At 35.4% G+C, this 576,716-nt stretch overlaps 3 protein-coding genes and 1 pseudogene across 10 annotated transcripts; 2 read left to right on the top strand and 2 right to left on the bottom strand.

The window, feature by feature from the left end:
• Positions 1 to 68,245: 68,245 nt before the first annotated feature.
• On the top strand, positions 68,246 to 70,177 carry LOC100914509 (annotated as a pseudogene).
• Positions 70,178 to 161,160: 90,983 nt separating this feature from the next.
• On the bottom strand, positions 161,161 to 272,412 carry SETD3 (SET domain containing 3, actin histidine methyltransferase). 3 transcript variants are annotated; one of them, XM_031953283.1, is made up of 14 exons: positions 272,119 to 272,412; positions 237,875 to 237,901; positions 237,626 to 237,735; positions 236,807 to 236,899; positions 235,790 to 235,938; positions 233,824 to 233,896; positions 233,001 to 233,257; positions 181,421 to 181,479; positions 180,452 to 180,566; positions 173,972 to 174,046; positions 170,197 to 170,363; positions 169,233 to 169,318; positions 164,276 to 164,436; positions 161,161 to 163,083 (listed from the first exon to the last, which is right to left on the bottom strand). In XM_031953283.1, the coding sequence occupies exons 2-14, from the start codon at positions 237,886 to 237,888 to the stop codon at positions 162,634 to 162,636; spliced, it is 1,809 nt and encodes a 602-aa protein (XP_031809143.1). In that variant the 5' UTR covers positions 237,889 to 237,901; positions 272,119 to 272,412; the 3' UTR covers positions 161,161 to 162,633. The 3 variants fall into 3 exon arrangements, with proteins under 3 accessions (XP_031809143.1, XP_031809144.1, XP_012405900.1); XM_031953284.1 differs by lacking the exon at positions 237,875 to 237,901; XM_012550446.3 differs by lacking the exons at positions 237,875 to 237,901; positions 272,119 to 272,412 and adding an exon at positions 240,325 to 240,438.
• A 99-nt stretch (positions 272,413 to 272,511) lies between these two features.
• Positions 272,512 to 308,408, top strand: CCNK (cyclin K). 5 transcript variants are annotated; one of them, XM_012550468.3, is made up of 11 exons: positions 272,514 to 273,090; positions 280,425 to 280,674; positions 281,172 to 281,253; positions 282,347 to 282,478; positions 288,258 to 288,363; positions 291,051 to 291,108; positions 291,885 to 292,054; positions 292,462 to 292,736; positions 297,002 to 297,035; positions 298,604 to 298,675; positions 306,993 to 308,408. In XM_012550468.3, exons 2-11 carry the CDS (start codon positions 280,478 to 280,480, stop codon positions 307,610 to 307,612), a joined length of 1,746 nt encoding a protein of 581 aa, XP_012405922.1. In that variant the 5' UTR covers positions 272,514 to 273,090; positions 280,425 to 280,477; the 3' UTR covers positions 307,613 to 308,408. The 5 variants fall into 5 exon arrangements, with proteins under 5 accessions (XP_023360216.1, XP_012405922.1, XP_012405933.1 ...); XM_012550479.3 differs by lacking the exon at positions 272,514 to 273,090 and adding an exon at positions 273,149 to 273,249; XM_012550475.3 differs by lacking the exon at positions 272,514 to 273,090 and adding an exon at positions 273,272 to 273,605.
• A 458-nt stretch (positions 308,409 to 308,866) lies between these two features.
• On the bottom strand, positions 308,867 to 490,774 carry CCDC85C (coiled-coil domain containing 85C). Of its 2 annotated transcripts, XM_031953286.1 has the most exons (6): positions 489,250 to 490,772; positions 365,563 to 365,639; positions 326,420 to 326,524; positions 318,201 to 318,296; positions 316,541 to 316,639; positions 308,867 to 312,497 (listed from the first exon to the last, which is right to left on the bottom strand). In XM_031953286.1, exons 1-6 carry the CDS (start codon positions 490,034 to 490,036, stop codon positions 312,408 to 312,410), a joined length of 1,254 nt encoding a protein of 417 aa, XP_031809146.1. In that variant the 5' UTR covers positions 490,037 to 490,772; the 3' UTR covers positions 308,867 to 312,407. The 2 variants fall into 2 exon arrangements, with proteins under 2 accessions (XP_031809146.1, XP_031809147.1); XM_031953287.1 differs by lacking the exon at positions 318,201 to 318,296 and having other exon boundaries at positions 489,250 to 490,774.
• Between the last annotated feature and the right edge of the window lie 85,942 nt (positions 490,775 to 576,716).

Below are 576,716 nucleotides of genomic sequence, written 5' to 3'. Positions count from 1 at the left end.
TTTGTTATTGTTCGGTCATTTCAGTCATGTCCAACTTTTTGTGACCCCATTTAGTTTCTTGGATACTGGAATGGTTTTTCATTTCTTTTTCCATCTCATTTTACAGATGAGGAAACTGAGGCAAACAGGCTTAAGTGACTTGTCCAGGCTCATGCAATTAGTAATTATCTGTGGCCAAATAGACTTACTGACTTTAGGCCTGACGTTATTCCCTGCTACCTAGCTATTTGCCATTGACTAAGTTAGGCACTAGGAAAAAGCAGCCTCTATTTACCAGAAGTTCTTATTTCAATTGGGAAGATAGCAAATATATATGAAAGTATAAACATAATAGTAAATATGATGCAGTTAAATTCAAGGTAGATTTGAAAGAAGGAAGAAAAAAGCATTTATTAAACACTTGCCATACACCAGGCCCTATACTAAGCACTTTACATTTGGACCTCACAACAATTCTGGTAGGTAGATGCTATTATGATTTCCAATTTCCAACTGACAAAACTGAGGGAGACAGAGATTAAGTAACTCTCCAAAGATCATAAAACTGATAAGTGTCTGATATGCTGGTAATATTTACTGAAAATGGAAAGGTAGACTAGGTTTATATTATGAAGGGCTTTAAAAAGCTACATAGAAGGGGACAGCTACATGGTACAGCAGATACAGCACCAGCTCTAGATTTTGAACCTGAGTTCAAATCTGGTCTCAGACACTTACTAGCTATGAGTCACTTAATTGCCTCCTTCTCTATTTCATCTCAAAAAGACAAAAAAAAAAAAAAAAAAAAAAAAAAAAAAAGCAAAAGAAAAGAAAAAACTCCCCCTCCTCTAAGAACAAGAGCCACTAGGCTTGTAAGCTTGGTTAAGCAGGAAAGGGACATGGCAAGATCTAGGTTCAGGAAAATCACTTTGGAATCAGAGATCAATCAGGAAATTGTTGTAACAATCTATGGGGAAAGTGCTAGAAGCCTGACTAAGTGGTAGCCATGTGAGTGGAGAGAAGAAATTAGATGTGAGAGATGTTGTGAAAGTAGAAATGGCAAGTTTTAGAATTCATCAAATATGGGATAAAGAAGAATAAGAAATTGAGTATAAAATTCAGCTATGAATGTGGAAGACAGGAAAGATTTCAACAGAAATAGAAAAGTCCAGAACAAGAAAAGGTTTAGTTTAAAGTGAGTATCTATGTATCCTGGCATTTTCCCAAGGATTTTATGAAAAGGATTTTAAGGACATCTAGTCCAACTTTCATTGTTGTTCAGTTATATCTGACTTTTTGTGACACATTTGGGGCTTTCTTGGCAAAGATTGGACTAGTGTCATTTCCTTCTCATTTTACAGATGAGGAAACTGAGGCAAAGAGTTAACTGGATTAGTTCCCCGGGTGATACAATTAGTAAGTGACTGAGGCCAGAGTTGGACTCAGGAAAATAAACCTTTCTACTTCCCAGCCCAGTGCTTTATCCACTGCACTACCCTTGCCACAGAGTCAGTAAGGTGAAAACTAAAACTCAAGTCTTCTTATGCCAAAAACCAGTTTCACACTGCCTCTTTATCAAAGAACCAATAAAGCATCTATAATGTGAGTATTGCATGCCCATGGAATTCTTTGTACCCTGAAAGGGATACAAAAGGAGTATAAAATATTCCTTTAATGAACTTACAATTTGCTTGCAGAAATAAAACTTGCAAATATGCAAGAATTAAAGAATTACAGTTGATATAGGCTCACAGGCTAAATTGTATGATGCCAGAGCTGGTAGTTACAGGGAATATGTTGCGTTCAGTTCAACATAAGGAAGACTTTACTAAGGATTACTGCTGCCTAATAATGATCTGAAATGTAATAAAATACTGAGTTCCTTTTCTCTTAAAGTGATAGAATTGTCAGATTTAGAGCTATGAGGGGACCATAAATATCAATGAATTGGTAGATTTAGAGTTGGAAGTGATTTTACAAGTCATCAGATTTAATCCCTTCTTTTTGTATATGACAAAACTGAAGTGGAGATGATTTGCTTGTGCTCACATAGCAATTTAGAGATTGAGACAGGATTTGAATTCAGGTCTCTCGACTCAAGATCCAGAATTCTGTCCACTATCTACCAACCACATTGCCTCTTATTTTGCAGATGAATCTTATAGAAGAATGATTTGACCAAGATCACATAGGCATTAAGTAGCAGAGTCATGATATGGATGTAGGTTACCTGTTTTGAGATCTAAAGCTCTTTCCATGCTACCACTTACATTTTCTCTTTAAGCAATTTGTCAGTTAATATTTATTAAGTACTGTAATAAGTACTGAAGATTTAAAAAAAAAAAAAGGTCAAAAGGTAGTCTAAACAAAGACTGGATGACCACCCATTAAGGATGGTGCAGAGGGAACCCAGTAGTTAACCCCTTATCTTTTCCTACTCTTGAGATTTTGTCCTTTTGGAACTATCCTAACTATAGATAAGAGAGAAAGGCGATCAAAAAGGGCTGGAATGGTCAGAGAAGGTCTCCCATAGGAGTTGGAACTTCGGCAGGACTTTGAAGAATGGTGAATTTTTGGGTAGGTTCAAGGAAGTGGAAAAGGCACTTCAGGAAGGAAATAGAAAAGGCTCATGTGCAAGGATGAACTGATTTTTTTCATTTAATGGTGAAGTACCACAGCCTCAGGGTAAGTACTAGATGAGGAGAAGGAAATAAGTTCATCAAGGTGCATAAGTAGGTCTATAAAGGTCCAGGATCTTCAATCCAAATAAAGATTCCTATACACATAGGGAAAAGCCCAATCAAAAGGAAAGAAGGAGCTATGAAGCCAAAGAGTGGAGAAAGTGAATGGCACATACACTGCACTCTAAGAGAGACTTGAAGGAGGCATGTATTCATGAACAGACTAGAGTTTGGACATAACACCTTTATTGAGGTTGATACTAGGGAACTGTCTAAACCTCTGTCAATTGGATCTAGGGCATATCTACCTTATAACAAATTCTGCTTTGCAGTTAATGGTACGACAAGACTAAGACCTAGGCTACCATGTTTGTACCAGCTAAGGCTCATCACTAGAGTGGGAAGGTTGATTAGAAAATCAGACAGCTTCTAGAAATAGCAAGCACTTTTCCCTACCACTTCTGCTTTCCAGATTGCTCTCCCAATCTTAGTTTTAACTCCTTTAATTCTTGACTCCAACCTGGCAAATTGGTTGATGGTTCAGATTTAATTGTCTCAATATGGCATACCCACATTCCCTCTTCTATACTGTACTGACTGAATCTTAGCCAGAGAACCTGAAGAATATGCTAATCTACTCCCACCTGGAAACATTTTACTTGAATTTCTCTCTCCATCACCACTATAAGTGAATTACTTACTCTAGGGGTACCCTGACTTCAGATATCCCAATAGCTGTTGATAACTATGGTAGAAAAAAAGGAAGGTAACTCGTTCAAGGAAATCTGAGGAAATAGTAGATGGCTAGTACTACATACCTGGATTGTATGAATAACCTCCCTCACCCCCACATGCCGCCAGATCAACTTTCCTAAAACAGCCTTGACTGATTCATTCAAAATGTTCAACAGAACTTCATTCAATTATCAACAACTATTTATTCAATACCTATGCTAGGCACTAGGGATTCAAAGATATAATGTAGACAACTTCGAGAAGTTTATGATTTAATTATAATAAATAATTTATAATTTATAAATACATAAATAAGCATAATACAGAGGAAAGTGAAGTAAATGTAAAAGGGAAGTCTAGTCAAAATATTAGGTGAAATTTTGGGAGGAAGTGAATATTCTCACTATTTGGGACATTAATTCAGAAAAGGTTATGAGGTAAAGTATAAGTTAGGGTGAAAGGAAAGATATGTGTGCATAATTTATTATAAGCATAGTAAAGACAAATCATGGAGATGAACAAGGCAAGAGAAGAGTGGTGGAGTTTTTGGGGGGTTTTTTTGGCAGGAATGTAGAGAACATGAAAGGTAGCAGTGTGAAAAAAAATAAGAAAGAATAGTTATACTCAAAATTTGGAAATTTGAGTAGAGGAGTGACATCAGGAGGGCATGCATAATGAAGATTACATTAGCAGTGATATAAAAGAGATTAGAGAGAGAAAAGAAATGATTGGATAGGAGGCCATTATAATTATCTGGACAATAAGAGGTGAGCACTAGAACTAGAGTATTTGTTGTGGCAGCTAGTACATCAAGGAAAAAGATCAGAACAGAGTAATGAAATTTATTGGCAGGAAGGTCATGAAAGTGACTGGAGGGAATTGTTCCAGTCATGAGGAAGGAATATAGATTTCATCAAATTGAGGAGTGAGTGGGTAGCAGGTAGAGGTAGTGACTGTACAATCTATTCTAAAAGATGGATACTAGAGGGAAAGAAACAGAGAAAAATTTTGGTTTTAAGAAGAGGAGACCTTTATGTGTTGGTGGGATAAAGGAAGAAGCTGGCAGAGTGAGATATTCAAGATCTATGAGGGATGGGGTAAGACTCAGGAAGTACTAAGGGAAGATGAAGTACTCCCTCATCCTCTGAGACTAGAAAGGAGGGAAGATGGGTGAGGATATTGAGAAGTTAAAAGAAGTAGAGGAAGACAATGAATAAATGAATGAAAAAGCACTTTTTAAGCGCTTTGTTCCAAGGCCTATACTAAGTTCTGGAGACTCAAAACAAAATGTCCAGTCTCAAAGAAATCACATTCTAATGGGGGAGACAACAGTTAGAGAAAGTTTCAACTACAAGTCATATGAAAAGGTCTAATGAACTTTGACTTGCAGCAGCCAATCATATAGTGATACCACTTCTCTTATGTTGTCTCCATTGCCAAAAGTAATATCTGATGTTGAGTAATTTGAGAAGTGCCAAAGACTTTGGGGATAAAATTTTATTTTCTAGGTCTTTACTAGCTATGACTATTGAGAAGACAGGAGGCTGCAGCATCCACAGAGGTGGTTGCCAGGACAAATCTCCAAGATGTCTGGTGGATCCTGCTGTTCCAAAGCTCTTGGGCTCTGGGACTTGGGCTGCCTCTCCCAAGGTCTGAGGGGAGACAGTGGTCAAGATGGGAGAAGTGGTTTGACCCATTTGACACTTCCTGTCTTTCCTTCAGGACGGTTTTGCTGCTTCAGCTAGGTTGGCTTGCCTGCTCATTGGCGGCAGTTGGTTGTGATGGTGGTGACAAGCCTAGCAAGCCTCTTATCTACAAGATTTGCTCCCCAGGATGGCTGCTGCAGGGGCCAAACTGGAAGCAGAGCTGGTGGTAGTTCAAATCTTTTCAATAAAATAGGAGATAAGGTTGCCTGCTGACAGTGAAAGGGGGAGGTGGAGTTTGAGGCTTGTGGAGAGAGAAGGTTTGGAACAGCTGTTGTGGGGAATGTGATAGAGACTCAATAAGAGAGGAATAAAAATACTTCATACAGCAGAAAAAGTCCAATTGAGGTCAGCAAGAATCTGTCATGGACCCAGTGAGCACAAGTTGGATTTGCTCTATCAGGATTCATCAAGGAGTATGAATGAGAGGGGGAATGAGCCTTATCCAGGGTCAGAAATTAGCAAGGAAGAACACCAGAGGGTGGAGGGAGCATAGAGCAAGATTTTGAGGATGACAAGGATAATTTCCAAAGGGTCAAATGTGAAGTAAGACTGGGAAAAGATGAAAATAAATCCAGAATAGGATTAGCAGACTGAGAGAGCAGTTGGATCAGAGCAAGGAATGCATATGGGAAGAGTAAGAGAAGTAGAAGACAGAGATTGTAGTCAGAGAGAATTCCAAATTTCCAAATACAGAAAATATGCAGTTTTTTTAAAAGAAGTTTTTATTGATACCCTTTGATTTTGACATCACAGTCATTTCCAAAAATATCCCTCTCTGTCCCAAAGATGTGTATGGAACTAAACGATCCTTTATAATAAAAGAAGAGTTCAGCAAAAAAAGCTGATACAGTTCCTTGGCTCTAAAAATACATTCATTCATGTATACATATTTAACTTATACTTTAACATATTTAACATGTATTGGTCAACCTACCATCTGGGGGAAGGGATGGAGGGAAGGAGGGAAAAAGTTGGAACAAAAGGATTTGCAATTGTCAATGCTGAAAAATTACCTATGCATATATCTTGTAAATAAAAAGCTATAATAAAAAAAAACATTCGATATTCTTTATCTCTCTACCAAGAAGAGAGAGACATATTTCATTATATCTTCTCTAAGACCAATATTGGTTTTTTATTTATTCAATTTTTGGCTTCTTTTTGGGGTTTGTTTTCTAATGTACATTATTTTGGTCGTATATATTATTCTGTTTCTGCTTATATTACTCTGCATCAGTTCATTGTTTCTTTGAATCCTCCAAAACAATATACATTGTTTCTTTTGGTGTAATGATATTATATTCATGGACCAATTTGTTCACCCACTTACTAGTCAATATGCACCCATTTTGTTTTCAATTTTCTGATGCCACAAAAAGTTCAATAAATATTTTGGGATATATTGGAACTTTCTTGGTCTTTTTAAATAATTGGATGAAAAAAAGAAATGAAATAAACAGGTATGATGCTAAGTGCTTTGTATTTATCTCAGTCCTCACAGCAACTTTGAGAGAGTTAGGTACTACTGCAATACCCGTTTTGCAGACAGAAGTTGAATGACTTGCCCAGGATCACATAGTAAGATTCTGAAATCAAATTTCAACTTCAATCTTCCTGATTCTAGGTCTAGAGCTCTATTCACTGTGCTACCTAACTGTTCTCTATATAAAACCAGTAATGAGATCATTGGAACAAATGTATGAATATTTTGGTCTTGCATAAATCCAAATTGCTTTCCAGAATTAATGAAAGAAAAACATTTATTAATCACTTCCTCTATGTGAAACACTATGCTTAAATCTGAAGACAAAAAAGAAGCTTCTGGGTTATGCAATAGGGTCTAGCAATAGTGCTAGACCCAGAATTAGGAAAACTAAATTCAGATTTGACTTAAAATACTTAGTAGCTACGGGATTCTAGCAAGTCATTGTATCTTGACCTGCCTCCATTTCCTTATCTGTAAAATGCAAATGTAACTATTGTTACAATGATAAAATAAGATGATATTTATAAAACACTTAGCAAATCTTAAAGTGTAATTATTATTATTATTTTTAGACAGAGGATAATGCCTCTTTTCAAGGGACTCACATTCTAATTGAGGAAGACAACATCTATAAAAGAGTTAAGTTTTAGGGGGACTGAAAAAACTGAGATCCTTAGAGTATAGGGTCAATGTCACAATACCTTAGGGAGAGTAGAATGGGTCTTAATGGCCAAGCAGTGAAGAGATTCTTGTTCCTTTTGCAAGGGGGAATGAAAATTCATTTTCTAGCCAGGAGGAGAAAAAGGAAAGGTTGTGGCTAGGCTTTAGAGGGAAGGGAAAAGTGAGACACTCCCCTTCCCCCACCCACCCCTAAGCTAATTCTGCCTGAAGCCAAACCAGACTAGATGGACCAGTTAATTAACAGCCCATCAATATTTCTTGTGTCTTTTCTGTCAGTCCCTCCAACAGCATGTTCAACAACAAGTATTTATATATTAAGCAATTGCTAGGTGCCAGATTCTCTGCTAAGTTCTGGGAACACAAATACAAACAAAAAGATAGTCCCAATTGGGACTTGTATTGTAATGGAGGAAGATAAAAAGAAACTGAAAGGCAAAAAAATGGGCCATAGTGGAGAGTCAGGAATGAAGTTTAGGGAGAAATGAAGATGTGTCTGGCCTGGACACTTTCCTTTACTTGGAGATTCTGAAAGAAACCTGCCAATCGGAAGGAAGGGACTTTATGTTCAGAGGGTACTTCCAGTGTGAGAAAGTCAGCGCCTGAGTGAACTTCCGTTTTTAAAAAATCATCTTGACCAATTTACAGTGTATGAGGTAAAAATCTCAGAATTGTTTTAATTTTCCGGCACTATACTGGATATATATAGATGAGCAAAAGTGTCGCTTCCTCCAAGAAGCTTCCAGTCTGATACGAAAGAAAAAATGCACACAGGATAATGGTGGGGAAGGAGTTGGAAAAGAAGATAGAGAAGGAAAGGGGTGAGGAAGTTGTCAGATAACAGCCACAAGGGTAACTGGCAGATGGTTAAGGGCAGTCAGGTGGCATGAACTTCAGTTAAGCCCCAAATCTTGTTTGTGCTCTTCAGTCACTCCACATTCTGACCATAATCTCCCTGTCCAGCCTTATTTTTTTCCTTTTGATGTAATCTATGCTATAGCCTGACTGTCCTATCACTATCTCCCCTGCACACTTTGCTCATATCACTGTTCCATTCTGAAATGCCCTCCATTGCCCAGTGCCCACTACTACCTAACTTCTACCCAAATCAAAGCCAGTACTGATTCCCACCTCTTTCTTCTACACTTAATGTCCATCCAATTCATTTAGTACTTGTACATACCGACTAGACTATAATCTTTTCAAGGGCAGGAATTGTGTTATATTCATAGTTACATACCATGCAGCACCAAGCAAGTGCTGCTACAGGGAGTGGGTGATAGTAATTATTTATCTGATGGATGAATGGATGAGTGATAAAGACTATGGAACCCCACAGCTGTCCTTCCCTATTGGAAAACTAGAGAAGCCCAATGCTCCCCCCCCCTTCTCCCCTTCCCCCACCCTCATTCCCTTTTTTCCCTTCTGTGGTGCCAGATGCCAATGAAAATTTCCTTGTAGCTGAAGCTTGGATTTTGGCTGACTTCTTAAATGCCCCGTCTTCAAGCCCTTGGGGGCTGTGCCTCCTAGGCTTAGCCTGTGAAGGGCACACTTAGGCCTCTCTCCTGGAATGCCCTAATACTTGCCCTGGTTTTTTAATTGTAAAGAATTTACCATTTGCTGTTCATTAAGGATGTGGTCTTGTAAATTTTCCCCAGATTGTGCATCATACCCACATCCCGTCAGTGTAGGGCAGGGTGCCATGATGCATCACCCACATGCATCATCGGTCAGCTGTCACTCTAATGAAGCGTTAGTGCAATATGCCTTCTGAATATAAGATTTTCATGATATGTTTCCAGAAATATAGACTCATGGGAAAGGATGGAGGCAGTTTAATCTGAAAGAAGGTGGGCAGAAAAAAGTGACAAGAAATTTATCTAAGGGTCTAAGACAAATAGACTGTGAGGGAGGATCCTTCCTGAGGCTTAATCTAGGTCTTAATTCTCCAGCTTTTGACTAATGATCCAGATCCTACCATTTTACTCTTCCCATCTCTTTTTACTACCACTGGGACCACCTCCATTAAAACATGTATAATGACAGAAACACAGCATTTAGAGTTGGAAGGAATGTCAACAACACCTAATCCAGCCAATAACAGAGAGGATTCCCTACTATCAAATTTATTGCTTTGTTCCCCAAGATTAACATTTACCAAGTCCCCTTGGCTAATAGAAGATTAGTCTGCTAATCTTCACAGCAGCCTGGGATTGAGGTTTTAGCAAAACATTTTTGTGTATGTTCAGAGATGGGAGGTTGGGAAGAATGAAGAGATGAAGAAGAAGAAGGTAACTGGTACAGAAAAAACAACGCTGACTCAGAAGTCAGAAGAACTAGGTTCTAATATTCCCTGGTATTTTACTAACTGTATGATCTTGGGCAATTTGTTTAACCACTCCAGACTCCAGATTCTGGATTCATAAATTGAAGGGGATGGTGGTCTCTGAGGTCCTATGATTTCTTTCATAGTATGTGTGTGTGTGTGTGTGTGTGTGTGTGTGTGTGTGGTGGCTGTGTGTATGTGTGTGTCGTGTGTGTGAGAGAGACAAAGAAAGACAGAGACAGAGATAGACAGACAGACAGAAACAGAGAGATAGAGACAGAGACAAAGACAAAAACAGAGACAGAGAGCCAGAGGGTGAAAAAAAGAGAGAGAGGGAGGGAAAAAGAAGGGAAGGAGAAAAGCAGAAAGAGAGAAAGGAACAGAGACAGAAAGACAAAAAGAAAAATAATGAAATAGATATAGTGATACAGAGAGACACATACACACATGGATACAGAGACAGAGAAAGATAGAGATACAATCATACACACACAGAGGGACAGAGACAGAGAGGGAAAGAGAAAGACACACACAGAGATACAGAAAGGGGCAGGGGGCAGTAAATGGGAAGGGAGATAGGAAGAATCCTAAATTCCTTCAGCATGATAGTAAATAAAAGCTAATATTTACATAGAACTTTATAACTGAAGTGATTCCCCTCCTAAGACCCTGTGAGGTAGATAGTACTAATAACATTATCCCTATTTTGCAAGTGAAAAAACTGAATATAGGAGAGAAGGATTAAGTAACTTCAGCAAAGTCTTATAGCCATCATGGGACAGAGCTGGAATTTGAACCCAAGTCTCCATGCTCTAATATGAGTGCCCTTTCTACTACATTAGGTTTCCTTTGCAGATTGCTATAAAGCTTAATATTATTGCATAGAACTTTGTGTCTTTCCATGAAAACAGGAAGTCTAAAATATTGAAGTGACCCACAGCCTAGAGGCCACCTAAGAATGACATTGAAATGTCCCACAGTGCCCAAATCATGAAACCACAAAATCAAATGAAAGGGAATTTCATATGCTGGAAATGCATTTCAACATTCTGCAAAGAGAACTGGGAGTCTGGGGTTCTGGGTTGGAATCTTGGTTCTAAATCTTATTAGCTGGCTGTCCCAGGGCAATTCCCTTGCCTCAGTTTCTTTATCTGTGATAAACATGATAATATTTGCCCTACTTTTCTCATAGAAGTATTGATTTGATAATTATAAAACTAAAAAAATGTAAGATATTGTTAGAGCTGATAGTCTGATATAATAGCAGTAATAGTAATAATAATAAGCATGTAATGCTTTACATAGCATTTTACATACTACTTTTGATTTTTACAACAATTCTATGAAATAGATGCTATGATTATACTCCCTTTATAATTCATTAAATTGAGGCTGACGGAAGATAAGTGATTTACCCAGCAACACAAAGATAGGAAGCATCTGAGGTAGGATATGAATTCAAGTTTCTCTGCCTTCAAGTGCAATGCTTAATTTTTATGCCAACTGTCTAGTTGTGAATAAGTAGCTGGTTCTTAACATTAGGAAGACAGGCTTTAAGTCCTGACTTTGATACTTAATGATTGTATAACCCTGGGCAGGTCACTTATCCCCTTATTCTTCAGGTAAATTTCTAAGATGATAGGTTATAAAGCAAAGGCTGACCCATATTGGTAGGAAGTTTCCTCACTATGAAATAATAGATCCAGTCCCACTCCATAACCCATCTCCCCAAATTTTATTTATTTCAAATTCTTCATTTTTATAGAGAAGTAAACTAACACTTGCTCAAGGACTTTTAGTTAGTGGCACAGTTGGACTTAGGACCTGTATCTTTTGAATTAAAATAGGAGCCTTTCTAAGCCCCACTGTCACCTCACATTTTTCCCTGAATGAGAGGACCTAGCCTTCTCTTGGGAATTCTCAGAGACACCACTTTCTGGAAAGTAAGAAATTAAATACTCAAGACCAAGAGGGGAAAACCCCCCACTAATCTTCATTATACAAAGAGCTTTTTTGCCACTCTCTAGGACATTTAAAATGGTATTTTAATGTCTAGGGGGAAAGGGGGATGTAGGGGGCATGCATACCAGCAATTATTACTTTTGTAGCCCCTAAAACCCAGCCGTCACTTTCAAAGAGTGTTTCTCTCCAGTTTTTAGACATAGACAATTGAGTGATGGAAAGATCTTATGCAGGGACTAGACATAAATAAAGTGGGCTTCAGTCTTGTCTGGAATCCAGGCTATATGTGGAACTCGGCTAATGCCTTCAATCAGGTACTAACATGTTGGTAGCTTCTATCTGGGGTGCCTGAGTTTTAATGAAGGTGCAACTTGAGGAGACAGAGGAGATGAATTCATGGAATTTAATCTGTCAACACATTTCTGTATGTATGTGTGTGCACATCTATATGTGTGTGTATAATGTATATGTATTACAAATAAAATATATGTAATGTATCTCTAATGTTTCATGAGAAGGTGCTATTAAAATCCCCCATGCCAGATCATCAGCTCGGTAGTTTGAGGTGCCAGGTTCAATTCCTGGCTCTGATGTGACCTCAGAATGTCACTGAATATCCCTGGCCCTTAGTTTTCTCAATTGTAAAATGAGATTAGACTACAGATTCTAATATGTGTGGTCTAATATGACTACATTATGGAACCACGGATTCTGAAAGTTTCTAATTATTGTTTGAATTTATTTAATTCATATCTTCTGTTTTCCCGTCACTCTTATTTTTAATATATTTCTCCCATTCCACCACCTGGATAGCTATCTCTTATAACAAAGAATTAAAAAAAGAAAGAGAAAAGAAGCAATTCAGCAAAACCATCCATCAGCACATCAGACAAGTATTAGAGTATATGCAATGTTCCATTCTCACACCTCCCCTTCAAGAAGATTCAGTCACTCTCCAATTAATGTCCATTCTCCCTCTAAAAATAACAACAACAAACAAAACAACAACAACAACAATGTTAATATAAATATTTTGGGGCAGCTAGAAGACAAAGTGGCTAGACTGTAGGATTTGGAGTCAGGCAGACTCCTTTTCCTGAGTTCAGATCCAGACTCGGACACTTACTAACTGTAATCCTGAGCAAATCACTTAAATCTGTTTGCTTCAGTATAGTTTACAGTCTTATCTGTAAAAATGAACTGCAAAAGGAAATGACAAACCACTCCAGAACTCTGTCAAGAAAACCCCAAATGGGATCATAAGAGTCAGATACAACTGAAAAATGACAGGAAAATAAATATTTTCATATCTTTGAGACTTTTTCCATCCTTCACTGACCTCCTTATTTAAAATGATATTGCTGGGTCAAAGAATATTTACATTTTAGTGAGAATATGGAAGAGATAAATCTAGTAATGAAGATAGAATTAAATAATAGATCTTGTAGTGAAGACAAAATTCCACAACAGATTACAAAGTTCTTTAAATACTTTATATGCAGTAGGGATGGGGGGGGGGGGAGGAGGAAATAAGCATTTATTAAGCATCTACTAAGTGTCAGGCACTGTGCAAAGCACAATATGATCTCATTTTATCCTCATAATGATCTTGGAAGATAGACACTATTTGGATCCCCATTTCACATTTAAGGAAACTGAGGCAGACAGTATTAAGTGACTTCCTATTGCTTCTGAGAACAAATAGAAAATGCTCTGTCTGGCATTCAGAGCCCTTTATAACCTAGTCCCCTCCTACCTTTCCAGTGTTTTTAATACCTTATTCCTAGATGCATACTCTTCAGTCTACTGGTCTCTTGTTTATTCCGTGAATAAAACACTCCATTTCTCTGACCTAGTCATTTTCTTAGGCTGTACTTTATTCCTGGAATGTTTTCTCCTCTATTCTGCCTATTGACCTCTTTTAAGTCCCAAATAAAATCTTTTTACAGGAAGTCTTCGCCAACCCCACTTAATTCCAGTGCCTCCCCTCTATTAATTATTTACTATTAGGTATATTTGTGTAAGTTGGTTGCCCATTAGGTTGTAAGCTTCTAAAGGGCAGGGGCTGTCTTTTTTTTTTTTTTTTTTTTTTTTTTGTATAGCTAGGGCTTAGCACACTACCCAGAACAAAATAAGTGTTTAATAAACATTTGATTGATTGAATGTCACAGGGATCAAGCAGCTGGGTCCGAGGCCACATTTAAATTTGGATCTTTCTGACCATAAGCCCGGTGCTACACCCACTGTACCACAATGAAAGAGATTTTAGGATTTAGATCTGTAAGAGACCTTAGAGATGATTTATTAAAGATATATGTGCATAACTATACCATAAAATTTATGGGCAGCTGATGTCACAATAGAATCACAGTAGATAAGAGTGTTGGAATCAGAAAAACTTCAGTTCAAAGTCAGCCCGAGACATTGGTTATATGACCTTGGACATCTGTTTCCTGTTTCTTCATTTGTAAAATGGAAATATTAATAGTATTTACAGATTTGTTGTGAGGATCAAATGAAAAAAATATTTATAAAGTGCTTAGCCTAATGCTTGGCACATAGTGGTATGATAAAAAAGTTGGCTAGTACTATTGTTATTGTTGTGTTATTATTGTTATCATCATAGTACCTCCATAGGCTGGGAATTCACTAAATACAAATGCAGTTTCTCAGGCTAGACTATTTTCACAATTCATGTTATAGTACAAAACTAATCCTACTAATCCAAAATTTCATAAATCCAATCATCTTTTAAATGCTTTTCAAAGGTGGATCTTCTAAGATAAAAAAACATCCCAGAAAAATATTTGATATCCAGCTGTTCTGGTAGATTCATAAGGCTTCTTTCCCTACATTCAGATCTGGGTTAGGGGTACTGCATTCACACATATGTAAACACATTCAAGAGCACTAGACACTTAAACACAGCAACCCACCCACATGCATGTACATACAGAAACAAAATACATGTACCCATAAATATACTGAGACATGTAAAGACACACATAAGTAATATATGGACACAGACAAGCAAACATAGATACACAGAGACATGCATGCAAACATAGATATATAATCATTTCTTGTTGTTCAGTGATTTATTGTTGTGTCCAACTCTTTGTGATCTCATTTGGGATTGTCTTGGCAAAGGTACTGGAGTGGTTTACCATTTCCTTCGCTAACTCATTTTACAGATGAAGAAACTGAGGCAAACAAGATTAAATGACTTCTGTAAGGTCACACAGCTAGTAGATGTCCGAGGTTGGATTTGAACTCAGGAAGATGAGTTTCCCTGATTTCAGGCTGGGTACTCTACCTCTATACCACCAGCATTGACAGTCATATAAACATATATAGACACTTTAGTGTCTGAGAAACTGTGTTTAATTCACAGGTTAATATGCTTCCTCTAAACAAATTGCTTATTTCTTTGTGGCCTAATTCTTTGTCAGGAGTGAACTCAATGAATTCTAGTTCTAAATCTATGATTGTATGAGGCTCACCAGGACAAAGACCTCTCTGAAAGAAGTTTCTTTCTTAAAGTAGCAGAAATTTGCAGAGTAAGTTTCTGCCAGAATGTTTAGGGCTTGTAGATCAATCTGGAAATTCTCTCCTAGACCCTACTCTGAGTCAGGCTTTACATTTGCTTCTTTTGCATTAGGGAGAGGAGATGATGATAAAACAGTTTCTCCTCTAAAGCACTTTACATTCTAACAAGAAGAAAGAATGTATTTGGAATAAGAAATCAAACCTATTTATAGTTATAGAAGAAAAAAAATGCTCTAAATCACTACTGATCAGAGAAAGGCAAATTAAAACAGCTCTAAGGTATCACCTCCCATCTAATTAGGTTGGCTAACATGACAGAAAGGAAAATGACAAAAACTGGAGAGGATATGAAAAAATAGAGGTATTAATATATTATTGGCAGAATTCTGGGGAACAATTTGGAACTGTTCTAAAAAGGCTATAAAACTGCACACTCTGACTCAGCAATATTCCTACCAGGTCTATATCCAAAAGATATCAAAGAAAAAGGACCTATGTATATATAAAAAATATTTATAGCAACTCTTTTTATGATAGCAAAAAAATGGAAATTGAAGGGATGTCCATCAATTGGGAAATGACTGAATATATTATGGCATATATTTGATAGAATATTATTGTTATAAGAAATGGCAAGAATGGCTTCAGAAAAACCTGGGAAGACTTAAATGAACCAATGCAAAGTGAAATGAACAGAACCAGAAGAGCATTGTACAGAGTAACAGCAATACTGTAAGGATGATCAAGGGTGGAAGTTACCTATGCTATCAAGACAATGCTCCAAAACAATTCTGAAGGACTTATGATGAAAAAAATGCTTTCTGCTTCCAGAGAAAGAACTGATAAACTCTGAATGAAAATTGAAGTGTAAGGTTTTTTTTTGGGGGGGGGGGGTTGTTATTGTTGCTGCTGGATTTTCATTCTTGTTTTTGCCTTTTTTTTTTTTGCAACATGACTAATATGGAAATATGTCTGTATGATTTCACAGGTATGATTGGTATCATATTGCTTGCTTTCTCAGGCAAGAGGCTGAAGGAAGAGAGAAAATTTGGAAGTCAAATTTTTAAAAAATGAATGATAAAAATAAATAATAAAAGTTATGAAAAAATCTACATTGAGTACAACAACAACAACAACAACAAGATACCATGTAAAGCTTACATACCTGGCAATCTTCTAAAGGTTTGATAAATGTCATAGACAGTATTGTTGAGGAATAGTGGAAAGAAAACACTGTGGGCTGGAATGGTTAAGGAAAACTTCCTACATGAGGGAAGATTTGAACCTTAAAGATTTGGTTAGGTGGTACTGGGCAGGAAGATGGAATGAGGAAATGACAAAGAGGAGGAGAAATACAAGGTGTGTCTGGGGACAGTAAAAAAAGTGAACAAGGAGTACTAAAATGGGTGTTATGAGAGATAAGAAACATGCGATGGAGCCAAGTTTGGGAGAAATTTAAATAAGCAAAATTAGAACACTTGCTCACACTTCCTGACTCTCTACCATTCTAGACCCAGGACAATGTTACATTATAAGTATGTTTGAAGAATGCACAATAAAGCACAATTCAGTTAGTCAGTATATATTTATTGATCATTTATGACATTCCAGGTACTGTACTAAGCTTTGGAGATACCCCCCCCCCAAAAAATGGCACATGATAGTCCATGCTCTGAAGGGGCTCACAGTCTAATGATGGAGACAACAAGCAAATGAACAAATATGTACACATAAAATATTACATAGGATAAATAGGAAATAATTAAGCTCCTAGGATTAGGAGCGATTGGGGAAAAATTCCTGTGAAAGGCAAGATTTTAGTTGGGATGTAAAGGAAGCCAGGGAAACCAATAAGTGGAGATGAAAAGGGAGAGCATTCCTGGCCTGAGGAACAGTCAGAGAAAATGCCCAGAGATGGAACAGCTAGAAAGCCTATGTCACTAGGAGAGGAGAGGACAGGACAAGAGAGGAAAGGAAATGAGAATGCATGTCAGGCAGTAAAGTGTAAGAAGACTGGAAAGCCAGCAGGAGATTGGGTTATGGAAGGCTTTGAACACCAAGTGGAAAAATTTTATATTTGATCCTGGAGGCAATAGGAAGCCACTGGAGTTTATTGAGTGGGGGAGAGGGAGTGATTTGGTCAGATCTGTACTTAAGGAAAATCACTTTGATGGCTGAATGAAGAATAGACTGGAGTGGACTGAGATTTGAGACAAGGGAATCTGCCATAGTAGGAATGAGGTAATGAGAGCCTGCCTTAGAGTGATGGCAGGATCAGAGAGAAATGTTGCAAAAGTAAAATTGATAGGTGTTGGGAAAAGATTGGATACAGAGAACAAGAGATAGCAAGGTATAGATGACTGCACTTGGGTTGTAAGCCCAAGACAAGAGTGTTGTTTTCTATGGTAATAAGACAGTTAGAAGAGGGGAAGATTTAGGGGGATAAATAATGAGTTCAGTTTTGGACATATTGAATTTAAAATGTCTATTGGACATTCAAGATATCTGAAAGGCAATTGAAATGGAAAAATTCTAAGTCCTTAGAGAGGTAATCATCAGCATAGAAATGATCACTAAATCCTTGGGAACTGATGAGATCACCAAGTGAAGTAACAGAAGAATAAGAGTAGAGGGCCAGGACAAAACCCTGAGGGACGCTTACAATTAGATGACATGATCTGGATGAAGATCCAGAAGAGGTACCTGAGAAAGAACAATTTGACAGGTAGGAGAAGAACCAGGAAAGAATGTTGTCCTAAAATCCTAAAGAGAAGAGATTTGGCATTGATTTGGTAATTAAGAAATCTTTGATTACTTTGAAAAAATCAGTTTGGTAAATGATGAAGTTGGAAGCTGGATTTTAAAGGGTTAAGAAAAGAGAGAGAGGAGAGGTAGCCTTCTCTGGGAATTTTATCATGAAAGGCAAAAGAAATAAAGGATGGTAGCAGGAATGAGAGGGTTTTTCAAGGATCAGGGAGACATAGACATGCTTGTAGGTATAAGAAGGGATGGGGGAGAATGAAAATAAGTAATAGAGTGGAGATAACAGAGGGGGAAATCTGTTGGAAGAGAAGGATGGTAGGAGATTGTTTGCATAGATATGTGAGTTAGTCTTAGTAAGGAAGAAGGCCACTTCTTCATATAATATGGGGAGAAAGAAATGCTAGCAGACATCTGAGGTGTTATGAGTTGAAGAAAAGGGGAGAAGAGGGAGCCAGTATTTTTTCTGTGAAATATGAGGTAAGTTTCTACAGCTGAGAAGCTGTAGAAGGGGGGAACCAAAAGGAGGCTTAAGTAGAGATTTTTAAAAAGGTTTGGAAGAGCCACTGTGGGGAGTGGAATAGTAAGTTGATAAGGGAGGCAATAGTAAATTGCCTAGCAGTAGTGAGGGCTCAGTTGAGGTAACATGAGTGTAACATAAATTTGTAGTGGACCCAAACAGAAGAGTTGCATGATTTTCTTACTTTTATTTAGCTTCATGTGCAGAGAAATAAAGATGGCAGAAAGTAGAAGTGATTCAAGGCTGAAGTTTGTCAGGGTGCAATTGTTGGTATAATTGGGGGTCTAGGAACAGTGGAGAATTGAACTGGTTCCCCAAGAGATCAAAATGGAGAAAAGAGGATATAGTGGGATGTATAAGAGAAATGTCTGGGAGAAAAAGTGAGAGTTAAAAGGATTGGAGCTCATAGTGTGGACAAAGAGCAGGGTTTTTAAAGGAAGACAGAAGGAGAAGTGGAAGGCCAATAGATATGGTCAGATAAGGGGATTTCAAAATTCTTGAATGTGCATTTGTGGGTGATGACAAGATCAAGGGAATGACCTTTATGTGTGATTAAGATGGGTATAGGAATAGATCATAGAAAATAAGTTGAAGAACTAAATAGCTAGGGTGTTGGAAGGCAAGTTAATCTAGTATATATTGAAACCTTTAAATATGAAGGCAGGAATTGGATATTCAAGATTCAAAGGAAAAAGGTATTGCCCACTAGATCAGAAAAGGTTACATGTGAAATGGGTTTTAAGGGAAGAATGAGGATTCAAAAAACTAAGGGGGAGAGTGAGCATTAGGAACAGTGTGAGCAAAGGCATGGATGTAGGAGCATGAAGGCTATCATTAGAGGATAGAAAATGGTCCCGTTTGTTTAGTGTGTAGAGTATATGATGTGGAATAACATGAGTAAATCTAGGAAGGCAAGGGAGCCTGAGAACAGGTAATAGAGCAGTGGATAGAGCACTGGGATTGGAACCAGGAAGATTCATCTTCTTGAATTTGAATCTGGCCTCAGACACTTACTGTGACTTTGAGCAAGTCACTTAACCCTGTTAACCTTAGTTTCATCATCTGAAAATAAGTTGGAGAAGGAAATGGCAAACTACTCCAGTATCTCTGCCAAGAAAACTCCTAATAGGACCACAAAGACTGAAATGATTGAACAACAAAGGTAGCCTGTGGAAAGGTTTTTGAACTTTTCTCATTGAGCAATAGGGAGCCACAAACAATTCCTGAGCAAAAAGTTCTGTGACCACACACAAGACAGAACCTTTTGACATTGTGTGATGAATGCCTTGGAGGGAGGAGAGAGCAGAGATGAGAAGAATGTGATAATGTTACTCCATTCATTGATATGGGTGGGAACCAGTGCCTAGGGTGGTGACTATGAGAATAGAGGGGATGGGATGGATGTGACAGATGTGGAGCTGAAATTCAAAAGACCTGGTAATTAATGGGTTATGAGAGGTGAAGGAGAGGGAAGAGTCAAAAATAACCTGAAGGCTATGAACATGGGAGAACAGGTGATCAGTGGTGCCACAGACATAAATAATGAAGACAGAAGGAGGACCTTATTTAGAAGAAAAGATAATGAGCTCTGTTTTGGACATATTGAATTTGATGTTTTTGTAGGCTAGACAGGTGGAAATGTTCTGTATGCTAGTTGGAAATGAATATCTGGAGAGAGGAAGATAGGTCAGGAATTAGAGAGATATTTCTGAGAGTCAAGTCAAAAAGTATTTACTAAGTATCTAAGTTTATTAAGTAACTACTATGCACTGGGAATACAAAGAAATGGGAGAGAAAACCCGCTCTCTGCTGTCCAAGAGCACACACAAATAGCTATGTACAGATTAAATAAATAGAGGATAACTGAACACAATCTCAAAGGGAAGATACTCACATAGTAATTGAAGTTGTGAGAGTGAATGAGGTTGCAAAGAGATAAGAAAAGTCCACGGAATGACCACAGAATTGCCTATATTAAAGAATCAGAAAGATGAAGAGCTAGGAGGAGAACTAACAGATTGGAAACAATATCTAGTGCTTATTCTTCAGTCATTTCAGATGCTTTGTGACACCATTTGGGAACTTCTCAGCAGAGAAAATGTAGTGGATTGCCATTTCTTTCTCCAATTCATTTTACAGGTAAGGAAACTGAGACAAACAAGGTTAAGTGATTTGCTCAGTCACACAGCTAATAAGTGACTAAAGCTAGATGTGAACTCATAAAAATTAGTGTTTCTAATTGCCAACCCAGTGCTCTATCTACTAAGCCACCAAGCTGTTCCTAATGGAATAGATGGTCAATCATACTAAAATCTGCATAAAGGTTTGGGGGAAGAGGGAGAAGATTAAAATTTTTCAAAGTCCATTGGATTTGGTAATTTGTGAGTCACTCAGTGGTCACATTGGATAAAGCTATATCAGTAGAGTGATGAAAACAGAAGCCTAATTGCAAAGGGCTTGAGGAGACTGTGGAAAGAAGTTTGGCAGTAAAGGGGAAGAGAGAAATGGAATGGTGGCTAGAAAGGCTAAACACATCAGTGAAAGCCTTTTCTAAAAGAAATTGGGGGGATATAATCATTAGATAGAGAGGAGAAACTAATGAGAGAGAGTTTGATGAGTATTGTAACAAGATCTGAAAATACAGAGGAAATATGACAGAGCACAGGTAAGAGCATAAACTTTAGTAAAGAAAAAAGGTAAAAGGTGTTATCTTTTCTTTTATGATCTAGAGAAGGAGGAGAGAGAGTTGAACAATGCTGAATATGTTTAAGGAATCTAGATAGGGAACTGAGGAAAGTCCATTCCAGATGTCTTCAATTTTCTCAGTGAAATAAATCACCTGCTGTCAATGTGACTGGTGAGGGACTGGTTGATAGCAAGGGGAGAGAAGAGAAGAACAGTCATTGTGATGGATTTGATCAGTAGATAAGAATTTCCATAGAAAAGATGAATTGTTGAACAGCTATCAGGACTGTGGTTATATACCATGAATAGGTAAAATCATATCAACTGCATTACTTTTCCAGTGATATTAAGTTTTGTGAAATTAAATTTTTGGAGCAGAAAAAATGAAATCAAGTAGTAGGAATTATTCAAAGGTCTCAAATGACAGAAGGTCAAGAGGGCAAGGGATATTAGGATAAAAGGCTATTTCTATATTATGGCAGATTGCTACTTAATATTCAAATTGCATAAGGAAAAATTCCTCAACAATTAGGACTATCCAGAAGAAAAATGAGCTGCTTTAGAAAATAGAGGATTCCTTGTCCAGTTCAAGTGATGACTGGTAAACTAACCAATGGTTAGAAGTTCCATAAAGGGAATTCCAGTCAGGTATGAGTTCATCTAAATGACTTCCAAAGTCTTCTGTAACTAAATTTCTATAATCTAAAGATGAGAAAAGGGAAGCTCAAAGAGGAGTGATGACATTTCTTAAAATCCATTGAGTCCTTAACTCAACAAACATTTACTAAACCCCAACTGTGAAAATACCTCTGTATTAGATCTGTGAGAGTGGGGAGGGGTGTGGGTTACAAAGACAAAAATAAAAAGGAAAAAAAAAGAACCCCTGCTCTCAAGGAACTTACTTAAGAGAAATAACATATCCTTAGGTAAGTCACTACAAAATATAATACAGTCAAAAAAAAAAAAAAGTGAGTGGAAGCAAGACACCAACAATTTTTAGGAAATAGGCTTTGTATAGAAGGTGACCTTTGCTGAAGTCCAAAGATTCCAACAGGTTTAGATGAAGAAAAAGCACAAGGCTAGGAGTAGCAAATAGGCTCTCCAAAGTCCCCGAGGTAAGCAATGGAAGGCCATCTTCAGGGAAGAACAAATTGGGCAGTTTAGCTGAAATAAAGTAGATATGAGGGGGAGTATTGCAAAATCAGTCTGGAAAAGTAGATTGAAGCCAGAAAGTGAAGGGCTTTAAATGTCAAACAGAGAAGTGTGTGTATATATCCTATGAGGTAAGAAAGACAGGTATTTTTATCCCCATTTTAGAAATGAGGAAACTGAGTCTCAGAGAGTTTGAATGAGTTCCTGAAAGTCACACAAGTTGGAATGGAGAGCTGGTTTTGGAATGTAAGCCTCCTATCTCTAAGACTAAGACTAATGTTCTTTCCCCTCTAACAGGCTGCCTCTCTAGAACTGTTGGCTTCCTGTCCATAGAGGAGGAACCTCCCTTAATTCCTAGCCAATAGTTCTGGGCAACCTTTATTGGCACCAAATTCTCTACATGGATGGGATTGCAGGGTGTTACAATGACATTTCAACTCATCCAAGCTGCTTGTCACCTCCATGTTTTATTCCTATAAAAGTTGTAAGAGCATGGCTCATTGCTGTAGAGAGAGCCCAATTTGTAGATATGGCCTTTTCCTGAAGAATTTTTGAAAGGTTACTGACATGGCATTGGACCTTCATGGGGGAGCTGTGGGCACTACTCACTGCCATCCCAGAACTTCACTGTAACTTTACAAATTCTTTCCTGTTAATAGGCAGTACAATTATAGCAGAATATGGCCTGGGAATAAAGAAATAAAGAATTCTAAATCATAAACTTAGACTGAGAATAGACCTCAGAGACCATGTAGTTTACATCTTCATATTATATGTGAAGCCCAGAGAAATTAAATCATTAGACCAAAGTCATATAGGGTACAAGCATTTGTTAAATGATTCCTATGTACCAGGCACTGTGCTAAACTCTGGGATATAAATTCAAACAATGAAAATATTCCTTTTCCCAGGAGTTTATATTCTAATGGTGAAGATAACAATTACACATAAAAAATAAATAGCATAAATATGAACAAATACAAATTCATGTAATATAAATGTATTTTATGTGTAAATATATTTGCAATATATTTATATTGTACACACACAAATATACATGAAGTTGTTAAATACAAAGTATTTTGGGATGCAGGACACTAACAGTTGGGGTATCAGGAAAGTCAAATGCTTTATAAGATGCATTCTGAAAGGAAGAGATGGACCTATGACATGGAGGTGAGAGAGTTTATCACAGACATGGAGATGGCCAGTACAAAGGTACAGACACTAAAGATGGAATGTTATATGTGAGAAACAGAGAGAAGACTATTTTGGCTGGGTTTCAGAATGTGGAGAGGAAAGTAATGTTGAGACCAGGGATTTTAAAAGTTGATAGGGAGGAAGGCATCTAGATGATGCAGTGGATAGAATACTGGTCCTAAAGTAAGAAGGATCTGACTTCAAATCAGACCTCAGACACTTAAACTTATTTAACTAAATGACCCCAAACAAATCACTTAATCTCAGTTGTCTTGCCAAAAAAAAAAAAAAAAAAAAAGTCATGTAAAAAAATTAATGAGAAGTTGTGTTTCATCCTAGAAGAAATAGGGAACTACTGGTGAAAGTTGAATAAAGAATCATATGGTCAGTTCTGCAATTAAAGACAAAAACCTTGGCAGCTTTTGTGGAGGGTCGTTTCAGGTAAAGAGACCAATTAGAACAACTAGGAGGATGTTGCAATAATCTAGGCAAGAGACACTAAAAGTCTGAACTAAAACGATAAATACATGAGTGGAGAGAAGGACTGAGCTGTAAGAGATGTTGTGAAGGTAGAAAAGGCACGATTTGGCAGCTCGTTGGATACATGGGGTGAGGAAGAATAAGGAGCGAGTGAAGGAAGGAAGAAGTTAAAACTGAAGCCAACATTACCAGACTGAGAGTCTAGGAAAATAATGGTAGTTGCGACAGAAATCGTGAAGGGATGAGGATTTAGGAAGAAAGATAATGAGTTCAATCATGTTGAGTTTAAGATGACTCTAGATAGGCCAGTTTAAAATATCCTATAGACAATTACAGGTGCAAAACTGAAGCTCTTGGGGGAGACCAAGGCTGGATATGTAGTTCTGAGGGTCATTTGCATAGAGGATTCAAAGCAAAGTCTCCTGACTTCATATCCCAGACCCCTTCAATTCCCACAACACTGACTTCTTGGTTTGAAACCTGGATTTGACCCTGAACAATTTTGTGTCTTTAGGCAAATGGACCATCTCTCTGAAACTCAATTTTGTCAGTTCTAAGTTGGAACTCATAATATCTGTTTTACTTATCCATAGTATGAATATGAACTCCTCTTTTTGGAATTTAAGACCTTTTTCATATTAGTTCCAACTTATCTTCCTGGATTAATGTCATGGTACTCACACACTTTCTTTTCTTTCTTTTTTTTTTATTTATACAAAAATATTTATTTTTTTAATTAAAGCTTTTTATTTTCAAAATATATACATGGTTAATTTTTGACATTCACTTTTATAAAACCCTGTGTTCTAATTTTTTTCCTTTCCTTCTCTCATCCCTTCCACCAGTCGGCAAGTAATCGGATATATGCCAAGCATGTCATACTCACACTCTTTATGTCACAACTAAAATGACCTACTGGCCATGACCAGTGCTAATGCACAAAATGTCTTTTATGCTTGGAAAGCACTTCCTCCCTCTCTCTGTCTCTCTCTGTCTCTCTGTCTCTGTCTCTCTCTGTCTCTCTGTCTCTCTCTCTCTCTCTCTTTGTCTCTCTCTCTGTCTCTCTCTCTCTCTCTCTCTCTCTCTCTCTCTCTCTCTCTCTCTTTCTCTATCTGTCTGTCTCTCTCTCTCTCCTCAGTCTCCCTATCTGTAAGATGAGGCATCATATAATCTCTAAAGTTCCTTCCAGAGCTAAGATTTTGTGATCTCATCAGCGCCAGTCTGCTTATCTCACAATGCTGTAGTGAGTCTTAAATTCAATAATGAGATAACCTTTTGTACATTGTAAAGCCCCATATGCATCTAAGGGGTTATTACACACAGAAAATCCTCTCATTTTACCATGGTGTTTCCAGGAATTGCATTTATAAAGGACATCACTACAAATCATATCGATATTATTTTATGAAAGGAAATATGGCATAGTGGATAGAGAGAGGGTCAAGGAGACCTCTGACATAGTCTGACTTTGTGACCTCAGTCAAGTTATTTAACCTCTCAAATGCCCCAACCAATTAAGTCTCTAAGGGTATAAACTACAGAACTATTATTCATCTTCATTGGTGGAAGGAGTTTACTTACATCAGTAAAATTACATGTCCAGACCCAAAATATATTATAGTAGTTATGTTATGCTGTGTTATATTATGTCATGTCAATATAATTGAGGGTTCTATTCTGACTGACCAAGCAATCAGAATCAAATAAGTCATAATGCCTTTGCCATGGTAGGCATTTTATCAGTATTTGTTTAATAGAATGTATTTGTTAACAATATTACATCATAAGAAATACAGAAAAACTATAAATTTTTATTACCATTTGAAATGTAAAATGATGTACTAAGTATGGAAACATTCACTATATTAAACAGCTTCTTCCCCTCTGTTTTTCCTTCATATCCTTAACCCTCTTTTGGACTACACACTATTGTTGTTGCTCTGTCAGTCTGTCTGACTCTTCATGACCCCATTAGTTTTCATGGCAAAGATATTGAAGTGGTTTGCCATTTTCTTCTTCAGCTCATTTTAAAGAAGAAACCAAGACAAATAAGGTTAAATGACTTGCCCAGGATCACACAGCTACTAAGTGTCTGAGATCAGATTTAAATTCAAATCTCCCTAATTTGAAGCCCAGTATTCTATCCACTGTACCACCCAGCTACCTGGCTACATATTATGGAATAATATTAGGACAATTTTCAGTCTGAAGTCTTTCTTTCCATCTAAATGAGACACTTTGTCAGTTTCTTTTTCAATTCTTTATCAATTCCCAAACAATGTCCTATACTGAAAATCCTTTATATTCTTTACATTCCAAGTGGTTCTATAGGTAAGAGTCCTAACTAGAGTCAGAAGGATCTAAGTTCAAATCCAGTCCTGTGGCCCCTGGGTAAATTGATTAATCTCTAGTTCTCTCTTCTGTAAAATGATGATAATAGTTACTTAGCAGGAAGGATGGACCATATTGAGATATCTGTAAATCACCTTGCAAATCTTAAAGCAATATATAAATGGTAGTTGTTATTATTTATATCACTCTTATTGAGTGCAAAACCATTTCTAACCCACCTTCCAGATTCATCACTACTCCTGATCAGTCCTGAAAGGAATCCTCCCATAAAAGATCAGACGAGAAAAGATCTCAGAATAAGAGAGAGAAGAAGCTTTGGATTAATTCAAAGAATTATGCCTCTCCTTGGAGCAGGAAATAGTATAAAGAAGATTAAATGGTTTAAGAAAAATAAGTCTTAAGGGTACAGTGACATTCTAAGGTATTACTATTCTAAGACTGATGCAAATATCTGAATTATAATTAATAATTATATTTAATAACACTATTTATAACAATGTTGTTTAGGGAGTATATAATGAAAATGCCTGCCTCAGGGGGCTATACAAATTATAATAATAGTGATAATTTGTATTTAATAATATTAGTTAATTAAATACTAATAACATAGTTTTACTATGTGTCCTCTTTTTGTATATAAGGAAACTGAAGATCACAGGGATGAGGTCCCCTGTTCAGTCACACATTTAGTAAGTGACACAGACACAACTCCAACTTAAACTTTTAATTAAGTCCGTCATTTTTTTCATAAAATCAGAATCTCTGAATTGGCTGGGGATAGCACAGTTATTCCTCCTTTTCTTGTACCTACCCAGAGAGTTTTACTGGATTCAATATTGGTTGAGCTGGGCTTCTAATGAGAAGGAGCTCCCTTATCTCATAATAACTGGCTCACTGAGTCCTCTACCCTGGCTCCCTGGGAAAAAAATTTTACTTGTAGTTTAGATCATGGTTCATGCCCAGACCCTTTCAAAGTGGGAGTGAAAGAGAAGGATACTAAATGTGCAATACAAATCAGGGTATGGAGCTGGTAATATAGCTCTGTACACAAAAAAATCATAGCACACATCAACAGAATGATTGAAACAGAATTTGGTAAGGTTGATATTTGAGAGGTTGATATTTGAACCTTATCACAACAATTTCAGGTGTGCTGATTAATCATTTTGTATTTCAAATTGTAAATAGTAAAATGTCCAAATTTGAGACAATCTTTTTTGCTGTGGTCACCCTCTCCAATGTACAAGCTTGTTAGAATACCAGTTTATTCTTGCTGCTGCCACAATTGACCACTCTTCTCATTGGTCTCAGTATATTTGTAATGTTTTAAACTCAACCTGTTCCCCTCAAAGTTGTGTTCAGAAATCTACTCAGGAAAGGATCATAAAAGAGGTCACCCAAATCTACATTCAGGTTTCTTAAGCAGTATATGTACTCAATCCCATGGAAGTCTGTGGAGAGAAAGTGATAATTACCCCACCTTGCTCTGAGGACATATCTAGAAAAGAAGAGGGAAGGGGTAATTTTGTACATCCAATAACTCATCAGTTCCCCTGGCTTTGATACTAATTAGGGGACTCTATCTCTCACGGTGCAAATTCTTCAATACATGGGCTGGAAGCTTGCCCAAAAGGTTCCTTGGTCAACCAGAACCACAGAAGGAATGTGCCTATGTGCTCTTTACAGCCCATGTTACAGTCAGTCACAGTCCAGTTCTAGTCAGAAGTATGTACATCCAATAACTCATTAATTCCCCTGGATTTGAAACTAATTAGGGGGCTCTATCTCTCATGGTGCAAGTTCCTCAAGACATGGGCTGGAAGCTTGCCCCAAAGGTTCCTTGGTCAACCAGAACCACAGAAGGAATGTGCGTATGTGCTCTCTACAACCCACGTTACAGTCACTTACAGTCCAGTTCTAGTCAGAAGTAGAAAGAATCTTAAAGATAAGCTTAACTCTTTTGACCAATGAGATAACTGAAGTTTTAAGAGGAATGCCGATGAAGGATAGGAAAGACTTAGAAAAAGATTAGAAACTCATTTGTGAAGTTATCAAACTGTGTATACCCTTTGATCCAGCAATGTTTCTGCTGGGCTTATATCTCAAAAAGAAAAATGTTTGTGGCAGCTCTTTCCATAGTGGCGAGAAACTGGAAACTGATTGGGTGCCCATCAATTGGAGAATGGTTGAATAAATTGTGGTTTATGAATGTTATGGAATATTATTGCTCTGTAAGAAATGACCAGCAGGATGATTTCAGAGAGGCCTGGGGAGACTTCCCTGAACTGATACTAAGTGAAGTGAGCAGAATCAGGCGATCATTGTACACAGCAACAGCAAGATTATACAGTGATCAGTTCTGATGGACATGGCTCTCTTCAACAATGAGATGATTCAGATCAGTTCCAATAATCTTGTGATGAAGAGAGTCATCTACACATCCAAAGAGAGAATTGTGGGAATTGAGTGTGGATGACAAAATTGTATTTTCTCTCTTTTTGTTGTTTGCTTGCATTTTACTTTGCTTTTTTTTTTACTGGTTTAATTTGATTTTTCTTGTGTTGCACAATAATTGTATAAATACGTATGCATATATTGGATTTAACATATATTTCTACCATGTTTAACATATATTGGACTACTTGCTATGTAGGGGAGAGCATGGGGAAGGGAGGGAAAATTGGAAAACAAGGTTTTGCAAGGGCTAATGTTAAAGAATTGTCCACACATATGTTTTGAAAAATAAAAAGCTTTAATAATAAAAAAGAAACTCATTTGTGCAAAAGACCTTGCATAAGAGCTGATAAACACACACACACTAGGTGTAACAAGTGGGAGGTTTAGCTTGATAGCTAGCCATATAAATTAGCCACAAGAGATGTGACAAGAAGCAAAAAACTAAGTACCTTGTTTCCAGCAAAAATGGATCGAGCGGAAAGCAATATTTTACAGGGATATGAAGAGAGAATACTGGAGTTGCTAATGCCAAGTAACTATTATATAAAGAAAAAGTAGCAAATCTTTCTACAGTAGGAAATGATGGAAAAGCTAGAAGAGCTTCCCCCTACTCTTCAGGGCACAACGATAATAAATTTCTAGGAATATCTGAGGAAAGCAACTAAAACATATTTTCTCTTTTCTCCAAATTTCCTTCAAAAGGCATGGATTTCAAATACTATGATTCATCAGCATTACTGTCAGTCCCAATAAAACTTCAGAATATATTAAGGATGGCTTGAAATCTACATTATCAAAAAGGGTATTTCCATGGATATTTCTATGGATAATAGCATTTATATAGTCCTTTAAAGTTTACAAAACATTTTATATATGCTAACTGGATCATAGATTGATTTATGAACTAGAGCAAGGGAAACTACAATCACTATAAACCAATATCAGTTCAACAAGAACAGGTTAGTCCCACGAACTAAGGGATCACTTTTCAGTGATCTATGAAAAATGTGTTATGTTTGTGTTTCTGCCTTTATCACATAACAGAAATGTATGCATAAACTATGTTTGGGGTTTTTTTCTTATTTTAGTTGATGAGTGGGTTAGAGCAAAACCTTTTTATTATCCAGAGTATAGAATAGGGTGCATAAAACTTCCCTGACTTCCCATGGGAAAATAAGGTAGAAAAAGATCAGAAGTCCCCTCTGCCCCTTCAAATTCTACTTCAAGAAGCTGGAGGATGAAAGATAGAAAAAGAAGATAAGAAAAAGGATGAAGCAACTTTTGGAATTCCTTTAACAAGGATAAGACATTTACATAGAAAGCAGACTTAGACCAGCTGAAGAATAAGCAGTTACTTGTGCTTCAAGGAATGTAATATGAATCTACAAGTAGTATCTGGAGAGAAGTCACCTGGAACTAGTCAGAGAAAGGGGGATCTCCTGAGGAGAGATCCTGAGATAGCCATCTATTGAACTACTAGAAGGCATACTGTCTACCTGGGAGTGTAAAAGAAAATCTATTGAGCCTTCTCAAGTCTGACATGCAGTCCTTCAGACAGTTGCTAAATCTTACAAAATCTAGTCAAGTAACACTCAGGCATCAAAGCCAAGCCAGTTAAAATTGAGTCATAATGAGAAGTTGCCCACAGCCAACTCAGAAAAGTTATATTTCACAGTCACTTTGCTAGGTATGATAAAGAGGCTGTTAAGGAAATGTCTGATTTTAGTGCATTAAATTGTGAATACTGTAAACAATGTGGTAGCAAGAGTTGCAAGGAAATACAGCAAAGAACAATAAACTGTTAAGGACCATCAGTGAACAGAAGATGGGCACTCTCCCAAACTGATATCCACATATCTTTCTAACTTTATCTCCCGCTCTTCTCTCCTCAACAGAGTTTTTGTTGTACAAAAGTAGCATTAATGCCTCCAAACTAGCTATTTGCCAGTTGATAAGCATGTACTTTATGGGCAGGTATGTGACATAATGGATGGAGTTAAAAACTAGTCTCAGACACTTAGTTGTGGGCAAGTCACTTGATCCTGTTTGCCTCATTTTCCTCTTCTGTAAAATGAACTGGAGAAGAAAATGACAAACCACTCCAATATCTTTGCCAAAAAACCTCAAATGGGGTCATGAAGAGTTAGACACAATTAATTCACTAAACAACAGTAATAAAGGCACACACTTTAATTCTACTTTTGATTAGAACAAAATGTTGCTATAAATAATTTTTGAACATATAAGTCCTTTCAGCCTACCTTGGTTATGTGCCTAATAATAGTATACTGATTCAAAGAGGATACATCATTTTGCATATTTTGGTTATTCTCTTAAATTAGTTTCCATAATGATTGAACTATCTATACTTTCACCCAGTGCCTTTATTTGCCACCATCCCTCCAAGTACTACCATTTTCCTTTTGTGCCATTTTTGGGAGCCAATTTGATGGATATGAAGTAAAATCTTATAATTGTTATAATCTGCATTTCTCAGAGTTTCGTAGCATCTTTCCATATAATCATTAATAGCTCTTATATTATTAAAACAGCCTTTCATATTCTTTGACTCTTTGTTGACTCTGGGAAATGACTTTTGTTCTCATATTTTTGTATTATTTCCCTGTATATCTTAGATAACAAGCCTTTATTAGAGAAATTTTGTGTAAAGAGTTTTTACAGTTAATTCTTTTTCTTTTAATTTCATCTGCATTGAGTTTGCTCGTACAAAAACTGTTTAACTTTACGCAGCTGAAATTGTTTCTTTGATCATTTGTAATTATTTTTTAATCCCTGTTTGTTTAAGAACATACTCTCTAGCTATAGTTATGAAAGATTTCTATTTCTTTTCTTCTCAAATTAAATTAATAAATGATCAACATTCAAGTCATATATCCAATCAAAGATTATTATGCTATAAACATATAAGATGATGTTCTAAATCCAATTTTTTGCCAGACTACTTTCCAATACTTTTAATTGAATTAGATCCTTAACTCCATTATTGGCATCCTTAAAGATTGCCTTAAATTGCTACTATGTTCAATTACCTTTGGATCTTGTGTAACTAATTTGTTTCATTGATACATTTTCTCTTAACCAATACCAGTTAGTTTTAATGATTACTATTTTGTAGTGAGATCTATACTGGTAGGTCCCCTTCACATCTACTTTTTTTGTTTCCATTTGATATTGATATTCTTGAACTTTTGTTCCTCCAAAATAAATTTTGTTTTCATTTTCTCTAATTTTATAAAGTAATCACTTCTTAGTTTGAATAATAGAGCTATAAACCTGTAAATTTGTTTTTATTAATAATGTCATTTTTATTATATTGGCATGGGCCCATAAGCTCCTTGTTCATTCTTACATTTTGTGACTCCATATGGGATTTTCTGGGCAAAGACATTGGAATGGTTTGCCATTTCCTTCTTTAGTGGATTAAGACAAAGTTAGGCTAAATGATCACACAGCTAGTGTCTGAGAGCAGATTTGAACTTCAGTCCCAATGCTACCTAATTATGTGAGTTACATAATATTTATTTCTATAAAAAGTGTTTTTTAGTTATCTTTATGTAATTCATAAGTGAGATGAATTCTTAGTAGATGAAATCCCAGATATTTTATATATTTGGTAGTTATTTTAAATGAAATATTTCTATCTTTTCTTAATGGGTTTTTCTGGCAAATACAGAAAATCTGATTGCTTTTTAGTTTATTTTATATTCTGCTATTTTATTTACAGGGGAAGCTAAGTGCTGCAGTGGATAGAGTAACAGCTCTGGAGTCAGGAAGGCTCATGTCTTTGAGTTCAACTCTGGCCTCAGATATTATCCAGCTGTATGACCCTGGGTAAGTCACTGTTTACCTCAGTTTCCTCATCTATAAAATGAATTGGAGAAGGAAGTGCTAAACCATTTCAGTGTCTCTGCCAAGAAAATCCTAAATGGGTTCACAAAAAGTTAGATATGATTGAAATTCCTGAGCAATAATAAATTTTACTGAAATCAATTGTTTCAATTGATTTTAAGTTGAATCTTTAGGGATTTTTAAAGTACATTATCATATCATCTGCAAAAGGTAATAACTTTATTTCTTGCCTATGATTTTTCTCAATTGCTTTATTTATATTATAATAATTAGCATTTCTAAAACTATATCAAATAATAATAGTGGCAAAGGACATCCTCATTTTAATCTTATTGGAAAGATGCCTAGCTTTTCTGAATTGTAGATTATAATAGCTCTTGGTTTTATATATTAAGGAAAAGTCTATTTATTACTACTTTTTAGTGTTTTTTTAATGTATTGATAAGATATGTATTGTATTTTGCCAAAGCTTTTTTTGTATAAATTGACATTATCATATAATTTTTTATTGTTTCATTAATATGACCTATTATGTCTATAGTTTTCCTAATATTGAAACAACCCCAAATTCCTTACCTGATCATAGTAAATAATCTTTTGAATAGATTGCTATGACTTTGCTAATATATTACCCAGTCTTTTACATCAATATTCATTAGAAGTAGCAGCTCATAGTTTTTTCCTGCTTCTGTATCTCTCCTCAATCTGGTTATCAGGGCCATCTTTATTTCATAAGAGTTCAGTAAGTTACTTTTCTTTTTATTCTTTCAAACCATTTATGCAATATTGAGATTAATTGTTTTTCAATGTTTGTTCAAATTTACTTGTAAATCTTTTTTTTTTTACAGAAGTTCATTTATGTTTTGTTCACTTTCTTTTTCTGAGATTGGATCATTTAAATTCTATGTGGAACAGGACTGGACTGGTCAGGACTTGAGTAGAAAAGTAAATAGGAGACTTTCAAACTCTCCCCCCTGCTTTTGAGATTATGAAAGAATAAGGAGAGAAAACTAGGTGGGAGGGGGAGAGGAAGCAAATGAGAAAGAAAATATCAGAAATTGGATCCAATCAGCGGAAAGGTAATAATATATAATATATATAATATATTATAATATATAATATATATAATAATAATAATAATAATATATAATACATTGTATTATATATAATATATTATATTATATATATTAATATAACATATTAATATATATAATATAATATATAATATATACACTATATACATGACCCCGCAAAAGAAGGAAAAAGAAAGACAAGAACCTTGTAATAAACTCTATTGGGTATTTTGGGGGTTTGAAACCTCAGATCCATTTTTTAAAAGATGGGACTGTATATTTCAGTACTAACTCCAACTGAGAAAAGGAATTGATTGGGTATTCAGGAAGGTACAACTCAAATCAGATTTAGTAGGCATCCACAGATTCATGACATAAAAAGAGATAAGCAATGCAGTAAAATCAAGAATAAGTTCAGATCCTTCCAAACCCCCAAATTTGAGTTAGAAAATATTTCCCATCTACTCCACTGCCTTTATAGAGAATCAGCTTTGCTATAAGCAGACTAAAACATACTAGAAATAAAAAGAAGGAACCTAAAAAGAAAAAGAATTTTTTTTGGAAAGAGATGTTAGAAATTAACATTACTGAAATTAAGGAATGAATGGGGAGGGCAAGGAGGGTTGGGTGTTAGGGTTAGAGTATCACTTTTAGCTGAAGTGGGAAAGGTAGAGATTAAAACAAACAAAAATGAAATAATAATAATAACAATATCAGTAAAAGTCATCTCCAGAAGTTTCAGATTGGGGAGGATCATGGAAAGGAGTGTTTATTGAGGAAAGGAGATTAGGTAAGTGTAAGCAACATAAGTAACAGAAGTTAAGTACTTTATTGTGTATGCACATATATATGTAAGGCTCGACAAACTTAATCATTATAACTATGAATTGTATAATGTATAAAATTCCTCAAAAAAACAAAACAAAAAGAATAGAGGAATGACTAAACATCTAATGATAACAGTAAAACAACATGCTCAAATTTGGAGGTTACAACTCCACTAGTCCTCAGAAGAAAAAAAGTTGTTTTTTTTTTTTTTCTGAAGCTTATGTTAGCAAAATAGGAAAGAAAGGATCAATGAACTGAATATGCAATTTAAAAGACTAGAAAATAAATATATTGGCAACCCTAAAAAAATTTTAAAAGGAAAAATCTTGAAAATCAAAGAATAGGAAAACTACAGAATAAAACTATAGAATTGATCAGCAAAATTAAAAGTCTTTTTAAAAAAGGGTTAATAAAATAGATTAATGAAATCATAGAATAATATCTAAAGAGTTGATCTTGGAGTCATAAAAATTCTGCCTTTGATACATTCTGAGTGGGTAAGAGCAGTAAGTCATTTAGCTTCTCTGTGTGCCCACACAACTAGCTAATACTAGAGGAAGTTTTCTTACTTGAAATTCCCAGCACCAATGAATTCTCAGGGTGAAACTATGAAAAGACCCTAATCATTAAGCCAAGAATATTCTTGGATCAAGAAAAAAAGAGATTAAAATCAAATTACCAAAATAAAAAAGAATGAATAAAATAAACATTTAACAGAGAAAATGAAAAGAATGAGCAGAAATTACTATACACAATTTTATGCCAACAAATCTGAGAATTAAAAAAAATTAATGAATACCTACAAAAAATAAAATATCCAAAATAACAAAGCAAGAAATAGAGCTTTTAAACAGCTCAGTCTCAGCAAAAGAAATTGAGCAAACTATAAATGAATTGCCAAAGAAAAAAACCAAGAGCCAGATGGATTTATAAGTGAATTCTATCAGACATTTAAAGAGCAATTAATACCTATGCTATAAAAATTATTCTCAAAAATAGAGACAGACGGCTCTCTATCAAACTCTTTTTATGAGTCAAATATGGTCTCTATACCCAAACAAGAGAGAAAGAAAGCAGAGAACAAGAACTACAAAAAAATCTTAATAATGAATGTTGAGGCAAAAAATTGAAATAAAATCATCACTAGTGATCTATAGAAATATATCCCCAAAAATGACTCACTATTACCAAGTTGGATTTCTACAAGGAATTCAAGGATGATTCAGCATTAAAATAATAATAATAATAATTCAACAAGTAATCATATAAATGCCAAAGATGAAAATCATATGATTATTTCAATCGATTCAAAAAAGGCCTTTGACAAAACAAAAAAAGCAAAGGCAGGAAAGGACTTTTCTTTCCTTTGATCAAAACCATATGTTTAATATCAAGAGCTATTATTATTTGTAATGTAAAAAAAAAACACTGAAAACTTTCTTAGTCCAAATAGGAGTAGGAAGGAAAGAAGGAAGGAAGGAAGGAAGGACTAAAGAGAGAGAAAGAGAGAGAGAGAGAAGAAGAAGAAGAAGAAGAAGAAGAAGAAGAAGAAGAAGAAGAAGAAGAAGAAGAAGAAGAAGAAGAAGAAGAAGAAGAAGAAGAAGAAGAAGAAGAAGAAAGGAAAGGAGGGAAAAAGAAAGAAAAAAGGAAGTTAAGAAGGAAGGAAGGAAAGAAAAAGAGAAGAAGAAAAAGAAAGGAAGAGAGAAAGAAAGAAAAAAGGATGTCTTCTCTCTCTAATATTATTTGACATAATCCTAGAAATTTTAACTACAGCAATAAAACAAGAGAACAAAGTTAAAGATATATTAACACCAAGAGACAAAGCTATCTCTATTTGCAAAGAACATGTTAGTCTGTTAAGAAAATCCTACAGAATTAGTGAAGAAATCAATTGAGAAAACAGCTCTATTAAATAGCAGAATATATAATAAATCAACAAAAAAATCAGAATTTCTATATGATATTAACAAAATGAAAATGGTAATGAAATTGCATTCAAAATAATTATAAAATGCACATTTTGACATTGGACCATGTCAATATAATAAAAATGATACTATGGCTTAAATTAGTTTACAGATACTGTGCTATATCTTATATATCAACTTCTAAGGTTATACTTTTTTAGAGTTAAAGAAAATAAAAGCAAAATAAAAAATTTTGAACAACAAAAGATATAATGTCTCAATGAAAATGAGAAAAGGCATAAATGAAAGGGGAATAATATTATTGTTGTTTTGTGGTTGTTGTATCTAATTCTTTATGATATCATATGAGATTTCCTTGGGCTGAGATACTGCCATTAAAAAACTACAAGGAGATCAGGTTCCTCTTATAATTAAGACTAAGGGGAGAGTTTTTCACTGAATAAGAGATAAAAGGAATAGTAAAAGACATAATATGCTTTTTGATTACATAAAATTTTAAGGCTTTCACATAGTGCAAGATTCAGAATTCATCATATAGGTTGTCAGATACAGTCTCTGTATCAAATGATTTTTGTTTAATTATTTTTCTTTGTCACAAGGGAGGATTCAGTCTAGAAGAGAAGTTAGAAGTGACAGTGCTGTTAAGACAAAAGTCATCAATAAGTAGAAATGTGATCTGAATATTAAAGATGAAATAGTAAAAAATTAGAAGAAAACAAGATCAATATTCTTATAGTATTTTTTAAATAACAAGGGATAAACAAGATCATAAAAAATTAAACAGATAACTTTACATAAAACTCAATAGCTTTTGTATGAATAAAATCAATAAAGATAGAATTATAAGAGAAACAATAAAGTGGATAATATTTGCATCAAATGTCACTGGTAAAAGGCTGTTATCCAAAATATACAATGAATTGACATAAGCATGAAACACCAAGGGGCATTCTCCAATAAACAGTCAAAAGATATGAATTGTTTAAAAAAAAAAAAAAAAGAATTGCAAACAATAAGTTACCATATGAAAATGTTCCAAATTACAAGCAGAAATAGAAAAGAAAAATTTTTAAAACTCTGAGATTTCACTTCATATTCATGATATTGGTAAAAATGTTACAAGATGGGAAAAGCCAATATTGAAGGACCTGGAGAGAGAAAAGATGAACTCTTATGGAGATGTGAAATAATCCAACCATTCTGAATCCCAATTTGGAAGGATGCAAAAAAAAAGATGTCTATATCTTCTGACTCAGAAATCCCACCACTGGGCTTATATAGCCCACAAAAGACAAAAACAGAATAAAAAACCCAATATATACTAAAATATTCACAGACATGCCCTTTGTGACATTAAGAACTAGAAATAAATTGGATGTCTATTGGAAAATGACTGAAAAGCCTGGAATCTAATAATGTAAAGGACTATTTTTGCATATTATAAAATGATGAATATGATTAATTCAGAAAAGTATGGGAAGGTTTGTATGAACTGGTGATGTACTATCAAGTAGAGAAGGTTAGTAATAACTAGGTGATCAAAAAAAAAAAAAAACTTCTTGAAGGAAATTTTAGTCTATTAAAAGTTGGCTTTTTTATTTTAAGGGCCGCTAGGTGGCACCATAGTGCATAGAGTGCTGAGCCTGGAGTCAGGAAGATTTCATCTTCCCAAGTTCAAATCTGACTTCAAACACTTATTAGCTGTGTGACCCTGGACAAGTCACTGAACTCTATTTGCCTTAGTTTCCTCATCTGTAAAATAAGTTGAATGAGGAAATGGTAAACCACTCTAGTACCTTTGCCAAGAAAACCCAAAATGGAGTCAAGAAAAATTAGACACAAATGAAAAATAACTGAAAAAAAGGATTTCAAAAGGAAAAAATTAAGTGGAAACCCCATAATTAATACAAGAAAAAATAGTAGTATAAATGAAGGTTCAAAACTTTGATACTCTGATATTTTAAAGCTTAAATAATTAAAAACAGCAGCAGGACTTTTGGGATACCTTGTGTATATTTCAAGAAAACAAAGTAGTCCAATAGAGCTATAGAACAGTTTATGAAGAAGGAAATATTATGACAATAAGGCTTGAAAGATCGGTAGATACCAGATTGTGGAGGAGCCTGTGTGCCAGGGAACTAATTTTGAACTTTATTGAACTTTACTCAACAAAAGTTTTTAGAACAAAAAAGTGACATTATCCTAATCTGTGAATAAAACAGATTATTCTTATCTTAGGAAATGGAAACAAAGTTTATGTTCTGGGACATGCCTAGTTCAAGCTAGTCTAGTGTTTCAAGTTCAGCATTAGAACACAATGAGACACTCCATAAAATTTAATAAAAATAAATTTACTAATAATTAAAAAATTAAAATAATACCATTTTCTAATTCAAATGGATAGCTTTTTCCTTCTTATTCTTCATTCACTAAAGCAATATTTCTGGGTCAGAAAGATGTCCCTCAGAGCAACAGGAATTCTAGTAAACCTTTGTCAAACCAGCTCCCCATAGGATGAGCTTTTTATACCTTAAAGAATAAGGAAGCAAACAACCAAATCCTGTGGATAGTCTCCTTAAAAGAAGACTTTTTTTAAAAAAAAAGAAAAGAAATACATACCAGTCTATATAAAAATTACTATTCCTACCATATCCTACTCCTTGCTGACAAGGTCCTCAAATTCATCCAGGGGAATCTTTTATCACTTAAATGGTTAAACATTATTTAAAAAAAATTCTGACCCAGTGAAGAAGCTTTGTATAGGCAAAAAAGAAGAAGGCGTTTAATACAAATAATTTATATGAAAGCTCTCTTTAAAAAGTATGATCTATACAATGGACATGAGAGGTTGTTTATAATAGGCCTCCAAATACCAAATATCAACAATATATAGGAACAGAGTCAATAATATCAGGGCCATAGCACCTATGATGACATCTTCAGCTTGATCAGCAATCACCATCATAGGTCAGTATAATCTATAAGAAAATAGCTAAGAGATTACCAAAATACTTCAGAAACTTCATAAGGAGATGATAAATTTTTTTCCCTTTAGAGCCTTCTGTTTAGAGCTAACTGTTCTCTTCTGCAAAGAATGAAGATTTTCACCTTTATCAAAAGATTCAGTCTTTCCATCATGTCAACCAAAGGTCCCCTTTTTTCCTGTGAATTCACTTTCCCCATAATTATGCAGATAGTTTTACTTCACCCTTATAGTTAAAAAGCTAAGACTCTCCCAAAAATTCCATCCCTTATTCCCCTTTCTAGGAGGGTATTGTCTGATACCCTGTCCAAGGGGAAAAAAAAGAGATTTATTAATTTAAAGGGACCTGAACTATTAATCCAGAATATATAGAATCTTTCTTGAGGGCAAACACATAAGATCTGAGAGCTACTGCAGAGGATGTAATAAGAAATGGCTTTAAGAAATGAGGAGAAGGGGTAGATTTCAATCCCCTATGTCTAAATGTAGTCTGTCCTCACCAAGTAAGTATTCCTGGAGGATCAATCCAAAAAGATTATGGGCTGGAGAGTAGTTCTTCCTCTTTCTAGGTATAGCACATAACTTCTGGGAGACAAAAAACCAAAACCAAAACCAAAGACAAAAAAAAACTTCTGGGAGACAAAATATTCAACATAAATAATGAGGGGTAAATTATAGGAGTTATTGTTTCTGGAGTCCACTAAAATATTTAACAATACCAGGCTGCCTGAGAATTCATTAAAAGATGGAAAACCCAGCAATTTGGAGTGACAAGCCCATCCTTGGACCTGCTTGGCAGTAAAGTGGGAGAGACCTGATCAGAGGCATTGGGATGAAGCCAGAGGAGATATAAAAAAGAAGAATATGTTCTTTATGAGCTTTCCTAGTGACTACTAGGGTGGTAGATTTGATTGGAATTGCAAATGTCATATCTTGGATAAGTATCAACACTAGTAAAGATAAACCTCTTTTCCTAAGGTAGGGACAACACAGTCAATTTGCCAGTTGGATGCCAGCTGAAAACCAGACAAAATCCTGCCAGTCTTTCAAAGATGGATGCTCAGATTGGCACAGGGAACATTATAAAACAGAAATAATTGCCTCATCCTTAGTTGAGAAAATCAAATGGTTCCACACCCACTGCAACATGGCAATACATCCCCCATGTCCAGATTGATGATGGACCTCGTCCCCAGTCATTGCTATTCTCATGAAAGCACCAACCTGATTATTCCAATTTGGCAAAGGAAATATGATATTATTGATGGGCACTAATAGGCCTCCCAAGCAGATGTATATGTTGGGAAGCATTGCCAAAATTCCCCCATTGGTCCTGATTCCAAATGGGAGAACATTTTAATTGTCTACTCCTTTTCTCTTCAGCCCCCATACTACTTAAACCTATGTCCACCATCAAGGAATTAGTATAGAGGAAGACTTTATCTGCTCCATTTGCTGAAGCTCTCTCACATGCCAGTCATATAACTCAGCCTACTGGAATGACTTGTCAGGAAAGACTTCCTCTTTAACCTGTGGGAGAGTCAATATTAATCACTCATTATGAAATAGACCCATATCAGCCACCATCCAATTTAGAGCCTCTGAAACTATGATCTTCAGACCACTTGATATTAGAGCATCAATATAAATAGTTAGACCTTTTTTTCCCCCTGAGGCAATTGGAGTTAATTGACTTCACCAGGGTCACACAGCTAGGAAGTATTAAGTGTCTGAGACCAGATTTGAACTCAGGTCCTCCTGACTTCAGGGCTGATGCTCTATCCACTGCTCCACCCAGCTGTCCCAATGGTTAGACTTGAATGCCTTCAGAAAATGGACCTTCTTTTAAATTTTCTCTATTTCTTCTCTTTCACCCCCCCACCCCCCAATCTTGCCCCAATAAACTATGACAATAGGAAGGAGAATTCTAGTTAACTCTCAAGAGCAAAGGAGATACTCCTGCCTAGATAAAAGCAAACTGTTCTTGACATGTCTTAGTTACAGGAACAGAGAAAAATTGGCTAGATCAGTAATCCTATCCTTGGAGGTTACCCAGTCCACCATGTTTATAGGTTTAGGATTAGCCACAGTGAACAGCATGCCAACTTTATCGAGTATCTTAAAATTCACTATGTGCCTCTAGGTACCATTTGTCTTCTTCTGTAGTCACACAGGGTAATTACAAATGTAGTTTGTATAGCAAAAATACTATAGCATCTTTCAAGTGAAAGTATCCTAAGAACAAAAGATGCTGTTCTTGCCACAACCTGATAGAAGGCTATTTCAGTAATGTATGTTGATGGTCATGAGGACCTGAATTAAGGTGATGGTAGTGGAAACAGAGAGGTGGAGACAAATACAGATATGGTGCAGAAATGGAATTAGTAGGTTTTGAAAACTGATTGGATATGAGGAATAAGAAATTGGAAAGAGTCAAGATAATGGTAACATCATAAACATGGAAAACAAGGTGAATAGTGAGTACATGGTTAGAATAAGCAAAGAAGAAGCAGATTTAGTGGAAAAAAACAAATTCAGTTGAGGACATGAAGATTTTTAGGTACAGGTAGGACATTCAAATGAAGATGTCTTAGAAGCAAATTTAGAAGTGGAAGAGACATTAGGTCAAAATCATAGGTTCAAATGGAAATGGTAATTAAAACCATGGGAATGAATGAGATTGCTAAGGGATAGATTGTAGTGATGGAAGAAAATGCCCCAAACCTAAGGAAAACCCACATCAAAGGATTGAGAAGAGAACAAGAAAACAAAGACAAAGAAGATACAATAGAAGAATCAGGAAGAGAAGTTCTTTACTCCTGGAACTATCCAGGGAATGCTTTAGGTGAGTCTAGACAGGACAAGCTTATATCTCAATATTATTATTCAACTCCAAATAATATTTTATTCACCTGTGCAATAACCCATACAACATTAAATATGAAAGATTAATGGAATAACAATTTGTTCCAGGACCATTTCTATGTAAATATCAATGAAAAGACGAGAATAACATGGTGATTAATAATACTAATAATAATGAGCATGGTAATAACACTTCAAATTATAATAATGCTTTAAGGTTTCCAAATCACTTTATATGTATTAATCTTCACAATACCTCTGTGTGATAAATACTCCAGCAGTCCCAAATTTTCTACTAATTCACCATGTGATTATGAACAAGTCACTCAGGTCACTGTATGAAATCTGAATATATAAAATGAGGGGATTGGCTAGAAGATAATCTTTGGGATTAACCAAAAATGATACAGCTTTTTGATGGTACATACTCTTATCCCTTCTAACTCTGACATTCTATATAGTTCTATGAATACTAGAGCTAGTTTCAAACACAAGCAATGAATTCAATTGTTGATTACAAGCAGCTCCAACATTAAAAGAAAAAGAATTCTTCAGAACTAGTGTCTATAGCAATTACTTTTTGACCTCTTAACTCAACTTCCCTATCTACCTTGCTGTGCTAACACCCAGGGCATTCTAGTTAGTAGGTTCTGCATAGTATGGCATAGGGTAATTGTACCAATTTGCAGTGCCCTACAGCAGCCTGAATCTATTATCTAGACATTTCCTAGTTCCACACCCTTTTTTTAAATTTTTGGTTGGGGGTAAAAGGAAAAAAAAAAAATAAAAGTACAGGTGGGATAATGAAGGTTATATCTTGAAGTTAAGCTTAAGGTTCCAGTTAGGATAGACTGTGGAAGAACCCATTCAAATTCTGTTTCTGCTGCCCTAGAGTTTTCTCTGCCTCCATATGCTAAAAAGAAAGAAAACAATTTTTTTTAAGAAAAAAAAAAAAGGGGGGGGGACTTAAATCATTAAAAAAAATACAAAAAGTCTGACTTATGTGAAATTTAATTTAATTTATTTTTATACCGGCAGCTGTCGGTTCAAAGAACAACAACAAAGTATCCCATCTGTGCTTAATTTCATCAATCTACTGTAGATAGTCATGTGACAGCGGACTTGGACTGAGACATAACACGTGGCCTGCTCACCACGCTCTCAAGCCATGCTTTCCTATAAAGTCAGATGGAGCTGCTTCCTAAAGGCAGGGAGCCAGGCTCAGCCGAAGAGGGGAGGGGTCTTTCACTGAGGGTTGAGGGATGGTTTTCCAGGACTGAAGCCTTTCAAAAGAGAGTCTGAGTTGAATATATTTTTTTCCCTTTCACTGGAGGTGGGCTAAAAGTGGTATCACGGGCAAATGAATAAAAAAAATAAGATTGTACAGGGCCTTCAAATCACATAGAGGAAATTATATGAACAAAGAATGCTAGTATTAGAAAGGGCCTTAAAATATAGATTATCAAAGATGGAAAGGTGTTAGAATCATAGCATACAGAAGGAAAGAAGTAAGCATACCTTACAATCATAGAGCAGCGAATGTCAGAGTTGAAAGGAAAAAAGTGAATACCTAAGACAACCTGCTCATTTTACAAAAGAGTAAACTGAGACCCAGAGAAATGAAGCAAATTGTTCTACATAACCTGTTTTTTAGCGGCAATACCAAGTTTAAAAACCAGTCTCCTGGCTTCTGGCCCCATGCTTTTTCCATCACATCACACTGTGTCCTTCTGAATTTTTTCCTCAACTCAGTTCCAATATATATCTGCTTTTATGCCAAAGATGGGGTCAGCTTATCCTTCCTGGGGCACAGACCTCAAAAGGACTTGAACTGAGAGCAAATACAGCATCTATCAAGTCCCTGCCTTTGGAAATCCCAGGCAAAGTGAAACATAGTCTCAGTCCTTTCCTTACCCTCCATCATGACCAGTAGAGAATCCAGGGTTAGCCAAGGCTTTATTTATCCTCCAATTAGAAAAAAATGCAAGAGGGAGAGTCAGAGGGCCTGTAATTAAAATACAGATCAAGAGATTCACATTTTTCAATTTGCCATGTTAAAAAGTGAAAAAAAAAAACCCAATCAGCTTGTCATCTTTCTCATTAAATAACAGATGGTCCAGTGTGAGTCATAGATCCCCGACTGTCAGAAATGTGCAAACTCTTCTCCTTGCTGAGTTTTTTAACTGGGATGATAACAGCGACATCGACTTACAGGATCATAGGATCATCAGATTTTAGATTTGAAGGGTACTTGGAGATTATCTAGTCTGATCCCCTCATTTTACAGATTAGGAAACTGAGATCTAAAGAAGGAAAGTGTCTGGGTTAAAGTCACAAAGATAGCAAATAATTTAACTTTAGGTCTTCTGACTCCAAAACCAGTCTTCTTTCTACTTCACTAGCATGTGAAAAAACTAGTCTACTGTCAAGCCACCTATATTGGAACAAGTGTTGTGGGAAACCAGGTGCTAGGCAACACTTTCCCATCCCCTGGCTTCCCTCTTATACCCACCTCCAAATGAGGATGTGCACATTGACAGTCCCAGTGCCAGATTCAAGAATCTACCACCTTACCCATCCCAACCCTGTTAAACAGAATTAATCATGACTACTATGCCTCTCTTACTAGTGCTAGGAAGAAAGCTATAATTAAGTTGTAAGAGCAAGATATTAAAACTGCATTATGGTAGGAAGACTTTTGAACTGGTTTGGAAATACTGATGCTACTATAGATTGGATGGATGACATTGGGCCACTTATTTCCCCTCCTATTCATCTTAGGTTCCTGGTCTCCAAATTAGTGAACTGGATGAGATTACCTCTCAGGATCCCATTCGATTCTGACATCAGATATATAACCAGTGCCTAGGGCAAAGTCATTTGGGGAGCTGCATTTGGTTAAGGATGGGTGAATGGAGGAACAGAGATCCAAATGTTACTGAAAGGGAGTCCAAAACAAAACCTCCCATGCTAATTTTGTTATTGATCCCAGACATCCAGAGGGATATGAATCCTAGGTCTGGTGACATGACACTGGAAATCCACTGTGGTTGGGTACAGTTATACTTGGATGGGGGTGAAAGCTGGAAAAAACTTGGAGAACAGTGTGATGGTGGTAATAGGAACAAAAGGCCTAGGGTCACCAAAGGAGAAGAGACAATCAGGGCAAACAGTCCACAGGATAAAGAGGGCAATAAAGTGCAAAATACTGTGGAAGGGAGGATGTATTCCATCCCTCTCTCCCTCCATGTTATTCCCCTGGAGCAAAATTCCAACCACCCATGATAGTTATGGCTTTGATTGACTTCCTCTGGTTCAGTGCTTCTAAGGTCCCATCTTGTTTTGACAGTCCATGACTCATGACAATCTAATTTCATGTCCTTTCTAACCAAGCTTACCAGACTAATAGATCAGGGAAATGCCATAGACACAGCATACTTGGATTTCAGCAAGACATTTGACAAAAGCTCTCACAATAACTCATAGACAAGATGGAGAGCAATGGGCTCTATATGGTAGAACCATTAGGTGGAGTCATGACAGCTTGAACGACTCTACCCAAATTGGGGTCATTGGAATAAATGTCATATGGCAGGTGGTGATGGTGAGGGGATTCTAGTTGAACTTGTAAGAATAAACACTTTTACCAGTGACTTGAATGGTTGTTCATATCCAAATATCAAATGTATGCCTAACACAAAGCTAGGAAAAATAACAAACATATTAAACTACAGTCAGATTTCAAAAGGATCACTAGAAGCTAGAATAATGGACTAAATCTAATAAGATAAAATTTGATAGAGATAAATGTTAGGCTTTACACTCAAGTTAAAAAATCAATCATACCAGTACAAAATGAGAAAGTAATTTTACTTGTTTGTAACTGAATCAACATTGTGACCTGCCAGAGGAAGAAAGAAAGATAGAGACAGAGACAAAGTCAGAGACAGAGACAGAGGGAGGGAGGGAGGGATGGAGGGAGGGAGGAAGGAAGGAAGGAAGGAAGGAAGGAAGGAAGGAAGGAAGGAAGGAAGGAAGGAAGGAATGGAGGGAAGGAAAATAAGAAAGGAAGGGAGGAAGGAAAAAGAGAGAGAGGAGAGGAGAGGAGAGGAGAGGAGAGGAGAGGAGAGAGAGAGGAGAGGGAAGAGGAGAGGAGAGGGAAGAGAAGAGGAGAGGAGAGGAGAGGAGAGGAGAGGAGAGGAGAGGAGGAGAGGAGAGGAGAGGAGAGGAGAGAAGAAAGGGGAGAGGAGAAAGGAAAGCAAATGAAAGGAAAATGCACTATCAGGCTATATGACCAGAACCACAATGTCTGAGCAGGAATGGCAGGGAAGGGAGGGCAGAGATTTTAAATACAGTTGAACCTCTTCTACAGGATTCTCATTAGTTTTAGGCATCATGTTTTAAGAACAATCACAAGCCAATCCAAAGTAAAGTGATGATGAAGGTGAAGATTCTGGAAAATGTGTCCCAGAAGAAATGGTTGAAACAACTGGGTATATTTATATTGAAGAAACATTCAGTGAGTATTTATTAAGTGTTTATGTTTTGTCAAGAATTCAGCTAAGTTCAGGGGATGCAAAGACAAAAAAAAAAATGGTATGGGAAAGGAGACAAGTAACATACATACATATAAGGAAATACAAAATATATAAAGTTAATACAAGGTAATGGGAAGTAGCACTAGCAGCGGGGGAAATGCATAAAATGCATTTGTCAAGTATGTTGTAAATCTAAACCAAAAAGCTTTAAAATAAAAAGGATGGGAGATCTGGAAAACTGCTGATGTGCATCCCTCAAACTAGATTTTATAGAAAATAGCTATAATAAAAGGAAGACAATAGTTCAAAAGTGGAGACAACCAGAAGTTGAGACAAAATTCAAGAAAAGAAGACAATAGAAAATTTGTGGCTTCAAATGTTTATATACAAATGCCCAAAGTTTAAAAAACAGACACGAAGTAAAATGGTAAATTTGAGCTCACACAAACTGAGACTGGGTGGGATGAAACTCATGACTGGACTATGTCTCTGTATAGGTAAGAAATTTAAAAAAATAGAAGATGGTGAGAATGTAGCTTTGTATATAAAGAAAAGTACTCTCCACTGTTTCAAAATCCGATTCTTCTTGTGCAGCAAAATAACTGTATGGACATGTATACATATATTGTATTTAACATATACTTTAACATATTTAACATATATTGGTGAACCTGCCATCTGGAAGAAGAGATGGGGGGAAGGAGCAGAAAAATTGGAACAAAAGGTTTTGCAATTGTCAATGCTGAAAAATGACCCATGCATATATAGCTTGTAAATAAAAAGCTATAATAAAAAGAAAAGAAAAGAAAAGTACTCTCAGGTAATGAACTCCAAAAACCAGAAGGGAAAAGTCCAGCAAAGATTATTTGGGGCAACAAAAGTGATTTTTGCCATTGAGATATACTACAGACGATCTGAACAGAAAGAAGAAGTAGATGAGGAGTTTGGGAAACAAATCACAAGTTGGATTCAGAGATATACTTTACAATAGAAATGGTGGGTGACTTCAATGATCCAGATATCCATCTGGCACTTACTCTCTTTCAGCAAATAATTTCTTAATTTTTATCCCTCAGAAGATAGTGGAAACAGGGCAGCTAGCTAGGTGATGCATTGGATAGAGCATCAGCCCTGAAGTCAGGAGGACTTGAGTTCAAATCTGATCTCAGACACTTAGTAGGCCTAGCTGTGTGACCCTGGACAAGTCATTTAACCCCAATTGCCTCAACAACAACAAAAAAAAGATAGTGGGAACAAGAGGAGATTCTACTCAGGATCTGATTTTAATAGGAAGGAACAAGGAAGTATGGAAATGATAGAAACCCAAAGGAATATAAACTTTTTACTAAAGTTTGTAATAGAATATAGGAAATCGAGGCATGGTCTGACATGGTCCTTAGATTTTTGAGAAAGCCTCTTTCAAAGGACTTAAAGGAAAGATAGGTATTATCTTATGGAATAAAATATTTAAGGAGAAGGAAGTCAGCCCAGGGGGTCTGGGAAATGCCCAAGAATGAAATTCTGAAGATACAAAAGAAAACAATTCCTGTGGAAAAGAAAAATGTAATTTTTCTTAAGGTACTGTTGTGGCTGCACCAACCAACTTAGATTTTCAAAACAAAGAAATATACAGAAGTTGAAAGCAAGATGAAGTTAAGGGGGAGGGAGGAATTAGTCCTGTAGAAATAATGGGAATGTATGTATTGTTATATATGTGTGTACATATATGTATTATACACACACACACATACACACACACACACAAACATACACAGAGACATATAGAGACAAATATAGATATTGATATAGTTATATAGATAGGGACAAGAGAGATACAGATATAGTTGGGAGAAAAGGAAGCCCAAAGAAAATCTAGGATCTAAGCTTGGGGTGGAAGGATAATAATAACTAATAACAAAGAAAAGATAGAGGTATTTAATTCTTACTTACTTTGTTTCTCTTTGCTTTGCCAAAAAGAGAGACTTTTACTATGAAATAACTGAAAAAAATCAGCCAAAAGGGAGTTGAAACCACAGATAAGTTAGGAGATGGTGAGAAGAAAATCTAGTCTTTTGATGAATTCACATCACCTGGTCCAAATAAACTTACAACCTTTAATCCTGAAAGAATTGACTGATATGATAATTAGCCATTCTCAGTGATACGAGAAAGATTATGGGAAATGGGAGACGGATCACAAGAATGGAGAAAAGCAAATGTCATCCTAATTTTATTTTTAAATGGAAGAGCCAACATTTATAAACTTTGGCCAATGAGATTGATTTATTTCCTGAGAAAGTTCTAGAAAGGATCATTAAAGAGATGATAGGCAATCATCTACCTGGGGAAGTAGTGATTATAAAGAGCTAGCAGTACTTTATCAAGATTATGTTATGTCAGACTTAACTCATTTCTTTTATTGATGGATCTAGTCAATAGACAATATAAATTTATGAAGTATCTACTTACTATGTAGCAGGCATTGTGCTAAACTCTAAGGCATGAGAGTCCCTAATCTCAAGGAGCTCACAATCTAAAAGGGGGTGACAACATATAAAAATAAGTTGAAAGGTGGAGGATGGTTACTTAGTGGGGGGCATGATGAAGTCCTGCAGGTGGGGTGAGGAATTATCTTAAAAAATGAGTTTCCAAGTTGATTTCATCATGTAGAATAATGAGTTTCTTGAGATTATGAAATCCAAGGGGTCAACAGAATGGGAAATTATGAGGTGAATTCCTTGGTAATCATCCCAAAACAGAGAGTCTGGGAAGAGATCCCAGACTTCCATACTTCACTTACTAAATTATGAGATGAAAAGAATTTCTAAATTCTAGAAAAGCTTTTGTTAAAGAATATTATTTTTATAGAAAAGATGGAAAGATGTACACTGGAAGATAAAAAATTAAGTCAGTTGGTTCAAAATGTAATTAGTTATTAATGGTTCCATACCAATGGATCAGGAAATCCCCAGATCTTCTCCCTGTGTTGTTTAACATTTTTATAAATTCCTTGGATAAAGGCAGATTTTTATCACATGTTCATCAAATTTGCAGAGGACTCAAAGCTAAGAAGAACAGCTGATAACCTGACAGAGACAGGATCCAAAAAAAGATCATACAGGTTAGAGATTAGAAAATGAATTCCAAAACAAATAAATGTAAGGTCTTGGTTTGGGATATCAAAAAAAAAAAAAAAAATCAACTTCACAAGAATAAGTTGAAGGAGGCATAAACAATAGCTATCTGAAAAAGATCTAGGGAACTTAATGGATAGCAGGCTCAACATAAATGTTTTGTAGTGGTCAAAAAAAGCTAATGATATCTTGAGCTGCATTGAAGGACTCTGGCTTCTGGGAATAAGTAAATGATATCCCAATGTACTCTACCATTCTAAAACTTATCTAGAATATAGCTTCCCCAGGCCCCACCCCCAGATATTATGATTTGATCAGGACAATGATAAATAAGAGAGTGTCCAGAAAAATGCAAGTAGAATTGTGAAGGATCTTCAGTCCATGGTATATGAATATCAGAGAAGAATTGGGGCAGGGGAAGAGGGGAGTTATATTTGAAGAGTTGCCCGTGAAGAAGGGATTAGATTCATTCCATTTTGTCCCAGGGGCAAGGCTATTGGATACAAGTAAAATAGTCAATTTAGGCTTGATGTCAAGAAAATTTCCTAAGAATTAGAACTATCCACAAAAGAAATGAATTATACCAAGAGGGGTGGGTTCCTATTCCTTGAAGGTCTTCAAGCTGAGGCTGGTTGATCACTTGTAGTGAGAATTCTTTTTATGTACAAGTTTAGACTAGATGGCTACTGAAATCCCTTTCAGCTCTCAAATGGTATGATTCTAGGAGATGGTACTTGAAGTGAGCTATGAAGCTTTTTTTTTCTTTTACTTTTACTGATATCTTGTTTAAGTATCTCATCTTCCTTCTCCCCTGACCAATGAACCATTCCTTGCAAAAAAGACCAAAAAAAGAAATAAAGGAAAAAAGCAGTTCAACAAAATTAACACATAACCACATTTGAGAGTATATATAAGGTTCCACACCCACAATCCTCCACCTAAAAAAAGAAGGAAGGGAAGCATCTTTTCTCAAGGGCCAAGTTTTCTGATCATATTCAGTATTTATTACTTAGTATTCAGTTTCAATTTTTTGTTCTTTCCATTTTCATTGTTGTACCTTTTTGTATTGTTTTCTTGATTTTGCTTATTGTTTCTATAAACATTTCCATGCTTCTCTAAATTTTTCATATTCATCTTTTCCAATAGCATGATAATACTCTGTCTTTCACATACCATGATTTGTTTAGGCATTTACTTTGTTCCTAAATCTATGCTTACAACAAAGTACTGATAGGGATATTTTGGTATATCGAGGACTTTTCTTTTTGTCTTTTATATCCTGGAGGCACATATAAAGAACTATGCCAAAGTTGACATTTTAGTCACTTTTGGAGAGAGCTTATGTTGAATTGTTTTCCAGAATCATGAGTCCAAAGCCAGCTCCATCAGCAGTGTATTATTATTATAAATTATTTTCACCTTTTGTCATCTTTGCCAATTTGCTGAGTATGATGAAGTATATCCTCAGAGTTGTTTTGATTTGTATTCCTCATATTTTTAATGATTTAGTTGTTAATAGTTTTAACTGGAATTTGGGGATTCTAAAATGTAAATGAGAGATGATAGCATTTTTTGAATAAGAGACCTTTTAGACAAAAGCACAGACTTAGGTGATGGAATATGTGTAAGGAACAATCATTAAGCCAATTTGTTTGGGCAGTGAAATGTGTGAAGGGGAGTAATATGTAATGACTCTGAAAAAGAAGTCTGAACTCAGATTATGAAGGGCTTTGAATGCCAAAAATAAATTATAGTCCATAGGGAGCTTCTTGAACTCTTTGAACAAGGAGTAACTTGTGCAAAACACCTATACATTAGGAATATAACTCCATGGATGACAGATTAAAAAGGAGAGACACTTGGGACAGAGTGACTATTGTAATAGTCCAACTGAGAGATGGAAAGGGCCTGAACTAGTCTGATGTGCACCTAAGTGGAGAGAATGGTATGGATATGAGAGATGCTGTATCATAATAAAACTTGAAAACATTGTGAGTGAGGGTAGAGGAAGGGAAACATGAGGAACATTGAAAATTCAAGGAAGAAAACAACTGGAGAATTATCTTTTTACTCCAAATATTTGAAAAGCTGGTTTAGACTTTTTTTTTCTTCTGACTTCAGAAAATAGAATTAGGAATAATGGAAAGAAGTTTAGAAAAGAGCAAAATCCCTTCTGAATAGAGCTGCCTAAAAGTAGAATGTTTTGTCTCAGGATTTAAAGACTTCTCTTCAAATGGAAGTTGGATGGCCACTTGTCAGATATGCTGCAAGGAGTATTCTTGCTTTTTGTTACCTGGTCATATCCAGCCTCATTTGGGGTTTCCTCGGCAATGATACTGAAGTGGCTTTCCATTTCCTACTTTGTTCAATTTAAAGATAAGGAAATTAAGGAAATCAGGTTAAATGACTTGTCCAGGATCACATAGAGAGTAAGTATCTGAGGCTAGATTTGAATTCAAAAAGATAAATCTATAGGGGAGGCACTCAGAGCTCAAAGAGACTTCAGGAGCCATTTAGTACCACCTGGACAAGAATCCACTCTACAACTTGTCCAACAAGGAGATATCCATCTCTTCCTTGAAGTCTTCCAGTAAGAGAGGATTCATTATGTGCTGAGGCAACCAAGGACACTTTTGGATAGCTTACAAGGAACTTTAATCTATCTTATATAAAACTTAAATACTTTTTTGTAACTTCTACCCAATAATTCTGACATCTGAGGCCAAGCAGAATAAGCTTTAATCCTTTTTCCATGTGATATTCTTTGAAAGAGCTATCATATCTATACTAACAGACCCATTTCCTTCAATCAGTTCTCATGTGGCCAAAATATTGTGGATTTATACCATTTCTCCTCTGGATGCTCCTTGGCTTATCTATTTCCTTCCTAAAATGTGGCATCCAGAAATAAACACATTAATCTATATGTAGTCTCACAATGACAGAATACAGTGAAACTGCCATTTATCTCTTTCTGGACATTCAGTTAAATATACATTAGGATTTTTTTTAAGGGGAGGAACTATATCATGTGATTATGGATTCATATTAATATCAAGACCACTAAAACCCTCAGATCTTTTTCAGAAGAAAAGCTAGCAAACCATCCTCACTTTATATTGTATTTGTGGAGTTGATTTTTGAACAAATGTAAAAGTTTCTTTAAATTTTCATTTCATTTTATATTACTAGAATCAGCCCCATGTCTTAACTGTCAAAATCTTGAATCTTGATTCTGTCATCAAACGTATTAGCTATCTCTCCTACTTTTGGGCCATCTGCAAATCTGATAAGTATATCCCTGCTTTTACCCAGCTCGTTGCTGGATAATAAGTACAGATAATAAGCTAAGCACAGATCCCCAGAGTACTTCATTGAAGACCCTAATCTTTGAGTCTGGCCATTCCACTAGTTATTATCCTAATAACTCTTCTATTTGGAGGCTATTCTCTTTGACAGAGAAAACATTAAACAAAATAATGGTTGTGCAAGGCTCTACACTGTTATCATAGTCTCTCCCTCTTGCAAAAAGATGGGGTCCTATTCCTTCTATGATCTCTTTGTTATATCACATTTTTTGAAGCCTTTAGCTGGGGTCTTCAGGAAGAAATAGAAAATTGGAGAGATGATTCTCGTTTTGTATGAACATTAGGCTAGATGATTTATGATGTCTCCACAAATTTATAATTGCATAATATATATTGCTTTTTCATTGTCTTTCTTTTAAAAGGCAAATACCTCAGGAGTGATCCAGTAATCTCAGTATAATTAAGAGACCAGGTAGAATATTCTTTTTTTGTATACTGTCAGAGCCCAGGACAGCCTAAAGTTATTGAACATCTGGATCAAGAACAGTTTACCCAAAAAGTAGGAGCATATAAGAAAAAGTAAGTGAATAAATTTCACATTTTTTACTACCTACTATGCCACTCAACCCCAAGTAAACTTCTACGAGGATCCTCACTTCCTCCCCCTTAGAGAATAATGCCTCAGAAGTTCTAGCCTGCATCCAGGTTTCATCAGCCATAACTTTCCCTGCTTCCACCCACCTCCCATCCCTTCACTCCCTTACACACATATATCCATCTCCAAAAGAAGTTTCTTGTTCTTTTCCTTGCAACTTAATGTCCAAGACCTAAAGCTGTGCTTGGCAATAGTATCCACCATGCCCGTGCTTCAATGTTTAACAACCAGATTTCTAAGAAAAAAAAGTTATGCAAGACCTTTTTTTTCAATTTAATTTGTTTCATTAACATCTTACTTTGCTTTCTTAAGTCCAGATAATTAATGAAATAATAAATCAAACTCCAGTGTTTAGTGTTTGCCGATTTATGGGGTATAAATGCTCACATTCAAAATTTAATGATAGGTTCTTACAGAGCTGGTTAGCAAGCTCCCACACACTTCTGCCTGCCTCCACACCAACACTGAAGTCCTTCCTTTACCACCACGCATACAGGCAGTCAGGATCTACATTAGTAAGAAAATTACTTTCTTCAAGATTATCAAATATCTTTTTTTTAATAGCTTTTTATTTACAAGTTATATTCATGGGTAATTTTACCAAATATCTTTTTTAAAGAAGATTTTATTTGTAGCTTTTGTTTTTATATGGTCTAAATTTCCCATTATCTTTTTTCCATTTCTCCTTTCTACACAGCCATCTAAATAACTGAAAAATAAAAGGGGTGGGGTGGGGAGAAAAATAGAAAAATCCAAGAAAATCTATCAGTTCACAAGGGAAAAACATCTACCATTATATGTGATGTAAACATAGTATGAAAAGGCTCTGGAATCAGGAAGATATGAGTTCCAATCTAATCTCAGACACAGTAGATATGTGACCCTGGGCAAGTCTTAGTGTAAAATTGGATAATGATAGCATCTCCCTCCCTTTGTAGTTGTTAGATCAAATGAGATAATTGTGAAAGTGCTTGGAATGGTGTCTGGCACATAGCAAGTGCTATCTAAACCCTAATAGCTATCATTATTATTATACATCTTCAATGGAGCCAAGCTTGCTCTTGGTAATTTTGCAACATTCATTTTCAATTGTTTAGTGATTGTTGTTCTTTCCATTTCCATTGTGGTCACAGTATATATTGTTTTCTTGGCTCTGTTTACTTCACTTTGTATCAATTCATGGGAGCCTCTCTTTGCTTATCTCTCTCTACTTATCATATTTGTTGCTTCTTACAGCACAGTAATATTTATGTACCACCATTTATTTAGCCATTCTCCAATCAATGGGCATTTAGATTGTTTCCATTTCTTTGCTAACAAACCTTCCTCTCCCTCCCTCCGAAACCCCACTGTTATGAGTGTGTTGAGCAGTTAGGTGGTACAAGGGATAAGGTGCCAACCTAAAGTCAGGCAGACTCATCTTTCTGAATTTAAATCTGACCTCTGACACCTATTAGCTGTGGGAACCTGGGCAAGTCATTTAACACTGTTTTCCTCAGTTTCCTCATCTGTAAAATGAGCTAGAGAAGGAAATGGCAAACTACTCCAGTAGACTTGCCAAGAAAATCCCAAATGTGTCATGAAGAGTTGGACACAATTGAAATGACTGAGCATTATCACAAACCTGAATGTATCTGTGTTTAAGTGTATAATGGATATAGTACATATGGAACCTTTAAAAAAATAATAAATGGTCTCCTAGAATCAGATACTTAGCAAGGATATCTCTGGGTCAAAAGGTATAGATATTCTAACCATTTTATTTGTATAATTCCAAATTGCTTTCTGCCCCTTGGGGCTTTTCCTTCTGATTGGATGGCTCCTCCCAGAACCTCCATTTAAGAAAGAAGCCCACACTATTCATTTCTCCCTTGACTGCAATCTAGACTTCTCCATTATATCTCCAGACTAAGTACTTCCCCCCAACTCCTCCACCTTCCACTTTCTTTCATTTGTTGTCTTCCTCTATCCATCAAAATGTAAGCTTCTTTAGAATGCTTAGTACAATGTTGAAAATATAATAAGGGCCAAATAATTGCTTGTTGTTGAGTGGCTGACTAACAGAATTGATTGTACCCACTTGCAGTTTCATCAACAATGCATTAATTACTCACCTGCCTTTCAAAAACCCCTTCAACATTGACAACTCTGATCTTTAATTATTTTTGCAATTTTCTAAGTGTGAGTGAAACTTCAGAGGTTTTTTTTTTTTTAACTTGAATTTCTCTTATTATTAGTGACTTGGCACATTCTTTCACATACTTATTAATAGTCTGTAACTCTTTAAAGAACTGTTTGTTCATATCCTTTGACCACTTGTGTGCTGGGGAATCGCTTATCAACAATGTGTTAATTGCTAAATCTGACTTTCTCTTTAGGCCTCAATTTTCTTGACCTCCTGGTGCTTTTGAGACTTTTGATCATTACCCCTTCCTCTGGTCCACTCTCTTTTCCTTAAGCTCATGTGACATTATTATTTCCTGGTCTTTTCTTATCCTACCATCTCTTCTTACTTTTTTTTGCTAAATTGTTATCTATGTTCCACTCACATACTCCCTAAGATTGTCCTGATATCCCTGCATCCTCTTTCAATGATCTTTTCAGTTTTCATGGATACAGTACAGATAACTTCCAAATCTATTTATACAGCCTTAATTTCTCTCCTAAGACTCCTTCCTGCATCATCAGTTGCTTGTTGGATATTCCACCTCCTATAAGCATCTTAAATTCAATATATTCAGAACAGAAATCATCATATTTTCCCATAAGCCATCTTCCTCTAAACTTTCCTTTTTTTTTTTTTTGATGGTACCACTATGCCTTCAATCACACAGGTCTGCAACTTTAATATCTTCTTTGACTCATTCCTTTTCCTCCTTGCCCTTAAACCAATCAGTCACCAAATTTTATCAGTTCTGCTTCCACAACACCTCCCATATTTCTCTTTGTTTCTTCTTCCATATGGTTATAACAATCCTAGTTCAGGCTCCCGTTACATCGCTATTGCAATAGTCTCCAAATTGTTCTTCCTGGTTCCCATCAACAACCATTCTCTCCAATAGTGACAAAATATTTTCCCCAAAGCTGGTTTAACTATTTCATTTTCTTACTCTAAAATATTCAGTGTCTCCATATTGTATCTCAGATAAAGATAGCTCCTCAGCTTGCCATTTATTTACAGGCATCCACACATTAACTCCATCCTATCTTTACAGATTTATTTTACATTTCTGCCTCACACATATGCTATATTCCACCCAAAAGGGTCTATTAGAATTTTTTCCAAACTCATCAGAATCACCAAGTGGAAAGACCTCAAAAAACCATTTAATTAGTCTAACTCTTACCCAAAAGGGATCTTCTCTATTATGTACCTAAGAGTTAATGACCAATCTACTATTTGAATGCAAAGATCCCACCAACTCCCTAGGCCACTTTGAGACATCTCTGATTGTGAGGAAATTTTTATTTAAATTCAACCCAAACTTACTTTTTGTATCTTGTACCTAGGGCAGCTTAGGTGGTACCATAGTGAATAGGCTGCTGGTCCTGGAGTAGGGAAAATTCTTCTTTCTGAGTTCAAATCTAACCTCTGACATTTACTAGCTGTGTGACCCTGGGCAAATCATTGAACCATGTTTTCCTGTTTCCCCATCTATAAAAAGAGCTGGAGAAGGAAATGGCAAATCACTCCAATATCTTTATCAAGAAAAACCCAAAAGGAATTACAACTGAACAACAACAGAAACACCTTCTACCTCTTATTCCTTGGGGTCCAATAGAACAAATATAATCCCTCTTCCATGTGATACCCCTTCAAATACTTAAAAGTAGCTATATTTGTCCCCACTGAGCTTCCTCTTTTCCAGGTCTAAACATTCTCAGTTCTTTCAACCATTCTTCATAAGACCCTGTGGACTCAAGGTCTTCTACTGTCTTGGTTACCCTCATACCTTTACTTCCTCATTTATTAATGTCTTTTCTAAACTATAGAGACCACAAATAAGGCAAAATTCTAGATGTGGTCTGACCAGGCCAAAATATAGCAAGGACTATTTTTTTTCTTTGAACTCTGCCTCTCAAGTAACCCAAAATCTCATCAGCTTTTTTTGTCCACCACATCATACTACTAACACATAGTAACCTTGTAATCCAGTAAAATGACCAATATCTTTTCAAATTGCTGCCTAATCATGCCTCTAATCTTGGATTTGTGAAATTGACTTTTTGAACCCACACATAAGACTTTGCATTTATACTTGTCTATGATCCTGATTCAATTTCATCTTATTAAACTAATCTAAAAAGATCCTTTTCAGATTTTTTTACTCTATTGTCCACTGTGTTGACTAACCCCTTCTGTGGTGTTCTTTTTCCAAAACACAGCCAGATCTTTTACAAGTTCAGATCTTTTATTGTTTTCTTCAATATAGCCCGGTTAGCTCAGAGGCCTATCTCTCTGCTTGGTTCCAAGAGATCTTGCAGCTTTATCCTTTATCGCCTCCAGCTCAACTCCGACTTGTGGCTTCTCAATCTCCAACTGAGGCGAGTAGGCTTCTGTATCTCCCAGAGTGCTCTGTCTCCGACCCCAGTTGATGTTCCCCAAAAAACTCAAGTAGCTCACTGAAACTGTATTTATGCTACTTCTCTGAGAGTGGGATTGTGGGATATCTCCCAGCATGCTCTCTGAAATCTCCCAAATGTGTGAACTCCATTGAGTACTTAGATACTTATGAGCTCTCTAAAGGTGTGAACACAAGCATTGTTTCCATCAGTTGTGCTTAGTACCTTGTTTCAAGTTCTGGCCCAAAATATCTTCTTCTAAGATCAAATCAATCATATTGAACCATGCTAAATTAGATAATTATTGTTTCTATCAACTCTAATGGCTTAACACTTTGTAAATGGCTTAACACTTTGTAAAGATTCCAACACCCTTCAACTTGATATTATTTGCAAATGTGGCAATTGAGTCACCTATGCATTTATCCAGTCACAGTTAAAAATGTTAAACAGCACAGAACCAAAACAGAGATTCCCATTTCACTGGACACTTTCCCTAAATTGACATTGAATCATTTATATCTATCTTTTGAGTCTGATCCTTTAACCAATTCAATTAGCTATATTATTACCTACCCCCTATCTCTGAGTTTTTCACAAGAATAGCATGGTGCATATGTGCCATCAATTCTTTCTTATAGTCTAAGTAAACTACATAATAGAAGTATTTAGGAATGCTATCAAAAAGGAAATAAGGTTAGTTTGTCATTATATCTTTTTATTTTCTGAATTTAATACATTTCAACAAATAAAAATCATTCACTGGACTGGTCTTAATGAAACTATATTAGCTCTTAGTAATCACTATTTTCTTTTCTAGTTCTCAATCAAGCAAAACATTTTTAACCACCTACTATACAGTCCCTGCCCTGCAGAAGCTTAAGTCTAGTGGGGGAGACTACATACAAGCAAACATATACAAAATAAAAATAAATAGGAAATAAGCAACAAAAGGAAGGCACTGGAATTGAGAAGGATTGGGAAATGCTTCCTGTAGAAAGTATAGAAAATGTTAGCATTTAAAGAGAGGTAAGGAAATCATAGTCAGAAGAGAGGAAGGAGAGTATTCCAAGCATGGAGATGACCACAGAAAATTCCCAGAGCTGTGAGATGAAGCATTTTGCATGGAACAAGCAGAAGGCCAGTGGCCCTGGATAGAAAGTTGCCTGGCAAGGAGTAAGGTATAAGAAGACTGAAAAGGAAGGAGGCAGATTATGAAAGTCTTTAAATGCCAAACAAATAGTTTTCAATTGTCTCTCTAAATATTCATCCCTGGGGATGGAGATAAGCCAGGAAGTTACCTGAGCTCTCCCCAGTTTCTCTGAAAATCAGCATTAAAGCAAGTCTCTAAAAGAATTCTGAAATGGCAAAATCCATAAAAATATGGAATTTTCCAGCACAATATAACTTGGAGTGATTTCAGTTAAGGTCTGTTTCACTTGGGTAAAAGAGAAGCACAGTCCAGGCAAGGTGGTATATGGCAAGGCAAGTAGCTAGCTCCAGACACCCTGGTGCAAAAAGCCAGGGACCAGGTCCTTACATTCCTATGCAAGAAGTTTGGGACATTGTGTCCCCCACTCTCCATCCTGGGAGTAGAGCTTAACTTAAAAAAAAATGAATAAAAATTTAAAAAGAGCCCTGACCATGGAACAGGAAAGATCAAAACACAAACTCAGAATAGAGCAAGAATGTCAAAATGCCCACATGAGAAACCCCAAAGGAGAATATGAAACTCTCAACTCCAACAACTCTTGGAAGAGTTCAAAAAGAATTTTTAAAAATCAAGTAAGAGATAGAAGAAAAATTGTTATATAAGAGTCATACAAAAGAATTATGGGTTAGGTGGAGGGGAAGAGTCCACAGTTTGGACACAAAAGCACAAAAACTGACTGAAGAAAAACAACTCCTTAAAAAATAGAATTGGCCAAATACAAAATAATCCACTAAAGGAAAAATTAAAAACTCTTTTAAAAATAAAATTGGTCAAATAGAAAATGAGGTACAAAAGGTAAATGAAGAAAATAATTCCATTAAAATAAGAATTGGGCAAGTGGAAGCTTATGCCTCTATGGACATCAAACAAAATCCAAAAAATGAAAAAAAGAAGAAAATATAAAATACCTCATTGAAAATAAAACTGGACTGGAAAACAGTGCTAGGAGAGATTATATAAGAATAAACTACCTGACAGTCATAATAAAAAAAATTAAGAGCCTGGAAAGTATCTTTCAAGAAATTATCAAGGAAAATTACTTTGATACCCTAGAACCAGAGGGTAAAATAGCCATTGAAAAAATCCATCAATAACTACCTGAAAGAGATCCCAAAACAAAAACTCCCAGGAATATTATAACCAAATACCAGAACTATCAGGTCAAGGAGAAAATACTACAAGCATCCAGAAAGAAACAATTCAAATATCAAGAAGCCACAGTCAGGATTACACAGAATTTATCAAATTCTACCTGAAAGGATCAGAGAATTTGGGAAATATGATTTTTCAGAAGAACTTGGATTACAACCAAAAATCAGATAACCAGCAAAAATGAGCATTCTCTTTCAGAGGAAAATATGGATATTCCTTGTAAGACAGAACTTTCAAACTTTGCTGATTAAAAAAATAGAGCTGAATAGAAAATTTGATCTTCAAATATAAGACTCAAGAGAAGTATAAAAAAGGTAAACAGGAAAGAAAAAAACCATGGGATTCAATAAGGTTAAACTGGTTACATCCATACATGAAAGATATATTTGTAACTTAATAACTGTATTTCTATTAGGATAGTTAGTAGGACTATAATTTAAAGAGAAGGTGTGGGTATAAGTTGACTTTGATATGATAATAAAAAAATTAAGGTGAAAAAAAGAATTGTGCTGGAAGAAGAGAAAAGGGGGAGGAAGAAGAGTGTAAATATATCACATGAAGAGGCATGAAAGACCAGTAGATGGAAAGAAGAGAGGGAGTTTAAGTCTTACTCTCATTGGATTTGACTCAAAGTGAGAATAACACACACACTCAGTGGGTAGAGAAATCTTTTTTGCCATATAGGAAAGTAGGAAAGAGGAAAGAAAGGTGGGAGGAAGGGGAGCTAATAGAAGGGAAAACAGCAGTAGGAGAGGAAAGGGGGGAAAAATGGGAAGGGAAGATTAGGGGAGGTAGTGGTAAGAAAGAAAACACTGGTTAGGAGGGAAAGAATGAAAGGAGAGAGAGAAAAGCACAAAAAGGAAGAAAAACAAGATGGAGAAAAATGCACAGTTGATTATCATAATTGTAAATATGAATGGGATGAATTCTCCCATACAATGAAAGTGAGTAAAAGAGTAGATTAAAAAACAGAATCTTTCAATATATTATTTACAAGAAACATATTTGAAGCAGAGAGCTGGCTTCAACTGAAGTTAAAATAATAAAAATAAACAAAATTAAACAACAGGTGAAATAATCCTGACCTCAGAAAAAACAAATCAAAGATAGATCTAATTAAGAGAGATAAGGAAGGCAACTATATCTTGGTAAAAGGCACCACAGACAATGGACTAATAGCAATACTAAACATATGTACAAAGTGGTGTAGCATCCAAATTCTTAGAGGAGAAGGTAAGTGAGTTACAGGAAGAAATAGGCAGCAAAACTAAAGCAGTGAGGGAATCTTAACCTCCCCCTCTCAAAACTAGATAAATCTAAACACAAAATAAACATGAAAGAAATTAAGAAGGTGAATAGAATTTTAGAAAAGTTGGATACTATAGAGCTCTAGGGAAAACTAAATGGGAATTGAAACTGAATTCTCACCAATACATGTGATCTACACACACACACACACACAAACGTAACAGGGAATAAAAACCTAACAATAAAGTATAGAAAGGCAGAAATAATAAAATGCATTCCTTTCAAATCATGATGCAATAAAAACTATATATAATGAAGAGCCATGGAAAGATTGATTAAAAAATTAATTGGAAACTAATCTCATTCTAAAGAAAGAGTGGGTTAAGCATCAAATCATTGAAACAATGAGTTCATCGAAGTGAATGACAATAATGAGACAAAATACTACAATTTATGGATGCAACTAAAGCATTATTCCCCTTAATACTTAGGGGAAATTTTTTATCTCTAAAATGCTTATATGAATAAAACAAAGAAAAAGATCAATGAATTGGGTATGTAACTAAAACATTAGGGGGGAAATTGAAAATTCCCAATTAAATACCAAATTAGAAATTCTAAAAATCAAAAGAAATATTACTAAAATAGAAAGTAAGAAAACTATTGAAGTAATAAATAAAAGTAAAAAGTAGTTTTATGGAGAAAAAACAATAAAATAGATAAACTTTTAGTTAATTTTATTTTGGTTGAAAAAAGAAGAAAATCAAATTGCCAGATGAAATCACCACCAATGAAGAGGAAATTAAAGCAAAAATTAGTAGCTATTTTACCTATTTATTAATCTGTCAATCTAATTAAAATGGCTGAATGTTTATAAAAATATAAATTATCTAAATTAACAGAAGAGGAAATAAAATATTTAAATGACCTCATTTTAGAAAAAGAAATTGTACAAGCTATAAATGAACTCCCTAAGAAAAAATCTTCAGGGCCAAATTGATTTACAAATTAATTCTATCACACATTTAAAGAGTCATTCCAAAATTATGTAAATTATGTGGAAAAACAGGCATATTCCTTTTATGACACAGATATGGTGCTGATACCTACACCAAGGAAAGGAAATTACAGACCAATTTCTCTAATGAACATTGATGCAAAATTTTTAAATAAAATATTAGCAAAGAGATTACAGCAATTTATCATCAGGATAATACACTATGACCAGGTGAATTTATATCAGAAATACAGAGCTGGTTCAATATTAAGAAAATTATCAACATAATTGACTATATCAATAAGAAAACCAATAGCAATAATATACTTATTTTAACAGATGCAGAAAAAAGCTTTTGACAAAATACAGTACTCATTCCTATTAAAAACACTAGGGAATATGGTAATAAATTGAGCTTTTATTAAAATGCTAAGTAGTATCTATCTAAAAACATCAGCAAGAATTATCTATAATGGGGATAAGCTAGAAGCTTTCCCAGTAAGGACATGGGTGAAACAAGGATGCCATTATCACCTAATTTAGTACTAGAAATGTTAGCTTTTACCATAAGAGAAGAAAAATAAATTGGAGTAATTAGGGTAGGCAATGAGGAAACAAAACTATCACTTTGCAGATGATGAGATAGTATACTTAGAGAATCCTAAACAATCAACTAATAAACTCTTGAAATAATTAACAACTGTTGGGAAAACTGAAAAATAGTATGGCAGAAGTTAGACATAGACCAACATCTCATACCATATACCAAGATCAGGTCAAAATGGCTACATGATTTAGAGCAGAAAGGTTGATATCATTAGCAAATTAGAAAACCAAGGGATAGTTTACCTGTTAGATCTATGGAAAAGAGAAAGAATTTATGAATAGAGACAAGCCAGAGAATATTATGAAATGCAAAATGGATCATTTTGATTACACTAAATTTAAAAGGATTGTGCACACAAAATCAACACAACTAAGATTAGAAGGAAAGCAGAAATAGAGGAAATAATTTTTATAGTAAATGTTTCTGATAAAGGCCTCGTTTCTCAAATATACAGAGAACTGAGTCAAATTTATAAGAATACAAGTCATTCCCCAGTTGATAAATAATCAAAGAATATGAACAGATAGTTTTCAGAGAAAGAAATTAAAGCTATATGTAGTAATATGAAAGAATGCTCTAAATCACTATTGATTAAAGAAATGCAAATTAAAACAACTCTGAGGTACCATCTCATACCTATCAGATTGACTAATATTGGAGAAAAAGTGATAAAGTTTAGAGAAGATGTAGGAAAATTGGAACACTAATGCTTTATTGGTGGAACTGTGAAATGATCAACCGTTCAGAAGAGCAATTTAAAACTATGCCCACAAGGTAATAAAATTGTGCATATCCTTTGATCTAGCATTACTCCAATTAGATCTGTATTCCAAAGAGATCATTAGAAAAAGGAAAAGGACCTACATGTATAAAAATATTTATAGCAGCTCTTTTTGTGGTGACAGAGAACTGGAAATTAAGGGAATGGTCATCAATTGGGAACTGACTGAACAAGTTATGGTATATGAATGTAATGTAATACTGTCGTGCTATAGGAAATGATGAGCAGGCAGATTTCAGAAAAACCTGGACTCATAAGAACTGATATTGAGTGAAGTGAACAGAACCAAGAGAACATTGTAGATAGTAACAGTAACATTGATGATGATCAGCTACAATTCACTTGTCAGCAAAACTCATAATGGAAAATGAAGAAATGAGAAAGAACTATGGAGTTTAAATGAGAGTTTGAATGCAGCTTGAAGCATACTAATTTTTCCCTTTTTAAGTTAGCTTTTCCCTTTTGTTCTGTTTCTTTTACAACATGACTAATGTGGATAAATGTTTACATGATTGTACATGTATAACCCATATCAGATTGCTTGCAGTCTTGAGGAGGGGGTGGTAGTGAGAGAGAGGGAGAGAGAAAAAGAATTTGAAATTCAAAATCTTGTTAAAAAATTGAATGTTGCAAACTATCTTTACATATAACTGGAAAAAAAATACTTTCCCTCCCACCCTCTGCCCAGAAAAAGAAGATCCGTTCTTGATTTTTCTAGGGAATTAGAAATCAAGCTCAATAAGCTATAGCTTACAGACTTTATCTTTTTCTCATTTTTCAAAACTGGGACATGTTCCTTTGCTCAGTTCTTCAGTCCTCCCATTCTCCACAATCTGAAATATCACTGATGGGCAGGGAAGAGGTGGGTTTGGGGGTTTGAGGGCTGTAGCTCAGCAATCATATCTGTCAATTACTTTAGTTTGTTGTTTTTGTGGTTCAGTCATTTCAATCCTGTTCAACATTTTGTGATCCCAATTGAAGTTTTCTTGGCAAAGATATCGAATTCATTTGCCTTCTCCAGCTCATTTTACAGATGAGAAAATTGGGGCAAAGAGAGTTAAGTGATTGTTCAGGGTCACACAGCTAGTAAGTGAACTCAGGTCTTCCTGATTCCAGGCACAGAGTTCTATCTACTGTACCCCTCACCTCCAGCTACCCCAATTACTTTAATACCTAAGGCTATGTGGTTCATCTGGACTAAATGACTTGAATTCATCCCAGGCAGCTAAGTGCTTGCTTTCTATCTCCTTATCTTGAATATCAACTTAACCTTAGTCATTTTTGTCATCCCACTCTCACTGCAAAAATCTTTCTCCTCCCAGATAAAACAAAAGAAATATGAGGATGGAGCAGCTCTGTCTTCTCTTGTGGCATCCTTCTTCTTAAGCAGTGACCCTTTTCCTTCTGATCCTCATCTTTTGAACTAATACAGCTTACACATTAAGTTGCATCCACATTAGTGATTTCAGACGATTTCCCTACTTTGTATGGCAGATGCAAGTTCCTTAGGCCTGGAATACACTTCTTAGAATCTTTGCCTTTCTTCATTTCTCAGCTCCAGTACCACCCTCTACAAAGCCTTTCCCAAGCCCCCTAGTATTTCCTTATCTTCCTACATGTTGTTTCATTAGAATGTAAACTCCTTGAGGATAAGAACTTTAAAAAAAAAGTCTTTGTATCCCCAGCATCTAATCTAGTGTCTTTAAAATAGGTGCATCGAATTAAAGTGAGTTGAATTAAAATCTAACTAGCTCAGATTTGCTTCCTCATAGACTTACAGATCCCCGTCCAGTGGATTTCCATTTTTCCAAGAATGAAGTCTTTTCTTTTTTTTTTTTTTTCATGGAGACATAGATTAAAACTTAATGGAAACTAAAAAGTCAAATCCTAAAGACTAAGTCAAAGAACAAGTCATAGAAACAATAATTTTCTTTTCTTTTTTTTTTAAATAATAGTTCTTTATTTTCAAAATATATGCAAAGATGGTTTTCAACATTCACCCTTGCAAAACCTTGGGTTCCAAATTTTTCTCCTTCCTTTCCCCTCATCCCTTCCCTAAATGGCAAGTGATCCAATATATGTTAAACATGTGCAATTCTTCTATATATACTTCCACAATTATCATGCTGCACAAGAAAAATCAAATCAAAAAGCAAGGGGAAAATGAGAAAGAAAGCAAAAAGCAAGTAAACAACAACAAAAAAAGTGAAAATATTTTGTTGTGATCCATATTCAGTGCCCACAATCCTCTGAAACTGGCCTGAATCATCTCATTGTTGAAAAGAGCCATATTCATCAGTGTTGATCATCCCATAATCTTGTTGTTGCTGTTTACAATCATCTCTTGGTACTGCTCACTTCACTAAGCATCAGTTCATGTAAGTCTCTCCAGGCCTTTCTGAAATCATCCTGCTGATCATTTCTTATAGAACAATAATATTCCATAACATTCATACACCATACCTTATTTATCCATTCTCCAGCTGATGGACATCCACTCAGGTTCCAGTTCCTTTGCCACTACAAAAAAGGCTACTACAAACATTTTTGCATATGTGGGGTCCTTTCCTCTTTTTAATGATCTCTTTGGTCCCAGTTTTCCCACATACCCTCCAATATTTATCATTATCTTTTCCTGTCTTCTTAGCCAGTTTGAAAGATGTGTAGTGGTACCTCAGAGTTCTCTTAATTTGCATTTCCTTGATCAATAGTGATTTTGAGCATTTTTTTCATATGACTATAAATGGTTTTAATTTCTTCAACTGAAAATTGTCTGTTCATAGTCTTTGACCATTTGTCAATTAAAGAATGGTGTGTATTCTTATATATTTTAGAAATGAGGCTTTATCAGAACCCTTGGATGTAAAAATTTCCCCCAGTTTTCTGCTTCACTTCTAATTTTCTCTGCATTGGTTTTGTTTGTATAATTCATATATATGTAATCAAAATTAGGAATGAACAGTCTTGACAAAGTTTTCTGCACTCAAATGCTAACAGTCAGATTCAAAGGAGGAAAATACCAAACTCACATAAGTGGACAACTAGGACCAAATCTCAATATGGTACATGGAGAGCTCCTTAGGTTATATGAAATCACAAGCAACTTGAATATAAAACAGTGATGAGGTCCTGGTTAATAAAATGGGGTTACTTAAGCTCTTCATAGGGCTGTAAGGTTAAGCTGATCTCCATCATTGACCTTCCCTGTTTGCCTCATGAAGTAACCTTATTAGTACTTCAGGCTTTTTCTCCCAACCCCACCTTTAAAATAGGTGCATCGAATTAAATCTCATCAACCTCATCAACAGTACATTTCAATTAATGATAACCTGCCAAAGTGAGACAAGCAGTCAGATCAGTTCCTAGCACATTGGCTTGGCAGCCATAGTATAACTATTATCACAGGGAGAGGAGCATTGGCTGCTAAGTCATTTGTTCCAACTTTGTGACAACTCTTTCTCTTTTTCTGATGTCCAATTGAATATTTTTTTTTCAATCCCTTCACACATTCAATTGAATATTTTTTTACCTTTTCACTCAGACTTTAAAAAAAAAATAACACATCTTATGTCTTCTTTGGCTTCTTACAACTAACATTCCATAATTTAATGAATCACTTTTTTTAATAATTACCTCCTCCTTATTGATATACCTTTCCCACAATACCTGGGAGATGGGGAAGGGGTCTTGTTTTTTATCTATCATACCTCTAGAGGCAGCACACAGTAGGGTCTACTCTACAGCAATTTGTTCTCCACAGCAATCAGCTATGACCCCCCCACTCCCCAGCAACCATGTTGAAGGGACCCACAGTTAGCATTGAGAATGGCACCACTCATTCCTGTGTGAGAGTCTTCCAAAATGGGAAAGTAGAGATCATTGCTAATGACCAAGGAAACAGGACCACCCCAAGCTATGTTGCCTTCATCAAGACAGAATGATTAATTGATAATGCTGCAAAGAATCAAATTGCAATGAATCCTACCAATAGCTTTTTATGCCAAATATCTGATTGAAGATTTGATGATGCAGTTGTACAGTCAGATATGAAGCATCAGTTTTTTATGGTAGTGGATGACCCAGGCAGGTCTAAGGTCTACATGAAGTATAAAGGGGAGACCAAAAGTTGCTATTCTAAAGAAGTATCTTTTGGTCTAGACTAAGATGGAAGAAATTGCTGGAGTTTATCTTGGGAAGACTGTCACAAATGCTGTGGCCACAGAACCAGCCTACTTCAACAATTCCCAACATCAGGCCACAAAAGATGCTGGAACCATGGCTGGTCTCCATGTGTTCTGAATTATCAGTGAGCCAACTTCTGCTATTATTGCTTATGGCTTAGACAAAAAGATTGGTGCCGAGAGAAATGTGTTGATCTTTGATCTTGGAAATGGTACTTTTGATGTTTCCATTCTTATCGTTGAAGATGGTATTTTTTGATCCACAGCTGGAGGCACCCAGCTGTTGGGTTGGGGAAGACTTTGACAACCTCATGGTCAAACATTTCATTGCCAAGTTCAAGTGAAAGAACAAATAGATCATTAGTGAGAACAAAAGGGCTGTTGTTTCCCATCTGGGCACTACTTGTGAACATGCAAAGCATATTTTCTCTTCCATGACCCAGGCCAGTATTGAAATTGAAGAAATCTATGAAGGTCTTGATTTGTATACATCAATCACAAAGGTATTGGCTTCTATACATCTATACATCAACACATTTCAAAGAGCTGGAAGCTGATCTCTTTTGTGGCACACTGGACCCTGTAGAAAAGGTTTTAAGAGATTTATCTAGCTAATCTAGATAAATCACAGATTCATGACATTGTCCTGGTGATGATTCCACTTGCATTCCCCAAATCCAGAAACTTCTACAAGATTTCTTCAGTCGCAAGGAGCTTAACAAAAGCGTCAATCCCGATAAGGCAGGATTATAATGCACCTGTCCAGGCTGCTATTTTGTCTAGAGATAAATCTGAAAATGTCCAGTATTTGCTGCTGTTGGATGTGACTCCTTTTCCCGTTGGAATTGAAACTGCTAGAAAAGTTATGACAGTTCTGATCAGACGTAATACCACCATTCCCACCAAGCAGACAAAACCTTTACCACCTATTCTAACAGCCTGGTGTGCTTTTTCGGGTTTATGAAGGTGAAAGAGCGATGACAAAGGACAACAACCTGCTTAGCAAGTTTGGGCTCACAGGAATGCCCTCAGCACCCAGAGGTGTTCCTCAGATTGAAGTAGAATTTGATCTTGATGCAGAGGGCATTCTCAATGTTTCTGTTGTGCATAAGAGCACAGGCAAGGAGAACAAGATCCCATCATAAATGACAAGGTTATCTGAGCAAAGAAGACATTGAATGCATGGTCTAAGAAGCTGAGAAATACAAGGCTGAGGATGAAAAGCAGAGAGACAAGGTGCCTCCCTAGAATTCTCTTGAATTTTATGCTTTCAACATGAAGGCTACCATGAAGGACGAAAAACTTTACTAGTGATAAGGACAAATAAAAGATCCTTGACAAATGCAATGAAATAATCAACTAGCTGAATAAGAACTAGACTGCTGAGAAAGAAGAGTTTGGGCATCAGCAGAAAGAATTGGAGGTCTGCAACCCCAAACTCACTTAGACTGTACACTAGGAGGCATGTTTGGTGAGTTCCCAGGGGGTGGAGCAGCCCCATCTGGAGCTGCTTCTTCTGGATCCACCATCAAAGAAGTTGACTAAATGCACAGAAAAAAGAGCATTCCACACAGCTTTCCAAAAATTGAAGGACTCAAATTTGTAGCCCAGGCAGTAACAGTTTAAAAGTAACATTTAAACTACTATGTAAATCTGGGCATTCTGAATATTTGAATGTGTATAGGGGGAGAGAAGTAAGCAACATTGTACTTTATCAGTATTGGAATAAACAAATGGAAATACAATTCTTGTCTTAGAGAATAAAATTTATTTAAAAAAAAAAAAAAAAGTCTGGGGCAGTTATCTGCCACTGGTTCAGTAGATAAAGCACCAGCCCTAAAGTCAGGAGGACCTGAGTTCAAATCTGTTCTCAAACACTTAACACTTCCTAGCTATGTAACCCCGGTCAAATTTCTTAAGTCCAACTGCCTCATGAAAAAAAAAAAAATTCTGATGACTTTGTTTTAGACTCCATCCTACCACAAGGTTCAGTTCCTAGCTTGGCTATTTACCACTTGTATGATCATAGGCAAATCACAAAATTTATCTGGGTCTTATTTTTCTCATCTACAAAATTAGAAGGTTGGAATCACTCACCTTTAAGACCCCTCCCAATTAGGATTCTATGAGCCTATCACCATGGGCAAATTTCTTTCCCATTCTGAGCCTTCATCTTCTCATATGTTAAAAACAAAAAGCCAGGAATTGATAGTCAATAAATATTTATTAAGTGGTCTACTGTATACTAGACTATAGTGCTAAGCAGGGAGAATAAAAAGAAAAATTTAAAAGACAGTCCCTCTTCTGAAAAAGCTCACAGAAATCAATTACGTACAAACAAGCAACATATAGGAAAAATAGGAAATCATCTAAGAAGGACTGAGCTAGCATTAAGAAAATCAGAAAAGGCTTCTTATAGAAAATGATATTTTACTGGGATCTGAAGAAGGAAATCAGGGAAGCCAGGAGTCAGAGATGAGAAGATAGAGCATAAGGAAAGCCAGTGAAAATACTTTGGTAGAGGGACGGGGGAGAGGGAGTATCTTGTTTAAGAAATAGCAAGGAAGATAATGGTCAATAGCCAATGTTGCTGAATAACAGGGCATGTGGAATGAGAAAGTGGTCAATAGGTGCTCATGTTATTGTTGTTGCTGTTTATCTTTTGTTCAGAGGATCAAGACATCAGAGAGAAGATGCTGTGACATGCAAGTGAATTGGATTTAAGTGAGGGAGGTTGTGCAAGGTCACCTGTTCCACTTGTCCTTCCAGAACTATCTGGGTCCAATGGACAGATATAGATCAGGGTCACTGGAGATGACCTATGTACAGTGGGACTCCTTGGCCTTTTTAAGATAAGGTCTTCCTACTTTGAGGTACCACTATATACCTCTCAGATTGGCTAAGATGACAGGAAAAGATAATGACAAATTTTGGGAAAACTAGGAGACTAATCCATTATTGGTGGAGTTGTGAACAGATCCAATCATTCTGTAGAGCAATTTGGAACTATGCCCAAAGAGCTATCAAAATGTGCAAACCCTTTGATCCAGCAGTGTTTCTAGTGGGCTTATATCCCAAAGATATCTTAAAGGATGCAAAAATATGCAAGAAACTGGAAACCGAGTGTATGTCCATCAGTTGGACAATGGCTGAATAAGTTTTGGTATATGGATTTATGGAATACTATTGTTCTATGAGAAACAATCAGCAGGATGATTTCAGAGAGGCCTGGAGAGATTTATATGAACTGATGCTATGTGAAGTCAACAGAACCAGAAGATCATTGTATACAGCAACAATAAATTTATACAAAGATCAATTCTGATGGACATGGCTCTCTTCAACAGTGACATAATTCAGGCCTGTTTCAGTGATCTTACAATGAAAAAAGCAATTTCTACACAGATAGAGCACTGTGGAAAATGAGGGTGGATTACAACATAGCATTTTCACTTTTTTGTTGTGGTTTGCTTGAATTTTATTTTCTTTCTCATTTCTTGTTCTTGTTCAGTAAGATAATTGTATAAATATGTATATTTTGGATTTAACATTTTTTTTACCATGTTTAACATATATTGGATTACATGGAATCTAGGGGAAGGAGTGGGAGAAAGGGGGTAAAATTGGAAGAGAAGATTTTGTAAGGGTTAATGTTGAAAAAATATCCTTGCATATGTTTGAAAATAAAAAAAACTTCAATAAAAAAAGATAAGGTCTTCAATAGAACTCAGTTTTACTGACTTAACACCTATCTAGCGATTAAGGCTATGTAGCAATTGAAGGAAAGAATCTCCCTTTTCACCTAATCTAAAAAAATCTGGGGCAGACACTTAATGCTTCCTAGCTATGTGACCCTAGACAAGTCACTTAAACCCAACTGCCACAGCATTAAAAAAAAAAGAAAGAAAGAAAGAAAAGAAAAGAAAAGAAAAGAAAAGAAAAGAAAAGAAAAGAAAAGAAAAGAAAAGAAAAGAAAAGAAAAGAAAAGAAAAGAAAAGAAAAGAAAAAGAAAAAAATCTGAATGAATCCATCTGGGAGGGGTTTCTGGACAAAGCAGAAATGATTGCTATTTACATTCAATATAAGTCAATCAGGTCATCAGATGTAAGAAGACTAGAAAGGTAGGGAGCTAAGTAAGGAAGAATTTTGAATGCAAAACAGGATTTTTGATTTGATTCTGTAGAATTCAGGAATTCTCAAAACTATGCCTGCGAGCCAGATGCAGCAGCTGAGGACGTTTATCCTCCTCATCCAGGGCTATGAAGTTTCTTTATTTAAAGGCCCACAAAACAAAGTTTTTGTTTTTACTATAGTCCAGTTCTCCAGCAGTCTGAGGGACAGTGAACTGGCCCCCTATTTCAAAAGTTTGAGGACCCCTGCATGGATGATAGGGAACCACTAGAGTTGGGGAGAAGGGAAATAACAGGGTCAAATCTGTCATTAAAAAATGAATGATTATACTATGGTGCCATTTTATCTCTTCAGAAACTCAAGACACATTTTGAAAGAGATACTAGCCAGAGAAAGATCCACAGATAGCAAGCAAGGGTATATGATCAGAAAAGGTATAAAAAGAAAAGGGTGCAAGCTCTGTGGGGAGGTTAAAGGAATCATGAGCATTATATATCTTGAATAAAAATCTATAACTTCATAGATTTACAGCTTAGAAGGAAGCTTAAAGTCCATTGAGTCGAATCTTCTTATTTTACAGATGAGTAAACTGAGGGACAGCAAAAGTGTCTGAGGAAGGATTTGAACTCAGATCTTCCTGACTCCAAATTTAGTCCCTCAGTAATCCAGTCCCTCAAACTGCTCTAGTGTAAAAAACAGACAATGGCAGTCACAAAATCTCAAGGACCTAAGAGATCACAGAGTCCAAGCCTCCACCAGAAATAGAGCTTCCCTCTATATTAGTAAGAAGGTCATGCTTTTTTCTAATTCTTTGTCGATCAAATAGCAATCTCTGTGTTTGTGCTGCCCCACATTCAGCTATTTTCAGTCAAAGGATGTGAGTCCTGTGCACCTCTGTCTGTAGCAAGTTCCCTCTGCTGATTAATAATAGATTGATCCATCCATTAGAAGGGTTCTATGTGCCTAAACTTGGAACATGAAGGCTGCTGGGCTGGAGCAAGAACTCTGCCTTGGGAGGTCTGCTCACTGCTTTCAAATGGACACTCAGCTAAGATTTTCAGCACCTTTAAAGAGGGACAGGGGCCAAAGCTCTGATCAGGAGAATGAACAATAAATAATTCATAAAGAACCACACCATGCATCCTTGCTGGCTTCTTTCCCAGGAATATCTGACAGCACAGTGCAGTTGTCTTTTTATTTTTGTTTTCTGGAAAGAGTGTGTGTGTGTGTGTGTGTGTGTGTGTGTGTGCGTGCGCGCTCGTGCATGTGTGTGTGTGTGTGTTTAAATTAGCTCACAATTTTATCACTAAAAAGGATAGTGTGATGTCATGAAAAGGGGAACTGGACCAGGACAGAAAAATGGGCTCCATCCAGGCTTGGCTTTGCCATTAATTAATTAAAGATCACCTTGTGATCTTTTAGAGAAGGGACTAGAATTTGGTTTTGGTTCCTGGCTCTGCTTCTCACTAGCTGTTTATCCTTGAAAAAAAAACAATTTTTCTTTGCTCAGTTTCCTCATTTACAAAACAGGGGATTGGGGATTAATGAGATAAACTCTGAGCTTCAGAGATGGTTAGGAAGCACCAAGTGTAGGATGCTGGGCTTGGGGTCAGGAAGTCCTGAGCTCAAATATGAACTCAGACACCTTGGGCAACTCACTAAACAAGAGAATCTGCCTCAGCTTCCTTTGCTGTAAAATAATGGTAGTACCTACTTCACAGGATTGTTGTGAGGATCAAATGAAATATGAAATGCTTAGCATAAGTGTCTAGCACACAGCAGGCATTTAATAAATGCTTGTTTCTTTCCTTCTTCTAAAGTGTCTTCCAACTCCAGGACTATGACTTAGGTTTAGATCTCAGCTCTGCTTCTTATCACCTCTTATGATGTTGGATAAATCATTTCATCCCTAGAAGCATCAGAATCCTCATTTTCAAAAGGAAGTAATTGTATCAAATTTATATCTAAAGTCTCTTCCAATTCAGCTGTTCTGTGGTTCTAAAGCTCCTTCCAACTCTGAAATTTAACATTTTTTTATTTTATCTCAGAAATTCTTAACCTTTTTTGTCTCATGAATCCCTTTGGCAGACTGGTAAAATCTGTGGACCTCCTTTTCAGAATAATATCTTGTCACCTCTACCCATAATTGAAGGAAATGCTAAAGTTCAGTTAGAGATTGGTGGAAGAAATACACACATACATGCAAACATACATACATACACACATACGTGCATGTATATGTAGGTTTATTTTTCACATCCGAATTCATGGATTTTTCAGAACCTCTCAGGAGTCTTTGAATTCCAGTTTAAGAATCTGCATTTTACATAAACTGCAGAACCTTTGGAGATGAGTTTGGAGCCATGAAGAATTTTGTCCCAGGCCTCCTTATTCTAGAGCCACTTTTTTTATTATTATTATTCCAGTATGGTCTTTGAAAATGGAAGCATCAGGATCAAAAGGTTTGCTTTCTTACTCTTAAGCCTGGACCGTTGGAAGACAAGTTCTTCTGCCAGCTTGGGTGCCACTAAGCACAAAGCAAGCTGCCTTTGCGAGCGTCTTGCAAATGAGATGAGGTACAAAAACATCCCCTCCAAATGAAGCCTCCAAGGCTGATCTCCCAAGCTGCTCGATGAGAAGAGGAGAGAGAGGCCGCCAACATTCCAAGTAGTACAAACTCATTTCATAAAATCAAATGATTGCAAGTAAAATAAAAAACAAACATGTGTGTTTCTCCTCGTCCCATCTGTGGTGATTTCTTGAAGCAAAAGATCTTCAGTAAGGGGAGAAAAAAATGCAAGTGGAATTACTCTGCAAATAATATGGAAAATAAGCAATTAGGAGGAAAAATAATAAGGAGAAAATGAACATTAATAAGACAAACACAATACTCCACTGTTGGGGTATTTTTTTTCCTTGTTCTGCAAACAAGTGGTGACTAAATGTCTGGGTTTCTCAGTTCCACAGCTCAGAGTCTAGTTGGACAGGGAAGGTTGAGGAATTTTAAAGATGAGTCCTTAGCATTACTGGGCATCAGCTTCTAGTTGGTCAGTAGAAATTAGGTTGGGGAGGGTGTCAATTAATTATTCTCACACCACTCTACTCTACTGTACCTTCTTTGACTCCCTTTTGCTTACTGAATAAAATTTAAGATCTTAAGCTTTAGAGCTGAAAAGAATCTTAGAAACCAAGGAATCCAATTGTTTAGTTTTATAGATCAAGAAACTGAGGCACAGAAATTTTAAGTGACTTGTCCAACATCATATAAAAAATAAGTAGTTGATCCAAGGTCTCCTCAGTTTAGTCTTTCTCCAATTCTTGAATTATCTGTTAGACATTTTGGAATGACCCATAATCGCCTCAAACTCAACATGTTAAAACTAATGATTTTTTTCTCCCAAGTCCACCTTTCCTCTTAACTTCCTGTCAGTGATAGAAGTAGCACCTTCCTTTCAACTTCCCAGGCTTCCAACCTGTCATCCCTCATTCTTTCCTTTGCCTCAACCAACATTTCAAACTAATTGTCTAGTTTAATTGATTTTTCCTCCACAACATCTCTCTATTCACACCACAATCACTCCTGTTTGAGCCCTCATAGTAGCTCATCTAGAAAGCTCTTAGCTTTCCTGACTCTCTGATCTATCCTCCACTTAGCAACCAAAGTAGCATTCCTAAAGCACAGACCCTATCATGACACTCCCTGACTCAAACCCAGGTTTTTTTCCCCTATAGCCTTATGTCCTCTAGAATCAAATATAAACTTGAAAATGAGATGATGTAAACTCTTCACAACCTAGCTCCAACCCACTTTTCCATACCTTTTTCTCCCCTTCATGCATACTTTTGTTCAGTTAAACTAGCCTTCATGCTGTTCCTCACATAAAACACTTTTATCTCCTTACACTAGAACTCATGTCCTTTTCACCTCTATTTCATTCTCCACTCAGATGTCAAAGTCTTCCTAAAGCACAAGTCTGACTATATCCCTCCCCTATTCAATAAACTTCAGTGACTCCATATGAACTCTAAGATCAAATAAAACTTTCTGTTTGACATTGGAAGTCCCGCCCCCCCCCCACATATACACCCCTTTCCGTCCTTATTTCATCTTACACTGCCCTCCTCCATACTCTTGATCCAGAGACAATCACCTCCTTGCTGTTACTTAAACAATATACTTCATCTCCTGATTCTGGGCATTTTTTCTGGCAGTGCCCATGCCTGAAATGTTCCTTCTTCTCAAATCTTTGCCCCCTGGTTCCTCCAGTTTTCTTTGAGTCTCATATAAAATCCTACCTCCTACAGGACTTCTCTCAATGCTAGTGCCTTCCTTATTTTCCTTTTATTCTGTATCTAGCTTGTTTGCATGTTGATTTTCCCATTAGACTGGGAACTTCTCGAGAAGAGGGACTGTCTTTTAGTTTTCTTTGTATTTTTAGTACTTATATGCCTTGCACATAGTAGGCACTTAATAAATGTTTGTCAACTGCCCCTTCCAGATGCAATTTCCACTGTGCCTCTTTATGAACTCTATATCCCAGTCCAAATGGACTATTTTCTGTTTCCAGATCATGCCCTGAAATTTATCAGGTGCTGCTGCTTTCCTCTATTGAGAATATCCCTTTCTCCCCAGCTCTACGTATCCATTCCTACTGGTTTTAAAGCTCAACAGACTTCCAGTCCCTCTATGAAGTTTTCTTCAGTCTCCTCAGTGAAAGTTATGTACTTATTTGACCTTTCCTAGCATTTTGATTGTTTATCTTGAAATAAATAAGCATTTATTAAATTTCTACTATGTGCCAGACATTGGACTGGGTTCTCCAAAAACAAAGAAAAAAATATGTAATTCCTGCACTCAGAGAACTTGTGTTTTACAAGAGAAAAATCATATAATTTCCTCATTATAAAATGAAAGAGTTGAACTAGAATAGGGGGGTTCTTTACCTAGGATCTGTGTTCTTTGTTTGCATGGTTTAAAAAATTTTTAATGACTATTTCAATAGTTTCTTTTAGTCAGGGCAACTGGTGATATCTTGTGATGCACTGAATGACTTTGTTGTCTTTAACATCTAACCAAGGTCTGAGTGCTCCATAGTACCTGTTTTGGTCACCTGCATGGCTGTTAGAACAAATTATTGTCATCCACCCAATCCAGTGAGGGAAGTCTTCACATGCTTGAGGTAGATATTCTCCTAGCTCACTGATATGAGACTGTAAATCACCCTCAACCTGGTTTAGCCCATCTGTTGATATGGTTTTACTAGAATATGGGCACTGTGTGTGCTACTTCTTGGAGCCACAAGTGAGACCTGGGTAAAGGTGGACACTAAAGGTAGCCTTGAAAAGGACTCTCATACAAGAGGACTAGTTTTCTGTCCATACCCCAAACACATTTAGTTGTATAATCAAGGATGATTTCTTTTAGGACAGCAAGCTCCTTTGCATTTCCTTTTGTGATAGAAAATGCATTTAGATTTGGAGTCAGAGCCAAAGGACCTGTATTCAAGTCGTGATTCTGCTCTTTGCTAGCTCTGGACTTCAGTTTCTGAAAGTACAAAATGAAAAGACCAGAAGTCCTTTCTAGATCCAGCATTTCTTGGTAAGACATGAGGCTTCTTTTTTTCCTCAGGTTTGGTTGCCAGCTGAAAGCCCCGGTGTTTGGAATCTTATGTAGAATTTCTACACAGAAATTTCATGCATCTCTAGGTAACAGATCTTCAGGAGCACATACTGCCCCAGGGGGTCTGGGGTAAGATGTCTTTCACCATGCAGACCAAGAGGACATGGCTTCTACAGGAGCACCAACATTCATACAGCAAGTAACAGATGGTTTGCTCACCTTCCTCCTCTGAATGTAAAAACATCCTCCGGTCACGACCTCCTTCTTTTCCACTTATGAATAATTAGAAATTTGTGAAAACAAAGGAGAAACCTTGGATGTTTTTTTAGCAAGGCTTCTAAGGTAGCAGCCAAAAAAGGAGATGAGTGGTGAGGAAACATGACTTTCAGACCTCCCTGGATCAGAAATAAGATTTCAGACCAACAGGAGAGATTCCTGGCTTTTCTTCCTGCCATTTGATAAACATTTATTAGGTGACTTCCATGTGCCAGACACTGTTCTAAGTGCTGAGGGTACAAAAAAAAGGCAAAAGATAGACAAGGAACTTACAATCTAATGGGAGAAACACCATGCCAACAAATATAATCAAAGCAAACTATATGCAGGATAAATAGGAAATAATTAAAGGAAGGAAAGCTTCTTTTAAAAGGGGTTAGGTAAACCTTCCTGTAGAAGGTACGATTTAAGTTAGAACTTAAGGAAGCCAGGGAGATCAATAGTTGGAGCATTTCAGGCGTGGGAGACAGCTAGAGAAAATGCCTAGAATTAAGAGATGGGGTTGTCTTATTCAAGGAAGGTCCAGGAGGACAGTGTCACTGATGGGAAGATGTGAGCAAACTGGAATAGGTAAGAAGGGGTTAAGATATAAAGGGGTTTTAAAGTCAATCAGAAAAAAACTGGAAAGGACTCTACATCTCCCCAATGTCTTTCATTTGCTTACCAGTTCACTAAGAACCCGACAGCATACTTAACCTGAGTTTCAGTTTAACTAAGACACAAGGAAATAAAAGCAAGTAGATGGTGTATTGACTGAGTGTGACTCCTACCTCTGACATTTTTATTAGCTATGTGACCCTGGGAAGGTCATTTAATGTCTGTCAGTCCTAATTTCCTTATCTGTAAAATGGGAAAAATAATAACACCTACCATTTTATTATTCCAAAAGCATATATTAAAACTGATATTGCATGTCTGTAAATTGTTTTAAATATGTTTTCTCCCATTGGACTTTTTAGTACATTGTTAATATTATATTATAAGGATGGTAATTAGTGATAGTGATCAAATAGTGATATTCATAGAAAAGCATCCTCATAGTCAAAAGGTCTATATTTAAATTCTGTTTCTATGTAACCCTAACCAAGTCAATCAATCAGGAAGTCTTTATTAAGCACCCACTATATACCAGCACATCTAAGGTGACACAGTGAAAACAAGTTTTGGGTCTAAAATCAGGAAGACTTATCTACTTGAATTCAAATCTTGCCTCAGATACTAACTAGCTGTGTGACCCTGGGCAAGTCACTTAATGCTGTTTGCCTCAGTTTTCCCATCTGTAAAATGATCCAGAGAAGGAAATGACAAGCCACTCTAATATCTTTGCCAAGAAAACTCTAAATAGGTTTGATGAAACATGAGTATCATCAAAAATGATTAAACAACAACAAGATACCAGCCAACTTAAAATGTCCTTGCACCTGGGCAACTCTATAAATCACAGTACAGGTGCTGCTCTTCCTCCCCATTTTAAAATTTATTTATTTGTTTGTCTACTCATTTATTTTAGCCTGAATCTCTCTATATCTCTGAACTGGAAATGCTGCAGCCTCTCACAAGTCCTATCTGACTACTGATCATCTGAGAAGCTTTTGATCTGCTTTGCTTCTGATCTTGGCTGTTTTTCCTGGGCAGTTCAGTCCCCACCTCTGCCCTGAAGACTCACCATTTTGGTGCCAAACTTAGTAACAACACTTTTAATACTATTATAGCTCAGACCTCTCAAGTTCAACCTATCCACCCACTTCAGCCTACAAGCATCAGGGATTCTAGCAAACCCACTCACTCTCCTCCAATTTTTTTTACACCATAAGTTTCTGAAAAGTTTGCTCACATATATTACTTCATTCATAAAATTAATGAATTTATATTTAGAAAGAATCTTAGACCTATAGAACATAAGATGTCAGAATTTAGATGTCAGATTTCAGTTTAGGATCATAGGATCATAGAAACCACAGAAAATGTCAAAGCTGCAAGAGAATATTTAGGGCTCAAAGATGGTTTTGTTGTCCAACTCTTCATGACCCCATTTGGTTTTCTTGGCAAAGATGCTAGAGTGGTTTGCTATTTCTTTCTCTGGCTCATTTCACAGATAAGGAACTGAGGCAACCAGGGTGAAGTGACTTGCCCAGGGTCACACAATAGTAAGTGTCTGAAGCCAGACTCGAACTCAGAAAGATGTCTCTTTTTGATTCCAAACTAAGCACTCTATATTCACTAGGTGCCCTGAAAGGGAGCTTAAGCATCAACAAATCATTTTACAGAGGGGGAAACTGAGCTTTAGGGAGAATGACCAGGACCATTGACAGAGTTAGTGGTAGAATAAGAATGAGAATATAGAGCTCAGGAATCTCTAGCCAATGGTTTCCCCATATTTATAATCATTGACTTAGAAGGAATGTCAGAGGTCATCTAGAAGAAAGCATTATAACTGTCTCAATAATATCAGAAAGACCATGTTTCTTAAAAATTAACTAAGGTGGGAGGGCAACTAGATGACTCAGTAGATAGAGCACTAGCCCTGGAATCAGGAGACTCCGAGTTCAAATTCAGCCTCAGACACTTAATATTTCCTATCTGTGTGATAATTGCTTTGAAAAAAAAAGATGAAAGTTGACTAAAGAAAAATTAAAATATTGAAGCCATTTACTAAACATAAAATATGAATATCTTCAAAAAGTACCTGTGAACTCCTCCCCCATTCCCTCTCAAAAAAAGGAAAACATTTCCCCTTGTAATACAATAATATTTCTCCTTATTATTTTAGCTGATGTCTTCTGTTGAGACCTAGCCTGAATCACTGAATGGGTGTTGCCTCAATCAAATTGAGACTTGTTAAACACATTAGCTTAGAAAGGCCAAGGTTTCCCCCTGCATCCAGGGTCATTTCCAGCCTTCCTGATCTATAGATCTATAGATATATCTGGCTCTTTTCACTTCACTATTCTGTTCCTAAAAGAGCAGTTCTTTCTAGGTGGAAATGACAGTTTGCTTAGGATAGTACTCCCTCAGGGGGGTAAAAACTATTAACTTCCATTAATATGAAAAAAAAAGAATAAAATACAAAAGTATGACATAATCATATAAATCAAAGACCATCTGAAGGGAGCTGTACAACACTCACTTAGGACCACCTTGGAGACAAAAAATACAGCCAGGAGAAAAGACCAGGGACACACTCTCAGTGATAAACATACCACCTTCTCTTTATTTTCTGCCATTTCAACAATTCACTAACGATTGATCATCTACTGTGTGATCAACATTTGGAGGGCACAGAGGTAAAAAGATGATCTTTACTGGGAAACAACTTTGCTCAATTTAATTTGTTCCTCTGAGATGACAAAAGGATGGCTTTTTCATTAAAAGAGCTATTCTTAAGTACAGTCAATTGCCATCTCATGTCTATTCATTTTTCTTACCCATTTCTAAGTCTCAATTTCTTTCTTTTATTTTTTGCCACAAGATATTTTTTCTTAATAGTTTTTTTCATTTATCTAAATACATGCTGGAATAGGTTTTTTTAAACATTCTTTTTTTTATAAACTTTGTGTTCCAAATTTTTCTTCCTCCCTCACCTCTCCCCTATCCAAGACAGCCAGCAATCTGATATAGGTTAAGTATGTGTTATCCTTTTAAACATATTTCCATATTTGTCATGTTGTGCAAAAAAAAAAAAAAAAAATCAGACCAAGGGGGAAAAAAAACACGAGAAAGAAAAAACAAACAAACAAAGAAAAAGATGAAAATACTTTGCTTTGGTTCCTATTCAGTCTCCATTATTCTCTCTCTAAATGCAGATGGCATTTTCTATCCCAAGGCTGTTGGAATTTTCTTAAATCATCAGAGTCTCAATTTCTTTCTTTGTAAAATGAAGAAAGTGGATTGAAAGACTACTTAAGTCTCTTTCAAATCTGCTCTTAGATTTATTAGCCTGATACCATGAGTGCAAAATATTGAAAATACTGCTATAACCTAAAGTAAAGGTGGATAAGACACTAAGCCTCCCTATGTCTTAGTTTCCACATTTATAAGTTAGAGATACTAAAAAAAATTATATTATTATAAATTTTACCTACCTCACAGATTTGTTATGAAAAGAATATTTTCTAAGTTCAAAGACTATTAAAAAAATCCAATTTATCATTCATTTCAGTCTTATTTAACTCTTCATGACTCCATTTGGGGCTTTTTTGGCAAAGATACTAGAGTCGTTTCCATTTCCCTCTCCAACTCCTTTATAGATAAGAAAATGGAGACGAACAGGGTTAACTGAGTTGCCTGGGGTCACACAACCATCTGGGGCCAGATTTGAACTCAGGAAGATGAGTTGTCTTATTCTTAACCCAGCACACTATATACTTAATCCAGCACTGCTCATATAATCACTACATAAAGGCAGAAAATGTGATACAACAGAAAGAATGCTTGGTTTTAGATTAGAGGATCTGGATTTGAATCCTGTCCTATGACTTAACATCTAAGTGATCAAATGTTAAGTGACAGAATTGACTTGTCACCTATGATAATGAGTTAGGCAAGTTGTGACCTTTAGGGCCTCAGTTTCCCTTTTATGTCAAACGAGGGAGTTGAATTAGATGACCTTTAGGATCCTTTTCAAAATTCTAAGCTTATGATATCCTTATTGCTTATGTGACCAAACATAGTGGTCATTTTTCTGAGTCTGTTTCTTTATTTATACAATGGGGAAAAATAAAACTTACATTAATCACCTCAAAGTTAGTTGTGGGAAAAGTACTTTACAAACCTTACTAAATTATAATGTGTGAATTTTTATTATGTCTTATGATTCAAAACCTCTTTCAAATTCACAGTATGCTGTCGTTCTTCGAATCTGAGGCCCAGTTTCCATTCTGATGTTGCCATAGACTTTAGGATTCTAAAGCCCTTTCTAATTCCATTGGGTTTTTAGTAAGGCCTTTCAGGCTCTGACAGGCTGCGTTCAATGATTCCTTATAAGGCCCCTTCTAATTCAAACAGTTTATAGTTAGGGGTTTTCAAACTCTGACACTGTGTTATTCCATTATTTGAAGGACCCTTCTGGGTCTTATATTCCATTAGTCTATGGTCCATTTATGTATCAAATATGAAAAATCAGAATAATTTAAGATAACTATTTGTTCTTGGCTAAAGAAAATTTTAAAACAAAACATTTCTTTAAAGAGGAAAAAAAAAAGGAGTTAAATTGTTAAAGATCCTAAATATCGCTTTATTTTCTTATTTCATAAACTCACCAAATCTGAAGGGAAGTAATACAATATATTAAATGAGAAGATTGGACTAGTGAACTCTAAGATTCTTTCCAGCTCTGGTTTTTAATGATTATATGAATTTAACCCTTTTTAACTTGTGAAGCTGGAGCTTCCTCATTAACTAATCAGGTTGTTCCTCTGGCCTTTCTCATTTTATAAATATTTATACTGATTTATACTACATGGTCTTGCAATATATATTTAATTTAAATAGACTGTCAAGATCCAAGTTGTAATTCATGAAGGGTGACATTACTAAAAGCCTGTGATTCAAGGCTAAAATGTCCAGGCCTACAAACAGCTGAGAGAGCCTGGAGTAAGACCATATATTTCACATGTCAAGAGGACAGAATACACACCTCATGAACACTAGAAAAGATCTAAGAATCCTATTAGGCTGAGAAGCCTCTCAACCTAGTGTTTCAAATGTCCATTCACTGGAGCTAAGTACCATGAAACAGCCAGGGGAAGCAAGGTGGAATCATTACTGAAAAGAACACTGGACTGGAAATTTAAAGATCTGTGTTGGAGTTTAGGCTGTTTCACCAGTTATGTTACCTTTGGGAAGTCACTCCTGGACCTCAGTTTGCCTACTTGTAAATAAAAGAGGTAGTACTACATGATCTCTAAGGTCTTAAGTAGCTTGAACATTCTATGTTCTATGATTTTCAGGCTTATTCCAGTGCTAAATTTCTGTAAAGGTATTTGATTAAATGATCTTGAAGGTCCCTTCCAGTTTTGATATCCTTTGATTCTATGATTGTAATGTCCCTTTCAGTTCAGTTTTTTATTCTAAGATCTCTTCCAACTCTAAAAACCCTATGATTCAATTCAATTCTAAAGGCCCTTTTATCTCTTTTAGTCTATGTTCTGTGCTCTAAAGGATATTTCAAACCCTGACATTCTTTCTTACATAATTTTAAGTCCCACTCAGTTGAGACATACTAGGATTCTATCACTTATGGCCAAGCATCCCAAGTTCTGGGGTAAACACATTTTGGCTCTGTCCGGTTTCCTCTGAAAACCTCAGAGATAACTCTAAAATAATTTATCATTCCCCCTCCACATCCCTTCTCTGTCTCTCTGTCTTTCTCTCTGCCTCTCTCTTCCTTCCTGCCTCCCTATCTCTGTCTCTTTCTCCTTCCCTTCTCCTCTTTCTTTCTCCTCCTCCTCTTCCTCTTCCTCCATCTCTTCTTCTTCTTCCTCTTCCTCCTTTTCCTCCTCCTTCTCTTCCTCTTCCTCCTTTTCCTCCTCCTCCTCCTCCTCATCTTCCTCCTCCTCTCTCTCTTTCTCCTCCTTCTCTTTCTCTTTCTCCTTCTCTTCCTCCTCCTTCTCCTTCTCTTCTTCCTCCTCCTTCTCTTCCTTTTCCTCTTTTTCCTCCTCCTCTTTTGTTGTCTTCTTCTTCTTCCTCTCTCTCTCTCTTTCTCTCTTTCTCTCTCTTTCTCTTTCTCTCTTTCTCTCTCTCTCCCCTTCCCTACCTCCTGCTCTTTCTCTTTCTCCTTCCCTTCTTCTCTCTCTCTGTCTCTCTGTCTTTCTCCCTCCCTCTCTTCTTCTTTCCCTGTCGCTCTCTTTCTCTCTGTCTGTCTGTCTGTCTGTCTCTCACTCACTTTCTCTGTCAGAGTGGAACCCTAAACTCTGAAGGAATTTAACAATATTCAAGAAATTCTGCTTCCTTTCTCCAGGAAGTTGGGCTTTAAACTGTCCAAGAATTCAATATTCAAGAAAATTTTCCTTCTTTCTTGAGGAAGGGAGATTTCACAAAACTTCTACCACTTAGCCATATGCTTTCCTTTTCTTAGAGGTTACATGACAAAAAGAAAGCATGATTGTAATAGGCTTCTGAATTACTTCTCCATGATGGCCAACTCTGGGGATAGGGAAAGGAACTCAATCAAAATTCAAAGGTTCCCCCTTTAAATCTCTCAAGTGTGCTCCCAGGTCCCAGTTCTCTCTTAGGATCTCTTCAGAAAGGTAAAAGGGCTGACTTCAGATCAAATACCCTTCCTCCCTTTATAATTTCAGCCCAAAGGGATAGCCCCAAGCCAATTGTTTTATTATCAATTATTGGGACTTAAGATGTCTTCATTCTCAATGTGGTATTACTCAGAGTAACTCAGAGGTTGTTCCTTTATCTTTTAAGATTGTCAATAGGCAGGTCCACAATCTCCATAGGAAGACACAAAGTCCCAAACAAGAGTTGACCCAACCCATAAGTTCATCAAGTTGATGATGGTAATGGTGATGGTGATGATATAGCATTCATGTAGTGCTTCTTAAGATTTACTAAAATTTCCCCCCCACAACAATCTTAGTGGGGGGTGTGCTATTATTAAATCCATTTTAAAGGTGAAGAAATTAGGGCAAGAGCCAGTTAAAGAAATGCTCAGGGTCATCCAATTAATGCCTGAAGCAGAATACAAACTCAAGTCTTCCTGACCCAAAGTCCAGCATCACCTTGCTGCCTAGGAATTCCTCTCATCACTTGTGTTTTATGAGTCCAAGGTCCCTTCCAAATATGAAATTCCATGTTCTGAGATTCTAAGACCCCTTCTAGCTCTGATATTTTCTTTTCTAAAATTCAAAGGTCCCTTCCAATTTTCATATTCTGTGGCTCTGTGAACATATAGGGAAATTCTTATAGGGAAATCTCTTTTCTAGAGATGAGAATCATGATATTTTATCTATATATGGAATGTACATCAGTGTATGAGGAGAGAGGTTGAAATTATGGTGTATAAAGTTCTTTGCTCACAACCACCCTGTTAGAAGTAATCAAGACAAAGCTGATTTCTCTCTGAGAGGTTGTATTTTTTCCATGGTCACTCACTTAAGAGTCAAGTTCAAGACTAAATTCAGGTCTTTGGATTATATGTCCAGCTTTCTGTTATACCAGATGCTTCTCTAAAATAAGTTTCCCCCCTTCTAAAAGTTTTTGTTGATGCTCTTTCCTTTTTTTTTACATTTTACCATAATTTTCCAATGACTTTTTCCCCATAGAATCAATTAATCAAAAAATATTTATTAAGCACCTACTATGTGCCAGTCACTGTGCTAAATGCTGGGGATATATAAAGAGGCAAAAGACTTTTCCTGTCCTCACAGAGCTAAGTGGGAGAGAAACAAATATATATATGAAGCAAGCTCTGTGCCGGATAAATAGGAAATAATTGACAAAGAGAAAGCACTGAAATTAAGAGGTTGAAGACTTTCCCTAGATAGTGGACTTTCGGTTGGGCTTAAAGAAAGCAAATTTGATCAGTAGTTGGAACAGGGGAGAGAGAGTGTTCCAGGAATGAGTGGCAGATGGAGAAAATGCAGAAAAATGGAATGCCTTGTGTGTACCATCCAGTATCACTGGATGCAAGAGTTTGTGTTGGGGAGTAAGATGTAATAAGAGTTTAAAGATAGGAAGGGTCTAGGTAATGAAGGGCTTTGAATGATAAACAGAGCATTCTGTGTTTGATTTTGGAAGCATTAGGAAGTCACTAGAGTTTATTGATTAAGAGGAATGACTTGATCAAACCTGTGACTTAGGAACATTGTGTTAGTGCTTCAACAGAGAATGGATTGGAGTGGGTAGAGACCTGAAGCAGACAGATCTACCAGGAAGCTATTGCAAAAATTAAAATGAGAAGCAGTGAGGACCTGTAGTAGAGTGGAGGCTATGTCATTCTCAATTGCATTAAATAACTCAGGGCTGAGGGCAGGATATGAGAACTGTTGTGTCTCCAAATGCTGGTCCAGCTCTCCAGTCACAGGTATTTGGGATGGATTATTTCTCTCTAAAAAAAAAGACTCGCCTATTCTTTAAATCATTCACTGAAGAGTCAAGCATGTCCACATCAGCCAAGGCCAGCCCTTTCCCTTGCAACCCAGGAAAAAAAAAAAGCCTACTAATATTAGAGGCTAGAGACCAGAGACAACAGATAAGGGGTGTGTGTGCTGTATAAGTTAATTTTTATTATAATTTTTTCAGTGCCTTTGTATAGAAATGGAAGCAATGTGCATAATTTATGGAGGCCTAGATATGCACATGCCAACCTCTAGCACTTCTTGCACACGCTCACTCAAGCATGAGATGTATAATGCTAACACATTCAGACGCCTGTGGAGGACCTGGTAAAAAAAATTCTACTCCATTTCAGTACATTAAAATGATCAAGGCAGGAATCAGAGGTTTACCTCATTGTAAATAAACTTTGCATTTACAATTTAAAATTAAAACTGAATTAAGTGATTAAAGGCACACTATTTCTTCATAAATGTGTCTCAAGAGGGACTGGCAGAGAGGAGAGATATGGAGTCTTTCTGCTTCATCTTTCAGGAAAAGGCTGCTTTGACTTATATCTTCCCCTGCCAGCTAGATAACAATAGATTTAATAAATAATAATAATAATAATAGAAATCAAATTAATGTGGGCATAGAATGAGGAATATAACTTCTCCATCATCCTGCTCCTGCAGATGTACCAAAGATGGAGCAAATATCCTAATACTTTTATTTAACAACAAAAAGCAGTTATTTTATCCATTTCTACAACAGTCCAAAGGACATGAAGTATGAAAGAATAATAGCAGGCTAGCAACTTTTCCCAGGTGACTTTTGCCATTTCTATTTTAATTCCATCAAATAAAATGAAGAAAATGATTTTTCTATACTTATAATCATAAACAGCAATCCCTCAAAGCCCAATCCATGTCCATATTGGAAGGAGTGGGGAGAGGTAGAATGCTAGCCATCTAGCAGATGATTCCTTGTGGGCTCTGAGATCACTAAGGCAGCTGTGAAGACCTGACAGAAATTCACGCTGGTGCTACATCATAAAAAATTAGAAATAGATCTTACCAGGTATATTCAAGGACCTGTATTATTTGCCAGCTCCAAGTCAGTCAAGGATACACTACAGATTAATGCAGGCCAATCAGAAGAACAGAAATTTAAGTTACTCAAATGTGAAGAAGGAAAAACTGAAAGATATGAATGCATTGAAAATATATACTTAGGGGGCAGCTAAGTGGCTCAATGGATAGAACACTAGCCCTGAAGTCAGGAGGACCTGAGTTCAAATATGCCCTCAGACACTTAACACTTCTTAGCTGTGTGACCCTGGGCAAGTCACTTAACCCCAATTGCCTCAGCAATATATATATACTTAATCTTGACCAAATGGATACCTGAAATTCTGTGAGTAGCAAACCACTCAACTCCTACATTCCGACTCCAGCAAAGTCCTGAAATTTGTATCAGCCCTCATAATTACCAAGAAATCCAATGAGAAACTACAGAAAGTAACATTGATCATCTCAGATAGAACTACAGAAAAAGTTAGCCAGAAGTCAATAGACAACAGAAAAGAGAATGTAACCCTCTTTACCCCATAATAAAGCCATAGTAAAGACTTAAAATGGTATCAGTTATGCTAACTTGACAAATGTATCACCACTATCTTCCCAGTATGTAGTGAAACAGGTAACCTGCACAACTCTGTGTTCAGAGACTGAATAGATCGAGATCCCTGAGGTCCCTTCTGAGAGCTCCAGAGTGGGCAGAAACTTCCAATGTGAGGAATATGAAAGCCCCAGGGAAGTAAGGGAGTAACTAGCAAATAGTTACCACTGACCAGTGAGCAGTATAAAGACATAACAGTGATCAGACCAGTTCAGCTCAGGTCCAGGACTCTGATATCCTTAATATTCTGTCCCAAGAGTCCATACAAAGCCCCATAGTTCCAACACTCTTAACTCAAGTATCCAGGGGAAACCTAACCCTAGGAGGTAGAAATCAGAGTATGAACCTGGGGATCCCAGGGAACCAAGGACAAGACAAATCCTGGCTGTGACCCCACCCAAAAGCAAGCAGAGCGAAAAGCTTGGCCTTGCCTCAAAGCCCCAATTCAGAAAATAAATCTAAAGGGATGAGTAAGTTAAAAAATATATATATATATATATATTTTTTTTTTAACTTACTAGATATATATATCAACCAATGTAAAAAAAAATTGCAAATCTAGAGATCCTCCAAAAAAAAAAAAAAAGGGTAATGCCATAACAACTACAATAAAGATAGATTCAAAGGAAAAAATTGATTTTCCATAATATGAATAATAAATTAACCAAGAGATAAAAGCCAATGTATTAGAGTAATAAGTCAAAAACACTGTGAAAATTTTTAAAAAATTAACATTGATCAAGAACTATACTACTGAGAGACAAAAAGCAAATTAGAGGAGATAAGCTCCAGTGAAGAAGGCTATAGAAAATGTCTAGTTATATATATATATATATATATATATATATATATATGCATATATATATATATTCAAAAGACAACCAATACAATGAAAGCACAAGTTGAATCAAATGTGAAATAGCAAGCTTGTATGCATGCTGTTATTATAATCAGTGATAGAATAGTTTTACCTCAAGGGAGATTATTGAAACTTTAACTATTGTGCAAAATTAGAAAATGTCCAGTCCAGATAAGACATATAATTATTGGCTAAAATCCTGAAGAGTATTTTATAAATTACTACCCAAGCAATCAGGGTGTACAGGAGTCAGCTCAAACTGGTTCTTGTTAAGTTGTTAAATTGAGGCAAATTGTTAAATTTTCAAGGTGAACATTTACCCCTTAGGATTCAGCAAATGCTACAAAACAAGGTTTGATTTAATGTCTTATTGATTGTATAGACTTTAGAAAGTGATGGAGAATATGTTAATAATGCACCTTCATTTTTAAAAAAAATTTTTAATATAGCTTTTTATTTACAAGATATATGCATGGGTAATTTTTCATCACTGACTCTTGCAAAACCTCTGTTTCAACTTTTCCCTTCCTTCCTCCCACCCCCTCCCCTAGATGGCACGTAGATCAATACATGTTAAATATGTTAAACTATATGTTAAACACTATATATATATATATATATATATAGTAAAATAACTGTACAGTTATTTTACTGCACAAGAAAAATCAGACTTAAAAATATGGTAAAAATAACCTGAGAAGGAAATCAAAAATGCAAGTGGACAAAAACAGAAGGAGTGGAAATGCTATGAGTTCTTTCACAGGGTGTAGCTGATTCTCTTCATTACTGAACAAATGGAACTGATTTGGTTAATCTCATTGTTGAAGAGGTCTATGTCCATCAGAATTGACTGTTGTATGGTTTTATTGTTGCTGTATATAATGATCTCCTGGTTCTGCTCATTTCACTCAGCATCAGTTAATGTAAGTCTCTCTGAGCCTCTCTGTATTCATCCTGCTGGTCATTTCTTACAGAACAATAATATCCCATAACATTCATATACCACAACTTATTCAGCCATTCTCCAGTTGATGGGCATCCATTCAGTTTCTAGTTTCTTGCCACTACAAAAAGGGCTGCCACAAATATTCATGCACATACAGGTCCCTTTCCCTTCTTTAATATCTCTTTGGGATATAAGCCCAGTAGTAACACTGCTGCATCAAAGGGTATGCACAGTTTGATAACTTTTTGAGCATAGTTCCAAATTGCTCTCCAGAATGGTTGGATGCATTCACAATTCCACCAACAATGTATCAGTGTCCCAGTTTTCCCACATCCCTTCTAACATTCAGCATTATCTTTTCCTGTCATCCTAGGCAATCTGAGAGGTGTGTAGTGGTATTTCAGAGTTGTCTTAATTTGAATTTCTCTGATTAATAATGATTTGGAGCATCTTTTCATATGGCTAGAAATAGTTTCCATTTCTTCCAAAAATTGTCTGTTCATATCCTTTTACCATTTATCAATTGGAGAATGGCTTAATTTCTTATAAATTAGAGTCAATTCTCTATATATTTTGGAAATGAGGTCTTTTTTTTTGACTATAAAAATGTTTTCCCAGTTCATTGCTTCCCTTCTAATCTTGTCTGCAATAATGCACCTTAAACTTTAAAAATCTATCCTGCATATATTTTCCCCAGAAAGCCAATTATTAAACATTTGCCAGGCCATTCCTGAAAGCACTTTATCAATTTTCTCTCTGGAGCAAGCTTGATCCCATATTTCTTAACAGAAGAATTCACATTTCTATTACCAAAAATGAGAATACCAGTGACCCTTCTAAATATATACTAAATACCTGTTTATATATCATATTAAAAGTATCATAGTGGTATGTTGAACTGTCATCATTATTCTATTGTACCTTTCAAAAAATGTACAAAGATATATAGAAAAGCAATATATTTATTACTTGAGGAACAAAAATGTGTGCTAAAAAACTATCAGAAATGTAAAGAACAATTGATTGTCAACCAATGATTATTGAGCAAAACATCCCAAATAACTAACATTTTTATCAGCTTTGTAAATTATTTCAAATCCTTTAACTCAGTTCTACATTCATAATGACTCATATACTGAAATGTATAAAATAGATGTGAGCATAATGACAGTGCCAGAATATTTGATGTACACATGGAAACCTCCTTTTTGTTTAAAACATGCCACCAAAACAATAATATAAAGAATAATTGATGTAAAATGTGCTATCTTTCAAGGAGATCTGCTATAGAACTGGCTTGCCTTAAATCTGTTATCCTCTCTAAGTAGATATGGCCTTCACATTAAAGAAATCCTTTCAAGGGAAAATGAAAATTAAATTTAAACTTATTTAATTATTATTAAATATAAATATAAAAATATTCATAGCAGCTCTTTTTGTGATGGTAAAAAAAAATTGGAAATTGAGGGGATGCCCATAAATTGGAGAATAACTGAATAAGTTGTGGCATATGATTAAGATGGAATATTATTGTGCTATAAGAAATAATGAGCAGGATAGTTGGCCCCAAAAAACCTGGAAAGACTGATATGCAAAGTGAAGTGAGTAAAGGAAGGAAAACATTATACATAGTAACAGCAATATTGTAGGGATGATCAAATATGAAAGATTTAGCTACTCTGAAAAAGACAGGGATCCAAGACAATTCAAAAGGATTCATGATGAAAAATGCTACCCATTTCCAGAGAGTGAGCTGATAAATACTGAGTGCAGACTGAAACATACTTTTCTTACTTTATTTTCCTTGTTTATGTGTGTGTTTGTTTTCTTTTATATAATGGCTAATAAGAAAATGTTTTGCATGATTTCAGGTGTATAATTAATATCATATTGCTTGCTTTCTTAAGGAGTGAAAATGGAGAAGGGGAAGGGAGAGAATTTGAAATTTAAAATTTTTAAATGGATGTCAAAAGTTTTTTAATAACTGAAAAATATTTAATGAAATAAATAAAAATATATTTAAAAAAAAAAGAAATCTTACTAAAACATCTTATTTATCTCTTGAAACATGAGTGTCATCAAGTAATAGAGCTCCATAAAAAACATTTAATATATTTTCTATCTAGTGGAATTTTTTTTATTGATATCAAAATGTCATTAGGACTCAAACAATTAAGATTCTTAATGCACACCAAAGAAAGATAAAAATAAATAAGTTTCAAAGTTAAGTACAGACGTCACACAGATCCAAAACATGAAGGTGATACTTACAAATACCCTGGTCTCCCCCATGCTAATAAGGCACATTGAGCATAACATTTATAATTCTGAAATCCTGGAGAAAAATGTATTTAAAGCAATTAATACCTATATAAACCAGTTTTTACCTACACTTTCAGAACTGGAAAATGGACTATAACTGGTTTGAAAAGTATTTTAACAAACAAAATTAGCCAAACACAGAGCCCACCACTCTAAGGCAGGTTGGTAAAGATCAACGCAATAATCAAAAAGGAAGATTAATAACCATTCTCAGAGCACATGATGAACTAGTTAAACACTTACATAAAATCCTTTGAAAGAAGCAAATATCACATTGCAGAGAATAATAAAGACTGATAATAGGTGTTTGACATTGGATTTATTGGATTTAACTGGAGTTGGTTTATCTCCAGATGGAGATACAGGAATAGAAGGCCTTCCATGAGTGACATTGATGATAATTCAATCAATAGCATCAAACAAATGACTGAGTCATGAGATTTTGTTCATAGAAATAAAGAGGTTTATGATGGTAGTTTAAGACCAGGTCATCCACCAGCAAAAGTTTCAAATAGGTTATCTTTAAGGAGTTCAGTCTTACTGATCAAAGTAGATTATAGAAATTGCCATTCATCACTGCAGCCTGCTAGAATTTAGCTCCTATCAAGACATACTGCAAAATACAGACCTCATATGCTACAAATAAAGACCTCAAAATATGTGTTAGAATTTAATAAATAAATCTTATAGGAATTAGACCATTATCACAGACAGAGTTATTAATCAAAATTACCTAAACATAATATTTATTCATAAAAATTTAAGCATATTTTAATAGATATCACCATACCATGTACTCATGATTTCTAAACTATGCAGAACAAAAACTTTCAAAATATAAAGACCCGGGAGATGAAATCAAAATCATATGAGAACAGGAAGAGAAACATCTCATCTCCATCATCCTATTTATTACTAGAATTGTCTCAAGAATGTTTGGGGTACTTTTAAAAAACCTTAGTTTACAAACCAATTACTTTAAATTGAGTTTATATACCAATTACTTTTATGATGTTTTTATATTGTTACAAAAATCACTTAATTTACCCATCTGGGTAATAAACTGCAAGATTTTAAATATAAAAAAATAATAGGCTAGCAACTTGTTTCAGTACCATTTCTGTCTGAAATCCATTTTTAAAACGAGAAGAACAAAATTAGCATTAATAACATCAATAATAAATAGGTCACTCCTTCATTTGAAAATAAATCAATCAACAAAGGGAGGAATCAGAGAATCTATCGGAGACTCAGTTCTTTCTTCACCCTCTGATCAGTTTTTAAAGTAACTAAAGATCTCGGAAACAATAAATATTTCTTCCAGACGCATCCATCTACCTATTCCCATTATCCCAGGACCAAGGATTCTATATTCTATTTATGTTTTTCTAGGTTATTTGATGATTATCTCAAACTCTATTTCAATTTATGAAAATGTAACCCAAGAAATTAAGTGTTTAGGAAAGAGAAATAAGTACAAAATTAGGATTCAGAAAAGCTGATTTCAGCTCTGCCATAGCTATTTATTGTGTTGACCTTGGACAAATCTACTATCAACCTCAGTTTTCTCAACTGCCAAATGGGGATAATAATAAAAAAAATGGAGAGGCAGCATAGCACAAAGTCATGGTGGGATCAGGTAGAGCTGCATTCAAATTCTGTTTTTAAGAAATATTGTCTATATTATTCTGGGCAAGTCCCTTTATTTAAGTGTCCCAAGCAATTCTCTTAGATCAAAAGCTTCAGAACAAGTGCTAATCTGCATTATTTCTCATTGAGAATTATGTGATGATCAACTAAACTTTTCAACAATGAGGTGATTCAGTCCAATAGACTGAGAGATACAATAGACACAAGTCAATAGACTTGTGATGGAGAGAACCATCTGTAAGCAGAGAGAGTTCTATGGGGATTGAATGTGGATCACAGCATAGTATTTGTTGTTATTGTTTGCTTGCTTGTTTTTTTCTTTCTCATTTTTTTCCTCTTTTAATCTGATTTTTCTTGTTCATCATGATAAATGTGTAAATATGTTTAGAAGAATTGCACATGTTTAATCTATATTGATTAAAAAGGGTGAATGTTGAAAACTGTTTTTACATGTATTTTGAAAAATAAGAAGCTATTATTATTAAAAAGTGACAAAAAAAGAGTGTCTTCTATACCAAAAAAATCATGGGTCTGGTCCAAAATAAGCAAATGGCTAAATAATAGAATTCAGAGCTAAAGAAAGCATAGAGATCATCTAATAATGCTCACCTTATAGTTTAAAAAAAAAATAACAGGGCCCAGAAAACTAAAATGAACTTCCTTGAGGTAATTTTTGTTTGGTTGCCATTTTGTGAGCTTAATCTATAAATTTTATTAACAGTTTTCAGAAAAGGTAAGGGTTCTAAAAATCAATAGAACATCTCTTTTTTTTTTTTTGAAGCATATAAAAATACTGATTTAACTGTTTGGACTTTTTATGTTATATGGACTTGTTAGCCTTTTAAAATTTCTTTTATTGGAATAGGCAAGTTGAATGCTTCTTCAATAGCATAGCAAGCCTATATGTTCCCCCAGCTTATGTTCCCTGTAGTATTGGATCCCTTGGGTCTACTGTCTCAAATGTGAGGTGTTTTATGGGGCTGCACTCCTAAAAATATTGCCCATAAGCCCCCAGCAGAGTGTTTATTTTGTCTCTAGTCAGCTAAGGGACACAATTAGATGGAAGGGAATGGTAAGACAAGTAGCAACAAAGTATCTCTACTCATAAATCTGAGTCACATTTTCCCACAAATGCCCATAACTTTGGTGGAAACTGAACACACAGAGTTCACAGGTGGGGAAGCATACAGATAGTCAAGGGATATAAGGGTAGTTTACTTTTCAAAGTCTACAGGATTGCAGATGTCTTTCTGCTACTTCTTCTCACCTTCGTTTTATAGTCTCCCCTGAACTCTCCTCAATTCTGTTTCACTGTACAGTATAAGATGTAGCTTACCTTTATATACTGATCCATGGTCCACTGGTGGCTGCAAAGGGCTGCATAGTTTTTGACTTTATCACCTGAAGCATCTGGCTTTACTGAAATCCTGGACTAGATTACTGCTCTGCATTTTCAGAAGGAATCAGAATCCAAACCTAGAGCCAACAGAAATTGTGTCTCTAAGGCTTACTTGAGGATGCTCAGCTTCAGGCTGAGACTTTCTCTCCTTCTGTTGACTTCTCTTAAATAAACTGACTGGCCAGACTCTACTGAATATTTCCATGTGCTCCTACTATTAGAATATATAACAAAAAGCACAAGCACTACAGTGTTAATGGTGGAGAAGTAAAGGAGAAACTCCCTTCTTTCTCCCTTGCTGCAGTTTCCAAAAGCTGAAAGGGGAAATCTAAAATTTTACCTTAGAACACACTTTAGAGACAGACGAGTTTTCTTTTTCATCTAAATCAGAAGAGGAATAGCTAATCTTCTCAGTTAAAGCTATAATTCCATCAATGTATTAAAGAATTCCACACTGTTTTTGAGTTATTTAGTTAGCTCTTTTATAATCTTTAGTAAAACTCATAATCCTTTATAGGAAGATTTATTAGAATGACTCTCTGTTACTGAGAATTCGTCTTTTAAAAATTTATAAGTAAGCTAAATTCTATAGGATATAATAGTGAAAATTTATTTCTTATGAAAATTTTTCTTATTTCGTATTACAATTTTTTAGTTTAATGTGTGTGTGTGTGTGTGTGTGTGTGTGTGTGTGTGTGTGAGAGAGAGAGTAAATAAATATCTGGCACATAATAAGTATTTAAGAAATTCTTGTTTAAAGTAGTTTTCAGCTGCAGAAATTAAAGCCATCTACAGTCATCTGAAAAAATGCTCTAAATCACAATTGCAAATTAAAACAACTCTGAGATACCACTAACACCTATCAGACAGAAAAGGAAAATGATAAAGGTTAGAGAATATGTGGGAAAATTGGGATACTAATGATTTGTTGGTGGAATTGTGAACTGATCCAAACATTCTGGAGAGCAATTTGAAGTTATGTCCAAAGGGCACTCAAACTGTATGTGTACCCTTTAATACTACTATTAGATGTATATCCCAAAAAAATCATAAAAAGTGAAAAAAGACCCACATGTACAAAAATGTTTATAGTAGCTTTTTTTGAGGTAGCAAAGAATTGGAAGTTAAATGGATATCCATCAATTGGGGAGTGGCTGTACAAATTATGGCATACGAATGAAATGGAATGCTATTGTTCTGTGAGAAATGATGAGGATCCAGATTTTAGATAAACCTGGATTTACATGAACTGATGCTGAGTGAAGTGAGCAGTATCAGGAAAACATTGTACACAACAACAGCAACATTGTGTGCATGATCAACTTTGATATGTTGCTCTTCTTAGCAATACAACGGTCCAAGGCAATTTCAAAAGATTCATGATGGAAAATTCTATCCACATCCAGAGAAAAAAACTATAGTCTGAATGCAGTTCAAAGAATACTATTTTCACTTTTGGGTTGTTGTTTTTTTTTTCTTTCTCATGTTTTTTCCTTTTGGTTCTGATTCTTTCACAACATGACTATTATGAAAATATGTTCAATAGGATTGTACATGTATAATAAATAACCTTTATTAGATTGCTTTCTGTCTTGGGTGGGGGAGACAAAAGGGAGGGAGAGGAGATAAAAATGGAATCAAAATTTTAAAAAATAAATATTGAAAACAAATAAATACATTTGTCTTTTTTTTATTAAAAGGTTGGAAGTCTAGTATAGAGGTATGATAGAGGAGTTATGAAAGACTTCAGTTATCCAGAAATCTATTATAAATTTCTTTGCCAGAAGCAGAGTGGCTAATAGTTCACTGGCTTTACTAATAATTTAATAAAGAAGAAATCAAAGATATCTATAGTCATATAAAATGCTCTAAATAATTATTGATTAGAGAAATTAAGATCAAAACAATCCTGAGGTACCAATTAGAAATGACAAATGCTGGAGAAGATGAGGGAAAATAGGTACAGATATGCTGTTGGTACACTGATTCAATCACTCTAGAGGACAATTTGGAGGTATGTCCAAAGGACTAAAAAACTGTGCATATCTCTTCACCCAACTATGACACGACTAGGTTTGTATCCTAAAGAGAGCAAAGACAAATGACCTATGTGTACACAAATATTTATAGTAGTTCTTTTTGAGGTAACTAATAATTGGAAATTGAAGGGATGCCTATCAAGTAAACAAGCTGTGTTTTATGTGTGGTTATGATTTTGATGGAATATTACTCTTCTATAAGAAATAACAAGCAGAGGAATACTTCAGAAAAAAATTGGAAAGAACTGATACAAAATGAAGTGAACAGTTAAAAGACATTGTACACAGTAACAGCAAAGAATGGTGAAGAGTTACCTATTTTCAGCAGTACAATGATCCAAAACAATCTCCAAGGACTAATGATGAAGCATCCTATCTATCTGCAGAGAAATAATTGATAATTTCTGAATACAGACTGAAGCATGCTATTTTTCACTTTCTTTTTAATTTTTAAAATTTGAGTCTGCTTGAACAGAAAAAACTAATTTGGAAATGTTTCACATGATTGTACATGTATAATCTAAATTATATTGTTTACTGTCAATTAGAATTTGGAACTCAAACTTTAAAAAAATTTAAAAATTGTTTTAACATGTAATTGAGAATTTTAAAAAAGAGAGAGAGAAAGCAAGTCACTTAACCCCAATTGCCTGAGGGAAAAAATTTTAAAAATAAAAGAATCAACCTTTCCCATCAATTAGGAAATGGCTAAACAAATGGTGGTATATGAATGTAATGAAATATTATTGTCCTATAAGAAATGATGAGAAACCTGATTTTAGAAAACCTGGAAAGACTTACATGAACTGATGCTGAATGAAATGAACAGAACCAGGAGAACATTGTGTACAATAACAGCAACATTATGTGATGATCAACTTTGCTCTTTCTTAACAATACCAATCCAAGATAATTCCAAAAGGCTCATGTCATCCACATGTGGAGAAAGAACTATTGAGTCTGTAGATCGAATCATACTATTTTCACTCTTTTGCTCTTCTTTTGCAATATGACTAATGTGGAAATATGTTTAAAATTATTGTACATGTATAGTCTATATCAGATTTCTTGCTGTCTTGGAAAAGAGTGAAAGAGGGAGAAAATGGAAATCAAAATCTTATAAAAATAAATATTGAAAAATATTTTTAAAAAACTAAAATAATTTTTTAAAAGAATCAACTTTTTTCTCTGTCATTAGTTCTAAAGTATCTCTTTTCTTGTCTGGCCCTTTGAATATTTCCTTGAGAGACCTGTTTCTTCTTTAATTTTAAAAATCAATTTTCCAAAATTCTGGATGTTCTTGTAGTCAATCAGTTCATTGCATTTTGGAGGATCTTGTGGTTGTGAGAAACACTCTCTCTCCTCTGGGATGCTTACATTACTTTTATCTCAAAAAGCAATGTGGGTGTCAAACTAAAATAGAAATGAGAGCCACAAAACCATTTCTACAAGACACATGTTGATTTAGGAAACCACATATTAACATATTCTATGCTCTATTATATTTTTATTTATTTATTTTAAAAAATATTTCTCGATTACATTTTAATCTTTTTCAGGCTTCAATCCAGAGTGTTTGGAGTTACAATGTGACCTGTGGGCTATTTGTCTCACTCTCAAGCTCTCGCTGAAGAACTCTGGAATCCATTGTAAGATGTGGGAGATACTAACACAGGACGCCAACATGGTGTGCCTGAATCAAAGAAAGTTCTGGGTTCTATGAGTAAAGCAGAATTACACTTGCTCAAAAGAAATATGAGATACACAATTTAGAGACATCTCCACTTCAAACATTTATATAGACTATTTGTGTCAACTTGTGGTAGAGCTCATTCTGGTCTGATCACCACAATTGGACCCACTGTACTTTGGTCCCAAAATAGTGATGTCATTTTCAATCTCTTCAAGAATGAAGGACAACCCCTAACCAGCCTCTTATATAGTATTAGAGCTGTCCTATAATCAGGAAGACATGAATTCAAGTCATGACTCAGATATATATACTGGCTTGGGATCCTGAAAAAGTCATTTAACTTTAACCTTTTAAGTTATGGAAAAGATATCACCTATTTTTGTTAAAGGAGTTTCAAATTTCCAGTGTCCAATTATCTAAGAGTCCCTTTATTTTACCTCATAGTATATATTCATTTTATTGAAGTATCTTTTGGATTGCTTATTCATTTCATTCATTATCTATACTGGGTTTTCTGTGAGATTTTCCTTCTGATAAATATGATAAATTCCTTCTTATCACTTCTTTGTTATCTATTGTTGTTTGTTACTTTATCTGACTGATTATTTACCATTTTGAGAAGATGAATGGGAGACAATAATTCACTCAGTCATCTTGCTGGAATTCCCTGAAGTGATTTTCCTCAGGCTGCATGTAACCCAATGGCAGAGAAAAAAATTTAAGCTAGGGTGTGCTGACCCTGAAGCACCAGACTAAGATCTCTCCAATTCCCCTGAGGGCCTAGTGCCTTCACCCCTATCATTCAAGTGACTGCTAAAATATATAAAGGAATTTATATCTGGCCTGGAAGAAGAAGCATCCAGGCTGCTGCTTTTCTGTTAACTATAAAGGTATTTAATGTGTGCTTACTGGATAATTAGGCCTTATTGCCCTGACTACTCACAGAGCTGATAATGTAGATAAGATGGATATGAGGGGACTTTGTAAATTGAAGAGTATTATATAAATGTAAGGTGTTGTTATTATTGATAAATCCCTCATCTTCTTTGAGGATCTTTGGGGGAAAAGCTAAGTATATGTAACCTTTCCTTTCAAAGGATCAAGGCTCTTTGAGGAAACAGCAATTAAGCCCAGACTTTCTTTGAAAATGGATGAAAACCTATTATCGGTGCTTCCCTAGCAGTCCCTTCACAGACTGTGCTGAGCAGCTTGCTGGTTAGGCTGTACTGCCTGTGAGCTGGGCACATGAGAACAGTATTTGCACGCCCACATGGCAGCAGACTCTATAGACCACTATACGGCCCAGCAGGAAGTGTTCATTCCCTGCTGGTCTTTTTCTTCAAAATTTCTGGCCATCAGAGGATAAGTTATGTAAGAATCATAGAAAGTATGATATACTAGAAAGAGAAGGAAGGAATCTTGGAAGTTAGAAGTCCTCAATTCAGTCCTACAGTTACTTATTTCACTTCTCAATCTGTCTCCAAGCCCTGCCAGTTCTTTCCTTATTTCTCCTATATTTGCCCACTTTTCTCCTGACACTGATACCACCCTGATACTGGCCCCCATCACCTTATACCTCAATTATTGCCTTCTGCCTTAAGTAACTTTTCATTCTAATCCATCCTCCATTCTACATTTTTCCTAAAGTACTTTACTAAAGTCCCAAATCACCACACTGCTCAATAAATGCTAGTGATTCCCTATTGCCTCCAGGATCGAATATAAAATCCTCTGTCATTTCAAGCCCTTCATGACCTAATCTCCTGCTTTTTAATGCTTTATTCCCCACTCTTTGATCCAATGCCGGCCCCCTTCCTGTTCCAGGAACAAAAGTGCTCAGTAAAAACGTCAAAACCAAAGATACAGATGTGAAAGTGGTCTGTATAAGGATACTAGATTGCCAAGAGAGACAGAGTAGAAATAAATCAACAAATATTCATTAAGCAGTTATTATGTGCCAAGCACTGTGCTGAATTCTAGAAAGAGAGCAGAAATCTACAGAGTTCCTTGGAGAACACATATATTAATTGTGTAAGAAAAAGGTGATAATGCAATATATGAGGCAGTAAAGGACCAGTTAGAGTTGAAAGAAGAAAACCAGAAGAAGACAAGGGAAGAGATAAATAGTGTACGAGAAATACTCTGTGTGTTCCTGGAGAGTCGGAGCTTGAACTCAGAAAAGCCTTTAAGGCTAGAAATGTACACTGGGAATTTTCGAGCTCTGCCATCTTCTATAATTTCTAAGGGGATGACACACTATATCATGTGATAGTCCCTGAATGCCCAGTTTTGGATATTAATCTGCAAGTTCCATAAACTTTTCTATTCTTGTGTTAGGTAACTCAGCTAATTAGAGTTATCTCAAACTCAATTCCATTTAGAGATGATACAACACACTTCTAACACATAGAAGTCATTTAACCTTATTCAGCCTTAATTTCCCATCTGTAAAATGGGAATAACCAATAGCACCTACCTCCCAGGGTGATAATATAATATATAATGATATAATATTTATAAAAAATAAAAACAACCCTTTATGATCCTTTAAAAAGTGCTAAATGCTAGTGTTATTATTACTATTTCCAAAATCCCTTGATACTAAGAGGGCTATTTAAGAAAGAGTAGAATCTGAGAATCCTGTGTCTTTCAAATTAATTTTCTTTCTCTCCACCGTGTTGAAGAAAACTCCCAGAAGGTGGGATGGAGTAGATAAAGCTTATTTTAGAGCAACTTTCTCCACATAAATCAGCTCAAAGGCAGCTGATTTAAGCGGCAGGAAAGCAAGAGTAGCCCAAGCTCTAATTGAGGGCTGTGGAGATATGTCACAGTTCAAAGAGCCTGCCAGTATTTCTTTTTTAATTGAACCTTTAACTACAATGCATGGGCCCTTGCCTTCACTCTAGGCATCTGGTCCATAAACCATGTTTTCCCTAACTCCCTCAGTGCAAATAGGATAAGAAGGTAGTTGGCGACTTCTACATACAACTGGGAAACTGAAACTCTAGAACCTGAGAATGATTCATTCTGGAGTTCCAGCACTCTTTTATAAAGTAACAACTACAGGTTTCAAGGTTCTTGAACCTTGTTCTTTGGTTTTCTAAATCCATAGGCCCTTAGATCTAGAACAAAGGGGTTCCAGAATTCTAGAATGATGAACTCTAGGATACCAAAACCATGTGTTCTAGGGTTCTTGAAATAACCAGGGCTTTTTATGACCAATCAATTAATCAGTAAACATTTATTAAGTACGTGCCATGTACCAGGCACTGTGCTAGGCATGAAGGACAGTCTAATCAAGGATACCAGATGCCTAAAAAGGTATTAAAGCCACTGGCCTTTTATACAGGAACAGTATAATACCTTAAACATAAGTATTGTGGTGTTATCCTCTGGTAGTCCTGACATATCTCAGTTAAACTGCTGGCATAGTATTCAAGTCCAAAGCTGATAATTTCCCTGATAGAGACTGACAGGCAGCAGGATTTAGCTGTCAGAACAGCTAAACCAAATTCTTTAATTCAGCAAAATGTTTTCTTTCTCTGAGCCTCAGTTTCTCAAGATGCAAAATGGAAAAAGAAGGAAGAAAAAGAACCTTCTTTGTGTTAGATATTGTGCTAAGTACTTTACACATATTAACTCATTAGATCCTCCTGTCTCCCCATTGTTGTTCAGTCATTTTCAGTCATGCTCAACTCTTTCTGACCCCATTTGATGTTTTCTTGGCAAAAATACTGAAATGGTTTGTCATTTTCTTTTCTAACTCATTTTAGAGATGAGGCAAATAGGGTTAACTGGTTAAGCCAGGATCACATAGCTAGTAAGTATCTGAGATCAAATTTGAACTCATCTTTCTGACCTGGCAGGTCTGGCAATCTACTCACTGAGCCACTCAGCTGTCCATCTCTAATTTAGAGATGAGAAAATTGAGGGAAACATAGATTAAGTGATATGCACAGGATCACACAGCTAGTAAGGGTCAAATGCAGTCTAAGATTAATTTTGAACTCAGATCTTCCTGACTATAGACCCAGAGTTCTAGCTATTATACCACCTCATTGCCTCCATGAACTAATCATACACTAATAGGATCATGGGTTTCATAGCTGGAAGGAAGTTTATAGGCCATCCTTCAACTTCAATCATCTTATTTTATAGATGAGGAAACTGAAGCTCATAGAAGTTGTGACAAGTTAGATTTGAACTCACATCTTCAGCTACAAAACTAATGTTTTTTCTCCTTTACCATGCTGCCTCCCTGTACCACTTGCTCCCAAAAGATACCATTAATATAACAAACTACAGAACCTTTCTCAGCAAACTGGTCTGTCTAGGGGCTTGGGAACCCCTTTAGTGAGTAAGCAGCAGAATGATTTGGTGTATAGACCCAGTCACTCAGGCAAATAAATTTCCATCAAATTTGGACTATCATCAGATCATTCTTCCTGGTAGGACAAATTCTGAAGCCCATGAACCAAATCAACATTTATCTAACGCCAGGGAAGTCGGAAAGTCTCCCAGAGCCTCCCAGGGAAGCTTTCTTTGTTCTTTTAGGGACAATTAGCAAATGTACTTTACAAATAGGTCCAACAGATTTTGGACTCTTGTTTTCAAGACTTAAACATTCCATTCTCATAAATGAGACATAATTCCCACCTCCCAGGAAAGTGTCTTTAGTTTAAAAAACATAGCTCTTAGAAGTGGGGCTCCTGATATTTTCCCCCAGGGCAGTCCATTCTATCTTCAGACAAGTGTAATTATTAAATTCTTTAACAAATTGACTCAAAATCTGCCCTATTAATTTCCATTTCTTAATTTCAGCCCTAGAGCCTAGCAAAAAACAAAACAAAACAAAACAAAACCCAAAAAACAAAAACAAACAAACAAAAAAACCTAAACCTTATTTGAAGACAGATAGGCAGCACAATGTGCTAGACCTGGGGGCAGGAAGAACTGAGTTAAAAATCTATATTCATACACTTAATTTATGACACTAGGCAAATCACTTATCTGTCTTAGTTTTCTCATTTGTAAAATGGGGGTAATATTAGTACCTACCTTCTATGATATAGTGAGGATCAGATATTTGTAACATACTTTATAATTAGCATAATTAACACAATTGATAATTAGCTTTTATTCATATCATTATTATAAATCCAAAAGGGCAGCTAGGCAGCATAGAGGATTGACTGCCAAACTTGGAGTCAAAAAAATTTAAGTTCATAGAAGACTGAATGTGGATCAAAGCATCATATTTTCACCTTTTTAGGTGTTTGTTTGCTTAGTTTTTTTTTCCTCATTTTTTCCTTTTGATCTAATCTTTCTTGCATAGAATGATGAGTATGGAAATGTCTTTAGAAGAATTGTACATATTTAAGCTATATTGGATTGCTTGCTCTCTAGAGAGGAGAAGAGGAGGGAGGGAGAAAATTTGGAGCACAAGGTTTTGCAAAGGAGAATACTGAAAATTATCTTTGCATGTATTTGGAAAAATAAAAAAAAACTTGAAAAAAAAAAAACCCTAAAGTTCAAATCCTAATTTATACATTTACTCTTTTATGGTTCCAGCTAAACTACTTAACCTTTCAACCTCGGTTTTCTAATTTATAATGTAGGATAAATTTTCTGTAAAATAGAATTAATAATATTATAATTTATATTACAGAGATTTTATAAGGATCAAATAAGATAATATAATATGTAAAATCTTTTGTGAAGCTTAAAGTACTATATGAATGTTAGTCTATTATCATTTGGAGGAAGAACAAATATATATATGATTAGTGCAAGGAGACATCCACAGAAGATGCTATGAAAAATTGAGATGATTTAACTGCTTGTGTGGTGAGAGGTAAAGGGGAGTTTACATGTTAAAAATGGTACCTGAAAAAAGGCAAGGAAAGAATTTCCACAGTTGGAGATGGTAGTTATCTTTGACAAAAGAAGTCTATTATAGGAATCAGAGATATCATGAGTGCAGTTCTCAGAAACAAGAGAAATATGAGATATTGTCTCTGTCTTCTTCTCTTCCCCATTCTAGATACCATAATATTCACAGATGCCTAGAACATCTCTCTTTGGATTTTGTGTAGAATAAATCCAAATGCTTAGGTCTGATCAGGCAGAAAGTGAGGCAGAATAGAAAGAGTTTTGGGAACCCATCAAAAAAAAGTAACATTAATAAAATCAGGAATCCATTATAGTATATCTTGTACAGTGATTTTTTTTTTTCAGAGTAAACTTATCTTTTATCCTTGAAAGGCATTTTCATTTTAAGAGAGCAACCTAACAGCTTCTAGTCAAATCAAACTTTATTGGATGGTAACAATAAATGTTTGAAATCCAGTGTTAGGTTGTTTCTGACCCAAAAGATAGATAGGTGACAAAAAGCAGAAGACAATGAATGAGAAATAATTTGTGATTTCTGCCCTTCTTTCCAATGTATAATCTTATTCCTAAATGTTATACTGATACATAAGATGAGGAAAGACAAATTTAAATTCCATAAAATCAGCTTCAAATGTTAGGGGTAATACCCATAAAAAGGGGTAAAGAAGAAGTAAGTTTTGAGGGAAACTATGACATGAATTGCTTAAATCAAAGAGAATATACTCATCAGAGAAAATGGGCAATGTGGGGTTATAATGATTACAACTTGCCTGGGGTTGAAAAGATCCAGGCTATTATCTTGATTCCATCCTGTATTAGTTGTGTAAATGAAGGCAACCAGTCTGAAGCTTGGTCTCTTCCCTTGCAAAGTAAAAATACTTTTATTACCAACCAACTTCACACACTGCACAGCATTTGGCAAAGTGAAGAAGGTCTGAATCTCTTAACCTGGCATTCAATTTTCTCCACAATCTGCCTCCACACTATTCCTCATAAAATTTATCTCATGATACTCTTTCTATATTCTATGCTCTTGCTTCTGTATTCTATGCTCTGTGCTCTCTGAATGCAACCTGTACTTTCCTGCCTCCTTCAACCTTTTGGTCCTGCTGTTCTCCAAGTATGGAATGCCCCTACTTTCCTCCCCACTTATTGAATTCCTACCCCTGCTGAGTGAGTAGGAAGTTTAGTCAAAAGAAAGGATCAAGCCTAAGGGGCTTTAGCATGTGGAAGGTCTGGCTTTTTGTTCTGAAGAATTTGGTGCCTGAAGCTGAGAATTCTTTGTGGGAGATGAGAAGTGTGGACAATCCATCAATCAATGTTTATTAAACTCCTACTTTGTGCTGGGGTTTTGTGCTAAATTCTGAGGATATGATGGGGTGGGAGGAGAGAGAGAGAGAGAGAGAGAGAGAGAGAGAGAGAGAGAGAGAAAGAAGGAGGGAGAAAGGGAAGGGGAAAGAGAGAGAGGTGAAGTGAAGGGATATGGCCTCTAAAACATGGCATCAGTGACCAAAAAGTAAAGTGAAGCTGTTCTGAACCCTTCCTCAAAATGTAGGCTCTGGGAGAAAGTCTCCAATGGGATAAGGGTGAAGAAGGGACCCTGAAACTCTAAAAATCCTTGAAGGAGAAAATTTCCTTCAACTCTTCCTTAGTGAGGGACCTCGCCGGAGGGAAAGCAAACAAGAGAGTTTCATTCTGTTATCTAGCAAAAGGAATTCCAGTCCTACTGAAATGAAGAAACTCATTGAATTCCAGCTCAAGCTGAAACCCAGTGAGTAGATGAGCCAACTTGGGACTCCACCCATGAGTTCCCTTCACCTTGTAGCCAAAGCTCCTATTATACAAGAGCCAATCTAAAATCCTCCCTTTGCAGAGGTTCCAAACATGCCAGCTATGCCAAGGAGCCTCTGCCCACTGGAATATTCCTTTCCAGTGCCACACTCTCTTCACCCACACCTATTTCCCTAACCAGACTTCATGCCTCTCTGTCAGGATTTCTAACCCTACTTCCCAAATCCCTATAATTTAACCTTTTTTATCATTCTAGGTTTTTGGGTCTGTAAATTCCTTTACAGAGAATCTCTGCGCAGCCAGAAGGGAATCCCCAAAGCTCCCTACCTTTGCACCGAATCCCAAAGGGGTACAAGGGGGGCCAAACCTCTCCATTTGGTTCCCTGAACCCAAACCTGCCACTAGACCTCATCATTTAACTCCCTGACCACCACAAATCCTAATCCATTTTGGTTTCCTACTAAAGGGAACCCCCAAACCTAAACCTCATCAAGGGAGCTGCCAGGGGCCAAGGGAGAAGGCAGCCGAATCATGGAGTTAATGTCATGTATATGTAATAAAAGGGCCAATTTGGTTTGATTGCAGTCAGGGAAGGTCAATCATGTTCAAAAATGATGGAGATGGCCAAGAATGAATACCAATTACTACTGTGTGGTAAGGCAAATCCAATTTACAAATACTCAGAGATATCTCAAGTGAAGAATAGAAGTGTTTATTTTAGAATCTTGCAAGAAGTAAACATCTTTCCACTGGAGTTCCACCAGTGGAGAGAGGTTAATTTCCACAGAGATTGAAGTGAGTTATATAGTTGTGACCACAAGAATCCATGGCACCCCTCCTTCCCCTTATCCAGTCCATTCTCACTATCTCGCTTAATGCTTGGAAATAACATGAACTTGTTAAATTTTGACCTGAATTTTACAACGGTCAGTTTCACAAGGTTTACAACTGTTTGCAGGTATGTTTTATGGTGGTCAGTTTTGCAACTGCTTGCAAGTGTGTTTTATGTATTTATGTGGTCAGTTTTGCAACTTTTACAACTGTTTACTTTAGCCAGTATGAGCACCCTATTTCATTTTCCCAAATTCCCCAGATAAACTGAATCTAAGTTATAAATTCAATCTACCTTAGTTAATGATTTTGTAAGAAACCATATAATCCCCCACAAATTGGAGATTTATTTAGAGGTAAGTAATCCATTAAACTAGAATAACCAAGGAGAACTTAGTTTACCTCAGGCTTCCTCAATCAACAAATAGAGATTAGCCAGTTTAATAGACCTCTTAGAATATCTCCACACCATTAAATAGTTAGATTCTTCTCTCAGAAGTTAAGTAAAGGTCCAGGAGATCACTTCAGATATTTCTACTAGAAGAGCAAGCCTTTTGTTCTCCTTCCCAGATCCCTAATGATTAACAGACCATTGATATTGGGTCTGGAATTATCAAGTGACTTCTCTGAGAAGTCCTCAGTTTCCCGGTAAACTCAATACCAAGGAATAAAAGTCAAAACAGGTGTTTTTTTATTTCTTTTCATTCCTAAAAAAAGGAATTTTTGTTTGTCCACAAGAAAGCTTACTACTTTTCTAAAAGATCTATAGGAAGGTTTCCATTTTACCTGAAAGAATATTCTTCTTATAAAGAAGAGATAGTCAACAATGTCATCAAACCTGAGGACTGGAAGATATCTCAAAGACTATCTAATCTAAACCACCCCTGAAAAAGAACTACCTTCATGATGGACCAAACAAATATCTACACTAAAACTTTTATGGACCTCAAGTTTCTTGACCTCTAAAATAATAGAACAATATCTGCTTGCACAGGATTGCCATGGTGAAAAAATATTTAATGTTTTTTTATAAAATGTAAGCTGCTGTAATCATTAATTGGTAGTTTGAGTTGAAAGTGATTTAGACATTTACAAAAGAAAAAAGGGGGCAAAACTATGTAATTATTATTGACTTTACTTTTCTTTCCTTATTCTGTACTTCATTTCAGTTGTCAAATCTTGTCAATTCTGTTTTTACCTCTATAATACTCCTTACATCTGTTCCCTTCTTTCCACGTCTGTACTACCCACTCTACTTCCAGACCTTGTCATTTCTTTTTAGTCCAATTATTATAGACTCCTAACTGGTTTCTCAATCTCTGATCTTCTCACTTTAATTTATTTGCTAAACGGTTGCCAAATTGATATTTATAAATATATAAATAATGTATATAATAAATAAACAAATATATATGTACATATACATATATATATTTGACCATGCCACCTTCCAGAACCAGAAGCTAAAGGCAGAGAGAAGATCCATGGCCAAATGTCCAATGAGTCTGTGCCTGGTCATATGCAATCTGGCAGAGACTAAATATCCTGTGGAATGACTTTCAGTAGAACAGTCTTTTGCTGAGAACTGTCCAGCAGGACAGCCTCTGGAGGAGACAAATCTCTGAACAGAAACTAGCAGGGAAAATCTCATGACATCACCAAAAAAACCCCCTGCAACTTCAGAAGTGAGTTGTTCTCCATACTTATTTCTGGGTGACAGATTCCCTATGTGTATTCCTGTTCTCTGCACATGTCCAGTTGATGATATACATATTTGTGGTAGAGCACAGAACAGGTTTAGGTTTGTGGAGGAACTGTTTTATTCATATTTTTCTCACTCTGCTATTTTATTCAATGTCTTTGTTTTGAAATGATGTAGTTATCTGGCTGAATATTATGAGCAAACACATTGGTGAGGGATCTCAAACTGTGGACATGGACCTATACCTTAAATGTGAAGTAGCTAGCTGCTCCAGTAGACTCAAGCTCTGAAGCTCCCAGCAACTATATTAGTATTATTAATTATCACTCAGGCACAATAAGAATTACATTACATACATGTGACATGCAAAACCATAGCCTCACACCCTATTCTAGATTGTTAAAAGGTAAGGTCTAATTAGTAGGAACCTACCTTCCCCCCCCCCAAAAAAAAATTTGGTTATCATTTCCTGAGTAATCTATCCCAGTGTTCTTTTCTTCTCGGGGGATCATATGTTATCATAGCTGGAAGGGACCTTTATAATCATTGAACACAATGTCAGAGTTGGAAGGTAGAGCAAAAATTGAATCTGGCTAGGGGACCATCTCACAGAGCATGCTCAAATTTGTCCTCCCTGATTCTAGTGGACCAGTTTTGGAGACTGCTTTCGGCTGTGTGATGGCTCAGTGCCAAAAGAACTTTGCATTTTGGTATGAGATAGTAAACTCTGAATGGTTCTTCCCTTCTTCCCCTTCCCCACCCCCATCTATGTCTAGAGATCCTAATCAATTAGCAGGGTCTTTCTTCTAACAGATGCAATATTTCATTAGGAAGGTGAGGTTAAATCGACTCTGTCTCTTAACATTGTCTGTAACCTAGAGGATGAATTAGTTCCCTGCTGCTTGTTCCTCAGTTTCTCCTCAAGTTTCTCCTCACTGGCCTAATTTCTACTTTTTCACCATTTTCCCATTCCCTTTCAGAAATGGAGGTAAAGGGTATTTATCCTCCTGCCCTTTTACTGAAGGATTGTAGGTGGAGGGATAGGGATGAGAAAACAGTAGCAACTTCAGAGGATGAAAACCAAATCAGAATTAAAAGAAAAAATATAGAGCAAGTCAAAGTACTATGTCCCCCAATTTCTGTCTGTTCAGCTCCAGCCCCACTGGCACCCTTGGTCACATGATCCTTTGATATTCATACAGAGGCCAGATGCATTGCCACAGGTGTTCCACAGCAATTTAGAATTAGCTAATGAACACCCATATCGTAGTGTTAGCCAAATATGATTTACATTTTTTCATTAAAAATGTCACAGGAAGTCCAGTCTCCCAGCGTTAGAGCATTTGAAGCCACTGCCAACAGAGTACACTTTTGATATTAATTAAAGTGAAAGATGACAGCCCTAGGAAAAGGAACAATTTTTCCTCCGCTCAGATAAATGACCTTTCAGGAGCTCTTGTTCGTCATTTAGAGTTGGTCATTACCAGAAATTACGGAATATTTTCAATGAGGCTAAGATAGCTGCCTCCATTTTTTCTGATATCTAACTTGGCCCTGGGGTGAGGTGGAGTTGTTTCACTCTGGGCCCTGCAAAATGCAATTGTCCTTGTCCTAATTTTGCTTATCAGAGAGCTAAGACTCCTGCATCCTCCCCACCTTTCTCCCCTTGCATTTAAGCAAACCCTCCTTTCTCAAGTTCAGCACCAGACTCCCAGTTTCACCAACCAAATCTGCCCTGATACTTGGAAACATTAACTTAAACATTGCTGTCCCCTGGAACATCTTTCCTTCCTAATTAATCACCCCTCCCAAATGAGATCAGGAGAACACCCCAGTGGGATTAAGCAGTTATTGTTGCTTGATTGTGCCTGATTCTCTAAGACCCCATGCCCCATTTTCTTGGCAAAAATAGTGAAGTGGTTTGCCATTTCCTTCCCCATGTCATTTTACAGATTAAGGTAAACAGGGTATAGTGATTTGCCCATAGTTACACAGGTAGTAAATACCTAAAACCAGGTTTGAACTCGGGAAGATGAGTTTTTCTGCCTCCAGACTTGTTGCTCTATTTGCTGTATCACTTAGCTGACCCAGACTAAAAAGACCTACATTTAAATCCTTCTATTGGGTTGTTATAGGGACTCCATTTTTTTTCCCCATGTATTTTGCTGTTAACGGTACTCAACACTTAAGATACAAGAAGGGTGACCTTCCTGACTTCCAGAGAACCTAGGGGAGGGGGGGTGTGATGTGGTGGGATTAATACATCCAGTTTGGGACTCACCCTGAGACTGAGATTCATCACATCTAAGCATTCCTGCCAGCCCACCAGAGCCTCACCCTTGTCCCCTCAGACTTCTACCTCCTGTTCGGGGCATAATAATTAAATCAACCTTACAATTGCTCCTGGAAAAGGTATGGCAATGTAATATTATGTGGCTCTTCTCCTAATCCCTGTGATTCTGGGTCATAGACTGCCTCAATTTGAGCTTCCTCCTATTGCCCCACTTCCTCATCTCCATCTATGTCGGTCCTATCCAACTCTACTTTCCCCTTACATTATGCTCTACGGGACCTCTATTCTATTTTAAACAAACTACCCTTCAAATTAGACCTTTTCCTCTCCTGCTCTTGCCATCTCTTTATAGTCATAGAAACCTGCTTCTCCCTTAATGCCATTGGAAAGCCAGTTACCCACTCTCTAGTCCTGGATGGTTTTACTGGTATTCTCCCAGGCACACTGGGAGTTAGTTCCCTTTTGCTTATTCCTCAGTTTCTCCTCAAGAGAAGAGAGGGGCTGAAGAAGGGAAAGGCTGCTTATCATTCCTTTACTTCCAGGAAAGTTTATTTCTTTTCCTCCTTTATTCAGTGATGTCTTTTCCTTTGAACTTCAGTCAATCTGCAAATTGCCTTATCTTGATTCTGGTTCCAGTTCTCTACCTTGGATTATTATCCCTCCTTTCTCAAGGAATCTGTTTCTCCAAATCTAATCTTGTTCTTATTCTTGTACAGTATATATTTACTTGTATATCACTGACCCCTCAAATATGTTTCTTTTCCAATTAATCAGTTTCCACAACTCTTGTGATCTATACCTTCACTCCATCTCAGCCACTAACAAGGATGAAATACACTCCCACCCCCCCATAGTATTTTTTTTCAATTGCATATAAATATAGTTTTCACCTTTCACTTTTGTAAGATTTTGAGTTCTATTTTTTTTCTTTCTCTCTTCCCCAAGATAGCAAGCAATCTGATATAATCATTTTAAATATATTTCCATATTATTCATCTTGTGAAAGAAAAAACCAAAACAAAAGGGAAAAACCATGAGAAAGAAAAAAACAAAGACAAGGTGAAAATAGTATGTTTTGATCTGCATTCAGTCTCCTTAGTTCTTTCTCAGACTGCAATTGGCATTTTTTGATCTCGATTCAAAAGCATTCTACTTCCACCATCTAGAGCCCTGAAATTCTGTTCTTCTGCCTCACCTTTGGATCCATTCTCCATTTTCACTACCAACTTTAAACTCCTTCATTCCTCCCTGACTTTCTAGGCTTTTATTTCAACTTTAGTCTCACTTTTTCCCCCCTACTTCAAAATACTGAACTTTTAGTTAACCAATTCAACTTTTCATTATCCTCTATTCTGGAGCTCTTTGTCCTCTTGTCCTTTCCCTATATTCATTACTTTAGCCATCTGTCTTCCCTGTCCTTGGTCTCAAGCTGCTGGAAGTTACCACCAACTAAATTGACTGGATCATCAACAAATCCATGCTATATAATTTCAACTAGGTCCTCATCACTGCATGCCTTAATCAACTCTTCATTATATACCTCTATTATACAATTGTTCCTAATTTTTCCTTGCCTTTGTAAACTCTTTCTTCTCCTCACAAAACACTTCATCTTACATTTCACTGAAAAAAAATGAGACCCTCCATTGTCAGCACCCCCTCTCCACCAGTCTATTCTTCAAATAAGTTCAGTATCACTACTTCTATCCTTTTTTTCCCCTTTGCTTCTATTTTGTGGAATGGGTGTCCTTCTCTTTGCCAACTCCAACTCCCCTATTGGTATTCTTTCTCCCATCCTCTTTTTCTTCCAGAAGTTGTCCCTTTGATTATTTTCTTTCTCCCTAATTTTTAATTTCACATTGATTCTTTCTTTCCCTACAAACATGCCCAGAGCTCTCCCATTCTTTAAAAAAAAAAAAAAAAAAACTTTTTATTTTTAAAACATATGCATAGATAATTTTTCAACACTGACCCCTACAAAACCTTGTGTTCCAAAATTTTCTCCCCTTCACCCCACCTCCTCCCCTAGATGGCAAGTAATTTTATATATGTTAAACATGTTAAAATATATGTTAAATTCAATATAGATCTTTCCCATTAAAAAAAAATTAAAGCTTCATTAGACCTTAGTATTTCTTAAGTTATCTTTTCATATTTCTTTTCCTATTCCAGCTAGTGGATAAAGCTCAGATCCAGGAGCCAAGAAGTCCTGTGTTCAAATCTTACTTCTGACAATTCCTGACTGTGTGTTCTTGGACAAATAATTAAACTTCTGTTTGCTTCAGTTTTTTTCAAATACAAAATGGGAACTATGATAGCACTCCCCATCTAGGGTTATTGGGAAAATTAAGTGAGATATTTATAAAGTGCTTACCATGGTACTTGGCACATTTTGTTGTTATTTTAGTCATACCCAACTCTTCCTGACCTGTGTGTAGACCATGCAGTCCTTGGGCTTTCTTGGCAAAAAATACTGGTATGTGTTGCTATTTCTTCTCCAGTAGATTAAGGCAAACAGAAGTTAAACAAAATGTCTAGGATCACATAGCTAGTAAGTATCTGAAGCTGGATTTGAATTCAGTTCTTCCTGACTAGATTCAACTCTCTATCCACCAAGCCACCTAGCTTCCTTCTTACTATAGTAGGTACTTAATAAATGCTTGTTCCCTTTTTATTCTCTGCCCATCCCCTCTGTGTTCACAAACTTCTAAAAAAAAAAAAAATCTATCCACTCTTTTCCTCCACTTTTTTATCCCGTACAGTGCTTGATTCTTCAAACTGATCTCCTACCATTCAATTGAAGTTACTTTCTCCAAGATCATCAATGATTTCTATGTGGCTAAATCTAATATGCATCTGAAAGAATAATAGAGTATCACAAAGAACTTTTCTCTCCAAAACCTCTTGCAAATTCCCCATTTCCCCTTTACCCCTTCTAGTTAGTCACAGACTCTCTCATTCCCCTTCTTTCAAGAGAGAACACAGAATCCCATTTTTCTCCTTGAAGGAAAACACTGATTCACTTTTGTCTTTGTATATGCTATACCTGTCATGGTGTCTATATCAATTGATATCTCTCTGTGGCCACATTTCCACAGAGTTAAACCTTAAGGTTTTTCCTGGCTTTTTAAAATCTTTCATCACGATCACTGCCATTTCCCAAGAGAACCCAGATCTTGAGGCTTCACTGGAGCAGAAACATCTTGTCCATGGGAAGTTGAGGCGTCAAGGGCTCTATATGGCCTGACTGGGATCAAAATCCAGGAAAGATGTCCCATTACCAATATTGGAACGGCTGATTACCAGCCACGACTACAGGAAAAGGTCGAACTCTTCTTGATAAATTAGAGGCAGCAGGTTGTTTCCAGAGTGTTGCCCTTGGAGACAAGAGACTTGAGTTCAAAAGCTAGCCTCAGCATTTAATAACAGTCCTGTTGACATCTCAAACTGCAAGTATATGTCATTTCATCTCTCTGAAACTGCTTTCTCATCTGTAAAATGGAGATAATAATACTTGCACTTATCTACCTCACAAAGTTATTGAGAAGAAAATGATTTATAAACATTGAATGCTTTGGAACTGTAAACTCTTGGTAATCAAGGAGCTCAAGCTGTGAAAAAAAAAGGTACAGATCAGAGGAGATCAAGGATGAACAAAGTAATAAGTTCAGAAAGTTTATTTTAGCAGGTCAGAGAAAATAAATTATAGAAAAGAATTTGTTCTGTCTCTTAATTGGGGATAGGTCATAGATTCTGATCTCATAAAAACTTGGTGTTTATTTGTGTTTTTTGCCACTTGGAGTGGAAAGACAAAATATTCTTTTATAGAGAAACCATATCTCATATCTTCCAGGACTGCCAGATCCAATTACTTGGTCTGTAGCTTATTCCCATAAGGTACTGGCACAGAACATGCAAATTAAGCACACAAAGATCCACTCCCTACAACTAGTATGGGTTTTGGAAGCAATTGAGATGGATGGGTCATCGTCTGCCACCAAGGAATTTTGTGAAGGTCCCAGACTGTTCCTGCAATCTTACTCTCTCTGGACCCTCACTTAATCCCTCTACACAGTTGGACAGGAACCTCTGCAAAGGTTCCTCTCATAAGAATTTGTATTTTTATCTGTAATGGTGTCTCAAGGGGAAAAAACTACATTATCATTTCGATCAAGATCTTTGATAGTTAAAGATTCAAGAATATATGTACATACTTGTGCACATGGATATTTACCAGGCATAAAAGTGAGAAATAAACATTTATTAAATATCTACTAAATTGTGCTAAATGCTTTATAAATGTTGTCTCATTTGATCTTTTCAATAATCTGGTGTTATTATTCTCTTTTTCCTCAGTTGAGAAGATAAATTATCAGGTCTGGAGTCAAGAAGATCTGAGTTCAAAACTAGCCTTAGTCCCTTACTACATGTGCGATCTGAACAAATCATTTAATTTCTATCTGCCTCATTCCTCAGTTGAGGAAACTAAAGCAGGCAGCAGTTATGTGATTTGCTCAGGATCACAGTTCTAGTGTCCTAAGCCTGATCTGAGCTTCCTGACTCCAGGTATGGTGATCTAGCCACGCTGCTGCCCAGCTGCCCAGAATAGAAAGGACTTCACTTAGTTTAAGCCCTCAATTTACAGATGAGGAAATTGAGGTCTAAAGAGTTTAAATGACTTGCTTCAGGTCACAAAGGGAGTAAGCTTTTGAAACAGGATCTGACTCCTCTTACTTTATTTTCTTTAATCACCTGGGGTCAAAAATTGGAGTAGGCAGGGAGGAGGTACTTTGAGGAGAGAAGCTTTTAATTCTAGGATGGAAGGGACCTTAGATCAAGTTTGATTCCATGATTCAATAATCAATTATTAAGCTCTTTCTACCTGCAATAGCTGCTCTTGGTTCAGGGCCAAACGGAACGGGAGACAGTGAGAGTCTTTCCCCTTGCCACCTGTGTTCCCTTTGCCTTTCTTACCTGGTCCTTCCCAAGTGCAGGCCTGTTGGATCACATGCCAGTGGGCAGCAAGCACATTAGGGCTCAGCAGCAACACATGCTAGCCCAGCACGAGAAAGCACAAGACATGATGGTACATCAGCTAATTGGAATGTACCCCAGATGGATCAGTAGCTCAAGTCACACACAGCAAACACTCATGCTTTAGATTTCATCTATAGCTTAATCCAGATTTCGACATTTGGGTCCCTGGGGAGTTTTTCTTATCACAGAGAACTAGTGATCGGCCCCTCTTCCGCCCCCTCCCCTGTCGCTTTTCACTCCCTGTTCTCACTCCTCCACTAAAGCATTCAGAAGGCAAATCTGGCTGAATAACCCATCTCTGAGGGGGAGGGCAAAGTAGAGCAGGCCAGTCCCTAGGCTAGAGTGGAAAGAGCAGAGGAGATAGTCAGGATACCTGGGTTCTGGTCCTGCTTCAGCTGCTAATTATCTAGGATTTTGTTAGTGTTGTTCAGTTGTTTCAATCCAATTTAACTCTCTGTGACCCCATGTAGCGTTTTCTTGGCAAAGTTACTGGAGCAGTTTGCCATTTTCTTTTCCAGCCAACTTAATAGATGAGGAAACTGAGGCAAATAGTTAAATGACTTGCCCAGGATAACGCAACTAGTTAATCTTCCCGAGTTTGAGTGTGCAGGGTAGCGAAAAGATTGGCCTTCCATGGAGACTTCCAAGGCACTGACATAATTAGTGGGGAGAGTTAGAGCTACAAGCTGGGACTCTTACCTCCCAGCCTCAGCCTATCTCTAGTCTGTTCCATGGCAATCTCAGTTTGCTACCAAAGAAGTGTCCACTTATCTGGACCTCTTCAGCAATGAGATGAACCAAATTAGTTACAATGGAGCAATAACTGAACCAGCTATGACCAGGGAAAGAACTCTGGGAGATGACTAAGAACCATTACATAGAATTCCCAATTCCTCTATTTTTGCCAGCCTGCATTTTGGATTTCCTTCACAGGCTAATTGTACAATATTTCAGAGTCCAATTCTTTTTGTACAGCAAAAGAACAGTTTGGACATGTATACTTATTTTGTATTTAATTTATACTTTAACATATTTAATACGTATTGGTCATCCTGCCATCTAGGGGAGGGGGGAGGGGGAAGGAGGGGAAAAATTGGAACAAAAGGTTTGGCAATTGTCAATGCTGTAAAATTACACATGGGTATAATTTGTAAATAAAAAAGCTATTAATTTTTTTAAAACATGTCCACTTAGTTCAACTCCATTTCCACCTATCCAAGTCATAGCTGAAAAGTATTTATTTCATCAACCAATTGAAGGACAAATTCAATTCAATTGAACAAGCATTTATAACTTAAGCATCTACCATGTACCATATGTTAAATGCTAAGGATATAAAGACAAAAATGCAATACTTAACCTTGAGGGAAAATTACATGTACACAGAAAAATAAATAGAAAACATATTAATACATGTTATTTCTTAGTTTAATTAATTCACTTAAATAAATAAAAACAAATTAATTTCAGGAGATGAAGGAAAGGACTAATAAATGGGAGATTGTGAAAAGTTTCTTGAAGAAAATTTTATTTGAGATGAATTTATAAGGGATCAAGAGATTCCCAGCGATAAAGGATGAGGAAGAAGAACATTCCAATCATGGGAGACAACTAGTGCAAAGTCCCAGAAGCTAGCCAGTTTAGCAGGAATGTGGAATATGTGAGAAGAAAGAATGTGAAATTGAGAAAGATAGGTTGGAGCCAGATTGTGAACCACTTTTTTTTAAAAAAAAGCAAAGTTAGGAAGAGGGGTGAATTTCTTCTTTTCTTCCTTTTAAATAGTATTTTATTTTTCCAATTACATGTAAAGGCAATTTTTAGCATTCATTAAAATTTTTTTTGATTCCACATTTTTTCCCTTCCTATCTTTTCTTCCCCTTCACTAAAATAGTAAGCAGTTAAAAAGGTTATATATGTGCAATCATGTAAAACATATTTTCATACTAGTCATATTGTGAAAGAAGAAACAGCAAACTCCCCCCCCTAAAAAAAAAAGTTAAAATAATATGTTTCAATCTGCATTTAGAATTCACCAGTTCTTCTCTGCATGTAGATTTCCATCATGAGTCAAGAAGGATGAGTTTCAAGGGAAAGATAGCAAGTTTCATCCCTAGCTTGAAGTGTTAGAGAGCTATGGAATACCAAGTTGAAGTGTCTAGCCATCAGCTGGTGATGCGAGATTGAAACTCAAGAGAGATGAACGTTGGAAATTCAGATCATCTGCCTAGTCATCTGTCTAGAGAATTGAAGTAAGGAGCTGATGAGATTAACAAAAAAGGAAGTATAGCGAAGACAATTGGACCAAAGATAACTACATCTCTTGCTGATACTTTTCTTATGTGCATCTGCACATAACTAGAGAAGTTAATAGAACAGCATAGCAAATAAAGTGACAATAAAAGGTTTTCTCATGCACATAGAGAGATTATTCTTCCAAAAGTTGTACTACCACTGGGTACCACTATGTATCACTTGTACACAGAAAACATGTGTGATCAAGGAACACACATGGAGGGCACACAAAAGACTACTTGTAGTCAGGGAATGTGAATGAAATTATTAAGGTATTAAGGACAACCTCATGTATTAAGGACAACCTGATTTTGTCTTGTGGACCCTTTATGGGCCTACATTTGAGGACACAAATTAGTGCCAGTTGAGACAAGCTTTATTTGTTGTTCATTTCTCTCCATCTTGAGTCCCTTAACAGACTACATTGTAGGATCATAGATTTTAATTTGAAAGAGACCTTAGAGGTTATTTATTCCCATCCTCTCATTTTATAGGAAAAAAGCCAACCATGAGTATTCAGGAAACTGCTTTCTGCTCAAACATTGACAGGTAGTTCCACGTGTGTGGGCCCTTTGTTAATCTACTGCTCCCTTGAGCCTGTACAATAATTGTCCATCTTCTCATCTATGACTTCTTTGGCCACCAGTTTTTAGTAGCTTTTTCACATCTAGACAAATTTGAAAGTGTATCCTCTTGAGGCAAAGTAGTGGTCAACTGAACATAAGCATCCTACACAAACTCTACATCATCAAATTTCCTATTTAGTTGTTTCAACTATGACAACATTAAGACCTCTGGATTTTCAGGAACATATAAGGTTAAGATCAGGTCCTCTTATGTCTTCCATTCATCTTATCTGTTTCTCCACTTGAGTTTCCTATTTCTGTCTTATTTCACTAGCATGACCTAATTAATAGTGAAAAGGATTCTCATGGGTCAAGTAGGGATATCACCATGAGAAGCATTAGATTTTCCTATATTGGGCCCTGAGCAGTAAGATAGTTAGGGTGATAAGCTACCCTTCATGAATAATTAATCACAGAATTATAGGTTCCTAAGCATGGGTTAAGTATCATATTATGAGATAACACAAATGGATATTCATTATTTCTTTAATATGGTGGTCTTTTAGAATCAGGATCTACTGAGAATGGTATTGAATTGTCAACAGGCCTCTTACATACTCTACAGTTGATCCTTCTCTAACAATGAAGTATTTTTTTTTTAAATTTCATTGTACACGGTGGAGGATTTACTAACTAGTTGCCAATTAGGATTATGTAGAGTTATCACTTCAGAAAGGCTAGAATGTACCAAACTCTCAGACTATTTATATAATCAAAATAAAGAGGGACCCTATATGCTATATTAATATGGAAGCTATTCTAATGAGCTAGGCAGGAGTTGATGAAGGCCTAAACTCAAGTGGTATCAGGAGGAATGGAAAAGAGGGCACAAAGAAACTATGATGACATATTAAGATTGTACACTGTGGCCAAGTTGAATTTATATTATTAGAGAAGTCTGAGACTAAGCGCCAGGGCAGGAAGTACCAGAAAAGAATGAGATTTCTGGAATATCCCTAAGCAAGCATTGGTTGGTTCCATTTGTCAGCTCTGTCACCCACTACCTAGTTCTGAACCACAAATCCAGGGAAGAGAGGACCAGTTGTAAGCAATTCCCTAAGCTGTGTCCTGTACATGAAATAAACTCTGGTAAACAAATATTACCCTTGTGATTTTGATCCCAAGAGCAGAGCTACATGTTCTAAACCAAGGGAAGCTGGCAATTCAAACACTTTCAAACATAAAGAATCTCCTAATGGGTCAATAGTGGCTGAGTTAACTAGAAACCTGCTGAAATTTCCAATTGAAAACAAAACCAATTTACATAAAGCTTGGTCAGAAACTTGCAGTAATCAATCAGACCAGGAGATCAACAAAAAACCTTCCCTCCAGATTGGGCCACTTTAGAGAGACTAAAAACTTGCAGGATCCTAGGTGGAGCTGTGAAAGGATATAAGAAGATGAAATTCCCACCATAAGTATGAAGAATCCAGCACCAATATAAAGTCCATAGTCAAGAGTGATTGGAGGAATATGAAAACAACAACAGCAAAAAGAATCCAATTATAAAGAGCTATTATAGTGATAAGGTAGCTCAAGACAAAAACACAGAAGAGAAGGACTCCAAAATACAAGCAAAGCTTCAAAGGAAAAAAAAGTAACATAAACACAAGTTCAACAAGAATTTCTAAGAGTCAAAGCAAGAGGAATGTGTTAGAATAAGAAGTTTAAAAAAGACTTTTAAAAATTCAAATGAGACTAGAGTTAGAAAAAAATATGAAAAGAGAATTATCAGCTTAAAATGGAAAAAATACTAATAGAGCAGAAGAGAACTAATCAAAAATACTAAGAGAGAAAGAGAGAGAGAGAGAATGAAACTATTAAAGAAAATTTCTTAAAAGTTATAATTGGACAAATGGAAATCAATATCTCTATGAGATATCAAGAAATAATAATAAAAAGTTAAAAAAAAACTTAAAAAGGCAGAACAAAATGTTAAATATAAGAAAATCAATTGATCTATAAGACAGATCAAGAAGAAACAATTTAAGAATCATTGAATTACCTAAATACATGGATGAAAAAGAACCTAGATATCATATTTGAAGAAATAATAAAACTGTCCAGATATATTACAACCAGATGACAAAGCAGAAATTGAGATAATCCACAAGTTACTGAAAAAAGCCCCAAAGTAAAATTTCTTAGTAATATTATAGTCAAAATTCAGAGCTCCCAATAGTGCAAAAAATATTGCAATCAGCCAGAAAAAAAAAAAAAGAATTCATTAAAGAATCACATTAGAATTGCACAAGATTTAACAGCAATGACTAAAGAAGTAGAGAGTTTGGAAAATGATAATACAGAAAACAAATGATCTAAGCTTACAATCAAAAGTAATTTATGCAGCAAAACTAAATATAATCTTTAAGGGTAAAAAAACGTATCTTTAATGAAATAGAAGATTTCTGGTTGAAAAGACCAGAGCTGAGTAGAAAATTTGGCATACCTATAGTCAAGAGAAGCATAAAAAAATAAATAAATAAACATGTGGGGAAAAATCATTAGGGAATAAACAAGGTTAAACTCTTTACATTCTTTTATGGGGAAGATGATACAATGTCTTATATGGGGAGATGATGCTTTTTTTTTTTTTTTTTTTTCATCATTAGGAGTATAGAAAGAATTTAATTAGACAGAGAACTTAGGTGCGATTTTATTGTGTTGGATGCTCTCAAAAGAAAAATACAATGAGGAAGAAAGATAAATGCATTAGTTGAGGGAAGGGAGGAAGAGCAAAAGAGGAAAAATTATCTCACATAAATATGCACAGAGCAGAGTTTACACAATAAGAAGGGAGTAGTGGGCGGGGGGAGTTTATGGCACTTGAATTCACACACACACACACACACACACACATCTACAGACACACATACACACACGGAGTTGAATATAAGAAATATATCTTACCCATGTGGGAAATATGAAGGAACAGGGTTGAGGAAACAAGAGACAATAAGGAAGCCAAATGAGGGAGGCATTAATCAGAGTCAAAACAAACTCCTAAAGAAAAGGCAGAGGGGGAAAAAGAAAGCTAAATATAAGAAGATAGGATGGAGAAAAATATAGTTAGTAATGATTAAGAATTTGAATATGATGAATTCACTCATAAAACAAGATAAGAGAATGTATTAGAAATCAAAATGCAGAAATATGTTTTTACAAGAAATACATTTGAAACAGAAAGATACACACAGAATCAAAATAAGGGATAGAGTAGGATCTACTATATTTCACCTGAAATTTTTAAAAGGCAGAAGTAGCAATCATAATCTTAGATTTTGTAAAAATACATGTGGACCTAATTAAAAGAGATAACCAGAGAAAATTTTGCTGATATTCAGTAATTTCAATTGTATCTAAATCTTTGTGACTCCATTTGAACCAAAGAAATTTTATTTTGCTAAAGGGTACCATAGACAATGAATTAATATCCATACCAAACATATAATGGTAGGAAATATGTAAACATAATAGATCATACTGATAAAAAAAATTATTTCAATGGATGTAGAAAAAGCTTTTGACAAAATTAAATATCCATTCCTGTCTTAAAAACAATTAGAAAGCATAGGAATAAATGGAACTTTCTTTAAAAATGATATGTAACATCTAAAACCAAAAGTAAGCATTATCTATAATGGATATAAGCTAGAAGCCTTCCTAATAAGATCAGTATTAAAGTAAGAATGTTGATTTATCACCATTATTATTCAATATTGCACTAGAAATTCTAACTGTAGTAGTTAGATGAGAAAAAGAAATTGAAAGAATAAGCATAGCCAAAGAGGAAACAAAATTATCACTTACTGGAAAATATATAATGGTTTACTTAAAGATCCTTAAGGAATTAACTAAAATACTAGTTAAAACAATCAACATCAGCAAGTTGCAGAAAATAAGTCCACACAAATCAGCAACATTTCTATATATTATTAACAAAAGTTATCAGGAAGAAAAAGGAAAAGTTCCAGTTAAGATAACTGTGGACAATATAAAATTAAAGAGGATATGGAATGTTTATTCTATCATTTACAACCAATCAATTAACATTATTAACATTAACCTATTAACAGATATCTATTATAGCTCTTCCAAGTATGGTGCTAAGCACAGAGGATACAGAACAACCACCACAACAGAATTTAAAAACACGAAAACTGTCCCTGCCCTCAAGGAGCTTACATATTAATGAAAGACCTTACAAACACATGGCATAGTGGTTAGAAACCAGGAAGATTTGATCAAATCCTGACTTCAACATATATTGGCTATGTTATCCTAAACAATTCACTTAAGCATTTAGTGCTCTACATAACTCACCAAGTTAAAATGGCAAAAAGATCATGGTGCGATCCATTTCCAAAGTTGAAGAAAATGACTCCAAACTGAACATTTAGGTTCCCTGAGTTCTAAACTCAATTGAAAACAAATTTTTAAGTCAAATCAGAAGGTAAAGACACATAAAAGGAAATAAATGAGGCAAATTATAATTACACACATTCCCAGACACTCAGTCCTACTGGCACTTGTGACATAGACAGAGGTAGTTGCTCAGATACAGTAAATATGATTTACTTAACCTTGCTGGAGACAACTGGATGGTGGTTTTATCATTAGGAACACTTATTTGGGTGGATATTTTCATTGTCTCTGAAACACAACTATGAAGTGCTTATTCCTAATAGGAAAAGGATGTCATCTCTTCTCTATACTTTTTTTCTTCTTCAAGCTTCGGTTCTGAGAATCTTTTTTTTTTTTTTTTTTTTTTTTACTCATTATCATTCAGTTCATTTGTTGCTGCCCTGAAACCATACTCAATGAAGGCCTTTAATATCAGCTTCTCTACTTTTTCTCACTTGAAGGAAATGGGTAGATAGAAATTTCCATCACTTGGAGTAGTGAACAGATTGTGATGCTGCTAGAAGAATCATAAACAGTTCCTAGCTGTCAACTCTTACTCCACTCTTCACATTGAGTCCCCAATGATTCTTTCTCTTTCTTGAAAATCTTTCTATTTCTCCTTCACCTCAGAGGAAGCTTTCTTTTCTATGAAATTTTACAAATAATTCATTTCTATAGCTGATGAAAATTCAATTTCCACATTGCAGAGGCAATAGCAAGCTTGGACATTTGGAAAGAATTCAAGGAAAGCAATAAAAAGTAAGAACATTAGATAAAGACAGACTGGGGTAACTACTTGGCAGTTAATATAATTGTTACTAACTCATCTTCCTCAAGGAAGATCAACAAATATTCAAACAAATGAAATTGGCATTCAATTTTGATCTATTGATCTACAAGTTCAAATTATGCATTTAATGTGCGCCTAGCACTAGGATGAATGCTGTGGATAACAAAAAGAATTTTCAGACAAAATGTTTGCCCTCAGTAATAATAAGAGCTGATATCTACATGGTGATGAAAAATTACAAAATGATTTACATTCATTATTTCTCTTAAACTTCCTATAAAGTAATAATAATAACTCATATTCTTATAGAACTTTAAAGTTTACAAAATCCTTTCCTCTCACCACCCTGAACTATAACCATGTATCAGTTCCCTTGGATTTCTTGAATTAGATGGCCCATCAACATTTCGAACTTAATGTCCAAAATAGAATTCTTCATTTCCCCCCCAAACCTTCCCATCTTCTTTATTTTCATATTATTGTTGAAGGGAACATTATCCCCAGGCTTCCAACTTTGGTGTCATCCTCAATTTTTCTTTTTCACTAACTCTTCATGTCCAATTAGTTGACAAATCCTATAGTTTCTGCCATCATGTTTCTCATGGAAGTATATTTCATCATGCTTCTTCCTTCTTTCCAATCACACAGGAACCAACCAAGTTCAGATCCTGATCATCCCTTACTTGGACTGTTGCCATAACCCTTTAATTGGTCTTCAATTGTCTCAATCTGTCTTCCACTTCATTGCCAAGATGATTTTTCTAAAGTTCAGGTCTGATCATGTTGCTTCCTTGCTCAACAATCTCCAGTGCTCCCTATTTCTTCTCAGATCTAATATAAATTCTGACATTTAAAGCTCTTCACAGTCTAGCCCCTTTCTACCTTTCCATTATATAAAATATATATATTTTATCCCCCTCCTAGCATTCTACAAGCCAGACATCCTGAACAACTTTCTGTTGCTCTCAAAAACTATATCACTATAGCTTTGTAGTTGTCTGTTCTGTATTCCTGAAAGTCCCTGTCCCTTCACATTTACTTTTAAGTTTCCTTTGCTTCCTTCAAGATGCCTTCAAATTCCACCATCAACAGGAGACTTTTGTCAGTTCCTCCAGTTATGAGAGACTTCTCTCAGATTTCCTTCCATCTGAATAGGGACCATCTTTTGCCTTTTTTTTATATGTCCAGAGCTTAGTACACTGCCTGGCACATAATAGTGTCTAATAAATGCTTATTAGTTATTATTATCCTTATTTTCTAAATGAGAAAGAATACTGAGATTTAGTTCAAATGATGTGCCTCAGGTCACCTAGCTCACATGGGTGTCATGTAAAGTTAATTTAAGATCCAGCAGGCAAAGTTTGTATCTATTCAATTTTCATACCAAGTTTGTTCTCCTAAGTTGATTATGAAAAGATCTTGTGTTTGAATTTTCTCCATTTTTCTTTTTTTCTTCCTAAAACTGCTTGTCAAGGTTCCTAAAGTCTTCATCACATACTATAAATTTCTACCACATGAACTCAGTTTTATTAATAAACTCTGAGACTCTTCATGTAATGATGAATAAACTTTTTTTTTAGACTCTTTCCTTTTTTAAGATAAAAAGATGGAGGTAAAGTAATGGTATATAATAGAATATAATGTGTGTGTGTTAAAGGAGTGGCATTTTTAATATAGTTGGATGTGGAATGTGAGCAGTGAAAAATAGTTTTGAAGAGAGAGGTAAACAATTTAACTTGGCTTGGGATTTCTGATGTTAATATGGCAAGCATATAGCACTGTAGGAAGTCCTGAATAAATGTAGTCTCCAAATTGTTTATGAGATGCAGCTGCTGTGGAAAGAGCATAGACCGAGAAGATCTTTATTAGAGCTACAACTTCATCCTACAGTAGCTGTGGGAATTTGGTCAAGTCATTTCATCAGTTTCTTCACCTAGAAAATGGTGATAATAATACCTATGGTACCTAAATCACAGGGTTATTGTGAGGAGCAAATAAAATTGTGGATATAAAAGTGCTTTGTAAACTGTAGAGCAATATACATATCTAGGGAAATATTATATTATTATTATTCCCACAAACTTTAAAACTTTAGATTAAAGCTTTTAGATTAGTTTAGAGACATTCATGTCTTTAATCAAGAACTCACAATTGGGAGCTTTTTCCTAAGAATTTGTTCAAATATGGGAAGGGAGTGTGAGGAAAATCTGATCACACATCAAAATGTGGTTCAAAAAGGGAGGATTATTTTAATAAACAATTAACATTTTAGTATTATTATGAAAGTGATTTTGACCTCATAGACCCCCTGAAAGAGACTGTGGGCCACATTTTGAGAACAGTTGGCCTGGATGATCATTTAGGTCCCTTTCAGGTCGATTCAATTTAGTGCACATTCTGTGATTTCAGATGTGATCTGTTCAATGCAAAATCTGTCATTTTTCTTGTTTGGGACAATAAACCTTTCTTGCCATATTCTAAGATCCCATTAGTTTTTTATCTTCTAGGTCACACTGGTGATTTGTGTTGGATCAAAGTATCTGGGTGTGAATACTGTTCACACCATTTAATACCTGTAGGACCACTCCCCTGCAAAATGGAAGGTTTGAGCTAAAATGATTTCTAAGCTCCTTTTCAATTCTAAATCCATGAATGATTCTTTGATATTTTTTCTGGGCCTCTTTCCCACAGAAAGGGATTGGATTAGTTGATCTCCGAGACTGCTTATAGTTCTGGAATTCTGAGTCTTTGTTTTTATGAATATTAACTTTCATCATGATCAGACGCAGTAGTTGCTACAGTAAGCCTGTCAGGAAGTCATGAGTTCAAATCAATCCAGATACTTACAAATCACTTAACTTCTATGTGCCTCAGTTTCCTCAACTGTAAAAATGGAAATAAGAATTAAGCCTACTCCCCAGGGTTCTCATAAGGATCAAATGAGATAATATTTGTCAAGGGCTTAGAATAGTGTAAGCACTGATGATATCCAGAAAGTACTCACACAATCCTTCTTTCTTATAGAGCTGGGAAAGATCTCAGAGGCAATTTAGTGTTGTCTCAATGTTGAATTCAAAGGATTGGATTGATTTACTAGGTAAAACAATTGACATTGTTTTAGTTTCTTAATTGGTAAAATCAAAGATCTGGATTATGTGATTTTTCATGTCCCATCTTGTGTTGACATTCCATATTCTAAGATCCTAAGGCCTCTTCTAGCTCTGACATCCTATTTTCTATGATTCTAAGACCTCTTCCAGTTCTGATATTCTATGCACTTTCATTTTACAGTTCAAAATCAGTCTTATTATCCAGCTATCACTAGATGATCTGTCCCTCCAGGGGAAAATCCCTTCCTCTTCCAAAAAGAAAAGTAACAGAATCATTACGGAATCAATAAATGGAGTACAATAACAGAATTTATATCAAAGGAAAAATACTATCATGTAGCATAATAGCAACTCCCTACCTCCCATAAAACATTCTAGTGTAGAGGGCCACAGACAGTAGGGGAACTCTCGGTGAGATATAAGACTCTTTAGCCCAGAGGGAACCTGCTGATGATGTCTGGCTTGGCTCTCATCTCCCATTGGGGGCTTCTCAGTCTTCCTGAAAAATCAGGGATGTGTGACAAATTGTGTTCTACCTGAAGCAGAGACACTTGCAGTAAAGAGGCATTTACATGATAAAAGCAAGGTGCTTATAGTTAGCACATGCTCAGTGTGCTGTGGTGATGTAATTGTACTAACGTATTTAAGGCTGAGAGAACCCGAAATAAACGAACTCCATATTTGACTATCCACATAGGTCCCTGACTCATCACTCCTCCTCTAAGACCAAAGACTTGGGCTGGTCCCAATATCCTCCAGAGAGCAAGTTTGGACGGTACATTTTGGCACCTCAATGTGGGGCTCTAGAAAGCACAGTACATTCCAGGATAAGAAATATAAGAAATTCTGTACTTTTGTCCTTGAGGGAACTGTCACTACTAATAGGTATCACTGTAGTTTGATAGAAGGAATACATCATCAGGAGTTCACTATATTAATTAAATCACAAATCTGGTGAATAAACAAATAAAAAATCAAGCAAACAAAAAACCCTTTCTTAGTCAACCTTCTAAAAATGAAATCTCAAACATATATATTTGGTAGGCTATAAAAGTCTTTAAATTCTGATAGAACAACAGAGCAAGGGGTAAGAGTAGGAGAAGAGGATAAAGGAGGAATTTTTGAAGAGGGGAGAAGGTTAAGTAATAAGAGGACAAGATATCAGATAGAAGTAAAGCAAAGAAGTCAGGGGAATAAAAAATAAGAAATAAAATAAAGATCAAGAATAGAATTTATTATGTAAAAAAATAGGGGTAGTAATCTACAGAGAAAGAGGGAAACTATATGTCTGTCATATTAATCAGTATTGTTTTAGACTATTTAAAATAACTAGACAGAGAGATTGGAAGATGGCTGTGGCATAGGAAACTATGAATTAGTGGAGTTAGAAAAATATGGAAAGATTTGCACTTAAAAAGAAAGATATTATCCACTTTCAGAGAAATAGGACAAACAAGCACAGTATGTATGGTCTTACATAGATACATATGAATGTATGTGTATATGTACATATGTGTATGATTATAGATATCTATACAAACGCATGTGTATATAGGCTTGTATATATGGATGTAAAGTATATTTATGCTTAATTGTAGACTCCTTAGGGTAGAGAAAAAAAGAATAAAGTAAAAAATGCACAGCAGAGAACAAAGGAAAACCTACAAGGAAGCAAAGGAAAGATGGACAGCTCTGAACATAACATGTATTTATTATGGCTTTCTTGAAGTGGAAATTTATTGTTTTATATTTTGGATACTCTTTTATGTTCTGATATGCCCATAATCATGTATTTTTTCAATTCCTTATTTCGTATTTGAGTTTTAATTTTTTTTTAAACTGAAATCTTTTGAGAGCAAGGTTTACATTTTTCATCTTTATGTGCCTCACACCACACGTGTCCTACATGTAGTGGCCCCTTAATGTTTGTTGAATTGAATTTTCTACATTATCCTAGTATTACTTATGCTTCTGGGGAAAAGTGACCAGCAAGACAAGAGACAAAATGTGCTCCAACCATGTCACATCCTGGCTTGGAGGCAATGCAATTGTTATCTCCCAAAAGCTTTCCAGAGATGAAGCTGCCCAACTAAATCGATCATATATCAATTAGATAGATAGCATGATCTCATCATTGTCAATTTCTTATTTCCAAAATTTTTCATCAAAATGAAAGTTTCAATAAACAAAAAACAGATAAGCAGATTGTATGTGAAAATATAAAATAAAAAATAAAAATATAAAAAAAACTTAGGTATAGTTTTTTGCATTTTTAGTGGATATTAAACTTAACATAGTTGCAACAAATTTGTACTGTGTCTATCTCTTTTTCTCCTGAATATTCTTTTATGGTTTAATTCATGTTCTTTTCTTTATTTGAATCACTCCCCTTACATACAAACATCTGCATCTTCCCTTGTAACCAATTAGTCAAGCAAACCAAACACTCTAGGGCATCCACATTTAACCCTAACCCACAATATTTAAGTCTTAAAATAAGAGTCAGAAGATCCGATTTCTAAGTTCTATTTTTTACCTGCTGTGCATCTATAAGTACTTCCATTCACTTCTTTTGACAAACATATGGAGGAGGAAACTGAGGCCTAGAGAGATTAAGTAACTCACCCAAGACAACACAGCTATTGAATATTTAGTGATAAGATGGGACAACACCTTTTTTCAGAAGTGCAGTAAAGCACTAATAATAATAATAATTAGTACTTTAAAGTTTGCAAAGTACTTTACAAATATTATCCCATTTTATCCACAAAATAAGCCTGGCAAGTAGTTGTTATTATTATCCCCATTTTACAGATAAGGAAACTGAGGCAAACAGAGACTAAATAGCTTGACCAGGATCACACAGCTAGTAAATGTCTGAAGCTGGATTTGAATTCAGGTCCAGAAATCACTTCAAAATACATTTTTAGTTAGAGAAACTAGGTTAAAAATGCACCTGTTAGGCTACTTGCCAGTTGTGTACTCTTACGCAAGTCACTTAAGCTACTTTTCTGTAACCCTTGAGGAAGACTGGGAAAGACTTCTTGTAGAAGGTGGAGTTTTGGCTGAAGCCTCTCCAGGGTGAGCACACATGATCCTAACTGGGGTTTGGTTCTTGAAAAGAATCAATGACTTCAGGAGGGTGATGTCTTTACTTGCAAGTGAATTGGATTTAGATGAGAAAGAGCTGGGCAAAGTTATCAGCCTTTCTCTTTCCTCCAGAGTCTTCAGAGGCCAATGGAAAGGTAGAGGTCAATAAAACAGACAATGGCCTCCCAGTGTAATGGGACACCTTGATCTTTTAAAGCTAAGGTCTCAGTTTGTCTGAGTTTGTCTCTTTTCTCATATTCTCCTATTTAGTCCTTTTACCATGTTAAAAATGGCTAAAGCTCAAATTATTGGTCTTCCCCCCAAAAAGGACTAAAACGATATTCAATAAACAATACAAATTGGGTAGGGAATAAGCAGGTCTTTTCTACTCACAAACAAAACACAAAATACAAAAACATTTTACTATCCCATGTTAGTATAACTTAAAATAGGATCCGGTAATTGAACTACTGTTTTCTACTTCATACCCAAATGCCAGATCTTTTCAGTAATGGTTTATTATATGACATGAAGAAACCATAAGGTACATCACCTTGGTCATACTGAAATGCTAAGCATTCTGTGTGATTAGCAGGAAGCAGGCAGGGAGTAGATCTGAAGGCTTTCCACAATCCATGTTATAACTATGTGCAACTACTTCTCTGCTTATAAATATACAATTAGGCATAAGGAGGCAAATATTTACAGTATTAATGTTAGTGGATGAGTTACATATATTTTAAAAAGGTTAAGTCCAAATAATACCATCTAATCTAATAATAAAATAATAAAAATCATTAATAGTAATAACATATTTTCAAATAATATCTTAGTGAATTTGATCCAATTTAATAAGCTCCTATTAACTTCCTGCAATGTGCAAGGCACTGGGGACAAAGTTAGAAGAAAAATTAGTCTTTTACTTCAAGGAACTTCCATTTCATCTACTAGGAAGAGAACACAAAGCTATATTTTTATAATCTCAAATACATAAATTTAAGATGAAGGGGTTTGAACTTTCTTTGGTTTTCTTTTAAAAGTTCAATGCATCCAGTTTATGAATGTTTAAGACAGTGTTGTATCTTCCAGTGTTATTTCTGGAAAAGCAGATGCTGTTGTTCTCCTGTCTTATTTTTTTTTTTTTAAGGTAGTGTCTTTATATCAGTAGCTGTCACTTTGCACAATGTGGATTCCTGAAAAGTTGAGGGCATATTAAATTTTTTTGTGAACAGACTTACATTTTAATTTCCTTAGAGAAAGACTCAAAAGTTAAAAATATCTTATTGTAAATCCTTAGTAAAGTGAATAATCTTTCTTTATAATTTAATTTAATTTCTTTGAATTCTTTGAATTAATAAGCATTTATTTGCCTTTCTGTTCACTTTCTCTCCTTATCACTCTTTGTCCCACTGAAAAAAGAAAAAGAAGAACAGAACACTTGTAACAAATATACATGGTCATATATGTACATATATACATATATATACAATAAATATATAAATAACAAAATTACTTTTTATACCATACAAAAATATGTCTCATTCACTATATTAAATTTATTACCTGTCTACCAAGAAGTGAATAGTATGTCCATAAGGTTTCTGAAATCGTAGTTGGTTATTTCTTTGATCAGAGTTCTTTTTAAAACTTATTTTTTATTTTATTTCCAATTTCAGTTAAGATAACTTTTAACATTCATTAAAAAATATTTTTGAGTTACAAATTTTCTCTCTTCCTCCTTTATCTCCCCCCTCACTGAAATGGAAAGTAATTTCTTGATAAGAGTTCTTGTTTCAAAGTTGTTTGCTTTTACAATGTTATTATACAAATCATTCTCCTGGTTTTATTCACTTCCCTATGCATCAGGAGAAATGTTTTCCCAGATTTATATAAAATCATCCTTTTTGTTTTGTCTTATGGCACAATAGCATTCCATCATAATCATATAATCGTATTTTACAGTTAATGGGTCCTTGATTTCTAGTTCTTTGCCATCAACAAAAGAACTGCTATAAATACATTTTTACATATGGATCTTTTCCCTTTTCTTTGATCTCTTTCAGGTTAGTCATGGTAGAACTGCATCAAAAAGTGTGTTCAATTTAGTGACTTTAGAGGCATAGTTCCAAACTGCTTTCTAGAATGACTGGACCAATTAGCAGTTCCACCAGCAATGTATTAGTGACTGTTTTTTTTACAGTTCCTTCCACCATTGTCCTTTTCCTTTTTTGTCATCCTTGCCAAGTTGATGGGGATGAGATAGAAATCCAAAGGTATTTCCACTTGAATTTCTCTAAAAGTCTTTCCATAAAAGAAATCATCACCTCTTAATTTCTATTTTTAAATACATATTTTTAAAATTTTATTAAATGAAAAGCATGCTCAGTAAACACAATCCCCAAGTATAATGCACATCAATGGGAATTCAAGACAATTTAAAAAAAGTTTACACCAGTGACATATGAATTTCCCAAATCACCAATGAAACAGAAGTCTCTGTTAACTTCTAATAATCCAAAAGCTGATTACCCAAAATGTATGCCCCTCATCTTTCCAGCTTCCTCCTTTCAATTGCTCAATTCCTACTCCTTCACGGCTTATAAGCACTTCACCAGGGTGAGAGGAAAATTGAATGATTCTTAGTAGCTGACAATCCTGAAAAACTTTATAGAGTGTGAATGATTTCACCTTAAGCTTCAGTTTCTCTGAAATTAATTCCTTCTCTAAACCTGCGCCCAAGAAACACTCCCATCCCTCTCTTCTTACTTCTTCCATCTCTTTGTTTAGTTTTAAACACTGGGAAGTTGGGACAAAATGTGATATTTGCAGAGATCAACCAAATCAATGGGGTAAAGATTTCATTTGGCTGTCTTTTTAAATATTCTTAAATGATCTGGAAGCTGTATCACTGAAGTCAGGGCCAATCAGATCCCAGGGACAGTTTTTTCCTAGGCCTACCTCAGATTGGCTGGCTGTGGATGAGGACTGATGAGAGGAAGAAGGAAACTGCACCAGAGAAGCTAGGATCAATTCCTAAAAATCAGTCAGGTCCTAGGGAGCTTTGTCTTTTTTTAAGTCAAGCATACCCCATGTTATGAGAGAAAGAGCAAAAGATGTGTCATAAAAATCCTGATCCTATCACACCATCTCACTCAATTTAGCTGAGACAACACAAGGGACTTAAAATTCTGTGGTTTAAATGATTTAAAAAGCATGTTCTTAAAAATAACCCTGATGTAGGTTATTATTATTGGGTGAGGAGCCGACTCTTTGGAACTCTTATTTGGGGTTTACTTTGCAAAGATTCTAGAGGAGTTTACCATTTTCTCCTCCAGCTCATTTTACAGATAAGGAAACTGAGACAAACAGGGTTTGGTTTTAGTTTAGTGATTTGCCCAGGGTCACATAGTTGGTAAGTGTCTGAGGTGGGACTTAAAGTTGGGGAAATGAGCCTTGCTAAGACCAATATATTTGGGGTTCAGTAATCTGCATCCCTGTATATTGGGGTTCCAGGACTCACTATATAAACTACCAAATGTTGAAATGCAGAAATTGAACAAAAAAAAAAATTGAATTTTCAGCCGAGTGTTGTAAAGAATTATAGGCTTAGACCATCTCCAAATCAAGAGGTAAGGATTTAATTATGCTGCTGGCAATAGCTGATTTCCAAAAGGAAGTTCAGTCATTAACAAGGGGAAAGACATCATAACAAGGGGAAAGACGTCATAACAAGGGGCAAGTTCCTAACGAACTAGCTATAATAAGGGGACAGAGGCCATAAGGCAGGCAAAGTTCCTAGAGAACTTGCTTTTATAAGGCAAGCCACAACTCTGTAAGATGAGTTAAATTCCTAAAGAAATTAGTGAAGAATTACACCATTAACTGGTGAGCTAAATTCCCAAAAAGGAGTTAGACATTATGACACTTAGTAAGTGGGCTAACCCTAAAAGGAGTTAGTGAAGAAGAGGGCTCTTTTATAGGAGAAAAATAACCTTGGGGGTTGACATCATTACTTGGCCTTCTGATTGAATACTGTAATTGCAGGGTCTTGGGCTCACGATAAAGGAATTCAATAAGGATCTATTACAACAAAAGTCTACTTAAGTATAACAAAAGGCCCACCTAAGAACAAAAAGCTTATTTAAGGATGACATGACAAACCTGTCCATGTTCCTTCCTCCCTGCTTGCCTCAGGAAGTGGCTCGATTTGCTGATTTTTTTTACAGTAATTCAGACCCTCTCCTGTTAATACCCTTCTCTATGATCCCCCAGTTAGTAAGGACCAAGAACTCCATCATCACCTAGCTGCTTCAGTTCTGAGGTAGATAATTAAAATCATTTTGTTTAGGTTGTATAGAATAGACAAGTGAAGGTCAGAGGGTAATGTCATATGTCTAGAATCTCAGTTTCTAGACTCTAAACTATTTTCATTGTATTTCTTTGACAAATAAAACTCACATTTTTTCTCCTACTCTGATCATCTCTTTGAATGACTCCTAAGATCCCTGTTATCATCTCTCTATGCACCCTGATTCAGATAACTAATCCCTTTGCCATATACTCAGAAATATAAGTATGCTTTTCCTAGGCTGTTTATTTATCATGGAAAAGTAGATTTATAGAAATTACAGATTTTACAAAACTAAGGTTCAGGTGTCCAAAAGGGCAACTTAAATCTGACCCTGCAAAACTTGGGGTATTCACCAGCTTCCTAGAGAATAATAAATAATATTTCCCTTGATTAATTGTGGTCATCTCCTCTCAGGTCACAGAATCTCCGGCTTTACCTATGACCCAGAGGCCTTTTCTCCTGTAATTATCCTCATGCTAGCCATCTGGGAAGCAAGACCAAGTTTACTCTTAAATACTTAGAAATAGTCTTTTGATCCTTCTACCATATCCTTTCTAATTAAACAGAAGTATTTGTCATGTCACCGGATCAATAGGTCATAGATTTAGAGATGGAATGATATCTTATCAAATCTTCTTGTTTTATATGAGAATTCAGGTCAGGGATGTTGTGACTTGCCCAAAATCTGGTAGGATTTCATGGTAGGAGGTGATGGGGAGATGAGTAGCAGGAGAAGGACAAGTAATACAATTCTAGGTTTTCTTATTCTAGAGTCACTGTTCTTTTCTCTACACTGTGTTTCCCTTCCCCAAGGGAAAGAAATCTGCTTCTGGGATTCAAGATTTCAGTGACCTACGGTGTAATGGAAGGACTACTCAGAATCAGTAAGACTCATCTTCCTGAGGTCATATCCAGCCTCAGACACTTAGCAACTGCTCCCAGAAAATTACTGGCAAACCACTCTGCTATCTCTGCTAAGAAAACTTCAAATGGGGTCAGTCATGAGTGAAACAGCCCCACAACAACACATCTATAAAGAGGAGATAATTTTGACTCTTCTTTGCCATGTTAGCACTTTCTTGTCACTTAGCTAGTTGTCTTTCTAGAACTATGGTAAATAATAGTGGTGAAAGTGACTGCTTTGCTTTACCCCTGTTATTATTGGGAAAACTTCCAGTGTTTTACTGTTGTACATAGTAAATGCTTACTATGTGCCAGTCACTTTGCTGATGCTAACCTTTGCTTTTAGAACTATAATTTTGACTATATTAAGGATTCTTTTTGTGTTTATAATCTTTAGAGTGTTCTTAAAAACAAAAATAATTGCTGTGTTTTGTCAAAGGTTTTTTTTTAAACATCTAATCAATTATGCAGTTTTGTTGTTTATGTGATTTAAATGATTTCTAATTTTTAGAAAATATTAATAATTACTCATTATTTGTCCACCTGCTTCCAGAATATTTTTTAGTATGCTTCAGTTGATTTTTTTAATCTGGCTGCCTTTTCAGTGGTACATATTGAAAAGTCATCCAAGCCTCCTCATCCTCATCTTTTTGTTAAGCATTTTTTTTGTTTTGGTTTGTTTGTTTGCTGAGGCAAGGGTCACACATTCAGGAAGTATTAAGTATCTGAGATCAGATTTGAACTCAGGTCTTCCTGACTTCAGGGCTGGTGCTCTATCCACTGTGCCACCTACTTGCCCCATCACCCTCATCTTTTGTGATTGTTATTCCCGTCTTTCCATAAATCCCTCAAAGCAAATCTATTGAACATACTAGAGTTTTTGCTTATTATCAGAGGTTTTTAAACTGAAATTCATGGATAGATTTCAAGGGATCCATGAACTTGGTTGGGAAAAAGTTACAGCTTAAATTTTACTAACATCTAAACAAAAATTAGTATCTTCTTCAATTTATGAATTTTGGCTAAAATAAATTATCCTAAGAAGGGGTTCATTCATAGGCTTCATGAGCCAGCCAGCCAGAAGGGTTCATGACACAATTAAAGGTTAAGAACTCTTACTACAGACATTTTAAATTTCCTATATATTAGTACAGCACTTGAATCATCCATCTATTGTTCGTTTCTTTTTTTTTTTTTTTCCCTCTTATTTCATTACTAGTCCATCTCTTTTTTTCTAGTTGTAGATTAAGGCATTTTGTGTCAAAAAAAAAAAAAGTTCTGATAATAATGATGCTTTCAAGGAAAAGTAGCTATTTTGTGTGGCTCCAAGATTTCTGAAAACAAAATATTTTTGGCATTTGTATTAATCCTAAAATAAGTGGCTTCTCTAGGGGCAAAGGAGAAGCAACAAGTTTATCACAATAAGAAAGTTAGCAGGTGAAAAAGTGGAAAGTGTCCAAGAAAGTCATTATATTTGATACTATTTTGATATATCCATCCTTTCTTAAAAAGATAAAATCAATTCCATGAAAATGGCATGTAAGGCAGAAATTCATTTAAGGAAAAACAAATTTCATTTATTTTAATGGGAAATATTGTGAAATGAGTCTGTCCTCCTCATCATCCCTTTTCACTCAACTATGCCTAAATAATAAGCAACTAAAGACCTTAAGTAATATTTACAGAAAGGAGAAAAAAGTGATACATGGATGGTGAGGATTAATCAATCTGCCACCATACAGCAGGGAAAATAGAAGGATGAACACAGCAAAGAAGGTTAGAACACAACAAAGGCAAAATCTTCACAGATAATAAGGGGGCCCAACAGAAGCTCCTTGTTGCTCACATGGTGTCAGATAAATTCGCTGGCAATCAAGTAGGCAGTAGCGTCTCTTGATCACTATATTCAAATACTATTTGTGTATTGCATGTTTACTACACTAATAAATTTTTCCATAATTGCACAATGTAGTTAAGATAGTGAAAAATAAATATAAATTACAATTGTCCACTAAAATGAAAATATTTTGTTAATATCTTTATAGCAAGGAATAAATGTATTGTGTTTATACTTTGTGTAAGATATATTTTTATTTCATTACCACTAATACTATGTTAACCACAAAGCAACTTGACCTGCAAAATTTTGCAACTAAATTCAAGACTATATTTTATTTAATTAAGGCTTTATTTTACTTTGTGCCTCCCCCAGGGACTTTGTCATTTGTTTTTATTATGGTTTATTAATATTATTATTATCATTTCTAAAGAAAATGTTTGTCTACCAACTCAATCCTTGATGAGATTGAATAAGAATGTCCACAAAGTACTCTGCTAACCTTAAGAATTTATGTAAACATGGCTATTATTATTACTTCTATGTATTATGGTTTGTAAACCACAGAATGTAAGAGGCTGCAAACAAGGGAAATATGTTCAAATAAAGATCACTTATTTTTAAATGTGTATGTTAAATCTTGGGAGACAGAAGTCGTAATTGAAGATTTACAAAAGATTCTAGCTATATTACACTACTAATTTACACACATTATTTGGGCTTAATTTTTCTATTTCTTTTCTCTATAATCCACTTTCTTTCCCATCAGATACATAGCAATTCTATTCTTTCATTATCAGCTGTTTAATAATCATCATTCTGACAGTAGAATTACATCCTTGTACTTGCTTAATAACTATCATTCTATATCTTCCCATTTTCAAAAGGGAAGAAGTTAATGCTGTAGAAATTGGGGGAAAAATTGAAATTTGACCTTTATTAACTGGGTTAATTGTCAAAATCCCTGCTTGTAAAAAAATTTTTAATGATTCAAAAGAGTAACTTTTAGAGTTTTAAAGATTAGGTTAATGTCCAAAGAAGTATGAACTCTGACCTTTGGGACATATGTCACAAGTAACAGCTATCCTAGAAAATTGCTACTTATGTGCAATTAAAAATTCTTTCCAGTATCCAATCAGATTCTTTAATTGCTGGTTGACATTCTGATTTTCTTATAGCAATCCTCATGAACTATATGATGCCTATGGGAAGCCATTTACTTTTTCTTTAAGAATGATATACTTGGTTCTATGAAGACTGACTGATTTAGATTTACAGAAATGGATATGTTTATGGACAAAGATACTTGTCTTAGTTACGTAGTTTAGGGTAGTAAACAAAGCAAAAATCTCACAGGAAATATGTGGAAATAAATTACTAGATTCTACAATGAATTGTGCTGATCTTTGGACAGACCAAATCTGGATTATTTTTCTGTGTATCTACTTTAAGCTGTGCTCATTTTAATTATTTTCCTTTTATGAGTTAGCATTTTAAACAGATATTTGCAACCTGAGGGGGGAAATATAGTACAGATTTGAGGTTCTGTCATTTAGGCATGAGGTATCAAAAGAGTTGGACTTGGAAAACCAAGTTCTTTAACTTTCATTCACTATCTTAACCATTAACTCATAAATTTCAACAGAGAAATTAAGTATTACATTAGCATTTATTTACTTTGTAGACTTTCCTTCACTCCCTTCCTATGATTAATCATGCATCAGGATTAAAATGTTTAAGCTGGGATTCATTGCTTTTAATCATTGAAGTCATCTTAATAGTCAATGAGATTTTAATAAATCTAGAAACTTGAATTTTAAAAAAGATTTTGATTATGTGCCCAAAATCAAAACTTAAAACAGAATGACAAAGAACTGGAAATTGAGTGGATGTCCATCAGCTGGGGAATGGCTGAATAAGTTATGGCATATGAATATAATAGAGTATTATTCTTTTATAAGAAATGATGGCAGGCTGATTTCAGAAAAATCTGGAAAGATTCACATGAACTGATATGAAGTCAGCAGAACTAAGAGAACATTGTATACAGTAACAAGAAGATTATGTGATGATCAATTATGATGAATTTGGCTCTTTTCAACAATGAGGTGATTCAAGGCAATTTCAATAGACTTGAGATGAAAAGTTCCATCCACATTCAAAGAAAGAACTATAGAGACTGAATATGGATCAAAACATTTTGTTGTTGTAATTGTTTGCTTGCATTTTTTCCTTTCTTGTGTTTTTTTCCCTTTTGATATAATTTTTGTTGTGCAGCATGATGAATATGATAATTTATTTAGGAAAACTGCACATGTTTAACCTATATCAGACTGCTTGCTATCTTGGAGAGAGAGAAGGTAGGATGGCGTAGAAGAGAGGGAGAAAAATTTGGAACATAAGGCTTTGCAAAGGTGAGTGTAATAAAGTATCTTTGTATGTATTTAGATAAATAAAATACTATTAAAATTTTTTAAAAGAGAGAAATGGGCAAAAAAAAGAAAACTCAAATGCCTAAAACTTCATAGAAGTCTGATGTGGTGGAAGTGATACTTGAAACAGTGATTTTGATACTAGGCTTCTTAGATTCAAATGATCATAAGACAGAGCTTAGAATGGACCTTAGAATTTAAGTTAATATAAGAAATATTTATTAAGCACCTACTATGTGTAAGGAGGCAGCTGGATGGCTATGGATAGAGAGCTGGAGCAGGAATCAAGAAGACAAATTCAAATCTGGCCTCATGCACATATCGATGTGTGACTTTAGGCAAGACACTTAACTTCTCCTAGCAAGTCACTTTCCCTCTGTTAGCCTTAGTCCACTGGAGAAGAAAATGGCTCTCCATTATCTTTGTCAAGAAAACTCCATGGACAGCATTGGTGTGCGATAGTCCATGACATCACAAAGTGTCACACAGAATTAAACGACTGAACAACAATAACAACAAATATGACAGAGTCTGTACCAAGTGCTGAGGATATAAAGAAAAACAAAAATAGTCTGAAGAAGTTTATAGCCTGATGGGGCACAAAGAGAGAAGAAAACCTGCCAACGATTTTAAAAAGCCATGTCCCACTTAGTGAACTCATTGGTTATTTTCTTGGCAAAGATACAGGAGTAAATTTGCTATTTCCTTATTCAGCTCATTTTCTAGATGAGCAAACTGAGGTGAGCAAAGTTAATTGACTTAATTTAGGATCACACAAACTATTAAATATATGAGGTCAGATTTGAACTCAATTCCTTCTGACTCCAGAGACACTTCTGTATTTCACCTCCTAGCTGCCCTGTCCAACAATTATGTGCAGACTATATATATATATATATCTATATATATATATATATATATATATATAGGAAAAATTGAAGCTAAGCTCAGAAGAAAGACAGTAGCCTTAAGGGAAATATGGAAAGATTTCCTTCGAAAAATGATATCTTCACTGAGACTTGAAGCCAGGAGGTGGAAATAGGAAAGAAAGACTTCCAGGAAAGGACAGGATGTTTAAATGGAGAGTTGGAAGCTGGAATGCTATACTCAAGGAAAAATAAGAAGCCCACTGTTGGTAGATACCAGAGCATGTGGAGAGCAATGAGGGCTAAAGAACCTGGAAAGAAAGGAAGAGACCAGACTATAAAAGGCTTTAAAAGCCCCCAAAAGGACCTTCTATTTGATTATTAGTTATTGAATAGTGGGGAATATGGTCAGACCTACACTTTAGGAAGACCACTTTGCTGAGTGAAGGATGGATGGCACTAGAAAAGACTGGACCAAGGAGATCAATCCAGAGAATGAAACTTAGGCTGTGAGCCTAGGCGAGTGGCTGTGCTCTGAATAGCAATAGGACAGTTAGGAAGAGGAGAGGGGTTTTTGGGAGAAAGATAATAAATTCAGCTTTGGACATATTGAGTTTAAGGTTTCTATGGGTTATGTTAGGTTGAGATGTCTAAGAGATGTGAGACTGGAAGTCAAGAGTGAGGTCATGGTTGGATACATAGATCAGAAATAATCATTTTAGCTAAGGTCTCGTCTAGTTCTAAAAATCTTTCCTTTCTCACCATAATCTCTCCTGCCCCCAATTTAAGGGACATAATGGAGCAAACTCCCAGTTTTTTCATTTTGGCTTCAGTAACTTTTATTATTCTACTTTTGTGCTCAGTTGAGTAGGAAACCCTTAAGTAGCACTCAATAAAGAATTTAAGTACAATGAAAGGAAGAACAATAGAAAGAAACTCAAAAAATTGAAATTCTATTTCATCTTCCCAAGGAAAAGTGATTTGGACTCAAAGAAGCAGAATGTATTTAAATTGTTTGGGAAAGTATCTCATCATCTATCTCTCACCTTAGGATTTTACACCTTTTAGGTGTTTCTCAACCTGAGAATTCAAAAGAACTTATCCACAGCATTCAAAACTTCAGTTTACTTTTCATTTTATATATATATTCATATATATATATCATTTATAGATTCATTTTATAGAAGGCTTATCTTAATTACCTTTACAATAATTGTACATAGTAGATAGTTCAAATACTATTATCAATCCTATTTTACAGATGAATTAACTGAGGTAGAGTTTGAGTAATTTGGCTAAAGTCAAATAGCTAGTAAATGGGAGTCAGACTCCAAAGTCAGATTTTCTGTCTCTTAGTCCAATGTTCTATACCATTCTTCCTTTCTATGACATCTCATATCTGAAAAAAATACTCCATATGGATGAGGGAAGAAGATAAGAGAGGGATACATGGGTGAGGGGAGGTTAAGTATTAGTAAAGCAGTTAAGGAGTAAAATTAAAGTAAAAGAGTTACCCCAATAGGAAATAAAATATATACACAAACAACAAAGATCATCACTAGAATTTATTAGAAAAAAAAAGTAGGGCTAGAAATCATTGATCTTAAACAAAGTCAAACTTAAAGATTCAACAAGAGAGAAATCTATATTATATGTTAGCCACATTAAAATTGTTTTAAATTCATGTTTATATGTGTGTAAATGCAAATCTATGTGTATGTATATATGTAGATATATGAATTGTGTGGGTGAATATATATATATATATATATATATATATATATATATATATATATATACATGTCTGTATATGTCTGTATTTATAAATATATCTGCGCTTAACTGTATGGAGGAAATTGGGGGAATAAAAGGAGAAAAAAAGAATAAAGTAAAAAGTGCACATCAGAGAATAAAAGAATCACCTATAAGAAAGCAAAGAAAAGATGAACAGTCATAAATGTAATATCTTCCATTATTATATGTGCTTTCTTGAAATGGAAATTTTATTATTTTATATTTTGTTTTGTTTTCCTTTTCTGTCTTTTTGTTTTGTTTTTTTTCTTATTTTGTAATTTTAAATAAATAATTTTAAAAAATACTCTCACAAAATTTGGGTTACTATCTTATTTATTACTGAATAACCTTACTTATTAGAAAGTTCCTCCTACTATATCCAAATTAGATTTTATTTATTTTCTCCAGGACAAAAGAGTAGAAATCAATCCCTCTTCTATTTCACAACCCTCTGGCTATTTGAAGATAAGACTCAGTTTTCCTTCCTGGATCATGGATACCCTGTTGAGGTATGGGAGATCCCTTCAGTTTCTCAGCATGAGGTTATCTTGCCTACATTCTATTCCTAACCTTTTTAGGAGAAAAATATGTTTTTCTTGACTACCATTTGCAAATATCTCCTCCTCCAACTCCTAATTCATTTTGGCTAACTGCTTATGTCAAGTGGTGAATTTCTAAAGAAGTTTTTTCTCCTAGGTTACCCTCAAGTAAAAAGCTCAAAGTCCAGTGTTACTTGGCTTGTGGTCCTTTAAGTACAGAATGTAGTTAGCTTATGCAAAACACCCAATTCAGTTAAACACTTTGCACCAAGTTGGTGGCTTTTGTTCAGTTGTCTGCTTGAGTGAGTCATGCTGTTCCCACGGGATCTCAACATGTGGCAAAAATGCACAAAACCGGGTAGATCTTGATGCTCACCCTCCACTCAGATTCTAATTCTTGCAAAAATAATATTATTGAGACTTTTATGCAAAACCCCACCTTTGTGAAAGTGGGGCTGATATAGTTACAGTTGTGTCACAGGCCCCATGATAGCAGCTGCTTTTTAAGAAAGGAGGAGGAAATGATATGAAAGGAGGGAAGTTTTTAACTTGCCCTTAATTTGCTCTCTGCTTATTTTCAAGAAGCAAGACACAAAAAAGGATTCATTTTCTTTCTGCCTGAAATCTACCCCCTGCTCCAAATTTCCCTATTAATGCTGAAGGCACCAGGATTGCAATCTCACTTGCAACACATCCTTGACTCCTCATTCTCTCATCCGACCTAGCAAATCAGTTGCCTTATCTTGTCATTTTTTTTTTCTCTCCAACATCTTTTGCCTATGCAATTTTCCCACTCACACATTCACTATCTTATTTTAGGCTTTTGCTGTCCTTGACTATTGTCACTGGCTTCTAATTGAAATCCCTCCTTCAAGTCTCCCTTCACTCCAATCCATCCTCCATCCATTTAACAAAATGGTTTTCCTAAAATGAAGGTATAATTGTCACCTCTCTGTGAGACAAACTTCAGTGATATCCCATTATATCAAGGATCAGACAAAAACTCCTTTGTTTGACATTTAAAGCTTTTAACAACTAAATTCCTTCTTATCTTTTCTATCTTTTAACACATTCTCCTCCATGAACTTTATATTCCAGCTAGACTGACATGTTTGCTTCACAGATAGCTAAATGGTACCAAGGATAAAGTGCTGGTATTGGACTCAAGATAACTGGAGTTCAAATCTGACCCAGAGAGATTAAATGACTTTGCTGGTAATTAGGTACAAAAATTAGGCCAAAAATCCAGTTTTCCTAAATTTCTAATCAAGAGTCCACCAATTTTTGTAGTTGTGAAGTCATTTTTCAGTTGTGTCTGACTTTTCATGACTCCATTTGGGGTTTTCTTGACAAAGATACTGGAGTAGTTTCCCAATTTTTTAAATCCAGCCCATTTTGCAGATGAAGAAACTGAAGCAAAGAGGGGTAAGTGACTTGTCCAGCAATCATATAGCTAGCAAGTGTGTAAAGCTAATTTGAATTCATGAAGATGAGTCATGCTGATTGCAAGTTTGGTACTCTGTCCACTGCTCCACATAGCTGTCCCTCAAACACTTAAATGGTTCCGTGTCCTCATTTATTTGGATATTCTTTTCAGTGATTTGCAATCCATCCCTTTATACCCAACCATTATGACTCTTGTTTAAATATTTCCATGAGTTCACCAGAGAAGATCCTTTTTGCATCTTTTTCTTGAGACTACAAGGAGCTTTTAAATTGCTCTTATTCCCACTGAGTGAATAATCCATCCTATTTGTACATTTCCCCAATAACATTCTTTCCTTTACCATCTCTTTGAAGTTCTCTATTAGATGATGCAGCTTGCTCATATCTAATGTATATATTTCCATTGCCTTCTTGAATACACATTTTTAATTCTTTGGAGACTATGGTGTTCCATGATTTGTAGGCTCACAACTTCATTAGGCAATGGGAGAAGTTTGGGGCCTTTTTAGCAGCTTTGTAATTTTCCAAAGTCAATTCAGCCCACTTGTTGCCCATTGAAGCAATAACAAATATTAATATACATGTTGAATACATGTCCATAAACATATGCATTAATACAGCTATGTGCACATATAAATTTGTGTTACATAATAAATGTAGATATACATACACGGATTCTTGTCTGTATTCATATATAGGTTATGCATATGTGTCTATGTAAATATATGTTTATACATCTCTGTTTATACATATGTATACACACACACACACACACACACACACACACACATATATATATATATATATATATATATATATACACACACACTGATAGATGAGCTCTACCATACACCACATTAGCAATAAATTTTCATGGAGCATGCAATGCTAAATCAGGCAATTATTTTCTTCTCAATTAAGTCTTAAGGAACATACCAAAAGAAATAATTTTTTTTTTTAAAAAAGCAAACCTATCTATGTCATGTATGAATCTTTGCAAAAAAATAAAATTTTCCATCTCAAAAACAATTTTTCTCTTTTATCTAGATAATATTGGTATCAAGTTGGCATCAAACTATTAAGAATGGTATTCTATACTTATACCCATCTCTCATTCTTTTAACTGTTCTGATATGAAAGGTGATAGATCAAGTCATCTAAAGAATGCAGAATTTCCATTCTCTTTGTCTGCAACTAAAGAACATGAATTTTGAGAAAGCTTAACAATTACCTATGTCAAAACAAGGGGATATGCATCTGCTTATGGAGGGAATAAAGCAAGCAACTGGCCTGAAATATTAAACATTTACTTAAGGCTGTCAGATAAGGAATAGAAAGTTGGAGCTAGTCTGACTTCATCTGCTCAACTCTTAATTGTGGTTCAGAACCTTGTGACTATGAAAGTCCAGGCATGTTTTGCTTTCTCTTTGAAGGAATTATCATTTTAAAAGAATTTAAATGCAAGCAGTTATTAAAAGAAACAATCTTCATTTCATGCAAGGCAATTTTGCCTTTTCTAGTTTTTAAATATATTCCTATTAGTATATAGAAAGAAAGCTTTTAAAGAATCTGTGCCTTAAGCAAACTTTTTACATTAGATGGTGGGGAAAGTACAGGATTTAAGATCAGAGTAATTCGGTTCAAATCCTAATTCAGTCACTTACTACACATATGACCTCTAAGATTGCTTCTAGCTCTGAAGCTATAAATTAACTATAATTAATAATATATCTTAATATCTACATTAATATTTTCATAAACATTAATAAATAATATGACATAATTAATAATAAAATAACAATCTTATGAACTTAAATCTGGGAAATTATTCTGAGAAATAGGCTGAAACACTCCCAAGAAAAATCTGTATCATCATTTATCCAGGCTTAAACTTTAGTCATTTTTTATTCTTCTCTCTCCCTTCACATACAAGCAGTTGCCAAGCCCTGTGGATTTTACCTCTATAATATTTTTCACATCTGTTCTCTTCTTTCTACTCCCACAGTAACTCTACTTCAGGTCCCTATTGCCTCCTACTTGAATTATTCTAAAAGTGTCCTAACTGGTCTGTCTTCAATAAGTCTATTCTTCAAAATGCTGCAAGAAAACTCTTCCTAATGTCACTTGCCAACTCAGAAAGCTTCAGAATGGCTTCTCATTACCTTCTGATTATAGTATAAATGTTTGATCATAGCATTCAGAGTCCTCTGTGGTCTGATGTCACTCTACCTTCCCATTTCTTTCTTACATTCATTATCTTTATGCTTTGTTCATGTTATTAGACATTTTTTTGGAAGCAACTCCCATCTTAACCAGGTGAAAAATCTTTATCTTCCTTCAAAAGCCCAACTTAGGTAGTATAACTCCTTCATGAAAACTTTCTTGTTCCTCCAGCTGAAAATTATGTCTTTTTCCATTACATTTTCCATTGGCACATTCACTAGAAATCTTTGCACTTTCCATATTTTGCCTTATATTATATTTGTGCTTAGTCTTTATCCCTCCTGTTAGATTGTAAGGTTTTTAAAGGAAGAAACTATGTCTGAGAATGCACAAAGCAGTTCTTCCTGAATCCAGACATAATGCCATGCAATGTTTGAGGAAAAAAAATCTTTGGCTGCTTCTAACAGATCTTATATGTGACTAAACACTAAAGGACTCTTGGAAGTTTGAGCTCATGAAGTAATCCCCTACTTGGCCACTGTGCAAAAACTGATGACTCAGTGACCTTCAAAAAGGGATTGAGTATGCCTTCTCTTCCTTATTTCATTGGTACATGGTTCCTAGAGATAAAGCAAGTTTGCACCTGAGCCCTTAACTAATTTTTCCATTTTATATTTCTTTTCCAGAGTAGGTGACCAAATACTGATCTTGAAAAGGATGCAATCCAGTCTTGAAAGAGCTTTCCTTAATAAGACTTGATGAAATAACCCTTTATATCTAAATCATATATCCAATAGAAGATTAACAATGTATAGTCTGAGATGTTAATCTGTACTTGATTTTTCCCAGCCTGTTTTCTGGTTTTGCAGGAATTTTTATTTTACAACCTAACAGCTGACGTCTTTGGGTTATGTTCCTTGTTGTATACTTAGTCTGTTCCACTAATTGACCTGTCTATTTCTTAATAGTGCCAATTAAAAAACTTATTGGTTTGTCTTCCCCCACCCCCCCACCCCCAATTGTTTCCTTGGAAATTTCTGGCCAACCTTTAGATAAATCTTGTTCTCAGTTTTGTTTTTTTTTTCCTAGCTCTATAAAATAATCTTAGTTGTTTAGTCACTGTAACAGAATAAGTAAATGACATTTTTTTATATTGATTCAACATATAGATGAACAATTAATATTTCTCTAGTCATCCATAAGTATGCTTTATTCTGTAAAAAGTTTTTAATAATTATATACATGTAGTTTGTATATGAGAAGTTGGTAGATTCTTATAGCTATTTTCAATGGATTTTATTTCTTTCTACTGGCTTTTGTTGGTAACATATAAAAATATTGATGATTATTTTATGAATCCTGCAATTTTGATGACTATTGTTTCAAGTTATTTTAGTTGATTGTATGAGATTCTCTAGGTACACTATCATATCATCTATAAAAAGTGATAATTTTATTTTTTTGCACATACTTATTTCCTTGTTTTTTTCCTTTTCTTATTACTATAGCTACCATTTCTAGTTCTGTGTCATATAACATTGTTGATAAATGTCATTTTTGTTTTACCTTGATCTTATCGGAAAAGCCTCTATAAGTGCATTCCTAGATTTTATTTTTAGGTAGTTGTTGTTAACCATATTAAGGAAAGTTTCATTTATTCCTATGCTCCTTCATTTTTAAAAAATAAAAGTGGGTGTTATATTTTGTCAAAATCTTTTTCTGTACTGTTATAAAATTATATGATTTATTTCTTCTTATTTATATAGCTTATTATGTTTATAATTTGCTAATATTAGATCAATTCAAAATTACTAGTATAAATCCAATCTGCTTGTAGTGCACAGTATTTCTGATGTATTGTTTTAATTCCTTACTAATATTTTGACATTCTTAAATATATTCATTATGAATATTGGTTTATAATTTTCTTTTTTCTGCTGTGGCTTTCTGCAGGTTAGGTATCAAAACCATATTTGTATTGTAGAAAAGAATTTGGTAGGATTTTTCTTTTACTATTTTAGAAACAGTTTATTTAATATTAGAAATAATTAGTCTTTTAATGTCTGATAGAATTCCTCCTCCCCACACCACTTGTTCAATTTCTTTTTCTGAAATTTACATTTGTTTTTTCTAGTATCAATATGGTAATTTTAGATTTTTGTTACCATTCACCCATTTCATTACATTAGTTTTATTGACATATAGTTCGACAATAGTTTCCAATATTTTTATCTTTTCATTTTTTGTATTGTAATTTTTATTTTCAATATTGATTCTATGGATTTCCTTTCTTTTTAAAGTGGAATTAGTTAATGGTTTGCTTATTTTATTTTTTAAAAAATAGCTTCTAATTTTATTTTAATGGGTTTTAAATAATTTTTAATAATTTAATGAGTTTTTAATAATTTTTAATAATTTAATGGGTTTTTAGTAATTTTTAATCATTTATAATTTTGTTAATCTCTTTCTCTTTGATTTACAAAATATCTATTTTGGTGTGGAATTTAGATTTCTTAATCTGTGGATTCTTTTTAGTTCTTTTTTAAAGTTGCATTCTTAATTCTTTGATCTGTTTTCCACTTTGTTGATGAAAGTATTTAGACACATGCTCTTTTTCTTAAGTACTGCTTTGTCTGTGTTCCACAAATTTAAGTATGTCATTGTTATCATCTTTAATGAAATTATTTACTGTTCATTGAAGTTCATTGGAGAAAAGTAAATTTTGCTCTATCCCCTTATTTTAATTCTTTATGAATTTACATATTTTAAGTGTGCTTCTTGTAATTAGTATATTATTGGATTATGTTTTTTAATCTGTTCCATTCTTTGCCATTAGGGGGGTAATTTCACCTTACTCATATTTAGTTATTATTGTTAATTGTGTATTTTCCTCCATTCTATTTTTGTATAAAATTTCCTCTTTGCCTAGCCCACTCCTCTCTTTACAAAGAAGAGTGGAGAGAGAAGTGCTATGTTATTGTAATCTATCAAATCATGTGTATTACCCTCTTTCCTTGTTAAATTACTTTTCATAATCCACTCTCCAAAATTTGATCTGTTTTACTTATGAATAATCCCTCCAACAATTATTTTCATTCTGTCCTATTTCTCTACTGAATTGAACATTTTTCTACACCAAATCCTTTGTGTGTCTTAAGTGCTTTATCCTTTGACCAGTTCAAATGAGAAATTTTTCAAATTATCAAATGAGATAATCTCATTATTAAATATATTTGTCAAGCACTTGACAGTACCTGGCACATAGAAGGCACCAAATAAATGTTTATTCCCTTCCCCTAGTTCAGATATAAGTGAGGATCAAGTGATGTCTACCTTTTTCCTCTTTGTACCCCAGTTATATGATATTGCAAGTCTCTCCATTTCTTCCCTGAGATATTCCTATTTTCCCTACTTTTTTCCTATTTTAAGATCACTGAAAAAAAAAAAAAAAACACTCCCAATTGATCCAGCAATGTTTCTATTGGACTTATACTCCAAAGATATTTTAAAGGAGAGAAAGGGACCCACATGTGAAAAAATGTTTGTGGTAGCCCTTGTTGTAGTGGCAAGAAACTGGAAACTGAGTGGATGCTCCTCAGTTGGAGAATGGCTGAATTAAGTTATGTATATGTATGTTATGGAGTATTATTGTTTTCTAAGAAGTGACCAGCAAGATGATTTCAGAAATGCCTGGAGAGATTTATATGAACTGATGCCAAGTGAAATGAGCAAAACCAGGAGATCATTGTACATGGCAACAAGAAGATTATATGATGATCAATTCTGATGAACATAACTCTTTTCAACAATAAAATGATTCAGGTCCTGTTCCACTGATTTTGTGATGAGAGCCATCTACACCCAGGGAGAAGACTGTGGGAACTGAGGATGGATCACAACATAGCACTTTCACTTTTTTGTTGTTTGCTTGAATTTTATTTTTTTTTATCTGATATTTCTTGTGTAAGAAGATAATTGTATAAATGTGTATGCCTATTTTGGATTTAACATATAGTTTTACCATGTTTAACATATATTGGATTACATGCCATCTAGGGAAGGGAGTGGGGGGAAAAGGAGGAAATTGGAACACAAGATTTATCAAGGATCAATGTTGAAAAAATTATCCTTGCATATGTTTTGAAAATAAGAAACTTCACTAAAAACAACAACAACAACAACAACAACAACAAAAAAAAAAAAAAAAACAAAAAAAAAAAACAAAACTTCCAAGACCTCTATCTTAATCCCTCTCTGCCCTCTAATAGCAGTAAGGCTTAGAAGTGACATGTTTCAATTACACACTTCTGTTTATCTAAATCTTGAAAGTATATTATGATCCTGATATATCACTCTCTGGTTTCCTTTTGCTCTTATGTTTACTTTCTTTTGACTCCTGTGTCTGTTTCTGCTTGATTTTGGTCTTTTCATCAGGAATGCCAATTAGTCCTCTAATTCATTAAAAATCCATTCTTCCTCTGTAAGATCATTTTTGCTCAGTAAATTATTCTTGTTTGTAAACTAATATAATTTTCCTTTTGGCAAAAATTCTCAGTACCTTTATAGTAGTGGATGCCAAATTTTTTGTTTATCCTATGGTTCCTTGGTATTTGAACTTTTTTTTTGATGACTGCTAGCAGTATTTTTTCTTTGACCTGTAAACTCTGAAATTTGAGCTATGATGTTCTTGGGTTTCATTTTGGACTTTCAGGAAATTACAGGTAAATTAATTTTATTTTCACTTTACCTTCTGGTTCTAGATGATCTGAGTTTTCATTTGTTTTCTTGAAGCATGATAGGCAGACTTTTTTGTAATGGTTTTCAGGTAACCCACTGGATTTTAAATTGTCTCTTTGAATTGTTTTCCAGGTCATTTAAAAATGTTTTTCCCTACTTCTTTAGACTTTAGAGGAGAAAGAAAGGAAAGAGAAAAGGGAGGGAACAAATAAAAAAAAATGTTTTAATGGGGAAAGAAAACACACAAAAGGGAGATGAAAAAGAGGGAATGGAGTGGTGTAGGAGGAGCTAGAGATGGGGAGATCCCATGAAAAGTTTCAGGATGAGTTAGCAACTGAAGCATTGTTTTGAGTCCTGGAAGTCAAGAATGGGATGGAAAAATAATGTTTTTAAGAGTCACTCTCTCTGGGTTTTATTTTGAGCATCCTTGGCACTGTAATTATGATACAATCCTTTGTGTTTCCATTTTTGAATTGAGACTTTGTGTCAGGGCTAGGCTCTGCATACTTTGCAAAGAAATGTTCAAAGTATATGTGGTCCTGATCTATCACTCTCTGATGTCCTATTACTCTTATGTCTAGGTACCGAAATGCTATGTTCTTCAAGTATCTAAGGAGAATCTTAAGCCAATCAATAAGCTGCAAACTTTTCAGTGTTCCTTAACTGGTCTGATGTAAGGGAAATCTGAGCTCTGCAGCTATTTGGAAGATTATGTAATTCAAAGTAACAGAACTATGCGTCTGCTCTTAAGTCTAAGGAGCTTGGACTATATTATTTAACTATAAACCCTAGCCAGAATGTATGAGCTCAGTGTAAGAACGGATCCTGCTCTGGGAGTCAGAAGGACTTAGCTGCAGGCTTGCTTTTGTTTCACACTGGAATTGTGACTACCTTATCCTAGTACAAAGTTGTGGGTGACCTCCTTTCTCCACAATGGAACCATCACTGTTTCTTGCCTTGGTATAAAATAGCAGGCCCCTGGTCTAGTCTCTGTACAAGGCTCTACATGAGCCTTATCCCTATTCCAGTGTCCTTGGCTCTGTAAATCTTCTTATACTGATCTGGGCTGAAAAAAAAAATTCACTGTTTCATTAGGTTTCCCAGTACCTACTAGGTCTTTTGCTCTACCTCAAAATTTATTGTAGTAGTTGTGGGACACCTAGGTTTTACTGTTCCCCCTCTTCTGCCATTCCTTTCATGTTGTTCTTCACACATGACACATTCTCCTTTCTCTGTACCTTTGCATAGCTGTCTCTAAAACCTGGAATACATTCTTTCCTAACCTTAACCTTCTTAGAATTCCCAATTTTCTTTATGTGTATATGTCCCTTCCCTTGGATAGAATTTAAGGACTGTTGCATTTTTGTCTTTGTATACTGAGTATCTAGCATAGTGCTTGGCCTATGGTAAGTACTTAGTAAAAGTTCTTTTGATTGAAAATAGAGTTCTTCCAACTATTCAGGAAAGCTATTTGGAATTATGGGAAAAAAAGTGGAAAAATGCCTATATCTTTTGATCAAGATTCTACTGCTAGACATATATCACAAGGAGGGCAATGAAAAAGTGAAAAGATGTACACACACATACATGTATATGTGTACATATATGTATGCATGTAAAAATATATACAGCAGTATTTTTTGTAACCACAAAAGAACTAGAAACAAGGAGTCCATAAATTGAAAAAAAGTTAGTATGTGGTATAAAACAGCAGATAGGATGAATACAAAGAAACATTAATGATTAATTAATAATTACATGAATTAATCAAAATGAGGTTAAAAGAAACAGAAAAACAATACATGCAATGACTACAATGTAAATGGAAAGGACAATTAAAGTAAATGCTGTTAAAAATATAATGATCAAACAATCTCAGAGAAGAAATATATGAAGAGGTTGGATATGAAAAGTAATCTCCTTTCTAGAGGCAGAGTACTATGTAGGTGTGAAACAATGGAACATTGAACATAGTATCAGACTTTTTTCATGTATTAAGTAGTATTGCTTTTTTCATCACTTTAAAAATGATTTCCTGGGAGGGGCGTACAAATGTGGTTAATGTAAAAATAAAAGATAACATTAAAGAAAAAACTTTCTTAAGTTGATTTAAAATGATTTTATTTACATACATCTTTTAGGGATTGTACCTTTTGTCTAACATGAGGGATACCTTTATTTTCATACAAAAGTATTCATAGAAGCAGAGAATCTGAGCTGATAGGGGGCCTTAGAGGTTAAAGACCAATCTTTCACCCACTGTGGGAAGCCCCTATAAAACAAACCTGATGAATAGCCATCCTGTAGCCTTTGCTTGATCCTAGTGGACATGGCATTGCATAGCTAGTCAGCTTTCATTATAAAACAGGCCTTCTATGATAACGCGCCGAAATAGGCCTTTTTAAATTCCTACCTAGCTGGGTTAGTTTGGCACTCAGTAATTAAACAAAGCAAGTCTATCCCCTTTCGATGCCAGTCTTTCATACATCTGAAGATATTATTATGCTTAACTATGTTACAAGGAAAATATGCCTATGTGCATATGTCTGTGCACACTCACATATGATAATGGCCAAGAAAGGAGAAAGTGGTAAAGACTGATGTAAAAAACAAATGATATCCAGGTTCTTTTTGTGTAGTATTCCTTTAGGACAGCAAAGTGGTGCTAAGAGCTGGGTATGTAGTCAGAAAGACTTGAGTTCAAATCCAGCCTCAAACACTTCCTAGATGTGTGGCCCTGAGTAAATCACTTAACCTGTTTGCCTTTATTTCCTTAGCTATGAAATAGTGTCTATCTTGGAGGGTTGTGGTGAGAATAAAATGAGACAATATTTGTAAAGCACTTAGCCTAAAGTCTAGTACATAGATTTTAATAAATGCCCATTTCCTTTCTTCCTACATAAATGATCAATTAATTTTGCATTTAAAATATGATTTATCAAAATTTTACTCACATTTTTTCAGGAAAAAATAAAGTTCCTATGAACCAATTTTTATTCAGCTGATTAACATAATCATGTGGCCCTTTAATTGGGTAAATTACTAAACACCAATATTTACTTACCTGAAATTTGCATTAAATAACAAAGGTAAAAATCTGAAAAATCCATGATCCAATGAGCTTGGCTATATACCACTGTAACATACTCATTTTGTTAGATCAATAAGAATCTGAGATAAATATAACACTATATATCACCTAAAAGTTTTCTTTTTGAAGCTATCATTCCTCTATAAGCCTGTTGACAGACTATACATCTATCATCAGAAGAAAAGCACAGCTTAAGTTAATCAGAAATTGAGGACTGCTTATCAACTGGGGAATTACTGAACAAGTTATGTTACGGGAAATGTAAGAGGATACTATTGTGATGTAAGAAACATTGAAAGGGATGGTTTCAGAGAAACCTGGAAAGACTTGCATGAACTGATACAAAGTGAAGTGAGCAGAATTAGGAGAATAATATATATATATATATATATATATATACACACACACACACACACACACACTCTGATTAACACAATGACCAACCACAATTCCAGAGGACTCATAACACAACATGCTTTCTCCAGATAGAGAGGTGACAAACTTGTAATGCAGATTGATAAATATTATGTGTATGAATATATATCTATCCATACACCTGCATTTTTGGAGGTAGTCAATGCAGGAAATGTCTTGCTCAACTTTTATGTATGTATATTTGTGTGTACATATGTATATAACACATGTCCTACATATATGCAATTTCTGACATGATCAATATGGAAATTTGTTTTACTTGATTATATATGATTGTTATGGATTTTATTTTTCTTATTTTCTCAGTGTGAGAGAAGGGGAAAGTGAGAAATTTAGACATAAAAATAAGTTTAAATTGAATTTAATCATAAAAAATAAGTATAGCTAAGTGTTGGAGAGGTTCATAATCATGTTGGCTAAAAGTTGATAGAATTTTGTTCACTGCAACTCTCAAAGACAGTCATGGAGCGATTGCCATCTGTGTTGGTAAAGGGGATACCTACAATGATAAATTCACAGATCTTTGAAGAACCAAAGTAACCAGTGACTCATCAATCAGTGAAGCATTTGGGCTGTGAACATCTCCCCCATGCCCTACTTAACATGTATATCTTAACTAGAAAATGTCACATGCAATGGTTTACAGAAATCAGATTTTTAAATAGGTTTAATTTCATAATTAATAAATATAGTGTAATTGTACACTTGAGAACCTATCAAATTTAATGCACCACCTTTCTCTCCACCTCCAATTCTTCAGTAAATACACCTTTCAATGATCTTTTAGGGGAAATCACCTATCAATTGTCGAGCAGTATGAAGAACTTTTGGTGCTTTTTCTTGTCTGGTGAAATCCAATTACCAACTGTTTACACGAATACTACACATGGCTAACTAAACAGAAGCAAAATCTGGCATTTTCCCAATGAGTAGCCCAAATAGCCTCTTATCCAAAGCATTAAGAAAAGTAAACTTTAAAATCATTTCTGAAAAAGGACTATTTCATGACAGATGGCGAAGAGGCTCTTCAATGCCAATTTAATCACTTTCCCTCAATTTTCAAATCCTTAAGCTGTAGCTTAAAGTGTTTGTGCAAGTGATGTTATATCTACTGAAATGTAATAGGGTAGGGAGGATGACTAATATGTGCTATGACTTCACTAACTTTAAAGAGTCATTTTAGGGCAATTCCACAATTCCAAGTTAGGATTCTTTATTCTGATTTGTACAAATACACTCTATTTGATTAATTGAAAACATGATCATTTTTTGCTCTTAAGACTGCAATAAAAATGTCCTGCAAAACTGGGATAAACATTTAAACAATGCAAAATATATATATAGATAGATAGATATAGGTATGAATATATATCTATATCTATATATACAATTACAAAATTTTCCAGTGTCAGAACTAGAGGAGGACATGAGATCCCTGATTTTATAGATAGCTGAAGGCCAAAGATGCTCAGCATTTAAAGTATTACGAGCTGGTGGCAGTAAGGACTACAACCAAATCTCCTACACGTCCTTTTCCCACCATCTATTGACTTCATTCTATTGAGAGAATATCATTTGCTGTTAGTTATGGGGAAATTTTTTTTTCTTTGTAAATTTTAACAATGGACCTTTGACTTGACTGATGTAAGGTACATCTGGCAACTCAGCAATTATTCTGCAATTTCCTGTCTTAGGGAACTATCTAGAGCATTGAAAGTCACCAGCCCAAGTCACTAAGAGCAGCCTCTTGGCACAGAAGATAAGAGTGCTCACCTTCCTGAACTAAAATCTAGGCTCAGACACTTCCTAGCTGTGTGACCCCGATCATGTCATTAACCCTGGTTGCCTCAGTTTCCTCCTCTGTAAAATGAGCTGGAGGAGGAAATGACAAACCACAGTGTCTTTGCCAAGAAAACCCCAAATAGAGTAACAGAGGATTGGGCATCAATCAACCAAGTCACACAAATACTAAATCTAGGTTCTCCCTTCCTAAGGGCCAGCTCTGAGTCCACCAAAATACTCAGCCTTAATAGACATCATAAACTGAAAAACCCTCTGCTAATAATGGTATTTGATATCTGAGTCAAAGGTTTTCAATTTCTGGTTATAACCACAGAATAAAAAATTCATTTAGAAGTCAACCCAAACCTGAAAAATAATGCATTCAATAATGCTGACGAGATCATCCAAACTTCTGCTTAAAAATCTCCAGGGAGAGAGAATCTCCTTCCCTTGAAGCGGTCCATTCCCATCCATTTAAGTTATTTCTATTAGTAATTTTTTTTTCTTACATCAAGATTTAATCTGTGCCTAGGCAACTTCCACTGGTTAATCCTAATTTTGCCCTCTGGGGCCAAATAGAACAAGTCTAATCCTTCCACATAATAAAATTTCAAATACTCGAACAAAGTTTCCAAGTCCCCTTCCTAAAGTTTTCCCCTTCTTCAGGCTATTACAATCAATACTGAGGCAGTCTTTTGCCTGGTCAAATTTAAAATGTAAAATTTGAAACCTTAAACTACAGAAAGATGTACCTATGAGAAAATTAGTCACAAATAAATTGCTTCTTAGTGCTAATGAGCCAAAGAAGAAAGAGCAAAACTAGCATGACTCTTGGGAGAGCACACAGGCTTTAAAAACTAAATAAAACAAACAAAAGAATACTTTTGGTAAAGTATCCTAACTACCGTGGTTACCGTAAAAGTCAACAATGATGTTTGGCCCTGGCTTTTTAAGCTATATTATAGTTGCCCAATCTTCTAAATTTCAAAAAGCAAAGCCATCAATCAGGAAAACCCTAAAATTTCAGTAGAGGATTTTGCATATTTACAGAATGTAGCCATTGCTTCTCCTCCATTTAGAGAACTCTTGGAATCCTTCTGGTGTTACATGGTACAGGGGAAAGATTGACTATAAAGTCAAGAGACTCAATGACAAATTCAAGAAATTTGAGTTTTAGAAAGAACTTGTCCAAAGCCAACAGTCTGCCCCTTACTGTTGGCTTTGGACAAGTTCTTTCTAAAACTCAAATTTCTTTCTCTATGTTTCCCGATGCCCTATCTCTCCTTTATTTCAAGTTCAATCCTGGGACACCTTGATCTAAACAGAGTCTAGAAGATCATAGATATAGAGCTGGATGGGACCTTAGAGGCCATCATATCTTATCATTTTACAGAGAAGGAAACCAAGGCTTAGATAGGTTAGGTTCAGTCTCTGACTGCAAATCTAGTGTTCTAACCACTACTCCACATTGCTTCTTTTTCTTCTTGGCTGGATGTTTCAACCACAATGTTTTAACTTCAGGAAAATCTCCTTATCAAAGTTTGAGAATAATTACCAAAATTTCACCAAAATTTCTCTTGCAAGTATTTTTCCAATTCTTCTGTGAACACTCATGGTACAATACGTGTACCAGCCATGTAATAACCTTTGTTTCACAAGCTACAGAAAATATAAGACAAAAAGAGAATCCTAGGCACATGTCTATCACACCTCCCCAAGTAAATAAATGAATAAATAAGCAAATAAATAAATGGATGAATGAATTAATGAAAAGCACTCAAATTGCCTGTTGGACTTTCCCTTGAAGATAAAGCCACTTGACAGACTGCTAAACAAACATTATCCATTCACAGAAGAGCGCTGGTGCAAATGACTCACAACAACATTGGGACTGTTAAGATTCATCCAGATTTCCCCTCCTCCCATACTGAGCTCTACTCTTCCCATAGCAGGGGGATATTTAGATATTCCTGTTTCTTCTCTGAGAAGCATTTTGAGGAAATGTTCCACCAGCTTATCCAATGCTCTAAAGTCAGGATCTCTTAAATTTGAACTTGCATACAAGATAATCCCCAAAGTGGAGAAAGTCCACTCTTAGGCTATGTGTGGGCACACACTCACCTGCTGGGACTCAACACCCTTCTGTATTCCTACATCTTACCTATGGAAACTCCATTTTCAGGAATCCTAGAATACGGCCCATATTCAGAAAAGGAAACAGAAAAGCAGACAGGAGCTGGAAGTCTAGGAACTCCCTTTATGTACTTCTCCTACAAATCATCATTATTATTGGAGTGGTTGGGGAGAAACTTCTCTTCAGTCTCCAGGAAGCAGGTTTACTCTGCTATATTCTGGTGTCAAAATCAAAGGAAAACTGGCCTGGGAAAGGGTTGGGAAGATGGCTCATTTTTATTCATCACAAAGGAGACTGACTCTTTTGATAAAAGTCAACTAGGGAAGCTAGGGGGCGCAGTGGATAGAGCTGGGCCTGGAGTCAGGAAGACTCATCTTCCTGAGTTCAAATCAGGCCTCAGACACTTACTGGCTGTGTGACCCTGAGCAAGTCACTTAACCTTGGATGCCTCATTTTTCTCATCTGTAAAATGAGCTAGAGAAGGAAATGCAAACTCCAGTGTCTGCCACTACTGAAAATGACTGAACCTCAAATTATCAAGGAAGCAGTTACAAAACTCAATTAAGGACCTTTTTTTTTTTTTAACATATAAAACTGGAATATAATAGTTGTATTATCTACTTCATATGTCAGTTACAGGGCAAATGTTTTGTTCTCATCATACTAATGCTCATTCTATATATTTCAAGACACTTTTTAGATAGGGTGACCAAAAACTACCAAGTACATTAATATGGAAATTGTACAGGGAAAGGGACATTTTATAGTCAAGTGATGCTCAGATCACCCCAATTTGAAATTTTGTCACTTTGCCTGTGTAGGGAAGGGAAGGTTACTTTAGGATGCTTTCTCAGATTTTTAAAATTGTTTAAAGATTCACCATTAGGTGAGGATAATTTGCATAAAACCTCCAAATTATTTCTCCCCAATCCCCAAAGAAGGAAGAGACAAAAATATTAATCACATTTTCCTTTTAATAATGGTTTGTAGTCAAAAGTGTAGCTTTGAAAACCTCTAGCTTGTTTGTGAAAACCTGAATAAGCTGAGGGGTAGAGGGGCAGGGGAGTGCATCCTCACTTGGAACAAGTTCTGTAAAACTGTGCATTGGACTATGTTTTTGAAGTTGCCATTACCAACACTATAAATCAAATGTACCACTTTAAAAAGTCAGCTTTTAAAATTAGGTGAATGGTATAGTATAGTACCCTACTCTGATTCAAGGAGGAAGGACACACTTAGTATAGTAAACAAAACACAAAAAGTAAACAAATCTTAAGAAATCACTAAGAATATATAATTCAGATTATCATTAATATTTAAAACTATTAAAAATAAGTTTGCCACCTTACCATATGTGTATGTGTGTGTGTGTATATATACACACACATATATATGCACACACACACATACACATATATGTATATATATTTAACTTTCCTATTCAAGTACTTTTCCCCCTGTATTACTTTCTCTATTTAAAAGAAAAAAAATTGCCCAATTTCTAAAGTTTCTGATCTTTGAACACAGATTTTCACTGTGCTGCACTTCTATTTTCATATAGAACATTTTGTTCATCATATTTTCTTGGCAGAAGGCAAAGCAGACTTTTAATTTTGGTTGTCAGAAAGATGGACCAATAAAAAAGTACAACTAATACTTGGGAAGAAAATACATTTGTCCTACAATGGATTTGTAAAATCTTCCAAAGGTACCGCCCCTACCACTATTATCCCATTCCAGTCTTCTGTTTCTTTTGCCTGAAAGCAAGATGGCAATCTTATTTGAAAAGGAAAGCCAGATTTCTTTAAAATAACTTAAAAAAAAAAGAAAATCATTTTATATAAAGCAGCAAAAACATACTTTCTTCTCTGCAGAAAGAAAAATGTTAACAAGAAAACACACCAATGTAAATGTATTGTTCATAAATTTTTGCTAAATTTAATTTCACAATAAAGTCAAGATTTATTTCATGACTATTGCTTAACCTCATTGGTACTGTCAAGAGAAGATTCTTTGGCATCTTCAGTCTCTCTTATATTTTCTTCTTGATTTAGATTTTCAATCTCAGATTTGGTCCCATTAGGAATAGAGTTTTCACTATTTACAAATCCATTTTCTGTGACTTCTCTATCAGTGATAGCTTCTTCAATCTTTAAGTCTTCCTGCACTTCAGCCTCATCCTCCAGGTTTCTGAGGACAATTGGAAGTCTAGAGTCTGCCACGGTGTTCTCTAACAAGGCAATATTGCTCTCTTCATATTTGGGAAGTGGGGTACCTTCCTCCATTTGTTTGCAATAGTACTCTTGGTTGGCAGCTGCACTCTTTACAGCTTTTTCCAAAATCTCTTTTTCTCCTAAGCGTAGTTTGATGGCCATTGTTGCATGAAAGGTAAGGTCATGAGTTGCCAAGAAGGATTTATCTTCCTGAATGGGAGGAAGAAATGATAATCAAATTCATTAAAATTAGTCTAAATGAAATGGTGTACTAGTACATCCAACAGAGAACTTATATGGTTTTAAACAATTATTGTAACAAAAAAGGATGTATTAATTTATGATTGTATGAGCAGAGAGAGGATGATAATAAATGACATTTCTCTATTTTGTTTTACATAGATATGTCATTTGATGATTGCAATAATTCTATGACATAGCTATAGCAGTTTATAGGACAGAAAAGTAAGGCTCAAAGAAGTTAAGGGACTTGTCCAAGACCATATGTGCTCAATAAGTTAAGCTCAATATGGTCAAGTTGGGAAATGAATCCTGGCCTCTGACTCCACCTCCAGCAATCTTGGCATTGCCTCTCAAATTTTAAGCTAGTAAGCAAACAATTAAAGCATAAAGAAAAACTTCTATTGAGAGTGACATTTCAATAAGAAATGAGGATTAATAAAAATAATGTCTACCTTTGTTTTTTAGTCAATGATGTCGATACAATTTTTGCATCAAAACTTTAAACAGAAATAAAATGGATAGTGCTCAATTATGATTCAGGTAAAGAATTATAGTAATGTGCATGAGTATAATGATGACATAAGAAATAATAATGACATAAGAAATAGTCCTGATCCTCAAGATGCTTACACTCTAGTAGAACTGATGAGATACCACAGAATGTATTCAGTATAAAGGAAATATCTAATACACTGGTGTGAAACTCAAATAGAAATGGCAGTCACCAAACTACACATAAGGATCCTTATGGAATGCATATGGACTTAGAAAACCACATATAAATATTATCTATTTTTACTTTTTAAAAATTCATTTTGTTAAATATTTCTTAATTGCACTTTAATCTGGTCCAGATTGCATTCACGAGTGTTGTGGAGCCCATGGGCTGTGTGTTTGACATCTCTAGTCCTAAAGCATTATAAGAAACGTGAGAAGGGAGAAATAACTTCCAATTATTGTTAATCAAGCTTCAAAAACCACCACCACAGGGGTAGCTACTTGGTATAGTGGACAAAGCACCAGCCCTGAAGTCAGCATTAATAGGCAGTGGGAATATGCAGAGAAAAATTAAGACATAGATCCTTGTTCTCGAGGATCTTACAATCTAGTAGTAAGATGGCAAAGTACAAATTAAAGCATAATTACCAATCAGAATTACCTCAATGGTCGTTTTATATGTTTTTAAAAGAAGGGATGCTCTGGCTTCAAGAAATGTCCAGAGTTTAACTTCGTTGTCCCAGCTGACAGGAAATTCGGAGTTACCCAAAGTGAAGATTCGGTCAATAGCATGTTCTCCTATCAAATGTTCTTTCAGCTCTTCTATAAGAAATAGAAAGGAGAAAAGAATAGCTCAAATATTAATTTCAGTCACTAACGTTCCTTAGAAAATGTCTTTTCCAATCATCCTTGGTTTTCTCACTAGGCATACTCATCTGACCATGATATTTCTATATGCTCCATAGTGGCACTGGCAGTTAAAACTTTTAGGTAGGAAAATGAGGTGTAAACCTTCATTTTCATTTCTATTTAAAAACAATGTCATTATTATCATTGTATATAATGCTCCCCACATTCCTCATTCTTAATGAAGAAACTGTGATCAATGAGATCGTTTCATAAGCCATCTTTTAGAGCTGTATGTGCATATATATCTCATTTTGACAATGCCCTCGTCTTACTTAATTACTTAGGGCAAAAGGTACTGAAGTTGCAATGACTTCAAAGGTGCAAATGACTCCAAAGCTAACAGCAACACATCCTAAAATTTTAATGCAAAAAGTTCCAATTTAAAATTGGCATGAAACAAATTCTGATGGGTTGACTTAACAAACCAGCTCCTTTACCCTCAAAATAAAGTAATTCCCCAAACAAAAACAATCAAGAAAATATCCCATGAAAACCTTAGTCAATGAAAATTTGATATGTCTCATTCATAAGAAATTTAAATACAAATCACAAGTAAATGAGTGAATGTCTAAATTACACCTAAATATATTTCACAGGACGATTTAACACAACTGCTGTAGGCATATTATTTCCTAAAGACCCAAATGTGCTTAGCCTATTCATAACAAGAAATATACTCAAGCTTCATTTGTAATTATGAGGACAGTATCTCTATCAAAGCAAAATGCCCCACAGCTGTCCTTATATAGAAATTGAAATGAAGAACTTTTGTTCTCAACAACATACTTTTATTAGTATCAGATAGATCTCAAAGACTAGAGTATGCGAATAAAGTCCTCATCCTACATATGAAATGCAGACAAATTCTACTGAGCTAGAGAAGTGTTCTAAATAATTATTTTTTTGTGGTGAGGGGGAATAAGATAATCTGCTGATAATCTGAGAAATTTCATTGGTGTATATTTTTACCAAGCATCATTAGAAATTCAAGTTAAGATTTTTCTCATATTCTAAACAGACCTCTCATGCCACTTTGTTTACACCTGTCTTAGCATACTTATCTTTTGAAGTATGAAAGAAATGAAATTAAAGAATCAAAATTCATCAAGAGAAATCTGAATCTATTCTAGTCACTTGTACATGTCATCTTAAGCTTCCCTTCTCTGTATTAAAATTCATGTTCCTTGAAAGAAGTATATTTTATTAATCTTTCTGTTTCCTTCTACTTCCATTTACCTCCAATTCTACCCAAACCCTAGAAATTCGTGCCCTTATATAATGAGCATTTTATAAATGTTTCCTGAAGTGAAATGAATCTCATAAACATCCAGAATTGATACATTCTACTTTTGACAAGCAATAAGACAAGCAAAGGCACTACCTAAAGTTTTACAGAAAATTGCCACTTCACAGGGAAAATAAACAGAAATTAGTAGAACGTTTTGCTAAGAAAATGAAAAATGAACTTTAATAATAGAAATATGTAGAAATCAAACTGGATGATATAATTTCACATTCTTCCCTGATTTTAATACTCTAAAAGCTTAATCATATAGTAATGGAGAGCCAAGAGCTAGCTACTGGTATAACAAGAGCTTAACTCAATTTATACCAATTATCAATCTCTGTTCAGTACAAGATTCACACTGAAGGGGAAGAAAACAAGGTAATACCAAGACTTACTAAGAACATTACCAAAATGAATAACAGTCTTTTTCAGGTTAAGTAATCTTTGTCATATTTGTAAATGAACAACAGATCACTTCATTTTAACTAGAAAATCTTTTGTCAACTACATTAAAAAAGTATTATGAAATATTTACTTCTACCTACTCTGTATGTTCTGCATTGCTATAAATATGTTATTGAGCTATTTACACACAGGCCTTCATCTCCATAGAGATCAGTTACCTTCATTCAAAAAGACTAAACTCTTAATTTCTGTCAGATATTTTTCAAATGTGTCCAGAAGAGAGAAGAAAACTGTGGAATAAACTGCTATGTGATTATTACTAGTACTTGTCCAATTACTTGAAATACATGCAGAAAAACTATTGAATCAAAGAGCTGTCGACTTCCGTTAAAGTTCTAGTACAACCCTTAACTTCGCTGAAACTTCAACGATAAAGATAAAATCTGTATGACCTACTTCACAAGGCTGTGGTAAGATAAGTATTTTGAAAGCTATTAAGTGCGAAATAAATGAATCACATATAAAATGCTAGTTTTATGATACTGTAATTTATATATATTTATATAGTACTCTATATAAGTTTGCAAAATGGAAAATGCAAAATGCATTACATGATTTCATTTGAGCCTCACCACAAGTCTATAAAGTGGGCCTTAGAAATATTACTATCTTCAATTTACAAATGAGGAAACAGAGATAAGTAAACTTATCCATGATCTCAAAGGTAGTAATTATCAGGATTTTGAATCCATGTCTCCAAGTTCAATAGTCTATTCACTATGCCATGCTCAATCAGCACTTTTTTCCCCTGAAGAAACATGTTTGTCAATACTCTAAAAATAAAAAAAAAATCAGCAGATAGTCTTGAAAACTTTGAAGTAATTTATTTTTAATTACCTTGGGAGCAAATGAATATGAGAAAAATGTGTTAGTTTAAAGTTCATAATGGTTAATTACAGAGACCACTATGGATTTATAGTTAGATGACCTTTGCAGCGCTTAATGCAACCTCAGACAGTTGTTGTCTATGAGTCTGTTGCAACAGCTATAAAATGAAGCACCAAGACCAGATGATATCAATTGTCCTTCTTAGCTCTAAATACTATGACTCCATACTAAGTAAAATGCAAAATGGAACCAAACTTCAAATACATGATACAGTGTCATTCCACTTAACTTGAACCTATTTTAATAGACTACTGATTTCTGCCTGTTCACAAAAGAAAGGAAATGGTCATTTTTAGGCAAGAAAGGCACAACCTGGAAATTCCATACTATGCTGAGTTTTAGAACTAGTCAAAACACAAAAGTCACTGGCAAATGAGTGCCTTCTGATGATTTTACAGGTTCTTATCAACTGTCTGTCAATACATATACAAGCTTTATAAGCATTTATATTATCATAATATTTCTTGTTAGGCTAGACAATTTGGGAATGAAAAAAACCCAAGCATAATTATTATATACTACGATGAATTTCCTAGGTTTATTTAAATTCTTTGGTTTCAGACTTAAATTATGTTGGCTATAAGCTAAAGCCTTGATCATAGTTGATTCAGAAAAAAAAGTTAAACTGAATCTAAGAAATCTTTTTGTTCTAGAACAGGAGTTTTCAACCTTTTGGGGGGGAAACTGGAGTCCTTTGCCTAATTGGTAAAATCTAGGAACACTTTCTCAAAATATTATGTCTTAATGGTAATGTAAAATACATAGGAAAATAAAGTTACCATAAATTCACAGATGCAAAGTTTAGAACCTTTGTTTTGGAGAAACTTCTGTGGCAAAACTAGTTGTTGCAATAAGGTTTGTCCCAAGTGAATATTCAGTAAGCTACTGTCTGACATTATGTGCTTAAGAAAAAACTCAGATTAAAAGTGTACAATTATGACATGAAATTGCATAATTTGTTTCCAGTTATTACTTAGTAAAAATAAAGATGTTCTAAAGTCACCTGATTATTAAATTTCTTTTATTTACTAAACTTAAACTAATGTTCATTTTTTAAAAGCATAGATTATTTGATTCTAATGAGATTTTAAAGTACAATAAAGATATGTTACTATGTAACCTATGAAAGTGGATTTGGGAGACACCTGAAAATGATAATTATTGTAATAAAAATATTCACATTTATAAAGCTTTAAGGTTTACAAAGTACTTTCTTCATACTTTGAGGTAAGTAACGATAAAAGTGACAAAAAATAGGCAGCATTTAGCAACGCACTGCACACTTGTTATCTTATCTGATCTTCACAACAACCTTGGGAGGTAATAGCTACTACTATCTCCATTTTACAGAAGAAGAAACTAAGATACAGAAAGGCTAGTGTCACTCAGCTATTAAGTGTCTGAAATGGGATTTGAATTCAGGTCATTCTGATTTTGATTGTAGTACTTTTATTATACACTGTGTTGTTTAGCTACCTAGGGGGTACAAATGCTATTATTATTCCCATGACAAATAATAATAATAGCTAACACATGTTTGTTCCAAATTTTGTAAAGTACTTTTACATATATTATTTTCATTCAAATTTTGCAACCCTGTGGCTATTATTATTCCAATTTCATATCAGGATAACAATAAAATTTATGCTAAGAAAGATTAAGGGATTTATCTCAGATCACAAGGCCTGAATTCAGGCCTTCCTAAGGCCAGGTGCAGGACAAGTGCCTCTTCTCAGGTCAGTGAGTTGCTGAGTGGTCAATGTGGGAATGAACCAAATCTTGGATTTGGAAAACCTACAATTTTAAATCCTGGATTTTTTCTGATATTCTCAGCTGCATCATTTATAGTGATACAAAAAAAAAAAAAAAATGTTTGCAATACATTCAGTCAATGAAATATTTTCATCATAAAATAGCCAGATTTCTTTTGTCTCTAAGGTTGCTACCTCTTTCTCTATAAACCATCTTCATTTTAAAGCATTTCTAACTTTAATTAGAAAATTTATTTTCTTTACACTTCCTGAAAAATTCTTTTTAAGACAAAAGGAATTTTTCTGAAATGATTTACCTTCAGTCATACAGAATACTCGAAGGAAGGCCAGAAGTTGGGCAGAGATGGGAGGCTCAGTAAAGTGCAAGGCAAAGACACTGGAACTAACAGAAACAGTAAGCAGAGATCAGTCACAGCAAGTGTAGTTATCGACTCTCTCCAAAGCAAAATCTTTTTAATTTATGATATATATGTTTTTTTCTCTAGGAGAACTAACAGGATGGATGAATTATACAAGTCTCAAGTATGAATTATACAAGAACAAATTTCAAAACTTTCAAGCAGAAGCAAAGGTATTAAAAACAGAAAGAACTTTTGCAAAAACCTTTGTGAATTTTTGCTATGTGCTAGTATATTTTTAATTTAAATTTGCATCTAGATTATAGGAACAAATATAATGCAATAATTCAAAATCTGATTTTAGATATATTAACAATTTATAATTATTATTTTCATCATTAATCAAATATTGATAAGTTTAAACAATAAAAAGGTTCATATAATAAATTTCCACTAAGGATGATTCTTCTACTATACAACAATAAATCATAATTCTTATCTTCTTCATCATTCCATGCTGGAGAAAAAGCAAAAAAAGTTTAACTAGAAATTCTTGATACTAACAGTCATTCATTATGGCCTATTCAGCATGGTAGATAAAGAAGAAAAAGAATTAAATTGATCTACAACATTAACCTTTTCAAGGTAAAAGGCATTAATGATACTTAAGTACATATTTAAACTTAATGAAGATTTCAGTAATATAATCCTTGAAACTGATTGTGAATGTTCCAAACAATTATATTTATCTAAAACATTTGTAAATTACCATGCATCTAAATGTTCTGGATTTGCTAGGTAGCAGGCATAAAAGGATTAAGACAAACTACTTAGCAGTTTTATTAGCACTTCAATTAAACACTATGAAACTACAGATATTTCAAGTTATCAGAGGGAAAGGATAATCAGCCTTTTTACTTACGTAGGAATGCCAGCTCGAGCCAAGACTTCGGCTTTCATTGCATATAACCTGTCACTTTTGCTCACTCCGAGCTTTATTTTCACTCTGTCATGTGAATTATTGTCAAAGAAAAAACCACTGTGGATCACAAACTCTGCATTTGATCGGGTGCCATAAAAAATATATATCTAAAAGGATGTAAAAAAAAAAAAAATGAAGGCACATAAAAAAGCTGAACACCTGTTTAGTATAGTCTTGAAGTGTAGTATTACTTCTTGTAAATTTAGCTCCACTTTACATTAATGAGACAAACTGTCTATAAAGTTCTAATCTAGGAGCCAGGGAATGGGAAGAGAACACTATCTTACTCTCTTCTTATTTTTTAATTTTATTTTTTATAAAGCTTTTTATATTCAAAACATATGCATAGTTTTCAACATTCACCCTTGCAAAACCTTGAGGAGAATACTATTTCTCAATTGGTGAAGGTAAGGGCCCCAATCCTTCTCAAGGACAGATTTAAAGCCCTATGCAACCTGGAACCTGCTTCCCCAGGACCCAGTGACATGGAAGAACCTCCTTCTTTGACAGGTATTAACAGATCCATTGGAGGAAAAACATACCCAAGAATACCCTATATACACTCTCTCAAAGTACCTACTCTGCCCTGTGTCTCTATTCATCTGAGAAAATTATAACACTCCAATCTTCTATTACCCAAATGCCATGGTAGATGAACATATTATCTATTCTACCCTATGCCTCCTTTCACTGTCTGAGAAAAATTTATAATCACTGAACACCCAGGTATGTGGTAGCCAGTTAACAGTCCCAACTTCTACAATTTCCTTTAGTAACTATAGCTAAGAACATGGAGTTCTACCTAAGATTCGCAGAGAATTCATCAGGAGATCCACTTGTCTAGGAATCTCCTGCTTTTTATGGAAGCATTACCTGCTCTGTTCTGTTAATCTAAGAAAAGTGGTTCAGCCCCCATAACCCATAATCTATGTTTATCCAGACATCAGGCTTTTTACTATGAGTACCCCATAGTGGACTATGACCTCTGCCAGCAGGCACAACTGGGTAACAAGTACATAATCCATGTATATATAATCCATGTATGTGCTGTCTTTTGGATGTATGTCACTCTTTCATCATAATTAAATGAGAAAAGAAATAATGCCAAGTGTAAATTCAGATTTCAGTCAGATAGACCTAATCAGAAGTACTGAATGAGCTAGATGCACTAAATAAATAATCTTTGTGTTTATATTCCTCCCTAGTTTTGGGAGATAGACAAGACTGACAACCATTTTCCATATCCTGCAGAGTGTTAGCCCTATTCATCTAGTAACTCTTCTATACTAGCCTTTTAAATTTCCTTCTTCCCTTGGATATGTGTTATTCAGTCTAATCTATTTTGGTCCTCTGTTACTATTTCCTTCTCTCTCATCTCCATCCAGCTCTTCTTTTACTTTTTACTATGCTCAATTCCCCTATTCTATTTATTTGGTTTTTTGGAACCTCTATTTCAATCCTAAAAAACTTCATTTTGTCTTAACTTCTTACTCCCACATTCCTTTCATGGTCTTGTACCATGTGTTCACAGAACACATCCTATGTATCCCCCCCTCTAGAGCTGAGTGCATCTGATAGACTAGTCCTAATCAATCTCCTTTGCTGGATTATTATCCTTTTCCTATCCCACAAAGTGTGGATGACCCATAAGGCTGTACTGGGTTTTCCTTTCTCTTTTCAATATACTGTTATTATATTTGATGATCTCACCAGCTATCAAGAGCTCAGTTAATATTTCCAAAGAAATGACTCCTAAATCTGCCCAATTAATACAATTCCTCTCTAGTCCCATACTGTCTGCCATCTATTGGATTTCACTACTTCAATTTTCCTTCTTATATTTCAAACTCAACCAGAAGTACATCACCTTCTCATCTAAATCCACTCCTTGAAAACCTCCCAATTTCTGTTGAGGGCACCATTCACCTAGGAATCATCCTTAACTTTTCTTCTCATTCAGTTGCTAAATCAAGCAAATTCTATTTTCACCATATCTCTTGCATCAGTTGTCTCCTCTCCACTCACACCGTCATTATATTAGTTCAAAACCATTTATCTAGACTATTCCAACAATCCTGGTTGGTTTCCCTTCTTCCAGTATCTCCATGTTGCAATTAAAATAATCTTCCCTCACATCAGAAAGGAATGACGTCATTCACCCACTCTTTTGTAGCTCTCTATTGACCTCAAAGTTAAATACAAATGCTCAGTCTGTCATTTAATACTCTTCAATCTGTCTTCCATTTACCTTTTTACACTTAATACCTTCACATATTTTTTCAAGCTTTTTTCTCCATCACTAGTATAGATAATCTCCTCATCACCTTCTCTTGGAATTCTTAGTCTCCTTCTAGGTACAACCAATGTGCCATTTTCTTTCGGAAGTCTTTTCTGATTGTCCTACCTGTTAATGTACTTCATACCAATTTTTTTGTATTTACTTAAAATACTTACATACTTATTATGTGTGTATGTATACATATATGTATATTCACTTTATCCATCCTTCAGTAGAAAGTAAATTCTTTCAAGATAGGGACTGAATATAATCAGTATTGTCCTTTTAGGCCCAATGTTTAACATATTGTAATCAATAAATATAAGTTGATTAGTCTTGAATCTATCTATTTAAACACATTTTCACTTGGTATTTTTAAAAATTTATTGCTATGGTAAAATATAAACAAGTTGTACAATTTTTTCAACATCCTCTTGACTGAAATGAGCTAAGGAAAAACCATCATTTTCAATAACCATTATGTGAAGGGCAGCAAACAATTCTGAAGTAGAATTAAGGGTACTATCATTATACAAAGGATCCTTGTTCCCTGAATTCATCTGACCTTTCATTTTATCCTCTTCTCCTTTCAATATACAGCAAGTCTACTATTTTTAAGACTACATTTTGAAATTTATTGTGTTCTTCCTCTCCTTTTTATACAGGAGATTCTATTCTGGAAAGCAATGAGTATCAAAAATTTATTACTAGATCACATGGCAATTTTCTATCAAGTAGTAGGTTCTATACATTCCTTAGGAAATGGAAGATCAATATATTGCTAGACAAAAACTTTTCTATAGTTTCAGCTGGGGTTCTAGCAAGAGTGTTGTTAGTTTTATTGTTCATAAAATGTGTATTATTATAACATGAAAATAAAGTAAGTTTGGAACTTATACAGAAGCATATGCAATAATTTACTGAAAAAGATTACTTACTGAAATTCCCAATTATTAAAGGGAGAATTTTTATAGACTTAAATTCAGGAACAAAACAGGAATAGATCTCAAGCCTCCTGTCACTGTGCTGTATTTTTACCATCACACCAAATAGTTTCTTCACAAATTAAAAGACATTCATTTATATTGCTAATAGGAAAGGGAATAGAATAAAACAGTAAGATCTTATTTTCTTAGAAAACTCCAACATTTATTTGGAATTACACTGGAACAAAATTTATTCTTAGCTTAAATTGTTACAAATGTTCACTTTAGTCATATTTTGCTACTTGTTTTAATGAGTACAGACCAAGATCCAACTCAAATCACAACATGTTTATTCTATATTTCAAAGAATGTTGGGTGTTGCAGTTAACACATGGTCTATAATGCAAGGATATTTTCAAGCAATTTTACACAAGTGAATGAATAACTGCAAGGAATTTACCTGATAAGAATCTTTCAGTCTACATAATAGATGACACTGTATGAAACATACCTGCTCTCCAACATTAAAATCTTGTAGCGCAACACATTCACAACGATCATCTTCTAGGTTGTAACCAGTAGTAATCTAGTCAAGAGGGAAGGGAATAAAAGCAGATTGATGAAGATATCTATAATTCTCTTTAATTCATCAGTTTTGCATTTTTTTTTTTTTTTGAAGAACAGAAGTTTGAACAGTATTCTTCAATATCTACATACCTGGAGATCATTCCTGAATATTTTCTAAAATTTACCACAACTGCTGCATAAAAGCTCAGATTAGTTATATTTATTCTAGAAAGTCTCATAGAAAAAAAAAATTAAGCTTACTTGAATAAAAAGAACTTCTCTAAGGAAAGTACATTCTGCAGATTTTAAGGGGATTGAAAACAAAAGTTTATTACAAAGTAGTTGCATTCATAGTCCATCTCATGTGACACAATCATACAGACTAAGAATTCTATGTCACATTCATCAACTACCAGTGCTTTCTTTTCTCTCCATAAAGGAATGGATAACTCTGGCTCTTTGGGGAATACTATTTTTGGAGAACTCCAATTTACTTGCAAACAATCCCTTTATCAAAAATTAGGTAATTATTCTGAGAGACTTAAGAGGGTTTTTCTAAGGCAGTATACAGGTCGAGAACTAGGAAAAGATTTGTTCTATAACAGATACATATTTTATTCTAAAATCATGACAATAGGCCCCTTAGGTAAGTAAAAGAAAATGAAAAATAAAATTAAAATGATTTCATTTTTATCATTATTGCAATTCTTTTTGCCTATAATATGAAGATTTCTGAGCACTTCACAGAGTAGCTCAACCTCTGAAATGCCCTTATATGAGATAGAACAATAGTTTTCATCTAGACTATAGACTCTGAGGTCTTTGAGGGCTGGGTTGACTAGGTCTGAAACTCATGTATCTCCCAAGCAATTAATATGTTGTTAGGCAACCATCAGAGGGTCATTAGAAAAGCAGAACATCAGAGTTAGAAAGAATGATAAGGAGCATCTAGTCTGTTTATATGACAGATGAAAAAACTGGAACTTAGAGAAGCAAAGTCACTCGCATAGTCCCACAGAACAGGAAGAGCTGGGATTTTAACTGACGTTTCCTAACCCCTTATCTTTCTACAAACTTCTGACAAACTCACTTCATAAATGGATAATAAAAGGTTTAAAAAAAAAAAAGCCTAAAACACATAGATTTTTTATTTAACACACATTTGGACTATAGCTCCTGATCTCTGAAAGGCAGTTAGAAATGTGACAGTGGAGGTCAGCAGAGAGATTGGGGCAGGAAAGATAAATTTGAGAATTGTCAGAATAAAAATGGTAATTATATTGATAGGAGCTGATGAGATCATGAAATGAAGTAGTATAGAGGGTGAAGAGAAGAGGATCCAGGACAGAATCCTGTAGAACATATATATTTAGAGGAGCTGATCTAGAAGAAGGTTCATTAGAGAATAGAAGGAGCAGCGAAATAGGTAGGAGAAAAACCAAGAGTGAGTAATGACCTGAAAACCTAGACTGAAAAGAGTATCAAGAACAAGAGTACTCAACACCGTCAAAAGCTGCAGAGAAGTCAAGGAGAAAGAGAACTGAAAAAAAAAAGCCACTGGATTTGGCAACTGAGAGAGCATTAGTAACTTTGAAGAAGGGAATGATGGAGTGATAAGGTCAGAAGCCAAATTATAAGGAGTTAAGAGAATGAGAGGAGAGAAAGTATAGGCATCTAAGATGTTTCCCAGGAGTTTAGCTACAAAGGAGAGAAGAGATAGAAAATAGGGATGAAAAAATCAAGTGACAGTTTTTTTTTAGGAAAGGGGAGATATGGGAATGTCTGTAAGCAATAAGGAATAAGTCAGTAGAGAAGGAAAGACTAAAAATAAGTGAAAGAGTAGTGGTAATAGAGGTATGATAGATGAGCCAGGATTCTAGCCTTGGTAAGGAAACTTAGAAGAGGAGAAAAGTAGTAGAAGGCACAGATAAAGAAAGAGGAGGAAAAAAGGAAATGCATGATAAATGGGATCAATTTTTTTCAGTAAAATATAAAGCAAGGTTCTCAGTTGAGAGCAGGTCTGCATCTAGTAATAGGGTGACCAAGGAGACTGTGTCATCAAAGGGAAACTAAGGGAGTGAAAAAGGAAGAAATTTAAGAGAAGGAGAAATTTCTTGCTTGTGAAACAGGTATTCCAGATGATATAGTAGAAGGATTAGGTAAAATTAGAATGAAACTTTAGGCTAGGAAGGTTAAAGGTGGAGGGGAATGAGGAATTGGATGATAGGATAACAAAATGAGAAGTAGATGAACCTCATTTAGAGGTTCAGAGGCATTGGAATGTGAAGGTATGAGAATGGTCAACAATGAGTGAAGGGTGTCACTCCTCTACCCTTAAAGGACAGGCACAGTAGGAGGTAGGAGGCCTGAAGTCAAAGGGAAGTTGGCTGTTTTATGCATTGGAAGTTCTCCATAACAGAGTTGAGGGACCAGGCTAGCAGCAGGATGTGGAAGATCCCCTTGTACTGATACAGATGGAAATAGCTCCTTTGGGATAGATGAAAGATGTCCTATCTGGCCCCCAGCAGCCTTTCTTCAAGGGAGAAACAGTACCTAGCAATGAGGAATAATGCTTTTTCAGTTCTCAGAATAGCCAATCAACATTCAACCTTTGTTGTAATTATTTATGTTAAGATCATAAGTATGGAGCAATTAAAAGAGGGGGGAAAAAGAACTTGTTGAAGAGATGACTTCCTCTGACTAATAACTTTAGTTGCTAAGGGGCAATTGGAATATTATAATGACAAAGGGCATATTTTCACACATAACATTTTTATAGTAACACACAAAGTTTGATCTATGTCCCAAGTTTTGAGATAAAGGTTAAAAAAAAATTGTATCCAATTTATCTGTATATATCATTATGAAAATTTTCAAAGAATGAGTTTTAATCCAAAGAAGTAGGGGACAATTGGAGTCTATCATTATTAATTTTTTCCCTGCCTAAGGCCAGACTTAAAAGAGACTTCCAAATGAAGCAATATAATATGGACTGTACTCTCAAGTACCAAGGGAATTCCCATTTCTCATTAAGAAGCCCTGAAAGCTAGGTGATACAGAGTGGATCACTTTCAAATTAGCTATTAATAGACAAATGCTGACCTTTTTCCATTTAGGAATACCACTATTGGCAAAGTTAACTTTGAATGAAAAATTTTTTCTCATCAATTTTATATTTCAGCTTTTTAGTCATGTTAAGGAAGGGAAATGGGATAGTGTCAAGTCTAGATCCAGCACAGTCTGGTTATGATTTGAGGAAGTCACCATATTCCTCTGAACTGCAACTTCCTTATCTGCAAAAATGAGGATGATCATATTTTTCACTCTCTACTTTAGAACTGTAGTGAGGGAAGTGTTTTTTTAATTTATAAAGTACCAAAGAAATGTAGATTTTATTATTTTTGAACTATTCAAATTCTCCATTCCTTTTTTAAAAGTGTGAACTTCCCAATTTAGCACTATAATTTAATATAGACCTGGACCCTGAAGATTTCAGATAATCACTGACCTCAAGGTTGAAAATATGTCAGGAGCTATTTAATAGAATCCCATGTTACTGAAAATTTCCTCCACAAACTTCCCAGATGTTTTAAAATCATTTTGACTCTTGGCAAAACCATTCCAAGTTATGCTCATGCTACTGATTCTACTGATTGTTTTTATCTCTGCATCACCAGGACACAGAATTTAGAGCTGTAATGGGCTTTTGAGATAATATAATTATATAACTTCATTTAACAGAGGAAGAAACTGAGGTCCAGAGTTACACAGTAAAATAAAAGACATGGGATCTATTACATGAAGTTACAGAAAATTGATACCAATTTCTGAGCTTTACTTCGCTTTCTCATAGTTTTAACAATGTAGGAGAGTAAGGTTAAACCAAACAGAAAAAAAGGCAATAGAAAGGAAAAGACAAAAGAAAAAGGGAGAAAAACAGCAGAGAATACTATCACCAACACTGAAAAGCAAACATTGAATAGCTAGCAGTATTCAATTATAGGGAAGTTCTTTAAGATCGGGTAACCTCCATTGATAAGTCTAAGATGTTTTAAGTTACTTTTTAAGGGTTTCATTTGCTCTTACTCTTTGACCTGCCAGCTCTGTTCTAGTTCAATACTTGTACTAACCTATTTCTTTACCTTTCCTTCTGCATTCCTAAGACTTGGAAAACCACACTAAAAGTGAAAATTATTCTGCCTTGACTAATGGATTTTCTTATTATCATTTTCAATATGCAAACAGAAAAGCCTTGAAAAGAAAAAAACACCTCTGTTAATTCGGCTCTTCTTTTCAGATGGCCTTTCATCCTAGTTGGCTGAAATTGCACATACTCAAATAAAAGAATTGATTATTCATACATCACATTTGTGTACTTGGGCTACCATTGTGGCTGAAAGCACATGCAGAATCTTTCTTCTTTGCTTAAGCTGGACAATCCTTAGAAAGGCAGCTTCTTTTCATATAAGTTTAAGAGCAAATGAAGAATTAAAAAAAAATGAGTTCCTGTAGTTCATAAATAAATTAAAAGTTGTCTAAATTTCTTTATTCAAATCTTGAATAACCCAGAAAAATGGTTTACACTACCCAACATTTCAAAGGGCTGGCATTTTTGAATGCTATTTTTGTTGGCTATATATTAGTTTCATTTTGATGAAAGAGACTAAATTCTTCCCTTTCTGTTTCCATAACCAGGTTTTTGGTACATTGCTAGAAGCAGATAGCGTTGCTGGGTTACAAATTTCTACCCACTCCCTAAGTGATAAAGTCAGGATAGATAGAAAATTAAAATAAAATAATCAGGACAGGACTGATAGAAAAAGAAAATTCTGGTCAACCAAGCTAATTTTGCCTTTTAGGACTATTATTTTCTTAGGAAATCATTCCTAACATGTGTAATCTACAATGTCAGAAGATTACATTGAGATTTATCAAAGTAAAGCCAGGAAAATTCCACTTAAATATTTGGAATAATGGAAAAGGTTCTTAAAAGTGGGAAGGGCTTTATTTTACTTTTTGAGAAAAAATATGTAGAAAAAACAACCAGGAGGAGGATATCAAATGACATACTTTTTACATATTGATAATGTCCTTCGCAAGGACTGAAAGCAAATGATGGACTAGCTTAGTTCAGGTCTGATTTAGCAAATATTTTGATATTGTAGTTTTGTTCCAGTTCAGAAATTTAAAAAAATTTACAATCTTTGTTACTGGCCCAACCAAACTGGATCATTACTTTTATTTATGAATTTTTTTTTAATTTAGGAAAAATGTGATACTCTTTGAAAAATTTAACAATATAAATTGGACAAACATAATGGATTTCAAATGTCTCAATGAAAAATCAATTAACAACAGAATAGAGAAAATTATTTGATAACTCCAACAAATAATAAAAATGTCAGTTCTTTGTACGGTTAATTATGTGAGCACATTTCAAAATTAATGCAGATGCATAATTTGGGGAAAGTAGGAACCTTTGTTTTCCCATCTAACTACTTTGATTCTTCAAGACACCTGTTGATATGCCTTTTATAATTTGCCCTGAGATTTCCTTATCATGTATTTGTTATACACTTTAAAACTATGAGTACTTTTCTAATTTTGCTTTGCTCTCTATAAAAGATTTTAAATTTTATTCATGTTGTTTCTAAATGAGCAAATGACATAACAAAAAATTAAAATAAACTATACATGACACAAAAATGCTTTTTCTGAAATGTCAGAAAATTTTCTGTTATGTTACCATTTTATTCACATGGAATTATAGTTATTAATTTTATTATTAACCTAGGCACAAAGAACTATTAATTATCATGCTATTTTGTTGTGGTCTTAATGAAACAAAATGAAATGAACCCCTTCCTCCCAATTTAGCATTCCTAAAAATTCATGAAGTCTGTCCTATATCACAAATGTCCTCTGAATTGTCAAATGATGCCAAATGGAATCAGGAATAAGGGATCAAGAGGAAGTTCACTTCCCCATCCTAAATATTAGTCACAATATAAATAACTCTTTGAACAGAGAAATATTTAATAATGTTATATATGAAGAAATGGGGGGCAGGCATGAAAGCATGTACATGAAGATCACTTTCTATCTAAAGTGAAGAAGAAAGAACAGTGGAGGAAAAAGAAAGAAAAAGGACAAAAAAGAAAAATTTCAAACTATATTCAATCACCTTTGCAAAAAAAAAAAAAGTTGGTTCATAGTAAAAAGTTTAATATTAATGCTCAGTGGTCCGTGATCAATACATAAAGAGGTATGCATATTTGTGTGCATGTTTTTGAGTGTGTGTTTGTAAGAAGGGCAGGTGGAATGAAAATTTTAAGAATGTGATGACAAAAGGCCATTTAACAATAATTCAGCATTGCTTCTAAATTCAACCAACACTTATAAATGACATATATGAAATTTTTACCAGTCCATTAGTGTGATTGCACATATCCCATAAAGGAATCAGAGCCAGTGTCACCCGGGAACCATCTTCAGTCGGAATCTGATTTTGTCGTGTCATAACAGAAGATACTGCCCACCTACAAGAGTGAGAAATTCACTTTATCTGGAATCTAAATGCACATCAAAACGTAACAATAAGAAACTCAAGTTTATGTTCTCACAAATTTTCAAAACCTTGTCCTTAAGCAAGGAAGGTAATGCTTAGGCTTTTTTAACTCCATTTTAATATAGATTTAAGGAGGGGTAAAAAAGGAAGAAAAGTAAAAGAAAATTTAAATTTCAAGGGAAATCAGTAAATGATAAGTTGAGAAAGGATACAGTTTGTTTCCACAAAAAGGAGAGCTAAAGATGGGATAGGATATTATAAAGTTGGCATTAATGGGTCAAATAAGATTTGCTGTGGATCTTTATTACAAATAACATGTCATTCCTTACAAAAAGAAACACTGTAACTTCCTTTTTAATCAAATGCTGACTTTGCATCTTATTTCAATTTCAGTCTCAATGAAAAGTAGTCTATTACTATTTTATGATCAGAAATCCTCTAAGAATTGTATCATGTGGTGTATATTATTTTCTGATTACTTTGCATAATAATTTGTCTTTTTGTTAAAAAAGATGACCCTATTTTACACTAAAATAGTCTACTTAAAATGAAAAAACCTCCAGACCACCATACTAATCTTAATCTCAAGTGCCATTCGGTTATCTAACTAATCCTCCTCCACTCCAGTTTAATGGCAATTTCTACATGGCTATTAAAATACTGATACTTATCCACTCTATTCATTATAACTTCTGAAAGAGTATCACTGTTATGATGTTTTAAATGGTCACAGCAGGCTTACTTCTTATTGAAGCATTTCCCTCATTTTCTAAGACCCCAAATTTCATGTGAAAAACCCCACCTTAGAAAATACAGTATACCAACCTGTAGTCCTCGTAAGTGAAAGAATCCTTCAAGGGCAGTTTGTTGGCATTAGGATGGGTCTGAGAATTAGAAGTTTTAAGAAAGGAGAGAAAAGAGAAAAAAAGGGGAAAACAGAAATCAGTCAGCAGAATTTCATTATTTAGCTGCCTAACAGATCCTAACAAGAGCCAAATGAAGCAGGAGGCGTCCAGCCGTGCTACAGAGGGATCATCATGCTATTATGCTCTCATACATCACTGTCAACTTAATTTGTTGTGCCCAGCAGCCGCCATAAATCTGCTTCTTCATATTTCGAGACTGGAACCCACAGACACCACACAAAAATAAAATTTAAGGTGGACTGACTCTCCAAAAGGTAGAGAATAATTGTGCTATAAATGTCTGATATAGTAAAAACACGAAGCTTCAAAAATAATGTGACTGTCCTATTCCTCTTTTGCATCTTTATTCATTAATGCTTAAGTATGCATTATGAATTTATTTCAAATCTTTTCTCATGCCAATAAAAGAAATATTTAAAGACACTCTAATAAATTGAAAGTTCCTTCATTTACCCCTGATTTACATCAATTGTAGGAAAATACATTTCTGTACTGTTCAAATACATTTTACATGCACGTTTCCAAAATCAAGAAAAATACATCAAGAAATAATTAAATGTGAGATAATAAATTATATCAAAAATGACTAAAGGTACTGTAGTTAAAATAAAAGCTTTAAGTCTTTCAAAAATGTTTGTTATACTTTCTGGACAAAAGAATAGTTTATAAAATATATAAAATCTAGCACTTATAAGAGTATGTTGTATATTTAATATCTACTCTGCCCACCCTGCCACCCACTTCACTCTAGACCTTTCAAGCACTTTAAAACTTTGCCTCGATTAAGAAATTAAAAGCTGTAACAGTATAATTTCAATCTTCAAGTTCAATTATAGTCTGATAGACAGATTGCAGTAAGTGATCAAATGAACAAATGGTTATTTCTGAGCTACAAATGAAATTTTGCTTGGCTGTATCTTTGCACCACTGTTAATGCATGAAGCTCTATGTAGTATGCAGTTTTTACTCTTGACGCATTAGCATCACAAGTGCATGGTAATTTATCATCTCTCACTGTAATGTACTCGCTGGCACCGTGTGCAGGACAGTAGGGGATGAGGTAAAAGTGGCTCAAACCGTAAATCAATTAGAAAACAAAAGCTTGTGCTCAGTGCGCAATTTTAGGCAAATTATATATTACAAAAGACTGCCAATTGGGTGTTAGCTCCCAGGTGCCTGCTTTCCCCCACCCCCTCCAGTCTTCAGCCCTGTTTTAACCCTTTGGAAGAAAAAGAACCAAATTACAGTCACATATTCATATAAAATTAAAATTGCTATAAAAATGAAAATAAAGCAAACAAATCTCAAGTCAATATGCAAAATAACATACTGATTTCAACTTTTAAATCAAGGATTGAAAGATTTGCTAAATAAGGAAAATTCATAATCTAGCATAATATTTTGCACATAGTAGGCACTTAAATATGTTCTTGAAATAAAATTAAATTAAATCACTATTGATTTACATATATAGCTGAGGCAAGCATAGGTCACTTACAGAGTTACTTCATGACATTTACATTAAAGTTGTTCTCACTGTCTGACAAGATGAAAAAATATGCGTGGCCTAGGAATAAAACTGAAGCTTTTTAATTGTATTTTATATTCAACTATGGATGATATCTGAGGTTAAATTTCAGAGCATAGCATTCTTTTATTTCTAAAAACATTTTTACATACTTAACAGTTAAACCATAACTTTGACATTTTATTTACGATACTAAAAAAGGGGAAAGAGTAGGGTTTAGAATCTATAATCAGTGACAAGTAATTTTTTAAAAATGTAATTTTAAGGTTAAAAATTTGATTCTAAAAATTTTCTCATATTCTTAATGCACAAAAATTAAGAATTTTAAGGACCTTTTAAAAATGTTGCAAATCTTTTTAAACTGTATTTTTAAATGAAAATCATGAGAAAGCTCAATTCTTGCTACTTGAAAGCATTACAATATGCTTTTTAAAAAGTATATTGTATATTATGCCATATGTCACAATTACTGCAAATTTTAAAAAATAATTTTACTTATTAAGCATGACATGTTGTGGCAAGTTTCAAAATTGGACCCTGAAGGGCTGTTCATGACTGATGTGGAAATCTCCTTGTTCTTACTGTTGTTGTTAATTTAAACATAATCTAGTACTGTCCTGTCATATAGCAAAAGTACTTCAGGAACTACCATAATAAATAGAACAAACTCTATAAGATCAAGCAAAAATGGGGAACCAGATCTGATACAAATTCAGAACCTATATCTCTACGTTTGTTAGTCATAGCTATTTATTTGAAAAGATTTAGTAAATCTGTTTCTGAAGAAAAAAAATTGAGTTTTTATGAACTGATCTTTTTGGTAGAACATTATGGCTATAAAAATATAATATTTGCATTAATATTTAGAAACAGTCTTCTATAAAACTATATACTTATATTTAAATTTCATTTTTTAAAAGCTATTTTGCCATAGAACATGAACTTAACAGTTATGTTGAGGCAAAATTTGACACCATGGATGTTGGCAAATACTTCCATTTAGAAAAGGATCTCATTATTGTGGCACTAATGCCACCTACTGGAGTTATGCTAAAGTAGAAATATGTTTCTAAAAGATACAATAATCATAGAGTTGTCAGATTTTTCTTACAAAATGATTCATCGATGATAGAGCAAGACCTTTGCATCATATTTGAATAAGAGTTGGATTATAAAGGCAATCAAAAGGGCTACCTGTTTTTTTACCTTTTGAGGAAAAAATAATTTAGCTACCTTAAGAAAATGTAATTAAGATTAAGGTGATTTTTTTTTTTAACTTCAAAGATTGGGAAAAGATTGTTCATGAAAATGATGCATTTTAATGCGTGATGGAAGACATGGGTAATCAATAATTTTCATTTATCTACATCATTTTCATGAACAATCTTATATCTTGTATACCCACCCTCAAAAATAAAAATATTTTTAGTCAAAATAGCTTTTATTTAGAAGTTTTGACAGAATACATATTTTAACATATGACTTTTACTACTAGATATTAGTGAAATATAGGAAAATTTCTTCAAAAACCCCTAATAACTCATTTACAGTGACCTTGATTTTTCCAGAAATTTATCTAGCTCAATCCTTTGGATACAATTTTACAAAAAAGGCATTACCTAAATATTTCTCAGTATCAAGGATAAACTCTATCCAGGCTTTCCTTTTTTCTCTCTAATGTGCATTTCCATTTGATAGCTATTCTTTAAACAATTATGAACACAGAAATTTATTCCCTCTAAAAATTAGTTTGGCTACAATTAACTATATAATATAAAGAGTTACATACTACTGGACACCTAAAGGAATTCATTAAATAGTTTTCCATCAAAGGGTCCATTATAGGTAGACATCAAAGGCATTCCATATGTAAATACTAATATATGTCCAAATTTGAAAACAGAATAAATTCTCAAATATAATATCTTCAAGAACAATTTTAAAAGTCTAATCTAATATATTACATGGATTATTTTTACTTATTTATTTGTTTAGTGAGATAAAAATCTAAAGTTGGAGAAAAAAGATATAGCTATTTTCTTACAAGAGAGCTTATTGTATATTTAAAAAGGTTCTTTCCCCCATTGTTTTTGGGGTATTATTCTTTATGACATCCAGAGACCTAGCACATTTAATATAATCTAATTAACATTTTTGTGATAATTATATCTAAAATTATTATATTTCAATGAAGAAGATGAAAACTAACTAAAAACTACCAAATAGATATATTTTTAAAACCTACCATATTGGATTCTTTTAGCTATGCTTAAAGAAACTGAGACAAAATAAAATAGGTATATTTAGTCATACTTAAGTTCTATACTGTACCATAAAAATATAAATAAATTTGCATGAAGATCTATGGTTTACAAACATTTGAAGATTCAAAAAAAAAGAACAATATTCGGATTTTTAAAATTGATTTAGCATGCAGTTTCTCTTTATAGTCCCCTGATAAAAATAAAATCTTTCTAACAAACACTTAATAAAACCTGTCAATATATCTGGAAAGAAAAATGACACAAATGCATTAAGTATTAAATACCCTTGGAAAAAGTCACATATTCCATGAATTTTTGATGCACTATCTTGACATTAATGTAAAACCTTGATATTTATAATTGACAGATATTTAATAAAGTATAGGAGAAGATGGCTGTTGCACAGCGTGCAAATTTTTCAGGTTGATCAGAAATGAGAGATACAGAAATGTACTAAAACTAAACAAACAGTTAATATATGTTGCACAAATCAGCTGCAGTTTTATTTTAAGCTCAAACAACAAAACCTCTGTGGAGAACCAAAATAAACAGAATTCATTATTATTTGAATTCCTAATTCAGAAACATCAAGGATATGTGGAATAGCTTTGAAAAGCTTTGTAGAAAGGAAAAAATATTTGAAATAGAAAAATTTCCTTTCTAAATAAATACAATGATGAGTATTTCATTATGATAATTTTCAAAAGAAGGCTGCTTGAATTAAAGAGATGATTAATTGGGGGAAAAGGAATTTGGGCTTTTTCAATTTTAAATTATCCAAGGCATGGCATGAGTCTCAAAATTATGTATACAGTTACATGATATTCATCTCTTCCTACATTGATTTTCCAAGGATCCCAAAGTTTTATCTTTGCACAAACAATTGACATAAAGTATTTAAGAATACCAAAAAGAAAATTATTTCCTTAGTGTAGGAAAAAACAATTTTGACTTTAGTTGAATTCTAATTTATTTTTGAAGAATTTTGTGAATAACCCTCATAGTATCCACACAATATGGGTATTTCAAAAAATGCCAGTCTAGTAACCGTTACCATCCAAACAACAATCATTTATTACATACTCACTGTATGCCAGGCCAAGTGCTAAGTACTGGGTTTACATAATACAATGAATAAAACAAATGAAATAAAACATCCTTACTAAAGTGTAAGGATGTCCAAAAGTAGTTTTAGAATGAATATATTAGCTCTAGTTTAATTTATAAAACATATTGTATAGATAAATTTTTTAAGTGAAAGTGACATTTGTCATATTATACCACACGAATTAAGTCTAGTTTTCATTATGTTAACAAGATCATAGATAAGAGAGCTAGAAGGAGTCTAGTTATCTAGTTTATCTAGGTTATCTAGTTTACTTCATAATGTTATAGGTGAAGGAATTTAAGTGAGTTGTTTATTCATGACCATTAAAAAAGAAGGTAAAGATGAACTACAGAGCTTATTAAATGGATAAGTGGATCTAATTTTAAGGAAAAATTAAAGGAGTCAGAAATATGGTCATTGAACTTTGAATCTTGTCCCTATTTGATGTATGTAAGTTAAAAAAAGTTCAGAAACCTTGATCCCATCTAGAACAGACAAAGTTATATGGTATTTCTTTGCTATCCTGAGAAACAAGGTCTTAAAGATAGCAACTGTATGACACTGTCTCTGCTGAATCTTACAGTTTCCTGGCTCAAATGATCTTTGAGCACAACTCAGACTCTGCAGAGAGTGGGCGTAGGAGAAGGCAGCATGAACTGACTCAGAGTGTCGTCCACCCACCCAGCAAGATGAAAAGAGCCTCCTCCAAGCCAATATATAATAATGTTCCAATCACATGGTGAAAAAGATGGGAAAAATAATGAGATTTAAAAAATAGGGACACTGAAAGAGAAAAGAGTGGGATAGAGAACACATAGAAAGAAAATTGATGATTGAAAGGACAGCAAATTATAGAAGGTAGAGGAATTAAGAATGAAGTTAAGGGGAGAAACTGATTAGGCTAAGAGGGAAATGTGTAAATATAAAGTTAAGAGGTTGTTGTTTTTTAACTTCTAGATGAAGGACAGTTACAAGAAGAAAAGGAAATAGAGAAGTGAAAGAGATTACTACTAGAGTAGTTTTATTACTTAAGAAGATTTGTCATGGCTAGATATAATGGCCAACAAAAACTGTATTTCAATTCTATAAATTTAATTCAATAAAATATTAATTAGGTATCTACTATGTATAAACATTGTATAAGGTACAGAGGAGCTCAAATTTTTATAAGTACCATAGAATTTACCAATTTTTTTTCACTATAATCTGATGATGTATGTAGTCAATACAAATAATATTTGCCAAGAAAGTTTTACACTACTTGACCATAAGGTGACTTAAATTAGTCCATTTTGTGACTTCCATTATGTGCCGAGGTAGTTCATTCCAGCTCTAGAAAGCTCTAATTTGGGAGGAGTTTTTTTTCCCAAGCCTAAATTTGCTTCCTGAAACTTTTAGTCATTGTTCCAACTTCTGTCCTCTGTGGTCAAGTAAAGTCTAATTATAGCCCTTCAGAACAATAGCTGAAGACAGTTACTATTTTCTTCCCCACACCTACAAAAGTTTTCTCTCCAGGTTAATCATCCTTAATTTCTTTAACAGAGTCTCATATACTATGATCTTGGTCACCATCCTGGTCATCCTCTGAGATAAGTTTATTCTAAAATATGATGCCCAGCGGCCAACATAATATTCCTGTTGTGATCTGACAGTGTCGGAATACAATGAGACTATCATTAATCTAGTCCTAAGCATTGTGCTAAAGGAAATTCTATAAGCTCAATTGGCTACCATATCTCACTGATGACTCAAACAGAACTTGTCCTGATTCTTTTTGAGACAAAATGTTTAGCCATGCTTCCCTCAACTTCTAATTGTGAAGCTGATCTTTGGGAACCAAATATAAAATTTTATATCTATGCCTATTTAATTTCAACTGATCTGATTTGGCCTAAGTGTCTAGTGTGTAATCTTTTTGGAACTCTCACCCAATGTTATCAATCCTTTTTAGCACATATAATACATATAAAATACAAATATATAATACACATATGCTATACATGTATATATGCATGTTTATCCAACCGAATATAAGCTTCTTGAGAGCAGAAACTATTTATGTTTTTACACACTGCCTAGGCAACTAGCATGTGCTTTGCTCACTTGAATTAAATTTCCAATTCATCTTTGGGCTTAACTAATCAGTCCTGTGCTCACATTCTACCTACCTGCATTACTGTCTAGTCCATACATTTTATCCATAAAAAGATATGAGAGACTTTTCAAACTTGGCTAAATCTAAATAAGATACATTTATAGTGTGAGATTTTCACAAGATGTTGCAAGTTTCAATGTAATGTAGGATAACAAGCACTACTGACCAATCAGCTTTCAGAAGAAAGAACTAGCTTACCGCAAAGAAAAGACTTTAATAAATGGGGTTAGAACTACACACCTCTCAAATCAGCTAAGATGACAGAAAAAGATAATGATGAATGTTGGAGGGGATGTGGGAAAACTGGGACACTGATACATTGTTGATGGAACTGTGAATGAATCCAACCATTCTGGAGAGAAATTTGGAACTATGCTCAAAAAGTTATCAAACTGTGCATATCCTTTGACCCAGTAATGTTACTACTAGTGGACTTATATCCATCCCCAAGAGATCTTAAAGGAGGTAAAGGGACCCACATGTGCAAAAATGTTTGTGGCAGCCCTCTTTGTAGTGGCTAGAAATTGGAAATTGAATGGATACCCATCAATTGGAAAATGGTGAATAAATTATGGTATATGAATGTTATGGAATATTATTGTTCTGCAAGAAATGACCAGCAGGATGAATCAGAGAAACCTGGAGATTAATGCTCAGTGAAATGAGCAGAACTAGGAGATCATTATACACAGCAACAAGACTATACAACTATCAATTCTGATGGACGTTGCTCTCTTCAACAATGAGATGATTCAAACCAGTTACAACTATTCAATGATGAAGAGAACCATCTACACCCAGAGAAGAACTGTAGGAACTGAATGTGGACTACAACATAGCACTCTCACTCTTTCTGTTGTTGTTTGCTTGCATTTTTACTTTCCTTCTCAGGTTTTTTTCTTTCTTTCTAGATCCAATTTTTCTTGTGCAGCAAGATAACTGTATAAATATGTATACATATATTAGATTTAACATATTTAACATGTATTGGATTACCTGCCATCTAGGGAAGGGGGTGAGGGGAAAGAGGGGAAAATTTGGAACAGAAGATTTTGCAGGGGTCAATGTTGAAAAATTACCCATGCATATGTTTTGTAAATAAAAAGCTATAATAATAATAATATAAAAACCCCACAAATAAATGGATGAATGAATGAATAAATGACCAAATAAATAAATAGATGGGGCTAGACTAGAAACTGACTTAAACCAGCCAGAGTAAATGACCAGGAGAAGACTTTTCTTCATTGTGCTTGCTTAATAAGCTCATTGCATATTATCTGACACCCCCAAGGGGAGAGATCTCAACCATCATTTTTGAATGTGGGATGTATTTCCAGGGACTGGGGGGGTGAACATGTCTAGAGGAACAACATGCAAGGGGTGAAATGAGGAAAACTGTAAACCAGAAGGGCTCTGGACAACCAGAACATTGAAGGGAGGAACAGGACTAACCTTAAAAGAGTTCTCCTTTCTCTATCAAGTATATGAACTCAAATGGAGTCGCTTCAGCAGGAGTGGATAAAAAGTTTAAATTGCTTCATTCATTTTGAAGTTGTTAATTTACTGTACCCTTTTGGGGGTTCAGAATCTTATTAAAAACAATAGTGCTTCCTTGATAAATAACCCTATCAAAAAAGGAAATAAGGTTAATTTTACATTACTGATATGCTCTTTGTGATTACTACTTCTTTTTTGTAGATGTTCAGTAATCACTCCCTTAAAAATGTCCTAGAATTTTGTTTCTTTATATGTGCACAATATCTATCCATTTCAGACAACAAGAAACATGCTTCTCATATTTCATTTTCATCTTTAAGCAAACATGTTTTGGGATATTTTTATATGTAAGAAATATTTTTATTTTATTGTTAATTGTTAGAACATGAGCAGTTAACAGGCTTTCTATGTACTTTCTATGTACTAGGCAATGTGCTAACTGTAGAGGTTACAAATAAATGCAAAAATATGGTCCTTGATCTTAAGGAACTCCCATTCTAATGCAAAAAAAAAATTATACATAAAATATATATGTTAGTGATCTCACCTAGTATGCTAAGGGCATGAGACAATAAGGAAGAAGGCAATGAGGAAAGGCATCTTCATAGGGTGGGATTTGAGCTGAGTATTAAAAGAAGGTACAGGAGGTAGAAGCCTTGTCTAGGAGGACAGGCAGCGGAAAATCAGTTAGGAGATAGACTGAAGTATTAGATGAACAGCAAGTAAGCCATTGTTTGATGGATTAGAGCATACAGGAAGAAGGTGGGAAAGTAGGAAGGGGTCAAGTTTTGAAGGCCTTTAAAAGACAAAATCCTACATTTGAATCAGGAGGCAATAGGATGCTTCTGGAATTTAAAATGGAGGTAGGAGAAAAGAAGAATTGACATGGTCAGACCTGTACTTGAGAAAGATCAATTTGCCAACTGAGTATAAAATGGATTGGAGTGAAGAAATCCTTGAGATAGAGAGAACAAACAGAAGACTTGGCCATGAAGTGATGAGGATCTGCACTAGGATAATTGATTTTGGGTGAAAAAAAGAGAAAGACTAGTAATGTTGTCAAGACTCAGCAACAGACTGGATATATATACAGCCTATATTGAGTTGACGATGGCACCACTTGAGAATTTGAGTATTAGTCAAGTCATATATGCTTGTTTACTTCAAGAATTTCAAAAAGATTTAAGAAATTGAATGCTTTTTGATTTTGTCAAATAAGCTAAAAAGTTTTGATGATGATTCTGTATTCATCTTTTACAAAAAAGTTCTGTTGTCTTATTTTTATGCTACTTTTCCCTTATTATACATAGAACCCTTCCTTGGTATTAAGAAAAAAGTATATAAAACAGACCAGCACATTGATATGCTAGTGTATATTTGATCCACAGTCCCTTTCTCCACTGAAAAGAGGGAAGTGAATTTCACTCTAATTTTTTCAAGATACAGGTTAAAATTTATCACATGGCTGAAGCATACATTTTAGAAATGTACATCTAAATCTTGATCACCTGTCTAAAGAAAAGCAGAATGAAGCACAAACACCAGAACCTTTGGACTTTACTGTTAAACATATTTCCCAAAGCAGTTACGACTTTTTAAAAAAAATCTGTGTGGTGATTCTGAGTGCATCTTGTCAAACCTGTGGGCAGAGAGTAATCCTCTTCACAAAATCACCTAATAGTAACTATCAAGTTTCTATCTTAAGGCCTCTGCTGAGAAAGAACTCATGATCTTCTGAGGCAGACTATTCTCTTTCCATCTTCCATATCTGTGCTTTTGCAGAGATTGTACCACAAGCTTGCAAAGTCTTCCCTTCCCTTCCCTTCTTAGAATCCCTAACTCTCTTTAAGGTTCAACTTCAGTGTCACATCCTATTGGTAGTCTTTCTCGATGTCTACAGTTAGTGGTTTCCCTTTTCCCAAGATATTACAAAAAGAAAAAGGAAGGAAGGAGGGAGAGAAGGGAGGAAGATGTTTTATATTTATTTGCCAGTATATACATTTTGTTTTTCTCCAGTAAAATATAAGTTCCTTGGGGGCAGGGGCTGTTTCATTTTTAACTCCAGTGTTAGCATATAGTAGACACTAAATAAACATACACTGAATTAAAATGGATTGAATGGCTGACAGCTCTAATTGTTAGTTTTTTCTTAAACTGAACTGAAATCTAACACTCAGTAACTTAAAATCCTCAATCCCCTCCCTGCCCATTTCACCTACTTTCAGGAATCATGCTGAATAAAATATATTCCTTTCATCACACATTGGTGCTTAGTCATTTTCTGTTACATGTGACTCTTTATGACCATTTTTGAAAATTTTTTTTGCTATAATGGTTTGCCAGTTCCTTCTCCGACTCATTTTACAGATAAGGAAACAGAGGCAAATAGGGTTAAGTGATGGTCATTAATAAGTAAGCCACTAAGTGTCTGAGGCTGAATTTGAACTTAAGCTTTCTTGACTCTAGGCCAAGTACTCAATCCACTATGCCATGCTGCCCTTCTTCACATGACAGTCCTTAAAAAGACAGCTTTTATGCATTGTCACCCCCTTCCTCTGACCTTTTCTTCTCCAAGATAAATATTCCTTGTTCCTTCAACAATTCTAGTTTCCAGCTTTCTCACCATTCCTGGTTGCCCTCTGTTAATTCATTTCTAACATGCAGAACCTAGATGTAGTCTGTTTAGGATGGCATACAGTACATCACTTTATTCATTTAGGATGTTATTTTGCCTGACCTATAGATTGCTTATCTAAACACTGAACTTGAATTCCACTAAGATATCAAGTTTTTTTTTTTTCCCCCCTGCTAAAAAGGCTCTTGGTCAATTTCTGCCAGTAAAAACTCTCTCTATAAAAATATAACTAAATCAATCTTTCTCTGTCTCTGTCTCTGAATAAACAGTAAAATCTCTCTAGGCTTCAACTTGTTCATCTGAAAAAAAAAAATAGATTAGATCAAAGGTTAAGAATTTCTATATAGTATCTTGTGACCCTGACAGAAGCCAAAAATGTTCTTATCTCAGCAGACACAAATTAGAATACCATTTTGATAACAGTAAATACAGGCTCACAGATGTGTAAAATAGTTCTGACAGTCAAGGACTTTGTGTGCAATCTTTTCTTTATCAACACAGTAGTGGATGTAAGCAGTTACATAAGACTTAACAAAACTGCTTTACTATTTAAAGTAGGTCTTATGCAATGTAATAGTCCCATTTGTAATTCATCCATTTTAGATAAATTTAAATGAAAATGTGCCTGCTATCATATTTGACAAATGTTCATTTGAAAGACCAATTCAGGCTTAGGACAATAATAGAACAAATTATCATTCTGATATAGATGAGTTTCAAACCTTCTCCTGTACTATATACTCACATCTGTATGTTATACTGGTGTTTCAGACAACCCACATCCCAAAACTGAGGTTTATAATTTCCCTTTTAAAAAATCTTTAAACACCTCTGACAATGGTACTATCATTCATTCAGTTTCTCATGTTCAAACTTTAATGTTATCTTTGATTTTTCTCTTCTTTCATCTCCCTAACCAATTATTTACCAATTCCTGACAGTTCTAATGCAAAAATCTCTCCTCCATTCAGTTCACCATGGACACTGCCCTTTTCATATCGCTATTCTAGGCTACTACAATAGCCCACTAACATATCCTATCACTTCCTATTTCCTCCAGTCCTTTTCCATAATACTGACAGAATAAAATTCAAGGCACCTCACAATTTAGCATCATTATATTCAACCAACAATTATCACATACTATTCCCTCCTTTGTGAACTCTATACTTTGGTCAAAAAAGGATTACTTATTGTTCCTTCTCCCTATCTCTAACCATGATGTTCTCTGTACTTAGCTCATTACTGTTGGACTATCTTGCCTTTAAAACCCCTTTCCACCAGTGAAATCTCCTCATCTGCATCTTGAATTCCTTCTCCTATTTTAAAGTCCAACCTAATGTCACCTTTTCTATAAAGCCTTCCCTGATTCTCCTAGTAGTAATAATCTTTCCTCCTCTTAATTGTTAACTGAACAGATTGTATTTAGCATCATAGTTACTTCTGTATATATTCCCCTAAAAGACTAAGTCCACAAAGACACAAGTAGCAGCTTATTTAAACCCTCAGCATCCAGGACATCATCCTATACACAGCAGTAACTTAAATCAATGCTTGTTGATTGAATTCTTAATTACAAATTGATACAAAAAAAGTCAACAAATTGAACTTGCTTCTTTGTAATTGTATTTTTATGCTTTACATTTAATTTTTTGGTCAGGATGGTAGGTTCTGATGCCAATAATAAACTTCTTGGAGAGACTACTGGCTAACAATAACAAGAGAAGTTTGCCATGTCTGGAAAACATGCTCTCTTAGGTCATTCCCAGTTCTAAAATTCCTTTGACTCCTGACATTTCTCTCCACAAGTCCTAATAAGATGTTAACCTTAAAACCTCTTAGATTATGGTACACTTAAAATTCTAACGAGTACAGCATATATTATTCAATGACTATTAATAACAAAAACTACTAGAATGCATATTTTCACATTTCTTTCTTAAAAGCATTTTTTTTGTTGTTTTTTTACAATAAAGTCATAGTAAAGTCATGCTAAAGAGAATGGTAGACAATCATTGTCAGTTTTTATAAGAATACAAGTATAAAAATTAGCCTGGGAAAAATAATCTACAGTAATGTGGCATTTTTGTTGTTGTTGCCACAGTATATTAAGTTTCAACAGCTCCTGACAAAGCCTTTGGAACTAGGTTGAATTATTCTAGTTAGTATGGGAAGTCCAAAGATCAGACTTAAAAGTTATAGATCTTATCACCTATCATCAAAAAAACTGTTGATTTTTGAAAAATTTCTTCTGCAGGATAACAGAAAACTGTTATGGAAATATATGTACAAATGTTTACATGAACATAATATCTTGTGAATAGTATTATTCAGTCTCCCCTTAGAGAAAGGCTCTAAGTATCTTCCTTTCTTTAGTCATTTGTTTCCTGGAATGAGCAACAGGTTAAGGGTTGCTCAATGCCACCTTTAACTATATTACTCAACAATACAGTTAATTGTATTAACTGTGTGCAACTAATTTTGTAAGTAAATTTTTTTCACTGCTGACAACTCAGTTTTCTTCTTTATAAAAACCTTGGCTATAAACTTGATAATAATTAAAATCCTTGGTTCATGTTAATGATTAAAAAATGCAGCAAGGATATGTCAAAAAAATTAATGGGAAAGCCAGTGTTCATCCTCATTTAACTCTGAAAAGAAGCAATTTTTATAAACTTTAATTTTTGAAACCATTAGAAAATGAGTTAGTGTAATGTAATTCAGAGCTTGAGATCTAGGTAAATTTTTTCATTTTATAGATGAGGAAACATATGGTCAAAGAAGTTATGAATTCCTCAAGATCATACCGATTATATCAGAGCCAAAATATGAAAACAGATACTTTTATATTTATTTACAATACCTATCTGGGATCAGAATAAAACTAACAGATCCAAAAGGACAATAAATCCAATAGCTGCAATGCTACTGGGGGAAAACAACTAAAAGTTAAACTCTGATTATCCAAACTCTGATTAATTACACTATTTTGGTTCTAGAGAATGTTAACAAATAGCATATCCTCCTGCCTTTGCACAGGTTGTTTCCCCATGCATGGAAATGATTCTCCCTTTCATTTTTATTTCTGACTCTTATTTCCCTTAAAAGCTCAGTTCACGTGTCCTTTCTTTGAAAAGGTCTTTCCTGATTCCCCCAGTCTTAGTGCTTTTTCCATCTCCAATCATTTTTTTCTAAAGGTTGTATATACTTAGCTATGATTGTCTTCTCACACTAAAAAGACTAGTTCCTTGGGAGAAGGAAGGGACTGTTTCACTTTGCCTTTGTATCCAGAGCATCTAGTACAGTTTCTAGCAAATAACAGCTTAGTAAGTATTTGTTTGCTTGCTAACATCATGAATCATGCTTCTCTTCTCTTAATAAAGAAGTGAGAGACTAGGGGGAGAATACCGATACATTGTAAGATGCATTCATTGTATTGATTTTTTATTCTTGACTTTTTCTTGTCTCCAGAAAGTTCGAGGAATCTAAAAACTTGTAAAATTCCTTTTCTCTTTTTTTAATGGAGTATAATAGAATAGGATAGATTAGAAATATTTTTTTAAAAGAAATATACTTTTCTACAAAAATAACACAGATGTATAGTTTCTTAATTTAACGTTTTCCCAGTTAATACTCTTTAAAAAATGGAATTTACTTATAATTGCCCAGAATTTTTCTCCCCAAGTCTAATCAATTTGAGGATAAATTATCAATTCAAAGAGATCTCTCTAAGCATTCCCATAGGGACAGTTACTATATTGATAATGATTTCAAACATCCTGGCCTCCCAATTCCTAAACTTCATTCTAATTCAGTCACTGAGTTAGGATCTTGCAAGGAATGAGTTACAAAAATCAAGGAGGCAAAGGACTTGAGATCTCACCACTAACCACAGTCCTATATTTATGATACAGAACACTGAAATTTCTTTGATAACAACCACCTATCCTTCCTCCCCTTCCTTAATATACCTGATACTCACTAGATCACATTTTTTGTCCTCATCAGAACTTCTAATTATCTCATGTCTCCTTGTTTTTTTGGTCCATCAATCCTGCTGAAATTTCACTTTTCTAACTTTGTTGCCTTTTACCCTATCAATGGCCAACAACTATATATTGTTGCCCTTAAATCCTTTGTTCCCAAGTCCTAATAATGCTCATGCCTTGTAAGACCCCAGTCCTGTTATCTCCACTATTTATATTCTCTATTTTTTATTCAAGTGTTGCTGAGGGCCACATAAAGTCGACTAAAGATTAATTTGATCTAACTGTAAACTGGGACCTTGCTGATGAAAATCAATCCTTTCATTCTATATAAGTGTATTATCTATTGCATTACTCACAATGGTTATTTCAAAGCTTCTCTTTTTAGGTTCCCTAACTTAAAGAATGACAGAAATAGAATCCAAAAGGACCATGACAAGATATAGAGGACTGGGCTGAATCTAATTAAGATGAAATTCTATAAAAATAAATGTCACGCCTTGAACTTGGATATAAAAAAGTAATTTCACAATGTTTAGCTGAATTGGATATATAGAATGATAATGTATTTCACAAGTTTTCTTGAATTCAAGTCATCCTGACTCTAGGGCTGACATGCTATTCACTTAGTTAGCAGCCTTCCCAACCACCAGAACTATGTAAAAGTGGCATGCACTTCCTTAAAATGCAATGAGTATCTTGAAATTTTTGAGTAGAACTCAATAACTACTAGTCATATATATTTTGATAGGGATTCACCCTTCTGATATCCTTTTCACCTCTCAAATTCTGAGATTTTGAAGACATGCCACCTATATCAGTCTATCTTCCCTCTTAGTAGAAAACCTGATCTCTGGCTTTCAAGAGCAAAGAGGCTGTCTATGGTAAACATCCTAATCGCCTTTATTTTATTTCTTATTAACCATCTATACCATCTTTTGACTTTTTTGCTCCTTTGTTACACTTTCTGATAAAGGTCCCTTCTTGCTAAGGCTATCTCCTCTATTTGTGCCCTTGATGCCCTTTTTTATATTCTACTGTAAGACTTCAATCATCTTTTTTTCTCATCCTAAATTTTGCCTTTTCTACTGGCTTCTTTTCTGCTGCCTACAAACATTTCCAAATTTCCAGTATCATTAAAAAAAAAAAACCTTCAAATTATCATCATAGCTTTTCTTCTTTTTACAACAAAACTCCTAGCCTATTCCTGTCTTGCCCATCTTCTTATATCATGCTAAGCAATACATGCTCTTTGATCCAGTGATACTGGTTTCTACCCTTTTCACTAAGGAGCTACTCCCCCATCTTTCAGTTCTAGGCATTTTCTGTGGCTGTTCTCCACATCTTGACTATCCTCCTTCCTTAACGACTAAATTCCTTGCCTTTAAATTCCAATTAAAATCCAATCTTTTACAAAGAGCTTTTCCTAACTTCTTAATCCCAGTACCTTCCCTCTGTTAATCACTTCCTATTTATAATTCATTTCATTATATTTTGTTTATATACTGTTTCCCCTGTAATATTGCGAACTCCTTGGGGGAGTGTCTTTTGTCTTTTTTTTAACATCTCCAGTCCTTGACATCATGTCTGGAACATAATGGTCTTTTTTTTTTAATTAAAGCTTTTTATTTACAAAATATATGCATGGATAATTTTTCAACACTGACCCTTGCAAAACTTTCTGTTCCAGATTTTTCCCTCCTTACTTCCCCTAGATGGCAGGTAGTCCAATACATGTTAAAAATATTAAAATATATGTTAAATCTAATACAGAATGTCATAGGTCTTAATAAATTTTTATTTATGATTAGGTTTGGTTCTATGCAACAATAGACTGTGTACAGCTAAGATGCTAGGAAGTTCTGCTGGTTCAGACTGACAGAACTGAAGATTCCCCTTTTATCTGGAATGATTCCTTTGTGCTACTGCTGCTTCACAATATGTTCCTTTCTTGGCATACCAACTAAAGTCTCTCTATGTGAGGAAGCCATTTTCAGTTGTCACCCATGAAATGTCAACTATTCATCCTAAATCTATCACCTAGAATTGGGTAGTAAACAACAAAGTTTCCAGTTAACTTCTATTCCTATTAAAATGCCTCAGTATATGAAGCAATTAGGTAGCAAAGTGAATTCAGAGCTGAGCCTGGAATTAGGAAAACTTAAATTCAAATCTAGCCTTAGATACTTACTAGTTGTATGACCTTGAGGCAAGTTAGTTTACTTCTGTTTGCCTCATTTTCCTCAACTGTAAAATGGGAATAAGAATAGTTTCTGCCCCCCAAGGTTATGGTATGGATCAAATGAAATAACTGCAACACACTTAGCTTGGGCCTGGCACATGGTAATGTGCTTTAAAAATGTTAGCTATTCTTATGATGGGTCTGAAGATTCTTGGTAAGAGTCTAAGACCTCTGCATGTTCTGATGAATAGCATCTCCCTGCACTAGAATGCTCCTACATGACACTACTGGACAGATGCTATTTATAATAGAGTTCTTCCTCAGAATCATTCTTGATTTTTCACTTCTCTCCACCCTGATTATCTGATCCATTGTAAAATCTATCAAATCAGCCTCTACAATATCACACCAGTTCCTTCTCTTTATTTGCTTGGTCAATGATCAAGTTCAAGCTTTCTTCTTCCCTCACCAAGAATACTACTACACCTTCTAAATGATCTTCCTGTTTCCAGTTTTTCCTATCTTTAGTTTTCTATACTAAGATGCCATGAAGGTCCTAAAGAACTGACTTCACTATATTATATCTCTCTTCAACAATCTTTAATAGTTTTTTAAAAACAAAGTCCTTGAGTATTTTAAGATTTTCACAGCCTACCTTTCCATACTTATTTCACATTATTTCTTTTCCCATACTTTGTACTCTAGTTGAACTGGGCCACTTATTTTTCCCCAACCCAGCCTCCATCTCCTGCATTCATGCTTATGCAAAGGCTTTCCTCCTTACCTGGAGTACTTTCCTTTGCTTTAAAGGAAAAAGGATCCACATGGTGGCAAAGAAATGGAAATTGAGGGGATGCCCATAAATTGGGGAATGGCTGAACAAGTTATAGCATATGAATGTAAAACCTATATGACTAGGTTATAAAATGATGATAAAGAGGAAGATTTAGAAAACCTAGAAAGACTTACATGGACTGCTGAAGTGAGCAGAACCAAAAGAACATGTTATCATCCATGATAGAAATAGCTCTTCTAAACAATATAGTGAAAATTTAAGACAATTCCAATAGACTTGTGATGGAAAATGTTATCCATATCCAGAGGAAGAATTATAGAGACTAAATACAGATCATAGCATACCTTTTTCATTTTGGGTTTTGTTTTTCTTTCTTAGTTCTGATTTTTGTTTCACAACATGACTAACACGGAAGTATATCTTAAAAGATTATACACATATAACCTTATACCATATTGTTCTCTTGGGGAGAGGGGAAGAAAGGGTAAAAGGGAGAAAAAAAAAAAACTGGAAGTCAGAATCTTACAAAAATGAATGCTGAAAACTATTTTTATATGTAATTAGAAAAAATAAAATACTATTAAGTGGAGAAAAATATATCAGACAGAATAATAATAATAGTAAAAAGAATCCTTTGCCTTCACTGAAATTCAAGTATCTTTTATGATACTGTTAAGTGGAAAAAATGTATCAAACAGAATAATAATAGTAAAAAGAATCCTTTTGCTTTCACTGAGGCTCAAATACCACTATCTTTTACTTTTGTACAAGTTCCCTCATCCTCTTACGTTGGTTTCTTTCTCTCTTCAAATGACTTTGCATTTATTCATCCACATACATATTCTATTTCTTCTGTAGAATGTAAGATCCTTGAGGGTAGGTATTGAAGATGAAGGAACAAGCATGAGCAAAGACATACATGAAGGAAGGTAAGAGAGGGGCATCTGGGAAAGAACAAATAATCTAGCAAAGCTAAAGCATGGAACAGCCAATGAAGAAGTAGATGAAACTAGAAGTCAACTGCAGTAACTCTGATTCAGGTCCTTTTTATTTGGTCTAATGTAAAAAGCTCCTTAATGTTCTCCTTGCTTCTGCTCTTTCCCCATAAAATGCACTTTAAACACAGTTGCCAGATTAAAGCAGAGCTTGTGATATATAGCTCAAAGACAGTCAGTGGTTCTCTATCATTCATCATACTGTTTCCCAAACTGTTTTTTTTTTTTTGATGTGAAAGAAGTATCATGAGAAAATATAGATGATAATTATATTTTCCCATTTAAAGTACTTAATAAGAAGTTATGTAGCAGGAAAATAAGCTGAAGTTCTATTTTCTCTTGTCATTTTATCCTGGGGCCATCATACCCAAACAGACACTGATGTCAATTTATTTTAACAAGCACACTGGTGCATACCACTGTAAGAAAGTCCTAGAGCAACAGATTGAGGACATCAGATAGAGCTCTATGTAAGAATTTATAAGCCATGGATAAAACTTGTTTAGAATAGAAAACATAGACAGGTTATGACTTCTTTTGTCATTGTATCTCTACTGCTTTACATAAGTAGAAGATTAATGATAACATCTTGACTAAGACATTACTAAGTACAAGGCACTTATTCTACACTCTGAGAATAAAAATATAAAAATAAGACAATTATTAGCCTTACAAGTCATTTCCAATTTATTTTTAAAATAACAATGTTTTCTAGTCTAATTATCCAGGATAAACTACTTCATATGGTTTTAAAAGACCTTCATGAATGTTATCATTCCAGATTTATTTTACATTCTTCTTTTTTAAAGTTCCCTAAGAAAACACAATATACTTTCTTATCATCATCCCTTTGTTCACCCTATTCCTATCTCCCTCTTAATCTTTTTCTCTAAAATGAAAGATCCAATTTATGTAACATCTTCTTCATAAAGTTTTCCTTGATTCTCCAAGCCAGAAATAATCACTTTTTTCTTGAAGAATAAAAAAATACTTTTCTTACTTTATCTCCACAACACATTCTGAAGTGTATTTGTATTCAATGAATCACTGTCTCATTGAAGGATAGACTTAAAAGGAACTCTAGATATGATCTAACTCAACCCTCTAGTTTTAGAGATGGGGAGACAGTGCAAGAAATGTAGTGTCTTTCACAAGTTTACACACCTGATCCTCAAGGGGTAAGTACATCTAATTCTATTTTAAATTACCTAGTTTTTAGCACTGATCTTGTCTAAGTAGGCACTCAAACATTTTTTTTTTTTGAGTGAGAACAGAATGAGTTATATACTCATTTCATTTTATATACTTTCATGATAATTCTCTTTACATTGGTTGTTCATGCTTATAAATATGGGATGAGAATGGAGAACTTATTCTAACTACGATGTATGCTGATAAACTAGCTTGTGGCAGAGAGATGACCTTTGAACCAACTTTTATAAAATAGCTATGATTCCACTTCTGTGGTGACAAAATATACTGCAAAGTTTAAGATAAACCAAGATTACTTATGATATTGAAGCTATTGCAGAAGGAAATCTATATCTAAGTACTGAGTCTCCTGAAAATTGAAAAAAAAATCTGCTTCACCACCTGGAATGTCAAACACCTATGAAAAAGTAACATTTCTTTCCAGTATCAATTTTTCTAGATCATTGATTTTGTCAGTTAAGAAACTCTGTCAAATGAACATTATTTTCCTATTTAGCATATTTAATGTCTTAAGCAAATGGACAAATGAGCTAACCCTTCAATTTATTTATCCCCTCCCACCTAAAAATTAAGTTGGAATACATTCATATTCTCTGTTCATATCAGAACAGTGCCAAATATGTTAATCATTCAAATAAATGAGTAAATGAGACTATGACCCCAAGAGGACTTTCTCTCCACTCCTCATCCTTCATCTAAACCCTATCTTATCCTCCATAAAACTTTCACCTGAAACTTTTCCCAGCAACTTCTACCCCAGTGATCCTTTCCATCTCAGTTCTATAGACATATAAACTGCAACATACCACTAAGCATTTTTATCATTTAATTTATTTTTAATTGTTTTTTCTTATATATTAATTCTGTTATTTTAGCCAGATTATGAGGTCCTTCAGGGCAAGAGCCATTCCTTACATTTTTCTTATGTCCCTCAGAAATTAGCACCAGGATTCAGCATAAACTACTGTTTATGATTAGCAGATCATATGTATTGAGTTATTAACACACATTCAAGGGGCAGCTAGGTGGCGCAGTAGATAGAGCACCAGCCCTGAAGTCAGAAGGACCTGAGTTCAATCTGGCCTCAGACACTTAACACTTCCTAGCTGTGTGATCATGGGCAAAGTCACTTAACCCCATTGCCTCAGGAAAAAAAAAAAAAAAAAAAAAAAAAGACGTTCAAAATGACTGGAGGATGTTCCAGTCTCTGAACCTTCCCTGATTTACAAATTTATTTGTAGAATAAAATGAAGGCTATCTTATATTTGCATAAGATTAACTTAGATATTTATACTTTATAAATAAACTTGTTTTGAAAATAACTAAGATAGAATTAACCAGAAGGAAAGTTTCAACTATACTATACAAATCATAACTAGAAGTTTACAGCTACTATTAAGTCTCTTCCATCTCCACTCCCCACACCCACCTCTCATTTTTCTGTAACCATTCATCCATCCTATGTGATTTCATTGGGAATCCTTGAGAATAAGGTCAAGGTCTTAAATTTCTTTGCATTTTCCACATGCCATTTAAATACATGCATTAGGAACTTAATAAATGTGACCAACTGATATGATGGATTTTTTGTTGGATATAGGAAGAGGATGGAGGGATGAGTCAAAAGTAAGTAAGTTTTCCCCATTCTTTTGACAAGAATGCAGAAAGATCCAGTTTTACTTTTTCTGACTATGCCTCTGCTATTACTACATTAAATTTAAACCTCAACAAAAGATGACTGGTATAAACTAATCTTTCAAGATTTGAAAAATATGGCAGAAAATTTGAAAGCTGCTGATTACCAGTGGTGTAGTGGAAAATGTACTGGATTTAGAGTCAGAAGACCTGGGTTCTGGTCCAAGTTCTGCCACTTAGCTGTGGAACTGTAGGCAAGCCACGCCATCTCTCTGAGCCTCAGTTTTCTCATCTGTAAAATGGGGATAATAATACTTGCATTACCCACCTCACAGGGTTGCTGTGAGGAAAGTGAATTGCAAGCCTTAAAACGATCTAGAAATTTAAGATATTATTGTTATTGACCTAAAATCATGCATACACACATACACACATACCCCTCACATTTTTAGATTTATCAGGGCAAATCAACAATAAAAGACAAAGCAAGTAGAATTTTTTATAATTAGTAGCCATAGTATTCAATTTTACTCAGATGTTCATTGTATTTTGAGTGAAAAACTTTCACTGTTCAAACAAAACTAAGTTCAATTCTAAAATGCCCTGATAAAGGTATAGCATTCTTTATGACAACAAGAATAATCTGTGTCTTCTGGTTTTCTCATCCCACTAAAGCATATATCTAGAAAGAAACAAGTATACACAATAAATAATGATGTTAACAGGAGCTCACTGTCTACTTCTCACCACTTAAGCTTTTAAGTAAACATGGGATGTAAATATATCTGAAAAACAGAGAGAAGGGGAGCAGGTGAAAAGAACTATAAAAATAATAGTGAACATTCTATCAGAAATATTCACCAAATAAGATGGTTATTTATTTATAAGAAATTTAAAAGCAATTGTTTATAGAATATTTCAGTATATAATCTCTACTACCATTCTAAATACAATTAGTACCCAGTAAGTCCATTAATTCTAATGTTATTTTATTTTCACACACATTTAATTCAACAAACATCCTAGGCTTTATATGTTTAAGACATTGTACTAGTTCTAGGAATATAAAGATACATATAGTCTATTAACTAAAATCTGTTAATTAAAGTCTATTAACTGACGTATCATACTAGGGAATAAACCTTGTGTGAAGGGGCAATAGAAAGATCAAGATAAATTGCTCTAAGACATTTGAGGAAATTCAAGAGAACATTTAGCTAGGAGGACCAAGGAGAATGTAGTCCCTGAGCTATGATTTGAAGTAAAAGATAAGGAGGAAATCTATTCCAGTAATGGGAGGCAATCTGCTCAAGGGTAGAGAGGGGAGATAGCTTATAGCCTAGATTGTATGAAAAGAGGTAATGTGAAATGAGATTGACAAAGCAGATTTGGAGCAGATTGTAGAAAGCTTTAAATGCCAAGCTAAGAATTAAATCTTGTCCTACTGGCAACCAGAAGCAACTGAAGGTTTCTAAATAAGATTATTTTAATAGTTATATGAAGAACAGATTGTAGTTGGGGATGCCTAGTTGCAGGGAAACCATTTTGAAGACTATACTAATGGTCCAAGTGAGAAGTGATGAGGACCTAAATTAGCATGGAATGGCAATTTCAATGAAAAGAAATATACATAATATCTGGAAATCCAAAATAAGGATGCATGCCATTGTTACTAACAGGGTATTCGATTTAGTTGATGTAGGTGAATATAAAAACACAGAATGGATATCAGGGCTAACAGAATGAGCCAAACAGAGTCAAAAATGAAAATCAAATGATATAATGAAAACATATCACAGAATTTTAGACTTGGAAAACAATGTAATAAATAGCCATGTACATCAGGGCAAATCCTCTACTTTACAAATCTTTGCTTGAAGACCTCCAAAGAGAAAACCCCCCACCACTTCCTGGGGAAATCATTTCATTTTTGCATAGCTCTAATAATAATGATTTTTTTTCCTTGACATCAACTATCAACTTGCCTCTCTGTAATCTCTACCCATTGTTTGTAGTTTGGCCCTCTTATGCCCAGAGCAAATCAAATGCCTTTTCCATGTGACAACTCTTTGTTTACTTGAAGATAGCTTTTATGTCCCTCCTATTCTTCTGCCATTCAATTGATCCTTGTAAAACACGGACTCAGTAGCCTTGTCACTCAATTTGCTCTCATTTGTACAGTGTCTTACTTGCTGATGTCCTTGGCTAAAACATGGGACCTAGAAACAAACAAATTGTTTCAGATGTGCTTGACTAGGGTAGAGTACTAAGGAACCATCATCTCCTTCTTTAAGGGATGCATTGATTCAGCCCAAGAGTCAATTAGATTTTTCAGCTGCTAAGCATACCATATTGCTTATTCATAGTGCAGATCATGAAAACCTCTAGATCTTTTTCAAACAAGCTGATATTTAACTATAATATCTCCTTCATCTAGTCCTCATGAAATTGATTTAAAAAAAAACTAATCTAATATATAACTTCACATTTACTTTTAAGTAAGTCTAATGCTTTTAACATTTTTTTGAGGGGAGGGGATCATGGAACCCATTTGACAATCTGTTTAAGCCTATGGACCTTTTCTTAAAATGTTTTTAAAAGCATAAAACAAAATACATAGGTTAACAAAGGAAAATAAACATATCAAAATAGTATTGGGGAAAAAAAAGCCCACAAACAAACCATAATACTCAATGACTCCAGTTTTAAGAAGGGAAGTGAAAAGGAAGGGAATAATCATTTATAAATTATCTACTAGGTGCCTTTTTACAAATATTACCTCATTTGATCCTCACAACAATTCTGTATACAAGGTAATTGTTATAATGATTATCTACATTTTATAATTTAAGAAACTAAGGCAAACAAAAGTTAAGTAACTTGTCTGGAATCACATAGGAACTAAGCTGAATTTGAACTCAGATTTTCTCAAATCTAGCTCCATTTATTATTTGAAAACGATAAACCTTGTTTAAAAAAATGGGTCTACGTTTGCCCTTCTCCAAGCACACAGTTCTTCTACTATTCTCCATATTTCAAAAATCAGTAACAGTTGTTCAGCTTTCATATCAGCCAATTATTTGGATACTTACTTATCAAAGGCAACCACTTGCTTATCTTGGATATCAATTCCCTGTTAGCATTTTTCTTTATTATTTCCAATGGAAGGTCATTCTCCTTGGTAGAGAACATATAAGCAAAATAAGAAATGATTGGATTTGTCTCCTTCCTGTTACTAATTTTATCAGGGTTCCACACACTCTTTATAGCATTATCTTCTCTTTGATCTTCCTTTTTAACCCAAGCAGATTTTAAAAAATACAAACAACTTTTTTGATAGCTTTTCTTTATCCTGATAGACTAAGTTCCCTCTATTGGTCTACTTAATACTATCTTTAAAAATAGGACTCTGACATCCTCTTGTATCTATCCTCTGCTGCTATCTCTTGAATTCTGTCAAGGGACTGAATATTCTGAAAAATTTTAAGTTAATTGGTAGAATAACCCCTGTATCTTCAAGTCAAGACAATTCTTGTTACTACTTTCCATCAAAATCATTTCTTTTTGTGTCTTCAGAATTTCATTCTTAGGAATCTTCCATCCCACTTAGGCTAAATTTCCATTTAGAATTTGAATTTATGGTATCTTACCTATCTTTGTTCTGAACCTTTTCATATCTAATCTCTCCAGGTTCAGAGTACATATGAGACTGGTTTCCTTCTTCTCTGCCATAAATTGTAGAATGGAAGAGTGGACAGGCCAGAGAAGTAGAAGCCAGTAGTAGAAGACAAGAAAAACAGAGATAGGAAAAATAGGACCAGACTGTCCCAACCAAAAGTATGAAGGGAAAGAAACCTGGTCGGGGCACAAGAACTCAAACCCAGAATTCAGGTTGAAAGTATAAGGAACAAAAGAAATTGTTAAATATAGTAAAACACACACACACACACACACACACACACACACACACACACACACATCTATACTCTTTGTTAAAAGATACCAGTAAGTAAGTACAAAAGAGAAACTATCAAAAAATACTAGTAGAACCTCAGGGGAAGAAATGATTTGACTTCAAGAAATCTATGAGTAGTTGGAAGAAATTCAGCAAGGATTAAAAAAAGAAAAAAAGGAAATTGTATTGACATAAAGAGCTCTGGAAGAAAAAAAAAGTACTAGAAAAAACTTAGACCAGAAAGTTATTACTGATATAATTGATGGATTCCCTGAAAAATAAAATGAAGCAAACTAAACGGATCTGAAAAATACGTAAAGGAGCAATAAGAACACTGGACTCAGTGAAAATAAGGACCAAAAAAACCTTGACACAAAACTTTTTAAGAAATCATAAAAGAAAACTAGCCAGGGTTATAAGAACCAGAAGTCAAAGTGAAAATACAAAAAATCCACTGATCACATCCTAAAAGAAACTTCCAAATGGAAACATAAACACTAGATATATATATATATATAATTGAAAGCAGAAAAAAAAAAAAAGAAAGAAAGAATTCAAGAACCAAAGAATTACAGTCAGGATCTCAGAAAACTATGGTACAAATACTATATGAGAGAAAATCCTGGAACAGAAAATTTGCAAAGATAAAGGATATCAATTTGTAACAAAAAATAACTTACCCTAAAAGACTAAGTATAATCCTGTAAAAGAAAAAAAAAAATGGATCTTGAATAGAAGAGAGAATTTTCAAGCATTCCTCATGAAAAGACCAGCCTTTTTTCATTCCTATCTATTGCTTGGTTGTTTGTTTGTTTTTTTAAATGTTGTATAAATTCAAATTTAACATGGTAGTTTCATAGGAGGGCCCTACGTGTTGCCCCTTTCAGAATTATCTTCTATTCTATTTGCTTTTAAAGTGATCCACTGAAGCTCACACAATCACCATGTCTGAAAATTTTCCTTTGGAGAAAGGAAGTACGGTTAATTAGTTTTTCAGATTTATGTTTATTGATCAAAGTCTTTAAATCTTTCAGTTTATTTTCTTTATGATTATACAATCCTTTCACAAGTTGTTCTCCTGGCTCTATTCAACCAATTCTTTATAAGGTCATAAAAATTCTCCCAGGTTTCTATGCATCTACTCCTTTCATCATTTATGAAAGCATAATAATATCCTATTATATTCATATTCCATAATTTGTCCAGCCACTTTTAATTAATTTTAATTAATGAGCATCCATACTTCTTATAGTTGTTACAATAAAAAGTGCTGTTGCAAGTATTTTTGATGGTTTTTCTAATTCTTTAAAGTATGAGAACAGTAGAAGGACAAATGGTATGCATAAGCTAAGTGACTTTTTGAATACAATATAAATTATCTTCAAGAATAGCTAGACCAATAGCTTATGTGTCTCCCACACCACCACCAATAACTATCATTTTTCTTTTACCAATCTGATAAGTGTGAAGTGAAACTTAACAGAGTTGTTTTATTTTACATTTCCCTTAATATTAGGTATTTGATATGGTTTTTTCCATTAAAAAAATAGTCATTGATAATTTGCTTTTTTGTTCTCTGAACTACACTTGTTCATATTCTTTGATCTATCTACTGGGAAATAGCTCTAGTTCTTATATTTTGTATCAATTCCTTATATATCCTGGATACAAGACTATCAGAGATATTTGCTACAGAGATCCATTCTACAGTTAACTGTTTGCCTTCTGATACAAAATGCACTAATTTTGATTGTTCAGAAACAGTCGCCATCCTCATTTAAGAAATCATCACTTCTTGTTTGGATTATTAAAATAGTTTGTTAATTGGTCTATTAGCCTGAAGATTGTCGCTATTTCAATCCACCCCTCAATGAACTGCCAAAATAATTTTTTTAAAGCACTGATCTATCCATGTCACATTCCTACTCAATAAATGTTAGTTACTTTCAAGATTAATGATGGAGTCCTTTGTCAGGTATTTAAAGACCTTTCATATATTTGCAATCTTCTTATATTTTATTTCCCTTTACTCACTCTAGGTTCTATAATACAAAACTTGCTGGGTTTTCCGTATATAACTAGGATTTATAAAACATTTTAAAGTTTGCAAAATGCTTTAAAAATGCTTCATTTTTTTCCTGAAAAAAAAAAAATCCTCAGAAATAGGAGCCAATATTATCCTCACTAAACTGATAAGAAAACAGATGCTGATAAAGGTTAAGTGACTAGTTCAGGGTCACACAACTAGTAAGTACCTGAGGCAGACTTTGTAATTGTCTTTCTAACTTTAATATTATACCACTCTAACCATTCCATCATCCAGCTGCACTGACTCTTTCTCTTATAATCCTTGCTGTTCCCTTTAAGACCCAGAAAAAAACTTAAATTACATAGGAGCCCCTTTTTTGTCCCCTTATTCTCATTCTTTCCTGGTACTAAAGTCTTCCCCTCTAAGGATCTCTTCCAAAAATTCTATGAAAGTCTTATACTAATCTACTTACATGAATATTATCTCCCCTTAGAATGTAAACTCCTGTATGACAAATTCTTATTCTTTTTTTTTTTTTTTTTTTTTTTTTACGATCTCTGATTACCCATACTTTAGCAAAAGTTCCTGGCATACAGTTAGCATTTAATGTGTGTTAATGACTAATTTTTGTTTTAATAAGGTATATTAGTTTATGCTTTTCAAATTTTGCGTTCTTACTATTAAGTCAGGTTTCATTATAATGTGTAATCTTTTAATCTTTTAAACATATTTTTATGATGTCCAAACATTTATTTCAATATTTCTGTACCAATATTCCTTAGGCATAGTGACTAAAGTTTTCTTTCTCTACTTATTTATCATTGTTGACTCATTAAAGTTTGATAGACCACTTTCCTTTCCTCTTTTTCTATTTTCCTAATTTTTAAAATATTTTCAAATTTGTGTAATCTTGCAAATAATTGGATTCTTAACATGAATTAATTTTATATCTATTTTATATCTATATATTTACACATATATGTCTTTCCTCTCCCTTCCCCAAAAAATATCCATTTGGCAATGTTTTCCCTTCATTTAGAACTTTTTTTTATGACTTATTCAATTTCTTTTTTCTGAGATTGCTTTACTTAAATTCTCTATTCCAAATTTAGTTAATTTGAGAATTTTGTATTGTTGCAAATATTCATCTGCTTTATTTTATTTAATTTGGGTATTAGTTTTTTGGACAAAAAAATTGGTAAAACTTTATATATAACCTTATTTACATTTTATTTATTGCTACTTATACTTTTGTAGTTTTGACACTGGAAATTTTATTTTCCGCATTAAAAAAATAGAATAGTCAACAATTTATAAATGTGATTAGATTTCTTAAGCAGCTTTTAAACTTATCTATACTATATTTTTTCCATTGTCAATGTAATCTATTCAATTTTCAGAATTTCTATTTTTGTATTTGGTAGAATTCTGATTTATTTAATAGTTTTCTTGGGTACTGTATTTGTTCAGCTCTTTGACTTATCTCTCTTGATGAAAATGTTAACAAAATAAATTTCTCTTTATGATTACACGCCAAACTTGGTGTAATTAAACTTAATATTGTCATTCTCTTCAATAAATTATCTACTATTTCTATAACTCATACTTGACCCAACAAATCTTAAAGATCATTCAGTCTTCATTTAAGCTTACAACCTTTTTGCCAAAGGTCTTTTATAGATTATAATTTTTATTGCAATGTGGTCAGTAAAGGATATGTTTAATAATTATTTTTCTTCACCAGTTTATGAGGCTTTTATGCACTAGCATAAGTCAATTTTTTATAAAGATGTTATATAGAACTGAGGAATTTATGTGTGTGTGTGTGTGTGTGTGTGTGTGTATGCATTATCTTAATACATTACCTCCTATTCCCATGAAATCAATCATATGTACGATATCTAAAATTCAATTACAGTTTTTAATTACTAGATATTGATATTATTAGACATCTAGGTAAGGAACTGCATAGCATCTTGGAGTCTTGGAGTCAGGAAAACTCACATTCACATCCTATTTCAAACATTTACTGGACAACTCACTTTTTATTTCAATTTTCTTATTTATACAATGGTGTTAACAAGAGGACCTAACTCACAGAATTATGAGGATCGAATAAAATAACACTTATGACAGTGTACTCAAGCATTGGATTTGGAAGTCATTAAAACCTAAATTTGAATCATGCCTTAAAACACTTTCTGTGTGTTTTGGGCATATAATTTAATCTCTTTGTGCCTCAGATTCCTCATTTAAAAATGGAGACAATAATAGCATCTACCTCAGAGAATTGTTGTGAAGATTAATGAGATGGGGGCAGCTAGTTGGTGTAGTGGATAGAGCACCAGCCCTGAAGTCAGGAGGACCTGAGTTCAAATCTGGCCTCAGTCACTTAATACTTCCTGGCTGTGTGACCCTGGGCAAGTCACTTAACCCAATTACCTTAGCAAAAAAAAAATACTGTGAAAACATTGACGTGTTACATAAACACTAGATATATTATCTAAGGTGATTTTAGGTATTATGTTGTTTTCCTACTTACCTCTACTAAACATGCCTATTTTTACAGTTGAATTTTTGGAGATCTATGATATTATCTACTATTATACCTAGTTTTTTTTGTGAATATTTTAAGTATATTTTTAATATACTGTTGGATTATTCTATGTAGTTGATTTTGTTACTGTCCTCATATTATGGATGAGTTCATTCCAGTCACATTCACTGATAAAATTATTAATTCTGAATTTCATTCTATAATAGCCTCTTCTTTTTCTCCTATTACCTTCTTACAAAGAAGAAGGATGGAGAAAAAGAATAGATCTGATCAAGAACAGCCTTCTATAACTTAAGTACTAACTATGTCCCTCCTCCTCTGGTCCTTCTCTCTTCACCATGTCAAGATTACAATCTGAATGGTTTTGTTGTTAGTTTTTTTTTTTAAACTTCTAATTATTCACCTCTTAAAATAAATCCTCAAAAACTAAAATTTGTTTTGCTTGAGATTATTCTCTTCAATACTCTCCCCTCTTGCACTTTCCTCCCTTTTTCTTATTCTTATCAGAATCCCTATTGAGTTTAATGTATGACTACAACAATTTGGATTTTTTTCTATTTTCACTTCTCATTTTAATAGTTATATATTTTCTTCCATAATTTCTTGAAATATTGAGGTTTTTCTCTTGATTGTTACTTTATTTTTTCCAAAATCTATTTTTCATATAAGTTGGATTTAAAAGTAGACAATTACCATTTTCTTTTATTTTTTTTCAGTCATTTCATTTTGTTATCTTATTTCCTGATGTTGTTTCCTTTGTTCCATTCTAATTTTCACAGATTCTACTTCCATTACCACCAGTTATTCTAAACTATGTATTTTGCTTCTTATTCTTTTGGCCAGAGTTCTTAATTCGTATACAGTATTATTTTTGATACTTTGCTTCATTTCCCCTCCAGTGCTGAAGGTCCAAGACTTTTTTATTTTTTGGAAGATGTGAGGTGTGAGGGTCAATGATTTAAATTCTGCATACTGCTGACCATCTCTTCTTTAGTTTTTATTTCTTGGATATCTCATGACCCATAGTATTTATTCACTGTTTAATACTTTCTTCTGTTTACTTATATCCCTAGTCTCAGTTCCTGATTTTGGACTTTATGCCAGGTACCTCTCCTCCAGCATTCCTGGATATGGTTGTCAAGCTTTATCTAATCCTATCCCTACTTCCTAAGTTTCTCTTACTCTCTGAATTGCTTATCTTCTTTGTCTACTCTAGACTCTCATTCTGTAATTCATGACGTCTATAATTATTTGGTCTCTTTTCTCTGTATTCCTCATGTAATAAAAGCTTTCAAGATTATCTATTCTAGGTTCTCCTCTCTAGGTAGTTTCTAATACTGCCCTGAAAAGTTTACTTCAGGAGTCCCCTTTTACATTGTATCTTACTCCCAGAACAATACCAATTATTGCAAATGTCAGAAAAGGACACTTCCCCATGGTAGAGCCTGGCCCCATCCACATCCCTGATAATGTAGCATACCACTGGATCTATATGTTTCCCTGGTTTACTTTCCCCACAATATTTGCCTCAAAATGTACTGTCTAGGTCCATGTTCTCCTACAGATGCCAACTGCTTCCAGAAGTTTCAAATCCCTCCATTCTTGATTCAGGATGAGCACACTTTTCAAGTACCAAATCTCCCAAGCTACACCCAATAGAAGGTTCATGTCTCCCTTCACAGACCATCTCTCTTCATTCTCTAAGAATGAGGTCATCAGGTCCATAATGCCTCATGTTGTTTGGGATATTCCAAAGGTTCAAAAGAGAAAGGAGAATTAAGAAAATAAATTTGGGGGTGGGTAGGAAATAAAATGAGCAGAACGGAAAAACTAGAATCTACAATGGCAAGCATCACCAAAGAAATAAAAAAGAAAACAATGGCTATGAAAGGCAGATATAAAGAAATGAAGGACAATCTAAAAAAGAGAAACAAAAACCAATAACATTCAAAGAACAACTGTTCACCATGCAACCAAAACATATCTATCTTGAAGACAAGACACATAAGGACAATCCTAAAGACAACAATTTCTGAAGAACACAACAGAACCAAAAAACCTTAACACCACAATGCAGGAAATAATAGAGAAGAACTCTGAAGAACTTTTGAACACACAAAATTAAATACCAATAGCAAGAATTCACAAAGCATCTCTAGGAAGGAAACAACCCAAAACTGAAAACTCCAAAACAAAATTTATTAATTCAAGATGGCAGAATGAAGAAGGAATCCTCTGAAGCCCTCCCAAATTCCCTTCCAAACAACTAGAAAACTGCCTCAGAATTGATTTAAGAGCAAGCCAGCAGCTTATCAGCCCAGCAGGAAAGATGTCTCACTAGAGAAGGAGGGGAGGCAAGGTCTATCACAGCAGCAGTAGTTAGCCTCATAACAAAGGGACTGCAGCAAAGATCCAAGCCTGGAACAAGCTATTAAAAAGGCACACCCTGCTACAAAAAAAAGTTCCCTAAACAAGTGAGAAGTGATGCAAGCTCCAGCACAAAACACTAGCAAGGCCTGGACTCCATTGCTAACTAGTATTGAAGCTCTCTTTCAAGTCTGGGCAAGGGAAAATCCCACCTCTGGGACCAACTAGCAGAAAGACACTGATAATATAATGTAACAGCAAGGCTCCACCCTGTGGGCAGATCAGCAACAAAATTATTTCTCCAGGGTTTATTACAGAGAGACCCTGTTTCCATAGCAATCCAGCAGCAGGGCCCCACCCTGGGTCAGACAAAGCAACAAGATCCCTCCTCCACAGCCAGCCACCAGAAATATTTCTTTATCATAGCAATTCAACAGCAAGGTGTCACCCTTGGAGTAGGCTAACAGCTAAGCTCCACAAATAGGAGAGGCCCATGGGGAGGTTCCTATTCTCCACTCCCAATACAAGCCAGAAGGGAAACCTATCTGCGAGAGAAAACAAAATGCAAAATATTTAATTCTGATTATATAAAATTCCAAAATAATTTGCATACACAAAATCAAAGCAACCAAAATTGAAACGAAAGCAGTAAAATGGAGGAAAAATTTGCAACAAGTATCTCTCTTTCCAACAGATAAATGGTCCCAAGGATATGAACAGGTAGTTTGAAGATGAAGAAATAAAAGCTATTTGTGGTCATATGAAAAATTCTCTAAATCACTCGATTAGAAAAATGCAAATTAAAACAACTCTGAGTTACTACCTTATACCTCTCAGACTGGCTAATATGACAGAAAAGGAAAATGATTTGTAAACTTTGGAGAAAATGTGGTAAAACTGGAACACGAATGCGTTGTTGGTGGAGTTGTGAACTGATCCAACCACTCTGGAAAGCAATTTGAAACTATGCCCGAAAAGCTATAAAACTGTGCATACCCTTTCATCCAGCAATACCATTAGTAGGGGACATTGATGCATTGTTGGTGGAGTTGTGAACGAATCCAACCATTTTGGAGAGTAGTTTGGAACTATGCTCAAAAAGTTATCAAACTGTGCATATCCTTTGATCCAGCAGTGTTACTACTGGGATTATATCCCAAAGAGATTATAAAGAAGGGAAAGGGACCTGTATGTGCACGAATGTTTGTGGCAGCCCTTTTTGTAGTAGCTAGAAACTGGAAACTGAATGGATGTCCATCAGTTGGAGAATGGCTGAATAAATTGTGGTATATGAATATTATGGAATATTACTGTTCTGTAAGAAATGACCAACAGGATGATTTCAGAAAGGCCTGGAGAGACTTACACGAACTGATGCTGAGTGAAATGAGCAGGACCAGGAGATCATTATATACTTCAACAACAATACTATATGATGACCAGTTCTGATGGACCTGGACATCCTCAGCAACGAGATCAACCAAATCATTTCCAATGGAGCAGTAATGAACTGAACCAGCTATGCCCAGAGAAAGAACTCTGGGAGATGACTAAAAACCATTACATTGAATTCCCAATCCCTATATTTATGCACACCTGCATTTTTTATTTCCTTCACAAGCTAATTGTACAATATTTCAGAGTCTGATTCTTTTTGTACAGCAAAATAACGTTTTGGTCATGTATACTTATTGTGTATCTAATTTATATTTTAATGTACTTAACATCTACTGGTCATCCTGCCATCTGGGGGAGGGGGTGGGGGGGTAAGAGGTGAAAAATTGTAACAAGAGGTTTGGCAATTGTTAATGCTGTAAAGTTACCCATGCATATATCCTGTAAATAAAAGGCTATTAAATAAAAAAAAATTTAAAAAAAATACCATTAGTAGGCTTGCATCTCAAAGAGATCATAAAAAGGGAAAAGAACCCATATATACAAATTTTCTTATAGCAGTTCTTTTTTAGATGACAAAGAATTGGAAACTGAAAGGATGTCCATCAATTTAGAGAATGGCTCAACAAGTTATGGTATATGAATGTACTATTATAATGGTGAACAGGCAAATTTCAGGAAAACCTGGAAAGATTTACATGAACTAATGTTGAGTGAAGTGAGCAGAACCAAACACAGTAATAACAATAATGTGTGATGATCAACTATGATACTTATCTCTTTTTAGCAATACAATGATCCAAGATAATTCAGAAAGTCTCATGATGGAAAATGCTATCCAGAGGGAACAAAGTAAGGAGTATGAATGCAGATTGAAGTATTGTTTCTATTTTTAAATTTTTTTCTTTCTCATAGTTTTTCCCCTTTGTAATGATTTTTCTTTCACATGATTAATGTGAAAATGTATTGAATTGTACATGACTGCATAAGTATAACCTATATTAGATTGTTTGCTATTATGGGGAAGGGCAGAGAGAAGGAGCAAGGGAGAAAATATTTGGAACTCAGAATCATATAAAAGTGAATATTTATACCCAGGGAAAGAACTGATTGTGTCTGAATACAACTGAAGCATACTTTTTTTAAACTTTATTTTTCTTGAGAGTTTTTTTTGTTTTTTTTTTGGGGGGGGGGAAGAAGAGCTATGGTTTTTTTTCAGAACATGCCTTTTATGAAAATGCTTTGCATAACTTCACATGTGCATTCTACTAATGGGGGAGGAGGGAGAAAGGGAGAGAATCTGGAAAATATCAAATAAATGGAAAAAATGAATGCTGAAAACTATATGTGTAATTGGAAAAAATTAAATACAATTAAGTGGGAAAAATATATGCTAAATAAATATATAAAAAGTATATGCAGGCACATATAAAAATTATCTCTGCTAAGAGCTTCATTTCTTAAATATATAGAAAACTGAATCAAATGCACAAAAATAGAAGGCATTCCTCAACTGCTAAATGATGAAAGGATGTGAACAGACAATTTTTAGAAAATCAAAGCTCTCTATAGTCTATATGAAAAAATGCTCTGATTCACTTTGATCAGAAAAATATAAATTAAAAGAATTTTGAAGTACAACCCCAACTACACCTATCAAAGTTGCTAATGTGACCAAAAAAAAAAAAAAAAAAGGGAAAATGATGTGAAAAACTAGAACACCAATGCATTGTTGGTGAAGTTGTGAACTAATCCAACCATTCTAGAGAACAGTTTGGAACTATGCATACCCTTTGATCCAGCAATACCAATGTTATGTCTATATCCCAAAGATATATAAAAAAGGAAAGAGAATCTATCTGTACAAAAATATTTATAGCAGCTCTTTTTGTGGCAGTTAAGAATTGGAAGTAAAAGGGATTGGGGAATTGATTGAACAAACTGTGGCATATGATGTAATAGAATATTATTATGCCATAAGAAATGATATGTAGGATGATTTCAGAAAAACCTGGAATAACTAACATGAACTGATACATGGTGAAGCAAACAGAACCAGGAAAACATTGTACACAGTAACAGCAATACTGTTCAAATGAAGAATTGTGAATGACTAAGGTATTCTCAGAAATACAATGACCTAAGACAATCCCAAAGGATTAATGATGGAGCAAAATATCCACCTCCAGAGAAAGAACTGCTATTGATTAAATACAGAGTGAAGCATGTTATTTTTCACTTTCTTTTAATTTTTTTTTTATTCAAGTCTTCATGGTAAAAAAAAAAAATGACTAATATTTTATATAATTGCACACATACAACTTATATTTGCTTACCATCTCAGAAAAGGGGGAGTTAGAGGGAGAGGGATAGAATTTAGAAGTCAAAATTTTAAATAAAAATGTCAAAAAATTTGAAAAAAATCAGTTCAGAAACATATTCTACAAGTATTTAGAAGAAAGATTTTCAAATACAAAGGAAAGAATGTTTGAATAATGCAAGACTATTTTGTACCCACTAGAAAATATTGGCAGGAATGAAATGTGTTGTGAAGCGCAGTGTGCAGCTCAGGGTTAACTTGTCAGAAAATCTGAGCTTCATCAAACATGAAAAAAAAAAAAAAGACAAACATTCAAAAATAAAGAGGCATTTGAAATATTTTTAAAAGTAAGAATTAAGAGATTATTGCTTCTTAAATACCCTAAGCAAAAGAAACTCATAGGACAAGTGAATAAATGCAGAAATGGCAACAGAGTGAGTAGGGACTTTTTTCTATGTACACATGGAAACAAAGTAAAGGCAGAAATATGGTAGAGATTCACAGTGAAGAAGCAGGAATAAGACTTTAAGGACAGAACTTAGCAACATTGTGTCTACAAGTGAATAAATGTTTTTTTTTCATGGAACTATGTTGCAACATGGGAGCACAAGAAAAGGAGGAGGAGGAGCAGGGGGAGAAAGAAATTGATGAGGCGCCAAGGAGAAACCAATTAGCAGTAATGAGAAGGTGACTCCTATGGTCTCAGAAAAAGAAGAGGTTATGGGGAGTAGATGAAGAGTAATGGGGAAAAACTGAAAAGAGAGAAAAAGAAAGGAGGCCTTGTTTTGATGGTGGGAGAGAGTTCCAATGGAGAATCTCTATGGGCAAAGAGATGATCTATAAAGGATGATGTGGACCTTCAAATTTGAAAGGCTATCACCTGTCCTCTTCCTTAAAATTGTCATTCTTGTCGTCTTTTTTTTTTTTTTTTTTTTTTTTTTTTTTTTTTGCTGAGGCAATTGGAGTTAAATGACTTGACCAGGGTCACACAGCTAGGAAGCATTAAGTGTCTGAGACAGATTTGAACTCAGGTCCTCTTTGTCTTCTCTTTAAGCTAAAACACTGCTATTTCTTTGAATTATTTTTTATATGATAGTTTCCCAAACTCTAAATTTAGTTACTGTATTTTGAAACATGTTCTCATTTGTTAATTTATTTTTAAAATATGGTGCCCAGAACTGAATCCAAATGTTAACCAAAAAAGTAAAATAGGATGATTTTTTTTTGGTATGGCTTTTTATTTTTATGTAAGTTTGATAGTTTTTTGTGGGCATTCTTTCCACCAAGGCAAACCACAGCTCTAATATAAATGAGCAGATCTTTAAGTTATTATGGCCAAAAAAATCAATCTTCCTTTAGTTAGCAAAATGAGGCTTCTCTCTTAACTGGTCCATAAACAATATATCACAATCCAACATAGGCTGATAACTGAAGGCTGGTAAGACCTGGCAGTCTATACATTGCTTATATAGACTTCAAGAATTTACCATCAGTTTCATAATACAATGAAGCAACCAATTAGGACTTAATGAAAGGTCTTTTCTACAGTTTAAAACCAGAGATATCCAATTTGAAATCAAATACTGTTCTTTCTTCCTTTGACTTATAGCTCTACTTCCCCTCTATTACTAACACTACCAATATAATCTAGGTTCTCATTCTCTCATATCCATATTACCAACTTCAATGATACTCCTGAGCCCAGATTCTTGCAATTCAATTCACTATATTCTACAATTCAATCACTATATTATTACTTATATAAACTTCCAATTTCATCATGTCATTTCCCATTCTCAAGAACTTACAACAGCAATAACATCAAGGACAAACTCATACTGTATTCAAAAAATGTTGATTAATGTGGCTGATGTCAACTTGAAAGATCATTAGATGGTAAACCACAGACTCTGTCCTTGACCCTATTTTAAAACCAAAGATGTGGATGAAAATAAAGAAGTCAATCTTATCAAAGTTGCAAATGATACAAAACTACAAAGGATTGACTAAGAGATTATTAAACAGCATCAGAACTCTGAATTATCTTGAGAGGCTCAAACAATGAGACAAAAGAAAAGGGAATATAAAGTACTAATATCAATATTTATAATCAGCTGTTGTTACATATTTAAGTTAGTCCTGCACTTCAAGTCAGAAATAATCTGGTAGGCTGAAAAAATAACATGCTTCATGTATCTGAAATACATAAGAAAATTAGCTACTGAATTTTGAGCTAACTGAAACTTCAGTTATCTTTAAATACAGTGTGAAGTATGGTATATTTCAGTAATACCAAGGTGAAAAAAAAAAAAAACAAAAGTAACTGCAGAGAAAAAAGCTAATTACAGTCACTAAGAGAAAAACAGTATGAAACAGTTATTATATTATGTAATAACATTTTTGTAATTTTTCTAATTCAGAAATCAATATAGAAGATTTTCATTAATGTCAAAGTTTTTTTTTTTTTTTTAACAGTTACATCTAGAGAACTATAAGTATAGTACATATTACAATTCAAATAGCCAGAGGGTAATAGATTTCAATCACTGTCAACAATGGCTGCATTTAATATATGGTGTAAATTTATAAAGGCTGGAAGCCATTTCATCCTTTTTCCTAAGAATCACAATCATGAATAACATTAATTAACAGTTTTAAGAAAGCACATAAGCCACAACTACTTTTAATTGATTCAGGTGAAACAGAACATTTCTAAATAAATCATAAGGAAATGTCTCATTTCCTATGCTCTTTGTATATAAAGAGGATTAACTATTTATTACTGTTGATACAGAAATTTGTATAGCTTTATTTGAAAAAGATCCATCATCAAGTGGGCAGACTACTGATGATGAGTCTCCCAGTACTTAGTTAAGATGACCTTTAAAAAGTCAACTCAAAGCCTTTTTGGCATGCTAAAATCTTCAAAAGTTTATATTCCACTAACAAAGCTTTCAAAACTGTACAAATTCCTTGAAAGATAAAACAAAAGTGATAAACTTATTTGACAACCTGTTGATTATATTAAATGAAGCATATGCTTACCAGAGAGGTTATTTGTTACTATAATGAAAGAGATTAGCAAAATAAAGAAGTAATTCCCTAGAAATGAGTAAATGAACACTTATTAAGCACTTAGTATTTACTGAGCACTATGAAAAGAACTAGGAACAACAGTTGTACAAATGATCTGCCTTATCATTCTCCCAGTAGTTATGCAAACTAATTTTACTTTCCATCAGTCAATGCATCTATGTCTAACTAAGAAAGCATTTTTTAAAGTATTTCTCTTCCATATTTTGATAGATCTGATTTCTCACTACAAGAGATACCCACTAATTCATGAATACAGAATGTAATAAAGGCAGGACTTTGTCTCACAGTAATCACCAATCAAAAAGAAAAGCTTTAGAAATGAAAATAACCAAAAAATTATTATTATTTAGATTAAGTCAATTCTTAGGGCTCTATTCTTCAAACTACTTTTCTTGGTTTTTACTAATTTCCCATTAGACAGTTATGTCTATCTGTCTTTACTCTTGATTCCCTACGTGGCATTCTATTGATATATTGTTTATATCAGTTCAACTGAATGTTTTAGAGTCAACTCAAAAAAAATATTGAACTTTTATAAGTGCTTATCTTCCTTTCATATCCCCTCATTCTATCTTTCCTCAATTATGTTACTGGGGAGGCAATGCCCTATACCATAGGTCTCAAGCAGAAAACCTCACAATTACTTATTAACTACTGACCTTCATTCCAAACATCTAATCTTGTCCCAAAACCTAACACATTTGTCTTCAAGGTATTTTAAAAATACGTCCATTCTAATTTGTCCTCACATTTCTAAGATATACCTTTGAATAACTAGGAAAAATATTCCTGAGATCAGTTGTAAAGGAAAATTCCAAATATTAAACTTTATTTACAAATGATACCCATAGTAAAAGTGTTTTCTCTAGAAAAATAGAAAAGTCATGAGGTCAGAATAATAGTGACCAGTGAACAACATTTAGGACAGACAGCTTCAAGTTATCTAACAAACTCAATTGTACCATCATCTAAAAAAGTTCAAGCAAATATTTATTGTGTCTGCTATATCCTAGGTACTTGGGATTATTTTCAAATGAATTTATGATGATGTTTTTTGGATGTTCGCTCCAAAGATAAGGATCCAACTTCAGGTCAATCTGTAAAACAGACCTTTAATCCCTTAGTCTTTGATCAAGTCAAATAAAACTCAAGTGATTATATAGATCTTCAGGGGACTGCAGAGTCCTCTAAATTGATGTGCCCAGCACAATGTCATCAACAAATAGAAGCAGCTAGATAACCTAAGTTAGGAAATTCTTTTTCAACTTAGATTCTGTGCTAGATCTCCTCCATCAAAATGCCAAAACTTTTGACAAGCATATATTTTTTAATATATGTTTTTATAACTAGCTTGTTGTTGGAGATTGAATTGTTATTTTTGTAATTTTTCTAAGGATCTCTAATGTTTTTGATGTATAGGAAGAGAGACATCTATTGAAAGGGAGCCTTTGAGGCCACATTTTCTATGCTGAATCAAAACCTTTTTTTCATAATTAACAAATAATAAGCTTCATGGAATCGTGTATTCTCAACCTATTTCAGGTAATTGTGATATTGTAAAAATTGTACAATACCTTCAATAGCAATGTCCTAGATCTGTGTACAGAAGAATCTCAAAGACATTACAATGGAAAATTTTATAGGCATATGATAATTGTTGATGTTTTCTTGATTATCTCCCTCCTTTCCCAATATTAGCTAAGTCAGAGATGTTTTCCCCATCTTTAGTTTATCTTTCTCTCCTTCACATACATGACTGAACTAGAGGGCCTCAGCTCCAAAATTATATGCCAATAATCCAACCTATAATGATCCCTCAGCAATCTCACAATTATGTCGCGTTCGGCACATAACTTCTTTTATAACCTGCATCCAATCCAGATACTTTCCCAGTCTTTTTCCTCTTTAGTGACATTTCTCCCTCATATCTGAGACTTTGATATGAGAGCCCCAATGTGGTGTTATTGATCTTGATAGGTTTTTTTAAAAAAATCTTCTATTCACTGTTCTCATTGTTAAATGCCCTCAGGAAGCCTTTGCATAGTTGGTTTCCTGCTAAGCTTTCTTTAAATTAATTTTACCTGCTATTGTTTTTCTATGCTTTACAAGACAAAACTGCCTATAATAATCCATCAGCCTCCCCCATCAGATTTTATGAACAAATTTATATTCTATGAGTTTATATAATGAATTTATATTCTTGCTTGGCAAGTAAGTCAAGCATTTATTAACTAAGATATTTTAGGGGTTCTTCTAGTTTTCTTGTAATGGCAAATGTTTTTTGTAAGATTATTGTTGTCATGTGCACGAATGTTTGTGGCAGCCCTTTTTGTTGTGGCTAGAAACTGGAAACTGAATGGATGTCCATCAGTTGGAGAATGGCTGAATAAATTGTGGTATATGAAAATTATGGAATATTACTGTTCTGTAAGAAATGACCAACAGGATGATTTCAGAAAGGCCTGGAGAGACTTACACGAACTGATGCTGAGTGAAATGAGCAGGACCAGGAGATCATTATATACTTCAACAACAATACTAGATGATGACCAGTTCTGATGGATCAGGCCATCCTCAGCAACGAGATCAACCAAATCATTTCTAATGGAGCAGTAATGAACTGAACTAGCTATGCCCAGAAAAAGAACTCTGGGAAATGACTAAAAACCATTACATTGAATTCCCAATCCCTATATTTATGCACACCTGCATTTTTGATTTCCTTCACAAGCTAACTGTACAATAATTCAGAGTCTGATTCTCTTTGTACAGCAAAATAATGTTTTGGTCATGTATACTTATTGTGTATCTAAGTTATATTTTAATATATTTAACATCTACTGGTCATCCTGCCATTTAGGGGAGGGGGTGGGGGGGTAAGAGGTGAAAAATTGGAACAAGAGGTTTGGCAATTGTTAATGCTGTAAAGTTACCCATGTATATATCCTGTAAATAAAAGGCTATTAAATAAAAAAATAAAAAAAATAAAAAAAAAAAAAAAGATTATTGTTGTCCAATATCATTTATCATTATCAATTGCTTAAATAGTTTAGGATTGAGTTATTTTAACAACACGTTGTATCTTTTTTTTTTTCATCATTCCTTCTTCTACAGTTCAAATAATTTTGATCATTGTTCTGACAAATCAGTGGCCTGACTGACACAAAAGGGCTGATCCCTAATCACTGGGGATATAAAGACAAAAAGGAAACAGTTTCTGATCTTCAGTTCTTTTGGGAGAAAACAACATGCATATCATTAAGTAACAACAAACCATAAAAGGAAGTAAATACAAAAAAATTTTAAGGGAGGGAAAAGCATTCTAACAACTAAGAGATAAGAAAATACTTCCAACAAGAGATAACAACTGAACTGGGCCTTGAAGGAAAATCCCAAAGTGGAAGTTTAGGAAGAATGGGGAGAATGGGCAAAGATTCAAAAGGAGGAAGTGAATGAGAAGGTATAATATTAGCATACTACTTTCTGCTGTTTCCTGGTCTTTTCCTAATCACCATTCTTGTATAAAGTAGAAACTACAAGGCATCAGATCTCAAGACTGTATCTAAATGAGCTCCATTCCACAATATACCTATTGGTGTATATCTAGTCTTTATATAAAAAATTACAAACTAGCTCATCCTGAGATATGCAGATACAACCTGAGTTAAATGACATGTCTACTGATAGAATAAGATATTACATCCTAACTTTTTTTTAGAAAGTCACACCCAAATTAAAGCCACAGGCTATAGACCCAAAAGGGAATTTATATTATGCAAATCATAATTTTTTAATTAAGGGAATCCCCAAGCATAAGAAAGATATGAGGAAAATAAGAACAAAAAGAAAGAGAAAACAGTTGAGAATATACATAAAGTTGGACAATTGTCTAGCAAAGTTCCAAGATCATTTATAAAAGTGTTCCTAATACTGAAGTACCCAGAATGTTATAGGATTCACTTTTCACTAAAAAACAAAACAAAAAAAAAGACTTTCAACATAACCTTTTAAAAATCTTTGTCTTATTTGCTATGCTATCCTATGAATTACTTCAAAATTTCTAATATCTTTCCAACCTCACAACCATAAATCTAACATAGATTTCTTTTTTCCTTTTAATATTTATCTGACTTTTTCTTAATCCATCTTCAGTTCATGCTTTCAGTGCTTAACTTCCTCCCTACCCTGACTCTCTAGTGTCAAAATTCCATCAATCTTTTAAGATCTAAACCATATTAATATCCTTTCTTCCTGATTTTTGCCAAAAACTCGATTTTTAGACACATGAATTTTTATATTACTCCTACACTAACCAACCCAACCATATCATTGTCTTAAAATCTAGTCAGATCTGAATAAGGACAATATTTGCCTATGAATTGCAAAACTGATACAGAAACAAACCATCAGAGGGACAGAGGACTCATTTACCTAGAGCTTTCTTACAAGTCCAATTCAATTAAAAGCAGAGAATCTAATATATTTCTATGCCCCATTAATGGCTCCCAGTTCTAAGTCCTAAGGTATGATAATTTCAACATTCAGAAGGTACTTGCTAATACTGTTCCTGTTACATTAACAGCAGCTTAATAAGTGCTAACTGAATTAACTAATTTTTAGAGATGAACTAAGCCAATCTCATTTTATAGATGAGGGAACCTGGAGCAAAGAAATGAAGTGTCTTAGTCAAAATCACTATTTAAAAAAAGAACTGGTTGAAGCAAAAGTAGAAGGAACTTTATAAGCAAATAACATCATTATGGAAGACCACACTGAGTGTTTAGAATGAAGGTGGTGATAATCCCACTGAATCTGCCTATATCTGACCAAATCTGGACTGCATTCAGTTCTAGGCATCACATTTTAGGAAGGACATTAATGATCTCTATTACAAGTAAATAATTAGAATGGTAAGAGGACTGGAGACTATGCCATATGAAGATTGACTATCAGAACTAAAGTTTTAAGTAGATTTAAGTAGAACATGACAACTGTCTTCATTTACCTGAAGAGCTGTAATTCAGAAAACAGATTTCCTGCAGGGAAGGAGAAGGGCACAAAAAAGAACAGAAAAGGAGACAGCAATATGATATAAGGAAAAACTTCCAAAAAAATCAGACATGTCCAAAAGTAGAAAGAGCTCTTTGGGGAGGTAATAGGTTCCCTCTCATCAAAGAGGAAGTCATATAGTTACTTGTTAATACTGTAAAAATGGATTTTTTTGTGTGTGTGAAATACAGTTTAGACTAAATGATCATAGATCCCTTACAACTCTGTGATTCTGTGTCAGTCTAAAAATTCCCTGAGTAAAAAGTTTCCTATTTTCTAAAACAATTTAATTCCCCTCATCAAACCTGTCAAAATAGATTTATTTAAAATGAAAAGCCTTGGAAAACAATCTGACTAAATAAATACTCATCTTGTGAGCACAATTATAGTAAATACTATATCATAGAGAAAATACAGGGAAATTTCATATATATGTATTATTATATTCACATGTTTTATGTATCATATATATATGTATATATACATATATATGCAAAAACAGATTTTCAGTTCTACAAATAAGCATTAAAATCCTGCCCTAAAGAATATAAATTCATTTGGATTTACCATCATCACTATTACCCCATTGAAAACTAAAAACTCATAGCCTAGAACTAGGGGTAATACTGAAAAGAACAATTCATATTTTTTTGTGCTTTTTCTCCAAATAACATGTGACTCTTTTCCAACAGGAAAAGAACAGAGAATTTTTTTTTTTTAAAAAACTTGGCTAAAATTTAGGAAAAGTGAATCCACAGCATTTCTTGAGCTACCAGTCTAGCAACCTTATCAAAAAGGAAAATGAGACTACTCTGATAGGTATGATTACTCTTGACATTATGCTGGCTTTTAGTGATCACTGCCTCTCTAAGAATTCACAAACCATTCAAGATTACTGGAATAGATGATTTGTAAGCTTTCTTTCAATCTTTTGCTCCTCTTCTAGTAAAATATAAGAGATAAACATTAATAATAACACTAAAATAGAAATAACACTAAAAAGAAATTGAACTGTCTAAAGAAATGTAATCAACAATTTTCATCCTAGAAAACTAATAAAGAATACTGTTTCCTCTTAGACAACATTGAAGAGGGGAAATGATTCTCTGAGAGAGAGATGTTTAAAGTGGAAATATCTGTTATCAAAAACCAAAAGGTAATAATAAAACTTCTCTTAAAATGTATTCTAGATTTTTGCCAGGAATAGAAAGCAATCTTGTAGAGTGGTCATGAACAAAGAATTCATCACTTCGTTGCCACTTTATTAATAATGAGTCTCTTTATACTTAGCTAGACTGGTCCTTGGCAAGCAGATTATTTATAATCTGGACCATACCTGGAGCCTTTCCAGCATGGCAGAATTTGCAAGAATCTGTATGCTCTTGTCTTAATCTTCTAGAACTCAGAGTCACCTCCAACCTATGATGAAGGAGGACTTCTGGAATCTTGACACTATAGGCAGTGAATTGGACTTCTTCAACTTGATTTTGTCTTGAAATGTTAAAAAGAAGTCATGGTCACAGGTCTATAGTTAGTCTGTCCTCTTCCCTTTTTTCCAAAACCAGACATATTTGCCTCCAATCCTATGGTATTTCCCCTATTTTCTAAGATCTTTAAAAGACCATTGACAGCAGCTTAGCAATAGTATTGGTCATTTTTAGAACCCTAGAATATAGTTCATTTAGGCCTAGTGACTTGAACTTGAGGGCAGCTAGATGCTGTCTTACCATCTCCTCATTGATCTTGGGTTTCTACTCCTTGAAAACCATTTTTGTTCTTTCCTCCCCAGTCCAAAGATCATTCTCCTTTTAAGAGAAAACAGAAGCAACATAAGAGTTGAGTAGTTCAGCCTTTTCACTATCATCTATTATCATCATCCTATCCACCATGAGCAGTGGTCCTATCATTTCTTTCATCTTCTTTTTGCCTCAATCATCACAAACAAATAAAAAATTATTTCCCAAGCATTTATTGCCAGGTGTAGCTCATTTGGAGCTTTACTACTGCTACTATTCTTACATGACTGTGGTACTTTTATATATTTGTCCTGTTACCTTCTCTTGCTTCCATTTTCTATATATGTCTTTAAAAGTCTCAGTTGATCAGTGAGGTTCCTGTACATACTTATTAGTCTTTTTAGGCAGCACTGACTTCCATTTAAATGAAATCCATTTTTTGTGTCTTCAGAATTTCCTATCTTGTGAGGGCTTTTCTCTCAAAACATCAGCCCTTTAGGTTCTACCTATGCTTTCTTTGTACTGTTTGAAATCTGTTCTCCCCAAAACTTAGGGTGCATGTCAAGCCAGATCATGCCCATCCTTCCTCTCTTCTGTTATGCACTTGGAGAGATTGGTCACTTGCTTTTGCTGCCAAGGTTCATGCAATTTCTACTTCAGCAACCAGTTGCTCTTTGTAAATCAGAATCTGTTCCAGAATTGCAGTTCCCCTTGTTACTTCCTCTACCTTTTGAAGGATAAGATTATAATTAAATCAAGTCACTAATCCACCAGCTGTTCTGTTTTTAAGATGGCAAGAGAAAAAGATGAAGCAAAGGGAAAATGAGGGTATGACCAAATAAAAGAGAATTCCAATAGATGTCTAAAAATTTCATTATTATGTTTCCATGCTAAGTTTATGATCTGATTTCCAAATTTCCTAGATAATTTCTCCTTTTTAAGTGATCTGAATTATTAATCCCCATTTGTCCCCCAGGAAACACTGTTTTTCTTTTCCTCCTTTTAGTGATTCTCATCAAAACACAATATACTATGTTTCCCTTACTCAGGAACAGAATTTTCTCACCAAAGTTATCTCCTTTATTTTATATTACTATACTATTATCCCCTCCTCTATCAATGTTCCTTTTAAACAAGGTGCACTCTTCTAGTCATAATCCAAGCATGAGTCCCATTTCACCAAGTATCAATGATGTCTAAGAAGTCAAACAGCTCACTGTGGAAGATACTGCTGGATGCTGAAATTAGAAAAATATCATTTGGGACACCTGGGTACCAAAATATAGTTAGTATGCATATTCTTTTTGAATTCACATTGACATAGTTGTTTTTTTTTAAAAGATTTTTATTCATCAGTTTGCTTTCTATATATAAAAGAAACATGCAGTAAATAGATCCCATATTTTCCAAGTAACAATAGTAGTATCTCTACTTTGAAGTCACCTCTGATCCACACCATGACAGACAATTTCTTAAAATATTAGTAAAAGAAAAGCTGCTATAAAAAGTTCCATTGGTTTGTTAAAAATTGTGTCCTCTTTGCTAATGTTGGGTGGTTAAATTTTCTTTGTAAGATAAGAATTATACATTGTTAAAATAAGCAGTGAAAATGATAAAACAATATGGACTAACCAAAAGTAATCTAATTGGAAGTATTTTTAACAAAAAAAAAATTGTAAAAATCATGATTTTTGCCTATATTTCAAGTAACCTGCTACTCCTTTAATTTCCTGTTCTCTTTTAATTTGCCCCTTTGGAGAATATTCACATAAATAATTCTTATAGATCTTATTGTCATGTCTGACCTTCTCTTTAAACCTCATTCATAAATGGCCTAATTCTCTCCTACCCAGCATTCATGTTCTCCTTTCCTCTAAAATCTTCCCTGATTAATTTGGAGATGTGAACATTTCTCTGCACCACATTCTAAATATGTGATTTCCTCTTCACTCACCATTATAAAACTGTATTTAATCCTCATGGAGTTTCTTCATCTGTCCATATATTCCTTATATGAAAATTGTGTCCACATCAGAGGTTAAGACTGTAAGCTCCTAAATAGTAGGAGTCTCAGCTTAACTAGACTGTACTATGTCACAAGTAAAAAAAAGTCACTAATAAGTCAGCTTACATGGTCACCAAACGTGTTTATAACGATAATGGTAATATCTGAAATGAAATAATAGACTTTTTGCTATAGAAGGTATCACCTGTTTGATTAATAGTGATTTTAAATATTTGCTGTTTTGTATTTTCTAAGTAAAACTGTCTGAAAGAAGTAAATAACATGAGAATTAGAGATTTTTATAAGGCTAGTTATTTGTCAAAAAAAAAGGTCACAAAATTTTTTCAGATCTTTTTAATTTCTATGAAAGAATTTCTACTATTTTTATAGACAAGAGAGATTTAAAGAACACATATTTCAAGGTCATAAGGTACAAAGCAATGCATAAACAATGTAAATTTTAAAAATCACTAAAAGGAACCTGAACACTGAATAATTTTTAAAATATTGTTTGTAGAAAAGATTTAAAGAAATATGCCTCCCTCCTTTTAGCACAGAAGTAGGAAGAGATAGAATATTGTAAATAAGTGTTTCCTTTATCAAATTTTTCACTTAATTATTTTGTTATTGTTGCTATGTGGAATAGTTCAATTTCCAAGTGCAGTGGGGTAAGAGAGTATATTTCTCAAAATTTCCAAGATGTAAAAAAGTCATCAGTAAAAATTACTTCTTAAAACAAGTACATGAGGAATGAAAATATCTGCATTTTAGAAAAACAAGAAATAAATTATATTGCTACTTATATTTGATGTATTGTGAATTCATTTTGAATTCTGAGGAGGTTTACCACTTCAAGTACTAAAAGGTCATTATTATAAAAGTAAATTGGGTTTTACTTTTAAGTCAGTTTTAAGTCAGGAATTTAGAAAACATGGATTTAAATGAGACCTCAGATTCTAGCTGTATGACCCTGGGCAAGGCACTTAATTTCTGTTGGCTTAAGATTTTTATCAGTAAATTGGAGGTATAGATAGTACCTACTTTCAATGAGTTTTGTGAGGATAAAATTAGATAGTGGTTTTTAAAGAGCTTTGAAAATCCTAGACACCATAATTATTATAATGATACAGACAATGGAAAAAATCATGAAAGCAAAGTTTTATATTTATATCTCTAGCACAGGATACAAAGTAGACAATAAATAACTTCTTATTTATGTATTGATATTTGTAGGACTTTAAAGGGAAATTTAACTTTAACTTAAAAAGTGACATAAGAAACAATCTTGCAAATGAAAGTCATATGTCAAAAGTAATGCACTAGGTAGATTTTCAGATTATTTGTTATTGTTTCAGTGTATCTACTTTGAAAATGGATCCGATTTCTCTCAGAGAAAGTTATCAAGTTTCTGGCAATACATTTGTTATAGTTAAATGAAAAGAATTGCTATTCCATTTGTTGTACTAGAGAGTTTAGAAAGCCTTAGAACTGCTAGAAGCAGATACTGCTTAGTTATCAAAATACATACAATTAAAAACTTAAACTTTTAAGAGTTTGGATTATAATTAACATTAAAACCAAAATTTTAAATAAGTGATTTTAGAACTATACTTAAGAAATCACTTGTTTTTATTTGATTATTTTGGTGTTTTAAAAAATCTAATTGTAAAGACTTTTTAAAAAATCTAACAGATTTTCTGAAATTACTAAAGTTTCAAGTGTAACAGTTAAATATATATTTTTTTTTTTGATGTGAATGCTCTGCCCTAAGAAAAGCCATCTCAATTATCAATTTTTATTAGGGTAATATACAAACCATATGTATGGAAAAGCTAGGAAAAAAACAGATATTTGTGGTAAAATATGCAGAATGTTTAAATGTTGCTTAGATAAAAGTAACACTTAATAGATGAAAAGGATGAATCTAAAAATGACAAATAATATCAGGGACAGAAAATATAGGCATTTAAAACAGATTTAGCTGAAATAAAAGACTAACAGATAAGCAAATATAAAGTAATTTGAAAATAAACACAAAACTACAGAAAACTAACAAGGGAATGGTGATTTCCCAGAAGAAGTGGTATCATTGCAGAGAGATAAAAGAATCTGGGAAATTGATATGAGAATTGAATCCATTCTAGTTACATGAGATAGCTTTTACAAATACAAGGATATAGGAGATGACATGTCAATTTCAAAAAACACTAGTTAGACTGGAGTCCATTAGGCTAAGAGATAAATAAAGGTGGGAAGATGGGTTGGAACCAAAACAGCATAAAAACCTAGGGGACTGACTTTTGAGAACTTTAAGAAGGGAAGAAAGAAAGTTGAACAGGCTTCTCTTTTTTCTTAATTCATAAACGAACATAAAGGATCTCGGTTCTTTTTCAATTGCTAATTTACAATAATAGTGGACCACATGAGTAAAACACAGAGAATACTAAATTTTAAATCAAATGCTCCTAATCCTTTAATGAATTTTCTTATATTTTTCATAGAGTAAGATTCTATTTAAAATAAAAAATGTATCCCATTATATAATTATTTAATTTGGTCATGACAAAAAGTTATGATTTATTAAAAATTAGATGCCAAACATTACCACTGACATGTAACAAAGATTTTCAAATAAACTTCAAAGTCTTTTCACAACCCTGCAAAACAAAGAAATCTTTTCTTTGTGCTTTTAAAAAAAAAGTGATGCAGACGCTACTGATAATCTGTTTTTTAGCAAAAAAAAAAAAAAAAAAAAAAATTCCATGACAGCAAATGATATCTATTTACAGTAATTATTGGTAAGTTATAATATTCCTTTTAAGGGAATAAAAAAATGAACAAAGGGCTGTCCTTTTTAAGCTTCTTTAAATAAAATATGAAGTTAATTTTTAACTTTCTTAAAAGAGATTTCTCTTTATATCATTAATTTCTTTCATTCACCTATTTGAACAATTTTGAACAAACAATGACTCACCTGAATAACTTTATAGAAATAGGCATATTGTCGAGCTGTATTTTTATATTGACTGAAGACATCATGTATAGCCTGTGTTGATTGTAGATGCTGAACTTCATCTTCTTCAAAATAGAGAGGGGTATCATATTCGCTGGGGAGGGTCTGTATATATGGCAGCCAGAAAGAGCTAGGATTTGCTCGTTCACACAGAAGATGAAATGCCAGTGTGATGTTTCCCATAGCTTGAAGGATTCGGTCTTGAGAATATAAGGCCCCTGAATTAACCCAGATATTAACAGTAGTAAGGTGAATGTATTTCTAAAAATCTTTTAGAAAAATATATGTGAATTCAACAAGATTGAAAGGTTCCAACTAGAACCTTCATTAACTAAAATGTTTTGGAAAATTTAAACTGCATATTTCTTTCAACACAATAGTTTTTTTTTCTTTTGTTGTTGCAAACACTGTATTTTAATTTATGTAGGAAACTCTGGGTAAGGAAATTTATTCTACTTATGTGGATCTTCAACTTATCTGCAATTACAAAATACCCTGAAGCAATGAGAGATTAAGGATTTGCCTGTGGTCACACAGCTGGCATATATCAGACAGGAACCCAGGCTGCTTTAGCTTTTAGGCTCTCCTATACATTGCCTCAAGCTGTGCCTAACACTATTGGTAAACTTTACATTTGGTAAATATTATTATGGGTTTAAAGAATATGTTATCCTTTAGTAATAATAAATTAGCATGACCATTAGACATATCCACACAAATTATTTAATATTCCATCATAGGTAGTTTATTATAATACATTCAAACAATCCAAAATGGTTCTCACCCAATACTGAATTTTTAGCAGATTCAACAGTCATTAACAATTTTCGTGGGACCCATAAAAATAATTCTTCTGCCTAGGGAAGAAATTAGAAAATTAAGCAGCAGTATCATAACTAATCCTACAGTATATGATTCAATTTTAGTTGTAAGTCATTTATATGATCATATTTCATAGTAACAGTGCCCAGAATTACATCTCAAAACAAACACACACACACACACACATTTAAATGATCAGCAATTTATTTTCCTAGTCCAACACTGATTTAAAAATCATGTATCTAGGGGAAGCAAAAGGTTTACGTACATGCGTGTGCACACACACAGATGTTTATATATTGATACATGAGTGTATATGTATGTTAAATGTGTGTGCATATTACATATATGTGTAGATACACACACATGTAAACATATAAGCACTCTCAAAACACCAAGTAACAGTAAAATAAAATCATCTCTAATTCAGCTAAAATATTAAGCACTTTCTCCGTGCAAAGCATTATGCTAGGTACTGAAGACATTGAAGGTAGGATCTAATTCCCCTTTCAATGAAATTACAGTCCAGTTTGGTGAAAGTCAATAAATTTCTTTGTGTGCTTATTTCCTCCCCTATAAAATGGGAACAATTTCTACTATTTACTTTACAGAGTAATTGGGGGATTCAAATGAATTAATGAATATATTTTAAAACTAGAAACTATTAATAAGCAGAGATCTCTACAACAAATAAAAGCTACTATTACTCCTTTTTATCTAACTTTGTGCTTTTGCCTCAAGACACTCAGATACTGGTCCTCATAACACATATCTACATGATTTAAAACAAATTCAGTGAAGGAAAAGACCATCTTTAGTGATTAGGGATTAGCCTAAGGCACAATTCTTAAACACTAATGATTGTATACTATTCTTATGATACTTAAGCACATACTATCTTACATCTTTTACAGTTTTCTATTACTATTTAACTTTTATTTATGTCTTTTTCCCTAGCTAGTTCATAATTTTGAGGACAGGAATTATGTGTTATCTAACACCTACCTTCCATTTACTCTTCACAGGACAGTGTGGTTTACTTAAGTTGCTGCTCAGTTTCAATGAAGTAGATGTATAACTATATTTGCAACTAGATCCCAAGCAAGATATATCACGTATCTAACAAGTTCAATATGGCTCACCTGAGACTTTTAACAAAAATAATTCCTTAATTAGCTAAGATATATAATTTGACAAGTTTGTAAGACCTAATCATTTGCCTATTACTATTATAACTGTACTACTGATTGAAATCATGTTATAAAATAAGATGAGATCAATAAATAATTGTAATTGCAGCTGAACATGCATTCATCCCATCAATAATTTCAACTGGTTAACTGAATAAAGTTAATTCTTCATGTTACCCACTACTGAAAAATATGTGAACATCTCTGAACTAGTCCAATGACTCATTTCACATTCTTTTTCTTAAAAATCCCCAAAATGTTATTTTGTATTGATTCATTAATTAAAACATAATTTGAGTATTTACTATGTGTAAAATACTATATTATATTGTTTGTACAGGCTCTGTTAATATATATTTGTTAAGAGTAATGAGATTAGTTGCACACACTGTAAGGCTAGGACTGTTAAAAAAGAAAAAAAAATATCAAAGAACCTGATGAGATTAATATTTTTTAATAAAATCCTAAGATCTGCAATCCTTTAATAAAATTTTTTTTCTTCATTAGAAAAGTTCTCAAAACCATCTAATTCCTAATATTGCAATTGGAGTTTTCATCATAATTTTACAAAAACTCTGCAAAAGAAGGCATTCTAAACTTTCTCCTATTTCTGGTATGATCATAACAGATATTATTACAACTGATGTTTTCTCCATCATTTTGCAAATTTTTGAAAAAAGAACTTTATACTAATTTTCATAATTCTGACATATTCATACCATCAATTCCTAAACTCACCTTGATCTCTCTTGTTGCTCTCAAACCAAAGCCCTCTTCTTTGAAGTTAACCAGTTCAAAACCATCAGTAGAAGCTCCATTTTCAGCAGCCCATTTTATTAGATCAGGGAAATAATCTTCTCTTTTTCCATCAAAGGTAACTGATAAGCCTAAATTCACCCACAGTGAAGAAGGGGGGAAAAAAGGGAAACTTTTAGACCTGTTTGTATGGCTTTCTTCAGCTAACAAAATTTATCTGTGAACAAAATTAGTTTGGCTTATAAACAAATTCATTACAACTTTAAGAAACATTTATTAAGTAATTACTATGTAAAAAGTATTGAGCTGGATGCTGGGAGAAATATGATTATTAAATATGGCATAGTCTCTGTGTTCATGGAGCTTACAACCTAAGAGATGGAAGTTATTACTATGGCATAAAATTAAAATTTATGAAATTGTGAAATAACGAGCTTGAAGAGAAAAAATATTAAAAATCTGAATTCTCTACCACTTTTCTGATGGAAGGGAAGTGGGAAGAAAAGGAAAAACATTTCTCTTAAAAAGAATGTTCTGTATCAAAAACCCCTCAAAATCTAAATTTATGCTGTTACAGTAAAGGGTTCTCTGTAAATCTCCGTTGTCCAATCTTTTACAGTCTGTGGCTGAGAGCTCTGGAAGCTGTTGCTGCTGATTCAGTCACCCTCCAAAGGCTTATTGATGGCTTGCTGGGCAAGGCCTGTGCTGCTCCTCTTTTACCCAGTGAGACAGACCTTTCTTGCCAACCTTCTTGTCTCACGTTAGAAAGTTGTTTCACCTACTCTTTTTGTTGGTTCTGTTTTTCCAGAATTTGTTTTGAGGTGTTATTTTAAAGTTGTTTGGATAGAAATTTGGGAGAACCAAAGCAAATGTCTACCTTTACTCTGACATTTTGGCTTTGTTATCCCTCCAATATTTTAGTACAATATAGTCTAACAATCTTAAATAGTAAGCTATTATATTATTTCTAGGAAACTATTGTAACATTCTCAACTTTACCTTTTTGCTTTTTTCGGATTTTCTCAACCAGAGCGCGAATCTGTACATATTCTTCCCACTCCTTTCCAGGGCCAGGTGTTGGGCTGCTGCATTCTGAAAATTCAAAAAAAGGAGGGGGGCAATAAAAAGTTTCCCACTTTTTTTTTTTTTTCAAAAAAATGAATTTCATCAAGACTTTTAAGATACTATGTTCATAGGGAATTTCAGGGTACAGAAAGATGCCAGATGTAGGACTTCAACCTAGGTACTTCTGATACTGAGGATGGATCTCTTTTAAATCTGGATATTCACCCCAAAATCACAAATACTTGCCTCTTCCTGTTTATTTTAAACACAGCATTAACTATCCAGTTCACATATAGTTGATTCTCAATTATTAATTGATGCTGTTTTCCAAAAAATTACTTTTATTAAGCTTTAGAATGCACCATATTTTTTGAGCAACAAATTTACCTTCCTTATTACATTTTGCTTAGAACAATATTAAATTTGAATTTACTCAAACTATGGAATATGCCAAGTGACAGAACAGAAGATATGGGATATGGGGTGAAAGGAACAGGGGATTTGTGTGAAATAAATAAATAAACTAGAAATAAAATGGATGGGAAACAAAGTTGAAAAGAAGACTTTATCATGAGAAAGTTCATAAAATGGATAACTGACATGAATATAGCTAGTCACAGCTATATTTTTAAATTACAATTACTTTAAAAAAAAACCCACCAATAATGCTTTGCAAATCAGGATGAAAGCAGTAAAAATTCAAATATCCTACAAAAAGACAAAGATTTACTAACATTTGAAAAATAAACTTACTCTGCAAGAGTTCACTAATTAGGTTCAGCATTTCCTTTGGTGACACTGTTGCTGTAGCGCCAGTGCCTGATTTCTGAGTTTTCACTCGGCTCTTCTTACCCATCTTCTGACTAGTAGGATAAGAGGGAAATACATATGAAAAGTAATAAATTATTATTAGTTACCATGATACAAAATCAAATAATATAAATATGAGGTGGCAATGTCTTACTTTTAGACTTTAAGAGGACATTAATAGCTATTTCTTACCAAGAAGTTGCCATATCCTGAAGTTTCCTTCCAGAAAAAAGTGTGCAGCAAATGTTAGTATTTTGGATCTCAATGAAAGAAAGACTGCTTTGCACTCTCTGGAAGAAAAGCTCATTACTTTTTCACTTATAAAAACTACAATTAAAGTAAATTTTACTCTAAAATTTAAAAAAAATTAACAAATAAAATTCATATTTATTATTAAATTCATATTTAATTTAAAGTAGGTAGCTATAGAGAGAAAGTTTACACAAAAGAATATTGAAACTGGTGACCTAAGCAAGCAGAAAAAAGTATTTTTTTCTGACCAAGTTTTATGATAAATTCAGTTACAGGTAAAAATCACACTTGAGGTCTTATATAAGGAGGAAGGGGACTGACATGGAAAGGAAAGACAGAGAGGTTGGGACTCACACTAAGGTTGCTTGACCAGAGTTGGTACTAGAATTAAGGGAAGAAGAGGGCAGGGACACAAGCCATCTGCTAGCTTCCTGTTTAATTATCAATGTAAGTTAAGTGTTAAGCACAGTCTCTATATTGCTGCAATAGTTATATGTGCTCCAACTCCTACAAAATATCAGTGGCCTGGGACAATGTCCTCATCATCCTACTGTAATTAAAGCTCTAGTTTATTTATACTCAAACTGACTATTAAGCACGGAAATACTTTCCCCCCTACTTTGCTTTAAAAGAGTAATCCTATAGGGTCACATGATTTACATATAGAAGGGATATTAGATATCTAGTATAAAAAATAAATATGAAGTCAGATTAAAAAACTAGTCAGCAAAGACTGACTTGGGCTAAAGATTTCACAAAGTGGAAACGGAAATATCAAAGACAAGAGAAATGAGATCTATAATTGATTAGAAGATAGGCCTAAACTATAATTGGTTTGAGGAATTGGGAGAATAAGAAAGACCGTGAGTTTGAATGTTATGAGAAGGACCAACAGAAGAAACAGTAGATTTGAGGAAGAGGAAAAATTGAAAAATAAAGTGGGAATAATTCAGAGCAGTGTGGGAAGACCACTTTGATATTGGAGTACCTAAAACCAATGCTGGCTTTGCTCCTTAACACCTTTGTGTCTTTGGAACAAGCCCTTTTAATGTGGGTGGGCTCTATATCCTCATCAGTAAAATAAAGGGTTTGAAACTAAGTCAAAGCTTCTTAAAGATCTAACCCCCCACATAAAGTCATATAAATGAATGTGGGGGGCTGCAAAATTATGTTTGTTATCAGTAAATATTTGATCTATGCAACTATTTAATGTATCTATATAACCAGGGTTGTATAAAAATGTCTGGAGCAAAAAGGGGTCACAAATGGGAAAAGTTTAATAAGTCCTGAACTAGATAATCTCTCAAAGGTCTTTTCTATCTCAAAAATTGTTTACAGATGGGGAACAAAGTTCAACCAGAAACAAGTTGTAGGGATACAGATACAAAAAAAAAAAAAAAAAAAAAAAAAAAAAAAATTTAACAATCCCTACTTTCAAGAAGGTTACATTTTATCAGAGGAAATAACATAGCACCATGATATCATGTAAATATAATAAAACAAGATAATTGTGGAATTTTTTAACTAAAAAGAACCTGAACCGTCGATTAATAAAAATGCCTAATCTGACAGATGAGAAAAAGAAGACAAAGTAAAAGAGATTTGTTAAAAGGCACACATATGATCAGTAGACGAATTGGGTTAGGACCCAGTTTTCTTTCACCCAGAGAGAGAAACAGAAAGACTAAGAGACAGACAGAAAGAAAAAAAAAAAAAACATTTCAGGGAGAGTAGAGAGGGAAGGAAAAAGAAGAGGGAGAAGGAGTATACAAGGACAACAGTTTTATTGATTCCCAATAGTTCAATAGCTTTCCTTTTTTCATCTAAAGCAAAATAACTGTTTAGAGTTAGCAAAGTACAAATGTATGCAAAATAAATGCTAAAACAAAATGAGGCATATAAAAAAAGACTACATTGATGTCCTGCTAGCTTGAGAACTTCGTGCAGGAAGTGACTTTGAAGAAATTAAAATAATTTAGATTAGTGACTGATGTAAGCAAAAGAAGGAATAAGTTTTGATAGTACAAAGGAGGTATAGAAAGGAAATTGGAATAGTTGAAACCAAGATGTACTATCAGGAAATAGGTTAAGAAATAAGGCTAGATAAGAAAGGTAGTACTAACAAGAGACTAGCAATGCAAACTCCATTAAGAGACAGACCTTAGCTAAAGTTATGTAAAGTGGAAGATGTTGAGAAAATGAAAGCAGGTGGACCAATGAGAGCTATTCTAGAAATTAGTATGTTCTCCACACACATTAAGCACTTAATAAATATATGTTGGTCCAAAGAAACCTTATAAATTCAAGGCTAGAGAATGTGATTTGATCTGAATTACTGAAAGTTTTTAAGAGAACTAAAAGAAAACAATGCTTTATAAAGGGCAACTAACCTGAACTCAGAGCAGCTGAATGGAGTGTCAGACAGGTCTGTGATCAAGATGCCTCCTCTTCCAGAATTCAAATCTGGTCTCACACTTAACAGCTGTGTGACCCTGGGCAAGTCACTTAATCCTGTTTGCCTGAGTCTCCTCATCTGTAGAATGACCAGGACAAAGAAATGGCAAACTACTCCAGTATCTTTGCCAAGAAAATCCCAAATGAGGTCATGAAATTACTGAAGAACAGCAAGAAATCTGAGCCCAGGAAACATTGTGGCACAATGCATGAATGGGCGGCAAGCCCTCAGCTAAAGTCAGAAGGATATGGATTCAAGTTAGGCCTCAAGACTTACAGGCCCTCTGACATTGGGCAAATGGTTGAACCTTTCACAGTTTCCCATCTTTCTATTATAAATAGCAGAACAGTTGCCCAACTATATTCAATATAAGGAGATTCCTCAATAGGAACTCCTACATAGATGAAATCAGATTAAAAGCAAAATAACAGTTAAAAAAAAAATCTGAGTGCAATATAAGGAAGAAATATGAATGAGAGAAACTACCAGTTAGGAGATCACTGCAGAAATCTAGATATTAAGTAATTATAAAATCCTCTAACAAGTAAGTTTTGAGATTGTAGGAAGTCACCCTAATAGAATAGGTAATGAAGTAACTTCACCAGATTGGACACAGAGAATTCATTAAGTTGGTCACAAGGAGAAAAGAAACAGAAGGTCAATGAGGATATGATAAATTCAAATGGGCCAGCCATTAAAGGAAAGCCTGAAGAAATGCTCTTGAAGACATACTAAAGTAACCATACCAAATGATTTAGTTTCATAATATTATGCAACAATAGATATAAAAGAGCTGCCTAGTACTTTGGATTGACTATAAGAGAAAATACAAAGATGAAACCAGAATATAAAATGAAAAAAGCACCAAGCACAACACTTGACTTCTACAAATTCAATCATATACACAGATGCACAAAAACATAGGTTTAGGGCTGGAAGAGACCTTCAATGCCAACCCTATAATCAAGTCCTCTTCAAAACGAAAAACTGAGAACATAATGGAATAAGTAACTTAACAAAAATCACATAGAGGCCATATTTGAATTCATATCACTTGCTTCTGAATCTAGGGCTCTTCAATTTGGAACTATGCTCAAAAAGTTATCAAACTGTGCATACCCTTTGATTCAGCAGTTTTTCTACTGGGCTTATACCCCAAAGAGATACTAATGAAGGGAAAGGGACCTGTATGTGCCAAAATGTTTGTGGCAGCCCTGTTTGTAGTGGCTAGAAGCCGGAAAATGAATGGATGCTCATCAATTGAAGAATGGTTGAGTAAATTGTGGTATATGAATATTATGGAATATTATTGTTCTGTAAGAAATGACCAGCAGGATGAATACAGAGAGGCTTGGCGAGACTTACATGAACTGATGCTGAGTGAAATGAGCAGAACCAGGATATCATTTATATACCTCAACAACGATACTGTATGAGGATGTATTCTGATGGAAGTGGATTTCTTCGACAAAGAGAAGCTCTAACTCAATTTCAATTGATCAAGGATGGACAGAAGCAGCTACACCCAAAGAAAGAACACTAGGAAATGAATGTAAACTGCTTGCATTTTTGTTTTTCTTCCCGGGTTATTTATACCTTCTAAATCCAATTCTCCCTGAGCAACAAGAGAACTGTTCAGTTCTGCACACATATATTGTATCTAATATCTACTGTAATCTATTTAACATGTATAGGACTGGTTGCCATCTGGGGGAGGGGGTGGAGGAAGAGAGGGGAAAAATCGGAACAGAAGTGAGTGCAAAGGATAAATAATGCTGTAAAAAATTACCCTAGCATGGGTTCTGTCAATAAAAAGTTATTAAAAAAATAAAAATAAAAACAAAATGAGGAAAAATAAATAAATCTAGGGCTCTTTCCACTACATATATCTCAGTGTGAGAAGCTCAGGAAAATGTTACAAAGGAGGTGGCACCTTTGCATTGGACCAAGATGAGTATTCTAAGAGGTGACGTTGAGGAAAAGGTATATTCCAGGCAAAAAGGATAACCAAATGTGTAAGATCATAAGGGATTGTATTACCAGAGAGTTGTACCTCCACTATAGATCTAGATGCCTCGAAGACCATCTAGAGTCCAATACTTCCTCATTTTACATCAAGCAGCCCAGATTAGCTGGAATTTAGGGTATGTGGGGGAGAGAAATACTGAAAAAAGAATAGAAGGATGATTTGAAGCCCACAACTGTGGAAGTCTATTAAAAACTAGCCTGAGAAGTTTGACTCAGAGAAGCAAAGAGGAGCTATCAGGCCACTAGACCTTTGGAACGTGGCCTTTGTACAAAAGATGACTTGAAGAAGGAAGAAAATGAAATCACAAAGACCAATTAGAAGCTCCTTAAATGTTAGAAAAGATAAGGATTAGTAGATAGAAGACCCCAGAAGGATTAAAACTGAGAAAATAAACATTCCTTTGACATCAAAATGAGGAAATATAACACGTTTGGACAGTTTGAAAACAATTATCAAAATCATACAAACTACCTTCCTAAAGTTTCACACAGTCACCCCAGTAACTGTAGTACCTTTCAAGCAAGTTTCTCCAGAATAGAAACTGTTGTTTCATTTTTGCATTGTTATCCCAGTCATTTAGAACTGTTTGGAACATACTAAGTACTTAATAAATGCTTTTCCATTCATTATTCATTCATTAAAAATACTCGCACACAAATAAAACACCCCCAAATCCCAACATTTATTCTTTCATTGACAAAAAATAAAAAATCTACAGTGAATAGCTATGTTTACAAATGAAATCATCTAAGATTTTCCCCCATTTGTATTTAAATATATTTCATATCTACCACTGACATTTCTGTGAAGAACTACTGTATTTAACATTAAAAAAAAATACTTTCAAACTATAGCAAACTATAGGAAAGTACAGTCATATTCCTAAATCAAGTAATTTGGCAATAAGCCCTATACCAAAACATTTTCAATGACAGATTTAACAGATATACTTTTTAGCACTGTTGGAAAGATGTTCTGCTGTTCGAGGCTCTAAACAAATAAAAAACATCACTTTAATGGTAAGCTATGAAAATAAAAATAAAAATAAATCCCCTTCACTTAATAGTTCTAAAGGGGAAAAAAATTAAGTCACATAGGCTCTACCTATTTTTGTACATTGTTGCCTATGACTTGGTATGAGCTATCTTTAATCAGAGAACCTTGATTCTATCTAATCCAAAATATAGACCTTTAATGTGTGAAGAGAGACTGGGAGGAACCATTAAATGTAATAGGAAGCAAACTTCATCTGCTAAAGATTCCTCTAAATTTGAGTATTAAGTTCACTATATGCTTTTAGCTTTAGCTTTTATAGTTCTTTTATGGCCCAGCTTATATCATCTCTCACATGAGGCATTCCAGGTCATTCTACCCACCAAAATTACTTTTTGCTTACTTACATATTTGCATAGATGTCAGTTGGGAGATATTATGGAGATAGAAATAGATATATGAGGTAAAAAACAAGGAGTTGAGAAGTAATAATGAGATTACAAAACTAGATGACTAGAAAGAAAATGGACCTTTAATATAAATAGGACATTTTGGAAAAGGGGTAGTTTTTAGAAAAATATGAGTTTTGTTTTGAATGTGTTAAGTTTGATGTTAAAAGCTATTCAGTTTGAAATGTCTCATAAGAAGACACAGAATTGAAGCTTAGAAGAGAGAATATAATTAGATATACAGATCACTGAATGATTCAAGAAAAGAAAATTAAAAGACTGATGAAATAAATAAGGGCAACAAGAAAGGCTTTTCAGAGAAATTAACTCTTAAAAATAATATGAGCAAAGATTTAGAGCTGGAAGGATTCTTGTAGTTCTAAGTTTGGTCTTAAAGAAACATAATAAGCATTTTGAATATCAAAAATGTTTCTGTGAAATGACAGAATAAGATAGAATACTGAGTTCAGAGAATAGCTAGTAATACAAATTGGCCTGGAACATAGAATGGAAAGGACAATACCATGGCTCAAGGCAGAAAGGATAGCAAGAAGCCAAACAATGCAGGAACTTAACATCAGACTAAGGAATCTGTACATTCTTCGAGAGGCAACAGGAAACCAGTGAAGGTTTTTAAATAGAGGAATGGCATGGTAAAACATATGTTAAGAAGATTACTTTAACAGTTATATGGAAGATGAGACAAGAAAATGGGAGAAACTAATTAGGAGGCTACCACAATAGTCTAGATGAGATAATGGGAGAGAGCCCAAAGTAGGGTGGTGATGAAGTAGAAAGAAAGGATATGGAATCTAAAAGAAACATCAACAAGATTTGTCAATTCTATATCACTCCCATCGATTACTACTTTTTAAAATTTTTTTTTTTTTTATTTCAGCTATCCTATTTCAGATTCTAACCTATTCTCACTAGACTGTTTTTAACACCTTTATTGTTGGTATTTTTGCTTCCAGTCTATTATTTCAATCCTAGTCTGCCTGTCACAAGTCTTTAAGTCTTTACACTATTTCAGTCTATCTTTTACTCACACATCTGTGCAGGCACAACCACATCAGCCCCGTATTCAGTAAACTCTAGTGATTCTCTATCATATCTAGGATAAAATATTAAATCCTCTCTTTGGTGTTCAAAGACCTTTATAACCCACTTGCCTTTTCAATTTTCTGAAACTTGACCATATATTCTTCAATTCAATGACCTGGCTTCTTGGCTGTTCCACAAACAAGACGCTCTTTTCTCTCTTCAATTTGGACATTGTGTTTAATTGTCCCCTACCTGGAAAATTCCTCAATTTTGTCTACTGTGTTCTGTGGCTTCCTTTAAACTTCAAGTAAATTTCATCTGTTACAGAGAGCCTTTCCCAAACCTTTTTATTATCTTCTTCTATTTATCCTGTTTATAACATGTTTGTAAATTATTTGTTTCCATGTTGTTTTTCCCATTAGACTGGGGCTCATGGAGGTGAGGTATCCCCAGGTACTTAAGCACAGTAATAGGTATGAAGTAGGTTCTTTGCTATTATTGTTTACTTGTTTTCAACCATGAAAATTCCTTTTGTGACCCATTTTATTTAGGTTTTGTTTGGCAAGGACACTGGAGTGATATGACATTTTCTTCTCCAGATAATTTTATAGATGAGGAAACTGAAATGAGAATTAAGTGACTTGCCCTGGGTCATAAAGTTAGTAAGTGAGGCTAGATTTGATCTCAAAAAAATTATTTCCCTGAATTCAACCTTGGCACTCATCTACTAGCCCACCTAAATGTTCAGAGACTGACTATCTTGCTCCAGATTCACATAAACAAGTCTAATTGGACTTTCCTTATCTATTTTTCTCTTCAATGAAGCATACATAGCTGCAAACAGATTATTCTTTCTAACCCAATGGGAAAAGTTCTAGATTTAAAGTCAGAAAATCAGTTAAAATGCTAAATTCTAAATTTTATTATGTATATGTCTCTTGCCTATTTCTTTTACCTCTCTGGGATTCAGTTTCCCTATTTATAAAATGGAGATGATAAATATCTTGCATTCACTATGTGCCAAAAACTGCTAGGAAAATTGAAAAAAAATACTATAACAAGTTTCAAATGGATATAGCCCTAGATACACAGAGGAACAAGGAAGAAAACATCTTTTATAATTATGGACAGGGGAAGAATTCATGACCAAGGACAGAAAAAAAATCAGAGAAGGCAAAATGTACAATTTTGATTAAATAAAATTAAAAAGCTCTTGCCAAACAAAATCAAGGCAGTTAAAATTAAATGAGAAAGTTATCTGGGGGAAAAAAATCTTTGCACCAAATATATCTGGTAAGGATCTCATATCCAAACTACAAATGCAATTGATTTAAATATGTATCATACATATATTGTATAATATTTATTTTTTACATATGTATATGATAGCTATTCCTTATTAGTGAAACTATAAATATATATGTAGATAGATAGATGCAATTCCCAAAGAAAAAAGGAATAAAGGAAAAAGGGAAAGAAGGGAAAAGGAAGGAGGAAGTGAGGAAGAGAAGAAAGGAAGGAAAGAAAGAAGAAGGAAGGAAGGAAGAAAAGGATCATTGAAACAGTTTTTAAATGTGCAAAAAAAAGTATTGAAGAAAACAGACAAGATAACTTAAAATAACATGATGAACTTAAATTTTATTTAACATAAAATTTATGTAATAAAAATCCATAGTTTTGCCTAGCATATTCATTTTGTGTTGTTTTACATATTGGAAACATTAATTTATTTTGGTGTTTGGGAAGTTTAGAATAAAAAGAAAAAAACATGTTTTAAAAATAACACTTGCATAACCTATTTCATGTAGCATTGTGGGAAAAGCACTTTGTAAATCTTACAATGCTATAAAAATGTAAGTTATCTATAAAATGGTAAGGATAATGTGTACAATATGTATCTCTCAAGTTTTGTTAAGGAAATTGACAGGTGCTATAGTACACATATTATCATATGTTTATCTCCATTTGCTCAGATTTTGTTGAGGTAGAAGCTGTATCTGAAACTGCAACTGGAAATAGCTGGCTAATGTTCTTATTAATACTACTAGACTTTGCATCGACTCAGCTACCCTGGTCAGTGTGTTGTTCTTGAGTATAAAGTGTTTTTCCTTGGATGGAACTACATTCATTGTTTTAGAAAAACTGGTCCTAATATTCATTGGATTCCACTGGGGCTCTTTTAAAAGTTTCTGGTTCCACTGCCAAGTATAATATTAGGAGTTAGGGGAACAGTGCCAAAATAGCCATTGAGGATTCAGTCCTGAGCCATTTCAGTGTCTGAGATCTGGGATAGATAGATGCATGACCACTTTTAAAATAATCTCTTCCCTTTTCTATGTCTCATTTTAAAAAATCATTTTTGAGGAATAAACGAAAAGAACATTAGAATTGGGAGTCAGAAAAGAGGTTCAAATCATAGCTTCCTGGGGGCTATTTCAAATTAAAATGGAAGTGATAATAATTTCAATACCTGGATTCTGAGTTGTAAGGATTTTATTATGATGTAGAAAGGATTTTAAAGTCAGACTTGCTGGGGAGAATGGGGGAAGTTGACTAATTCTCTAATGTCTCTTTCAACTTTGAAGTTTCGTATCTAAGGTAAATGAATATAAAATACTTTTATGACTATGAAGCATCACAGAAATATAAGTTGCTATTTTTATTATAAAATGACAACAGGCCTCAAACTATGGGGAGGCAACAAAATATAGTGGAAAAAACAGCCATAGAGTTGAAATATTGGCTACATGATCTTGGGAAATTTGTGATCTCTTGGAGCCTCAGTTTTTTCATCTGTAAAATGTTGATAATACTTGTGTAATTACTGTTTATGTTTATCACAGGGAAAAAAAAATAAAAATCCCAAAGGATAGGAGCAACATAATGTAAGGCATGTGAAGAGCGCTGATAAATTTCAAATGATTCACTAATGAGGGATAAAATTCACATTCCCTTGCCTAACATTTGAGGCTCTCCACAGTCTGATTTCACTCTACCTTTCCAAGTCTTGGTTTATGTTACACCTTTTCATACATTCTAAGTGACAGCCAAACTAAACCACTATGCTCATGGCCTTCAACACAGTTGGATCTTAAATACATTAAACTATTATTAGTAATAATTATAATGGTTGTGCAAAAATGTTTGTAGCAGCCCTTGTTGTAGTGGCAAGGAACTGGAAACTGAGGGGCTGACCATCAGTTGGAGAATGGCTGAATAAGTCATAATAAATGAATGTTATGGAACATTATTGTTCTATAAGAAACGATCAGCAGAATGATTTCAGAAAGACCTTTAGAGACTTGTATGAATAGATGCTAAGTGAAGTGAGTAGAATAAAGACAACATTATATAGTGTACACACAGGAACTGATTTACAAGTTTTGGCATTTTTGGTGGGGAAGAGATTTTCTGAAATCACCTTTCCTTAATTTATAACATAATATCCTATTAAATTTTTATTCTACAATTTGTTCATTTTCCAATTAACCAAAAGAAGATCTAAGGAATTCATCCTCTCAGATTTTCTTAGAATTCCTTTCTCTGATTCCTGTTTTCTTAAACCTGTTTTGCTTGTGACTTACCTCTCTATTATCTTCCCTCTTAATGCATGACTTCCCTATACCCCATTTTACCCTCATTTGTTTCCCTATTGAATTCGATGTATTTTTACATCAAATTGTATGTTCAACTCAGTAGTTTCAGACAGATAAGGTTCATCCTTTTGCTCACTCACCACCATCCCTTACTACATTATTTGTAAACTCTTCTTAGGTATTCAAATTACAAGAACTGCAAGTTTTATTCTTCTCCCTTATAGACCAGGTTATTCCTTTTATCCTACCTTATTTTTCCCCTCTTAAAATCCTAAAAATGGCACCAATATGCTTTCAGGAATACTTTTTTTCTTATTTAACTCCCTCAAAACTCTTTGGAGATATTAATGTTTTGGAAGACATTTGTTTCTCTGCCCCCAATTTCCCACAATTAGAATATTATTACTACTTCAACATATAGCTATTTTAAGTTGCTCAAATAAATTTACTTGAGTTTCACTGGACTCTTGGACTTTATATTTCATAGTTCCTACTCAGCTCTGGCCTTTTTATCTCAAATCTTTTAAAGTTCTTTCTTTCATTAATGTCCCATTTTCCCTGAGAATTATATTCAGCTTTACAAAGTTGTTATTGGCTATAAGCCTTCTCTTTTGCAATTTGGAATACTATATTCTAAGATCTCCTTTCTTTTATAGCAGTCTTATGTGATCCTAATAACTTATCCTTGGTACATGAACTGCTTTTCTGGATTATCAGAGTACTTTTCTTTGGCATGGGAGCTCTGCAATTTTCTTATGACATTTATAGGATATTTCCTTTGGGTTTGCTTTGAGGAGGTCGTTGGCAAGTTCTTTCTATCTTTTCTTTGCTCTTTGGTTCTAACAGATATAGGCAGTTTTAATTTCCAATTTTTTGAAATATTATATACAAGTTGCTTTTTAAAAATCTTGCTTCTCAAAGTAATTCAATGATTCTTATATTGTTTTGCTTTGACCACTTTTCCAAATGAATTATTTTTCAACATAGATATCTTACATTTTTTCAACATTTTGATTTTGTTATAGTATTTGTTGCTGTTTCATGTAGTCAATTGTTTGTTCAATTCTAGTTTTGGAGGAAACCATTTCTTGTAGCAATGCTTTTACAAGTTATTTATTCTCTTAATTCTTTTTTCTGGATTTTTATTGAATTAGCTTTTGCTTCGATTCTTCTAGAGATCCAGGTAATACTCATGGAAAAGCAATTTCTTCCTTTGAGTCTTCCCTTGAGAACAGCAATTATTATGAAGTTACTGGCTCCTTTTTTGAAATCTCTGGATTTGCAACAATTTTTTATACTGGTGAGTATTTTCTTTGATATACTCATCTCTTTAACCTTGTTCCTGAACAGAAGATTTGTACCATGGACAAGATTTACACTATGCTCCCATTTTTTTGGACAGGGTACTCATCCCTGTTTGGTCTTGCCCTAGGTTATCAAGGCTTCCATGCTGACCAATCTCTTAGGGTTCAGCACTCTTTTCCCCTTTTTTGAAGTTTAATAGACAGGTCCTCATGGCCTTTTCTGATATCTCAGAAAAGGGTATTAGGTTACCTGAGTCCCCAAACTAGGACTGTCCTTGTCTGCTGATGCAATCCATGTCTTTCAAGATCCCCACCCTTGACTAGGACTGTCCTTGTCTGCTGATGCAATCCATGTCTTTCAAGATCCCCACCCTTGTACTATTTTAGGGGAACCTTCTATACTTGCTGGCTCCACTCACTGAATCAAGCAGGCTACACATATCCAATCTTTGATTACATTAAGTAACAGCCTTCAACTGCTAATGGCTCTGCAGGGGAGGGATTCCCTTTCTAATTACTTGTGGATTTCTGACAAACTTGTTCTGTAGTTCTAGGTTGAATGAAGTCACTCATTATAATTTCTCATTGGATCTCAATAATTTTTAGGTCTGGGACAAACTTTAGGATTTTGATAGAACAGGCAAGGATATGTAGTTGTTTTTAATATATAGCAGTTGTCCTTCCACTTTCATATATATATATATATATATATATATATATATATATATGTCACAATCCTGGTCTACAGCTTTATATCTGTGGGTGCGCAGGTCTACAAATAGTTAAAACTATGATTCAGAACAATTCCATTGGGTGAAAGGGTGATGGGCACTAGAAACTGTCATCTAAATTGTTATCGTTTTTGCCCTTCGTTCTCTGATGTCATAAATCATGACATCAGAGAGGTGATGTCATGACATGCAAATGAAGTGAATTTAAGTGAGGGAGGGCTGTGCAAGATCATCTGCCTCACTTTTCCCTAGAGAACCATCTGGGCTCAGTGTCAAGATATAGATCAAGATGACTGGAGATAAATAGTAAATTCTGGGCCCATCCTTGACCTAAACAGGGGCAAGGAGGAAAGAAGCCAAGGAAAAGAAAATCATATGGAGTTATATAAATGGAAGCTATTATTCTATCATGTCACTATGAAATATAAACACAAGACTTTTTAGGGAAACTTTGCTGCACAGAAAATAAAATTCCAACAGGATGGGATTCAACAGAGCTTAAGAGACTGAACCTATAATTTGACATACTAAAAACTGTTGGGAACCGATATTCCCTCACAAATGCAAGTTGGCACCTTTTCTGAAATTTCTAATCTTAGAAAATTACCTAGAAGGGAAGTGGAATCAAGATGGAAGAATGGGAGTGAGCACTTTTATTCAGCTCACCCAATTCAATCCTCCACAACAATCAAGAAAACTGCCAGACTTAATTCTGATAGGGAAGGCAAAGAAAAAATCATTTTACCCAGTCCAGGGCAAGGCAGAAAGATAGAGGAGTCTGGAATGACTGAGACAGGGATTGTCCAGGAATACAGAACAGCAGAAATGGGAAGCACTTTGCTTAGGAATGTTAAGGGGGCTGAGATAGAACACCAGGGCTGGAAACCCTGTTGCAGAAAAAGAACCTAGAGGATCCCAGAACCAATGCAAGGAATAGGAACAGGAGAGCCAATTGGCAGTTTTGTTGTCCATTATCCGGGTCACAATTCCAGGACAGAAAGGAACAGTTGAGAGTAAAAGAGGCCCTAGCTATGTATAAAGCAAGTTCTAAAAATTTGGCTGTGTAGCTCTGAGCCTACCAACAGAGAAGGGGGAACTCAATTCTAACCTTTAATCCTATGTATAAGCCTGTGGTGGAATAACTGAAGGAGGAAACCAAGAATAGATGGGAGTGAATCAGTTCAATATGTCTGAATCTGCAGAACTTCCTAACAAGCTAACAGTGACTACTGAGTGAACCAGCACTCTACTCAACCACACGTAATCCAACAGACCCAAACTTGGATCAGGAACTTGCAAAACATAGACCAGAAGAGAAGTGAAGAAACTTTTCCTCAAATCATATCACCAGAAGCACCAGAAATTTAGCAGGCCTCCACACTGAGCTGTGAAAACAGCAGAAAGGCATAAAAAGACAGAAATGGGGCAAATAAGGAAGAATTCACATAATGGAAGGAGTAGTAGGAAGGAAGATAAACATTCAAGGACAGAAAATTTAACATACACACACATTTGGGGACAAAAACTCCTTTTACCCAAGGGATAAGTAGAGGGAAAGTAAAAGAGAAATGTCAAGGTAGAATAAGAGAAAGGAAAGCAAAATGGACTTTTGAGGAAGGGACAAGGGAAAAAATGGAGAATAAGTTTAAGAAAATAGGATAGAGAGAAATATAGTTAATAATCATAACTGTGAATGTAAACATAAATGGAATGAATTCACCGAGGGAAGGATATTAGAATGGATTAGAACCTAAAATCCAACAATATGTTGTTTACAAGAAACACACTTGAAATCTAAAGGCCGACATAAGAGTTAATATAAGAATCCAGAGCAGAACCTGTTATGCTTGGGCTAAAGTAAAAAAAGGCAGTGATAGCAATCATGATCTCAGACAAAAGCAAAAATTGACCTAATTAAAAGAAATAATCAGGGAAACTACCGCATGCTAAAAGGTATCATAGACAGTTAATAGCAATAATGAACATGATATGTACCAAATAGTATAGCATCCAAATATTAAACCAAAAGTTAAACGAGTAAAAAGATTAAGTTGAGAACAAAATTATATTAGTAGGGAACTTCAATTTACCACTTTTAGACTTATATAAATCTAACCACAAAATAAACAAGACATTAAAAAGATGCATAGACTTTGAGGAAAGTTAGATATGCTAGCCCTCTGGAAGATACTGAATGGGAATAAAAAAAAGGACTATTTCTCAGATGTGCCTAACACTTTTACAAAAGTTGACCCTGTATTAAGGCATAAAAATCTCACAAACAAATGCAAAAGTATTATATGTATCTTTTTTCTGACCATAATGCAAACAACAAAAAAAGTTATATTCAATAAAGGACCTCTGAAGCACAGATTAACAAAAAACTGCAAACTAAATGATATAATACTAAAGAATGAGTGGGCCAAAGACCAAATCATAGAAACAGTAAGTGATTTTATTAGTGATTTAGAGCATTTTAAATGGCTATATTAAAAATGCTCTAAAGTACTAATAATCAGAAAAATACATATTAAAAGAATTGGAAATTGACTTAAGAGTCACATAGTATGTTAAATAAGGTATTTAAACCCAAGTTTTCCAGGCAGCAAAGTCAGTCACCTATTCATTATTCCACATAGCCTCTTGGCATTCAATGCCACAATGATGTCCCCTACTATCTGACATAATTTACTCAGCTACAATTTGGCTAACTAGGTCTGGCTGTTTCCTTGCATGCAGATAGTTTCGTTCACAAAATATTCCTTAGCTAGATTGCCCACTCTTCCCCTCTGCCTATTCAAATAAAACATATCTTTTAAGATCAGACTCAAGTTTTGCATTTTTTATAAAAACAATCACCTATAATCTCTCCATTTTAAAATCCTAAAATTTAATTGTATTACTGATCTCTCCATCTATATATTTTGTATTGCTAATGAATTCTGCTATAAACTACAGACAACACACAAAGAGCTGAGGGGCAGGAACCTGTTAAATCTTTGAAACACTTACTATCACCAAGAATCAAAGTAGGAATTTGGTTTGTTTAATAAAACTATTCTCTATGCTTTTCATATATTCCTGAGTGCTGTCTTAATAACCAGACTTCCAGGCTTTTCATAAGGCAATGATCTGATGCCGAAAATTTTTTTTCTAGATCTTCCAAGAGTTAATTAGTGGATCAACATACCATCTCCAGCATTTGTCATTTTTAATCCCCATCTTATTTCCAACTCATCTTAGTTAATCTGACAGGTGTGAGATTCACCTCAAAATTGTTTTAAAGTGCATCTCTCATTATTAATGTTTTGGAACTTTTTTTTTTCATAAGACTAGTGGTATCTTTGATTTCTTCCTCATTCATATCTGACCATTTATCAATTGGAGCTATCCTAGTGCCTACTATAGTATTCTGAATAAGAGGTGAATGGAGTCATGGATAGAAAGCTAGGACTGGAGTCAGAAGACTGAGTTCAAATCTAGCCTCAGATATTTAGCAGCTATATGAACTTGAACAAAACACAACCAATGTTTGCCTTAGTTTCCTCAACTGTAAAAAGGGGGATATTAATAGTACCTATCTCCCAGTGTTGTTGTAAAGATCAAATGGGATATTTGTAAAGCACATAGAACAACACTTAGAAAACAGTAGGTACTACATAAATATTAGGAATTATTATCATTGTCATTGGGATATTCAATAAATGCTTGCTGAATATTTTTGAAAACAGTCATTGTAGTCAAGTTCCTAGAAGAAAAACTATTCAATTCACATACTAAATTAATTTCACTTGAAAAGACTAGGCAAACAAAAACCCAATTTATGTGTTATTATTCTTCCCAAGGCAGTTGAAAACCAACCAAATTAGGATAAAAATAAGATTTAGTCTGCAATTCAAATAACGCCAACCTAACCTAAACAAGTTATTGATGTGTAATGATGGGATATGGATAAGAGAAGATTACAAGTTATCGATGTTTCATAATGAAGCTTAGCCAGTATCAATCAACCATCACAAAGGGGAGCCCAAAGAAACCTGGAGATTGCCTCAGAGAATTTCCTTGACATGGTGCCGAAATATTACAGCAAGTGGTAGTGCCAGTTTAGAACATAAACTCACTGATAAAATCCTGCAAAGAAATATGATAAAAGCCTATAAGCAATATATCTCCTCATAAAAACATCAAGAAACAGTTAAAGAAAATAAAATTTGTAGATGATTTGGTGAGAGAGTTGATTGAGCTAGTTCAGCTCCAGAGAGAATTTAAGAATGAAATGTTGGAGGGGAGTTTGGAAGAGGAAGAAATGTGAAGAAAAATATAAAATATTTGTCAAAATTTCTCAAAAATTTTTTTCTCTATCAATGAAAGAGAAGCCACAATACTTGTGTTCTAACGTAGTAATACTGGCGCACTACATGAGGAAAGAGAAATCTCTTTAAACAATTTTGGGTTGGGTTTTGGCAGGAGGGATTTGCCTTCTTATTATATGGGGTTACTGAGAAGGAGACAATTTGGAATTTACCAATAATTTAATTTTAAAAATCACATTAAAGAAAGCTATGATGGGAAAAGCAGCTGGACCAAAAATAGGTCAATAGGAAGGTCCACTCAGAAAGTAACATAATTTAGGGATAGTAATTTAGTAACAAAATAGAGAGATCAATTTTCAGGATGGAAAGGGAAGGATACTGGTACTTAGAAAAAAATCATGGAAATTGTTGCTAATAGGAAACGATGAATCAGAAGATATCTGTAGTTGCTAACCTATATGCCTGGTTACCTATTTTCGAGCAATCTTTATAAGAACAGTCTGCATACTTCAGGATATCCTTGTTGGGGATGCATGGGAGTGAAAAGAAGAGTTAGGTTTTTTGAGTTGTATTCCATAATGGCTCTGGTGTGTCTGGTCACGTGGTTGACTGAAGGGTAGAGATTAAACAAGATCTCATTGTGCTTGTTTGCCCACTAAAGTAGGACAGTTGATTCACTGGAACAGAATACTGCCTTAGGGATTCTCTTACAGCAGGGTGACCTCCTATAGTGTGAAATTCTACCAGACTTATAGAACAGCATAGATTACAATACAACAGAGATGACTTGGTTTGACAACCAATTACTCTGAAAAGAAAAACAGGGAAATATGGGTTCATTAATACCATTTGCTATTATGATGGAGGATGTTCAGATAGAAAAGATTATTTTTAATTTTATATTTATCTAAAGATAAAGAAGCTTAATTATACTCTCATTTATTGATTAAAAAAAAAAGTTCTGACTACATAAGCCCCAGAACATCAATCTCTTAAATGAGAATAAAAAAGGAAAATACAAATGAAAAAAGAATCCTGTTTTTTAGACTATTATATATAGTTGAAGAAACTTGTCCATCAGTACATACACACACACTTTTGTGTTTGTATAGATGCATGTATGTATATTAGATAGTATAAATGGTCCAGAATTGGAAAGAAAATGAGTCTCTTGGAAGAAATAAGAAATATAATTTGGGGATACTGTATAGTACTTGTAATGACTACAAATTCAAAACCCATATTTTTAACAGCAATATTTTTCTAGTAAGAGTCAATACAAGATAATTGGGGGGGGAGGGGAAGAGGGAAAAAACTATCCTCATAATCAAAAAAATCTAATTTTAAGACTTATCTTAGATGTACAACACTTCTGTGACATGAGAAATTTACCTTTCTTTGCTATTTAATAAGTATTTAATATACTTACCACATTGATAGAACACAGTAAATTATAGCAAAATACTATTTGATGAATTAATACTAACAGTTAATTGTTGGTGCATTAAAACTCAAGGTGTCCCAAAAGTCTAAGATCAGTTTTAAGCTTTAAAAGTTTTTAAAACTATTTTTTAAAAATTTGAAGTTTTAAACTACACTAAGTCTTTTGGGACATAATTCATTTAAGCACTTACAAGGCACAGAATAATTTGATGTAGTCTAGAGGATACAATAAAACAAAACATATTCCTTACCCTTAATGAGCTTATAATTTATTTAGGGAGATAAGACACATTCACACTAAAATAGGAACCTTCATTCTAATGGCAAAGTAAACATGTAACCAAATAAGCATACATAAGGCAAATACAGAGAAGCCAGAAGGTAATCTCAAAAGGAAACGCAGTTGTTGGGAGGGATTTGAATTGAGACTTGAAGCCAAAAACAACAAGAGATGGAAGGAGGAGGAATTGTGTGTGAAAAAGAGTAAATAAGTCAATGTACCTGAATTGAAGAGTACATAGAAAGAAATGTAATAATAAAACTGTAAAGATAGAAGAGACTAGGTTATGAAAAACTTTTTTTAAAGACTTAATAGAAAACTTTTTAGGTGATCCTGGAGCTTTTAAAGAGCCCTTAAAATACTTTGTATAAGAGGAGAGTCCTGGTGATTTCTATCTCATTTTATACTTTAAAAAAATAAAACATTAGTTTAAATACAATCTTGAGACCCAATTTGGAACTTCACGCCATACAGTGTCAAAGTCTAGGATTTGTAGGTTTTTGATCATATTGATATATAAGTATTTCCTCCAGTGAAATCCATTCACACCAAGTTAGTTTTCTCACAATTTCCTAACAGGACAGGGAGGAGGCTCCTCATGGAAAGGTACTCTAGATCCTATTCCCTACAGGAATTCACATCCAACTATTCCCTTTCTTTTCAATTTCCCCTTTCCTACAGCCTACAAACATAACTATGTTTGATCTAACCTTTAAAAACAAACAAAATAAAAAACACTTCACTCGATCCTGCCATTCACCTAAGTAAAAGTCCTATTGATGAGGTTTGGCACAGGGCAGAGAGTTATGGGAACCCCTTCAGGTCAGCGAAGATCCAATGTGAAAGAATTCATGAACCTGAAAAGTTAGACTGGCAAAAAGAAGTTCACTGGCACTGAGAAGTCAGCTTTTGCTAAGAGGCTGACTTCCTCAGTGACAAGGTCCTGACAGAGAAGTAAAGGTCTACAGCAGGGAAATCCTGGGAGAGAGAGAGAAAAAAAAGAGGGGTTAACACTGAGAAGAGAATGTCTATTCAGTGAGCAAGGGATCCTCACAGGCAGTTATGACAAGGAGAGAAAGATTCCTTGACAAGGTATGGTCTTGCTTTTGGACCTCTGCAAAGAAATAAGCCCAAAATTGCATGTTTTTAATAAGGAAACTGAAGTTTCAACCTAATGAGTGGTCCTGGACTCAGCTCAATAGAGGGTGCAGCAGCTAGTCCCACCAAGATAACAGAATGAAACTACTTTATCTTGATTCCCTGAGGTGGGCCTGTCCCAGAGGAGAGCTTCTCCAGAGTTCAAGTAAAGTTCCTCCCCCCTTCCCCCCACAAGTTCTCTATTTGTTCGATTTTCTTGGAGTCTCTGGGAGCAGCCTACGTTTCAGTTCAGTAATCATCAACAAGTACAACAAGTACAAGGTGTTAAAGTCCAAATCCTTTATTGTCTCTTTCAAAGTCTTGTCTCCTTTCCCGGGGCCCAGCTTAGAGGCCTATCTTTCTCTTTGGTTTTGAGAGCTTGAGCTCCTGCCACCAGTCCTTTGCCTTCTCTGCCTCTGCCAGCTTCTCTAATGAATCCTGGCTAAGGCTTCTAGCTTATATGCTCTACACTGAGTATAAACCAATCATTATATATCACTAGGAAACCATTATTTGTTGTAGGATTAAATCAGTGCTAAACTAGATTTAACCATTGTCTCATCAATTCCATTTAGTACCTTGTTTCAAGTTCTGTCCCATAACATCAGGGTTCCCCCATCATTATGTAATTTCTTTTCATTGCCAAGCTCCTAGAGTTGTCCAAACTCACCAACTCAATTTCCCAAATCATCACTCACTGCTCCAGATATTATAATTCAATCGATGTCATGGCTCTCTACAAAATTACTACTGCTGTTTTAACTACTAAATTGGACAATGTTAGTACTCCCCTCCCTTGACTTCTGTGGGCATTGTTCTCTTGGTTCTTTTCCTGTTTAATCACTCTGTCTTTTGCTGTATCAACCTCCAGTTCTTACCTACTAAGTAAGAGTGGGCTTTTCTCAGTCAGTCACAGGGCCCTCTTCTCTTGTCTATACTCTCCACCAAGACATAAGTATTTCCCAAGGGTTTCATTACATCTCTATACAGATGACATTCAGACAATCAACAAGTGTTTATCAAGTTCCTTTCTTGGAGTGATTTTTTTAAAAAGCAGTATTAAGGATAACAGACTGATATCAGTTTATGTTTTCTCCATTGTCCTTTGGTAATATAGATATTATAAACAAGTTAGTATGAAAAAGATAAAATACTATATTCATTTTCAAGGAGCACAGACTCAAAAAGACAAAATAAAGTGGAAAAGATAAAAAGTAAAAGATTTAAATAACAAGAAAATAGAGATGTCACAAGGCAGTATCTAATTGACAAATTATATAGAAAGTAACTATTACACCAATTTAGAAAGAAATTGAAAAGGATGAGGCTTACTATATATTTAAGAGTTTTCCCAATTTTTGGGCAATAGAAACCAATAACAATTGCATTGTCCTTGCCTGCAGGACCCAAAACATGATAAATAGCTTCGAGATATTTACTTATACTATATCCATTTAAAATGTAAGGCAGATGATGGAACTTGGATAAACAAATAGTAACATCTTAATAATTTAAATTATGTAGTTAAAATGGGGTATCATCTGCCAGAAAAACAGTAACTTTTGACTAATCTAGTGATTCTTTTATAGAATCCACATTAGTAGAAAGCAAATAAGTCATGAAGAAAATGAACATTTAAAGCCCTATAAAGAAAGATAAAAACTTTTGGAGAAAGTGGTTTCCTTTTTAAGAATACTGCATTTGTACTTAGAAGTATATTGTAGTTGCATATTATTTTTTAAAAAAATCAAAATAAAAAGGATGTGCTTTGGTATTTTTCCTGGTCCCTCCCTCCTCCCTCTGGAAAATGTTACTTTCAATTAAAAACAATGCAAATAAACATTTTTGATTACATTTATTTGGTGACTTATCCGGGAAACCTTAACTCAAACAGAGCATCTGTTTTTCAATGTAGTCCTACATTTACCCAATTTTACAGGTGGTTTAGCTATAGAATGGGGTAGGACCATGTTTTATTCATACTTGGGCAACCCAGCTATCAAATTTATTTGAAAAGATTGTGGAAAACCTACTAAAATCCTTTGTAAAAAAAAAAAAAAAAAAAAAAAAAAAAGAGAGAGAGAGAGAGAAGAAAATTTTCACCCAGTTTACAAGGGTAAAGTACTAAAGTTGTTCATTTGGGCTCCAGTGTCCCATTAAATTTTGCATTAAATATATAAATCATATAAATGATGAGTTAAGGCAAATCAAATAGTTTCCAAATTTAAGCTGAGTGAATATATTATACTATATACCAAAAAGATATATCACAGACAAGTGGTATAAGTAAGAAAGAATTTCTTTCTAGATATGTTTGAATCCTCAGGATTGAACAAAAGTAAAAAATTGAACACAACTGGACAAAAACAAGATTGAAAAAAATAAAAATCTAATTTTTCACAGACACACAAAAAAATCCATTTTGAGTATAACAACAAGTCAAATTATACTTTCATTTGTGAAAAGAAGCTTTTTGAGGGCAGGAACCTTGTTTTTACTTTGCCTCTGTTTCCAATACACTGTCTTACAAATAGAAAGTGTTCAACAAATGCTTTAAAAAACAAACTTCAAAACGCCATACAGCTAACCCTTGGTTTATGCAACAAAAAAGTTTTTCTTTTTAATTAATAATTTTTGATATGCTTACATATATAATGTCCAATCTTCAATTCTACTAGAGTAAAGAAAGATGTTATGAGGACAGGTACCCAGTCATTTCTAATTTTTTTTTCCCGCTACAACAAAAGGCACTTTATTTAAAAATAATTTTTTTTGACAGCATAGGAGTGTGCCAGGGAAAACTCTTTAGTTCACTATGAATGGGAATAAAAAATAATTAATAAATAACATGAGCATAGCATACCTCTAGCATTAGCTTTGCATTGGCAAACAATGAACTTAACACAAAATGAATCTTAAAGCTCTGTTACTATTCTCTGAAAGAATATTTACATTCTGTTTCTTTTCATATCTATTTTTTTTAAATCATCCTTACTTAGCATAATGCATTCCATATATCAGATTCTCTCTCTTTTTTAAAATTATAGCTTTTTATTTACAAGATATATGCATGCGTAATTTTTCAGCATTGACAGTTGCAAAACCTTTTGTTCCAATTTTGCCCCTCCTTTCCTCCCTCCTCTCCCCAAGATGGCAGGTAGACCAATATATGTTAAATGTTTAAGTATATGTTAAATACAATATATGTATAAATGTCTATACATTTATTTTGCTGCACAAAAAGAATTGGACTTTGAAATCGTGTACAATTAACCTCTGAAGGAAATCAAAAATGCAGGTGGACAAAAATAGAGGGACTGGGAATTCTATGTAGTGGTTCACACTCATTTCTCTGAGTTCTTTCCCTGGGCGTAGCTGGTTCAATTCATTGCTGTTCTATTGGAGCCGATTCGTTTCATCTCATTGTTGAAGAGGGCCATGTTCATCAGAACTGATCATCATATAGTGTTGTTACTGAAGTTATATATCAGATTCTTAATGACTACAGAATATGTAATGGTTTTAATCTTACAATTTCTCATTAAGTAGTCTATATTCTTTAAAGAAACTCTCAAATCTACTAAACAAACTCATTTAAAAGGAAACTTGAAGAATGTTTGTGGCAGCCCTCTTTGTAGTGGCCAGAAACTGTTAACTAAGTGGATGTCTATCAAATGGAGAATGGCTGAATAAATTGTGGTATATGAATGTTATGGAATATTATTGTTCTGTAAGAAATGACCAACAGGATTATTTCAGAAAGTCCTGGAGAGACTTACATGAACTGATGCTGAGTGAAATGAGCAAGACCAGGAGATCATTATAGGTTCTAGCACAATTCTATATGATGATCAATTCTGATGGACGTGGCCCTTTTCAACAATGAGATGAAACGAATCGGCTCCAATAGAACAGCAATAAAAGCTATAATAATAATAATTTTTTAAAAAGTTAACTTGCAGACTTTTATTTTTGGCAAAACAAAAAATCATCTGATTACTTCCTGATTTAAGTGCTTCTAAAATTGAATTTCCTTAAGCCTGAGGGCACACCTACCTATATTCTTTCTGCCAAAAAGTAATCCTCAAAGTATACATTTCACCAAAGAAATGGTCAACATAATACATCTTGGAGAGTATGTAGTTCAATTTTCCGTCCCCCGCCCCCCAATCAAGAATTTGTCTCATCAGTAACTTTGACATAGGGTCATCCCAAGTGACAGATAAACATAAAACAGCTCTAAACATAAAACAGTTCTAATTAAAAAGTCAAAGGACTACAAGATTCACAGTTTGAAAAGACCCTAGATACTCAATTCACACAATGAAACTAAAGCTCAGAAAGGGGAAGTAATTTGCCCATACTCCACAGGTATTAAGGACCAAAACAGGGGAAAAATGTTCCAAATTCAGTATTCTTTCCATTGAATTGTCATTCTCTAAGACATAATGCTATTACCAAACAGGCTTCAGGAAACAAGAAATTGCTTTCAAAATTTAAAAAATTTTCTTATTGGATACAGAACTCTGGTTCAATTAAACATTGCTTAACAACTTCCTCAAAGAAGACTGAAAACCCACATTGTGGTTGGTCCCAATGTTAGATAAAGACTGGTGTTCCATGAAATATATGTTCCAAAACTAATTTTTTTTTTTGGTCCTTGTAGTATACAGAGTAAAGCTACAAAGCAATTCATTTTATGTAAATAGTTGGAGGAGAGCAGTAAAGCATTGATACTCCTATTGTATTGATAAGACTCTTTGATCAGAGCAAGGAACTAAGGACAAATGGAAGAAAAAAAAATCTCTATAAATATATTTAATCCTAAAATATAGTAATTGAATGATCTCTACTAGACCTATCCCATACATTCTAATCTACTATACACAGAACCAGATTCTGTATCTCTGTATATTTATTGATCTAAAATAGCTCATCTACAACATTTTGGTCAGTCATTGCTAATTAGTCTGGTCTCTAGTAATTTGAGCTTAGAAACTGGACAGATGTACTTCAATAGGATTGTGGGGATTTCAGCAAATTACAAAAGAGGATATAGTCCTATTTATGCAGCTTTGGGTTAAGGATTAGAATTTCCAGGTTTTCATACCAGTAATATATGTCTCTTAATTAATCAAAATGTAATGAGGTTGCTCACCTGGGTATTCATAATGCACATATAAAATAATCTATTGCTATTGTTATTTAGTTGTTTTTCAGTCATGTGTGACTCTTCATGGCCTCATTTGGGGTATTCTCGCAAAGACACTGGAGTAGTTTGCACTTTCTTCTCCAGATCATTTGACATTTGAAGAAATTTGGACAAAGAAGCTTAAACTCGTCTAGGGTGACCCAGCTAATAAGTGTCTGAAGCTAGATTTGAAGTGAGGAAAATGGTATCTTCTAACTCCAGGGTCAGCATTCTATCCATTGTTCCATCTAACTGCCCCTTAGAGTCTAGGGGTCCTCAAACTTTTTAAAAAGAGGGCCAGTTCACTGTCCCTCAAACTGTTGGAGGGCCTGACTATAGTGAAAACAAAAACTTGGTTTTGTGGGCATTTAAATAAAGAAACTTCATAACCCTGGGTGAGGGGGATAAACATCCTCAGCTGTGGCATCTGGCCCGCGGGCCGTAGTTTGAGGACTCCTACCCTAGACAATCTATCATCAAATAAGAAAATGTTTAAGTAACAGACTTCATTATTCTGTTCTAATCAATGAGAGAAAGTGGAGGATTTGTCTATTTTGATCATGGCCTTTTCCTGTCTTCTAAGAGGAAAGACCTCTTAGAAAGTCTCTACATTAAAAAACCTCTCTCTATTAAATACATTTTAAGAGTTGATACAATGTTCCAACCATACATTCATTCCTAATACATAATAACATACATTGTATCTATATTAAGACATTAGCAATGGATTTCAGGTCAGGCAGAAAATAAGCAAATCAATGACATTACCACCCTCCTATATGAACTTGCTACATCATCTAAGGCAAAGTAACACTCTCTAAATCTTAATTAAACCAAGCTTTACTCTCCATGAGTTAGAGATACATTAAAAGAAACCAAGATAGACTATATAGCAGACAGAAGTAAAATGAGTCATTTGTTATTTGCTCTCCACTCCCATTATATGGCAATGAAAAAGCATTAAGCATCTGAATGGACTGTCTATCTCTAGTCCTGCTATTTATGCTCTATCTCTTCAAGGTTCTAGCACTAAGTGATCTATGAAGAAGTAGAGTTGAATTAAACCTCTGTGCAAAAACATTCAATAAGCTAAAATATCCCTTGCTGTACATTGTACCCATTGATCCTAATTTCCCATTACAGTGTAATCTTCCCCTGAAAAAAGGGATTATTTCATTTTTTTTAATTTGTATACTCAGCTCCTAGTATATTGTCTGGCACATAGTAGATTCTTGATGTATAATGACATGTTCTTCCCCCTTCAGTTCAAACAACCCGGATTCTTTCAATTAATCCTTATGACCATAAGATTCAAAATATCAATGTTCCCTTAAAAAGTGACTTCCAGAAAAGGCTTGATTAAGGGCAATATTATACTTTCTTCTGGATATTATGTTTCTATAAATTCAGTCAAAGTTCACATTACCTTTATTATTGAACTCACAGATAATAATCCCTAAAATTTTTCAAATTCAGGTCTCCTTCTCAGACCTGTATAATTGGGTTATTTTGAACTTAAAGGAGAGATTTACATTTGCATCTTAACAAGCCTATCTTTTTAGCCATTAGTTTCAAACCCTCATTTTCTTATACAACATATTTGTTATTCCTCTGTCATCCACAAAATTAGTAAAATGTATCTTCTAAGTCATCAAACTTGCTGATGAACACAATGAAACAAGGTTAAATGGGCTAAGTACTATGTTGACAATATATTGATCAAGACACTTTAGCTGCAGTTATTAAATTATCTAGGAATCCAACTAACCATAGTTATATACATCCCATCATACTGAGGACATAAACAGGCTTGTGACAGTCAACCCTTATCACATATTCTATTGCTATTATACTGATGAATATTCAACTGTTCAGGCCAATGGGAAAATCTCATCAAGTCACTTCTTCCCCTGCTTCACAAAGAGCTCATACAGGGTGAAGAGCTGACAATACTCTAAAAAAGTTACCAGGATTTATAAATAGGATATGGACCATGTAAATGAAAAGATAAAGGTGCAATGTTTAAAAAGTCAAAATGAAAGTTGCCATGCCCTTTAGAAGAAGCATTCTCAAGTATATTCTCTACGCTGTAATGCCTGACAAAAGAAATGGGGTAAAATCTCTATCCTGAAAGTTTTTGATCTTAAAAAGAAATGGGCTTACCATGTAGCAGTGTGGAGAGATAACAGAAACCTGAGTGCTACAATGATATGTAAAAATTGCAAAGTTTGAGACCTTAAAAAAATAACCAACACACACAAAAAGTGAATTTTCAGTTTCATCTCAGAATTTATAGCTTGTTTCATTTTGTTCCCCCCAAAATAAGAAGTTAAACCTTGGAATCAGCTAAAATTATTCCTTCAAATAGTTTATGATGTCACTACCCTGTCAAAGCCTCTTAATTTCACTTTTGCAATAGCTCTCTCATACAATCTCCTCTTCTCTGCTGTTGAAGTTGTCACCCTAATAATAGGTGCTCATTACCTCACTTTATTAACTGCTAGTGAACCTATCTACCCTAAGTCTTCCCAAACTCAAAGCTATTCTTCATTTGGCTGCCAAAGTGATTTTCCTAAAGTGCAGGTCTAAGTATGTCATTCCCATACACAATATTCAACTCCAGTGGCTTTCTATCACTTCCATATTAAATACAAAATTCTATTTGGCTTTAAAAACCTTAGCACCTCATCACCTTTCCAATCTTCTTAAATTTTATTCTCAACAATATATGTACTCTTTGATTCAGTGACACTGGAGTTCTTGTTCCAAGAAGATACTCCATCTCTCAGATTCTGTCATATTCTCTGACTGTCCCACATACTTAGAATTTTCCCTCTCCTCATTTCCATCTCTTGCTACCTTTATGTTCCCACTAAAAGTTTATCTTCTACAGGAAACTTTTTCCAATTTCTCTTCATTCCAGTTCTTTTCTTCTGTAAATTATCTCCTATTTATCCAACAAAGCTTCTCTGTACATATTTGTTTGCTTGTAGTTTCCCCCATTAGACTGTTCCTTGAAGAAAAGAATTGTCTTTTGCCTTTGCATCCCCAGAACTTAATAGAGTGTCTGGCACATATAAGACATTTAATAAATGCTTTCTGAGTTTCTAGTGAGAATATGTTTTAAAATAACATTCCTATAGTTTTTAGTTATTAAGTGGTTCCAATGGATAGATACTAAGATAGTTAATTAAAGCTGAATCAAAGAACTATTTTAACAGCTATTTTAAAGACTAAAATTTCAAATATCAGTGATTAGATAGGGAGAAAAAAAAAGTCTAATAAAGAAGTGTTCTTTCTTCAGTCTTAGTGAATTTTCTAAAGCAGGAGAAACAGATAACTTTCCCAGATTTTCTATTTCCTTATTCTGGTTTTGGTAAATTTTCCTTTTCTTTCTTTACTTTTTGAATTGGCACCTCTACCACAGAGATAGACAGATTTCACAGTCCATAGAATGCTGAGCTTGGAAGCAGGAAAACCTGAGTTTTAAATTCTGTCTCAGACACTTATTAAGTAATGGGACAGGTCATTTAGTCTCCAAATTCTGAATTTCATCTTCTGCACAATGGGGATAACAGCACTTCTGTCTCAGGGTTACCAATATTATGTGAATTTAACAAATAAGGTGCTAAATAAATGAAATTATTGTTGTTGCTATTACAATTATTATGTCTTCTTTTCATCCTAGATCAGTGATTCTTAAGCACGATCTAGGAACTCTTAGGGATCTCTGAGACCCTCTCAGGGGTCCAAAAAGTCAAAAGTTTTTTCATAATACCACCAAGAGATTTGAATGTCTAATATAGTAAATACTGATAAGAGGTATGCTGGATCCGGCTTGTACTAGCTGTGCTGTTATATTTTCAGTAATAATAGTAATTAACCTTAGAAATAGATAAATCACCCATTTGTTGTTTTGCTGATAGTCTAGACATAAGAATGTGTGGAAATAAGTATTAATAAAATAGATTAAACTTAAGGATGTTATGTATACTCCCTCTTCTTCCCCCTTCCCCTCCCCAGAGCCAGTTGTTAAATATTTATCTAGGTATAGCCCACATAAACAAAATCTCTTTGGGCAGGGGGTTAGTGAGATCCTCAACAACTTTTATGAGCCTAAAGCAGTCTTGAAACCAAAAATATTAAGAACCACTGATTTGGACCAGATAATCATTGAAGAAATCACAAGTGTGGACAAAAAGGAATAAACTTACATTTACATAATGCCTTGAACTTTACAAAGCATTTTCCCCAGAACAATCCTGTGACATAAAAGGATCATTCCAATCCATCCAAGGATCACATCAATTTTAATGAGGAAACTGGAGCTAAGAAAAGTTTACCCATAGTCACAATAGTTAAATGTTATAGCCACATGTCACCAAATCTAAGGTCAAGCCTCTTTCTACTATACCAAATTTCTAAAACAAAATTTTTTCCATCAAATGGAAATAGAATCTGATTAACCAAATATCCTTTAGTGTAGAATACTGGGAGGTTTAGTAGAAGACATTTAGTTTTAAATATAATGAGGTCTTTTCATTTAAGCAGTCAATTCTCCTCCTTCCCCAAAAAACTTTAGGGAAAAAGGACAAAAACAATATTCTAGCCGCTTTGAATTTGGATTATAACTACATATTAAGAAAAATACTTTTTCTATTAAAATTAGCCAAGTTTTTCAAGTTTTGTTGTATTTTTGGTTGGTTTTTATAGCTTTATATCAATGAGAAAAACAGAAACATGTAGAAAACCAGTTCACAAAGATCCCTTGAGATTATAAACTATAGATCTCTGTACTTAGTAGGAAATAAATGTTTTTTGAATTTCAATTTTGAAAAACAAGGCATCATTGTTCTAAAATTATGAATAAATCAGTAGAAACTCATTGTAGAAACAAGTAGGTAACAATGTGAAAAAAGCAGAGCCCCTCAAAAAATACCAATTTATTTTTTCTGTATGGGACCAACTAAGTACAAAGGGAAGATTTTTTAACAGGTCTTCAAAATCCATTTATTATGGAAACAAAATTGTAGCTAACCTTTTTACTAAGAAAAAAAAAACCAGAGAAATATTAAAAATTGACAGGGAAAGAGAAGGAACATGTGATTTCAGCTGGTATAGAGGAGGAAATTCCCATTATCAAAGCAGGTAGCATCTTATTGTCAACTTAAAGTCACCCAAATTAGCAAAATTATTTAAGATTCTATATGAAGATACTCAAATTTAAGTAATTAATAAAAGCTGGCATCGATAAACTAGTGTGACACAGGAGGTAAAGAACACGATTTAGTTAGAAAGACCTAGTTTCAGGTCCAGCCTCAGACATATACTAGCTATTTGACCCTTAACCTCTGTTACTTTCAAATCAGATCACAGTTCTAGAGCTAGAAGGGAACTTATAAGTTATCTAATCCTTCTCCTCAAGGTAGTTCTGTCTGACTATAAATTTCAAAGTACTTTTCAACCTACATTGGTGGAAATTTTCTCAAAGGGAGTTCCCTATACCAGGGAAATCACAGGTGTAGGGTTAAAAGGATAAAAGAATTTTTTGCTTTAAACTTCCTCCTACCACCCCACAGACACACACCTTGCAGAGTATCTAAAGCTAACCCAGTCAGATTTTGAAATTGAAAAGCTTTCTAGTAAAAGATAGTAAGGCAAACACTTGGGGGGGGGGGGGGGAGGAGATTCATAAAACCTAGACATCAGAGAATATTCTCCAGGTTCCTCCCAGAAGACAGGACATCACCAGACCCAGTATTTTCACTGGCTATTCCCCATGCTTCGGATACTCTTTCCAACTCAATCTCCTGACTTCCCTGATTTTCTTCAAGTTTCAGCTAAAGTCTTACCCTCTGCAAAAAACCTTTCCCAGTCCTCAACAATCTTTGAACTTTCCCTCTGAGATTATAACCAATTTTTTCTTTATGTTTCTTTTTTGGACAAAGTTATTTGCATATTGATTTCTCCATTAGACTGTGAGCTCTCTGAAGACAAGGCCTGCCTTTCACCTTTTTTTGTATTCTCAAGGCCTGGCACATTAAATAGGCAGTAAATAAACGCTTGCCCTGGCATTGTCATATGAAAAGCCTACCTAATAAAATAGAATTCAAAGAAGCTCTGAGATAAGAAGTAGATCACATATACTGATTCATACTTAGCAAAGACTGGGCAAAATGGTAGTATTTGTTGTTACAAAGTTGGGTCATAATTCTAAAATAGCCTAAATGTCACTGACAATAAAAAGGTGTGAAAAACTAATGATAAAAGAATGATAGATGCTGATATCTTATTAACTGAAGATAGCAACTATTCATATCATTGTATATTCCCTTATCCTCTATATCAGAAATTTCTATTCTACCAATAAAAGATAAATATAATAGTTTTTTTGAAAAAGAAAAAGTATAATAAATAATTTTCTTCTTCCAATTTAGATTCCCATCTCAGGATAGAACTGGATTTACAATTTTAAATTGGGATAAAAAAGGGAAATGCAGGAGAAAAAAAAACTAAGGGGAAAGAGAAAGCACTACAGAGGGAATAACATTGAAAATTTTATGTTAATGAATTATATAAGTTGGGTAGTTCTCTGGGGAAAAAATGCTTAGAAAACTACTATTCTAACTCAAACTTCTTTACAAAAAAAAAAGGAATTCAGAAAAATGGAGTACTTTACCAGACTACTACTAATTTGAAGTACTTACCTATTACCTATCCCCACATACAGCTATAACTAGACTTATGCTATAGATATATAACTAGATCCAAGAAATGAATAAGATAAAAAGTGGTTAATGGAATATGGAAAACATTAAGAAGATTTTAACAAGTTCAACTTTTTCAAAAAAAAAAAAACAAAACAAAAAAAAAAAAACTTTTTATACACCAACACTTGTTTTATACACCAAAGGTCAACACAAAGCATAGAGGACATCACATTGCCACATAGTTCTAATGAAAGTTTACACATAAGAAGCAGCATAAAAGATATCAACTAAAGTATAAGTATAATAAAAAAGAAGAAGCTAGTTAATCATACATTGATAGTAAGAGATAACAGGTGGGAAGCTATTACTGGTATCCATATATTGTCAAAGTACCAGAGATGGCCCCTGCAAGCTAGTAGATTCCCTCATGGAACATATACAGAAACATAGACCAAAGTTACACAAAATGAGATGGTGTAAATGAATTGCAATCTGTACCACTGGAGGGAGTATCTATATCAATGAAATGTTTCAAATACCATGGGTAAAGTACTGAGAACTGACTTACTTTGCTTCTCAAATGTTAAAATTGTCATTTCTAATCAAACGTTTTGGGAAAACATGGATATAGATTTACTTTGAAAAGTAAACCCTTAGAGGAAACTTTATTAAAAAATAGAAAGAATATAAAGGGTATCACTAAATGTGCTTTTATTTAAAAACAAAATAACCGCTAAGAGATGAGATAATGAAGTTCTTCCACTAAAATCATTCACTTTGCATTGAGCTTCTAAATCACATTCAGAAATTTATTAAAGGTAATTAGAAAATAAAAAATATTCACATATCTTACTATGGTATTTCCTGATTAAAAGTGGAAAGGATGGGGAAATGAAACTCAAAATTGCTACTCTTTTCTACCAGGTGCTAAATTTGAGAAAGCAGACACCACTGAATGAAGGAGGGTAGGACATAGAATCACAGATTTAGAGCTGGAAGGGATCTTGGAGATCACAGTACAGTTCCCACTAATTTTATTGATGAAAACAGAAGTCTATGCCCAGGGTCACACAACTAAGTCAAAGGTAAACTCAGACTATACTCAAGTAAATTATTGCCCTCCCCAGTAATCATATGTGTATGGATTAAGAAGATTTCTAATCTATGAACAAATAGGATTTATTTCCTATAGCTGAAAAATTTTAGTGGGGAAAAAAGGAGAATATTCCCCTAAGAAGCCTATTTAGGGTAGTAGGAAGTAGTAGATGAGAAAATGCTATTTCTTTCCTTTCCTATGAAAGAGTTAGTATTGAGAGAAAGGAAGGAAACAGTGCTACTTCCACTGTAATAGAATGAGAAATGGGGGGGGGTGGGGGTGGGTGGGGGTGGGGGTGGGGGTGGAGAGAATGATTTGAGGGAGTATGAAATCTAGCGTTAGGCCTTGGATTTTATTTTCAGGAGTAGCTAAAGACCGACCAGTAGAAGAAAAGAAATAAGTTGCTTTACCTGAAATGTGGAATTTTGACACGAAAAAGTCCCAAGGGAGGGAGGAGAGATACATACATAGGAACCCAAGGAAAAATTGGGAAGAAAAAACTGAGACACACGCAGTGACACAAACAGTGACCTAAAAGGAAGGGACACAAGACAGACAGTGACAGAACACACAATGACACAGACAGGAAATAGACAGGCCCACAGAGTGGATATTGGGGGAAGGGGGAAAGAAGGAGGAGAAATACAACCCGATAGGGTTAAGGGGGAATAGAAATCCACAGGTTGAGAGAGCGACAAACGGGGTGAGAGGGGGGGAAGACAGGAAGGAGGGAGAGAATAGACAAACTGGAAGGTAAAAGGGACAGACAGATGTGGTGAGAAGGGGTGGAGACAGACATTTGGGGGGGGGGGTGTAGACACCGAAACGGCAGTGGAGGTGCAGAGGAGACAGGCGGACACTGTGATGGGGGTGTGTGGGTAGATGGATTGGGTAACTTGGGGGGGGCCGTCACGGGTTCCGGGTGGGGAGGAAGGAGAAGAAAAGGGGGGGGGGCGAACAGAGAGGAAAAAATAGCCCGACAAGGTGACGGAGTAAAAGACCAGCACACGCCGTGACGTGGAGACAGACACATGGTGACACAGAGGTGGGGGGACAGCCACAGCACCACAGAGGAGGAAGCGCAGGGATGGGGGAACGAGGCTTTCTTCATTTTCCCCTTAATTCCCCTCCCCAGAAGCATTTGGAGCAGCGGGAGCAGAGCAGCCATTCTCCGGCCGCTTCTTCCCCAGACTCCGAGAGCCAGGGACGCAGGGACCAGTTCCCGGGGGCAGCGCCCTCCTTGCTCGGCCCAGAAAAGACAGGCCAGCAGAGGCAGTGGGAAGTGCGGGGCCGGAGGGCAAGGTGGCGCGGGATGGACGGAATTCCGGCTCCCGGGCCGAGAGGGAGCGAGGCTTCCCTTTTGGACTCGTGGGGCGGGGGCGGCGACCAGACACGGCCACCCCCACCACTCACCTTTCGTCTTCTCTCCTTCCCCCGGCGGCGGTGGCGGTGGCGGCGGCAGCGAAGGCGACAGCAGCAACAGCAGAGACGGCAGCGGCAGCAGCAACAGAGGCAGCAACAGCAGCAGCAGCAGCAGCGGCGGCGGCGGCAGCGCCTCCACTTCAGTCAGCACCCCACAGTCCGCCTCAACCAACCCCGCGGACGCGGCGGCGGCGGCCCGGGAGGCGGGGGAGGCCGGGGGCGGAGGCAGCCGTGAGAGCTCCGCAGCCACACACCCAACCCCGCTCCTCCAGCCCCCCGAGAGCCCCACCCCCTGACCACCACCCCCGCCGCTCATTGGTCGACGAAACTCTTCCCCCCACCCCCCTCCCGCGAGTCGCGGGAGCGGCCCCAGTTGGAGCTTATTGGTCGGTTGCCCCTCTCTATTCCCCCCCCACGCCATCCAGCTGTCACTCCAACCGTTCTCTATCCAGCCCTTTGAACCGGTAGGCTTCTGGAGGCCCGGAAAGCCGGCTGAGTCCTCGCCAGCTCCAAAAGAGCGATTGGAGGAAGGGAACCTTTGCACTGGCCCTTTCGGCCATTTAATTGGTGAATTGCTGCGGCTAGTCACGCCCTTGACGCTCGGGGTTCCGTTAGCAGGCTAGGTTGGTCGCGAAATCATATTTTCCAACAGAGGGGCGGGACCGTTAGGCTTTTTTGCTCCTCCTCCTCTAGCACTACCAAACCCATTTAGCATCGCCCCGCCTCAAGCCTCGGCTCTTGCCTTTTTAAGTCTACTTCTCCCTTCTGATTGGGTGAAAGGTATGTTCTTCGCCCTGCCCCTCTACCCCAGGCTTTTCCACCTCTTCCTCAGCTTCCTCCGCTTTTCACGTTTCCCTAAAAGAGGACGCCGCGTAATGACGTCTGCTCCCTAGCACCCCGCGTCCAAAATGGCCGCCGTCAGCAATGAGAGACGTCGCTAACTAGGACTTCGTGAGGTGGCGGGTGAGTGGATCGGAGAGAACGTCGCGCGGGTCCTGGCGCCTCGCGTGCCCAGGTGTTAGGGGCGGGCGGGAGGGCTTCTCCCCGGTTCAGCAACGGCAGAGCTTTAGTAACAGTTAACGGGGACGACACGGGCCCGGCCTCATCGGCGCGGCTCTGTTGGTAAAAAGAGCGGGCCTCGGGTGTGGGCTCGGGGCGCGCCGACATCTCTTGAAAAAGGGAAGGGACCAGATTGGGCCTTAGTGCCCGGAGTCCCAGTGGTAGCCTTCCTGGAGATCCTCAGAGTCGGGGGCTCTTTCTTTCCTTAACAAGGCTTCGGCCACGAAGGGAGGGGGTCCTGCCGGCGGCGCTGTCTCGGGGAGAACCCAAGGCGGTCGTGTTCGGCTTTAGAGCTGGTTATAGCTACTTAATCGCCCTCCTCACGCCTGCCCCCACCCGTGGCCGGAACCAGCGCTGAGTCCCGAGCTAGGTCCAGGGATGTGAGGACCTGGAGAAACACATCTGGGGAAGCGATTTAAGTAAGGCTCTGACCTGTCCTCCAACCGTCGGGCCGCTCAGTCAAGGGCGATTCTTTACAAAAGTTACCGTCTAAAGGTTTTTTTCTCCGTTTTTTGAAAAACAAAACTGTTGCTTTATGTTAAGTTTTGTTTTTAATTTTTTTGTCTACAAAAAATAGTTTTTAATCTAAATGATGGAGATGATTTTTCAGGCATTGACCATAAATTCTTAAATGTATCTGTTGGTCAGATAGCATGATGAATAATGCAGTCTTGATTTACATTGGCCAGTTCAACCCAATTTCAGCTAAGTCTTTCACTTGAAATAACTTATTTAGAGAAAAAGGTTCCTTCTCTTCCTGGCATTGCTCATTTCTTGTTTTAAAAAATACTCTGGAAAAGAGTTCCCTGCTGGACAAATCCCTGGATTCTAATTCTCTGTCAAAATCGGCAAGTCACTTCCCTTTTCGAGCTCATTTTGCCTACATGTAAAATGAAGATGGACTGTATAATTTCTTGTAGTTCCTTGAGTTCTAAGACTTTAATGAAGGTTTATACAACATTTTTTGGTCGAGACTCCAAACTTTTCATTAGGTATACATATATGTGCATATACACACTTTCTGTAGGAGTTTGTAGCCTATACACACCATGTATGTGCATGGCTATATATATATATATATATATATATATATGTATATAACACATAGGAAACTTCAGAGAAGGCAACCAGGAAGACTGGACAGTATTTCATGCAAGTGGAGGCATTTGAACTGAGACTTGAAGACTGCCATCCTTAAGAGGCAGAGATGAGGAGGGATTGTATTCCAGACATGAAGAAAAACCATTGAAAATATTAAGAATAGGAGATGGATTGTTGTGTATGAACAAGTCGGTGACTGGACTTTGGAAAACTAGAAAGATATAAGAACCAGATTATGGGAAACCGTTAAATAAAAGGCGTATTTTTTGAAATATTTGAAATAATTGTAAGCCAATAGAGTTTATTGAAGTTATGGTCAGAGCTGTTTTATAGTAAAAATTACTTTGGCAGCTAAAAAGAGGGCGACTGTTTTATTAGAGTGGGGGAAAGACGAGGTAAAGAGAACAATTAGGAAGGCTATTAACAGTAAGTAGTTCAAGGGAAAGGTAATGAGATCCTGAACTAAGGTAGTGGCTATGGAAAAGGGTCACATATGAGAGTTGTTGGATAAAAATGATGAGATTTAACAACTGATTGGAATTAGGGGTTGTAAGTTTATTAAATGTTTAATTTAATTAAGCATTAAGTGCTTATTCTGTGACAGACAGTACTAAGTGCTAAAGATACAAAGAAAAGCTAAAGAAATTGAGTAGACAACATATAAATATATTCAAAACTGTATGTACAGGATAATTTGGAGGTCTTCAGTAGAGGGAAAGGACTTTGCATTAAAGGGAATCAGGAAAGGTTTTTCTTAAAAGGTGGGATTTTAGCTAAGACCTGAAGTAAAACAGGGGGCAGAGATTATGGGAGAGAATTTCAAACATAGGAGACAGCAAGTGAAAATACCAAGAGTATATTTTGTTTCTTTAATAGGAGACAGCAAGGGAAGATGCCAATAATATATCTTGTTTCTTTTGGTTCCTTTTTTTTTTTTTTTTTAATTCTGTACAGCATATCTATTTATCATTCACTACAATGTGATAATCATTCATATGTTTCAATTTATTTAGTCATTCTTTAATTATTGGAATATAGTTTCCAATATTTTGTTACTAAGAATACCTATGTGAAGTTTTCATCAATAAGGTAGCACCAAGCTCACTCAGTTGTATTACCTCGTTTTTTTGTTTGATGTTGCCTTCATTGACATAGTCGCTATTAATTTGGCTTTTCATCTTCACATTTGTCATTCAAGCACAATAGTATTGTTATATTCATATACCATAATTATATTTAGTCTTTCCTTCAATCACTGGTCAGTTTCCCAATGCTGTAATAATCATTAAATTTCTATGTCACAATTTTATTATTTCTGTATTTTGAAAATGTATAGTACTGTATAGTACTATACATATATAGTACTGTATATAACATTAGGCTGTCATGACACTACCTGCTGATTTGCCTTATTTTTTTTTTTTCCTTATATTTTCTGATGATTTTGCTGGATTATCATGTACATCACTTCTCCTAAGTGTTCCCCAATGCTCTGTCTTAGCCCTTCTTTGCTTCTCTCTTTTATATTGTCTCACTTATTGCAAACTTTTCGTGCAAACTTGAGTTCAACTGGGGCATTTATGTAGATAACTTCCAGAGCTACATCAGATTTCTTGATATATGGAGTAGGTAATTGTTCAGATTCTCCATCAGTGTCAGTTGAAGGGGGGGGAAAAGAGCCAATGTCATGGTGTGGTATACCACAAAGTCCATCTTCCAGATACTTTAGTTTGCATATAACTCTGTTGCATCAGGTTAAAAACTTTTCCTAATGATAGACTTCTCAGAAGATTTTGGACCATTGGTCCAAATATTAGGACCAATAGTAGGAGATTGATGTAATAATACAGATTTAAAGGGGTACAATGTAGACTAGAGAAGGAAAAGAATAGTAATGAATTCGAGAAATGTTTTTTAAAATATTTAAGTTAATCTGTACTTTCTTCTTCTCTCTCCTTCTCTTTACTCCTCACATTGAGCAGATCTATTAAAAAATAAAGCCCTCAAAATGTAAGGTATAGTATGGCTTGGCAAAATACATTGGCCATGTCTGAAAACGTATCTTTTTCTGCATGTTCAGTTTATCACTCTTCTTTCAGACGGTGAGCAATGTGTTTCATCTACATAATTTTTGGATTTATAGTTTATCATTTCATTGATCATAGTTCTGAAGTCTTTCAGTCATTTTTCATGTATACATTGTTGTCGTCTTGCTCAGTTCACTGTCATTTTACAAAGATCTTTGCAGTTTCTTCCGAAACCATCCTTTAATTTCTTATAACAACATATTCATCTATCATAATTTGTTTAGCCATTCTCTAATAGGAAGATACTTCCTTTCAAATTTTTGATTACCATGAAAAGAGCTGCTATAATTATTTTTGTACATGTAGATACTTCTTTAATTTTTTTGAAATAGAGGTCTATTAGTAATATGATTGTCTAAAAGAGTATACCAAACTTAGTAATATGAGGGGCACAGTTCCACATTGCTATCTTAGTAAATGGTTTCATGAGTTGTTATAGGCAGAACTATATTTCAATAATGAATCTCTATCAAACTCAGGCTGGTCCTCAAACCAGTCTATTGCCATTGCCTTATAACTAGTTAATGGAATCATAGAACTCACCCTTAGAGATCATCTTACATTTTACAGATGGATCTTGTTCTCAATTTGAAATCACCTTTGAAGAAAAAAGGCGGCTAGGTGGTGTCAGGAGGACCTGAGTTCAACTCTGGTCTTAAACACTCAACACTTCCTAGCTGTGTGACCTTGGGCAAGTCACTTGACCCCAATTGCCTCAGCAAAAAAAAAAAAAAAAAAAAGAGGAAGAAGGTTTGAGATAGATATTGAACCAGGTTTGAGGATATATTTTATTTAGTCATTTCAATCATGTCCAACTATCTGTGATGTTTGATGCTGGAGTAGTTTTTTTGCATTTCCTTCTCCAACTCATTTTATAGATGAGAAAACTGAGGCAACCAGGATTAAGTGACTTGCCCAGCATCATACATCTAGCAGAGTCTGAGACCAGATTTGAACTCAAGAAGATAAAGTGTTCTCCCACTGTGCCACCTAGCAGTCCCTTAAGAGTGTATAGCTCATATAAAGTACAAGGAAAATAAAGTGGAAGTTATCACAATTTTACTTTTTTTCTGAATTTAAAGTATACATCAAGAAAAATTGGACATATAAATAGGAGAAAAGGGTTATATGTAAAAACCATGAATCTCCATTGGGTACAGCTTACTTTTCTTTAAAATATATAATGAATTCAGTTACATTTGGTGCTTTGCTTCTGTGCATTTTTTTAAATGTTTCATTGGTCCTCAGAAATATTTCAGAGTAAAACATGTATGTCTGTGGTGATGTATTGAATGAAAAAAAGGAGTCTTTATTTTTTTATCTCAGAGACTGGAAACGAATAACTCCATGGAAATTACAGAATTCAAGAATTGGAAAGGACCTCAGAGGATTATCTAATCTAATAATTGTTCCTGCAGCCTACACTCTTGCCTCATCTCCATCTCATAAAATCCTTCTTTCAAGACACAGCCCAAGCACCTTCTCTATGAAGGCTTTCCAGATTTCCCAAATATTTTTAGTTGCTTTCCTCTGAAACTTACCTTATATTGTCTATTTTATACTTTGCCATCACACTTGTTTTGAAAACTTGTAATTATTCCCATGGAACCATTAACATTAGGAAACAATTTCAGCATAACAAGAGTTTTGTGTTTTGTTTATTGCGATGACAGTCATTGAGGAAAACTGGACCATAGTGTCAGAGTATATATAGGGAGAAGAGGGAAGTGACAGAATGGTATGCCGCTGGCATGTTGTGGAGCCAGTAGAAAGAAGAGATATCTTGTTCCACTTGGGGAAAGGTGTTGAGTCAATGCACTGAGAGTTCCTGGGGTGGTTAGGCTTAGGTGAACGCCTTGGGTGGGTAAGCAGGAAGGTAAAACAGGTAGGCATCCAATATACTTTGCTTGAGAATAAAAGCAATGATGACCAAATCTCCACCCGGGCCCCTACCTCTGCAGAAAGGCCAGAAGTAATCAAGATATACTGCTTTAGTTGAAATGGGCCCAGCACTGGTGGAGGGAAGAGAGGATCCTTGCTGAACACTTCACAAAGAACACCAAGTTAAAGATCTTATAATCCCAATCATCACCTGCCCCTCACAGGGTAGCAGCTGGCATTATTGGTGGTGTGGCTTCCATACTACGGTTCCTCATGTTGAGGTTGCTGTGACCCCTGGGAGGGAATCTGCTACCTCTTGAAAGGAGTGTTTTCTACTTTTAGATATGTTATCAAGAAATTTGTTTAAATCATACTTAATATCTGCTTCTCTATAACGTCTGCTCTCCTGTTCGTACTATCATCTTTGGCACTCAAACTGAATAAAGTTTAATATCTCTTCCAAGGGAGAGTCCTTTAAATAATACATAACAACTATCATGTTTTCTTTATATATTCTTCAGGGTGAATGTACCATTTTCTTTCAATATTCATTCATATAGCATGATCTATAGACTTTTAACCATATTGGTCACTATTGATACTTTCTTTGTTCCAGTTTATTTATTATTCTTGCTAAAAACAAATCCTGAACTGAACATAACACTGTGGATGATATTGTCTCGCCTGCATATCTGATAAAACTTTTACTTTATCTAGTACTAACATTTGGACCCTACTAAGGCACTCTTTGAACGCTGCCATATCACATTAAGTCTGATAATTTACTTGGTCTCATTTTAAGGAAAGAACTTTTACGTATCGGAAGTGTACATATGACTTGCAAAATTCTGGAGAAATTAAATTTTAAAGACATAAAATCAGTTTAGACTATATAAATAATCTCTGCAGGGTCGATTTATAAATCTTAGCTTTCTATGATTTTTGGCAAATTCAGTAAAAACAATTTTTAGAAATAACGATTTTTATAATAACCTAGATAGAAAAAGAAAGTTAACAGAAAGTGAGACACTCAAATATGACAAGATAAACATCTCCCTCTTTTCCTGGTTCCCCATTATTCTTACCAACTTTGATATTTAGCTTTTGACCAGGTTTCTGCTCAGAGAAAAGAACTTTGTTCCATCAGAGAGGTTAGACTATGAAACTTTGAATTACAGCTGTGCTTTTCATTCCCCCAGAAGGAAAAGGCTTCAGAATGGGTAGGAAGTCACAGAAGAGCAGCTACAGCAGTGAGGTGTAGAGCTTTCAATAACAAGAAATTCTGTCTCTTAGGAATTGATTGTGATATAATAATGTAGGTGGTACCCTCCTTCTTCAGAGTATTTTAGAATTGGAAGAGACTTTAGAGATCATATGGCCCATCCATTACAGAAGTAAAATTTTAGAATCGGGTATTTATATCTTGTCATTCAGCTAATTAGTGACTGAGTCTGAATTAGTATTTCCTGGCTCAGAACCCAAGACATTTTCTACTAGAACATATTTTATATTGTAATGGAGAAAACACTAGACAGGAAATCAGTAAGTATACTTGTTCCAAACTAGATAGGTGGCTTTAAAAGAATCATTCTGTGCAATTTGATCCTTATGTGCAAAATAATGTTCATGGATATCTGTCCTACCTTCCTTATAGGAATATTTTTAAAATTAAATAATCAAATATTAAAGAACTTTGAAAAGTTAAAAGCTTTATATAAATCTAAAATATTTCTAAGCTATTGAGGAATTACTATATTGAGGAATCCGAATTGGAACTCTATATGTTAATTGATTTTTCCTTCCCATAATGAGTGTCAGAAGTTGAATAGGATTGGTTGGTTTTCAGCCTTTCTGTAGGGGAAAAATTTTTTTGAAAATTTTAAGAATTTCCTCAAAACCTTTTCATTCTTACTGGGATAAGGGAGGAATGTGTGAAAGCGTGCAAATGGGAGCAAGTAAAATAAGTGACTTAAGTGTTTAAGGCTATTCTTTACTGTCCTTTCCCATGTTCCTCTTACCCCAAGTCTGGCCTACTATCAAGTTTCAGCTTTATTGAGTAGTTAAGAAATCAGAGCTGTTCTTTTCCTATTTCCAGATCTAAAATGGATCTAATATCACATTTTAAGAACTAATATTGAATTGATATTTGTGACTTTTTTTCCCCCTCAGGATTCTGACTTTCTCAGGAAACTTTTTGAATAAGAACAAGTTTACTTCAATAAATGAAGGAGAATAAAGAAAATTCCAGCCCTTCAGTAACTTCGGCAAACCTGGACCACACAAAACCATGCTGGTACTGGGATAAAAAAGATTTGGCTCATACACCTTCACAGTTAGAAGGACTAGATCCTGCTACTGAAGCCCGGTACCGCCGAGAGGGTGCCAGGTTCATCTTTGATGTAGGAACACGTTTAGGACTGTATCCTATTTCTCCAAAAAGTTTTTGTTTGAGTATATTTCTCCACACCCATTTCTCTTGGAACTAAATTAGAAATTGTAGAGGAGGTTCTATGGTGACTTCTTGGATATGTTTTCAAAAAAAAAATCTCTTTGAAGTCTACTTCAAATTTTATTGCAATAAAGTATTTAGATTCATGGGGGGGGAGGGGTCTTCAATGCATATTTTTTCTTTAAAGCTCCAAGTTCATCAGTTATATCTATAACCCTAACTTTTTGAGCGCAACAAATACATAAAGAAGGAAATTATCTAGCTTTAAGATCATGGTGGATTTATTTCTAAAGGAAACATAAGTTTGCCTCTTATCAAAAGCCTGTAATTCACGAGTCTTAATATTTAGTTATGGCTTCTATCTGTGTTAACTTTGGCTGTGGAAAGGCTTTGTTCTTAGGTTCATTGTTGAAGTAAAATCTTGATTTCCAAAGTTTCTTCATTAATGGCCTTAACTAGAACACCAGACATTATGATACCCTGGCAACTGGAATAATTTATTTTCATCGCTTCTATATGTTTCATTCCTTTAAACAATTCCCAAGATATGTAAGTATGTTATTTTAATTTGATATTTGTTTTATTTGATAAATGATTCTGATATCTTTGTAACTTTGTTTTCCTAATAGTAAGAATAAAAACTCTTACTGCCATTTTAACACTCCTTCCCCTAGCAAATCATTATTATGCTGTGGTGTAAATTATGGTCATATTGCCTGGGGACAGAAAAAGTTTTGTTTGTGTGTTGAAGATTATACTTTTTATTAATGCTTCCTTAAACAGTATAAACAGAAACCAAAGCTAGTAGTATCCTCATTTTAATTTATTTGGGGTATAGACTAAGGTGGAATGTTTTTGAAATAACTACTCATGCCTATTTATTTATAGCTAAACTGCCAGAATGAAAGTGAAACTTGGATTTTACTTGGGTATATAAAAACTATTTTATACCTTTCCAAAGATGGACATTTGAATTTTTTTTTTTTTTTTTTTATTAAGCGCAGAAAATTATGTTAGGGGTAGCTAGATGGTGCAGTGGATAGAGCACCAGCCCTGAAGTCAGGAGGACCCGAGTTCAAAACCAGCCTCAGACACTTAATACTTCTAGCTGCATGACCCTGGGCAAGTCACTTAATCACAATTGCCTCAGCAAAAAAAAAAAAAAAATTATATATATATATAAACACACACACACACACACACACACACACATATATATATATATATATGTATATATATATATATATACACATGTATATGTAAATGAACTTTTATAATTGTCTCTTTTGTGCCAACAATACATTTTTAATTGTATTCTTTTAATAAAGCTAAGAATTGGTGAGTCTTCTTAAAACCATCCTTTTGTATAAGGAAAAAAAAGGTTTTCATAGTTATGTTTGACATTTATTTAAACATATTAGACCAATAAAGTTCATACAAAATTTAAAAGTTTTTGAGACTGATCCATATTTAAGAACATGTTGAACAATTATTTGCATTTTTGTTTTCTGAATGAGAGATATTCTAGGGTTAGAGCTAGAATAAACTATTTGCTTTTGTTCTCATAGTTAATTATGATATAATAGTCTTACACTTTTTTTGTTTGTGTGTTTTTTGGTGTGTGTGTGTGTTTTGTCTATAGGTGACAGGAGCATGCTGTCTCTTTTTGGCAGGGAAAGTGGAAGAAACTCCTAAAAAATGTAAAGATATTATCAAAACAGCTCGCAGCTTATTAAATGATGTACAGTTTGGTCAATTTGGAGATGATCCAAAGGTAAAGTTAACAAAACCTCCTTACCCTCCTACTCCTTAACCTTTCAATATTTAAAATTACGTTAGTGTCATTAATCCTTCCACTGACATTTACTGTACTTTTTAGTGCTTCAGGGGATAGTTTCTAAAGTTACTTTGATCAAAAAAATTAATTGAATGCCAGATTTTCTAATGATAATCCTCTTCAGTCTGTCATTCTTACCTAAGGTGATCACAATTCTGTCTATTCCTGGATCTGTATTGGACCCATTTTAGGTAATTTCCATAATTCCATTGAATTTCTCATTTGCAAATTAGCACCATATCAATTAAACCAACTTTCAGCCCTTTTTCCTGATCAGAATTGAAGCTTCTGTGACTGAGGATTTCGGTAATCAAAGAAACAGTTGTGTAAATAGAGGCCATCTTCAGTCTGCAACAGAAAGACCTACTAATCATCTTGAAGGAAATTTCCATTTTTTTTGTTGTTACATTTTAAGTTCCAAACTGTTTCTCTTCCTTCTTCTCACCCCTGTGAGCCACCATTTCTCTTTTACTTAAGGAACTGTCTATAAACCTCCTCTCCTGTCCTTTGCAAATTTTCTGCTTTTCTTCTAGTCTTGACTGTATTGGTTTTATTTGTACAAAACCTTTTTGACTTAATCTATTCAGAATTATTCCACATAGTGTTCTCTCTCTTATTTATTGATAAATTCTTCTCCTGTCTATAAGTCTGATAGTATGTTCCATACTCTAATTTTCTTATGGCATTTGCCTTTATATCTAGGTCATGCATCTATTTTGACCATATTTTGGTAAATGGTATAAGATGTTGATTTATGCCCAATTTTTCCCAGACTTTTTTCCAGTTTTCCCAACAATTCTTACCAGATAGTGAATTCTTATCCCCAAACTTAAATCTTTTCATTTGTGAAACACTAAGTTAATTACTATAATCATTTACTGTTGTATATTGTATGTCTCTTCTGTTCCACTGATCCACCAGATCTGGCCCTACTTGCATATTCTAAAGGATTAACTTAAAGGCCTTTTGCTAAAGGTTTTTACAACTAATTTTTAATTTTTAAAATTCATTTATAGAAGGAAAAGTGGTAAGGAAAATTTTTTTAATTTTTTATTTGTTTTCTTATTTGAGATAATCAGGAATAATTTTTCTTCTGAATCTACAGATAATTGCTAAAAACTAGAAATTTAATCAGTTAAACTGAGAGATCCCATAATGATTACTGACTACTCAAGGCGGAATTGAGATTTATCTCATTAATGACAAGGATCCTTCCTTCTGATTGAACTGTCAGACCAGATCAAGACTATCCAGTAGTCAAGACTGTCAATACTGACAAATGACAATCATAAATCTCTTGCCTAAGAGCATTATTAGGTGAAAAGTTACAGGACTTGGAAAATTCCTAGTTCTACCCCAGGTATTCACAGAGAAAAAGGATTGAGAGAGTAGGAAAGACTTCAGAATTTCTCTGCCCAGCCCTTGTTTTCAATTCCTGAATCACAGTGCCATGTTCAACAGAGAAATCGATGCATTCCAGAATTTTAACAGTTTGTCTTATTGATTATTCAGGAACAAGAGAGAGATAAAAAGACAAGGACACAGAATACTATCTTGTGTCTGCAAATTTTCTAGAAGGAATAGCAACTTTACGCATAAATCACCCTATGTAAATTTTACCCTGTACATGGCCTCAGGATTGGAAAATTCAATCTTGACCCAACCTATCTGTCCTTTAAAGTGATTATCATTTTGACATAAAAAGATCCAAAGATTTGTTGGTGGCTGCTGCTGCCAATCATACTTGTCATTACACAGAAACATTTTAATAATTGGTTTATTATATACTTGGGGCAGAGAACACAGCATACAAAAAATAATGGGCCTTGAGCCTCAGTTTCAGCAACTTTATATAGTTACATAAACAACACATATATAATGGGGTAAAGAGGTAAAAAGGAAGGTAGAGATATATACATCAAAGAGGAGCAGAAGGGGAAAATCATCAACTAAAATCATAAACGTAATAAAGATTAGGGATATAACTGGAATTTGAAACTAACCATTAACTGTGATTATAATTATGCCTAGTTATTTGACATGCTCATTTTAAGTAAATAAAGGTAGTGAAAGCTGAGTTCAATTCAATAACCAACTGATCGTCATCTCTAACCAGTTAATCACTGGAGCTAAAAGTTTGATGTCAAGCTAAAATCTTCATGCTCTAGCTATGGGTTTTTCTCACAAATGGTGGCAATAGAGGCAAACTAGAAAAATTCTTATACCAGTATATCAATATATTGAGGCAGAATTCATTGCTGTTTCTGGAGACAGAAACAAGAAATGTATAGTTGAATATCTTGGGTCCTTTCATCACCCAAAGGTGATTTTCAGAAATTGCAGCTGAGCCATAACTTTGCTATTGGGCTAACAAACTGCTGACAAAAGGTGATTCTCCTATAGGTAATCAAGTAGCATCAGATAATCAGATTAGGCAGTTCTTCTGTCACCCAGATTGACAGGAATCACTTGCAATTTAAATATAATTATATGATAAGACTTTATTCAGGCCTGAGGCACTCCCTGTTGTTGGCATATTGACTTAGAATTACAAATTAACATCTCTTATTTTTTACTTAGTTAAATATTTCTCAATTATATTTTAATCTACTCTGGGGAGTTGCTAAATTTGACATTACTAAGGGATTACTAAGAGGTGAGACATTTGGAAGTATATCCATTTTTAAGGGTCTTGTCTAGAGTTGAGTTTTACCCTTATGACCTAAGGTGAATCGATCTGACCTCTCTGCCTACTTCTTTTCATTAATGAAATGACAGTATGATGTTCTCACTAAACCATTAATACCTCACTAAGCATTTTGGATTTTATTTAAAACATAGGAAACTAGAAAGCACCCCAAAGGGATCAAAGAAAAAGTCTTATAGACGCATAAATATTTATAGCAGCTCTTTTCAGGGTAGCCCCACACTGAAAACCAAGAAACTGCTTCTCTTTGAGGAAATGGCTAAACAAATTATGGTATATTAATATAAAAGAATGTTATACCATAAGACAATAAAATGGATAGTTTCAGAGAAATTGGAAAGATCTTTATGAAATAATGATGTAAAACAAGGACAATTAATAATGGCAACATTATAGATCAGAAAATTTTTAGAACTCTTGATCAGTGTAATGTAAACTACAAATCCAATAAATTGTTGATTGTGTTCTACCTACTTCCATCAAGACTTAAAATGCAAAATAAGATGCTTGCATTTTGGGACATGACCAATGCTAGAATATGTTTTACTAGAGTATGAACACGAACACTTAGGTTTTCAGTTGTTGCTTTTAATTGTTCCCATGGTTGGGGAGAAGAGGAAAAATAAATGCTTATAAAAATAGAAATGGGTTTTTTAAAATCCAGTTTAAATGCTTTGAAATATGAGGACATTAGAAAACATAATAGTATCTTTTATAGTTAGCAGTGAGTTATTATGTATATTTTGAAAGTAATTAAGTTTCTTACTCTTAAGTTATTAATAAACAGAAATAGTCAACTTTAAAATTTGGATCCACTTTTGGATGAAGGATCATAATTTGAGTATACAATTGTATCAGGACAGTTTTAAGTGTAAAGAACATGACAAATGTGACTATTTTAGTTGTAGGACACTGGATACTTTGCCATTTAGAGGCAAAACATTACACCTGCTAACATTCATAACATAAAAAGTCAGACGCTATCATCTTGTAATTCTATCTAGTTTGCAGGTGTCTGAGGATAGATCAGAACACTTAGTAATAGGAGGCAGTTACTAAATTTAGAGGAATTTTGAAACCACTGGAAACAAGTGGTTACAAAGCAATAAAATAAAATCTTAGCATAACACTTTTATACTATTCAAATATTTTTGAAGTTAAAGTGGAAACTTGAAGTATGGGGCTTACGCTTTGAAAAAAATTAAATAAAAATATCAATCTAAAATGCATTTCCTTCTACCTATTAATGATGTATGAAAAAAAATAGAATCCATAGTGTAACTTAGCTTACAGATGTAACTCATCTGTGTTAAATTAGTGATTTCCTATACCTAGAAATAATGGCATTTATCTTATTTGAGGTATCTGAAAAATCTTTCCCATTTACATATATATGTATATGTGTATATATATATATATATACACATATATGTGAATATATAAAATGAGTGCTCAAGAAATATTTTCTTATTGACTGTTCATTATCTGAAACCCTTAGTTTTTCATTACTGTTAATGATAATAAATTCCAACAGATCATTTCTATAAAATAAGAAGATGAAATTAGAAACAAAACCATATATTACATAAGACAAAGCATTAGAGTGAATATTCACTCTAATGCTTTGTCTTATGTAATATATGGTCTTTCCTTATTTAAAAATATATTGTAGAGGCATGTTTTTATATAACATCATTTATAGCAATCTCAAAAGAGGTTAATTTTTTCATCGGTTACAATACTTTACTGTAGTGTAAATGCATGTACACTCAGACAGAGCAGCCTTACTTTTAGCACTATCCTTCCCCATTTGCTAACTTCATAGGTAAAATCACTTGATGGCAGTATCCCCTTGATGTGTCTATAGTTAAACTACATGTAGACCTACTCAATTAAGTTCTATGATGTCTAGTGAGGTCTTTATTTATGTAAACATATGTAGTACAAGAAATATTCCTTTTCTTGAAGAATTTGCAAGTTAAATAACTGATAAAATTGGACATTACCCAAAGCCAGCCAAAATAATTTTCAGACCAAAGTGCATACTTCCCAATTAATTATATCTATTTTTTTTCTTTTTTTGCTGAGGCAGTTGGGGTTAAATGACTTACCCAAGGTCAAACAGCTAGGAAAGGTTAAGTATCTGAGGTTAGATTTGAACTCAGATCCTCCTGACTTTAGGGCTGGTGCTCAATAATGGTATCTATTATCGAATTATGATGTTATTGCTGCTATAGATATCTTCTGGATGTTCCTCTCTTTCTCTTTCAAGGTGTTAAGTTAAAGGCATCTTAGGCCCCTTGGAATGCAATAATAATAATAATAATAAAAATTTCCTTTGTGTGATCCAAGAGGGAGGGTTGAAAGGAAAATGAGTTGTCAGTGGCTAGAGCATGGGTACTTGCATCTAATGCAAAAGTAAACTATGAAATTGATATAAATGTTAACAGGATCATAAATTTACAGCATTAAAAGACTTTAGAGGTTAGGTCATCTAATCCAATGCTTCATTTTATAGATGTGGATGTGAGGATTAGGGAGGTAAAATGACCTGCCTAAAATCAGTCAGATAGTGAATGGCAGAAATTAGATTGAAGCCATTTCCTGGGACTCCAAATTTAATCATTCCATTCTATTCTCACTGTGTATGTTTAAACGTTTTTTATGATTGTGGCCAGATGTTTTCACATTGTCTTTATTACCAAAAAGTTTCAATTGCAGAGGATAGATCTCTGATAAGAAAGAATAGCCTGTTCAAAATTGTAGTTATTTAATTTTCTAGCCCAGAAAAAAAAAAGCTAATTTATCCAGTATTTGTTTTTCCCTATCCAGTTCTTGAGGAGGCATATAAATTACATGTGGTCCTAATTCAGGTGTCAAAAGCATAACTAGAAATAAATAAATTGCTAAAATGTACCTGGAGCTTAATTATACCAGAGAGCTTAATTTTCAAACTGTATTGAAATGTGATTGTAAAGAGCATCACCTTTTTTATGTTTTCTGTCTTAGGAAGAAGTTATGGTTCTGGAGAGAATCTTATTACAGACCATAAAGTTTGATTTGCAAGTAGAACATCCCTACCAATTTCTCCTCAAATATGCCAAACAACTCAAAGGTAAAAGAGTCAGTGTTTTTGTTGAATAGAATTAAAATCCAAACCTGAGGACTTCATAGAGTTGATTGGATTAGCACTTGGCAGTCTTTCATTATCTTTCTCAGGTGGAAAAAAAAGAGAAAAACTTTATATTAGGAGTAATGAAAATGGGATATAGTAAAAAGAGTAATGGATTGGAATTAAGAAATCACTGTTATATTCTCAGCTTTGTCACTACCTGAACAACTGGACAAGTGACTTCCCCTTCTAGACTTCAATTTTCTTTTTTGTAAAATAGAGGTGATAATTTGGGTTGTAAGAATCAAATGGACTAATATGTATGAAATACTTTGTTCTGTAATAGGAATAGATCACATTAGATAGCACTCTACAGTTCATGGTTTTTCCTCACAACAGTCCTATGAAATGGGTATCTTTTTTTTTTTTTTTTCTTCTTTAATGTACTTGTGATTTCATTAGTGTGGGAATCCTCCATATTGTTTTAGAAAGTTGACTGGTGTGCTGAGAGATTAAATGACTTTCCTAGGGTACTTAGTCACTATTTGTCAGGGATGGGACTTGAATCCAGGTCTTTTTAACTTGGAGGCCAATTCTCTATTCACCATGCAATGCTGCTGCTTATATTCTACTTGAAAGTTTACAAAGGATTTTCCTCAAAATTATTGTTAAGTAAAGTCCATTCAAATCAATAACCATTTAGGTGCTTACTACATATAGGCACTGGACAGTGTTGGATAAGCAAAGGCAGGCACAAACAGTCCTTGCCCTCAACAAACTTACTTTCTAGTTGGGCAAATGATGTGCAAAACAATCATGTACATGCAAGACATAAAATAATTTGGAAGTAGTTTTAGAAGGAAGGCACTAACGAATGTTTGTGGCAGCCCTTTTTGTAGTGGCTAAAAACTGGAAACTGAATGGATGTCCATCAGTTGGAGAATGGCTGAATAAATTGTGGTATATGAATATTATGGAATATTACTGTTCTGTAAGAAATTACCAACAGGATAATTTCAGAAAGGCCTGGAGAGACTTACACGAACTGAGGCTGAGTGAAATGAGCAGGACCAGGAGATCATTATATACTTCAACAACAATACTATATGATGACCAGTTCTGATGGACCAGGCCATCCTCAGCAACGAGATCAACCAAATCATTTCTAATGGAGCAGTAATGAACTGAACTAGCTATGCCCAGAAAAAGAACTCTGGGAGATGACTAAAAACCATTACATTGAATTCCCAATCCCTATATTTATGCACACCTGCATTTTTGATTTCCTTCACAAGCTAATTGTACAATATTTCAGAGTCTGATTCTTTTTGTACAGCAAAATAACGTTTTGGTCATGTATACTTATTGTGTATCTAATTTATATTTTAATATATTTAACATCTACTGGTCATCCTGCCATCTAGGGGAGGGGGTGGGGGGGTAAGAGGTGAAAAATTGGAACAAGAGGTTTGGCAATTGTTAATGCTGTGAAGTTACCCATGCATATATCCTGTAAACAAAAGGCTATTAAATTAAAAAAAAAAAAAAAAAAAGAAGAAGAAGAAGGAAGGCACTAGCATTGAAGGAGCTCAAAAAATGCTTCTCAGAAAAGATGGTATGTGAGCTGAGACCTGAAGGCATCAAGGAAAACAAGATAGAGACAAATAGTAGAGCATCTCAAGCATGGGGTACACGTAGTTTAAAAAAAAAAAAAAGCAGAATCAGTAGATGGTAGAATGCTGCTAGATCATAGAAAATTTGGAGGAGAGTAGAATGTTAGAAGATTGGAAAGGTAGAGAGGCTCAGGTTGTGAAAATGGTCATAAAAATCGAACATTTTATATTTGATTTTGATAGGGAACCACTGAAATTTGCTGAGTAGTAATCATGAGACCTGTGCTTTAGGTAGATAATTTCATCTGGTAGACTAGAGGAGAGAGATAGTATTAGCCCCATATTATTTTTAATAGCCCCAACTAGAAAGTAAATTTGTTGAGGGCAGGGACTGTTTTTGCCTGCCTTTGCTTATCCAACACCGTCCAGTGCCTATACATAGTGAGCACCTAAATGCTTATTGATTTGAATGGACTATATTACTTAAAGATTATTTTGAGGAAAATCCTTTGTAAACTTTCAAGTAGAATATAAGCAGCAGCATTGCATGGTGAATAATATTTTAATTAAAAATAAGATAACTGAAACTTCTAGAAGACAGGCCTTTTAATTGGGAATCTTTTCTGCTGTATCATATAAATGAAATTTATTTTTGTTTGGTGATAATGCTAGAGATAAATTGTCTGCTTGTCTCCAAATATGACATGCTGCATAAATTTCCTGATAGTACCTTAAATTTGCAGAGGCTCTTATTTCTTTTATAAAATTTATTTGAGATTTTTGTAGTGGCAGGAAAATGGGAAAATATATTGTGATAATTATATTACATAAGTATATTAATCCTTCAAGTTGGTTTTTTTTTTTTTTTAATCAGTATGGTGGGAGGAAAAGATGAAAATATAAATAGGAATTGGTATTATTTCCATTTTTAATTATCCCTTGCCTATCTGGTAGGGATGTTTTGCTTTCTGTATATTTGTGTTCTCTATCTGAACAATATTTCACTTTCGTTAAGACATTCACTGATCTCTTAAGAGTTTTTAACCCATATTTTTGTTAATTTATTCCTTTTCTTAGGTGATAAAAACAAAATTCAAAAATTGGTTCAAATGGCATGGACATTTGTAAATGACAGGTAAATTTTTACCAATGTAATGAACATATGATATATAGTGTTATAAGTGTTTAATAATTGGTTTAAATAATTCATGTCATTTAGAACTGCATATTTAAGAACTCTTACCAATTCATTTACATAAAGAGTATCTTGCAGAAGGATCATTCTTGATAGTAGTTTTAGAACAAGGATTGTTAATTTGGCTTCCATGAAACCAGGGGGTCCATAATAACAGATAGGTTGAAAATTCATATTAGAACTATGCAAGGTTAAACAACATTTTTTAAAATGTCAGCTCTATTTTATTATAATTTCTGGAAGAAGTATATTGACAAAACTTAGGAAGCTAAAGGGCAACTCTAAAATCAAGAGTTTTTTTTTTTTCTCATCTCACTTTCTGTGATTTGTGCATTTTACTTATCTTGATTTTAAATTACTTTACTAAGACAACATGGATTCTACCTCTTCTGTAGTGATGGAAGACTCGTTTCTATATTATTGCATATGCTATCAGACATAGTTCATGTATTGCTTGGTTTGGGAGAACTTTTTTCCGTTTTTTACTTTTTATTCAAGAACTTATTCATTGGGTGGGTGATGGATCAGGGTTACATTTGGAAATGAATGCAATGTAAAAACAGTTTATTGATAAAAATAATATAAAATTTTAAAAACGTAAATGAATTTAATTGCCTCTTAAGTGGTTATATAAGTTTTATCACTTCCTATAGACTTTGGATATAATTATGTGACTAAATGCATTTAAAAATAGTTTTATTTCTTTATTATTCTAGCTTGTGTACTACCTTATCACTACAATGGGAACCTGAGATCATAGCAGTAGCAGTCATGTACTTGGCAGGTCGTTTATGCAAATTTGAAATACAGGAGTGGACATCAAAACCAATGTACAGGAGATGGTGGGAACAGTTTGTTCAAGATGTACCTGTTGATGTACTAGAAGGTACTGTAAACTTGGCCATATTTATTAGTAGTCTCAGTCAAATTTGACAAAATCTGCCTTTTAAAAGGCTTAAGTTGAATTAGTCAGCCTTATTTTCATCTCATTTCTTTCTGTCTTTTCTGAAATATACGCATACACAGCACACACATATATCTATGAACTTCAGAGGAAGCTAGAACTAGATAATATTAGAACTGGAAGATAACTTTAATTTTTAACTCAATTTCCTCATTTTCCAGATGAGATCCAAAAAGGTTCTTTCCCTCTGTTCATGGACAGTGATATGTGGAGTTGAGAAAAAAAATGAAATCCATAATTTTAAAAGGCACTTGAAGGGGAAATGGTATCGATTTTTTTTTATTTGAAATATCAATTTATGATGAACTTAATCTTTTCATTTTATTAAGACATTTGCCATCAGATCCTGGATCTCTATTCCCAAGGGAAACAGCAGATGCCTCATCATACTCCTCATCAGTTGCAGCAACCACCATCTCTTCAGTCAACACCTCAAGTGCCCTCAGTACAACAGTCCCAGCAATCTCAAAGTTCTGAACAGTCACAGCCACAACAGAAAGAATCCCAGCAGACAGTACAGCAGCAGCAGCAGCAGCAGCAAGCACAACAATCTAAGAAACCGTCTCCTCAGCCTAGCCCTCCTAGGCAGGTTAAACGATCAGTGGTAAGTTCTTCTGCTTTCCTATTCCCCCAAAATCATCTTTGTTGCCATTTTAATTTTTAATGGACACTTAAAATGGTGGTAACAGTCTTAAAATCATCATTTTAATGTTAATTTAGAGACTAATGGGCGAGTAGTTATTAGGCATAGACTTAAGAATTGTTAGGGATCAGTTCTGATGGATCAGGCCATCCTCAGCAACGAGATCAACCAAATCATTTCTAATGGAGCAGTAATGAACTGAACTAGATATGCCCAGAAAAAGAACTCTGGGAGATGACTAAAAACCATTACATTGAATTCCCAATCCCTATATTTATGCACACCTGCATTTTTGATTTCCTTCACAAGCTAATTGTACAATATTTCAGAGTCTGATTCTTTTTCTACAGCAAAATAACGTTTTGGTCAGGTATACTTATTGTGTATCTAATTTATATTTTAATATAATTAACATCTACTGGTCATCCTGCCATCTAGGGAAGGGGGTGGGGGGGGGTAAGAGGTGAAAAATTGGAACAAGAGGTTTGGCAATTGTTAATGCTGTAAAGTTACCCATGTATATATCCTGTAAATAAAAGGCTATTAAATAAAAAAAAATAAATAAATAAAATAAAAAATAAAAAAATAAAAAGAATTGTTAGGGATCTTAAAAGCTAATTAGTCCATCCCACTCATTTTATAGATGCATAAATTGAAGTCCAGAAAGGTGAGGTAATTTACCCAGGGTCACACACACAGTGACAGAGGCAGAACTGGAACCCAAATTCTAGAGCCAGGGTTCCTTCCATGTAAGAGTGCCTCACCATTTAAAATTCACTCAGGTTTCCAGACTCAGATAGACTACTTTGTAGGATATAGACTGATGTAAATGAAAAACCATTTAAAAACGTAAATGAATTTAATTGCCTCTTAAGTGGTTATACAAGTTTTATCACTTCCTATAGACTTTGGATATAGTTATGTGACTAATTGCATAGAAACTCTTTAAGAAATCCAGAAGGGAGAAAAAACCAAGATGAGCATTTATTTTATGAAAGAGATGATTGCTAAAAATTATCATAAGAATAAGCCATTCCTATTAACTCATCCATCTCTTTTGAGAATTTCCAGATTGGGGGAGCAAATTTAAGCTATATAATATTTTATATTTGTATTCCAGCAAGCTATTTAAGTCACTTATAGTGACCTTGAGGATAAAAAGGAAAAAATGTAATTGAATGCTTAAACCTTCTGCTTGAATAATGATACCAAACTTACCACATGACAGAGCACTCTATATTATTCAAAAAGAAATTCTCTACTCTCAAGTAATATCCTTTGTTCCTGTTCAACAGGTATTTTGTTACTAAGGACTTTGACTTAATTCAAAAAAGGGAAACCTTTTCATACCCCAAGGAATATGAAAAATGGAAAGGATCTTATAATCCACCTTATTACTATAAAAGAAACTAATTTTTCTCTTTTTATGATAATTACCATTTTTGTTTCTTCTGTAATGCTTAGGATAATATCTTATTTAGTTCAAACATTTATTGAAGGTGGGGAAGGAAGGGAATAAGAATAATACTTTACTATGTGACAGGAACTGTGCAAAGCATTTTTAAAACATTATTTCATCATATCCTCACAACATTCCTAGGAGGTAGATACTGTTATCCCCATTTTACAATTGAGGAAACTGAGGCAAATATACTAAATGATCCAGGGTTACACGGATATTAAGTGTCTGAAGCTGGATTTGAATTTAAGACTTCCTGACTCTTGAGCCCAGTGCACTATCCACTGTACCATCTAACCTCAAATTTAATTTTAATCAACTAAGTGATTAAATATTCCAGAGGCATTCTTATCAGATTTTTAAATGACATGAAACTGGACAAAAAGCCATGTAGGCCAAAAATTATAGGATAAAATAAAATGAAATTTTCTCCATTTTTATCTGGATTTTATTATAGTTAATCCTTTCATTGATTCAGTTAGCAATTTATTCATGCCTACCCATCCTATTTGACTTTTTGATCATGCCTTCTGTAAGTTCTCACCTACTAAGCAGTACACCTTTTTCCCCACATTCTCTTGATGTTTTAAAGATAACTAGTGAAGCATGTGAACTGTCCATTAGTTATCCATCCTTTAATATTTGACACAGCTCGTGAAATTTAACAAGGATAAATGAAAAGTCATGAATTTTTTTATTTCACGGAAAACAAAAATTACAAATAAAGAGAAGGAAACTCAGTATGCCAAGTATTGTTAGTTGACCTTTGGCGTGAAAGTGTGAAGAGGTGGATAGAAACATCAAGCAATCATAGTATATATGAATAGAAACACTATCCAGATCAAAGAAAGTAAGCCGCATGATATTATTTTCTGTATTTGTCATAATATGTCTAGAGAATTATATACTTAATAGGTACTTTTGAGGTTTTGATTGCTATCTTCAAATATTTTTAAGAGCTCTCACTTCTCTGTAGTTCTGGAAACTAGAGCTAGAAAAGCATTGCGTGGTAGACTTTGGCTCAGTTTAAGAAATTTGAACAGTTTACTTTAACTGTTTGATACAGTAGTATGTTTTTCATTAGGATCAGGATGTTCAAGGGCAATATAAATGAAGATCTGTCAGATGTTTCACAGAATTTCATAGTTAGAAGAGACCCCAGAGGCTGTCTCATCTAACCAAAAGTTGAATAGTATCTACTTAATATTCATCATAACTGGTTATCTGGCTTTTGCTGAAATATTCTTATGTGTAAGATTGATAGTAAGTTATAGTAATAATAACAATAAGATTGTTGAAGCAAAAAATAAATTTTCACAATTTAATCATAGATACATTAAATTATAAAAGTTGAAGGGACTCTAGTTTTGATGTAGTCCAGCCCTATAATTTTCTGTGTGGTAATAGACCTTGGATCACTTAAAATCAGGTCTTGCCCACTTCAGTTTTTCATTCTGAAAATAACTACCCCAAAATTGGCATGTCTAATGAGACATATTTACTAAAACCTTATTTTTATGTCTGCATTTCCCATTGTATCTCCTCTTTTCTCTGAGACACTCCCAAAGAGTGTTCCTTATAACAAAAAATTGAGAGGAAAAAAGCAGCTCACCAAAACTAACCAGCATGTCAGGAGTTTGACATTATTTTCAGGACTCCTTATCCTTTGTCCTTCATCTTTCTACAGGGAAATCTCTTCTTTGAAATTAGACTCATATGTTTGTAGTTTTTTAGTTTCCCTTTAAGATTTTGGGGAAAAAATGTAATATGACAACTGTTTTCCATGGCTATTTTAGAGATTAAAATGTTCCAACACCAATCCTTTTAGAGGTTATAATACAGGGAAGGGGGAAAAAAAGATTTCGCAGGTGGTACTCATCATGTTTCTACTGTATAGGTGATGTGCATATGATCAGATTTACTGAATTTATAAAACTAGAGAAATTGACAACTCAAAATTTTCACATTTTTGTGGCTAGTTTTAAGTAATTATTTTCCCCTGTTACTTGTAGAGGTACTTCTGAATTGGGGGGAAGAGTGAATTAAATAATTCCTTTTATATAATATTGTGTTATTTATTAAGTGCTTTATTCAATGCAGTCTTGTGAGAACATTTGCAAGTATTAGCCCTATTTTACAGATGAGAAAAGTGAAGCTCAGAGAAGTTAAATGATTTGTTCAGAGCTAAAACTCAAATCCAAGTCTTCTAACTCCAAGCTTAGTGCTTTTTCCATTATATTTGCTTGTCTTCAGAAGTCCTTACCAGATTTTCTGACACTTAATTCATCATACTAATTTTTTTAAATGGTAGTAATATATACCTTTCAGTGCAGAAATCTGTTTAATTTGATATTTAAAATAATATTAAATCTCTTTAATGTAACTTCTAAAGTAACAAGTGAAATAAACTATCATTGAATATCATATAGGTGAGTATATTGGGTGAGAGTTGACTAAAATTTTCTTCTTAGAAGAAAGCAGTAAAATTCTCTAATATCCAAATTGAGATGGAAGGATAAAATAAGATAGGACACAGTTCTCTCAGGAATTCATCATCAGTCAGATGTTAGTCTTAGATAAATCACAATAGGTTTTTTCTAATAGACTAGTTTGGGGGGAGGAAAGGGGAAAATGTATCTATGATCTTATCTATAAGATCTTGCAAGGGACTATATACTACCTTGCAAGGAACAGTTAAATAATCCTTTTTCCCCCCCCATCCATAAATCAGGTTCTTAGTTAACATTTAAAAACTTTATTTTATTAGGTTGTTTCTCCAAAGGAAGACAACAAGACAGCAGGTAATCTCATTTAAATGTTTTAACATTTTAATTTTGCTTTAATCAGAATGTCTATTTCATAAATATATTGCTTCTTTTAGAATACATTTTTTCTTTCCAGGACAGTAGTAGCCCTAAACTTTGAATTCCAGGGCCTGAAGTTATTTCTTCTTGAGGTTGCATTCTACTAGTGAAGATATATAATAAGAAAAGCACCAGGGTTCTGTAATGGGGGACAGGATAAATGTGTACTTAGTAATAAATTAGCTAATAAAAGTCACATTAAATATATTTAAATATTATTTTTGTACCCAAATTTTTTGTGTGTGAGGTAACTCAGTGTTCTTCTCTAGTCTTAGTCATACCATTTCATGAACTAATGAAAGATAAGAACTTCAGAGTACAGAAGGTGAACCAGCTAAATCTCAGAGATAGGGTAAATTAGGATACTAGGGTATATATGCACTAAATAGGAATAATGCTTAAATTATATAAGTCCTCCTCTCACAATGAGCTGTGTAATAAGCCAGGTTTTTTATTAGGCTCTTTCATCCAATTTTTAGTTCTACAATTTCTTTAGGATGTGAAATTGTTTATTAAGAGTTCATAGAAAAACCTCTAAAGTTATGGGAAGACTGAGAAAGTATTCCAAATAGAATAATTCATTCCTTATTTGTTCCATATTGTCACAGAATGAAATGCTCCATCTATAAAAATTTGAGAGATCTATACCCCTTTGAATTTCAAGATTATTCATTTTTTGATACATTGAATGAAAATCTTTGTAAAATAAATAATATGCTTCTTAGCATTCCTAAAGAAGGCTATAATAACTGGTATATTTACACTGATATTTTTGGAGCAGTTAAAGCATAAATAATTATTCTCCCTCATGCTAAATGGTCCTAGACTACTGTGCTTTTTGAATTCTTGAGTCTGCTTTTTCTGTCTCTGCCCTTGCTGTCAGTAATCATTTCTTGCTATTATCAGTGTGCCTGTCTCTCAGGTACCATCCTCCATTCCTCCTTGTACATTGTTCCGATATGTTTTGACTTGAAAATAAAATATTGTTGAATGCACTGTGGCAAAAATAAGACTAAATTGATTTTGAGTGAGAACTTTGAGGAAGATCTCTCCTTTGAACAGAAATGTATTAGCTTTAGTGAAGAGGACTTTGAAATTTCTTTTGACTGAATAGGGCTTTATTTGCTTTCTTTAGTCTCATATGTATTAAAGAATTGAGGTTGCTTTATAAGTGAGCTTTTTGAGGTGTTTTGTTAAGGCCCAAAAATTATTTGAAGAGATTTTTTTAAAGTAGGTTTATTTATTAAATTTTTCCCCCATCTCGACTAAAATTAGAAAATAGTGGTTGGAGAAAAATTAGAAAACCTTTTTAACAATTTGTCCTTTTAAATGTAAATGTGTAATGGTTTAAATAGATCCTTTCTAAAGTTTCCTTGCAAGCCATATGATTACTTTTCAGTTATTTTTCCTAAAAGCCCAGATCATTATTTAAAAAAGAAACAAAAAAACTTTTTTATTCTCGTGAAGAAGTATGGGTGGCTTTTTAATGCAGTTTTTCTTTTTAGAACCACCACCATCTAAAATCCCCAAAATTGAGACCACACACCCACCAATACTACCTGTACATCCACCTCCAGGTAAGTTTTCCTCTGAGATTAGCTTATTGGCAGCCAGGTTTTTTCTTTATTTGTTAAGAAAAATTTGGAAAGAATAGTTACTGTGGAGAGAATATTGGATTTGTAGTCAAAAGACCTGAATTCAAATCCCACCTCTCACTACTTGTGTTATCCTGGGCAACGTCACTTAATCTCTCTAGGCTCCTATGGCCTTTAAGATCACCTCCAGTTTAAATTTATGAACCTTTGAATCATTGTGTATTTGAAAAAGGAAAGAGATAGTAGTTACTATTTCATAGAAATTCTTTTCAAGGACAATTGTAATGAAAATCAGCCCACAGGTGAAGTTACAAGTTAGAATCATCTTTTAGTTCTTATTGATGGGCTTATCTAGTAACTATGTAGAACACAAGGCTTCTCTGCCAATTTACTCCTCAAATTTTTCCACTTTGAAATTTCAAACAATAATGAAGTAAATATTAAAGTAGATATTACAGAGAAATCCTTATGGAACTCGACTCATTCTTCTAAATCACTAGGAGGTAGCAATAATTTTTAGATTTCTTTATTGTCAGTAAAATAAAGGGGAAGATATGGTAGGGAAACCTCTTGCTTTGTTTTGAGGTGACTATTAGATGCAATGTTTAACTTGGGACGAAAATCTATTTAGTTTTTTAAACAGACAATAGGAGCCATATTATTGTTGAAAATGAATCATATTGCCACCATTGACCTGTGCATGTCTGAGAAAACTCTTTAATTTTTCATTGACACACTATTTCCATCTTCTGTTTTGTAAAATTTGTGCCTTTGTCCAGTGTCTATTTGCATATAGCATATATTAAAATTTATTATGTCAGATATGTAATATCCATGCTGTTTCTAGTTTTTCCCAGTGGAGCTTATCATAACTTCTTGGAGGCAGAATCGCTTTTTAAAATTTACTTGTAAATTCCCATGATTACATATAAGCTTAACTTTTATGATTTTTTTTTTTTTAAATCCCCACAATCAAGAACAAAGTTTGAGTTGTTCATTTGCTATGTACTTAACTTTGCATTAGGGAACATGAAGGAAGCTTAAAACATACTCTGTTCCCCTAAAGTTACTACTGCTCTAAGTAGAAAGATGTAACCAAGTTTAAGTGTGATGTGAATTATAAGAGCTAATGGAGTTTAAAGAAAAGAACATGGTATGTGCTAGAATAATCAAAAAGAACTTAATAGAGAACTTGATACCTCAGCTGAGCCTTGGATAGTTAAACAGAATGGAGAGTGCATTCTTAGGTAGAGAATAGAATGTGCAAAGAGTCTTCACAGTATGAAGACTAAAGCAGGAACTATAAAGAAACTAAATTGAATGTTAGAATTGTAAGAGCAGAGTGTGATCTCAAAGTGGCATGTAGACCAATCTTTATCTAATATGAGAATGGCCTTTCTGGGACCTCATGATCTGTCAGCCTTTAAACAGTTATTTGTAAGAGGCCTTTCATAAGAGGGTATAAACACTTTTGGAAACTTCATAGAAATAAGAAATCTCCTAGTTAAAAGAAATATAACCGGTAATCTAATAAAATCCATACTAGTATTCCAGGATCTTTTTTACAATATATTTAGCAGATAGTCATCTAATCTCAGTTTTGAAGACCACTAGTGAAGAGGAGCTCCACTACCTCTCTAGGAAAAAGCCTTTTACACTTTTTGATAGCTCCTTTTGTTAAAGAAAAGCTTCCAATATCAAGCTCAGATTAGTACCATTGTTCATGGTTCTCTCTGTGGCCAAAATGAACAAATCTAACTTGAAGATGACAGTTTATCAAAGCCTCCTAAATATTTCCTTGAGGCTAAACATCCCTAGTTCTTCAACCATTCATCAGGAGATAATACCCTTTATTATACTTTTTGCCTGTCTTTAATATTTTTATTTTACCAGTTTTTAAAACATAACAGCCCAAATCAAACATGTGATCTGACTATGGCAGAGTATTGAGAATATTAAAGTTCCCAGGAAACTCTGCCTAAGATCATAATAGCTATCCATAGATCATTGTGCCTACTCTATATACTCATAATAATAACTAAGAAAAAAGAAAAATTGCCTCCCAAGGAATTAACACTCTTTTCAGAGGAGAGTGCATGCATGTACATGAGTAAATGTGGAATAAATACAAGGTAGTTAGGGAGGTCACTTGGAATCATGTAGTAGAAAAGACTTCTATAAGGTGATGCTTAAATTTTAACTTGGGGTGGGGGAAAAAGGAATTTGTTAGAACAGAAGCAGAGGTTCAGAAGGGAATGCATTCTAGGCCTGGAGAACAGCAAGCATAAAACTAGAGTGACAGAAAGTGAACATTATATAAATAGACAACCAATTTGATTGGACTGGAAAGAACAGAAAGCAGAAGAATGTATAGTGAAACTGGAACGATAAATTGGGATCAACTTCTGAAAGCTTTTAAACTAAACAGAGGAGTTTAAATTTTTATCTAGAATGTCTGGAATTTTGAGTGCTATAGTGATTTGATCAGATCTGTCCTTAAAAGGAAAACATGGAGAAGCTTGAGAATGGGAAGACAAGAATATGTGACTAAGGTTGTGACAATAGAAAGGGAAGAGTCAGATGAGAGCGTTATTGTAGAAATAGAAACTACTTGGATATGTGGAGTGAGGAGTTGGGGATAACACTGAAGTTAAAATTTTGGAGACTAAAAAAATAGAGCCATGACTTATGGGAGTGATTGAGGTCTGCTAGTGTAGTGTATAAAGAACAAAAAGAAGAGCCTCCTAGTACACCTATTGTGAAGGATCAAACTATAAATAATGAATCCAACATATTTATTTTTTTTAATTTATCTTATTTTTAAAAGCAATAGGAATATGAAATAAAAGAATACATTGTCGTGTGCTCAGCAGAACATTTAGGGAGGATTCAAAATGTATAATAACAAATTATATTCATGAAATGTCCCTTTTTTTTTTAACTTTTATTGTAAATTATTCTTTTGTTTTCCAGTGCACACCTTTTTTACTTTATTTTTTTCCCCTTTCAATCTTAAACCTATGGTATACATTTCCCATGTTAAAAAAAAAAAATTGTCTATGTTGTGTTCCTTGAGATCTTTCACATTGACTCTGCAAGTTCATCGAATGTTCATTTTTTTCTCATTCAATATTATAGATGATTTTGCTGGATATTATTTTTTGGCCACAGACCTAGTTCTTTTGATTGCTGGCAGATATAATTCCAGGATCTGTGATCTTTTATTGTGGCTGCTCATAACTCCTGAATAAAATTTGAATTTTCTTGTTTCTTGAATATTTTTCTCTTTGATCTGGGACTTCAAAATTTTAACAATAATATTCTTATGTGTTTTCCACAAAAGATCTCTTTGAGGTGGTGATTGGTGGATTTTTTCGATTTCTACTTTGTCCTCTTATCATTCCAGGACAATTTTCTTGGATTATTTTTTGCATTATAATGTCAAGGTTCTTTTTTAATCACAACTTTGACAGTCCAGTTATTCTTATATTTTCTTTTCTTGATCTGTTCTCCAGATCTGTTGTTTTTCTCATAAGCTGTTTCACATTCTGTTCTATTTTTTCATTCTTCATAATTTTATTTTATTTCTTAGTCTCTTAAGCTTTATAGCTTCACTGGCTTCCCCTTGCCCAATTCTGATTTTCAGAGAATTAATTTTCATCTTTGAAATTCTGTATCTTCTTTTCTAGTTAGCTTTTTTTTTTTTTTTTTTTTTCATTATCTTGTTTTTCTTGGGTGGTTTTTATTTTTTCCTTAATGTCACATTTGATTTCCTATATTATTGATATTCTGTAAGTTCTTTCTGGGAAGGGAGCCATTTCACAGTACTTTGAGGTAGAAGCTTTTTTTACTTCATTGTCCTCCTCTGAAGATGAAACCTCAGTCTTCCCTATTACCATAATAAGTTGCTATGGTTGGGTTCTTCTTAGCTGGATTGTTTTTTGTTTTGTTTTGTTTTATCAAAGGTATTAATAAGAACTTTTAATCATGGGGTGGGGAGGTGGTACCTCTAATTTCACTTCAGTTTTCTCCTGTGATCCAGGAATCCCAAACCAAGAACTCTACCTCCTACAAGTGTCCACGGCCAGAAGTGCCCCAGTCCCTCTGCCTCTGCACTCACCAAGTTCTGGTTCTTTCTTGCCCAGCAGCAGAGCTGGGCCTGGCATTCCTAATCAGCTGAGGTTCACTCAGTCTTCCTGGACTCAGACCCAACTGTCCAAACAGTCCAAGGGGTGAAAGTTTCTGTGCTTCCTGCTAAGGCTCCAGCCAGATTCGATTACCTTGGGGCTCTCCATGTGATGTATTTGCAGAACTAGAACATAGGTGTTTGCATATCACAAGGGCTAATCCCTGACTCAAAGTGTCTTCTTGATTTTTCACCAGTCTATGTTCCACTTTGAGGCACAAATTTGTTCTATTTGTGGGGGAAATCTGGAGAAGTTGAAATTTGCCAACCTACTCTGCCATCTTCCGAGAATCTGCTGCCTAGTGTTTTTAAACCAAAGAGGAAATGTTGTGCAGAAGAAGAAATAATTAGTAGTATCAGATGCTGTGGAGAAAGCATGGGTGATTGAGAAAATACCATTAGATTTGCCTATGAAGATCATAAATAATTTTGGACAGGTTTCAAATTATGATGTCAGTATTTAATCTGCATCTTTTTAATCCTCTTTTTCGCTTATAAGAAATATTATCTCTTCTTGAGTACTCTAAAAATCATTCTGTTTGCAGCCTGTGTTTCCTCAGCATTTATTTACTTTGGCCCACCTATTTTGCCTCTGTTTGCCATCTTTAATGCCATTTCCGTTTTCTTATATGGCACATTTAGGGACCAAGCTTCGAGAGTTCAAATTCAGTAGTACCATTTATACTGATAAAGAAATGTGTTAAAAGAATTGTCATGATCTGTACTTTCTTCCATCTTATTTTTTCCCTTTACCATTTCTTGCTGCTTTATGAAGTGATGTTGCTTATAATTTTCTGTCATAAACTTTGCAATATACATAGAAGAGTTGATATTATAAAATAGTATGGTCATTGTCCACATCTCATATGTCGAGGTCAAGTTTTTGAGAGTTGAGATGGTTTCTGAACTAGTCGTCTTCACTATAATTGTTTATGGCAATCGGAGTTTTATAAGAGATGATAAATAGTCTGTGGTGTTCTTATATATAATGGGATAACCATCTCCCATTTTTAAATAGGTCAACTTCCAGATGGTGAATAAATCTTATACTGAGAGGATTGTCTGGAATTTTTCCCCAGTATAAATATTTTGATTGAAAGGGTTTTTTTTTTTTGCTCTGTTTTATGAATGTTTCTTATTTTTATCACAGTCATTTCTAGAAATACTTTGTCTTCACCCTTTCATACTGAAATTGAACTTTTCTTTGGAGCTCACAACATTAAGTAAAACACCAGATTACTTCATCTAAAAACATATACAGTATTCTGCTAGAGTAGTCCCCTTCCAGCCATACAGGGAATATAGCAGTTATGTTTCATTATCTGTTCTCTGAGATTGTTACCGATGAAAGATTATTCTTTAAATAGCTTTTTAAAAACATTTTTATTTTGTTGAGTAAGGCATAGTATTATAGCATAACTAATAATAGACATTTTTATTGTGCTTTATTATTTACAAAGCTTTTTACATTAAATATTTCATTTGATTCTCCCCATTTTACACATTCTTTTTTTGTTTGTTTTTTGTTTGTTTGTTTTAAAGGCAATTGGAGTTAAGTGACTTGCCCACAGCTAGGAAGTATTAAGTGTCTGAGGGCAGAGTTGAACTCAGTTCCTCCTGACTTCAGAGTCGGTGCTCAATCCATTGCACCAACTAGCTGCCCCCATTTTACAAATTCTTAACAGAATTAAATGATGTTTCTGTATATGGGTTCCTTACTTTTCCTCAGTATATTGCCATCATTTTTCCATGTTATTAGAATATTTACTAAAACTTAGCTCCTGAAATGTTTAGTCTGTTAAAAGTTTGCTTATTGTTTGGGATAGTGAGAACAGAGGCCTTTTCAGAAAGTCATTTTAGTTGTAATATATACATATAGCAGACCCCTAAATCAGAGCCTCTGAGTGGTATTTACATTGTTTGGTAACTGAAATTTCTTTGATTAAAAATTGAGAATGTAGCAAAAAATGGAAATGTAAATCAGTTTAATAGCTATTCCCTTCACTTTTTGTAGTCCCTCTTTTTTTTTTCTTTTCCTGAGGCAGCTGGGGTTAAGTGACTTGCCCAGGGTCACACAACTAAGCAGTGTTACATGTCTAAAGGTTATTTTTTAACTCAGGTCCTCCTGACTTCAGGGCTAATTTTTTTTTTTTTAAATAGACTCTGAATTGAATGATTATGGTCTTTCCTACCAGCCTTTCACAATACTGGAGCTTTTACCTAGACTAGAAGAGTATAAAAAAGCTTCCTAATAAGTGGAGCTATCCAAAAGCAAATTGATCTGTCTCAAGAGAGGTAGTTGCTTCCTTCTCCACATGAAGTCTTAATGTTGGGTGGCTACTTGGGGGAGAACTCATAACATAGGAATTGGAATAAAAAGCCTTTGAGGTTCACTCTAACTAAAATAGATCTATAATCTTGTGTAAACAAAGTAGTAATTCTTTGATAGAGCTTCCAATTTATAGCCATGGTTCAATGATGGAGTATAATTTAAAGCTTTAGCCTCTTAGCATTATCATTGTACTAATTGATGAAGAGCTATGCCTCTTGTTTTTTCAAGGCTAACAAGATTTTTGTTCCCTGTATTATAATAGCTTCAGCTTTCATGACATGGAAGTAGACAATTCATGTAGAGATTTTATTTCTAAAGAGTTGCTTTCTATAGATGTTTTGTGGGCTGGGCCATTGTTTGTCATTTCACAGTGTCATGGTTTGTGATCTCTTAAGTACAGTGAGTTCTAAAATAGAAATTTTGAGTTCTAAAGAAAAGATACTTTAAAAGGCTGAATTATTACTTTCAGTAATCTCATTCTCCGTGGCCTAGAGAGGAAAAAGTACATTTCTCATTTGATAGCATAGGAACCTATTGCTTTCTCTTCTTTTTATGTCACCTTCAATTTCCCAATGTATCTTTTCTCTCTACAAAAAACTAGACCTTATGGTAAAGATTGAGGAGAAAATTCGGAAAAACTAAGTTAGCATTGTGCTACATCTATAGTCCCATTTGTTAGCATAAGATTCATAAGGATCATCATCCTCATATCACTGGGCCTACCACATAGGAGCTCAGGAAATGTTGAAATGAACCTAGTTTGACTGAGAATCAATCAGTAAGCATTTCAGTTCATGCTGGAGAAAAAAGACAAAAGCAGTCCCTAACTTTAGGAATTCATTTTGTTGATAATATCACATTCATACAGATGTTATATTTACATATATACACATACAGAATAAATATGAATAATTGAAGGATGTGTACCAACTATGAGTTTGGAAAGGAGTCTTAAAAGGAAAGTGGGGGTGTGCTGAATCTTAGAGGGAATTGGGAGTTCTAGGATGCACAGTAGGTATTATTAGCATGTAGCCAAGGAGGCCCACATGCAGAGACTGGACTGTCAAGATCGGGGAAGAGCAAGTAAACCAATTTGTCTGCAGTGAGTAAGCAGAAATAATGTATATATTCACCTTGAAAAGGAGAGTTGTAGACAATTTGTGAAGGGCTTTAAGTGACAAATTTATAGTTTGTTTTTTTCCTAGAGGAGATACTGATTATAATTATGTATGTCTTATTTCTCTTCATATATGACTAATTGAAGGAAGTGCTGAACTGGCTTATTTCTAGCTATCAGAACACAGGCTTGAATTCCTATTCCAATGTTCACTAAATTGTTTGCATTTGGGCAAGTCCTGTTATCTCCAGGACTTACAGAAAACATGAATTTGCCCCTTAGGATTTTTAGGAAGAAAGCACTTTGGGGATTTACTTACTTTTGAGGGGCAATATAAAATATTTATTATGATTATTACTTCACCTAATGCTTAGCCATGACTTGAGTAAGTTATTTTTTAAAAATAATTTAGTCATTGTTAAGTCTAAATTAAATTCCTATTTGAATTAACTAGCATTTTATTTTGACATTAACAAAAAATATGAAGATAATGTGCAAAAAAACCAGGAAAAGTGTAAATAGATTTTTTTTTCACTGTGTGATTATGACTTTTGATAATTTATATTTAACTAATGGTATAACTTTTGACAAAGCATTGCCTGAAACATAGCACTTGTTTCGTTTGTATAGTGATCCTTGTTTTGGCCTTTTCTTTCCTCTTTAGAACGTAAGCCAACTCTCACAGCTGCAGTTTCAATGGGAGAGGGCGAGCAGACCGGCACAGTGGAGGCTGGAGATCTACCAAAAGTCCAGATTCCTCCTCCAAGTCATCCTGCCCCTGTACATCAGCCACCTCCTCTTCCTCACCGCCCCCCACCACCACCACCTTCCAGCTACATTACTGGAATGTCAACTACAAATTCCTACATGTCAGGAGAGGGTTATCAAAGTCTGCAATCCATGATGAAGACAGAAGGACCAGCCTATGGGGCTCTGCCTCCAGCATATGGACCACCCACTCACTTGCCATACCATCCTCATGTATATCCTCCTAACCCTCCTCCACCTGTCCCACCACCTCCAGCATCATTTCCACCACCCAACATTCCCCCACCAACCCCTGGATATCCTCCCCCACCAACATACAACCCCAACTTTCCACCTCCACGATTGCCTCCAACTCATGCTGTTCCTCCCCACCCTCCTCCAGGGCTTGGGATGCCACCTGCTAGTTACCCTCCTCCAGCTGTGCCCCCAGGTGGGCAACCTCCAGTGCCACCTCCCATCCCCCCACCTGGCATGCCTCCTGTGGGAGGATTGGGAAGGGCAGCTTGGATGAGATAACATGATGCCTCTTCTCCCCCTCACCCCACCCCACCCTTTTTTTTTTTTTAATCAAAAACCAATTTTTTTTTTTAAATCACCTTTGAAGTTTAGTTTAAATGGCAAAATAGTTGAACAGCAGGGTACCTTGTATAAATGCTACACAGCTGCAATACAGAAAGGGAATGAAAGGGTGAGCTTGAACTGTAGTGGGCCTTGTATGGTATAGCTTCTTGTATAGCTATTGCAAAGCCAATTATAATCTGATTTTATACACTAGATTAATTTAAAGTCAGTTGTTACTGCACTGGATTACTTTATATTAGTGAAAACGTTTAACCAGCCATATTGGCTCAATAGTTATCTGTAAGGAGTAAATTTCCTTTTAAAAATCAGTGCCTACTCTTGCTGAAAAATAAGTTTTAAATAATCCAATATTATCTAAAGTCAAAACTGTTTTTCTTCAGTAATGCGCTTCAGCGATACATGATGCTGTTGTCAGACTTTCTTGGTTTAACTGGTATCAGTCCTTTCATTTTAAAATTGTTTTGGACAGGTTGGCCTTGCTGAATTTGGGTCTGTTTTTTTTTTTTTTTTTTTTTTTTTTTTTTTTTGGTTTGTTTGTTTGTTGTTTAGTGGGGGGAGACAAGGGAATGGAAACCAGACCTTGGAAAGTAATGTATGTTTACATCTATTTACAAATTCCTGTACATACAGATATATTTTTAAAGTGAATGTAACATCATACTGTGAATTCCATCTTGGTTACAAATGAGACTCCCTCAGTTACCTACCCAAATAAAATAAGTTCTAAAAATATAAGAATGGATTGTTTGGGGGGTAAGAAGGGGGAGAGGAGGAAAGTCGAGATATGTGACTTAAAACCTCAACTGTTGCATCCTTTCCCTGCCTTCTTATGCTTCTAGAGTTCATCATTTTCCCCACTGAATCTTATGGGCTAGCTTAATGGGGACTAAACTGCCACTGTTTTGTGAACTTAAGGGGAAAAAAAGCCATTGCTACCCAACTATGTCAAGTCACATTGAAGTACTTTCCAGGATCCTTGGGAGAGATTTTATAACTGAATTAGAACACTATAATGGATTACTCTGGAAACCTGTGGACTTGCCTTTCAGAAGGACCTAAATTTAGGCATATATATGGGGGAGATGTATGGGTAAGGAGACTCCTGATATCTGCTCAGGTGCAGAGGCAATTTAAAACCCAACAATGAGGTTGACCTTAATCACGAAGTTTGGAGACATCACAGCTTGATTACAAAGAAGTTTATTTCATTTAACTGCAAGTATACACTATCACAATCGTATCTCTTGACTTCATTTTACTAAAATATTTCAAATCAATGTTTTTAACCACACATTATTCAAAAAGTATTTTCCTCCCAAGAAAATCAAAGGTTTCAATAAAAGGTAAAAATCCGTGCTAAAGTCTAAAGGGCTTTTTGCTCTGTACACAAAACAGTAGGAATATAACTGTTCCAGTTCTTATGTAAATCACAGTCTACGAAAAATGGGGGGGTGGGATAAATGGGGCACTGTCTATACAGTCTATACACAGACTATACAGAAATCATACATTTGCCAGCAGATTTCCACAGAGCAGCGCAAAGACCCCCCACTTTATGAAAAAAGTTTTGTTTTTGTAGTCACATGCTTTGTTTAAAAGATCAGTAGTATCATTCTTAACTTCACCAGTTCAAAAATATGAAAGGTCACTTTCCTTTTGTTTAAACACTGAAACAATGATAATGACATTTGAGTTAGAATGTGCTGCCTTGTGCTTAACAGGTTTGGATTCTGAGGTACAATGGGTCACCCCGGCATAGTGTGACAGTAAGCACTGCAGTACAGGTGTTTTAATGAAACTTCAGGAAAGTTATTAAATTGCTCTGGAAGACATGAAAGATTTAGGATTAAGAACTAGAATATAGGCTTAAAGATTCATTAGTATTCAGGTGTTTGTTTCCATATCTAGACTTATGCCACTGTGTACTTCGATAGAGGTATATCTTGGACTCTTAATAAAGTTTCTTGTGTCCCCCAAGTAAAATTTTAAACTAGGAAACAATAGCTTCTATTTTATTTGGGAACTTAGTGCCACCTTCCACTCAAAAGCTAGCTCTTTCTGGTTTTGGTGCTGACGCCAAATTAATGAGACTAAATTTACATGCCAAGGTGCTGCCAAAAAGGTGTGATTCTGTGGGAGAACTGCTTCATAACGTACCCCAGTTTGGAAACTTGACGTTAGCAAAAAGTCTTGAGAGCTAACACTATTTGAATTTGGATTTATGGATCAAATCAGTATGATTATTGCTGCTTTGTGGAGTTGTCTTAGCCAAATCATTTCCAAATACACATCAGAGATGTCGTCTCTTATTAAACTGAATTTCGCTCATTTGCATTGATTCAGAAATGGATAAATGGTTCATGGTCAGTATATCAATAATTCCATGAACTTCATAGGATCAGGGCTATATGCTTGAACTATAATAGTTTTGTCAAAGATTTAGATAAGTGGAGATGCCATCCTTATCAACTTTGCAAGCCAAACACTGTAATAGGTTAGAAAATCAGACCAACTGTAATGAGATGTTATTAAGGATAGATGTAAAGGCTTATGCAAGTTCCAAAAAGCCACAAATACAAGATTGGGTCAGATAGTAGTTCATTAGAAAAGGTCTAGGGATTTTTAAAAATCCATGCTCAATATGAGTTGATAGTATGTGGCAGCCAAGAATAGCTGTTTTCTTGTGCTGTGCATGAAGAAAGGCAGAATTTATGGAATAAAGTGATATATTTTTTTTATTTGGCCCTGGTTGGACCACACCTAAAGAATGGTCTTCAATTTTCTTCACTACATTTTAGAAAGGATGTGGAGAAACTGGGGGTAAGGGGAAGGAAAAGAGGGGGAAGAATAGGTGCAACTAGAATGACAAAAGTCCTTGTGTCCAATCCATAAAAGCATGGATCTAAAGGGCTAGAGAGATTTGACAGCTGCCTTCAAATATTTAAAAGCTATATAACAGAAAAATTTGATTCATTATGTTTGGCCACAGAGATCATTACTAGGAGCAATGGCTAGAAATTGCAATTAGAGGTAAATTTAGGCTTGATATGAGGGGAAAACTTCCCAGTAATTAGAGCTATTTGTCCCAAAGTGAAATTAGGAATTAGTTGCTTTCCTCTACCACTGGAGATCTTTAAGCAAAGATCAAATGACCACTTGTCAAGGGCTAGTTTTTGAAGTCCCAAGTCTAAAGTGTGTGTGTGTGTGTAAATAAGCAAGGGATATTTCTGAGATGGCAATGTTTACTTTCTGCAGAGATCTTTGTTTTCCCTTCTTTCTATTAAATTGGACTAAAACATCCTTGAATTGGAAAGAGGGTAGCCTGTGATATAAAATCATCAAGAAACCTAACAAGAAGCAATTCAATGAAGAACAAAAACCCTCAAGATTTTATAAACATCCATTTATGATGAACTGATAAGAATCTAGATTCTCAAAGTCTTTTTTATCAGCAGAATATGAGACATGTCAAGTCCTTTCAAGCAAGAAAAGCTTCCACGAAGGGCCCAAGAAAAGAATTTTATTTCATCTAAAGAATATTCACTTTCTGGAGAGCCTTATCACTAAAGTCTGGGCTACCCAGGAATAAACCACAGCAAACTAATGAACTCCTATATGGAAAGTGTAGGAAGGAAAAAAATTTACATTTATAAAATCCTTGGATACCTGAAGTTCTCAACCAAGACTTAAGTGGGGAGAAAAAGTAGACTAGAAAAAAGGAAAGACTCATTTTGGTCTTTGCATTAACTCATACCAAAGAGCAGCTGAGAACTAATTCCTCAGTGTTTTCACAGAGCACTTCAGGCCCTGATGGGAGGGCTGAACTTTTTTTTTTTTTTACACTTGCCTTATAGGATTCAACCTCAAATTTAAAAAAAAAAAACAAAAAAAAAAAAAAAAAAACTATACCTGGCTCATGGCAGAAAGGACCTGGACTATGAAAAGAAAACCGGTGGATCGTGAGGATTGGCCACTGTTGATACTAGGTCATATTTATCAAGACATAAATGTTCAGCATGAACTGGTATTGTGGTCCATAGTATAATAAGGAAAGTTATTCACATGGGGGAGAAAAATCACATGATAACTTTTATTCTGAGGTAAGTAAAGGAAACAAAAGAAGCCCAAAATCTCATTAGTTTCTTTCTGGGTTGGATTAAGTATGAGACAGGATGAGATGAATCTTCTGATATCTTGAGGGTCTTTTCCCATAGGGGATTCTAAGAGTAGAAACTAGACTTATCAAAAATTGGTCATTCCCCCTCCCCATACCATCATGACCCCAGGAACTATATGACTGACAACCCCCCAGAAGGAAAGTGGAACATCTAGGCTATGTTTTGAAAAATCCAACAAGAATTTGCATCTCATTCTAATTTCCTCTGGAAAAAGCCATTTTAGTAACAAATATGGGAAAAGCTAGCCATATAATCAAGCAGGTGAGAGAGGCTTTATTGGCCACCAAAACCTCTTCAATTGGGTATTTCTGAAACAGGATGATCAGGAGTCTATTTTCAGTATATGGAAAAGGGTTGCTTCCCCATGAAAAGCCATCTCAGGACCTCAAGAGAACAGTAGGCCAAAGCTGCCATATTTACAAAGAACACCACAAAAATAATTCTGGCAGCCAGAGAGTGAGAGGTCCCTCTCTCTTATGCATCTCTCATTGTCCCATTCCTAAGAAGTCGTTCCTCCTATACACTCATTCCCAGTCTTCAGAGCAAAACTCCTACAAGGGCCCCTTGAACTGGTTTCCTGAAAGGTGCTGTCGGATGGAAGGTTTGGAACTTGCTGCATCTCCAAGCTTTCTCCATACAACCTGTGGGAGACAGAAACAAGTCTATAAATAAATGTGCATACTTACTGATCCTAGTCCAATCTGCCACTGAATGGTCTAAAACCAACATAATTGCTTTCATATTCATTGATCACACTATTGTCTCAATCACTAAATGCCTTATATAACTTTCTAATTGTTTCACATAATAATGGAATAGCAGAGCTGTAGAAGAACTTAGAGATCATCTAAGTCCGGTTTCCTTGCTTTAAAAAAAGAAGCTAAATCTCAGAGAAAGGAACCTGCCCATGTGGTGCAGAGGGGGTGTTAAGGGTGGGGGCATGTGACTAGTCTCAGTCATCAATGTTTCACACTGCCTTAGTACACAATATTTGCCTTAACAGAGAATATTAAAGCAAAGAAAAGCCTTAGGAACCTGATCTTTTGTCTTTCCCCTTATTTTTTTCAGATGAGGAAACAGGCTTTTAAAAGAAATATAACTATGGTCTCATCCATCTCAAAATTCTATGATTTTGTGTCTCTCAAAAGACCCACCAAAGAACTGAACACATGTCCTTATGCCAATGGTTGCTTTTACTAATTTCCACATGCTGAGTTGAGGTCCTTATTCCTGTACTGTTAGTAAAGGTCACTAGATGGCAACAATGGTCCAAAATGCAAACTAATTCATATAAAGAACCAAGAGCTTTTTATTCTGTCTCTAATTTCAAGCCTAGGAATCAGTCTGGTTAAGAAAAACGTCACCATAGGCTGAAGTAATACTTTTATTTAGATGGTGGGGGTGAGGGTACCCAGGTGAATGGACAAGGAGAAGCTTAGGAGAACCAGACTCCAAGATCTCCCTTCATGTGTAAACATTCACAGGTCAAGCCTTTTAGCAATGAAACCTTGTAATATTTCACTATGTCTGAATTACCACAGAGGCTTCCTTCCCAGTAATCAACAGTTTCTCTGGATCATTACCCTCCAACAAAAACAAGAACACAATAGCATGTGAACAGGCCAAATCAATCAACAGGTTGGTGGAGTAGAATGAGTATTAACCTAGCAGTCAGACTCAACTTTACTAGTTCCCTTTGTGATTTTGGAGAAGTATTTTCCCAATTTGCCTTAGTTTATCCTGTAACAATGGAAATTTGTGAAGCTCTTTGGAGTTTACAAAGTATCTTATCTCCTCTGGTCCTCACAATTATTCTGGAACAGAGTCATAATTATTATCCTTATTTTCCAAATGAAGAAATTAAGACTCAAGTGGTAGATAGCTCTTATGTTAGAAATGGGCCCAAGTTTCTGGTCTTGAAGGCAAGGGACCTTTCAATTATATGCTTTGCCCTGATTCCCTTTAACTCTCCATGAGCCCCTCAATTCACCTAAGACAGGTAGACAAAGGAATGTTTCTATTATAAATTCTCAGAACAGGAATCCCAGAATGTGTGTGTGTGGAGGGGGGACAGGAAGGGGAGGAAGCAACAGAGATCATCTACTTCCAGTCTCATTATTTTCCAGGTGTAGAAAGAGAAGGGATTTCAAAAAAGTCATATCACTCTGAAATTGTGCATACATAGCTTTGTGCAAAGCTATATAAAATTAAACTAAGACATTTATTAGAGATGAAGATGTCACTATTATTACAGTCACTGTGAGCAATTGCTACATTAACTGTGATATACAGAGAGGCACTAAATTGATGCTGCCTGATAAAAAGCCACTGGACTTGGGAATCTGGAGACCCAAGATTTCTTCTTAATTCTACCACTTGGATAAGTCAATTAAATTCTAAACCTCAGTTTGTATTTCTACTTAGGCTACGGACATCATCAGGTTGTCTTAAGATAAAAATGTAAAGGGCTTTATAAACTGTAAAGCACAATTCAAGATTAGTGGTGCCATGTCAGGCCTGGATTCAGGAAGACCAGGGTTCAAATATATCCTCAGGCACTTCTTGGCTTTTCAGTTTCCTCATCTGTAAAATGAAGTGGAAGAGGAAATGGCAAATCGTTCTAGATTCTTTGCCAAGAAAACTCCAAAGACAGTCATGAAGAGTCAAAGATGACTGAAAACAATAAAAAGAACTATATAAATGAAAGTTATTTTGAATGAGGAAACTGTAGTCTAGAGAGGTGAAGTGATTTCTGGACTTGAAGGCAAGAGATCTTTCAATTATAAACTTTGCCCTGATTCTCTTTTATCCTCTATAAACCCCTCAATTCACCTAGGATAGGTAGACAATCAAGGGAACGTTTGTGTTAGAAGTTTTCAGAACAGGAACCACAGAATGTCAGAGCTGGGGGGGGAAGAGAAGGGGGAGTAGAGAAGGGGAGAGAGAAAGCAACAGAGAGATCATCAGCCTCAGGTATTCAGGTATTGCTGCAAGGAAGAGTGGGAACTTCAAAAATAACAAAAAACACAAAAGCAATGTCCCTATTCTAGATATTTGTCGGTAGAGGGCAGCACTTACCTCGTTACAAAAGGCAAATGAGTCCAGAGACCATATTCATTTTGCTTCTCCCTCCCTCCTCCTCTCCCTCCCTCTTACTCACCCTCCCCCCCTGCCATTGTTTTATATATAATTATATTATATTATATTATATTATAATATAGGATATTATCAATTTTTAAAAATTCTCTACAAATGGAAATCTGAACCTCATATTGACTGCCCCAAGATAATACAGCCACTATGGTCAAAGATTGAAGATAAACTCAGGTCTTGTCTCTGAGACTAGATATTTATTCTATCTCACCACCTCCCTTTAACACTATACAGTATCCTTTCCCCAACTCCAAGAAAATGGTATCCTCAAAATTTCCCTGTAGGTTACAGGCAGAGAACTGACCTTTGGAGAAACAGTAGAAGTCACAAACCCCAGGACCCAGAAACACCCTCCTCCCAAAGTGGAAGAGACTAATGCTGCCTGTGGGCTCAATGACTAGGGGTGAGCAGAGAGAGGAGTGCAGGGGGAAGTAAACTATATCCACAGGCTAAATTTGACCTGCTATCTGCTTTTGGAGAGCCTATAAGCTAAGAATGGCTTTTACATTTTAAAATAAAGTACATATTTAAAAAACATAAAACTTATTCTTCACTCTTAGGCCTTACAGAAGCAGGTGGCCATTTGGCAACCTTTGGTATAGTGGAAATAATTCTGGTTAAGAGATCTGAAGATGGGAGGAGGGAAGAGATCTGAGTGGACATGTATGACATTAGGCAAGTTATTTACCCACATCATTGCCCCCAAGAAGAAGGAAGTGGAATCTTTAAGTCAGTGGACACCTAGAAACCAATTGGATCTGAATTCTGGTCCTGCCTTCTGTATTCATTCAGAAGCAACATAGTACAAGGGAAAGAACAATGGCTTCTGAGTCAAAGATCCCAGATTCAAATTATATCTTTGTTTACATCCACCCATGTGGCCTTGATAAATCACTTAATCTCATTGGGCCTAAATTTCCTCATCTGTAAAATGAAGGAGTTGGATTACATGGCCTCTAAGGTCCCTTCCACCTCTAAAACTATATATAACCTTATGAACTTGCTATGTTTTTTTGAGAATAAGAACTGTCACACAGTAGTTAGCTTATAGGACACACTTAAAATGCCTGTTGCCATTACTGTTGAGCTGTTCACTTCTCTGTAAAATGAGAATCATAATCCAGAAGATGATCTCTGAGGTCTTTAGCACTGCTAACATTCTAAAAATATAAGAATGTTTCCGATCTGCCAGGAAAAAAAAAATCATTTCTCAATCAACTTTTTACTTGCCAAAATCCATTCCCATTCATTGTTAATAACTTTGTAAAAGAAGCAAGGCAAGAATTTTTCATCCCCATTTCATACTTGAGGAAACTGAGGCCCACAGTAGTCAAATGACTTGTCCATAACTCACAGGTGACAAAGCTGGGACTAGAAAGCAGGTTTCCCCCAGCTGACCATTCTGTCTCTCATGTGAGGACATATCAAGTGCCCTTTAGTGATTGGAACCCAAACTTTATCCATTCTAGAAAGTTGGGCAAGAACCATGAGAACAATTCCTCCAAGATCCCACAAAATTTAAAGTCATTACATTGCACATTTCACGGACGATTGCTTTCTCCTTTTCGCTGAGGTCTTCCTCATAACTGTCCTGTATCTGCCTGTCCAAGTTTTCATGAACTTCCAAGACCTAGAGGCAAATGGATGCACAAAGGTTATTAGGGCATATTTCTTTCCTCCAATTGAGGTTTACATTTAGACCAGTCTAAACTCAACCTTCCAGTTGTAGATTCTGTCAGAATTGCTAGATAAATTGAAAATATCTTTCTTCCCTAATGTTTCATCATACATACTGCCTGATAAAATACTTGGTTTTTTTTTTTTATTTCTGGCCAGAAACTTGTTTCATAATTAGATGAGCCCTTGAGGTCTGAGTGATCTGTATTTAAAGGACTCTTAATAATGTTCAATCACTATTCCTTGATAGCTATAATCCAGAATTCACCATGAGATTCCATTCTTTTTTTCCATATAAAGTTCAAGTTTACTAGCATTCAAGATCCTTTTGACTTGACACCCTATCTTCTCTTTATATCCCACCTATACCTGTTGCCCAACATTTACACAATGCTCTGCTCTAACAAGAGAGAAAAAATTAAGTCTCTACTACATATTAGGTTCGTGACTGGGAGCATCTGTCTCATCATGTATCAAATGAGGAAGTTGAATTTGATGATTCCTAAGATTTCTTTCAGCTCTAACATGCAACATTTTATGACTCTTCAGTCCCTTCTGGTTTTGACATTCTATGATTTATGATTCTAACAGCCACTACTGTTTGTATAAAAACTGCACATTTCCAAAATTATTTTGGGTTCATATTAGGGAGGCTCTTTTAAACCTTAAAAGACCACATAATGAGGAATTGTTATTGTTATCAATATTACCAGTGTTTTCATAATTTTCCTGTGAGGAAGGGAAAGGAGGCACTTCTATCTCCCTGTTTTGTAGGAATCAAATAAGGTTAAATGACTTGTCCAAAGTTGTAGAGTGAAAGAACTGGGACTGGAACTTGACTCCCCTGCCTACTCCTTTCAGGAAGCTACATTGCTACTTATATTCTGGAGTTACAGAAAGGTGGCATAAAGGTAGTTAGCACAAAAAAATAAAAATCCTATTTCAAAATATTCTGCCACTGTTATCTAAGGATCTTTAGAAAATCTACTCTCTGCAAACATATGTATATGTGTTTAAGTGACATCCATATTATGTATAAATACATAAAATACTAACATGCATAAAATGCATGCATGCATAACATGCATACATACACAAATACATAATCAAAGGTAGATTCTTAGTTTCCTGAAAAGTTTGGAGGTAGTTCTATCTGAAAGCAATGAAATGAAACTCAAAGAACATCACATCCAAGACCTTTAAAGAGCCTTTTTTTATTATTCTCATTACACACACACACACACACACACACACACACACACACACACACACACATATATTTTGTGTTTGCGTTTCTATCTGCCTGTAGAGCTCTCTCTCTCTCCCCACCCCACTTCCCAATGAATGACAGGAGATTCTTCAAGGGATGAAAAATCAAAAGAAGTTACATGTTCAGACAGCTGGTGGCACATAGAGGATAGACTCCTAGGATACTGTGGTCTAGGGTGCTCTCTGAGCATATATGTATATATCAGAGAGAAGGGTAGGAGTGAAAAGGGGACCCAGAGACATACCTTCATAGCATGCACTACTGCCTCAGGTTTCTGTCCCATAGGGACATAGCCCACTGCAGGGGAGGAAGAAAACTCGGCTGTCATGTGAGCAGGACCCTGTGGAGAAGTAATTATACCTTTTAGCTTGGCTTTGATTTCTCAGTAAAAGTTTGAATCATACCGCCAGGCAGTATGGTCCCCAAAATTGGCAGGTCAAGACAACAATTATGGAGACTTAGACTCTTAGAACTGGAAAAGATCTTAGAATCACAGAACCCTACAATGGGAGCTATTTGTTAAAGATGTCATCAAGAGGATCATAACATGGATAAAAAAGCTCAGACTAGATGTCCTTTGTGGACTTTCTAACTCAAGTTCTATCAGTCTTTGACAATACAAGAGTTGGATGGGACCTTAGAATCATCAAACCAGAAATTGTCAAAACCAGAAGGGACCTCACAATTGTGGAATGTCAGACTTACAAAGAGCCTTAGGATAGGAAAGAGGCATAAGGGAGAAAATTTGGAACTGATTTTTTAAAATTTTTAATTAAAAACAAATAAACAAACAACAACCAAGAGGACTCTTCAAGTTGTAAAGGAGAAATTAAGAGAGATCTATGCTACTTGCATTTATTTTGTCAATTCCACCTCTTCCGTGAGTAGCAGATGTCCCTTATTTCTACTCAAATCATAATCACTTTAGTCCAGGCCTTCATTATCTTTCACCCAGATTAGTGCAATAGCATCCTAACTGGTCTTCTAGTCAACCCCTACTCCAATCATGAGCTCCACTCCTATATCATAACTGTTTTTAGATATCATGAACGGAATGTTCAATAGAAATCCAAAACAGAATTCATTATCTTCTTATGCAAACCTTTCCTTCTTCAGAATTTTCCCATTACTGTCAAGAACACCACCATCCTCCCAATCACCTAGGATCAAAATCTTGGTGCCATCCTAAAATCTCTTTAAGGTTCAATTTAAGTACTTTTTCAACCAAAGAAATCTTTTCTTTTAGTTGTTTTAATGGGGTGTGCATACACACACACACACACACACACACACACACGCTGGCTTAAGTTCTTTTTGGGTAGATTATCTGCATTTATTAACATATTATCTCTCCTTAGTAGAAGATAAGTTTCTTGAGAGCAGGAACTGTTTTTCTTTTGCATTTGTATCCCTAGAGGCTAACACAGTTATTTAAAACATTTTTTTTTTTAATGTGTGGAATCAAAAAGCATTTATTTTCTTTTCTATTTCTCCCCCCTTTATTTAAAAAAGAAAAAGTCCTTTTCAACAAGTATGCATAGTGAAGCAAAACAAATTTCTACATAAGCCACATCCAAAATGCACACCATATTCTTCACCCTAAATCCTGATTCTGGCCAGAAGCACCAACCTGGGGAAACAAGAATACCAGCTCCATCATCAACTGAAGCAGGTCATTTCTTGTCTCTGGGACTAAGTGTCTCAACAGTCAAATGGGACAATTATACCTATTCTACCAATTTTTGAAAAGATTGGTAACAGATTAAAAAGTAGTTGGAAAATTATAAAGTGGCATTAAGTCAATTCTTTATGATCTGAATTGGGGTTTTCTTGGCAAAATTACTACAGAGCTTGTAATTTCCTTGTCCAGCTCCTTTTACAGATGAGAGGAACTTAGGCAAACAGGGTTATGTGATTTGCCCAGGGTCTCATATAAGGGTATAAGGCCGGATCTAAATTTTCTTCCTGACTGCAGACGCAGCTCTATCCACTGCAATATCTAGTTGCCCCTAAGTGATGAAAAGTGATGTAGAAAGGTAGAATCCTGGAAATAGTAGTAGTAGCAGCAGTATTAATAACAATAATAATGGTATAGAATGGACCTATCATTTCAAAGACGTAAAGAAATCCCAGAAGAAATTCCCTCTGCCAATGCAGGTCAGCACCTTATAGGCAATTTACAGTCCTAGAAAACTGCCTGGACTGATTTCAGAAAAGTCTAGAAAGATTTACATGAACTGATGCTGAGTGAAATGAACGGAATGAGGAGAACATTGTACACAATAACAACAGGACTGTATGATGATCAACTATGACAGATTTAACTCCTCTCAGCAACACAGTGATCCAAGACAATTTAAATAAGTTATCTAATAAATCTAATAGGTGAAAATGCCATCTGCATTCAGAGAGAGACCTATGAAGACCAAATACAAGTAGAAGCATACCATTTTCACCATTTTTGTTTGTTTGTTTTTTTTCCTCGGGGTTTTTTTTTCCCCTTTGTTTTGATTTTTCTCTCGCAACATGACAAATATAGAAATATGTTAAAAGGATTATACATGTATAAGCTATATCAGATTGCTTGCTGTGTTGGTAAGGGAAATAGGAAAAAGGAAGGAGAAAGATGTGGAATACAAAATTTTACAGAGACAAATGTTGAAGACTATATATGTATTTGGAAAAATAAAAATACTATGAGAAAAAGAAAAGAAAAGAAAAAAATGCCTAAAGCAGGTGTCAAACTTGACCTCTCCTCTAACCAGATTAAAATGTAATTGAGAAATTTTTAAAATAAGTAAAATTACAGTACTACATACATTGAGATTTGCCCCAGGAGCCCAAAACTAATATGTGTCACAAGCAGAGCCTGAACCCATTGGGGCAGCTAGATGGCACAGTGGATATAGCACTGGCTCTGAAATCAAGAAGACCTGAGTTCAAATCCAGCCTCAAAACAGTTAACACTTCTTAAATGTGTAACTCGGAGCAAGTCACTTAACTCCATTTGCTTTGCAAAAAAAAGAAAAAAGAAAAAGAAAAAAAAAAGAACTTGAATACAGATCCTCTTGGGTTCTAGCCCTATTCTCTACCTACTGCCCCATGCTGTGTCATTATCATATTTTCTCATATTCTCATCATAAAAGTTACTATGAACAACTAGTTAGTGCACTGGATAGAGTCAGTCCCTGGAGTCAGGAAGACCTGAGTTCAAATCTGACCAAAGATACTAAATGTGTGACTCTGGGCAAGTCAAGCAACTCTGACTGCCTCCCAAGAAAAAAAAGAAAAAAAAGCACTGCTTCCTTAAGTTTAATGAAAAGGATTTGCCCTTGAGACCTTCCAGTTGGAGAGATTGTTCCAGACCTATGATTCTGAAATTAAGGATATCTGTGGCAAATTATCTTTGGTAAAACACTGCCCAGAATCCATTTATCACTTGTAGTCATGCTGCCACTTCTCACACTGGTCACCTGCTATATGTCACAAGAAGCAGACAGTTTATTTAAATGTATATTCACCCCCCATTAATACCAGCCACAGCACATCCCATCCAAAAGAATGGGAAATCTTTGTCTAACTCGTCAAAAAACAGATCAATTGAAATAAGAAGCTTTCCCCAAAATGGATTTGTAAGTGACATGAAACAGTAATTGTCAATCACAGTTTCTATTTTGGAGATAATCACTTAGACTCAAAAATGTAAGTAATAGAAAGAATTGTAGAATAATTAAAGTTAGAATCCAGAATGTCAAAGCTGGAAGGGGCCTTAGAGACCATCTAATGTGGCGCTTCCCCCCCCCGCCCCCCGTTTTATGGATAGAAAAATTAGGGCCCCAAGAACAATTATCCCAAGATTACAGAACATTATAACAAGAGCAAAGGATAAATAGTTTTATTCTCTGACCACTTAAGAGACTATATCCTGTTCTTTCCACTGGACTTTGTTTGTTATGGTAGTTCTCTTCAACCACATACTACAGGTTTAAGTGGGGAGAAGATGAGAAAATCCTAAGCCCTTACTTTTGGGACCAGGGTTCCTGAGGATCTAGGCAAGATGCTCTAGCGTCAACTCCTTAAGTGTACTTGGGCTTTTGCCAAAGTGACTTGTGCTCTTTAGGCAATATGAATGAGGCCTCCATTATGTGGGGCCACAAAAGGCTTTGGAAATATTGAACCAGACATATGCGAAATACAGGGCACAGAGAAAGGGGAGTCTTGGGCTATGCTGGGAAGGGGGGGCGGGAAGTTTGTCTTGAGTTCCATACAACCTTTGTCTCTTTCATATATTTATAGACTGCTAGACCTGGAAGAAATCTTACAGGTCACTGAGTCCAAATTGTTCATTTTAGAGATGAAGAAACCAAGACTCAGTGAGGGGAAAAAATTAAGTAATCCAAGGCTACACAGCTTATTAGAGGCAGAGCCTTATAAGCTGTTGTTACTTGTATGCGAGAATCCAGCTTTGTCTTTGGACAAGTGGTCCATGGCATCTGAAATGTACTCTCCCTTCACCTCTGACTCAAAGAATCCTTAATTCCCTTAAAAGCACATTTCAGGGCATTTCCTGATCCCTCCACTTTTGAATATTACCTCTTTCTCTTCCAATCCTCCTCAGCATTTACTTGCTTACACAATTTTCTATATCCACTAGCAAAAATATAAGCCCCTTAAGGCAGAAATTGTATTGTTCCTATGCATTCTGCATGGAATTATTTTCAAAATATTTGTTGAAGTGAATTAAATCCAATTCTTTTCACTTTTTACTCCGAGCTTCTTCCAATATCTTGTTCCTAGAATCACCCCCATTTTATTTGTCCTGTGCTCACCATACCCCCATGCAAAGCGGCATTATGCCCAGACCTCTTCCCGCCCCCCCCTTGCCAAATGTTCATGTCCACCTTCTGCCACCCCCAATCCAGAGGCAACATGTGTCCTCTCACAGATGAATGATTTGAAATGCTCATTCACACAGGTTTGGAATGATCTTTTGGAATTACTCAGTTCCCTGGCTATATCATGTGTTTAAGGCTGGCCTTCCCCAAGCAGAGAGAGTTACTTGCTTGAGAAGAAGGGGCTATGTGCCCAGAACCTGGAATTCCCTCTTGTGTCTAGATTAAAGTTAGGCAATTGGATATAGTAGGAGGCAGGGGCTCTATATGGGAGGCCTTCCTCCTCCTACTCACTAGCTACTATATTACCTTCTGCAAATCCCATCACCTCTCTGAATCTCCATTTGCTCAGCCATAAAATGAGAATAGCACTGAACTACAAATCTCACAGAAACATTATAAGGATTAAAGGAGGAAACTGTATGTAAAATAATATTTAGAATTGCAAGCTATTCTATAGCTATAAGTTGCTGCTATTGTTATTCTTCTATTTTTCAAAAAGGTCTCTAAATCACTAAGTGGATCCTTTAAGGGAAATCTGTTATCTCTGCATTCTTTGATAAATGTTATTTAAACACATTGTCCTCAGAGTACTCACAGTTAATTCCACTGTATGTTGACCACCCCAGACCCTCTACAAATTAATAGCATATGATTTCAGAAAAGCCTGGAAAGATCTCATGAACTGATGCTGAGTGAAGTGAACAGAACCAAGAAAACATGATTCATAGTAACAAGATTATGTGATGATCATTTGTGATGGACTTGACTCTTTTCCAAATGAGGTGATTCAAGGTGATTCCAGTAGACTTGAAATAGAAAATGCTGCCTGCATCCAGAGAAAGAACTCTGGAGACTGAATGTAGATTAAAGCACACCATTTTCACTTTTTTTGTTTGTTTTTTTCTTTCTTATGGTTTTTTTCCCTTTTGATCTGATTTTTCTTGCACAAGATGACAAATATGAAATATGTATAAAAGAATTGTATGTCACTATTTCAAAGTCCAATTCTTTTTATACAGCAAAATAATTGTTTGGACATGTATACATATATTGTATTTAACTTATACGTTAACATATTTAACATGTATTGGTCAATCTCCATCTGGGGGGAAGGGGTGGGGAGAAAGAGGGAAAAAGTTGGAACAAAAGGATTTGCAACTGTCTCAATATATCTTGTAAATAAAAAGCTATATATATAAAAAGAAAGGTAAATTAAAAAAAAGAATTGTACATATCTAACATATCAGATTGCTTGCTATATTGGGGAAAGAGGAAGGTAAGGCAAGGAGAAAAATTGGGATCAGAAAGTCTTCCAAAAGTGAATGTTGAAAATTATCTTTACATGTATTTTGGGGGGGAAATACTATTGAAAATTTAAAAATTAACAGCATATATTAGCAATTATTTCCAACCATTTCCATCTCTTTGGAAAGTAGGACTCTGCTCTGGTTCTAATAGGCAAGTTTTTTGCCTTGTCTATTTTGGAACCCTATGACTTCCTTCTTGCTTTTCTCTATGCCTTCAGCACCTCTTTATAAGTATTATCTTCCCACATTAGAAAATGAACCCCTTAAGGGTAGGGACCATCTTGTTTGCATAATGTGAATGTAAATATGTATGTGCATACAGTACATGTGTTATAATATGTATTGCATGTGGGCATGCATGTGCATAATGCACACACATGTGTGCAGTTTCCTGTTGTGCCTGCCACATGTGAATAAGACTACCCCTGCTTATATGTTCATTACCCACACGTGTTATACATGTGTCTATATGGTATGCCTGTGACTAGCATGTTTATGGCATGCACATGCTAATGAGATTATCCCTGGGAAGACATACACACATATGCACGTGAAGACACACAGAGCAGTCCATGCTCCTCAGGGCAAGGATTTGGACTCCACAATGCGTAAGTGATATAGAGAAGGGAGAAACCGAAGACATCTTTTTTCTCTTTCCTGGCATAAGAATATATACACATGCATATGTGTATATACATAAACATATAACCATATGTATATTTAATAAATGTATTTATGTGTTACACACAAAGTTTAGCATATTGCCTGCAACACAGTAAGCACTTAATAAACATTCTATCATAACTGATAACAGTATATGCAACTTTATATCAAGATTGTTGTGGTTTAAGTTATTTTTCAGTTGTGAGCTACTCTTTGCGATCCCATTTGGGATTTTCTTGGCAAAGACACTGGAGTGGTTTGCCATTATCCTCTCCTGTCCATTTTACAAATGAGGAAACTGAGAGAAACAAGGTTAAATGACTTGACCAGGCTCATAAAGCCAGTAAGAATCTGAGATCAGATTTGAACTCAGAAAGATGAGTGTTCCTGACTCTAGGTCCAGCACTCTATACACTGTGCAGAATCACACAGCCATTAATTGTCTGAGGCTGCATTTGAATTGAGTTCTTCCTGATTCCAGGCCACTGTGCCCCCTAGCTATGAAGAGAATCCTATGACTTATAGTATAATAATAATAGTTGACATTTATATAGTGCTTACTAAGTGCCAGGCATGGTGCTAAGCACTTTACAGTTATCTTATCCCAGCAAGGTGGATGCTGTTATCATCCCCATTTTATAGATGAGGAAACAGATAAACAGGGAGTAAGTGACTTGCCCAGGATCACACAGGATGTCTCAGCAAAGATACTGGAAGGCTTTGCCATTTCCTTCTCTAATTCATTTTACAGATTAGGAAACTGAGGCAAACAGGATTAAATATCTTGCCCTAGGTCACACAGCTATTAAGTGTCTGAGGCTGGAATTGAATTTAGATATTCCTAACTCCAGGCCCACTGCTCTATCCATTGAGCCACTTAGCTGCCCCCAATGGTGATATTTAGATATAGGGCTTTAAGTTTCTGAAGTGCTTTTATAAATATTATTTCATTTTAGCCTCATTATAATCCTATGAGGTAGGTGAGGTAGAAGAAATGAGGGAGATAGAGATTAAGTGACTTGTCCAGTGCAAGTGTCTGAGGCTGGATTTGACCTCAGTTTTTTTCTGACTCCATGTCTAGGACTCTATCCATTATGTCACTTAGCTACTTCACATACTTAATCTGGAAAGGATCTTAGAAGTCATCTAATTCAATCTTCTCATGGTTCAGATAACAAAATGAAAGCTCATTGAGGTGATTTGACTTCCCCAACATCACATAGATATTTGAACCTCATAGGGAGCCTTGCAATCTCATATTCAGAAATCATTTAACTGTACGAGATTGTGTGTTGTAATACCTTCTTGATTCAAAATAAAGTATTGTGTCTAAGTCTGTGAAAAGTTTCTCTTAGCTTGAGAGGACCATAATTCTATCAGACCTTAGAGGTTTCCAAACCCATCATACAGAAAAACAAAGTAAGGCTCAGAAGTGACTTTTCAGTGGTCACAGAGCAGGCATGTGGCAAATTTGGGAAACATAAAGATCACAAAGTATTAAGCCAAAGGTTGCAGTATATTTCCACATTCTCTCTAAGCGTCACTCCAGGTCCACTGATCACCTCCCCTCCCAGCTAGCCAGCACCAAGGACTCTTACGTTCTGCAGGGCATCCTGGTACTGCGGCAACGATGATAGCTGTGACTCTGAGTGATATGGAGATAGTCCCTTCCGAAGAGTCCTGAAGTCCCCAGAACTGGACTGCTATATATATAGGAAAGAAGAAAAAAGGGGAAATCATGTGAAATGGATTATGGGCAATACCTTTTTATTTTAATATATTCTAGTTTAGATTCTCCCATTAACTTGATGTTCTCTTGAAAAAGTTAATTCCCCTGTCTGGAAAATGAGGCCGTACTAAGACAGCGCTTCTTAACTGCTGGCCCATGGAACTGGGAGGGTTAAGTGAAAAGGTAGACTGAGAGGGATTGCAAAGGATCCATAAATCTATAAAAAAGTATTTTTTAGAAAGGACAATGAATGTGGAATAAGGAAAGGCCTAGATATGAATCTCACCTCTGACACATTACAAACTCTTTGATCCTCAGTTTGTAAACATATAATCAGTATTTTCAAATGTCTGCAAATACTATTGTGATTAACAAAATCTCAAAGACATTTAATTCATCATAACATCTATTATCTCAATCTATGCATATGAATGATACAAATTATCTTGTAGGAATTCTTCTAGTTTTTTTTTTTCCCCTTTAAAGTATCTGATGATTAGAAAGCACTCTTCTATGATCCCCTCCAGAACTGAAATTCTATGATTGTAGAAATAATCCATTGAATGCTTCCATCATTACAATAACGTAAGAGATTAAACAAACAAACCAAAAAACAAAAACAAAAACCCAAGATGATAGAACTACAGCCTTTCATCAGCCTTGGAAGAAAAATCTATTAACCAAGAAATAACTACAGTATTTCTAGGGTCATTGACTCCATCAACGTAGCTACTTTTCTCTCCTTCCCCTTCCACAAAGGTACCTCCATGCCTTTGTAGCTGCTTTTCATGAGCTGCTGTGTTGAAAAAAGTTTTCTGCTTGATTGCCAACCCTATGGTGATGAACTCTTCTCATTAGCTAAAATGATTTAAAGTTAAGCTAAAAGGCTTAAAGTACCTAATATCACCTCCACACACTTTAGTGGAGATAATTGAGAATGGTTCAAAAAACTGAGATATATAAGTAAGTGCTTTAACTAAACTGTATATAAATAGATACTCAATGGGAAAAACACTGACCTAGCAGAGTAAAAAGACAAAGATTTTAGTCCTGGCTCTTGAATTTTATTTCTTAGTGCCTTCAAACATACCCTTAAAAAAAACAAAAAAAAAACCAAAAAAAAACCTTTCACTAGATTCCCTTTTTGGGTGGTGGGAGGTTGGTGGGGTGTCAGTCAGTCATTTCTAACCCCATTTGGAATTTTCTTGGCAAAGGTACTAGAGTGGTTTGTCATTTCCTTGTCCAGCTCATTTTATAGATGAAACAAAGGAGGCAAACTACTAAGTACCAGATTTGAACTCAGGTCCTCTTGAATCCAGGCCTGGTATTCTATCCACTGGGTCACCCTAGGCGGCCTCTCATTAGAATCTATCACGCCCCACTATATATGCCACTTCTTTCCTCTGCCACTGTTACTACCTTTTTTTTTTTTTTTTTTTTTTTTTTTGGTCACTACCTTGATACAAGTCCCCAGTCATTTATATCTGGACTGCTACTATACTGGCCTGCTGATTGGTATCCCTATATCAAATCTTTCTCCACTTTGGTCTACTTTCTGCTAAACTGTCAAATTAATTTTTCTAAAGCACAAAACTAACCCTTATCATCTCCCCTCTACAATAAAGTCTAACAGCACCTTATTATGTCAAGGATCAAAAAAAAAAAAAAAAAAAAAAATTCTCTACTTGGCTTTTAAAGCCCTTTATAACTCAGCTCCTTCCTCTCATGTCAATCTTCTTCCACCCTCCTTTCCTCCACATCCTATGCCATTGGCCTCCTCACTATTCCTTGACAACACCTCATCTCCTGACTCTGGGCATTTTCACTAACTGAGCCTCATGTTGGAATGTACCCCCACTTCATTCAGACAGCTGAGGTTCCCATCTTTATCAGGAAATCTTTTCCAGTACTCCTTCATCTTCCTTCTGAGACATCCCTCAGAGAATACCCCCAATTGATCCTGTACATAGATCTTGTTTGTACAGTTGTTTGCAAAAGACTTGAGACCAGGAGCTGATTTTTGCCTTTAGAATTCAAGAAAATACTCAAGGGCCTTAAAATTCTCTTAAAATAAATTTATTCACAAAACATCAAAAGGATATAATTCATTACAAATATACTCTGATCCTCTCTCCCTAAAGGGGAGTCTAACAGGGATTTTTCAGGGCAGCCACCTGAGTTAGAAGGACTTCTGCAGGGGAGTAAGAATTCTGAAAAATACCAGGAATATCCTCTATCCATAGGTTGGGTTTTTAAAAATCCATATCATTCTGACCAATCAAATCCAGAGGATAGTCTAATTGCCTCCTTAAGGGAATTAATTAACCTAAAAAAAGAAGCTGGTCCCTTCACAAGGCCCAGTTCTCTAGCCTGTGTTGTAATCTTACATCACTTAATGCCTACTGGACATTTCAAACTGGATATGCCATTGATGGGGGCTGCTAGTTGGTGCAATAATTAGAACACTGGCCTGGAGTCAGAAATACCATCATTCAAATCTGACCTCTGCCATTAGCTGTATTATCTTGGGTGAGATACTAAACCCTACCTGTGTAAAACCACTATAGTGGTTTGCCATTTTCTCATTCACTTTTAAAAATCCCATGGATAGTTGGGCCATGGGGTCATGAAGAATCATATATATGACTGAATGACTGAACAGCAACATGTCATAGATATCTCAAATCTAACATATCCAAAACAAAAATCCTCTTTCCCTTTAAATCCACTTCTCAACTGAACTTCTCCATTTGTTAGATGGTACTACTGTTTTTCTAATCTTTCAGATTTATCACCTTGGTATCACCATAAAATGCTGAGTTTTCCTGATATCCCACTTAGAAGATCACAGATTTGGGACTGAAAGAGGTCATCTCATTCAACTCTTCTGTTTTAAAATGAGGAAACTGAAGCTCATAAAAAGTTAATTGACTTGCCCAGGATCATACCAGTTGCTAAATGTCAAGGCAGGAATTGAACTGCTTTCTGACTCCAAACCCATGACTCTATCTACTGTGATTTACTGCCTCTAAATATGCAGTTTGCAAACCTTGCCATTTCTGTCCTCAACATTACTCACATTTATCTCCAGACTATTCACACACAACCTCTACTTCATTTAGGGGCCTCATCATTGCTTGTCTGGACCATGGTAATGGCCTCTACTTAGTTTCTCTACCTCAACTTTTTCTGCACACCAATCAATTCTCTACTTAAGTGATTTTCCTTAAGTTTAGATGTGGCCATGTCACCTCTCTAGTCAAAGAATTCCTTATTGCTTCTAGGATAAAACAAATTACTCTATTTGGCTTTCAAAGTTCTCCTTGCCATATTCTATAGTCGAGCCAATGGTCTTCTCTCTGGTTCCTTCCATCTGGCACCTAATCTACCATCTATTTATACTTGTGCAATGGTCATTGCTCATGAAATGACCTCTCTCTGCATCTTTCTCCTCTGCATCTTATAGCATTTCCCACTTCCTATAAGACACAGATGAAACTTTCTATACAAAGCCTTTCTTGATCTCTTCTCCAGTTGCTAATTGCCTCCCTGCCATCCCAACCTGCAGTAATGGTGGTATTGAAAACTTTAAATATTGACCTTTCCATTTATAGAGTCTTTGGCAATCCTGATGAATCCTGTCTGGGCAAACTGTTGAAATTTCTCTTTTAACCAAAGCTATATTTCTCCCTCTCTCCAACTTTTTTCCTCATCCTCCCACCCCCACCCCATCTCACAAAACAACAACAAACATTGGGCACTGCAGGGAATGATGTTTGAGCCTCAACATGTCACCAAAGACAAACACTCCTGATAAGAGTTTATTCTGTGTCCAAAGCAGGGTTAAATGACTTCACTCAATCACTCAGTGTGTTCCCAGATGTGTCACATAGTTCCCTACTGAAAGGAGGCTGGGGTGTATAATGAGATCCCAGTAAGACTTTAGAGGATAAAAGGATGATCATTTTATATGTGAGCTTTCTCCCAGCATTTTAACTTCATATTACCAAGGAAAAAAAGAAAGGACTGGGAAACTTTCCAGGAAAGGGACAGGGATGAGAAGGAAGGGAGAAGGCAAAAGATTTAAGGAAAGGAAAAAAAAAATCTGAGATATAAGAAGAAAATCAAAGAAGTCCCAATAAAATTCTTCATTAAGTTTCATGTTTCCTTTAGAATACAACAAGCACCATCCCCATATATTGGCTGATATAAAACACATGATCTTTTCCATCTCTTTTACTCCATTTCAACCTTTAAGCTGCGTTTCTGAATGAAATGCTACCCTGCACTTCAAAGGAGCAGAGGGGAAACCATCAGGATAATAAAATTAAATGGAATGTTTCATAAATAGACCTTAACTGCATGTTTAAAAAAAAAAAAAGTGAGACAAGGGACCCGATCTGGGAATGCAGGTAAAGAAGAGAATGCTGGAGTGATCAATACCGAAGCACTTTTCTCACTGATATGTGGGGAGAAGAGGGAGGAAGGAAGAGGATGGTCTCTCAGCTGGAAGACTACAAAGAATAAAAGGGAAAGTAACCCCTAAACTCCTAGGATTTAGAGCTGCAATAGCTCCTGTTGAGAAGAGAAATTGTAAATAACTGGTCAATTTGGAAATGACAACGATTCATCTGTGTGAGACAAGTTAAGGATAGAGGCCACCAGAAACACATGTATTTGCCATATGTTGAATATGGATCCTCAAGAGGTTAATACAAAACAACTGGCTGGAAAAAGCTTTGGATCTCTAAATGAAGAAATAGGAACTGAGGCTGGAAGGGATCAGAATGGTGAGAGGGATAGAAATCATGGTATATAAGGAATGGCTGAAGAAACCAAAAAGATTTACATAAAATAAAGGAAGCTGGAGTGAAACATGATGTCTGTTTTCAAGTATGTGAAGGGCTGTCATGAAGTAAAGTAATTAGATTTGACCTCTGGAGTACTGAACTGGGCTATAGCCCAGAAAAATAAGTAACAAGAAGGTAGATTTCAAATCAAAATAGTAAGGGACTTTTAATGATCAGAGTGAGCAACAGCATAATGAATTGATTCATGAAGTGTTCAGTTCCCTGTTATTGGCTGGATATATTCAAGCATAGGCTAGCTGTTCATCTATCAGGAAAGGTTATGCATTATACATTAGAGGAGAGGCTAAATTAGATGCCTTCTGAGATCAAACAGACCTGTAGATCTAATGAATAATGTAATTGTTAATTCAGTACATACCCCCCATTTTATAGATAAGAAAATTGAGGTCTAGAGGAAAAGTCTGTTCAAGGACAATATAACTAGTTAATAGCAGAGCTGGTGATGATGTAGAGGATTCATGATTTGGGTAGACGTTGGACTAAATTAATCATAAAATTCTTCCCACATCTTAAAATTATAAAATTCTACAGAAACCAGGTATCCCAACTTATTATTTTCCCTTTTGAATGATCACATCATCTTACAAGACAAAACATGAAAAGAACATCCTAGAGTAACAGGTAAGTTGCTGTTAGATTTATAACATGAATAACTAAGGTAGAAAGGACCAAAGATAATAGAATGTAAGGTACATTAGAAATATAAGGCTATCACAGATGGAAAGAATTTGGAGATCACTTAGTTCAATCCTCAGCTTAAGCATGAATACTTTTCAACATTCAGTTTCCAAACAAACATCCTTGTGCTCATAATGATCTCACTACCTCCCAAGGCCCCTTGCATTGACAGACAACTCTATTAAGTATTTCTTAATAATCTATATCACTTCAAGTTTAAAAATGCTTAGCACCTATGTTAATTCCAGCCCTGTCTAAATGATAGCTAGCTTCCTGGGGCTGCATCCTCCATAAACAGGCCATCTAAAAGCATGGAAGGGAAAGTGGTTGAACTGTTCATTACTTAGGAGAGCTGATCCCATATCCTGGGTCTAAGTACTAACATTATTTTCCTCTTTGACATGCCAAATCTCATTTCTTCTTAGTTGGATTCATCCCTCTTGACAGGACACTGTCAACTCCTTAAATGAAATGACTTTATTAAGCAGCATTCATGTGGTTAAATCCTGAAAACATCCTATTTCTTAAGAAATAGAAGTTTTTTAATTAACAAGCTGCAATTAATTACTTCCCATGTGCACTCTGTTCATTTGTAAACACATATGACTAGAACTTAGCAGTGTGATACAAAAGATTTAGAATCAGGGGGCCTGGTCCCCCCCCCCCCTTTCTGACTGTGTAAACTAGATTAAGTTATTTGATTTCTATTAGTCTTAGTTTTCTTATCTATAAAATAAGAAGATCCAACTAGATGACCTATATGTTCCCTTCCAGCTTTAACTCTATGATCCTTGAATTGATGAAGTCCTAAATCCAGATAAAAGAAATGTGAAATCCCTCATTAACTGGCAATATAACTAATGATGCACAAAAATGATTAACCATTATTCTACTTAGACCCGAATTAAAACCCCCTGGTATTTGCATTATCACTTCAGTCACAAAATGAAATTACCTCGCCTCATTTTCATCCCTAAAATGAGGCAAGAGCTGAAATTGCTTAACTAGAACCAATTGTACTTAAGGTATCATTTCTCAGTAGTAACACCATTTGAGTGAATGCACAGATGTCTGGAAATATGCATTTTTTAGATAAAAACATTTTGTGTCACTCCATAAATGAAAGAAAGCGTGGCCAAAAAACACAGAAGCCATTCCTATCTAACAAGGTGATATGGAGACTAACTTGCAGTCATAGATCTTTCATTATCAAGCACTAGGTTGGCTTTTTAAAAATAGTTCATGCAGATACACACACACACTCATACATATGCACATATACATATGTGAAATATATACACATATATTCATAAACATTTCTAGATATATACATACAAATACAAGTGGATATATGCACACACATATTACACACATATATACATTGTTGCTTTTCAATCATTCCCAATTTTTTGTGACCTTATTTGGGATTTTCTTGGCAAAGATACTGGAGGGGTTCACTATTTCCTTCTCCAGTTCATCGTACAAATAAAGAAACTGAGGCAAAATAGGGTTAAATTATTTGCCCAGAGTCACACCCCAAATTTGTCCCCAGGAAAAGGAGTCTTTCTGAGTCCAAGTCCAGGCTTCTATCCATTATGCCATTAGCCATGCTGACATAGACACACATGCATGAACACATATATATACATGTACAACATTTGGGTGGGTGCAGCAAACAATGAATAAACCAGGAATTGACTAGGAGATCATTCAGGAAAATGGCACAGAGCCCTTACAGATCCTGAGCAGCATGCCACTGTCCATTTGGTACCCAGCAATATGACAGAGCTGAAAATTAAGAAATACTACAATTTCAGGAAAGTAACAGATACAGGTGATCCAAAAGAGTATTGGTAGATGTAAATAGGATGTGATAATTGGCAGTTCTGGTATTGGCAGAGGTAGGGAAACATACTTCCATATGTTTATACAAGCAATATTATGAAAGGTATTATCAAGGACATGTTTGAACAAAGGAGTGGTGGGCTGGTTATGGAGCAACAAAGATAGCTGGATGATAGATTACAAAAATGTTATATCTGTACCCTTGAAACTTTTTTTAAAATTTCATTTTCCCCAGTTACATGTACAAAACAATACTGGAGGGATTATAATAAACTCTTTTATTTATTTCTTTATGAATCATGTTGGAAGAGAAAAATTAGAACAAAAGGGGAAAACCATGAGATAGAAAAAACAGAAGAAAAAGAGGAAAAAAGTGAACATAGCATGTGTTGATTTACATTCAGTCTTCATAGTTTTCTCTGGATGCAGACAGTGTTTTCCATCCAAAGTTTATTGAAACCTGGATCACTGAACTGCTAAGAAAAACCAAGTCTGTCATAGTTGACTATCACACAATTTTGCTGTTACTGTTTGCCTGATTCTCCTTATTTTGCTCAGCATCAGTTCATACAAATCTTTCCAGGACTTTCTAAAATCAGCCTGTTCATCAATTTTTGTAGAACAATAACATTCCATTACTTTCATATACCATAACTTATTCAGCCATTCCTGATTGCCAGGCATCTACTCATTTTCCAATTTTTTGCATCACAAAAAGGGCTGCTATGTTTTGGCACATGTGGGTCCTTTCCCCTCTTTTATAAGCTCTTTGGGATACAGACTAAGTAGAGACACTGCTGGATCAAAGAGTCCTTTGGGCATGGTTCCAAATTGCTCTGCAAAATGGTTGGATCATTTCAGATCCACCAAATGCATTAATGTTACAGTTTTTCCACATCCCCTCCAATATTTACCATTATCTATTCCTGTCAGCTTAGCCAATCTGAGAGGTATGAGGTAGTACCTCAAAGTTGTTTTAATTTGCATTTTTCCATTCAACTGTGATTTAGAGCATTTTTTCATATGACTACAGAAGGCTTTAATTTCTCCTTCTGAAAATTGTCTGTTCATATCAGTTGACCATTTATCAGTTTGGGGAATGACTTGTATTCTTATAAATTTGACTCAGTTCTTTGCTTATTTTAGAAATGAGGCCTTTATGAGAAACACTGGATGTATAAAAAAAATTTCCCAGCTTGGAAAATAATCTTGGATGCATTTTGATTGTCTGGGCATAAACTTTTTTGCATTTTATAATGTTCCTTAATTCTTCTTTGGCCATAAATTCCCCCCTTTTCCAAAGGTCTTATTGGTAGACTATCCCTTGCTCTCCTAATTTGCTTATAGTATCATTCTGTACCCTTGAAACTTAAAGAGAATCAGCAAAAGATCTCCAGGATACTGGGTGAGAGCACTTTGGAGGATTTAAGGAAAGATTTGGACAATAATCACACAAGATGAGAAGGTCTGAATGAATTCTGATTCATACCAAGAGAGGGAAATGCCCATGTCAGTAAGATGACATATCACTGAAGCATGAAGCAGCCATTCATTTGCTAAACACACAGGAAAAGTCATGACATCATAAATTGACAACTGGAAGAAATTTTAGGCCATCTAGTCCAATTCCCTCAGTTTAGAGATAAGAAAAGTGATGGCAAATGACATATGCAAGATCACTTGAAAGCCAGGGGCAGAGCCACAATCCAGATCATCCAACTCCAAGTTTAGTATTTCTTTGGACTTTGTGAACCAAGCTCAAATGCATTTTCCATCTGCAAGCTGGTCCATGATCCACACCAGCAGCTGATGGTTCTCCTCCTGCTAAGAACTTTAAAAGCTTTTGTTTATACCTCTCTCATAGCACTGGGATCTACACCAAGGGTCATAGTGATGTGTATGCAAATCTTTTATTACCCACTAGCCTGTGACATTCTTTAAGCCAATGTTACTGTGTCTTATTTGTCTTTAAATCTCTTACAGTACCAAGCACAGGGCCTTACCCATAATAAAGGCTCCATGAAGGTATATTTAATAAGTCAATTAATGCTATCAATTGATTGCTAAGTTTCTTATTCCTACGTTACAGGGTTTAGGGCTAGAATGGACCTCAAAGATTTTCTAATCAAAGGTAGATGGCAGAACTTGAGTCCAGCAAAGTTAACTAACTTGTTGAAAGTCACAAAGCGTAGTAAGTAGCAGGCAAGGTCATGTCTCATTTCTTCTGCAGCCCCTAAAAAGTAGCTGACATATACAAACAAGGAGATCATAGATGTAGAAAATGCTCTGGTAGCTCCTTTCTGCCTCTACCATAAAATACAAGTTCTATGTTTAGCTAATAAATCCACATAAGTGCCAGGCTATCTTTCCAGATCTATCAGACATTACTCCCTCTCCCACATTCTGGCAACCATGAAACTATTCTTCATTTTGTTCTTCACTCATGATTCTCCTCACATTTCCATATCTTGGCATGGATCCTTCCCTATTCATAGAATGTACTCCAGAATACCCAGGCTTCACAGAACCCCTCTCATCCTGTAATGTGGAACTCAAGCACTATTTTCTCCAAATTGTCTTTCTGGGACAGAAATTTCGGTAGAGCAGATCTTCTTGTGGTGGCAAAAAAAAAAATTGAAAACGAAAGTGCTCATCGATTGGAAAAGACCGAGTAAGTTATGGGATATAAATGTGATGGTATACTATTGTGTTATAAAAAATGATGTAGTGGATAGTAACAGAAAAAACATAGGAAGACTTTCATGAACTGATACAAAGTGAAGTGAGCAGAATCGGGAGAACAATCTACATAGTAAAAACAATATCGTAAGGATAATCAACTGTAAAAAGCTCAGTAACTCCACCACAACTTGAAAAAAAAATTATAATGAAAAATGCTCTTCATTTCCAGATGGGGAAGTGATAGATTAAGAGTACAGATTGAACCATATTTATTTCTTTTTCTTGTTCTTTTCTGACCACTCCCATCTTATCCTCCACTGGAATATAGCTAATATGGAAATATATTTTGCTTTAGTTCATATGGATAATGGGCATGGTAATACGTGGATCTTTAGGGGAGGTTTTTGTTTTTGGCTTTTTTGCAGGGCAATTGGGATGAAGTGACTTGGCCAAGGCCACATAGCTAGTAAGTATTAAGTGTCTGAGACTGAATTTGAACTCAGACCCTCCTGACTTCAGGGTCAGTACTCTACTGTATCCTCTAGCTGTCCCAAGGATATAGTAATTCTTGCCTTTTCAATGGGAGGGGAAAAGAGAAAAAGACAATTTGGAATGAAAAATAAAAATTAAATTGAATAAAATTAAATTAAAAAACTTTTTTTTAGAAAGCCTTTCCAGATTCCTCAACTGTGAATGCCCTTCCCTTGTATCTTGTATCTTACTACTTGAAATATTTTTTATATATGATTGTCTCTGCCATTAGAATGCAGTTCTTTGTCAATAGAGATTCTTTCATTATTTGTATTTTGTGTTCCAGTATATTGACTGATGCAAATGCTTGTTGATTGACTAAGATTTTATCTTCCATAATGACAGAAAAGGTGTCTTTCAAACAGCAGGGACTTGGGAGGTAGGAGGATGTGTCCTAAGGAATGGAGGATAACTCATTAAAACCCAACTAACAATCCAAGCCTGTCTCTCTCAATCAGCTCCTTTCCCTCTTATCTTGCAATGTAGAAAACTTAAGTCAACAAAGACCTTAGAAAAGGTCTGCGTCACCCTAGAGGGACCCTAGAAAGATCATGTAATTGTTTGAATCACAGAATTTTCTGCACAGAATGCAGAAAAAAGAGTTCAAAAGGACTTTAAAAATAATGTGATCCAAGTTATTTTATGGAGAAAAAGGCTGGGATCTCAAGAGCTAAAGTGATTTACCCAGTCAGCTGAGCCAAAATTAGCTCCAAAGTCTTCCAATTCCAAGGCCAATCAATCCGCTCTCCTTTATGCATCACTAACAACATAGACCCAGCCAAGACAACAAACGCAGAAGGGCATGTCAAAGGTTCATTTGACATAGATCCTGTCATGAACACATGGTCTCACCCTTTCTATACTCTTCACCCAAGATTACAGGAGACTCACTGAATAGTTTAAAGCACAAGATTTCATCAGGGACACACAAAGAACAAGAGGAAATACAGGAGTAGGGCTGTCCCTTCCCCGACCTCCCCAGATCCACATCACTCTGCCACAAATAAGGCTCATTTGACTTTTACTGTCTCTCACTTTCCCCAAGGCTAACGTCCTTTACAAGTGACAGAAAGGGACACTCCATAGTATTCACTAGCCTAAATATTCAGTTCTAATGAATGGAAAGAGACTGGTACCTTTAGCAGAACAGTTGGCTTCAGTTGTTACTTGCTTCCCTCAGAGCTTAGCTCAATGGTGTGGTGGATAAATTACTTTAGAACAGAGATCTGAGATCAAATCCTGCCTCAGATACTTATTTAATCAGTGTAAATTTACTTATCAATGTAAAAGTTTTTAACCTCCTAAATTTTTGCATCTGTAAAATTAGGGGAAAGGATTTGATAATCTCCAAAATCTATCCTAAGGCAGCTAAGTGATACATGCTGGGCAATACAGTGAATAGAGTACTGGACCTGAAGTGAGGAAGACTTATTTTCTTGAGTTTAAATCTGGGCTCAGACACTTATTAGCTGTGTGATCCTGGGCAAGTCATTTCACCCTATTTGCCTCACTCAGTTTCCTCATCTGTTAAGTGAGCTGGAGAAGGAAATAGCAAACCACTCCAATATCTTTGGCAAGAAAACCCCAAAAGACAAGTCAGACGCGACAAAAAAACAAAACAAAAAAAAAAAAACAAATGAACAACAATAAAGGTCCCTTCTAGCTCTATGGCTGCCTTCTCTGACTTCATCAGTGTGATGAGATTCAATAATGATTCTATTAGCAACAGGACCTTTAGAGACAGAGTGGTATAATAAAAAAGTGTTAAGGAGTCTGACCGAGTCAGAAGATATGGGAACTACATCCTCAATTTTTTCACTTCCTAGAGTCAATTGCCTTCTCTGAGCTTCAACTTCTTCATCTATAAAATAGGAATACTGTCAGAACTTGGTATTTCACTGGCGTAAAAATCCTCCAATAAGGGAATTCCCTCTATCATGTAGCTCTGCAGTAGGTCTGTAGCTTATAATATGAATATTGTTTGGGGAACTGAGAGAAGTAAAAGTGACTTATGCCCAAGGCTAGGGTTACTCAAATAGAATATGTTAGAGACAGGTTTTCACCCTGATCGTGCTAACTCCAAAGCTGGCTCACTATCTGCACAAGACAGTATCATTGCCTGTTGGGAACTTCCTAAGAAAATGGATATGAAGTACATAGCAAATGTAAGCTAAATTAATCTAAAGGTAATAAACCCAGGCAAGAACTGCCTGTGACTCTGTTATTGAAGTGGGTTACCATAAAAAAATTATGTGAGTAGAATGAGAATGAGAGAGCCAAAGGCAGGATTTAGGATCTGGGCTTTCTAGGAATGTCAAGAGAGGTAAGGATGCCCTGCAGTCTCTGGATAATTCATGTATGTCATCACAACACAGAGAGACTTAACATCCCCAGGGAAATGCTTACATAGAAAGGTCACCAAGGTAAAATCCAAGCATCTAACAAAATGTTACTGAAAGCTAGTAAGCATGTGAAGCAGAGTGCTTGGGGCTGGGCCCTAGCAGCCCTAATTAATTCCAGGCCTTTAATCATCCATCATAAGGCCCATAATTGAGGACAGGAAGAAGAGGGAGTGGAAAGAAATGAACATATTCATTAGACTTGAGTTTATCTTGTGGAGACGCTTCAAAAAAAAATCTGAACAATTTCCATCTGCTAGAAACTGCAGTTACTGAAATTAGGAAAATTACTTAACTGGAAGGGGAAATAGCACTTGACTAATATACTTCAGGAAATCTAGTTTCTAGTCATAGGAACTCAAAAGTTGAAAAGCCATCTATTCAACCCATAAGTGTTTGGCACATTAGTTGATTGGTTGTTGTCCTTCATTCTTAAAGATGAACAAAAAGACATCATTATGCTGAGGTCAAAGTACAGAGGGTCCATCAGACAATATGAGCTCAGAAAGTTTTATCACAGATCAGGTACAAATAGAACATTTGAAGTAGAGATGTCTCTAAATGTATTTCTTTTGAGCTACTCCAATTGAATTATAAGTGCCATAAGTGCCTAACACATAGTAGGCCCTTAAAAAATTTTTACTAATTGATAAATGCCTTTTCAGAAGTCCCTAAAGATGTGGTTATCTAACCTCCATCTGAAAAACTGCCATGAAGAATCTACTATAGGCTCCTTAGGCAGTATTATATTCTACTTTTGAAAAGATATTGTAAAATACTTTATTGAAATACAGATGTACCACATCATAGGTTAGTGCTAAAAGAGATCTAAAAGATGAAGACAACTCTTAAAATTTCACTTAGCCTACTGATATATATATATATATATATATATATTTTTTTTTTTTTTTTTGCCCCCATGCTGTTCCTCTTCTTGAGAGATTATGAACCTAAAGAACTGGAAGGATGGTAGCATTCTTGACAGTAAAAAAGAAGGTCAGAAGAAGGATAAGATTGAGAGGAAAGATAATAACCTGTTTTGAACCTGTTGAGTTCAGATCCCAACAGGATATCTAATTTAAAATAGTCAAAAAGCAATCATGATAGGGGATTGACATTTAGGAGAAAAACGTGGAGTAGATACACAGATCTTGGGGTCATCTTTAGAATGAAAAATGAAACCTATGGGAACTGAGGAGATCACCAAATGAGAGAGTATGAAAAAAAAAAAGGACAGAAGCTTGGGGCATACTCACAGTTAGTGAATATGACAAGAATTATGAACTAGCAAAGAAGAGGAAGGAGAAGGATCAAATAAGTACAGGGTCACAAAAATCCAGAAAGGAGACAGTATCCAAGAGGAGAAAAATGCTACAGAGAGATGAAAAAGGATAAGGATTGGGGGAAAGCCATGAAATTTTGCAATTAAAAGATTATATATAACTTTGGAACTTTTGGTTACATGACCTCAAAAACTTACTAGCTGTATGACTCTAGGCAAGCTACTTAACCCAATTGATCTCAGTTTTCTCATCTGTAAAAAATGAGCTGGAGAAAGCAATGGCAAACCACTCCATTAACTTTGCCAAGAAAACCCCAAATAGGTTCATGGAAAATTGGATACTACTGAAAAAAAAAATGAACAAAACAATATATGTGGAGAATAAAGATTATATGTTACATATTACATATATGATAAAATATGAGAAAGTCACAGAGTCAGAGAGATGAAACAAAGATGATGAAACTTGTCCTAATCTAGGAGTCAGATCTAAGATTCTATTTCCTTTAGTTCAATAATTCTAAAGCCTGCATTAATTAACATCTCCATCGTGTCCTCAATTATTTCAAGAAATGTCCAAATAAGGTCCCTTTCTCCCTAAACAAAAGCTAAATTTCATACATATGAATTTAAAAAATAAACTTATTCCAATACTTTTTTTTTCTGGAGGAAGTCAGGGTGACTCCCAGGGTGAGAATGAGGTGTCACAAAATTGAACAAATGGTGAAGTATAATAATAATTCACACTGACATAATTTTACCATTTATACTGCCTTTTTACACAGCCAGCATGTGAGCTAATATAGGTATTATTAGTACCTACATTTTATTTTATAAATGATGAAACTCAGTCACAGGTAAGCAAAGTGACTCGCTTATAGTCATCTCGCCAAAAAAAGGCAGTCAGGATTCAGATGAGCGTTGGATTCTAATTCTAGAACTTTTTCTCTTATATCATGCTGATTCTCCCAAATTTCTCATTGCCTATTCTAGTTCCACAGAGGAGAAAGGAAGCATTTAACTAGACAATCACTTCAGACTCCTACCCGTACTCCAGGATAGCTACACCAAACAGAAGCACATAAGTTCTATTTCAGATATTTAATGTCTACCTTATCCGAGTCATATGGTATCTTTGTTCCTACCAAAAGTATTAATTATGTGGTCAAGGTGATGATTAAACTCTTAGACATTATAACAAAGAAGGCCTTGACATTCCTGGCCCCAAAGATTTTTACAAATAAACCTGAAAGTTGTCCATATCATTGATTAATCATTCCATTTAATCTGGAGATGGGAAAGTAAACTAGATAGCATCACCAGTTTTCTTCAACCTAAAAGTATTCAAGGTTAACATGAGTCTGGGCCAAGACAAGTGAGGAAAAGGAAGTAGAAAAGCTTAGCAAAATGCCTGGCACATAACAGGCACTTAATAAATGTTTATTGATGGACAGAATATTACAAAGGGTGGTTTAGTAGGGAACTTTGGGTTCTTATTCTGTGCCAAGGTCAGCTCTACTTTGTATTAGTTCATATGGCTCTGGTCAAGTCATCTTCCTTCTGAGGAATTGTAGTTTCATGTAGTGAAATGAGGAGGTTGAACTAAATGTTCTCCATAGCCCCTTCCAACTCTACCTTCAATCATTTTTGGGTATGTTGGCAAGGACATGTTTTTGTGCCTATAGGTTCAACAAGGTGATTTTAATGAGATGCCAATTTAATCTGAGAGATTCCATGAGATAGCAGTACTCTCTTGGGAATCAGGAGAAAGACCTGAATTTTAGGCTCTTCTCTGAATGGCCTATTTCTGTATTATTTTAGTTGTATCCATGGCTTTGTATCAGGAGACAGGAGACTTGAGTTCAAGCTTTTCCTTTGCCACTAAGTTTTTATTTGATTTCAAAGAAGTTACTTGACCTCCATGGGGCTAATGATACTTGTACCCACTTTACCTCACAAGAAAGCAAAATAGTATTATTTGGTATCAAATAAGACAAGTCAAAAGTACTTTGTAATAGTAAAGTGCTATTCAAAGCTTAATCATTAATTGATTCACCTGCCTTTGTCTAATTTCTTTTGTGGAAAAATTGGTGTGTGTCCCTACAAATGGTCAGTGAAGTGAAGAGAGAGCTGGATTTGGGGTTAGGAAGAACTGGATTCCAATCCCAACGCTGCTTGCTCTTGTGGTGACTATGAGACACTTAACTTGTCTTAACTTGTCTGAGACTGCTTCTTCCTCTCTAAAATGGTCATACTCCCTCCCAAAGCCATTGTGAGGAAAGGTCTGCTCTGCAGTCTACGAACTGTAAAGGGCTGGATAAAGGTGAGTGATCATTATTATTAATAAGGGAATCACCTTCCAGTGCTTTAGTTTCTTTATACAATGGGGACAATAACTCCTGCCTTGTTTCCTCAAGCAGATGCTGAGAATAAGATAAGATCTAAGAGCTGTCTTTACTGTTGCAAGTCCTGGGAATGGGCTTCTACATGTTTAAGAGCAAAACAAACAAACAAACAAAAAGACATTTAGAAGAACTGGAAGGTGGTAATCTATCATACTGAGGGAAAAAAGGAAAATGCTAGTCCAGAAAGGAGTCACTCAATAAGATATATAAGATATCATCCAGAAGACACACTGGTAACCAAAACACTGCACACCTCCCTTGCCTGAACCCCAGACACTGCAGCCCAGAGCTCCAAAACACAGCATGCCTCTCTACCTGAAGCCAGATCCTTGACCGGATGTAGCGGCTTGTTACCTAGAAAGGGACAGAGTATGGTCACACACTGGAAAAGCTCTAAAATCATCAAGACATGACATTTCATTAATAGTGCAAGGTTAACTCTTTAAAAAAAAAAATTGCCAAGAAAATGGTTAATACAAACGATTTGTCTCCCTTCTACTTACTACCTACTGCCATACACAGATAGACAACCACTATAAAATTCAAGGGTGGAGAAAAAATAAGAAGGGTGAGAGACCAATACCTTACACCATTTACCAATATAAAATCAAAATATATACTTGACCTAGAAATAAAGAGAGATATTACAAGGAAATTTGAGGAACATGAAACATTCCTTATCAGACTTGTGGATAGAAGAACAATTTATAAGTAATCAGGAGATAGAGAGCAGTGATATGTAAAACGGATAATTTTATTACGTTAAAAATGTTTTGTAAACATGGAACAAATATAGCCAAGATCAAAAGAAAGCAGAAAATGGGTGGGAGAGGATGGAGAGTGGAATTTATGGACGCCTACTCAGATAAAGATCTCATATCTCAAATATCTAAAGAATGTTGTCCATCTGATAAATGGTCAACAGAGATGGATAGGTAGTTTTCAAAAGAAGAAATCAAAGCAATTTATAATCATATTTTAAAAAATCTTGAAATCATTATTGAATAGAGAAATGCAAATTAAAACTAGCTTGAGATATCATTTTATACCTATCAGACTGGCTAAGATGATTGAAGGAAAAAGCAACAAATGTTAGAGAGGATGTGGAAAATTAGGACACTAATTCATTGTTGGTGGAATTGGTGAACTGATACAACCATTTTGGAGAACAAGCTACATTTATGCCCAGAGAATTATTAAACTGTTTATATCCTTTGACCCAGCAATATTATTATTAGGCCTATTTCCAAATATGGTTAGGGAAAAAGGAAAAGAACTTCTATGTTCTAAAATATTTATACAGTTCTCCTTGTGGTATCAAAGAATTAGAAATTACAGGGATACCCATCAATTGGAGGAAGCCTGAACAAGTTATGGTATATTTTTGGAATTGAGAGAAGAAAATAAGTAAATTTACATAACATTATTATATATTTAAAAAGAATAGCAAGTTTTACATAAAATTTGCAGTTTCATGTTTAATCACTTTTAAAAATACTATGTTATGGAAATACTTGTTTGTTTTATTCCATAAATTAAAAATCAAATAAATGACATTTTTAAAAAAGAAGATAGTAAGAGAAATTACTTGTCTATAATATTAACAATGATTATTAAATTAGGATCCAGGTTTTTTCATCCCTATATAGTCACTGAGAGCCAGCTACAGGAAAAGATCAGTCTCTGAAGGAAATGGCTTACCCCTACCCTTCAGGGAATATGCTTCCCACCCAAACTAAAAGGCCTCATTTCTGTTTAGAGTGTAAACAGAATTTAGTCTAGATGAGTTCTTACCCGAAGGTAATGAGCCCCTGTACTTGTACCCCTCCATTAGAATTTAGAGTGAAAGAGCTTATGAAAGAGAAAACTTCAACCAGAGTGGCCTGGATGGAGATGGATTCCTCCATCCAGATTTTTAGAGGGGGCTGAGTCTCAACATCAAGCCCCTGTTCTCAGCAGGAAAAGCACAGGACTACCTGTCTACCTCCTCATTAAATGTCCACTCCTCAGGGTTGATTTTCATTTCTCAGGGGCATTCCTTTTTACAAAGGCATTTAAGGCATTCACTGTCTCCACTGGGGGTCTTTGAGAGAAACCACAGCTGATGAATTTGTTGATTATTAGCTAGCCTAATTGATAAATTTATTATTAATTGCTCAGAAATGGTCTCTAAGGTATTTTGTTGGTAACAGTAGAGACAGCAGAGAAAGACAGGAAGGGAGTCTAAGAATAGCTATTTGGGAATCATTTGGGCCAAGGATGATGACCACTGAAAGAGACAAAAGAAATCATTAGACAGGGAGAAAGAGAACCAAGGGAGTGAGGTATCTTTGAAGACAAAGGTGGGGGGAAGAATATCCAGTTGGAAGGGACAGCCAATCAATCAACAAGCACTTTATTACGGACCCTCTATAAACTAGGTACTGTATTGGATTCTGGAAATACAGAAAAAACAAAAGTCAAACAGTTTCTGCCTTTTAGGAATTTAAATCTAGCTAGAAGACACAAATACAAATAAAGTTATATACCAAATAAGATAGAAGGTAATTTTGAAGGGAAGGGACTAGAGGTTGGAAAAAGTCAGGGAAAGCTTTATGGAAACGGCAGTATTTAAGCTGAGCTTTGAAGGTAATTGGGATTCTAAGAAAGGTTAAAAAAAAAAAAAAAAAAGGAATGAATTTCAGGCTTGAGGTTTAGTTAACATACAGGCACAGAGATGGGCAAATATTAAAGGACGCATACATGAACGAGGACTGACAAAAAACCTTTGATTTTAAAATTGGTGATCTCTCAGAGAAATAATAATACTCCAAATGGAACTCACAACTGCATTTCCTTGTTCCTATCCTGGTACTCTTTCCACAGTGTCAATGTTGCTCCTCAAGGCCTGACACAGGTGTTCATTCCTCTACCGTGATTTTAATCACCTAACTTGTTGACCCTAGTTACATCTCCTGACCCAAAAAACTAAAGTATGATATACTGGGAATAATGCTAGGTTTGAAGTTAGAATATCTCTCTGCATAGCAGTCCTAGTGCAAACAATTATTTGGGATCATTTTGGCAAAGTCACTTCAGTTTTGTGAAATTGGGAAGATTATAATTTTTCTCTACCCTACCAATTTCTTTGAAGCTATTGTAAGGATAAACTTAAGTAATGGATGGAAAAATGCTTTATAAGCTGTAAGATATTCTGTAAATATATTGACAGGCCAATCGAATCTATCTGCAACTAGGATAATGAAGAATTTGAAAAAAGTAATAATAATAATAGTTATTATAATAATTAGTGTTGATATAGTTCCTATTATACACTACTGTTCAAGAAACTTCATAAATATTATTTTACTTGATCCTCATAACTCTGGAAGATAGTAGGTGATATCATTCTTATTTGAAAGTTGATGTAGCAGAGGCAAACAGGAAAAGTGCTTGCCCAAAGATAGACAATTAGTAAGTATCTGAGGCCAGATTTTGATTCATTGGGGAGGGGCGGGGCGCGACTCCAAGCCCAGCATTCTACCCAATGTGTCAACTAGCTGTCTATGAACAAGGAACAATGCTTAAAAAAAATAGGGGTGATTAGGCTAGAAAAGATAAGATAAAGGGAAAATTTGAAGGGAATATGAAAGATGATTTAAAATTTTAAGCAAGAAAATGTCATAAGGCCCAGGTGGGGTTTATGATTTTACTTTCATTTCAATTTAAACATGAATCATGACATAGAAATAATCACAAATCAGGGTACTGTTAGCTTGGGGCCAAAGAGACTGGAGACTCTGTTGGCAACCTTCGGATTTCAAAGTATTTGGGGGACTGGGAAGAATGAAAAGGGTCCAGAATAGGGAAACATGAAATCTTATTTATTTTTATATATGAAGTCAGAGGTGGAAGAGAATTTGCAGTTCGGCTCAACTCTTTCAACATTCAGAATTAATCTATGTCTGAAAGACAGTAAATGATTTTACCTAACCTCACAAAAACTGTAATAGAATCGAGCTTTGAACCATTCATGAACATATTCATGATTTTTTAAAAATATTCTGATAACTATTTTTTTTAATATAATTGGTTTCTTTTGGAATCCTGTGTAGTTTATTTTATGCTTTTAAAAATATTATTCTGAGAAGGGATTCATAGGCTTCACTAGTCCATCAAAGGAACATAAAAAATGTTAACAACTCTTGGTCTAGAAATGAGGACTGAATCAAAGATGATGGTACAGCTAGACAACAATTAATGTGAAAAAAAGGAACTGAGGGGTTTAGTGAATTCCAAGATCAACATGAGTCAACAGATCCACTGAGCAGTCAAAAGCATAAATATGATTATCTGAAGGGCAGTCATAAGGAAGAGGAATTAGATTTGTTTTGGTTGGCCTTAGAAGATAAGACAAGGACTGTGGATGGTAGTGAAGAGACTTCAGTTTGATGTATGGAAAAATTTCCTAAGAATGAAACCTATCCAAATTGGAATGAACTGTCTGAGGAAGCAGTGGGTTCCCCTTACTTTGAAATCTTAAATCTAGGGCTGGATGAACACTTGTCAGGTATACTTTAGAGAGAAGAAAGAATTCTTAAGATGTAAATTGATCTAACTGATCTCTGATTTCCCTTCCAAATGAGTTTCAGTAACCTCAAAGCTGATGTTTTCTTTCTTTCTCTTTTTCCCTATAGTTATCTTTTAAAGAGCATGGCTTAGTAGTATTAATAATTAGTAGTAGTTGTATTAAAAGAAATATAACCAAATTGAATTGGGCATTAGTGCTGAAAAGGATCACTTAATGATTTAGTCTGATTCCTCACCTGGAAGAAATTTAGGATAAAAGTCAAGGATGAGCATTTATTGAGTACTTACTACAAACAAAATATTTGGCTAATTCTGAGAATACAAATAAAGAAAACAGTATCTGTTCTCAATAAACTCATATTCTCAGTAGGTGAAGACATCACATATTGCTTAAATGGAAAACCCAATGGTCCTTAAGTTGGAGAGGCAAGGCAGATGGAAACATCTTATTTTGTGTCATTTCCATTAATAAAATCATGTCAGTTTTTGAGGTTGAAGCATTTAAGGGGGAAATGATTACTTTCAATCTAGTCTAAATTGTCATCTCAAATACTATACACATTTAGAAAGAACTGATAAAGTCTGAATATAGATTGAAGCATACAATTTTTACCTTTTTGGGGGGTGAATTTTTTTTCCCTTTTGTTCCATTGCTTCTTTCAAAGCATGACTAAAATGGATGTATGTTTCACATGATTGCACATTTATAACATATATCAAATTGCTTACTAACTGTCTTAGGGAGAGGGGAAGGAATAAGAAGAGGGAGAAAATTTGGAACTCAAAACTTTATATAAAAAAAATGAATCTTAAAATTGTCTTTATATGTAATTGAAACATTTTTATACATAATTATAAAAAAATGTTATTTAAAAGAAAAAAATAAAATATTCATCTCAAGGGTAGATAATAAGCAAAGAAAAGATGATTATTAAATAATTATTAACATTGCTTCTTAGACAGAGATGATGCAAATGAGATCCCCCTAGACTCATCTCATAGACTTCTGCTTAACAATTTGTAGATTGTGATTATGAATTTTTAAATGTTTAAATTAATTAGAATTTGACCAACCTTTGATTCTGGTAGCTATTCCTTGAGAAACAGTCCCTTGGAAAGCAATCTCTCTAATTCATATATCTTAAGGATGAAATTTTTGACAGAACCATTCACTGATTTTTCAGATCCCTAAAGGAATCAGGACTCTTTTAACTTGAAATCAATATGTTACAGGTTTTTAGAGTCAGAGGATATGGATAAAAATTCCACCTCTCATATTTACTTCCTGTGTCATCTTGGATATGAAATGTAACTAACCATGAGGCTAATGTCCTTGTATAAAAGGATTTAAGAGGAGAAAATCTTTGCAAACCATAAAATGCTATATAAACATAAGTTATGAATTGTTAGTGTATCTCCTCTTCAAAGAGCCATCCAATTATAACTGGGAATTAAATTTCAAGAGGGATTCCACTGAGGGTAATTCCTAACTACTTCCTTCTCAATTCATAGCAATTATCACCTTATTTAGAAAGCATAGCTTAGGTCATGAAGTTATCATAGATTTTAGTTTTCAATTGTCCTCAGGCAGGAACCAAATCACCTCAGATTTGAGAAAACAATTCTAAGAGATACATGAGCTATCCATTTGAATGTGCTTTCAAGGACAGAAATGATGTTTTGTTTTACTTTTTTTTTTTTTTTTTTTTTTGGCATGCCCAAAACTTAATACAGTGCCTCATGCATAGTAAGTACTTAATAAATGCTTGCTAATTATCTTTCAGATTGGATTGATTGGAGAAGGGAGTATCTGTGCTCTCTGATGATTAGGACTGGCTGTTTTACTTTCTGGTCTTTCTATCTCCAGCACCTATCATCAATACTGTTCAATACATATTCATAGAAGTGAATTTAGTTAAACGGTGACACTGACTCCCTTTACAAATTTATAGTATTTTTAAAATATTATTTTAACATGTATTAATGTTTTATATTGATAAGGCAGCTAGGTGGCCCAATAAATGCTTGCTAATTATCTTTCAGATTGGGTTGATTGGAGAAGGGAGTATCTGTGCTCTCTGATGATTAGGACTGGCTGTTTTACTTTCTGGTCTTTCTATCTCCAGTACCTATCATCAATACTGTGCAATACATATTCATAGAAGTGAATTTAGTTAAACGGTGACATTGACTCCCTTTACAAATTTATAGTATTTTTAAAATATTATTTTAACATGTATTAATGTTTTATATTGATAAGGCAGCTAGGTGGCCCAGTGGATAGTACACCAGCCCTGAAATCAGGAGGATCTGAGTTCAAATTTGATCTCAGACACTTAACACTTCCTAGCTGTGTGACCGTGGGCAAATCACTTAATCCCAATTGCCTCAGGAGGGGAAAAAGTTTTATATTGTTTTAATATGTTATATAACATTCAATATATTGAGAGTGTTGTCTTGGGCTTTCAATTAACTGCTAAATCAATACATCAGACACATTTGGGTTTTAGTTGGGATTTTACATAGTTTTCATTTTAATTCTTTGGTTTTTTGCTGTTTCTATTAACCCATAGCACTATTTTAATAAATGTTATAATACCTATCTTTAAAAAAAAGTGAAGACCTCCCATAGGAGAGCCCTAGATTAACTGAGAATTCATGGCATTGATCTTAAAAACTATCAGAAGTGACAGCAAGCCATTCTTGGCAAAGTAGCACTCAAATGAGGTGTAAAGACCAGCACAGGAACCCAGGTGATACAGGTGGAGACCAAGCACTTCCAAATACTCAATTCAGGAAATAAGATTGATGAGTAAATAGAAGATAACCTACTATTATAAAAGGGGCAGCTAGGTGGCAGAGTGAATAGAGAGCTAGGCCTAGAGTCAGAAAGATCTGAATTGAAATCTGGCTTCAGAAAATTATTAGCTGTGTGACCCTGGGCAAATCACTTAACTATCTGAAGAAACCTTCAGTTTCTTCATCTGTAAAATGAGTTGGAAAAGGAAATTGCAAGCCACTCCAGTATCTTTGCAAAAAAAAAAAAAAAAAAAAAAAAAAAAAAAAAAAAAAAAAAAAAAAAAAAAAAAAAAAAAAAAAAAAAAAAAAAAAAAAAAAAAAGAATCACAAAGAGTCAGAAACTACTAAACAACCACAAACCACTATTGAAAATTAAAGATCAAAAGTATCCAAAAATCCAACCTAGTAGAAGTAACTAACTCTGTAACAACTAGAAGCCAGACATTCAAAGAAAAAATTAAGGGATTTTCCACAAAAAAAGAAAAAAAAAAATGCTAGAAAAAATTTAAGCAAGGGATATGACAATAAAATAAAAACTTTTGAGGAAAGAATTGGAAGAATAGTTTAAAATATAAAGTATTTAACCATAGCCAAATAACCTCAAAATTAGAATAAACAAAGTAGAAAACAATGACTCCATAACAGTTAATACTAGAATAAAATGAAAACATGAAACAAATAAAAGAAAATGTAAGATATGAGATTAAAACAAGAAAACAAGAGAGAATTTAAGTCTTCAGATTTCCTGAAAAACATGATTAAAAAAAATTTAAATCATACATGAAAACTGAAATGATCAAAGAGGATTTGAATAAACTAATGCATAGTAAGGTAAGAAGAACCAAAAAAAATTTATAGAGGCCAAGAAACTTTTATAAATAAAAACAACTTAAAAAATTTAAGAACTCTAATCAATACAATGGGGTAATCTTATTTCCAGAAGAACTGTGATGAAGAATGTAACTTAACACCTAAACAAAGAGGTAATGGACTCATAATGCAAAGACATATATTTATACATACATAATATTCATATTAACTCACAGTATGGATTTATTTTTCTTGATAAAGCTTATTTCTTATAAAGGTTCTCCCATCACTAATTTTTTTTTTTTTTAATGAGAGTCAAAGAGAAAGGGAGTTAAAAATTGTTATGCCAAAAAAGCCACTGAAGCTTTTTTTAAAAGCAAGTTATGATTTCATGCGCAATTGTTTTTATATTCTACTTTGTATACACTAATGAATTTTTTTTTTGCATCTATTAAGTTCAAATTTCTTTTCATTAAGTTCAAAGTTCATTTATTAAAAAATAAAACTAAAATAATGAAAGAGGAGTATCAGGGATCTGGAAAAGTTAATCTGTTTTAAGACTTCAACAAAACTAGGAATTAGGGTACCAATTCTTTTTCATTTAGGACATAACCTAGGCACTAGATTTTTTTTGTCTTATGTTGGCTTTCTGTTCCTTATACAAAGATTAAGATAAAATTGTTTAAAAATAATTAAAACAACTAAAGTAATTATAACTAAAAAAAGATAAAATTGTTGGGGTTTTTTTAAAAAAAAAAAACTTATAAGGATACTATAGTAAAAGAACCATTAAGTATTAAGCAAGTCTTTTAATCTTACCCCAAAAGAAAAAAGCTGCTAATAGGTACCAACTGAAGTTGCATTTCTTCAGAGAGAAAAATCTTCCTGAAGCCCTTTTATATTAAACAAATGTTCATGGAATAAAGGCCAGACCTGGAGTCAAACCCTTACTAGCTATGTAACTGAGTAAATTATTTGACTTCATTCATCTTTAAAATGAGAATAAGAATGTATAGTATTTTAATGAAAAGAGCAAATGAGAAAAAATAGGCAAAGTGATTCATAAACTTTAATGAGCTATATAAATCAGTCATTATTCCACAGGTACTATCAAGAAAGAGATAATCGCATCAAAGGTCATAGATAAGTAATCATGGTTGATGACTTCTTCAAGAAATATTGAGGCAACCATTTGTCAGCTTGACAAACAACAGATAAATTTGTTACCTTTTGGGAACATATATATTGGAAAGGGATGGAAAACCGCTCAAGATTACTAAACCAGAGAACTGCTATCCATTTCTGGTGATTCATGTGGGAATGAATTGTAGAATCTAGGAAGCATTGTTAAAGATTATGAGTCCCTGAACAAAAAAATCTACAGATATAAAGGCTATGGATGGGGAATATCCTCCACTATTGCCAATTTAACATTAAAAAGGGATTCATAAAAGAAAAATTATATTCTAAGTTAAAGGCTGACTAAGAAGTAAAGTCTGAGAATGAAATCCAGATTTTTGGATCATGGTTTAAAGCAATTATGTGATGGGCTCTTGAAAAGGGAAGGAGTACACCTTACAAAAGAAAGCAAAATGATCTATTTGCCCAGAGTCTTGATTAAAGCTGGTTTTAAAATGAAAAAAAAAAAGTAGTAAGATGGAGAAAGTTGTCCATATAAATAAGACAAATCTGTTATAACAAAGTATAAAAGTTTAAATTTCCTAAGTGTGGACCACAACATAGCATTTCCACTCTTTCTGTTATTGTTTGCTTGCATTTTTGTTTTAACTTCTCAGGTTTTTTTCTTTCTTTCTAGATCCGATTTTTCTTGTGCAGCAAGATAACTGTATAAATATGTAAACATATATTGGATTTAACATATACTTTAACATATTTAACATGTATGGGACTACCTGCCATCTAGGGGAGGGGGTGCAGGGAAGGAGGGAAAAAGTTGGAACAGAAGGTTTTGCAAGGGTCAATGTTGAAAAATTACCCATGCATATGTTTTTGTAAATAAAACTACAATAAAATAAAAATTATAAAAGTTTAAATTTTCATTTTCAGTTCAGATAGCAATATGAAAGAAGCCTAGTGTTCCCACTCTAACAAGATCTAAAAAGGATCAAGTTCAAAGGGATCAGTTCAAATAATGACCAAGAAACCCAAAAACCCAAAAAACTTTAAATATCCTAGGCCTACACAAAGACAGCCAGAACCCCCAGGTCCTAGAAGTGGAGTCCTGCCAAGGAAGACAACACTATTTTGGGTAAATATACCTGAATATGGAAGCAAGACTCTGACCTCAGGGAATCCTATAAACCACCTAAAATCCTGGAGCATCTACCTACCAAGACAAATACAGAAATTATCTGAACACAACTACGACAAAAAAAATTCTTTCTATACATAAAAGCAGATTTAGATGATCAAAGAAATATCGCTCATGTCAACATCATACAAATTACAATGCTACTTAAATAAATTTATAAATTCAGTACCATTCTAATCAAACTATAAAAATGTTATTATAAGACTAAAAATAATACTTTTGTGGAAGAAAAAAAGGCTAGGAATCCAAAGGGAAATAATTTTTCAAAAAGTATAACAGATGTCAAGCTAAACTACAAAGCAGTAATCATCCAACTCTTAACTATGGAGATTGAATGTGAATCAAAGCATATTTTTGTTTGTTGGTTTGTATTTTCTTTGTGGTTTTTTCCCCTTTTGGTCTCATTTTATTTGTATAAAATGGCAAATATGGAAATATATTTAAAAGAATTGCACATGTTTAACATATATCAGAATGTTTGGCGTCTTGAGTGGGGGGTAAGGAAGGGAGGGAGAAAATTTTGGAACACAAAATCTTATAAAAATGAATGTTAAAAATTATCTTTACATGTATGTGGAAAAGTAAACTACTATTAAAAAATAAACATAAAGACCTTCTTTTAAAAAATCATGCAAACTCTGGGCAGCTAGGTGGTGCAGTGAATCGAGCACCAGCCCTGAAGTCAGGAGGAACTGAGTTCAAATCTAATATCAGACATTTAACACTTCTTAGCTGTGTCTCTGTGGGCAAGTCACTTAACCCCCAATTGCCTCAGCAAAAAAACAAAAACAAAAATCATGCAAACTCTTTGGTACTAATTGAAAAATAGAAAAGTTTATCAGTATTAAAGAAGTACACAGAACCCATAAGACTCCATGTACTTGGGTAAGGTCTCTCCATTCAACAGACATAGAACCTAAATATAAACAACAGATAAAAAGCATCAAAAGAAAGAAAATGGATCACTGTGGTTACATAAAAGTGAAAAGCCAAAATGTAATTAGAATTAGAAGGGAAACAATGAACTGGGAAAATTTTCAGATAAAGGACTGATTACCAAGAGAATAACTGCAAATATATAACAAGTCATTCACTGAGAGACATGGAGAAAGGATATAAGGCAATTCTTAATGAATTAATACAACCATCAGATTGGCTAAAATGATACAGAAAAGAGCAGCTAGATGGTGTAGTGGATAGAGCCCTGAAGTGAAGAGGACCTGAATTCAAATCCAGCCTGATTTTTTAATCCCAATTGAGAGACAGACAGAGAGAAACAAACAAATAAATAAATAAATAAACAAGCAAATAAATAAATAAATAAATGGAAAACTGAATGAATGAATAAATGAAAGATAAAGAAAGGAAAATGATGATTATTGGAAGTTCTACAAGGATACAGGCACACCAATTCCTGTTAATGGAATTGTAAATCAGTTTAAGCACAATGGAAACATTTTGGAACTAACCTAAAGAACAACTAAACTGCCTCCACTTTGATGGAGTAATACCACTACTGGAAACATCATCCAAAGAGTTCAAAATTAGAGAGAAGAGAAAGATCTTTACGTACAAAAATATTTATAACAGTATTTTTGGGTTGTAGCAAGGAATTGGAAACAAAGTGGGTGTCAATCAGTTGAACAATGATTGAACAATTACTATGGCATAGTAATGTAATAGAATATTATTGTACTATAACTAATGATGAAAAGGACAGATTCAGAGAAATCTTGATGGACACATATGAACCAATGTATAATGAAGCAAGTAGTAACAGAAGAACAATTTATACAAGGGTAACACGGTAAAGAAAAACAATTATGGAAGGCTTAATCATTATTAATGCAAAAAGAAATCATGATTTTAATAAACTAATGATGAATCATTCTTCCCACCTCTTGGCTAGCAAATGATAAAGAACTGGTACAGAGTGAAAAATACATTTTCAGTCATGGACAATGAGTGACTTTGTTTTGCTTAAGTATCTTTATTTGTTATTTAAGAGGACTTTGGTGGGGGCGGAGTTAAGGGGAGGGAGAAAGGCTCGTTATAGTGTTACCCAAAAAAAAAGGGGGGGGGGAAGAAAAGAACTAAAAAAGCATCAATGAATCATTAAAAATACACAGAAGAGAGTAGAAGAAAATTCAGAAGAGGACAGTCATAAGCAGGGCAGTGTCTGATATAACATATTAAATTTGAAATATGCACTTTAAAAAATAAACTATACCTAGTACAGAGTTGCAATTTAATTTCAGTTCTCTCCATTCTTTGTATGAAGAATGGTCATTTTTAAAAAAAGAAAAAGGCTTGTCAAATTCATAATAATAAAAAGGAAACTTTTACAAACAAAATAAGAATTCATCTGATCCATGGTCTCACTTGGAGAAGAGTTTCCCCTTTGGAAAATGCAAAGCCAGATGTCTAAGATGGCAGGAACCAAGACAGTTATCTGTATTGAAATGGATATAGGGATGGCTCTTGCCACAAGATTATCTGGAATGACAGGATAGTGAATTGGTTTTCATTTATTTCTTTCTCTAAGATTTCTTTTGTGGTGGGTTGTTTCTGTTTTCTTCTCTATGAATACAGGGGCTTTTTACTTTTATTTCTTAGTGTAGTATGAACAGAACTGCTGCAAGAAAACCTCTCGACACTTTCTTCCCTTGGACTTAGAATCAGCAGTCTCCACATTTGGCCTCCAACACTTATTAGCTGTGTGACTCTGGACAAGTCCTCATCAAAAAAAAAAAAAAAAAAAAAAAAGAGCTGGAGAAGAAAATGACAAATTATTCCTGTAGCTTTGCCAAAAAAACCTCAAATGGGATCATGAGAAGCTGGACACAACTGAAATGACTGAAGAACAACACTTATCTGCTTATGTTTATATCCCCTCCCCCCCAGTGGAATGAGACTTCTTTTGAAGAAAGACATTTTTTCTTTTTCAGGTTTTGTCTTTGTATCCCCAGTGCCTAGCACAATGCCCTTGCGCATAGTAGGTGTTTAATACATGTTTGGTTGGTTGGTTGGACTGAAACTGAAAATGCTAAGACTATGGAAGAAGAGTGGTAGTAATAAATTGTTGGGTAACACATCAAATTTTTAGGAATCTGAAGATTTGTTATGGGAAAAAGAGATTGTATTCGTGTGTAGCTCTAAACCTAGAGTGAAAACCAATTGATCCAACTCCAAGACAATATAGGTAATCACTGGGGCAGCTAGATGGCAGCTAAAAGTTCCAAACTTGGAATCAGGAAACGTTGAGTTCAAATTTGGCCTCAGACACTTACTAGCTATGAGAATCTGAACAAATCACTTCACCCTATTTGCCTCAGTTCCTCATCTATAAAAATCAGTTGGAGAAGGAAATGGCAAACCATTCCAGTGTTTCTGCCAAGAAAACCCCAAATAGAGTCTCTATTAGACATTCACAACTGAAAATGACTGAACAGGACAATCACTTTCTAACTCCGGGAGATCTCCAATAAAAGATAGCAAGGTCTGCACATCCTGGGATGTATTAGGGATGTTTGCAAGTGGACAAACAGGTAGGAAATACTGCGGGGAGATTTCTGCTTTGAGTAGGAGGCTGCATAAATGATCATTAAGGATCCTTCCAACTCAGAGTCACTTAAGACCTGCCAAAGTCTATCACATTCTTGCTTTTTGCCTGGTTAGCAAAATATTAGAGAAAAGGAGAATAGAGAAAAGGAGAATGAAGACATGTGACCTGAGTCAAATCACTATGTCTCAGTTTCCTCAATTGCAAAATAACAATGAAGTTGAACAAGAAGACCTCTAGGATGTCTTGCAGCTCTAGATCTGATCTGAGACAAATCCATGGGTGTGTACTGGAGTGCTAGAAACTAGAGCTCTTAACCAACAGTGTGGAGGAAGTTTAGTAATTGGCAAGAGACTGTTAGGGCATTAGCAGAGGTATAAAATTTCACTTATGAAAATATTTAACTGTTAGCATTATTATTCAATGTAAGAAATAAAATAAATAATTAAAAGAGATGGGGAACTTCCTCAGGAATACAAACAAGGCAATCTGGGTTGTAGCCCAAGTGTTCTTCCATTAAAGACCTCTTCTAATGGCTCATTGGGGAATAAAAAAGTCGATGAGCTCAGAAATGTTACTTTTAGGAGAAGAGAAGCTCCAGCATGTCTCACAAAGCTGCAAAAGTTTTTAGCATCAGTTCAGCTTAACAATATGTGCCATATGTCCTGAATTCAGACAGCTATGGAAAAGAGACCTTACAATCACAGTACCATAGATTAAAATCCTAGAACCAGAAGTTTTGCCAGCACAATTTCTTCATTATGCGAATAACAAATTATAGCAATAGCTGGCATTTGTATAGCACTTAAAGTTTTACAAAGCACAAGTATATATGTTAGTCATCTGATCCTCACAAGAATCCTGTGAGGTGGGCGTTATGATCCCCATTTTAGAAATGGGGCAACTGAAGTTAGAAGAAGTTAAATGACTTACAGAGGTTTACACAGCTAGTAAATATCTGAGGCAAGATTTGAATACAAATTTTTCTAACTCCAAGTCCAGTGCTCTTACCCAACGTATCACACTACATTGTGTTTCTGGCTGTTTCTGGCCTGTTAAATGATGTTGCTTGTAGTAACATTTAATAGGTTTAAACATTAACTATGGGATGTGAACCCAAATCCTCAGATGTGACAATCAGTGTTCTTTCATCCTTAACATATTAGTTTTACTTCCCAAATCATGGAACATAGCATACCAGAGCTAGCGTTGAGACTTGAAAATTTATTCCAAACCAATCAGTAAATACTGTGTACACAGCTTCCTACAGGAAGCATTGCCTCCAGAAACAGATATAAACTGCAAGCAAATGCTCCTTATGTACATTCCCAGGGCTAAAGTTTATTAAGGGGGAATAGAGCACATATAAAAATAACCATAATACAAAATAACACATTATATGTCATTCAAAAGACTAAGGCTAAAAGAACAAATTTAATATGATAACGTTTGTTTTCAAATGGATCTGTGAATGTGATCATAACATGTGATATAGCTCCGAGTGAAGAAACTTGCCATTTTTCCTTGTCCACTGATCCTGTGTTACTCTTGTCCATATCCTCCCATAATTTCTCCACAGGAATTCATCTACTATGCTAAGGACCCATTTCTATCTCTCCTGATAGCTCAAATTTAAAAGTTGAATTATTTATAAGTAATTCTTCCCTCTTGCAAGGTTAACATATAAGTTTATTTCTAAGACCTAAGAAGGATGATTATATACTTTATGAGCAGTATCTCTTCAGAAACAGTGGGGGTTAAAACAAATTTAGCGAGAGATCCACTTAAGCAAAGTGAAGAAAACAAAACAAAAAGAAAATAAACAAAACCAAAAAAAGGGAGAAGATCTGCAAAGATTTTTTTAAAACAAATATTTTGAAGAGTAGAATCATCACACTTAGGCTATTAACATCACCATCCCAGATGTTCTTAACACTTAACAGAACAAAGAAGGATAAATTAAGTAGACTAGGCCAAATGCTTGTAAAGGAGATCAGATAGGGAGAGACAAAATGTGAGGGCGTTGAAGGATCACTTGATGAGGAATCTTCTTTTCCTTCAGATAATAAAGAAATAGGAAAAACAACAATAATCTAGGTCTTTATTAATTTCACAAAAAGGAAACCAATTGAATATCAGCAAATTTCAACTTATGAAATAGTTTAATAGGAATTATGTAAAGACCTATGCAAGGAGTCCTCATAGGTAGATAACATTTCAATGAAAATGAGATGTGGATTTGGGTAACAAGTTCACTAGAGTAAAAAGTGTAACATGGAAATCAATTAAAAAAAAAAACTAATGAAGACTTTCATTTATATTAATATAACCACAGAGCATGGAAATGATGGTCCCATTGAACTATGTTCATGTCAGGACCCTATCTAAATCATTGTATCCAGTTCTGAATATTATATTTGAAAAGCAACATTGCCAGAAAGTAAGATTCATCTTACCAAGTTCAAATCTGGTCTCAGACATTTACTAGCTGTATGACCATGGGGGAAGTGACTTAATCCTGTTTGACTCAATTTCCTTATCTGTAAAAATGATCTGGGGCAGGAAATATTAAAGTTTTAGCTTCATTTAGTAGCATTTGGTTGGCTTGCCCAGTGGTTACTCCTATTATGCCTCTGTATGTAAGACTTTGGTGGGGAGAAGGATGGGCAGAAAAATTGGCTTACAAGCAGACTCATGGAGCTTAACCCACTGATGGGTTAGAGACAATTTTTAATGTGTCCCAGACACTTAATAGCTATGTGCCCCTGTGCAAGGAGTGAAAACCCCTGAACACCAGTTGTGATAGTTCCCCAAGAGGAGGTTATATAACCATTTGTCAGAAAAACAGAAGGGATTCATAGTTGCAGATGAGTTAGATTACATGACTTCTAACTCTGAGGTTTTATGATCCTAGATAAATAAAATAAGTATAAATGAATGAAGTTCAAGGGAAAAAGATCATGACTAAGTGGACTTGTTTATGGAATGCTCTTTATAATGAGGTTATAATGAGCAAAATTTTAAAGAATGGCTAAGATTTCAAAAGGCAAAGAGGTGGAAGGAAAACAATTGACATAGAAAACAACATGAGCAATATATCACAAGTATACAGAGGATGCTGTGTGAGAATAGCAGAAACTATTTGAAGAAGATTAGTATGAAAGACTAAAAAAAAAGGCACTGTCAGCTTATGAAGGGCAATCAATAAGTTTTAGGCCAAAAAAACAAACAAACAAACAAACAAAAAAAAACCCTCACAAACCTGTATTATATAGGCAATAAAGGACATTGACCACAAAGTTATAAAACAGAGGATGTATAAGCTGGAAATCACTTTACAATCACAGAACATAAAATTTCAGAGTTGGGAGTTCTGGAATTATAGAAGGATTATCAACATCAGACCTTAGTCAGAAACCATAGGATCCCAGATTTAAAACTGGAAACCTCCTTAGAGGGTTTTTAGTTCAACTCATTTATAGATGAGGCAACTGAGGCCCAGAGAAGTTTAATGATTTGCCTGCACTCACCCAAAAAGTTAATGACGATTCTTATCAGAAACTGGCTTCTGCAATAAAATACTAGCCAAATCAGTCAAACGTTGGCTAACTTGAAACTTTACTTAGTTGTAATCTTAGGAGCCCAATTCGTCCTAGTCTGCAGAGGAAATAGACTGGAGCAATTGAAGTGACTTGCCCATCTAAGGTCAAATTGCAATGGTATCAGGATCAGAAAATGAACCCCTGACCAGAACACTTTCTCATTTAACCTATTTCTTAATAGCCCCTCTACCTCTACCTCCATCACAGGTCAAACTGAGCAATTAACATTTTCATCAAAAAAAGGTAGGAGAGAATAACAAAAAAATTATACTCTAATACCTTAAGGGTAGATGGGAGGTGGGATTTTGGGTAGGAAAATAGAAAGCAGCTCCTCCATGAGGGCTTTTTTTCTCAGTGTGGCCTCTATTTAACACCAAAATAGTTTTAATTAAAAATATACTGGGGTGTTCACAGCCCAAATTACTGTATTGCCTTTTGTATTGTCTTTCTCATCTCTGCCTAAAAATTTCATCAACACAGCTGCTTCCTCCAAGTGATTCATCCTGAGTCCCCATACATGTTATTTTTCCGTCGAATTTTCTAAGCCATCCCCCCGGGGAGACTGTAATTGATATTGGAGTCCACATTGTGGTTATTCACTCCAGCTGACTCCCCTGCTGGGCTAATAAATGAAACAGCTATTGTACCCCAAAAGCAAAGCTTACAAAAGAGCAAGAGTCGCTTGTAATTTTCTCTCAAAATAAGAGAGAGGGCACACAGCCTGGCACAGGGAATGGATGCAGCACTGAAGGCCAAGAGAGGCAAGAACTCTGCCTTGAAGCAACCACTTATGACTCCCTTCACCTAGTTTAGAACAGTAGAATAGAGAATGTCAAAGGCAGAAAGCTTCTGGGAATCATAGAACACAGTCTGTGGGAGCTGAGCTTGGAATTTCAGAGCATGGAATGTTAGAAAGGGGAAAGGATCTTACAAAAAACTACTCATTCATTCAGCTCACAAATACTTATTAAGCACCTACTGTGTAAAGATAACTATATCAGGTTCTAGGAGAAATTATATAAAGCCTGGTTAAGAATTGGTCTTCACTCTCATTAGATCTTGAGAGCTATTAACTTATAGTCTACCAGGGGTCCTCAAACTACGGCCCTCGGGCCAAATGCAGCAGCTGAGGATGATTATCCCCCTCACCCAAAGCTATGAAGTTTCTTTATTTAAAGGCCCACAAAACAAAGTTTTTGTTTTTTACTCTAGTCCGGCCCTCCAACAGTCTGAGAGTGAACTGGCCCCCTATTTAAAAAGTTTGAGGACCCCTGCAATAGAATGGCAAGAGCTGAAAGGAACCTTAGAATCAGTGATAGTGAGAGAACTGGAAGGGACCTTGAGGTCATCTAATCAATCTATTAACAAGCATTTATCAAGTACTTACTGTGTTAGGAACTAAACTAAGAAAACATTAAAAAAAATTTTCCTGCCCTTAATGAGCTTACAATACAAAGAAGAAATAAATAGGAATTATAAGTAAAAGTGAATATACAAGAAAAGAATTAATACAACAAACATTTATTAAAAGATTATAGTCAGCACTAAAGTAAAGTTCCTCCTGCCTTGAAGGAGCTTTCAATCTAATAGGGAATAGGACATTACACAAGGTTGGATTCAAAAGGAACAAAGAAAAAATTCTTGCTACTCTAAGAAAATCTCAAGAGGAAGGATAGGAAGAAGATAAGAAAGTTTCATGGAAGGGACAGCACCTAGGCCTTGAAACAAAAGGAGTTCAACACAGAGAGAAAAAGAGCAATCTGGTCCTCAGTATACAAATGGTGACAGATACTATCTATGTATACAATATATAAATAGGAAAGTAGTAATCACTTTTTTAGACTTTCTACATTTGAGATGTTCTCCAGCTCATTTCAGTACCTCCACCTACGTTGTATTAAGCTCTCTCCTTGATTTGCCTCTCAGCTCTTTCCAGAATCATTCTGAATGACACAATAATAGCAATATTGTATAATGATCAACTGTGAATGACTTAGCTGTTCTCAGCAATCCAATGATTCAAGACAAGCCCAAAGGACTTATGAAGAAAAATGCTAACCATCTCCAGAGAAAAACACTGTTGGAGTCTGAATACAGATTAAAGCATATAATTTTTTTAACTTGATTACTTTTTTTCTGATCTGTGTTCTCTTTTGTAACATGGCTAATATGGAACTATGATTTTCATGACTGCAGATGTATAATCTAAATCAACTGTTTTGCCAATCAATGAAAGAAGAAGAAATTTGGAACTCAAAAATTATAAAAAAAACAAATGTCAAAAATTGTTTTAAATAAAAATTGTTTAAAACCTGGTTTTTTTTTTTGTTTTTTGTTTTTTGGAAGGCCTTGAGATGGGATCTCCAAAACCTTGTTTTATAGTATCATAGTTCTAAAGCCTCAAGGGACATCAAGAATGTGAGTACCTTACCCTGTTTGAGCATCAAATGCCTCATCTATAAGTATTGAATACTTATATTTTATATATATATATATATATATATATACACACACACACATTGACACACACACCTTACACTATAGATGTATTTAAGTATATAATGTTAAGTGTTCTATACTTACATTACCTACATCACAAGGTTGTTGGGAGAAGAGTGAACTGTATTCATCCATGAATTATGGGTAACTCAGATCCTAGCTCAGATTCCACTTTCTTCAGACTACCCCAGTCTAAAGTGATTTTCCCTTTCCAGAGCTCTCAAATGATGTCCAGTGCCACTTAGGCCAAACCAGGCCTTAAAAGGAATCCACTGTGTAACACTCTCAACACAAGGTCATCCACTCTCCACCTGAAAAACTCCAATAAGAAAGAACCATTTCTTCATGAAGAAGCCCATTGCATTTGGGCCAGCTCTAATTGTTAGAGACTTTTTCCCTATTTGCACCTGAAATCTGCCTCTTGATGACTTCCATGCATTACAATCTATGTGACTAGTTAGTCTTCATCTTTATGTCTCCTCAGAGCCTAATAAATAATTTTGCATCCAGCAGACCCCCACAAAATGTTTGCATTCAGTTTTCCCTCTAAGCCTAGATCCTGTCTATATTTTCCAATGTCGCCCTCTACAATTGGTACTTTTTGACACTAACTCAGTACTCCAAACAGGCCAATTTCCTCACTAATTGTGGACATACTGCAAGAAAGTCCTTCTCTTTGCCACTGTTTCCACTACCTGGGACTGAAATGGCCACAACACTAAATCTCAGGCCTAACCAGGTGCACACAGCCTTCAAAGCTCAGGTAGCATCTTCTCAATAATAACTTCTTTGAATTACATGGTAAGAATATTCTCTTCTTCCTCCCTAACACAATTTAGCGAGATGCAGACTGCATCTCACCATTTGCACTCTTTACTTTGTCATTTTAATTACAAGCAAAAAAAAAAAAAAAAAAAAAAAAAAAAAAAAGAATGAAGGTCCCTGCCCTCAAAGAGCTTACCTCCTAATAAGGAAAAATAACATAAAATGAAACTGAAAGTCGGGGGATCTAAGGGACTGGGAGAGAAAGAGCAGAGGTGTATGAGGGAGAAAGAAGTCTATAGATGCAGGAGTGGAGCCCAGTGAAGAATAAAGAAGAGAACATGGCTGATCTGGATCCTTTCCATAAAATGGAAGGGTGAAAAGGCTGCTGAGTCATAGTGAAGAAAGAAGTCTGGAAAATCAGGAGAGGAATTTAGGAGTGAAAATCAAAAGATCAGAACATCAAAGCTAGAAAGCTGAATTTAGAAATCTCAAAGAGAAGAAAAGAAAAAAAAAAAAAACAGAAAGACAGATACACAAAGAGAGAGGGCAAGAGAAAATGATAAAGAAAACAACAAGGCAAAAATCTGGCTCCTTCCTCTTAAAACCGGTGAAACAATTAATTTAAATGTTTTGATTCTAAATATGCTCCTTCCTCTTCAAGATTGCTCTTCATACCTCTTGTTGCTGCACTGTGGCACTAGAGAGAGAGCCTTAGGATTTAGCTCTTCAATTTTACTGCCTAACACCAAGGGTGACCTTTCTTTGTATGCTCAGCAGTTAGCACTGTCTGCATACAGTAGACATTTAATAAATGTTTACTGATTTACTACATGACTTTGCACAGGTTGCATCATATCTCTCAAACTCAATTTCTTTTCCACTAGAAATGAGGCCATACCTTCCACGCCCCATTCTTGTGAGGAGTAAATGAAAATTTTCATTGAAAAGCATATAGCATCATGGTGAAAATAGATTTCCGTTTTCTCTTTTACCTCTAAGCAAAAGTAATAATCATGGGTAAAAGTAATTGGTTAGAGAGAAGGAGGGAGAAAGAAAAAAGGAGAATAGCAGGAAAAAAGGGGAAGGGAAAGGTGGGGAAGAAAGAAAAAGAGAGAGAAAGAAAGAGGGAGGGATAGAGAGGAAAGGAGAATAGGAGGAAAAAAAGAAGAAAGGCAGGGTGGGATAGAGAAGGAAGGAGGATAGGAGAAAAGGAAGAAGGAAGGAGGAAAGAAAAGAGGAAGGGAAGTAAGGAGAGAGGAAGAAAAGAAAGAAAGAAAAAAGGAAGAAGTGAGAAGTCATGGGGATATTATATGGTACTATTCATGGGGAAAAAAATACATCAACATACTTATGCAGCATGGATTGACAGTTCTAGCCATACCTGAGAGAGAAGCTTGTTGTCATCCTCGAGCAGTTTCACCTTTGTTTCCAACTGTCTGATGTAATTGCAAGAGGAGTCTTGAAAAACAAAAAGAAAGAAAGAGAGAAATCATGTTAACTTCTGGACAAATCAATTGCTGTCCCATCAACACAGAATTTCCACAAGGTATATACATAAGGGTATGAGTGTATGAACTGAGAGAGTGGGTCCTGGCTCTGAAGAATGTTAAGACTTGTGAGGGTAATGAAGTTGGTTTCCCTTCCTAGTATTCATATCCCCATTTTTCAAATGATGATTACTTGCCCTTCCCACCATTCAGGCATATTCTAATGAAATGATAGGATGTTTTTTAAAGTATATTATTTTTAAAGTATAATATTTATACATTATAAATATTAGTTTTTCTGCCTAACATGATCACAAGAGCCAATACTGCTGGCAAAAATCCTGGCTTATGCACCTTCCCCTAAGCTAACCCTCCCAGCTTCTCCACAGATAGGAAGGACTACAGCATAAATAGGAAGAGCCCTGGACTGAGAGCCAGGAGTTATGAATTCTATTCCTGGTCCTATCAGTCTGTAGCTATGTGACTTGTGACAAATCATTTCCCTTTTTAGCCTTCAAGTTCTGAAAGGGCTGGACAAAATAGATGATCTTGAAGGCTCTTTAAACTCTGACAAATGAATCTAAGTTCTATGATTCTAAAATATGATTTACCTCTGACATTCCATAATTCTACCACCCTCCCTTCAAGCTCTGATATTCTCTGATATTCCTACCTCTTCAACCTGTGGCTAATTAGGACTTGTGATTCTAAAGTCCCTTCCAGCTCTGCTATTGTATGTCCTCTGATTCTATGACCTCTCTCAGCTCTGGCATACTATGTTCTAAAATTCTACAGCAACCTCCAGAGTTAATACTCTATCAATGATAGTCTGATGTATGATAGTCTGATGTATGATCCAAGGCTAAAAAAGGAAATTTACACAAAAGAAAATTAAATCTATTCTCCATGAGAAAGACAAGATTTTTTTTTTAATATTTCAAGTACTTTTTGCAATAAAATCACAATAATAGACTAAATATTCACTTCTCATGTCCCATCCTATTGCTTTGTCTATCTCCTCAATTCAGACAATAAACCAAATTTCAGATGAAGGTATAAGGACAAATAATTGTTGTATAACATCAATGCTAGAAAATGCTGAGAATTTAAAAGGAGTAAGAGAGGAAGATGGGAAAAGGAAGAGAAAGAGAAATGAAGAAGGGGGAGAGGGAGAAGAAAGGGAGAGAGAATAATTAGGCTAGAAGGCAACAAAACAAGGGAAGAAGGAGAGAACTTTGCAGGAAGGAAATAATAGAAAGAGAATATTCAAAACTTAAAGGGACTATCACAGCACATGTAACATTAAAACTAGAAGAGTCTTAAAAAGCTGACCACTTTACTGAGGATAAGACAAAAAAGAAGCAAAGAGGAGAGGAATAAAGAAGGGACAGGAAAAAGGAGAAGAGCCTCTCCTGAAGCAGGTGAATTTCATATAATTAGTTCCAACTCTCTTCTCATATCATTTCCCATAACCAGGGCCAGATTATTATGTTTGGTCCCTTAGGAACTTTTGAAAGCATTAAGACTTGGCTTTGGACCATTCTTGTGAAAAACTGGAAGATGGCAGAAAACAAAAATTAATTGTGTTTAAAAAAAAAAAGACTCGTTCACATACTGATGATATATACTGATATATACCAACTGCCCATGTGCTGAATAAATGAGAAACAGTTCAAATTCCTATTGTCCTCACTCCCATCAGAAGAGCTGTGAGACATATAAAGGATGATTAGCCCAGTTTTAGAGAAGAGGAAAAAGGCTGAGAGAGAGATTAATCCACTTGTCCATGATCACTCAGCTAATAAATATCAGTGGTGGAATTTGAACCCAGATCTTTCTGGTTTTGAGTCTAACAGATGACACTTTCCAAGGAAACTTTAGGAAAAGAAAGGGACCTAAAAAGACATTTAAATCCAACTCTTTCCTTCTATAGATGAAACTCAAAAAAGGAAAGGGAACTGCCCACATTCAGGGAAGATCAAAGCATTTTAGGTCATGTCTTCAGAGATCATTTCTCTCAATCCCTGAATTTTACAGATGAGTAAACTGAGATGCAAAAAAAGTAAAACAATTTTTCCAAGGTCCTAGATCTTTCATTTAAAGTTGGATAGGATTCTGTAGGCTACAAAAGTAGCAAATGGTAGAGCCAAGGATCACTCCCAAGTCTTCTGACTGCAAATCTAGAGTATATTCTCTTCAAATTTATACTTATTCTGAACCTGGGGAAAATAAAAATTTGAAATAAAGAAAAAATTTTTAAAAAAATAATAAATTTATACATGTTCCCTAAGTAGAAGGAAGAAAGATACAGAACCCAAAGCACATATTTTTGCCTTTAAAATAAACAAACAAAAACCCGAGCAACATGGTATAATAAAAAAGTACAGGGAAAGGAATTAAGAGAGCTGGGTATAAGTCTTTACGCTGACCCTAAGGCATCATTCACCTCAGGCAATTCCTTTTTCTTAATTTCTCCCCAGTAAAATGAGGGGCTTGGTTTTAGATGATTGGTCCCTGTGCTCTCTGACAGCCCATGATTTTATGCAGTCCTGGGGGAGTGCTGAAGAGTGGAGGAGGGGAGGAAGATGGAAGGGAAAGAAGTGGGCCAAACGGGTAGCCTAGCAACTAAATGTCCCAATGCGAATGACTGAGAATCTGCAACTTCACACAAACAGCTGACAAATCTCTGCAGGTTTTTCCCTTATCAGAAACCACATTCTCAGAATAGTTCTTTTTTGCCTTTCTGACCTTCATGTTATCAGGTTTTTTTTTTTTTTTTGGTTTTTTTTTATTTAAAGCTAGATGTAGCACTTTTCCAAAGGCTTATTTAACCCCACCCCACCCCACCCCACCATTCACCCAACTACTCTCCACACAACCAGTCTGGAGGAATGTGAATGACTCACTAGCCTACTGCTAGGCACAGTTGAGGAATTAAATAAACAGGTCTCTCTTCCCTGAGACCATATTCCTCTGGCCTCACCCTCCAAGAATGTGGCGGAGGTAGAATTTCCTTTCTCAGACACAAATGGGACAAATGCATTTGAGTATTACCCCTAGAAAGCATAAACTTTCCAGGTATTCCAGGTCCCGGTAATCCCCAAAACTCTCTCCACTCCCCTTCCCCTTTATACTTTCAGTTCTAAGCTTATTCTCTAACTCCCACCAATCCTCTGCTCAAGTACCATTTGCTTTAAATGGCTTTTCCTTTCCACACTCCTCTCTCCTAGTGGTTAATACTCCAGGCCCATTACTGTGTATTTTACATTTGTTTATTAGAGTCTGCTCACAAGATGATCATTAAATTTTCAGTGTGAGCATTATTGTTTTGTTGACTGTCTAGACTTGAGTAATGGAGAAAATATTATTAATGCAAATTAAACTTAAAATGTGTCCTGGGAACTGTTTTTTTTTTTTTTTTTAAAGTTCTGGTTTTTAAACATTTATCAATATACCAATGAATATATTTTATATATTCATCTTTTAATATGTCATATTCTCCAGTAAAATTTCTTTCTTTCTTTTTTTTTTTTTTTGAGAACAGGGATTGTCTCACTTTTGCATTTTTAATCCCCCAGTATATAGTACAGTACTTAGCAGAAAGGAAACAATTAATGCTTATGGATCAAGTAACTCATTAATTCACTGTGTGATCTCATTAAGCCTCAGTCTCTTTGTCCATAAAATGGGGTTAATAATACTTGATTTGTTTTTGAAGAATAGAGATGGAAATTAGATCTTGCAACAGTTACTGAAGAGAATACAGGTGTTTGAATAAAAGGATACAATAGCAGGGCATCTTAAACTTTTTCCACTCATGACACCTTTTCACCAGAGAAATTTTTACATGACCTTAAGTATATAGATAAATAAAATAGATATATAAATCAAACATTTAATGATAATAAATTATAATTTTGCAAATCCTTACACTCAGTTACACAATGCAAAATGGGGATGAAATCCATAGTTTAAAAAGCTTAAGAAGTCTGAGAAAACTCTCTGTTTTTACTTCTCTTCTTTACTTCATCATCTATTCATTCTCTCATATTCTTAGAACAGGAATTTTTCACTATTTTTTCTCTTTTATTTCTCAGGGAGATAGGAATTTGGGTTGATTCTACGAGATAGTGAGTGGTAGGTACAGTGGTTAGTGGACTGGGTCTAGAGTGAGGAAGACCATAGACATTTTCTTGCTGTGTGAACACTGATGCTTCTTTCTTTTCTCTTCCCTTTATTGTCACAGAGAAGTTCCAGATGCGAAAACTCCCTTTACGAATGCAGGTCTGCATCATCCTGCAACTGAAGAGCCTTAGAACACTGAAAGTTAAATGATTTGCCCAGTGACAGGGAGCAAGTGTGTGTCAGAAGCATCATTTGAATCCAGATCTTCCTGATTTCAAGGTCTGTTCTCTATTCACTGTAGCATACTGCCCCTCAATCGGTTTTTTGTTCAGTCATTTGACTCTTCATGACCCCATTTGGGGTTTTCTCAGAAAAGACACTGGAGTGATTTGTAATTTCTTTATCTGGCCCATTTCACAAATGATGAAACAGGTCAACAGGGATAAGTGTTTTGCCTAGGATACATAGCTAGTAATTATCTGAGGCCAAATTTGAACTCAGGTCTTCCTGACTAGATTTAACACTATACCACATAGCTACCCAATTAGTTGTTGAAATCTTATCTATTTTTCAATTTTTGAATCTATTTCATCCTTTCTATTCCCCATTCTGATACAAGCTTTTATTACCAACTACTTTGGCAATTATAATAGCTTCTTTTTTCCTTTACTGTCTCTCCCATCTATACTACATTTCAAACCAATGACAAACTAATATTCCTTATTTATAAATCTGCTCAAAACTCTTTAAGGTCTCTTTGCTGGCACTCAATGCCTCCCCACAATCCAGTACTACAATATCTTATCAGCTTCTGGGAAAACATTGTTACAGTTAAAGGTTCTAATAAAGGCCTCATTTCCAAAATATATAGAGAATTGACTCAAACTTATAAGAAATCAAGCCATTCTCCAATTGATAAATGGTCAAAGGACATGAACAGATGATTTTTCAGATGATGAAATTGAAACTATTTCTACCCATATGAAAAGGTGTTCCAAATCATTATTGATCAGAGAAATGCAAATTAAGACAACTCTGAGATACCACCACACACCTGTCAGATTGGCTAAGATGACAGGAAAAAATAGAGACAAATGTTGGAGGGGATGTGGGAAAACTGGGACACTGATGCATTGTTGGTGGAACTGTGAACAGATCCAACAATTCTGGAGAGCAGTTTGGAACTATGCTCAAAAAATTATCAACCTGTGCATACCCTTTGATCTAGCAGTGTTACTTCTGGACTTATATCCCAAAGAGATCATAAAGAAGGGAAAGAGACCTACATGTGCAAAAGTGTTTGTGGCAGCCCTTTTTATAGTGGCTAGAAACTGGAAATTGAATGGACGTCCATCAAATGGAGAATGGCTGAATAAATTATGATATATGAATGTTATGGAATATTACTGTTCTGTAAGAAATGACCAGCAGGATGAATACAGATAACCTGGAGAGACTTACATGAACTGATGCAAAGTGAAATGAGCAGAATCAGGAGATCATTTTACATTTCAACAACAATACTACATGATGACCAATTCTGATGGACGTGGCTCTCTTCAACAATGAGAGGATCCAAATCAGTTCCAAATGATCAATAATGAACAGAACCAGCTACACCCAGCAAAAGAACACTGGGAAATGAGTATGGACCACAACACATTTCCACTCTCTGTTAGTTTGCTTTCATTTTTGGTTTTTTCTTCTCAGGTTATTTTTACCTTCTTTTTAAATCCAGTCTTTCCTGGGCAACAAGATAACTGTATAAATATGTATACATATATTGTGTTTAACATATACTTTAACATATTTAACATGTATGGGACTACCTGCCATCTAGGGGAGGGGGTGGAGGGAAGGAAGGGAAAAGTTGGAATAGAAGTTTTTGCAAATGTCAATGTCGAAAAATTACCCATGCATATGTTCTGTCAATAAAAGCTAAAAAAAATTATATATATATATATATATATATATATATATATATATATATATATATATCTTAACAGCTTTATTTCAACCTATTTCTAACAAAGAGGACAACTCATTACCTCCTCTGTTTGTCTGATAGATATATATGTATAGCCTCCATACTCTTGATCATGTTGCTCCTTATTTTTCAAGTGCTTTTTATCCTATTTCTTACTCATCCTTCAAGGCTCAACTCAAATAACTATCTCTACTGCCAATCTCTGATTCTTTTAAGAAGGCTCTCTCATCTAAAATTTACATTTTTCTCTGTCTCTGTTTCTTTCTTACACACACACACAGAGCCTACCCTTCAGATGAGAATAAGTGGATCCCTTTAAAACCTAAGATCAGATTTTCTTTTCTCTACAGTTGTTAAAAGACAAGTAGCTGCCTAATCTAACTGAAATATGAGCTATGAACAAGATGTCCTGGGGAAGTAGAATGACCATTTGGATAAATCACTTTTGTGAACTATGAGAATTCTGTCTGCTCTTCTAGAAAAGGTGCTGATAAGCACTAAACCCAATTAGTTTTTCTAAATTACCAGTTCACCTCTATGGCCCACAAGGAAAGATGACTGCCCATTCCATGTTGACTCAGTCTTTTATAAGGCTCTCAGACAGAATGAATAGTCAGTTAAATTCCTTCTCTGTGCCTAACCTGCTGGCCACTGTCTTCTCTCCTCCAGTTCCCTTTGAAATCAGATACATATTATAAATATGAGCTCTCTGACAGGTTTATGACCAACTCTCAGATTTGTGGTCAAAAGGACCTAGGCATCAGGTAGCTGAACAAATATCTCAGAAAAGAATATAGGAAGTTCATTTGAAGAATGACTCAAAGACTTTAGCTTTAGTTTGAGGATCTCAGGGAAATCAAGATTGCAGGTAACACATGGAAGTAGATAATGTACACTGCTTTAAATAAACCGAAGCATATTGTCAATACTTACGTGCACAATTAATTGCTATTAACATTAATTAATCATGATTAGTTAATAATAAAAAAATCAATTAATCAATAAACCTTTATTAAGAGCCATGTCATACAAGGATCAGTTGAGAAATTTGCAATATTTAAAGTAGAAAAGAGAAATCATAAGAAAACGCTGGTGGTTGTTCAAGTAGCTAACATGTGGCAAAGGGTAAGGATCTATTCTACTTATCATTAATAAGCAACAGGATTCACGGGTAAAGGCAGACATTGGTTTTATAATAAAAACAAAAATCAAAACTTTTATTACAACCAGACCTAAAGTAGAATTGACCGTCTCAGACTGAAGTATTATCAGAGAGCTCTTCAAGCATAGGTTGGAGAAACATTTTTCAGTACTACTTGTAGATAAGACTCTTGCTTCAAGTTAAAGGATGGATTAGTTAATGATCTTGGAAGTAATATATAGTTCTGAGATTCTAGGAAATCCAAGAATCTAGAAAAATTTGTAGGGCAAATACTATAATTTACTCCCCAGGAGAAAATGTAAGTATGACTCAAATATATTTATATTCCCAAGTAAGCATATCTTTCTCAAATGATCCTGGACCCCATGAACACCTATACACATAAGATAAAACCTCATAAAGGCTACTCAATCCCTGAAATATAAATTTATAATTTTAAGATGAATCATATGTTAAGTCTTTTTTCTGATTTCACAATCTTAAATTTGTGCTGCATTTTTATACTTTCCCAATAATTTTCATAAATAATTTATGTAACATGGGAATTAGTTGATAGGATGTTTGATAGAATTTACTAGTAAAAGCATCTGGTCATTGGGGTTGTTTTTTGGGAAGCTTATTCCATTTCTTTGATGTCATTGAGTAATTTAAATTCTCTATTTCTTGGTTCTATTGTAAAAATCCTTTAAGCTATCTGTTTTATTGACATAATTGAGCCATATCATTTCTAATAATCTGTTTTATTTTCTTTTCATTTACTGTGAGTTCTTTTTTAGGTTTGTTACTAGCAATATGGTTTTCCTCTCTCTGATCAAATTAGCTAATAGTTTATACTTTACTAGCTTTTTGAAAAAAGCAGTTCATATCAACTTAATGTTAAAAACAATGCAATAAAAATCTCATTAACTCTCATTTATGTTTTCTGTCGTTTATTTGGATGGGATATTTTGATTTTTTGCCTTTCTAATTTTTTTAGTGGCATATCTAATGTACTGAATAATCCTTTTTTGTGTGTGTGGATGAGGGTGTTTAGAGGTATATTTTCCCTGTGCTTTCGTCTGAAAAGTTTTAGTATGCTGTCTCTACATTATCATCTTCTTTAATGAAGTTATCTATGGTTTCTATGATTTGTTCTTTTATCTACCAATTCTTTAGGATTACATTATTTAATTTCCCTTTAAGTTTGATTCCTTTTCAAAGCTCTTTTTTTTTAGTAGAACAAAACTTATTTATTTGCACATAAAATTTAAATATAATACATATCTATATGTATTATACTTATCTATGGTTTCTATGATTTGTTCTTTGATCTACAATTCTTTAGGATTACATTATTTAATTTCCCTTTAAGTTTGATTCCTTTTCAAAGGCTCTTTATTGATTTTAATGAAATAACTGTGTTGTTGCCCATAAAAGATGAGCTTAAAATTTCTATTTTTCTGCATTTATTTATAAGATTTCATGGTCAGTTTTTTTAAAGATACCATAAGAAGCTGATGTGTATACACTCCTAAACTTTTTTTTTCTCTCTCAAACTTGCATACTATTTCCAATTTCTTCTTCTTCTTTTTTTTTTTTTTAATCTTCTGCTTCCTTTCTTTATCCTGCAGTCAAGCTATTATGTTTCCTGAGGCTGTCAGGGTTTATAGTTGTGTGTCCAGTATCTAAGTTATCCTCTTTGGGTTTTATTTTTTAGGTTTCTTTAAACCCACAGATTTCTTCATTTGCTTAGTGTTTTCTTCAATTAGTTGTATTTTCAACCTCAGTTAGATTCTAAATTGTTCCAGCCCTCATGGATAAACCCTGTATGGTTTGGATGCCAATGCTACTGCTAAACTGAATGGGGTGTATGGTGTTAGGTGCCATTATCTGCCTCAATGCTCGTTAGTTTCTACTATAGGTTCTGGTCTCTGTTTTTTCAATGTAAAATCCCCTGTCAAGACTTGACTTCTTTCTCTGCTGGGCCCCACAGACCCCAGTGGGATGCTAGAAATCACACTCTTATCAGGGATTTTATAAAGAACTTTTTTTTTTTTTAAACTGATGACTGGGGCTCTTGGTAGTCTAAAGAGTCACATCTGGGTCCTGCTTCTTTGCACATCCCACATATTCCAGTAACAAATTGGATCATTTTTACTTTCCTACAATCTCTTTTACAAGTTCCCTTATCTGTACTCATACAGTCACCATCCTATTTCAAGATCTCATCATCATGAGCAAAGGACTAAATTATCCCTTCCACATCTCAACTTTCTTCATCTCAATTTTGATATATAGTGGGGTCAGCATAAGAAATTAAATGGGAATTTTTGGGAAGTTTTGTGTAAGACACAAATAACAGAAAAAGTTTAGAAACTCAGAAATGCATAAAATGTGCTGCATACTATTAGCCCGAATTTTATAATGAGATAATATATATATATATATCATAAAAGGAAAAAAAAATTCAGACTTTCTCTGGTACAAAGGGAAGGCCAAAAATATTTACTCAGATTTTCCAGATCTTGGGGGCCCTATTCCCCTCAATGTGTAATAGAATGTACTTAGAATAGCCTTCTGTAGCCTTCTTGTCTCAGATTTCTCTCTACTCCAAACCATCTTTCATTTATTTAGCTGTCAAGTTGATTTTTATAATGCATACCTAGCATAGGTCTCACTCCATTATCACCCTACTCAGCAAATTCCAGTAGCACCCTATTATCTTTAAGATCCAATATAAATCCTTAGTTTGTTACTTAAATTTTTTCACAACCAGGCCCCCTCCTACCTCTCTGGTCTTTTTTACATTCTACTCTTCTACATCTATACAATGCAGCCATGCTGACTTACTTGTTATTCCTCGCACATGAAAATTCCTGCCCTTAGCACAGTGCCTGTCACTTAGTATGTGCTTAACAAATGTTTGTTGATGACTGCCCCCATGCCATCGCACTGGATGTCTGGAATACCAGGAACGCTCTCTCCTCACGTTCTCTTGTTAGCATCTCTGGTTTAACTCAAATCCCACCTTCTGCTGGAGGCCTTTCTTGTTCCCTCCCTGCTGCTGGGGCCTTCCCCTCTCAGGTTACCTCCATCTATATTACATGTATTTTGTATGTGCCTAATTATTTACATGTCATATCCCCACACCAGAATGTAAATTTCTTGGGAGTGAGGAGAGCCTTTTGCTTTTCTTGTATGCCCAGCAAAGTGCCTAATACACAGTAAGCACTTCAGTGGTTCTCAAACTTTTGTTTTCAGTATCGTTATCCTATTAAAAATGATTGAGGATTTCTCCAAAGCATTTTTGTTTATCTGGATTATATTTATAGACATTTACCATATTGAAAATAAAAACTATTTTTGAATTTGTAAACCCTATAAAAAGGGTTTCAGAGATCCCTAGGATTCTCTAGACCATACTTTGAGAACCACTAACTTAGATGTTTGTTGACTGTCTTCAAAGTGAACTATGCAGAATATAGAGGAAACACAAAAATTATTGAGCAGATAAATGGTACCAGTCAAGAAGCATTTAATAAGTTTTGATTGTTGCCAAGCACTGTGCTAGGCGCTTGGGATACAAAGACAAAATTCAGAAGTCCATGCCCTCAAGTAGATTAATTTTGCTGTGGCAAACAAAGATACAAATAAAGTTCTATCCCTAATAGATGCAAAATAGATTAAGAGGTAATTTGCTAGGAGAAGCTGGAGGGTATGAGGAAAGATTTCATCTAGAACAAGGTTTCTTAACTGGAGGGCGATGAACTGCCCCTCTCCCCTAAGAGATCCCTGAACAAATTTCTAAGAAACTATAATACAGGGTTGGCAAAACAAACAAACAAAAAACCCCACATCTTTCTTTTTACTAACCTTAACTAAAATTTAATATTTCCTTCTATTATGATTGTAGACCATAAATAGCTTTCTGAGATGGGATTCATAGATCTCACTTATCCATCAAGAAAATTCATGAAAACTGGGTGAGATCCTGAAAGTTCCCTAGAGGGTGATGTTTAAGTTGAGTGTTGAAGGAAACTAGGAATTATAAGAAGAAGTGAAAAAGGAAGTATTATTTCAGGCCTGTATAAATGCCTAAAGATGGAAGTAATAACACCATGTATGAAGAGCAATAAGAAAACCTGTTTGGCTGAAGCAATATCTGTGCAAAAAGGAACACTGTTTAATAAGGATAAAAAGCTAAGTAGGTATCAGGTTGGGAAAATATGTGCAGATTTATGCAAAGGAAAAAATTTTGGCAGATTTTATATATATATGTGTGTGTGTGTACATACACACACACACACACAGGATAATTGGGGATGGAAGTCCCTTGCAACTGAATTGATAGAGATGTCCAAAAATTGGGGCAGAAGGAGATGCTCTGGTATGGTTCTTGTCATAAGGAACCTTTTAAATACTAGTTCAGAGGCTTTACTAATTGTGCATGGTGCCAAGTCCATTCTTGTGCTCATTAAGGTTCTCCTGAAGTTTAACCAGTCTCAAGATAAGTCTGTAAGCCTCGGATAAGTTAGCTGCCTTCTACTCTTTCTCTTTATCCCTGCTAGGTCCCAGAAATGACATTTTCATCAGGGAATCAGTGACAGTCACCAGGAACTGCAGGGCTCCAGTTATCTTATCAGAATTTCATTAGGAAAAGAGCCCCCTGAAAGGCTCTGAGCTAAAGAGGGTATGTCTATGCTGGAGGTGGGGGGAGGGAACAGGACATATCTGGCTTCTTGGTTGGGTGACCTCCCTGTGACTAACCTCACCTTTTCTCTCCGAGGACTGGCAGATCTATTATGCTCCTGCCAGTCACACAGCTAGTGGAAACGAGTGTGTAATTAAATTAATCCTGGGGTTTTATGTAATGGGTAGGGGAAATGTCAGGAGGATAGGAAAAAAACCTTTGCACATTGGCAGGCTAGAGAGAGGAAAAGGAAAAAGGTAACATGGGAAACAAAGGGCTCCAGTTCACACTGACAAGGCATCTAGTCTGCGCCATTACCTTCAGTCTGGGGACACATCCCCACACTCACAAAAAGACTAAAATCTTTTATACTTTATTTAAAGCCCTCTGGAAGAAATGTTTATAGCCCTATCAGTCACCCAAGCCCAGGGTCACTGTGAGGAAGTCCTTCATTGACTCAATTATTAATCAATAAATACCACCAGGTAGACACTCCCCAAGGTGCCATTATTCACCAAAATGCTTATAGCAATGATAGCAAAGACCTGGAAACAAAGTAGAAGACCATTTGCTGGGAAATAGCTTGAGTTTTGAGAAACAATGAACATACAGAGAAGCATGAAACGACTTACACGAACTGACGCATAGAAAGACAAATAAAATTAGGACAACAATGTACATGCATTACTGCTGAGTACTATGAGACCATTCCACTGTTACAGCCAAAACCTTACATATATGGTTGTTTTTCTCCATTAGAATGTAAAAATCTTGAGAAGAGACATTATTTAATTTGTTTCTATTTGTATTCTCAGAGGACAGCACAGTGCTTTGCATACAGAAGCCCTTAATAAATGTTTTATTCATGTATTCATTCATTTTTGTGTCTTTGATCTTAGAGTCCTGGACATTCTCCATCTAAACACATAAAAAGACACAGTGATCAAGGTGGCGATGGTAATCTGACTTGCCCAGTATGCACTGCCTCCTGTCTCTCTCTCAAGGGGCTTTGCTGCTTCAGCTAAGCCAGCTTGTCTGCCCCATGTGTGACAGGTGGTTGTCAGGGAGTAGGGATACTGGCTCCCTCTCCACAAGAGCAGTTACCCAGATGATGGCTGTGAGGGCTGGACTGAAAGTAGAGCCAGTGGACAAGGGGCCAGCTATCCTCACCAACTGCCAACTTTAACTTCCACATAGAAAGCAGGCAAGCCAGCCTAACTGAACCAGAAAAGATAAGAAAAACACATCCCAGCTCTCCTTTGCAGAACACATCTCAATTCTCTTTTGCAGACCTAGACTGTGGAATGCCAAATACTCATATTAAGAGGTTTTTTTTTTTTCCCTTTCTTCAAACTTTATCATAAGAGACAATTGAAAGTAGGAGGGGACAGAGAATATAAATGATAGTTCAAAAATATAAGTTTTAAAAAGTCATTAAACTTCTCTTATCTTCCCAATTACTAATACTCTCTTCCCAGAAATTACTTGCTTAGCTTGGTGTTTATTTATTGTATATATTTCCCCCACCTTCCAGTGGAATGTAAATTCCTTGAGAGTAGGAATTGTTTCTTATTAGACTGTAATCCAGTGCTTAGTATGGTACTTTGCTCATAGAAAAAGGGAAGAAGATCCTTAATTAATATTTGTTGAAATGAATTATTGAATTTATCAATTAGGTAAATTTTAGCCAAGTTGGGTATAAAATGAATGCCTGAAAAAAAATTCCTATGTTTTTAGTAAGTTGACGGAGAGAGAGAGAGATGTGGGGGAAAGGGGAGACAGGCAGAGACAGAGTGGTTGTGTGATCCTGGGGCAAATAATTTAATTATTTAAGTAACTCGTAAGACTACAAGTTACAGAGAAAATGCCAGTCCATATTAGTAGAGTCAGTTTCCTTACCTGGGATTTTCTCCTATCAGTGAAACCACAGATCCAGTCCTTAAACCTACCTACACAAAACCTGTCAAAACAAATAGGTTTTTAAGTCAGCACACTAAAGATAAGCCTGAATTAAAAACCTGTTCAGAACCTGGGGTAAAATCAACATTACCTCCTACACCATTATGACCTCTGTGGCCTGGCACACTACGAGAATGGGTTCGACATTGATCATTTTCACAAAAGGCAGAGCTGGTTGGCAGGACTAAAGCAATTATTACCCTTGGTCTCTACAAACAACACACTTCTAATACCAAACAGCAGCTGTCATTATTCCATACTGGAGGAGAAAATAAAGGGGGGTATGCTTTTAGGTAATAAACCACCTTGGATAGAAATTTGCACTAAGTTAGGAGACCCAAATTGGAGAGCTAATCTGGCTGTTTACTACCAGGGACACTATAGAAACACCCCTTCCTTTCTCTGAGCCTCAAAATGGAGCTATTCTCTCAAAACCAGAGATTCCATTACTAGGTTTATACCTCAAGGAGACCACTGATAAAATAGTGTAGATTTGCATGAAAATATTTATAGCAGCATTTTTTGTGACAGCAAAGAATTGTGCTCAGAGTAGATGCCCATCAACTAGGGAATGGCTTTTTTTGAAAAGGTACATAAATGTAATGGAAAATTACTCTATATAACATCATAAATATTTCATGTTTAGTTTTTCCCCCCTTCCTTTAAAATGAAATAATGAATGTGACAAATGCAGAGAAGCAAGGAAAGATCGAAACGAAAGATGCAGAGTCAAGTAAGCAGAGCTGAGAAATTAATATATACAAGAACTAAAATAGCATAAATTGAAAGAATCATCGCAAAAAGTCAAAATTGAATGCTGCAAAATTATAAAGAACAAAAATGGCTGCAAAGAACAGATGTGAAAAGAATAAATAAGTAAAAACCATGTTACTGAAAATGTTCGAGTCACTGGCTCTAACAACTGAAAAATCACAGAATTTTAAAATCATAGTACTCAGACACTCTTAAGATTTTAAAAATAATTTAGAACCCAGCTTCTTAAACTGTAGTTTATAACCCCATATAGGGTCTTATAATGCAATGTGGGGGTTGTCAAGTTATGATTTATTATCAGTAAATGTTTAATTTGTCTACTATATGATATATCTATATACCTGGGATCATATAAAATTTTCTTGTGTGAAAAGGGTCAGGAGTGGAAAAAGTTTAAGAAACCCTGATTTGGACAAACCTTTTAACTGCAATGTTTTTGACAGGTGGTCATTCAGTTTTTCCTTAAAATACCTGCAGTACCAGGGAACTCACTATCTTTTAAGAAAGGTTATTACAATTTCTGTTGGTTAAGTTCTTATGAATCACAATCTAGAAAAGAAAATGTCAAACCACTCCACTATCTTTGTCAAGAAAACTTCAGTATCATAAAGACAGACACAACTGAAAAAAAGATTGAAAACAAGAACAAGTGAAACTATATTTTCTAATTCCTTAAAATGAGTCAAGATATATCTCTCTAAAAACTAATTGACAATTCTCTCTCTTTCCCTCTCCCTCTCTCTCCTCCTATAAAGTGCTAACAATCAGTGAAAATGTTAAAATATGAGTAACAAAAAAAAGTCTGGGGGGAAAAGAGACCAAAGAGGATACCAGAACATTAGTACTAGATCACTCTATTAAACTGTGAGTTTGGATAAGCTATTTTTCACTGAGAAAAAATCCTTCTCTTTTAAAGTAAGTCTTTACATGCATACAACCTTGAGGTGGCCAAGAGAAGAAAGAATGTGGGATTTAGAGTGAAGAAAATTGGATTTGAAACTCAGTGATTTCACTGAGAGAGTTGAGTGGTAAAATGGATAAGAATTCTGGTCAGACATCAGGAAAGCCCGAGTTCAAATCTAGTCTCAAATACTCACTGTGTGCCTGGGCAAATCATTTAAACTATTTGTCAATGAGGATAATTACAATACAAACCTGTGAGATGTGTATGATAAAGACCACCAAAGGAAATAATATTTATAAAATATTTGTAAAAAGTTTAGCACAGTGCCTAACACAGTTAAGTCATTTTTCAGTCATGTGTGATTCTTCATGAACCTATTTGGGATTACCTTGGCAAAATGCTGGAGTAGTTTGTCATTCCTTCCTCTGTGTCATTTTACAAAAAAGGAAACTGAGGCAAATAGGATTAAGTGACTTGCCCAAAATCATACAGTTAGTATCTGAGACCACATTTAAACTCAGGTCTTCCTGAATCCAAGCCTAGCACTTTGTTTGCTTCCCCACCCAACTGCTCTGAATAAATAATGCTGCCCCCAAATAATAAGAAAGTGATTTTTAAAACAAAAATATCATCACAGTGGAATCAGGATAGTGATCAAAACAACTTTATCTCCTCTAAACTGGGGTGTTCTATGTTCAAGACTATGTGCAGAGAGATCCATTAACAAAAGGATGGCCACCAGGTTGCAGCCAGTCATGAAGACCGATTTATTAAAGAGTGAAGGCAATATATACTATTAAATTCAGAAGTTGGATATTAACTTGGGCTGAGCTATTTGGGCAGACTTTATGCACATATCCCTATATGTAAAATGAAGATAATAATGTCCTCCAACTCCCTTGGAGTTAGAGCTGTAAGGGACATTTGAGAATGTACCCCAATCTTCTCATTTTTATAGATGAGGAAATTAAGGCTTAAACAGAAATTCCCAAAGTTAGAAAGATACTAAGTACATACAAAGTCAAGTACTTTTACATAGCATAGTATAGAAAAGCTACTACTGGCTCTCATACAAGGATCAGAGTTTGAATCCAGAATTTTCCCAGGCCCTCATGTTGCCTGTCTGAAAAACCTGGAAGTTGGACTAGATGGTCTCTGAGGTTACTTCTATCCCTAGAGCCATAATCCTAAGACTTGTCTCTAGACCCCAGCACTTCAAAGGGCCACTGTGACAAAGGCATCTTGTAAACCTTCAATGTGAATTGTTATTAACCAACAGAACAGAGAAAAGCCCTTGTACCAGATCAGTAGAGGGCCAGCATTGACAGCCTCGGACCAAGTACTTTGTAAAGGAGGATGTGGTTTCTCTTCTTATAAATGGTTAAGACAACTGTTTTATTGTAAGTCACCCATCATTTCACTGATAATTTCATAAGCTACCCTGTGATATCAAAGGAAGCCCTCCCTGAGAAAGTTGTTTCAGTATAGCCTAGAATCAAAGGCAACTACATAGAGTTTCCTTTATCTCACTACTCTATTTTTGTAAGAGTTATTATTGTTCAGTCATACACAGTTGTGCCATTTGGGGTTTCCCTAGCAAAGATATCGAGTGGGTTTGCCCTTTCCATCTCCAGCTAATTTTCCAAGTGAGGAAACTGAGGCAAACAGGTAAAGTAACTTGCCCAGAGTCACACAAAAAATAAATATCTGAGACTAGATTTGAATTCAAAAAGGATGACTCTTCTCAATCCCAAGCCCAATATTCTATCCACTGCATTATCTAGCTGCCCCACTTTCACAAGTGAGAAGAAACATGGCCCAACAACTCTCCTAAGATTTCTTCGGAATACTAGTCAAAATCTCCCTTTCTGATCTTTTTTCTCAAGGGAGAAGGATTTTAAATCACAATCTTTGAGCTATTCCTTTCTGATGGATCCTGCCTCAGCTTGCTCAGATCATTAAGATGATTTACAATGTTTTCAGTCCCTTCTTCACCTAACGTTCTAGGGAGCTCTCCATTAGTGAATAGAGCTTCCAACCAGAGCGATAAAGGTACCAACCTTTAAACAATCCAATTAAGTGGTTTGTAGTTGGTAGCTTAGGGTTAGTAGTGAAGCTAACACTTCAGCAACTTTAAAGGCTTAATTAAATTAGAGAAAAGACATTCATAGAGTCCCAAGCTTTTTTCTTCACGTTCTTTCATATTTACCATCTTGCTCTGTGCTTCCACATTCTTCCCAAATCCAAAATTTTTTGCTGCCTTATTATATTAGAAGACACAATTACAAAAATATTGAACTCAAAAGACTTGTTTTCAAGTGATATTTCGACTACTAACTAGTATCACGAACATGTATAAATGAGCCATCTGGAACCTCAGTTTTCTACTGTGGAAAATGGCGATAATGCTCAAAACTCCTACTTCCCAGGAATAATGACACAAAAGTACTATAGAAATGGGGAGTACTATTAGATTACTATCATCATGATTCTAATTCTCCAACATCTAACCTTGCCACATAGGGAATGATAGGACCTAGAAAACATTGTCTGTAGAATACAAGCTATGGCAACTTCCATCAAGCTGGAAAGACTTCATGTACAATCTTGACAATATCCTGTGACTGTTGTGCAAAGAACAGACCAATTAAATATAGAGAAGTCATCATTATAGGCTAAACACTAGCTGATAGTGGTTTGCTGTAGCAGCCCCATGAAATCAATAAAAAAATACAAATTGGTCCTCTGTCCTGACTAGCCCCTTTATATTTCTGAAATAGGAAGGAAGGATGTTATGGAAAGTATTACTATGGCCCCCATTTTACAATTGAGGAAACTGAGGTAAACACCCATTAAATGACTTGCCCAAATGACCTGCATAGGTAATATATGTCTAAGGCTAAATTTGAAATTGGGTCTTCTGACTCCAGACCCAGCTTTCTATCCAACGTGCAATCTAGCTAACCTCATAACAGTAATATAACAAAAGGCAGATTGTGTGGACCTATGCAATTTTTAAATATCATCTATAAATAGAGATTTAAAGGATGGTACTCTACTTGGAAAATTAACTTAGGATCAGCTAAGAAAACAGTTCTTCAATACTTGAATCATACCAATAATGATATCCCCATTATAAATTAAGGCAGAAAACATATGGAAGTTTTGGCCAAATTGGAAGATAGTTCATTCTTCCTTGGAAGAGCACATAAAAGGTGTTGTTAGTAAACTAAATTTTTTCAACCCAACAGAACCATAAACATAATTTCACAAGCCACTTAAGACCTTTTTTCTTGTAGTCTTTACAGGAGTACAGAATTGGGGAGTTGAAAGGATCTTGATTCCCATTTAGTAGAACCAAAACCTGAAAGGAACTCCTATGTAACGTGCCCAACAAATGACCATCCAACATCTGCTTTAAGATATTTATGGAAAGAGATCCTCCATTCCACTCTGGGGCTAGTTCTATGTGTTAGGAAGTTTCTCCTGGTATCAAGTACAAACTGGCCCCTTTTTCCCCTTCAGCCAAAGCTCCTGGTTCTTGCTCTCTGATACCCCAAAGAAATAAATATGCAAACAAGCAAAACCCCAAATCTAATTTTTTTTTTCCATCTAAGATTCTTTCAAACATTTGAAGACAGCCACTTCCATTTCCACAGGTCAACTTTTGATTTGGGCTAACCATGCTCAGTTCCTCTAATGATTCTTAGGTTACAAACTTAAGGACAATTCTCATTCTGATTATCCTCCTATGAATACTCCAGCATACTGATGTCCTTAAACCATGACAGCCATAAGTCAAAACAAGATTCCAGAAGAAATCTGATGAAGGGAAAATATAGTAGAACTATCTTTTCCCTCTTCCTGTAAGCTCTTTCCTGTCAGAAGCAAAAACACTCCTATTACCAGATCTTTCAGTGAATGCTAGTCTACAAACCTTACTAGTTGTTTCATATCAGCTGTATATCTATACAATCCTGGGGCCTTAGTTTAGAAAAAGGAAAAAAGCCAACAGCCCTGGTCTTGAAATCTGATATCGCTGAATGATTTCATTTCTCAGGTATCTGAGTCTGTGATATTAAATATTTGTGTAGACTCTTTGAAGTCTACTGGGGGTAGCAGAGCTCTGGTCATCTGGAAAGATGCCTGGCAAAGTTTTCCTCCTTTATATTGCCATAAACAGAATTCCCTTCAGAGAACTCTTGAATTGAGGAAGAATTCTGTAACTGAGTCTTATCTGTTCTCGAGTGGATCTAGCCTGTTCAAAGAATCATGTAATGGTAAAAATGCTAGACCCTGGAGAGACCTTAGAAATCATCTAGTGTAACCTACAAACAAGCAGAAATTGCTGACACAAAATTCCAGACTTGAAGTCTTTCAGCCTCTGAGCACCTCCAGGGATGGGAAACTCATTACTTCAGCAGGTAATCTTTCCCACTTTGTTGTAGCTAAGTCTGGCCTACTTTTAGAAATATGCAATCATATAATGATGATACTATTAAAGATTAAAGATCAAGCCCATCTAGTATGTTTTCCTTTGAATAGGGAGTTAAGGTAATTATGACATATATAGATCAGAGATCTGTTGGAGATGCTTGTGGATAAAGATCATAGAACTGTCAGGGGTCTTAAAACCATTTAGTCCAACCATCTAATTGAAAAAAGAAAGATGAACTAAATTGAAGAAAAAGTTACGTTTGGTGCTACTGTTGTTGCCATTGTTGTTCAGTTGTTTCAGAGTGACTTTCCAGGGACCTGTGTTTTTTTTCATTCAATTATTTCTGAATCTGGGACTCCATTTAGGGATTTCTTGGCAAAGATACTGACTGGAGTGGTTTGTCATTTCCTTCTTCAGCTCATTTTTACAAAAGACAAAACTGAGGCAAACAAGGTTAAATAAATATTCCCTTCTTCCACTTCAGAAAATGTCAAGGGCCTGAGCACAAAACAAAGGGCATGCTATTTGATTTTATAGTATGGTATTAATCTGATAGCAAGTGTGAACTTAATTAGGATCAAAAGACTGCATACAAGGTGGAGTAGGTATGTCCAGTCACACCATAAGAGTTCAAATTTAGCTGGCAATTTTAAGAATATTTAGTTAATATTTAGTTTTCTTTAGTTGATTAATAATCATGCCTTTTATGATTAAACATTCTATATAATGTTTCTCTTAAAAGAGCAAAAGCTTGGGTACATACTCATAACTATGTGCTCCACATAACTATAACTAGAATTTCAATTTCACTATCTCCTTCAGGAATTCCTGGATTATAGCTCTTGTTTGGGGACAGGCTATAAAGAAAACAAATATTTCTACTCTCAAGATCGTATGCACCTTGGCCATGATCCCATCTGACGCTCCTGGACACCAACTGAGTGTTAAGCACCTAAAACAGGAAGTAGGACACCACAGGATTCTAAGTAACATTCCCTCAAACAGATACTATACAGTATTTCTGGGATAATTTCAGATGTATTGCCTCTATGACCAGTAGGAAAAATCTGTTTTGTACTTAGAAATTCTGTTTTAAAAAATAATAAAAATTAACCTTTGTCAGAGGATTTGTCTATTACCTTTGAAATTTATTTTCATTCTCAAAATGATCTGTAACTTATTATTTTTTAAAACATCTCTAAGAAGAACAGCTAGGTGGTGCAATGGTTAGAGCACCAGCCTTGAAGTCAGGAGGACCTGAGTTCAAATTTGACCTCAGATACTTAATACTTCCTAGGCTGTGTGACTCTGAGCAAGTCACTTAACCCTAATTGCCTCGGGGGGGGGGGGGGGGGGGGGGGGGGGGGGGGGGGGGGGGGGGGGTGCCTAGTGGGTCTTACATGCCATTTATGAATCCATTCTAGCACATAGTAAGTCAGTCAGCATGGCATAATGGATTGAGTGCTTGACTTGAGAACTTTGGGTTAAAATCCTACTTCACACACTTGCTAGCTGTGTGCCTTTAGGCAAGCCATTTAAACTCTTGATCTCTGTTTCTTCCTCTGTAAAACAGGGGGACCAACTATATGACCTCTAATCTACCATCCTATGATACTTTGATTTTTCCAAAGATGGGATGGATGATGTATAGTGATTAAATTTAAAACTGTCTTCTAGTTAGATGATAAATCAGAATAAAAGTTCCACTGATAAATGGAATTCACCTTATCACATATCAATTAAGTTTATATGAGACAAAAAGATGCTCTTTTTAGTGAAAACAGGGGGAAATTATTTGGAATAGAACAAAACTAATGATTAGGTTAATTTAAAAATTGAGCATATTTGCTCTAATCACTTAATCATTCCTGATTAAGATAAACAATAAGTTTTCTTTGCATTTCTGAAGTCTGTCTAACATGGGCCCTAAAGCACATACTACTTAAGAAAGTGGTCAGATCAAAGCCTTCTTTATCTAGGAGATGGAGAGGGTGAATTAGTAAAGGGGAAAAGCACAGAGTATTTATTATAGATCAATAATAATGTACTTTGTCAAACTCATATACACTAGCAAAAAAACGTTACAATGAAACCTCATTAAATCAAGTTACTGTTAATACCATAGGTTTTCAGACATCCAGAGCTGGGAGCAGCTTTAAAACTATAGCATGTCAGAGCTAGAAGGGGACTTATAATTATAGAAGCATTAAGATCAGAGCTGTTAGGGGCCTGAGAAACATAAAACTAAACCTGTCTCCTCATGCCCTTGATCTCACTCATCCCATCAGGAGGTGGGACACTTTCCCCATTGATCATTCCCTCCCTCTCTCTCATCTTCAATTTAATGCCTCCTTCCGTGCTGCTACAAACATTTCCTGGTCTCTTCCCATCCTTAAAACAACAACAACAACAAAACCCTCCTCTTGATTCCACCATCCTGCAATTATCATTTTCTATCCATCCTCCCTCTGATGACCCCACTTTTAGAAAGAGCTATAAACTCTACTTGTTCCTATTTCCCCACCATTCAATTACTTCTCAACCAGACTCACTTCAGCTGAAACTGCTCTCTCCAAGATCATCAATGACTGGAGTCTCTACCTCAGGGAGCAGTGAAAAGAATGATGAACTTTAATTCCTGGGAACAAGAGTTTGTATCCAACTCACTGCGCCTTACCAACTATCTGGAAAAGACGTGGTCACAGCTCTAAAAGAGCTTATAATCTATTTGAGAAAAAGTCAAGACATAAGTGAACCAACAGCAACCAACACAGAACATGAAACCCAATGCTAAAGTGTGACGTTGACTCTATGTCTTCAAGGGAGAAAGCTCAGTGTCGACTAACAGGGACCAGGAGGCAATCAGGTTTATCAGGACACCTTTCAGGTGGAGAGATGGATTCCAGGCACTCTGGACAGGAAATTAGATAACCCTCTGCCTTAAATTCTTCTCCAGGGGGTCACCCTTTAAGAGTTGTTTATACCTATACTAAAAACATTCCAAATCGATAGGCATCAATTAAGCTCATCCTTCAACTTCCAATTCTGGGGATGGAATAAGTTAATTGGCTTAAGCAGAGAAAAAGGCCTAAGAGTGGTCTTGCTCAGAAGGACCAAATATATTTCTTACAGATCTTAATTCTACTCTAAGCTAGACCACTATAGTAATAATACCTTTGTGGACCTCAAAACCTTAACTTCTTTGCCTTCCAAACCCTTATCAGTTTTCCCTCCTTCACTCACCCACAGTAACATATAAGCTTATAGGCATAAATTACTTTTTCATTTTGTCTTTGCATTCTCCAGGACAGTGGGTGCTAAATGATGCTTATTTATTAGAATATATATATCTCTTCTCTGAGCCTTAGTTTCCTCTTCTGTAATGTAAGACAGTTGAACTGGATGACGATTAAGATCCTTTTTCAATTTTCTTATTTCATTTCTGAACTATTATGGGTGGCTTTTCTTTGAAAAACAACAGGGATGATACATTGGAGATGGAAGTGTTCCTTCAAATGGGCAGGGTTAGGAGTGTTTACCTAGTAATAAGCAAGACTGATTCACTGTGGAGAAAGCAAACAAGGTTTCCTATTTCATAAAAAGCTAACAGTGAAATCATTGTAGATGAAGCAATTAGAAGGTCGAGTTTATCACCAAGTGCTTGTTATACTTAAAAAAAAAAAAAAAAGACTGGGGGGGGGGGGGGAAATAGTGGCCAATGTTTTCCTAAACCAAGAGTGTTGTAAGAATAAGCTGATTAGGAAAATCATTTCAAGAAGTAAAAAAAAAAAAAAGTGCTACACAAGTGTGAGACATAATTATGTTTATTTCTATGAATAGTAGCCAGCTTTAGGTGAAAGGACTTTGGACTAGAAGTGAGGAAACATGAGACATTGGTTCTGTAGATGAACTTGGGCAAGTCACTCCCTTATTAAGGACTCAGTTAAGCTCACCAACAAAATAAGAGAATAGGATCATATCATTTCTGAGATCCCTTCTAACTTCATATTTATGTCCATATATTCCTATCCAATCTGCTCTAGTGTGAATCTGCTTTCTTCAAGCAAAAATTCCAATTTTCTTAGGGAGTCTCTTGCCTTGGGTATTAAATTTCTTGCCCTGTTCCTGTTTCTTCTTTGTTTCTCTGAACTAGGATGCTTTACACACATTATTCTTACTATTTTTCAGTCCTTCCTTTCCCAGTGGACTGAGAGATTGCCATGACACATCATTCACTCAACAACAGCCCCTTTGAGAAATCTTTACTTCTCATTTTGTAGGTACGTGAATTCCAAATCACCAACTTAGCTAAATGGAAAGAATTAAGGATTGCAGAACCATAAAACATCAGAACTGGAAATGGAGAAAATGGCTAGTCCAACTCCCTCATCTTACAGATTAGGGAACTGAGGCCCAGACAAATAACATGCCTTGTTCAAGGTCACCTCGGGAAGTAATTAGCAGAATTGGCACTTGCACATTCTTAAGTCTAATATTCTTTCCCATTACCTTATATAATTAAGTATTCTACTAACCCCTATTTCCAATGTTCTCTCTACTCTCTCCTAAGAGACAACTTGTCACCTATATTAGGTTTTGCTTCTTAAATGTGCATCATATCTTATGGCTCTCTTAAGATTCCCCACAACACAGTATAAAACATCACATAGCAGTCTTTCAATAAATGCTTGTTGGTTGATTAAATGATCAGAAAGTACGGAAAAGGCAGAATTGGGCCTGACCAATTATTAGAAAGGGTTCCTTTGCAGCTATGATATCTTCCCTAAGCCTTTTCTTCTCTAGACTAAACATCTCCAGTCCGGTTGATCCTCCACACTAGAAACTGGTTTCTAATCATTTCATCATCCTGATTGCCCTGCACTGATAATGCTTCACTTTGTCAATGTCTCTCCTAAAACACAATGCCCTGAACGGAACTCTATAATCCTTGCGTGGGTCAACTAAGCAGGAGCAGGTCATCTAGACCTCACTAGAGACTTCATATTTCTTTGCAGTAAACAACAAGTCGAGAGAGAGAGAGAGAGAGAGAGAGAGAGAGAGAGAGAGAGAGAGAGAGAGAGAGAGAGAGAGAGACAGAGAGAGAGACAGAGACAGAGACAGACACACCCCACAGGAATCCCCATAAAGAAGTTCTGCTCGAGCCAAAAGGCAACAACAAGAAAGATTTTTTTTTACCTTGTCCAGATTTTGGGGTTCCGTTTGGTCAGGGAACCAAATAGTGAGGTTAGTGGCAGGTTCGGGGTTCAGAGTTCCTGGAGGTCAGGGAGTCAAATGAAGAAGTTCGGGGTTGTGTCCCCAAATGATTAGGTTCAGCACAGGGTCCCTTCAATTCCCCTAGTATTTGGCTCAGGGTAGGGAGTTATAGGAACCCCTTCTGGTGGCACAGGGGTCCTTCATAAAGGAATTTATGAACCCAAAAAGATAGACCGGTAAAAGAAGTTTATTATTGGCATTGGGAAGTCAGCCTTTACTGTGCATAAATAGAAAGATTGAATTCCTTGGTGGCAAGGTCCCAACAGAAGGATATAAGTTTCTAATGGAGGAGTCCTGGCAGAGAAAGTTTCTAGCAGAGAAATCCTGACAGAGAGATATAAAGTCTTGTTAGGAAAATAGATGAGAAAGAGATAAAGAGGGGGTAACACTCAAAGAGAATATCATTTCAGTGGGCAGAGGGTTGCTGCTATGCCAAGGAGAGAAAGGTTTCTTGGCTTGGCATGTTTTCTACCTCCCCACTTCTTTCCACCCTTATCCACTGAAAATGTATCCATCTTCCATGACCTAATTCTGATCCTAAGCCTTCCAAAAAGCCCTTCTTGCCCTCCCTGGTGCTGATTAGATCTTTTTCTCTTAGAATCATGAACAGCGCTTGGCAAAAAATAAATAAATAAATAAATGAAAATTAAATTAAATATATATATATATATATATATATATATATATATATACACACACACACACACACACACACAGATACATTCATAAAATGAACGAGTGTGTGTGTGTGTGTGTGTGTGTGTGTGTGTGTGTCCTCTCCTTTCCTAGATTCTAAGAAAGGAAAGAAAAGGGAGCCCTGCTTAAATGAAGGTTGTCCTTTCCCCACCCCCACCATCATGCCAGTTAACAGAGGGGCTTAGAGAGTATGGAAATCAGAAATTAAGAGCAATCACAGAGTCCTGAAGCACCCAAGGAAGGAAGTCACCAACTTCAATCTGGGGAACCATTCAATTTTATCTTTGCTATCAGCTGATAATCCCTCCTGACTCACTCACTCCCAGCCATTAAAACTATGACACAATTCTTAATATATATTACCTAAAGTCTATATAAATGGCAGCTATTATAATCCAGCATTTAGTGTGTGGTATATAATAAGTATTTGGTTAAACACTCCTTGACTGACTGATGAACAGTTCTTTACTTGTTTCTTAACATTTTATTTATTTATTGGGGGTGGGGAGGGGGTGTGTACATCGGTGCAAATCAGGACTGACTTGCTAGTGTCTGAGGCCATATTTGATTTCAGATCTCCTGATTACAGAACCCAATGCACCAGCTTGCTGCCCCTTCAACACTTTATGTGAGTGAAAGCTGTCCTCCAATTTATATTTCCTATGCCACATGATATTTAAGAATGATAAATTTATACTGAGCAACTGTTAGTATAGTACTACAAAAGGGTGACAGCATGGTTGAGTAGAATAATAAAAATTGCCAATACAAAACAATACAATGTTTTAATGTGTGCACAAAGCATTTTATACATATTATCTCATCTGATCTTCACAATAATTCTGGGAAGTAGATGGTATCAACCTCATTTTACAAATAAGTAAACTGAGGCAGACAGAAATTAAGGATTTGCCCACTATCACATTTAGTAAATGTGTGAGGCAAGATTTGAACTCGGATCCTCTTGCCTCCAATTCCAGTACTCTATTTACTATATTACTTATCTGCTATATTTAAAAAAAAAAAAAAGGCAGGAAAAAACCCACATCTGAGTTCCAACTCTGATCCTTATTATCTATATGACTTCAGTAAATCATTGAATCTCCATGACCTTTTCACATATGTAATTAATTGAATTACCTAACCTACAGGGTTGTTGGGAAATAGGTAATGGATCACAAGACATGGAATAAGGAAATACTGATTCTCAATGGTTCCTTAGACATTCATACCATCTGTGTGACCCTAGGAAACCACTTAATATCTTTCTGCCTCAGTTTCCTCATTTATGAAATTGGGGTGATAACATCTCTAATCTAAAGTTATTTGCGAGGATTTCCAAACTTTCAAAGTCTTATATAAAAATTAACTATTGCTATTTTAAGGAAAGAACTTAGTAAGCCTTTCTCTCTGTCTCTCTCTCTCTCTGTATCTTAGATATAGATATAGATATAGATATAGATATAGATATAGATATAGATCTTCTATATAAAATATAAATGCAAACTGCTACTAGTAGTGGTAGTCCAGAGAAAGAGGAAAAAATGAGAAATGGGATGGGAGTGAGGAGATATAGAGAGAAAGGAGGGAGAGGGAGAGAGAAAGAGACAGGGAGACAGAAGGCGAGACAGAAGAGAAAGGAAAGAAGAAAGAAGAGGGAGAAGAAAAGAGAAAGGGAGAGGAAAAGGAAGAGAAAGAGAAAAAATAGGTAAGGAAAGGGGGGAGAGGGGGAAAGAGAAAGAGAGGGGAGGAGTAGAGAGGAGAGAAAGAGAGAGAGAGAGAGAGAGAGAGAGAGAGAGAGAGAGAGAGAGAGAGAGAGAGAGAGAGACAGAGAGAGACAGAGCAAGAGATTGTTCTCATTCTCTTTCCTCGGCCACTCCCACTATGTGTAAGTCCTGGGTTTGTTTGTTTTTGTTTTTGTTTTTTTTTTTTTTATAACTTGTTATATTCCATAGTCCAAAGTACAGTTAGACTCAGTGAGTGGTCAGTTCTGGATTCCAGATGCGTGGGTTGTAAATGGCTCCAAAAGGAAGTTCTGCTGCAAAAGTTATGGAAATAAACTATGGTTGCACTTAGAAGTAGGATTTTTAGTCAATGATCCAATCAAAGGCAAGTGTAGCACTTCCACATGAGCTACTTTCTATTCAATGCCCTCTTACATTATCAGATTGACTCCCCAGAGAGTGGCTGGCGACTACTCACTCCCATTGGATTCTATGGATATTCCTGAAGGATGCGGATGATTTCTCTTGTACTGTTGCTCATGAACCTCTATGTGATATGCACCAATTGGTCAGCCAATGCTAATTAACTTTCAGTTAGGAGTATTTGCAAAGCAGATATATTAAAAAACATGTTAAACACATTAAACATATTAATTAAACATAAAAACATTAAAAAGCTGGTACTAAAGATAAAAATTAGCACCCCTTTCCACCATCCCACCCTCAAAAGTCTGGGACACATTTCCCACAAGTATATACAAAATCCACAGAAAGTGAATTCAAGTCACATACATGTGGCAAAGAGGTCAACAACAGGTCTCTGGAAGTTCTTTTTTCTCTTTAAGGAATCCCCATGAAGTTCCCTTCAATATACATAGCTATTCTGGGATGCAGGATTGGTACCCTTGTAGAGTTATCAAGCAGCTTTTTAAAACATGTCTAGTTTGTCTTTGGTAGCTACTGAGATGCTAGTCTCAGGTCCTGGTGTTCTGGGGGTACTATTACTGATTTTGGGAAGCCCTGATCTTCTAGTGTTTCAAAATTCACAGGTCCATGGAAGGGAAAGAAAGAGGGAAGGGGAAAAGAGATCTTCTATCTAGTATTTCTAGTCATTCACCTCACTGCATATTATTGTAATCAGGTATGACCTGTTCCTGATAAAACTATATTGGCTCGTGATTTTTTTTTTCAGTAGGGTCTAATTCTTTGTGACCCTATTTGCGGTTTTCTTGGCAGAGATACTGGAGAGGTTTACCATTTCCTTCTCCAGTTCATTTTTTATAGATGAGGAAACTGAGGCTCAGGTCACACAGCTATTAATTGTCTGAGGCCAGATTTGAACTCAGGAAAATGAATCTTCCTGACTCATCTTGGACTCTACTATGCCATATAGTTGCCAGCCCACATTGTGATTATTGTTTTCTTTCTTAGGAGATAATTAGCCATTTTGTTAATAATGTGTTCTAGAGCTTTGCCAGGAATCCAAGTCAGGTCTATATTATTTGGCAAACTCCATGATTTTCCTTTCTTCTAAAATCAAGATATGTCTGCTTTTTCTAAGAGTACAGTACTGTTTCAATTCTCTGTTATGTTACAGAGATTACAGACAGTAGCTCAGTCACATCCACCATTTTTTACTTAGACCCTAGGATCTAGTTCCCCTTTGCTTATGATCTTCAACTCATCAAAGACAATGTTCTTTTATAACAGTATCTCCTTATATTGGGTTTCAAATCTGTAATGGCCATTTTGTTATATGCTTTCTACTTCAAATATTAAACTCGGCAGAGCAAAAAGAAGCAAAATAACAGATTATAATACCTGAAGCACTTACCTCACCAAGAAGCATACAAGTGTTTTCACTCTCTAAAGCTTTATATAAATATAAGCTAATTACTACAATGATGCTATGAATGCAGCCATAATCAAGATACTCAGTTCTTTATCTCTCATTACTGGTCTTAATTAAAATATTTGCCCTAAAAGCCCATTCAAACATCTAGGGACACAGTTTTTCTCACCAGGTACACAAAAACCCCATTACTGGGAAATGAGCTTTGAATTTTCAATAAAGACAATAGAATGCTTTGGATAAACAGTTAAAACCAGAAACCAGAAATCTCACTTGGTTCAAGAGAATGCTTAGGGAATAACTGCTCCACTTCCCAAACCTCCTGTAATCAGCCAATAAGGGGAAGTATGACTTGGTCATATCACATAATGTCCCACCATATCTCAGAGCTTTACTATTGTTGGCAAAGATCAGGATCCTCTATGTCACCATACCAAGGCCCCTTCCCTGACTCAAGTCACCCTGCATGAAAGCGTCAAGTGAAAAATAGGAATATCCTTTAACTGGCTAAGGAATCAAGCCAATGAATTCCTCCTTGCCCCATAACAATGCCAAACCTCAAACTTCTTAGTTGATGGTTTTACCTCATTAGCACCCAGAAGATTCTGTCCTTCTTAGACCTAGTTTCCAAATTGATTCTCTTCAGTTATGACAAACTACAGCTCTTGCATGAAGCGAATGAACATCATTTAGTGTGACACATCTGGTTACATTAAAACACTTGACCTTTGGCAAATTTTACTGGGCCCAAGTTTTTTCAGCTGTAAGAGAAAAGGGTTGGACTGAATGGTGTTTAAAGTCATTTATAGTTTTAAACCCTATGATTTTATGATAATATTGCTATCATTTTTATTGGAATATCTGAAGTCTCTTTCAGAGGTATAGAAAACCCACTGCTAAGTCAGTAACTGAGCTGAATAAGCATAAATAGCAATTCAACAGAATTCCCAGCTTTACTTCACCTGCCATTTTTTGGTTCTGTTAGCAGAACCATCAGTGAGAATGTTACCACACTGATGAAATCAAGGAGGGCAGCGATCATTCAATCATAGCTATTAAGCCCTTAATAGCCCTTTGTAGTCATTTAATCATTTTTCAGTTGTCTGATTTTTTTTTGTGACCCTATTTGGGGCTTTCTTGGTAGATATGAAATGGTTTGCTATTTCTTTCTTCACCTCTTTTATAGATGAGAAAACTGAGGTAAATAGGAGTGAGTTGCTCAGAGTCACAAAACTGGTAGTTGTCTGGGGTCAGATTTGAACACAGGAAAATGAGTCTTCCTGACATCAGGCCTAGCACTGTATCCATTGCTGCCACCTAACTTCCCTCCTGCCAATAAATGTGAGATTTCCTAGATACTCAGAAACTCTTCCTCTTTGTTATATATTAGATTCCCCTTCTTTGCTGTAGCAAATCCCTTCATTAGTAATTTGGCTCAGTGATAGAAAACACAGAACCAGTTAAGCTCCTGGAGTGGAATACTCCATGCCAAGAAAACACAATCTTCTGTTTACAAATAAACAGAAAAATATTTATGCCTAAGCTTTCAGAAACCTGCTTTACTTTGCAGCTAGAATTGCCACACAATACAAGGAGAATGGGGTACTTAAAGGGAGAAATAATCAAATATCAAATTGATCCCAACAATATTTATCAAGCATCTACTATGCTCCAGGCACAGTGCTAAGGTTCAACACTCTTAACCATTTTTAGTCAATACCCCCAACCCTCTAGCCATTTTCTTTAAAGATCTCCTATTAGAAACACCCAATCTCTGACCCCTGGGATCTTGGGCTCTCTGATAAGTGAGTCTTTGCCTTACCTGGCCCAAAGAATCATACCTTCATGCTACTTTATGCCTTCTCCCCAGCTCCCAATTCTAAGTTCCCGTTAAAGTGCTATCTTCCCTCAATAGAATAGACTCATTGAGAGCAAGGATTATCTACTTTCTTATATCACCAGACCTTAACACAATACACATAGTAAGTGCTTTGTTAAATTAGCTCCATTTATTCACAAGATCAGACATAAATAGTACAAGGGAACTCTTGAGACTACCAGCTAAGGGGTGCAGTGGATAAAGCAACAGCCCTGAATTCAGGAGGACCTGAGTTCAAATCTGGTCTCAGATACTTCAGTTCCCCCAAAAAATATTTTATAGAAAAGCAAAGTGTACAAAGGGTAAAGTGATTTGCCCAAGATCATACAAAGTGTCAGAATCAGCATTGGAACTCAGATCTTCTGACTCTAAATACAGATTATGTCTTTGCCATGCTATCAAAATGCTCTTTACACGATGACACAAGGGAGCTTTAATGGCAGGGACACTAATAACTAACACAATGCAGACATCCCCCACTGCCTACTGAATGGAGCCCTGACACCTGAGCCTAGCCCTGAAGGCTCTCCTTCAGCAAGAAGCATCCTCCCTTCCCATTCTAACATCACTACTTCCCCAGGCACATCAACCAAATTGGACTTGTCAGGTTCACAAGATGGGAGAGAAGAATGTTACAACTAGAAGGATCTCAGCAATCACCTCATTTAACAGGATAAAGGGGTGGGGGTAGGGGAGCCCAGAAGAAGTGAGTTGCCCAAAGTAACCTAAGAAGTGGTTAATTAAGCAACTTTGGAACTTCTAGAAATGTCAAATCCAACTTTCTTTCCAATACTAACATGGGATCAGTAGACTAAGGACATTAGTCACTAGCCTTTCAGCAAAAATCAGAGGCTGCAGTAGGTTAGGAACCAAAGACTCTCCAGAATGTCAAATCTCATAACTGCAGTAGGAATTTCAAATTAGGGAGGTGTATTCTGTAGTAGTAGTGGCGGTGGTGGTGGTGGTGGTGGTGGTGATTGCATTTCTATAGCTATTTTAATACTACTAGTAACACTCCTAACAGTTCTTATAGCAGCAGCAGTAGTTAGTATTTCTATTAATATTTTTAAGATTTGAAAAGCACTTTAAATATGTTATTACATTTGATACTCAGAATTCTGTGAGGATAAGTGTGACTAACATCCCCATTTTACAAATAAGAAAACTGAGACACAGAAGCAATAGGCATTGTGGTAGGCACAGTACCAACAGGAATATGGAAATGACTGATAGAATCTTCCTCCTTAAAAACTTCCTCCATTTTATTTCCATGATAACTGCTTCCCACACTCAACCAGCTCCGACATGAGAGCCCACTAAAAGGAAATTCCTTCTAGTCTATTGTAAGGGTCTATATATCAAGACTCTGTCCTTAGCCCTCTAACCTTTTATCCACACTCTTTTTCTTGACAAACTCATCAGTTCCCAAGAGTTCAATGATGATCTTAACACAAATGGTTCCCAGATCAATACCTAGTCTCTCTCCTGAGCTCCCACATCATTAATGGCCTATTGGATATTTCAAAGTGAGTATCCCCAGAGGCATCTAAAATGAACTAGTTATCTTTTTTGCCCAAATCTACTCAGTTTTCAACAACTTTAACTCTTCTGAATGGGAAATTCTTCCAACCCTAACCTCACTCTACATCTCTATACCCCAAAGGCACATGTAGCATGATGGGGTACAAGTAGCCTGACAAGGCTAGTACGCATAACTCAGAGCCACAGAGCTAAAAAAACCAAGCCCTCCTGGCAGAATACTGATGCTGGGAAAGGCTTGTCTTAGCTTGGCCACGGCGAACAAAGCATTTGAAGATGCACTGAACCAAATGCCAACATGTTAAAACACCAAAAGGGAAGAGAAAACAAACAACATCCAGGCTGTGGGATCAAAATCACAGAAGAATCTTCAAACACTTAGCAGTTTAGAAGCCACTTGCAAGGGTAGCCTCCCAGAAAAAGGTCTTCCTCTCTCCCTCTGAGAGTCAGACCTCATGCCAAACACTAAGTGTCTCAGGATTTGGTCTATAAAACACCCAGGGGAGAACGTGGAACAGGCTTGCAAGAGCATCACTAGGGATTAGACATTCCACAGAAACTTCCCCAAAGGGCTTTTTAATAAAGTTAACTCAGTCTGCTGGCCAGCCCTAGGGAACACAAGTCAATTTGACTCACTTTACCAGGCTAAGCAATGGTCTTCTGATGTTGGTCTGCATTAACAAGTTACAGAGCAATTCACAAAATGCACAGGGGTAGACAGGACCAGAATGACTGGCTGAACCTTGAAATGCTTGAAGTAATCTCTTCCTCCATAAATTTTCATAGAGAATTGTATCTGAATCTTTCTTTTGTCCACCTCAGTCACTACCTTGTATTACATTTTTCTGTGCTAGAAACTATATAGCTTCCTGCCACACAAAAGTTGGAGAAAATAAGAAAGGCAGGTACTGTCACTCAATTCAATAAGAATTTATGAGAGAGAAGGAGCTTAGACATCACGGATTTCTAGAAAGCTGACTTTAAAGTTAGGAAGGCTTGTCTTCAAATCCTGCCTCTGACATACTAGCTGTGTGATCCTGGGCAAATGACTTGACCTCTCAGTGTTCTAGGCAACTCTAGATACTACAAAGAAAGTACCTGCATTGATTTGTAGAGGGAGTTTCCTTATCTAGGGAGTTGTTAGGTCAGTAGAATCAAATGTGGTTATCTCCTCAGACTAGTCTTAACCTGGCTTTAAAATACTATATTGTAGAAATAGATTTAGAAGAATTGTACATGTTTGGGGGGAGAGGGAGAGAAAGAGAAAAAATTGGAACTTAAGGCTTTGCAAAGGAAAGTGTCAAAAACTATCTTTGTGTTGAGGTCTAGATTTGGGGTACTTAAATGAGATTAGGGTTTAGGTGAGGTCTAGTGGCAGGCTTGGGATACAGGGAGTCAAACAGAGATCCCCTGCAACCCCCTTGGAATCTGAGGCACAAGGATACAGTGGTAAATGAGGTCTAGTAGCTGCACAAATCCCCAATTAAGGCATTTATTGGCCTGAGATATAGATTGATAAAAGAGCTTTATTATTGGTTTTGGAAGTAAGGAGATAGGTGAAGGTAGAGATAAGAAGGGCGGTGGACAGAGGGTCCGGTGGACAGAGGGTCCGGTGGACAGAGGGTCCGGTGGACAGAGGGTCCTGACATGGCTAGCATGTTTGGAATCTCTGCAAAGAGGGGGTCCCAGCATGGCCCTTTTATAGAAGATTTAGCTCGAGGGACTTTTGGGTGTAGCCCCAAAGTTGGCTCAGATTCGTGTGGGGCTGGGACAGGCCGGAATCTTCTATTGGAATACAAAGGGACCAGGATTTGTGAGTCAAAGGGTAATTACATTAACTAAGGGGGGTTTGGGAATCAAAGATAGGAATCTTTCCCACATCATTTGCATTTATTTAGAAAAATAAAATACTATTAATAAAGTTTAAAATAAATAAAGTACTATATTGGAAGGAATATAAATTGTCCCCTGTATATAAAACCATTTTCTTAAAATAACATCTCTTTGAAAGAAACAAAATACACAGGTACTACAGGAAAAAAAAAAATAATTCCCTTATTGGTGCTATTCATATTTTGTACAGTCAGCCAATCAATATTTATTAAATCCTCCTACGTGCCAGGCATTATGATAAGCACTGAGCATATAAAAAAAGTCAAGCAACAGTTCCTGCCCTCAAGGAGCTTACAATCTATTACTATGGCTCGCGAAGCCAACACAAGGAGAAAGTCTATACTAGGCCAATCAGTTAACCTTGGAACCTTAGTTTTCTCTTTCTATCTCTTCCCTCAAATCTTTGTCCCTTACAAGGCAAGGTTAACAATAACTGTCCTATATAACTACCCTCATAGCAAAGATTATGAGATTCAAATGAGAACATACATAAAACATTTCATAATTGTAAAGTCCTTTATGAATGTTCTACATTTATTATTACAAAAGCATTCCCTTTGTGTTTTCTTAATGGAAATGGGAGCTTAATTTTTTTCAATTCCAAATGTGCTATCCAAAGTTATGAAATGGCATGTTTTGCAGATTTGGTCTATTTGAGATTTAAAATCAATGATCCATCCTAAAGCAAAACATGACTGTTGATTGAAAACTAAAATGGTTGGAATAGCCCAGGGAAAAGGCCATTTGAAAGAACCCACCCTACTGTTGCTCCTCTGAAGAAGGATGACTGCAAACAGTAATGAACAAATTAGGATTTGAGGGCAAAGCATTCTGTGAGAATTACACTTAAATGTATTTTATCCTAAACTCAATGCTTGCTTCTCCTTTCCTCCAATTTATCTCCCATACCCAGCTGAAATCAGCCTTTCTGAAAGGTCTTACGTTTGTGAGATTCTGAACTATCCATCCATATGATTTGCTTCTAAAAGTCATCTCTGAGGATTTTTTTTTAATAGGACATTGCTTTTAGCAAGGTGGGATAGGCCTGAGAGAATATTCATTTATTCATTCAATGAGCATTCATTTACCAAGGGTCTGTTGATGCTATTAGGGCCTGTGTTTCTGAGTATAATCAATAGTGATGTGCCTGGATATCTAGCCACAGGGTGTTTTTTTCCCCCCTGTTTCCTATTTCTTTTTATATTCCCAGGTAGACAGTGGATGATGAGCTTTGGGCCCTGCTCTGTCCTTCACTAGTTTCCATACAGCTCATTTTTAACTGAAATCCTAAACTGGCAGGATAGACTATATGTGAGAGGTAATAGGGTTTCCTATTAAGAAGATATTAAAATAAACGTACAAGGATTTTTATTGTTTTTGGCTAAGAAAGAAAGAAAGGAATTGCTACTATATATTTTCTAGTCGGTATGGGAAGATGCAGTGCAAAGGGATGGTATTTGTCTGGGAGAAAGAAAATCATTCCCTATACATTTCTTTAACCTCAGACATAGAGGTGAGGGGTAGGGTGGAGAAGGAGGCAGGTTTAAAAAGGCTTGTTTGGAAATCTTTTGTCAAACAAATGTAAATCTTGGAATTAGCACATTATGCCTCTTCCAGAATTGGGGGGAGGAGAAGAGAGAGACTCTAAAGGGAGAAGAAAAAGAAGCATGCTGGGAATGTTAGAAGATGGAACCCAGCAACTGGCCTGGGGGTTTAGGAGGAAGGATGGGGAGGGCCAGGGAATGTGATTTGCGGCAGCTATGTGATGGATGTAGGAAGGTTAAAGATACTTTCTCCACACACATCCCCCTCACCGCAAACCGCATCCTCCCTTTGGCTGGCAAATACAAAAAAGAAGTATGGCACTTTACAAACTGATATCTTATCATCCCTGCCCTCAATGTCCTGTCCTCGGGGCCCCAGGAAATGGAGAGGGGCACCATGTACTGGGAAAGGTCTGTGGTCATTGTCAGATGTGCTGGGGCCAAAGCTCCTCTTGTGTCTCCTTCCTCACAGTAGCCACCACTGGTTCCTGACAGGATGAACAATTAGTTTGTTTAGGGAGATACACTAGTCTATGCCATCTGTTCAGGACTATTGTTGACAGAACAAAAGATTTTGGACAGAGAATGGGGGGAAAGAGGGGTGCCTTTTAAAATGGAGAGGGCTGAAAAAAAAAAAGATGCCCCTGACTCTGACTGAAACCTACAGAGACAGGATGATGATTCCCACCTTACTAAGTTGGGAGTAGTTTGATGGCTTGGTCTTTTGGGGGGAGGAGGGAGAGGAAAGGGAGACTGGGAGAGTGCCACTGAAGGGTGGAAAGCAGGCTTCAACATCTGCCCGAGTCTTTGGTTAGAATCCATTAAATAACTCTCCTCAATTGATTTATTGGTTTGCTAAAATGCAGAGACAGTTCAATGTCCCAGCTAATTAAATGGCCTTACAAAAAGGGAAGAGAATAAGTGGCTGCTGTTTTAATAATTAAAATAAATGACCCCCTGACTGCCTCAACCTCAAGCTTCAGGGTGTTAGAGTGTGAATATGTTTGTATTTGGAAGAGGAAATGGGAGGGTCAGATTATATTTCCATTCTTTTGTTTTATGATTTTTCTCAATCCCTAATCTCTACCCCATCCCAAAAACTTTTTGTGATTCCCATCCGGGACCAAATAAGGTCCAAATTCTTCAACTTGATATTCAAAGCCTTCTATGACTTGGGCCTTACCCATCTTACTAACTTAATTTTCCCACCATGAAATTCTCTATTAAAGGTTATTAATGGTTCCACAAAATTAGGTGAAACAATTTGGGAAGGGATGAATGGTGGGAGGGGCAGTTAATTCTATAAGAACAGTATCATAAAGGGAAAATTCCTGGGTGGGCAAAATCCCAACTAGAAAAGAAAAAAAAATAGCAGGAAAGGAGCTATAACTCTTTCCAGATTGGCTGGATCATAATGAGGAGGGGGAACCCTGAAACTCTCTCTCTGAAAACTCCTTCAAGGAGAAAGTCTCCTTGAATCCTGGCCTCTGTAAAAAACCCCACCCAAGAGAAACAAACAGCTTCATTCTGTTATCCTGAGAAAAGGGCACCACCCCCATTGATAATACTCACTACTGATTAAGCTTCCCATTGAATTAGAGATCGGCCTAGAGACAATCATTCAGTTCTAAAATTCTCTATTCTAATTCCAGTTCAAGCTGCACCCAGCCCCCCATCAAGAGCAACCCCCAGCTTGTAGCCAAGGCCTCAATTGTAAAATGAGCCAACTTGGGCCTCAGTCCTTGCAGAGGACCTAATATGCCATCCCTGGCTAGCAGCAACCTTTGCCCACTGAAATGATATTCTCTTTTGGCATTACCCTCTCTTTATCTTTCTCAGCTATCTCCCTAACAAGACTTTATACCTCTATGTCAGAATCTCTCTGCTAGAAACTTTACTTCTCTCTCAGGACTCCTTCACTAGAAACTTTACTTCTCTGTCTGAACCTTGCCACCAAAGAATTCCCTCTGTCTCTTCATGCTTAGTAAAGGCTGACTTCCCAATGCCAGGAATAAACTTCTTTTACCAGTCTAGCTTTCTGGGTTCATAAAATCCTTTACAAAGGACCTCTGTGCCACCAGAAGGGGATTCCAACAACTCCCTACCCTGCGCCGATCCCAAAGGGGATTTAGGGGAGCCAAACCTCTTTATTTGGTTCCCTTTACCCCAAACCTGCCACTAACCTCATCATTTTGGGTCCCTAACCAGGAACCCCCAAATCTAGACCTCATCATTAACATTATACAATTTTAGAGCTGCAAAGGGCATTAAAGTCTGTGTAGTTCCACCTCATCATTTTACAGAAGAGGATCAAAGACCTAAGGAGACCAGATAATCTGCCCAAAGTAATACAGCAAATTAGGGTTAGCACATGGATGGAAAACTATTTCACGTGCTCTTCACAAATGTCTTTTCTTCCCTTCTAGATGAACATTTGGTGAAATTACATCCCAAATAAGAAATGTTACACTTTAGGCAGGAAGATCCTTAGAGTTCTAATGTCCTCAATTGGTCCTACATTCATGGTTTTACAATCCCCAGTCTTTGGCAGATTTTTTTCCCCCAGTTCCCAAAAGTTTTACTACCAAAAACTCTTTCCTTCTTAAAATTGATAAGAATTTTTAAAAGATACCACCCTCCCCTTTCACATCCCTGTGCTCTCTCCCTGAGCAATTTCCTTGGCTCAAATTGCCATTCTGATCTTTAACTACATTGACAAGCACAGTTCTCTTAGACTAACACTGGAATATCATGTTCTGTTCTGTGCAACACACTTTATTTTATTTTTCTTTTGAATATCATTTAAAATTTTTTAAAATAATTTTAATAGCATTTTTAAAATAATAGCATTGTTTTAATAGCATTTTATTTTTCCAAATACATGCAAAAATAGTTTTCATCTTTCACCTTTACAAAAACCTTGTATTCCAAATTTTCCTCCTTTTCCCTACCTTTCCCCTTTCCCAAAATAGCAAGCAATCAGATATACATTAAAAATATACAATTCTTCTAAATGTATTTCTATATTTGTCATGCTGAGTAAGAAAAATCAGATCAAAAGGAGGAAAAAACAAGCAAAAAAACCCAGCAACAACAAAAAAGGTGAAAATACTATGTATGCTCTGATCCACATTCAGTCTCCATAGTTCTCTTTCAGGATGCAGATGACACTTTCTATCACATGTCTACTGGAACTTGTGCAACACTTTTTAAGACAAACCTTGATATGCTGGATAATACCCAAGAAGGCAATTAATATCTTAAGGCCCTTTGGTTTCCTGCCATTCAAGACAAAGTTAAAGAATAATGCTTAGCCTTGGGGAAGAAAGACTTGGTAGGACCTTAATAGTTGCCTTCAAATGCACATTTAAAATCTTGAAATGTGTGAAAGGGATTGGAGTTTTTCTACTTGGTCCTGGAAGGAAGGAATTAGGAGCTCTTGTTGGAAATGTAGGGACAGATTTAAATATGGGCTAAGGAAAAAGTTCCTAATAAATATACAAAAGCAGAAGAGGCTACTTCAAGAGGATTTCAACAATTCCAAAGGACTCATGATAGAAAATATTATCTATCTCCCGAGAGAGAACTGATGAACTCTTGAGTATGGAGTGAAGCATGTTTTTTTCCACTTATTTTTCTTATCTTTTGTTTTTCAACTCAGCTAATGTGGAAATATTTTCCATGACTTCATATATTTAATGATATCATATTTCTTACCTTCTCAATGGGTGGGAAAAGGTATGGATGGAGGGAGAGAATTTGGAACTGAAAATAATTTTTTAAACTTAATTTTTAAAAGGGAGGTGTGGTATAGTAGTTAGTTAAGATTCTTCCTCACTAGAACTCTTCCATCAGAACTTGGATGACCATGCTTTGAGGAGGTTCTAAAGGGAATTCTTTTCTAGGCTGGACTCCTGTCATTCCTTCTGGCTTTGAGCTTTTAAGTAATAAAATTTTTACTTAGGTTCAGATTGGACTCTTCTAGTTTAAACAGCTGTCTGTATCAGCTATCCTGGATTGTAAATTGGTAGGTAGGATGAAAGCTAAGTACTTTACAATTATTTCATTTAATATTCACGACAACAACCCTACAAGGTAGATTATTCTCATTTTATAGTTGAAAAACTGAAGCAGTTAAGTGACTTGCTCACGGTCACAGAGCGAGCATGTATCTGAGGTCCTATTTGAACTCAGGTTTTCCTGACTTCAGGTCCAGTGCTACCAGGTTGCCCCAGAAACTGAGATAAATTGCCTAGGGCCATAATATTCCAAAGCATACTCTGAGAACCCTTACTAAATAGAGAGGATCTTTTCAGAACTGAAGATTTTCCTCAAATAACTTAAACTGGGCTATGGAAGAAGATTCCATTAACTTTGGAATCAGTGGTAAGGGAGGAAGGAAAGATAGCTTTGCCAGAAACGTACCAGCCTCAAATGGTTAGGTCGCAAAGCCTTCTGCCTTTGTCTGTGCACACATGGCTAGTATACTAAATTTATTAATTTTATTAATAAGGTGCTAAGGACTAAATTTATTAATAAGGTGCCTCAATCTTAATTGAAACAATATTAGAGGAAACAACTGCATCATATTATTAAACGTTTCAAGCCCTTATTTGTTTTCTGGGGATATAACTAAACACATGATGTTAACACTAAGAGGTTTTGGTTCCATGGTGTTAACTCCTTTAATACAAAACCAAATTGGCCTATACAATATATAAGAAACCATGCCTTCTGATTCTTAGACTAATGTTCCTTTCATTCCTGCCTTCTGTTTTTCATCTTCTACTTTTCTGGCTTATCAAAGCTGGGACAGTGCTGAATATGTAGTCATACTCCTGAACTAAGAGACTGAAGGAAACTTCTGAAATTTATTCTCAGCCCATCATTCTCTGGAAAATCCCCAATAACCTCTAGGGAATCTATGATCCATGCGAAAGCTCTCTTTTGTTGATAGATTTGAGCGATGAGCACCTCTATTTTTTATAACTCGGGTTTTCCCTTATAGGATTCAAGGTTCTTTGTGAACAAAACCCTTTTTCTTGCTATCTTCAAAAAAAAAAATCTTTTTGATCCAAATATAGATTGCCCCGAATATAAATCACACCACTAAAATGCTCTTTCCTTAGAGGGGGAAGTAGAATAAAAATAATCTGCAAAACTATACAAAAATACTCTATAATTTAAAAAAAAATTTCTTCCCACTGAAATAAAGCCATTTATCTTCTTTTTCAATGTTGCTGCTCCTTTTTCTATGTTACTTTCATTTTCTTTTTTCCAATAATCCAAAAAGGGGCACCTACATAACCATCTACATCATTTAAAAAGCATTTTTTGAAACCAACAGGAGAGTCTGGCAATCTTCTTATCTATTTCATTTACAAACAATGACAAAGGTTTCAGCTTAATTTTTGGCTTCTGAATCTATGGCACTCACTGTGTAACACTGACTCACACTTGAGTTTTCTACATATGAGATTTGGTGCAGTTCTTAAATTCTCAATATTCAGAAGACCCTCAACATGCTGGGTAAACTGCCTATGGCAGACTTATGAGGACAGGGAATACTGATACAGAAAGCCTTGTAATGAGAATCACTGGGGCAAGATTATAGCAGATCCATCAAAGTAATGTACTTGGGGATAGGGGGGAAGTAACCACTAGTCAAACCAACAGGAATAGGGGGGAGTGGAGGAAGTCTCTCTTTTTTCTTTCTATTCTTAAAAATCCATCCTAAAATGCACAGAATCCAAAGGTTTGCTAGAGAATGCAGTCCTACCAAAGCTTTTTTTTTTTTTTTTTTTTTAATAATTTCAAGTAAATAAACACTTACTTTTCTCAAAAAACAATTCTTATCTGGTTAAGTATTTCTATCTAATCATAAATATGTATACACAAGATGAGAATTCTTCAGACTATAGCCATGCTTATCCCATTCATCCATGGTCCTAGAATTCTTCTTTACCATAGAGTCCATGAAGTCTAGTTGCCTTCTGTGTCCTGAAGCAAGTGAGGTCAAGCTCAAATACTCCTTAAGGTAGCCTTCCCTAACTACCCAAAGCAATAAAAATCACTGCTTTTCTGGCTCTTCCAACATATGTTGCATAATATATTACAATATAATTCCATATGGAATGGGCACAAAAGAAACAATTATATCATTACGGCAGAGAACAATGGTGTCCAACCCTTTTTGGTCACATTTATTTAGAAATTTTTATTATTTTTTAATTATTATTAAGAATGTTTTCCTTATTTTAAATTTTATTTAAATTTAAATTTTTTAATTTATTTTATTTATTATTAAGAAAATTATGATTAATAAGAAAAATGCTTATTACAAAAAACTTGATCATGCAGTCCTAATACTGTATTAAAAAAAATAAATCATACAGTACTGTTGCTGCTGCTGCTGTTCAATTATACCTGATTCTTCAGGATCCCACATGGAATTTTCTGGGCACAGATACTGTAGTAGCCTGCCATTTTGTTTTCCAGTGGATTGAGGATAATGGAGGTTAGGTATTGGCTAGGATTATACAGCTCTTGTCTGAAACTAGATTTGAATTCAGGTCTTCTTGACTATGGGCTAGAGCTCTATCTACTGAGTCATCTACCTGCTATTAGTACTATTATACTAATATATTTTGGACATCATAAAACATACACACATAAAAAAAGAAATTAACAAGAATGATGCAAATGAAATAATAATTATTATTTTATTAATGGCATGAAAACCTTTTTTACTCTTTAAAATAATGCTAATGAGTTTTTAATGAGAGCAATGTGACTGAAGATATTTCTTCTTTTTTTAGTTCCTTAAATCTTGGCTTAACATTCTATCATATAATTTGAAGATCTGGTTCTAAATTCAAATGCAAAAGATGCTCATGAAGATACTATATTTCATTTTGATAGTTGGCTTTAATGACTATCACAGCTGGGAAAGCCCCCTTGCAAAGATATTTGAAAACCTAAATGGAAAGTAATGTGGCTAACCAATGGAATCACTGACTGTACATTAATAACTCATGATACTAATCTTTCAATCCTATTCACCAATTATGCAAAGATTTTTGTTGAAATTAAGCTAGTAAATGCTTCTATTTCCAGATTCTAATCAGTTTTTCTTACCAAAATGCTACATTTTTATATTTAAACAAAACACCTCAAACCTCTTCATTTGGCAGGTTTTTCAACAGATTGGAAAATTGTTTTCAAGCTAAGTGTGCAGATACAAGAATTTTTATAAGTAATACAATCTGAACAATAAAAGTTCAGTTTTTCAACATCTTTCTTATTATGATGGCTTCATACTATCACTAATATCTCACGGCACAATATAGCCTTTTGGCAAGGTTCTCTGTTGATGATAATGAATATAAAACTGAATTTGAAATAATCTTGCTAATATGGTAACATGTTTTGCATGACTGAACATGTATAACCTATATCAAATTGCTTACTGTCTCAGGGAGGGAGAAAGAGAGGAAGAGAAAGAAATTTTATAACTCAGTTTTTTTAAAACTGTCTTTACATGTAACTGGGGAAAAATAAAATTTATTATTTAAAAATAATCTTGATAATTTCTCCTGGAAAGTTGGGGTAGGGAGTGTTTTGTAACTGCTTACTCAGATTTGATTAAATCATCATCTGTTTTTAACCTTACAATGTGGCTAACCAAGAACTTGTATTAGAAGTAGAAGAAATGTCTACTTTGGGTAGACACAAAGGTGTCTACACCTTTTGTAGAGCTCTCTTTTGTTGATAGATTTGAGCGATGAGCACCTCTATTTTTTATAACTCAGGTTTTCCCTTATAGGATTCAAGGTTCTTTGTGAACAAAACCCTTTTTCTTGCTATGTTCAAAAAAAAAAATCTTGTTGATCCAAATATAGATTGGTGTAGAGTTTTTCTATTGCTTGCTAGATAGCTTGGCAATAGATAGTGTTGGGATTTGAGAAAACTGAGTTAAATCTTGCATTGGGTGCTTACTTCAAGGTGTGATCCTGGAGTAGTCACAACTTCTCTCAGACTCAATTTCCTCAACTGTAAAATGGGGCTAATGATAATAATACTTACCTCACAGGATAGTTATGATCATATATGATTTAACATATTTAAAGCTCTTTGCAAATCTAAAAGTACTCTATGACTATAAACTATTGTTCTGGCATTATTAATATTATTTTTAATTTGCAGGTTCTTTAAATATTTTAAAAACCATTTCTCCATTTTATGAGCATTAGTTAGTTTAAAACTATCAAATAATAATAATAGGTAACTTGTATACATTATCCTAAAGTTTGCAAAGCATTTTAAAATATTATTTTATACTCTCAACAACACTAAGCAGCGGGGGCTATTATTATCTTCATTTTACAGTTGAGAAAATTGAGGCAAGAAGAGGTTAATAATTTGCCTAGGATCACAGACCTGGAAAGTGTGTAAGGCCAGATTTGGATTCAGGACTCCTGTTTCTGTTCTAGAGCTCTACCCACTATACCAATATCTAGTTGCCTCTGTAAATAATCTGCAATTCTATTTAAAATGCAATATATCATAATACATTGAACGGAACTACACAAATCCTACAGATACCACAGTCAATGCTTCCTTATTGTGAGACTCCCATTCTTCCCTTAGTGGTAAATGTGGCATATAACTCCAACATTTGAACTGGGCAAAAGTATCAGTGTCAATCCATATATTAAATATTAGTCAAATTCAATTTCAATCCTCTTTTTCAGATAAAAAAAAATATGAATGATGTTCTTTCCATAACTCAATGGATCAAATCACAGACACCCACCCCTTCTTATGTATATCCCACTTTTGAGATCACTAGTGAAGTAGAAAGAACATTAGACAAAGGACTAAACAGAATCAGAGTTGAATCCCAGATCCACCATTTATTTCTATGGAACCTTATGTAATTTGTGCTGCTTTCCATGGGACTCAGTTCCCTCATCTATAAAATGTGAAGACTTACCTATATAATATCTATGTTCCTTAGCAGTTGCCAACATTATGTCTTTAAACACTGGTTCACTTTTTTAAAAGTTCATTTTTTGCAAGCAACAAAAACCTGCCTTCTTTCCTTCTTTCCTTCCATCAAAAAAGAAAAATAAAACCCATGTAACAAATATTCAGCCAAGACAAACAACTTCTTGCATTGACCGTGTCCAAAAACTGCATGTCTCAATGTGTACTCCAAGTCCATTTCCTTTATGGAAGGTGACATTTTTCCTTATGAGGGCTCTGAAGTCACAGCCGATTACTGCACTGATCAATTCTTAAGACTATTAAAGTTATTTTACAATGACTTGTTAGTAAATATTTATGAATTGTTCTCCTGTTCAAGGTTGAATTTGAACTCAATCTTTCTTAGTGAAGAACCAGTGTTTTATCCATTTTGTTACCTACTTGTCTGTAAGGAGGGAATGAGGGCCAAGTATCTTTAATATGCAAATCAGGTTTTCATGCTATATCTGATAACAACAGCATAGTTATTATATCCCTTTAATCTAAAATCATATCTAATAATAATAAATATTATTTCTATAGTGCTTTAAAATTTCAAAGGCAGCATTTAGTATAGTAGATAGAGAGCAAATCACAAAGGCAGAAAGACCAGACTCCAGTTTTATTTCTGACACATCTTGGCTGAGTGACTCTGGGCTAGTAATTTAATGTCTCACGTCTTTAAACCAGTGGTTCAGTTTTTGTTTTGCCCCTCAAATTCCTTTGCAATAATTTTTTAAAAAAGAAAACCATTGGGAAAATTTTATATACTGCTCATAAAATTCTTTTAGATTTATTAAGTGCTTACAATAACTACAATGATAACTTTTGCCCCCAAAACTTCAAATTAAATTTTTATTACATAATTATAATTATAAATTTTATGCTACTTATAATTATGGAACCTCTAAATATAAAATCATGCTACTAACTATAAAATAATCATGAACATTTTATGTGCAACTTTCTGTTACAATTGAAAATAATCATTCAAGAATTTATATGCTTGCTAAAATGATCATTTTAGACACTGTCAGATTTCTAACGAAATAAGTTACAAGTGGAAAGATACATAATAATAACTACATATACACTTGCAATATTTGCAACATAACTAGGAAATTATTTTACTGTTTAAGATGCCATTAAAGAAGTTTTAGTGTGAAATCCTTAGACCAAAGTAAACCCCTTAGCAGGTTTTTGAGCCATTAAATGGGAACCAGCCACTTCTAAGTAACTAATAAGGTAAGTTGCAGAAATCTATAAGTTGTATATTGATAATGGAGAACGTCCAACTCTTTTTCCAAAGTTTGTATAGCACTTTTCTCACAAGTCTGTGAGACAATATGTTTCATTATTCCCATTTTAGAGATGAGAAAACTGAGACTTAGGGAGATCAAATGATGCTCATTGAGATGGAGTTGATATTTAAAACCAGATCTTCTGACTTGAAATCCAATTTCAACACAGGAAAGTTTGGTGACTTACTTAAGGCAAAAGAGGCAAAACTGGAATCACAGCAGAGAATTCAGCATGTAAAAATGGAGTAGTCATCCCAAGAGAAATAGGGGAAATAGGACTGATACTGCTAATTGTTTTGCTTGGAACTTTAACTCAATCTCACAACTCTTATGAACCTGCTCCCTCAAAAATCTGGTGAGTAGTTAAGACTATTGTTAAGATAACCGTTGGGAAGAATGGCATTAGCTTCCATCAGTCTCTGAGGAGCAATGAGAAATTCTTAAGCAAAAAATTATTCTTTCCCAAATCAGTGAACCAGAACTAATGCTCTCTAAACCTGTCCAATGTGCTTTTTATTTGCTGGCTTGCCTTTTTCTTCATTGCCCTCTCCCATTAGCCCCATGACATTAAGCTTTGTGTTTTAATTAAGACATTCAGAACCTTGTGAGCAAAATTCTAGATCCAAAGCCCTTTTTGGTAATTCTTCTGAAACCCCTGAGTAAAAGACAAAACATGGTAAGCCCATAAATGGAACAGAACAGAAGGGGAATCATTCCAGGGACAAAGACCAACCCAGGACCAAAATTGGTCCTACTTCAAAAGTCATGAAAGAATTCAATTTAATTCAGTAATAATTTATCACCTACCACGAGCAATTGTGTTATGAATACAAACACAAAAATTAAATCAGTCTCTACCTCAAGGGGCTTACATTCCACTGAAGAAAAAAAGAAACAGCTGCCCATTTAGTTCTGATAACATATGATGTAGCATAGCATACTGTAAAGAACAAAATAGCTACTTACTCTACTATAGACCAGTTTCATTTTCAATGAGTGGCTCTTAGCTGTTTGAGGATGGAGGGGAAGGAAAGAGAATTTTAAAATACATTAATGAAAATTTACCAGAAAACTGATGAATAAAATTGATGGAAAAGGGAAAGTACTAGCCCAGTAGCAGGGCTTGAATCCTGAGTTTTCAACTGAATTCTGTTTAAACTCCAAAGTTGCTTTTAGCCCTAACATTCCATGTTCTGTGATTCTAAGGTCCCTTCTACTTCAGACAGTCTGTGGCCTATGATTCTAAAGTCCCTTCAAATTCTAGCACATCATTAGTCTATGATCTTGAAGATGACAAAAGATGAGAATATAACTATCTAATGTTATAGATGTTGCAGCACACTAATGAATTGTTGAAGGAGCTGTGAATTTGTCCAACTGTTACCAGCTATTTTGGACTTATTAAGGAATTAAACACCTAAATCCCTTGACCAAGACATCTCACTGCTAAGTATATTCTCCAAAGAGGTCACTGTTAGAAAGTAACAAAAAGAAAGGCTTCATATAAACAAAGTATTTACAGCATTTTTTTTATTATAACAAAGAACTGCAAACAAATTGAATGCACACTGTTTGTAGAATGTCTATACAAATTGTGATACATAAATGTAATATTCAACAAGAAATTATGAATGATAAATATAGAGAAGCATGGAAAAGCTTATATAAATTGATGTAAACCAAATTAATCAAAATCAGGAAAGCAATACATACACAATGACTTTGTTGTTTTTGTTCAGCCTTTTCAGTTGTGTCCAACTGTTTGTAAGCCCTTTGGAGTTTTCTTGGCATTCCTTCTCTGGTTCATTTTGTAGATGAGGAAACTGAGGCAAACAGGATTAAGTGACTTGCTAAGGGTCACACAGCTTTAAGTGTCTAAGGCCAGATTTGAATTGAGGAAGATGAGTCTTCCTGATTTGTGGCTTGGTAGTACTCTAGCCACTGCATCACCTAGCTACTCCTATACAATGACTATAATTATATAAATGGAAATAAAATAATGAAACTTTAAAAATTATAAATTATGGTAGAATTGGGTACCAAATGTTTAACAAGCACTTGCTGAATCATTTGCTAAGGTATCCCATTTGGAAGGAAAGGGGCAGTGGAGTTTGTTCTCTGGGGATTATACTTTACAACTTGGAGTATCTCAGTCTCTGAAGCCTATTGCCCAAGAAAATGGTCTCCAAATGCAGTTGCCAGATCAATCAATCTGAGCTGGGATATACATGGCTCAGCTGAGCTTTAAAATATGTCCCTTTCCATATGTTTCTGAAGCTCTTTGCCTTCCCCTAGTCAAATCAGCAGAAAAACAGAAATCACCAATATGCTACAAAAGCACTGGCAAAATGCCAGTAGGAGGATTGAGCTTCTAAGGAAAAAGCACAGTAATATCCAGAATCACTCTCTTCTATTACTGTGCCTTGTTTTTCTTTTCAAAAGCACCCTGAATTTCAACTCACCTTCTTGCCCCACTCCTAATCCCACAGACCAGCTCTCTTTAAGAAGGGAAACTAAATGTAGAGAAAGTGGGAAAAGATTCCAACGATGACAGGAAGAAGGTAGCTCAGAGATGAAAGTCAAAGACAATAATCACTGGCTAACCTCCTCAGCTAACCTCCAGAGAACCATTGGGCCAGAGATCTTCAAAACTGGAAGGAAGATTTCAAGGTCATTCAGAATGACTTCACTCAATCTCTCCATTTACAAAGGGAGAGGGGGGTACCTGAAAATCAGATAAGTTAAATTACTTCCTCAAGATAAAAAGAACAATTGGAGTCAAAGATAAGGTTCAGATTTTGGTTGCCCAGTTCCTAGTTCCCATCTCTTTGCATGACATTTTCTTCTGCTTCTTAAAGGTAGCTCAGAAGAGCAAATTTCCTTCCCTTCATATTTGTTCAGCAACTGAATAAAATGAACAGGTCACCACAGTAAGAGAGTTATCTGTTAATTCTTTTTCAAATGTTCAAGAACTGACTGCTTTTGAGGTGTAATCTCTGTCTCTTGAGAGATGGTATGTGCATTATACAACAGGGATGAAAAGTTTATCCAGCTATTACTGAAATGATAAAGGAGAAATTTTCAATAGAAGATCAATAGACAGGTATAGATCTATACAAAAGTACCTACCCCAGACATTTCATTGTTTTCTTCTCCTTCAATTTATATCCACCTCCAAACAATCTGCTCTGCATATGCTGCCATATTCATTTTTCTAAAGGACATCTCTGAACATGTTCAAATATCTCCATTGTCTTTTAACTGTCAGGCAGACTTGATTTCAAATCCTGAGAGTTGCATGACCTTGGTCAACTCATTTTAATCTGTCTGCCTCAGTTTCCTCATCTGTAAAATGTGGACAAGAACTGCACCTATTTCCAGGGTCTTTGTGAGGATCAAATGAGATAATATTTGTAAAGCAGTACATAAATGTTCATTTTAGTAAAGCTTGCCATGGACAGGTAGCATGTTTTAGTGAATTGGGCCCTGAACTCATACTCGGGAAAACCTGAATTCCATCTCAGAAACTTAGTTACAATATGTTGGACAAGTCCTTTAATCTCTCCCTACGTTTAATAGCAAAATGAGGATAATAACAGCACTTACCTCCCAGGGTTATGATGAAACCCAAATAAGATAAAAAAATTTGCAAAACTTAAAAAAAATAAACATAAAGAAAAGTAAACTGTTAATATAGCAAAGCAACATCAGCAAAACATTTGCAAAAATCGATCACCATATCCTACAAACCAGTTGGTAGTATAATCAGGGGAAATGCAAACTGGTGGCCCCATGGACATAAAAGATGATGATCAGAGATCAGGTACCAATTATAATCATTATACAAATGGCTCCCCCAAAGTAAATATCCAGTCTTAATCTCCTTTTGTACTCTTGTCTAGCAACTACAAATGCATGCCAGTCTGGACCATCAGGGTCAATTAAGCATCTTGTTGTAAGATTAGACTTGAGGATTTTGAGACCACCATGACAATTTCCCTTTAAGGGAAGCTGAAAGCTTATAGAACATTCATGGAAAAAAATATTGACAACAATACTTTTAAAAGTCAGTACAGCTGAGTCCCCCAAATGTCTATTACCAGCTTGTTTTTCTCCCTGATAATCCCCCAATAATATTTTGTCATGAACCATGATATGCAATTTAATCAGTCCTAGAAGGTGTCTTTGGACTTCACTCTCAGAAGAGCATTTTGGAGCAGATCCTTCCCCTACTAAGAATATCCCCTTTCTAGGGAATAGACCTGTTTCTGTACTCCCTAATGCAGTGCTGCCCTTATATGAATCACTCTATGTTACAGTGAATGTCTGACTTATATACTGGGCCCTCTTTTCCTTTATCTTTTCTCCCTCTTGTCTATTACTTATGACAAACCTTTGCATTGAACTTAGTCCCACTGTTATTTAGATATTGTTCTTAGCAACCAATTTTCCCCAAAATTCTGGCTGGTCCATAGGTCTTTCAGTAATATAAACAGTAGTGGGACAAGAACTTAACCTATTGATAACCACACCTACACTGGGGGAATAGAATACTATGAGCCCAGTTGTAGAAAATAAAGATCAATAGGAAAATCCTATTTTCTCGTAAGAGAGATTTCCTTTTGCCAGAGAACTGTCTTAAAATACATCTCAAACAAAAAATGTTTAAATTGGAACCCATTACCATCCCCGTAAACCTACATCTCCTCCAAATGTCCTTGTTTCTGGAGATCAATATCCTTATAGTCATCCAGTGTAAAAACATCTGCCCATATTGTTATCCTTTCTATATTATGGGGGTTAGGAGAACAGTGCCTATCTGATAAAATTTTTTGGCCTTCCCAAAAAAAAGAAGTCTCAATTTTTTTTCTTTTCTTTTAAAAGATATGTATAGCATTATATTATTAAATTTAGGTTGATATCGTCCAATGCTATACATATATTTTATGTATTTCTGAGTTTCTGCTGACCTTCATGGGCCATCTGTGACTTCTGCAAAATTCCCCCAAAATTTCTATTTAATGCTTATGCCAACTTGTGATATATGGAAACCATGATAAGGAAAGTCATCATGTGAAAGGCATATCTGTAGTAGGCACTTAATAAATGTTTTCTGGTTTTTTTGCATTGAGTCCTCATCTCCTTACTCCTTTCATCATTTCATATACAATCAGTTACAACTTTTATTGCTTATGCATCTCCAACATGCCTAGCATCCATTCTCTTCTCTCCACTCACAAAGCTACCATCCTACCCTAATTTATGTCTCCTTCACCTCTTGCCTGTCCTATTTTAAGAGACTCCCAATTGTTCTCCTTTAAGTCTGGTGCATACATTGCCAATCCAACCTCCAGAGCACAACCAAAATAATCTTCCCAAAGCACTGGACCTGACTATGTAACTAAACTGTTCAGGAATTGTCAGTGGCTCCTAATTGCCACTAAAATAAAATATTAGTTACTCTGCTTGGCATTTAAAGCCTTCCACCTTCTGGCTCCAACCTAGTTTTTTCTAGTTTTTTTCCTTTACTCCCATTCATGAACTCTATTCCAACCAAACTTTGTTTAGTTACTACTCCCCAAATCCAGCATTTCTCTTTCTGTTAAGTAGGCTGTGCCATCCAAACCTGGCATACTCTGTATCTGACTCTTAGAATCCTTATCTTTCTTTAAAGCTTTGGTTTCCCTCCTTTGGGAAGCCTTTTCTAGTTTTTCACATTTCACCTTTTTAAATTTTCTGCTCCCTCCTGAAATTATTTTGAATTTAATTATCTATATTATACTATATTCTCCCAATAGAATATAAACCCTTTAAATTTGGAGATTTCATAATAAATGTTTGTTTAAACAAATTGAAATTCTAAAGGCCTTTCCATCTCTGACATTCCTCAATCTGTGGTGCTGAAGTTCCTACTAGATTTTTGAAAAACAAGCAGACACCAGGAAGCAAGCCCAGAATACTCAAATAACTAAACAGTGAAATTGGAATAAAAAGAGTCTCTCACAATCACTACATCTCCTAACGTAGAACTAATAAATTATAACTGGGAACATTAAAACATAAAGAAACCATTAGATTGCAAGATTTTTGAGGGCAGGAAATGTGTTTTTGGTTTTGTTTTGTTTTGTTTAATTCTTAGCCCTCAGCTGAATAAGACTGTGATATTTATTGAACAGAAAGAAAGTATATGTCACAAAAAACTACAGAGATGTCCTCTGGAAAGGGTCTTTCCACTCACTGGAAGAGGGAGCTAAAGTTCACAGCATCACACATAAAGCTGGGAATAAACAACCAATTGAGAAAATTAAAACCCAGAACTTTCCTTGCCTAAATAAATGGCAGAACAAGGATTTGAATCCAAGTCTTTTCATTTAAAAACCAGCATGCTTTCCGCTGTATTACACCCTGTATTTACAGGGGCAAAGATGCCCCTGACATCAAGAGGAGTTTTTATTTAGTAGCATTAGGTATGAGAACAAATTACAACAGAGACTAAGGAGATCACAGAAAAAAAGGAAGGCCCCATACACATCAAAATACATATAGCAGCACTTCTTGCAGGAGCAAAAAACTGGAAATAAATTAGGGGCCCAGTGACTAGCTTTGTGGAGTATCTTAACACTATAAGAGTCACCTAATGTGTGAGGACTTTGGAAAGCATGGGAAAATATAGGCACTAATGCTGACTGAAGCCAAGCAGATGGAGGAAAATAATATCTGCAATGACTACATTTAAAAATGGCAAGAAATATAACAAACTAAACAATGTATAGGCAAGTAGGTGATGTAGTAGATACAGCCAGTTCTATATTAGAACTTACTATAACTAAAATCCAAATCAAAGTGTTGAATTCATACCCCACAGAATGAGAGAAAATTTCACTTTCTAAGCAAACTGTTGTCAACTAGCTGTGTTTTTGTTTAATCATTTTCAGTAATGTCCCACTCTACTTGACCCCATTTGGGGTTTTCTTGATAAAGATATTGAAATGTTTTGCCATTTCCTTCTCTATTTCACTTTACAAATGGGGAAACTAAGGCAAATAGTGATTACAGTGACTTGTCTAGCATCACACAGCTAGTCTAAGGCTGGATTTGAACTCAGGAAGATGAGTCTCTTTTTGATTCCAGGTCTGGCATTTTATGTACTTTGCCCTCTAGCTGCCCTATGTGTCTTCAAGCAAGCCCTTCTCTGGGTCTCAATTTCCCCAAAGTAAAAATTGAAAAGTGTGGATCAGATGATCCCTAAGGGATTTTTCTAACATGCAGATCTGACCATGTCAAGCCCCCACTACAATCAATAAATTTCAATGGCTCTCTATCCCCTCCCGATCAAATATAAAGTCCTCTTTGGTATTCAAGCCCTTTATAACTCAGACATTCCTCTCCTTCCTCACCCTCCAATGATCTTTCCAGTTTTCTTACTTCTTAGCCCACATGCAAACGCAGTGACACAGGCCTCCCTCCCCCAATTCTGAGCATTTTCACCAAGCTGTACATCATTCCTGGAAGGTGAATTTTCTTCCTTTTCTCTTCCTCCTTGCTTCTCTGGCTTCAAGTCTCAGTCAAAAGCTCATCTTCTATAAGAAGCCTTTACCAATTCCCCATTAGACTGTGGGCTCTTTGAGAGCCAGGACAGTCTCTGCTGTTTTTGAATGCCCCAGTGCTAAGGACAGTGTCTGGAACACAGATGACATTTAATATTTGCCTATTGACTGACTAATGTGCTACAGAAGCACTGGAAAAAGCCATAAAACCTCTCAATACCTGTGTAGTCATGGATTTCCTTTTGGGGTTCAGCTTCATAATTTTTAAAAATAAGGATAATAATACATATGCTACCCACTTCACATGACTGTTGTGAGAAAAATGCATCGTCAACTGTAAATTGATGTTCAAGACAAGCTTCTATGAAGTCGACTATGAATCTCAGTTTCTACAGTTCTGTGTATTGCCATTGCCACTGTCTCATCTAATAACCCTTCCCTTTCAGGCAGGCTTGTGGAATTAATTGCCAGGCAATTTCTCTATGTCACCTGTGAGGAGTCTATGTTGAGTGTATAGGCAGAATGCCAGCCCACTGAGGCTTAATAACCTATTGTCTCATTGTTACATTACTGTGGGGTTCTCCAGCAGCTTTCCAACCCAAACAGAGTCCAATATTCAACAAACATAAATAAGTATCTGGCAAAATGTCTATTGGGATGAGGAGAGTTGCAGAAACAGGAGAACTAAGGTCTGGGTTAAGACTTTTTTGTTTGTTAATTAAAAACAACAATGTCTACAAGGTCACACTGCAAAATTCAGGTTGTAAGATTATCAAATTTAAAACTGAGAGAGAGAGAATTTAGGGATCAACAAAGTCCTTCCCCTTCATTTCATGGATGAAGAGCAAGTAATTGATAAGGGGAAAAGGACTTTTCCACAGAAGGAGCAACAAGAGTTTAAATCCAAACCCAGATCTTCAGACTCAAAATTCAGCACTTTTTTGGCCACACCATACTTAACATTGGTGCCCAGACTACTTTTTTTATTTCCCGAATGTATAGGGCCTGGGTAGCACTTGACCTTGGAACAAAGTTTCTCACAGTCATCAGAATGCTATGTTCCCATGATGAGCTACAATGACACATCAACTGAAATGTCTAGAAGCTTCTAATAGGTAGTAATTATATTGACAAAGATGCCCCTGACATCAAGAGGAGTTTTTATTTAGTAGCATTAGATATGAGAACAAATTACAACAGAGACTAAGGAGATCACAGAAAAAAAGGAAGGCCCCATACACATCAAAATACATATAGCAGCACTTCTTGCAGGAGCAAAAAACTGGAAATAAATTAGGGGCCCAGTGACTAGCTTTGTGGAGTATCTTAACACTATAAGAGTCACCTAATGTGTGAGGACTTTGGAAAGCATGGGAAAATATAGGCACTAATGCTGACTGAAGCCAAGCAGATGGAGGAAAATAATATCTGCAATGACTACATTTAAAAATGGCAAGAAATATAACAAACTAAACAATGTATAGGCAAGTAGGTGATGTAGTAGATAAGATAGTTGAGCCTGGAATCAGGAAAACTCATCTTCCTAAGTTACTAGGACACTTGCTAGCTCAGACACTGTAGGCAAGTCACTTAATCCTGTTTGCCTCAGTTCCCTCATCTGTAAAATTGGAGCTGGAGAAAAAAATGGCAAATCACTCCAGTTTCTTTACCAAGAAAACCCAAATGGGGTCATGGAGAGTATGACACCACTAAAAAATGACTTAGCAACAACAAAATTCGATAATTATAAGCTTGAACTTTGTTATGAGCCAGGATATTTGGGGAAAATGGAAAGACAAGAGTTGATCCCTCCCACTCTTATCCCTCCTATACCAGCAAGGGCCATTGAGAGCCAGGAAGCATTAGTACTGATCTGGGGCAGGTGAAGTTCATTTCACTCTGAGGTGGGCTGATCTCATATCCAGATATGGTCAAGAAGAAATATTTTCTTGGTTTTTTTTTTTTTGTTTTTTTTTTTAAATAATAATTATTTAGGATCTTAGAAGGGAGTTTCTTTTTTTTCCCTACAGGTCAAGAAAATATTTTATTTACAAGTGTCATATAAATTGTTAGTGAAATAAGTCATTCTGGCTATCTTAAGCCAAACAACAAAATAAAAAACAACAACAAAATAAGGACTTGAGCATGATCTGTTTATTAGTTAAACTAGCAATACCCAATAAACTCATCAATGGCCTCTCTCAATAACTAAAAGGCCCCTAGTGAGGGTCAATAGGACCTTTTATTTTATTTTTTATTGGTAAATTTATTTATTTTTAATACATATTGCTTTATGAATCATTTTGTGAGAGAAAAATCAGAGCAAGAGGGAAAAACCATGAGAGAGATTAAAAAAAAAAGTGAACATAGAATGTGTTGATTTACATTCAGTCTCCTTAGTTCTTTTTCTGGATTCAGATGACATTTTCTGTCCACAGTCTATTGAAATTGCTTTGGATCACCGAACCATTAAGAAGAACCAAGTCTTTCATAGTTGATCACATTATACATTCTTGCTGTTACCGTGTACGATGTATTCCTGGTTCTGCTTGTTTCGCTCAGCAACAGTTCATGTAAGTCTTTTCAAGACTTTCTAAAACCTGCTTGTTCATCATATTTTATAAAACAATAATATTCCATTACCTTCATGTACCACAACTTGTTCAACCATTCCCCAATTGATGGGCATCTATTCATTTTCTAATTCTTTGCTACCACAAACATTTTTGCATATGTGGATCCTTTCTCCTCCTTTATGATTTCCTTGGGATATAGACCCAATAATGGCACTGCTACATCAAAGAGTATGTACAATTTGATAGCCCTTTGGGCATAGTTCCAAATTGCTCTCCAGAAGGGTTGGATCATTTCACAACTCCAGCAACAATGTATCAGTGTTCCAGTTTTTCTACATCCCCTCCAACATTTATCATTATCTTTTCCTGTCATCTTAGCCAATCTGTGGAGGGGAGTTGCAAAGACTTCAGGAAACACTTTACCTTCTCCCTAGTTTCCTATATATGTTTTTCTCTTTTATTAATTGTCATTAACCATCCTAGGAATCATTTCTACCTACAGCATGGAATAAGGTTTTTTCAGTGGTTATTTATTTGAATCCTTGGCTCTAAATTACTGAATCATTGAACTAGAATAGCAACCTGAACAGCCCAGGAGAATCATTAAGGAAATGCAAACTTAAGGGCAGAGTCAAGATGGAGGAGTAGAAGGAAATAACATAGACAAACCCAGGAACACCACATGCCTTTAAATAGCCCCAGAAAAAGCATGAGACAAGAGCATGGTGGGGAAATCCAGAAAAGGTCACAATAAATCCTTTGTCCACTCAGGGTTGGCATAAGGAAATGGGGAAATTTACTGACATTAAAAAGTGGATCAAGGAAGGATCCTTTTGGAGTGTTACACTCAAGTAGAGAGGCTGTGCACTAAGGCAAGAGCCCCCAGATCCATATTGAAGCATCTCCAGACTAAAGTTTTGTGGCCTAGCCATCAGTTCTGGGTCACATAGCTTTGGTGGACTGAGAAGGGGCCTGTCCACAGTGTGGTCCTATAGATCAAGAAAGGAGCAAATTCAGAAGTAAATATTAGTGATTGGACTCAGAACACAGAAGGACAGGACAAGTCAGGACAGGACTCAGTTCTACTGTTTAGTTCAATAGACAGAGAAATAACCAGAGCAGGAATCCCAGACCAAAGAGGAGCCAGAAGTTCTAACATTTTGAATCATCAGAACTTCCTAGCTGATTGATAGGGACTGAATCTAGCATCACCTCTTGTTGTTTTGACTGAAACTCGGGTCAGGAACTTGTAAAGTTCCTTCCAAAAGGAGGAGCAATCAGACTTTGCTCCAGATTAGACTGTTCTGGAAGCACTGGAAATTTACAGATCCTGAATCTATCCTAAGATTTCCATATAACACAACCATTAAAATTCCAAGAAAGCAACAACAGGATCAGCCCAAATCCTGCTTCCAGAAGTGTGGCAGAGTCCACACCAAATATCACATCTGAAGCCAGGAAATATGCTGGAAGAATAAGGGGTGAGGGTGGGAAAGCTCACCATAATGAGCTATCATAGCAACCAGAACCTTGAGAAAATGCCATCTCCTTTCCTTTTTTGCAGAAGAGGGAGACTATGAATTCTGTTATACTGAACTTCCTCATCTGTGACCCTATTTGCTTTATAAAATCTTTGTTAAAAGAAAAAGCATGTTGATTAGGAAAGAGGAAGGGATATATTTGGGAATAAAGGTGATATAAATTATATTGTTTTTACAAAAGAGAATGAATTTGTAAGAGATTCCAACTTTTTTTCCTAGACATGGGAGCTGAACCTATAATTAACATAATTAAAGCTTAGCTTCATGTACATTTTTCATGGTATAAATAAATTTAGGTAAGATAAAAGCATATTTTATTAAAGGTTTTTGTTTTTATTAGAGATAGCAGAGGTAAGGAAGAAGAAAAACTCTTAATTAAGTACTTCTTGGGTAGACAGAAGATATAATAGATAGAGCCCTGGGTCTGCAATCAGATAGATCTGAATTCAAATCGGGTCTCACTAGCTGTGTGATCCTGGGAAAGTCACTTAACACTGTTTGCCTCAGTTTCTTCATCTGTAAAAATGAGCTGGAGAAGGACATCTACCAAGAAAACCTCAAGTAGGGTCATAAAGAGTCAGATGCAGCTGAAAACAACTGAACTGTAACAACAAAAAAACAAGGAGTTTTGACTCCCACTACCAAACTGCAAGTTTTCTGCAAGTCATCTTGATTCTCTGGTCCTCTGAAACATTCAAAAGCATTAAGTGAAGCAATATATAAACTGACAAATAAGGGAACTAAACTGGGTGATTCCCAAGAACATTTCTAGATCTACTATTCATAAAGTCATAGATTAAGAAGTCGAAGAAACTTTGAAGGACATCTAATCCATCTCCCTTTGTTTTACTGCTAATAAAAGACTATAATATATAGAAAAGCTTGTGCAAAATCATATAGGAACTAAGGAGTAGAACTGGAATTTGAACTCAGATCCAGTTTTCTTACTTCCTCATGCTATCTCTCCACCATCTTTTATGATTTTTATGACTTCTATGATTTTAGAATATCATTAAACAAAGAGTTTGTGAAGGAAAAGTATCACTAACAGCTCAGTCAAGTAGAAAACTCAGCTCAGTAGAAAGTGCTGGGCTTAAGAGTCAGGAAGGTCTGAGTTCAAATCCAGCCTTGGATGCTTGCTAGCAGTGTAAGCCTGGGCAAATCACTTAAATCAATGTCTGAATCAGTTTCTTCAACTGTAAAATGAGGATAATATCACCCATTTCACAGGATTGTAATGAGAATCAAATGTGATAATATTTATAAAGCTCTTTGCAAATTTTAAATCTCTATATAAATGTCAGTATCATCATCATAATCATCATTATTATTATTATTATTAATTTAGATCAGGGATCTTTTCTCTGCCAAGGGTCACTGGGATACTTATAACATCATTCCTGAGCCATAAAAAATTATCAACTTATAGAATTCAAGCAGTAGGAAGTTCTTGTACCTAGCTAGCTTATCCTCACCTGAAGTTGCCTTAACTTATCCATCACCTTATGCAGTCTGCAGGCCAGATATTCCCCACCTCTCCTCTAGAGAATTTCCACTCAAAAACTGCCCAATCACTATCTTATATCTACTTATCTAGGTACAGCCACCTCCACATAATTTCCCAGTCCAACAATGGAACTATCAAGAAGTAGACAGTAACTCCCCTACCACCAAATCCTGTGAAAGACCAGCAAGATTTTTAATAACTTGCAAAACCATGGCAACTACTGATACCATCCCTCAGTCATGAAGTACTCCCAAAATTCAACAATGTTGATAAGAAAAACACTTTGGTGCACTTTATGTAGTATGCACAGTAAAGATGACTCTCAAGTGTCAGACTTGGACAACTGAGAACCATCAGTGGTAAAAGACTATTTAATAAGATGAAGGATAGCAATTAAGCAGCTCAGTTTTGATCATGTTGCATTTGAGGTACCAATGACCAGAGTTTCTCTGAACCTCAGTTTCCTTTATTTGCACAAAGGAGTAGGAAATCTTCAAAGTCTGTATCAAGTCTAAAACATTATAATTTCTAGATAGTCTCCCCCTGACTGCCTTGCAATAATTGCAAACAATCTGCTTTTATTTCCCTGGGGAATGGAGAATGATGGAAACAAACATTCTTCCATTGATACCAAAGAGAAGAGCTTCTAGAATACCCTTGATAGTTGTCATTAGGAACATTTGTTCTTGCTTATTTAAAAGGTTAAATAATCTTAGAGCTTCAAAAAACAAAATTTAAAGGAGCAGAAGAGAAAACAAAAGGCCTAGGAGTAGTACAACCTATTCCTACCCTTCACCCCCTGCGGGATTAATGGTTTGAAGGTATTTATGGGATTAGTGAACACTGGACCCTGAATTTCAAAGTAGGTGGTATTAGGAAAACAAAGACAAAGGTTTTAGAGTTCCCAGCTGGGTCACAGAGTGAGGAGAATCCCAGGGCCCACATTTGAAATCCAGAGGCTCAGCTTGGCCTCCACTCAGTAAGCAAGAAAGCTCAGCCTGTGAGGTCTTTGGGTTAAATCTTAAAAACAAAGACTCTGGGTGGTCACTTAAATCAAGAGGACAATAGAAGTTCCATAGCTGGGATTCTTAACTTGGGGTCCATGGGTAGATTTCAGGGGATCTATGAACTTGGGGAAGGGAAAGTACATCTTTATTTTTTAGTAACATTTGGTTTCCTTTGTAATCTCATGTATACAATTTTCTCTGTTTAAAAAGTTTATATGTTTCAGCAAACTGCCAGAGAGATCTATATCACACAAAGATAGGTTAGGAACTCCCTGCTCTAGAATCTACCTTTTTTCAGCACCCTGAGTGAGGTATCACCCTTCAAAAGACTAAAGGAACAGCATCCATGTCAAGGCTAAATGATAACAATGGGACCTGTGATTTTATTAATACAAGGAAATCCTTAATGAGAAAAATGACCTCTACCAATGGAGGTCTATACCTTCTCTGAAATTCATTATCTTAGTTGGAGACTGGACCCCTAGTCACTAGAATACTGGGAAGTTAAATAACTTGTCCATTATTGCAAAACCTAATATGATGGGATTCTAGCCCAGTTCTGCCTGCATTTGAGGCAGATGATCTAGTCTTTACTCCATGCTGTCTTTCTAAAGGCAGGACATGAACATGGATGGCAGGTGAAATCTTCAAAAATTTGGGGGGTGTTGCCAGAAATAATTATAAAATAGAACTCTCTCAATCTTCCATTTCCTAGGACTCATTCCAATTTTAAATCTTGGAATTATCTTCGATTCTTCCTTCTCCCTCCCCCACAACAGCCAAATCCTGTTGATTCCTTATATTTATATACATATGTATATGTGTGTACATACATATTTTGTGTGTACATATATAGAGTGTGTACATAATATACATATTTTAGTCATATTTTATTTATACTTTATATTATATATAATACATACATAATATGTGTATTTATGCTGTACAATCGTTCCCGAATACTTTATAATTTTGCCCAATTGTTTGCTTAGTTCTGAATGTGTTTTATTTATTCCATGAATAATCACTCAAGTTCACAAACACAAAGTGTGCACACACACACATACACATGCACGCACGCACACACATTCATACTCATATTGTCTTTTCTCACATTGCTACTCTCCTTACTCAGGGCCTCATTATCTCTCCCTAGATTATTGTCACAGCTTCCAACATGGTCTCTCAGCTGAAGCTGCCAAACCAGCCTTTGTGATGCACTGGTCCAAATTTCCAGTAGCTCCTTGCAAATGGAAGCCAAAGCTCTCTGCCACAGAGTGATAACCTATATTCTCAGTGATTCTTTCACCATTCCTCTATTATGTACTATATACTCTAAGCCAAACAGGATAACTTGATGTTCCTCAGCTGACTTACCTCCTCCAACCTCCATGGATACCCCCTTCTTTTCTAGAATAGGTTACTCTTTCCCTCCCCAACTCTGCTACATGAAATTCTTATCGTAGGAGCATAGATTGAGAGCTGAAAGGGACTGCACCTAGACCAAACTCCAGGTTTTACAGATGAAGGAAACTGGGGATCAGAAAAATTGAATAATAATTGAATAATTTACCTAAGGCCATAAACGCAACACTATTTATTGTACCTATTTCTCCAAGATGTCCTTTCCTGTCCCCACCCTTCACATGGCCTAGGGTAGAAGTGAGCCCAATTCCTTAAATTTCTCATCCCACTGTCCGACTTCTCTTATTCACACAATAGGGCAGCTAGATGACACAGTAGAGTGCCAGGTCTGGAGTCAGGAACACTTGTGCCCAAATTGGCCTCAGACACTAGTTGTATGACCCTGGACAAGTCACTCTTTGCCCCAGTTTTCTCATCTGTTAAATAAGCTGGAGAAGGAAATGGCAAACTACTTCAATATCTTTTCCAAGAAAATTCCCAATGGAATTGCAAAGAGTCAAATAGGACTGAAAAATAACTGAACAAAGACAAGATGTACATAATATGTTTCTAACTTATTATATAGCTACTTGCTTAGGTTTCCCATGGAAGAAGAGGGGAGGAAGAAAGAGAGGGCAAAGAAAATAGATTGTTTTATAGCTTTACTGTCAGGACAAAGTAAATTTTTTCTTTACTCAATCAATGCATGGGGGGGGGGGGGGGAAGGGGCAGCGTATATTAAATATTCAAAATTACAAAAATTTATCATCTATCCAATAATAGGTAAGTCATAACTTAGTGGTTAGAATTACTTATCAGATGCTTGCCATATATTATAAATTAACAGTTGGTATATCCATGCACCACTACTACATATTGCAAAACATCCTTGATAAAACAAAAAACTACATCATACAGACTGTTATCATAGACAGAACCATCACCTGCAATCTTCTGTACATAGCATTGATCCATAAAAATTCAAAAACATTTTAAATTTAAAGAAAAATTCAAAAACAAACTATATGCAGAAGAAAAATTTCAAATTATAGAGACAGCATAAGAAATCAAAATCACAGAGAATCATAATTACGCACTATCCCCTTGTTTGAGTCACTTAACTATTCTGAGAGGCCATTTTCTATGGAAGTTTGACTTGATGATCTCTGAGGTCTCTTCCAGCTTTCAACCTATCATCTTTGAGCCAATGTCCTTTTGGTAAACCTATTAAGAAAAGTTTATATACCATTGTGCTCATAGGAGCATAGATTTAGAATTGAAAAGTCATGGACCCAAAGCTTTTTATACATGAGGAAACTAAAGAAGACAGAAAAAAATATGTGACTTGACTATGGTCACAGAGCTAATAATTGTCTACAGCAGGCTCTGAACTCAGTTCTTCCTGATTCCAAGTCTAGCACTTTATCATCAATGGAAAAGGCAATTATTTTTATCCATTGATGCAAGTGTCTGAAGAGCATTAAAAATAAAATAAGTGACTTGTCTTCAGACTATTTCTATCTGAACTCTTTGGAAAAAAATAAGGAGATGATGATGATGACAATGATAGCAACTGTTGTTGTTATTTGCCACACTCCACATTGGTATAGAGTTCTGTGCCTCTGAAAATTATTTTTAAAATAATATACCAAGGACCAGATATGATTACCAGAACCAATAATGACTTTGGAATCACAGGACCTGAATTCTATTCCCAACTGTGACACTTGTGATTGTTCTTGTGATCTTAAACATATCAAGTCATTTCCCTGCATCTTTTTTTTCTTATCTGTATATTGGGGTTAATAACACCTGTTTAATCTATGCCACAGGGCTGCTGATATGAGAATCAAATGAGATAATGACTGGGAGCCTTTCTAAACCTTAAAGCTCTACATAAATGGTTGTAAAGTGGGACAATAGAGAAACCACCATGGGAGAAAAGTTGTATGAAACAGCTAATTAATCTAATTAATGGTCTTAAAGCACCCTGTGGCATATTATGTGTTAGATAGAAACAAAAAGAAGCAAACATCTTGTTTAGAATGAGCCTCTTCTACTGGGATTTATTGGATGTGCATTGTGCCTCAGAGATAGTAAATAAGTCCAGAGAAGAATCCATATAGAAAAAGGAGGGTGGGGAGAAAAAGAAAGGGAAACTGTGTTAGGACCTAAGTTCAGTGGGTATTGAGACATTCATGTCTCAGATTGCCCAGTCTTTGTTTTGAAGCTAGAAGAGAGAAGGGGACACAAAAGGTAGGGTCACCTGGATATAGAAAGATTATCATTACTGAAAACTTTTCACTAGGAAAACACAAAGAAAAGGACTATCTTGTTATAGGGTCCCTAATAAATAGAAGATCCCAAATAATGGAATTTTTAGGGTTCTACAGTTGCTTTCTACCTCTGACATTCTACGATTATGATTTTAATGTTCACTTAAGCCCAAAATTGTTTTCCTGACTTGCAAGCTATTACTCTTTCCATTAATAATAGCTAGCATTTCTATAGCACTTTGGGATTTATAGAACAATTTACAAATATTATTTCCTTTTATCCTTATACTATCACTAAGAGGTGGGTGCTATTATGTCCATATTTTATAGATATCACAGAGTTATGTGACTTACCAAGAGTCACACAGTCACACAGGATTAATGTGAATGAACATTTGGAACCTATCCATTGTACCACCTCTACCTGCCTATTTATAGAACCATAAAGTATCAGAGAGGGATAGGGCCATAGAACCAAAGAAATAGAAGGTCAGAGCTGTACAAAAGTACATTATGCTGAATTGCTATGTCAGACACCACATTCTCTAAAGTCAATGAAAAATCAATATTAAAAAGATTAAATTACAAAATGTTTCTTAAAAGAATAAAGAAAAGTAATTTGAGGAATATCAAGGGGCTCATGACTAAACAACACCAATCTTGTAAAAATTGGAGTACTACAGAAATTAATTTGTGGATTTTATGCTACCTCAAAGAAGGATACTTTAAACAGCTAAACAAAACAATAAAATTCATTTCAATGAACTGAGGATCTAAAATATCAAAGAAAAAAATTGGGGGAGGGGTAAGCAAGGAATTTAGAAGGAATACTTTCAAACTTCAAACTGTATTATAAAACAAAAATTATCAAAACCATTTAATGTTGTGTCCTGCTTTCTAGAGCCCCCAAGCTGGGGTGATAAAACATATTGTGCTTTCTAGAACCCCCATGCCGGAGTGATTAAAATATACTGGCTTTGTGGAGAAGTAATGAGACAAGACTTCTGAAGTGGTGGAAAAAATGGAGTCTGTTTATTCCAAGAACTTTTTCCCTTTTTATTTTTTTATTTTTATTTTTTTTTTTTATTTAATAGCCTTTTATTTACAGGATATATACATGGGTAACTTTACAGCATTAACAATTGCCAAACCTCTTGTTCCAATTTTTCACCTCTTACCCCCCCCCACCCCCTCCCCTAAATGGCAGGATGACCAGTAGATGTTAAATATATTAAAATATAACTTAGATACACAATAAGTATACATGACCAAAACATTATTTTGCTGTACAAAAAGAATCAGACTCTGAATTATTGTACAATTAGCTTGTGAAGGAAATCAAAAATGCAGGTGTGCATAAATATAGGGATTGGGAATTCAATGTAATGGTTTTTAGTCATCTCCCAGAGTTCTTTTTCTGGGTATAGCTAGTTCAGTTCATTACTGCTCCATTAGAAATGATTTGGTTGATCTCGTTGCTGAGGATGGCCTGATCCATCAGAACTGGTCATCATCTAGTATTGTTGTTGAAGTATATAATGATCTCCTGGTCCTGCTCATTTCACTCAGCATCAGTTCGTGTAAGTCTCTCCAGGCCTTTCTGAAATCATCCTGTTGGTCATTTCTTACAGAACAGTAATATTCCATAATTTTCATATACCACAATTTATTCAGCCATTCTCCAACTGATGGACATCCATTCAGTTTCCAGTTTCTAGCCACTACAAAAAGGGCTGCCACAAACATTCGTGCACATACAGGTCCCTTTCCCTTCTTTATAATCTCTTTGGGATATAATCCCAGTAGTAACACTGCTGGATCAAAGGGTATGCACAGTTTGATAACTTTTTGAGCATAGTTCCAAACTACTCTCCAAAATGGTTGGATTCGTTCACAACTCCACCAACAATGCATCAATGTCCCAGTTTTCCCGCATCCCCTCCAACAATCATCATTATTTTTTCCTGTCATCTTAGCCAATCTGACAGGTGTGTAGTGGTATCTTAGAGTTGTCTTAATTTGCATTTCTCTGATTAATAATGACTTGGAGCATCTTTTCATATGACTAGAAATAGTTTCAATTTCTTCATCTGAGAATTGTCTGTTCATATCCTTTGACCATTTTTCAATTGGAGAATGGCTTGATTTTTTATAAATTAGAGTTAATTCTCTATATATTTTGGAAATGAGGCCTTTATCAGAACCTTTGACTGTAAAAATATTTTCCCAGTTTATTGCTTCCCTTCTAATCTTGTCTGCATTAGTTTTGTTTGTACAAAAACTTTTCAGTTTGGTATAATCGAAATTTTCTATTTTGTGATCAGTAATGATCTCTAGTTCTGCTTTGGTCATAAAGACCTTCCCCTTCCACAGGTCTGAGAGGTAAACTATCCTATGTTCCTCTAATTTATTAATAATTTCATTCTTTATGCCTAGGTCATGAACCCATTTTGACCTTATCTTGGTGTACGGCGTTAAGTATGGATCAATGCCTAGTTTCTGCCATATTAGTTTCCAATTTTCCCAGCAATTTTTATCAAACAGTAAGTTCTTATCCCAAAAGCTGGGATCTTTGGGTTTGTCAAAGACTAGGTTGCTATATTTGTTGACTGTTTTATCCCTTGAACCTAATCTATTCCACTGATCAACTAATCTATTCCTTAGCCAATACCAAATAGTTTTGGTAACTGCTGCTCTATAATATAATTTTAGATCTGGTACAGCTAAGCCACCATCATTTGATTTTTTTTTCATTAATTCCCTTGAAATTCTTGACCTTTTGTTTTTCCATATGAACTTTGTTGTTATTTTTTCTAGGTCATTAAAATAGTTTTTTGGGAGTCTGATTGGTATAGCGCTAAATAAATAGATTAGTTTAGGTAATATTGTCATCTTTATTATATTTGCTCGCCCTATCCAAGAGCATTTAATATTTTTCCAATTGGTTAGATCAGACTTAATTTGTGTGAAAAGTGGTCTGTAATTTTGCTCATAAAGTTTCTGATTTTCCCTTGGCAGATAGATTCCTAAATATTTTATATTATCAGTAGTTACTTTAAATGGAATTTCTCTTTGTAACTCTGACTGTTGGATTTTGTTAGTGATATATAAGAATGCTGATGACTTATGTGGGTTTATTTTATAACCAGCAACTTTGCTAAAGTTGTGGATTATTTCTAATAACTTTTTAGCAGAATCTCTGGGATTCTCTAAGTATACCATCATGTCATCGGCAAAGAGTGATAATTTGGCTTCCTCATTGCCTATTCTTATTCCTTTAATCTCTTTCTCAGCTCTTATCTTTTTCCCTTTTTATACTCTCATACGCTTAAGTAACAAAAACAACACAGGGAATGCACCAAGTATATACTGAAGGTTTGGGGCCACATAAACAACTTGCTATTGTATGTAGTTTACTCCCTGGTATCGCTCTGCTTCAGTTACAACACAGGTTGTCACCACCCCCTGACTTCTCAGGAAGGCCAGAGCCCTTAGAGGAGATGGGGAGTGGAATCAGATATTGTTAGCATATTCCCTCTGTGCTAAAGGGTCTTATACCTCACCCAGTTTCCCCATAGTCTGTGACCCTCTACAATTTAGCAACATTTTTTAAATGAAAAAGGAAATTGAAAAGACCAGACAAGAACAAACCAGAAATAAATGAATTCAATAATCCAGTATTTAACAAAATTGAAAATATAAATTGCCTAAAAGAATTAATTTCACAACAATTACTTGTCAAACTGAAAAGTAGTCAACACAAATTAGGTTCAGATCAACATATTATACCATATACCACTAAAAAGTCAAAATGAATATATGACCCTGGTATTTACGATAATACCATAAAAATATTGTAGAAGAACTAGAATAAATTCTTTTCACAACTAAAAGGATAGGTAGGGTGAGAAAGAGAATTAATTTAACCCCTCCCCTCCAAAAAGTATGGAGACAATCATAAAAGAAAAACTTATTTTGATTCTATGAAATCAATAAACTTTTATCCTGAAGAAAACTAATACAAGAGAAAGCAGTCAACTGGGGAGGATAGGGAAGAAGGAAACAAAGGACTTTTTAATCTATTATCCAGCATAAAAGTCTGATATCTAAAATTCACTGAGAAATAACAGAAATATGCAAGACCAAAAGCCATCCTTCAATGTGTTCAAAGTATGAACAAGAATTCTCAAAAAATTTGCAAAGTATATACTTTGATCCAGCAGTATCTCTACTGGGCCTGTATCCCAAAGAAATCATAAAGGAGGGAAAAAAATCTATATGTGCAAAAATGTTTGTGGCAGCCCTTTTTGTAGTGGAAAGAAAGTGGAAACTGAATGGATGCCCATCAGTTAGAGAATGGCTAAATAAGTTATGGTATATGAATGTAATGGAATATTATTCTATAAGATACGTTCAGCAGAATGATGTCAGAGAGACCTGGAGAGACTTACATGAACTGATGAATAAAATGAGTAGAACCAAGAGATGCCATGTGTACATGGCAACAGCAGCGATGATCAATTCTGATTTTCAAGGTCTTTCAGACCAGTTCCAATGATCTTGTGATGGAGATAACCATCTGCTCCCAGAGAGAGGACGGTGGGGACTGAGTGAGGATCACAATATAGTATTTTCATTCTTTTTGTTGTTGTTTGCTTGCATTTTGGGGTTTTTTCCCCTTTTGATCTGATTTTTCTTTTTTTCTTTTCTTTTTTTTATTGTACTGATTTTTTATTTTAAAAAGTATCTGAATTATAAGCTTGACTAGGATTGCTTTTTTTTAATTAAAGCTTTTTATTTTCAAAACATATGCATGGAAAATTTTTCAATATTAATCCTTACAAAACCTTGTGTTTCAATTTTCCTTCCCCTTCTCCCACTTCCTCTCCTAGATGGCAAGTAATCCAATATATGAATACATATTCATATAATTATCTTGCTGCACAAGAAAAATCAAATCAAACAGGAAAAAATGAGAATGAAAATAAAATGCAAGCAAACAACAACAAAAAGAGTGAAAATGCTATGTTGTGAACCACGCTAAGTTCTTACACTCCTCTCTCTGGATGCAGATGACTCTCTTCATCATAAGATCATTGGAACTGGTCTGAATTATCTCATTGTGGAAGAGCCACATCCATCATAATTGATCATCATAATAACCTTGTTGCCATGTATAATGATCTACTGGTTCTGCTCATTTCACTCAGCATCAGTTCATGTAAATCTCTCCAGGCCTTTCTGAAATCATCCCGCTGGTCATTCCTTACAGAACAATAATATCCCATAACAATCATATACCATAATGTATTCAGCCATTCTCCAATTGATGGGCATCCACTCAGTTTCCAGTTTCTTGCCATTATGAAAAGGGCTGACACAAACATTTTTGCACATGTGGGTCCCTTTCCCTCCTTTAAGATGTCTTTGGGATATAAGCCTAGTAGAAACATTGCTAGGTCAAAGGGTATGTACAATTTGATAACTCTTTGGGCATAATTTCAAATTGCTCTCCAAAATGGTTGTTGGATCCATCAAAATTGCACTAACAATTCTTTAGTGTCTCAGTTTTTCCACATCTCCTCCACCATTCATCATTATCTCTTCCTGTCACCCTAGTCAATCTGAGAGGTGTATAGTGATATCTCAGAGTTGTCTTAATTTGGATTTCTCTGATCAGTAGTGATTTGGAGCATGTTTTCATATGACTAAAAATGGTTTCAATTTCTTCATCTGAAAATTGTTCATATCCTTTGACCATTTATCAACTGGAGAATGGCTTGAATTCTCATAAATTTGAGTCAATTTCCTATATATTTTAGAAATGAGGCCTTTTGATCTGATTTTTCATGTGCAGCATGATAATTGTAGAAATATGTATAGAAGAACTGCACATGTTTAACATATATTGGATTATTTGCCATCTAGAGGAGAAGGTGGGAGGAAAAGAAGGAAAAAAATTTGGAACACAAGGTTTTGCAAGAGTGAATGTTGAAAATTATGCATACATTTTGAAAATAAAAAGCTTTAATAATAAAAAATTGCAAAATATCAAAACAATTCATAATAGTGTAATAGAAAGTATTTGCAGTCCTGGAACTTACATTGAAATCTCAGCTCTTCCATTTACTATCTGTATGAAATTGGGCAAGTCACTTTGCTTAATTGCCCTCAATTTCCTCCAATTTCCAGAAAAAAAGAATTGGACTAACTGGATTTTTAAGGCTTCTTCTAACTCTAATTTAGAATCCTATGATTTCTGTATGATTTCTTTGGAACAAAGGGCTATTCAAAAATTTGGTGTTTTTTTTTTGTTTTTTTTTTTTTTTAAAGATTTTGGTTTTAAGGAATATATTTTGTAGTGGACATCAGGTCAGAAGACCTAGATTTAAATACTACCTCAGACATTAGCAGGGTGACCCTGAACAAGTAATTTTAATTTCTCAGTGCTTCAGTTTCTTGATTTGCAACATGGAAGATTTCAAAGGATAGCTGGGGGATTAGGAGTAGGGAGGTCAGAGTTAAAGGAAAAATACAATAGGGAATGTAGATGTTAATAAAAATGAAAAATATTAGTAAAATTGTATTTTTAAAATCAAAGGTATGATCATGTTATAACTGCATCAGAACCTTTCATGACTCCTGATTGTCTGTAGGATAAAATATAAACTACAGCTCTGCATTTGAAATCCTTCACACTCTTTAACCTGACATGTCACTTCGCTCCCATGATGAGATCTAGCCAAACTACCTCATTTTGATCCTCAAACAAATCACTCTCCATCTCCTGCTTCTGTACCTTTGCTATTTGGCTATATCTCTTCCATGCTACAATACATATCTTCCTTATTACTTTTTATCAGAACCTCTAGCTTCCTATAAGGCCCAGATCAAGTACTTTCTATATGATAAGGGTTTTTCTGGTTCTTCCCAGCTGCTACTGCCTCCTGCATCCCCACAAAAACTATCTTGTAGTTATTTTGTATATGCCTATGTAAGCACATATTTTCTTCCCTAGCTAGACCATCAGCTCCCTGAGAAAAGGGACTATTTGTATTTTTGTCTTTGTTTCCCCAGGACCTAGCACACAGTAGGTGCTTATTAAATACTGATTTCTGATTAATTTGAGAATATTTGTTATACTGTATTAATTCATCTATATGACTATTTGAAATATCCAAATAAGATGACTGAGGATCAGAAATGGCAAACCCTAATGTCATCCTAGCTTGCTACTTCTCTCCTTTCTCCAAAATGATCCATGGATGATTTGAGAGAATACTCATACCCTAGATTAACAAAAGCTTCAGCCTTTATCTGTAGAGAGTAAGTGGCTCTGGTTGATTATATAATATGATTTAATAAGGTCATACAATAACAGAGGGGAAAGGTAGAGAAGCTATTGAATTTATAACCTGAAACAACTGTAAAAATAACCCATCCTGTATAGTTCCTTGTATATTAAAACTACAGTGTAATTTCTTTTTTTTTTCCACTGAGGAGAAAGCAAATTAGAAACAGGATGGCATAATGAGAAAAATACTCAATTTTGAAACAAATGCTCATAGCATTTATTAAATACCTACTATGAGCAATAAGTATTTATTAAATACCTACTATGGTAAAGAGAAAAGAAAAGCTCTCTTTTTCTCTGCTTTCAAAAAGCTCAAAGGCTGCACAATATGCAAATAGTTACATATGGACAAAAAAGGACTAACATTAAGAAAATCTGTATCTGAATCTCAGCTCTTTTGGTTACTATATATCTGACTCTCAGCAAGTTGTTATGTATCTCTGACCCTTCATCTGTAAAAATGGAGTGGGGAGGGAATTGGTATAATGGTAAGAATACTGGTTGTGGGTCAGAATAGGCTCATTACCTAATAGGTAATAATAGAATGGGTTAATGGGTTAATGGGTTCTAATGGGTTCTAATAGAATGGGTTAATGATTACTCTTATCCTTTTCAGATGATACTATTTGAGTAATATTTAGCAAGTTATTTAACCTCCCTGAGCCTCAGTTCCCTCACTTGTAAAATGAGTTAGATTGGAAAATCTCTGAGGTACCTGTCACTTCTAAAATATAGCACAATAAAGAAAATGACCTCTATAGTACAAACAAACTCTAAAAATCACATGATGCTCAAATTAAATTATTTATCAAAACTGAACCCTGGCTCACATTTAATAAAGGATTCTGAGCCTTAGACTAAAGCTGACCTTTCAGCTTCCAAGGTCACCACATTCCCATCTATCCAAGCAAATTATAGGTTATATTCAAAAGGTAGCCAGCTCTATGGTGACAGAGACCCAAAAAGCCAGGTTTGTTTCATATTCTCCAAAATTAGGATCCAAAACTGATCCAAGGTTATACACTGGTCTATGAAGACTCATCAAATATATACACACACATACATGTATACACATATACAAGTGCATGCGCGCGCACGCACACAGACACACATACACACACACACAATACAAGAATTCCTCCTGTCTCAAAAGACTATTCTTTTCAGAAACAGCTTGTATTTTATTCATCAATCACAGAATTTATCAATCATAAAAAACCTCAAAGACTATCTAGTCTAAACCCCAGCTGAACAAAGTAGCCCTCTAGGACATCATCAACAAGTGGTCATCTAGTCATTCTTGACTATCTCTTGTGAAGAACTCACTACTTTTTCAGTCAACCTTTTATACTTTCGGACAGCTCCCATTGTCAGCTGGTTTTCCTGATAGGGAGCCTACATTTGCTACTCTGCAGTTCTGAACCACTTCCAAGATGAACAAGTCTAATACCTATCATGGCAGCCCTTCAAATATTTGAAAACAGGCTATTATAATTCTCCTAAGTCTTCTCTTCTCCATGTCAAAGATCCCATTCATGATGATAACGTCTAAAATTTTAAAAGAAAAGAACATCAAGGAGACAAAGAAGGGATAGAATTTTTGCTTGGGGTAAATGAGATGATAGTAACTGACAAAAGAGAGAGGGAAGAACTCAATTTTTATTTTCTTTCTCTCTTCTTTGCAAAAGAGAAATGACCTTTTCTTTGGAAATGACAGAAGAAAAATGACTAACAGCAGAATAAGAAAGAAGATAATAAAAGAGCACCTAGTGCCTTTAATGAATTCGAATCACCTGGCTCCCACAAACATCCTCAAGTGCTGAAAAAACTTGCAGCTGTGATTGCTGAGCTATTGTGGGGTGATATTTGAAAGATAATGAAAGTAAGAAAGGCAAAGGTTGTCTTGATTTAAAAAGGGAAAGAGGGAGATGATACAAACTACAGACCAGTGAGCTTAACTTTGCTTTCCAGGGGATTTTTTTTTTTTAAAGCAAGGAGCATTAAAGAGATAGTTTGTGTGAATATCTAGAAAGGAAAGTGATATTTATCAAGAGATAATATTCCTTATTTGACAGGATTACTAACCTAAGAGATGAGAGGAATGGACATTATTTATCAAATCTTTGCTAAAATCAAGGTAAACTATCTTATTCTATTGTTACAGAGAAGATGGAGATTTATGGATTAGATGAATTCAAAACTCACTGGATGTCTAGGCTTCAAGAGTGGTTGTTAATGACTCAGAGTCATGGTGGCGTGGTAAGAAATCTCCAGTGAAGTACTGCACGGATCTGTATTTGGACCCGTCCTGCTTACATTTTTCATTAACGACTTAGATTAAAGGCATGGCTGGTATAATTTTTTTTTTTTTTTTAAACCAAACACACGCATGGGTAATTTTTCAACATTGACCCTTCAAAAACTTTCTGTTCCAAATTTTTTCCTTCTTCCTCCCATCCCCCTCCCCTAGATGGCAGTCCAATACATGTTAAATATGTTAAAATATATGTTCAATTCAATATACATATACACATTTATACAATATAGAAAGAAAAAACATTTGAGAAGGAAAACAATATACAAACAAACATCAACAGAAAGTATGAAAATGCTACGTTGTGGTCTACACTCAGTTCCCACAATCCTCTCTCTGGGTATAGATGGCTCTCTTCATCACTGAACAATTGGAACTGGTTTGAATGATCTCATTATTGAAGAGAGTCACATCATCAGAAGTGATCTAGCATATAGTCTTCTTGTTGCCGTATGAGATGATCTCCTGGTTCTGCTCATTTCACTCAGCATCAGTTCATGTAAGTCTTTCCAGGCTTCTATGAAATCATCCTGTTGGTCTTTCTTACAGAGCAATAATATTCCATAACATTAATATATCATAATTTATTCAGCCATTCTCCAATTGATGGGCATCCACTCAGTTTCCAGTTTCTAGCCACTATGAAAAGGACTGCCACAAATATTTTTGCTGAATGAAATTCAATAGGGATAAACACTGTCTTGTATTTAAGTCGAAGGATATCCATTCAGTTGCCCTGAAACACATCTTGGAATTTTAATAGACTGCAAGCTCAATGTGTGTGCAATTTTGGACTACATTTTGAGGTAAGAGGGTGAAAATGGTTTCCAGAAATAGAATAATTCCCCTTATCAAAATCAGATAGATTATTGTGTTCAGTTCTAGGCACCTCTGTTTAAGAAAGACATTCATAAGCTAGAGTGTCCAGAGAAAGGCGTACAGAATGATGAAGAGCTATGAATTCATGACAAAAGAAAATCAGTTGAAAAAAACTGAAGATGTCTAGCCTGGAGAAAATAATACTTGGGAGATAGGGGAGAGGAGGAGACAGAATAGTCTTCAGGTATTTGAACAAAGGATTACACTTATTCTGTTTAGCCACAGAAGGCAGAACCAAGATTAATGGAGGGAAATTGAAAAGAAGTAAATTTAGGATTTAACATTAAAAAATCTTCTTAATAATCAGAAGTGTCCAAAGTGGAAGGCTTGCCTCCAGAAGTGGTAGGTTCCTCCTCCTTTGAAGTCAAGATCCATCAATATAAAACAGATGACCACTTTGGAGGAATGAAATAATCAGGAATTTTTTACTTATGTGTTGGACTAGATGTTTGCTAAAACCCCTTTTAACTTAATCATCAATTAAATATTTTTATTTATTTAATATTCAAAAGAACTAATACAATATTGAAGGGGACACAAATGGGGTAACACTGGTATGGTACCACCACGCTAAATTTAACATTTAGCATTTTTTAAACTCATAAGTTTATGTAATAGAGATTCATGGTTTCATATATAATTATCTTTTTTCTGTTCACTGGACAAGAAAATATTCGTATCTGTTGCTACATGGCAAGTTAATCCAGAGAATGTTTTTTGTTTTTTGTTTTAAGTCATGGGAATAAGTTTTGCACATTACACATGTTCTCAGGTTTTTTCCAAAATATTGATCAATCATGCTGTTTTCTTCCTTCCTTTTTCTATTTTTTGTCTTTAAAGATGCTATTTTTAAACGTTTGATGGTATATTAGCAAATCATATTAGCATTTAATATGAGATGGCTCCCTGAGAGAAGGAGGGATGTTGGAGAAATTATGATGATGTAAAAAACAGAAGACATCAATAAAAACTTGGAGGAAAAAAAGATCATGGTACCTCCTCACTGTCTTTAAAAAAAAAAAAAGCTTTTTCCTCCCAATCACATGTAAGTCCGTTTTTAACATTATTTTTCATAAACTTTTGAGTTCTAAATTTTCTCCCTTCTTCCTTCTCTCCCTAAGAAGGTAATTTAATATAGGCTATAAATGTACAATCATGTAAAACCTATTTCCATATTAGTCATGTAATGAAAGAAGAAATCCACTTGAGATCTTTAAGCAAAATGTGGGTAGCTACTTGTCAGGTCTGATGTAGAGGGGATTCTCATTCAAGTACAAGTTTTATAATGAGTACAACAAAATTCCACCTCAGGATCTCAGTTTTATGCAAGCAAAAAACAATTACTTGTTTGGAGTCCCTGACCATTAAGACAAATCCTGAAACCAGAAACACCACTGTTTTCGCCTGGGATTATATGCTCTAAGAGCTCTTGTCTCTTCAGGGAACATAATGCAGCTTTATCAAATTTGTTTGAATAGGAGACCCCACACTATCATGATCTGATGTTTTGGCTTGCATTGTTGATCTTTTCCAGGAATGAACACTGCAATTCAGGTACAAAATGAGTTGTAATACTCTGAAATGAGTCTCTATCGACCATAGGAGGGCTCAGATTAATAAAGGAGAGAAATTAATAAAAGAGAGAAAATTACACTAGAGATTCATTCATTTTTTTAATGCTTCACAACAAAATTGGTTAAACATCTCAGTGCTATTGTGCTCTGCATGGAAGGGATTTAAAGATGCCCCATTTTATCCTGAATTCAATGGACCAAAGTCCCAGCATTCCCTCAATTCTCTGGTCTCTTCCCCAAATAAAAACCTTTTCTTCCTCCTCCTGGCATGCTGCCTGTCACCGACTGAACTCTTTTCCTTTAGGTAGAAGGCCCCAAGATCCCAGTTCTACAAATGTTTTCTCAAACATTAAGTTTGGACTCCTATCAGATTTTGAATGCCTCCATTAGACAGCAAGTTTCTTGAGCTCAGTCTATCATATTTATTTTTGTATTTCTAACATCTATTACATGGGAAGAAGGAGTTGTCCAAACGTGTGATTTCTTACTTATAGACAACTTCCAGTATGCAAACTACTCTATACACTGCAGTCTTAAGGAACTGCATGGGGCAGTAAGAGATTCACTAACTTGCACCAGGATGGTCACACAGCCAATACATATCAGAGAAGCTGGATTCATTGAAGACTGATTTGAACCCAGTCATCCCAACACCAAGGTAGTTCTCTATCTGTGCCATACTTCCAATAGCAGATCCTGCATGAATGTTTGTTTTACAGAATGACAGATCCCAAAGGTTAGGCTAGCTGGAGCATTGGTATTTTAGACATGGTCCAACCCAAATCTATATAAATACATGTCCCTCTTCTTTTTTTAAGACAGTATATGCTCTTTTGGAAAGAGCACTGGATTTGGAGCCAGCTGGTTCAGATCCAAAATCCCTGCTCTGCTATGTACTAACTGCAAGCTCCGTCAAGTTGGTTTGTCTCTCAGGATCGACTTCAGTCCAGTCATCTGTAAAATGAGAGTCCTTCCAGATCTCAGTCCTTCAATTATTTGCTCTCTTGATAGCCTGAAAATCAGCATAATCACATAGCATAACATCAGTGCTTATAGCACTGACATCTAATTGGGTCTCAAACTAAGATGAGGAATTACTGCCCTATGGGAGCAAACTAGAGATTTTTGTTCTGGTATGGGGATTGGGTGGTTAATTCCTTTTCTTTCCTTAAGCAGGGGTTTGTGTCACTGGCCCTTCTCAGAATAATGCTTTTAAAAACATAAAATAAAATACATAGGATTACCAAAGAAACCAATTCCATTGAATCTATCTCTCTCCCTATCTCTACATGTGGGTGTGTATGTATTTTAAAGTTCCTAGATCCCAAGTTAAGTCTGAAAATGTTATATAGTTCCTGTTTTTGGTGTTAATAGTCATTAATACCTCATTAGGAATTAGGTTCAACACTAGACCTTACGTTTATAGAGCACTTTAAAATTTTCAAAGTGCTTTATATAGAATATATCATTTGGATGTTACAATTACCTTAGAAAGTAGATATTATAACTATTATTAAGAAAATAATAAAGGGGAGGTTCAGAGAAGTCTAATTGTGCCTACATAGCTATTAAATACCAAAGGTAAAATTCAAACTCAAGTCTTTTTATTTTACAGGTCTAAAATTTCATCTTAGATACCACGTGGTCCAATACCCTCCTTTAACAGATGAGAAAAAGCAGACTCTGGGAGCTTCAACATCTTGCCCAAAGTCAAACAGCAAAATAATGAATGGGGAAGGGGGGAGGAATAAGCAGGAGAAGAGGGAAGGTGGCACAAAAACAACAATTTGGATCTTCAGATTCTTTCCAGTTTTCCTGTCTCTATTCAACATTACTTCCATAGTCATTCACCTAATAAGGCTCTAATTTTAATGGATGGGGATGAGGTTCAAAAAGCTCTATAATATGGGATAATAATACAAAATAATAAGGATGACTCATAGTAGGGTGACTCGTTAATCTTTAATTTTCTTATGTCTAAAATGAGAAGAATAAACTGGATGTTCTCTAGAGTCTTTTTAGGCTTTGCATAGTCTAGAATCTCTTCTAATTCTAATATTCTATGGTTCTAGTATTCTAAGACCCCTCATCTAATTTTTTTATATAGTTCTCTGATTTATCAGACTTTGGGATACTCAAGCTTTCTGTGGGATTTACATGGTGCATACTTTTGATTCAATCAAGTGATTATCATTATTAACCATGACAAAGAGAAAACATAGGTAAGTATGATTCTAGAGGGAGGTGGGCTGTTTCAAAAACAAAGACAACATTTTCCCAAGGTTTACGATTGCACTCTACATTTTGGAAGGAAATTAATAGGGGGCTCCAGGTCTTGCTTGTAACTAATGCAATCCAAAGCTTTCCAGATGGCTAAACTGTCCAACTTAAATAGTCTCTGTAGACCATACTCTTTTAACAGCCTGCTGGCTTTGGATTTACTGATGTTCCCTCTTGGTGGGAAGACTCTCCCTCTAGACAATGTCTGATTTTTCCTTTTGCTTGTGTTTTTGACAGTGTGTGACCAGAGAGAGAGTTAAATAGATATTGAAGGGCAAAAAACCCCACCACAAAACCTGTGCTTGTCAATTGTTACTAATAGGTAGAGAGGTCAAGGATGTATTCATTCAAAGGAACTCAAATGGCTTTTGGAAAAGGATCACTTCTGAGCATTTATTGATGCTCCAAACAGGAAGATCATTGCTTTCTATAGATGTGCTAAGTTGCTTAAATAAAACATTGCTATTCATAGGAAAAAGGAAACCAAATACTGACCATTTATCATATAAGATGGAAGGAATGAATCTGAGTGAAATATAAGCTGTAGAAATGTAGGACAAAAATTCATATTCAGTGTTTTGGTGAAAACCTTGGATTTGGGATCATAAGACCTACAGCTCACTAGTACTTGATTGGTTGTTGTCCTTTATTCTTAATTAGGACCAAGATGACATCACTGTTGGAGTTAAGGTACAGTGTCCAACTGTGGTTGATAGACTTAATAAAATCCATCTCTTGTTTCCTCCTCTATAAAATGGAGATAAAACTTTTGCTACTTATCTTGATGGGTCCGATAAGAATGGGGGGAGTAAAGATTTGTGACAGAGCTTTATAATCACCAAGTACTACATACATGTAAATTGTTATCATCATCATCATCATGGTATAACTGTAAATAGGGTTATTATTCTAATTTGATATTTTATCTACATATTTTAAAGGCAAACTAATTATAATAATAACTGACATTTATCTAGCAGTCAAATTTTGCTGATTACTTTGCAAATATCTTGTTGGAGCCTATGGAGGTAGATAGCATCAACATTATTATCCTAAATTTAGGAGAAGAGGATTAGAAAGGTTATGTGACTTGCTTGTGCTCATACATGTCCATTTGGAGCTCTGAATAAATATCTTTGCTAATAACTTAAATTTATAAAGCACTATCATAAAAGCAAGGAATACGACAATAATGATGTTCATCTGACAGATAAGGAAACTGAGGTACTCCTTCAAGGTCACATGCAGAAAATTAAGTTGAATATCAAGGATAGAAGCATGACTTTTTCAATGAATCATTTTACCTCCAAGTTTCCAAGGTAATATAAGTCTCCTCTTCATCATGAGCAATTCTTGCCAACTCAGCCTTAGTGAATATCCATAGTAGCTAATTCTTGCTCACAACAGACAGGAAACTTGATCCCCACCCTCCCTGCACTAACATCCTGAAGGAAAGACTTTTAAAAGCTAACCAAGCAAGAACAGCTTGGGATCTCAGTGATGCATAAGCTGAAACAGGAAGGGCTAAGCAACCAATAGGTGTGTGAGGGAAAGCAGGGATCCAAATTCAGGTAAGGTAATTGACAGGAATACAGATTAGTCATTGAACCCAGCTTCATTTCATTCAGTATAATAAATAACAAATGTGAACAGCTGTCCCTCTTTATCACCTCCTCCTCAATTTCCCTAAGTCCTTGTCTTTGTTAGTGATAACTTTTTTAAAATTTAAAATTTTTATTTTAATGTTAATTCATGGAATAAAGCATGCATTTTATAACATAGAATAAAAAAGATGATTGTACATGAAATTGCAAATCTATTATATACAACCTGCTATTCTTTTCAAATATGCAACAAAATAACTTTAAAACCCTAGAAAATCTCAATCTCTTGGTTCTGTGGTTATAAAATCAACATATAGTTTCAGAACTTTGCCTTTCTCTGACTTCAAATATTCACTGAAGACTCTTGTCTCCCTGCCTACACAGAAGACTAATCATGACAAAGAGTAAATGATTTCTACCCTAACATCAGGTCACAACCCTATTGATGAATACCTCTCTCAGCACAAGCTGTCTCTCTTGTGAAGATCACATGAGATCATGTATGTGAAAGAGCTTTAAAAACTGTCAAGCACTAGGCAAAATATAAGTTATTGTCCTAGAACATGCAAGGCATGCGCTGAAAGCTAACCTGGAACACCATTTATCTAAGCTTCTTCATTTGATAATGAGGAAAAAAAGAAAGTTGAAGCCCCCTCCTCAATAAAGTCATGAAATCTGAACTATTTACATTTTTACATGGGAAAATATTAAATATTACAAAACAATAATTTGTTCCCCATTTGAGTTTTTATTCAGCTATATCCCTATGTAATTGTAGCCTTTAAAAAAAAAAAAAAAAACCAGGGCCATTTGTGTTGTGAATTTGTTTTATATTACTATCAATCTTCATGGATTTCTGTGTATTATTCATATTTGTCATTGTTAATGGAACAGTAGCAATAAAATAAAATGAGGAGTTAACAGGTGAGCAAATTAAGGATTAAAGAAACACATGACGCGTAGGGTTATACATGCAAAAAATGTCAGAATTGGAAGGGAATGAAACCCAAATCTTCTGATTCCTAGTCAAGCTTTTTCCAACATTTTATATCTGTACTGTTTTCTTTCTCCTTCACTCTGACCTTGCAATACTTTAGCCTCTGCTTGTATTTCTTATCCACAAAACATGCCTCCTCTTCCTCATTTTGTTATATTTCCTAGATCTTAGGCCCAGTTTATCAGGATTTACAGGAATCACCAAATTTCAGAGATGGAAGAAGCTGTCTAGTCCAACCTGTATATAAGCAAGAATCCTTTCTGCCATATATTCAACAAGTAACCTTTCAGGAAGGAGCACCTCCAAAAGTAAACTGTTCATTCCACTTTTACATAGCTCTAATTATTAGGAAGTCCTCTCCCCATCAACCTTTCAAGCATAAATGTGTTTCTTGGTTCTCAGAAACCGAACATAAAAGGTCAATTATTTCGCTTATGTGACAGCCCTTCAAATTCTTGAAAACAACTTTTTTATCCCACCCAGGTCTGCTCTTCTCCTCACAAAACACTTTCAACTTTATTCAACATTTCTTCATTTAGAGTCACCTTCAAGCCAAAAGGTCACCTTCAGGAATTTATATCCTTCCCAAAATATTGTCCTCAGAACTAAACACAACATTCCTGAAATGATCTGAGAAAGGAAGAGTCCAGCAGTAGTATTACCTGTGAATGACAGACTTGGAATCTAGGTCATGGGTTCCAGGATTCCAGCCTCAGTTATTTAGAACCTGTTTGGTCTTAGACTGGGGTACCTCTCTGTGTCCCAGTTCTTTCTAAAGTGAGGAGATTAAGCTAAATGGCCTCTAAAATCCTTCCAGGTCTAAATCTATGACTAAATGATCTCTCTAGGTCTCAACACTATGCTTCTCAATGTAACATAAAGTCCCATTAGCTTTTTTAAATTAAATATTCTACTACTGACTCATAATGAGCTTCCTATTTCATTGTTTAATGCCCTGACCTTGACTTGTGATGGCTGTGAGAATCTTCCTGCCTAATTTAGCCTGTTCTGGCATACCTTGTGGCTACTTACACCCTTGCATGAAGCTAATATTCCCATTTATCCCATAGGATATATAGTTACTATTAATCAGTTACTATTAATTCCTCTTCTTTGACCACATTTGTTTAATTATGAGAACACTACAAAAAACTTAGAGGGATTGGGAGCAGACCTGTATATCACAGATATTATAGGTATAGGAAACTCCCAGATAAGGAGATTTCTACCAATGCAGATCATCAGCCTCACTGAAACCTATAGTTTTAGAAAGTAGCCAAGAACTCTGAATTGTAAAATGAATTGTCCAGAGTCACACAGAGCAGTGTATCAGAGGCAAAACTTGAACCCATAAATTTGAACTTACATGAATATAGAGTAGTGATTCTCAAACACTTAGATATCGGGAGCATTTATACATTTAAAAATTATCAAGGACCCCAATAGCTATTGGTTATAGCTATTAATATTTACTATGTCAGAAATTAAAATATCTTAGTATTATAATAAAAATAATTTTGACTTCATGGACCCCATGAAAAAGTCTCTGGAACTCCTAGGGGTATCCAGACCACACTGTGAAATCCAGTGATAAAGCGTTATACTGTAAGGTGAATCCCACTCACTGCTTAATGGATAAAGTTCAAATTCCTTGGCTAATCCAATATACAAAGTTTTCCACAATCTGAAACTAAACTAGCCTTCCTGACTTCTCTCATATACCTCTTGCCCCTTAATGTAGCCTTATTCCAACAAATAGGACAAATAACCACTCATACCCATTCATCACCACTCTACCATTCCCTCCCTCCTTCCCCCACCAATTAAACCAATGTTTTCCCACTTCCATACTCATATAATCCCTTCTACCCAAACTATCTTTGGCCTCTATTCTATTTTTTTTTTTTTTATTTAATAGCCTTTAATTTACAGGATATATACATGGGTAACTTTACAGCATTAACAATTGCCAAACCTCTTGTTCCAATTTTTCACCTCTTACCCCCCCCCCACCCCCTCCCCTAAATGGCAGGATGACCAGTAGATGTTAAATATATTAAAATATAACTTGGATACACAATAAGTATACATGACCACAACATTATTTTGCTGTACAAAAAGAATCAGACTCTGAATTATTGTACAATTAGCTTGTGAAGGAAATCAAAGATGCAGGTGTGCATAAATATAGGGACTGGGAATTCAATGTAATGGTTTTTAGTCATCTCCCAGAGTTCTTTTTCTGGGTATAGCTAGTTCAGTTCATTACTGCTCCATTAGAAATGATTTGGTTGATCTTGTTGCTGAGGATGGCCTGATCCATCAGGACTAGTCATCACCTAGTATTGTTGTTGAAGTATATAATGATCTCCTGGTCCTGCTCATTTCACTTAGCATCAGTTCGTGTAAGTCTCTCCAGGCCTTTCTGAAATCATCGTTGGTCATTTCTTACAGAACAGTAATATTCCATAATTTTCATATACCACAATTTATTCAGCCATTCTCCAACTGATGGACATCCATTCAGTTTCCAGTTTCTAGCCACTACAAAAAGTGGCCTCTATTCTAGAGAAATCCTTTTGAGTGAAGCTTAAATACTATCTTCTCCATGAAATTCCTTTTTCTTTCCCATCAAAATCTCCCCAGTGGGAAAACTTCAGAGTCTTCAAGTTATATTGTTCAAATCCCTTACCACATCCTATTTTATATTAGTTATTTGTTTCTTGTCATCACCATTAGAAGGCAGGTTTATTTCTATTCCCCCTACTACCTAGAACATGGTCTCACATATGGTAGGTAAGAACATCACTTGTTTTTAGAACATTTGATCCCTTCTCATCACACTGAAGAGAATAGATCAGTAGGAACCTGGTCTCTGGACAGGCATTAACTGGTCCAATGCCACACTCTAGTAACAATATCTTGTCCTTTTCCACTCTCTAGTTTCAAATGAGTGACTTAATACTTCTTGCTTTCCTCTCCAAGGGCCCATCTGGGAAGCAATGCTTCATAGAACATATGCTAGAAACTGATCAAGCTTTAAGTCCTATAAAGAAAGGCAAGACAGTGACTTAAAAGATACTACATCCCAGGAAGTTCAGAAACCAACCACAACTCTACAGGAAATCCTCTCATCTCCATTTCCTCTTCCACCTATTCAGCAACCAGAGAAGGAAGGTTTCAGCAAGCAGGTAGATCGGTTTCTCCTTTTTGGCCTGTTAATTTGGGGAGTGGTGGATGGAAAATGTGAACCTAGTTTCAAAGTGACAAAAACTGATGAGTTGATCACTAGAGAGCAGAATAACATAATATAAGAAACAAGTTCTTAATGGATTTAAAAAGAAAAAATTCTCTTTAAAAGTATTTCAAGGTATAAGGTTCTTTAGGAAATTTCTATAATACAATATTTAACAAGCTGATTTCATATCTGATTTAAGGGAGATACTTTGGATGGAGAAGGAAGAGGGAATTTTGAAAAGGTTAAAAAAAAAAAAGAATGGCCCAGTAAAAACAACATTGAATTTGAATTTAGAAGATTCACCATTCTGACACACATTATAACTTTGGAACTTCCAAAGTTCACACTATTATTTATCTTAAAAAATAACATCAACAATCTGCCACCCCTTTGGACTTCATTATTTTTTCTATTCACCTAACCTACCATTTTCAACTATAGGGTAGCCAGATTAAGAGGCCTGGAGTCAGGAAGACCCGAGTTCAAATCCAGTCATTCACTATCCATGTGATCCTGAGCAAGTCACTTAACCCTATGTGCCAGTTTCCTCATCTATAAAATGAGCCAGAGAAGGAAATGGCAAACTAATCCAACATCTTTGCCAAGAAAACCTCAAAAGGAGTCATGATAAGTCAAACATGATTGAAGAACATTAAAAACAAAACAAAAACATTAAAAACATAGTATTGTGGATAGGGATAGAGAGTTTACTTCAAAACAAGGAAGAGCCACATTTCACATACACTGGCTGTATATCCCTGAGGAAGTCACTTAATCTCTAAATGTCCTAAGCAACCAAGATTCTAAGCTTCAGAAAAGTATTAGCATATTCCTCTTCTAAGAATTTCTCATATCAATAAAAGCTCAAATTCAGTCCCTATTTCTTATCCTTATTCTCATTTTCAAAACTTTCTGGTCACTGCCATCCTTTAGCTTCTCTTCACACACTAGCAGCTAGACACTACCACAGAAAATGATACAACCATGACAACTATAACTTTATACTACCTAATCCCAACTGAGCCCTCACTATTGAATAGTAATTCTTTTACTATTCTGGATATGCCATCACTCACCACAATAGCTTTTTGAAATTTTCTCTTTATTCAATTCCCAATAATCCCCTTTAAACAGAAGACCTCACTTCCTATTTACTAAGAAAACCAAGGAGATACATCATGTCCTTTTACCTATTCCACACCTCAAAATTCTTCATCCAGTTGAAATTCCATTGCTCTAGTTTCTCAGGATGAGGTTCTCTTTGCCAATGCTAACTCCTCTACTTTGATTCCATTTCTTCCTTTGGATGCTTAAGCCCCATTAAACATTTCCTTACTTTCTCATCTCCAATTTCTCCCTAATTACCAACTTGTTTCCCAGTGCTCTCAAACAGGTTCCCCCATCTTTAGAAACTTTCACTTGATCCTGTCATCTCATCAAGATATATACTGTCGTTCAAATTCAGCCTCAGACACTTAACACTTATTATCTGTGTGACTCTATGTTATCTGATTCCATTACTTCACCAAAAAAAAAAAAAAAAAAATCATCTACACTCACTTCAGTGGATGGAAAATGTGATTGGGATCAGGAACTGAGTTTGAATCTCAGGTCAGACACTTACTAGCTTTGTGACACTGGACAAGTCATAGAATCACAGGATTATAGATTTAGAGCTGGAAAAGAAAGTCTTAAAAGGTCCTCAACTATAATCTTTTCACTTTACTGATGAGGAAACTGAATTATACAGATAAACAGATTTGCTTAAGGTCATACAAGTAGCAAATATCTGAGGCAAGATTTGATACCAGCTCCTCTGGTTTATAAGTTCTATGCTATATCTAAAATGCGTCTCACTTCTCTGAACCTCCATTTTCTCATCTGTAAAACAAAAATAATATGTTTAAATGGACTGTACATGTACAATCTATATTATAATACTTGCTGTCTTGGAGTGGAGGAAGGTGAGAAAGGAAGAAAAAGTTTGAAACAGTCTTACAAAAAAGAATGTTGAACACCATCTTTGCATATGTTTGGAGAGATAAAATACTATTGAAAAAATACAATTTAAAAACAAAACAAAAATATTAGACCCAATGACTATTAAATTAATATAAAGCTAAAATCTCTTCAGCTTCAGTGTCTCACTATTTCTCAACTTACAATTTGGCTTCTCTCTTGATTTCTAAACTACTAAATCAAATAGCCTCTTAATCGTCATCATTTTCCTTGGCCTTTCTACAGCTTTTATTACTGTTAACCACCTTCTACCCCAACTTCTAATGCTCTTCTCCCTTAGCTTCTGTGCCCCTGATCTATTTCTATTAAGTGCTCAGACCTGGACTGCCATCCAACTCTTACCCTTTAAGCATGCATGTTCACCAGAATTCTGTCTAGCACTTTCTCTTATCTATCTATTACCTCTTAGCGATCTCTATATATACACAACTCTCATATCTATAACCAATGCTAATCCCGCTCCTAAATTTCAGTCTCATTTCTTCACCTCTTTCTAGATATCTCCACCTAGATGTTTCCTCAACCTCTCACATCATTGGGTCTAAAACAGAATTCATTATCTTCCCCTGCAAACATACATACCCTACATATTTCCATATTTATCATGCTGAGTTAAAAAAAAAAATACAAGAAAGAAAAAAACAAGCAAATAACAACACAAAAAAGGGTGAACATTTTTGATCCATATTCAGTCGTCATAGTTCTTTGTTTGGATGTGGATGGTACTTTCCACCACAAATATATTAGAATTGCCATGAATCACCTCAGAATCATTTTTGACTCTTCCTTTCCCCAACTCATTTCCTCTATAGTCAGTCAATGTCAGATCCTATGTTTTCTACCCTTGCAATATTTCTATCATTTGCTTCCTTGAGGGCAGGATCTATTTCATGGTTTTTCCCCAACACTTAACACAGGGCATTACACAGAGAAGATACTTACTGTTTCTCAAAATTGAATGTAATCAAGAATCTAGAATCAAAATCTGCCTCCAGAACTTACTAGCTTTGTGATTATGAGCAAATCATTCAGTCTTTGAGTCCTACTATCCTAATTTGTAAAATAGGGAGAATTCTTGAAAATACTTTTTCATCAAATTCTTATGACTTTCAAATGGCATAATGTTTGTGAAGTACTTTGCAAGTTCTTTAAATGTTGACTATTATTATTATTGTTTTACTTCTCATATATAATCAGTCATCAAGTTATTTCAATTCCTTTTCCTTAAATTCTGTCAAAATGATCCTCTCTTCTATTCTTACAATATAAACTTAGTAGAAACTGCTTGTAATAACATTCTAACTGGCCTTCCCACCTCCATTCTTTGTGCCTTCCAATCCATTCAGCAAGCTGCCTCCCAAATAACTTTCTTATGCAGAAATTTGATCCTAAGTGGCTCCTTACCACTGTCCAGAATCTAAAGTTCAACCTTTTCTGCATGGCATTTGATTCTCTCTACAATCTGAGCCCTTTCCTATTTTCCAGTTTTATTTTTCTCTACTCCCTCTCCAAATATTTTTTAAATGTACCAGTCAGATTATAGTAAGTATTTTCTCTATTCAATCTTCTCCCCCTCAACTCTGAACCTTTATTAATGAATGTTGTTATATACTGAAGGAATGTTTTCCCATTCCCTTCTTTAGTTATTAAATTCCTATACCTCTTTTAAAGGCCAACCACAACTCCTTAAGAGACATTCCCTGATCTTATCTACCCCTAGTCATTAAAAAACCTGTTCTTCCTTCAGACTAGTTTGTTTGGATCCCATGAATTTAGAAGTGGATGGTGCATCCAGTTCAACCCCTTAATTTTTACAAAAGAAGAAGTAGAGATCCAGAGAAAGGGACCTGCAAAAAACATGAACAATTTTCAAAATGCTGAAAATTACTATTGATCAGAGAAATGCAAATTAAGACAACTCTGAGGTACCACTACGCACCTGTCAGATTGGCTAAGATGACAGGAAAAGATAATGATAAATGTTGGAGGAGATGTGGGAAAACTGGGACATTGACACATTGCTAATAGAATTGTGAACTGATCCAACCATTCTGGAGAACAATATGAACTAGGCCCAAAGAGTTGTGCATAGCTTTTGATTCAGCAGTGTTTTTACTGAGCCTGTATTCCAAAGATCCACACACAAAAAAGAAAAGGGCTAACATATGCAAAAAAAATATTTGTAGCAACCCTCCAAGGAAAGGAGGGAGAAAAAAAAATTGGAACATGAGGTTTTGCAAAGTAAATATTGAAAACTATCTATGCATATGTTTTGAAAATAAAAAGCAAATAAAAGAAAAAAAAAAAAGGTACATGTCAAAAGACTCAGAAAGAGAAAACATCATAGGTAAGATCTGAACCCAGGTTTTCTGACTCCAAAACCGGTGTTTTTTTCACTGTATTACACTGCCTCTACTCTCACAAGCTCTTCTTTGTGTTCTGTATTACACTCAAATGAGGATAGGTTACACTTTGCTAAAAGAGCATAGGAAAAGAATCAAAATTCCACTTTCCTTAGCACAGTGCTCTGCACACAATGCTGAGTAAATGATTGTCGAACTAAATTCTAGATGCAGCTATGGTAAAGTCATTAAACTGCAAGTTCCTTGAGAGCAAAGACTTTTTTAATCTTTATATTCTCAGCACTTAGCACAGTGACTGCCACACAGTAAATGCTTTATAAATACTAGTTGAATGACAATCTCAGAGTCAGTTTCCTACTCTAAGAAATGAGAATAACTCTTGTTCAATATTTAATTATAAATTTAACAAATATCAACAATTATATCTAATAATTACTGTTTGTGTCCCCTCCTAAACTCCTTTCTTCTTTTAGATATTTCATTATTGCTCTGTACTCTCGCTTCTCTTTCTCTATCCTGTTTCTATCTTGCCATGTGTCTTTCTCTGCCTCCCTGTCTCTCATTATTCTCATCTCATGCCACAAATAGTAATCAATAAGTATGGTGATTTAAGAAGAATCAGTACAATTATTTTAGAATGGAATTTGGAATTATGCAAATGCATGTTATGCCACAGTTCTCTTTTATTGTCCTGACTCAGTTTCCCTAATTATCCTGACCCAGTCCTGCCTCCCCCTTTCCCTAATTGTTCTGCTCAACCACCCCTCCCTCCTAATCAGATAATCCAGATAAAGAGAAAGACCTTTTATCTTAGGCATCATCAGAATGTTGGGTGCCTCTCCCCACTCTGTAATCCCAATTATCAGATATCCCCCATGCCTCCCCTCACCCAGTAAGAACCAGATTGTCAGAGTCCGGTTCCAGCTCTTAGCACCCTGATTCGGCCCCTGCCTCACTCTACCCTCTGAGTCTGAGCCACATGTATATATGTCATTGAGAACTCATATTGTTTGCTGAATTCTTGGAGACATAGTCTCTTTCCGCTCTGGAACCAAACCATGGATCCATTTAGTCCCAGTAAATCTCTCCCTTTTAAATAAAATATTAAATACTCTCTAATCTCTATCTTGCCTCAGTTTCTCCACCATTACATGCTAAAATGTCCATACCACCTTTGGAAACAGAGATTCAATTATTAGGCTTCTACTTCAAAGAAGCCATTGATAAGAAGAAAGTCCCTATATAAATCCAGATACTTAAAGCAACACTTTTTGTGATAGCAAAAAATTGGAAACAAAGTAGATGCTCATCAGCTGAGGAATGGCTAAAAAAAAAATTGTGATTCATAAATGTATTAGAATATTACTGTACTATCAGAAATGATGAATTTGACAATTATAGGAAAGCATAGGAAAGCATGGAGATATCCACATGAATATGTGCATAGGTGGGAGGTTCATGAGTGTTATATATTGTTATTACATCAGTTATGCTGGATTTTTTTTCTTTCTTTTTTGTCTTTAAAAATACTATTTGTGATACTGGATGGTTCTCTGGGAGAGGGAAGCAGAATTATGCTTGGTGATATCCTAAAAAAAAAAAAATCCATAAAAACATATTTAAGAAATCAAACAAAAATAAAGCAGCAGATCAAAATAAATCAATACATTGGACAAGTCTATATACATTTTTTCCTAAAGGAAAAGAGAAAAAAAAAAAACATTTCTGTCCCCCAAATGATTAGGGTTAATCCATATTGTGAAAATGGGGAGTGAAGGAAAATCCATCAGAAATTATAAGTATTTAAAGGTAAAAAGCAAAAATAAAAACTATGGAAACATTTTAAAGTGGTTGAGTAAGACCAAAAGGATCAGAAGTATCAAATTGATATTGATGAAGACTTGTAGTGAACTTAGAATTTTTTTTTACCACATCTGGAGTCTCTCTTCCCAATGTAATACCTTTCCCCAAACCAAAATTATCTACTTTCTGTTTCAGACACATATTTATCTAAAAATTCCAGTTCTATTCCATAAACTAATTTGGTCCCCTTGCCGCAACCTCTCCCCTCTTCAATTCATTTTCTATACCACTATTAAATGGACATTCCTAAATCACAGGGGTCTAACCCTAACACTCCCATGCTCAAAAAGCTTCAGTGACTTTCTATTGTCTTTAGGTTCTAGAGTCTAGGTTATAATACAAACTCCTCTGTTTGACATTTATAATCCTTCAGAGTGTTTCTCTAGCTTACCTTTTTTCAAGCTTATATATACTACTACTACTCCCTTCATAAATTCCACATTCCAACCCAACTAGACTACTTATTGTTCACATTCAGAACATTCCATTTCCATGCCTTTGCACTCAGCTTGTCCCTCATAACTGAAACATACTCCTTTTTCATTTCTGCTTCTTAAAATCCCAAGCTGCCTTTAATACTCAACTCAAATGCCAGCTACTGTGTGAGGCCTTTCCATTCCCTTCCTAGTGTCCTTCCAAATTACTTTGTTTTTCCTATGCATTTATTGTGTATTTACTCATATGTGTTAATTTCTCTCCCAGTAGAATATAAGTTCTTTGTGGGCAAGGCATTTTTTCCTGCCGATTTTGTCTTTGTACTTTCCATGTGTTTTCTTATTTAGTTCACATTTTTCAGATGAAGAAACTGATGTTTCATATAGGTAATAAAAGTCTGAGCCAGGATTTAAACACAGGTTGTCCTTACGCTAAGTCCAACTTCATTATACCTCACGATGTCCAATATGCAGAATACATAAAATAAATGCTTATCGAGTGATGAGTTAATGGGCTTTATGTTAAGTACACAGGATACAACGATTTTTAAAAGGACAAGGTTTCTACTTTGAAGGACTGTCATAACAATTGTAATATGCCTGTCTGGTCTATCTATTTCTATCTGTGTCTATGACTGCCTCTCTTTCTACGTGTCTATGTCAGTCTCTGTCTCTTTTTCTGATCTCTATTAGCTCTCCTGGTTTTGATTATGGTGACAATTCAAAGATCTATCCCCCCAAAAATATAACAGATACCCAAAGGGACCAAAATAGATATCTAGAAAAAAGTACTCTAGAAATATTTAAGAAGGGATCACTTTCAACTAAGAAGTCCAGAGAATACTTTATGTAAGAGATGGCATTTAACTTGAAGATAGAGAAGTATTTCAAGAGGTAGAAATGAGGAAGGAGGGTTTCACAAATACTATGAAAATGCGCAGAGATAGTGGAGGCAGGAATGAGACTAAAGAATAGTGAATCCAATGTGGTCGGAAAAAATATGGAATAAACCAGGAAAGGGAGATTTGAGTCATTGTAAAATGTCGTGAATATCATTATATCTATATAAGAAAGCCACATTCTCTATTTTAGTAGCCTGATTTTGATCAGGCAACCTTATCAGTAAATTGGAGAATAGGAGAAGTATTTTCCCAATAATACCATGCAGTTTCTGATGAGGATGCACTAGTTGGAGGGTTAAGCTATAATTGATCTGAGGGATCAATGCCTGGCTCAGAAGAGGAAAGGTTGGAAGTTTGTGCCAAGAAGAAGTAGAGTCATAAAGGTAAACGGTGTATGCGATTGTCTGGAGACAAGCCTCATGATTGAATGGCTACCTCTATTCCTCTCACTTCCCACCCCTAAAATTATTTTGTACCTACTTTGTATATGAGCAGCTAGGTGGCCCAGTGGATAGAGCACCAGATCTGGGGTCAAGGAACCTGAGCTCAAGTGTGACCACTAATACTTACAAGCTATGTGACCCTGGGCAAGCCATTTAACCTATTTCTTTGCCTCAACCTCTGCCCTCTTCAATTCATTTTCTACACAACTATCAAATGGACAGCTCCTTCTGGAGCTAGAGAAGAAAATGGCAAACCATTCTAGCATCTTTGCCAAGAAAACCGCAATGAGGTCATAGAGAATTGGACGTGATTGAAATAAGTCAACAGCAACAAACTTTGTACATACATTTTGAGTTTATTTTCTGTGTTCACCTTGTTTTATCAATAAAAGGCAATTTTTTTTTTTTTTTTTTGTCTTTATGTCTCCAGCAACTAGCACAGTCACTGGGACTTAATAAGCATTTGATAAATGATTGAAAAAGTGATGAGATTAATAGCTCCATCTTACAGGATGAGGAAACTGAAATGGAGAGGCCAAATGATTTACTGAAGTTATATATCTAGAAAAAGGCTGAATCATAACTATAGCTTATGCCCCCTAACTCCTTCCTAGGCCAGGGCTTTTTCCCTCAGAGGAAGTTCCACATCTGAATGCTTCTTGCCTTTAGAAGGATGATAGAGAGGTAGCCCCATTGGAGCCCAGTCTCAATTCCTGGAGACAGCAAATTCTAGACTTTTAGCATGATGAGAGCTATACTCTGTCATTACTCTAGCTCTTCACATGGGTGGAGAATATTTTGATTGTCACAGGAGAGAACTTTTCACCCCTGTTAATGAGGATTACAAAATAAGTGGGAATATCTTCTAAGAAATAGGTTAACAGTAAGGAAACTACAGGATTAGTCAGAACAAATAATGGGCAGAAATGGGAAGACCATTAGGGGAAGTTTAAGTCACATTACACTGGGAACAGGTTACTCCTGCTTTAATTTTTTTTTTTTCTGACAAAAGCTGTTCAAGTTAGAAAACAGTATTAATAAGGCCAAGATGGATTTTATGATTTTGAAGGTTCATTTTAACTGCAAGAAATAAAGATGAAAGGAGGGAATGGCCACAAACCAAACAAGCATCCTAATCCAAAATTGGGACAAAATGAGGGGAAAAGGAAAAGCAAAGATCTGAGGGAAGAGTGGAGGATTGTGCCCATCAACTGGGAAAATAGCTAAACAAATTATGATATATGAAATGTAACAGAATACTATTTTGCCATAATGTATCAACTTCAGAGGATACTAGATGGTACATGAACTGATACAGAATAAAGTCAACAGAACTAAGGAAACAACGTATGTAGCAACACTGCAAAGAAAAGCAACCCTAAAAGACTCAATAAACAAACAGTTCTCCAGAGGACTTATATAAAGCACATTTCTCACCTCCTGACAGAGAGGTGATAGAAACAAAATAAAGAAAAAAGACACACATTTTCAGATATGACCATTGTCTTTATGCTTATTTCTTCCCTGTCTTTTTTTTCTTTTAATTTTTAATTGGGGATGGGAAGAGAAAGGGTTAGCAACGGTGATTTACATTTTTTTTTTAAAGTACAGAATAAGTTCAGAAGGAAGCACAAGCAGGATAGTTTTGAAAATAATGTGTCAAATTTCTTATATATATATTTATTTTTAAAGCAAATGGTATGAAATGGAGATTTACAATTTCATATGTAATTCTTTTTTTGTATTCTGAAGTGTTCAGGGAATGTTTTGGTTTTTTTCCTGGTACTAAAGTTCCATATAAAAATTCAAAATTAAGTAAAAAAGAAATGGAAATTTTTATATATTGAAAAACTCAATAAAAAATTTGCAACTAAGAAAAAAGAATTGCTGGGGGGGGATATTTGTTACATTCAGAAGGAAAAATGAAGGAGAAAAGAATATTTTCAAAACAACAAAATTTTCCTAAAGTATGCTGGAGCTATTCTTTGTCTTCAATTGTATATCTCACAGTAGTTTTATCTCTGTAATGCTACATTCCCCCTTCTTTAGTAAAATGAAAGCTCTCTGAAGGCATGTACTATGTAATTTTGTCATTTTCACATCCCTAAAGCATATTAAATAGATGTTTAATAAATGTTTGTTGAGTTCTTTTATAGACACATTGTAGAATCACAGAATTCTAACTGGCAGGGGCAGTTTAGCTTATACAATTTTCTTCTCTCAATCCCACTCCTGTCTTGCAGAGAGGAAAACAAAGCTAATTTAGTTTTCTTCAAAAATTATAGAATGGGCCCCTTATATTATTTCAAAAATAAGTCCAATTAGCTACAAGACAAGAGATTGTTTCTAGTTCTCCACTGGAGACCAGGATTTGAGAAATAGCATTTGTACTCCAAAAAGAATCATGTCATTACTGAATATGGAGTCAGGGGTGTTGAATTCAAATTCTGACTTTTTCTATTGTGACTTATATGCTCTACAATCACAATGCAGAGTTTACATAAACATATGCAAACTGTTCATCCCCAAAATGTAATCAACTATGGATCTGAGGCTTGTCATGCTAAGAATTTGAGGAAAATCTTCCTACAAATAGAAGTATCAAAAAGTAAAATGAGCTGCTTCAGGAGGTAGTGAGTTCCGAATTACTAAGGGTTTCAAATAGAAGCTGGATGATCATTGCTGGGGTTGTTACAGTAGTAATTCCTATCCTGACAGTTCCCACAGAGGACATACCAGATGACCATTAAGATCCCTTCCATCTCTAATATTCTGTGATTAATGAGGCAACTGCTCTGCCAGACCCGCTTCCTCCCCTTACTTGGGGCTGCTTTGTCTAACTCCATTTCCAGGCACATTTCCATCCTCCCTACCACCAAAGTCCAGGCACCAATGAGCAGAAATCCAATTATGTGGACAATAGACCTGTGCCAGCAACAGACAGGGGCAGATCCACTGACCTCAGATCTAGGAAAACCCCAAACAACCAAACCTTTTATTTCAGCATTCCCTCCATTGTCTATCCTCCATTGTTTGTAATTCTCTCAGATTCCTCTCCCTCCCCAACAGAGGCCAAAGTAGGGCACTTTCTAAAGGGGATTCCTGAATAGCCTTTCAGAGAAGCATCCTGTGGGGACAAGAAATAGATACATAAAAAGAACAAACTAAAAGGAAGGTAGAATACCCTTTCTGAAATATCCCCAGGTGACTGGGGATAGGAAAAGGGAAGGACAGTTTATTTAAAATCATATGGAAGCTGTATAAGAGGAATAACCAAGGAAGCTTATTAAAAACCAAGGGTCCAAGTCTGGGGGGAAAAAAAGCTCAGAAGCTCAAAGGACATCAGCTTTGATCAGCTTTTACTTTAGCTTTTAAAAACAAAAATTAATCCTCTCCCCCAACTTGCTCCCTTCCCCTCCTCCCCCCCAAAAAAAAACCCTAAAGCTTAAGAGAGACAGGCATTCATATCATTGAAAAAATAACACTAATCTTCTACTCTTGTTCTAGTACTTCCCAGATATGTGACATGGGCCAGTCACACCTGAGCCTCTATTTCTTCATCTATAAAAATGAGGGTGATAAAATTTGTCCCTTCCATCAACCTCACTGAGTTGTTGTAAGGGATATGCTTTGTAAGCCTTAATATATCATATAAAATGCAAGATTATATCATGTCCTATATGGGGTTACAAATATAAGACATGACTGAAAATCCTGTCCTATCTCTTTTTTGAAAGGCAGCAGCCAAAAGAGCCCCAGTTCAAAGGCACATAGTGTGTATTGCATGAAGACCCCGTTCCAGCAAAACTGCTGAACCTAGAAATATGGGACAATTGCTTTTCCCCTACCTTTCCTCAAAAGCTTCCTAGGAAAAGGAACAATTTTGGGAGGACTACAGAAGTGGGAAATGTTTTGATTAGATTTGGTTGTCTTTTTAAAGCTGTTGTTTCCCCCATCTAGGGAAAATGCAACAAACTGGCCTCAGGGTGAGTAAAAAAAATGTAATCCTTTAAATTAACATGCCCACTAGGACAGTGAGCCTGGGTGCTCAAGGCAGCTTGTGCACCCCTTGCCGTGCCATATGGCCAGGGGAATGAAAGCTGAGGAGGCAGGCAGAAAGATGGATAGCCAAGTGCTTGCCACCCCCACACTGAAACTGCTTCCCTGTAAAGCCAGGGAAATACAGTGACAACTGAGGCTTTAAAATGACTGAGACATTAGGGCTGTCCCTGGTGAGCCTGTTCAAGTAGAAGTGTCACATTTATAGGTCTGCCTATCAAGAGGACTTTTTATCTTCTCTGGCAATAAATCAGTGTGTTTGGGGGGATGGAGGGGGAAAAATCCTCTTTCAGGGCCTATTGGGTAAGACAGCAATAGAGGCCTCTGAAAGGCAGCTCTAGGAGGCCTCCCTTCTCTGCTGGTGGAACAAAGTTTATTAGAAATAATGTATGAAGCTTGTCACCATCTGAGCTCTGGGTTGGTTCTCATTAAACTAGTCCTCCACCACACAGCCCCATCACAGACAAAGGCAAAGCAGGCATCGCCCATTCATCACTTTCAAAAGGATGGGATTCTGGCCTAGTTTGCCTCCCCAGCCTGCTTTATGTAGGCTAATCCCAGATAAGTAACTGTTTTTCCTACACCATCCAGACCTTTCACTCCATCCTAGAATAAATTGGGAAGATAAAGGTCTGGCTCCCAGGCTAAAGCCTTGCCTAGACAGAGCTGGAATTTTAGGAAACTCCTGAAGGAAAACAGACTGCCTTAGAAAAGAAATTAATCTGTAACTGGATTGAGGGGGTAGACTAATGCAGTAAAAATCTCACTGACCTTGCAAATCATAAAGCCCGACACTGGACACTAATTACCGATATAGCTTTGGCAAGTCACTTCTGTTTCTATGAGTGTCCCTATATAAATTGGGGGGGGGGGTAGATTAACTCATCGCTCTGATCTATTCCATCTTTAATATTTGGGGTTTCTAAGTTATCTTCCTCAGATCACTTGTACAAACCCAAGCTCTAACACCAGTAGTTTAGGGTAAGGAGTCCCACCTTACTCCCTGAAAAAAAGAATTCACTATCATAGAAAAGAATTTTTTAAATGGAAAAAAGGGGGGGCAGGGATGGGAATAATAGCTAAACATGTCTGTCTTCAGTTCTAGTAGATCTTGCCAAAACCATGTAAAAGAAGCTAAAATTCTAGAAAATATCTGACAAAAAAAAAAAAAAGTAGCAAGAGCAGATAGAGTACCAGACCTGGAGTCCTGAGTTCAAATCTGGACTCAGACACTTACTAGCTCTGTGACCTTCTTGTCTCAGTTTCCTCATCTATAAATGAGCTCGAGAAGGAAATGGAAAACCACTCTAGTGTCTTTGCCAAAGAAATCCCAAATGAGATCACAAAAATGATTGGAAAAGACTGAAAAGTAGTAGTAGTAGCAGCAACAGTAGTAAATAATTAATATTTATATAGAATTTTTCTTGGCACTGTGCTTAAACGCTTTACAATATTCTAAGTGTAATTTAATCCATCACAGAAAGAAGAACACAAGATATTTTGAGCACTATCTGTGATGCTATATGGTCTTTAGCAAATTACTTTTTATCTCTAAACCTCAGTTTCCTGACTGTAAAATCATACTAATAAACTCTGTCCTACTTTCCTCCCAGAACACTGTGGGTTGCAAATGAGAGGATACAGAGAGGATACAAATGAGAGGATCTATTTCTAAAATATATAGAGGACTGACTCAAATTTATAAGAATTCAAGCCATTCTCTAATTGATAAATGGTCAAAGGATATGAACCGACACTTTTCTGATGAAGAAATTGAAACTATTTCTAGTCATATGAAAAAGTGCTCTAAATCACTATTGATCAGAGAAATGAAAATTAAGACAACTCTGAGATACCATTACACACCTGTCAGATTGGTTAAAATGACAAGAAAAGATAATGAAGAATGTTGGAGGGGATGTGAGAAAACTGGGATACTGATACATTGTTGGTGGAACTGTGAACAGATCCAGCCATTCTGGAGAGCAATTTGGACACAATGGATAGAGTACCAGGCCTAGAGTCAGAAAGATCTGAGTTCATGAAAACTGAGTAGATGCCTCTTAATTGGAGAATGGCTGAACAAGTTATGGTATATGAATATAATGGAATATTATTGTTCTATAAGAAATGATGAGCAGGTTGATTTCCATGAAAGCCTGGAAAGACTTATATGAACTAATGCTGAGTGAAGTGAACAGAGCCAGGAGAGTACACAGTAACAAGTTTATGTGGTGATCCACTGTGATGGACTTGACTATTTTTAACAATGAGGTGACTCAAGGCAATTCCAACAGACTTGGGATGGAAAGTGCCATCCAAATCCAAAGAGAAAACTATGGAGACTGAATAAGGATCAAAGCATAGTATTTTCACCTTTGTTGTTGTTGTTTGCTTGTTTTTTTGTTTGTTTTTGGTTTTTTACTCAGCATGACATCTGAAAATATCTTTAGAAGAACTGCACATATTTAACTACATAGGATTGTTTGTTGTCTTAGGGAGGAGAGATGGGAGAGAAGAGTATAAAAAATTTGGAACATGAGGTTCTGAAAAAGTGAATGTTGATAACTATCTTTGCTTGTATTTGGAAAAATAAAATACTATTAAAAAAAAAAAAAAGAAAGATTTGAGTTCAAATCAGTCCTAGACACTTCCCAGCTGTGCCAGCCAGGACAAATCCCTTAATCCTATTTGCAGCAGTTTCTTCATCTTTAAAATAATCTGGAGAAGGAAATGGCAAATCACTCCAGTATCTTTGGCAAGAAAACCCCAAATGAGATTATGAACCAGACAAAACTAAACAATAGCAACAATAATTAACATTTATATAGTATTTTATGGTTTGCAAAGTGTCACATGGTATTTTATGTTTGCAAAGTGTCCTATGTATGTTAACAGCACCTTTATGAGGTAGATAATACTATTATCCTCATTTTTATACATAAGGAAACAAAGTTTGAGAGGATAATTGATTTGCCCAAGTTTGCATAGCTAGTAAGCATCTGAGGCAGGTTTGGAATTCACATATTTCTGACTCTAATTTCAATACTATCCATTATGCAACCTAGCTGTTTCAAACAAACCTAAGAAGACCTTGTCACAGCTCTGAAATTATGACCTAAGGCAAGTCACTCATTTCTCAGTGCAGCCAAGCCACGGTCTAATCAAGCAATCAATAAGCATTTAAGTGGTGATTATCTGCCAGAAAAAACTGGAAAGTGAAGGAACACTTGCTCATTTCCACTGGTAGAGTTTTCTAACCAGAAAGTTCTCTATGCTGAAAGTTCAGACCAAAGACCTTACATGAGTACATTTCTATGATGCTTTACTATTTATAAAGTGTCTTCTTCACAGCAATCCCCAGGCAGATGATGCAAGTGTTAGCTCCACTTTAAGGGAAGAGCTCTTGCCCAAGAAGACAGGTAGAAAATGGCCCAGCCAGCACGTGTCTTCCTTCAAAGTCCAGTGGTTTTTCCAAAGCACCATGTTGCCTCTCTAATATGAAGATTCTACCCAAGACACCCAGGAATTCAATGGTGATGCAAGTATCTGGGTCACGAGATTCATAAGCGTTACCTACCAAGTTCACAACCAGCTCTACTTCAGAGTAGGACAGAAAGACTAAAAAAGAAGAAATATTACAGAGCTACATGATAAAAGAACTAAAAAGGGTCTCACAAGCTGAGTCTCATTCCCCACATTTTATAAAAGGAGACTAAGTGTCTGTCATAAAGAGAAAGTGGTATGCCAGCCACTTCATTAGGCTTGTAAGTAGCAAGACCAGGAATAGAATGAAGGTCTCAGTTACTTGTCCAACTAGCTTTTTTTCCTTAAACCACTAAGAATATATCAAAGCCCAAATACAAAGATAGCTACGTGAGTTCTCCAACCCAACAGTGGAAAATCCACAAATGATCAGAATGTTAGACCTTGGAAGGAGCCTTAGAATCCTGGGACACAGAAGCTTAAAGATTCTTTAGTAAATATAAACCCTTCCTTCATTTGACAGGGGAAGTAACTGAGGTCGAAAGAGGAGTGGATTAATCAAAGTTATACAGTGAACTTATAGCAAAATTTAAAATCTAATTCTTTTCTAGTACTAGGGCCTTTCCTCTCAGATTATCTTCTAATTTTACTTTATATGCTCAATTTTTTGTTTGTTGACTCTCCCACTAGAATGTAAGTTCCTTGAGGCAAGAACTTATGTTTTTACCTATCTTTGTACAGTGCTTTGTACAGTGCTTGGCACATAGCCTAAATCCTTTTTGTTTTTTGACAAAGTGCCTGTATTCTCATTCCAGAACTCTTTCTATCCATGCTGACATAATAAAAAGGAAGAAGATTCTTATCAGATTACTTTGTAGACATGAATACTGCTAGCATTCTTAGAAAAACTGCATACAGGAGATCTGTGAGCTTTAATCCTTGCCAGACAACTCTGCTATTTCCTAACCACGTCCAAACCATTCCTCTGCTACTCTGGTCCTCTTCCTACTACCTCTAGAAATCGGACTCCTACTCCTAGATCCCTATCACTTGATAAGTGAGTTTTCACCTTAATTTTTATAAAATAACTTTCTGGGTATTTAGTAGAGCAGCTGTTAAACCTGCAGGCTACTTCTCCATTGCAATTGCTTCATAGGATGATGGTTGAGGGCACTGCACCAAAAGCATTATTAGACTCTTGGGTTCATGGTCTTGAGATGCCTCCATTTGGGCCTGAAGGGGACCTGGTAGTCAAGATAATGGGGAGATATGCTACTTTCTGTTACTCCATAAGGGTGTCTGCTACTTTAGTCAGACAAACTTGTCTGTCTTGTGGGAGGCAGCTAAGTTAGTGGGAATGGCTGACCAGAATGATGACTCTGAGCTAGAAGCAGGACCAGTGCCATGGGAGGTACTGCCATTCCCAACACCTTTATGAGGTAGGTAATATACGATTATATGCATTTTTTTAGATTTAGAGACAAAAGTTGAGAGGTTAATTGATTTGCCCAAGTCTGTATAGCTGGTAAGTATCTGAGGCAGGATTAGAATTCATGTCTTTTTCTTATCTGCTCATTTGGTGACATCTGGTTAGCAGTTATTACTGTTGGTAGTGAGAAAAGTGGGCCCTTGTCCACAATATTTTTTCCCCTCAATGACAGTTGCAGGGAAAGAATGCTTATCTCTGGGGAAGCATGATGTTCCATGGAGTCAAACCAAGCAGACTTGATGATAGAAAACAGAGAATGCTGAAATGAAGGGTGTGAAAAAGGGTCTTACCATACAAGAACTAGTGAAAAGAATCAATCAATAAGCATTTATTAAGCACCTCTTATTTTCCTATTATTCATTGTGCATTTAATAAAAGAAATGGGGATAGTTAACTTCAAGAAAACAAAATTAGCTGTGTTACAATACTCATCTTCAAGGACTTCAAAGGCTGTCATATGGAAGAATTATATTGTTTTTGTTTGTTCTGAGAGGTCAGAACTAGAAGCAGGGGCAGATTTTTACTCAATAAAATGAGACATTTCCAAAGAAGGAAAGCTAAAATGTGATGTCTTCAGGATGTCATAGAAAGGGTTCCTGTGTCCAGGTAAAGACTGAACTAGGTGAGCTGGGGGATTCCTTCACACTTGAATTCTGTGATTCTTGGACTGCATTGTAGGCCAGCATTCCTGAAACCCAATTTAACACCCAGATGTGATCTCTTTATTTTCTATAGGGGAATACCCAGCTCAGAGTATAATCTAATTTAACCTTCCTTGTGGCTACAAGTTCTGCCCTCCCTTTGATTCCCTTAAAGAATAATATAAGGAGTTTGAGGTAGCTGGCTATTTGTGAGACCTTCCTGGAGAAGTTTCTTGAAGAAGCCTGGAAGAAAACACTCTCTAGCTGTGTGATCCTGAGCAAGTTACTTAATGTCTGCTTCTCTTAATCCACTGGAAAAGAAAATGGCAAAGCAGTTCAATATCTTTGCCAACAAAGGCCTAAATGGGGTCCTGAAGAGTCAGATTAAACAATGACAAATTTACTCACAATGAGAATATATTAGTACATTCTCCAAAAGAGATCTCCAGTTCTTTCTAGTAATTTCATTCAGAACTGAGATATTTATAAAGCACTTATATTTGTAAAGCGTCTGGCACACGGTGGGCGTTTAATAAATGTTTGAGGCAGGTAGGTGGTACAGTTGATAAAGTGCTAAATCTGGAATCAGAAAGATGAGTTTCTGAATTCAAATCTGGCCTGAGACAGGCTGTGTAACCCTGGTTTAGTCACTTAACCCTGTTTACCTCAATGCCCTCATCTGTAAAAAGGGCTGGAAAAAAAATGGCAAACTACTCAAGAATCCTTATAAAGAAAACCCCAAATGAGGTCAATGGAAAGTTGGATACAATTGAAAAACAAGTAAATGAAATAAATGCTAGTTCCTTCCTTCCTCTCTCTACTCAGAAGCAAAGATAGTACTTATTCTAACAAAACATCATAGGTCAGCAACTAGCCTGAATATTCATCTGGTCCTTTGTTGAAAATCTTTCAGCCTAGAGCTATAAAATTTGCCCAGCACATGATTTTTTAAAAAGCCACTGACTGATTTCTTCACATGACTTCCACCAAGGCCTTAGTGGCAACACTCAGCTCCAGAATAATCCAGTCACTTGCTATTCATAGATCAAGAAAAGGAAGGCAATTTCAAGATGATTTAGGTCAACCCTCATTTTGAATGGGGGAAAATGGCAACTAAAGGAGACAATATTTCCCCAAGTTCACAGAGTAAATGGCAGCACCTGAATTAGAAATTCAAGGTTTTGACTCCTAATCTAGTGCTCTTTCCTCTGCAACACTGCTTTGGAATAGATTGAACTTTACTTCTCAGTTGTCCCTTGAACCCCCTCTTCCACCCCACCCCCTTATCATGCCTAAAGTGCTCTCCCTCCTCCTTCTTCTCCTCCTCCTCCTCCTGACTTTCTGGTGTCTTTCAAGTTCCATCTAAAATCCCTCTTTCTACAGGAAATCTTTCTCAGTCTTCCTTAATTCTGGTACGTTCCTTTTGTTAATTATTTCCTATTTCTCCTATAGCTATTTTGTTTGTATATAGTTTTTACTGTTGTCCCTCCCATTATACTGTGAGCTTTTGGGGGCAAGATCTGTCTTTTAACTTTCTTTGTATCCCTAGTATTTAGCATAGTGTCTGGCACACAGTGGGTGCTTTGTAAATGTTCTAGATTCCTAATCCAATATTGTTCCTTTATGTGCAGCTTCAGTATAAATAGATAGAAGATTGCATTGGATATCTGAAGGCCTGAGTTCTAGTCTCAGCTCTGCAACTAACTCATTGAATGTCCTTGTTCAAAGGGGAGAGGTAATAATACCTTACTCCCCCCCTCAATGAATTCAAGTTAGCAGACCCAAATCAACTAACCCCCATTACTGGAAGGGCTGGCAGATATAACTACTAATTCATGTTCAATGATCTTGAAAGGATTATAGAAAATGGGGAAAAAACTTCACAACTGGAGAAAAGCAAACATTGTTTTTCAAATAAGGGAAGAAAGAAGGTAGAAGCTGTAAATTATAGGCAAGTGAACTTGATTTAAATTCCTGTAAAAATGCTGAAATATACTGAGATGCATGGTTAGTGAACAAAGAAAAGGGAAAGCAGTGATCACAAAAAGCCAGCACAGATTAATCAAGAAGTCAGGTCAAAATAATCTTAAAAAAAAAAAAAAAAAATTGAATGGAACATTGTAGTTATGGCTTATCTATATTTAATTCATAACATTTTTTACATTTACATTTGACAAATTCTCATTCTATTCTTGTGGATTAGATAGAGAAATTCAGTCTAGGTAAGACTACAGATAAGTAGAATTGAAACTGATTAAGTAGCCGGGCTCAAAGAGGAATCATTAATTGTTCAGTGTTATCATGGAAGGATGTTTCTAAATAGAGTATCCTAGGAATCTGTCTTTAGTTTGGTTATTTATCATGATTATTTAAAGACTAGGTAGAGAGGATTCCTGTATGGCATATTTATCAGACATGAAAATGACCCCAAAGAGAAAGAAATATTAACAGGCTGGATCATGGTATGTCAAACAGAAACAAATATTTGAAGGCAGCACATTGACTTACTTAGAAAACTATATATCAGAGTTGTGAACTGAAATTTCTGTAGAGCAATTTGGAATTATGCAGAAAGGGCTATAAAACCATACCTACCTTTTGACCTAGCATTTATAGCAGCTCTTTTCTGAGGGCAAAAAAAATTGGAAATTGAGATATGTCCATCAGTTGGTGAATGACTGAACAAACTGTGATATGTGCTTATGATGGAATACTATAAGAAATGCTGTAAGTACTCAGGATTCTCTCAGAAAAACCTGGAAAGACTTCCATGAGCTGAAGCAAAAAGAAATGTACTTTATACAAAGTAACATCAATTTCGTAAGATGATCAGCTATTCATGACTTAGCTATTTTCAGCAATACAGTGATCCAAGACAGTATTAGTTGTCTTTTGATGAAAAAAATGTTATCCATGCCCACAAAGAATTGATAGTGTCTGAATACAGACTGAAGCATACTTTTAGGGTCTATGTATTCTTTTACAACATGACTTTTATGGAAATGTTTTACACGACTACACATACATATCCTATATCAAATTGCTTGCCTTCTCAATGAAGAGAGGGTAGAAGAGGGAGGAAAAGAGGAAGTTTTAAAAACAAATGTTAAAAATTGTTTTTATATGTAACTGGGGAAAAATACTAGAGAAAAAAGAAAACTATCCATCAACATTATCTATATTATATTGCATTTTTAAAAAATATATTGTTAGACATTTCCCAATTTCATTTTAATCTGGTTTATTCCATACTCCAGGGGTCCTCAAACTAAGGCCTGTGGGCCAGATGCAGCAGCTGAGGACGATTATCCCCCTCATCCAGGGCTATGAAGTTACTTTACTTAAAAGCCCACAAAACAAAGTTTTTGTTTTTACTATAGTCCAGCCCTCCAACAGTCTGAGGGACAGTGAACTGGCCCCCTATTTTAAAAGTTTGAGGACCCCTGCTCTAGAGTTTTGTATCACCCGAGTTTGATACCTCTTGCTAGAAAACAGTCATGATCTCAAGGGATCTTTGTATATAGACCCTATGATAAGGGGCCAACGAGATGAATTTTAATAAGGAGAAATTTAAAGTCTTACTTTAAGTTCAAAAAAGTCAAATGCATAAGTACAAGATGGGGCACTGTATGATTAGCAACAGTTTAATTGAAAATGATGGGGAAGGGGTACTGGTGTACTACAAATTTTAGTCAACAATTTGATAAAACTGCTAATATAATCTTGTTAGACGATCTCTGAGTTAGAGGATGAGATTATAAATACAAAAATAAAATCCTAACTTCAAGGAGTTTACATTCTAAAAGGGGAAGAAAACAAATTCTTTACCAGGGATATACTCCTAACTAGTTAGATATAACTTGACTCGAACACAGAATTCTGTTCTCCAACTATCTACATGCCTGTGAATAGAAGGTATGGTTAATCAAGAATACCATTCCTAAAAAAGACATGTCAATCAATTGTTTTATTGGTTCACTCACCCTTCCCTGTTCCTTCCCAGACCAAAATATTCCTTTCTTGGCCACAATTCCTCTATATGTGACATCTTCCTTTATTACAAGGTAAGCTCCTTCACAGCAAGGACTACTCTGGTTTTTCTATTTATATTCATATATTTCCTTATTTACAGAATAGTACCTGTCACAAGTAAAATAATAATATTTTTATAATGCTTTTACTAGGTGCCTGGCACACAGTAGGTGCTTAATAGATGCTTTTTCATTTCTTCACTGATTTTGTTTATTCACTCTAAGGTCCCTTCCAACTCTGACATTTTAGGTTTTTAATTTTTTAAGACCCCTCACATTTCAGGCCTTCTAAGGATCTTTACATATGGTTCTATAACAATCAGATCTCTTCTACCTCTAATGGAGTCTGTAAAACCCCTTCTAAATCTCCTCTCCTTCATTTTTGCAAGGAAGAATTCTCCTTTCTCCTTTCTAAATACTTCAGGACTTCTTACCTAAAAAATTTCCATGTCTGAGCTCAGTACCTATACATAGAGACTTTTAAAATTTTTATTACTACAATTATTAAATATAAAGCACTTCTCTCCCTCAGGCTCCATTTCCCACAGGGCTCTAAGTTGCACCGAGGATTACTGCCAACATGATTGACTCATGTAGTTCATATTGTTCTTTCCCACTTTTTCCAATTGTAAATTAGTAAATCAGACAATTTAGTAATGTGACTTGTTCTAGTCTCCCAACCCTAAAAAGCACAACAAGCCCAATTTTAATAAAGGAAGGGAGGATTTCTTCCTTTCCCCCAATGACATTTTTTTTTCATGGAGACTGTTTAAGGCAGGGAAATCACACAACCAGCAGGAACATAAATTGGTACTTTTCGCAGCAAGATTTTTCACTTTGCTAATTGAAAAGAATGAACAACAGCTGACTTTTCCAAACTGGGCTGTATAAGGTGGGAGCAAGCTTCTTTGCCCAAGAAGGGTAATGAAACTTTATCTTGAATACAGATAAATAACATACAAACACATGTATTTAAGATGCATAAAATACAAGGCCTACAGGACCAGGAGATCATTATATACTTCAACAACAATACTAGATGATGACCAGTTCTGATGGATCAGGCCATCCTCAGCAACGAGATCAACCAAATCATTTCTAATGGAGCAGTAATGAACTGAGCTAGCTATGCCCAGAAAAACAACTCTGGGAGATGACTAAAAACCATTACATTAAATTCCCAATCCCTATATTTATGCACACATGCATTTTTGATTTCCTTCACAAGCTAATTGTACAATAATTCAGAGTCTGATTCTTTTTGTACAGCAAAATAATGTTTTGGTCATGTATACTTAGTGTATCTAAGTTATATTTTAATATATTTAACATCTACTGGTCATCCTGCCATCTAGGGGAGGGGGTGGGGGGGGGGGTAAGAGGTGAAAAATTGGAACAAGAGGTTTGGCAATTGTTAATGCTGTAAAGTTACCCATGTATAAATCCTGTAAATAAAAGGCTATTAAAAAAAAAAAATACAAGCCCTACAACCTTATTCCCATGAGTTCTTTTTGAGAACTTGGGCAAACAGAGAGCCTCTTTGGTTGTAGGAGGAAGGAAGCAGAAAGGTTGTAATTCAAAAGAAGAAAATTAAGGCTTTTCTGTTTCTATTCTGCTCCTACTGATAATGGTTCATAAATGGCTGGTGCCCTGCCTGCCGCCCACTGGGTTCTGTTGATAGTCCAAAGCAGCTACCTTTTTTTTCCCCTCCTCTTCTCCCTCCCTCTCTCTTTTCCTAGGGATTCAGCTTCAGAAGGAATGAATATTAGAGCCAGAAATGGTCTTAGAGTCATAAAACAGAAAATATTAGAGTTAGAAGAGGCCTTGGAGATTAAGTGATATGCCCAGCTAGTATTAAGTATCTGACACAGGATGTAAACTCAGGTTTTCCTGACTTCAGGTCAGTGCTCTATACACTGTGACATCTAAGTGTCTACACTCCTTTATTTTTAAATTTTTTTTATTTTGAAAAAAATTTCTTTACAACATTATCCCTTGCACTCACTTCTGTTCTGACTTTATCCCTTCTTCCCTCTACCCCCTCCTCCAGATGGCAAGCAGTCCTGTACATGTTGAATATGTCACAGTATATCCTAGATACAATATATGTGTGCCGAACCTAACAGTTCTTTTGTTGCACACAAAGAATTGGATTTAGAAGGTAAAAATAGTTCAGGAAGAAAAACAAAAATGCAGTTTACATTCATTTCCCAGTGTTCTTTCTTTGGGTGTAGCTGCTTCTGTACATCATTGATCAATTGAAACGGAGTTAGATCTCTTTTTCAAAGAAATCCACTTCCGTCAGAATATATCCTCATACAGTATCGTTGTTGAAGTATATAATGATCTCCTAGTTCTGCTCACTTCATTCAGCATCAGTTCATATAAGTCTCTCCAAGCCTCTCTGTATTCATCCTGCTGGTCATTTCTTATAGAAAAATAATATTCCATAACATTCATATACCACAATTTACCCAACCATTCTCCAATTGATGGGCATCCATTCATTTTCCAGTTTCTAGCCACTACAAACAGGGCTGCCACAAACATTTTGGCACATACAGGTCCCTTTCTCTTCTTTAGTATCTCTTTGGGGTATAAGCCCAGTAGTAGCACTGCTGGATCAAAGGGTATGCACAGTTTGATAACTTTTGGGGTATAATTCCAGATTGCTCTCCAGAATGGGTGGATTTGTTCACAACTCCACCAACAAAGCATCAGTGTCCCAGTTTTCCTGCATCCCCTCCAACATTCATCATTATTTTTTCCTGTCATCTTAGCCAGTCTGACAGGTATGTAGTGGTATCTCAGAGCTGCCTTAATTTGCATTTCTCTGATCAATAGTGATTTGGAACACTCTTTCATATGAGTGGAAACAGTTTCAATTTCTTCATCTGAAAATTGTTCATATCTTTTGACCATTTATCAATTGGAGAATGACTTGATTTCTTATAAATTAGAGTCAATTCTCTATATATTTTGGAAATGAGGTCTTTATCAAAACCTTTAACTATGAAAATGTTTTTCCAGTTTGTTGCTTCCTTTCTAATCTTATTTGCATTAGTTTTGTTTGTACAAAGATTTTTTTTAATTTGATATAATCAAAATTTTCTATTTTGTGATCAATAATGATCTCTAGTTCATCTTTGGTCACAAATTTCTTCCTCCTCTACATACATTCCTTTATTTGTGTATACCTTGTTCCTTTCATATATTCAAAGTTAATGTATGCTTTCCTATTTCTACTTTGTTCTCATTAACTACTTGTCTCTCCTATTTTTATTTACATTTGGCATTCTTAAGTAAATCAAATATAAAAATATTAACACGTTTGAAAACCATTTAATGATCTATGGATTGAAAAAGAAGTATGGAGGCAGGTAGATATTATTTTAGTCAATTAAGTATGAGGTGATGAGGGTTTAAACCAGGGTGGTGGAAATCAGAATGAAAAGGAACAAATGCAAAAGATATTACAGGATTTGGTTTGGTAGCTGATAAAAATGCATCATAGTGCAATCAACAATGCACTGGATTCACATGGGGCCTGGATTCTAATTCTCCCTCTGCACTAAATACCTTTGTGAACTTAGGCAAGTTATTTAATATCTCTAGGCCTTAATATCCATGTTTGTAAAAGGTCAAGCTGAACTAAATTCTCTTTGACATCCCTTCCAAATCTAAAAATCAATGTTCTTTAAAGATACTTATTTTACAGAGGTCAAAAGAAAAAACACTGTGAGTTGGAAATCAGTGCCTGCAATGCTCCATTCTTCACTTAGCCAGGAAAGTAGACAATTTTTTTGCTTCACTCATTGCCCAAGCAAAAGTGCATCTAACTGTATAAAGATCAAATGGAAAGCGCACAGTACTAGGGGAAAGGTTTAGCTATTAGCTATTTTGTGACATGAGGCAGACTTCTCCACCTTAGGCCTGAGTTTACTCCTCTATAAAAATCAGAAAATGTAGGGAGTTAAAGAAGTGATTCTTAGAGTCCTTCAATATTCTAAAATAGAAATTCTAATTTTTTTTTTTTTTTGCATCATGGACCCCTCTTAGAAGCCTAATGAAGCCTTATGTACCCCTTCTCAAACTAATATTTGGGTTTTTTTACATGAATAAAGTAAAATATACAGTTACTAAAGAAATTAATTATATTGAATAAAAATGCCATTATTCCCTCATTCAAGTTCATAGATCCCTGAATTTCATCCTCGGACTCCAGGTTAACGATCTTTGCTCTAAATATCTCTCCAATTTGCTAATTCAATTCTCAGTTGGATCATTATCCAAACCTGATATGAACTTTGATAGGTAAACTAAGATTAGGGACAAAATCACTACATACCCATCCCCAGGAAAACAAGGCTCTCAACACAGGATGGTAACAGGGATTCCATTATTACCAAAATAATGAAAAAAAAAATCCATGATTCCTATTTACTAGAAACCTAGAGAAGAAATTGGCTTGAAAATCAATTCACTGACAGCTCTAGTTGGAGTTGCTGACCAGACTTCTGGAAGAGGAGGAATGAAATAGCATCAAATTTTGGCTTCTGTCCTTCCATCCACAGAATTCTGCTAATACACTCTATAGCAACCTGTTGTTATGGCTGGAGATGAGTCAAGTTTTAGACTTGGATGTGACACTAATTTACAGTGGGACTTCAGGCAAGCCGATTCTGATGTTCACTTTTCTCTTCCCTAAAAGGAATGGTTTGAGTTTTCTATGGATTTTCTATATAATCCTTCCAATTGCTAACATTCTGGATACTGAAAAAATTCTACCAATGAAGTTCCAACTCAACCTTCTAAAATCTTATGATTGTAAGGTTTCTTCTAGCTCTGACACTAATAGCAGTTGTGCAATGGATAGGCTGAGCCTAGAGTCAGAGAGAACTAAATTCAAATCAGGCTTAGACCCTTATTAGTTCTATGATCCTGAGGCTCTTTCTACCTCAATTTCCACCACTAAAATAGGTATAACAACAGCACCTACCTAGCAGGGTTGTTATGAAAATAAATGAAATACTATTTGTAAAGCTCTCAGCATACAATCGGATACATAGTAGTAACAGCCTTTCTTCCATTTCATTCCATCGATCTATGACATGCAATATCACTAACACATTTGTTATTTTAAATTAGGGAATGTGTCAAAATCATATAAAGTAATTTCAGGTTTGAGCTTCACTCACCCAAGAATGCCTCACATAGGCTAGTGATAACTACTGTTCATTTAATTTGAGGCTAAATGGAAATAAATCTTAGTTCTTTTTCTGAACTATCTCACACTTTGTAGTTGCAAAATACTTTACAATCCAATTACCTGATCAGCAGAAAACAATCAGGGCAACCTTGAAAAGAAAAGTTGAATGTGTTGTGTTTTTGAAAGAAGAAAGACATCTATGGCACAAATTTATGGCTGCAAATGCAATTTTCCTTTTCTGTTTTCTTCTCTATATGGAAATGCTCATCTTATTAATGTTTAAATTCAGATTTTAAAAATCATTTAAATGTACTTCCTTTCATTCTTTGCAGACTATGGCTATGGTATAGAACATATGCTCTCAGATTTGACAGATATATTAATTGGTTTTGCTGAACTGTTTTTTTCCCCTTGATTATTTCTTATAAGGGATGACTCAATGAGAAGAGAAGGAAAGGATATACTCCAACATGAAAGTGATATAAAACCAGAAAAACACATATAAATTAAAATAATTATTTAGTTCCATGCATTTTTAATCCAGCAAATTTCTGATATGTCATTATTTACTCTAGTTACAAAACAGAATGAAAATTCCCTGATCCCAGGTGGGGGGAAAAAGGCTGCACTTTGTCTAAAACTAAGCAGAAGGCACTGAGGAAACCATGCCCTTATAAACAAAACAAATGGCAGCTTGGAGAGACCTTAGTTATGTGCTTACCATTAAAAAAAATCTAGTAATAGAATTTATACAGCACTTGTCTGACATGGCAAGAAACAACACTCTAAAAAACAAAATAAATGATGCCTAAATGAAACACTGCTGTTATTAGAAAATATAGATGATATAAAAGCCAAATAAAAATGTCTTGGATTAAAAAACTAATTGCACCACTTTTAAGTATCCAGAATGCTACTGGGTCCCTCACCCTATACTCCTCATCTCCCCTTCCAAGCGTAGAACAGAACCCTGGATCTTATGTGATGGTCTGATTCCCTGGTGAAGCTTCTAAATACTGAAGGTAGGTCAATATAACTAGAGACTGGACCTCAGACAACTAACTCATTTAACCTCTCACCTGCTCCCCAAGCAAAGAATTAATGACAGATAAGGCAGAGATAAATAGACTCATTCCAAAGTCTTCCATTGAAATGTGGGACTTTAATTGGCTTCCCACAACTGGAGTTTGTAATGTTTTATGTGGTAGAAGGCACTCTACATTTGGAGTCAGGAGACAAACTTGGGTTCATATTTGAGCTCTCACACTACTATGTGACCATGGGGAAATCATTTCACTTCACTGAACCTAAAATCCCTCACCTATGAAATAGAAATGACAATCCCTACTCCACCAAACCTTATGAGTGTGTTGTAATTAAAATGATGGAAATGACATATATGTGTTCAGTCATTTCTTAACTGGTGAATATACCACTAGCATCCAGTTCTTTAATATTTCTGTAATATGTGTCCTTTTCATCTTTTTAAAAAAAGTTTTTGTGGCATATGTTCAATAAATAATAGTATCACTGAATCAGAGTATATGCAGTTTAGTGAAGGTGGGAGTAGCAAAAGTCACTTTGCTTTTCTAGTGCTTTTCAAAATAGCTGGATTAATTCATAGCTCTACCAATAATGTATCAGTGTATCTGCTTTGTAAATCTGAAAATGCTATAAGGAATGGAAACAATGATAAATACTACAACCTATTAAAAGGCTGTCCTACAATAGGAGTGCTGAACTCAGAAGACTGAATTTGGAGCCATAAAACCTAAGGTCAAATGCTAACTCTGCCACTTACTGTAACCAATGTAATTTTGGGCAAATCACTTTATTTCTCTTCACCTGTAAAATGGAGGGTTGAACTAATAGACTTCTAATAGAAGTCCCTTCTACTTCTTGATCTATTAATAATCCCTTATCTGGATCTATGTTTTATCCCTATCATTTTTTTTAAAAATCATATTGGTTTCTCTCCCCCTCCTTTGGAAATTAAGGTCTTACGAGATTATGTTTCTCCATCTTTGTATTTCTAGTGTCAAAAGGGCAATGTTTGGCTAATAAATAGGTATTGAATTTTAATAAAAAAGCTGAGTTCTAAGTGATGTCTGAAAGAGGGTAGGTAGGAAAGAGTAACAGAAATCTTAGCTGTCCAACCTTTATCAAAAAAACTAACCCTATTCTGAATGGCCAGGTTGAGGATTACAGTGACCGGAACTACCTTCACAAAGGATGCATTTCCAAAAGAAGAGCTCATTAGGAAAGAGAAAATGCTGGCGTTGGAGATCTGTGATAGGAAAAGGGCAGCTTTACCAGCTGCCACAGACAATAATGCTCTTGTGACTGGGAAGGGTGAGCCTGTGTTCCTTGTGAAGCTGTTAATTCAGAAGACAAGAGTTAACCTCCTTATATTACAACCCTAGAGTCAACAGAAAGACAGATTTGAGTAGACAATTAAACTTTCTTTTTCCCCTGACAGTAGCCTGTCTATTTTTAGAAATGGGTCAACTTCCTCTCAGTGGCTGTGTTAACATGAGTATGTCTGTCAGCCCTGCCTACTTATATCTGGCTATTTTGCACCCAAGGATCTCCTCTCCATATGCCTCTTTGTGACAAATGCTCCACAAATTACAATCATAAGAATATGGATGAAAATGGAATTGGTGATGAGATTGGGGGAGATTGAGCAGATAGGAGAATTCTGAGTGAAAATGGTAAAAGTACATTAACTCACAGACATTAAAAAGTCAATCTAACTTCATCAAGATATTACTCCCAAGTTGCTCACATTGTCACAGGTCAATGATGGGCCAATCTAAAAAAGGCAGATTTCTTTCATTATTCATTTTCAGCACAATACCTCATGTGGCTTAGCACTTTTATACTTTTGTTATAAAGGAGGCAGTATAATTCACTGGAAAGATTCAGGAGCCAAGAGACCTGAACCTTAGTCTTAGCTTTTCAGTAACCCATTATGTGAAAGGGACCTAAAGGGATCATCTAATCCATCTCTGTCTCATTTTACAAAAACAGAAAACTGAGACCAAAGTCAGGGAGTGACTTAGCCAAGTTCACAAAGTAAGTCCATTAGCAAAAGCATGAGTATGCCAGTGTCCCCGACCAGGTTTCTTTCCGCTTCAGCTTGCCAGTCCTAATATAATGGCTCAGAATAAATAGGTTTGTAAGACAAAGTATTATAAATATTACTTTTCTCGATTTTATAGTTGAGGCAGCTCCAGTTCTAATGAAATGATTTCCCCAGAGTAACAAGGCCAGAAGAATAAAAGCCAAGATTTGAACTGGTCTCCAAATAGCTCCCCAGTGCACTGAGCTGCCTCTAGTAAATAGCATTTGGTTGTATGTGATAAGGGTCCTTCAAAAGAGTCAAACCACTAACACTGTACTTGTTTTCATTCTGATTACTTTTGACAGAGTTAAGTGGGCATTTCCACCAAGAGCTATAAAATACGACCATTTATCCAAAGAATTAAGTTTGTCAACAATAGTTTCTGGTAACAAAGGTCTTTCCAGAGAAAAGGGTATCAGACTCCTACTTAGAGACAATACAACACTTTGTCAGTATGGCTGGGAAATGATTATTGCTCTAGTAGCTCAGATCAGGAATCCAGATACAAGAAAATGAGGATGGTAAAAGTCCAGGATAGTGTCACTAGTAAATCCCATAAAAGTCATCAATTCCCTTACAAGTCTTGTGAAGCTGTAGAGCCTTAAATCACAAGAAAAGAAAAAGGGACTACAGGAAAGACAAAACACAATCAACAATGCTCTTTAGATATGTGATTTGTGAGAGACAGCAATAACTACAAAAAAGGAAACCATTTGCATGCTCAGTCTTAATTTTCATTCTCAGAAAAGTAGCATTGGAAAGGATCTCAGATTCATATAACTTATGGCTATTAGATGATTCCTAGAAGATGGAAATAATGTGTCTCCAACAAAAGCTTTCTCTTAAGATGATTGACATCTGAAAGTGCCATCTGCATCCAGAGAGAGGAGAGAACTATGGAGGCTGAATGTAGATCAAAGCATAGTATTTTCACCTTTTTGTTGTTGTTTGCTGGGTTCTTTCCCTTTTGATCTGATTTTTCCTGCAGAGCATGATGAATATGGAAATATGTTTAGAAGAATTGCACAGGTTTAACCTAAATCTGATTGTTTGCTCTCTGGGGGCAGTAAGGAGAGAAAGAAGGGGAAAAGAAGAAAATTTGAACCCCAAGGTTTTGCAAAGGTGAATGTTGAAAACTATCTTTGCACGTATTTGGAAAAATAAAATTATACTTATAAAAAGACAATGTGTTACAATAAAAAAAAAATAGTGTACATCCAACCTCAATGATCCAAAAAGGTTTAACCTCAGACATATAACATTAAATTGGAGAAAACCTTAAATTTATAAAAGTATCAGAATTGGAAGAGATCATGTACTTTCAATCCAACAACCTAATTTTAACAAAAAGATAAATGAAAGCCTTCAAAATGAAATAACTTAAGGTTACACAGTAAGTTCAAATAATTTACCTTTGTTTCAATTTCTTAAAAATCAATAGAAGAAATTTACAATACTTAAAATAATCCAGATGTTGGAGTAAATAGGCAATTCAGTTGTACTTCATTTAATTGCATAGTGTGGCACTTTAATTGTTTTCTAATTGTTTCTTGTGTTATCCATCTTGTCTCTCCTGGGACTAGAACCATTTCTTACACTTTCATAATTTCAATAGAATCCTGACCAGTATTCAAAATGCAGATGTTTAATAAATACCTTCACAAGGATTAAAGTAAGTATGGATAACAGTGGGATATTATTGCCCCATGTAGCTTGTTAAGAGTCACTGAAGTCTTAGAAAGGACTTTCAGGAACAAAAAATTTTTTATGTAGGGTTATCTATTCTTTTAAAACAAATGCCTATGAAGATCCTTTTGCTCCACTTTTGAGAAGCAAAACCTAATATGTATTGATGGAATTGGTTTTCAGATTATTTTATATTTGTTTTTATTTGTGCTCAGTGGGGAAAGGAAGATGGAAGGATAAAGGAATAAAAAATATTCAATATTTGAAAATAAACTTTTAAAAAGCATCACCGAATCATTTCTATGCCAATAAAGTTCTTCATTATTTATTTTAGCACTGAGTTTTTAAAAGCTAGATTGTGAGGCCCTTTTAAAAATCCAAAGTGCCTGCCACATAACAAAACCTCAATAAATAGTTGTAGATTCACTAATTTGTTCAATCTCAGTTCATAAAAAGTTTCCAGGAGTTGCATTATTGTATAAGAAATAGTGTTAACAAACCTTTCCTACTCAGATTCAGTTGAAGACAACCCAGCACCTCATATGCCCCAAAGCATCCAAAGTAGTAGTACACCAGAGGTGTTAATGTTGGTATTATATTCATTTGGAAATTACTATAGTACCTGTAATGAGATAATGGTCCAAACCTAATTTTAGTTGGAGTGCTTTCTAGTTTTCCCAACATTTTTTCATCAGATAATGAATCCTTACTCTAGTATTTCAGGTGTTTAGGTTTACTGAACACTATACTACTAAGTTCATTTGCTTCTGAACTTGGTATCTAATCTACTGTTCTATTTTTAACCAGCATTATATAATTTTGCTAACTACTACTTTGTGTAATATAGTTTGAAGTTTGACACTGTGAAGTCTTTAGATACATCTTTTGCTTTATATAAACTAACCAAATCATTGATCATTTCTTAGAATTATATCATGGTTATATCATATAATTCAGTATCATGTAAACCTAAATCTGCTGATCCAAATAGACTGAGCTCCATGAAGGAATCAAAATGTTACAAGTGGTAGGAGCCTTAGAAATTATATAGTTCAATTCCTCCTTTTAAAGAAGAGGAAATCAAAGCGCAAGAAGAGGGAAGTACATCTGCTTGCTATGTAGCCATAAGTATGCCATTTAACCTCCCAATATTACCAGGTAACTCTTTAAAACCTCTAAGTTGTAGAAGGGAGTCTAAATCCTTGGCAGAGTGAATAGGGCCAGTGAATATAGTGCTGGGCTTGGAGTCAAGATGATATGATCAAATTTGGTCTTAGATATATACTAGCTGTGTGACCTGGGATAAGTCACTAAACTGTCTCAGTTTTCTTGACTGTCAATGAAGATAACAATAGTGCTTATGGTGGTGATGATAATAGTATTACCCAAATAGGGAATTTTCACTGGGGGTTCCCTTTACCAATTAAATGGTCCAAACAACAACAACAAAAATTAAACCACATATCTATTTTTGATGCCTAATTTATCCAACATCATTGGAGAAATGATCTGTTACATATATAGCATTTCCCTGATAACTGGATTAATCATTTAAGTATCCCAAATTGTTTGTATTTTCAGCATTTTTTAAAAAAGAAAATGACTGTAAATTTTATTATGTCCTTCCTTCAGCCTTCTTATACTGTAAATTCTGACTAGAATTGAGCCTTTTCTTAATAATTCAGAATGTTGAGAATTGAGTCAGATTGTAAAGAGCTACAATGTTGAACAAATAAGTTGTATTTTACTTTAGAACCAAGAGGGAGCCACTAGAATATTTAGAGTAGAAGAGGGACATGGCCGTGTGTGTGTGTGTTCTTATTAAAGAGTAAAAGAGTAATTATTATTAAAGAACAGGCAAAAGCTTAGCAGGCAAAGATGCAGATCAGAAGAAGCCATTGTGAGGAAAAAGAATGGATCAAATAAAGGTAGGAAGCCTGTATCTGTCTTATGTCCAATATGTAAGTAGAGTACAAGAATACTGAAGGTAAGTAGTGGAGGTAAGGCTGGAAAAGTTAACCGAGATCAGATGATAGAAGGCATTGAATATAAGCCCAAAGGACTTATTCAATAGACATTGGGGGACTATCAAGGTTTTAGGTCAATGAAGTAATGTAATTAGATCATCACTGATTATGTTTACAAAAAGAAAAAAAAAAGCCTTATCTAACCATGGCCATCAATCTTTGCTGACCTTTGTTCACTAGACTAGGTTATGTTTTGGCAGTGTAACATGTAGCATAGCTTAGATCTTGGCCTTTCTATGCTGAAACACAAAATAAAGAGTTCATTCAGAGTGGTTTTCTTTTTAAACAAAAGTAGCAGAGGAATAAAGACCTTTATCTTTATCCATTACCTTCCTCTCTGTTGAACCAACACAAATAGGGTTTGTCCTGTTCTCTTTTTCTCTTCTCAAAGTTTTAATAAAGTGTCAATTAGTAAGTAATCCCATCTGAGCAATGGTAAAGTTTCTCCAATTTAACAAATGATGGATACAAAAACATGGCTTCAAAGAAAAAAAGTAATTGGGTCATAGATGTAGCATAAGAAGGGACATCTCCAGGTCTTTCAGACCAACTCCCTCGAAAACACTATCAGATCTGAGGATCTGAACACAGAGGTCACCACAAAAATAAGTGGCCATTTCTTCGAGTCATTAACCTAATTTACTGGATTTTTTTTTAACTCTTCTGTCTGAATTTAGTATTCTGATACCATTAATGAGATCTATCTAGTTAAGCTGATAGGACACAAGAGCAGTTCATGACAGTAGAGACTTGGGCTCTGCTGCCCATTCTGTTCCTGACTGTATGCTCTTGGAAGGGTTACTTTCTCTCTATGGGTTCCTGAGAAATGAAGTGCTTGGGATAAGTATTCTTTAATGTTTCTATTAGTTGCAAAATTCTATGCCTGTCTAGTCTCAAAACTGATTCAAATCAAATTTCCTTCTATCAATGCAAAAATGCCAAAGAAAAAGATACATGTGCCTATATACTCAAAAGATTTTCTTCATTTTTATGGATACTGATGCCATCTCCAAACTGAAATGATTTAAATTTTTTTCCTACAAGAATCAGTCAGATATTCTACAGATGTATGCATGTCATTAGCTCGAGAGTTGTAGGTTTGTTTTTACTAACAGGACAAGCATCTATTCAGATTCACAGTTAAGAGCATCACAATGTATAAGTTAAACTGTAAACAGAACCCCCGAGGATGTAAAGTCCAGTTTGTTTAGGGATGCTAATAGGTCACCATAATTTTCTAGACCCTGTCTAACAAACAAGACTAAAGAGAAAGGGTTATATGGTTTGATGAAATTACATGCCCTAGATGGGAATTTAAAGCAGTTCAATTCTCAGGCCCTTGAGCTAGAGAAGAAAGATGAGTCACCATGCATATCAGAATGAATTCTTAGCTTCACAGAGCTATAGAGCATCAACATTAGAAGAAAATCTGAAATCATTCAGTCCAATACCCACAGATGCAAGTAAGTGCCCTCAGCACAATGGTGCAGCAGTCTGCTATCATGAAAACTTCTTTCTCTATACTCACTGTATGGTTTTTGTAAATTTTTTTTTTTTTTTTGGTGACTTTTGTGAAATTTCTGGACCTTCTGGATGTTCTGGATAAATGTGAAAATGATGTCAGGTGATTTCCTGGCTTTTGTGCCAAGTGGATTTGGATTCTAAATCTGGCTAACTCACCCTTGTGAAACCATGACCAAATTAGTTATCAAATGAGGATAATGCTAACTGCTGTGCCTCTTTTACTGAATTGTTGTTACTCAGCAAAACTTAATTTCACCCTTCTAGCACTGAGTTCCATACACTACAGGGACTTAATATATGTATTGATAAAGCAAATAACAGATGTGAAAGTGCAATTATATCATGCTATAGTACACAGAGAAAGGCATTGTTATTATAAACAAACCCATCCAAAAAATATGCTAACAAGAAAAGTAAGTGAATTAAATTCAAATCCTAAATACTTACTATGTGCATAAGAAGGAATTACAGATCCATTTTGGGAGATGGATGACAACTCATAGAGGGACTGGAGAAAACAGAGGCTGGAATAAGAAGTAGTCAATCTACCTACCAGTAACATCTTTGAACAATCAAGCACTGATCACTCCTCAAAGGAAACTTGAAGCTGTGTATTTTATAAAGTGTTTTAGAATTTTTGTTTTTAATTGTCCAGTGATGGGAAAGGATAATTAAGATATTAACAGGCTATCCTGCCAAGTAAATAGCATCCAAATGAAAACAAAAAGGAGTTGAACAATGAAAGATCTCTAGTATGTAACATTTAAACCAAACTTTTTACCAGGCCAAGTAAAAGAATTCATTTAAGAACTACCATTAAAACTACCTTGATCTCTAGATCAAGATCTAGATGTGATCTCCAGTCATTTCTCATGCTTCTGCTTCAGTCAAAAGAAGGGATTGTATTGAAAGGTATTAAAGCGCCCTCCCATTTCCAACAAATCAAGATTCCTCAATTTATTATCCTGCCACTCCCTACCCCACCCCACAAACAGGCATTTTACTAGATAATCGGAAATATCAAATCCTGATTTCTAAGCTTAAGCAACTACAGAGAAATTATTTTCATCACAGGAGCTGCTATCCTAAAACATAAAATAAGATAATCTTCATTAGTTGTCCAAAATACCATTTAAAGAACACCAGAAAAGTTCAGTTTAATCTTCACCTGCAGGCAAATAGTTTAGAATAGCCACCAGAAGCCGGAACTGAGCAGCCAAAAATGTGGAAGAACGAGGAACTACCATCCCTGCTCTGAAGGGGAGGAGAGAGGAAATTGAGCCATATACAGCCTGGAAAGTAAGAAGCATCGGTTTAAAAAGAGGGAACAGGCTGTGACAGGCATTTACTGATCTGAAATCCCAAGGTTTTCTCCAGGAAAAAAATTGATCCAAAAGTTATTAGCATAGGATAACAATTTTGTTGTTTTCCTCCTCTCATATGATTTTCTGTGTATAAAAAGTAAAGGCAGTTTTTAAAAAGGCAGTTTAAAAAAGAAACTGCCTTCATTGTCTAAAAGACCCTGGGCAACTCAAAAAAATCTCAGACCTTATTAACTACAATCTATAATCAATAAAAAAATTCCTCTCCAATATCCTTGACAAATGGGCGGATCATTTGAGCTTGAAGAATTTCTGTGACTGAAAACCCATTACACCTCCTAAAACAGTCCATAACATTCTTCAGAGGCACTTACTTGCCAGGAATTTTTTTCCCTTTGTACCAAGCTTCCTGTCAGTTACTTCCACCAAGTGCTCCTACTTTTGTCCCCCCAGGGCAACCAGAACAAGCCTAACCTTTCCTACCTTTAGAAAATTTGAACAGAGGAACAGTCTTCCCTTTTCATACTGATGATACATTTCCCTATGCTTTAGACTGTCATCTATTCAGGCATCCCTTGCATGTGCTGTGACAATCACAAATTTCCTCCATTTCTTCATCTGGAAAATGGGGCTATCCCCATTTGATTGCTTGCCCCACAGAAGCAAATGAAATATTTGATGTAAAAACACTTTATACCGAATATTATCAATAACACTCTTTGCCAGAGGGTACTATATGTGTATATACACATGTGTGCATACATCTCCACAGGCCTATACATGTGTGCATAGAAATATTCACACATATCACAAATGTGAATTGAAACACTCAAGACATTTCTTTATTCTCATGAACCAAAATAGTGTTTATAAAAAAGAATTGGAAATGAACACTCATACTACATACAGCATAATCCTTGTAAATTGATAAGCATATTTATTATTTTATTTCAATCTTAAAACTCCAGTTTTGCTATTATCAAAGCTGTGTTCCCTCAAAAGTAACATGCAAGGGTGTTTTAAATTGTATTCCAGACTAAAGTGGCCTTTAATTTCATGTTAGGATGTCAACAAAGACATGAGGAATTCAGCATCAGCCTAAACTCTGGGCCTTCTTTGCATTTTCTCTAAAAGTAATTTCCTTCCCTGGAGCAAATAATCCCACAACTGATTAGGCTTTAGGCTCTAGGCTCCAGGCTCCAGGCCCCAGACCCCACGCTAAATCCCCTCACAATTACCCCTGGCCTCTCACCCACCCACCATTTCCTAGGGAAGGCAGAAAATTCCAAACTTACCTAAAATCCCCAGAACCTTAACCTTTGTTATAGGTTGGACCAACCCTCCAGACCTCCCCACCAAATCAAGATTTTTCCTTCGCTGGCTAGGCTTACCTCCTTATTAAACTTAAAGACACACATACCCACGCCATTGTCACAAACCCAGTCACCCACTTCATGCAGTAAATCTATGGGACCGCCCACATGGTATTCCAGGAAAATATAAACAGTGTGTCAGGAGACAGTTTGAACATCAGGTTAACTCCCCTTGAGAGCAATGCAAAATCGAAAAAGGAAATTGACTTCTGGATCAAGAAGAGTAGAGGCAGAGATGGAAGCAGAGAGGGATCAGGGGTTAACTGGTTCTCTTAAAGTAACAGGTGAAACCAGGGAGAGCAGCAATCTCTATCCTCTCCAGGGGTTCAAGACCTCTACCGACCAGACAACCCAGGAGACTCCAAAGAGAGAACATTACTCCGGGTCTTGAACTGTAAAGAACTCAAAAGGGAACAGAGCATTCCAAGTCCAGAGCAACACCCACACCCACTCCTTCACACAAACACCCACTCAAAGAGTGGCCACTCCTACAGCCCATTACGAGTCTTTTAAGTCTAGTAAAGATCAGGCAATCTAGCCAAAATTAAGAACAGCGCCCAAAATTCCCAAGTATGGAAAACTCATTTTGAAGAATTGTCCCAGGGAAACCTAAATCCCGAGGAATTTCCAAAACTCGAACTTTCCCCCCCTAGCGGGAGTCCCCCAAAGCACTTTCACTACCGGTTTCTAAGACTTGCAGACCTCCTAGGGAGAGGAAAGAAAGAGCCGGCTTCTTACCGTTGAGTCCATTGGAGATGCTCCGATGGTGCAGGGGCGCGGATAGGTCGTCCAAGGATCTCCGGGTGGCGCCGGCCTTGGCGTCCGCGGCTTTGTGAAGAGGGGGCGCAGGGGCAGCGGGTTGCTGCTGCTGCTGGGGGCCTGGCGGCGGCAGGTGCCCGTGAGGGTGCAGCGGGTGGTGGTGGTGGTCTGGACTGCCGCCGCTGCCCGTACTAGATGTGCTGCTGCCATCGCCCACATCGCGGGGCCCCGCACCGCCCGCGCCCCCCGCCAGGTTGGTGAGACTAGCCTGGCTGTCGATGGAGCTGCGGGAGCCGGCGCCGCTGCGCTCTTCGTCCAGCATGAGCACGATCTCCTTGAGCTCCAGGTTCTCCCGCACCAGGGCCTCCTGGCGGGCCTCCAACTCGCGCAGCTTCTGCTGGGACAGGGCCACCTCCTTCCACAGCACGCCGGCCGTGTGGCGACCGAAGCGCTGCCACTCGCGCGACAGCTTCTTGCCTTTTTGCCGGTCGTCGTCCAGAAAGCAACAGAGCTCCCGCAGCTCGTGGTTGTCGTCCTGCAGTTTCTGATTGACCTCCTTGAGGCTGCGGATCTCATGGAGGTGCAATTGCAGCCTCCGGTTTACGTCCTTCATCAGGTTCCCGTGTTCAACCATGAGGCCCATCTTCTCGCCCTCTGCCCGCCGCAGCCGACGAGCCAGCTCCTCTTTGCTCCAGCGTAGCAGCTCTTCGTCTGGAACCTTGCTCAGATCTTCCTTACCCGACCCTTCCGACGTGTTTTTAGCCATGTCGGTCCCGAGAGGGAAGCTCTGGAAACCTTCAGGTGGGGAGGAGGAGAGAAGTGACTTTTTTCCTCCTCCTCCCCTCTCTCTCTCTCTCTTATTCTCTTTCTCTCTCTCCTTGTATTAGCTCCCAGATCACCGGTGCATCTCCGTTAAGTTGTGCTATTCTCCTGTTCTAATACACTAGCACCAAAGAACACCTCTGCCTTGGGTGGGAAAGGCAGACAGACTCCCCCAGCGCTCCTTCCCCCGGCCCGGAGGCGGGGTGAGAGCAAGAGCCGGCACCTGCTGGACTCCGGACTGCACAGCAGCCTGTTCTCCTTAGACAATCAGGACTTGGGCGCTCGACTCTCCGCTCCTCTCCAAAGTGCACCTGGGACTCTGGGCTGTCGTCTCGCTCCGAGCAAGAGGTGGAGAAATTTCACTTCCCCGAGCAAAAGAACTAGGTAGTCAGTCCTAGAGAAAGGCTCCGGCATCTGGCACGTCTCAATGGCCCCGCGGTCGAGGGAGACCCTCACCGGGCCAGTTCCCACTCGCCATCTGCTTCGATGTGGCTGCCTTGCCCTTGCCCCACCAAACAACGCACGGCTGCACCCAGGTCCCCCACAGCTCGCGCACTGCCCCCGCCTTCGGCTTCAGCTTCGCCCCTACACCCGCTTGTCTTCCTTCTGGTTGGCTCAACTCAATGCACAGGGAGCCCGCTCGCGGTGGCTAAGCGTTCGGCTCTATGGTCCGGAGGAGGAGGAGGAGGAGGAGGAGACCGAGACAGAAAGACCCCTCCCCCCTTCCCCCCAACCCCGGCTCTCGGAGCCCGAGGCAGCCCCACCTACCCTGGGAGGGAGGAGCGAACGTAACAGCTCCGGCTTCGCCCGCCTGCCTGCGGGAGAACTGGGGGGAGGGGGGAGGGAAGATTGAAGGAAAGGAGGCGGAGAGAAGCGCTGGCCAGCCCACCTTGTAACCTCCCCCACTCCGCCAGTACCTAGCCTAGAGTCCTCCGGACCGGGCGCCAAGCCAGAGGTGGAGAAGAGCTGGGCTCCCACCCTACACCAGTGCGATTGGGTGATTCCGAGGGGGTGTGGGAGGGGCGGGATGAGCTCGGGGGGAGGACGCCTAGATGGTTGAGTCTTTTCAGGTTTTGGTTGCCTCCTCCCTCCCGTGCCCCAAAGCTCCCCTCCCCTGCTCTTTCCCGGCAGGTTCAAGTTACTGCTGCGAGAGAATGGATGTTTCGGCCCTTCCCCCACTCAACCAATCAGAAAGCTGTAAAGCGCTTTGAAAATACAGGTACAAATAGGCCTGGGACGGGATTGAAAAGGTAGAGTTGGAGCTTGTCTTAAAGGAGACTGTATTGAAATTCTGCTTTTCCCTACCCCCTACCACGATTCTAATTCTTCTACTCCCCGCCCGCTCCAGATAATCATTGAGATGGCCTTTGCTGAAATCCTCTTCTGCCTCCCTGAAATGCCTGGACAGGGTAAACAAAATCCATTTCTATTCATTAGTCTGCGATCTGACGGGGGCGGGGAGAAGCGGGGCGGCCTCCGAGTTCTCAGCTGATATGGCTGTAGTTCGGGCGGCCTGAGAGGGCTGAGCGGAGGGAAAGAGGCAGCAGGGTGGAAGGCTCCTTTTTCTACCCCTCTACCTGGGGGAGTGTGGTGAGATGGGAGGGGGGAGTTAATATGGCCTAGGGTTGGCTCAGTAACTTCGCTGAATCTCTGTTTACTTATCTGCAATAAAAAAAAAAAAAAAAAAAAAAACTCGCATATTCTTTAGGTTTTTAAGATTCACAAAGCCCCTCTCTCACTGTCCCCTCTAATAGTGCCAGTATTTTGCAAATGAAAAAACTGAGACTAACCAGATGGTGTCTAAAATACTTTACTGTTCTTAATCTTATTACTCTATATAAAGTCATCGATGAGTTCTTCATTGCCGAATTTAATGGTCCATTCTCGTGCTTCTGGCTGATGCTCTGGCTTTTCTACAGCATTTAATTCAGTTTACCACTCCTTACCTCTTCAGTCCCTGAGGGGACTTTTTACCTTCATCTATTTTGGCTCTCCTCCTACTGGTCTGAATACTCTTTAATAAATTTGATGAATTGGTAATAATATGGGGGATATATAAAAGAAAAGAAAATCCTTGAAAATAAATGAATAAAATAGTCTCTTTTGCAGAATTATTGTCCATGTCAAGTCCTGACTTTTCTCTCCATCCTTTGATTTGGTGATTTTACCAATTTTCTTTGGTTGGATCACCATCTCATATATGGAGAAAGACAGAGAGGGAGAGACAGAAATGATCCAGCTCTAGTCTGTCTTCTGTGCTCCTGTCTTTTATCACCAACTGTTTATGAGCATTTCAAATTTGAACGTTTGGCTGATATCACAAATTTGTACCTAAAACAGAGCTCAGTATCTTTCCACCCAAGCCCATCCTTCTTCTGAATTTTCTCACTTTTGAGGGCAGCAACCTAGAAGTCCTGGCTCTACCTTAACCCACATATCAAGAGATGCAAATCTTGTCATTTTTAACTCTCTAACATGTCTTGCATTGTTTTCCTCCTCCTCTGCTCCTACTGCTACAATTCTTGTTCAGTCAAGACTATTACCATAACTTTCTAACTGGTATCTTCCCACTTCGAACAATTCCCTACAAAACCAGCGAAGTCATTTTCCAGGACTCTAGGTTTGATCATTCTTTCACCTTTACAATCAAAACTTCCTCTATAATTTAAAGTTCACAAGATGGTTCCTTTTTTTTTTTTTTTTTTTTTTTTTTTAACATTTTACTCCTTTCTATGGTTCAGCCAAACTGATCTGGCTGTTCATCACATGGAACACTACTTTCTTGGTGCCTTTTTCAATGGCTCTCTTCCATGTCTCTCCCCTACTACTTGAAATCCCTGGTTTCTTTCAAGACTCAGCTCAAGTCCTGTTTTCTGTTGGAGACCTTCTAGGTCTTGAAGAAGGAACACTCCTTGAGAGTACTAACTATTTTGCTTTTGTGTTTATATCTCCAGTGGCTGAGGTGTTATTGTTCGTGTTTAATAAAAGCATGTTCTAAGACCTGAGATAGTATGACTTTTTGTTTTAATTTATTTGTTTTAATTGAAGGGGCCAGGAATGTTTACAATTTTAGGGAGCCCTTCCCTGCTATTTGAGGTGTCTTTAATGTTGTCAGCTTCCCTACAGCAGCCTATAATAACAATAATCATAACATATTTATATGATGTTTTCCATTTTTTACCCTAAGAATAGGCAGAATTGATGTTATTATTCCCTTTACAAATGAAGAAACTGAATTCAAGAGGGGATGATACTTGTCCCAAACCACAGAAACCCAAAATCAAGACCCCAGAACTTGAGTATTTGTGCACTTTTCACTGACAATTAGATTTTCTTTGTAAGTGGTAAACATTTATTGAGCATTTACTATTTGCCAGGCAACATACAAAGTGCCAAGGATGAAAATACTAAAAAGAAAGAGTCCATATCCTCAAGAAGCATATAATCTAGTGAGGAAAAATAACATACAAAATGAAGCTTAAAAGAGGAAGGGTTTGGAACATGGGATAAGTGGTCACACATGCATTAAGGAAAATCCAAGGGAATATAGCCAGGTCTCAAATGAAGAGATGACTGACTTGGCTTCCCTCCTCAGTGAAGGCTTTAGAAGCTCTTCCTTGTACCTTCCCTCCAATTAAAGGGGTGGAGGGCATTGAGGGTACTGATGAATTCTAACAAATAACAATTATTTAGTAGGCTATTTCTTGTAAAAACCATTACCTTTCTCTGTCCTGCTGTTAAGCATTTTACAAATGTGATCTCATTTTTTTCCCACAGCACTCTGGGAGATAGTTGCTCTTACTATCCCTATTTTACAGTTGAGAAAACTGAGGCAGACTGAGGCTAAGTGATTTGTCCATTAGCACACAGCCAGTAGCTATCTAATATCAAATTTGAAATCAGATCTTCCTAACTCCAGGTCTGGTGCTCTATGTATTTACTTTGACATCTAGCTATTGAGGAACCGATTATATGAATGGATCCCAGATATTCATTCAGATCCCACCCTTACTTCCATCCACTTGGGGAAAAGCAAGAATTTCATTTTTATAAAACCAATAAATTATGTCTGTTTATCACTGTCAACAGCAAAGTTTACAATAATGATTATAAGAACTAACTTTCCAATATTGCTTTTAAGATCTACCAAGGATTTCCCCCACAGCAGTATTTTGGATTGGTTATGTAAGTATTATCCCCATTTTATAATTGAGGAGAAAAAGAGAGAGAAAGAGGTGATTTTCCCAGATATCACAGATAATAAGTACAGAGCAATAATTTTAACCCAAGTCATAGACTCACAGAATGGGAGCTGGAAGGTACTTTGACATCCATCTAATCTTAAAGAAATTGATGCTATATAACATGTACAAATAGACTTCTAAGGGGAACCCATCATCTCTAAAAGAAGCCCAATCAATACAGTGACAAACCATGATTTCATGGGATTCATGATAAAACATGTTACCTACCTTCTGATGGAGAGGTCGAATATTAGAGGATTTTTTTTTAAAATGTGGCCAATATGGGAATTTGTTTTGCTTGACTACACAGATATGTAATGGAGATTTTGTTTTTCTTGTTTTCTCAATGTATGTGTATTAGAAGTGAGTGGGAAGAGGTAAGAGAGAAAGGAGAATTTTCATTTGAAAAAAAAAAATTTAAAAATAGAACAAGTCTGTTTCACTTTTATTTATTATCCTAATTTATTCCTGCTTGTAGGGAAGTGGGTTTTGTTTTATTTTTTCTGACATAAATTTGCCTATTTGCAACTATATCAATAAATTTATTTCTTAAAAAAAAAGATAATATTCACTAGAACAAAAATTATTTGTATATCTTTCTGTGTAGTCTGTGATCTTTTTTCCATGGCATTCATTTATGGCCTAATAAATCTCTTTTTCTGACATTTAAGTTAGTTATTTCTTCCTGTCTCAGAACTTTATTTTTTTTATTTTTTGCTTAGTCAATTGGGGTTAAATGACTTGCCAGGGTCACACAGCTAGGAACTGAGATCTGAGTTTTGGCCAGATTTGAACTCAGGTTCTCTTGACTTCAGGGCTGGTGCTCTATCCACTGCCCCATCTAGCTGCCCCAAGAACTTTATTTTTAAAAGATATTCATTTATTGCATTTTTGTTCACATATGTATATATAATAGTTTTTTTAAATTGTGCTTATTTTCCAATTATTTCTCGTGATTTTTTCCTTCTTATTTTTTGTTAGTAATATATGTTTATTTATTTAAAATTATATGTATATATATTTTTTTTCTAAGAAAGAAATGTGGTTTTGATCATTAAAGCAGGAAAGAATAAGGCAAAGATAATGGCAAACCAAGATTACCAGTGAATACCACTGCAAATATATTTACATATTAGCAAATATATAATAATATATGCTAAAAAGAATTTATTATGATGGGTTGATTTTATATCAGGAATATAGGGATGGTTCAAGATTTGAAAGTCAATGAGCATGATTAATAGAAAAACAAAACAAAACAAAAAAAAAAAACAATTAAAAACTATTTGGCTTTTAATCCAATCTATGTGGTAAATGCTGGAAAAGCCATTTAGAAAATACAATGCTTTATGGTGAAAATACTAAAAAGCATAACAAAAGAAAATATTTTTTTCAACATGCATTTCAACATGCATTCAGCAAAAAGCATTTGCTGAAATCAATGTGAAGCTTTATTTGTAGTGAAGAAATATGACACAATCTATTAAAAACAGAGGTGAAACAAAGGTTCCTACTATCACCATTATTATTCACTGTAGTTCTAGCAATGCTAACAGTAGGAACATGACAAGAAAAATAAAGGAGTAAACCAAGAAAAGGCTAAAATATCTCCTTACAGATGACATGATGGTTTTCTAAAATAATCAACAGCAAAAATCTAATTTGAAGAATAAATGGCTTTAGCAAAGTAGCAGGACACAAAATCTCATAAAATCAGTATTTTTATGTTATTTTTTTAAACTAGGAAAAATAAAAAATATCATTCAAACAAATAACAAAATATATTAAATATCTAAAAGGTACCTTTCTAAGATATAAATAATTTATATAAAGCAATTTTTAATTTAAATGAAGAACTAGATACCTGGAAAAGGAAGGGGGGGAAGAAGTAAGCATTTATTTGCCAAGCATCTAATTTGATCCTCACAATAATACTGCAAAGCAGATGCTATTTTTAATCTCCATTTTACATTCAAGAAAACTAAAGCAAACAGAAACAGAAATTAAATGACTTGCTCAAGATCACACAGGTAATAAGTATCTGAGACCAAATTTAAACTCAGGTCTTTCTGACTTTAGGCTGCCCATTCTATCTATTGCGCCACCAGTTAACTCTGGAATTCAATCAATGTTCTTGGCCTTATTAAGCTAGTATAGTAAAAATTACATTACTACCAAAATTAATCTACATTTTTAACATTAAATCAAAATGTAAATGGGATATTTAAAGAAGTGGACAAAAAAAACCAAGATTCATATGGAAACACAAAAAGGGTTAAAGGAAAGGGAGCAAAGTAAAGTGAAATAAGAATGACATTTTTCAGGTGTAAAATGATGTTACCAAAGCTACCTGATAATAGAGTTTTAAAAAATACATCAGTAGACTAGATTAAGGAAGCAAAATTTGTTAATCAAATGCCTATTGCCATTTACTATTTGACAAATCTAGGAATGAAACTCATTGGGAAGAAACCTAAAATTCAACAAAAACTCCAGAAAAACCAAATAGGTATTTTTTAAAAAAGAAAACATGAAAGCAATATTTAACATCAAACACTATGATAAATTCCAAATGGATTGAAGATCTGATTTTTAAAAAGAAATTGTACAGTTGGAATGCTCCACTGCTCCCATAGTGATGTCAGTCAGAAGAGAGGTAGGATTTCAGCATGTTTAGTGAATTCCCTTTGGGAAATTAGGAGAGAACATGAGCAGGCATCACATGGATCGGGAGGCATAAATGCATTGCAATCTGCATCTTTGGAGGGTACTTCCAAATTTATGAGATTACACATCCATATTTGAAGGTACCATTAAAAAAAATACAAGAAATTGTAAGGCAAAACTCCGCATAATAGGACAAAAAAATTCTTAGCCAGCTGTGAAATAGAAGAAATAATTAAAGACGCAATATTTTATTTTGGTTATGAAAGAATGCAAAGAATTTGCCTAAATAGAAGCAATACTTTCAAAGTAAGAGGAAAATATATACTAGAGAGCAACTTTACATTCCACCTCTCTAATGAAAGTTTTACTGATGCATTTTGTTTCTGTATTGCAGTTTTACAGATCACTCTCACTTTAGGAGAGGAAGCTTGTAACAAAGTAGTAGTAAAGTAGCTTAACTATTAACACAGTCACCTCATCTGAAAGTTCAAGTAACATTTCATATCTGTAGTATACTTTCATTTCTCTGTTTAAACAAACAAACAATCTATTTTCTTCCCTCTTGCCTCTACCCCATTAAAGGGGAAAAAAAAAAAAAAGAAACAATAATTTGTCTCTAATAAACATACACAGCCCAGCAAAACAAATTTCCTCAATGGCTACACACAAATATATAAATTGTTTGTCCTTCGTTCTCAAAGGAGACAATAACATCAGAACTTATGACATAAAAGTGAATTGGATTTAAGTGAAAGGGCTGTGCAAAGTCACCTGTTCACTTTCCCCTCCAGAGCCATCTGGACTTGGCCCTAGAGGTAATGGGAGAATTTGGCCTTTTTAAGCTTCTACAGGTCTCAGTTTGACTGAAGCCTCACCCATTCAATGATTAAGGCTGCAAAGCAACTGAGGCAACAAATCTCTTTCACCTAGTCCAAAAAAAAATCTAAATAAATGAAAAAGTGAATCTGGGAGGGGAAGACTGTCAGGATTTCTGGACAAAGCAGAAATGATAGTTATTTACATTCGTGTGTGTTTCCTTTTGCACCCTAAATCTACTACCTTAATGTAATGAATAGCCTATTGGATCCTTGACAGCATGTGTTTTGATCATAAGTTATTTTTTCTGGCCATATCAGTCTGTATTCATTTAATTTCATATAATTTCTTTATTTCTTACAACATAATACTATTGTATCATAATTATATATCACAATTTATTCAGATACTTGTTCATTGTTGGATACCCTCTTAGTTTCCATTTTTTTGCAACCACAAAAAAGTTGCTACACTATTTCTTTATGTGAAGAACCTTTTCTTCTTTCTTTGAATAGTTTTGGATTTAAGCCTAGCAGTGGTATAGGTAGGTAAAAGGGCAATCACTATTTAATAACTTTTTGTGTATAATTCCAAATTGCTTTCCAGAATAGCAGTATTCATTTAGAGGTCTGATAAACATCCTTCATACAAAATTTATGAAAAATTGACATGAATTTGTAAAATAACTACAATATTCTCTAATATAAGTGATCAAAGGATTCAGTTCTTAAAAGTGATAAACAACCACTTGAGATAGCATTCAAAATCTTTTAGACCCAGATCAAAACAACTTTGAGATGCCCTCCAACACTCATAAAACAAGCAATAATAGCAAAAGGTGACAAAATTTGGCATTGACAAGGATGGGGAAAATAGCCTGCTAATTCATTGATGGTAAAGGGATAAATGTTGATCCTATCATTTTGAATTAGTGAACAAGTGAAGCATTTATGAAACATTTCCTTTGTGTGAAACACTGTGCTAAGTACTAGGGATATGAACAGAAAATTAGAGTCCTTACTTTCAAAGAATTTACATTTTAAAGGGAAAGATAACACATATTGAAGATTCAGTCACAAGTCAGAGGGAAAGGTTTCATGGTTCTTAGGTTGTAGCTGCAAAGCAAAAGTTAATAATTTTTCTTTTTTTTTTTAATGTTAAACACGTACAATTCTTTTTACATATTTCCACAAGTATCATGCGGCACAAGAAAAATCAGAGAAAAAAAGGATAAAATGAGAAAGAAAACAAAAAGCAAGCAAACAAAGGTTAATACTTCTTTAATTTCATTTCCACTAATAATAGCTTATCAATTTCTAACACTGAACTAATTTGACAGTACCAAATACTTTGGTGACAAAAACTGTCTTTTCTGGATCTTTGATAGATGTGGCTATAGTATCTACAAAAGCAATTGTCCAGCTGTTTCACACAATAATAGCCAAGGATGCTGGAAAGCATTGCTATTCTTGAGGCTCTTGGGTTCGAGATGAAGGTCTGTCTTCATCATAGTATGTGAGAAATAATGGTCAAGGTAGTTTGACCTGTCTGATCTATATAGTTCTATCTGTCTCTGTTTCTGTCTGTTTCTTTTCTTGCTGTCAATAGGTTGGCAGTCGGGTAGATATGAGTGATCACTTCTTCTCAAGGCTGTTGGTGGGAATTGGTCAGCAGTTGTTTCTGATAGTGATAACATTACTATGAGTGTACCCAGAGATGGTGGAAAATAGATGGTTGATTTCCCTTTTGTCATACTGATGACAAAGCTATAATGTTTTGAGTTTTCTTTGGTGTCTAATGACTATCCAGGTCCCAATCTCCTGTCTGAGCTAACTGTGTTCCAACTTGCATGAGATAAGCTATTGAAAAGCTTTGGTTAGGATCTCATTCATTACCCTTCAGAACTGTAGCTTTTTAGTGGTCAATCCATGAATAGGTGCCTTTTTTATAAAAATAAAGCACAAATAAATTACATTTTCTCCTTATATTCAGTGGTATTCCAGAAATCAGATGAGTATCAAAGCTGATAATCTCCCTGAATAGATTATGAAGGAATGAAACAAATATTTGTGATGGCAGAAGCAATACAATATATGAAAACACACAACACAACAACAACAACAACAACACAGTAGCCTAAGATGCAAAAGACCATTCTCTTGTTCCATTTCTGGTGACAGTAATCTTGGGTCATATTTCCCTGAAGTTTACAAAGCACTTTTCATCTGCTATTTTATCTATTTTCTTAATATCTTCATTCTACTGATGAAGAAGTTGTCTAAATGACATAAGATAGCTTCTCTTAGTCAAACAGTTAGTGAACTCAAAACTTAATTCCAAGAGCAGTGATCTTCCCACCATGCCATTCTGCTTGAGTAGGAAAGCAAAACCTCCAGAAGTCAGAAAAATTAGGATGGGAACAAGGCCATGGCCCTGGCAATTAGGAAGTCATTGACAAAAACTTAGAGAGGCAGTTTTAATGGAATAGTGGGGACAGAAGCTAAGTTGAAACGGGCTGAGGAGAAAGTGAGTAACTATTTCTCAGATCAGTAGGATCAGTAAGGAATCAGTAAGACTCAAGTACTTTAGCAGTGAATAGGAAAGAAAGAGTTAAGACAGCTGGATGGGGTAGAAATACCAAAAGAAAAATGTTTTGGGTTTTTTGGAGGGGAGGTTAAAAATTCAGAAGGATTCTTCCAAGTACGGGATTCTGTTTACCAAAGGCACCAAATATATGATAGTGAATGAATTGGTTTGAAGTGAAGGATAAGGGAAGTCCTATCTTTCATTCATCAATGCAGCATGCCTGCTATATAAGTGACTTAGAGAAGTATCTTCCCTCATACAGATTACAAATATATATTAGATAGAGACCTTTTTTATAGAGATATAGAGATGTAGACCTGTGTAGTTCCATATAATCTTTACTTATGCTAACATAAAGTATTTCTTTTCTCTATATATTTTGAAGAAAATCTAGAGAAAGAAGCTTTCCTTATAATGGATATTGATGTATAATCAAGGGATTTCTCTCATCTGGGATAATAAATTTTCAGGAAAATTTTCTTTGTCTTCCTCTCCCTTCACTCCCCATTTCTAATGCCTTCTGAGATTATTTTCTATTTGTACTGTATAATATACATAGTATAATGTACATAGTTATTTAGTGACACAGTGGATAGGATGCCAGATCTGGAGCTGCAGAAAGAATCATTTTTCCTGAATTCAGTTCTGGCACTAAATACTTACTAGTTGTGTAACCCTAGGCAAGTCACTTAGCCACTGACTGCCTCAGTTTCCTCATTGGTAAAAAGAAGATAATATCTCACAATATTGCTCTGAAGATAAAATGAGGTAATATTTGTAAAGTGCTTTGAAAACTTTAAAGCACTATATAAATGCTAGGCATTATTATGATTAATAAATCCTTGTTTATTTTTGCTCTAATCCCCAGAAATCCAATTGGTATACCCCCATTAACAGATATGCATAGAGTAACTACACTCAGCTCTTGTCTGTGGCTCTAAAACATTGTACCATGAGCTGGGATTACACTCTGTTAAATCATCTCAGCAGATGGTCTAAACCAGGTTGAGGATAACCAACAGGCCTCAGATCCATCGGTGAGTTAAAAGGGTGACTACCCCAACCATGTAAAGATTTTCCCTGACAGAATGGCCAGATGAGATCAATTTGTTCCAGTGTCCACAAAGGCAGGTGAAGTACTAAAATCTTGGTCGGACATCAAAGACACCAAGGTCATTCACTGCATCCTGGGCCATCTTCAGTCCTCCTGACTTGTCTTGCCACTGAACACTGATGATTCGAGAAGAAAGTGTGAGACTGACAACTTTGAACAACTCTGCCTCACTTAAATCCACTTCATCTACAAGTCAAGCCATCACCCCTTCATGTCATTGGTCCTCTTCAAAAATAAGAACAAACAATTATTGGTCCCACACTTCACCTGACACCTCCCCCACACACACACCAAGCTGCTAGTTCCTTCCTCCAAAATTACTTTTTTTTTTTAACTTGGATATTCTTTTATGTGCATATGTGATCTATAAAAATATAAATTCCCTAAGGGCAGAAATTGTTCATATTTAAATCTTTGTATTCCCAGCACCAAGCACAGTGCTTAATAAGTGCTTGTTGACTGATTAACAGCAAAAGGCTTTTTACTCTCTCTTCTGGGAGGAATCTAAGAAGGAATCTATTCCTTACATTGGCCCTATGGGAACCTCCACAAATCCCCTCCACTAGGGGCTTCCTCATAAGGATGGAAGTGAACCTAGGTTTTCAAAGATATGCAAGTAGTACATGAACCTAAAGGGCCTAATCTTCCCAACTGGGAAAATTTCAAGTATGAGCTTAATTAGGCACCATTCATCCATCATCCAGATAACCAGCCTCTCTGGGTTTTATCATGAAGATGATTGAGGTGGGTAGAGATTGTCTGGATGAAGAGAAAATAGCAGGTTCTTGCAATATGTATTAAGTTTGAGGATTCACAGGGTGGCTAATTGGTGTAGTGGATAGAATACCAGGCCTAGAGCTAGGAAGAGTTCAGATCTGGCCTCAGACACTTATTAGTTATGTGATCCTGAACAAGTGACTAAACCCTGTTTGCCTCAGTTTTCTCAAATATAAAATGAGCTAGAGAAGGAGATGGTAAACCATTCTAGTATCTTTATTTAAAAAAAAAAACAAATATAGTCATGGAGAGGACATTCAGGACTGAAATGATTGAATAACACAAAAATGGATGCTCATTAAAACAGTCTGTAGAGATTTGTCTCTGGAATCCTATTCCACTTTTCTCTTTAATACCAAGGCAGTGATTCTGAAAAGAAGTCCCTGATAGAATTAGGATCTAGATTGTTGGGGCCATTTAGTGTCTGTTGGGCCAACTCATCAGCTGCCCTTATACAATGAAGTGAGTGCCTGCATGCCTCAAATGAGAAGAGACTTTCTATGGTTCAGATCAATTAGTAATCTAGCTGCTGCTTCCTATCAAATTGTGAGCAAGAAAGAAACCCGGACAATAGAGATAATAATCATCAAAGTCTTACATTTTGACTTGTAAAAGCTATGTCCAAGTCATCAGCTCTGAATTCTGAGCCAGTCTGAAGCAGGCACAAAGCTCTGATGCAGAAGCAAGGCCATTAGGCCTCCAAGGGTTGAGAAATTGAAATATGTACTATGATCCATCCTTTATTGCCACTAACCTGTAATCAGCAAGATGAGGCTCATAGCAAATTGAAACCTCCTAGTGAGGATGGGCACTCCCAAGTAATGTAGCAAGGCAAATTACCTTGCACATAGTAGGCACTTCACAAAGATTTGTTGACTGGCTGATTGGTATTTCCATAGCCTTGGACAGATTGCAAAGATGCAATTCTTTCCAGCCTGAAAAACAAGTGGTATAAAGTAGAAAATTCAAGCCCCCTAAATGAAAAAAAAAATTTTTAAACACCCTTTATCCTTGTCAATAATATAATCAAGAATCTCTAACTCATATCTTATTTATAGGAATTTGTGTTAATAGGTTTAATTTTTTTAAGAAAGGAAAAATAATAGTAATTTATATGGAAGTTTACAAAATGCTTTATATTTTTTCCTTGGCTTTACTTTGTGCTACCCATATGACTTTGGACAACTAATCTGAACTTCACTTTCCTTATCAGTAAAATGAAGATGTCCTAAACTTCTAAGGTCCTTTTTACCTATAAATTCTATGATTTGAGGATGCTTCAGTCTCATTTTTAAAAGTCTTCTGATGAATTTGTTTTAATTTCCATCAACAGTAGGAACGACGAGACATAAATAAGAAGCAAAGCAAGGAGAACAAAAGTCCTAATATAACAGACTCCCAATAAAACTAGTGTATTTCACTTAGTTCATATGTTCAAAGAATCCTAGATCCAGAGCTGGAAAGAACCCTGTAGTCCAAAACTTTCATCTTGTAATTGCAGTTAAGGAAACTGAGACCCAGAGAGGCTAAATGATTTGCTTAAAGCCATTCAAGTTTTTGGAGTGATAAGTAAGAATTCAGGTCTTCTAACTCCAGAAGTAGTGCTTCTTTATTGCATTACTAAGCCCTGTGGCTTACACAATAATAACAAATGTATAGTTGATAATTATTTTTTATATAATAGCTTTTTATTTTTCAAAATATATGCAAAGATATTTCTCAATATTCACCCTTGCAAAACTTTGTGTTCCAAATTTTTCTTCCTCCCTACCTTCCACTTCTCTATCCTAGATAGCAAGTAATCCAATATATAAATTAAATGTGCAATTCTTCTAACCATATTTCCATATTTATCATGTTGCGCAAGAAAAATCAGATCAAAAGGGGTCAAATGAGTAAAAATAAGCAAGCAAACAACAAAAGGTGAAAATATTATACTTTGATCCACATTCAGTCTCCATAGTTATTTCTCTCTCCAGATGCAGATGTTTATCTTAAGTCTATTGAAATTGTCTTGAATCATTGCATTGTTGAAAAGAGCCAAGTCCATCACAGTTGATCATCACATAATCTTGTTGTTATAGCTGATATTTCTTTAATATTCTAAGATTTGTATATAGTATTTTTCTCACAACTGCCCTGTGAAATTGGCCATACAAGTTATTAAGCCAATTTTACATCTTAGGAATTGGGAAAGCCAACTGAAGTTAAATGACTTTTTCAAAGTCATATGAATAGAAAATGACAGCCGTTAAGAATCAAAGCCTGGTCTAACTTCAGAGCCAATGATCCTTCTACAATACTATGCTGCGGGTGGGTGGAATACTGTTGCCTTTCACAGATTCCCTAGGTCAAGCCAGGGAACTTGAGTTATTAAACTCGAGCATTTGACTAATTGATCTTCAGGAAGTGGTATCCACTTCAGATTTAGAGGGTTTAACTGAAGCATGTCAATGCAGTAATTCATTAAGCCCTGGAGGTCTCTGTAACACTCCAACTGCCCTTTGTTTGATGGGCAGAAATCTAAGAGGCCACTATCCTAGTCATAATGTTATGACTTTTCCTATGGTCCCTTGGGGACAATTTTGTCTTACAAGACAAAAACCATGCAGTCCCTATTCAGTCAGCAAATTAAAGATGCTCTCATGCTGAATGTACTATATTTGATAAATACAACTATTTCAGTTTGATACTTTGTCAAAAAAAAAAAAAAAAACCCAAAAAGGAAACAAAATGTGTGCCTTCTATCAACTGGGAAATAACAGAACAAATTGTGCTACATGGTACAATGGGATATTACTGGTCTGTAAGAATTGGTGAATATATATAAAAAATATCTGAAGAAAGATACTATCTGCATTTAGAGAAAAAACTGCTTAACAGATGTATAGAATAATTATATACCTAATTGTGTCTAATGGTAGCCATTGTGTCTAATGGGGGAGGGAAGAGGGAAGAAAAAAAGAAAAAAAAAAAGAAATTTACATAATTTTGTTGTATATTTGAAGAAATAGTAATTTGTGCATAGTATGCAGTTTCATGTGCAATCATCTTTTCCATTGTACTATATTATGGAAATGCTTGTTTTATTCCATAAATTAAAAATAAAACAAATTTTTTAAAAAATATGAGGAATTTAGAAAAATATGGCAGAATTTATGTGAATTGGGTGAACAAAGCAGAATCTAAACAATATATATAAGGATTAAGTTAATGTAAATTAAAACTATATTAAAAGACATCAGAAAACAGATTAAATGCAATGGTCAATCTCAGGTGATGAATTATATATCCTTTCTCTCAGTAAGGAGATAGTGGGCTATGGATACAGAATATTACATAGATTGTCAGATTTAGTAGATTTATTATTTGGTTGCTATTTTTCTTTATTATAAAGGGAGGCTAGGAAGGAGAGAAAGAGATTATCTATCCTTGGTAACTTTGATGTAAAAAAATAATAAGTACAAAAAAAAAGAGTATCAACAAAATCTCTTTAAATTTAAAAAAAAAACCTATAAGCAAGATAGAGCATTTAAAGATAAAGCTGAATAGTCTATAAAGGAAATGGAAAAGTAATATTATGAAGGTGTCACTAATAAATAGAACCACAAAATTAATAAGATCTAGAAAATAGCTTTAGATCATAGAACTTAGAATATCAGAACCAGACTTTAGAGTCATAAATATAAACTGGTAAGCTTAAAAGGACAGTGTAATCATTTTGCCATGGGATGTTAGGAACCTAAGGATCACGTGGCAGAATGTGAGAGCTAAAAGGAATTTTAGAATCATAGAACATAAAATGTCAGAGTTGTAAAGAACATTGAACATGGAATATTAGATCTGGAAAGAATCACAGAACAAGGAATATCAAAGCTAGGAGGGACCTTAAAACTATGGACACAGATCACCAAAACTAGGACCATTGAATTGACTTAGTCCAATCCTCTAATTTCATAGATGAGAAAATATAACTCCAGAGAAGAGCATCATAGCAGGTAGGAAGATCAAGACTTTACCCCAGATTCTACATAGGTTGGGGGTGTTGGGGAGTATACTTCTCAGTATATGCCAGGAATTCTCTCTCTTCCCAGGCATACCTCTGTCTTAAAGTCCTGCCTTTTTGCTATTTCCCTCAGCCTCTGTCTTCTTTCAGGGGTAGTCTAGTTCAATTGTAGCCCCCCTTGAAGCAGACTATTCCTTGCATCACACCCTCCACTCCTCCTTACCTCCAGGGGTCAATGAGACTGAGCTGATTGGGAGAGGAAGGATAACTGTTTTCTGTTGGGTAAGAGGGAGGGTTAGGACAAGCAAATAAATTCTCCCCTGGTACCAGCATTCCTAATGAAAGCTCTGCTTGGTTTGAGGACCATTCCTTAATAGAGTGTGTGACAGAGAAAGAAAAGCAATTGGTCATAGTGTGATATTTGTCCTTGATTTTGGGAAAGTAGATTTAAAGTAATTCAGAAGAAAAATAGATAAGATCCACAGATTAAAATGCTGTGGGGATAGTCAACCAGGAGCATGTGTTAGAGGCCTTGGGTACACAAGAATTTCACCAACCTATTTAGATTTTAAGATGAAATGTCCAACTAATACATTGTTGGTGGGATTGTGAATACATCCAGCCATTCTGGAGAGCAATTTGGAACTATGCTCAAAAAGTTATCAAACTGTGCATACCCTTTGATCCAGCAGTGTTACTACTGGGCTTATATCCCAAAGAGATCATAAAGAAGGGAAAGGGACCTGTATGTGCACGAATGTTTGTAGCAGCCCTCTTTATAGTGGCCAGAAACTGGAAACTGAGTGGATGCCCATCAGTTGGAGAATGGCTGAATAAATTGTGGTATATGAATATTATGAAATATTATTGTTTGGTAAGAAATGACCAACAGCATGATTTCAGAAAGGCCTGGAGAGACTTACATGAACTGATGTTGAGTGAAACGAGCAGGGCCAGGAGATCATTATATACTTCTTTTTTTTTTTTTTTAATTTAATAGCCTTTTATTTACAGGATATATACATGGGTAACTTTACAGCATTAACAATTGCCAAACCTCTTGTTCCAATTTTTCACCTCTTACCCCCCCCCACCCCCTTCCCTAGATGGCAGGAGATCATTATATACTTCAACAACAATACTACATGATGATCAATTCTGATGGACGTGGCCCTCTTCAGAAATGAGATGAACCAAATCAGTTCCAATGGAGCAGTAATGAACTGAACCAGCTACACCCAGTGAAAGAACTCTGGGAGATGACTAAGAACCATTACATTGAATTCTCAATCCCTATATTTTTGCCCACCTGCATTTTTGATTTCCTTCATAGGCTAATTGTACAATATTTCAGAGTCTGATTCTTTTTGTACAACAAAATAACGGTTTGGTCATGTATACTTATTTTGTATTTGATTTATACTTTAATATATTTAACATCTACTGGTCATCCTACCATCTAGAGGAAGAGGTGAGGGGAAGGAGGGGGAAAATTGGAACAAAAGGTTTGGCAATTGTCAATGCTGTAAAATTACCCATGCATATAACTTGTAAATAAAAAGCTATTTTAAAAAAAGAAGAAAAAATGTCCAAAAGATGGAAGCAAGACCAGAAAACAGAAGATGAGTAGAAGAACATGATACAATACTGTAAAAAAAATTAATGTGAGAATTATGAAAGCTTAATGATTTGAGGTTGGTAATGGATACAAAGGAAAACAAAAAGGAGGAGAGGAAATGGTTATTTTTGTTCATCCTTTATTTTTGAAGAGGAAACCATTACAAATTATCTTGACTTGAGCATGAACTGGATTTTAGTGAGGCAAAACTGCACAGAGTCATCAGCTTCATTCTCTTCCTGAATCATTGAAGTCCAAGGATAGAACAAAAGTCAACATGACTGCTGATAGCCTGAGATTCAGTGGAAGAGCTTGGTGTTTTTAATAGACAGACCAGGCTCTGAGCATGACACTTTGCCTGGTTCTGCTATCTTCATGGCTGTAGCTAAAGTAGGGGGGAAAAAAGGAAGATCAAAGAAGGATATTACTTTGCTTGAGATGGATGTGTCAATATTAAATGACAGCAGAGAAAAACAAAGGAGTTGCAAAAAATGTAATTTTGCTTCTGGCTTGTTTGTTTGTTTTTTTCCTGCTAAAGAAAACGACTCTTGCCCTGGACATGACAGAACAAAAATGAATAAGATGGAATTGATAACTAAGACTCGTAAGGAAATAATAAGAGAATATCCAGATGTCGTCAAAGAACTCAATTGCTTGACCTTGATGTACTCAGAGGACTGATTGTTGGTGTGATTGATAGTTTCTGCAATGTGTAAAAGTTCATGGAAATTAGGATTGGAGAGGGCAACAATTGCCATCATTTTCAGAAAAGGAATAAGAACATAGTGTTCATACTTTAGACCAATGAATTTGGGAACATTATGAAACAGGCCATTAAAGAGATGATGGTGAACATCTTGTAAGGGAAGCCCTGACTCCAAAGCACAAGGGTAGTGCCATCAAGAACAGGTCACACCACACTAACTTTCTTTTTTTATTTTTTAAAACAAAATTAAACTAAGTAGATGAAAAGATTGCTATTGATATAACTTAAAAAATTCTAAAAGCTTTGAATAAAGCATACCTAACCACTATAACTCTCCTTGCTACCTCAGGGGTAGAAGGCAGCAGATGAAAGCCTCATAGGATGCAAGAATCTAGTTGCATAGTTGCCTTGGGGTTTCTGTCACGATGAAGATATGCTCTAAGACTGGAAACTGGACAGTAGGAGATCTTGAAATGGTGTGGAATCTAATTTTTCAGGGTTTTAATTGTCAATGCAGGCAAAGAAAAAATGGCTTAAGAAATGGAGTTAGCAAGGCAGTGGAGAGATAGCAGAGGCAGCAATATTAGAACTCTTGCACACTGATGGGGATGGGAAAGACAGAGTTCTTCATGCAGCACTTGCAAGAAGCTTCACACACTGGAAGTAGCAGAAAAACAATGGGACTAGAAGATGAGCCCTGAGTTTAGCAAATGTTCCTGCTCTATAGAATCCAAGTGCAGGTCTTCTTTTTTCATTCTTTCCATCCATTCAGAGAGAGCTAGGGAAAAAAAAAAAAACAACAACCCTGGATTTCTTGTTTTCTTATTGCCCATTGTCAATGGTTTGTACTCTTTTCTCTTTTTCCTTTTTTTTTTTTTAGATTTATTTTTATGGGGACAATTGGGATTAAGTGACTTGACCATAGCTAATAAGTGCCTGAGGCTGGAAACAAGTTTGTTCTCATTGATTGTTTCCATTTCATTATTTGTGACCAGAATGTGCTGGGGAGGATAACTCCAAGGTATTTTCTTCATCTCATGGAATACCCTAACTGGAAGTTTCCTCATCTTTATGTTAGGAGGCTATATGTTCCCCTGGTAACTACTATTCTATAGTTTAGTATCATGAATGATTCTATAAATCTCCCTAAAATAATACCTTAAAATCTGAATTCAGGATTCATTTGGATTTTCCCTACAACAACTAACTGGTGAGACATAGACCACAGGTAAACTTTTCCCACATTCATCCAAGAGAAGGGGGTGGGACTAGAGAGAAAGTCCTGCCTCTGAGACCACCTTGCTTCCAGTTGGGAGTGGAGGGTGAGAAAGCATAGATATTTCTATGCCATAGTAACATCTAATGATTATGCTATTTTTTTGTGGGAACGAATAGAAGATATAAACTAGATTACAATTGAATTGGAGGAATTCAGAACTGTTTGGATATCAGAATCAGTTAGAAAGTTATTAATGGTTCAATCTCAACGCAGCAGAAGGTTGTCAGTCAAGTAGCCCATACTTCTTTGCTTGGCCCTGTGCTATTTAACATTTTTTTCAGTGTCTTGAGTAAAGGAATAAATGGCTTGCTCATCAGATTTGCAAACTGTAAATGGCTGGAATGGGTAGATATTGGTTGGATGAGAGAGTCAGGGACCAAAAAGATGTTGCAGGGCTAAAGCATCCAGCTGAATCTAATGAGATGAAATTAAGTTAGATTAAATGGAATATCTTACATTTGAGTACCAAGAAAATCACCTTCACAAATATAGGATGGGAGAACAATAATTAGGCAGCAGTAGTTCAGCAAATGATTTGAGGCATTTAAAGGACTACAAGCTCAATATAAGTCAGTATTGTGATGTGGCAGCTTCAAAAAGCTTTCGGACTCTTAAGCTTCACTGAGAGGCACAGTTTCCTGTAACAGAAGCAAGAATCTCACTGTACTGCCAGACTTAATCTGGATATGAGATTAGTCCTCAGTGCCATGATTTAAAAGAAAAGAGACATTTACCAGCTATATGACCATAGGCAAGGCCATCTTCATAGCTATTGAAACAAATTGTTCTCATCTGCTCCTTCTACCAGAGAGAAGTCTTCACATGCTTGGGGTAAACATTCCCCTAACCATCAACCACTGTCTTAAAGAGTGGGCTTCTCCTCTTTGGAGGTCTTTAAGCAAACACCGCATGACCACTTGTCAGATACTTTAATACTTGTTTCTTTCCTGAATGGGTTGAACTAGATAGCCACAAAAGTCCTTTCCAACTTTAAAATTCTGTGGTTCTAGTCAAATAACTCTAGTTTTTTAGCCATTAACAAGAATTAGGAAGATTCATATTGAAAATCATATTTTTGTTTTTAATTCTCATGAAAAAATGTTATAAGAGCCCTTTCTATAAATATCTATCAATCAAAACTTTTATTGATGCCTTTTTTTTTTTTTAGCAAGGTAATGGGGTTAAATGACTTGCCCAGGGTCACACAGCTATTAAGTATTAAGTATCTAAAACCATATTTGAACTCCTGACTCCAGGGCTAATGCTCTATACACTGCACTACCTAGCTGCCCCTGAATTTTTGAATAGGTAAAATATCTCTTGATGAGAAGCAAGTCTTATAGAAGGTTGAGTTCTTTACTTGTAAATTCATCTATCATTTGATCATCTCATATACAGACTATTGGAATATGAAATATAATCCATGCCAGCTGCTGAAGTAGGTCAATTTAGCTCCATTTTTTAATATGGTAACCACACCATTGGAAAGATAAAATGTCTTTTCATACAGGCTCAAGTGCCTTCTTTGAAAGCATGAGAAGGATCTAGACTACTTTATTGCTATTTCTTCTAAGGGTTCTCCTGTTGCCTGGATTTTTTGTTAGACATTCTCTTCTCATAGCAACCCTCTGATTTAGTAGAGTGTTATCCCCCCTTTTGTAGAAGAGAAAACTGTGGTTCAAGAGTTAGGAAGTAGTTTACTAACACCTAGTAAAATAACAAGGTCAGAGCTCCAGTCCAAGTTTTTTGTCTTCAAATCTAATATCCTTTCTCTTACACCACTGGAAATATGTCCCTTTTTAGAATTTATGATTTTTAAAAACATTTAGTTTTTCACTATGAAATTTGAAAACATGAAGATATAAGAACAGAAGAGAGGATTATATATACAACTGTAAATTTTTGTTAAATACAATTTGTTTCTTTTAAGTAGTATGTATTTAATTTAGCACAATAGTAATAAAATCATCCACTTATATGTTCTCTTCTATGTTTTCTTCCATTTTCCACTTTTATTTTAAATATTTCATAGGTGCTTTTTTCTTTTGTTTATCCACTATCATTACCCCTTCTCTTCATTCTTCCCCCTTTACTCTCCTTCAGTAAATAGAACTTCCTTCTTGTAAGAAGTATAGTCATACAAAATCAAACCAACATATTGATTGTAATTGAAAATTGGTTGTAATGTCTTATCTTGCAACTGTCCTCCTTCATTTCTCTGCTAATAGATGGTAAGTGTCCATTATCATCAGTATTCTGAACTTATATTTGGGCATTTCAATGATCAGGGTTCTTTCAAAATTATTTTCATTTACATTACTGTAATCATTGAATAAATAGGTTCTGCTCAATTCACTCTTCATTGGTTCATATAAATCCAGGTTTCTCTGAATCCATCAATTTTGTCATTTAGTCTAGTTTTCATTCTTCATTTTCAAAGCTGGCCAATGACATCACAGGATGACGTGTTGACTAGTACATGAATTGATATAAATGAGTCAGAGTATACAAAGTTATCATTTTCACTCTTCCAGAGTAACAGAAGTCTAGAGACAAGACAAAAATCAGGACAATTGGCAATGGCCCAGGATGCAGTGGATGACCTTGGTGTCTATGATGCCTGACTCAAGCTCTAAATGCTCCACACTTGCTTCAGCTACTTTAATGGCCATTGGAATAAATTGTTCTCCTCTATTAATTCCTCTGGGGAAAGTCTGCATGCTTGGGTAGACATTCCTCTAACTCCCTGATGGCTAGAAGCCTTTCAATTACTTTCAATCTGGTCTGGAGTATATGGGATGTTCAGGAGGACTAACGCCTCTAGTGTGAGAGCTTCTCAAGCCTTTTTCAAGATTGTTCATACCTTCACTCAGATCTCATCTATGGCTCCAATGCAGTGGCCACATTCCCTAAAACATTTAGTACAGTACAATAGTATTCACATTATAATACTATGAATCATATTCATATACAATAATTTTTTAAACTTTGATTGATTTACCCTGGGCAAGTCACTTAACCCCAATTACCTCAGGAAAAAAAGGTATTATTAAACTTTAATTGATTCATATTCATTTTATTCCTCATTCTTTGCTATAACAAAAAGCTCCCTTTTAAATATTCTTTTTTTTTTTTTTTTTTTTTGCTGAGGCATTTGGGATTAAGTGACTTGCCCAAGGTCACAAGTTAGGAAGTGTTAAGTGTCTGAGACCAAATTTGAACTCAGGTCTTCCTGACTTCAAGACTGGTGCTCTACCCACTGCTCCACCTAGCTGCCCCCTTTTAAGATATTCTTGTATTTTATGTGGTTCCTTTCGCTCTGTCCTTAATTTTTTTTTTTTTAAGGGATACATGCCTAATAATGATATCATTGGATCAAAGGTTATACACAGCTTGGTGACTTTGGATATATTTCCAATCACTTTCCTAAATGGTTAGAACAATTCACAATGCTACCACCATGCATTATTGTACCTATCTTCCCATAGGCTCCCCCAATAGTTGTTTTCGTTTTTCATCATCTTTGTCAATCTACTGGTATGAAGTTGAACCTCAGTGTTATTTGAATTTGAAATTAGTAAGTGATAATCACTAATAGTGACTAGAAATAATTCTTTGTATCATTTCTATTAGAACTAATTAGAATTAGTTCTTTTGACCTTATTTTTCAAATTAAAACATTATTTTGCCAAAATTTTCATTTTTTGAGATGAAAATAAAGAATTTTTTTATAGTAGAAGCATAACTTCAAAATGTTATGACCTCCTTTTCATTGTCATTTTTGTCCAAGTTTTGGAACTAAAGAGGAAATTCTTGGCTTTCAATCTTCCCTCCTTACTTCCTTTCTATCCTTCCTCCACAAACATTTATAAAAACCTATTAAATAGAGTTGCAACATGGTTTAGTCTTTGAGTCAGGAAAACCTAGATTTATTAGCATTGTAACCCTGAGTTTTGTCACTTAACTTTTTTTGTGTTTTAGGAAATTCCCCAGGATTTAATACTTTTGTTGTTCAGTCAGGTTTTCTCAGAAAAGATACTGGAGTGGTTTGCTATTTTCTTCTCTAGCTCATTTTACAAATGAGAAAACTGAAGCAAAGTGAATTAAGTGAATTGATCAGGGTTAACTCACATAGCTAATAAGTATCAGAGTCATCACAAAGATAAATCTGTGATTTTTCATTGAGCCACCTACCTGCATTGCTAAATAGTCATTAGTCATTAGTACATTAAGTTGTAGAGGGAGTTCCCACATAGTATACTCACTATGCTGTGAAAATCACAGATCTAATGTTAGAGAGTCCTACAAGTGTGTTGATTGGATCCACTAAAACTTTGGTATCTGACCTAAGATGTATCCTTACTGCAGCAAGGCAATCTTTTTATTCTCTCCTAATTGAACCTCTGTCATATTCTTCACAATGACTATTCTAAATCTCATCTCTCCTCAAAAGTTCTCACTGCACTCATCCTCCCAGTTGAGGCATTTCCTTCATACTTTAACCACCCTCCAAAACAAAAAAAACAAAAACAAAAAAAACCTCAAGGCAACCCACTGAAAACTCACTCTTTTCCTCTTCCTCATCTTACAATTTCTTCAACAAGACCATCTCTTTTGAAAGTACCCTTGATCCCATTCCCTCATATTTTCATACACATATTGCCTTACTATAACCCCACTTCCCCTTAATCTCTAATCTCTAATGATCCCTTCTCTACTGGTTACAAACAGGCCCATGAATCCCCATCTTTATTATTGTTATTAGCAGCTAGTATTTATATAATAATTTGAGGTTTGCCAAGTGCTTTACATTTGATTCTCAGAACAATCCTGTCAGATGGGTGTTATAAAAGGTCAAGGAATTTGTACAAGTCCAGTCTGAGGTTATATTTGAACCTGCATCTTTCTGACTCTAAGTCAGATACTCTAAACAATACACCACTTAACTGCCTTGGTCCTTAGTCCACCTTACTATTCCTTTTAATTATTATCCTACATCTCTTTTCTGTTTCTTAGTAAAAACTCTTTGAATAAGCCATCTGTAGTTGGTCCCTCAACTTTTCTACTCATATTCTTTTCTTAATGCCTTGCAAATGATTTCCAACCTCATCACTCACTGAATTTTTCTTCTACAACTATCTTCTGTCTTTCAGTTCTAATAACCAATTCTTAATTTTAATTACTCTTAATCTCTCTATTTTAACTAAAAATCTTGCTCTCTCCTTTTTACACATTGTCTCCACTCTGGATTGTCTGTGTGGGGGGGTACTTTTCTCTCCAGGTTCTTCTCTTTCCTTTCCATATTTTCAGAAGCATTCTTTGCTGATGAAAAATCCATGTTATATCCACTAAATGCTGGTGTCTTCACCTCCATTACCTGTGCTAATACTTTCTTTTACTTCTGCATTATCTTGTGATGAGCTTGTCAGCTTTTATCAGCTCAATTATCATCTCTATGCTGATGATTCCCAGATCTATATGTCCAACCCAATCTTGCTCTCCCAAGTTCCAGTCCCAAATTGCCAACTGCCTATTGGATCTTCCTAATGAAATATACCAGAGGTAGTTCAAACTCAATATATGAAAAATAGACAACCCCGTATTTTCTCACCCTTCTGAAATTTCTTGTTTACTATTGAGGACACCACCATTTTCCCATTCACCCAAGATGAAAACCCTTGTGACATCCCTAACCTTTATATTCTCTCACCTCATATAGCCAATTCATTGCCAAATCTTATTGTTTCTATTGTAACAACTCTCCTGTTGTCTCCTTTCTACTTATATAATCACAGTCCTAGTTCAAGTCTTCTCATCTCTTAATCTTCATCACTACTACAAGGGTCTTCTGCTAGGTCTCTCAGTTCCAAATAGCTTCACATTCCAATCCATTCTTCACACAGCTACCAAAGTGATTTTCCTAAAGCATGGGTTTAGTCATCTTTCCCTTGTTTCCACTAAAAAACTCCAGTGTTTCCTTTAGGATCCAATAACCTATAAAACTAGAAAGACTTGAATAGAGTGCTGAAGGACTATTTAGTTATACTTAATATGTGTTGTGCTGGAAATGAATTTGGTGCCTTGTATAGGCAGCCTAGTTAGGAGGATATAGAGCTCTTGTCAGTGTCAAAAAGACCTGGCTTCAATTCCTGCCTCTGACACATACTTGGTGAAATCTCTTAAACTTTAAGTCTTTCAGTCCCCATGAGATCCTAAGATTCAGAGAAGGTGGCTATTTGTTTTGATAGAAGGAAATGACTCACTGGGGGTTCCTAATACCAATGAAATCACTGGCCTAAGTGAGGGGGAAAAATGAAAACAGGAGGTGATCTAATCTAAGGACATGGAAGGAGAATGACAGGAGAATTTATATAATAATTTGAGGTTTGCCAATTACTAATACAATATATTAGTAATAATAATTCACAATTTTTTTTAAGTTTATGAAACATAACCTTATATAAGCATACCCATTTATAGATGAAGAATCTGGACTTGTCCATAGTCTCTAGTTAGTATGGAAATTGGGATCTGAGCCTAGCTCTAAAGCTCTAACCCCCATGCCTTGTTGGTATTCTTGGTGAATTCTCTTATACCATACTATAAGACTCCTGGAGGGAAAAATGAGTCTTTACCAGCTTTTCTGGAGCCCATTTATTGCCCCTCCCTGGGGCACACCTGTGTTAAGAATCCTTTCCTGGGGAGTGAACACTTGTCTATGATAGCTAGGGATCAGGCGTGCTCTATAATTGGATAGTGTCTGCCAGGAGGAAATCGGAGCTATGAGCAGTGATGAGGGATGAGTGGCATTGCTTCCCAGGTAGACTTTTTTTTTTTTCTGACACAGAGAAAGAATCACATTACACCCTTAATGAATATTTCATTCCAAGTTACAGCAAGAGGTTTAAAAATTCATTCTCCTTTGGAGAGCCTCAGGAAATCATATATATATGAATAGATATAGATATGGGTATATCTATATGTATATCTCCTCTAATTCTTTTTTATTTCAGTTTTCTTTCTTTACATAATCACTGTTTCTTAACTTTGAGAATTATTTACTTTATGGAGGCACTTTGGGATAAGAGAAAAGCCATGAGGAATAATTGGTTTTGAAATCTTTTTTATAAAATGATTTTTTGGGGGGGAGATGGGAGAACTGAGTCTCCCTATCTCAGGGTGCAGTGAATATAGTCCTGGTCTTAGAATCAGAAAGATTCATCTTTCTGAATTAAAATGTGGCTTCAGACACTTACACAGCCAGTGTAACCTTGGGCAAGTCACTAACTCTTGCCTTGGTTTCTTCATCTGTAAAATGAGCTAGAGAAGGAAATGGCAAACGACTTCAGTATCTTTGCCAAGAAAACTCCACGTAGGATCATGAAGAATTGGATATGACTGAAATGACTGAACATAACAACTCCCTATCCCAGCTAGGCTGCAGGAGTGTGCTGGCGTTAGTTACAACCTGTCCAGGAGAGAAAGCTGATTGTTAAATTTTTTGTTTGAGCAGTTACACCCCAGAAATCAGGGCTTGATTTATTTTTTGTTGATTGTCTAGACTTAAGAAAGTGTTGAAGAAAATGTTAAGAATGAAGATTAAACTTAAAAGTGTGTCATCTAAACTTTTGCCCTATCTCTCCCCCTCCCCAGGGGGTTGTTAAACATTACTAGCACATACCCACTATGGATCATCTGGGAGCTTTGACCTGCTTTGTTTCTGACCTGGGCTGATTTGTTTCTCCTAGATGACCTGATGTACTCCCCCTTACCACCATATTGCTTCCAGATTTCATTAGCCCACTATAAATAGCTCAGAAGTCATGAGTTCCAGAGATCTGCTAGCCCCAGTCTCAGCTTCCTCAGCAGGTACAATCATGGTTTGTGCCACTACTCTGAGTTTGAATTCTACCAGCAGCTAGCTGAGCAGGGATAGAGCACTGGACTTGATGTCAGGAGGACTTGGGTTCAAATCCTACTTTAGACACTTACTAGCTTGGCAAGTCACAACTTCTAAGTTTTCACATATATAAACTAATAGCATTTATCTCCTAGTGTTGTCATGAAGCTAATGTATATAAAGCACTTTGCAAACTTTAAAGCACTATGTAAACATTAGTTATTATTGAAGAACTGGATTTTAATCCCAACTCAAACAATTACTAACTGTGACCTTGGTCAAGTTACATTGCTCAGTTATTTTATCTGCAAAATAGAGAGTAGAGGTTGTGAGATACAATAAATAGTCATTGTCAGTACTAACAAGATTTGGGTTCAAGTCCTAACTCTGGCTCAGACTGACTCTGTGACACCAAATAAGACACTTCGATTCTTATTATCCATTCTCTAAGATTGTAAATTAGTTCCTCTCACTCTTGGTAGAAGGAATTTTCTATATCAATGGTCTAAAAAAGACAAAAAGGAAAGGACAAGAAATAAGCATTTATATAGCATCTACTATATTCCATCTATTGTGTTAAATACTTTTTACAAATATGATCTCATTTGATCCTGTCAAGAACTCTGGGAGATAGGTACTGTTATTATTTCTTATTTTACAATTGAATAAAATGAAGTCAAAAGAGGTTGCCCAATGAATAGGAATATTCAAAATTGTGCTTTACACCTTATAGTATGAGGAGAATGATTTGCAAAGCTTAAACTGTTAAAGACATATGAGAGATTGATGAGGATGGTCAGTGATGTCAATGATAATACTAATAATCCACCACCCATTTTGCTTTTCTTCTGCCCCATTTACTATAATACTAACTTTTTTATTTTTTGAAATACATGCAAAAAAAAATAAAAATTAAAAAAAATTAAAAAAAAAAAGAAATACATGCAAAGATAGTTTTCAACATCCATCCTTGCAAAATCTTGTGTTCCAAGTTTTTCTCCTCCCTTTTCACCTCCCCCCTCCCCTAGAAAGCAAGTTATCCAATATAGCTTAAACACGTGCAGTTCTAAACACATTTCCACATTTATCATGCTGCACAAGAAAAATCATATCAAAAAGGAAAAATAATGAAAAAGAAAAAAAAAGCAAGCAAACATAAACAAAAGCAAAAATACTATGTTGTGATCCACATGTATAAAAGGCCAGTATTGAGTACTATTAGCTCACCATCTGTCTAATAATTGTAAACACATACTTGGTAAATTTAGGATAATCTGGATGGAGAATGTCTGTGATGGGAACAAAGCATTTTAATTATACAATGAATCAAGGACATATTTGAGATAAATACATTAGTATGATAATTTCTATTTACTACTCTTTATTGATAAATATCACATCTATTTACAGTTCTGTTGATGCTGATAAGCACCCCAACTCTACTATTTACAATTGTTAGAGAGATGGTGAGCCAATAGGATTCAATACTGGCCTTCTACACACACATATCCCCATAGTCCTCTCTCTGGATTCTGCTGCCCCATTTTAGAGATGACTTTGAGTTTTAGAAGATTTTGCATTAGGAGAATCTGAGTTCAAATCCAGCCTCAGATACTTGCTAACAGTGTGACCCTGGGCTAGTCACTGAACCCCAATTGCTTCCAAAAAAAAAAAAAAAAAAGATTTTGCTACTTTGCTTCCTTCCAAGCTGGAAAGGCTTCATTTATGGATTGGCAGTGGAGTGCATGGAGAACATCCAAGGACTAACTTCTCCAAGAGCAGAGATGTTCTTGTTCCCCATGTATTACCTGCAAAGAAATTCTTTTTTTTTGGTCAGCCTTAGAAACTCACAAAAACTAGCTATTAAGGAATGGAAGAGCCATGTGATCTGCACTGGGGCAGAGAGGACTCACTCATAAAATCACAGCTCTCTAAAGTAAAAGATAAATAATATAAATAAAAAAGTATGAGATAAATAAAGAATAAGATAAATAATAATAAACAGTAGCACCTCACACAAATATGGTATTTTGCAGTTTTTCTGTTGTTAATTTATTCAGTTGTGTCCTCCTCCCCCCTCCCCCCCCCCGCCCCGTGATTTCATGGACCATAGTGCACCAGGTCCTTCTTTCCTCCACTATCTCTCAGTTTGTCTAAGTTTGTTCATCGTTTCCATGACAGTATCTATCCATGTCATCTTCTGCCATTCCCTTTTCCTCTTCTTTTCAACACTTCCCAAAATCCCGATTTTTCCAATGAATCCTGTCTTCTCATTATATAGCTGATGCCGTTCTAGTGGTAGAGAATTGGGTGTGAAAATCTCCTCTGGTCAACGCAGGTCCAATGTGAAAGAATTCACAAACCCAAAATCTGAATGTGGCAAGAAAAGGGATTTTTTTATTGGCACTGAGAAGCCAGCTTTGCTAGGAGGACAGACTTCTTAGTGGCAAAAGGTCCTGTCAGGGAAAATGGCAAAGGTTAATACTGAGAAGAGGGTATCTTCACAGCGGGCAAGAATCCTGGAAGGCAACTGTACCAAGAAGAGAGCTTCTTGGCAAAGCATAATCCTATTTTGGACTTCTGCAGAGATTTGGGGTTCAAAATTGCCTTTTTATAAGAAGTCTGAGGCTGTGGCTTCTATTCAGTGCCCCCAGGCCTAGATTTCCAGTTGAAAAAAGAATATTTAAAAATTCAAAGAATTCAAAGAAAAAGAAACTCCCTGGAGTTTCAAGACACTCAATAGGAATAACCGAACTCCAACTGAATGAGACCACTTAAGTTTGAGCTTCTGGGAATGGTCCTGGGCTAATCTTCAACTCAATAGAGGATGCAGCTAGTCCCTGCAAAGATTTCCAACAAAATGAAACCACTTAATTGCTCTGAAGAGTGGGTCTCTGTCAGAGGAGAGTTTCAGGATTCACCCCCATGACTTCCCCCCCAGAAGTCAAGGGAGACAGTTTCACCACAGTCATAGCCAAAGAATTTAAAGTTTGGCTTAAATTAAATGACATTTGTTTGGGGAATCTATTGGCATAGTGGATAAAACAATGGCCCTGGAATCTAGAGGTTCTGAGTTCAAATCTAACCTCAGACATTTAAAACTTACTAGCTGTGTGACCCTAGATAAGTCACTTAATCCCAATTGCCTTGCCAATAAGTGAATGAATTTTGACTTTCCATTAAAGTCTAAATTAATTTCTTTAAGTACAAAACACTTTAGTGCACATCTCACTCAATCTAGGAAAAGCAATTATCCCCACTTTAGAGATGAGGAAACAGAGATTCAAGAGGTGAAGGGACTTTACTACTTGGACAGCTAGTAAATGATGGAGTCAGAGCCACACCTCAAGTTCTTGGAAATGCATCACTGAACTTGGCATCAGAATGTTAAGGTTTTAGTCATAGACTCAATGCGTACATAGCTGTGGAACCCTGGATAAATCACTTCCTCTAATCTGAGCCTCAATTTCCTCCTCTTTAAAAGAAAAGAGTGATCCATGTTACATCTGAGATTGCTAAATCCTATGTAACATCACAGATCCAGGTCAGGAAGGGCCCCGGAGCTGCCAGCCACTCTACTCCCTTTATTTTATAGATGAAAAACCAAGGGCAAAAGAATTTAAATAACTTGCTCTAGGTTATATCATTAGGAAAAATTAGAGACAGGGTGAACAGAGAAGAGGAGAATGGGACTTTGAACATATGTCTGATTCCTAAGTTAATTAATTCTCTTTCCATTGTACCATATTGTCAAAGGCTTTGAAGTACTTTGTGATTATAAACTTCAAAATTTCATTGTGAGCATTCCCTTCACCAATGCAGATTGCAGCCCCTACTACACATTTGTAGAGAGGCTTCAGGGACTATTGGGGTTAAAAGAACTCCCATGGTATTTGGTAATAGTGGTGGCAATGATGATGGCAAGGGGTCTTAGATTCATAGAACATGATATTTCAGAGTAGGAAGAATCATTGAGATATTTGGTGATGAGCTTCTCCAAACTAAGCTAGACTGACTTTCAGATGATAGGCACACAGTACATTAGTAGGGTGATATATTCAGGCAAGGAGGATTAGGGTAGAGAGGGAAAGAGAAGAGAGAAAAGGAATGGAGAGGAAAGGAGAGGAGAGGGAAAAAGAAGAGAGGGGAGGAAAGGGAAAAGGAGGGGAAGGAAGAAAGAAGGAAAAGAGAAGAGAGGAAAGAAAAGGATGGAAGCTTTAGAGACTACTTCTGATTCTTACTAGTTATGTGATCCTGGGCAAGTCACAACCTCTGTGTTGTGACTTCTTGAAACTTTTCTACTAAGTTTTAGATGAGTGAATTTTCACACCGGAGTTCCCATTCCCCATGATGAAAAAATGACATCCTTTATTGCATTCTAGTGTGTGTGTGTGTGTGTGTGTGTGTGTGTGCGTGTGTGTTATAAAAATCAGGAATTTTTTTTAAGAGAAAATGATGAAAGGGGCATTTGCCCAATAATCTCAGGGTTTATTGAAATAATGCCTCTCTTTAGCTGTCTTGGTATATAGTAAAGTACTGTTCTAAGTCATGATCTTTCAGCTGAGTCCCATATCCAGTCTCTGTCTTTACAGGGTGGACCATTGTTTAAATATCATTTGGAGAAAGGATTCCAGTCCTTTATAGCTCTCGCCAAATGGAGACCCAGGTGGTGTGGGATGTAAGAACTTTAGATTGTGGCTAGAAAGAGCCTCATTCTCCAGCAGGAAGGGACTTTTTATTAAATTTGCTGCTGTCCAACCCACATTCCCATGATTGGAATGACCACAGACCTGTACTCCTTGTCTGTCTAGCATTGTTATGCCTGGTGAGTCTGTACTCAGATCTTCCTTTTCTGGAGTTAAAGAACTGCCTTCTGTGTTTGCTTTGATTCAGATGGTGGAAGAAAGACTAAGGAGATCGATGGCAAAGAAGGCAAGATAGGTATGTGTGAGAGCAGCATACTGGAGCTTTAATAGCTTAACACTGCACTAAGTCCTTTAGGATGCCCTGTATGTCATGGAATATATGATGTTAGAATTGGAAAGAATCATAAAACATAGAATAACAGAGGTGGGAAGAAGCAGTGCAATATTGACTTTATATCAGGAGGGAACTAGATTGGAATTCTGCCTCTCATTCTAGCTTTATTTCCATGGATAGGTCACACAGTCTTTCTGAGATTCAGTTTTCTCCTCTACCAAATGAAGATAAAAATACTTATAATGCTTACCTTATAGAAGGTAAGTCAAATGAGGGTCAAAAACATATGTATACTTAGTAAAGCTTATTCTTATTATTAGAGTAGAACCAGAAGAAATCTTAGAATCAGAGAATCATGTGTCAAATTTGGCAGGAATGCTAGTATTATAAAACTTATAATATGTGGTGGTGGAAGGGACTTTAGTATCACATCCTATGGGATATTAGAATAAGTCAGTCAATCAAAGAGCAATTCCTAAGCACTTTCCATGAGTGAGGCACTCTGCTAAACATAGGAATTCACAAAGTGAAAAAAAAAAAATCCTTACTTTCTGATTGTGGAGATGACATGTAAATAACTAAGTATATATAAAATATATACTAAGACATGATCATGATAATCTGAACTATTTCAGTAATCTGCTAGCTGAACTCCTTGCCTCAAGTCTCTCCCCACTCCAGGTCATTCTCCACTCTAACTGCTGCCAAAGTAATCTTCCTTAAGTGACAATGTCCTGTTTCCCTCCCCTACTTCCCTTTCTTCCTCATTCAACCAACTCCATTGGCTTTCTATCACTCCAGGTGATAAAATATAAAATCCTCTTTTTGGCTTTCAAAGCTCTTCAAAACCTAGCCCCCTCTTACCTTTTCATTTTCTTTCAATACCTTATTTGCCCCAACATATTCTGCAATCTAGTGACTCTGGCTACCTTGCTATTTCTCACACAAAAACACTCCATCTCCCAAACTCTGGGTATTTTTACTGGCTTCTCCATGTCTGGAAATTTCTTTCCGTCCTTATCTCTACCTTCTGACTTCCCTGATTTTCTAGATGTATTTTTTTACTTTTTTGAGGCAAACAAGGTTAAGTGACTTGCCCCAAGTCATACTATTAATAAGTCTCTGAGGTCACATTTGAACTCAAGTCCTCCTACTCCAAGATCAATGCTCTATCCTATGCAATACTTAGCTGTCCATCTGGTTTACTTTAAATTTCAGCAAAACATTTGCCTCATACATGAAGCTTTTTCAGTGTCCCTTAATGATAATGCTTTCCCTCCTTGGATTATCTCTAATAATTCTCTAATAATAATTTCTAATAATCCTCTAATAATCTAATAATATCTTGTTTTTATATAGCTGTTTGCATGTTGTCTCCGCCATTAGTTTCTGAACTTCTTCCTAGCAGGAATTGTCTTTTGTCTTTCTTTGTACTCCTGTGTTTAGCCCTATGTCTAGCAGATAGTAGGCACTTATTAAATGCTTATTGACTAACTAAAAACTTTTGTATTTGGCATGTAGCAAGTACTTGATAAATGCTTGTTGTTTCAATGACTACCTAAACTTAGAAATCACGTAGGGAATTTTCTTTTATTTCCCCCAGTGTCTAGAATAGGATTGCACAGAGTAGGAAGCTTGATGTGTGCTGTCTGATTGACAAATGATCTGCTGAGTGTATATGTAAAGCCATGATGAGCAAGCCTTCTACAATTTTTGGTCTTTAGCCATGCCATCTCCAAAATGGAGCATCCATAACCCACAGGGTTATTTCAAGAGATAATTATCATTCAACTTCTTGGAAATTGCATGGTGCTTTGAAGAAGAGAAACAGAAGCCACCTCCTAAGTATTGTCATTATTGTTAATAATACTGCCTTCCTTCTAAACAAACGATCAGGCTGTTCTTACTTACTTTTAATTAGTAGGTAAAATAATGATACTATGTGTTTATTTGTTTAAGAAAATATAAACATAATGTGTTTAATCCTATCCTGCAATTACCTACCTGGCTATAAATCTTCTATAAATTCCTGGACCACATCCTGGGCAGGGATGCCTTTCAGGAATTTAGGAGCCATGATTCTGGTTTATAAATAATGTCACATGCCCAGACTTTTGGGCATGGAAAGGAAGCCCAAATATGCTCATATAAATAACTACCTGAACCATTAAATGTCAGAGCTGAAGGGGTATAGAATCATGGGCTATATAATGTTGGAGGGGAGAGGCTTTAGAAATTAAACTCTTGCTCAGAGAAAGGCCCAGAGAGAAGGCACTGATTAAAGTCACTGAGTGAGCTTATGGGAGAGTTTTGAAAGCAGCTTCCATTTTTTGATTCCTAGCTCTCCAATCCCTTTTTTGCTCATGAATGACTTCTAAAATCTTTAATCTAATATGGAAATATTTTATATGATTGCACATATATAAATTATATCAAATTGCTTACTGTCTTAGGGAAGAGAGAGGGGAAGGGTGGAAGAAAGGAGAAAATTTGTAACTCAAAATTTTATTTTAAAATATTAGTTAAATTTTTTCAAAAGGAATGTTAAAAATTAGTTTTACATATAACTGGCAAAAAATAAAATACCATTTATAGGAAAAGAAACAAAATTTTTAATCTATGTAAGGGAAACTTATATTAAGCAAACTTGATATGTTAAAGCCTGAAAAAAAGAAGGGGGGGGGGAGGAATGGAGTGAGAAGAATGAGCTTTATATCCATTCATTTCAATGAATATTTTTCTAAAGTGCCTACAATTTTCTTGGCCCAATGTTCAGACTTCATGGAAAGAATCAGCCTGGGAAAGAATCAGCTTCTAAAACACAACCTCTCTCTTCAGCACTCCTAATGTTTGTAAAATGATTTTTGATTTGCAAAATATATGAACTTTGGGAAAAAGATTAATTACATAAAGCAAGGTTATAAGATTTAGAACTGGAAGAAACCGCAGAGGTCAAGTCCAATACCCTCATTTTAAAGTGGAAGTTATGAAAACCCCGAGTGATAGTGCTGTTGTTATTTGTTTGGCCTTTTCTTGAAGACAAGAAAATATCATGAGGGTGATATCTTGCTTGTGAATGAATTGGATTTAAGTGAGGCAGAGATGCATACATTCATCAACCTTATTCTGTCCTACAGGGCCATTGGATCCAGTGACTCCAAAGAGAAAAAATGATTTTTTTTTTTTTCAGGATCACACAAGTAAGTAGTAGAAAAAGAATATGAACCCAGGTTCTTGAGTCAAGATCTACTACGTTTACAACTCTATATCCTCAATTCTTTGCTTCCACCACATGCAACCAATCAGTTGCTAAATCTTGTTATTTTTCTAACCTTCTACCTTTATATCTTTTATAGGACCCATTTGCTCACTGCCATAGCCACTATTCTAGTTTAAGACTCAACTCAAATGCTATTTTCTTCAAGAGATCTTTCTAGGTTCTCCTAGCTGCTAATGCCTTTTACTCTAAGGCTATCTTTGATCTCTTCCTCAGTATCTTCTAAATACTTATTTATATTCATGTTATTTCTCCCTTTAGAATATAAGTTCCTTGAAGACAAGAACTGTTTTTCTTTTTATCCCTAGTACTTAGCACAGGGCCTGTTACATAATAATTGCTCAATAATTGCTCAATAAATGCATGGTGATTGATTAACTACATTATGATGCCTCTCTAGGGAATACAGAGATGGTTATAATACAATATTCATGGGACAATCATACTAAAAGGTTGTAAACCTCATGTCAAAGGAAATGGACATTAATCAAATTAAAGCACATACCCCTTCCTTTTTATTAACATACAGAAGAAGAAAGAGGAGGAGAAGGAAGAAAAGGAAGGGGAGAAGTAGGAAGAGAAAGAAGAGGAGATGGAGATGGAAGAGGAAGAAAGAAGAGAAAGAAAAGGAAGAGAAAGTAAGAGGAGAAAGAGTAAGAGGAGGAGGAAGAAAAAGATCATCTGTTTGAATCCCTTTATTTTAAAAGTAAGGAAACTGAATCCTAGAGTGGGATCATGGGATCATAGACACAGAACTGTGATCCTTGGGCTGTAACTTAACCCCTTTATGACTCAGTTTTCTCAACTGCGTCTCTGAAATTTTACCAGATTTAATGTATGATCTATGGCTCTATGATTTATGATCAAGGACTAAAAAACAAGCAGATAATTGCTCTCCATAGATGGAAAGAAAATTAAAGCTGTCAAGTCCAATCCCTTCATTTTTCAAATGTGAAAAAAAGGAGGGCAGAGGAGATTAAGGAATTTGTACAGTGTTGACCAGATAAGTAACTGTCTAAGGCAGGATTTGAACTCAGATATTCCTGATTACAAGTCCAGTGCCCATAAACTACAACACTATTGCTGATTTTGTAATCTGTATATCAGCAAGTGTGTACTGGTTACCCCTTATAGATCTAGTCTTGTGCGATTTTTAGAATAGTAACATATTTATGAAATCCCCTATATTATCTCTCTCTATGCCTTATTTGGCTATCACCACACTCTAGGAAGTATTGTAAGGCAAATGAGATAATGGAGTACAAGTATGATTATTTGATAGGGAAAGAAACTAAAGCTCAATTAAAAGAATTATTGATGCAATGCAGATGATTAGTAGGAGAGCCATAAGTTAAACCTAGACCTGACTACAAGTTGAGTGTTTATTTTACTATATTATATTTCTACACTCTTTCCTTGCCTTCAGAGAGTTCATAGTTGAATTAAGAAGACAAGAGAAACACACATTAAACAATATATATTGGTTTATGATGAAATTCTCTTTTAGCTCTGAGCCATTATAATAAATAGACATAAAATTGTTAAATTTTTATCATTATTAAGTTTATAAAATAGCATTTCCAAAAAGTTTTATTGCAATGCCCTTGTGGTATGGAATTGAACATGAGTTCTTGAAAGTTATGTAATGGAAAATGTCAGAAAAACCTGGGAAGACTTAATATGTACACACACAAAATAAAGTGAGTATAATCAGAAGAACATTGTACACAGTAACAGCAGTGCTGTAATGATGATCAACTATAAAAGATTTAGCCTCTCTGATCAATGCAATAATCCATGACAATTCCAAAGGACTAATGATGAAAAATATTAGAGAGAGAAGGGAGGAGGAAGAAAGAGGAAGAAGGAGGGAGAGGGAGGGAGAGGGGAAAGAGAGATGGAGAAAGAAGAAAAGAAAGAGGGAGAGGGAAAAAGGGGGGGAGGGAGACAGGAAGACAGGGAGGAAGGGAAGGAAAGAGAGATTAAATGAGTGTAGATTGAAACTTTTGACTATTTTTCTTACTTTTTTTTTTTGTTTTTGGTAGCATGGCTAAAATGACAATATATTTTGCGTGTCTTCATTTGTAAAATGAGTATTACATTTCTTGGCTTCTCAGTGGGTGAAGGAGAGGATGGAGGGAGAGATTGGAAATGAAAATAAAATGTTTAAAAAAGTTGTCAGTAGTTCATAATCTTTGGCAGATAATACCATGTTGGATCGCCTTTGTCCAAGTGACAGATTGTATCTGTAGTGTCTCTTGTTTGGCTCTGTTAGTTTGCAGCTAAGTAAAAGGACACATCATCAGAAGGCTGGCTACTTGGACTGAGTCTTTTGGCCATTGGGGGAAAAAAGGGAAAAAATGTCTCTCAGTCCTATGTGGATACTTTCTTTTTTTTATTTTCAAAACATAGGCAAGAATAATTTTTCAACACCGACCCTTGAAAAACTTTGTATTCCAACTTCCCCTCCCCTTCCTCCCACCCCTCTCCCCTAGATGGCAAGTAGTCTATGTTAAACATGATAAAAAAAATTATTTTAAATCCAATATAGGCATCCATAATTATAAAATTATCTTTCTGCACAGCAAAAAAAAAAAAAAAAGTCAGATCCAAAAGCAAAAAAAAAAAAAAAAAAAAAAAAAAAAAAATGAGAAAGAAAATAAAATTCAAGCATACCAAAACAAAAAGAGTGAAAATGCTATGTTGTGATCCACCCTCAGTTCCCACATTCCTCTGTCTGGATGTAAATGGCTCTCATCAGCCCAAGATCATTGGAACTAACCTGTTATTGAAAAGAGCCACATCCATCAGAATTGGTCATTGTATAATTTTGTTACCATGCACAATGATCTCCTGGTTCTGCTCATTTTCCTTAGCATCAGTTCATGTAAGTCTCTCCAGGCTTCTCTGAAATCTTCCTTCTGATCGTTTCTTATGGAACAATAATATTCCATAACATTCATATACCAAAACTTATTCAGCCGTTCTCCAACTGATGGGCATCCACTCAGTTTCCATTCCTTGTCACTACAAAAAGGGCTGCCACAAACATTTTTGTACATGTGCCTCCCTTTCCCTCTTTTAAAGTTGATCCCTTCTACATTAATGATAGTATAGAAACAGAAGGAGGGGTAACAAGTATTAAGAATCACACTTTTTTTTTCTTCATCAATAAATTTTGACACATGTACATACACTAAAAGGTATGATTTTCATGTCAATGATCAATGAACAGACATACTATGCCTGTTACTCATCAATACAATATTATCATCACACAAGAAAAGAATTAAAGGAAAAGAAGTTAGAAACAAATTGAAGGATAACTCAGATTCTGGTTAGAGAGCAGAACAGTGCAGTTAGTAGATTTGGTCTCATCATGTGCCCCAAAGCAACATGAAAAATAATTTCATGTAATAACTGCAGTTCTCATGATAATCAATTTCAAGAAAGACCACTATGAAGATAATTTCTGTTTATGTGCTCATATATGTGCATATATACATATGTATGTATATAGAGGATTGCAGAAGCAGAGGCTTCTTGCAGAAGAATTGGAAAAGATCTTGCAACTCAAGTGAACATATACTTTGACATGTGATGATTTCAATGTGAAATTGGGAATAAGAAACGATAATAAAAATATGATGGGAAATGTGATTCAGGTTTGAGAAATATAAGAGGCTAATGGCTTGTAGATAACTCATAAACCTCAAGCCTAATAGAGACATATCTAGAAGAAAGGCAGGAAGCATTGAACACGGAAAGTACCAAATAGCATCACAAAGAGGGAAATGGACTATGTGAATAAAATGAGAATATATTAGAAGCAGCTGTCTATATGTAGTCACAGCACTGAATACTTAGAATAAAGGTCAATTAAGTATCAAATAAGATGTCTAGAAATGAGAAAAAAGAAAAATTGCAGCTATTTCAGCCTGCTCTATTTAAACAAACCATTGATGTATAAGAGTGAAAAATAGAAAAAGACCAAAATATTAACCTCAATCATCACATTTCCTGTGAAAGTTTTATCGGTATATAGTCGTCACCAAAGAAGCAAGCCCAAAAGAACTCATTAACTGCTTTAACCAGGAGATACTTGACCTTCTTGACAAGCAGAGACAATGCAGTAAAGGTCAACATTAGTTTAAAATACAGACTAATTTATAAATTATCATAAAAGAATTACTTCATAAAACATTTTTTTTAAAAAAGCAGTAGAAGTAAAAACAAGTGTAAGGCAGCAACTTGGGTGTAGTTGTAAGAATATTGGACAGGACAAATGTCACCCCATTTCTTGGCAACCTTTTAGTATTTCTAAGTAAAGCTTCAAGGTGGACTTCATGGCTTTGAAATCAGGTGCTAAGGGCTTGATTGGAGTTGAAAGTAATTTACTAATCTCAAACCAAATACCAACTAACCCTATGGAAATTTTCAGTAAGGGGAGAAGTAAAGTATTCAAAAAGACAAATTTGATTTCAGGAACTCTTTTTGTGGTGACTATGTATGTCTGAAGGTATGACTTTCAAAAGAGTTAAAATAACACTGAAGCTATGAGCTAATTCACAAAACTGTACAAGTTGCCATAATTCAGCAAAAAGACAAATGATAGTTGTAACTCTGTAGAGAAGTAACCAAGAAGCTTCTCAGCAAGTATCTCTCAGGTTAAGTCTGCTTGTGTTTATTTTGCTATTTTATTTTACTTTCAATGGGAAAATCTTCAAATCCTATTTGAGACTTGTTTTGGGGTGAATAAATTCCCTTCCCCACCCATCAAGCTCCTAGTAACTAGTATTAGAGCCATTGTAAGATAAGTTTACTTGGCAAAATTGAAAGTAGCAAGGTGGATCTATGGCTAGAACACTGGGCTTGGAGTCAGAAAGATCTGAGTTCCAATTTAACCTTGGATACTTCCTTACTGTGTGACCCTGGCCAAGTCTTCTAATCCTGTTTCCCTCAATCTACTGGAAGAAGGATATGACAAACCATTCCAATGTATTTGCCAAGAAAACTCCCAGGACAGTATTGTTGTGCTGTGGTCTATGGGATCATGAAGAGTGGACAGAATTGAATGACTGAACAGGAACAGAGCTCTTGACTTTTGTCCTGCGTCACTGAACCTATATTTAAATCTTTGCCTTCCTTACATAAGTCTATAGATTGTTGATCTCACAGATTATGATACCAATTGAGTCACATCATTCTCAGAACTCATAGGTATAACTATTAATAGGAAAATACATAGTGGAAAATAGAACAAATTTGTCAGGATGTTTTTAGTTATCTATTTTTTTTTTCATCACTGACAAAGAAACTAGTAACGTCAATTCCTGTTGTGCCACAAGTCAATTGAAAAAGCCATTAAATGTGAAGCTCTGAAGAGTACATGGAATAGACCAAATGTACAATGAGGAAATGTGTAAAATGATATAAACCAGCTCCAGAAGGGGACTATACCAAAAAAATGGTAAAAAGAAAAAAGTGATGGATTAATATTGTTAGGCTCAAAAGGTGATTAAGAGAACATCTATTGTTAACAACCCATAGTTCTATTTTCTTATTTTCATATAATCTTTATGAGAATCATTCAGACACGTAACAAGGATATCCTTGTTTAAAATGCTGGAAGGGAAAAAGTAGGCTTTTGGAAATGATTTTTTACAGTAGATTATATTTTTCTTTTAAGAGACAATTGACTGAAAGGTGAAAAGAACATAAAACCCTGCTGTGCTTATTATGTGTTGATTATAGAAAAGCATTTGACACTTGCAGGGTAAAATGCAGCCTTAATGGCTCTCATCTATCAAGGGGCCTCCCAAGCAAATGTTAAGTCACAATGGCTTAACTGCTAAATCCATGACTTTTCTATAGCTTTTTACCCTGTCAATTCCTATAGCCCCCCACCTGGACAATCTCTTTTCTTGGCTTTGCTTTTTTGGGTATTATTCCTTCACAGTTTCCTTTCTTGAAACATTGCTTTCTCTACAACACTTGTGACCATACCCAGAGCTCTGTCTTTGGCCCTCTTCTTTATAATCTCTCCTTTATTGATCTAGGCAGCTAGGTGGTGCAGTGGTGGGAATGTTAGATTTGGAATCAGAAAACCTGAATAAAAATCCTGCTTAGGATTAAGAAGGCACTTACTTAGCTATGTGACCAAAGGAAAGTCCCTTAATTGCTGTCTGTTTTGATTTCCCCTTTTCTGAAACATTTATTAAGCAACTATCTTGTACCAGACATTGCGATAAATATTGAGGATATAAAGAAAGGTAAAAGACAGTCTCTGTTCTTAAGAAGCTCATGATCTGATGGGCTAGACAAATACAAATAAGCTATATTCAGGATAAATAGGATATGATTAGCAGAGGGGAGATACTAGAATTAAGAGGAATTGGGAAAGGTTTCATATAGAAAATAGAATAATGCTTACCTCCTGGAGGCTATTATGAGGATTAAATAAGACAATATTTATAGAACTTAAAGTGATTTTATACACACACACACACACACACTATATATATATGCATATAGATATATATATATATATTTATACATACATAGCAAATACAAATAATTCTCAACTCTATATAACCATTCCTAATCTTTCTCCTGAATTCCAGTTCTGCATTATCACTTAGCTGCTGAGTATCTCCATCTAGATATTCTGAGGACAACTCAAGGACAACTTTCTGTCCAATATGAAACATTTTCCTGAAAAACATATCCCATTTCCATAATTCTCTATTTATTTTAAGGTTGTCAATATCTTTCCTATCACTCAGGTTCACAACACTGAAGGGAACTTCAGCTCTTCCCATATGCAATCTTTTGATCACTCTTGTTTTATTTTATTCCCTTTTATTATGTTTTATTATATTATATTTTATTTAATAATAAATATTTAATTTAAAATTTAAAAATAAATATTTAATAATAAATAATAAATTTTATATATTAATAAATAAATAAAATTTAATAATAAATAATAAATATTATATTTATTATATTATATTTTATTATAAATAAATAATATTATTTATTATTATTTTATTTATTTTATTCCCTTTTCCTTGCCTTCCTTTCCTTTGCCTTCCCTTCCTTTCCTTTGCCTTCCCTTTTCTTTCTTTCCCTTCCCTTGCTTTCTCTTACTTTCCCTTGTCCTCCCTTGCCTTCTCTTCCTTTCTATCTCCTTCTTTATTCTTTCTTTCTTCTCATACAAGCCTCTGCCCTCATTACCCCTGTAATAGCTTCCTGGTCCACCTGCTTCCAGTCTCTCATCCTCTACAATGTCACCTACACATCTGTCGATTTGATATTTCCTAAAGCTGGAATCTGTCTATATCACTTCTCTACTCTAAAATCTCTATGGTTCCCTATTGTCTGTAATTTAAATCTTTTCAACCTAGTTCTCATCCCTGTTTCCAAATTTCTTTTCTTTTACTTTACTTCCAGCTGTCTATGAGACATTCTCCCTCCTCTCACTTCAAGTTTGGGATGCATTCTCCCCTCAGTTCCATACCTTAGTATCCCTACTTTCTTTCAAAGCACAATTCAGGTCACTTCTCCCATTCCAGAACTTTAGGGATCTTTCCTCTCTCCCCTTAATATTCTCTTGAAAGTACTTTATGTTATTTGGTATGTACTTTGTATTTACTGATCTTTGTACAGTTTCTATTTTCCTCCTTCCTTCTCTCAATGAAATATGAAATTCTTCAGAACAGAGACTGTTTTTTGTCGGTAGCTCCCATCCCCTAATACTATGTGCTGTCTAATGGATGTTGAATTGAAAGGCTTAAGAGAAGGTCAGGTCTCCACCAAATTAAGACTACTTTCTTTGGTTGTTATAGAAACAATTCAAATCCGTTACTCCCTCTCTCTCTCTGGCTCATGGCTGCTATGCTTTGCTTACAAACTTTTGGGTCAGTCTGACATTGTTGTACAGCAAGGTATACAAGAGAGCCAAGGCAGCCGTAATGGAAAGAAGTGTGGGGCTAGAGTCACAAGAGTTTCAAATATCAGCTCTCACATTTGCTAGTTACTTGATCAAGCTAAGTCATTTAACTACTCTGAGCCTTAATTTCTTCATCTGCAAATTGGGGGTAATAATGGTGCCTACTTTGCAGGATGGCCATGAGCAATCAAGAAAATTCTACTAAAAACCTACTACAGAGAAAATCATTGAGCTGGGCACCATTGACAAAAAAGGAAACAGTCTCTGCTCTGGACTGTGTAAATATGAGCTATTGTTATAATAGAGCACTGAATTTGCAGTCAGGAGAGAAGTTTAAATCTTCTTTGCAATATTTTTCTCTTTGATAGTTTAAACCAATAAATACCTTCATCTCTCTAAACTCTCAGTTTACTCATCTGTGAAATGAGGAGAGTAATTGTTGCACCAGCAGCCACATGTGGGTGTTGTGAAGACCTATTCTGTGAAGAAAGCTTTAAAGCATCATAGAAATGTAGATTTTTGTTACTATGAAGTTAGAGTCAAAACAAAATTTCTTACCAACTCACTCCCACCCCTAATGTTTCTAATACAGAAATTCCTTGCGTTAGTCATAACAGTAACATTCCCCTTTAGCTCTCTGGGGAAGAAGACTATTGTGGGCAGGGAGAGAGGGAGGAGGACATGGATTAGGAGTGAGGATATGATGGTGTAGCAGGTCACTTAAGCATGCTGGAGTAAAAAGAGACAGAAACATATCTTCAAATGACGTAATTATTTCACAGAGGAGACACACCTTGGGAGGGAAATTCAGTACTTGGGAGAGGTGTACAGGTCCCCTCCTAACCCTCTCCCCTCTTTCTAGCTTAGACCTGTTAGGATAGGCCAAACCTATGACCCAGTTTCTTTCTCTTAATCTTGCCAGCCCAAGGGCAGATGAGGTTCCTATGGAGACGAAAGGGAAGGGAATCTAGGGTGGCAAGCCAAGTCTATGTGGATCAACTGAAATTGAGGCTGTGGTAAAAGGAAGGTAATAAAATCCAGCTTCTTGTGGGGGTGGGAGTGTCGATGGATGGTTTAAATCAGAATCCCCTGTTGAATCAAGTTAGAATTTGGGTTTAGAGGCACAGAGCATAGAATAGGAGAGCCAGAAAAGGTATTAGTTAGAGCTGGGAGGGGCTTTAGAATGATAACACTTAGAAAGTCATAAGGGGCTTCAAAATTATAAATCACAGTTTGTTAGAATAAATTAATGACAAGTTTAGACAACAACCCAGTTCTAACCCTCATGCCAACATTCTCTTGTCCTTTTATTAACCTGTAAGCTTTTGCACTTCATCATTCTTTTGGAGACAAATCTGTGGGGTCTTTGTGGAGGTTAAGATCTCAGTCTTAACAAAGAAGATAAAAGTCTCAGGATAATTTGTCTTTTATAATACAAACAGCAAATCTGAGTAATAACTCACATATGTCACCTCGAGGGCAATGGAGAGAGGGGGTAGGATATAGAGTTATATCCAGGATAGGGCAATTTTGGTGCCAAAATTCTAAGGAGAGCATTTTCTACCCTTACATTCTTCTATTTCATCATTCCCATGACTTGTGGGCTTTTGTCAGTCCGATAGCTTAATTCCAACATGAGCTCCCTTGCTTTCTCACTCAATCCTTGTACTGCAACTCCAGACTATGTTGTACCCCAAGAATTAGAGAGCCAAAGATTAGGGATCATTAGCTGTACTATGAGGTAACAGAGAGATTCTTTGGGAGATAGGCTAAATTTCCCTTGGCACCTGACTGTACCTGTCTACTAGTGAGTTACATAAAGTCACCTATTATACATAAAAGTAAAGGCCAGTTTTACTGGATGGGACTCCTAAAGTCTCCCCGCATGCCTAGTGACTTCTCTTGATCTATCCTCCTTACTCTCTCCCCCAGCAGTAGCCCCACCAGCAACAACCTGAAGATCTCTCCCTGAGGACTCTTCCCCATAATTTCCTAAGCACAAGAATATCTAGTTATGGCTTGGGTAGCCTGTAATATACTACCAATAAAGAATTATACAAAAGAAGCAATGAAAAATAAAAACATTAATAAGGATGTATTATTGGAAGAGAAGGTACATTAGTCATATAAGGATTATTATACAAAATAACTGATAGACATCCTGTATGCTCTGTTATTATCCTGCCATGTCAAAAGATCCTGAGGAAGAGTTCTAACATTGGATGGGCTTCCTATGAAGGCTTTATTAGAGGACACAGTTAAAGTTGCATAGGAAGAGAAGTTGTGAATGGATCCCTGGGTTGGAGGGATATCCCACATGGATGAGATCGTAGACTTCATTGAAGTACTACTCTTTAGAATATTTCTTCTATCATAAAGCCTAATCATAAGGCTAATCTTGCCTGAGCCCACTAAAACTGAATAAATTCTTCTTATGTATATTGTAAAATAGATTCTTATTTAGGTATGGATAGGCTGAGAGTTACTTTCCAGTTCTGAGTTTCTGTGATTTTGTAATTACAAAGCATTTCATATTCATTATTTCTATCGGTCCTCATGATATCTTTGGGAAGGAAGCAGTGCAATAATTGTTAATGTATGAACAATTTGTTGTAGAAACTGGAAACAAAGCAGGTACTTATTTAATTAAAGAATGATTGAACAAACTGACACATGAATATTGTATTGTAATAAAGCTTGTCTTGGGAAGGAGTCACAAAAATTTGAGAAGACTTGTTTGACTTGATGCAGAGTGAAAAAAACAGAATCAGGATAACAATTTATACTGTGATCACAATGCTGTGTTTTGGGATCTCTTCCAAGAAGTGATCAGAGGATTTTGTCATTTTCTACTTTGTCCTTTGGTTCTATGATATCTGGGCAGTTTTCCTTTATAATTTCTTGAAATATCATGTGTAGTATATTTTTTAAATTATGGCTTTCAGACAGTCTGATAATTCTTTAATTATTTCTCCTCTATTTCCCAGGTCAATTACTTTTGCAACCTGACATTTCATATTTTCTTCTATTTTTTTTTTCATTCTTTCAACTTTGGCTTTTTATTCTAGCTTGACATCTGATGAAGTCATTAGTGCCTACATCATCAATTTTAAAGTTTTGTACTTCTTTTATTAAGCTGTAAATTCTCTTTTCATCATTTCATTGCATTGCTTTCATTTATTTTCTCATTTTTTCTCATTTTAATTTAATTTTTAAAAACTTTTTTGCTCTTTTAAATCATTTTTTAGTTCTTTTGGCTTGTGTTCAATCTGCCATTTTTCTTTGCTTACAGATATTTTCATGTCATTGTCTTCTTCTTAATTTGTGACTTGACTTCTTTAGCTCCACAGAAATTTTTTGTTTTTATTTTTGTTTTCACTTGAGGCAATTGGGGTTAAGTGACTTGCCTAGAGTCACACAGCTAAGAAGTTGTTGAGCATCTGAGGACAGATTTGAATTCAGGTCCTCCTGACTTCCACTGTACCACCTAGCTACCACAAAAACTTTTAAATAGATTATTTTTTGTTGTTAGCACATTTTTTCCACTCCATTTTTTACTTTGTAGTTAGAGTTGGATTCTGTTTACTTTGGGTGTGGAGGGGGACATCTAACTTGAGCTTCTGTGGCTATGTCTGGAGACCTCTAGGTTTGTGGTGCTTATAAGGTGGTGTATTATTCTAGGGAAAGTTCTGGCCACTATTCCTAGTCTTGTGCTCTAGTCCTTACCTAGGAAGGCCTATGCTTCCATAACTAACTAGTCCTCTCTGTCCTGGAACTAAGTAATGGACAAAGGAGCTGCTAAATGGTGTCATGTCTGTCCTATACCCAATGCTAATTTTTGAAGCAGTCAATCTGCTTTGGGCCTATGTGGTCCACTTTTCTGTGACCATTTTAATGCTGAGGAAGGTCCCAGGACACAGTTGTCTATATTTGGATGATCCCTGAGTTTATAACAAAGGTTAAGAAGCCAAGTGTGGTATTTTCACATGGCAGGAATAGTGAGGTTGTTCTGCATGTGGACAAGGGCTTGTAGAACAAGTTCCTTAGACATTAAGGCCTCATTCAGCTACAAGTCAGGCATTTAGTAGAAGCTTGTTTGTGCTAGCTCTGCCCAATCCTGCCTAAAGACCTGAAAAGATGCAAACCTAATTGTGTTCCTCCTCCAGACACTGCTTGTAGGATTTCAGACCTGCTAAATGGGTGTTACCAAAGCCTTGCTTTAATGGCAGACCTAAATCAGAGCTCTATCAGCTTTAAACAAATGTAAATCATTTTAGGCTGAGCACTATTTATGTGCCGGATTATATCATTAATATTTGCCCTCAAGGGGAATCTCTATGGAAAGACAAAATGAACATGGAACAATTAAAGAATAATTCAGTGCTAAATTACACAATGTTGACAATAATAAATATAAGCTAACATTTCTAGAATGCTTAAGGGCTTGCAAAGTGCTTTGCTTACAAAAATATGTGTAAGTTAGATAGTCTAAGTATCATTATCCCCTTTGTAAATATGAAACAATAGCACAGAGAAGTTGCCTAAGGTCAGACAGCTAATAAGTGGTAGAGCTGTGAATAAACATGGCTGCCTATGAATTCTGGATAGGAAAGATCAAGGTGGGAAGAGAGTGGTTGGGAAAAATTTCCTTCAAAAAGTAGGACTTGAATTGGGCTTTGAACCATAGATAAAATTTGAACAAAGGGAGAGGAAAAAGGAAGGCCTTGCCATTCATTCATTCAGTCAACATATATTTATTGAATTCCTATAAGTAGAGCACTATTTCTATGTGTAGAGATGATGGGGATAATACAAAGTTCAAGAAGATAGGGTCCAAGCTTAAAATCGAAAAAGAATTAGGTAAATGAACTCCCTTTCCTTTAATTACAGAGTTGGAGGTCTATGGGCATGTGATATTCCATATATTGACAGATATAGTCAATATGTTGGTTGAATCTTTCCCTCTTTTTCTTTTAAAATGACTTACCAGGTTCATTGCTAGTGTTAGAGAGATATAAAACAACAAAAGACATCAAAAAACTTAAAAGAAAAGAAAAGAAAAAGGATGGCCAAAGTTTGAGGAAGGTTACCCACTGATTTGCACTAAATAAATGATACAAAAATTTCTGGTTGCTATTAAAAAAAAATAGAAAGACCAACTCAACTATTTTCTAATTTCTCATCTTTCAGTACTTTCTTGGGACTTTTCAGACTGACTTCTCCACTATGTCCCCAAACCCAGAAACCTCTCTTCTATTCCTTTTCCACTCACTACTTTTCACCTTCCTTTTATATTGTCTTCCCTCATTAGATTATAAACTCCCTGAGGGCAGGGATTGTCTTTTCATTTTGTATCCCTACCACTTATCACTTTCCTTGATATGTATTAGTGTTATTCAGCCATTTCAGCTGTGTCCAATTCTTGTGACCCCATTTGGGGCTTTCTTGGCAAAGATTTTGGAAGTTTGCTATTTTCATCTCTAGCTCTTTTTTTTTTAACAGATGAAGAAATGGAGGCAAAATTGGGTTAAGTGACTAAGTGATAGATTTGAACTCAATGCTCTATCCACTGAGCTATCTAGTAGTAGGTACCATTTTGTACGCTATGCATTTAATAAATGTTTTTTGATTGATTGAAATAGTATCCCTTCAGAGCAAACTGAGAACAAGTGGCACTCTGAGGCCAGAATGGGATTAGATTGTAAATACTATTAAATGTATTTGGTATTAGAAATAATTGGGAGTCCTTGGAGTTTATTCAGTTGTGAAGTGACATGGTCAGAGCTAATTTTAGGGAAGTTACTTCATTAGCTATTAAAGGATAGTTGGAGTGAGGAGAAAATTGAGGCAGGGGGACCAATTAGCAGACTATTGTGATATTTCAGGCTGGAGGTGATAAAGAACTGAATTTAGACGGTAACTGTAAATGAAGAGAAAGGGGAGTATGTGGGAGATGTTGTGGAGATAAAAACAAGACCTGGGGACTGATTAGCCATATGAGGTGAATAAAAGTGATGAGATTATGAAACTGGATTACTCAGAGGATGATAGTGCCTTCAAAAATAAAAGGTAAGTTCAGAAAAGAGATTGATTTGGGAGGAAAGATAATGAATTCCCATAGCCATCTCAATGCAACACATCCAAAACAGAATTAATTAATCTTTCACCTCAAACTCATCCTTATTCCAAACATTCCCATTTCTGTAGAGGATAACAAACCCTCTCTTTCAGTCACTTATGTTTACAATCAGTTACAGTTATTCTTGACTCTTCATTTTCCTTCATTCCATATATCCAATCAGCCTTATTGACCCTATTCTTCACATTAGTCCCTTTTTTAATCCAACTTTATCCATCATTTTCATCTGTGTTATTTCGTTTGCTTAATTGACTTGGCTTGTCTAAAATTTTTCCTTTCTTTAATCCACAGTGATATTCCTAAAGTACAGGTCTGGACATATGGGTCCCAATCCCAGTTACTCAGGTGGCTCACTAGTTCTTGGCAAAGGGAAAGCCCTTTTAACCAGTTAGAGTCTTTTCCCCGTCACAAGTTGCTTGGCCCAAAGGACAGGTATGTTGTTGTCTATAGCTTCTGCATTTGGGGAGACTGAGGTTGATGTATTGCTTTAGTTAGGAAGGTCTGAGATACAATAGTACTAAAGCAAATTGAGTATTTAAACTAAATCTGGCACCAAGAAGGCGAGACTCTAGGGACTGAGAACCACTAGGGTGAGGTGAAATAGCCCTAGTCAGAAACAGAGCAGATCAAAGTTTCTGAACTAGTCAACAACAGGGTTGGATCTATGAGTGACCATTGTATTTTCTGACTGATAGATCCAATTTAGGAAGGAAGGAAATAGGAAGGAAGGGAGGGAGAAGGAAGGAAGAATAGACCCTGATCATGGTCTCCTGCTCAGTAAACTCCAGTGACTTCCTGTTACCTTTGGGATTAAATATCAACTCCTTTGTCATTTAAAGTTCTGTCCTTCCTGGCTCTAACCTACAGTTCCAGTCTTATTAATTCATAATACAAACTGGCCTTCCTCCATTTCTCAATTTATATGTCTTTGCAAGTCCTAGACTGAATTTCTTCCTCATGTCTGCTTTTTAGAATCTTTTATTTTCCTCAAAGCTCAATTCATGTCCCACCTTTCCCCATATAGTAATGCCTTCCCTCTACAACCAAAAAATTACCTTTTATTTATGTATTATAGTTTTTGTATATGCTTATTATATATTCATGTCTTTCCTATAGAATGTGAGTTTCTTGAAAGCAAAGACTGTTTCATTTCTATTTTTGTACCCCTCCCCATCCCATACTCGCAGAATTGTTATGGTTGTTATTTGTCCTTCATTCTCAAAGAAGACTCTGATATCAGGGAAGTGATGCCATGACATGCGTGTGAACTGAATTTAAGTGAGGGAGAGTTGTGCAAAGTCACCAGCTTCACTTTTCTCTCCAGAGCCATCTGAGTTCAGTGGCAAGACACAGATTAGGATAACTGGAGATGACTCTAAATGCAACGGCAGATCTTGGTCTTTTTTCAGCTAAAGTCTTGAACAGATCTCAATTTGACTGAGGTAACACCCATTCAATGATTAAAGCTGGGTAAGAATTAAGGCAAAGAATGGCTTCTTTTACCTAACTAAAAAAAACACACAATCTAAAAGGGAAAGATTCTCAGAATTTCTGGTCAAAACAAGAAATAATTGCTATCACAGTAGGTGCTTCATGAGTGCCTGTTAATTGATTAATGGTATGTTTTAATCAGAGATATGTCAAAAGCATCTCTTATTGGTTCCTGAGAGCCCATTGTAAATTTTCAGCATGAGTATTTACACCTCAGTATTTTGCAAAGTTTCAAATCAATGCCTTATTTATTGATCTGTTGGCTGTCTAGATTTAAGAAAGTGATGGAAAATATGATAATAATGCAAGTTGAACTTAAAAGTGTGTCTTTATGTGTGTGTGTGTGTGTGTGTGTGTGTGTGTTTTACAGGTTGTTAAGCATTTGCCACACATCCCTGCTCCCTTGCCAAGACTGGGGAAATCTCTGAATAGTTTCTGAGTGGTTCAATAAGTCCTTGGTTGCTTTCTGATCCATTTTCAGACTCATGAATGAATCTGAATTGTTTGAGGCCCCCTTTGGCTTCAGGATCACAGTGAGCAACCTTGGAAAAGGTGGACAAACATGGGAGATAAGATGTATCCAGATAAATATAATATAGATTCCAATGTAATGATACATCTCTGACTATTTTTACATATTGACAACATTTTCTTCCATTAAACTTCTGAGTCTCCTGAACTATGAATGAACTCTCCAAAGCTATTTTGTTTACCTCTCCCATGCACTTAATTATTACATTATTGTTATAATTATTGTATCAGATACAATACTCTCTCTTTTCATCTTGGGCAGCTAGGTGGCGCCATAGTGCATAGAGTGCTAGGTCTGGAGTCAGGAAAACTTGGATTCAAATCCAGCCTCAGATACTTACTAAGCTGTGTGACAGAACAAATCATTTCCCTCTGTTTGCCTCAATTTCCTCATCTGTAAAATGAGCTGGAGAAGGAAATGGCAAACCATTGCAGTATCTTTGCCAAGAAAACCCCAAAAGGGGTTCAAGAGAAAAACAACTGAAATGATTTTTTTTTTATTTTTTTTATTTAATAGCCTTTTATTTACAGGATATATGCATGGGTAACTTTACAGCATTAACAATTGCCAAACCTCTTGTTCCAATTTTTCACCTCTTACCCCCCCCCACCCCCTCCCCTAAATGGCAGGATGACCAGTAGATGTTAAATATATTAAAATATAACTTAGATACACAATAAGTATACATGACCAAAACATTATTTTGCTGTACAAAAAGAATCAGACTCTGAATTATTGTACAATTAGCTTGTGAAGGAAATCAAAAATGCAGGTGTGCATAAATATAGGGATTGGGAATTCAATGTAATGGTTTTTAGTCATCTCCCAGAGGTTTTTTTTCTGGGTATAGCTAGTTCAGTTCATTACTGCTCCATTAGAAATGATTTGGTTGATCTCGTTGCTGAGGATGGCCTGATCCATCAGAACTGGTCATCATCTAGTATTGTTGTTGAAGTATATAATGATCTCCTGGTCCTGCTCATTTCACTCAGCATCAGTTCGTGTAAGTCTCTCCAGGCCTTTCTGAAATCATCCTGTTGGTCATTTCTTACAGAACAGTAATATTCCATAATTTTCATATACCATAATTTATTCAGCCATTCTCCAACTGATGGAACAACTGAAATGATTGAACAAACAATGTAAGAATCCATAGCTTCTTCAAGGTACTCCCTCTCCACCTCTGCCTAATGGAATTCCTGTTTTCCCTCAAATATCATCTTCTATGTAAGTTCTTCCCTGATCTCTATTGCTTTTTAAACTTTGGACAAATCACATAGCCCCTGTTTGCCTCAGTTTACTCCATTATAAAATAAGGATAATGAGAGTAGTTACCCCCGCAAAGTGTTGGGAAAATCAGATGACAAACTATAAACAATAACAAATATAAAGGCTTATTTTCTTTTTCTACCTTCCAGCTCTCAATCTGTTACAATAATTCCTCTCCAAATTTTGGTGTATTTATGTAGTATAAGCTTATATGGGTCTTTCTTTCCCTTCTCCCCATTGAAAGTGAACTTCTTGACATGGGGGAAATATTTAATTTTATTATTTTTATATCTTTATATCCCCAGGATCTAACATAGAGTGCAGACTTAGTAAGTACTTATTGATTGATTGGAGTTCTGATAAAATGCTTTTTAAATTTTATTCTTATCTTTTTAAAGTTCCCCTTTTTATGGAAAGATTTTCTAGATCTGAGAAAAGCTAAGTCTATCAGTTGATCATTACATAATCTTGCTGTTACTGTGTACAGTGTTCTGGTTTTGCTCACTTCACTCTATATGCTGCCTTTTCTCCTCTGTTATGGGTTGAGTAGGGTAAAGGTACATTCTATAAACTTCACAGAAGTTTGGTCTTTGAGCCAGGAAAAGCCACCAATGCACTAGATTTTGAAAAGAGTAACTCTGCCCTTAGCCAAGCTCTTTTTTTTTTTTTTTTTTTGACTCCATACATGGCTTGGAACAATCTTTCTCTTTGTTTTTGAACACATGTGTTGCCTAGGTAAGCTTCACTCTGAGCACTGGGCCTCTAATTGCTTCTTCTGCTTTGTGTTTTTTCCCCCTAAGCATAGGGCATAATAGATTCTATAGGGGGGAACACTTGCATCAGGAACTTCTAGGTCTCTTGATGTCAACTACAAGGGAGTTGTCTCCTATAGCTACTATAGTGCTTCTTCTTTTAAAAAAATATTTTAAACATTCTTTTCTTTATTAACTTCAAATTTCAAATTCTCTTCCTCCCTTCCATCCTCTCTCACACTCACTGAGAAGCCAAACAATATATTAATTACATATACGAAATCATGCAAAACATATTTCTATATTAGTCATATTTCTTTCTTTTTTTAGACAAGTGAAATAAAGAAAATGAAAAAATTACATTTCAGTTTACACTCAGAGTTCATCAGTTCTCTCTCTGGAGGTTGATAACATTTTTTCATCATTAGTCCTTTGGAATTATCTTTGATCATTGTCTTGATCAGAGTTATGGTGCTTCTTGGAGGAGAAAGCAAACAATTACAGGAGAGTGAGTACAACCCGAAAACATGGACTTTGAGGGAGTTGTTCAGATGTATAGAAAAATTAAGGAGAAACGCCTACTAGGCAATTCCACTAAATTTTGTTTTAATGTTTTAATTATCAACTTCCTCGGAGAATATAACTATAGTTACAAGTGACAGCTTCATGTTTAAATCCTTGTCAAAATATATTGGTGAGTCATTAGTGTTTTAATAATGTCTTTTAAGGAGAGGAAACAAATAGCTGTTCTAAACCTGATCTGTTAACAAACGTTTATTTAAATAGTTAACAGAAGAATCTGTATTTGATACCAGAGGTAATATGGAGTCACTAAAGTTCCTACACTACAAATTATCCCCAAGAAGATCTCTATCATTCCAAAAGCAGATTGGGATAAGATGACAATGAACTTAATATCCTCCTCACAAACAGTGCCTTATAGTGTGTGTATCTCTCCAGAACGAGCACTCCTCATGGGTCAAAAAGCTTTACAAAATTTCCCTAAATCTATCCCAAATTATCTCTCATTTAAAAAAAAATTTTTTTCAACTAACCAAAATCTGCCTTCTCTCTCTCTTTCCCTTTTTCTCTTTCTTCTTCCTTCCCTCCCTCTGTCTCTTGTTCAGTTTTTTTCTAAAAGTGCTTGATATTCTTTTTGAGACATCTGGGAGGGATATGATGTGAGGTTGCTACAAGATTGGACCAAAGGATTGGAGAAGCTCCTTAGTTATTACTGAAGGCTATGGAAAAAGGAAGAAAAATAAACAGCTTTGCTAGGAGATTAAAATCCATGACTGACTATGTTACTTTCCTGTTCAATAAATTCTAGTGACCTCCAATGGCCTCTGGAATTAAATACAAATTCTTTTCTTTGTACTTAATAAAGCTTGTTGATGTGGATATCAGATATAGGTTAGCTATTTCTTTTACACAAAAGAAACTTTATAAAACACAAATACACTTTGACAAAGACTTAAATATAAAGCTATAATATAACTATTATTGTACTCTTATGAGACATGGATAATTAAAATATCATTTAGTGGTACTATCAAATAGGCATTTTTCCTTTACCTTCTCTACACTGTGTGAACAACTCTATCAAAATACATATCTTCTTGTTGGAATCTTTACAAAGTGTTAAGCCATTGGAGTTGATTTGATCTTAGAAAGAGATATTTTGGGCCAGAACTTGAAACAAGGTACTAAGTGGAACTGATAGAAACAATGCTTGTGTTCATACCTTTAGATAACTCATAAGTATCTAAGTACTCAATGGAGTTCACACGTTTGGGAGAATTCAGAGCTAGTATGAGATCTGAATTCTTACTTCCCTTAGGGCCAGAGAGCACTCTGGGAGATAACTCAGAATCCCTCTCCCTTCAGAAGGTGGAGTTAACCTGTGGGAGATCACATATAGGGAGCTCTTGGAGCTTGAGTTTAGTTCTTCTTGTGGGACTGACTTGAGTTAGTTACTTGAGGAGTTACTAGAAACTCTGGGAGCTCGAGAGAGTTTTACTTGGAGTTGGAGAGAGCACTCTGGAAGAAAGCCTACAAGCCCTATCTTCGAGGCAAGAGAGATTCATCGTATCTTCCAACTTGGTACTGGCTGGAGGCTGAAGAAAGCAGAGGCTGAAGCCAAGGACAAAGCTGCAAGATCTCTTGGAGCCAGGCAGAGAGGCCTCAACTAACCAGGCTATTTTGGAAGGAGAAACAAACGTTTGCATTTTTTACCAGCTGGCTACATTTTGGAGTAATTATTGATTGTAACTGAGACTAAGGCTGCCTCCAGAAAACCTTCACATCTTCTGGTGTGTTTGTTGTTATTTTGAATAAATTTGTACTAATGTTTTTTGTTTCTTATATCACCATAGTCATCCCAAGTATTCTTACCCCTCCCCTTCCCAAAAAGCATATAAAAAGAGTATTTTTTATTTTTAAAATAATACGTTTTTTGTTTTTCAAAATACAGGCAAAGATAGTTTTCAACATCCATCCTTGCAAAACCTCGTGTTCCAAAATTTTCTCCCTTCTCCCCACCTTGACAGCAAGTAATCCAATACAGGTTAAATATGAGCAATAATCTTCTAAACATATTTCCACATTTATCATGTTGCATAAAAAAAAAATCAGGTCAAAAAGGGGAAAAAGGAGAAAGAAAAAACAAGCAAGCAAACAACAAAAAGTGAAATACTATGTTGTGATTCATATTCAATCCCCATAGTTCCCTCTCAGAATGCAGATGACTCTCTTTATCACAAGACTATTGGAATTGCCCTGAATCACCTCATTATTAAAAAGAGCCATGTCCATCAGAATTGGTTATTGTATGTTGTTGCTGGGTACAATGTTCTCTTGGTTCTACTCATTTCACTCAGCATCAGTTTATACAAGTCTTTTCAGACCTTTCTAAAATCATCCTGCTGACCATTTCATATGGAATAATAATATTCCATTACATTCATATACCATAAGTTGATCAACCATTCCCCAACTGAAGGGCATCCACTCAGTTTACAATTCCTTGCCATTACAAAAAGGGCTGCTACAAACATTTTTGCACATGTGGGTCCTTTCTTCTTTTTTTATAAGAATATTTTTTTAGATCATAACTGATCGATACATTGAAAAAGGCTGAAAATGTGTACAATGTGTGACGCCTGTGGATTCCCATTTCCATGAAAGAGTGGGTTGGGGGGGATGTTCTCTTCTATGTCTTTATTCAAGTCCCACTTGTTCTTTATAATTTAGTTACATTTATTTTTATTTTTTGGTGTATTATTCTTTCCATTTATACTGTTGTGGTTATTACACATATTGGTGTGGGTTCTTTTTTTGTTGTTTGGCTCTGTCTACTTCACTCTGGATCTGTACATATAAATCTTTTCATGCTTTTTTTTATTCATCATTTACATCATATTCTACTGCATCCTCTCCGCCACCATTTATGATGAAAATATACTTTATTTCCAATTCTTAACTCCAGTTAGTGTAGAGTGGAGATGGAGGCTAAATTCAGAGATACTCATCACCAGATTGGTCAAAGAGTAGAGAATTTTAACCACAGTTCTTGAAAACCATTCGCCAAGATGTTGATGGATTTACAACCTATGCTAATGGCAAGAACACCTATACGGAGGAAATCACAAGCCTTGAAATATTGAAATACATAAATAATGCAACAATTATACATATACACATGCATACCACATATATACATATATATATATATATGTATATATATGTGGGTGTATATATAAATATATATGGGGAGAGACACATACATAGAGCAATAGAGAGACAGAAACAGAGAAATTGAGAGAGAGAAACAGAGAGAAATTTTGAGAGAAAAAGAAAGATTGAGGGAAAGAGAAGACAAAGACAAAACAGAGAAAGAGGAGGAAGGTGTACTAAAGGGGAGTCAAAAGGTGAGAAGAAATAAGTCTTTTTTCATGAGGCTGCTTCCTGAGCCTTTCACAGATAGAAAGTATATATAAATTCAATTTCTCCTCTTTTCCAAGACAAAGAAACTTAATAGGATCTGGAAGATCTGGCTTAGGAATAGCTGGTCTTGGGAAATGTAAAGAAAAATACTCAGCACTGCAGCTTCAATTGGATGAGTGATCTCCTCTGCTTTAGTGAGGTAGGCAGAAAGGGAAAGAGGGAAGCTGTTCAGGGTCAATCCTTTTTGAGAAAGTCTAGAATGGGAGGGATGTCTCCTGTGCTATCTATGAAAGAAAGGTCCAGGGCTATTATAGGAAGGATTGGAACTCCACAGTCTATCCCAGAAAGTAGGTCAACAACTATTTCAGGAAGGATGAAGACACTCAAGTCCATCCCAGGGAGAGGGGAAAGGTACAGAAGTATCCTAGAGCTATGAGAAATAGTTGCCTAAGGGCATTCATATTCCTATTTAAATTTCTCCAAGGAAGTAAATCTGTGGCTCCACCAATTGAGATAATTCTCTGAAGTCACTTAAGAGAACAGCTGTACCATGACTGTGTTCAAATGCCCCCTCATGGCCTTGAGAATTAAATGCAACTCATGGAGGAGGGAGAAGAATAGAAGACTATTGTCCAACATTAAGATACCAGTTTACAAGTCTCAGAATTTTAAAATGTTAGCATTAGAAGGAAATCTCAGAATTCACTTGGTCCAACTTCCCAGTTGAGCCGGGAATTCCCTAAATAGCCTTCCTTACATCCATTTATAGGAATCTGTGCATGTTGTCAAGGGAAATCAGATTCTAATAAGCCAGCTTGAACCTTATTTCCTCAATCAAACAGGTTATTCCACTTTAAGACAGTGACAGTTATTGGAAAACTCTTTACCTCAATTGTTACCATAGCCAATATTTCTTTCTTTCTTTCTTTTTACTTTAATAGTATTTTATTTTTCCCAAATACAGGCAAAGATAGTTTTCAACATCCACCTTTGTAGAACCTTGTATTCCACATTTTTCTCCTCTGCTTCTCCCAGACAGTAAGCAATCTAATAGAGGTTAAGCATATGCAGTTCTTCTAAACATATTTCCATATTCATCATGCTGCACAAGAAAAATCAGATTAAAAGGGAAAAAATGATAAAGGAAAAAAAAACTAAGCAAACAAACAACACCACAAAAAAGGTGAAAATGTTATACTTTAATCCACATTCAGTCTCCATAGTTCTCTCTGGATATGGATGGCATTTTCCATCCCAAGTCTATTGGAATTGCTTTGAATCACCTCATTGTTGACAAGAGCCAAGTCCAGTTTATCATCCCATAATCTTGTTATTGAGGAGCCAATATTTCCATGGTATTTTAAAGTTTATAAAATATTTTTTCCACAACAACCTTGACAGGTTAATAGCTCAATTATCATTATTCCCATTTTCTGAGCAAAGAAACAACTTCAGAGAAGTGAAGGGACTAACTTGTATCTAAATATAGGATCAATGAGCGTTGGAATCAGAATGATTGTCTTTCCACAGTGCTGTGCTATCTCTTTGACATAGGTCTTCCTGTAACTCTTCATTCTTATCCAGACTCAATGAAGGAACTCTTTAAAAATCCAGATCACGCCCTACTCTGAAACTAGAAAGTAGTCTGTGTCACTGTGGAATTAAGTGATGTATCCAGAATCATGGAGTCAATATATGAAATATTAGTATTATTTATTATTTCCTTTTTGAGAGGGTTGCCAGGCTAGTAGATCAAGAAAATGATAATTTATTTGAATTTCAGCAAAACATTTGACAAACTCTCTCATGCTGTTTTTGTGGATGAGATAGATGATGTCAGGACTGATTGAACAATTGGACCCAAGCTTGCTATCAGCTTGTAGACCTACGTCTCTAATGAGTTTTGCCCTTGAACTTGTGCTAGCTACTGTTTTTATTAATACTTTGGATAATATAATTGATGGCACACTGAGACAATTTGAAGGTTGACTGATAAAAGGATCTTGCAAAGCTAAAACAGTGGGTTAGAATTATAATTACATTTAATTCACTTCAATAGTTTTTGGAATCCATTTGACAGATGATTAATTTAAAACTGAGAGGCAGCTAGGTGTTGCCGTGGTTAGAACACTAACACTGGAGTCAGTAGGATTTGAGTTCAAATCCCATCTTAGACACTTGACTTAGTAAGTGACCCTAGGCAAATCATTTAACTTGGATTGCCTCACAAAACAAAACAAACAAACAGAAAGAACTGGAAGGCCACTGAACTATATATTCTCTCATTATAGTTTGTAACCCATCATCTCATCTCAAGACATGTTTATATATTTTCTTCTCTAGATCTTTCACAGGGTATCTACTCAACATGCTCAGAGACTTACTTAATTAGTATTATTATGGGATGTTTGGTGAATGAACTGGTCCACTTTATTTTCTTATCATACATTTCCTGTATTGTATCCCTTATACTGATTATGATATGCTACTTGTCATTTTCATTTAAAAAATGAAATTTAAGAGCCACAACTATAGTGTTATATTTGGGTACAGAAAGTATTGTCACAAATACAAAATGGTGTTAAGACAACAGTCTATATGAAAAAAAGATTAATCAAATATAAACTCCTTAATAGATTAGGTTCAAGGGATAAAACAGTCAACAAATATAGCAACCTAGTCTTTGACAAACCCAAAGATCCCAGCTTTTGGGATAAGAACTTACTGTTTGATAAAAAATTGCTGGGAAAATTGGAAACTAATATGGCAGAAACTAGGCATTGATCCATACTTAACGCCGCACACCAAGATAAGGTCAAAATGGGTTCATGACCTAGGCATAAAGAATGAAATTATTAATAAATTAGAGGAACATAGGATAGTTTACCTCTCAGACCTGTGGAAGGGGAAGGTCTTTATGACCAAAGCAGAACTAGAGATCATTACTGATCACAAAATAGAAAATTTCGATTATACCAAACTGAAAAGTTTTTGTACAAACAAAACTAATGCAGACAAGATTAGAAGGGAAGCAATAAACTGGGAAAATATTTTTACAGTCAAAGGTTCTGATAAAGGCCTCATTTCCAAAATATATAGAGAATTAACTCTAATTTATAAAAAATCAAGCCATTCTCCAATTGAAAAATGGTCAAAGGATATGAACAGACAATTCTCAGATGAAGAAATTGAAACTATTTCTAGTCATATGAAAAGATGCTCCAAGTCATTATTAATCAGAGAAATGCAAATTAAGACAACTCTAAGATACCACTACACACCTGTCAGATTGGCTAAGATGACAGGAAAAAATAATGATGATTGTTGGAGGGGATGTGGGAAAACTGGGACATTGATGCATTGTTGGTGGAGTTGTGAACGAATCCAACCATTTTGGAGAGTAGTTTGGAACTATGCTCAAAAAGTTATCAAACTGTGCATACCCTTTGATCCAGCAGTGTTACTACTGGGATTATATCCCAAAGAGATTATAAAGAAGGGAAAGGGACCTGTATGTGCACGAATGTTTGTGGCAGCCCTTTTTGTAGTGGCTAGAAACTGGAAACTGAATGGATGTCCATCAGTTGGAGAATGGCTGAATAAATTGTGGTATATGAAAATTATGGAATATTACTGTTCTGTAAGAAATGACCAACAGGATGATTTCAGAAAGGCCTGGAGAGACTTACACGAACTGATGCTGAGTGAAATGAGCAGGACCAGGAGATCATTATATACTTCAACAACAATACTATATGATGACCAGTTCTGATGGACCTGGCCATCCTCAGCAACGAGATCAACCAAATCATTTCTAATGGAGCAGTAATGAACTGAACTAGCTATACCCAGAAAAAGAACTCTGGGAGATGACTAAAAACCATTACATTGAATTCCCAATCCCTATATTTATGCACACCTGCATTTTTGATTTCCTTCACAAGCTAATTGTACAATATTTCAGAGTCTGATTCTTTTTGTACAGCAAAATAACGTTTTGGTCATGTATACTTATTGTGTATCTAATTTATATTTTAATATATTTAACATCTACTGGTCATCCTGCCATTTAGGGGAGGGGGTGGGGGGGTAAGAGGTGAAAAATTGGAACAAGAGGTTTGGCAATTGTTAATGCTGTAAAGTTACCCATGTATATATCCTGTAAATAAAAGGCTATTAAATAAAAAAAAATATATAAACTCCTTGACTGGTTTTTGTCTCTAGTTTTCAGTCACCACCATGGTTGAGCTTGACTTCACTCTGGAATATTCCTCAGTGCCTGGAATTGACCATCTTAATGGGCAGGCAATAAAAGGAACTTTATTGGGTTTGAAACAATGAGACATTCATAGATTATTTAATAGTTAATTAAAAAGAAGTTTACTTAGCAATAACATAGAAAGGATATTCAGCAAAGACAGAATTGATTGAGCCCGGTTCAACTTCCCTAATTCTAAATTTGCTATAGTGTAGCTCCTACAACAATTGCATTGAGGGATGTGTAGGTCCAATATGCAGGGGGAATATCCTCTTGTCAGATCACACCTAGAAGATCACATTGAGTTCTGGCCATTCCACTGATAAACTAGGGAGGAACCTGAGCATGATGGTGAAGAGATGGAAGACCAGACCTACAAGGTTCATTTGAAGAATTTAAATAAATTTATGCTGGATAACACTTGAGAGGGATAGGATGGTCTACAATTCAGTGGAAAGAAAATTCCAGAGCAGGGATTGATGGTAACTATCAAAAACATCTTGCACATAAGTAGGCATTTAATAAATGTCTGTTGAATTGAATTAAATGGAATCTATTTAAATTAAGTTATAGTATTTGAAGGACTGACATATGGAGTAGGAATTAGATTTGTTCGAGACGACAGCATGGGGTTAAGTTACTTGAAGGCAGACTTTTTTCATTTTATAAATTTTCATTTTATAAATATATTCATTCATTTAATTTCATCCTCACAATAATCCTGAGAGGTAGGTATTATAGTTGAGGAAATGAAGGCAAAACAGAGGTTAAGTGACTTGCTCAAATAGCATAGCTAGTTCCTGAGGCTAGATTTGAACTCAAATTTTCCTGACTCCAGGAACAGAGGTCTATTCACTGTATCACAGGCCACTTCTGTCAGCTGGCTCTGGAAGTAGTATGAGTATTAGAAGTATTCCAATGATGGCTTAATGGCCATTGTTTAGAATGCTACAGTCTGGACTCGTCAGATATAATTTTAACTCGAGTTCCTCTAAGACAATGGTGTCAAACTCAGATAGAAATGGGAGTCACTAAACCTATTTATAAGGATGCCTGAAATTTACATATTGACTTAGAAAACCATATGTTAATATTATTTGTGTTTTGTTGTATTTTTATTTCCCAATTACATTTAATCTGGTTCAGGTAGCATTCAAGAGTATTATGGATCACACATGACTCTATGTTTTATTTTTCTTCTGTATGGTGTCTTTCTATTTTGACATTCTGTGATCCTATTCCCCCATTCTTATTCCCATCTTTCCCACGTCCATGCTTCTGTTCCCATTATTCTTCCATTTCTGGAATGGAGTCTCTACACATCTCAATGTAATGACCATTCTCTATTTTTTCAAGGCCCAGCTCAGATAACCCATAATCCTTGAAGCTTTCTCTGATTCTTATCCTTTTCACCCTAAACTCTCTTCTGTTACTTCCCCTAAAATTTCTCATAGAACTTTGCTTGTAACACTTCTTTGCACTTACCTCACTTTCTTCTATATTAAAGTTATATGTAAGGGAGGAAGTTCCCCCTCCACTCAGTTGATGTAGAACCAGAAGCTCCAGAATGTAATCACAAGGTGTTAATGAAGTGTTAAGCTAACTGTGAAGATATATCTAAGTCTTGATCCATTTATGAGGTACAAACACCTCCCAGATAAAGTCAAAGAGGACAATAAAACATCTAAGCCCCAGGGAGAATTTCATCAGTTTGAGTGGAGAAAAAAAATTTTTAAGTCAGAAGCTACTTATGGAAACCCAGGGAGGGGCAGAGGAGAAGGAAGAGGAAAATAGAATTTCTGTATTCTTCCTTTATTGCCTTTTATCATTGGGTTTGAAGGGGAACCACTTGGCCAATAAGAGAAAGTGAGGAGCAGAGATCAAAATGGAAGAAGCACCATCAAGAAGCATGACCCTTGGCAATAGAGCATAAAGATGGATTATAGAGAAGAGCAGACCCTAAGAACTCATATGAGAAATCCAACCTGAAGAGATACTATGCTGAAGGGAAATTGCATAAGGACTTTATAAAGAGAAAAAAGGTTTTCCCGGTCCTGTAATACCAACACTTATGAGATACTTTTGCCATACATGTATACTATAATTTCAACAAATTCTTCCCATGGACACTATGTGCTTGTGGGAGATTGTGTCCCAGGTTTGTGGGGAAATGTTTTGTAACTACTGCTTTTGTTATGCCATCTGGGGAAATGCCTTTGCTAAGGGCTAATTAGGCTGAGTGTAAATGGGAAGCAAGTTAGTGGGAGTTTATGAGTTTTCATAATAAGAGTATAACTCTACAGGGTTACCCCTAGAATCCAAGAATAATAACCCAAATGAGACATATCTATCACATACATACATAGGAATTTGTGTGCATTTGTGAGTGTATCTGACTCAACCTATATATGACAGACGCATCTGACCATCCCTCATTAGACTGTAAGTTCCTAGAAAGCACACTTATTATAAAGGGAAGAATATTGATCTTAGAATCTGAAGACTTGGGTTTTAGGTCTGTTTTGTCAGGAGCTCTATCACATCAAGCAAGTTACTTAACTTCTATTTGCTTCAGTTTCTCCAAATATAAAATCGGGAAAATAATATTTGAACTACTATCTATTTTTCAGAATAGTCATGAGAAAAGTATTCTGTAAACTTCTTGTGGTGGTGGTAGTGGTTAATGGTGGTTGTTATCCTTTGTTCTTAAAGAAGACTAAAATGGCATTGCTACGTTAGTGTCCGGTTACGGTGTGTCAGATTGTGGCTGATCAGATCAATACAAGATTGGAATGCTCTGCCACAGGTTGACACTAATAATCCATATGAACATTTCGGGTAACTTCTCTAATTTTGCACATCTTGTATTTCTTTTGGGCTTCTTCAGTTCTGCTTTGCTCAATGAATATGGAATAATGAATCATTATTGAAAAACACATGTTATATATATCTTTGTATCCTTAGTGTCTAGGACAGGATAGATCCTTAATAGATATTCATTGAATAATTTGAACTAGGCCTTGAAGGATGCATGCAATTTAGTTAGGCTGAAATGGCAAGAAAAAGAAGACTGACTTGAGGAATAGTAAGTCTATCTGTGAGTTAGGAATATAGATTGAAAAGTAGAGAAGTAGTGAGAGATAAGGAGGGGGAGCTCAGTTGAGTCTGGATTGTGGAGGGACTCAAATGAGGCTTTTCTGGTCCTCCAAAGGGAGGGACTCTTTACAATGGAGGCTCAGTTATGCACAATTTCACCCAGTTCCCTGAATACTCTTCCAGTGGTTCTATTTATTTGGAAGGACCTTTTAGAATTCTATTGACAGTTATATTTGGCAATGAATTTGTTTCTGCTCCAGGGCTGGCATTTGGTCTCAACTCAGATATTTAAATGTGACTAACTGATTAAAATTAGGGAGATTTCTTGAACTTCTAGGAATGAGTCATTCTGGCAAAGGGCACCCACCCAATTCATTCTGGGACAAGCATTGTCTTTTTGAACACAAGAGTCTATAATAACCATCTTCTGGGTAGAACAAAAGAAATAATCAGACTCAGGTCTTTTTGACTCCAGGCCTGATGCTCTATCCACTGTACCATCTAGCTGCCATAATATATCACATACTTCTACTTATAAAGAAAGTCCTAAAAATGTTTGTAGCAGCCCTTCTTGTAGTAGCAAGTAACTGTGAGCTGTGTGGATACCCACCAGTTGGGGAATGGCTGAATAACTTATAGTATATGAATGTTATAGAATATGATTGTTCTATAAGAAATGATCTGGAGGATGATTTCAGAGAGGCCTGGAGAGACTTATATGTACTGATGCTGAGTGAAGTAAGCAGAACCAAGAGAACATTGTACACAGCAACAGCAAGATTATGTGATGATCAACTGTGATGGACTTGGCTTTTCTCAACAATGAAGTAATTCAGACCAATTATAATAACTTGTGATGGAGAGAGTCATTTGCATCCAGAAAGAGGACTATGGGCACTGAATGTGGATCACAACATAGCATTTTCATCTTTTTTGTTGTTGTTTGCTTGCTTTTTGTTTTCTTTCTTATTTTTTCCCCTTTTTGATTTGATTTTTCTTGTGCAGCATGATAAATGTGGAAATGTGTTTAAAAGAATTGCACATATTTAACATATATTAGATTATTTTCTGTCTAGAGAAAGGGTGGGGGAAAGGGAGGGAGAAAAAATAGAACAAGGTTTTGCAAGGGTGAATATTGAAAACTATCTTTGCATATATATTTTTAAAACTTTATCCCATTGTCTAATTATTACAAAGTTATCCCTGATATTTATGTAAATATATTCTTTCCAATAACTTCCAACAAAGGATTCTATTCTCTAGAGCAGGATTTTTTTTAGCTTTTTACTTTCAAAATAAATGCATAGATAGTTTTCAACATTCACCCTTGTAAAACTTTGTTTTAGAATTTTTTCTCCCTCTCTTTCCCCCACCCCTTCCCCTAGGCACTTTGCATATATTTTGAAAATAAAAAAGCTATTTAAAAAGACAGTGCTAACCCCTGAAATAATATATATATGTATATATACATATATAAAAAATATATAAAAGTATATATACATATATTATATATATACATATATACATATATTATATATATACAAAAGTATATATATTATATATGTAATGTATGTATATGTATATGTAATGTATATATGTACATATATATGTATATATGTAAAATATATATTATATATATATATATATAAATATATACATATATATTTATTCATCATTTCACATGCTACCTTTTTAAAGTTTTATTTTATATATATTTTGTATTATAGCTATATTTTATATTACAAATTCTGCTTATCTGTGTTTTCTTTTGACTTTTTTCTGTCCATTTCCCAGTTTCCAACTAAGGAAGCTGAGGTTCAAAGATGTTAAGTGTTCTGTTTGAAGTAGTAACAAGGAAATAACTACTATTCTTGGTATGTTAGGATTTGAACCTAGTTCCTCTTATTCTAAATAGAATATTCTTTCCACTGTACCATACTGACTCTCCACAAAACAGGTCAATTGATCCAAGCAGCCAAAGTGATCCAGGTAACAACACCCCTGGAGCCATCCTGCTTTGTCATGAAGAGATGAAGAGGGCCAATCTGGCTCACCCCACTCCATCTTTAGAAGATAACGCCTCTGCTATAGCCATAGAAGAGGAGAAGGCTCCAATCAGTATAATATAAAAGGGGAGGTACACATAAAAGAGCTCATTGTTTGACCCAGTTGCCCTTAAATATTATCTCCATCCAATTATCACTATGTTTGAAATTTCACCATTCAAGTTTCATGTCATCGGGTTAAGCTGTTGTTCATCCTTTGTTCTTGAAGAGAATCAATGACATCAGGAAGGTGATATCATGACTTGCAAGCAAATTGGATTTAAGTGATACAGGAGGGTGCAAAGTCATCAGCCTCATTCTCTTCTCCAGTCATTGAGACCCAGTGGCAAGGAATAGGTCAGGACAACTGGCAATGGCCTGCTTGGGTTAAGAATTGCTCTTTCTGGAAGGATTCTGGGAAGATGGCAGAGTAGATTGGGTGAATTTCAAGCTCTCTCGATTTCCCCCACAAATTGAACAAATTTGAGCCTCAAGCGAACATAGACTAGTGCAAAATCAAGACAACATGGGGCAGAACAGGGGTCCTCCTGATACAACCCGAAAAATCTAAAGAAAGACCTTGGGCTGGGTTTAACCTGTCTGAAGTGCAAACACCTCCTGACTAGGTCCACAGAAACATCAAAAGGGGATTCTTCCAGCTAGCTGGGTGTGGCTGGAGCCTTAGCAGGAACCACAGAGACTTGTATGTTTGTCTAGTCCTAGAAGTTTGAGTGTTTGAGTTTGAGAAGACAGAGTGAACCTCAGCTGATTGGGAATGCCAGGCCCAGCTGGGCTCCTCAATGAGAAGGAATGGTGAATGCAGAAGCAGTGGGGCAGGGGCAGTACTGGCTGTGGGCACTTGCAGGAGAGTGGAGCTCTTGGTTGGTAACCCTGGTCAGAGTGGAGAGCTTAAAAAAAGCTTGAGGCACCATCCCCCCAAGCCCACAATTAGAGTTGCTTCCACTAATACCTCTTATTAAAAAAAAATGAACTGCCAAAGAAGAAAGAACCCCACCATTGAAATATATTATGGGAATAGAGAAGACTAGGATTCATCTTCAGAGGAGGACATTTTAGTTTAAAAAAAAAAAAAAAACCTTTTATCCCAAAGAGTAATGTGAAATGTCTCTCTGCCCAAAAAGAATTTATAGAAGAATTCAAAACTCAGATGAGAGACATTGAGGAAAAAATAAAGAAAAAAATTAAAACCATCTAAGAAAAATAAGAATTTTTTTTTTTAAAAGTTAACCAATTAGAAAAAGAGGTAGAGTCTCAAAGATGAAAATAGCTCTTTGAAAATTAGAATTGGGCAAGGGAAAGCCAGTGAAACTATGAGAGACCAAGAAATAACAAAACAAAATATAAAGAATGAGAAAATAGAACAGAATGTGAAACATCTCATAAGAAAAATGACAGATTTGAAGAACAGATCAAGAAGAGAAAATGTAAGAATAATTAGACTGCCAGAAAGTTGTGACCAAAAAAAGAACCTTGACACAATAATGCAAGAAATAATTTTAGAAAATTGTCCTGGAGTGATAGAACATGAGGGGAAAGTAGAAATAGAAAAAAATTCACTTATCACCACCTCAAAGAGATTCTTTGTGGAAAACAAATAGGAATATTATTTCCAAATTTCAAAACCCCCAGAGAGAAAATTTTGCAAGAAAAAAGAAAAAAAAACAATTCAAATATGCTGCAGCTATAATTAGAATTGTACAAGACTTAGCAGCAGCTATAATAAAAGATTACAGGTCTTGGAATCATATCTATAGACAAGTAAAAGAACTAGGCCTCTGGCCAAAAATATCATATTCAGCAAAATTATCCATAATATGAAATGTAAATATATAAAATGTAAAATACATTAGTGTAATATATAAATGTAATATAAAATGTAAAATATAATATAATATAAAATAAAATGGATGTTCAATGAACTTGCAAATTTTCAGGACTTTCTATCAATCAATTCAAAAAGCAGAAAATTTAACATATAAGAAAGCCAATATCAAATGTTATGGGCCAGAACTTGAAACAAGGTGGTAAGTCAGTGGAATTGATAGAGACAATAGTTATCTAATTTAGCATGGTGCTTGACAGTTCTCTAGTTCAGTATATGTACTAAGTACTTACTATAGTTCTACAAGATTCACTTATTGAAAAGAGAGCTATATAATCTAGGAAGGCGCCTCAGCTAGGATTCAGTCAGGGAGATGCAGAAGCTAGAGAAGGCAGGTAGGAACTCAAGCTCTCAGAACCAAGGTCAGACTGAAAGGCTCTCCAGAAAGCTGCCCAGCCCCAGGAAGGAGATAATAAAGGAACTGGGCCCCAGGAAAGGAGACAAGACCCAATTGGAAAGAGACAATAAAGGACTTGGACTTTAACCCCTGGCTATTCGTATGGTGATTGCTGAACTGAAAGGAAGGCTGCCTCTAGAGACCCCAAGAAAACCCCAACAAGAGAACATTACATTTTAGAGAGAATATTACAATCAAAGAGCAATTTTAAGGAACTCAACATGGACAAACTGTTTAAATATGGACAAATTGTTTATGTTTTTTTTTTTTAATATGGGAAATGTATACTTTACATTTAAGATGTACATCAACAATAGGGTAAGCTCAAGAGAAAGATTTGAAGAGTAAAAGTAAAAAGAGAAATCATGTTATACAAATGAGGTGCAAAGGAAGTATAGGCACAGAAGCATTAGAGGGGGGAGGAGAGCGCTTAGTTCTGAAAACTTATTCATATTGGGAATGGGTTCAATAGGGCAACACTACATATATACATTGAAGGGTATAGCACTCTTCAAAATCTATACCAAAAATAAGGGGGAATGGATGGAGAAGCAAAGGGTGAGGTAAGAAGACAAGGGAGGGATCTCTGGATGGGGAGAGTTAAGTAATAAAGAAGCCAAGTTATGGAGCAGAATTTAACGAAAGAGTCAGCAGGGATAGGAAAGACTTGTATGTATGTAGGGTGTGTGGGTGTGTGAGTGTGTGTATGTGTATGTAGATATATATAATATATATACATATATTATACATATATACATATGTATACATAAATATATCCTTCTTAACTGTAGCTTGCTTGGGGGTGGTGGAGAGATGAAAGGGAGATATGTGTGTGTTTTTGTGTGAATGTATGTGTATGTCTATATCTACATATGTATATATAAAAATATCCTTTCTTAACTATGACATTCTTGGAGGTGGAGAGAATGAAATGGGGAAAAAAGAATAAAGTAAATAAGGTGCTCAGCAGAGAACAAAAGAACAATTTGTAAGGAAGTAAAGAAAAGACAGATGCTGGTGAATATAATTTCTTCTACTAATATATATGCTTTCTTAATTGATATTTGTTGTTATATATTTTGAATCCTTTTTGTTTTGTATTGCTTTTCTGTTTTTCTTTTTGCTTATTCTGTTTCTTCAGATATAATAAATTTGGGGAAAAAAGAATTGCTCTTTCCAAGGAATCTTGTTTTTGAAATGTAGATCTTCCTTTGCAGGAGGAAAAGCATAACCCAGGCTGGGTGTTTATCAGTTGCATCGTTCCCTGAATGAAGATCCCCTACATATATCCTGGCCACTTAGTGGTGTGTACTTGGCTGGATGAGAGGAGAAGAGAAGAGAAAAAGAGTCAAAGATGGAAAAATAAGAGGCAGAAGGGGAAGCTGGGAGGTTGTTTAAAAGATTCTTCTTCTACTTCATAAAATAGTGAGCCTTTCTTTCATGAGCTCTCATCACTACACATGTCTGTATCTGAGCCTTCATAGATGATATGGAGGAAAGGCAAAGAAGTGCTGGAGTCCTTATGAGCCAATTGTTAAATTTTCACTTTGAACACTTTTATTTCAAACATTGGCAGACTACCAATTAGAACATGATTTATTGCTTTATTGATTCTCTAGACTTAAGAAAGTGATGGAGAAAATGTTAATGAAGATTAAGCTTAAAAGTGTTTCTTGCATACATTTCTCCTTTTCCAGAGTTGGTTGTTAAACTTTTAAAACCATACCCTTGGAGAAAAGGCTAACACCTGTCTTTTGTACTTTTTTATTCAAGTTCAATCTTATGCTTAGACATGAGCAATATGATAATATAAATCTATCATATTTGAATAGTACCCTATTATTTACAAAGTAGTTTACTATAGTTTAGTACTTATACATCCAATATCTATCTTTTACATTCTATAATAGCATGCCCCTTCGACAAAGGTAGGGGTTATTAATCTCATTTTACAGGAAACAGGTAGAGGGCAAAAAAGTGCCTTATGTAAGGTCTTTGTTTCACTATACAAGGCTTCAAAAAAGAGAAAAACCTCAAATGTCAAGAGTCTCTTCATTATAAACAATAAAGATGATTAGATAATTCACTAAAGAATTCATTCAAAAGATTAAAAAATCTTTAATTCTCCAGCTATGCTATCCTTTTTGATCACATTTGTTGGCTAAATGCTCATGAGCACTTCCCCTATCCCCTCCCCCAGTCCCTTTAATTTATTTAGGTAGATTCAGGCTTGGTCCAAAAGCCTGAGTAAAGTGGAAACAGGAACTCTCCATATTGGTGAGTTATTCTGTGTCACTTGCTAGATGCTTGATTGGTCTGCCTGGGGAACTGGAGCTCCACCAAGAGCTTTACTCTGGACATATGTCACCTTGCCCAGAGCCTGAGGCCAGCAGATGCCTCATCAGCCTGTCTGGTTACATTTAAGAATTTGACCTACTTTCCAGTTATTTACACCCATCCTTCCCAGTGTGTATGGGAGTCAGAGGGGAAGGAAGACAGTATAGGAGACCTACTTAATACATATATTTTGTATATGCATTAATTTATATCTATATAGTCAAATGTGTGCACAGACATATATACACACATATAAAATTAAGTCTAAAATACATGTTATGTATTCTCATATATTCTTTGTAAATGTGTGTATGCATGAGTTTATGTAATATATGTATGAGGGTATGTCTTACAAATGTGGAATGTTCCATTCCTCTTTTATAAAACAAGGGAGTTGAACTGAATAATCTTAGGGTCCCTCCTAGGTCTGACATTCTATGTTTTATGATTCTAAGAATCTTCCCAGTTCTATCATTCTATGTTCTAGTGTTACTGGAGTGATTAAGGAGCCCCACTAATTTGCTGGATCAGGTCACCTCTCCTATAACCAGACACACATCCCTGATCACCTCTGTTAGACTGATTCTAAGGCTCTTTCCAGTTGACATTTTTTGGTTCCTTGCACACTGGGCTCTTGTTATGACTGTTGTCCAGGAAATAGATTTCAGATTTTCAAACAGTGGAGGATAGGTAGTCAAACCTCATGTATCTGAAACATAATGAGTGCTCCAAATTAATCAGGATTCCCTGATCAGCTTTTAAGAGAGAGACATAACATCCATAGCAACCAATAATCTGCTACAATTTGCTGAATTTTTATATTTTTACTGAATTCATTGCTATTTAAAATGAACTTGAATGTGATCTTACTTACTAAGGGTTAAAATGCTTTGTGTACTGTACAACACTACATCAATGTGAAGTGTCATTATTCATAGAGATTGGTTTTACTAGGCTGCTCTCTGTGCAGTTTCCTTGTGAGTCAGTGATGGGTTGTTACCATTTTCCTGGCACGGAAGAAGAGGCCAAGCCACAAACCTTAGGAACAATAAACAGAAAGGCAGAAAGACTGCTTTGTGGTTGGGAACCTTGCCCAGTTCCCAGTGTGCTGGCTCTTTTGGAAAGAAGTGGGCTCACCTGGAAGCTCTAACCTTTCTCTTCATTTAAATCAAAGTTATGGGGACTGTGTCTCCTTTCCTTATTCTCCATAGTATTATACACTGGACTTATCTTCCAGGAAGAGCTGTATAGAGATGCTTGTTGAATGAATGAATAAATAATAATAATAATAATAACTGACACATAGCATTTTTAAATGGGCAGCTAGGTGGCAAAGTGGATAGAATACTGGTCTGAAGTCAGGAAGACTCATTTTCATAATAACAAATCTGGTCTCAGATGCTTACTAGCTGTGTCACTCTGGGCAAGTCACTATTTGCCTTAATTTCTTCATCTGCAAAATGAACTAGGGAAGAAAATGGCAAACCACTCAAGAATCTTTTCCAAGAAAAATTTCAAATAGGGTCACAAAGAGTTGTGCACGACTGAAAAACAACATAATAACAGCATCATTTTAAATACATAAATAATCTCATTTTTTCTTCCCAACAATACTGTTCAAGTTCCCGTTTTACAGACGAGAAAACTGAAGTGTGGAGACATTTGCCCAAGGTAAATAATAGAACTAGGATTTAAACTCAGATATTTCCTATTCCAAGTCCAGCAATTTTTCCACATCCACGCTACCTCTATAATTAAATGAATGAATGAATGGAGTCCATCTCTTGGGCCAACTAACAGTGGACTTGCAGATGAGCAGCCTGTAAATTCATGCTCTACAGAGCTCCAAGTATCCATTGCCAAGTATCTTAGAATAGTTGCAGAAACATACACATACTTATAGAGATGCTTAGATGCATATTGTCAGGAGATAAGGATAATACAAAGCTGGAAAGGTGAGAGGCACAGGTGCTAGTGCCTGCAGGGGAAGATTTCTTCCCTTGCCCTCTCTACTTTGAGGGCAGCTGAGGAGAAAATGATTGATTTCAGATTTGGAGAGGAGGACATATCTGGCAACAGAAAATAATGTGGCAAAAGATGGCAGATATGAAATTAGACTGAGTGCAGAAAGTCCAAGAGCCTGATGGGAGAATCAGATTTATGGCAACTATGATGACAAAGAATGAGAATATGGGATATTATGAGTTAGATCTTCCTGGATGACCAAAGTGTGTGTGTGTGTGTGTGTGTGTGTGTGTGTGTGTGTGTGTAAGGGATGGAATAGAGTGGGGGTGGAATTTGAAGGGAAGAGAAAGATACATTCACTGGAATTTGCCTTAATAATGGCTTGTGGTTTGGTTGCTAGCTATACTAAGATATGGGCTTTAGGATTGGCTCACTCTTGTCCCCTGCCAAGCTAGCTACTTCTCCCCCCAGGGAGCTAGAGGCAATCCCAAGATATTGGAGTAGCAATGTTCTGATACTATTGCTTACTATTTAGTACAGGGCACTGAAGAAGGTATTCAAAAGGGAAAATGCTCTACCTTCCCAAATCTTTAGATCACCATCCTGAATTTGTAACTATGGACTTTGCTAAACACAATCCAGTATATTTACTAAAAATAAAAAAAATCAAACTGAGGGCAAAATGTAAAGGCTGGGGTCAAATGAATTAATCACTTCACCCTAAATGAAAGTGATTAGCAAAATGCTATCTCCCAATATCCTTATTTTAATCAATCAATTGGTTAAGGCATTGAATTAGGTGCAAAAAGAAAAAATCCTTTATTTGAAAAGGATAAAAGCTATTAGATTAAAATGAAATGATGCTACTACCCACAGGGTATCATATTGACTAAAGAGACTCAGTAATGACCCATGGGTCACAGATAAAATAGCAAGGCATAGAACGTTGGAGTTGGAAGACATTTTAGAATCAAAAAACTTTGGGACTAGAAGATTGAGAAATCCAGGTCACTGCATGCATTTTGTTATGACCACCTGCCACCAGAGGGCATAGTGAATATCAACTTAAGCTTCCTGTTCTCAGGCTACTGGGACCTTTCTCATTGTTAAACCCTGCCCAGTTAATGAATGAATGGGTAGATTTTTTAAAAAGTATTTAAAAAGTGCTTACTATGTGTCAGGCATTGAGCTAAGTGCTAGGGATACAGGCACAAAAAGAAAAGGATAGTTTTTACCTGACAAAGCTTATATCCTAATGGGAAAAGACAACTTATATAGGGGAATGGTGGCCAGAGAAGGGTATTTTGGACTGGGAAGTCTCAGGGATGGTAAGCCAATCAGGCAATTTATATACAAGACCTTTCCAGGAAAGGTAGTATTGATTTGATTACTAAATGGGCTGAGTTCTGACATTTGTGTCTATGAGAGGTTCACCTATCTTCTAATAAAAATCTCTTGGCTACAGACACACACACAATCAATCAACCAATAAACATTTATTAAGTACTATGTGTCAGGCACTGTGCTAAGCATTGGGAATACAAAAAAAGGCAAAAGACAGTTCCTATCCTCAAGGAGCTTAAAATCTAATGAGGGATACAATATGCAAATAACATAAAAAGAAAACTGTATACTGATAGGTAGTAAATAACAAAGGAAAGGCACTAGAATTAGGAAGAGTTGAGGAAGGCTTCCAATAAAAGATGGGATTTTAGTTGGGATTTAAAGGAAGCCCAAGGAGGTCCCTCATCAGAGGTAAGGAGAGAGAGCATTCCAGGTATAGCAAAAACTCAGAGAAAATGTCTAGAACCAAAAGATGGGAGTATTTTGCTTATGGAACAAACAGGAGATCAATCTCATTAGACTGAAGAATGCTTGAGGGAGAGTAAGGTATAAGAAGACAGGAAAAGTAGGAGGGGGCAAAGTTATGATGGATTGTGAATGCCAAATACAGCATTTTGCATTTGATCCTGGAGGTAAAAGAGCAACTGGAGTTTATTGAGTGGGGAGGAGGGGTATGCATCACATGATTGAACTTGTACTTTAAGAAAATCATTTTAGTGGCATACAGAGTATTCTCTATCTAATGTTTTCATTTTTGCTTTGTTTATTCCTTTTACTCAAAGTCATTTCTTTAGAAAGTGTGTAATCAAACTACTAATAAAAAACTTTTTTTCAGAGGAGGGATTAGGAGTTGTAATTTCATTAATGTTGGTAAAATTCCCTTTATCAGTGTAGATCAATAATTATTTTGCCATTTATAATGTAAACAAGTTGTCTTTGGTGCTGAGAAGCTAAGGATCTTAATCAATGAATATGCATCTTGAACTTGAGGGAGGTCTTGAACTCAAGTTGCCCTGACTCCAAGATTTGATATTTTATCCACTATTTCATGCTGCCTCTAATAAAACCATGAAGAAAATAACCTCAGGCGCATCTCAGACCACATGTTCCATTCCATCTGCTCCAGCCCCCTAAGCAAAACCGTGGAATTTCGGTTCTCAACTACTCCCATCTGGGAAATGAGTAAAAGTTTTTCACTGGTAAATTGATTGGTAGCTCAGACTATGCTACTAAATGTAGGAACCCTAGGGAAACTAGGTCTTTTCCTGAATGCCACAGGAGAGACAGAGGAAGAGAAGAAGGCAATTTTGTTTTCCATGGCTCTAACAATAGTTTCTTCTTCTCCCTGTTTTAGAGGAATAGATAGTTTAAGATAACAGTTATATATATACAACTATATCCCAGTCCTTTCTGCACTAGAAAAACAACTACAGGAAAGTTGCAGTGCCTGGTGTTGTAGGCTAAGCCATCATGATTTAGGCTAGCCTGGTGCTTCAGATTTGGAAACTGAACAAAAATGAGACTCTTGAGGACAAAGGATGTTTAGCTATAACAGGGAAAGAATATTCAGCAAGATGCAGCATTGATTCAAATGGGCACAGATTCCCTGTCTCTCTGTTGGCTTCCTGGCCAAAAGCCAGAGGGAAAAATTATATTCTTTCTGTGCTGGCTTTTTGTACTTAAGACACTAGGAAGCTGATGGTTAATAGTTAAAAGATGGTCCAAGCTTTGATTCCCAGGGCCAATTAATCCTCAAAATATCTTTTAAGAAAAAAAAAAATCTAGTCTAACTTTTCTGTAATAGGCCTATGGGATATTGTTCTTACTACACCTATCTGAGTCCCCTTCAAGGCAAACTGCGGGGAAAAAAAAAGAATGAATTGACTCTATACAGACTGACTTTCCCAATTCCCCCCCACTCCCATCTGGAACCCTCCCTTCTCCATTATTTGTTCTTTCGACTTCTCTAGGATCTTCTTTTAAAATTCCCTACTCTGAATCTGGGGGTGCAAGTTGCTGTTTGCTAAGTCACACAGATGAGAAAACTGCAGTTCAGAAAGTGGCACAGCTTTGCCCAAGTTCACCCTCTGAGTCAATGATAGCATAATAAATAGGCTGACAGACTCCTTGTCAATTCAAATACCCTAAATGAGATGGATTTTTAGATATTAAAAACAATCAAATAATACCAATAAATTAAAAGAAAACAAAAATAAAATTAATAAGATACAAAATTAGATAATCTGATTTTGAATTGGAGAAAAGATTAAGGCTTTTTAAGCTGGAAGGGGGAGAGCAAACAGTTACAATTCTCTGAAATCAGAAAAAGGGAATCTCATTCCCCCCAAGTATATGTAAATAATCAAAGGAACATGAAAGCAAAAATTGATTGATTAGTCAGAGTCAGTTTTGAAGTGAAACATATGGGTTGCTTGATTGTACAATTATGAGAAAATCCTGAGTTTTTGGTCAATAAAACCTAGGTCCCTAAGAGTTGTCTCTAAACAGCAAGTAAAGGTAGTCTAGCTTCCCAGCTTTATATGGCTGGATTCAAACAATGTAATAAAGTTTTTTTCATAACTCCCATAATTGAATAAAGTTTTCTCACAAGAAAGAAATTGTACTAGCTTCAGAATTGAATCGCAAGATGGAGTTTAATGTGGTTCACTCAATTCCCACACAATGTCCCACACAAGAAATATAAGGAGAGAATGACTCCAAAACATTTAAAAATAAAGGATCAGAGTTAAACACACCTTGGGCACAAATTGAACTGAATTCTTAAAAGAGATGAAGCAAGATTTTAAGACTGTTTTTTGCAAATAAATTGAGGTCAGTGACAAAAATTAATTAGGGCACAGGAAAGGACACTACTGTGGTCTCAGTCATAAATCACAATCCAGGAAAAGTCCCTAAAGCACTGCTGATAAATAGAACTGTTGTGTGTCTTAGCAGAGCTACTGTAACTGATCCACAATCACTATTTTGTATTTTAATTGAGTACAGCTTTAATAAATCTATCAGTCAAGATAGAAAATTGATGTAACTATCACTATTATAACTAATAATGAAATATTATATTTTTGGCTTATACTAAATTATATTCCTCTAATTTAAATTGGAAGGGCTTATTATAACTGAAGAAAAGATTCTCAGAGCACTTTGTAGTGCTGAAGATCAGTATTTTAGTCCTAATTCTACAATTGTTTTGCTGTGTAACTGAGGAAAGTTACTTAGGATCAAATTTGGGATTATAAAAATATAAATGCAGAGCTGAAAGTAAATTTAGGAGGTCATCAAGTCTAATCCTCCCAGTCAACAGAATGCAAATAGAGACTATGGAGGTGAGAGAGTTTGTTCAATTTCACATAGGCAACAACGGTTAAAGATGGGATTTGAACCAGATTCCCTGATACCATAGATCTTTCTGCTGTTCCATGCTGCCTTTGTTCCTCAATTAAGTTGTTTTAGCACAATATACACACAACACACAATACACACAAACATGTATACATAATACAGACATATACATATAAATACATAGACATTACATATGTATGTAGCACTACTTCTGGGACTACCCTCTAATGTGGTACTTGCAGGTTGCAGGCTGGTTTTCATAGGAGAAACTATTCTAGGGTTCAAGGTACTCTATAAGCTTTACATTCCCAAAAGGATAGCTCATGAGCCCTCACTGACATAGTTTCCCAGTAGACACAATTAGCTCAAAGACAAAGTCATTTATTAAGATGGCATTGTAAGAGCAATAGTTGTAAAATAATTTTCATTTCTCCCTCATAAGGGTGAGCTTAATTCTCCCAAAATATACAAAGCGTCTATTGGAAGAGTGGGCACAATGATAATGAATTACACATATAAGAGATATTTGACCAAGGCAACTCATTCCTTTGAATGTTACAGGGTCTTTCTCTTATACTATCCTCATGGTACTCCTACTACTCTTCCTCCTCTTCCCCCATTCTGTATCTTTTTTAGGCAAGTTAGGCTACCTGGGCCTTCTCCTCCCTGCAACTCAATTTATGACTGCTAGGATGTCTCTCTTTTTCTCCACTTCCTTAAAGATTCTTTTTATTTTTTGAGGACCAGAGGGGACAATGTGGAAGCTCCTTCAGGTTAATGGCTAATTGTTCTCTCTTTCCATCAAGGAGAATATCTTTACACCTCATAAAGGGATATCAGAGAAAATCCTTCTTTATACTTCACTGAAGACATTAACACAATCTCTTCTCTTTTAACTTTTGATTATACCAACTGATTAGGGGAGCCTGAATCATCTCTCTTTATCCCCCACCCCCCCACTACATATATGTTGGCTGTAATTACTTCTTTCCCTCCTCATCATACACACTATCCCCTCCAGATATAATCAGTGATAAGCAGATTCCAAAATAGTTTATGTGTTGCCCTGAAACCTTTGTTTATTACACTGATTGTCTCCATTAATCCAAGAACCTTGCTTCCCCTAGATCAATGTTAATGAATTTAGGAAAATCATTTAACTTCTCTATGCTTGTTTCTTTATCAAATGATGGTGCTAGACTGAGATGACTTCTTTCATTTCTGACATTCTTTTTTTTAAAATAGTTTTTTATTTACAAATATATGCATTGGTAATTTTTCAGCATTGACAGTTGCAAATCCTTTTGTTCCAACTTTTTCCCTCCTTCCCCTACCCCTTCCCCCAGATGGCAGGTTGACCAATACATGTTAAATATGTTAAAGTATAAGTTAAATACAATATATGTATACATGTCCAAACAGTTAATTTGCTGTATAAAAAGAGTTGGACTTTGAAATAGTGTACAATTAGCCTGCGAAGGAAATAAAAAATGCAGGTGGACAAAAATAGAAGGAATGGGAATTCTATGTAGTGGTTCATAGTCATCTCCCAGAGTTCTTTCGCTGGGTGTAGCTGGTTCAGTTCATTACTGCTCTATTGGAACTGATTTGGATCATCTTTATTGTTGAAGAGGGCCCGTCTATCAGAATTGATCATCATATAGTATTGTTGTTGTACTTCTGACATTCTCTCATCCTTTGATCAGAGATCTTTTTTGACTCTGATAATCTAGGTTTTGTAATCCTAAAATCTACCTTAAAATTTTAATCTCAGTATGAAGTGTTTTACAGATGTTGGTACAGTGGATAGAGAATTGGTCCTGGTATCAAGAACCCTTTTCCTGGATTCAAATATGACCTCAGACACTTACTATCTTTGTGACCCTTAGCTAGTCACTTAATCCTGTTTGCTTCAGTTTCCTCATCTGTAAAAATCTGGAGAAGTATCTTTGCCAAGAAAATCCCAAATGGGGTCATGAAGCAACTCAACAACAACATAAAGTATTCACATTCTCAATAGGGATATACTGTGATTGAACTTCCCCCTATTCTCCCTTCCTTTGCTTCCTTATAATCTTTTTCTTCTTTTGTCTTCCACCTAAGATGTAGCTGAAAGGGACCTGTGAGGTCACCTAATCTAGCTCCTTTATTTTATAGTTGAGGAAATTGAAGTTCATTAATTAAGAATGCCTAAAACCAGAGTTTGTTAGTAGAAGAAATGGGATTAGAAAGTAGGCCTTTTAACTCCTGGTCCTATATTTATTCTTCTATAATAGGGATTCTCTATCCCTTTCCCTTAAGGAGCTGGGAGATTGGCAAAGAATGGTAAAGATTGGTAGTGAAACTATTTTGATTCCTGCTGAATAATCTGTATTATTCAAACTCTAATTCTATAACTTCAGTGTAAGTTTGAGGAGAACAAGAAGGCAAGTAGAGAAAGAGCAAGCTAGTAGGGGAAAAAATTCTACAAAACGAATTCATCTGGTAATTAGCCCACGTGGCTAGAATTGCTAAACAAAATGTAAGGGAAAGAAGAGGCTGAGGTACTGGGCTGCTGCTACATTTCCATATTTAGTATATGATGATTTCATAGTTGGAGGCCCCTGTGGGTAGCTGATCTCAGAGTTTTACAATGTGTTTGTCTGCATAAGCTTTATAGCTTAAAACTGTCTGTCTTGCTGGGCCCCATTACACAGTGCCAGTCTTTGCTGGGGCTGAAGGTGTGTAATGTTCTCCAGATTACAACTACTAACATCAGGTCCCATTTCTATAGCATTTGGCAAAACATTTTTAGATTCATAAGTCCTTTGGAGTTGATAATGCAAGTATGTCCATTTCACAGAGGAGAAAACATAATAATAGAAGCTTAAAGCCTGGAATGACAGGCAAAAATCCTATTGTCCTTTGCTTTGGTCAGAGACCATTTGGAGAATAATAGCTAAAATCTATTGTTGTTCAGTTGTGTCTGACTCATCACTACCCCATTTGTTTTGTTGTTGTTGTTGTTGTTCTGTTTTGTTTTTTGGCAAAGATACGGGAATAATTTGCCATTTCCTTATCCAGATACTTTTATAGAAGTGGCAACTGAGGCAAACGGAGTTAAGAGATTTGCCCAGAGTCACACAGCTAGGAATCATTTGAGGCTAGATTTGAATTTAGTTCTTCCTGACTCTAGGCCCCAGTGTTTTATCCACTTCACCACCTAATTGCCTTAGTATTTACATAACGTTTTATTTAAGGTTTTCAAAATGCTGTTCCTAGCTGTCCCTGTTCCCATCTCTTTTTACTTCTAATGCCTTCTCTCTGTTGATTGTTTCTAATTTATCCTGTATGGGGCTTATTTGTGTATGGTTTGCTTTTTGTCTAAGTTTCTTAAGGACAGGTAGTATCTTTTAGCTTTCTCTATATCCCTAGCACTAGCACATAATAGGAGTTTAATAAATATGTATAATTGATTCACTTCTCAATTAAAAAGTGATTTAAAAATTATTGATTCTCTCTTTTTTGCATACAATATACAATTCCTCCAATTACTCTTAGAAAGTACAGTTAGAAACACTTAATTTCCTGATAGCTAACACAAAGGAAGGCTCTAACTTTTCACTATGGATATTTTCATATCCATGTCTTCATTTGATTCTCATCACACTTTGATGATGTAGGTTATGCAAGTGATAATATTTCCATCCATTTTATAGAGGGATTGAGTCTTGGAGAAGTGAGGTGACCTTGTCAAGTTCATGCAGCAAGAATTAGTGGCAGTATTGATGCCAGATTTGGGCTTTAATCAGTCCTGGAACTTTGTTGGTGTTGGGAACTTCCAGCAGGAAAATTTTCTCCACCAGAGTAGATTGACAACTACTGTGATTTAGAGTCTTAGAGAATTATCTAAGACACTTAAAGTGACCTGCCTAAGATGACACAGTCAGTATGTGTCAGAGGTCAGCCTTGAACCTAGGTTTTCTTTACTGAGGCTGCTTGTGGCAGATTTAATATGTAATGATGTTAGCTTTTATTAGTGTATGAGGATTATAAAGTGTTTGCCCACATTGTCCCATCACAACAACCCTGTGAGATCTAATGTGTAAGCTACGGAGGAATAAACAGCAAGATGAAGGTATCTTCCTACTCAAAATTACACAGGTAATATTAATGACAGTGGTTGTGAGTAGTCTGTTATGTTCTGCTGCAGAAAACCTGCAGCAAAATAACTCCAATTCACACCTAGACATATTACTCAACACTTGAATCTTGTTGAAAGTCTAGACATGATTGAAGATTGTTTCTAGTGGTATATGGAATAAAGGGCCCAGTCTGGTTAGATGAATGATTGTTCTCTCTGGCTTTGGTGCTCCTGTGGATAGTTTCCTTTGTTCCAAAAGCTTCCCTTCAGGAGTAACTTTCTCTTTAGTCACTGCTCCAGGCTTTACCTTATGGGAGAATGGCTTCCTTAAATTTCCCCAGGGAATAGAACCATGGGAAAATCAAAGGCACATAAAGCAATCTTTTCCAAAAGAGCAAACTCTAACATTCTCCCCTTTATCCTGAGCAGGATTGCTAATATCAAATTTCTTTGACCAGGGGAATTTGCATCCATATATTCTTTACTGAGATTGGTGGGAGGAGTACTTGGAAATCAATTGATAAGATGTCTTTTGTTTATCTACAGCCTACAGTTGGCAGTCCTCAATGATTATGTATCATAAGATAAAAATCATCTCTTCCATCTTTTTATCACCCCTTGTTTTCTTTCTTCATTTTAACCCCTGAACAACACACATAAATCAGTAACAAAATGAACAAAATATGAGTTTTTAGAGAAACTGTTATTTCCATAACCCCGATTTCAAATAGTATGACTCCCTCCTCAGTGGTGGAAATCAATGGCCTATGCCAGATACAGGAGGGGAGGGGAGGAGTTGGTGAGAGCATATGAGTGGAAAGCTCTTCAGTTTTCTTCAGATCCAGTCTGTTTAGATCTCCTCAGTCTCTTGAGCTTTGGATGCTTCTGGCTTTCATCTTTGAGACAGAAGATGAATGAGGCTAGTTGCATTTCAAGTTGCTAAAGGGGAAAGAAAAAAATGGGAAATGTTGACATGAAAGGAATTGCTAGTCTCCATCATGTCCCTATCCTCAGCTTGCTATACTATAGACTTTGGGTAACTTCCTCTTGGGTGAGCTCTAGGATTCTCTCTCTCCTTCTTTCCCTCCCTATCCCCCTCCTCTGTTTCTCTGTCTCTCTGTCTCTGTCTCTCCTTTTTTTCTTCTCTTCTTCTCTCCTCTCCTTTCCTCTCTCTGTCTCTCTCTCTGTCTCTCTCTCTCTCTCTCTCTCTCTCTCTCTCTCCCCTTCTCTCCCTCTCTGTCTGTTTGTCTGTCTGCTTCCTCTGTCACTGTCTCTCCTCCATCCCAATGGGCCAGCTCTTTCACTTTACATTGTCTGGTATATATTCTCATATATACTTTCTTATTCTTCAATTGTGTCTAACTTTTTGTGACCCCATTTGGCATTTTCTTGGCACAGATACCAGAGTGTTTTGCTATTGCTTTCTTCAGTTCATTTTACAAACGAGAAAACTGAGGCAAAGAAAAATTTGTACTCACCCCATTTCTCAACGAGAAAGAAAGAAAAACAAACCTCTATTAAAAATGTACAAAGTTAAGTGACTTGCCCAGAATCACACAGTTAGTGTGTCTGAGGTTGGATTTGAATTCAGTTTTCCTGATTCTAGGCCTAGTGTTCTATCCACCTTTGCTAAACTGCTCTCATATACATACTTTCTCTATTTTCTGTTTCTTTACTATTTGCCATAAATATATGTTCATTGTGAAACTAGTATTCTGTGGAACAGGGAGTCAGAATGGAATAGATAGATGTAATTCTAGTCTAGTACCCCATTTCTCTGAGAGGAGGAGGAGAAGGGTCAGGGACAACAAGATAGAACTGTTTATTCTGCTTCCCTTTAAGCCACACGATGATACCCCTATGGTACATGTTGGGGATAGTTCTAACATTGTTGCATTAAAAAAAAGAACAAAACATAGCAAAAGAAATCCTTAAGAGACAAGGTTTGGGGATATAGACTCATTGGGCAAGTCAGAATGATGGAGGAAAGCTACAGTTTTGTTCTTTTGGGAACAGATGACTATAGTTTCTCTTTATCTGCTCCCAAGTCCAGCTACAATTTTTTTTCCATTTCCATTTCACATTTTCCTTCCTTCCATGTCATTTTTGGTCACCAATAGTAGAAGCAGCAGCAGTAATGTGTGGTGTCTTCTTTGCCAGCAGCTCTATCCTTTCCCCCCCTTGTTGACATCAATTCTTAAACTTCTCCTCTTTTCCCCCTCCCTAAAGAATTAGATGTCTTGTATACTTATTATGTATCTAAGTTATATTTTAATATATTTAACATCTACTGGTCATCCTGCCATTTAGGGGAGGGGGTGGGGGGGTAAGAGGTGAAAAATTGGAACAAGAGGTTTGGCAATTGTTAATGCTGTAAAGTTACCCATGTATATATCCTGTAAATAAAAGGCTATTAAATTTAAAAAAAAAAAAAAAAGAATTAGATGTCTATGATTTACTAGAAAAAAGCACAAGAGAAATTTGAAAATCAATAAAGTAAGTATTTGCTGTCAAAACCTCCCTGCAGGCTCAAATGACAAATGAAAAACTCAATGTCATGTCAATGATGAGAGTTGTGGAGATGGGTTATCCTGATAAATGACGTGTATCATGGAGTGAGGCTGCTGGCCACAAGATAGACCCTGCAACTAGTACAGTGCCTGGTACATAGTAGGTGCTTAATAATCTTTTTTCACTCATTCAGCTGACTTGGATGCTACAGGATCATAAACACTCTTTTGGGAAGAATCAGGATTGACTAAAAACCACACATTCAGGGAATCTTCTGACTATGCATCAATGGTATGAGAAAACAGTTTAGTTGTTTGTAAAAGAGACTCATGATTAAAGAGACCAAGCACAGCTGGAGGGATTTTTGCACTCTTTCCACATCCATGAAATCCTGAAAAAAGTAAGCCTCTTAGCCCCTAGAATAGAGAATAGTTTTTTCACAAGCAAGACTTCCCCTTTCCAACTTTTCAAAGTAACAGAAATAATTTATATTGACAAGGGAAAAAGAAACAAGGTATCTCTTATTAAGCTGTAGCAAATGAAGATCTGAGCAAGCTGATCCCAAACATCTTTAAAGTTTCAATCACCAACATGGTTTTAATTGGAGTTCTGGAGGGGCTGTAGTTCCTGCAGTTCTTTTGCAGCTCCGGTAGAAGCAAGCATTGTTCATCACGATTCATTGTTCATCACGATTCCTCTTCCTGCTCCCAACCGGCTAGACCCATTGTCACTATCCATTATTATCCATTGCCCTATAGGTCTGCTTAGCTTGCATCAGGTTGGCATTGATCTCCATTTTATAATTCAATGCAGTTCCAGATGGATCACACTGATGCTGTTCATATACAAGTCATCCTCTTCTCCCCCTTGTCCCTGCCCAAATTCTTTACTAGAATCCTTTTATCATCTGGCATAATCTTCTTCTACCACAAAAGGGAGGGAGGGAAGAAACAGTTCTTTGTGTGATTCAGATTTAGTACCAGAAGAACCAGATGAGGGACACGTATTTATAAATCTATTTTTCTTTTTTCACTACTCTTGCCAGACTCACAAAATTTTGCTCAGAGAATAGGGAATCTATCACTTTTCATCTTCAAGAGTGTCACCAACTCTAGGGAAAAGTGAGATTTGTGATTACTACTACAATGTTCTTTCTTCCTCAAATGAAAGGGTAAAAAAAAGTCTCTTTTATCAAATGAGTACTCTTCATCGAACCATTTGAGAGGAGCAAGT

This window comes from Sarcophilus harrisii, chromosome 2 (genome assembly GCF_902635505.1).
Source record: "Sarcophilus harrisii chromosome 2, mSarHar1.11, whole genome shotgun sequence".
Lineage (NCBI taxonomy): Eukaryota > Metazoa > Chordata > Mammalia > Dasyuromorphia > Dasyuridae > Sarcophilus > Sarcophilus harrisii.
The sequence above is the reverse complement of the archived record's forward strand: the minus strand, read 5'-3'. Positions and strand labels throughout refer to the sequence as shown.

What these genes read in the sequence shown, in the direction of transcription:
- SETD3 (XM_031953283.1), bottom strand. An exon ending in GAGCAACAAGAGAGATCAAG is followed by an intron (nt 233,897 to 235,789) that starts GTGAGTTTAGGA and finishes TTTCTTCCCTAG; the next exon opens with GCAGAAGAATTATTTTTATG. An exon ending in GCAATCACACTAATGGACTG is followed by an intron (nt 174,047 to 180,451) that starts GTAAAAATTTCA and finishes CCTCTTGACTAG; the next exon opens with ATTACTACTGGTTACAACCT.
- CCDC85C (XM_031953286.1), bottom strand. Translation starts at nt 490,036, where the DNA reads ATGGCTAAAAACACGTCGGAAGGGTCGGGTAAGGAAGATCTGAGCAAG. An exon ending in ACAACAAGCTTCTCTCTCAG is followed by an intron (nt 326,525 to 365,562) that starts GTATGGCTAGAA and finishes CTATATATATAG; the next exon opens with CAGTCCAGTTCTGGGGACTT. An exon ending in TCGTCCGTGAAATGTGCAAT is followed by an intron (nt 312,498 to 316,540) that starts GTAATGACTTTA and finishes TGTCTCCCACAG; the next exon opens with GTTGTATGGAGAAAGCTTGG.
- CCNK (XM_012550468.3), top strand. Translation starts at nt 280,478, where the DNA reads ATGAAGGAGAATAAAGAAAATTCCAGCCCTTCAGTAACTTCGGCAAAC. An exon ending in AATTTGGAGATGATCCAAAG is followed by an intron (nt 282,479 to 288,257) that starts GTAAAGTTAACA and finishes TTTCTGTCTTAG; the next exon opens with GAAGAAGTTATGGTTCTGGA. An exon ending in GGCAGGTTAAACGATCAGTG is followed by an intron (nt 292,737 to 297,001) that starts GTAAGTTCTTCT and finishes TTATTTTATTAG; the next exon opens with GTTGTTTCTCCAAAGGAAGA.